Source organism: Syngnathus scovelli, chromosome 3 (genome assembly GCF_024217435.2).
Source record: "Syngnathus scovelli strain Florida chromosome 3, RoL_Ssco_1.2, whole genome shotgun sequence".
In the NCBI taxonomy this organism is placed as follows: domain Eukaryota; kingdom Metazoa; phylum Chordata; class Actinopteri; order Syngnathiformes; family Syngnathidae; genus Syngnathus; species Syngnathus scovelli.
In genome coordinates this window covers 13206047-13768191 of record NC_090849.1, presented here as the reverse complement: position 1 = coordinate 13768191, position 562145 = coordinate 13206047, and the positions used below count along the sequence as shown (strand labels likewise).

Sequence of the window (562145 nt, the reverse complement as noted above, 5' to 3'; positions counted from 1 at the left end):
TTCTTTTTTTTTCCCAGGCACAGAATGTGGTGTCCCACTCACACAGGCTCATTGTTTGACAATATTCAGTATCTTTATCTAAATTTGTTTCTCCAAATTTTTTCAGATGTTATACCGTACTTTGTCTCACCTTACTCGTTCCCCCTGCTGTCAACTCCTTCCAGACATTCTGGGGTTCCATCTCAAGTTCTGCACTTCAAGGAGATTTGCCTGATTAGTGTCACAGAGCCTGCTGGATGACATGCCTGACATTTTCTTCCCCTTCATCCCCCGTGCAGCTCAACCCTTGTGGTCTTCCATCATATACTGTACATACACAGGATTTGTCACGCATGGCTTGCCCTATTTTGGCTCTGACAAGGAGCAATACAAATGCAGCTCCTCAAAGACTAGCGATATTATGTTCACGACTCGACTCGTAAACAACCCCACTGCTTTTTATTCTGCGACTGCACTTGCGCTTTGATTTTACCGATGTTATGCTTACCTGTCAAGCACATCACAGACGTAATAATGCAAATGATAGTCTTGATTATGTAGAATTTTTACTGTATTAGGTCATTCCCCATTAACAAAGCTAGCTGATTATCAAACACAAGAAAATCTTTGAGGAACTTATTTCATTTTTCTACTGTCAACCAACCACATTTATTAAGAATGGTAGACTCCCATCATCATGAACAAGGAAGCAGCCTTCTAACTACCAAACTGCAGCAAAAAAATAAAAATAAAATGGGACTCCCCAAAAATTTCACTTTATATTAGGGGAATTTATTTGTCTTTTTAGTGAATATATGAGTCAATGATGTAAAACGTTAATGGCAAGCCCTGCGGAAAGCTGTTGAAATGTCTGGTGCTTTTGTTTGACAGTTCAAACTTGGCGGTGGTCTGCACGCTCCACTCTTTACTGCACTTAGTTACCCATACCACGAATGAAGCTCTTTTCTTTTCCTAATAAGATAATTTCTTGGCACAGGCTGAATGTGGTTACACTTTCGTATAGTCCACCTTTGGGGCCCAGCTTTTGGTATTTGTAAATACCACAAACCATGGGAATTAACTTTAAATGATTGAGCCAGTAACATTTGATTTGGTTTATAAACTATTACAGACAGTTCTTTTTCTTACTTTTTGGTGCAGTGTGAATCAATTTACAACCTTCCATATGTTCTTGATTAAGGTTAATTGAAGTTCAAACTGTGTGTTTGACACAAATTTAAGATTTATATTAATTCTCTCACCTTCTCTGCTTTTAGCTTTGCTGGTGTTTTGTTGGCAGTGGTTGTTACTATAGTGATGACTTCATTCACCTTGTGAAGCTATGAATATCATCCACTATCATGCTATTGAAATAAAGGTGTGTTAGCAACCAGGGCAGCTTGGTCCTTAAATTTAGCCAAAGTAAACTTCTGTATATGAGTTCACCACCACCAGCAGCACCACCAGGCATGCTCCAAAAGTCTTTGTGGTGGATTTAGAATTTTGCTTCCAAAAAGATTATACACGATTGAAGATCACTGCACAAAACTGGTACAAAGAACAAAGATAGAGAACTATATAGAGCTCAGTTGCACTGTTTTGGGGAATCGCTAAAACAGTGCCTACACTTTGGTTTGGCTTGAGTCCCCCCCCCCCCGCAACATTGTCTGTATCAGTGGCTATCTGGAGAAGTTGCAGGTTACTTAGTTTTAATTACTTGGCCCAATTCCAACACAGCATGCAGTTTTCTAGCTAGGATGCCACAAATTACAAATTCCTTCTCCGGTTTCTCCTGCCTGCGGTTTATCTCCACTGTCGAGGAGGGTGCCAATTTTCTCCACTGCAGTTTGGATACAAATGATAGCTTTCTGAAAGTCTCTTACAATATTGTTAGTTCGTGGGGCACAGGGGCAATCCAAATTACAACTGAATGTGCTTACAGGATCACGATCAGTGTTTATCTGAACATTTCTGAAATAGAGAGCAATGGGCAAGCAGAGATAACATTGAATTTCACACTATATCAAGACAGATTTATTAAACGCTCTTATGTCAGCATAATTTAGGCAGCTACCACAGTACATCCAATTTGCACTAGCTGCACAGAGCATAATCAGAGGAACAATTCAAATGAAAGCCCAATCCCCCAACTCTTCCTTTCTGTGCAGTGCTCACATTAAATGTCGGCAGCCTCACACTGAACAAATATCTAGACTAGTCTGTTCCTGCTTTGTTTCCTATCCCTCCCCGTGTGAACCTTCACTGACTCTGATGTCCTTGTCATTGTCTTTGGTGCTTAAACCCTGTAGCGAGCACAATAAACACCTCACGGATGGGCCCAAACATTGAGGAGGTTGTGCTTCCTGTCAGAATGAGGCTTTGTAAAGAAAGACCAGACAGGAAAGGTGACTGAAAACTTAAGTAGAGGAGACAGAAGGAATTTAAAGGATGAAAACTGAGATAAAAGGCATTTAAAGGCAAAGGCCTGATTATCAGATGTCTCTTGGTGATTATCCTGGGGTGTGTGTGTGTGTGTGGGGGGGGGGGGGGGTGATGAGTTTTTTTTTTTTTTTTTTTTTTTTTTTTTTTTTCCCCCCCCTTCCCTGATCTGCTTAAAAAATCTTGGGCTCACAAAATACTGTATAGTTACCACATTAGCTAACAATTAGCCTGTCTGCTACTATTTAGATTTCCTCTCCTACTCTTCTTTTTAGCCGTCTGGAAGGCCTGAGGCACCATGCTGTGTCCTCACATGGGTGTCTTGGTATTATGGCAGACATCTGTCATAGTAGACTCAAAATTGTCATTGGAGACATCTTTAATGATGACGTGTGCTGTGCTGTTATCTCTAGTCCACCGCACACTACTATATACTCCAGACAATACAAAATTCACACAAGTTACAATGCAGTGGTATTTGGCATAGTTTGTGTTGATGCCTTGTCATATTTTACAGTGTGGTATGATGTGATGCAATGTAAAAGATAAGCTGTTGCACTATTATATAAACAGTTATTCAGTGTTTAGAGTGTACTTTTATATGGCCTAACATATTTAACCATGGGGAGGTGTCTATAGTCTACTTGCAAAAAACTTAAATACTGTTTTCTGTCATTCAAGCATGACGAATGTTGAAGATGTCCTCACAAATTCACCTACCTGACATCTCTGCATTCTTTTTACGACACGTTTATTTATAGACGGATAAGGATCACTGTGATCACAGCACATGCTTTTCAGGATTTACGATGCTATGTCTATGCAGGACTGTATGTTGCCTCCCTTTCGTCGCAGAAATTTGGCTGTACGCACCCATAAGATTCCTTGGCTAAGCCAGCAAAGCAGGGAAACCCCAGCACCGAAATAAAGCAGTCAGCAGTCTGAGGTCAGGCAAGCTCATATCAGCTCTTCGGTTCCTGCCAAGAGATGAGGTCCAGGGGAATGACAGGCCTGGTGTGGAGGGAGCTCATTTCAGTATCGTAGAAACCAATGCGCATGTGTGTGCATATGTGCATGTGTGCACGTGAGCGTGTGTGCGTTTGACTGGCAGCAAGTCAGTTCCAGCTGTTGGGCTCTTCATAGGCTATTAGCTCTAATCAGCTCTCTGAGCACTGTGGGTGTTCCAAAATACTTCCACACACTAGCACTCCACAGGATATCACACGACAAAAGGTTTTACCTTGAACAGCAAGCAATATTAATATGTATTAACTTCCTGTGGTAGAGGAAATGGAGTTTCGTGTGTGTGTGTGTGTGTGTGTGTGTTTGCAGTTGTTTGCAGCCTGGTCTGAGCAGGCTATCCAGTCTTAAGCTCTTGCTGTGTTCAAGCTTCAGCATGTGTTGCACACATGTTCCCAGGCCTGTGAATCAGTCTTTGTGTGGAGTTGCATCTTTTACAGCAGTTAGTGTATTTCCTCCTATTACAAACCTGCCTGAATGAAAGCATTTTGAGCCCTTTATGAGTCCATATGTACGCTAACAAAGCTTTTATAAGAAAACAGGTTGGGACTCCTCACATGTGCACGCACACACGAGCACACACACACTCACACAACACACAAAGGGCACGCATGCATGTATGCACACACGTGCAAAGGCACACACAGATCCGGCTCTGATCCCCTACCAACTTGGACAGTGAATGATCCCTGTGGGCCGTTGGGTGATTGTATTGTAAGCTGGCCATGACACTTCTCATTCCCTCTGTGTGTGGGCCCATCCAGCCTGTTGAGGCTTCCCCAACAGACATGAACCACTGCTGCTATGCAACAGCTGCCCAGAAAAGCTGGAGATGAGGAATTCCACTTGCACTCCAGAAAATCAAGAGGGAGATGTTGGTGGGTGTTAATGTCGTGCCCTGCTGTCACCCTGAAGTCATATACACAATTGATCGAGAAATTGGACGAGCACACAATAAAGAAGAGGAAGTGCAGTGCAGTCAGTCTTGCCCATGGCATGTTAAGGGTTTGAGGTCTTGCTCAAAAACAAACTAGAATTTCTCCAACCACAGCTCCCAATTTCCATGCTTGGTCTACAATGTAGAGGTAGTCCTTTTTCAAGTAAGTCCACTGGTTAGACTGTTAATCGGCAGCTGACTGCCTTCAGCAGCAAACAACGTCCACAACTTGAGAGCCTCGTCTCACCTCGCCAACTTCTCTTCACATAAACATGCTGTTCCCGCTGACTCACCCTAAGCTCCCCTCACACACATCTACACACTCTCACAAATAAACATAGACACAAGCCATGCGCACACAGACACTTGGCCAGGGTGCAGCTCAGCACATTCTTGCGGGGCATGTTGACACCCCGACAGGCAGGATCTATGAGGACTTTCTGGCGAGGGGAGCATTTGGTTATTCCAACAAATAGTCCATCGCTCACAGCCACAGAGCAAACAAAGAATCAGGCATGTTTGTCTGTGGCACCACAGGCAACATTGATGGCTCTCAACACGTGATTATTTCTCTGAATCAGAACGCTTCATTTCATATTAAGTCATAAAATTCTCTTCAGACAGACAAAATCAGCCCAAAGCTGTCATACAAATGACAACATCAATTCCAGCTAATCAAATGCAACTGTTAAATGCAACACATTTTAGGATTATCATTGGGGTGTGCAGCATTGGAATGCACTCATTATGCAGATATGTTAATAACGGGGTGTAAATAAAAATGCTTCCAGAAAAGAGACTCAAAGTACGTGTCTACCCAAATACAGAACCAACTTAGTGTCGCTAATAGCCATACTGGCACGGATACTTTAGTATTATAAAGGTAGCTGCATCAAATTGCCAATTACCCTTTTTGTGACATTTTCCTTTTAATTATTGAACTGCTATGACATAACCAGATTGTTGGATAATATAAAATTCTACCTTTTCCTCACACCATGTCAATGTCTGGATCTTTTTTCTTAAATAAAGTGCACAAAATGATAAGCAGAAAACAAATCGTTTTTTCCAGATATCGTTGAATAGCCACAAGACAAAAATGTATTCCTTCAACTTTTCTGCATTTTATTTTTGCTTAAAAAGATCAAGTTCAATATGATCAGTTCACAACAAATGTGTCCTTAGTATCAAAAATTATATCACCTGTGACAGTCGCTGGTTTAGGCAGGAAAAAAGTTCCAAATCGAATCTGCTTGACTGCTTTCACTACTCCTTTTGTCCTAACATGCAATGTGCCAATTATTTTGTGCTCTTTTCTGCTATCATAAATAGACTTTCATATGCCCGAGGCTCCCTTTCAGGCTTTTTTAATGATCATAGGATGTCTATTCAAATGTGGGGCACAGGACTGCTAATACTAAACACATGGGCGGTGAGCTTTACAGTGAAGACAGCTCGTCTTTTAAGTGATAATTATTTGAATGCGCCTCTGCTCCTCGCAACATGTGCCTTACATGTGAGTGAGCCTGCACGACAAGTGTAAAACGTTGGAACACATTCAAAGCCACAAGTACGTGTGTGTTTTATTTCTTGGGAATTAAGAGAATTGCGCCGGACTTCATTTATTTCATCCTTATTATTGACAGTTTTCCTCCACATCGTGTGTGTCTGTGTGTGTGCGTAGCCCACTTGTTCTTGGCACACTGAGCACTGGCTGGAACATGACTCAGACGCCACTGGAGCAGGGTGCGTCACCTCTTGCCAACTGCACATATTTTCAAAGTCAAGATTTGCAAAGGCTCATCAGTTGTCCTTGTTTGCAAGATGATGGTAATAATAAAAAAAAAAGTGCTGGAGCACTACTGGCAATGTTTAAATCATTGTATTATTTTGCCTCAAGTAAATGAAAAGGAGAGAGCTCAAAAGGCCATTGGGCCCAGGTTCTGCCTAATTCTCCACTTCCTACGCAGTTTTCCTGCCTTTGAAGCCGGCGGCCTTTTTTTTTTTGCAGCAGCAGCTACACAGGATGTCCCACATCCTGTAAGAGACAAGAAGGCGTGCATTCTGCGCAGTTCCATGGGTGACTTACAGTACAGGTAACAAATTCAAGTCCTGGAGGGCTTATCTGGCATGTCACATTAATTTTAAAGGGGGAGTTTACTCTTAATGATTTTTAGCCAAAAAATATTGTACATACTACATGTAATCCAAATGTCCTAGAAGCACTGTGCATTAACTTCCTGATGTAGGAAAGATCTACAGCAGGGCTGTCAAACTAATTTTTATTGCGGGCCGTATCGTAGTCGGAGGGCCATTATGATTGTCAGCATCTTCCTTATACAGTACAGGCTACACAACAAACTGATGAATAACTAGTTTTGGAATCAGAGGCGAGTAAAAACAGTTCAAATATTTTAAAAAGATGAATGGTAATAAAAATTGGAGAAAAAACGATTTGTAGTTTTAGTATTGACACATGAAGTTGATGCACAATTTGTCTTTGTGGGCCACATAAAATGATGTGGTGGGCTGTATCTGACCCCCGGGCCTTGTGTGTGACACCTATGATCTATAGAAAGAGCCACGGATGCGATTAGTTTTTACACTTTAATGTACAGTAAGAAGATTTACTAAGTAAAAATAGACATTCTTGAAGCTTGTTAATTATCAATATCAAGAAGACTTGTACTGGTGCACCTTAAATCTGCAAAACAGCTGTCACCAGTTTGTTTCATTGAATACAGGTCACACCTTCTTCTTCATTTGGAAAGCTGCTTTTGATGGCCATGATCATAAGCAGTTATGAATTTGGAGATCATTTTTCGCCAAGGCACAACATATGAGAATAGCATTATAGATTCACTTGTTATTTCTAGACACTAGGAGATGCTAATATACAGTAATATTTGTTTGACTCAGGTTTCATGATTGCAATGATGAGCTGGATGGTTTCAAATATGTAACAAGAGACTATTTTTAATGGGGTTATGCATTTAGATTTTACTAGCAAATTTGATATGGGCCCACCATGCTCATTCTTCACTACCATCAACCCAAGCTACTATATCCTCTGACTACGCCCTACACTGGACTCTGTGTTCCTATCCGTCTGCAGCATGACGTTAAAAGGAGCAAACTTGAGAGCTCAACTCATGCCAAACCCTGTTTTTTGCCCAACTGTCGCTTGTTTTTGGACATGCAGGCATGCCGCTTTGCCAGACTATTGCTTTTCAGCCTAATGAAAACAGGCACACATCCAAAATGCTTGGCTCCCATTCAGAGAGTAAGAGTGACAGTGACTGTTGTGCTCTCTAATAGTTCCACAGCTGTGGCCAAAACTTGCTCTGTATTCAGCAGCAGGAGTCCCACCTCTGGCAGCACAAATCAGATTTGCTGCCCAGTAAGCACTCAACTTTGGGACCTTGTCTCTGCCAAATATACAGCTTTAATTTAGACTATCAAGGTAGCAAGCAGTAATATAGTAAGCAGTTTTAGTTCTGCAGCACTGTAACCAGATGCCCAAGGTTCATAAAGGAAGAAATTAAACTGGAGCAATTACGGAGCTAAAACCCTGAGCAATAATATCTGCTGCAATATGGTGATGGTGAAGAACCACAGCTCAGGGCTCACTCAGTGCGTGTACAGTAGAGAAGTGACAAGAGCCCCCTTGTGGCGGTGGTCTACTTGTGATTAAGTAGAGCTACCTAGTACTCATGAAAATGAGTTGTTAGTTAAATATGACTGTGGGATTAAAAAATTCTGCCACTCGAGAACCAACAGTTTCAACAAGCCTGGTGCTAAGGCTCCCGAGATTTAATGGGTACGTGTTGGAAAAGCCTCCAATCAGTAAATCTCTTCTACCTGTGCAGTTGGAGCAACACAAAGAATGCGTCCTTATTACCTGCTCTCTTATGAGATGGAACAATTGGAATTTATTCAATACTGTAACTGTCTGATCAAACTGAAATGATGCCAAGAAAAAGTTTTTCCAGAAAGTTGATGGGAATTGGCAAAGAAAGTTAAACACCTGAGGGGATTACAGGAAACCGAGCAAAGTGTTGCAAACAGTTTGCTTGCCAAGCTGAGGTTGCGGTGCCGACGTGTCGGAGAACACGCTGAGCAAGCGGGGATGGGTGCGTGGATCCAGTGATCCTCTTCTTGGCACTTGTCACTGCATGCCCCAGGGAAAAATATGACTGGAACAGCTGGGTGACTAATAAAGTAGGATTTGGACATGTGTGTTGTTTTTGGAGGCCAGTGTTCTATGTAAAGTCTTTTAGGTATGCAGATCATATGGTTTGTTTTATGAAGGGCTGAAATTATGTTCATCATGACTGAACTTCAAAAGACAAATTCTCCTCTTCACTTGCCATAAATGTTATGTCCTGCCAATAAAAACAGAATGTCTTTCAAAAAAGGACAGGGTGGTAGAAAAAAAAAAACTATTTCACAACAAAGGTGGTTAACTTCATCTGTGGTGAAGAGTCATCTATCGCTGTGATTCTCAATCATTTCCAACAGGAAAGTATTTCCTTTCAAAACATTTCAGTAAACTGCCCCTCCCATCAGGCTACCTCTCCCCAGTATTTGAATTAGCATCCTTTTATTAGTTTTGTTATTTAGTCAGACAATCTAATGCACAACTCATAGAAAGCTTAATATTATGAGATTTGAAAATATGTTAAGCACCATAATTTTCAAGCCATTGGTTCTGTTAAAGCTCCGTGGCGATTGCAGGAACATGAGGGAATCTTGTCACCACATACAACTTCAAAAATATTTTCCACCAAAAATCATCGACTTTGACAAAACGATTTTACTATAGTTCCCCAGAATTTCAAATGATCGAGGCATATTATCCCAACATGTTAAACTTGGTATGTATTATTATTATTATTATTATTATATCAACATTTCTATGTATGCCCTCACTCTAAGGGTGTGGGTGAACTGGAGCCTATTCCAGCTAACTTTCAGTAATAGGCAGCCTTGACTGTTTCCCGGCCAATTGCAGGGAACGTTAACCTGGATTTCTTTTTTTTAAGAAAACAACCCCCCCCCCCCCTTTTTTTTTTTTTTTTTTTTTTTTTTTTTAACTTTGTAAGACAGTAACATAATGCATCATTGACTCCTGGCAGGACCCCATTTGGAATACATGTGTATCCATCATAAAGGTAGACAAAAAAAAAAAAAAAGAGTACATTTCAACTGCAAACCGAAGCATATTAATATCTGGAATGTGCAATGAATCAAAGAGCACAGAGAAAGGTGACAAGGGGCCATTTGCTGCTCTGGCTTATAGTCTCAAGAAAGTGGCCGCAGTGCCCGAATGCCAAACGGTGCTCAAAGTGGGTTGGTGCTCAATCACACAGTACAACATCATAAGTGCACCTGTGTAAACATTCAGAGAGAGGGGCATCAGAGGCATATCCCACTTTGAGTAAGCTGTGTTTTGCCCAAAATAATTCTCTGTATCTTATTTTTCCATCTGATTGGTGCATTAGTTGTGGCGACGAGTCAGAATAAAATCTATAGTAGCTGCTCTATGTGTACAAAAAAAAAAGAGCACATTGTCAAATCTGTCGATTGAGGGATGTAGTCCAGTCTCAGGAAACTACTGTCTGACTCAGATGAACTTCTTCCTATTACGACTGCCAAGACCACAGTAATTTATTTTATAGCCTTATTTGCATGCTCAGGTTTTCGTTGTATTTTATGTTTGACAGCCTATATGGTTCCTGTGACTCACCTCACCAAAAAAAAAAAAACCTGTGTGACTGACGCCAAAGCGCTATGGTACGAGTGTTTGTATGTTTAGGCGTGTCGAGAAGGACCAGAGTGTTATTTTATGTCAAAGGTCTCCTCATTGACGGCTCCAAAACACTTTTCAGAGCCAAACCTTTCTTTTACAGCTTACTATATTGGAGAGAGAAGGCATATAGTACAATATATTACTATTTTATTCTACATAAAAAATAAGAGAGAAACCCGGAGCGTCATTTGTACCTTTTAAGCCGGGACGGGACCAAATAAGCAAAATTGCTTCAACCCGTTTCCCTATTCGACAAGTCATGTAAAACATAAGGTGAAATGAAGCTGTAAAATTGTACTGTCTATGTACTTGCTAAAATAAACAAATCACATTTTTTTTAAAAACTGAATGAGTGAACTAATAATGATCATGGAAAAGTAAAACGAGCACTTAAGTCATGCATCCCAGATGTCAACTCTAACCTTAACCCAAATTCATTGCGAAAAAATAAATAAGTAAATGCAAGACTGAGCGTAAATGATGAAGACCATGCAAGTGCCACCTTTGAGTCTGGAGATTCTGGTTAGGGTCAAATTGGGGGACAGTCACATTCATGTCGCTGGAGTCTTTCAACAATGTCGCTCTAAATTGATCCCGATATAGCTAGGAGGGAACTGCTTGTGTTTCACACCGATTGCTTAACCTTGTTTAACCTTTATTTTCCTAGGCTGACTTTATTCTCTACCTATCTATTTATATTGATCAATCCATCTCAGAAAATGGACATGCAAAAATGCGCAAGGCATCATGTGTCCAAAGGGTAAAAGGGGAGGAAATATTAAGGTACTCTTTCTAGTTTATAGAGAAGGCAATAAGTTTTTCTCTGTATGTCAACATCTATACAAGATTATTCAAATTGTCAATTTCAAGGTGAAAGTAGAAGCCCCACAATATTTGTTGCTCTTTTTTAATGTAAAGAAATTACTTCGAATTGTAAAATTTAACAGCTTCGTTTCGCATTTGCACTTTCCTCTTTGGCTCACATTCGGTGTGGAAAATGTGCCATAATTGTAGCTTGTTATGAACGTACGTGCGCTCATAAACATCTTTTTTTTTTTTCTGTTGAATATTTCCAAAGGCTAGACCCTTGGGCCGAACTTGCCAACCCGTCATTGCGGGTAGAAAACGTCTTATAAAGTGGTTAATTAAAAGTGTTTATAACCTGAAGTACATTAGGCAGCGTTTTATTTAAAAACACATCTCATTATTTTGTATGAACTGCATAAGATAGAGAATGAGACCAGAGTAAAACAACATGGTGATTTTATTTCTGATTTGACAGTTTCTCCTTATGCCGGTAATTTTTTAGCACTGACATTCAAAATCCTGCATAAGCAGTGAAAAAAAACACCTATAAAGAAGGCTTGTTCACCTGACCAAACAGCTGCTGAACAAACAGCCATTTGTGTTGTAATTTTAGTTTCGCCATCCCCACTTTTGAGGAAGAAAGGTAAATATACCTCTTCAGGCTATAGGCTGCACCTGTAACAGCCCAGCCCAGAGAAAGCGTCAGTTTTGCACTTCATTGCAGCAGGAAATCAAACAGGTCAGATCACAATAAGGTGAAAGGACACATATTGCATATTCCTACAGATCTTCAAGATGCATGTTGATCAGAAGTATAACATACACATGTTGATACATTGTCATCTGTGTTGGTATACACAGCCCTTCATTTCCATAGCAGTAATAACCGAGTTCACGTGCGGTAATTATCAGCTATGTGTCAGCATGGCAGCTGCAGATGTATACTTTCCGCCACTGGTTGCTTTTTACTGTGGGAACATGGAAAACCTTCCTGGTGATGTGCTTTCAACAAGATCCCAACATAGCCAAAAGGGAAATGTGTTTCGTTGTTTTCACTTCTCAAACCTACAGTATAATGGTTCAGTGTATCAAAAGTAAAAAAATAAATAAATAAGAAAAAGGAAAATATGCATTTTGGTTTGTACTTGTATGTACTATTTATTCACTTTCTGTATAGCATGAAATAAATTGACAATTACAAATAATTTTTAAGTCACTGTCAAGTGATACATTTTCTCAAGTCAAAGTCAACTACACTATATATATTTATAATCTATTTTCACCCCTCAAAAAAATCCAAACATACTTGGATGGATGCAGTCTGTAGTTGCAGATGTTTTGGGAGTTGTCAGTATTCTACTGAAGTGTGCAGGATATACGATGTAGATAATTTAGAACCTAAATTTACATGCTGCCTGAATATTTCTGCATTCACCAGTGTGCTGTGTGAAAAGGACTAACAATGAAAGATATTCACCTGATTTTGACTCTGAATTAAGTTGTTATTTTGAAAGTGTTTTGCATAATCCCAGTTTATCCCATGATGTTCCTTGTTTACAGTATGTGCAGGGTTGTTTTTTCTCTTCTTTTTTGCTTTAGGCATTTGGCATCATCACAATGGGTTGAAAGCAAAAACATCAAGATGTTGACAGATGGATGGCCATAAAATATTAATGACCTTTTTACTTCATTGGAAGGTTTATATGATTTATTTTGAGATACTAAATCTTATCTGATTTTGTGAACAACTTTACAATAATTTTGTTGTTCATAATAACCCTAACCCTAACTAACATTTAAATGGCATAACATTTGAATGGTCTTACTTTGCACACACAAACAGTATGTTATCTTGAATTGTCTTCATGACACCAAATGTACTGTCTTTGCCATTTTAGTGTAATGTTCTAATGTAGTAAGAAACAAGAACCAGAGCAACGTACCACAGAGTGTCCTGTACTGCCGTTAATGTGGGGCGCGGGTGAGGCCAGACTAAATGACTTACTATGTTTATTTATGTATGAAAAATACTGGAATATATCCTGGCTGGACTACAGACAGCAGACAGAGGCCCTGCAGACCTGCTCTGTCCAATGGCAAGAAAACCAACTGGGCCAAAGAAACTCTCCCTGACACCTCAGCTTTATTTTTAGCCAAATGTACTCATTCAAGCTCATACAGTAGCATATAATTCTGTCAGTGAGCGAAATAAATCATGACATTTATGACTTTAATGCTTGCTATACAATCCTGCACGTATTGTGTTTAACCCGCGCATGTAGTATGTACCAGTATGTATGTATGTATGTGTGTGTGAGGGGGGCATGTGTGTGTAGAGTGAATGGTGAATCCTCAGAGGGAAATACTGCATACCGGTTTAAGAGAAGAACGTTGAGGCCAGTCCTGAAGCCTCTTCATAAAGTATCCAGTGAAAGGAAAAACAAGAGCTCTGCTACTCCAACAACATTAGAACATTCTTCAGTGGCATTAGAAAATATTTGGAGAAACCCAAGACATGACCCCGTGGTGCCGGGAGAACTATCGGGCACGAGCTGCCAGGAGAAGATGTGGCTTAGAGGAATGTGCACAAACACACAGTTGCTCTTGCTGCATTGCAACTGCGCCTCTCGATGTGTATGGATTTGCACTTTTCAAATAAAATTCGCCAGCAGAATCAACCTTCCACCGCAAACGATATACAAGTTGGGTATTTGGTTTAGCTAAACAGATCCCTAATCTAATGCCAAAACACATTTCCATATGGCAACAGAAGTAATTATTCCAAGAAAATCTGCAGTCTTTTACCACTCTGGCAGTTTAGAAATTCTATTTTTAATCCAAATGTATTGTAATATGCCAACAACAATCCCTCAATGAGAAAGTCCATTTACACTCTATTTTGCTTTGCACACCACATATAGAACCAAACCGCAGGAGGTGCACAGTGGGTTGCTGCTTAGCTCAAGAGCATGTCTACAGTGGTTGGCAAACAGCTCTACCTTTTGCACAAACACACAGCCCACTTTTTGTTTGTTTGCTTGTTTGTTTGGTAAAACAAAAGACACAGCTCATCTTCATTTAATCAATGAATTCATCTTGTGCAGCGAAAACATTTTTGGGCAGGTCTTTCTCATCCTGTTCCAGTGTACAAAGTAAGATCTGGAAAAACATGCTTGGATCACTTTTTGGTTGTGGAGGAACTTGAAAGCCAGTTTTGTTGTAGAGGAACTTGACCATGACCTCAATGCCATCAAAACTCAAAAATTGCGATCTAAAACGTCCCATCCAACATTGGTGACTGGCCATCCCTGTTTGGACACATTCTCTTATGAACAGGTGTCCCAGTACTTTTGTCCATGCAATCTTGAGGGACCACACAATTATTGCTGGTCAACTCCCAGTTATTTGGTGGGCAGGTGATGGTTTGTGGCTGTTGTTTCTGGCCCTTTTCACTTCACCCTGTTAGGTCACCAGCAGCCCTCTCAGCAATTGAGGCCGGCTCAACAAGCAGACAGCAACTGTGTTTACACAACTTTCAATTCCTCTGTCAAGTTTGTGTAAATGAGTCACACTGCACACCACAGGCTGGATGGTGCACACAGAATCATACCTTTGTGGAGTCCAACTTGACGTACTGTGCAGTTTGCCACGTGCTACGGGGTAGGTCTTGTTTTCGTGACAGCTGTAGCATTTTTATGCACCATTATTACCCAGGTTCAATTCTCACGTTGCATTAGTCAGAGCACTGCACGAGGCACACATGCACAGCATAGATTATTTAAAGCATACAGGAAATGTGTGAAAATGCTGCTTTACGATTTGTTTTTGATTAATAGAAGCTTTAAGAAGTTCTGGCAAGGTGTCAGTCATGGTAATTTGTTGGAGTGAGTGGCAGATAAAGGATCTTTTCATTGCAGACCCAGGGGGACTTGTAATAGAATTTCAAGGCAAAGCAGTGCCCTTGCCTCAATGAAAATACAGCATGGAAGGAATTTCCTGAAAAGAAACTCAATCCTATTGGCCACAAACAGCACAATATGCACTGCAGGAATCATCAGCATACAGCATAGGGCTTGAAAGTATTATTATTAAAATAGATCAAGTAGTTGGGACAGTTTGCATTTGAAGTGTATTTGTGTCTTAGACAATGCAGAACCTTCAAGTGTGGTGTCAAGGATGTCAGCGGCTTCACTGAAGATGGCTGAGGAAGAAGAGGTAGTAATCCATGGCTTTCCTGTGAGGTGTGAGGATCTCATGGAGCGCAGCTGGTGTTGCATTTCCATTCAAGCAGCTGGGCCAGGGTGTTGTTTTGTGGTCATCGTCAGAAGTTCTTTTGAAAGCATGGATCCCTATGGACTCAACCACCTCAGTGTCCACATCCCTGTTGTGGACACAGCACCTGTGATCTTGAGCAAATGTGGAAACACAAGATGTGTCAAGGCCAATGAGGTGTTGAAGAAGGACAAGGTGGTGAAAATAAAATGTTCGCAGCTCAGACAGGGTGTGCTGTGCGAAGCTGTGAAGTAGCTGTCCTGCTGGGAGAAGAGCTTCACACTGAACCCTACAAAATTATGATGAATCTTGACAATATGTTGATGGGAATTTCCACAACCAGGGAACACTTCAGGGTTAAAATTTTGTCCTTGTATTTAGTCTGGACACATGCAGTAGAAAATAATTCTGCTTTTGGTTTTGTTTGGCAGGCATCTTCTGTTTTATTTGGAGCCATGAAGTAAAGGATGAGTAGCGCAGTCAGACCAGACGGAGCCCCGAGACCAATGGAGATCTCAGAGGCACTAAAAATCTGATGTGCAGACGTAAAAAACAACAGACTTTGTTTATTTGCAGCATTTAATCTTCAAGTGGCCCCTGGGATGGATTCCTATCACTGCCGGTTCGAGTGGTGGACAAGGGGGGCCCACTCTGAAGCCCCCCCCCCCCCCCCCCCCCCCCACACACACACACAGTCATTTTTTGATTGTGAAACAACAACCCCGCATCCTGTTGACAAATACATAACTTGTGACCTCCTGAAATGCAATCAAAACGCTACAAAAAAATCTGACTCTTAATTAAAGCAACCATTTCCTTCCTTGTTACATTGGTGCAAGATATAAAAATGTGACATTTACTTCAGACAAGGCCAAATGTAAGTGAACAAATTGGCTGCTAATTGTACACTTCACCTAAATGAAAATGGTCTAAATATACACAGTATAAAGAATGTCATATAATGTAATAAATAAATAAAGTATGTATATAAATGTATTAATCAAAGACTAGGACCAACACTGTGCCTTTGGAAGTAAAATTATCATTATTATCATTATTGTTATAATTGTGTCGGGTCTGAGGAATTTAACAAAGTAACTGAGAAAAACTGGAATAAATTGGGTTGGTTGTACATTTTTGCCACTTGAACCGCTGTTTTGTGGAATACGGCCTCCAATTACTTTGAGTTTGACCCTAACCCTGATTTAGAGTTAATGAATGGGGATCTCGGGTTACCTTCTTGCAAACGCCACAGGACGGATGAAGTTCAAATTGCTACTGTGTAATATGATTTCAATATGTACTTTGAAAGATGGAGTTGATTTAAATATAATGTGCTATGTATGGACGATTGCATAATTGGCAAATAAAGAAACGTAATCTTGACATTAAAACACGCCTTACGTAATGAAGTAAACGTCAGAAAAACCCGTCCCACTCGCTTTAGCTCCAAAATCCAATTCTGCCACCAGATGGAGCCATATCATCACTTGTGAACATGTGCCAGTCTGTTGTTATGGCAATGACGCTGGCAAGTGCAAACCGTAAACGCCTAACAAGATCAGGTTAAATGCAATTGTCATTTCCCCTAGAAACATTTCTATGGGTTATTTGCTGAAAGTGCTGGTGTTGCTGTCATTGTTGGTGGTGGTGGCGGTAGATAAGATAACAAACTTTGTCGGAATACCTACAGCTGAGATGTTGACTCGTGGTTTCCCATGATGCATCGCTTTATTTGGTGCGGTCGCATAGGGAGATGATAGGAACCTGATCCAGACGGCCAGACGGACACAGCCGCCACCCCCCCACCCCCTCCCTCCCCACTCTCGCCTTTCGGCAGCATCAGCGACATGCTCGCCCAGGCGCAACGTCCTTAAGCCGCTGTGGCTTGTCTAGTTTGTATCTTTGGTCCAATTGTCCACGGCCGGGGTTCGTTTTCACCGCAAGGTAAGAAAGCACACGACGTCATATGAAACGGAGGCGAGGGGTGTGTTTTATTATATCGTTAGCTAGTCGGCTAAGCTTGCATTCTATGGACGCCTTCTTTCATTCAAAGACTCTCGTGATCGCCTTCGTCTTGTGTTTAAATGAAGCATGCGCATGCGAACGTACATTGTCAGTTCCGCATGCTTTCAAGCAGGTTGCCAGCTCTGATTATGTTCACTGTGAAAGGCTTTTATGTCTTAGAAATGCCCTTCATCAGTGAATAAACGATAGCGATATATTGTGCCCAAAATGCTCGTGGGTGCCTTCCTGTTTGCCTCATCGCCACATAACCTCCACAATGCACAAAGCATCTTGCACCTGTTTACTTTTTAGTCATAGCCAAGTCGTCGTAGACATGACAAGGACGTATCTTCTGAAAGGAGACAATGTTGAAAAGCTGCGGCGCTGGTGCATGTCCTGATAAACACAACAGGAAGCGATCTGATGCAAATGTAGGTTAAGCCGTACCACTCGGCACGGCCTTTTGTTTACCACTATTGCGACAAGAGCATTTTTAGCTTGGTTCCGATCAAGATGCTTGTGTGGTCGCTTAATATGGCAAGACTTTACGGCGTGGCCCGGTTGATGTGATGCCGCCAGGCTGCAACGTCACTTTGTTCGTGCCTATGGGTGCTGTCCGCAATGCAGGTGCTGAAAGTGGAAGTGCGCTGCGAAGTATGCACCATCCCCACACACGCACACGTACAGACACATTCATCAGGTAAGCTTGCACGGTCACGAAATGATCCAAATGAATGAATGGCCCACCTGTCATTGGAGGAAAGTAACAACAAGTTGATTTTTCAGATACATACTTTTACGTTATCTGATTTTTGGACGACCTTTTGACATTTAAAAATGTGTATTTCAACCTCCACCCCTAAAAGTTTATAAATGCACCAAAAAGATTTAATTTAATTGTGATTGCGAGTTGTGAACTAGGTTTTAGCTTATGCTTCCGCCCAGCCCCCCGACCCTCCCTTGTCATTTTGAGAAGAAATAAGTAAATATAACTTTTTTTTTTTTTACCTCACCCAAATAGTTAAATGGCCGTCTTATATAAGTCACAGTATCTACTAGAGCTGCTCAATTAATTGAATTTTAATCATGATTACAGTTTGGCTCCAGACGATCTAAAAATTCATATAATTCAGGAAAAATGATTTTTTTTTCCGTTCTGAGACGCGCATACGCAAGTCAACCACTACGCCCATGTTACTTGTTTATCGAAGTATTTATTTTGCACTGAAGTATCTATTTCTTATTGTTTTTTTTATTTATTGGTTTTCAAAAGATTGAGTCCAGTACAACGGTTTACTTTTTACTACTACGTACAAATATTTTTATATATTTAACAGGAGAGTGTGTTTAAAAACATGTTCAATAAATACCGTTCCAAACATGTTTAGTTAATGCTGTTCCAATTCAAAAATATAATCGTGTAAATAATCGTGATTTCAATATTAAACAAAATAATAGTGATTATGAGTTTGTCCATAATCAAGCAATCAATCTACTTTAATTTGTAAATTTATTCCAGAGTCTGTACTTGTCTATTTTTACTGAAATGACTCTGCTGCCTATACAAATATATTGGTGGTTGTCGTTTATCAATGGCATGGAAGTGCACTGCATCACATGGAGCTTTTCCAAATGCCTCAGATGGTGCAAATCAAATCAAAGCACGTGTCTCATGAGCTTCTGTTCGGGGTACCTAACGTTGTGTCCTGCCTGAGCATCAGCTACGACTGTGAGGGAGTGCCATGCTGAGGATGTTAGCTCGTGGCTAATGTTTCCTGCTGCTGCAGTTCATTGATTATTAATGCTGTATCTGGAACATTCAACAGAAGTGGGTGTTGCAACAGAGCAACTCTCATAGCTTTTACTTGGATGTGTGCTATTTCTATTTTATTATACTGATTAGAATCACCGAAGGGGGTGGCAAACCCGTACTCTGCTGTATATGTTGCAATTAGTAGCACTGAAAGAGCCACATTATGCACATGCAGCCGTGCAAGGAGCTTCACTGTCCTGCCCTACACGATTCTCTCGAGTCACCTTGATGTGAAGGCATGTCTCGTGTTCGTGCCAAGTGAGGTCATGCCTTAGAAAAAACACGGAAAGCAATCCGAGCTATTCTAGGAAAGGGCTGGGATGAGAGCAATGCTTTACTGGAAGGACTCAACATTACTCATCAATAATGGATCATCTCTTTAGCCTTTCTGGCTCACCAATGCAAATGCAAATATATTTTTTCAATGTTTTCCTCTTAAAGCAATGCAGTCCAAGGCATGTGTCCAGGCATTGATGATCTGTATTATTTATTGTATAGTGACGTCAGAGGGTGCAAGGCTGTGGGAAGTACGTATCACATATACGCTTGTGTCACTCTCAGGAGGCCCATTACAATTTAAATCATTCTGCTCCAGGTTCAGCGCCCATTTAAAGTTTTTTTCATTTTGTTTTCTTTCAAAGAGGCTCAATGTACATTTGTTTGGCTGCAGTACCTGGACAGGCAAAGACTTAGAAAAGTAGTCACAACAGCTGATTATGAAATATACATGATGGCTATGTTCCCAAAACCTGTATAACCTAGTTATATATACCAACCATTAGATTTATAAAATTGTCAGAATTTTATGTCACTGTCGTGATCCAGCTGTGACTGACTTTCAGGAATGTTAATGGGAGTTGACGGGACCTAAGATGTGTTAAAGCAATCTTACATTTGGTGACTATGCAGTGATGTCATAATGTACACTGAACTAAACAACCTAAGAAGAGTATCATTTTGTCAAGTTGAGTTTCATTCACATATTGGCAACTCTTCCAGGCAGCAAAATTTTACTCAGAACATTCAAGATCTTTTTAAATTACTTGTTTATCCCTAGTGATAGACATTGAAGATGAGTCCATGCTTCCCTGGATAATTTCAGTTGCTAGGTTGTCTCATTTCTATTTTTGCCTCTATTCTCGATGGATTGTCAGATATAAGTGAAGGCAGATGGCTGTGAAATATCATGTTCATGCACTTCAAATGACCCTTGTTTACATTATAACTTAGTTTTCTTCTTTTTTTGTGATGTTATCAGCCATGGCATCGGCCAACGTTACACTGGAGAATCAGCTGCATAGCGCCCAGAAGAACCTGTTGTTCCTCCAGCAGGATCACGCCAACACTTTGAAGGGGCTACACGCTGAGATCCGACGATTACAGCAGCAATGCACAGGTGACTCTCTAGCTCTGTCACAGAGGGGACACTCAAGAGGGTGTGTGGTGCATCTGGTAGTAAATGGCAGAAAAAGCAAGCAAGTCACCTTTTGCTACTTGTTTAAACTGTTTGTGAAGAATTACGTTTTCTAAATTTGTGGGACCTGGGAGGCAGTATTTATTGAGGAACGTGGAAACAGTGCCTGTGCTGCTGATTGAATTGTGATTGTGGGCTTGCTGATGATCGATCACCTTCTTGTATTTTCAGACCTGACATATGAGCTCACTGTGCGAAGCTCCGATCCTTCAGGTAAGCTCCTGTTACCAAGAGTGTTCTTCCATTGCTACATCCATTGCTCGTATTCGACCCTCATCATTTCAAAGGTTCTTTGATTCAGACCATTTTTTATTTTTTTATTTTTTTATAAAAATTGTAAAATTGTGAAAGTGTAGCTTAAAAGAATGTAGGCGGCGAGCTCTGAATCATTGCTTTGTGGGTCATTGCTTTCCTCATTGTTGATTAGATCTGTCTGCTCATTGCCAAGTGCCCAACCCCCACGTTGCCATGGCCATGACACCATGTGACTTGAGCATTGATACTGGCTAACAGGACAGTTGTTTAACAGCCAGGGAAGCTCCAGGCAGGCCTACTGAAGCTCGAGTTTTTTTTTTTAAACCACGTGTACAGCCTATACACGCGTTGTCGTTGGCTTTACAAGATGGGCCAGTCCAGTGTTTTAGAGTATCATAAGAGGCTCGCTCATGAGAGGCACTATCATGTCAATGTGGGTCAGATTGAAGTGCAGGAAATGGGATTAAGAGTCACAGCCCTAATGCACGGTTGCTCAGCATCACGGCGCCTGATAACATACCGCAACTAAAAACATATGCGGCACATATCATCATTTCACCTCAATATACAGTTCTCATCTTAAAAATCCAGAACAAACCCAATACTCATGATTCTTTCTCACTTTTTAATATGACACATAAAAGCAGTACTTGATACATTCTACTGCGTCTTGAGTGTAACCATTTCTAAAAGCAACAAAGGTCATCAGAGAACAAGGTCCTTGGTGTAATGTGAGACAGGAGTGCACACAGCACTAGTCTCCATGCAACTGTCCACTTGCATGATGATGTGCTTGTCGCCTTAGAAATGCCCCTGGTTTGTTTTCTTTACGTGGTTAAAAATTTCCAACAAACCAAATGAGGAGGCCTTCTTTTATTGGTCTCAAACTAAAGTTTATGTATGTATGTATGTATGTATGTATGTATGTATGTATGTATGTATGTATGTATGTATGTATGTATGTATGTATGTATGTATTTATTTCTTTATTAAATATAAATAATGAAATGAGATTAATCCATGGAAAAATAGTTTATAAATACATTTACATTTTAACAAACAATTAAAATCGTATTTGGCAGTGTAAATGCTCACTGGGCTAAATGAGATCATAGTGGTGTTATACAGCCCACAAACACGTAATTCAGCGTATATCAGCTCAAACCTGTCACAATTTGGCAAAGTTACTAGTTTTCACAACTCTCCATCTATCTATCTACACATTGGTGTTATTATTGAGCAATCTTAAGCGTTGAAAATGGCTTGCGCTCTTTGACAATACAATGTTGATGTTTGAACACATGCCGTTTTAGAGAGTCTCCTGATACATGAGGAACGTGGATTCCACTCAGCGCCAGCCATATGTAATTTAGCGTTTCATCAAAACAGACTGAAGTGTCACAGTTGTATTGCTTACCAACTTGTCCTAACTGATTGCTACGGCTCGTGCAGACAGCGGTGAGGTGCGATGCCGAGAGCTGCAAAGGAGGTGCGAGGAGCTGGAGGCAGAGCTGAAGAAGAAGGAGGAGGAGAACACAGAGCTGCTGAGGGACTTGGAGCAGAAGAACGCCATGATCTTCGTGCTGGAAAACACCATCAAGGAGAGGGAGAAGAAGTACCTGGAGGAGCTGAAGATGAAGAGTCACAAGCTGGCCGTTCTGTCCGGAGAGTTGGAGCAGCGAGCCAGCACCATCGCTTACCTCACGTCACAGCTTCACGCCACCAAGAAGAAACTTCTGGCGGGCAGCTCCTCGGAGGCCAGCCCCAACGTCAGCCCCGTCACCTTCAAGCCCACACCTCCGCCGCCCAAAGACAGACAACCTGAAACCCCGCGCCGCCGTATGAGGAAGAGCCTCTCCCAGCCGCTTCACCCCGAGCTGACCGAGGTGTACCGGCTCGGCGCGGACGGCAAGCGGTTGCTCCTGCGTGATACGGTGGACGCAATGCCCGACCCGACGCCCTTCCTGCAGGCAGGGAGAGAGTCTACAGATCTGCAGGTGGTTCGAGAACGACCCGCCGTCATACCGCCTATTGCCTCGGAACGCCCGCCCATCACTGCCTCGGGGGCCACGGCCAGTCCCCGTCACAGCCCAGCTCGAGACCGCCAGTACAGGGCTCACGTGGGAGTAGCTCACCGCATCCCCCATGAGACCCCTCCCTTGGCCCCGCCCCAGGCAGAGTTGGAGACTCTGGCAGTGGATCAGGTGAAAGAAGAAAGGGTTGTGCGGAAGCGTACTGGGGCTGACAGGACAGTTTAAAGCCGTCACACACGCACACTAATGCACATGCTCACACACTTACACGACTCACAAAATGTTGCAGGCAATCGGCTTTATCGTTCCTAAAATGGACTGCAGTGAACCAGCTCAAATTTACGGGACGGCGTTCACCAAAAACACCTCCTTGTATTTGCTGAAACTCTCTAATTCACTGTTTTGAGGATCAGTCCAAAGTCACATCTTTTATGAAAGTACTGTTTTGGTGCCATCCCGTGGCATCTTGGTGCCAATCCACTATTTTGAATTGAATGGAAAAACTTTAATTTAGTAAGGGCACAATAATTTGCAGCCTTCTTTTTGACAATTTTAGGAAATTGCAAACCCTTAGGATGGTGTCACTGTATACTGAATTTGGATGTCCCACTTATGAAATGTTTCTTTTTTCATAACTTGCTGCTCTCTGACACAAGCAAAAATCACAAGAGCTATTTTTTTTTTTTCTTCAACAACATCCACTTTTATGCCTCTCCGTGACTCTTCCAGTCTCTCTTTATCTCAGCTGCAACCTGTTGATGGCACTGACACTCTAAGCTCAGTGGCGATTTCCCTCTGAGAACATCTGTTTGAAGACTGACAAGAGTAAGCAATGGTAGACGTCATCTGGATCTTGGCCCTGTTTAAATGCAGATTCTCTCAAAACAGGAAGCTGCTCGATGGTATCAATTTTGCTATTTACGTCCTTGTCAGAGAACAGCAAGTTGTGCAGAAAAGTACTGACACATTGTTGATTGTGTATTCAACACTTCACTAAATGTGACAGTCCATTTTAGGTTCATCCTGAAGTTTTACCCAAAAGCCCGATATGCCAAAATTTTGTGAGCAGTGTATCGCCGTGTAAAGATACACAAGAGGCAGCGAGGAGCCCAAGCACTGTGTAGCCTGCTTTATACGCAAAACACTGTAACGTAAAATGAAAATGAGGCCATGGGTCAACGGACGTTTCTTCATGCACAATTGAAAAGGACAACTGTACCGCAAAGCATGCCAAATGTTTCTTCTTTACAACCCTACCGAGTGTTGAATGACAACGCATCATTCTGTTCTATGGTGCAATCAACACATCCTCAGCCAAATATCTGCATCAGTGCCTGCTTGGTGCAAACAACTCGCACACACTGCATAGTGTAGTTATGGCGAACAATTGTCTCCGGATTTCACGACAAACTGTATAACTGGATGGCTACAGCCGCTAAGGACAACAGCAATGATTCAGCTAATGCTCTCCGAATGTCTTTCACCCGCTTGCAATGTCAGTATAATTCTATTACTGTAGGTTGCATACTCAAGGTGAAGTGGTATTGGCACATGCATATATGCTTCAATTCCATGCGAGCTAAAAGTCGTGTCTTTTTGGGAAGAAGATGGAAGCATCTGCATTATCTGTGTTGTTTGTGATACAAGGGCATTTGGAAAAGTACTGCTGTCATAGGATTTTGTGATATAATTATACTTTATAAAGGCTGTACATTTGTAAGCAATCCCTGTTTTTTTAAATTCTGTGTTTATTAGAGAATACAACAACACCTCAAATGGTAATGTCACTTTATATCCTGCTTTTCACATAACACTTATCCTTGAATAATAATATAAATCCACACAATAAAGCTTTTTTTGCCGATTGCCTACTTGCTTCTTGCATGCATGTTTCATCTGCTTAGGTTTCATTGGGCAATATCAGATGCTTCTTATATTCACGGGAGAAGAAAAAAGTGCCCTTCTTAGTGTTGGCACGTGAGTGAACGATTCGCGCAAAACAAATCTTTTCTGTGAACGAGAGTGAACGAATACTTTCCTAAAGTGATTCGTTCTTATTATCAGTTCATATGACTTCAACCAGGAGGTGTCAGTAATGCGCATTGAAGCTGGTGCCACCTTGCCGTAAAACAAAACGAAGAAGAAAATGACGTAACTTCCCATGAATTGCATTTCCCGTTCACCAACTGAACGGACCTGTGAGTGACCTGTGAATCTTCCAGTTCATCGCGAGAACAGATCAGTGAGGGAACGAATCCTGACTTTCCCGTTTGCGAACGAGATAATGGGTGAACTGCCTTCCTTCCCGTGCGTCAACGGATCAGTCAGTGAACGTGTTGCGTCTCCCTCCTGGCGTGAACTATGTAAGCCAGAATGTCGATTTGCCGAGGAAAGAAAGAAGCACTCAATGAAACACCACTTCTTTTATGCGCGTTTTCTCCAAGCTAACGGCTAATTTTATTGCATGAAGGGATGCCCCGTTATGCAACAACGGGGAAATTATGCTTCTCTTTGGGTAATCTTGATTTTATGACACTTATAGTAGTTTTTAAATAACGTGTATGCATATATACGCCTAAATATTGTTATCCAATATATCTACTGCAATTTCACATTGGATTGCTGGTTTGAAATTTACTTTTAATATTATTATTATTCATAAACATTTATGTTAAAACTTGTCTGGTGTTTTATTCCTTGTTTTTATGTTCGCCAATTAAAACATAAAAGTCAGACATTTGGTTAACTGCTTTATATGACAATGTGTAGGTACACCTCATGGACGCTTCAATAGGTACACTACACGAGGTAAAAAAAGAAAAAAGAATTAAAGGGTTAATTGCACTATAAATGTACATCTGAGTATATTCTCACATCTGGACTCGATCCAAGCGCTTACCGAGCAAGTGCCCTCTTTACTAACCAGTCTGCTAATTCGACCGTGCAGCCCCTGGCCGTCTGCACTCTTATGTACTAGTGATGTGCATTCCACTTGTAAGCGAACTGAATCTTTAGAATCGTTCACCGAATCGTTCGCTACACTTTCTTATTTATTTATTCTTTTTTTTTTTTTTTTTTTTACCTCGTGTAGTGTACCTATTGAAGAGTCCATGAGGTATACCTAATCACAGGCCACTTCATTAGGGAAAAAGCTTAAGTGATAGTGAAAAGTGCCACACTCGCCCTCACCCCCACTTTCTGATTGGCCGTTTGAGTGGCCTGTTATTAGGTACACTTGAAAATGGCGGTGTACCTAATGGCGTGTCCGTGTGATTACCTCGTTAAGTGCAGGTGCGTGAAAACTTTTAGCTCCTTTTGACCGTGAAAGAAGCTAAAAGTTTTCACGCACCTGCGCTTAACGAGGGTAACTTGGAAAACATATTGGAACGCAGCCCGGAGGACTAGAGCGTGACACCTGTGACCTTTGACCGTGATATTTCCCTAATAGAGTGGCCTGTTATGAGGTACACTTGAAAATGGCGGTGTACCTAATGGCGTGTCCGTGTGATTACTTCGTTAAGTGCAGGTGCGTGAAAACTTTTAGCTCCTTTTGACCGTGAAAGAAGCTAAAAGTTTTCACGCACCTGCGCTTAACGAGGGTAACTTGGAAAACATATTGGAACGCAGCCCGGAGGACTAGAGCGTGACACCTGTGACCTTTGACCGTGATATTTCCCTAATAGAGTGGCCTGTTATTAGGTACACTTGAAAATGGCGGTTTACCTAATGGCGTGTCCATGTGATTACCTCGTTAAGTGCAGGTGCGTGAAAACTTTTAGCTCCTTTTGACCGTGAAAGAAGCTAAAAGTTTTCACGCACCTGCGCTTAACGAGGGTAACTTGGAAAACATATTGGAACGCAGCCCGGAGGACTAGAGCGTGACACCTGTGACCTTTGACCATGATATTTCCCTAATAGAGTGGCCTGTTATTAGGTACACTTGAAAATGGCGGTGTACCTAATGGCGTGTCCCTGTGATTACCTCGTTAAGTGCAGGTGCGTGAAAACTTTTAGCTCCTTTTGACCGTGAAAGAAGCTAAAAGTTTTCACGCACCTGCGCTTAACGAGGGTAACTTGGAAAACATATTGGAACGCGGCCCCTCGAGGACTGGAGGTCGACACCCCTGGTTTTAGTGAAAAGTGCCACACCCACCCTCACCCCCACTTTCTGATTGGCTGTTTGATCTGTGACGTCATTTGGACACTCTATTAGGTACACCGCCATTTTCAGGCTCGTTCGCGAAGACTATGCCAGCCGACACACGTTATGCCGACATTGATGTTTTAATTTTGTATTTGTTGATGGTGTTATTACATCGAATGTGTTTGTGTTTGCATAAAAGGTTGGGGGGAAAAACGACAGACAACAATGAAGCCTGCCTTTTTATTCTAATTTTTAATCTATCGTTATTTAATACCACGAATGAGTGAAAAGTCTAATTTCAAAGTGGTCAAATTTAAAAAAACAAGTGATTGACTTGGTGCAGTGCACACCGGTGACCTCTGGTGGTTAAAACTATAAAGCTATGTAGAGCCTGAAAATTAATATTTTAAAGATGGCAAAGAGTGAGGACAGACAATACATCCACCACTTACGTTGACATAAAGCTGGCCAAAACCACCAGTGTGATTAAAATACATTTTATTGGCAGAAAAAATCTTTTGAGTAAAACTATCTTCTCCGTCAGTACACGAGCAATGCGTGTGGTTTGATATGAAACATTTGGCAAACAAAATTAAGACAGGAAAAAGATGACAATCTTCACTAGAACTATACATACACTCAAGAACAAACTGCTTCTCTGTCAAAGACACTCTAAATGAATTAAAAGTATATCAAAGAGTATACAGTATTTCAGAGACAAATTTCAATTCTGAATTCACACAGGCTTCACATCCAGATGAGAGCGTAGTTTTTTTCTTCTTTGGCATGCACCCACTGCAAAGGAATTTAGACTGAAAGAAGGAAAGTGCTTTTCTACCTGTCTTGACTTTGTAACAACTTTAGTATTACTCTCGCTTCTAGGTAACTGCTCCTGGCTTTACATAGTAACAATTCCAGGTCACTTTGTTTGCCTTAGCTATGCAAAAAGCTTCATTTCTTGTGCTGCAGAAATCCTGCATGGGTACAAACAAAAATCATTTTAACATTTGTGCTTATAATTCCTTTGCACAGTGATGGAAAATGACAGCCCATCTGTATCTTTAGAGAGTCAGTTGCTTGAGTTCTTCCAGCTGCTTGGTGTTGACATTCATGTCCGTGTCAGGGACGGCGGGTAGCAAATCCAACAGGTCGTCACCCGGGATGCTCGGCAGGGGCTCGCTTGGAACCTCAGAAATCGTGTTGGATTCATCCAATAGCGATTTCAGTTCTTCTTCCAACTGGTCATCATCTACAAAAACAAATAGTGATAAAATACAACACTTCCTCAAATAGTGGCGCCCTTCCATTGTGATGGTTATGAACTTTTTCAGTCATTCTGCACTTCACTGATTAACAGACATGACTGGTGTTCACACGTGATCCATGGATATTAAATCTCTTTTTTTTTTTTTTAAATGTTTGACTTGACAGTATAATATAGCCAACATTGCAATGACAACCAAATGTGCTTATTCATAAATTCTTAAATTTTTAGGACATTTAAACGACAGAGTTTAGGAATCTGATTAGTAAACATAATAAAAGCCTTTTGGAAAAATATGAATTAAGGATTCTGAGACATCCTGCAAATAAGACCGCTCCTTATTAAAAGCACACCTGACTATTATTTGAAAATCTCAGTACAGTAGATCCGATTAAGAGGAAAGGACAATTTGACATACCTCCACTGGTGAATGCTCCAGATATGGCTTGGTTCACGTCATCTTGTTTGTCACATAACTGTGTCAATGATAAAGGCTTTGTTTAGATGTGCCCAACTGAATCCAAAGTAAGCAATCAAAGTTTTCAAATGAACTTGCCTCTTGGATTTGATCAAGAAGGCTCTCTGCACCTTCCACCGTCACGTCCTTGAGAGACACTCTGAGGCTGGCCATCCCCGCTTGGTAAGCTTGTAGAACCTGCAAGAACAAGACAGACTTTTAGTACTTGGTGTGAATGTTGATTTTCAGCCTATTTGTTTTCTAACGGTCTACCATTTTATCGGTGTGCGACTGGGCTATGCGATCCAGTATGCCTCGAATAGACTCTAGCTGCCCAAACAAGTTGTCTGCTCTCTTTTCCGCCCTTTTACAGCCTCTCAAACACCTCAGTGCCTGTTGAAGGGACAATAAATAGGAGCACGAAATGGACTGAATTTCATTTGTTCGCTCTTGGCTCGAATCATGTTTTGGAGTATCTTAAGCATTCACCTGTGTTTTCTTCCCTTCTCGAAGTAAAGCTCTTGATTCTTTTCTGCACCTGAACACAAGAAATAGAAAAGAGCTTGATAAGAAGTTTGCCTTAAAAATTGTGTGTTAATGTTCAGTGAGTGGTGACCAAGCAGTAAGTCAAACAAAGATATGAGGACTACATCACGAGAGAGCGGACTGTTTAATCAATGGCGTATCCACAGAATTAAACTAAAAAGGCCCAGATTTCACACTGATAAAATACACTGGTGAGTGGATTGTGATGAAATCATGATTCCTTCAATATCTATACTTTTTCAAATATGTGCCTTCATTCAATAATGGTAGGGAAACAGTGCACTGAAATACCGTCATATTATAGATTTTAAAGGGGTCAATGGGACATAGCATAGACATTTGATTTTGTTTATTATTTGTAAACAAACTGCTAGCCAAGTGAAATTTAAATTTAACAACCATAAAAACTAGATTGTTTAATCGCGTTACTTGAATCCTGAGCAACTGTTATTAGTAGTGGATGTACTTATCAGCCTCCAGGCCCAGTTTGTCCAGACGCTCCACCAGCAGTTTCTCACTACGCTGCAACTGATAAACTCCGATATCAACATCACTGACACTGGAAACGCGACTCTGCCCAGCTTGGCAAAATTTAACAATCTGTAAATAAATACAAAGTAAACAAAACATAAGATGTCAGCTAGGAGAAAAAGAAGAATGAGCGGTTGTTTGTTGAGTTCTGAAGTTTACCTTCTCCCCCTCATGCAAGGAGACCGCGACTTGTTTCTCCCTCTGCAGCTGCAGAAGAGCCATGCATAGGGTGCTTTCATCAGCACACACGCTGGAGGAGAGTGTCCACAGGTCTTGAAATGACATGACGGAGCGATTTGCAAATTCACTGCTTTGGTAAATCCGGAGAACTTCGGCTGCTTTTTCCTGGGAAGAAAAATAAAGACTGGAGTGAGCAGAGAAAAAAAAAAAGGCATTGCTGTAGAAAATAGCAGCCTTATCTGTGATTGATCAAATGGCACAGAAATCTGTGCAGGCCAGGAGCTCTGCTACAGTAAAAAAAAGTTGAACACCGTGCTTTCACTGACACTGGATGATTAATTACGTAAGAACATGCAGGGTTTTGATTTTGTGGTGGGGGAATTTATATTTCAGATGTGCATTTATTTGTAATGTCTTAAGCATGTAAATGGAGCGTGGCGTGTTATGCCAATGGCCACTTAGAGTAGGTTGAGAACTGCCGGCTCTACAAAAAGAAATAAAATAATACAAGAGAATTATGTCAAAACACACTCATAGACTTAATCTTACAAAAATGTGCAACCTTCTGTCAATCTGCAATCTGTATTATTTTATGGCCAGTGTCTTTCTAATCTGATTCTGCTGCACATAAACGGAAGATGAGCAACACACCTTAACCAGGTCAATGACAACAAAAGACTCCTCCAAATATCGTCTGCTTCCTCCCAGCAAAGAGGAGAAGGTCCATTTCAGAGGCTTCACCAACAGGAGACCAACACCCCAGGACAGCCATCCGCAATCAACATTGGCGGCAAACTCGGACTCCCTCTGAAGCTTCCCACATCTGGATGAGGTGAAATGGAAACATAGTGGAACCACAATTTAACTGACAGACAGGAAATAGTGTCATTCCACCCCTTGATGCAGTAGTTGTCAAAGTCTGTTAGCTCAGGAATTGGTTGCTGTTTACTGGCACTGTGACGCAATAAACAAACACATACTAGTACACATATTTCAGGGTTACGCTGCTGTTGTCACGGATGTACAGTAAGACAAGAGCAGGCTAAGTGATGTGCCGACGTGGCGGCCATGTTGGCTGGGGTAACTATCCAAAGTGACAGTCCCAGACAAGGGAATGGAAAAGCATGGACATTAGCTAAGCGTCACCATTGGCATGCACCTCAAAAGGAACATAATAGAAATATTAATGCATTACTACTTTCTTCTGGTATTAACATAACAAAATGTAGAAAAGGTGAAGTGCTGTGAATACTTTGCAGATGTATTGTTGGGATACACAAATCTGTATGTAATAGATATTGGTCCGCAAACACCTCGTCACTGGCAAAGAAAGCTCAGCGCCGCCTGTACTTCCCGCGGAAGCTCAGGCGTGCATGTGCTCCTCAGGCAGTCCTGTCTACATTCTACCGTGGCACCATTGAGAGCGTCCTCACCAGTTGCATCGCTGTCTGGGGTGGTAACTGCACTGAACAGAACTTGAAGGCCCTGCAGCGCATAGTGAATACGGCTGGTAAGATTATTGGTGCTTCGCTCCCCTCCCTGAAGGACATTTACACCTCCCATCTCTCCCGCAAGGCAAACTCGATTGCCAGAGATGTGAGTCACCCGGCTCACTCTTTGTTTGACCTTCTGCCCTCTGGGAAGAGGTACAGGAGCCTGCGCTCCTGCACCACCAGACTCGCCAACAGCTTCTTTCTCCAGGCTGTTAGGGCCCTGAACTCGCTACCCCCTTCTGCGTAGCGTGCGGCACTGTTGCGCTATTTTCGGGAATGTCTGCTGTACGCGCACTTGCTCCTTTTTTTTCTGCTCCTCTTATTTATTTATTTATTTATTTATTTATTTATTGTTGTGTTATTTATTCATTATTTATTCAGCACGCTTTTGTTATACTTGTTTACTTGTTTGTCTGTTGTGAGCCATGTCTTGTCACCGTGGGATAGGGGGGAACGAAATTTCGGTTTCTTTGTGTGTCTTTGGCATGTGGAGAAATTGACAATAAAGCTGACTTTGACATTGACTTAATTGTAGAAGACTGACATGGGCCAAGGAACATATTGTTACATATAGCCCAACAACAATTCACATGTAGGGGTACTTTATGCAGTTTAAATAATATAACACGCAAGTTTATTATTGAGCACGAACCTGGAAAAAGTATGCGTAGAAAAACAACATTAGCATAGGGAGAAGATATTATAGACTATCCGCCCCGCCCACAAAAAAATAATAATTCTGAAATTGGAGCATACAGCACAGTATTTACCTAGACATGGAGTTGATGACAGTCGTCAAGCCCAAAGGTGATTTTTCTTTCCTACTGAAAGTCTTGTTGAGGTCCTGCAGATTGACACACACGGCACGGCGGTCCCTGCAGCTTTGCACGATCAGAGTCGTCCAGAAGTCCATTTTACTGTCCCAGTCCATTGTGTTGACGTCGCGGTTTTCCTTGAAGTCGGAGAATAGAAAATCCATCCGTTCGTCGTCGTCCCATTCGGAAGGCAGTGTCGTTTTGACGGTTCCCGTCATGTTTGTTGGCATTCTAATTGTAAGTGCTAGTGCATTTTATAACAGCGGATCTTTGTCGCAGCACTTCCGGTGTCAGCTTGAGATTCCGGATATGGGTGCCCCCTTCGCAAATTTTATTTATTTATTTGCAAACTCCTCGTTCTTTCATTTTGTAGCATCTTCATGCTTCACATCGGAAAGCTCATGCAGGAGACGGGGAAAACAACAGAGGAGCGAGGGCGGACTATTATTCCACGCGGTTTCATGGAGACGTTCAACTGCAAATGACGTCACATCTTCGGAGCACGTCACTAAACGAAAGCAAATAAATGTCTGTTACTGAATTATCGCAACACTTCTACTTTATGATTCATGTTTTTTTTTTTTATTTCAGCTTGTACACAGACATCATCAAAGTCACACTTTCTTTACAAAGCTTAGAGTTCGTTTCGTACTTGCCGAAAACGGAACGGCTGGAAGCAGTCTTGCTTATCGAGTCCCGTCCCAAAACTTTCATCCAAAGATTTTTCGTGTTTTCACAGATATTTATCACACAGCAATTTCATGAGAGTCTTCACAGATATTATGTAACACATTAATTTTAAAATAGTCAACATAAAAATTTCTGGTTATGTATGATGCTAATATTTGTACATTAGTGCATTTACACATTTAGTTTCAAAAAAGGGGAGGTGGAATTAACTCAAACTCAATTTAATACTGAAATTCTGCAAATTAATTAAGTCCGTATGTTAATAGGAATGTACAAACTAACTGCTTGCAACGTTTTGATCAATGTGTGTAATGTAAATGTTCATTGTGTAACTGCTCCCTCTTGAATAGGACTGCCCTGCAAAATATTTTGTTTTATCTCAATGGGATTTTTGCTGGCTAAATAAAGGTTAAAAATATAATGAAAACAATATCTATGATTTGTTTGCCCTCTGCAAACATCTTGTATTTAAAGACACTTAAATCAAATGTATATTACTACAAAAAAGCTTCTTTTTTTAAACAAGCATAAGGATATAGCATCCAAACTCAGAAGTGCTGCACTGATAAGAATGGTTGACATTTTTTTCATTTTTTAATCAGATTTGTAAGAAAACCTTTTCCTTGATTTTCATATCTGCCCTAGTTTTTCTCTAGCACACCAAATGTTTGTCATAGCTGTAATTTTAAAGGTCAAATTTAAAAGCAAAAAAAAAAAAAAAGATTTTTCAAAACTGATGCGCTGGAAAAAAAAAGGTTTTTTTTAAAATCAGTGCCAAAATGTGCTTAGGGACACACAAAGCCACCTTTTATCAAATCTGTTGTTGACCAGTCTAATTGTAGCTTTTTGAAAGTTTACATGCATAACATTCAGTATATCACTTTTACCAGTTATCAGACAAAACACTAGTGGTTGATTCAATAAATGCACATACATTTCAACAATAATATACATGTAGAAACAGTGATTTGGCATTTCAGTCAGCATCGCACTGAGGTGGTATTATGATTAATATATTTTAAACTTTTTTTAAGTTAGTCATTTACAACATCCTGTGAAATAGCAAAACCTAACTGCAAGTGCATCTCAATAAATTAAAATTGTAGAAAAATTAAGAAAAGCGTGCGTGTGTATAGTGGATCTATTATCTATAAGCAGCAGTGATACATTATTTGGTTTTTCCTCTCTTCCTAAATAAATTATTATTTAACCTGAATAAATAAAGTTTTCCACACCTAATTTATTGAGATGCGCCTGAATACTCCTGCACATGTCCTGCATGTTTTTGTTTTTTGTTGGCACAACACATTGTCTCTCACATTTCTATTTTGCACTGAGATCGACCAGAAGGTGCTGGTAGGCAAGAGAATTGCCCTTGAAGCTGGCAGCCAACATTATGTCCTTATTGTCGACGGACATGAAGCTGAAGGCCCTTGGGGCTCTCATATTGAGTTCTTGGAACGGCTGAAAGCGCTGAGTGAGATCATCCCATAAGTACACTCTAGAAAATGAGAAATCACTCCCAAGGATAAGGTATTGCCGAAGGCCCACGGTGAAGGGATGCACCACCATGGAGCCGCGAGAGGGAAGAGTCTGGATCTCGATGAAACGCTGGCCTTCCCAGCGGAGAATTTTTGAGTCACCAATGAAGCGTGTGAGGCAAAGATAAAGCGCCTTCCGAACCCAGAAGTGTTTGACCATCTGCACGTCAGCTTGCTCTGTGATTTGGGAGAAGAAATCAAACTGCTTTTGGCCTCGGTTCCACTGGTAAACTACTGGTGGTTGAGTTGCGCTGGAGAGGATGAGGTGAGGCTTTCCTCCGACGTTGAGGAACTCCACATGGGTGTCGCGGTGCCAAGGATGGAGGGATTGGTGGGAGTAAAAGCCATTGCTGTTCCATCGATAAATGCTGGTTGAACCGGCCTTCGAACTGTCTGCTACTACAAAATAGCATTCACCATCGAGCTGGAATGTCTCCACAAAGTTGGGCTTCTTCACTCGTGTTGTGTCAATGTCTTGTATCTGCACAAAGCGAAGAGGGTCTTCTTCCCACCTGTAATTTGAACAAAAAGCTTCACAGTTCATTCTGGATGCAAACACATCTGTGCAAAGCGATGGATGGATGGATGGATGGATGGATGGATGGATGGATGGATGGATGGATGGATGGATGGATGGATGGATGGATGGATGGATGGATGGATGGATGGATGGATGGATGGATGGAGTATTTGTTTGTAGTAGTTCTAATGCCACACTAATTATTTGAAGGTTGGAATCATAAAACCAGTAGAGAATTTCTACATAGCAACAGAGGTTTGCAAAGCTTACTTGTAGATGTGAGATCCACCAAAAAGTTGAGCTACAACCATGTAAAGCGTGTCGTTTATCACTACTGGTTTGCAGTACAAAGCTGAACGAGCTGCAAAAACACATACATATCAGAAAGGCACAACAGATAAAAGATGAAATAGACAAACTAAAATACTGTAATTTTTGGCGTGTTTGTCTCCATAACTTACAGGTAATGTTCTGAAATGTCCTGAATTTCATTTCCACATGATCCCACACATAAAGAGTGCAGAAACCTGATTCAGGCTGAGAGAAGACAACAAACATATCTCCCCCAAACTCATAAGACTCCACAGACATAGAATGGAAAGGAAATGTTTCATAAATGGCAAAATCTAGAAAAAGAAAATACAGAGAATGAGAGCAAATTATAAACTGCAAACTTGTCATGACATTGCTCTTCAAACAGAAAAGTTCAAACCTGCACTGATGCAATTGAAGTCTCTCGGAGCAAGGTCGTGGATCCTGCGACCCTGAAATTCAAAAGGGCTTGCACAGTATATGGGAGGAACAGAAGTGTTGGTCTTTTCTATCCAGTCAACCAGCCACTTGATCTTGCAATCACAGCGGAAGGAGTTTCCTCGCAGGTCCCTGAAACCAATGATGCAACACGGATACAAAGTGTTATCTCAACGATTGACCAAGTCAGTTTAGTAGCTGAGTGCAGAGTAGCATGACAGGATCACTCCAACAGGTCAACTCCAACATGCTTACAAATCAACACTTACAAATCTGTGAGGATGTCCAGATGTTGAAACAGATCTCTGGGCAGCTGTTGGAGGTTGTTGTTTGAGAGGGATCTGAAAAGGTTCACTTGATGATTTATACAATTATTTTGTTGTTTAATTTACTGTATGCCAAAGTTCTGGTCATGCAGGCAGCGTCGTGAGCCATGCACACTCTTTTCCATCACTCCACGCCGATGAACTCTTCGTCATAAATGTAAAACAAATGGACGAAGGAGCAACTGAGTGTGCCTTCTCGTATCTCACAACTACATACTCTTACGTCACGCCTCCATTCACAATGCTCGGAACAAGGACCCCCCCTGTACTAAAAATTAGCTAGTTTATGCTGCAAAACGGCATGCTGGGAGTGATGACATACTCACAGATGAGTCAGAGATTTTAGTCCCCGGAAGGTATATTTTGAGAGAGTTTGGACTTCGTTATTCTCAATGAACCTGAAATAGAAAAACTAGTTACTTGTTTGGCACAATTGACTATGTGTTATCAATGCAAGGCAAATGATCAAAAAGCTAATTTTAGAAGCTTGTACAAAAAAAATAAAGATTTACAGATGTATGCTTTAATATTTAGCAATGACTTTTAATTAGCCACAAATTAGAATGTGAAAATGCAGAGGAAGCATCAGTAAGCCATGAAAAGTCAGTCTCTGATAAACCTAACTTTTTACTTATATTTACCATCTAAATACTTCCAATTGTCAAAAGAAACTTCAAGAAATAGAAATTTTACTAACAGGTACTGAAGGTGAGACAGCCCAGCAAAAGCATCATCTGAAATGGTGGAGAATGTGTTGGAGTTCAAGAGTCTGTGGACACAACAAAAATAGCTTGACACATTGAGAAAACATGCAGTCAACTACTGTGATTATGCACCCAAGTTCTTTGACATGTGCATATTTTCACCAACACTTGATTAAATATTAACAAACATTATAAATAATGTGAAGATGTGCCTGTCCACGAAAATAGAGCCGGTCAAGCAAACTGCACAGTCGACTGTCATCACAATACATTTAATGTCATCACTCAAACTGAAAAATGGAGCAAACAACTGCAAGCTTGCACACATAAATAAGACACACACAAATGATTGAATGTGACAGACAAATAGGGCTTTGTCAGGGGAACAACTGAGGCACTCAGTTATCTGGGATGACAGAAGCACTAGTCGTATTCTTGCTATGCCACCACTGTTTTCAAACGCCATTTATTTCAAGTGGCTGGAGTTCTTTCATTGCCAAAATGCTTTAAAAGATATTATCACAAACCGCAGCATGAACTGTGTGCAAATCTGACATTATTGCTTGGGGGTGCATTGAGAGAAAATGACTCTGTTGCACATACTTCAGATGAAAAACATTGCTGTTGTTGTCATACACTTACAAAAACTGGAGTAGGTGAAGGTGCGAGAAAGCTCCCTCAGGAATCGTCGTAAATCCTGCGTTCACCATCGTCCTGTGCAGACATTTAACATATCAGCTGATTTTACAGGCAGGGCCAGAATTCACAGGTGTAATGTCATGTGGCTTTATAAGGTTTCATTCCAAAATGTTGAACTGACTTTTCTCAGGACACATCTGTCATTATTTGAATGTCATTGAATCTTTTCCAAACCGGAACACACAACTTCATTTCTTACTTCTATTTTGCAAAATGAGGTCACTTTGCCTTCTTGTCTTGAAATCTATATGCACTACTGGAGTCCACACCATGTGAACAGAAGCTCTCAACAAACAGCCCCTTACCCTTGCAGCAAGGGTTCAGTATTATACAAACACAGAAAGCATTGCATAATAAAACAACATGCTTTCTGTTTTCTCATCTGATCAAACACACATTTTACTCCTCAGGACATGACATCATTGATGACTTCAAGCAAGTAAGAGCAGGGAGACAATAGTTTCAACTCACAGAGAAATGATGCCAGGTGGGAAGCTCTTTGGAATAGCCTTCGTATCCACACAAAAAGCACTATCTTTGGTGCACGAACAGGTCGCAGGACAGCGGGCTATCTTGATGGCCTTTTTTGTGTTTGTGTCTCCTGGCAGGCAGAAAGACAGACACAAAACCAGCAAGTGAATCACACGGAGGCATCTTGGGCCAATCTCCATCATGTTTGAGCAGAAGGAGAAGGTGAAGCAACGTGAGCAGAAAAGCAGGTGCTGTGATGGCAGGCAATGAGCACACTGCCTAACAGCCCAGCACTAACGCTGAGTGCCCAGTTGAGAGAGAGGGATGGGTTGGGGAGGGGAACCGAGAGGGTTCTTGAGTCTCCTGGCTGCTCTGCAGTTTCCCTTGATTCATGTTCTATGCTGCGACACAAAGTGTGCAGCAAGAGATGATGCTTTCTTGCAATGGGACCAGAAGAACCACTGAATTATTTATTATCACTCAAAGAGTGCACAAAAGGTTGAAGGTAGACAAAAACTCAATCTTTTATATTTTATAATAGGCATCATATGCCCTGGACCACAGTGGCCACATACGATAGACAAACAAGCATCCCCACTCACATTAACAACTCAGGACGATTTAAAGTCTTAACCCTGCTTTAACGCTCTTAACCAAAGGAACATTTTGGTCATATGACCCACGAACTAAAGGGAGAAAAAAAGCTGAAGCCAAGATTTCAACCTACAACCTCCAATTGCGAGGCAGTTATGTCTTTACTGTAGTGCTGCCTGGCTAAACTGAATTTCATCAAAATTTGCAATTTTTATTAAAAAAATATTACGTGTCAGGTTTTTGGGACCCATAAGCTGTACATCAAAATGGAAAACCATACTTTTGATAAACAATGTGAAATACTTTAGAAAGGAAAGTAACTCTATTAACCGTATTTGTGGGGTTTGTCCCTGTGGTGCCGTCACTGAATGTAACTTTAGTCCAGACAACAAGCTAGGGTGAATTTTAAAATAATTGCCCTCACATTTCCAGTCCAGAAATGTGGTGGATCCACTCCCTCTAAATTCACCGGCTCAATATTAATATTATTATATTATTGAGTGATTTTTTTGGTATCATCTCCCTGATTGACATGAGGTACACTGCCTCTCACTCTCAGTCTAGACTCCATTTTTAAGTGATGCTAAAGATTATATAAGCAGTATAGAAAATTTATGGAATTAAAGCGTTGTCCTGTACAATACTGAAGAAAAAGTAAGAAAACACAAGAGGGCGCTGATGGCCATAAAATTGTCTATTGAAGCAGCAGGAGACTTGCACGGTGCTAATGGCCCGTGCCAGGCATTACCAACCTCCCCTCACAAGGACTCTGTTGACACAATCACAAGCAAGGAGTCCTCACGAGATCAGTCAGGCAGTCAACAGTTAAAAACTAAACACAATGTCCTCTGTCTCCAAAGCACAAAGAATGAGATAGTCCAGCGTATTATCCTACATTGTTAGAGCAACTTTGGATTATCCATGCAGTAACTAGTATATGCACCACTTTGTTGTACTTTTTCTTGCCATGGCGATTTCCTGTCTACACTTCTTTTTTTGTGATCAATATATTATCCTTCTAGGGTGCAAAAAATTGAGTGCAGAAAGTGGCTTAATTAGTAAACTTCTTAAGGAGTGTTTTGCTTTGTTATAGTTGAATGATAATTGGAAGGCTTACTGCAAAGTAGTTCAAAAATTATCCCCACGCCTGACATTATACCTCGGTAATGCAGTTCTTTAACACTGAGAAAGAATTCAAATGTCAGGCGGTTACAAAATTATGGGTGGTGCCTCATGCAGTTAGGGAAAACTATTTCCTGGAAAACAACTATTGCTATGGTTTATTTTTCTTTGTCAGTTGGTTCAAGGACCTTGATTTTGTCTTTTAACAAATATAGTGTAAAGTGGGTGTAAGTCTTGAATAGCGAGGAATGTCAATGTCTGAATTTCCTCTTTGCCGAGCACCACCCAATTCCACCTCTGCCGGGAGCCAGCATAAATGCACGGAAGAGAAAAACCGCACTTGAAAGAGCAGTTAGCAGGCCCAGAATTACTTCTATGAGAAGGCAGAGGTATCTAAACTGTTGCAAAATATCCATCCCCAAACTTCACTCTAACTAAATAACACTTGGGTCCAGAAAGTAAAATCCCTTCCACGGAGAGTTCTGGCACCTGTGGCTAAACCCAAACTGTGGCAGGGTTTAACTTTCTGGACCTGGATCTGGCACTTGCTATGGCTGCAGAACTTGATAGTGTGTGGGTGTTCTTCCAAAAGATTTTACAAGTCAATGCCGGTCGGATCCTGGATTCAAAATATGAATCGCATATTAGAGCAAATCAAAATGCACAAAAATTTTCACACAAATCTGAAGACCGAGACAGGCCTCGAATGTTATTCAGTACCACTCCAAATTACCACGCATTCCAAGAGCTCAACTTTTCTAGTTGCACTTCAACGAGCAGGATTAAATGACCTTGTGGTCAACATCCTCCACTACTGCTAGTTTTAGTCTTGTTCTACTTTTAAGAATCTAAAGTCAGCTCAGAAAGAATTGTTCTTAATTATAAGGGATCATGTTAAAATGGAATTTCCCACTTAAATGCCGGTCCTGTGGTCCTCAAAGTTGAACCCACATCCCATTCTGACTATGGGCCAAGGAGCCTGAAGGGAACTCTTTGTTTGTTTCCAATCCTGTTTTATTCATGGTTTCGGCCTACTGACTGCACAGGAAACAGGAAAATCAAAACAAGAAAAAACATGAAATATGTTTCACCAAATTTTTTTTCCTAGCTGCTCCAGGCAATGCATTTTAGACACGAGTCACAGAGGTGTTAAGACCTCAGACATGTATACGCACGCGCGCGCACACGCACGCACACACACACACACACACACACGCACACACACACACACACACACACACACACACACACACACACACACACACACACACACACACACACACACACACACACACACAGACACACACACAGTGTACAGTAGATTCTTTTGGATACTTGACTGCAGCATGGTAACAAGTGTGCAGAACAGAAAAGCACAAGGACTCAAATGAACGTGATTCAGAAGCATTAAATCATTATCTTCATGAGGCCACCAGCTGAAGATGAGCCCATAGCAAACGTCCTTTTTAGCGCAAATGATGCATTCACATGTCCGTGAAATTCAATTAGCTAATTGTTTGTCTTGACTCTTGAAAAGCATAGCTAAGCAAAAGCTGTATGTTTAATTTATCTTCATCTAATGCCCCATTAGAGCATTACAAATATGCAAATAAAATTCATAATGGAAGATTTTAAACATTGGTCAACCTGTTAGTAATGGGGATCAGGTAGTGTGCAACATTGATCTGTAGGCTTTTTTGTTTTGCTAAGTGACTGTTTCAAATTGCTTTGGGCTCCTTTCTAGTTTATGATAGCTCAGCCACTGAATGCTATGTCTGCCAATCTCAGCTCATACGCAGTTCAATTCATGAGAGTACAGACATTACTTTAGAAGGAGTGGTATGATTAGAGTCCTGTGCACAGTGAAACTGCTGCTTTGATTCAGTCCCTCTCACTAGGTCATCAGCTGCACAAAGCCTTCAAGGTTTGAGCTAAAAGAAGTGTGCAAAGCAGGGATATTGAAGGTGAATAGCACTATCATCGGTGACTAATTTCAGCAGATGAAATACAAAGCCCGTTTTACGATTCCGGGTAAGGATAACTTTCATAAATGAAAGGGCATGTAAAGGTGGAACTCTATCGCACCCTCCCCCCCTAACCTCCACCCTCAAGCAAAGCTGCCATAAAAGACAGGCGATATGCCTCTTGCACAGGGATGTGTCGGAGGAATGTTTTGCAGGTATCGTGCTGCCTGTAGGGACTGTGGAGAAAGGCCCAACACACCCATTGATGCTGTTTGATAAAGGCCATGACAGGCTCAGATTATATGTCAGAGCCTGGAGGAGGTGTCTGGGTCTCAGGCAGGCTTGTGCTGAAGAAAGTCGATCTAGTGAGAATGAGACGGAGACATACCTGGAAGCAGTTTTTTTTTTTCCTGCGTGTGAGGGCGTCAACACATCTTGCAAGGGGAGAATTCACTACCACTGACTAACCCATCGTCACTGACAAAGAAACAAACCCATCACATTTCACTGGCCACACCTGTGTCACCAAACACCATCAAAATTGTATTTGAAAAAATAACACCAGATTTGCATGGTATGAGACAAAGTCCGAGCAGGGAAAAGCTTCTCCAAAAGAGCCAGCCTTATTTACAGAGGCATGTGCCAGCAAGAAGACTGCTTACTTTGTAATTACGCTAAAAATACTATGATCAACCCACCACCTCATGTTAGAACTTGCATACTTCACACACTTGTCAATTAATGTCTTTTGGAGGATGAATGTGGATGCAGATTTTTTTTTTTTTTAATTCAGTCGGAAGAGCATGAAACCCTTAATCTCAGGGTTGTGGGTACGAGCCCCACATTGGACATCTGCCGCTTGTTGGACAGGTTTTAATGTTTAATCTGCCATACCCTATAAAAAAAAATAAAAAATGAAACAAAGTCTTAACACTAGGATCCCGGTTAGCTCAGTCGGTGGAGCATGAGACTCTTAATCTCAGGGTCGTTTGTTCGAGCCCCACATTGGGCGTCTGCCACTTGTGGGACAAGGCTTAATGTTGAATCTGCCATACCCTGTTTAAAAAAACAAAAAAACAAACAAAAAATGAAACAAATCTAACACAACAGAGCCTGGTTAGCTCAATTGGTAGAGCGTGAGACTCTTAATCTCAGGGTCGTGGGTTCGAACCCCACATTGGGTGTCTGCTGCTTTTTGGACAAGCACTAATGTTGAATCTGCCATACCCGATTTAAAAATAAATAAAAATAAAAATAAAACAAAATCTCAGATAAAAGAGGCCGCCCGGTTAGCTCAGTCGGTAGAGCATGAGACTCTTAATCTCAGGGTCGTGGGTTCGAGCCCCACATTGGGCGTCTAACGCTTATGGGACAAGTTTTAATGTTGAATCTGCCATAACCTATTTAAAAAAACAAAAAAAAAACAAAAAAATGAAACAAATCTAACACAACAGAGCCCGGTTAGCTCAGTCGGTAGAGCATGAGACTCTTAATCTCAGGGTCGTGGGTTCGAGCCCCACATTGGGCGTCTGCTGCTTTTTGGACAAGCTCTATTGTTGAATCTGCCATTCCCGATTTAAAAATCAATAAAAATAAAATAAAATCTCATATAAAAGAGCCCGGTTAGCTCAGTCGGTAGAGCATGAGACTCTTAATCTCAGGGTCGTGGGTTCGAGCCCCACATTGGGCGTCTGCCACTTGTGGGACAAGTTTTAATGTTGAATCTGCCATACCCTATTTAAAAAAAACAAAAAAATGAAACAAATCCACCACAACAGAGCCCGGTTAGCTCAGTCGGTAGAGCATGAGACTCTTAATCTCAGGGTCGTGGGTTCGAGCCCCACATTGGGCGTCTGCTGCTTTTTGGACAAGCTCTGTTGAATCTGCCATACCCAATTTAAAAATAAATAAAACAAAATCTCATATGAAAGAGCCCGGTTAGCTCAGTCGGTAGAGCATGAGACTCTTAATCTCAGGGTCGTGAGTTCGAGCCCCACATTGGGCGTCTGCCAATTGTTGGACAAGTTTTAATGTTGAATCTGCCATTCCCGATTTAAAAATCAATAAAAATAAAACAAAATCTCATATAAAAGAGCCCGGTTAGCTCAGTCGGTAGAGCATGAGACTCTTAATCTCAGGGTCGTGGGTTCGAGCCCCACATTGGGCATCTGCCAATTATTGGACAAGTTTTAATGTTGAATCGGCCATACCCTATTTAAAAAAAACAAAAAAAATGAAAAAAATCCAACACAACAGAGCCCGGTTAGCTCAGTCGGTAGAGCATGAGACTCTTAATCTCAGGGTCGTGGGTTCGAGCCCCACATTGGGCGTCTGCTGCTTTTTGGACAAGCTCTAATGTTGAATCTGCCATTCCCGATTTAAAAATCAATAAAAATAAAACAAAATCTCATATAAAAGAGCCCGGTTAGCTCAGTCGGTAGAGCATGAGACTCTTAATCTCAGGGTCGTGGGTTCGAGCCCCACATTGGGCGTCTGCTGCTTTTTGGACAAGCTCTATTGTTGAATCTGCCATTTCCGATTTAAAAATCAATAAAAATAAAATAAAATCTCATATAAAAGAGCCCGGTTAGCTCAGTCGGTAGAGCATGAGACTCTTAATCTCAGGGTCGTGGGTTTGAGCCCCACATTGGGTGTCTGCTGCTTTTTGGACAAGTTTTAATGTTGAATCTGCCATACCCAATTTAAAAATAAATCAAAATTAAAAATAAAACAAAATCTCATATGAAAGAGCCCGGTTAGCTCAGTCGGTAGAGCATGAGACTCTTAATCTCAGGGTCGTGGGTTCGAGCCCCACATTGGGCGTCTGCCAATTGTTGGACAAGTTTTAATGTTGAATCTGCCATACCCTATTTAAAAAAAAAAAAAAAAATGAAACAAATCTAACACAACAGAGCCCGGTTAGCTCAGTCGGTAGAGCATGAGACTCTTAATCTCATGGTCGTGGGTTCGAGCCCCACATTGGGCGTCTGCCACTTGTGGGACAAGTTTTAATGTTGAATCTGCCATACCCTATTTAAAAAAAAAAAAAAAAATGAAACAAATCCAACACAAGAGAGCCCGGTTAGCTCAGTCGGTAGAGCATGAGACTCTTAATCTCAGGGTCGTGGGTTCGAGCCCCACATTGGGCGTCTGCTGCTTTTTGGACAAGCTCTAATGTTGAATCTGCCATACCCAATTTAAAAATAAATAAAAATTAAAAATAAAACAAAATCTCATATGAAAGAGCCCGGTTAGCTCAGTCGGTACAGCATGAGACTCTTAATCTCAGGGTCATGGGTTCGAGCCCCACATTGGGCGTCTGCCAATTGTTGGACAAGTTTTAATGTTGAATCTGCCATACCCTATTTAAAAAAAAAAAAATAAAAAAAAAATGAAACAAATCTAACACAACAGAGCCCGGTTAGCTCAGTCGGTAGAGCATGAGACTCTTAATCTCAGGGTCGTGGGTTCGAGCCCCACATTGGGCGTCTGCCAATTGTTGGACAAGTTTTAATGTTGAATCTGCCATACCCTATTTAAAAACCCCAAAAAATGAAACAAAGTCTCAACACTAGGAGCCCGATTAGCTCAGTCGGTAGAGCATGAGACTCTTAATCTCAGGGTCGTGGGTTCGAGCCCCACATTGGGCGTCTGCCACTTGTGGGACAAGTTTTAATGTTGAATCTGCCATACCCTATTTAAAAAAAAACAAAAAAATGAAACAAATCCAACACAACAGAGCCCGGTTAGCTCAGTCGGTAGAGAATGAGACTCATAATCTTAGGGTCGTGGGTTCGAGCCCCACATTGGGCGTCTGCCACTTGTGGGACAAGTTTTAATGTTGAATCTGCCATACCCTATTTAAAAAAAATGAAACAAATCCAACACAACAGACCCCGGTGAGCTCAGTCGGTAGAGCATGAGACTCTTAATCTCAGGGTCGGTTCGAGCCCCACATTGGGCATCTGCTGCGTTTTGGACAAGCTTTAATGTTGAATCTGCCATACCCGATTTAAAAATAAATAAAAATAAAAATAAAACAAAATCTCATATAGAAGAGCCCGGTTAGCTCAGTCGGTAGAGCATGAGACTCTTAATCTCAGGGTCGTGGGTTCGATCCCCACATTGGGCGTCTGCCGCTTGTCGGACAGGTTTCAATATTTAATCTGCCATACCTTAATCAAAAAAAAAAATTAAAAAAAAGAAACGAAGTCTCAACACTAAAATCCCACTTAGCTCAGTCGGTAGAGCATGAGACTCTTAATCTCAGGGTTATGGGTTCAAGACCCACATCGGGCGTCTGCTACTTATTTTGGCTCATTTGCAAATAACAGCGGCCACAAGTACTATCTGTATGATGGTATTCTTATTTTTTTCCTTCATGTATTTAGAGTCAAATACAACTATATATGTCAGGGTAAACTAATACAAGATAATTTATTTTTATGAATTAAACAAGTAATGCAGATCATTGTGACACTGGAGGATTTACGTACACCCAAAGTTTAACATAGCCAAGGAAGGAGACATATAGGCACAAATATACACTTCACTTTGCACATGGATGTTTGCCAGGATGATATTCATGGGTTCAATTTGTATGCTGCTGCCACTCTACTCTCTATCACTTTTGCTAAACCATTTGTCCTCTGTCGCAAGAATAATGGTTTCATTTGGAGAAGAAGGTGCGCAATGGGTTGACGTCACCATTGCACCTTACTCAGGGCTCCCTCTCTCTCCAAAAGAGATTAATTAGAAAGGCCTTTTACCGTATCATGACTTCAAACTTTCATCTAATGCATGTTTGTTTACTCCAGGGGTGTCGAACTCATTCTGTCACGGGCCGTATCGTAGTCAGTTTACTTTGAATGCCCATTATAATTGTCAACCCAAATAAATGAATGCCTCATATTATATATATATAAACAGAGACTGATAAAAACTGTTCAAATGTTTTAAAAATATGACTGCTAATAAAAATTGCTATATCTCTATTTTTTAAAGGTGAAACCAATTTGTAATTTTAGCGTTGGCATGAATTTAATGCACAATTTGTCTTTGAGGAATACATAAAAAGATGTGGCGGGCCGTATCTGGGCCCCCAGGCCTTGAGTTTACCCCCAAGCCTATCCTTAATCACCCCCTCTATAAATGGATATAGTATATTTAATCTTAATGTTTTCAATATTTGAAATTATTTCTATGGTCAAGTGCAAGAGTTGTCTTTGGTTGGCATTTAAAAAAAAAATGTATTTGAGACATTAATTTAGCTTGATTTGAAGCATGACAAAATGGGGACTTGTATTTTTACCTGTTTGTGTGTAAGTTCTGTTCCACTGCTTCACTCGTACGCACAGACATACACACATCCTGACTAATCAAGTGTTTCTTATGTAGGGGTGACGGAGAGTTATTCATCACCAGTGAAGGGTGCTTTCTCGAAAATGAACACGTAAGGCAAACCTGGCATGAATCAAAGCCTTCAGGCCTCAATGGATGGGAGCCGATTCACAAACCTGAGGGGGTAAAAAAGGATGGTAAGTGATGACCATTCTAGGAGATTCATGCTTCGTTTAAAGTCACATTATGAACTTGAACTGGCATACGATGTAGTACACACTAAAAATAAGATTTAAATTTGGTTGCTAAGCAAATTACGAGTCAAGATCTTGCCTCTATCATAGCCTTTTTAGTCTTTCACTGAGACACCAAACACTTTCCACGATGTTTCCCTCCCAAAAATGATTATACAAAGTACACATTCATGGATGACGATCGTCAACTGACTTAACAGTTTAACTGTTGCTGTGCTGGATGATATTTGACAATAAAAATTCTTCCTGTGCCATCTGTCCAAAGTGATAACACCCTTTGCCAAATAGCGCCTGTGCACCATTAGCAGCTCATAAAGCAAGATTTCTCTTGTTGTTCCTATTCTTATATGGAGCCCTTCAGAATCACCTCAACCACAAAACGCACAGGGGACTTTTATTGCTCCCTGTTTCCAGGCGTGGAAAACATTTCACCCCCAAAACAATGAGGTCATGTGTTTATCTGACTCCTATAGCGTCCACTGGTAGCCACCATGTACTGTAACCTGAGTGATTGATTTTAAAGCATAATTGTCTTCAAGATCCAAGTCATTTGCTAAAACATATCACACATCAAAGGCCATCTGCACTGACCCCAACTCTCAAGAGCTGGCTTTTAAAAAAGGTTAACTGCTGCCCGCATGGTGTGGCTTGCTACAACTGGCTGCATGGAGATTGCAAGCCAGGTAATGCATCAGTCTATGGCAGGAAGCCAGACCAGTGATACAAGCATCAAGGTTGGTGTGGTTGATGGAAGGAGGTGTAGCTCTAACACTTGTCAAGCCATTCACATGACCATAAATCATGTTTACTGCGTACCATGGCCATGGATCCCACGCATCTGCTGATGTCAGCAGCACATTATCAAATCTAATCAGCAACTCGAGGGGAATTGACACTATTCTACGTGTGTGTGTATATATATACACGCGCACACACACACACACTTCAGCTCATTCTTGAACAGCTTTTGTATTAAAAAAAAAAAAAAAAAAAAGAAGCATTTTATTTCATGTTAACCATTTATGAGGATGAGTGTTCCACATCTCATCATCAGAAGTTTTTTTTGGCAGAAGATGAACGTCATGGTTAAAGCTTATACAGTTAAATGAATTACACAACATACATGCACAGAGGAAGTGCATGACATATACTGAAGCTAATTAAGGTGGCTTTTATAAGCAGGAACTACATGTCGACAGTTGGGCAAGATGTATAAAATTCAGTTTACTCACGTACACAATCAGTTACACTGATATTCATCTTGGTGTGGAATGGAGCACCTGGAAATATCACTGGTACACTGATATGCATGATGTAATATTGAAAACCATGTTAAAGAAATAAAAAAAAATACTCTATTTTGTATTGATGGTTACAATATAAAATGAGGGCAATCAATTCTGGGGGGGAAAATAGTCATGTGATATCTCCCCTGTGGACTATACTCAAGAATGGGTCAATCAATCACTTTACAAAAGTAAAATCTATTAGTGATAAAAATAAGAGTATAGTCGATGTATGTATGTATGCATATATATACGTATATATATATATACATATATATATATATACATACACATATACACACACACACACACACATACATACATACACGGTATATACATACATATACATATTCATATTTTTCTGGCAGTATTTACAAGAAGACAGTGAATGGCGGAATGTACCATGGTCCTAGTTCCTTGGTATTTAGTCTTTAAAGCAAAACTGTTATCCCGATGAACTGAATGAATAAAAAAGGCCCTGTCCTGCATAGGAATGGGAAACCCATTTTCAACACCGTGACAAACTTCCACTCTTGATAATAGAAAGTGCCCCGGTAAACATCGTTCCACCAGGATCGGGAAATAGCTGCGCTTTGCGGTCCTTGAGATCCAACAAATTCTCTGAGGTGTCTCTCAGCTCCTGTCTCACCAAGCAGCAGCGGTCCTTAGCTTTATCTTTGGGAATTTTAGGGAAGAAGAGTGCACAACTGCACGAGGCAGGGAGTGGAAGAAATGTCAATGTTTGTCTGACTGGTGATGAGGTATCAGCGTTTTTTGATGGCTGCTCCGTTGGAATGGGGAGGGAGCTTTGGGAGGCACGGTTCCTCAGCACCAGCTTCGTGGGAGAAGACAGAGTCCTCGCCAGAAGAGCAAGTGGAGCTGCGGGTGTCAAGGTAGTTGGGGGAGTATTGATCCAATGGCACGGACAGCTCTAAATACTCCTGTATGCGGGAAAGACTCACTATGAAAACCTTTGTTTCCACGACACATATAGTTGCTGCTCTCACCCTTGATGAGGAAAGGACTGACCTGGTTGGACGTCATGGCAAGACAACGATCCAGGTCCTCTACAAGCTGCTTGAAAGTTGGCCTCTGGGAGGGCACAGCATGCCAGCAATCTCGCATCATCATGTACCTGTCAGAGTTGAGAGACTGACCTTAAATAGTCCACTTTTAGATCTTGGCCTGTTAACCTCAGGTATGTAAATAGTTGCTGTAATAACATCTGCTCAAAGGAAATTTAAGTGACTTCACATGAGGGGGGGGGGTGTCATCGTTTTTATGAAATATCTTTTGGGGCCATGTATATATCTAAAAAACATCTGAATGTGATCGAGACAAAATGTGTTTTGTAAAGAAAATCAATACTTTTTTTTCACAAATAAGGCTTTCCACATGTGTAAAGCAGTTAAGCAACACCTCACCCTCACAAGAGAACAACAAAAAATAGCAGTTGTTTGTTCATTTGTTTGCTGGGTGGCAGACCACTTCTTAATGGAGGATGACCTAAGATTTTGAATCTGGGGTGCACTATTATGAAGTGTCTCAAAGGGCAAATAGTAATAAATTCCTCAATCTGCACCTTCCACCTAAAACTGTTGTACACGCTGATTAAGTGACTTTGTAACAAATTAGAACTACCAAACTAACAGAGACCAACACATAACCTCAGGCAACCAGTGAAGGTCCCAAATTTTCTCCAGTTTTTGGATATGTTGCAAACATTCCAGGGTAAAATGCCAGATGAAGTCATAATTTCCTTACAGCTCTTGGGTGCAAGTGGAGGGTTTGTCCATGCGGTGACCTTCCTTCAGCAGCTTAAACAGCTCTTCCACAGGGACGCCGGGGTATGGAGAGCCTCCCAGAGTAAAGATTTCCCAAAGTAGAACGCCAAATGACCAGCTGCAGACAAGCACAGGAACTCAAGAGTTTTCACCATATTGCAGTGGGACAGAATAAAGAAAATACAGCGATATGATACTCACACATCACTTTGGTGTGTATATATTCGATCAAACAGTGCTTCAGGAGCCATCCATTTGACCGGTAAACGACCCTGTGGGGAAAAAACATGTGCCTTCTAGTTATTTTTGCTCATCAAATTCAAACGTGTTTCTCCAAACTGATGAAACTACTTACATTGGTGGTCTTCTTGTAGTAATCAATGTGGTGTATGTCTCTTGCCAAGCCGAAATCAGCTATTTTCATCACATTGTCTTCCGTTACCAAAACATTACGAGCAGCAAGATCTCTGTGGATGCACTAGAGTGATGCCAATGGGGGGTTATTATACATTATGAAGAGGTTTGAGTAAATGCTGTTTCTTTAGACTGATCAGGTTGGGCTTGTATTACCTTTTTGGAAGCCAGGTACGCCATGCCTCGGGCCACTTGATAGGCACAAGACACCAGGTCTTTGATGGACATGTTCTCGACAGGAACTTGGTCTGGGTTGTAACAGTACTCCATGCCTGGAGGGCGCCGCGCATGCAAAAACTCCCTCAAATTGCCCTTGGACGCAAACTCCACAATCACGTACAAAGGACCTGCAGAAAAATGGGCAAAATGATGACTGGAAATATTTGTTGTTTTAATATCCATCATATCTGTTGATTTAAACCACTTTCTGCGGTGGGGGGCTTTTACCATCCTGTGTGCAGGCTCCCAACAGATTGATGATGTTCTTGTGTTTGCCAATAATCTTCATCATTTCCATCTCTGAAATCAGGTCTGACAAATCTTTCTCTGTGGCATCAGCTGGAGGGAAACACAAACAGATGACATGAAGGGGAATTAGACCATATTCTTGAAAAGAATAGGACATTCTTTGAAACAAGCAGCATAGCTCTTACACATCTCGTGCTTTGATTCAAGACAATGAACGGTTCTTTTGTTCAATCCCCATCACGGTCAATTGAACTGTTGTTTACTGTTAGTGATCTAACAGGCACAGAGGTCTGCGGCTGCTGCACTAATCCGAGATATATATTCCAACCGATGACAGTTACAGATAATACTAAGTGGTAAAAGAGGGCTTACTTACACTTCAACATTTTCACTGCAACCTTTGTCACACGACTTGGCTTCTCTTTGTCAAGACCCAGTGCCTCTCCCATCACCACCTGACCGAAGCAGCCTTCGCCCAGGGGCTTTCCGAGAACAAGTCTGCAAGAAAGACATTTAAAAGGAAGGCTACATGAAGTTACATCCATACACTGATAGGTTTAGACAGTACGATTTTCTTTCACACCACTGAGTCATGTGTTTTTAGTCTAATAGTACTTTCAGTAAATGTAATGCCGTGTATTTTTTCTTCTGTTTTTTTTTTCTTGTAGGGTAACGCCTAACTGCGTCACACTGACTGCGGAATGGATGCATTGCTGAAGAGTTGAGTTCACACGATAACAACCATGTGTATAGAGAGCTACTTGTAAACAATGGCCGCCATGCTTTTGTTCAGACTGATACGCTTGGACATTATTTCCAGGACTTTGGCTCTTCTACCATGGGTAAGCACATTTTCCGTTTAAATAGTGTTATTTTATCATGTTTAATAGATTTTGAGCTCAGTTTTGTCCTTTAAATGTCCGACTCATGTCAAGTTATGTAGTTAGCTCAAATGTATGTTTGTTGTAGAAGCTCTTTTTGGTACAGTGCTGGTATTACTAGCAGGATTTATCAAAAATGAACTTGTATTTCTTATCTTTTTTTTTTAACTTCAGGACATTGTGTATATCATTGCCACCAATTGGCAGTCGTGACAAAGCGAATGCCCTTTAGCCATGTCACAGACTCACGTTGACCCATATTATGCCAAATAAGAGTGGTAAAATGAGGATTTTGATGGCATGGCATCTTTAAGTCATCTTCTGTACATACCGATCTCGAGGAAGCTCCCAACGGGGATCTTGCGGTAGTTCATACTCAGACACCCCTGACAACATTGGAGAGCCGCTGGAGGAAAGTCGAGATGGTCGAACCAACATCACACCAGAGTGGATGGAGGAACTAGAGTCCACTGACACCTGAGATGAAGAAGCCTGACATTAATCCCCTCATAGGGAAACACACACAGATGACTACCTAAACTAATTTAGACAAGAGCAGTGGGAAACAAAACAAATATTTTGCTGTTTAGACCTTGTTGACTAACTTGTACCACTAGTTCAAGAAAAACACGATACCTACCTGATACACAACTTGGACTCTTGACAATATCTATGGAAGCATGCTTTTAGTAGATTTAAAGCATAGACACACACTCATACAGGTATGAGCAAAATGGATATTGTGAGAGAAAGGAGTGGAAAGGGTAAAAATGTTCCAAACCCCCTATCTACTTTCTGTTACCTGTCTACGCAGAGGGATGCTTTTAGCCAGCTTGTGCACAGCCAGCTGACTGTTGAAGTCACTCTTCTTGGAGGAGGTGCGAATCTTCACAATGATTGTGATGGCAATCATGACAGCGATGAAGAAGAAGCCCACACAGTAGATGCCAACCTCCACGTACCTGTGGTTGGCCGGAGGATAGTGTGGCATGGCTATACATGGGGAGTAGTAACATCAACTGTTAAATAAGACCTGTACCTAATTGTTGAAACATGCTCATTAGCACTTTCACACATCACCACAAACACAAACATCCAATCAAGCTATTGTGTCGAAAAACAGACGCTTTGACACCACTCCTCTAAAACACTGAAAATGGGACTTTATCATCACTGCTACAGGCATATTAAACTACAGATACTTTAAGTAAACCCCAAAAAGCCGATTTTTAGGTTTTAGTATTAGAACATTTGAATTTTAGCAGAATTATAACCCAATTAACATTTAAAGAGGGAGAGGCCAAAACCAGGGCAAGAACGTGGTTGTCACACACAACGCTTTGGCTATGCATGCACGCTTCACACAAATACACGCACGCACATACAGGGACATGCATACTTTAAATGTTCTAGTGCCACAAGGCATAAGCTCACATGTAGTTGAATTACGTGTGTAATTTTCACTAAACATGTTGTGTATTGCTATTCTTTATGAAAGAGCCAATATAAGCATGGAATTAAAAGGAAATAAATATAGAACTGAAACTTAATGAGATCTTGTTTTTATCCTCCCATTCAATAAAAAGGAGCATCAAAGATGTATTCACACCCAGTAACCCACAATGAGGCACACATTAGCTTGGGATGGCACTGCACTGCGTATCATTATATTGCATAGTGTAAATTCTTAAATACGTGTGTGTGTGTGTGTGTGTGTGTGTGTGTGCGTGTATAAGAATCATGTGTGTGTGTGTATAAGAATCATGTGTGCGTGTATAAGAATCTTGTCTAACATAGGACTACTGATGTGCTTTGCATCTCAAACCAAGTGTGCTGCTACACCCATCACCAACACCAGCATTGCGCAAGTGAGCTGCACTTGTGTTAAGAGGCTGACTGACAAGCAGCTTGATAATTGGACAAATGCCCATTCCGACACGGAGGAATGAGACACACAAAGTACAGAGAGCCAATTATCAGAGCCGGCCGGAGGACTCGCAGCAGGAAATGACACGAGGCGTACATGTCATTTAAAGCGCTTGTCAAAGAAAAGCAAACATCTATTAATCTGAACAGAGATGCCAAACTACCCGTTTAAAAATAAATCTGGCCAAAGCCAAAAAGAATTCTTCATTTCTTTACTGCCTGATTTTTAAATAGTTATTAATTTTTGCATCTTTAGTCCATGTTTTGTTTCCCAGACAAGGTTTGAGGTAGTTTGAGTTGTTTGGCATTCTCATATAAGCACAGCGAGGCGCACGTTAAGGAAGGAGCCATGCTGAGGGAAAGGAAGTGAAGTACTACATTTGTCCCCCCTCACATTTTGACAGAATTTCCTTTGATTCAAATTCTGACAAACGTGAAGACAGACAGGCTGACGTAAAGGAAAAGGAGGGGAACTTGGGGAGAGCGAGGCAGAACCACTGATACCTTCAAACACCGTCAACCATGCAGAGTGATGAGAGAACCCGATAGAATTTCCCGCCAAGCAGGTATACTCCCCAGCGTCATCAAAAGACACATTTCTCAGTTGCAGGACTTCCATTTCCTTGTCCGTGGTGTTAAGGCCAGCGGTCTAGAAAATAAAGGAAGTAGACCCAACAAGAGGCCCAATAGAAAGAAGGGAACCATGAGTAAAGAATTCTGAAAGGGAAAAGCAACAGAGGAGAGTTTCCTCCTCCTACATCAAACACCATTTGCCCAAAAAGGGATGACTTAAAGCCACAGTCAAGGACCTGTCGGGGAGAACCCCCCCTCCAAGACAAGAATCTGTTAGTGGAATAGCTAGTTAGGTTGAATCTGGTTGCCTAAACCCAACCCATCACCATGTTGAAAACCTCACTTTCATCTCCCCATGCACAAGATGGGCAACATGGAAAACTCCACAGCAGAACAGGTCACACTCACACTGGGGCACACATTCCTGTCTGTGGACAGTGAGCAGTAGACAAGCAACTAGACGTTTGTGAAAGAGGAAAATAACCAAAGGGAGTCCACACACAGAGTGTGAAGAGAGTGTGAGCATGTCAAAGGTCAAGGGAGCACAATTCGCGGAAAGATGGCAAAGGGGCTGTAGGTAGAGGCAGAGGAAGGAGTGAGTATTGAAAATAGGTCCAATGTAAACCTGAGACTAAACACTTTCAACTGTTCTGCTGGGAATTTTCCATAGCGTCATTTACAGTCAGGAGCACTGAGGCAGGAGAGCGGGTGGGAGGAAATGGAGGGAGGGTGGGAGGAGAGAAACAGCTGAGGGTGTCTCCTGTTGTACGGCCCTAATTTATCCAGGTGGTCTTGGAAGTGTCTCCTCTGTGTAGTCCTGTACAGCTGCGTGATGTTTACCTGTGGGCTCAAATCTGGTGACAGTCAGCCAGGCCGACTGATTGGCCTCTCCTATATAATTGGACACTTTACATATATATTGTCCACTGTCCTCCTCAGTCACATTGGAGAGGGTCAGCAACTGAGCATCCGAACTATTGACCCCAGAATGCTGGAAGTAAAACAATGTCATGTGCAGCTCAAACACAGAACTCGCATGTCTTGGAGGTATTTCATCAAGAGCACTTTTGGACAATTCAATAGGCTTGATCCTTTTACACATTTAGCTGCTCAGCAAGATCAAAACAGTAGTGTGAGAGATCGAAGGAAAGACAATCAGAGTGAGCTCCTACCTTGAGGATACGGACATACGGTAAGCCGTCTGCACCGACGCGGCTCCCGTTGACCTCGATGTGCTTTAACCACTGGATGTGAGGCTGAGGGTCGCTAAAGACCTTGCACTCAAACTCTACATCACTGCCCACCACTGCAGTGCGATTAGCGGGCAGACCAGCCTGCAGGATGGGCCTGTGTGGAGAGCGCTCTGCAACACAGCCAAAAGATAAAACCATGTAAAGATGTGGATATGTACGTACTCTCATTTTGCATTTATATTTTTGTTCAGTGTATATGCTTGATGATTTTTTTTGTTAATAAATCCCATGTTTATTGTACTTTTTCATTTTCGAACTAGCCAAGTTAAAAATGTATTATTCAACATTTCAATGTGAATGTTCAATATTCTTAAGACTATACACCTACAAAACGAAAACGTAAGACAGCAGAATCTATAAAATTGCTGAATCTATACATTCAATGTGATGTGGTAGAAAATAGTGCAATTAACTTTTGTGCCAGTCCACCAAAGAATAAAGGTTGAGTGCAACAGTGCAACATTTAGCCCTGTCAATGTATTGTTAGGTTCTAGTTGAAAAAAATCCACACCCTTGAAAAAGGAAAGAAACTCTGTTGTAAATCATTTTTAGAAACATCTCCTACCGACAACATCCAGCTGGTAGGTGTGATTGATGCTTCCATATTGGTTTTCCACCACACAGGTATAGTTTCCCTTGTCGGAGGGCACCACAGATTCCATGATGATGGTCCAAACATGGTCACGAACCTAGGCATCGGAGAAAAGAGTTTCATCCACAGCAATGTAATCAACTAAAGGCTTTCCAGTTCTATCAAGAATCCATAAAAAAATTATAGGAAAGCCAGTCAAGAGAATAGTGAAAATCTTCAGGAAGTTCATGAAATACTATAAAAACAGTACTTCTGAAGATGTACGATTGTAAGATTACATGAATTGTTTTGAGTCTCAATGCATCACAAGGAAAACACGTAAATACCGCTACTTATATCATACATTTTGCCTGTGGCTGTGTATTTGTTTACAACTACGGCAATTAGACAAAACAAGAATGTTTTCTTGGATCCTGCTTCATTTCGAGCAATAATTTTTCTTTCATAAATCTGCCAAGACCAGGACTGCGTGATTAGCTAACAGACCTTCAAGGCAATGGCAACATCAAACATGCATCGTACAGAGACTGAGCCATGCGTTTTCCCTCATTTAGCCAACACAAGAGGGAATCCAGCTGCCTGCTGCCAGATGTGTCGTGCTTGATTTCATACATGTGGTCCATATTATTTTCTTCTTCCAGCACGTCTCAAAGCACACGATATACAGAATATGAACAATAGAAGTCTGGCGATAAAAGCAAGCGTGAGTGAGATGAGAGACATCCTGAACCACCAATGTGGAACTTTGCAGCATGATAATTAAAAAAAAAAAAAGGAAAGAAAGAAAGAAAGAAAAAGCAGCAGCCAGATGGCAAGGTGTGCTGCCTGGTTGTTGTAGGCTGGGCAAAGAGGCAAGGAACAGGCAGCTGAGAGGAAACTCCTAAATGTGTCCCAGCTGGGAAGGAAGAAGACTTCGACTTAGATATAGGCTAAACCAGCCGATATCATTCTTTATTAGAAATAGCAGACATTAAGGGGAAGGAAGAGGAGGCGGGTGTAATTCCTTTTCTCTAAATGTGTAAATGGAAAAATATGCAGATGCTACTGGATCATGAATACTGCCCAGGTTATTACAGGACAATAACAAAAGCGCCATTTAAAAACAAACTTCATGTGTGAAAAAGTAAATGACTTAATTTCAAAAACCTTTTAAATGTTGAGTTCAACATTTACTTGACCCTTTGTGATCTAAATACTGGTAATGTGGCGCTATCACAAAAGAAATTCAGAAAGTATCTGGCAATTGCTTCAATCGGAAATTGGAGACAGTTGCCTTATCTTGAATAGTCCAAACTCCCACTTGACCAACAGTGAAACAATTATGAATTCAGCTTGCTTAAATAAAGGATGTGCTCTGTGTTTGCTCTGTGTGGAGTGGGATCCGGGTCACTGAGTTACTATGTACATTAGAACGATCAAAATACATACGACTGAGTTACTGATGTCCTGTGAGGAGGACCCCTGTTTGAACTTCCAGAACATGTAACGACATGTCAAAGGAGGTTAGACTTATAAATTGTAGAAGATCAAATGATGATGATGATCAACAGCCTTGGAAAAACAATTCTGACCTTAAAACCTCCAATTCGATGGTCTTTCTTGAACTCCTTTCCATTCTTGTACCATTTTAGTGTAGGTGTTGGGTTGCCACTGGCCTGACAGCGGAATCTGACAGTCTTGCTGGCAGGGACAGCATGGAGCTTTTTCTCCATTTTTTCTGGGTGAGCCCACTGTGGAGCCATTGCTACAACAAGGAAATAGAGAAACACAGGTAATCGATACTTTAAATAAAATAAAGGTCACAATACTCGAAAATGTTGAAAGCTGATCAGTTTTTGAATTGTATTCTTAAAATGACAGATAAAGCTTTGAATGAGTCTCAAACGTACATGTCAGAGTGATGATTTTCTCACACTAACACACATGAGCGCACACAATCTTTGAACCTTGAACCCTCAAGAAAGTTGTTCAACGTGTGAATTCCAATGTGTACAGATGATTGGCCAATACAGCAGCACGAGTAAGGTAAACAGAATTAAGGCAACTCACGAAGTAGTTTTTGACTGCCTAATAATTTAGCTTCCTCCGAAGAAGATTCTTCATCCTCATCATCATCCTCAGACGAGGCCAGGGTGTCAACTGTGTGAATAGAAATATTTTGTTTTGGGCATTTTAGTGCACTGACAATGATTGCATGACTATTTCTGGTTGCCGTTTCATGGATATACCTGTGACGTTGAAAAAGACACTGTGGTTGCCCAAGGTCATGCATGCGTAGACGCCAGAGTCCGCCAGCTCCACTGTCTCAATCTCCAGCTGGCCATTGCGTATGTGTGTGTGTTCTCCATCTACTACGACCACGTGGTCTTTGGTCCAGTTGACAGCATGGAGGGAGTCCTTGGTCAAGCAACTTAGGTCCAGACGATCCCCAAGATAGAGGGTGAAAAGCTCCGCTTGCGTTTCCAAGGCAACTAAATGTAATGACAGGAAATGGTATTTGATTTAGCAGTTCATCTTATGTTATTATTTCCAAAAAGAAACAATAAAAGAAAGAATTAACCAGCATCAGGCAAAAAACTCCTCCAAATCCACAGAATCAATACAACTGATGGTGACTTCCTTCATCAGTCAGACACCACGCAAAAATGAGGTCGTCCATTTGAAAAATGTACTTTAATCATACAGCAATAACCAAGAGACACTTGAAAAGACCTTCCCCGATTTCCTTCTGGCACCAGGCCCGTGGTGCCTCTTCCCCAAATTAAATTGCCTCTTAAATGGGGCTCGATCGGCATACAGGCGAGGAGCCACTCGGAAAAGGAAGGTAAAATTCAATTACAGCAATGAAGAGCAGGGAAGGCGTCACAGAGCAGGACACCTGAGCCCCCCCTTGCTCTAAATTACTACATAGCCCAGGAGGGAGGGAGTAACCGAATTATGTTGACACACAGTCACAATGGTGTTGTTTGTTTAGAAAGGTAGGAAGCGTCACTGGGCAACTTTTCTGAAATTGCCACATGGCGAACACTTTTTAAAGGCACCTTGTAGTCCTTTGCATGACCCCAAACGTGTACTTTGTCAGAAAAGAACAAAGTCGCGAGTAAGAAAGTAATTCGAAACATACCTCATCACAACAACGAGCACATATTAAAGTAGAACAACAACAACACCTCCCACCATCCAACAAAGCCCTCCTCACAATAGTAGCCAGGAAGCCCAAAAGAGTTAGCATGTACACATGAGCGCGCACAAGTGAGGGCCTGCAGTGGCAGGTTCTACTAGCAGTTGCTATGGTGACTGCGCTTGGGCCTAGTAAAGGTATTTCCTGGATCGCATATGTCTGACAGGCCCTTAATCCCAGCAGGAAAAGGGGCCAGGGGGTAGGATCAACTTTCTCCTCAGAAACACAACCAAAGAGTCAAAGCAGACATTTATTGTGATCCAACGTGCATGCCTTCCAAAGCATAAGCAAAGTCTTTTGCTTTGTGTGAGGGCAATTCGATGTGTTCCTGTTACTGCCCTCTAAACGGAGATGCCACTGATAAAACGGTGTCAACATACCATCTGTTAATCTGGCAGCAGACATCATAAAACGCCCAGAAAAGTTGTAAAAAGAAAGGTGTTGTTTTATTGTAGCCCACAGTCCAGAGAACTTGTGCTTCAGGGACAATAGCATTGAGTGTAACACAAACGCACCTAACTAAAAAAAAAAAGGCTCATGTGGAAATTTCATGAACTCAAAACGCAACAGGAATTTGCTTTCAACTCTTCGCCTTAAGTCAAGTATAAAGCTTAGTGAATATTTATTTTGGATATGAGCATGTTTGATCTCTGTGAAGCCTCCTGCCGCCGCTATGATTGGATTACACTAGATTAAAGATCTGGACTGTTCTTCAAACTATTTGGTGAGACAATGATTGACACCGTTTAAAATCAGCCTAATAACTGAAATCCTTGAAGGAATTTATGTGAAGATGTAAGCATGCCGACAAGCTTACAATGAGAGGTCCAAAAAAAGTTCACTGGTGTGAAAGGAAGAGTTGGCGCCAGTCGTTGGAACACACTCTGGCTATGCGATAGGAAGCAATATGCTGCATGAATGACTTCTGGGATTTCCTGCTCGCACTGAAGTGATGGCTAAATGCAGCAAAATCTGCTGGCTGGTCAAGACTCTGTAGTGGTACTCTGTTAAGCAGCCACAAGAGATTGAAAAGGCGGGCAATGATTAGAAGGGACTGATTCGAGACAAAAGGCAGGACATGCAGGAAGCACAAGAATAGCACAATGGCCATTAGCAAATCCCCCAAAATTCAAATAAAAACTTTTTCATGAAAGCTCTCCAATGGAGCGACCCTTTCACTGCTAAATTAGCTGATGACAATTAGCATGGATTAACAATTGGGAGCGACGAGGATTTCTGTGCATGGCAAAGTTAAACTTTAAGCTTTTCTATTGTCATTTAAAACAAGCTGAACAACATTTAGCTTCACACCACAAAGTCAAATGGGCAGCTCAAAAACGAAATAGATCACTTCAGCAAATCATTTTATTGCTCTGACTATAAGTAGTATCTTACGAAAGGATTGTCCTTACGATCAAGATTTCAAAGCTATCAACAGTTTACTACAAGTCAAAATAGTCGTGAATAAATTGGTTCAACATTTTATTTTGCTAAGGATTCTCCTTCAATCAAGGTAGCTGGCAGCTCTTATTGAGACTCTGCTATGACTTTGCTTTTACTCATGACAATAGTGAGTAGTGGACCAACGAAACATTAAAATAAGACAAACTGTTTTTGACTGGTCAATAAAAGTCTTAAAGGTACAGTGGAACCTTGGATAAGGCACTAATTTGTTCGGTCTCTCACATTAAAATAAATGTCAAACAGCCTTCATGGAGCCACAACAGATTGTAGGGCTTCTTAATGGACATCTTTAGAGTTTGTAAACAATGTGGCATCATTTTGGGGTCGTGTCTAAATTGGAGGTAAAAAGATTTAGTACGCTCGCTTGAAAACGCAGATTAGCATTATTTCATTGTTTATGTAGGAAAGAACAGCCATTGGAGTGAATATGCAAGTAAACTCATTCTCCACTGTAAAAAATGTTCAAATATAACTTGAGTGACGACTTTTGCGTCGTGCGGCCACTATTGCTGCCAAGTCAACGACAGAATACAAGTATGTAACAGGCACCTCAATTATGGATAACTGCGAGACAACCCCCAGAGGTCGGCTTGCCGAAATGTAAAAGTTGGACTTCGGATAAACGGCAGAGGGAAGTACCCCATATACGGACTTCAGGAGAAATGTAAGTCACATGAACCCTTACAGATTTCTATGTAATACAAGTCCAATTTCTCTCCAAATGTTTTTTCCAGCTCTGGTGTTGCAGTGAACCAGGGGCTCGGATTGCGATACTGATATGATAGGATGTGGGAGTTGGGGATTTCCTTCTTCAGGCGCCATACAACTCCATACATGGAATTCTGGAGAGTCAACGCAAGTGCTGGTAGGTGTACGGACAATCTTGGCTCCACTACTCTCAGGACTTCCACCATCTCCACGCTTGTTTTCTCGGGCGTGAGGATGATGCAGTGGTAACCTTTCACAGCTGCAGTTCAGGTGGGTTCAATAATGGTGTCTCCTGGTGTGAGGACCCTTGCTCTCTGTGTCCTTCAGCATTGACAGACTGATCCTGTGTTTGACACAGCGTTGAAAAGAATCCTACTTGACCAATATTTCATAATTTATTGTATAATATTTGTTCATAAACTGGCCGTTCTTGAACCAAGGTTCCATTGTACATGCAGAGTATGAGCATTCACTTCCATTAAGAATAAAACCTTACAATTCAAGAAGCAATTCTTTGAAAAGCATCCATTGAACAGCACAAATTAAAAAACATTGGTTTAAATACTGCAGCAAAAAAATGAAAAAGAGCAACTGCAACCAATAATAATGTTCAACCTAAGCACATTTCTTATCATCTGTAACCATTGAACATACAAGTGGCCTCTGGAGGTAATCGGTGTATTTAATTTGAAAATGGAAAAGCCTTTTCTTATGTGAGCATCGCAACATAAAGCCCCAAGACTCATAAAAAAAACATGCTTATGGTACGAGATACTAATTTCCATGCAACTATTTTGTTTCCCTTCTCAAGACAAAGGAATGAAACCAAATGCTTCTGCTGTGATTGTTTGTCGACAGCTGAAGCCATCCGTCACCCAGTAGGGAAGTGGAGAAAAATGAAGCATTCCCAAGCTTAAGTCAGTGGGGGGGCAGCAGGAAAAGCACAGAGGCGCATAAATAATACCTAGCCATTTGGTGAATAAGAACTGAGGAGTGTCTCACACTTCCCCACGTAAATAGGAAGTTATCCTATAGCTCACCTGGAAGAAAATCATTCCCCCAAAACCTAATTTCTAATTATAGCACAGCATTGTTCTTCCATTTTCCTCTTAGAAAGTAAGGCATTGATGAATCATTTCAGTGAATTCATGCATTCAGTGATTTTTCTTTCTTTACTATGAACAACAGGAGCTAAAATTGTGGGAGGGCTGCCCTTGAGCCACAGATGGGACTCATTTACTTCACCGTGTCCCACCATTGGCTTAAATGCAACCTTCAGAAATTTATTTTAAGCCCGTGGAGAGCCCCTCTTGCTTCATTATTCTGATTACAATGCTGAACCGATCATATCTCTCTGCGGATTCCCACTTCCGACTTTGAGATGTCAACACCCAAAGTATTCTACCCATGTCTATTATGGTCATGCCGCCTATCCAAAAGGTACATTTAGAGGGTTTCACCATGTCTCTCCCCTTCTTATGGAAGTGACGGAGTTGATAATGAATACGTCGTAGAAAATCATAACATTACAATTGGCAGGACTAAACATTGTCAGAAACAAATGTGTAAAAATAGTCCATATCAGACCGATGTATCGGTCAGCCAATATATCGGGCCGATATTTGCTATTTTTTAATTCATTGGCATCGGCGATATTTGTGTATAGTAGCGCCGATTTAAAGTCAGCCAGCGGCATGTAAATGGTGCAGTGCTGCTGTTGCCGGCTTCCTTAGTGAAAGACCCCAAACCAAAACGTTTGGAATACGTTATTATACGAATACGCATCAATGAAAATTCATCTCAAGAATCTATTGTGTATTGTGAGTAAAAGTGGACTTAATTAGCGTCATAAAGTGGTATGTTTGACCGATAACGTCAGTTATTTTCATATTAAACCCGTCTAACGTTAACAGTCAATATGAGAAATCACTTTTGCATACAAGGCTGAGAAACATGACAAAGTTATTTATCTATCTTTTGACTGATTGATTCTTGCTAACGAGTAAGCAATCCGTTAACAAACAACATCACATTAGTGAATGATATTGGATCTTTTACACTTCATTTTGAAAATATATTCAATATATAAAGCACACAACTTCGAGATATCGGCCCTAACAATTAGTCAAAAATATCGGCAGCTCATATCAATTATTGGTTGACCTTGACCTCTAAATATCGGCATCAGTTACAGAAAAACCCATATCAGTCAACCCCTAGTCCACATTAAGGTATAGTCCTTAACTTGATACTTTTGGTGTGGTATGATTCAAGAATGGTTCGATTTTAAAGTGAAATGATTCAATTCAGTTTGATTCAGTGGGATCACGATTCAAATCAATATGGTACGGCTCAGTTAGAGAGGGTATAGTGTAATAAGTTTCTTGGTCATTTTACATACATGAATGAACATATGATATAATATAATCTTAATTGAAACATAAAGTATAAAATGGTCATTTGTGGTGATAGTAATTCAGCAATGCCAATGAGGTGACATTTTCTTTAATAGATGTCTCCATGCAATGATTACATTTCAAGAGCAATTCTATTATTTTCCCAAAACATTTCAACCTCCTGCCGCCTCGCTCCTATGCCAATCTCCTTGTGTCCTCGATGGAGTTTCTGGCAGAGGAGCAAGGTGCAAGGAGCAAGGATGTTGCAAATAGAGAAATGAGATGAGCGTTTAACTGTGGGCCTTTATTTACTTTCGTAAACACTGCACCACGTGACATCGTGCTTTGTGCGGAAGCCCGTCACTTCATGAATGCTTTTCAATCACATTGGAAATCTTAGGAGTTCACTTCAATCAACTCAAAAAATACAAGAATCAAAGTGTGTGTGTGGGGTTATCCCACAAACTTACCTTCATCAGGAATGGCGGGGCGGCACTGTGTCCTTAAAACCTGGGCAAAGAAAGCCAGAAAGACAAGTACACTTGGCCTCATCAGCATCCTGTTGAGGGAGCTACAATTGGGGGCTTTTCTGCGACAGGAACTCCATTCAGAACTTTGGGGCATCAGCAGCAGGTCATTTGTAGATTTAAACTGCGGAAAACAGGAGCACAAATGTGTGAGCATTCCGAGTGTCTTAAAACTACAACTCAGCAAGGAGCAAAAGAGTAATAGAGGACAAGTAGTGACAAAAAATGAGAATATGAAAGTAGAGAAAAAAACTCGGAATGTGTACAAAGTTCAGGGAGGTACTAAAACTCTACAGCCTTATTCTTCATAAACACTGATGAGAAATGCAGTCAGTCAGTCTTGCACAGGCCAAACATCTTGGTAGTTTGATGGACTTAAATGTTTTATTTTCAAAACCTTTGAGTAACCACAGAATATAAACTCATGCAATTTGTCATCGTATTTTCTCAAGACATTTTTACCAACTATGTCCTGCAAAATGGAGCACTGTGACTGACCCCTACACATGCACATCTGCTTGCATCATCACCCCCTAGCATCTGGCCTCAGAGATTAACACTTGCCCCTACCCCCTTGAGGAATCTGTTAAAGAACAAAAAACTACAGCGTGTCATGTGACACCGTTGTAGAGAGACATCATTTCCACACTTCAAGATCTATTACCTAACATTTGGTTTTGGTCCAACACCAAGAGCCTCAATGACAATTTGCTCCCCTACACTGACTTGGCAAAAAAACAACAACAACAAAACACACAGATACATTTGCGGGGATGTCCAACAACAGCAGAGAGAGCTGGAAACAAAAGTTCTTTGTTTAAAAAAATAATTCAAATAATTTTGCTGTGAGTAGGGAGGTTCTGGGCAGGGTTTTATACCGCTGATACCAATCGTCCATGAATGTGATGGGTCGATACAGATCATGTGGTTTTGGTGTAAAACTTTACATTTTAGAGCTAACACTACCAATGTTTCTTGAATAATCAATTAATCTGTAGGAGTTATTTTTTCCAATTAATTAATCTGAATAAAAAAAAAGGTTACATTTCTATTAAGGCTGCAGGATTAATCCAAATCTAGTAGACATCAAGGTTTGACATCACGCAAGAATCTAATCGCAAGACAGTGCTGTTTTATACAGTTTTTCTTATTTCCCACTTTGACGTTTCATTGATAGATGTATTAGCGAACCAGAATTGTCAATGCCCGGGTCCGCTGGCCGATCAGTGTTGTGGCTAATACACGTTAGTTAGCCCGTGTTCTGGTGCACACAGTCAGCACAGCACGACTAAAATACTAACGTGGACATTGTCTCACAGTTGAAGGATCAACATTATGTGTGATTTGCAACTTTCTTATGCACTTTTGTAGTGATTCAAAATCACGATCAGCGGCCGACGATGATTAGTCACCGATCAATATCAGTATATCAGTAAGCTAAGAGGAAAACAACAAATAATGTCACATGTGAGTCAAAACCCTAATCGGTTTTATTTGTTTACCCAGAGCAATGTTCTGATGCAGATGCGGTTTCTTTTGAGTGTTAATCACCAATGAATGTTTATCTCCCAAAAAAGGCACTCTGTTTCCCCCTACAGCAATTCATTTCACTTTCCGAGAACACTTCACTCTTCCAGCAGCTGAGCTGGCCCATAGGGAACCAAGGGTGATGAAGAAGCTTGGTCATTGCGGCTACGTAAGATGTGACTCACTCTTTGGGATGGTTCCAAGAAAGTGCTTCTGCGGTAAGACCGCATGGTCCCTGTTCCCTTGGCACCACAGCGACCAAGCAGTGAGAAGGAGGAAGTCGCTTGTCCAAAGTATGACACAAAGCTCTGTCATTTTCAGTCTCCATGAGAGCAGGGGTCAAACTAAAGTGTGTTTTACTATGCATACACACTCAGCGTAGACTCTCCAACTTGACTTTGCCAACACCCATCTGAATTATTAACCAATTTAAGTCCAAAATTAGCAAACCCTTGCCAAAGCAATGTGTATCCAGTGAGAGAGTTTTGGATCATGGAATTTGCTTTTTAACTTTCATACACTTAAACACAAAATTATGTATATTTTGTTAATTGAGTATCAGCTGGCTGGAAAAGATGGAAAAAAAGTGAAATTATAAACAATACTTGTCTGGAAAGAACATCCCCTCAAATCACCTCAATAAAGTACAGCACAGTAGAGTGGACCTCCACATTTCATAAGAGATAAGGGCAGGGCCTGGCCACACACAGAAAATCTGTGATTAATTGACGCCAATTCAATTGCATTGACAAAAACAAAACATCTATTTTTCTTTAAAGCCAAAAATCTGCTAATAATTGACATCCGTTAAATTGCAATAGCAAAAACAAAATAAAAAATATATAGTTGTCTCTAAAGCCAAAAATTGTTTGAATGACCACAGATATACTGCTAATAAATGTTTTCAACACACAAAAAGATTGGATTTTTCTTTTTTACAAAGTCCTAAAGAAAGGTTTCTTTATAACGGATCATGAAATTAAAACAACAGAAAGGATTTATTTGACAAAGCTAAAAGTCACAGGCCTAACCCATAAACAACAAGGCCTACACCATAATTGGTGTTCATTGTCATCCATAAATCATAAAAAAAATTCAACTCCCTAATTCCTTTACTCAGTTATCTCTACTCTTTCAGTTGAGCGACAGAGTATCATACCGGTTTACTAAAGCAAAGATATACACTTGACTTGTGCAAAAAAAAAGTTTCCCCTGACAAATCTATTATCGTCAGCATTCCATGAGATGACACTTCAATGTAAAAACAATCAGTGTCAAGCTGCTTGACACATTGCCATTTGGTTCACATTTACATCACAAATTCCTTTCACTGTGAGCCTAGAGCATAAGATGTTTGGATTTCTGTATGGAAAGTTAAAAATAACATTATTAGTAGATAGTCAATGAAAAAGTGGCAAGTGGTAGGGCTGAAGTTGAACGATTGAATAGCGATTTTTCTAACAGATACTGCAATACCTATTCAATTCACACAAGTGCAATATTGACTTTACATCATACCATCAAAATCTTAAAAATAGGAGTGATTCGATTATATGTGTCCCAAAGTTTTATGGAAAAATGTGGTGTGAAATAAAAGGAGTCAACCAACGTCACTACACATCTGTCACATCAGGGAACTGATTGTGTAACAATTTTGGTGACTGACTAACAAAACCTTACAATGTTTTTAGTATGGACGGAATTCATTACGGGTACGTGACCTAAAACAACTTAATAAAAGCAAAAATAAATATTAAAACAAAAAGAAAGACAAACAACTGAAGCACATTAAAATGATACAATGTAGCTGGAAAAACAGCATAGTAGCAACTGAATTGATTGACTTATCGGTACTGGATAGTAGATGAATTTAGATACGCTAATAACATTGTCTAGTGGCTAATTAGACATGTTACTATTGTCTTGGGATAGGTTTTATATATATATATATATATATATATATATATATATATATATATATATATATATATATATATATATATATATATATTTTTTTTTTATTTCTGGGGATCAACACCAACTAAGAGATACCCTGATTTCGTTACACAGTCACTATATTATGACAAAGGCCCTTTTCCTCTATTTCAAATGCTCAGATAAGTAATGTATTGATTATGGTCACTTTGTAGCATTTCTTTGCAATGTGTTAACAATGACACAAAAATATGTCAGGAAACTTGTACAAATCTGTAGTGCTAAAGTGTTTTACGTATATAAATGCATGTAATTGTTGAAAGAGCTACAAAAAAGAAGTGTCCAGGCTATAAGGAAATAATTCATTAGTGCATTCCTTGTGAAGAAAATTCCCTTATCTGTAGGATCTCAAATTGCAGCGGGAGAACAATGCTAACCCCACAGCACGTCAACATACAATAAAAACGTGTTTGGAGAATAAGAAAAGGAGAAGCTCACCTTACTGGCGGGCCAGCCAGCGTCTGATAAATCTGATAAGAACACTCCTTGGCCCAGATTGGAGGGAGAAAAAGTACCTCCAAAAATGGAGAATATCCACACGTAATGAGTGAAAGCTGCAACACTCACTTTGGTCGCAACTGTGGAAGTTTAGCTAACAAGCTCGCGCATATTTTCCCAAACTTGGCCAGGGAAAATCGCGTGCGTGCCAGACTAAAGACCAGAGGGAAAAGCGGAACAAAACTTCCGGAGGATGAAACGGATTTGAGCTGATAGATGTATCGTGGGATACAGCCAGGATTTTATTTCCACTGGTATTCTTTAAAACGCTGCTAACACAAACAATGTTGGCAAACTTTAGTAATTCGGTCGTCCATTGATCTCAGCGTCTTCACTCGCGATAAATCTCAGTCTTCTCACCTCCAGGGGGAAAAAGACCAAAGTTTATCAAATTAATTGTTGTCTGTGTTATTTCCTCGCGTGAAAACAGCAGACAGTAGATTCTCAAAAGTTATTGGGACTAGTCCTGCTGGGAAAAAAATGTTCAAGAACGGGAATCCGTGCAAATCCAAACCTCCCCCCTTAATTTTCAGACGAGTGGATGGGCATATATCCTAGGTAGCGAACTGAAAAAGGAACAGTGGCCATTTCCGGTTTGTAGTTCGCAAATAAAAGCAGTCCGTAAAACCAAGGGGAAAAAATATGAAAATTATCTCGTGAAGCGTCTGCTACACCACGTTGCAATCAACTGACGTATTCACAACAAATGTTTAGACTATTTTTATTGAAGCAATCCACAGTTTCTAAAATAACCCTACAAAACAGCGCTGTAAAAATAAAACAAATATAAAATAAACACGACGATAGGTCAAGGATAAAGTCTGCATTTGGGGAGAAATGTGTAAATGTTTTGTACGGTAGCAAGAGTTGGGGAATTCATGTTCGGAAAGTAAAGACCCTCCACAGTCCGGCTTTGCTTTATTTTGAAGTTCAGGTTACCGGCTCTTCGGGCTGTTATTCAGATTTTGACACCGCTGGAGGGTTGGAAGAAACCTGGCTCTCCCTGCCATCCTTTGCACCGCTGCGGCTCTTCACACTTTGCATTGTAGGAATTGACCCCAACGCTCATGCTTGTAATAGGATATTGTTTTGCATTACATTTCTATTTGCTAATATACATTACCCCAAAAAGACTATTGAAATGAATGATAACTCTCAAATAAACTTTATAAGTAACAAAAGTAATGACACTATAAAAATAATATTTTTTCCAGTGGGATGGCCAGGGTGATACGACCTTAGTGAGGAGTGCCCGTGCACGCGTGCTTCACGATACTATACCATCCACAGTCAGGATTTCAATGAATAAAATTTAAGTATTTGGGTGGTATGGCTCAGTGAAAGAGTGGTTGTCTCCCTACCCAGAGGTTTGGGATTATCTCATCTCAGCGGTAGAACTGAATGATTTAATATCTATGAGAAAAGTATGTAGGCAATTTTAGCAGAGGTGATCAAAACGAGTTCTTCCCCTTTAAATTAATCGGGTTACCATAAATTTGTTTTAGAAATCCAATCCACTCCTCTTTTGCTGCAGTGCGATGTTTAGATAAACTTCAGCAAATTTTGCAAACTTTCCAAAACAGTATTGTGCTTTTTCCTTTCATAAATGTGGGAATTAGATTGCATTAAGTTCTGTGCAATGATATTTAACTTGCCCCCTACAGGGGCTTGGCACTCCTAAACCTCTGATGCTTGAATCGCCTCTAGGGGGTAATAAGTGTAGGCAGATGCTAAAATAAATCTTCACTGAATGTGATGAGCATTGGTGGAAATATTTCTGAGCAATATGTTTCACCCGGACAAATAAACAGCACTTTCCTCAACGTCCTACTCAAAGCAGCAATGCAAAAAGCTTTTTTAGGCCCGTGGATAGATCTCATGTTTTGGCATCATTTCAAACACTCGTAATTTTGGAATGCCTACCAAGTCAGCACAGTCTGATCAAAACAGTCTTTTGACTGGTGCCTTTGAAAGCCTTTGACTTCATGTCACAGATTATAACTGATTGATTGCTGTAAAGCACATGAACACCATCTTGGTAGTGTAATTAAATAACAATGCAGCAGATGTGGACTTTAACACGTGGCAGCTTTTAGTCATGTGCACAACATTCACTCTGTGCAATCTTATGGGCATCCATAAATTGAGGTGACTTTGTTTGGATTACAGTAGAGATGTTGGATACTGCATTTCTTATTGATAATAGGGCATGGCAAAGAATGGAATTCACTCTAGCACTCAAAAAAGGCATGATACTACTAGATACTTTTTTCCAGACCTACTGAGGGTTTACTGTCGAGAGGTTACCAGGACAATATGTCTCCCATGGTTAAAGAGGAAGTCAACCCCTAAATTGTCTTTGCAATAAATGTTCTGAGCGGCCCAATTAGTCGAAAAACAGTTTTCTGATTGTTTCGTTTGTGGAATAAGTTGAAAACAGGCAAAATTCACTTGTTTTTATTCGTTTCAGGGGGCGGACATTTTGCCATCCGCCATGATTGGGTGTGACTGTGATGTCATTTCCAGTCAACAGCAAGTGGCAAAATGGCTGCGCCCTGAGATGGTTAAAAATGGGTTTTAATGCTTTAGTCAAATACATCCATTTTCTGTACCGCTTGTCCCCACGCGGGTAGCAAGCGTGCTGGAGCCTATCCCAGCAGTCATCGGGCAGTAGGTGGAGGACACCCTGAACCGGCTGCCAGCCAATCGCAGGGCACACAGAGATGAACAACCATCCGCAGTCGCACTCACGGGCAATTTGGAGTGCTCAATCGGCCTACCAAGTATGTTTTTGGGATGTGGAAGGAAACTGGAGTGCCCAGAGAAAACACACGGGCATGCAAACTCCACACAGGGAGGGTCGGAGGTGAAATCGAACCAGCACCGGTCGGAGGTGGAATCAAACCAGCACCCTTTGAACTGTGAGGCGGACGTGCTAACCAGTGCATCATCGTGCTGCCTAATTCGAATCCCTCAAATGCAATAATAATCGTAACGCTGTGTTTAGACTAGTGGGGGCACATACACCATATCATTGCAGGGACAATTTGGGGCTTGACTTCCTCTCTAAACAATAAAACAATCGGATATTTTCACATGGGTCATCATCAATAGGCCTACATTTGATTTGAAATGTGAAAAATTCTTTAAAATCTCTAACACTAAACTCATGTCACACAAGCAGACAAGGCCAAGACATGTATACAAGTCCTGATGTGTTTTGTTGCAGCACACTGGTTTTCTTCTGCAGCCTACTTTTGGAAATGGAAAGACAGCCCAAATTGACTTGCTCCAAGACACAAGCGATATCATTTTACTTTTCGTTTGTATTTTTTCTTATCCATTGCTACAGTGGTATGGTTGATTCGAAGTCATTTGAACTTCTACTTTAGCAATTCTTTTTTAACACAGTCTATTTAGTTTAGGGCGAGGTGGGGCATTTCTTGGTCACAGCTCACTCCTTTTCTGTTTTGTGAAATATGCCAGACACTGTGAAAAGCCAAGAATATTTTATGCAAAAGTAAACGGAAGGCAAATTTGACCACAGCTCACCACCAAAGTACACAGAGAATCGGGCAACAGGTAGTGTAAACAATATCTGTCCTCAGGATACTTTGCATCATCATTTTCCTAGCAGCTTCCGCATCACCCCAAAAGGATGCTTCATTGTCCGTTCTTGTGTTTGCATTCCATTGTTAATGGGCAAGTACAAATGTTCTCCTTTTATGCACAAAGCCCTCACCCTCGTCTTCCAATCCATTGCTTGAGCTCAACCCTCATCCATCCATCAGCAGTGGCCCTGTCCTACACAGCCCCCCACCCCCCAGGCTCGCCACCCCCAGCTTGGTCTTTGACACAACGCTGTTGTGGTTTTCCGGGTCTTTATGCTGCCTGTTGTCTGAGGCAGATTGAAGACCCTTTGTGTGCGTCCGCCCCTGTCCTGAGTGGCCGGGAGGAACCAGCTGAACTGCGAGTGGAGAGATAGGAATGCGCATATGAATGGACCAGTGTGTGTCGGGCACCTGCTGATAGAGGGACGACGTGACTGTATAGTTCTTCTTCTTCATCAGCGTAACCAACTTGTTCAATTAGAACGTGTAACGTTCCCTGATTATTCACACTAAACAACAAAGTATTGACTTTGTAGTTATGTTGTTGTTGTTGCTGACATACAGTGATGTCCGTAAATAATGAGACATTGACACGATTCTCAACTTTTGGGCTCGAAACACCACTGTGATGGATTTGAAATAAGACTTACTATAACTGCTGACCTTCAGCTTTAATTTGAAGGTATTTATGTACATTCAAATAATTGTGTATTGGAATTACAACAGTTTGCATATATTTTGCCTCCCACCATTGAGAGCCCAAATGTAATGGGACATATTAACAATCATAAGTCAAACTTGACATTTTAATGCTTGGTTTCAATCACTTTGAAGCCAGTTACAGCCTGAAGTCTGGAACGCAGAAACATCACCAGACGCTAGATTTCATCCCTGGTGCTTAAATTGCGCGGGTCTTCAGTTTCTGCTTGTTCTTTGGGCATTTTTTTTCCAGTTTTGTTTTCAGGGCACATCATCAGTATGTTATCATTTTTACACTGTTCTCCTGATTTGGATATAAATACCCTCAAATTAAAGCTGAAAGTCTGCAGTTTGAAGACATCTGGATTGTTTCATTTTTGATCCACCGTGGTGGTCTTTAGAGCTAAAAAGATCCAACCCATAGAAAGACAAATAATTGATATATTACTTATCTTAGCATTTTCAATAGCGTAAAAAGTCATTTGTCATAATACGTTAGTTACTACCTTAGCATTTTAAATGGAGTAAAAGGGCCTATGTCGTAATATAGTGACTATGCAACAAAATCAGGGTGCATCTCTTAGTTTGTGTTGCTTCCCAAAAATAAAAATGAAAATAACATAAAACCTATCCTAAGACAATAATAACATGTATAAATAGCCACTAGACACAATGTTATTAGCGTATCTAAATTCATTTATCCAGTACCTATAAGTAAATGTATTCAGTTGCTGCTATGATGTTTTTCCAGCTCCATTGTATCATTTTAATCCATACTAGAGATGTTGTAAGGTTTTGTTAGTCAGTCCCCAAGTCTAACACAATCTCAGTCCCCAAAAGTCTAACACAATCAGTTCCCTGACATGACAGATGTGTTGTGACGTTGGTTGACTCCTTAATTTAATTTTGCTTTGATAAGGTTGTCTTAGGTCACGTACCTGTAATGGATTCCGTCCATACTAGAAATGTTGTAAGGTTTTGTTAGTCAGTCATCAAAGGTCTAACACAATCAGTTCCCCAACGTGACAGATGTTGTGACGTTGGTTGACTCCCTTAATTTCACAACACGTGTTACAAAATTTTCCAGGAAAAATTTGTAACACAAATTTTGAAACACATTTTTAAGATTTTGATGGTATGATGTAATTTTCTGTAATGTTTGTAAATGCTGTATATAGTCAATATTGCATTAAAGCTTGATTTGATAGATTGTTTTAACATTGGTGTCATCTCATGGATTGCTGACGATAAACCACGTCTGCTTTGTGAGTCTATAGGAGGAAAGTTTTGCTTTTGTACGAGTCATGTGTATACCTTTATATGCATACATTTTTTTGTTAGTCTATTGCGTTTACGCTTACTGCCAAATACTAGGACATTTATGCCTTCACTATCAATAATACACTACAATGTACATGTAAATGTACATTTGCAGTGACACTGCAGTGTTGGGAAGTAAAATACCAAATAAGCTGGAATGTGACAAACCATTGAATGTGCTGAACTTCAGTATTGTATTGCACCGTATCCTGCTCAACAAATCACTTCTGATATTTTATACAGTAGGAGTCTGATTGGTTCACTGATGTTTTTGATAACATGGGCTTATGATGCACATGATAACGAATGTATGAGAAAAATTGTTGCTGATTTTGGCAGTACTATGTGCTGTAATTATAGATTATTCACCTGCATGAATCATTCCTCAAGTTCTACCAACACCCTATATGACGCCATAATAAAAAAAAAAGAGGAAAGTTTTCCTTTTATGTGATATGCTGTATATGGTATGTTCTAATTGGTGTTTTCTGCACAAAGAAAGGCCCCTTGAAGCTGTATGCTGCAAGTCATTAATGAAAGCTGTTTGATAAATCAGGCTTGGCAAGAAAACGGTTCTGGTTTATGTTATTTCGGAGAGCCCTCAAATGGGCTTAACATCTCCCCATCTGTGTACAGTATATGGAGTACCCAAAACATAAAAGTTGTATGATGGCTTTGGAAAAGAAAAATGTGCAAACTCATGTTTGAATGAAAATACAAAGTATCACATTGTAAGGAGCATACTTCTGCCAAGTTTGAAAAGCGTTTTCTTATGGTCATGTGCTGTGATTGGATGTAGATATATGATCTCAAAAGCCTCATTATTGTCCTCTGACTCATATGGTATAGTTTATGACTTGCTTGTCTGGCCTTGCTTTCGAGGAGATTACATCTCCATAATCAATAAAAACAAACCATCCACCCAAGCAATCAGCCCAATGTAAAAGAAAAATAAACTCCCATCTCAAATATACCAATGACAAAACCACTGGCAAGTTGATTGCAATTTTATTCATGAGGAAACCTGCTTGTAATGAAAGTTTCTGTAGTGTAGTTTTTTTTTCTTGTTGCCATTTTGGACCACATAAGGATGCAACAAGCCTATGATCCATGAAGCAACCTTTGGTTCTTATCACCTGCTTACTTGGCAAGTCAAAGACATGTAGCAACACTTCAAACAGAGGATGACAAGATACCTGCAAGAGGGTCCAAATTGGATTATGCTTAATCTCCGAAAAGCAGCTCCCATAAATTTGATTATATCCCCACACCCCCTCACCCGGCACCCAGACTCCCACTTCAATTCTCTTATGGAGATGAGACCCATGCTTAGGACAGACCTCCATGCCAGTCTCTGATACTGAATCCTTAATGTGTAGCCATCTGCCAGCTTTTTACCAGATTACTTCAGGTGAGGACAGGCGGGTCCAGCTCTGCCAGGGCAGCTGGAAGGCTTGAGCTACTGAAAAGATCATTTAAAAAAGGTGCAGACCAACCTTATATCATGGAAAACAAGTTTACATCCATGCACAGTAGTACTGAGGCTTAGGTACATGAACTAGCAGCATTAAATTTAATCTCCAAACTGTAAAAATGTAGAACGACTGTCATTTCCCACCTCATTCTGTTTTTTGTTTTGTTTCTTTTATACACAAGTTCCAAATCCACCCAAGAATTGCAAACAGACCGCCATCTATTTTGGATGAAAATAACATCCATTCCTGCTTAAACTTGGGCTCATTATGGTGGAAGTGGGTTCCCGGGCCAGGAAGTTTCATTGCTTTCCAAATAAATCTCACTAAACAGAGCTGTAATCCAAATTCCTCATCTTGTGGAGTCCTCCCTCTGTCTCCACATGACATGAAAGTTCTGAGAGCTAAAGGCATAGAAAAATCACACCTTTTCATTGTCCACATCCCAAAACGCGACATGTCAACATATGAGGATGAGTTAAAAACAGCTACTATTCGAAACAGAGTACATTTCTGTTTCTGTTTTCACGTGCCGCATTTGTATGTACCACATATGATAATATCACCTGGCTTAACATCAACCAGCAGGTGAGACAGTAAAGACCGCAGCTAATTTAAAAAGCAAAATGAGCTCTTTCTTCAAAATGTAATGAATGCTGAATGATTCACTGATTTGGGTGGAAAAAGGCTCACTCATTCGAGTTGGGTGATCGTGCTTCTTGGCTGTGTGGTGTAAGAATTCGTCACTGAGTGTAAACAGCACTCTTGGCAAAGTCCTCTGAGCTACAACACCCCCAACACCACCCCATCTGCCCCCCAACACCCCATCTCCTTGTGCTGTGTGGCGTCAGCTGCAATGAGCTCCAGATGTGGCCTGGCACCCATCCAGTCGCCGCACTGGATGTGGTTTAGAAGGTAGTTTGGCCGGCCCCAATGAAACTTGTTCAGATTTAAGGGAGCAGTTAGTTTTTGTCTAGTGCACTGCACTGTAGAGGAGAGAGGTATTTGTCTCCAACAAATACATGTGGTTCCTACCAAAGTACAATTTAATTATGAGATTTTCCCCATCTGTTTTCATATTAATAGAAAGGCCGATGTGTTCCCAGTTTTTCCTTCTTTGTTTTCCCCTCTCTGCATATGGTTTTTTTGTGACTACAATAAACATGAGATTGTTTGGAACTGTTGGCGTGCAGAACTTAAAACAAAGTGATACAGCATATCTTCTCCGTATTTTGTAACCAAGATATTTGTTTTCCGTATGACAAGAAAGATGGAAAAAAAGGGTAGAATGAGCAACAAAGTCTCAACTGTGTTTTTTTTCCCCCCAATGACATCTGTAACGCAGTCCTTTTATACAAGACCATTTAAAAACATGTTAAAATTTTTAAATCATGGCTGGCAAGTGACAAAATAAATATTGCATGTAAGTTTTCCTACTATGAGAGACCCAATTATTTTTTTAAACTCAAATGGAAAATAGGAGTCAACCCACTGCTGTTTAGTTACCTATGTAAGGCAATGTGTTAAAATTAACTGTGGCAGCCACTCTGGCTTTTTATGGTCTTTCAGACTGACAGACGGCCAGTTTTCTAAACACGAGCAGGAAGAATGAACGAGGTCACACATGGTTGGACAAAGCAGTAAGTCCATTTAGTTGATGGCTCCCCCTGCTGCCTGGCCTCATACTACCGGCCAGCAGAGACTAAACTCATATGTGAACATTCGCAGTACTTAAATACTGAATGTGTGGTGTATCATATATTTTGACACACTTTCACTACTTTTGTGTCTGAGTAAAAATTACCTAAAAATGTGTTCAACTTGGAAATCATTGATGCGCATATACCCACCTACACACAACAACCACTATCATGTTTACAAATAAATAGGGTTCCATAGATAAATTCCAATAAATAGGGACCTTTTCCTTACACAGATTGATGAATTTGTGTATTGTGTTGATTAAAAAGTTGAGGGGGTAGTTTGGGTGTGATTGTATAAATACTGCCGTTATGAGGAATGGGGAGCACTCAAATGTAAACATAAAACCGTTCAACTCTTTTTGAATTAAAACTGTCTCTTCTGCTTAAAACCTCTCCACATTTGGAAAACCAATGACTCGCAGGGAACAGATGGTGCACCTGGCATGCGTAAAAAACGTTAGTTACTCGGAATAGATGAGAGTAAATGACTAGCTCATCATATGCCGATGTAAATAAGAGTATGTATGGTTTCAGTAATAGGAACAAGAACAAAGAGAACAGTCATTATTAGAATTGAACATAAAATCCCAGTTACAATAGCAACATTCTGACAATTTAGACAGAGACATGAACACTTTGATTGTGGTAATAAGGCATTATGAAGATCTGAGAAGATAAGGACACTGAACGCGTTTCCAGGATAGTACGTGTTCTTGCTTCTTTGAGCAAGCCTTCGAATGCTCAATTAGTCTTGGTTGGGATTAATCTACTGGAATTGCTTTAGAATCTTCTGCAAATGTTCTTGAGGGGCAATGTGGAAGGGTAGCTGGAGCCTTTTGTTCTTCTGGGTGCAAAGTGTGGGACAGGCCTCAAGAAGGAGCTGACACACCTTTTCATGACCTTGTTCTGCAGCCTGACAGACAATAGCAAGAACAGTTCAAACATAGGGATCTTAATATCATTGGGCCCATTACTATGTTCTGGCAGGTATATCTTACTTTGTGTAGAGGAGACGCGCCATCATCATCAGAGATCATTGGGTCGGCTTTATGGACTAGCAGCAATCTAACAACATCCACGTGACCGCAGAATGCTGCCCGATGGAGAGGCGTGGCACCGCCTGGTGTCTGAGGAGATGCACAAGCACCATTCTCGAGAAGAAACTTACATACAGTGAGATGACCACTGCGACTTGCATAGTGCTGAAACAAAATGTGCACAAACAAAACACTTTTAATATATGGATCAGGAGCAATAAATACAATGATGACATCTTAGGGAACTAACTAGAGCTGTATATCCAGCTGAGTCCCTGAGGTTTGGATGGGTGCCCTTTTGGATCAGTGACTGAACCCGCCTCAAGTCTCCATCCATGGCGGCAGACCAGATACCTGCATACGATAAGATTTGTACCTCTATATACAATTTAAACTCTAATGTCTCCTAGTTAAACGATACAAACCTCGTTCAAAGTCCATCTCATTCACTGTCTGGAAAACACTGGAAGAGACAGGGAGGGTGCAGCACGAGCAACAATGTTCTCCATCAGAAGCCATTGTGTTTGTGTGCACTGACTAGAATTCTATCATCATCATTTAAGCGTTTAAATAAACAATTGCCTCTTAGTTTCAAGATGTTTTGAAAATTTGCGTTCCATTGGTTTAACAGGTCTGCCTTCACCGATTAACGCTATCAAAAACGATGATAGTAAACTTACATACATTTGAACTAATTTGAAGAAAATCTGATATTTTATGTAGTCAATAAATGATCTAACTCTTATTTGTAAACAAAATACTAGACCGATACGATTCAATGTCGCTACCTGGAACGTCACCATTGACGTCCCAAACGTATGACGCCAATTCCTGCTCAACCAATTGCAGTGCGGCAGTCAGAGGATATCTTCAATGACGGTTGTTCAGTTTAAATTATCGTAGATACAGATAATCTCAATACTTTGTGGTCACGTTTAAAATTATTAATGACTCAATATATGAAAATCCACTGCAAATTGATTAATATTAGTGTTTTAAAATCAGTCATTAATGATCTTATTTCAACTATTTGAATATTTACATTAATTCCAGATTGTCATGAACGCACCGGCAATCTCGTGTTATTGAGCGTTTTCTTGCTAGCTAGTAAGCCTGAGATACACGATACATGCTAGCTGGCAGGCAAGTGTTTTTTTTTTTTTTTTTAATTCCAACAAAGTACCAATAACCAAAGAGCAAAAATGAGAAGAGTCACGTTATTCGTTAACGGGACGTCTAAAAATGGCAAGGTAGGTAAAAACTCAACTCGCTGTTATGCGAGTACATTTGGCCTGCTATCTGACTACCCTGTTTTGTTGGTTTTCGTACCAGTATTTGTCGCATAAATTGATATTCATCCCCCAATTCAAGGTTGTTTCCTGTACTCTTCTGCCCATTCACACCCAATCGCAGCTCAGGAAGCCCTGCATCAAAGCTGACGAGCCATTTCGTTCCAATCTTGTCGTTGACTGTAACATAAATAAATACAGTAAATGTATTTTCTCCACTTAGGTTGTAGCAGTCTATGGGGCTTTGTCTGACTTACTATCTGTAGCCAGCAATAAATTAGGAATTAAAGCATCCTGTTTATATAATGGAAAAGGAGGTCTCATCGATGACATTGCCCTAATCAGGTAAGAGGACACAACGAAAATATGTAAATTAAACCTTATTGCCCTGTTCTAAATGGTATTGCCTCGGATTTAACAGAGATGACGACGTGCTGTATGTCTCAGAGGGCGATCCATTTATTGGTGAGTTGGATAATGTCTGTAGTTTGTTATCTTCCATTGACTAAATCTGAAGACAACACTTGTAATTCCTCAAAGAATGTCCAAATGAAGTCAAAGTTGGATCTGATCAACAAGGTGCTCACACTGACTGGTTAACCCTGAATATTGGTGGTCGTCTCTTCACCACTACCAGGTATTTCTCACACACTCTCTTGTGTCTTCACCTACAGCAAATTGTAGTCACTCAAGTTTGTATTGTTTGCATCCCTTTGTATATTAGGAGTACCCTGGTCAGCAAAGAGCCCGAGAGTATGCTAGCCCACATGTTTCGAGAGAAAGGTACACTGGAGCATTAAAGCTACCCAACTCTTGTTTCAAATTCAATCTGAGCCTTTGTTGAAGTTATTTCTCTGATGATAATTATTTTGTCTCTTTGCTTCAGATGTGTGGGGAAACAAGCAAGATGAGCATGGGGCCTACCTCATCGACCGCAGCCCTGAATACTTTGAGCCGATTCTTAATTACTTGAGGCATGGTCAGCTTATTATCAATGAGGGCATAAATATCCGAGGTAAGAATACGTTTATAATGATCAAGCATACGTAATATAAATGTATAGCATGGATGAACAAGTAATCAAATTAAAATTTACATTGCAATGTAGTAACATACAGTTGGGAATGAAATGTTGAAGTGATGAAGCCACAGATTTGTTTACATAACTGTTGTAATCTGTTTGATACATATGAACAGTGATGACATGTCTTCCAGGTGTTCTTGAGGAGGCTCGTTTTTTTGGAATTGAGCAACTTGCCGATCAGTTGGAATTGGTCATCAAGGTAATGTAGTTTGTAGTTCTCAAGATGTGTCGTTATGGCTGAGCTGTGTGCACTGACCAGTCATATATGCACACCAGAACTCCCAGCCGCCCGAAGACCATTCTCCTATTTCCCGCAAGGAGTTTGTGCGTTTTCTTTTGGCTACACCCACCAAGTCTGAGCTCCGTTGCCAGGTAATACAAGTTTAAAAATATCAATACGGTATATAATGATCTGACTGCATCACATGGCTCCGGCCTAAAGGGAGCATCAAATGCATCCCATAGATTTGTTCATGATATGTGATTATTTGTCAGTCCAAGACCTGTGATTTATGTGTTAAGGAAACTCACACGTTACAAAGTCTGGAGACTGGAGAAAGGAGATGAAATATGTATGGACCATAGTAAGACTTCATAATGCGCAGACAAGCCAGTACTTTGATCGCTTGCACATTACAAAATCTGTATCATATATTCTGTCTTTACAAAGATATTAATCTTCAGTTATGGTTGACACTAAAGGAACGGAATTAATGTAATAGTGACGTGTATTTTACAAAATCAGTTAGACAGAATCGATGATTCAGCTCCTCATTTAGCTCCTATTATATTAACCACATGGCTGGGTATAATGCTGTAGTAGGTTAGTGTGCTGTAGATTGTGACAGGTAATTGCCAAATGCTGAAGAATTATTTAAACACTGTTTATTCATTTGAGTACAATTTATGTAAATAATGATGTACGTGTGTTATTTAGTTGTGCGCATAAGCCAGACGATTAGACTGAATCATATGTTGGTTTTGGTCAAAAGATATGATTAAGATATGGCCTCAACAAATGTTGCGTGTGTATGATCCTCTTGTTTACTATTTTAGGGTCTTAATTTCAGTGGCGCGGATCTGTCCCGGCTTGATTTGCGCTACATCAATTTTAAGATGGCGAATCTCAGCCGTTGCAATCTGACACACGCCAACCTCTGCTGTTCCAATTTGGAGCGTGCCGATCTGTCCGGAGCCAACCTGGATGTGAGTTGGTCTGTTTTACAGTTTTTACACTCTCTTCTCAAAGATTTGCTGAGTGTCATTTGGAATTTGAGTCCAGTAGATTGCGTTCCCAGCAATTGGCTGGCGACCAGTACTGTACGTCACTGTCCAGAGCTTTATAAGATCTGTAGAGTATATCTCACTTCTCACCCAAAGGCAGCTAAAATGTTCAGAAAATAGATAGATGAATGAATAGCTGAGATTACGTCATTGAACAATAGAGCCCCTTCACACCTCCCCCTCTCTCAGTTATGTGAAGTTCTGTCCACACATGCACCCACACTAGCCCAATTAAGCACATAAGAAACACACACATGGATATCCAAAGTGAGAAATAATCTTGACATTTTCAATAAAACACGCTGTGTCTCAAAGGGTGCTAACTTACAAGGTGTGAAGATGCTCTGCTCCAATGCCGAAGGTGCCTCTCTTAAAGGATGCAACTTTGAAGATCCCTCTGGGCTGAAGGCCAACCTGGAAGGTAACTCATCAAATCTTTAAGCAGGGCAGATGTGGTGGTCTTTTGTTGTGATGTGGTTTGTTACCAGTCAATATTTTTGCCAATAGGTGCAAATCTGAAAGGAGTCGACATGGAAGGAAGTCAAATGACCGGCATTAACCTGCGGGTGGCCACTCTGAAAAATGCAAAGCTGAAAAACTGCAACCTGCGGGGTGCCACTTTAGCAGGGACGGATCTTGAGGTGAGATGAGTCCATCAGAGTGATTAATCGCTAATGTAACAACGTTTCTTTTTTATGCTTAAATCGTGTGCATTATCCCGCTAGAGCAGTGGTTCTTAACCTTGTTGGAGGTACCGAACCCCACCAGTTGCGCATTCACCGAACCCCTCTTTCGTGAAAACTAAAATAATTATTTTCAAATTCAAGACATCAATGTTTTTTACTGGTGCACAAAATCAGCCGTGCATGAACATCACCTTGTTCAAAGTACTAAACCAACAAATACATGAACCTGATTGAACCTAGGTTAAGAACTAATGCACTAGATTACCCAGCACCAGTATCACTCACAAATATCACATCAGATTTGTTTGTTGATTTTGCAGACAATACTAATTTCAGCCTTGAGTTAGATGGACGACACACGATGCTAGGAAGAAGTGATTTAATTAAATCTTGGCTCGCTGACTCTTCATATCACAGCGAGGTTTCCTATAGTTTTTGATCCCAATATTATTATGTGCTTCTTTGCTGCAGAACTGCGACCTGTCTGGCTGTGATCTACAAGAGGCTAACCTGAGGGGATCCAATGTGAAAGGAGCCATTTTTGAGGAGATGCTAACGCCGCTGCACATGTCGCAGAGCGTTCGATAACTGAGCATGCGCGTCAACTCAGCCACTCCTTTAATCTCTACAGCCTCTGATGGTATATGCTCTCAGTCTCAACTTTTTTTTTTTTTTTTTTTTGCCTGCATTTAGCGCAGGTAATCGTATGCACTTCACTGACATTCTACCCACCTCATGTTCGCTTTAGATATCACACTATTTATCCAGGGTTGTTTTTTTTATGCACCTTAGTGTGTGTTCATCTATCCATCAATCTTCTTTCGCTTAGCTGGGGTTGGGTCGCAGGGGAAGCAGGTTAAGCAGGGAAGCCAAGATTTGCGCACCAAACTCTGACACCAGTCTGCATGGACTAAATACTAGGTCGTTCAGTACCACGTAGTACTGGAGCACCATTCCCAAGATCCCCCAAGGGACATGGTCAAATGGCCTCTCCAAGTCCAAAAGCGCATGTGGACTGGTTGGGCGAACTCCCATGCATCGTCAAGGAATCCTTCTGACGGTGTAGAGCTGGTCACTTATTCTACAGCCAGGCCAAAAACCACACTGATCTTCTTGAATCCAAAATCTGAGTTCCCGTTGAACGCGACTGTTACGACTCCTCCTCATGATGTTAATTGAGGAAGGGTCGAACATGGCAGTGGAGGTTAGAAAGGGGAACGGGATTGACGAAGGTGCACGTTGACCTTCACAAACTCAAAACTGACCACAGACACCATGCTTCACTCAAAATAGTCTACTGACTTCTGAATTGGAACGTTTCGCTCCAGAGTCTGCTTTTCCACCACACACACACACACACACACACAAGGAAAGCGGCACAAAACACACAGAGGCATGGGGACGTACTTGTCTGCAAGACTAAGGTGACACAAACACAACGTAACACAACTCAAATGACCAGACTCTGCTTCCTCGAAGACGTGTCTGTGGAATTGAGGAGGTTTTCAAAGTATTCTTGATACCTGCTTTGTCTGCTGCCTGTCTGTCATGAGCGACCCTGACAGGGGCATAGAAACCCAGACAGCTTAGCTCTGAGGATCAGTGTGACACATAAACTTCACCACCACAATAATGTGATGGCTCATGGAGCGGCTATTTATCCACATACATACATTATATAAAAAAAAAATCATTTCTTCAGTGTGTGTAGAAGTGTCTGAATGCAATACAATTACATCATTTGGTCTTTAGCACAATATATTAACTGATTTAATAGGCATTCAAACCAGACAATGGTTGCTGCTTCTGAATGAATCAGCAGCTGTGTCATGTAAAAATGACTGTGTTGCTGTACTTTTCACCAAAAGTAACTTTGGCCTGATACAACGCTTTATAATCGAAAGCCAAAGGCTCAAAGTGTCAAGGCTCAAAATGCTGCTGTGAAACTACGTCACTAGCAAGATGTCAACACGGCTCAGGTATGCAGGTTGCACCTATCATGTTCTGTTACAGCACTCAATATTTTGTGCTCAAAACGCTGATTGTTGTTCTTATCTTTGTCCTCTGTTGTTCTTATCTTTGTCCTCTGTGGATCTACCTCTTTTTTTTTCTGCATCAGTGATCCATTTGCATGTACGTACAGAACTGTGGCACCGCGTACTAAAATGTTCATGTAGGTCAAAGTCACATCTTACTTTTCAAATCAAGAGAGATGAAAATTGTCATCTTTTTTTGCCCAAAGGTTGTAGACACATAATCAGGGGCATTGTTGTCAGTAATTCTCCATTTATATATACACTTAATCATGCTTTGAACCAATTTGCACAAGTATATCTTTTCATCCCCAAAAATGTAAATTGTGTATTCCTATGTACATTGAATCCAGTGCTTCCTAAACTTTCCAAAAAAAGATTGTAAATAGATATAAGGAGATGTTCTTTTGTCAAGGAACAATCTTCTCTTTGCTGGATTGTCTCTGTCTACATGTATTTGTTTGTCTTTGACCGGTCAAAATATTTAGCTGTATTTCTGCGCTGCTCTGATGCAATACATTTTTTTTTTACTCTATTTAACAGAAGGTACCAAGCTTGTGAGAGTGATTGATGAAGGTAATGTTGGCGAATTACACCGTTCGTGTGAATCCCAAAAGAAGTGATCTGATTATTTATTTGAAAACATTGTGGATGCTATGGTTGTTTTGTTTTGAAGCAGGGGTGTAGAGCTGCTTGTTCATGATTATTGCACTTGACTGTGGAAATACTTTTCCATTATTTGACTCTTAGAAATAAACTCATTGAGAGTAAAGGATTCTTCTTTGTCTTTTTTGTTTGGCCATCATTTGTCACGCTTTATTTCATACAAAAGTCTTGGAATATCGCCGCAAGTACAACTTCTCCAATGTGCAAGTGTGTCTCAATAAAATAAAATATTGTGGAAAAGCTGAAAATCACCTGCGCAATTCATACCAAAGTAGCTCCAAGCAAGTATTGGCTGCATATGAATGAACACGCTTTTTAGAATAAAATAATTTTGATTGTTTCATGTGCATTATACAATGCAAGTCGATTAGAATTTTTATTTGTTTACAATCATAAAGATGACATTAAAAAAATATAATGAAATACTGGCTTTCACGCTAAGGTGAAGATTTTTACCTCAATCCACATTTTAACTTCCATCCATATTCCGAACCCCTTATGATATTCTAATTTTGGAGATGTGTCTTTTAAGAGCATATTAATTTTTTGCTTGCCCTGAAGGTCAGGATTGCTTAATCCCACTTTGCGACCCCCTGCAGTGAAATGAATGGGCTTTGGCAGGAAAGAAAACCAAATATATATACCTTGCAGGGTTTGCTAAGGACAGCAGACAACTGAAAGAAGCTTTCCTCTTACAACAAAAGGTAAAATTGACTTTTCAAAATCTATGATGTTTATAAGTTATGGGCGGATTTCCATTTAATTATATTGTATCGACAACTATGTCTTGTGCAGAGTAAAACCATGAAGTCCTTGGTGCTGTGGCTGTTGATTTTGGCAACGTCAATGCAAGTAATCTATAGTCAGCACTGGTCATATGGATTGAACCCTGGAGGAAAAAGAGAGCTGCTCCTTTTAGACAAGCAAACCAATGTACCGGTAAGCACTCCCACGACACTCCGTTTGTTCATTCATTCATATTCATTTAATCTGTCCTTTATCAAATCAACGTGTGTTTTCCCCTCTAAAGGTGATTGATGGCTTTCGGCAAGTGGAAAAGCCTTGCGGAGTTGTGGCATGTGGACATTTGTCACTTTTTGCCAAAATATGCAGGATGAAAGAATTTCATGTAAGTTCTGCATTTGGTGCATTTTCAAATGATGAAGAGACGAATGATAATGACATCTTGGATTTATGTAGCGCATTTCAGGAACCCAATGATGCTTTACGTTAACCCGCGGGATAATTAAAATGGGTGTATGTGTGTATGTATAGTGAGAGAAAGAGAGGGAAAAAATGTGTCAGTGTCTGTATTCGTCTTACAAAATGTATGCTTTAGATTAAAATCATTTCTATTCTCTATTATTATTATTTTTTAAACTCACAGCAAGCCCCCTTTCTCTTTTAGGCAAATGCTGCTGGTAAGGAATCTGGATGAAGAACCTTTTAAAACAAATGAATGTGGTTGAACAATAAATGTTCATATTTGCATGTGCACAGTACTTAGTGATTTGTGTGTCTGTGTGTCCAGTGTGAAAAAATTCTTTATTTTTTTAATCATTAAATTGTATAAGATGGGTTGGTCGGGCTGGGGCACCAGGACTTGACTGCTATGATGCACAAATAAACCCATCATGCCTACCTTTCAGATATCGATCCTTCTTTCTCATTTATCTTCCTTTATTTTTCCTCTGTGCCTCACATCCATTCATCTTGTCTGATTTCCTTTCTTAATCTCCCCATCGCTTCATTCTCCTTGTTGTTTATCTCCATTCTAATCCCATCTACCTTCCTTACCATTCTACTTCGCTTTGCCAGTCTTGCACTTGTTTGTCGGTCCCTCTTCTCTTCAATCTTGCTTATTTTCCCCATTATGCCATTTTTTTACCATTCTATTTGACGTTAATTTGTTCTTTTTAAAAATATTTTTACCATTCATTGATGGCAGATCTAGGGTTTTCTCTCATCAATCTTTCCCCATCTCAACCCACCCACTCCCGACTGCGCTATCCTCTCAAGATGAATGAGCAAGTTAAAGCAGGAGCTGAGGCCTTTATTCCACTCTTTGTCATTTCAGTTCCTCATCTTGCACTCTTTTATCATGCATTAATCCAAACATCCTTTGTTATATTCCCCCTGCTGTCCTGGACATCCTTTATGAATGTGAAATGTTGAGCCTAACCTCATTCTTTTGGATCACTTCCCTTCCCTTTCTTATACACTTGTAGACAAGACTGTTCTTGGTTAAAAAAGTCTTTCAGGTTGTATTTCAACACAAATAAATCGTATCTTTGTCTTATTTATTAAAACAAGATATTTAAAAATACTGTTCACTACATGATACCCAACAAATTAGCCGTAATTTCGTATTGCACCACTAAATGGCGCTAGAAAACTTCTTGGAAGTTCCATCCATTTATTCTGGGTCCTGCACTTAAAATACATTCAAGTCAGATAAATGCATTCACTTCTCTATCAGTGACAGTGACGACTTAAAGCAGCACCAGGAAACTTTTCGACTTTCATAAAATATTTTGTTTTGAATGGTACCTTGATCAATGCCTGACAGGGTCTGTATCGTTTGTACTGGCACTAAATGACTGAGGAAGGAACACTTCCACACAAAAAACTACAAATGTGCTGACTGCTGTATGAGAAATGAATTGATAAATCTGATAATCAACATAAAAAAAAGTTGGTAAATGACTGTGCGGTGTTTTCCTGCAACAATATATGCAAAGGAAAAAAAAGTCAAATCTCACCATTTACTGGCATCAATTTGGAATGAGGATGAGAAGAAAGCATTTGTCAGTAAAGAGATGAAGATATTGTGGCTTTCACAAATCAGAAAAGGTGTTTTTACTCCATACATCCATGTTTGTTACGAACACTTCAATGGAAGTAAATTTTAATGCTTAGCACTGTTACAAAACACACTGTACTACGTGTGCACGTGTGTATATGTTGGAAATCAGTCAATTGTGGCCATGTTGTTGAATTAAATGTACATTACATAGCCTGCATGTCAGAAATGTTTTTGATTTCCAGCAGCGGGTTGCTACCATGTTCACTGTTACCTGGCCTTGAGGCTGTAAATCATTGCTGTTTTAGCTAAAGCTAGGCTGTCAACTATTCCAGGTCAGTAAGTGGAATAGGCAAGATTGAGAATAGTGAATGAGGTTGTTTAAATCCTCTTTCATCCCACAACCCTTGCATCTTGACTGATCTGCATCTTTTTCTCGCCAGCCAGAGCAGCCAGTCGGCTCCATCTGTGAACAGCACGTTTGAAAAAGCTCTGAGTTTGCCCAACGGTCCGGAGTGTAGCAGAGCGCATTCAGTACATTTCCAATTGTACCCCGAGGCACTGTGCCTGACTACATGTTTTAGAGGGATCAAATGACAGCCATTTTGACATTGTGCTGTTTATTTTCAGATGAAGTATGCAGTTTCTTTGCACTCTCAAAAATGTTAAGCCCTTCATCTTAGCACATCTAAAGACATCAGAAATTTCATAACAGTTCATGATAATAATAAATTACATTCTATTAGATTAAACAAAGAAAAACAAACATGAGTTGAGGTCTACTTTTTCCATCACAAGCCTAGTTTACACTCCTGATCTGAACATCTCAAATGGCAGACAAACAAATACTGAATACGTGATAGACAACTATTCATATCCTGCTGTCCATCTGCGCTCTTATCTGCAATGGAAAGTGTTTTTCCCCCCCAAGTAGTTTAAGTAATGTGCTGTTAAGAAGCAAACAAAGAATACTAGACAGAAAATCACTGGGGGTTTTTGCATGGAGGGTTGCCCAGATACAGCTCGGTCTTTTCTGTTTTTTGTTTTGTTTTAAATCTTATTGTACACGCAGCGTTGAAAGCACTTGCCCAAACAAACCATCACAGATGTGTACATCTTATTTGTAAATCCTCCCCTAAAGCACCGAGCATCGAATTTCAAGGTTTTTACATGTTCTTGCAAGTCAATATTCCTACTCCCGTTCTGATGATGTTAGATATAGTTTATCAGTTTGATAATGAACAATTCTAGTTAGTGAGAGAATAGGAGGGTTGTAATATTTTTATTATTGCCAGTACGTACATTTCCTGTTATTAAATTTTATAAAATCATAACCGTCTATGTGTATTCTCTTTCTTTTTAAGTGTATTTAGCATTATTAATGTCAATTAAATATAAACATATAGGTACAGGATGTGGCTCTCTTTCTGTTTCAGCTCCTTGAAGTAACACACAAAAAAAAAAAACTCACAACATATTGCTGATTAACTTTAACTTTGTCATAGGGGCTGCCTGATCTTTGTAATCCAAATCAATTTTATTTCCTGGAGCTAGTGTTTTCATGCACTGCAGTGTCTGTGAAAGCAGGTCCTGGGACGTGGGGAGGGCGGGGTTAAGATTAGGGGCTGGGGGTGTCTCAGTTGTTTACTTGGGAAAATGTACAGGTGTACACAGCTGTCACTGCGCAAAATTGCAAAAGAGTAAACTGAATTATCTGCAACTGATATGATGTCACAGCGGTATGTGCAAAAAGCCCCTCCAAGCTTGTTCATGCAATTGCGGCTAATTTCACTGAACATAGACCTGATAAAACATCCACTCTGCTTTTTAATGAAAGCCGTTTTTGCACATACATTAAATGTTAAATATGCACAGCATAACATTAAACATTCACACAAGATGCACTTTGTGAAAAACCTCAATCAGAGATTTGAAATTTATGAAACTAGAGCAAACCGAGCTGGCAAACTTGGGTGATTAAAGAATATCTAGGACGAGGACTCTTGTATGATTTGTAACAACACTCTAATCAAGAAAATACCTGTTGGAGAGAGGCACCGCACTGGATTTCTAATTTGTGTCACCAAGATCAGTCAAGAGAAGGTGAAGCACTGAAGAAGAAGACTGTCAGATATGCACCACACACAAACAAAACCGCTTCTCAATATTCAAAACACTGAATACCTGACTGTCAAAATCACATTTCCCATCATTAAAGAATTGCATAACATACATAAATGTACTCAAAACATCTTAAATGGTTGAAGCCTGCCAAATGTATTGCAGTGAAAAGAATCCAAGCACTTACTTCTTTTGATCATTCTGGCTGAGTCTGCTAGAAATTGTTTCAGCTGTTTTTTTTCTCTTTTATTCCCTAAGAAATGAAATTATAACCTTATCATTGGAAGAGAAATTTTAAACAGACCAGGCAAGTGACTTAGCCATTCGAGATCCTTCTGTTGCTTTGCCTCCCCAAACACAAACACAAATAAAGCCAACTTCCCTGTTACTGAAAAAACAAGAATAAAGGCAGCAAGATCCACAAACAAGCAGAAAGTAACAGCGGCTGCAGTAAAAGCCTGGCAGAAAGGAAATTCAGAAAATCCTTTTCTTTAATTCAATCATTTTAAAGCTGAAAGGCATGTATTTATTAAATTAGATTAATTTTCTATGTGTAAATACAAAATTCTGGTCCATACCGGACTTTGACTAACTTTAGCGTGGATATCAATTAGTTTCATATAAAAACTCCCCAGTTGTCTTGTTAATTTCAATAAAAGTACACTTTTACTAATTGTTATTTTCACATTAAGGCTGTCAATAAAAACAGCCCTTGGCTCCAACTTTCCCTTATCAACAACCCAGGGGCTCACTAAGACATGTGAATACTGAAGCACGACTTTGTCTGGAACCAGTAACTTGCTTAAGTCTTTGCTGGTTGCTTAGCAACTGGTAGTCATGGCGTAGTCTGGCAAATGGCAAGTTGTCGCTTTTAGTCAGTCGGTTGAAAACAAATATGATATCACGTAATAGATTTACAAGTGATCTGAAGAGGCGCCCTCAGCGAGATTATGTTTGTCCCCTTTTTCGTCTTCATGTTAAGATAAGAAAATGAGCTTTTGGCTCCACTCAGGCTTGCACCAACAGGCATGTGGCAACTGGTCAATAATAGAGAGTGCTAGCGTGCCGCTCCAGTGCTCACCAAAAAGGTGTCGGGAAAAAAAAAAAATTCAAATCTTTAAGAATATTTGTACTGTACATCTATTTTTAGATGAGCAGAATGTGTAGTTAATGATGAGAAAAGATTTCTGATTTGTTTCCAGTCTGGGGTGCAAATATCTTTACCCATAGAGCTCAGTTGGAAATCTTGTAACCTTTAAACCACCTTGCCTAATGGAAAATGTCATTGGGTCAACATGAGAAAATAACAAAAGACAGCAACGGTTGATATCAATTTGACTCCACTATTTCTCACCTGCCAACACGCCATAGCAAATATTATTGACGTAAACTCCTAGTGTGGAACTGTTGAGTATCTTTGTATTGAGTCAGTTGGTCTGCTGCTTTATTTTCTTTGTAAAGTTTGGTCAGGATCAACCAATGCTTAAAAATGGGAAAGTTAAATGGATATTTGTATTATGACTACTTAAATTGATTTTTTTTTAAATATCAACAATTAATATTTTATTAACATTCTAAATTGTCTGTAGATGTGAGTGTGATTGGGTAGTTGTCTAAGTGCCAGGCAATTGACTGGCAACCATTCTGGCTCAAACAATGAGACGGGCATGTTTGGTATTTGTTCATAATACAACAGAAGAATGTGGATTAGGTTAAACATATTTCCCAGTGTAACTTCGACACAGATAATTCTATTCCATGTGTTGCTCAACTGTTAGTATATGTGAAACCTATTCCAGAAGCCTGACCCAGCTTGACCCTTGATGACCTTGGGGAAGGGACAACTAATATGAGCCAACACAAAGAGCAGCTTCAAATTATTATTATAAGGTTTTGATTTAATATTTATGATTGTGTAGTTGAAATAGGGGGAACAAAAGAATGAAAATTGACTTCCCTTATTTGGGTGAAATCTCATTGTTTTAACAGCAAATTGAGATTGCAGTCTTGCTAGCTTTTATTCCTTCCAAGAGAATATTCCAAAATTAAAACACAAGGAGCCAACATACAAACCTTTTCTGGAATAACCCCCCAAAATTGGGAGTGTAAAATGAGTGAACTCAATAGTTCTCCAGTGTTTCATTGCACCTTAATGACCCAGAAATCCCTCATCCCCTCTCAACAACATAAGACGGCATTGTAAAAACTTTTTCTGGATTGCCTCTGCCTTCGGGCCCCTCATCTTGCCTGTGGGGGCAGAAGAGGTCAGTGCGGCATCGGCTAGAGTGGAGGAAGCAAGCAGTCAATTATGTTGACAAGGCCTTCAGAGAGCTAATTTAAGAGGTTGCCCTGGGAAAACTTTTGACGAGTTCAGAGAAGCACTTTTAACAGAGGTCAGAAACAACCTACATATACGTGATATAGTCACTGAAAATGCATGGAGCTGGAAGGCATCCCATTGATACTCCTCATGTGGTTGTTTTACAGTCTGGAACTAGACATTCAAAATTTGAAGAATAGTCAATGGCCATGATTTTATACAATTGAAAGGAAAATTGCTATATTGTGGCATATATGTCTTTCTTTAAAATGATTTGATAAATTTCAAACGTACTAGTGGTATTGTACTTGGTATTGGTATCGCTGACTACTCAAGAATTGAGTACTCTCACTGCTCTCGATTTCAGTGTAATTGATGTTTGTCCAAAACTACAATAATAACCATATTGATTGTACCTCTGATAGTGAAAACTACCCAGTTATCTTTGTAGAAATATTTTTAGTACAGTCCTTGTAATAGCTTAGATTGTGCAGGTGTATCTAATGAATATGTGCTGGAATGGGTTCCACCAGCATGAATATTTAGCAATCCCCACTGTGCTCTGAGTTGAGTGTTGTTGTTTTTTCCTCCCCACACTGTTTAACATTGCAGACACCAAGAGTTTGATTTATTCTGCATCTAAAATGTGCTGTGGTCTGAGAATGTGCAAAGAGACAGTCAAATGATTTTAAAGAAATATATATATAAATATATATATATATATATATATATATATATATATATATATATATATATATATATATGGTACAATGAATGGCGGCTCGGTGGCGCACTGGGTAGCACGTCCGCCTCACAGTTAGGAGGGTGCGGGTTCGATTCCACCTCCGGCCCTCCCTGTGTGGAGTTTGCATGTTCTCCCCGGGCCCGCGTGGGTTTTCTCCGGGCACTCCGGTTTCCTCCCACATTCCAAAAACATGCTTGGTAGGCCGATTGAAGACTCCAAATTGTCCCTAGGTGTGAGTGCGATTGGTTGTCTGTCTCTGTGTGCCCTGCGATTGGCTGGCAACCAGTTCAGGGTGTCCCCCGCCTACTGCCCGATGACGGCTGGGATAGGCTCCAGCACGCCCGCGACCCCCGTGGGGACTAAGCGGTTCAGAAAATGGATGGATGGATGGATGGTACAATGAATATAATACATCACTCCAGATAGCAGTAAATGTTTTAATTCAATCCACATACCAAAGTGAGTAACATGTTTTCCGCTATGCTACACAATGCGTTTTATTGCCGACCACACAATGAACTAGTGTAATAAACAGTGTCACATATTTTACAGGGCATACATTCATATAGTAGGGTTATATACAGTTCAGGAATCAAACTTTGGCCTGAGTTGCCCATTTGATTTTTCATTTGATTTTATTTTTTCACAACACTTAATATATTGTTGCAGGGCATGACGCATCAGATAACCTACCCCCACTTGTATTTAATTCAGTATTAAATTAATAAATGAAACATTTAATTAATGCCATTTTAATTAAGCAATGACATTTTAATTAAACATGTCATGGTGTATTTATTTATTTAATTTTGGCACTTTCGGTCCTCCGTACACTTGCACACAGTATATTGACGCAAACGTCCTCGTGGACAACATGGAATGTCTCATCTTATTACACTGTTTGTGGGTTTAGGTCAAAAGTAACATGTAAAGATAATGCACATAAATCTCCAGAGCCACAGCAAAATGTCCCTCCCTCCGACCGTGCAATGGCCTACTCAGCCAATAATCATTAACACATCGTAGGCCACACTCTATTTTATAGTCATCACTGCTGTCAGCATTTGCCATACACCCACCCTGTTCTCGTCGCTTCATTTGAGGCTTCCAATGCACAGAATCACAGTTTGCAAAGCAAGCCGCAAATATTTAAATACATTGACTTCAGCATGAAAAGTTGCCATCTTGTCTAGCCTTTTTTGGTAGATGGATATAATAAATATTTTATGGTCCCACAGCACTGTACAGGGTGCAAATGCACAAAGTTCTTATGTAAAGTGTGTTTTGTAGTCAACCTTTATTACTTCAAGCCTTTCCAACCGTTGCCCTGTCATTTTGTCACTTCCATTTAGTCAGGAACCGGAACAATTAGAGGGCAGCAGTCATGCCGGGGACGTGACATTACTTCCCTCTGGTCAGTTACTGTCAGGTTCTCTGTAAATGTCAACCGTGCGTTTTTGTTGAACAAACCAAAAAGGATCAAATAAAGTAGCTGAGGAGGGAAACGGGCCGCTTGCTTTCTTTTTTCACCCCAAATCTTGCCTTTAAGTATTGATGCTGTTGGAGCCATTGCTCAGGACCGACCCCTTGGTGACCTCTGTGCTTACAGTGGAGAGCGGCACACTCTCATAGCGCTCTGCGACGCCCCAGCAGCGACAGTGCAGCAAGGTGGACTTCAGCTGCTTCTGGAAGTTATTGTTGAGGAACCCGTATATGACCGGGTTGATACAGGTGGAGGCCATGGCGACGAGGTGGCAGAAGGAGAAGATGATGTCATGGCCACAGGACGGAATGGCTTCGTGGTTCCAGTCAAAGACGGTGTTGAAGATGTTGAGAGGGAGCCAGGAGAGGGCGAAGGCCACCACTATGGCGGTTAACAAGATGTTGATCCTGGTGGCACCTTTGTTGTTCTTCTGCGTGGTGTTTCTGCCACGATCCACCATGTCCTTCCTCCTCCTCAGCCGCAGATAGATGTGCAGGTAGCACAGCATGATGAGGGAAAGCGGCAGGAAGTACTGGAAGACGAGCAGAGAGGTGGTGTAGGCCTGGCGGGCTTGAACCGAAGGCCAGCGCTCCATACAAACAAGTTGGTCATTAACTGGGAATGGGACGCTGAGGTTCTGGAAGGGCAATGTAAGGACGCTGTAATTGACGAAAGGCACGGAGATTAAACAGGCCGTGATCCAGGTGAGAGCCACCGCTAAGTAGGACTGCCTTGCCATCGGCTTCCATCCAGTGGGGTGGACGATGAGCTGGTAGCGCTCCATGGCGATGAGGACGAGGGAAAAGACGGACACCGTGACCGATATACACTGGACAAAAGGTGTGAGCTTGCACAGAGTCTCTCCGAGGATCCAGCGGTCCATCAGCGTGTAGATGATGGTGACCGGCAGGCACACGATGCACATCAGGATGTCGGAGAAGGACAGATTTGCAATGAGGATGTTGGTGACATTGCGCATCTCCTTGTGCCTGGCGATGACAAGCACCAGGCACGAGTTCCCGACGAGTCCCACTGCCAGAACGGCGCTGTACGCTATGATGAGGAAGGTGGTGCCGCTCAACGAGAGCGAGCAGTCCTCTGTGAAATCCCACGGAATTTCTTTCCACAAGGCTTGGTTGTGGTTGCTGTTGAGCTCCATTGTTTTGGCTTCACTGGAAATGCGCAGGGGCTGTTGAATCAAGTGTTTTACAATTATTTTAGGAGTAATGGTGGCAGTCTCGAGAGCCTTTCATTATTTTCCTCCGTGCAGTGGTCTTCATTTTCTGCTAGGAAATAAGAAAAGTCCTCATCATTAAATGGGAATCGTCTCTTGAACTATTAAAATATCGTCATGCTGAGAATGCTAGTTATAGAATAGTATGTTTTCATTTGCATCCAAGCGGAATGTCACTCATTCAGCAGATTTGTCTTCATCACTGTCCTGCCCGGCAGGAGATCATCATCTAGTGAGCCGTGCGGATCAAGACTTTATAGCGTCTCTAAAATAGCATGTGATTTCCACTATAATGATGGAGGTAATGACTGCTCCGAGACAATCATCCTGTCTCACTGCCTCAATCTTCTTGAGTGGGAGAATGTGCTCAATTTCTATCTTTGGAAGAACAGGCCTTCGAAATGGGCATTGATACCATGAACGTCTGTCATTTTCCTCATAGCTCACCAGCCGATTGTTTTAATAGTTTGCCATTTGCGAAAGGGAGATAGGCCAGGACTGCAAAGTCACGACTACGTCTTTGTTCATCACAGCTCTTTCGCCGTGAATGGGGGAGGTAAATAAAGCTATCCCTAATCATGTTAATTAGGGCTCTGCAAATAAGAACAGAGCCTTCTTTAATGCCATTAACGGGCATGTTTGCCAAAATGGCTGCTTGGAAAACGGTCCATTACACAAACAAAAGGAGCGCACACAAGAAGGGGTGTGCGTGCAGTGTCTGTGTTTGTGTGTCCACATACATATTTATTTCAATGCTGATTAAGTCGCTTTTGTACACAGCTCACAAAGTGTGGCTTGCAACGGCTATGCTAACTTAATGAAAACTAACAGATAGCAGATTTATTACTTTCTGTTTAAAGAGCCCTTAACACTGATAGCTGTTGACAGGTGGGACATAAATTGCTGGAGGGTATCTCTGTTATTACAGTGCTAGTTTCATCTGTGGTGATTGCAAGAAAAGCTCGGGCAACGGTGCGGACGCCGAGCCGTACACAAAGCTGCTTCAACTTATTCAACATTCAAACAGGTCGAAGAGGTCAGCTTGACCAGCGTTAAGGGCTCTTTGAGATATTACATTTGCTATCTCAGGTACTTTTTATTATCAAGTCTTTATAGTCATTATCAAGTTCATTATACTTGTTTCAAACCACACTTTTTTGGTCCAAAAATGAGCTGTGAACAACAGACTTAATCAAGATTGAAATAAATATGTATACGGACACACACGATAATATGAGACGAGAGTGAGAATACTGATTATTGGTCGTGTTTATTTTATTTTTCCTGAACAAAATGACTCATCCACTTGTCAATCACTAAACAACACATTCCTCCCTGCTTGTATTTCACATAATCAAGGTTCATTATTGATTGCAGATTCAAGAATGTTCTCCTATTCGCTCAAACATGGCGAATAAAAAACTCTTGAATCTCTTGAAGATCCGCGACCTTGGGGCGGCTGCAAATTAATATCATTTTAAAAAGTGCCCTCCTGGTGCGCCAATACAATACAGGTAAACAAAATAAACCTTAGCTTTGAGCAAATTAAAATATTTCAATATCACATACGTCATACTTGGACTATTAAAGGGGCTAAACGGGGCTTGACTGATGGGGGGGGCTGAGAAAATAATTTAGAAATATATTTGCGAAATGCTGGAGGGGCTTAAGTGGGGCTACACAAATGTTATTTACTTTATTTTTAAATAAAAAAACATTACTCTCAAAACATTCTTTTGTACTTATTTGTATATAGAAATATATGAATATATTAGAATGCAGATTATGCAGATATTTAAAGGCTATTGGCTTTTAGATATTGAGTAAAGGCTGAATATATTGAAAATGAATGTTTTTCCCTAGAGATGTATAATAAAATCAAGAAATAAAATTATACAGATTAAATACTTTATTTAGGCACTGTATGATCACGAGTCTGTATGATCTCGGCGATCTGTAAAGAACATGCCAAAAGTATAATGTATTTTTTTTGTTTGTTTGTTTTAAGCGGGGGGGAGGACTTCTCTAAATTTTGATAAAGGACATCCGTCATTCGAAGCAGTCATAGCACCTCCACACACAGCAACAACAACAGGCACCAGTCTGGACTTGCTCATGCACAAATGGGAGACAGCAGTGGCGGAAGAGAAGCATGACAGGATGAAAAGTGTGAAAGCGGCAATCTGCGTGCGCGCGAGCGATATGGTGCAAGTCCTGCCCACCATCCATGCTGTGGCGTGTCTGCAGCTGAGCCTCGAGTTTTTGGGGCGCGCATGCGTCCGTGCGTGCGTGCGAGCGGTAAGGAGTTATCTAACTCCATATATCTCGGCCAGGTGGAGGAGACTTCTCTGGCTGCACCCCACAAGTGCGTCCACGCCTCTCCCGTACGTGGGACACCCAGCACAATGTAGCATGAAGCGCTGCACTTTGCACGAAGCATCACACAAAGTGCGAGACTAAAAGCGGACTCTGCAATCCACTTGAAATAGTCTCAAGTCAATATTTCAGTTGGAATATTAAAAACGGCGGCAGGGGTCAAATTTCGCACATTGGAAACCAACAAGGGTGCTTGTCATTGCTTGCTCGTTAAAAATAAAAAACGCCCTATTTTTCAATAAAGATATTAAATATTGATTGCATAAATAGTCAGTTTCTTAGAATTGAGCTCTAGTTTCTTACCGAAATGCAGCTTCTTGTGTTGACTTGGAGTTGCTTTGCTCGTCACCAGGTGAGCCACAATGACAGAGAGTTTGTGGTGGTGTCGGAGAAAAAGGTAGGAGGAGGCGTCCTGCTGTTCACGATTGATGGCAGCACAGATATTCCTTAAAGCGACCTCACTCACATCCTCGCGCAAAGACGACGATGTGATTGGGAACATGTTACATAATCAATTCCTCCGTGGCACGCACGCTCTCGCGCACTCACGCGCCCCCTCACACACATACGCGCACATGCACAAGGGGCCAGTGGGGACATTGAATGATTAGAAATGTGCACACGGTCTGCTTCACCAATCTGGAGAAATGTCAGACCTTCACTTATTCTGCAGTGACATAGCATTGGTGAAAAAAAAGCAACAACTATGAAATGCATATGTATGGTCACGTTTACCCTAACTTTTAAAGTTGGTTTGTTTCATTTCAGACTGGGGTATGAAAACGAGCACCAATTGTCCGAATTAGTAGCGGGTTCTTTGTTCGGACGTGACACTCCAGTTGGTGACATGCAATTTAGTTCTTTGCATTTTAATTTTATGTGACCTTTAATCTTCAGATCACAAATACAATGTTAAAGTTGACATACGTGCATTTTAATCAGTTTAAGAAATTTGCCACAACGAAGACAATATATATTCATGATTTTCCTTGTTTTCACAACACAATAATAGCAATAAACACTAATACCGTCATTTCTGACACTAATAGGAATCTGCTTCACGCTCCTTGGCCAAGAAGAGTGTAATTTTGTTTTCTTGTTGTAGTTTTGTAAAAGCGCACAGGTTCAAATGGGCGTTTGCGCCGTAGTGGGACGGAACACATCCGGCTTGATTCTTAGCCAATGCAATTGGCTCCTCTCATTCCCTTTAAATTGAGCACAAGCGATGCACATAGTCTACATTGCGGAAGCATAACAGATCACAGGAGTTTGTCAGGAAATGAGAGGAGCCAGGGCGACCAAATGCAGCTTGAAGGGATTTGTTGAAGGGAAAGGGAGTTGGAAGGGAGGTAGGTGGGAAACCGAAGACACAGACTGGATAGAGACTCACGGCCAGCAAACGGACAGACCGACCGACAGAAGTCCACTTGGACAAGGATAAAATTCTGACCGTGAGCCACCAGACAGACCGGGGGAAAAACCAGATGACAGGAACACTGGGCGTGGACAGGGACGGAACACAACAGCAGACACCAACAAGGAGGAACACACAGGCAGGGTTTAAATACATGAGACAACGAGAGGGAGCAGGTGACAGACATTACGGTGATGAAGGGGTGTGGCTGAGGCCGAGCGTGTTCTGGCACGGGCATGACGGAATTAAGGGCCCTTTTCGTTCATCATCTACACCCTCCATTTTGCACATATACTCCCACGTTTACTTTATTTCTGCTTGATTTTGTTGCTTGGCAGGAACAGAAATTCAGAAATATGCAAACTGGAGAATTTACTGCAATCACAACATTGTGATGATAATGAATCAAGAATATGTAGATAAATGTTGATTGATTGTTTGATTGATTGCTTGATTGGTCAATTGGTTGCTTCATTGATGGATGGATGGATGGATGGATGGATGGATGGATGGATGGATGGATGGATGGATGGATGGATGGATGGATGGATGGATGGATGGATGGATGGATGGATGGATGGATGGATGGATGGATGGATGGATTTAAAAACTGTCCATTCAGTCTTTTTCCTGAAGCGCTTGTTCTCATTTAAGTTGCAGGGGAGGTGGAGCCTATCCCTGGGGTACACCAATGAGTCGTCACAGGTGACATGTAGGCAAACCACAATTCTCATTCACATTCGCACGTATGGGTAATTCCAAGACGTCACTTACTTTTGGTTTCTTTCAAGGAACCACCTTTATAACCAAGAAGCAACTCGGGGACCACTACTTTGGCAGAATATTAGGAGGATAGGTCTATACAGGATATTTTTTTGCATCTGTATGTCTATTTTGGGAATCTCTGCTGCATTTGACATATTTTGGATGGGTAAATGATTCACAAAATTAGCTGGAAAATAAATCAAATCTGAGTGATAAATCATTTTTATTTTTAAAAATGTTACAATCCATTTCCAATGTCGCAGACCATCTGCAATACCACCACGGACCACCAGAGAGTCGCGGACCACCGTTTGACAACACCTGCTTTAAAATACAAATTTGAACCTCAGAACTGTGATGCAGAAGTTTTATCTACAAGGCCACTGTGTTTCTTTACTTAATAACTGTTCTATAATGGAGAAATCATAATACGTATCTAGTCAGCCACTATCTCACCATCCCTAATGCACTAGTCATCACTACTAAAATATATTTTTTTCGTAAATGTTTTGCCTTGCATATTAGATTAAGAACTGCTGTGTGTTCATTCTGAGAGGGCCTTCACATTTTTGCTTGTCATTTATCAGTGCAAAATGTCTTGTAATTGGCCTCTGGCAGGTTATACAGAAAAAACGAGATCGTCCATGCGCAGGCTGTTCTATTGTGTTCTTAGTCCAAACATCATTTCGATTACAATGGGTGTCTAGCTTCCACTGATGGTAACACCTAATTTTATTTTCGACTTCCTTTTTTCAATGTCTCTTTTTGAGCAACAGATTGTTAACTGCCTCTTCACACTGTCCCCGCACATGGCTATCTCAAATGGAGGCTGTTGGCGAGCACAGTCTAAGCTGTTTGTTGGCAAGAGAGAACAGTGAAACAACCGCCAGCATCTCCGTAGGTGTCCACTGGGTGACATGGGTGACAGGCCACTCAAGAACCAATGTTAGACTTTAGGAAGAAAAGCTTGGGAATCACATCCCTCTAATGAGCATCTTTCTACAACCTTCAGTTCTCTTCCCCTCTCTTTTTTTTTTTCTGCTCCCATCTTGATTGAAGAAGCAATCCTTTCCCCATAGGAGCCTCATGTCTCGGGTGACATGAAATGGTTCGCCAACAAAGTTGTGTGACAGGTTGATGAGCTGAAAGTTGTCCCAGCTCAAAAAGGGAAGACAGATAAGCTTTTGTAGTCTAGGGAGGAGGAATGTGTCTCATGGTTAGTAAAACAAACATTCAGGGAGCTCATGGAGAACAAGGATAGATAACATGGACAAATATTTACAATATAATAGGTCAAAGATTATTAACATTTATTTGATAGCACACTCCCTTATTCTGTTTAGACATCCCTCCCTGTCTACTCTTACATAAAACATCATATTGGTTTAAATGAAACAAATGGCCTTATTTGGATTCCAAGGGAGACATATATAAAAAAAAAAGCCAAGATTTACACAAAGGTGCCATTTTTTTAAAGGTTGAATGTGTCACAGACCATATAATCCAAGGTAACATTACTTGAGTATGACTTGCTAGCTCCAGCGCGTCACATCATTTTGGGTGAGGCATAACACATTTTGTTACGATGTTAATTTGTCTTTTTGTTAAACCAATAAATTAGTCACTGCAGTCTTTGTATGGCTTGTCTCTTAAATAAAATTTTAACTGCGTTTTAACAGAGCAGTATACATTTAAAGCTCCATCTATGAGTGAGGTTGCAGATGGCAAAGGTGTTATCACATTATTGCATGAGTCATAACTGTAAAATGTCAGCATGGCTATACAGCAGTGCTTTCCAACCAGGGTGCTGAGGCACATTTGTATGCTGTGATCATCAAACATGATATGGGAAATTATCCCGTCTCACTTAATTTGTCCGAAAATTATTATTCATTACTTGGAAATATCTTTGTTCAACTACCTTTGCCAACGACGTATCAGGACAGGCAGAACAACAACAAACTTGTCCATTAAATGGCAGAAGGTAGAATAAAGCTATACGTGTATTCGTCTACTGCCATTAATTACATCCAACAGAAAAGGTCAGGATTCCCTGTGAGTGATATCATCTTTTTTATTCCAATTAAACAAGCTCAGACTTCACACTGAGTGAGTCCATTTGTGAGTAAGTGGAGATGAGATCATTTTTTCACCTATCACCTATTGATATATATATTTTTTCTTTTTGGCAGTATGCCAGGAGAATTTACCAACATAAAATGGGTGCCTCAGCTCATTGATAGTCAGGAAACACCGCTGCACGGAGCGATTCTATTTCTACAACACAAGGCGAGCATCATGCACATGACCCAGTTATTTGTTTTGAACTTGCATCACACGACGTTGCGATGATATGAAGAAAAAAAGTTTGTTTACATCCTCAAAAGTCTTAAAAATCTGTTTTTACCCAAAGGAAAAGTGTTAGAAAAAACCTCAGTATTAAAAACTGATGAGGATTTTAGAAAGAGTTTGACATTTTGATACATTTGCATTTTTGATTTGTTTTAGCTCTTGACTAAAATCACAGTAAATATCAGACAAGATTTTGGTCAGTGTGTACATTCACTTATTAGACATTCAATTATATATTTATCTCATTATTTTTCTTCAGTATCAAGTTATTTAAACATTTAGTAACACTCCTTGCTCATTCAGCTCATTTTAAACACAAAAATGATGAATCAACAGTGTCCAGAAAAGCGCTACATAAATCGAATGCATTACTCAAATTCAAGGAGCAGCGCTCCGTCTGGTGCACCACCTACAGTTTTACACTCCTGCAAAGTACATCTTCGCCACCATCATTAACAGAATTGTTAAATTCAACACCTCTCTGATATAAAATTGAACATTATTACCCGTGTAAAGGCGGACAACTCGATACAGCTCTTATATTGGATTTGCTCAAACAATCAGAAAACAGCATAGGTACAGTATTAAAATGTGTCATTATGAGCGTTTAAGTGGGGCATAATCCATTCTTTCCATTGAGTCAAATAAGGAAGAGGAGAGGAAAATAACATTGATTATGTCGCTCAATATTTCTCTGAGTACCACTCAAGTGACGGTGTTTTGTGTGCACACGGCACCCGATTGAGTGGAGCACAATCTTATCCTCCGCCTTATTGCAGCCCTTTTCATGAGGAAGGTTGAAGTGATCCTTGACACCATCACTGCAGTCGTTTAAGTCCCCGGAGGCTTTATATAACCTCGGCCAAGAACAAATGCCAAAATGCTACAGGTAATCGACGATGACAAACAACCCAGATCAGTCGCAGAGGTCACGTCTGACACACAGCTCACCCTATTGGTACTCTACTTCGACGTGAACCCAGTGGTAAATAAAAAAAATAAAAAAAGGCAAAACATATCGATTTTGCCCTTGAAAGTTTACTTTCAAAGGTTTCTTTTTACACTTGGATACTAAGTTAAAGTAGGTCTAAAACTAGAAGGCGCTGTATAAAATGATATACACTCTGTGTGTGCGTGTGTGTGCGCGTGTTTGTGTGCCTGCGTGTGTGCAAATGTGTGAGAGAGAAAAAGCTTCACCCTGGGATGAATACATTTGGGCTCCACTGTAGCTGATTTTGCAAGATGATGTTAAACAGACTTTTCATTTGATTAAAGTCCACAAAATTGATCACAATAGTTCTAGACGAAAAATCTTTTTCCAGTTGTGATCGATTCAATGCCTTCAGAACGAAATGACTTGGAAGAATGATAATATTCAGACGATTATTCGTAATTGGAAATAACAACAAATAAAGCATTAATATTCAGGACTTCTATAACAGCGATATTTAAAAGCGAGCACAACTAAAGGCAGCATTTTCATAGCACTTGTTTTGAATTTGGAACAGATGAACCGATTTCCTGTCCACTGATTGTCGGAACCCTGTCTCAAATAAATACTAACGCATTTTGCCAAGAAGCCATCCGACTAATTTATTTCCTTGGCGTATTGACAATTTTTCACATGAATCAAATAATTTGATGGTCGTTCAGCCAATATTATCAGAGAACAGAGTACAATATTGTGAACAATCAATATGCTAATGAACGCTTGTTTCTTTTTTGTTTTCTTTTTTTTCTAAACAAATCCAATTTCTGTGTGTAGCATCTCATTAATGGACCACATGCAATAGTGTTGAATCTCTGAGTCAAGCACAATACTAACACTTAATTTCTCCATTCTGTTCTTCCTTAATGTTTCCAAACCACTATCCACTTGGAAATACACTTTTTCATATGGCCCATTAGGTCTAGTAAGAAATAAAAACGAACAGAAAAAAAATGAGAACGCAACTTTGGTGCATGGTGCTGAGCATATGTATTGTTATGCCATTAACAGAAGATGGAGACGAGATGTGGCTTGTTAAAACAGCTGAATGAACAGATTGAAGGGGAGATTCATTACGGTGTCCATTGAACCTGATCACCCAATTTAATTTATATAAATAGTCTGCATATGAATCCTGCCGCAAACATATTCTAAACGGCTCCTTACATCTGCGTAATGGACCTACAGATGTTTTTTTGTGGTTGTTTATTTTGTGGCTGTCACTCCTTTAATAAATAGTGTATCTGCCTATCTGTTATTCTCTCTCTCTCTCTCTCTCTCTCTCTGTCCATCTGTCCATCCGTCCATCTATCTATCTATCTATCTATCTATCTATCTATCTATCTATCTATCTATCTATCTATCTATCTATCTATCTATCTATCTATCTATCTATCTATCTATCTATCTATCTATCTATCTATCTATCTATCTATCTATCTATCTATCTATCTATCTATCTATCTATCTATCTTCAGTGGCACATATGACCAAATTCGTCTTCATCTTAATGTTTCAGAAGACAGTTGTAACCAAGGTTACTGTATGTGTCAGAGTTTGAAAAATGAAGCCTCTCGGGAAATGCAGCACGTTCTGCTGCATGTTAATTAGTAATTTCATGTTAAACCAGACGGGGATATAAAGTTGCTTCTGTTACCTGGGATATTCTGTGATGATGCGGGGACAAGTTGGCCGTGACATAGGCCCACCTTCCCCCTTTTGAGAACAGCTGTACACCGTCCGCACAAGCGATCTGCCGCTGCAGTGTCTGCGTGACGTCTTGTGTAATAGTTCTTACTGGTCCACACGTGTGGGCCCCATGTGATGTCAATTTGCCAATCCGCCACTTTGTTTTCCGTGTCTCGTAAGAAGCCATCGTGTCACCCAAGATAAAATATACATCATGGATTCCATGCACATATGTTGCAGACTTTCATTTTAAATGCCCAGTGTACTGGCCCGCCAACCATAATAGCCATCATGTCAAAATACTGGATTTTGCAGGAAAGCAAATTTCTTATTGTTTCTGAGCGGTCTAAGGACTCATGAACATGGCTGGTGGAATGATTGTAATTTTCTATATTTATTTCTATTATTGTTCATGATGAACATATGGTTATGATGATGAAAACAGTTATTTGTGGGTGCCTGGGTGTTAAAAAGCTGGCCATCCTCTGTCTTTCAGGTAGTGTGAGCCAGAAAGTGCGACTGAGGAGGAGAATAGAATAATTTTTGACTTTGAAAAAAACTGCCACATCCTTCACCTACGCCAAACTTGATCCCAAGGGCCGTTTTTGAACCTTCATTACACTTTCACACATTGTCCCTTTAATTGATTTTCCATCTAAATGTGTCAGTCCTAAAATGACTGATGGTCCACCCAAGGTGACCTTGCCTCTCATCTCAATTCAGAAGAGGAAAGGCTCTTTCATTTTTCATTTTTTAGCCATATATATTTCTCAGGTGAAATTTTAAACAAAATGATTAGCTGGGAACCAAGTCAGGGTGTCCCTCACCTTCTGCCCAGAGACTGCTCCAGTAGATATCAATCTGAAATCCAAATCCTGTAGAAGTACTACACATGAGCCCCATTATTTGTCAGTGAAGTGCGGGATTAAATGTCACCCCGCAGCAAGCAGACAACAGACAGCATCAAACAGCAGAGCAAGTTGCCATAGGTCATTGGCATGGAGGAAAATGGATTGCTGGGGTCTTAAATACAGAACAGCAAGAGCAAAATTGCACCTGCCAGGAATTCACCGTAGCAACTTTACAACCTCCCATTCACCCTACAAATCATGGGGAGAGGAGTACGAAAGGCCAACACGATATATTCCCTCTGTTCCCGTTTAGAAAAAGGCAACGTTTTAGAAATGCAGTCTGCTCACGGTGTCAAAAATAGGTAAGCATCTGAAGACTACAAATGTATAGGTTTTTAGTAAAAGTCAGCAATTTAGAGTCAATGTTTATATGTTGGGATCAAAATCTTTTGGGCCACATAAAAAAAAAATGACAGGAAGTAGATGTGGAAAGCACTTGGGATAAAAATGAATGGCAGCATTGGAGTTTTGTTGTCCCCAAATAATTAGTGGTGAAGTTGTTTTCCTTTGCTCTTCAACATGAACTTGTAGTTATACAACTGATGTGTTGGTATACAGCACAACAAACACATCCAATGCAGACAACATAACGGACACTCGTTTAAACCTTTGAGAAGCATTTATGAATTACTAGTTGTTGGAATGAACCTAGTAGTATTGGAGATTACATCAAATAATTGTTTAGTCTTATTTAATCATGTAGACACAAGTAACTACTTCCAAAGCTTTTTAATTTGCATTATGAGTTTATATTTTTAGTTTTTGGAAAGAATGATTTAAATGTGCTACCCAGTGCGGCTCGGTGTGGCACTGGGTAGCACGTCCGCCTCGCAGTTAGGAGGGTGCGGGTTTGATTCCACCTCCGGCCCTCCCTGTGTGGAGTTTGCATGTTCTCCCCGGGCCCACGTGGGTTTTCTCCGGGCACTCCGGTTTCCTCCCGCATCCCAAAAACATGCTTGGTAGGCCGATTGAGCACTCCAAATTGTCCCATAGGTGCGAGTGCGGATGGTTGTTTGTCTCTGTGTGCCCTGCGATTGGCTGGCAACCGGTCCAGGGTGTCCCCCGCCTACTGCCCGTTGACGGCTGGAATAGGCTCCAGCACGCCCGCGACCCCCGTGGCGACTAAGCGGTTCAGAAAATGGATAGATGGATGATTTAAAACACCTATTTTAACAATAAGCAGCATTAGGCAGAGACTAATTTATTTGATCTGTGTCAAGATCCATTCGTAATCTCATCAAATTCCTTTTGACACGAGACTCAGCAACTTCTCATATGGAATTGACTAATTCCATAAAAATAAAATCATGGTTGACATACAACCTCATTGGCTGAGGGAATAAGCTGCGTACTCCGTACACACACTCTGGACAAGTAACATTTTACTCAGTTCACAGTAAACATCATTACATATATATCAGATTATAATCATATCAGATTTTTATGTCAAATGTCTTCACTATCTCTGTTTTTGACAAGCCATTGCCATTCTAAGTCTGTAGAACAGATGGACTGATGATTAACCGTGTGTGTCTGCAGTCTTCTGTGTCTTGTTTGTTCGACTCCCATATTATGCCCTGGCACAGATTTCTCCTGATTAGAGAAGATGGAATTTTCTCCTCTTAATGATGGCCGAGCCCAACCTTTATTGGCCTCCACAAAGGTCAAGTGAAACCAGATCTATCGGCATGATCTGAGGGTTATACTCCCACACGGGTATCATCAGCATATACTTTGTGCACTTGTGTAAGAAGCAGTATGTCCTTCCATCTGATTTCTATATTGATGGGATTAGGGTGAATTTCAAAGTACAAACTGGACTGGTCACCATGTAATTGCATTGTACTGTAAATGGGCAGAGCATCAATTGAATCTACCACATTATGTAAACCTCTACACTACATGTACTGTTTTGGAATGATTTTATGGACGTCACTTAGGCTAGACATAGACTATGTGGATTAAACCTGTTCAAGACGGATTGAGTTGACCAACATATTTTTGATCAATTTTCTATTTTACTGTACAGGGAATAATGAGAAAAGGTCCAAAAGATAGTCAGGATTGTCGTGTTGTGGAGGAGCTCAGGACCAGGCCTCTCACCCAGCAGGCCTGCAGTTAGGGGTGGAATGATGTGTTTGACCTCTGTTACATCATCTTGTCTTTGTTGCTTTGAAGACTTGTGTCCTCTCTCAGTTTTTGGCAGTCAGTCATGGAATAAAGACATGTTCAAAATAAAGACTTGTGCTACAGTGTCACAAATTTGGTCATTTTGTACAGATGAAACAGATGGATATAGATCCAACCTCAGTTTCCCTTCACTCCACTACACAAAGTAAATACATGGCAAGTGTTTCAAATTAATGTTGGTGTTGTGCGATGATCAAGAGAGAATACAAATAGGACAAACCCAAATTATTGTGTAATATATGGGATGTCACCTTCATAGCCATTTTCTTCCTTTTTGTACTCAAAGCGCTTTACACTGCTTCCTCATCATCTTCAGTGTTTTGCTCAACAACTCTTCGAGATGGAAACAATGGTTGGGGGATCGAACCCACCATCTCTGGGTTGGGAGACAACCACGACCCACTGAACCCGTCCCGCACCCATTGAATAGCCAAGAGCCCCCTCTAGTGTTTTAAAATAGTAATTGCAGGACGATACGCCGGAAATGCACATAGATTTATTCGATACGTGTAGTTGTGTGAAACAGTCAAGAATACAAAACGAATAAATATGTGACTGCAAATTCTTTCTACAAAATCTTCAAATATTTTGACATTGCTTGAGCTACGTTTTTTGCACGTTTCTGATAGGCTCATGTGAGCAAATGGACAGGCGAATAAAATATGCGTAACCAATGGGACATCAGATCAACACAGTAGCGCCTCAAAGTAAACAGATCAGCAAACGTCAAAAATCACAAAACTAACTATATAATCCTAAATAGTACAAAAAACTGCGTGCTTTAATATAATGATTCTGTTTATTGCTGTCGTTCTTTTATTGGCAAACGTTTATTTCGACCTTCAAGTCGTGAGGTTTTAAGCGTTCTCTCGTTAGCTCGCTAGCAGTGTTTACCTAATCAATGATGACCTTAGGTTACATCTGACCGTCGATTCGAGGTAAATGCATGCACTTGAATTTGAACATTTTATTTGAATAATCTGTGATTGTCGCAGTGACGTGACTGGTTAACTGTAACCACCCTGACAGCAGCCCATACGCCTCCTCCTCTTCCTGTTGTTGTTGTTTTTCCAGAGAAGTAGTTTGTTCAACGACTTCATATTGGAAGTCTTCTAGATAATGCTAGCGCCAGACATCTAAGGTGATGAAGCCTGAACAACACAATCCTGCGATGGCTGACAACGCACAGCTGAGTCTGGTGGGCGGTTCGGTCACCGGCGGCTCCTCATCCGGTGGCCGCGGTCGTCAGACGTTCAGAAGTTCGGCCCATTCCCAAAGCCTGCTGGACAGCCTGCTGGGGCTTAGGCAAACTGGCATCCTGTCGGACGTGGTGCTTCTGGTGGAGGGTCGAGCACTCCACGGCCACCGCGTGCTTCTCGCTGCTGCTTGCGATTATTTTAGGTAAAACAAACTTATATCGTTCGTTAACTGTCTGTTTTGTCAAAGTGCAAACGCGATGTGGAATTATGATGCTGCTTCTAATAACACCAAGCAGCGCGTAGTCATTAAGTTGTATTCCTCTGTCACATTATGCATTGATTTTAGTGTGAGATCAATAGTTGTTCTTCCTGTCATGTGTTTTTGTACACTACTTTAAGTGTGTGTCTGTGTGATAACTACCCAGTCGTCATATAATCAACCTCACATACACTTCACTGGTTCTTTTATCTCAAACAAGATATTCTAGGTTGCATTACCTGACATGTTTCGGCTTGTACTTCCGCCTTCGTCAGAGTCTCTTGTTTGAGATAAAAGAACCAGTGAAGTGATTGACAAGTGAAAACAAAATTAACTTAGTACAACAACCTCACATACTGTTCTAGACTTTAGGTTTACAGGGAATGTAAAGAAGCCTTTACTGTCAAAACTAACCAAGACAGCAAATAAGCAAGGTTATCTGTAATTACATAACTGAATATTGAAATTAATTACACATAGCTAGGGGTGCACCAAAAACTTTGTGGATGACAGCGGAAGTGGATCAGGGACAACGATAAGTCAAAGTACAGAGAGGAGGTACATCCAGTGGACAGGTGCTAAAAAAAAAAAAAAAATCTTTACATCAATGTGAAGAAGCCCAAGGAAGTAATGATGGATGGTACGGTGGTATGATAGCTGATTGGTATGTTTAACAGATCAAACTTTCCAAGTGATCATTGACATCTCCCTGTTCAGCCCAACACTTCTTTAACATCTTATCAATGTTTTCCTCAGGGGGATGTTCACTGGAGGCCTTCGCGAGATGCAGCAGAATGAGATCCCAATCCACGGAGTGTCTTATTTGGGCATGAACAAAATACTGGACTACATTTACACTGCAAAGATAGAGTTAGACCTGGACTGTGTGCAGGAAGTCCTAATAGCAGCCACATTGGTTCAGGTGTGGTTTCTTTCCTTTTCATGATACACAGCACTGATAAATCAAAGACACCCCAAAGATGAACATCCACAATTTATGTCATTTGGTATTTTTTCCACCCATGTCTTTCAGCTTGAGGATGTCATAGGCTTTTGCTGTGAGTTCCTCTTCTCCTGGCTGGACGAGAGCAACTTATTGGAGATGCATCACCTCGCCGATCTCTACGGACTGCGGCAACTCAATGCCAGAGTCCACGCCCACATCCTGAGCAACCTGCAGGCTTTGTCCCGCACAGACGTCTACCGGCGACTGCCCCAAGAAGAAGTCTTCCAAGTTCTAAGTAGTGATGAGCTGGATGTGCAAAGTGAGAATGAGGTGTATGAGGCAGCGCTTCACTATCACTACAGTCCTGAGCAGGTGGAGAGTGACCAGGTGTACTTGCAGGTTAGTCTGGTGTGTCCATGTTCTTTTCCTGGTAAGTGTCTAAAGCAAACAGGAAGTATGTTAACAGGTCAAGAGCTAAAGTTTAATCAGAGATGGGATAGGCTCCAGCAGTTCAGAACAAGGATCATCAGATCATCATAAGGTTGAGTTATAAAAGCAATACCGATGTTATCATGCACTGTAATTTATAGCTATGTATCAGAAGATTAGGGTTAGTTTCTGTCATTGTTATCATATTAATAGGATGAAAACTTGATCTGCTGAAGACAAAGGGCCGATTTGTAAAAATGTGTTGACCAGTGTTCACTGCGTGTCTAAATGTTGCTCGTTTTGCTGTACTGCAGGACAATCTCAAGATGCTTGATGCTGTGCGCTTCTGCCTAATGGAGAAACAAGTGCTGCAGAGGTTGCACGATAAACTGGATCAGTGCCCGCTAAAGGAAGCCGTGTCTGCTGCCCTGCATTACCACGAGCAGGAGATGTGGCAGCCTGTCCTTCAGAGTCCTCTCACACAGCCTCGTACCACCTTCTACTGTATTTTGGCCTTCGGGGGGATGTTCGCTTCCCCCTCTCATACGGACAACGAGGACCTGTTCCATGTGTTCCACCCTAGCTGGAAGGAGTGGAGGGCTCTTAATTCAATGAACACTCCCCGGATGTCCAACCAGGGAATTGCTGTGCTCAACAACTTTGTGTATCTTATTGGTGGAGACAGGAACACCAGTGGATTTCGTGCAGAGACTCGATGCTGGAGGTGAGGTCAACATTTTGGCTTCTATCTATCTATTAAAAAAAAAGAACTATTATATTAACAGAAAGGGGTCTCTATAATTTTTACATGCAATTTCATGTTCATATAAAATGCAAGGAAAAATAATGACTTAAATACAACTCAAATCAAGCATAAAAAAAAACCAAATCAAAATAACCGAGCAATTTACTGCTTTTTAGTTTCCAACCACTGTGTACATAAATTGTCGTAATACTTTTGACGTAGTCAAAATGGTCATCAAATTACTTGTGGAATCTATGATGGATGCTTTTGTTGAGGTCAATCCACTCGCATTATTTCTGAAGTCCTAATAATCTGCTCCTGACCCCATTCTCTAGATACGACCCTCGTCACAACAGTTGGTGCTCCATCCAACCTTTGCAGCATCAGCACGCGGACCACTGCGTTTGTGTGGTGGGCGACCATATTTACGCCATCGGAGGTCGCGACTACAGCAAGGAGTTGTCCTCAGTGGAGCGCTACGACCCGCATACTAACACCTGGGAGTTTGTGTCCCCTCTCAATAGAGAGGTAAGAGCTGTAACTCCGCCTGTATGCACACGAGGGCGCCACTTACCACTCCTATTTTAAGAACTCTACCCGAACCTTGTCTTAATAGCTCAATCTTAATTGTAGGTTTACGCCCATGCCGGAGCGGTGCTAGATGGCAAGATTTACATCACTTGTGGACGCAGAGACCGGGCGTACTTAAGCGAGACCTCCTGTTACGACCCGGAAGCCAACCACTGGACGGCATGTGCGGACGGCCCAGCAGGGCGAGCGTGGCACGGCATGGCTGCTGTAAACGGACGCCTCTATGTCATTGGTGGAAGTAATGACGAGCATGGCTACCGGCGGGATGTCTTACAGGTACAGTAACTTGTGTGAGTTTTCTCCATGTACTCAGCCAAAAACATGGGAGCTAGGTTTGGTTAAACAAACACACTAAGCTGTGAATGTCAGTGTGAATGGTTGTTTGTCTACATGTGCTCTACAACTGGCTTGCAATCTGCTACCTAATTGTCACTGTTCAATTACTTCCCAGTATATTTTTGTATTATACTTATATTAAACCTATTGGAAAAATCATTGAGATATATCTAAAAAAAAAAAAACTGAATATTTTATCAAATTTCAGGAAGAAAAAATGGCTAAATGAATCCTACAGGACTCTTGATAATGAATTGGACATAAAAAATAAGACAAGCAAATTTAAAAATCCAAAACAGCGCTCACCCTCTTAACCATCGAAAATTGAGAGTAAAGTATTGAAATGATAGCTTTGTAGGTTAAAAAGAAATTACATTTAATGAATTCCTCAAATTTTTATATATTTGACCACAAATACTGTATCTTGTATTTTTTCAGACGGCGTGCTTTGATCCCTCAGACAACTCATGGACTTTACTGAGCCCACTCCCTGCTGGCCATGGGGAACCCGGCATGGCAGTATTGGACGGTCGTATCCACGTAGTGGGAGGACGCTCCCACAACAAAGGCAACCGAATGAAATACGTTCACGTGTTCAACACCGACACAGGCAAATGGGAGAGCGCCGCTCCCATGAAGGAGCGCGTCTCGGGCCTGGCCGCCTGCGTGGCGCTCATGCCGCCAGCTGTGACGGCACTCGCAAAGAGCTTGGAGCAGCACATCAAGTTATCGTGGGGAGATGACTTTTCCAGCTCACACACAAGCACGGATGAAGACTAATAATTAATGCGCGCTAGACTTTAAGCTACCTTTCGCCATGTATATCTAAGTATTTGTGGCAGCATTACATCATGCTAGCTGCCCTTTCTTATTAGTGCCTCTGAAGTGAATGTGTGCATTAAATTGGGCATAAGGGTGGATTCTTTGGAACTGATTGTTTGAATCCCATTTTCTATAGCACGGTGCACTGAAGCCTATCCCAGCTTACTTTCGGCTAGATATACCTACAAATGGCTCTTTGATACACTAGACCAGGGCTGTCAAACTCATTTTTTTCATAGGCCGCATTGTAGTCATAGCTTCTTTCGGAGGGCCATTATAACTGTCAACCCAAATCAATGTATGAGCACCTCATATTATATACAGTAAAAGCTACAAAACAAACTGACAAATAACTTGTTTTCAAATCAGAAGCGTAAAAACTGGTCAAATGTTTAAAAAAAAAAAGATATTAAAAGTGAAGACAATTTGCAATTCTAGTAATGACACACGAATTTGATGAACAATTTGGGGGCCGCATAAAATGATGTGGCCGGCCGTATCTGGCTCCCGGGCCTTGAGTTTGACATCTGTGCAATAGACAATATTGGACTGTGCATTTGGTACTTGGGCCTTCAGTGGGGACTTACTTACCCAACTTAATGCTACCGGAGATGCTGTTTTGAAACGTATAGGGCAGACTGCTACAGTATATTGGGACTTGAGTGTAACAAGTCCCATTTTTAATATAGACTGCGTCAGAAGGCCATGGGCATCTTTGATTGGCATGAAACCTGATTGGATAAAATCCTCATCAATGGACAGTGCAGCCAAATAAAACATCACAAGGTAGTGTAATATTTGCTCCCAACAATGGTTAAAATACAAAGTTAAAATATGCTGTGTTATTCTGTCAAACATGACACAAAACAGGAGTTCACAACTTTGGAGCAGAGATTCTTCCATCCCTTTTGAAATAATATTCATTGATTATTACACTGGTAAACAAATTTTTGTTTTGTTTTTTGTAATATTTTTGTCAGATGCAAGTAAACATTTCTCTGCTATTTTTTTTGGAGCTCTGATTCTTTCCTTGTTTTGTTTTTTTATTTAGCTCAATGGGTTTTCATAAGATTCATAAGTAATGATAATAATAATAATAATAATAATAATAATAATAATAATAATAATAATGAATGCTGATAGGACAAATCTGCTGTGACATTTCATAAGCATTCTAAATTGATGGCAGAGTAAGCTAACATATCACCTGTTTTATGGCCAAAAGCGTCTCCGTCTTTATGCAGTTATTTTCTTCTCCTACCGACTATGCAATATGAGCAGAAAGCAGCTGACTACCATTTAAATACCATAATTTTCCATCTATTGTCCCCACTTGAATAGAAGCCGCACCTGCTAGGTTTTAAAAGGAAGGAAAAAAACTGGTTGGTCAAGGAACAACAAAACAAAATATTTCTTACCCAATTTTGCATAAAAGCGGGCTCCCTAGACAGCAAAATGCACGTTAAACGGTCGTCTACATCGCAGTGAGATTTCAGTGGCTGTCTCGTGCATTGATTTATAATGGGATCATGAGTTCAGCAAGATAAAAATCTGAACATCAGAAAAGTGATGTTCTTGTTTGTGTGATGAAATCCAAATCACGAATGTAACTACTGTGACTTGTGTGTTCCTTCTCTTTAGTATGACTTATTATGCACATTATGTCACTATGGAACCCACAAAGAATTGTAGTCATCAATTATCTAGATAACCACACAAACCGAGCCTATTTTGTTCTTTTAATTAGTTTGCTTCTGTTTGATACCTCACGTTTATTTAAATGATCCAGATGAGCTAAAAAAAAAAACAAGTTGCACAATTTTCATTCTTTTTTCTGCATTGCTTTGCATTCTTTGTGATGCTCAAAATGTAATTAAACATTTTTTCTCTTCCATGTAACAGGTTAAGCCTGTCACCCAAGATATGCAAATGTATTTCTGTGGTAAAGAAAGAATAAACAATAATATATACCTTTTACTATGCTTCTGTCCAGTCATGCAACAAAAAATTCTCATAACTATTCCTAGCAAAATATTTTTTACTCACCATTAAAGATCTTCGAGGACAGAGTTCGGCAACCCAAAATGTTCAAAGAGCCATATTAATAGTAGAGTTTGGAGATGCGATCCACTTCTTGAAACTGTTTTTTCAGTCCTCAAATTTCTCCACCAGCACTGCAATTGCACGTTTCCTCTCAGTTGCAACTGGGTGATCGGCAGCAAATTTAGCATGCTTGAGCTGAAAATGTCGCTCCAAATTCCTCTTCTTGTTATTTGACAACTTCTCATTGCAAATCAAACATGCAGGCAATGCTTCAGCATTGGCAATGAAAGCAAATAGTTCAGTCCGTTCTTTCTTACAGCCTCTGTTCTCATCAGCAATCTTTTTCTTTTTGCCTTTTGAATCCATGGCCCATCACTTACACACCTGCGTTTTCAACACACCTGTGCTGTGTCGCAGACTATGACGCAATTTTGCTAATTGGCGTCATCCTGAATTCGGTATTTTTAATATATTTACAACTTCATACATTTTTACAGCATAAGAATGGTTGTGTCATGATTACCATATAAAAACCATATTTTAAAAAACAACAACAAAAAACAACAACATATTTTTCCATTTTCACGCATTTTTGCAAAAATTCCAGAGAGCCGCTAGGGGCGTGCTAAAGAGCCGCATGCAGCTCTGGAGCCGCGGGTAACCGACCCCTCTTCTAGGATGTCTTGTTCATAACTTTATTTTTTAAATCCAGTTTTCATTTGCTTCTAAGATTATTTTTTCAAGGCGTTCTAGTTCAGTAAAAACCACCAGTACACACAATACTGTTGAATCACCAGAAACATAATTATTTTTTATATTAAGCAGACCTGAAGAACCTCTCCTGAATTAGGCCTTTTAACTCTCATTGTTCTCTACCAGTTATCTTTTGGATAGTCATGTAAAAATACGGCGCAATTTGGGACTGAGGTCTTTTTGTAGATTAAAACCTTCTGAAGCAGCTGGATTTCCACAGGTGGACTGAGACTTTTGGGACTGCAATAGGTTTTATTCCAGCCAGCCAGTCTCTTCTAGTTCCTCTCCATTTGGCCCTACACTCCATCAGCTTTATGAAGGTTGACTGCTGCTTTCCTCTCAAGGGTGTTTCCTCTACATCTGTTACCCCCCTCCGCCTTCAACAGCCCCCCACTTGCTATCTTTCACACTATTGTGCTGCTTGTCTGGGGGGACCTGCTGACACCAGTCGTGGACTTCCACGATCAACATAGATCAATCCTTCTTTTCTAAAGCTCTAGTACCACCAAGGGATACTTAAAACATATGTCTTGCACTTAACCACACCAGCGGACTTTACAGACATCTTAGTGCAAGTCGATGTGCTGCTCTTTGACCATTATCAGAGCAATTAAAAGGCCCACATTACACCTTATTGTGAGACCACGCATATTACACCCAATGGAATTGTAAAAAGAAAAAAAACAGTACTTTTCTTTTTTATTCTTTTTATGTAGAATGTTCCTATGTTGTGACTCCTTTGCAACTACTCAGTAGACTGCTACTCAACCATATGCATCTTCACCATAAGAGTATAAGTTGTTAAATATACATTTAGCTATGCAAGCTCGTAGTGTCCAAAGAAAAAATGTGCTGGTAAGAATTTTACCATTGCGCACTTTTTTTCCACCCAGTTTTTATACTTCACTTTGTTTACCCACTGTTTATTCTCTATCATACCTTTATTTCCCATGTTCCTAACGATAAACATAAACTAGCTAGCAAAAGACGGAATCTCTATATTATTTAGCTGACCTTCAAAAAACGTTTTTTTCAAAGTCAAAATGATGGAATTGGCGATTTGCATGTCCCCCCCCTCCTCCAACATAATGAATTGTACACTAGATGAGTTATGTTCCTGGAGGATGACCTCCCACTCCTATCCCACCCCCAATTTACAACGGTCATTAGTGGCTCATATCCATCTCGGGTGGAAGCGCACTATTCAGCCTGTATTTTCCAGTTGTGAAAGGGTGGCCACCAACCCCCCATTGTCATGCCTTTTCCAGCCATTCACATGAAGAACAAGAGTCGTGCTTTGCTTTATGATGCTAGTGGGTAAACCTCAGCAGGTGAGCTGCAGTCGCACTTACACACAGTCTTTAATGCATGCTGGGCCTGTCGAAACTACAGAGTGGCGCTCATTAGAGCGACAATGGAGAAATACAAATAAACACCATTGAAAGATGTGCTGCTTATTAAACATTGCCCAAAACAGACAGACATACAGACCGGCCGGCAAGTTTACCTTACACTCCGTCCACATCTAATAAAGGCCAATACAGCAACGTGATCACAAATATCCTGGTTTCTCTCAGAGGGGCGTTATGATGTGAAAAATATTCATAATCTTTTACATAATCAATGTTATTATACATTGTTAACAACCAATTTAATTGGAAATCAGAAGTTTTAATTAATGATGGTGTGAAATGAACAAACTGCTTCTAATATTTGTTATTAGATATTTGGCCGGAATGGAAAACAAAATCTATATATTTAGCAAAAATCATCTATTAGACACTTTTTTGCTAGTAGGCCACATAAAATTACATGTTGTTTATAATATAAAGGCTAATTAATTAGTGCTTATTCAATGTGAAGTCTGCTGTTGTTGCCTTGTACTTGTGGGAAGTGTGATAAGAGGTAAAATCTAATCTAAAATACATCTGAAGCAAATGGCCAAGATTTAAAGAGACGTCAAACAGACCATATTAGTCTTTATTTTTAGATCACATCAACACTGGGAGACAAAAATTAATTGCACACTTTCTCTCTCTTTTTTTTTTTTTTTTTTACAAAAATAATATACTCACTAGATTAGAAGATGGAATGAAATACAAAATAAATAGACACCTCAACGATAAAGCAATTCCTCATCCTCAGTATGGCATCGCACACTTTTGTAGGCAAGTCTCAGTCCAGCCAGACGGCTCATTACTTGATATCACCGATGATTGTATTGTCGTCACAGGCCTTGGCCTGCGACTGCGTGAAAACGTGCACGCATGACACTGTGAGCAACACTGTGTCGGCATGGAGGAAGTCACTCAGTCTCCAATGGAGAGGCGCTCACCAGCAAGAATAAGAAAACAGTGGGTACTGGCTCCACTCGGTCACGTTGCCATGGGGATAGCCGTGATGCACTGCTTGCGTGGTGTAGTCGGCGGTCAGGTGATGAGGAGGCGGGTACTGGGCTGGACCAGAGCCGCTCCACTGTCCCAGGGGCTGCTCGGCGCCGTAAGGGCCGTAGATGTGGTGGCTGAGGACGCCCGGCTTGCTTGCTTGGGCCACAGTCATGTTGAGCACTCCGGGGTAGTCTTGGGAGCTCGGGAAATGCTGGGGGGCGCAAGGGGAGGGGGCTACCTCCTGCGTGCGGGGCTTTGACGAGTCGTGATCGGAGACGGCCACCTCCGGGACGCGCGACTCGAAGCTGCTGCGGCCCGAACCGCTGGCGCTGCTTCCGACGCTAGAGGATGGGGAGGGAGACTTTCCGTACTCGTGGAACCTTGTCAAGCGAAGACAGAAGATCAGTATTGTTGAGATGCTGCCATAGGTTAGGCCCTAAATCATACCATTATTAAAAGTCATTTGAACAAATGTGTTGTAACAATCGAGTAGCGGTTCGCATTAATCAGTAGCCAAGACGTATCTCTCAGCTTCAAAGAGGTTGGTGAGCCCTTTTCTACATAATTGACCATGAAATTCCATTTCTACTTTTGTACTTAATACACTCGTACTTAACACAACTTGTATTTTGTGGGGGGCCATAAATCAGTCATTTAAGTTCTTTGCCAGTAGTCACCTGTAGGGCTGGTAGGATGCCGGAGCAGGAACCAGCTGCTCCGTGTTGTAAACGTCCCGTGATTCAGCCGCAGGAGGAGAGCCATTCCTGGCGCCGTGCTCTCTTTCTGCCGACCAAGGAGAGTAGCGCTCCTCCTTGATCTCGTCGACCTCCTTCTTCTTTTGCAGCTCTGGTTCATCTCCCTCGTAAGCTTCAAAAGACGACCTGCAGAAATCTGGAAAGCAACCAAAGAAGCAAAGCTCTTTTCTCACTCATCTTGTTGGTTCCAAATACAAAAAACATTTGGTCTCACACGACGACGTTACTTTTTATGGATTCGCCAGTTGCGCTTGTTTCCAGAAGTATTCATAAGGTCACAATTAGTACACTGAGGAAATCTATTTATGAGCCAGATTCACCAATATGTCCAGAACCTTTTCAAATTTATTGTTCAGAAAAATAGTTATTGAACAACAATTATTATAAAATATGAAAGATAGAGAACATTAAATCCTTTTAAAATTACTTGGCTTACATTTTATTTCCCTGCCAATATGTCCTATGCATCACCACCAAGGTATTCAGATTAATATTTAGGCAGAAAAATACTACAGCTGTTTTGCCCTAAGGTGGCGACTGAAAATGACATCATTAAGGTCTCAGTGTGCTTAAGTCACAAGACCAAACTCAGAAAGACAGATGAGGCTCGACGATTGTGACTTGAGCTTTTAGTGACCGTGATGTCATTTTCAGTCGACAACAAGTCGATGTAGAAACAAAAATGGCTGCACCCACGTGATTTGGCGTTGACTTCCCGTTTAAATCTATGTAAGTATGATGTTCTTGAGAGAAGATAGACTTATTATTTAGTCTTGAATAGATCGCAGCTCACTTCCCTCACATTATGAGATCTTTCATTTCTGGAAGACATGGACACTTTCTGAAGAGGAAAAGTTTCAATACCTGATGGACTGTCCTCATCAGCTTGCCTGTTCATTTCAGAAAGTTTGACTTTCTTGTCGAGGTCACCCGGGTTCTTGTTTGCGCGCCTGCAGAGCAGCGCCAGCGTCAATAAAAGCAGTTTCAGCATAGTATCAAATCAAAAACCTTGAACTTTTTGCTCGTCATATCAGTACCTTTTCTTGGTCGTGCCTTCGTCACGAAAACCTTTGGCAAATGGGTTATGGTCGATCTTCAGTTTAGTGATCTGTGGGTGAAATTAGATTGTCAGTGCGCTGTTGGTGTCTTTGCAGCTGTAAAGCCTACAGAAACTCAAACAGACCTTTGTGTTCTGGTAGGCGGTGACCGCTGTGAAGGACGTCTCCGGGAAGGTGAACGTCTGGAAGACGCTCCAGCGGACGCTGAACAAGTCATCGGCTTGAACGATGTGGAAGCGTGGGTGGTAGCGATGCATTGAGTGCAAGATAATCTGCAGACGGGCGGAAACCAAGTCAAATTCTGCACTTTTATCAGCTCAAACGAATGTTTTCCATTTACGTGTCCGTGTTGGTCAAGAGTATTGTTAGTGAGCTTGAGCTTGAGGAAGGAAATGGACTGCTTCATCCAGTGGCTCCCCGGGGCGGGAGAGTCGGGGTGCAAGTACGTCCTGCAGGGGGGCTGAGGCTCCGCTTTACCCGCAACCTCCCATTTCTCTTTATTCCACTGTAGGACGGAGACAGAATGTCATTAAAGGCTAATCTGTCACACAGAGCGAGGTGAGTGACAGAGAGGGAAGTTCATCTCCCCTTCCCACAGTGACGATAGAGGGGAGAGTGATGGCTGGCTGTGCCACCCACTGAGATAGGGGGTAGTACAGTGGACTCCTGGCAGGGGATAAAAAAACAGGAAGAGATAGCACCCTTTGATGTTCAATGTTAGCAAAGGGGGGGGGTTGACAAACTTGTCTGGGAGGCTGAGACAAATCAACAGGCAAAGCTATATAAATAAGTGACCAAAATGTGTCTTAATTCAGTGGGTCACCTTTCTGTTATAATGACGGGGAAATTGACCTACAAGTAAAAATAGCTTTTCGATATGTAACTTCTGCTTATGACAGCAAATATACAAATGAAAATGGAGCATTTCACAAATTTGCAAACATACATTGCCAACAGATGAATCTATACATTTTTTTGTGATCATTCTGAATCTGTCCGCTTGGACATACAGGACTGTCTCAGAAAATTAGAATATTGTGATAACGTTTTTTATTTTTGTAATGCAATTAAAAAAAAAAAAAAGTCATACATTCTGGATTCATTACAAATCAACTGAAATATTGCAAGCCTTTAATTAATAAAATTGTTGTTTTTTAATTGCATTACAGAAAATAAAAAACTTTATCACAATATTCAAATTTTCTGAGACAGTCCTGTAAATTTTCATAATAATAATAAGAATAATACTATCATTATATGTAACATAGCAATATTATTAATAATATTTATGACGTAAGGATTAGGTTCAGCAACAGTTTTATTTTTTCATACCTATAATTAACATGGTACAATACATATTTCGCAAGCTTATTTTGGTCAAACTACAAAACCTAAAGAAAACATGAAAGTATTTCCAACAAACAGATTAGCTTAAATAAATTAATTTTTTTTTTTTTTTTTTAAATCTGCGCGAGAACTATTTTTAGGGCACATCTCCAATTATAATTTGCTGTTCACTAGTGTCATGAGAAATGTTTTTTTTTTTTTTTTCTTAAACAAGAATCTAATGTTATTGTTGCCACTAAGGAGCAACACAATAAGAGAAGATTTTTGGGGGATTGTATTCACCTTATATCTGTAGCCGTCCTCTGGCACCATATCAACCAACAAAATGTACTTGGCACATGGAATAAGACCGGATAGATTGACTTTGCAGTGTGGAAACATTCTCCTGGAAAACAAAAGTGAGTACATGAGAATGCAAGAAGGAGACGAAGTACTTTTGAACATTATTGTTGATGTTTTGGCGTATCTCACCTGCCCGGCTTAGTGATGATCATCTCTGTTCCGATCTCACAGAAGGTTCTCCAGAGTTCGGGGTCCTCCAGAGTCATGCGGATGTTGCCCTGCAGATAAGCGTCGCCAGAAGCCATGGCAGAGGGAGGAGGCCCGCTGAAGTTGGCCTTCAAGTCTAGAAGACAAAGAAAATGCATCTAGCTGTAATAAACTCTTTTTAAAAATATCATCCAAATGATCATGGAAAAAAAGTCTACCTACCCCTGATGGATTGCATTTTGAAGATTCAGTCGGGTAATGTATGTATAAATAAGTATATATACAAGTCCTGCGGAGAGGGCCAATAAGAAATCCAAGCAATGATATCCACTGTTCTTTTTGTCTTGGGTTAAAAGGAAATCCAGTCATTCAGTCAAGTTCCATCGCTGATGTGAGCATCTTTCAGTCGCTGGCTCTGGGATGACCGTGACTTTTAAGGGGGTTTCTGTAGTGGGTGGGGTCAAGACAGTCATTCTCAGGCTTTGAAGTGGCACAATGATGAGCCAGTGTCCCACTGTGATTGGAGGTGGCAGAAATCAAAGAAACTTAACAGAGCCTTGATACCGTCCCCACAGGAAGAGGGTCGGAGGAAATGCATCTTTATTAACTGCTAAGAGACTTTTAAACAAATACGGACGTACTTTCCTGCCTGAAGATCTGGAATGGAAGGACAGCGGCACCAAAAGCTGTGTAAAGATCATTCACACAGACACAACCACACACAAAAATGTGTGTGTGCAATGTGCTAAATGACCTATTCACTTCGTCCTGCAAAAGAGAAAGAAATTATGTCAGAATACGGTTAATGAGGAGGAGGTGGTTGACATTGTGCCATTGCAGGACGGGAAAATGGCCTCCAAACAATTTTTATTTGACAGAGATGGGTGGGTGTAAGTACCTTCATGTTTTAAGGCAAAACTCAACAAGGGCAAGCTATGTAGTCACGTTCACACACATTTGCACATTAGCCACATTACACTCAGTGTTATCTGTACTAATTTACAATTTTTTTTTTAAAATGGTCCCAAACCAGTCTTCATATTCTCTATGACTTTTTTGTTTGCTCAAATAAACATATTTGTGCATGTTTGACGAGCTATTGGTGAGCCAAACTGAGAAGCTACCCTCCCTTCATACTTGCTTCATAAAGTCACATCTACTGGTGTCTTGTCAGTTTTGTGCGGACTACACAAAAACATCTTTCAAAAATAAAACAAACGGCTATCTTTTGTAAAAGACCTTCAAATGTAAACAGGAAAGACTTGTCGAGTCAAACAATATAGCTCAAGTCTACGTCAAGTCTCATGGATATCAATTCAGTTGACTTGAGTCTCATTAAATCCTATAATTAAATCCTTATTACTTTAACCAAGTCATGTGACTCCAAGTTCCCTACCAGTAACTTACTAACATTAAACACACACTCGTTTTCTTCTCCATAAAAGAAATAACGCTGGGAGGGAAAGTCAGTGTAAACCCATAATGGCGTGATAACACTAGCACTCCTTCCACAGGTACATTTTACCTGAGGGCATCCTCTCATGCCTGCAGAACTGCCACCAATGTGTGTGTGTGTGTGTGTATGTGTGTGTGTGTGTGTGTATTGGGGCTGTCTAGACAGGCCCACGCTCTGACAGATAATCTCATTAGGCTAGTTTCCCTGCGAGGAGCTACTTTCTGCATGTGCCGAAAGCCTGTGTATAGGCTGCCAATTAACAACCAGTTAGCACCACAAGCCCAAAGTCAGCCCTGAATGGGACAGGAGGGACAAACAATAAAAACCTGCCGCAACAACCCGGACGTCCTTCCGCCGTTTGCATGCAACCGAATTTCCGAGTGTCATACGAAGGCCCCGTCTCGGCTTGTGTCATAGCATGTTAATGCCGGCCACACAATTTGAATTGAAGTGATTTTTATGTCTCTGTCAACCTTTTTGTTGCACAGTCATCCCACTTCCTCTTAACTTTCTCATTGTTTTCCCGTGTTGCATACATACAGAGCCTTCTCTTAACACCTCTGCACAAAAGCCGCTTCAGTAACTGTATGGAGAGACACATTTCATACACTTGAAACAGGCGCACTTTAGAGGACATTCTGACACTGAGCAATCAGATATATCGGGGTGCATTAAGATTCCCTGTGACAATATTGACTGTCTTGTTTGACACTTTGGCACCGGGTCGATGAGGAACGAAAAGGAAAATAACACGCGGCTCGTAATGATGCACTTAAAGATACAGAGAGCTCCGTGCAATCATTTTACAACCAAGTGACGTTAAATGCAGGCTTCTCCCAGAACAACCCCCTTCACTCCTAACACCCTCTTTCTCGCCGCAGTGGCACAACATTGGTCTTGAAGAAGTGCTATGTGCTTTTATATTCCTTATGTGCAACCAGTTGTTAGATTAATCACAGGTTGCGTGTGGCTCTCCTCACTTACCATTTAGCACTTAGGACAAGGCCGCGTAGAGATCCTCGTCAACCCAGTCAGAGGTCATTGGTCGAGCTCAGCGTACTTTTTTTTTTTTACATCTTGTCGAAGGTAAATAGACTTTCACCTTAATTCATCTACACACCTCTTTACACCGCTTAACGTCTAATAATTGTTGTTTACTGCTCCTCACACCACCCCTAAGGCCTGAGGGGAGCACCCAGGAAGGTCAGTCTGTATCGCCCAGGATTACACTGAAAAACGGTCTTGGCTACATTTAAATGTGTCGTACACTGTGTGCAGAATTATTAGGCAAGTGCGTAGTTTGACCATATGATCATTTTTATGCATCTTTTCCAACTCCACACTGTATAAGTGTATATGTGTTATGAGACATGGCCAAGTTACGGAAGTTACTGACGTCTGAGCACCACTGAGCAAGACATGTTGAACCATCAAGACTGGGTGAGGAAATATTAGTAGACAGATTTTATGGACTGACGAGATGAGAGTGACTCTTGACGGACCTGCTGGAACTGTGGCTGGATCAGTAACGGCCACAGAGCTCCATTTCCAATCAGACGCTAGCAAGGTGGAGGCGGGGTACTGGTATGGGCTGGTATTACTAAAGATGAGCTGCTTGGAACTTTCTGTGTTAAAGGTGGACTTAAAAGTAACTCAAATTAAAACAAAAAATAACTCAAATTAACCAACTTCCAGTTTTTAGAAGACACTTTCTTCAAGTAGTAGTAGTACAGTACTGATTTTTTTTAAATCACAGATTTTTTAAAAAAATCTTAATTCGTACATTTTGAATTGTTAGTTTATTATTCTCACTTTAACAAATAAAAATAAACAAGTGAGATGGGAAAATTTCCATTTTTACTTTAGTTGCATAATAAATCACTAATAGTTGCCTAATAATTGTAAGTACAAGGAAATTTTCCCAAGAAAGCCAGAATCTCACTTTTACTTTTTAAATATTTAAGTTTAAGGTTTGTTAAGTTTGTTGTTTAAGTGTTGCAGTACAGCACCAATTCCTTGCTGAGGAGGACTTAGTCAATGTCAGATTTTTTTTGCCTTGAGTGTGTTCTCGGTACTAGCCCCAAATACAATACAACTTTATTTATATAGTGTACATAGTTTTAATTCATAGCTTCCCTATGGATTCAAGTATGCGTGTTTTAATCTCCATCTGTCTTATCATGATTGCTCGCTGCATTTTAAGTCGTTGGCGGTGGCTTGTGTCTTACTAGTTTACTTTACAATATTTGTAACTATTGTTTATGCAAAGTGCTCCGATAAAATCCCTTACAGAAGAAATGGTCTAACAGAAAAAAAGATTGCATTTTTTTCCCCTGCAAGAGATCTTTTTCCATGTGCGAGAGCTGCTTTCTGGTGTGTGGGAGCTTTTTGGGTGTGAGTGAGAGGCCTTTTGGTGTGTGTGACTTTTTGTGTGCGAGCGGTAAATGTTATTTTAGGGTCTTCTCGGTACTTTCTAATCACAAGACAACTGAATTTTACAATTATTTTTCTTTCTTTTCTCTCTTTTTGTTTATATAATGAACCTAACTTCTTGCCTATTTAGTCATATTGAAAACAACTTTTTTGGGGGCTAAAACAGTATTTAAAATCTAAATTATTGAAATTTATGGCAACAATGTTAGTTAGCATATCAAAGCAAGCAAGTTGTGTTTAAACATATCTTTAAGTTGTAGTTATAGATGGAAGAACAGTTCTGAAAACTCTGTTGTGAAATGCAGGAAAGCTAATTTTCATAACAGCAAAACTTCAATTATCCAACATAAATTTTATTGATATTTGTTGCCTTCACCCAAACTTTTCTTTTTACATTGTCACCTGCTGCATTACTCATGCACAATTAACAATAATAAAAAAAACTATTACAAAAACATAGCGGGAGTAAAATGGTTAGTACACAATTGTAAAGTTTTTTTCACTGCTCAAGCTTTTTATCTTATTTGAGAGTGAAAGGTAGATCAGCCCTCAAAGCATTTTAGCAGTGGCAATTCCATAATGTACTAGGGACTAGTGAGTCCTCAGCGTGGCCCCTGGGACAAAACTGGGCCATCAGACCCCAGGAAAAGAAGGCCACTTAGACGCACGCAAGCTGGACTGACGGGTATCTTTTCTCTTTACTCCCCGTCAATGGTCGCCCACACGCAGTCAGACGACCAGGGGCCTAGATTTCCTTTTCGGCCATTTGCTTTAACTGCACGGATCCCCCTGTGCTCTACTGTTAACAGATGCCGATATACAGCCCGGGCTGAGGATCAGACGGCTCTCTAGCAGCCCAATAAAGAGCCCCTGGAGTGGACTGACGAGAAATCTCACACCTTTCGCTGACATTAGCAATGCAACATGCCCTTTTTGATGCCTAAGTGGCCACTTTGAGGGCTTCGTAGAGATAGGAGCCTCATGGCTGGATGTAACGCCATGACGGAGCAAGCTCAAGTGTGTGTGGCACATATATATATTTATATATCAAAACCTCATGGGTGATTTAGGACACCACGGAGAATCCAACATTAACTGCAGCCTTAGAGGTTAGATCTGTATTTGTAATCAAGTTGAGTGTCCCATACAGAAAACGGGGGCCGGCTATGCTCACATTTGGTCCCCCAAATAAGAAAACAAAGCCCACATCTCACTCGGGCAAAGGGGCAAATGACAACTTCACAGCACTTCATAAAAAACTGCTGGAAGTTGCTAATGAAGACTAATGACTTCCCTCGTGTCGCAGACTTCACACCCGAGTGTACAGGCCTTTGAGCACCAAAGTGGTAAGCAGGGTGGTCTGTTCAGAGAACAACAGTTTAACTGCTAATGTGCTGCATATTTAGTTTTTCGAAAAATGTTGCCTCTTGAGAAATAGACTAAGAGGTAGACAATCAAATGCAGACAATTATGTCATACGAAGGAGTTGATTATTAGAATTGCCACATGACCATATTAGGTAAGTGCAGGCAAATGGCATTGCAAGTCTGTAACTAACCACAGTGTAGCTCAGCCTCTGGCTAATGGGCATCATGGCCAGCAGTACGTTATCGCATTCAGACCAGGGATGGGAAACCACATTCTTAGTGGACTCTTGAATAATTTCCCCCAAAACACATTTTTTTCCAGTACATTTTTAAATGGTGTCTCAGTGTTTTTTTGAAGAATTTTTAAGGTTGACAATAAAAAAGAAAACAAACAAATACGGTTCTTGGACTACATGTTGGTTTGTTGAATGGTAATTTTTATGAGCTCTGTGCACTGTAAAAAAAAAACCCCACAGTAGTATGTGGTTATATTTTGATTTGTAATTTAGGCAGAATACATGTATTGAGAAATATTTTATGAAAAATGAAGTCTATTAAGAGCACGTGTTTTGCACGTATGATCAAATGATGATCATGTAAGTAATAAGATATTGTAAGTTCGATAATGAAATAATTTGAGAGAAATTGTTTTGTCTACCCGGTGGACAATATGACCACTTGTAATTGTATTGATATAAGGAGGCAAACAGCCGTAAACATTTGTTGTTGAGGCTTTATCTTTTATTGAACATGCCTTCAAATGCTTGATTCATACTGTCAGGGTTTAAATTACGTAACCTATTCAAGTGTTTGAGTGTAAAAATCTCCAAATGAAGATGAGGCCAAATACATAAAGTAGGAGTTAAGCTGTACCTTGAGCCAAGCAGTAGCAATCATTTTATGACAGTGGGATGGAAGATTTGATTTTACATGTGCAAAATGGTAAGATAGAAAGGAAGTGATTAGACATGCAGTAAGATGTCATGTAGATTTCATATGACAGATTATACTGGTTGACAATGATGACACACGTCAGCATGCGTCACTGGCGCTCGGCGTTGGTCTTCCCAACACTTCTGCAGGCCTCAAACTCACCAAAGATATAAACACTGTCCTATCTGCTGCATTGCTCCATGTACTATGACCTATTTGAATAGCCTATAGTTTAGAATTTTTTAAAATATATTTTTGGTTAGAGTTCCATAGCAGACTGAGGCCAGACAATTTGCCTCTCAGTTTGATACATTTCCAAATGCGCAACAGAAAAAATAAAAATATACTGTATCTCACGCTTCATTGCAACAACCATGTACAGAAATAACAGTAAAAAAAAAAAAAAAAGGTTTTGACAAGATTAATCATTTACAGGTTTTCATTTACAGTTTCATTATTTTTTTCAGAAAACAAAACAACCCAGTAAATACCCTTAGTTTGATAGAAAACAAATAGTAAAAAAAACATTCTGTTGTCTTCCACTGAGTAACACGACAAATTGACCAATGAAAAGGCGTCGAAATTTAGAGACACCATTTCAGCATGCATGTTCAATTTTAGCAAATTTAGTGAAGGGTTTGGAAAGCCAGTCTCACCTCCCAACGCACGCACGCACACACACACGCGCACACACACGCACACACCACTACGGCTGCCAAAGGTATTTGGATTACGATATGTACAAAATGTCCTCTTTCAACATCATTTACATCAGTGCTGGTGACGGGCGTCTCCCTGGTGAGAACCTCACGGCTACTAATGTACTCCCGGGGAAAAAAACCCCAAAAACATCGTCTTGCAAGGAAGACGGCGAGTACAAAAGCAGCACACGTGAGTGCTCTACTGAACAAAATGTTGAATGTAAACATTTCCCATGTGCTACAAGTTTCGGCGTCGTGCGGTGACTGTCCTTCTGTCACCTGTGTTGTGTTCCATTATCCCAAGAGCTGGACGAAGGTGCAGACCGCCTAAGTGATGATGCATAAAAGGGTGACAGTCTGCTTGGGCGTGTCGCCGTGATATGCATAGACGGCATGTTCCAGACTGCTGAGACGAAAGCTGTGGTGGTTCAAACAAACTGGGCAACACTGCCATTGCCAACTAGAATACTGCATCTCTCAGTTGGAGGTTGATGGGCAAGGTGAAACAATTACAGAAATCAAGACTGAAGCTGCAAGTATGTGACAGTGGCGCAGGGCGTGATAAGAGTCACACCAGCAGAGAGCGGTCTGCTCGGACAGGAAAGCTAGTTGAGGATTTCTTGGATATCCTTGACATTCACCTTAAGGTCCATGTACAAGTCCGTTATGTAATTATGTACTCCTGATCTTTGATGTGACATTGAAGTTCCACGTTTTAGTACAATCACTAGTATGGCACCTTTGGCAAAGCTTGTGAAGCAAAACTGTGTACGACTGTATTGGAGTGATTCTGAAACTTGGAATCACTCGAGCGAATCACTGCCCAAGTAGAGTTCAGTCGGTTTTAGCTTTTTATAATTGATTTTACTTTTAAAAGTAAAGTGAGTAAGTGAGTATTATTTTAGATAGTATAAAAGGTTTGAAAACATCTGTATTAGTTTCTGCTGTCAATATGATGCATGTTACTGGCACTCCAACTGATTGACAAAAGCTCCTCATGCCAACAATGAGGTTTTGAGTTGGAACACATTTCCCATGCTATCGCAATATGTTTAGATTTAATTGCGGTATAAAAGAGTGCTGAATTGTCCAACTAGTGAGGACAATGCTGGTACATGGACCTTAAGTTCGATTTGACGGATATGGAATAAATGCTCAAAGGGGATTCCACACAGGCGACCTGGTGATGCTCAGATGTCCATGTAATCGTCCTCCTCGTCCGACTCGCTCTCGAACGACGACTCCTGGCTAGACGTCTCCTGCACCTCCAGGGAAGGCTGGCTCAGAGTGTCCTTCTTGACCGTGGCGGCAGACTGCGACGACAGGATGACGTTCTGCCCGGGATCAGACAGTAGGGGTCACAGATGAGCGCCGCGGGACGCGTGCAGAATCAAAAGTGACGTTCCGAATCCTACCTTGAGTCTTTGTTTGGTTTCCTCAGAAATGCTGCCTTTGGGAGAGAGAAGCGTGGGCGTGGGGGGTGTCACTGTGATTTCTGGGGGGAACTTGGTGACAGCTGAGGGGATGAAGAGCTTTGGCATGTTAGGCGGGATGCGGGAGCGGATTCGACTGGGGTCTGGAAGCTTTGACAGATCACTGCTGGCATAGTTCTGCTGGTCTGGGGAGAAACATGTGCACACCACACTGGTCATTGTTCTACTTAAATGAATGGCCACCATTAAATTATATTTAGTACAATAGAGCTTCTCAAGTCACGTTACTCTGAACTTGGACACAGTTGGACACAGTAGTGTTTTTTTTTTTTTTTTTCTTCTAAATGACATTTCTAAGTGACACTCGAACCTTTGAACAGTAGTGTAACATTCAAGAGTGAGTTTTCATGGTGAAAAGAATTGTCTGCATGATGCCCAATGTTTGAACAGTCGTGTTTATTTTGGGAAACTCTGGTTTGAAAATTAAACTGTACTGGTAAAAGACGTCAGCAGATGGTAGCCTTGCATTTGTTTTGGGTGAAATCACTGATGTCCCAACGTAATCCAAATGGAATGCGGAAACCCATAAACATGGTGAATCGTTGGAATGGAAAGACAATGTTACAAGCACCTCGTGAAGTGTTTATCATGTTAAATCTACAACAGAGTTGAAAATGAGACAAGATTATAGAGATTATTTAAATTTAAACCCAAATGTACATGCATGCACAAATACGCACATGCAATACTAAATACTACTACGAGTCAAATGTAAAATCCTTACACTGGTGATTTTTTTTCTACATATATTATGTTGCACTCAAAAGCACATTTTTATTGTTATTATTATTTTTTTTAAAAGTACTGTTCAGATGTATGAGTTGTCACTAAAGCAAAAATTATTAGGATAAACGTCACTATTGCCATAAAATATACCTTTTCGCAAAAAGCTTTTCTGTGTTCATTTTATTTAACCTCCAACCCATGTTCCATGCTGATTACCAAAAATAAGGCAGAAACAAACTATTTTGTTATTAAAGAATAGAGTCTCATGGTTCATTTTGTCGTTTCTGTGTTTACATTATTCATATTATTGAAAAATCGGTCAGAATGTTCCAAATTAGCTTGCACTCAACTCACTTTATAAAGGGAAATATAATGATAATATATTGCTATAAAATGCTTCTTGCTTCAGCTTCTTGTGCATCCATAAGTAGTTAAGGTAAGTACACTTGAACTTGTAAGCGCCCTGCTGTGTTGCTGACCTGGACACTGCTGCGTGCTGCTGCTGCTACATGTGGCCGTCTCCTCACGGAACCAACCGGCTGCTGCTGCTGCTTCCCGTGCTTGGGACACAGTGGCCAGTTTCATCTGTTGACAGAGGTGCGATTCCTGTTGTCGGTACAAGAGTCCCTCTGTGGGCTCCTCACGCTCTTCTGGGGTGGGGGCGGGGGAGTAATAACAAAAACTTGTTACAATCAATGATCAGATCAAACTGATTATTTCTGTTCATTTGTGGAAAAAAAAAAAAAAGCTGAATCTATTAAAATGTCATCTTGGCTGCAGCTTTGTCAAAACTCAGACATCCTTGACGTCAATACTGATTGAATCATTTTCTTGATTGAATGCAACCAACAGATGAAGAATGCAGTGTTTCTTGGACATAGCAAACACTGATGTGAATAGTCTAATTTTTGTGCAATTTTACACTTGATGACTTTTATTAAAAAGAAAAAAAAAATGCCCTGCAGCTGTGACAGATAAAAAGAAACAAACAAATACATATTCAAGCTTCTGCATGAATAGGGTCTAACTTTTAATTGGTGCAAATGTTCTAAACTCTAAATTGCCTCAATTATGTTATGTGACTATAGAAAAACTGCTCATAATCTCCCAAACACTGAAACTCTGTTAGGCCACTAACTTAATATTAAGGCTTCATTAGAATTGTGAATCATAAATTATGTAGACATGTGTGATTTACAGCTATGACTTGCACACACCCATTAATGGTTTTATTAATGCTGTAAAGTGTAAACTCATTAAAATAAGAATGAGGAATAGACTTGCCTTGAGAGCTAAATCAAACTATATGAAGAAGCTCTTCACTGACATCTAGTGGCATCTTTCTCAGTTCATTTTATACTAAAAACACATGTATTGCATTTACAACTGTTTTTATTTGGCATCATGATGCACCAGTGGTTAGCATGATCGCTTCAGTGTTCTTAGGTTTGGGGTTCGACTCTCGGCTCCGCTCTTCCTGTGTGGCGCTTGTATGTTCTCTTTATGCTTGTGTTGGCCCCTAATTTACATGTCAACTTCGTTTTTGTGGGTAACACCACAAAACCATCCAATAAAGTTTCTTTTTCCTGCGACTATTAACGCCACATTACTACCATAACTGAAATTCCGAACTTGAATATAAGGCAACTGCTCTAGTAAGTATTGCTGACTTTTTACAGAAATCATCTGTACATGCTTTGATGAAAATGATGCAGTGGATTATTTTCTGTTTGTATCTGTTGTTTGTACAGTCATAGTTTGAATGGCTTTCACCGTGCTTGTGCTTTTTGAGTGTATTTGTCTTCATTTGATTGGTTATGCGTGGTTTGCCAGTTTGAAACGAATAAATTCAATTCAATTCAAATTCAAAATAAGTGAAATAATTAAGTCAAGCACCTGAGTCGCAGGGTCTAAAATGAAGCGTGTGAGTAAACAGTGTTAGGCTATTATTATGTAATACTGCTACAGAAGCTGACAGGCGTCCTCTGCTGGTCCAGCCACGCTCCATCTAAGAGCTCCTACTAAGTGACGCCATCCTTTGATGGACAATTACAAATGAAGTGGATCTCACTATACCTGTGTGTTGTAGGAAGGACAGAGCTGCTGCTGCTGCAGGGTGGCATGCCATTCTTCTCTGTGGTTGCTGATCATGGAAGCCCGACGTTTGAGGTCTGGGTAACTTGCTCAGGGGCTCAAACATCACTTTGGCTTGACCTTCCTGGTTGGACAATGGGTGCATCGTGGCGTGGCTGAGCAGAACCGGTGTTGTCAGAGCGGCAGGGAAGAAGAGATCTCTGTGCTCCTTGTATTTAGGCGTGGTAGGAGCGTCGCACGTGGGCTGCAGGAAGATGGGTTGTTATGAGAAGCTCTCACTGACTAGGGATGCACCAGCAGAACTTAACTCAAGTAGGTTTCTTAAAAAAATGTGCATCCAAATGAGCAAAGGTTCGGAGTCTATCTCCTCTAGCAAGAATTACCACTTCTCTCTGGTGATGTTCTAGCTCTGAGTCCCTCCCTGTTAAACGCCTGCATTTTTTTCACTAACGAAAAACAAGAGTTGCACAAACAACTTATGGCTGGCTCCTCTGAATCCCTTCCTGTTCAATTCCTGATTTTTTTTTCAGAGGACCACTAACAAAAAACAAGAGTTGCACAAACAACCTGTGACAACAGTGGGCTGGCTCCCATAGAGCTGCTGCCATGGCAACAGTGGAGCACATTTAGCAGAAATGAATACTTTCTCTCATCCTCTTTTTTAAAATGGATGAGAAAGGAATGGAAGAGAAGCCCAAAGCCTGTTCTTCCCTGGGTCTTATTGTGTTCAAAGTCTGGGGAATCACATTGCCGAGCAACCTTCCCAAAGCATGAACAAAAATGACACCGTTACAGTCGTGTCAGAAGCTTCAAGCATGCTCCAGCTTTGATGATTCACTCATTAATTAAGCATCACCACAATTGACACTATTCAGAACAAACCCCAATTCCAATGAAGGCGAAACGTAACGTCAAAAATGGATTACAATAATGTGCAAATCCTTTTCAACTGAAAATTGCTGAAAAACGATTTTAAAGTTAAGATTTAAAAGGGTGACCCAATAATTACTAATGATTTTTTTTTCCAATCATTGGTACAGTGGAAGGGAATTATTCTTGGACAGAACTAAAAAAGGTTCTTTGCAGTTATTGACACTGGCCTAAATCAGATTTGGATGGCGTTGTTCTGAAATAAAAATAAATTAAAAAAAAAAACAGCACAGCTAATGTTCATCCTTAGTGCTACACAGGCACCTTGGCACTCTACTTGTGTGGGCTTGAAAAAATGTGTGGACGTGTAAAAGAAGCAGGCACAGAATGTTCATGTTGGGGCCTGGAGCACAGAGGTGTCTCCTCACATTTGCTACAGGCAGCACAATGATTCCACGTAGCCGGCTGGTGGATTAGGCTGGGAAAATAGGCGGCCACCAGATGCACACTCTCCTCTTTTGTTAGGAAGTGATGAAGAGAAGTAATTGGCAATGAGCAGAGCAAATATGGCACCGAATGTAATGTGGTAGGGATCTTTTTTCCCCCCTCGAACTGTAAATTAAGCAATTTAAAAAATCCAGTTTCTATTAGATTTTTATCAATGTACCAGTGTGTTCCATTTTTGACAAGATACAGGTAAGGGACAGGCAAACTGTTGCTATGCTGAGATCAATGACATAATGGGAACTAGTGAGTAAGGAACAAATGCCAATAGGGAATTTCACTGGGTTATATTTAGCGCTGGCGTCTAAATTTGGGGATTACCAAATTATTAATCAGTTTGGCACAATTTACCTCATGACGCACACACGCACTGAATACAGGCAAATATTTTTCACCAACACCTCCTCACCATGACAACAAAAGTAAAAATGGAAAACTGTATTCACTATTCAAAGAATACTGTGGACAAGATTTTAAAATGTGTCTCTGGGAATTTTTCAATGATTAACAAAAAAAATCATTAACCTAACTCGCAACCTTGATTCTCACTGGAGCAGTTCTACCAAACCACACTGACACATAGTGTTGCTTTAACTTTTCGGGAAAACATATATGTCACTAGTCATCACAGGGTATGATAACTTTTTAGAGTGGATTCAAGTGAGACTGAAATGACAATGCGAGTGTGCGGCTGGGAATGAATGTTCACCCTGCGGGAGTGCGAATACGCAGTGAGTAAGAGAGATGAGCTGGCCGTACCTGTCGTTGAGCAGAAGTAGCCAACTGTATCTGGCAAAACTTCACAGCCTGGTCCAGAGCCACATCCTCATCAACCTGAAGCAAGAAGAGGAAGAATAGCCATTAGGGACAGTGAGAATCTTTTAGGTTCCCTCTCTTCACAAACCTCTTTCAATGTACTCTTTCTTGCATGGGTCTAATGGACCAAATGCACAGCCACTATGGATTTCCAATTCTGTACAAGATCGATCCAGCAGAGTTAGGCACTGTTTGCAGCGGTTGCTATGAGTGGACGCTTAGCATGTGGGCGTTGTCGAGCTTGGCGACGGCAAAACATGATGCAATTAGCAGTACCGGTAATGCTGATCAGTCACACAGCTATAATGTTCCTTCCAATCAGCTGTTGGGTGTAAAAGCACTATCCCCAAAAGGCGGGATTTTGTAGTATATTTTTTTAGGGCTGGTTGATGTTGCCAATGCTTTCCATGTCTCACTGAAGATTTAACAGTACCTCTACTTTCAATCATTTCTCAAAATATTTGCTGTGTCTTATTTATTCCAATCTTATCTTATATCTTATATATGAGAAAAACACACCTTCAAACAAATAATGTTATTGTGTATTCAAACACAAGGGAAACTAAAACCAAGAAGTCTGGTTGGTTTGAGTATAGAAAATCAAAAGTGTCTTGTCTAAATAATGGACTACTGTGTAGGAGCTGTGTGCTGCGCCCACTTGAGCTTGTACGAGAGAAGTTCTTGCTGCAGTTAGTGTATGTCTCTCCCGTCTGGCTACCGACTTCCCACTCCAGTGCTCTGACAATGACACAATAAATGTCTGTACAGTCGACATCGATCTGCAGCTCAATAAGCTTGTTTGGGCTGTTCTGCAGCTACAACCGTAACATTCAAACAAACAGTACATCGTCATTGGATTGGTTCAGGACTGATTAGGCAGAATTTATAGTTGTTCTCTATAAAACACTCCATTGCAGTTTCTCTGCATGACTACACCATGCATTTGGACGCACCCCTTTGATCCATCAATTATCTATGCCACTTGTCCTCTGGAGTACCGGATGAACTGAAGCCTATCCCTCTGCCTGTCAAAGGGTATGTATCAGCAATCAACCATTCACACCTAGAAGCAGTCTTCGATTAACTCAATATGCACATTTTTGGGATGTGGAAGGAAGCTGGAGTACTAAGGAAGAAACCCATTCACCAATAGTTGATTAGAACCAACATCAATACTATTGATTTAAATTAGTTTCTCAGTCACAGACCTATTGAATTGAATCAGCAAAAACAACAATAAATCCAAAATAATTAAATTGCTTGAGAGAACATAGAAACAGTATTTTTATCCCAAACTTTAAAAACTGTAAATTGCAAAGTGTTTTATAGCTGTTGTCTTCCAAGAAGAGGTGTTTGTGAGGAGTCATTTAATCTAAGAGAAAGGCCATAAAAGTTTACTTGACTTTGCAGAATCAAAGAATTATAGCAGAGGACACCGCGAATGAAGGAACATGCTTTGTGGCACATCTGAAAGAGCTTTACCTGTTTTATGAGCATGTATGTCTCCGACATGATCTTTTCAATGCGACCAAGGTCATAGGTCATAACTTTCTGGCCTTGTTGCCACACTCTGTATGCATCAAGTAGTAGGGTTTTTCCCGACTCAACATCCTCTAAAAGTTTCCTTTTTCTGCTGGGTCTTCGTGGTAAACCTTGATCGGTGCTGCTAGCTGCCAAAGTGACCTTGCCGGCCAAAGACTGGAGCTGCTGCTGCCTGGAGCTAATACTCAGCTCCTCCAGAGACAGCTCTGATGTCCGGCTGTTGTCAGTTACTTTTTGCTGGGGCTCTATTACACCCAGAGAGATCTGTGCCTCTGTTTCCCTGTCTTGAGTATCTGTGGTTGATGATGGTCTCCTCCAATAGCCAGATTCCAAATCCATTGGCTCCTCTGGCCCTGTTCTGTAGCACTCACTCCCAGCAGGTTCCACCTTTCCAGGTTGATTCTCGACTTTGCCACTTTTATCCGCAGCTGGTGGAGGAATTTGTGGTAGGAAGCCTTCCTTACGCCCTGCATCAGTGGTACAAGTCCCTTCTGTGAGCACCGGCTTCTTGGGCAGCGCATTTTTGCTGTCCTCTGAACTTGGCCTGCTGGATGCGGCCGTCGTGGTCATCTCCCCCATGGAGGGGGTCGCCGCTTTGGGAAGCTGCACCTGAAATACAAACGAACAACCAGTCACAAGCAGCAAAGGGGAAATACAGTGATGTGATGTGTTCTTTCTTACCCCACTGAGACTGTTCAGATTGTCCTCCAGGACTTTTACATTGAGGAAAAAAGCTCTCTTGGCCAAAACCTGGCGGTCAACATCACGTAAATATTTTCTTGATGGATTCAAGGAAGAGAGAAGGAAGTGGGTTGGGAAGTAGAGAAGACATAAGAAATGCACTGTGAATAAAGTCTATAACAAACAGTCGCGCTGCAGGAAATTGGCCCTTACTTTCCCTGATCAGGGGTTCTCTGCAGCATGAAAGACACTTTCAGCAAGGTGTCGTGATCTTTAAGCTGTGATAGCACCTCCAGCAAGAGGACAATGGATCGGTTCATATGAGATGCAAAACTTCCTGGGCGATCAATCTCATCTACTGGAATACGCCAGATGCCCTGCGGGTGGAAAGGAAATTGAAACTCGGAGCAGAAAAAGCAGTCATTTGCAACTGTGCTACAAATAACCATTGCTTCGTATGACCAACTGCAGCTTTATTTAAAAACACAGTAGGCATAAACGAGAAACAAAATGGTGTTTAGAGCTGGAGTCCTGGATGCAACTGGTAGCTTTCCTACTGGAGATGTAACAAAACCAATAGACTTGGGGGGGTTTCGAGCGCAAGGAATCAATTAGCAAGGAGAATATTTGAAAGGAAAGACTCAACAAAGCAGAAAGTAATAGAATTAAGTGCGAGTGAAAAACATGGCGCACTAATGAGGAATGGAAAGGCTGCAGGGGAGATCTTGCAGACTGCCTGGACATGTAGGAGGGAGGCACAGAGAGGGTGTTCTCTGGGCACACATGATAGGAAGCCTCATTAGTTCTCAGTTGTGGCCAAGCAGTGCAACACGGCCACAGAACGGCGGCCAACAACCATAAGCTATTCTCTGCAGAAGGCGTGACGTTTCCCTTGATGGACCAATCCACCTTTTCAGTAAGCATGTGTCGGCTTGGCAGGCAAAATGGGCCTACATCTATCGCCCCTCGATTTTTTTTTTTTTAATCAATGCAAGTGCAGATGGTAGCCTAGGTTAGTCAGAAAGCACACTGTGCATATTCTGGCATCTGAAAATGTGTGCGAGACAAAACAAAGATGATCATATCTGTCAGGATGGAACACGACAAATGAGATGGAGCACTTGGGAGCCTGGTGGTCTTCTGAAACACACAGCTCCAGATGGTCAGATGGCATTTTCCAAGACTCTGGAGGGAAATGAAGCACGTGAAAGAAGCTCGACAAGGGAAACCTATCAAATGATTATACATATCCAATGACAAACTTCCCACCTACTGACAAACTAACAAAGCCACCACCAAAATTGCACAGAGCGGTATTGATTTTTTGACCGTTATCATTTGCAGCAGCTGCCTTGTAGGTGTGAATTTAATACCTAATTTATTCTTCACAAATTATTTGGCACATCAACTCTTAAAATACAGTCCATTTGAATCTTTGGTACCAACATTAGCCAAATTACTCCATGTAGCCTTACATTAGAACGTATGACGGTTTACCCTGCTCAGTTTACAAGTACGCGATGGAGACATCATCTCTAATGGACGAGGATTGTTCAGAGAACTTTCAAACCATCATTGACACAAATCTGTTTCGGGGAACGCCAAGCCATGGCTTTACACAGATTATTCTGTAGCACAACAGCTAAAGCAGATTTGTAAGACTGAAATGATTCTAGGCATCTCTTTTTTCAGGAGAAAATATAAACAGTGTTGTGGTCAATATTCCACACAACAATGATGCAGACAGAAGAAGAAATATATACGCATAGTATGTAAAAAATGTTAAGAAAAGTATCGCTTAAAAGCAACAGCACTGATAGTTCATTGTCTGTGCGTGATAAAAATGAGAAGTGGAGCAAGCTGCCCTGAAGCTTTGCGAATGCGAGTCAAATCCAACACATATGTACTTTCACAAAGAAACTTCCCAGATCTTGTAACACCTTAATGGAGACAGGTCTCAACATGAAAAAAAATCATAATAGCAAAGCCTCAAAATATTCCCTGACAAGAAAAAAAGTTGGTGGTCATGTGACTCATAGCAACCAGTGGCAATTGCTGCGGTTAAGCAATCACGACATAAGCGTTCCGCCAGCCATCTATGTGTAACTTGAGGAAGGAACTAGGGTATGTTTTTAAACCAAGCTGGCTGTCAATGCTACAAACAATTGACAGGTGCAGGGTACCATTAGTCATCTTGATCCGCATCTAATCGCATCAATCAAAAGTCTCACAAACACCACAACTAACACACTGTGTTTCCAAAAGTCGGGCAGAAAGCAACATACCATCACCAAAGAAGGCTATTCCCCGTTTCCTACGCTGGTATTTTTCGGAAGGATTCTTGCAGGGGGTAGCAGCGACGGCATCCCTGGCAGCACCTCCACCCTAACAGAAGCTCATGCTCGGAGAGCAAGGGGTGGGCTGCATTTGGGTGCGAGGGCAGCGAGAGCCGCAAAGGAAGAAAAGCAGGAAGCTCAGCTGCACACAGCAGAACCGGAACAGAAGAAGAACGGTAGAATGGTAGCTGCCTTGGCAGGAGGAGAGCCAGCAGTGAAGTCAAGGCCTATGAGCTCAGGACACCGCTGACAGACCAGTAGACTCATCCCTCTCCTGCCATCTCAAAACAAAAACACCCACGCACTCCATCTCCACTCTCCCCTGACCCCAGCTTGCTGGAGTTCTCCCCCCCTCCTCCTTCTGTGCTTTCTCTTGCACTATACAGAGTGTTCAGCCAGCCCTTGTAGGTCTGTGCCAGCCAATCACAGATGAGCAGCGAAAAGTCCCGCCTATTAATGCACACCCACACAAACAGAGGAGCGAGAGAGTAATGAGGAAGCTGAACAAGAGGAACACAGAGAGGAGATGAGTGGAGCATATAACAGTCAGGGGGAGGGGAAGAACATGATCATGCTGAAGTCAGAGCAACAGGAAAAGAACATGAGAACATAAACTGGCTGAAAAAGGAATTGAGTACTACGGCCCCAATGCATAAGGGTACACTGCAAAGATTGGCACATCATGAAAGGGAAAGAACAGGTTTCTATAAAGAAAATCCTTATTAACCAAGTGCAACAAAACAAAGATGCCTGAAGAATTAACAGCATATATAATATTTTGACAGCCAAGAGCCCTCACCTGCTTCCTTTCAACACTGGCTGTGTCTCTCCTGATGGCCACCATAAACATACTACACATGCATAACCTTGTTTATCCTGTTTCCTGTGCTGAGCTGAGAGGGAAAAAGTGCTGCAAAATGTCAAGCTGAACCCAAGAAAGCCACGAGAGACAGCAGAATCCCTACGGACAGTGAGGGCTTTCCCGTTAATGTGCAAATCAAAACATTTGAAAGTTTTTTTCACCATCCGCTGCCTTAAGTACGAGGTTCTCCTGAGTGGAGCTCCACCTACAAACCCCACACTGCACAACTGAACATGCAAAAATGTTTGAGTCATACGTCAAATTGAGGGAAGTATTTCAAGAGTAACTGCTACGTGGAACATTGTCATAATATGTTTTACAATAAAGTTGAAGTAAAGCTGTCATAATCCAAAATCTGCACAAAGTAGATGCTATCAGAATGACATTTGTGTTCAAATGAGGGTGGAAAGACACACTTTATTTGGCATTTCACAGAGAGTAAATGCTTGTGTGGGTGGACTATGCAAATAATGTGTGTGTGTGTGTGTGTGTGTGTGTGTGTGTGTGTGTGTGTGTGTGTGTGCGTGTGTGTGCGTGCGTGTGTGTGTGTGTGTGCGTGTGTGTGCGTGCGTGCAAAGCAATCATAGCATTGGGAACTCAACAGTCATGTCACCTCATGTTGATGACGTCATGTGTTATGCACCATGTTGAGTTTGTAAATTTGTGCATTACCTTGATTTCTGTCACCACAGAGAAGATGAAGAAAAAAATTATATTCTTAAAATTGGACACGTAAGGACTTGTCTGGCCGACAGTAAACTTGACAGGCCATCCTGACTTCAGTTAAGATGTAAGACAAATTAGACGCTCCACAATGTTGACTTCCATTTTAACAAAGCAAAAAGTCAGTGCTCTGGAATGGGTTTTAAAATGAACTAAGGTTGCAATTTACAATTACTTTGATAATCCATTATTCTGTTGATTATTTTGCATGAATTGAAAAATATTTTAATCTCCTACAGTTATTCAAAAACATGTTATTATTTCAAATTGACATATTAATCATGTTTCAGTTACTGGTATGGTTTGTAACATGTCAGAAAATAGCCAAAAATATTGGCAATTTTTTCCTAAACTAAAAGAAAATATTTTTCTTTTGCTTCAACACAAAGATAATCAGTCTGCTTTCATAATAAATTGGATATCATTTACTGTTGATCAATTGAAATTCCGAGCATTTGGACAATTTCAAACAAAAAAATGCTTAATCAATTATCAAAAATAATCTGACTAATTTGATAATGCATTTGTTGCAAATGAATCGAGTTTCATTGCACCTTTAATCCCAACATGCTTCAAGATAAAGGTGAGGTTACTCATATGCAAGGTTGTCTTATTATAGTGCTTGGTTTGAAATATTACACAGTAAAGCTGTGACAGTTGTCATACCGAGATAAACAGGTCTGCTTCCAAAAGGAGCTCTGCTAGAACCCAATGGGAGCTACTAGCTTGCTGTAGAGCTCCTGTTCAGCCGTGGCCCATTATCGCTTCTGCAATCTGTTACCAGGAAATTACATCGACATGGCATACTACAATGTCCAAGATGATGTCAACCGCCGAAAAATGTAGCAACAACTGATGTGTATTAGACACATACTTATGAGCTTAATTTCTGAGAAAGCAAAAAAAAAAAAAAAAAAAAAATCAAAACCTAACTCCATGGGAAGCCAACACAAGCCTTGTGAAGACAGATCATTCACCAATCACCTACTGAGAAATTCCATTTATGGAGCTGCTTATTTGTTTTCACGTCAGATTTCTGAGCAGACAGTTGAATTGTGAGGGAAGGGTGTAGAAAAGGGTAACCCTAATGATATGTCAATACTGTACTGCTCACAGTAAACACACGAGCACATCATTAGCAACAAATTGCCAGAACCCACATCAGTGTTTCACGAGCATGTCCCTTGAGATTGCGACTTAGCTGCCAACACGAGTGAAGCTGCTACTGCGTTATACACACACCAATACAAGAGCTGCACAAAGCATATATCAAATATATATTTAACTTAACATTAAGATAACTACAATGGTGCTCAGTCTGCCTGCCTGGTTTGATTAAATAAAAATAAATTCGCTAAATAAAGTAGCTGAAATATATAAAAAAAAAAAAACATGTCTAATGAAGATTCAATGCGGTTACATTACCTGCCGTTTATAAAGATGTAGCTGAAATATAAGAAAACACGTCTAATGAAGATTCAATGCAGTTACATTACATGGCATTTAGAAAGATGAATGTTAAATGATTCACTGATACCTGGCATCTACAAAAAGCTAATAAGAAATGTGCGGCGATGATATGACATGGGAAAGACAACATAAAAGCAACTGTGAACTGAACTTACATTGAACAGGTTTGTCTTGTTTCTTTCACAGAAGAGTCCTTGTGCAGGCATGTGCTTCTGTTGTTGCCATGGGACACTGCTTCCTAGCAACACATCTCGGGCCCACTGTAGGTTCTGTGGTAATAAATAAATAAATAAATAAACATCTACATTTTAACATGCACAACATACTATCACCATGCGAACGGCCTTTCATTATTACAACGTACCGATGTAATGCATAAACAGTTAGTTGGCTTGCCTCGGATGTTGTGTAAACATCTGCTAAAATCGAAATGCTGCTCATTTACAATCAACAAAGCCAACATCATTTTTTACAACCTTGAAAAAAAACCTAATATGCAGAGTGCTATGAAAAGGTAAGGTAAACTGTTTTAAAACATAATAACACTTGAAAAACTATGTTTAGTGGAGATAATAGCCTCCATTACAATGGATCAGAGAACTGAGAGAATGATGCCCCCATACAATATAGCTCTGTGCCAAACTGGCTGAAAAAGCATGGTTCTCAACCCACGCATACCTCTACCCACAGAGCTTTGGAGCGCACAGAGCCGTCTTCTGCAACTAATGTGCAACGAATAAGGTCTAATGCAAACAAGAGAGGTGGAGGGGAAAATGAGGCAGTGACTGGAGCTTATATGGTAAGTAATTCTATGGCTAACACCGTAATTGCTAGGAGCAGCCAGGTCTCACCCGACATAGAAACTGTTAGAAGTACTGATTACCTGTAGATAGGTGTGGCTCAAGTTAAATGACATATTGTGCTAGGAGCACACAATGAGCCACCGTGTCATTAGTGAACATGAGTTAAAAAGGTGAACTGACCTGGTGGGTTTTGCTGTTGGTGTAAAAGAAAGCCAGGCGGTAGAGGCTCTTATAGTGTTGAGGAAACCGCCCAAGGCAGAGGAAAAGAGAGCGGACGCACATTTCCACCAGCATTTTTTTCTGGTCAGCAGGTTCTGCAGGCAGGGCCTTGGGTACCTCCATCACCTCAGCAGGAGGCTCTGGCTTCCTTTTGCCTTCGTTGGCTGGGGTTTGAGGAGCAGGTTGTTGAGAGGAGGCTGCTTTCGGCAGAGTGGTTGGTCCCAAAACGGGCGGAAGGCAAAGGTCTGCAGAGATTTTGGGAGTTGGAGCCTCAGGGAGGGTCACCACCACCATTTCCACAATTTCCTCAACCATATTTTCTTCTGTCTGGGGCACAGTCTGATCTCCATGTGATGCTAAAGTAGGACGTAGAACTATTCAAAAGATAAAAAATGTGTGGTCAAAATGAGCATATACAATACAGTTCAAATTATGTTATGCCATTTCTTTCAGGCTACAAATATTGTAGTCACTTTGAGACAATGGTCTACCTGTGTCCTCGGAAGCAGGCTGTCCTTCCTTCACAGGAGTTGTGCTCTCTGATGACGAAGAACTGACTTTACCACAGGCAGGTTTTTGGCTACTGTCTTGCGAGCTGGTGGGATCTGTGAAAGCATCCTGAGTGGAGTTGGAGTCAGAAAGCATCACCACCTCGCTGTCCTGACTCCGTTCTGCCAAAACAAGTATCAACATAAATCATTTAACCAGTTGAATGGAGAAACAGGCATTAGTTAATTTTGCCACAAATGTTGGCTATCTTTTTTATCTTAAGTTCAAGTACACTACACTGTATATTGTTTCAAGATATTGATGACCTAAATTCCAAAGTGAGTCTCGGACTTTAAGTAAACATAATAAAAATAGTTTCTAACACAAAGAGGGTTGGGTAGGGTGGTCAGGGTTGAATAGTTTTGAAGGAAAACCAAAACTACTATGTCAGAGTTGCTCTAAATTGTTATTAGAGATATGGAGAATCATTGGCAGAGAACTGTATATAACCAAATGAGGAGTTGAGGATAACACACACGGGAATTTTCAAAAGATAACATCTTATGGCACTGTAGGTGAGTAACTGAAGTTAGAACTGTACAAATGGGTGCCTCTGTTAAGAATGCACTTCATCACAGAGCTGCTTTCTGACTGAAGACATAGCCTCTGAGAGAGTTTGGTGGGTTTGAAGAGCAGTACCATTCAGGGAAGCCAGCCACATTGAAGACCTGGGCAAGCAGTAATCATGGTCAAACTCTGATGAGGCTGTTGAAGATATGGGGAGCTGGTTTTACAACAATATCAAGCAGAACTGTACCTCTGAATGCATTTTGTACATTACATTTAAAATGCAGACTGGTTAATAAAAGAATACATTTTTGACAAAAATGGGGCCATGAAAGCCATTCCCCTTTGTAGAACCCAATTCAGACAATAAACAAATTCTTTCAATCTCATTCCATCAATGACATTCTTCTTATTCTCAGACAATAGTTTCTCCAATAGACAATGTGTAACTTTACCTTTTGCCTTGCAACCTGAATCTAAATGGTCAATATTTTGAAGTGGTCTCACTATTAATAGGACATCCAAAATAAAGGTAAGATTGTCTATCAATGTGTTAATGAAAAATTAAGAGAAAAAACAAACAACAATCTTTACGCTTTCTGGATGTCTGAACCAGGTCCTACAGACGTCTTGCCGGAATGTGCTTTAAGCAGAAAGATTGGCTGACACGTGCATAGTGCCACATTTCCATAACTTGGGTTTCAGTTCTTTGCCAATAACAGACCACCCACTGCTTTCTGACTTTGCTCATTTGCACTAATTGGATAAAGTTTCCAAATTTGTCCCGTTAGTGCGATGAAGACATGAATCACACAGGACAAGGCATCTCCAGGGTTTTTAGTCAAGTTAAGCCCACACTAAACATGAACAAAATACAACTATGTGAAGCACCAGACAAAGGTGAATTGTGTTAAAGATCTGAGTTTACCCAATACCAAATAAAGACAGTGACCTCAGTGGAACTACATGCATATAAATGGCAAAGCAGGTGGTAAAAGCGAGCAGGCAAAAGGAGGTAGCAGGCAGGTAGGTCGGGAGGAAGGAAAAAATCTGGAAAAGGGGGACAAAACTGGCAACATGGGCAATATGGCTGAACTTATAAGCATATTCAAGGCTAACGTGGAAAATGGAAAGGAAAGGCTGTGTGGAAAGGCATCTTTTTTAATAATGGGTGTTCCTTGTGGACAAGGTCTTTTCAGACTGAAACATTTGAGACGAAATTCATATAGAAGTATGAAAATGTCTATGCACTATAATATTTGGATGGCATAATGTCTACAAATATTTACAATGCACGTATAATATCTTAAAGTGAAGCTCTGGTGAGCTTGTCAAGTGTATTATTTTAGTACACAAAAATACATAGACTCACATTATATTATAGAAAGTGAAGGGGCTGGAAAGACATTCCACAAGGTTTTGGACCATGGCAACCTTTGTCCAATCAACCAGATCATTTGTGAGGTCACAAAATGTTAATGTCGAAGGAGAAAAGCCCCTTCCCAAAACAAAAGCCAGAAGAAATGTAGTGGCCAACTCCCACTCAAATGATTGATAAGATTAAAGGAGTCAAAGCTAGAATGCTTTCTATGTATCTGTACGAGTAAAAGCACAGACAGTACTATAATTAATATTGCATTTATAGATTAAGAATGAAAGCGAATAATTTATCGATGAAAGAAGGGCACCGTGTTTGGGTGAAATCATTATCAGCTGCACACCAGAAGTGAAGACAAGACTCTAGCAGCGCGCTGATACAGCAGGTCATTGAATTGTGCCAGCTGGCAAATTGTTGAGTGATGGATTAATCGTTTGATCTTGTGTCCCCTTGTACAAGATGGAGAACATGATGCGGTCATCAGTGGAAGTGTCTAGCAAGGAGTAAACTTCTTGATGTGAAAGGGATCCAGATCAGCTCACAACTCAACAAGTGTTTTTAGTACTAATGACGTTGTTTAAACTGAAATTAGTTACCATTGATGGTCCAACCATATTAGGAGAAGAAAACTGACTAACTGCTAAGGAAAGCTAAAAGGACAAAGCTGAGACAAGCCACACACATGCATGCGCACATTCCGGCCAGTGTCCCCTCGCAAATCTCAATCTACCGTTGTTTTGGAAATGCAATCTAGCAAGTCGACTGTAGCCATATTGCCCATTTCACCGCATCCCAATCATCCAGTGCAAAGGGTCCACTGTAACTCAAACCAAGGCCACACAACATGGTGATTATCAATCTGAGCACCCCTCAGTGAACTTCAGTGGCCCCAGTGCAAAAAGGGCAAAGGGCCCAAGCCCAGAGACAGTGCCTAGGACTGAGACTGTACCATCAGCCTGCTGTTCCTCATGCCGCTGCTGCTGCCACTGCTGCCGTCGGAGAGTTTTGCGTTTGGCGTAATCGTGGTCAAACGGCGTGGCCACGTAGAGAGGCGATGTCACACCTGGAGTGGCAACTGATGGAAGGGAGGAACCGAGGATGTTGCCTATGCCTATCGAAGAACTATTAAAGTCTTCATCCATCACAGTAGATTTCTCCCTGAAATGATTAAGGAAACATTATTTTTACAATGAAAGAATCGGTTCCATCATTCCTGTTGGGTGACCGACTGTCAAAACGCTTACTCACTTTTCATTAGACCTGGGGATGCTGGGTACACTCTTCTCTTCACCTATGGCAAATGGCCCTGTCGCGGCCTCAACCAGCAAACTAAACAAGACTTCATGGTCCAGCCTGGGTTCATTAGCCTCCAGGAGCTTTAAGATGGTGGCGCTGAGGCGGAAGTGCAACTGGTAGAAAAATAGTTAATGATGCCTTTTAACGGGAATGCATTCAAAAAACAAAACTGAGTGCCTCATAATTTAGACCTACTGAATCCAGCACTCAAGCTGGAACATCAGTACACTGCTTGAGAGTGATTTACCTCCAGGGCCTCCATAGCCAGGTCAGGTGGATTGTGATAGTGGATTTTACGAGGATACCTGGCAGCCTCTTCATGCAGAAAGTGTGCTGCCTTCAAATGCAAACAGATGACACTCAACAAACCAGTAAAGAGCAATTCGGTAGTATAATAGAGCAGGTGAAATGACAAGAAGGGTTCTGGTATGGATGAATTCACTATTCTTGTTTAGCAAGACACTCAGTCACACCACAATCTGCTTCTGAACTCCATGACATAGTGTTTGAAATTTCAAAGTTCACCTGCCTCCAAGAATTTCATCATAACAGCGCTATGACTAATGCTGTATGTTTTGTACCTCTTGGGAAAGCACACACTCACACAATAAGAACATCTTGTGAGGGGAGGGAAAGAGTAATCTTTGTTTCTGTAGGTGGGTTATGAAACAAGCAATCTCCCTAAGAGTGCAGCCTATTTTATTAGAATAATTACAAGAATTACTTTCATCACATTTACCTAGTTTTCTGATTATACAAGATCAGTATTAATATTATACAATTATTATACAATAGTGACGAACAGGCACCCGCTGACCTGGCCCCCGTCCGTAGCAAATAGCAAATGTCAGTGTCTCGTTAATGTTTTTTTTTTCCTCTAAATCCACGAATATGCGAATCCATAGTTGCCAAACTGCGAGTATGCAGAGGTCGGCTGTATTCAAAAGTCCTTGGATATGAGAGGAAAAAGAGTGAGGTGTGCAGACCGGCTTACCTTTTTGTAAAGCTTCAGATATTCCACAGGTGTCTCTTTGCGTTTCTCTGCTATCTTGCCCAACATGTAGTGGATGAGCCACTCTTCTTCATCACTGTCCCCCTCACAACGGGAAGCTCCCTGGAAACTCTGAGATGCCGTCTCTAACATGGATTCTCTCCTTTCCTCCATCTGAATATAAAAACAGGGCAGAGGTTTAAGAGGTATGTTAGCTCGTTACCACAGTTCTCGACACAAGGCAGAACCAAGTGTGTGACATGTGACACCTCCATTGTAAAACGGTTTCACTGACAAGACCATGTTAACATGCGGCTCACCTGTTTAACCACCTCTGACGGAAGCTCATCACGCCACTGCTTTAGCTGACGTGAAGCATAGGAGTGCAAAGAATAAGAAATGGTTCCATACTCGATCCACAGCGACAGATTGGAGCTGTCTATCTCCAGGGCCCGCTTAAAGCAGTTAAGTACAGCCTGTGAATGTTTCCATATGGGTACATCACTTTTTAGCTCATTGGAGTTGAGTTTCTCCTGAATACGACTGGCCCGAGCTAAGGCCATTCCTGCCCAGGAATCAAACCTGCCCACAAACACACATGAGCATCAGTGCAAGCAAAGTTGAGGGGGGGGGGGGGGGGGGGGGGAAAGCAGACCAAACAACAAAAGTTATCACATTCGGTTTATAACATTTACTATAAAATCTTCAAATAATTAAATTTCGTGATTGAGAGTAGCTCAACTACCTACCTGTTCGGACACACACAGATGTCATGCATGTAAAACTTTATGGCTTTGGACTGTTCCTTATTCTTGAAGTGATAATCAGCCAGCAAGTAGTACAACTCATTAATGATTGGAGGGGCTGGAGGACTACCCTCAGGAAGGCTTGGGGTCTTAAAAAGAAACAAATTGAAAACATGAGAGCAAACTGAATCTTCTAGAAAGTTTGAAATAAACCATAAAATAAACCGTGGGCTCACAAACCGACCTTTGTTGTCATGCCCTCAATGTAGGCTGCAACCTCATCCATGGTGAGGGTGGGAGTTTCACTTGGGGGGGCGATTCCTGCAAATCTCCTCAACAGATTAGCTAAATCTGCAGATACGGTGCTTGTTTTGTAGCTGTCAAACTCGGGCATTGATTTTGGTTTGAAATACTGGAACATGAAAAGGGCATCTCTCCACAGCAGCTCAACCTGCAACACAGTTATCAGGGACCAGATGAGTATATTTGATATTATTAGAGGTATTCTATTACATTTGACGCTGGCAAAGCCCATTCAATGTACGGTAATGTAATAGGATTTGAAGGGAAAACCTCTTGAATAGGATATCAGCGCATCACCAAAATATATTCAAATGTGTCTAACATATTGCTATAGCCATAGCACCACCCAGTGGCCAAGCACAAAAACTACAAAATTACTATTCTTAAAAGGATCCTGGACAAATGAACAAGTATGGCTTAATGGGTAATAACTCTCTTAGCTAGGAAATGTGCCTAAATTCTGAAAAATTGGTTTATTGCACTTTTACAGCAAAATCTTTGATCCATTGCGGCCACTAATCATGGACCTGCAATGACAAGTGAATGATGTTCATGTGTTTCAAAAGCAGTTTCATTTTAATACATTTCGTGACCCTGTAGGCTTGCTTAGAGGAGCACAAAGATTGGGTTAAATTCTAAGATAAGAATCTGACCTGTGGAGAAGAGTGGTCTTCAAGGAAGCGGGCCTTGCTCTTCTTACTAGGATAGGCATAGAGGCAGAAGAAGCACTGTTCCAAAGCCATCTCTAACTCCTCTTTGTAAGGATGACTAATATTGTTGGCAGCACCAGTTGTTGCAAACTCTTTTTCCAAAACTCCAACCTAAGGTAAACATCAAATTGCTGTCAAACAAACTCAATGTTATACATTCAATTTAATTCATGCAGACAATTGTATTATGCAAAGTCTAGAGGAGTTGTTTGAAAGTATGCCCATGCTTACGAAAAACTTGAGTAGTGAACCATCTGAACAGCAGCACATGGAACGACGTCCAAGATACTCATGAGCGGTGTTCAGAAGCATAAGGGAGGATGGCAGCATTGGAGTGTCTGAATCATCTAAAAGTCATGTTAACAACCGTGATTCAGTGTAATAGCAAAGTAAACAAGGCACAAGCATGGAATGAGTCCACAAACCTTCCTCGTCCCCTACAGACATATGTTGTTGAAGCATAGCATTAAAAGCAGCTTCTTCGTGTTTGATGATGTGATACAAAATAATCCATGGCAGTACAGAAAAGAAATAAGGTTCTTTGGGATCGTCGGAAATTGTCATGCTGAGGTCGATCAGCTGAAAAGACATCGAAAACGTTTTTTTTTACATCCCATATAGAAGAACGCCTCTTACCATGCATGGGTCTTGAATGTAATGATGAGTAGTACTAGTCAGCACTCAGCTAACCTGAATAAGATTGTTTGCCAGTCGAGCCATACTGGAGAAGTGGGTGATGTTGCTAAGGAGCTCGGAGTCTTTGGTAAAGCAGACGTCAATGCCCTCCAACAGCTTTGTAATGGTGCTGAGCCATTCTTCCTTCACAGGTGAAGAACTGCTTGTGGAAGAGTTGAGTTGCTGCAAAGCTTCATTCAGAGCCATCTCACTTGTCTCTAAACATTGCTGATAATCTTGGAGTCTCAACAGTGAATTCTGTGGCAAAATTACACACAGAGGCACCAATCATCACACATCATAACTCGGCGTCCCATGAAGAAAACGGTTTCTTGTTGACTAGTGAGCGGCATCTGACCTGCAGCAGCAGAAGCTGAGCAGGACGTTCTGGTGTTGAGCTAACAAACTCCAGATGTTTACTCCTGCTGCTGCCATAGTTCAGAGTAGGCTGCAACAAGCGCACGACCGATTCAAAGTCCGCAGACTCAAAGAGATGCTGGATTTCCTCCAATGACTGACAGCGCTCCAGAGACTTCAGTCTTTTGTCAATCTGATCAAACAAATACATTTGGAATGAAATAAACTAGGACTTTATCGGTGAAAGCCAAACATATTTTGAGTAATAAACACTGACCTCATCAACAGAGATTGCTGCATCTAGGCTTAAATTAGGCAGTTTGATGGTGTAATATCTCCCTTCAGGCGGCTTGGGTTTGCTCTGCAACAGCCCTGTACAGACATCATAGCTCTCGAGAGCCAATTCCATATCTCCCTGAAAAGAGAGACAAACCTTCTTGTCATATCTCATTGGTATAGACCTGAAAACAAGAACAACAATGTGTGTACTCCATTTACCTGGAGAGCAAGGGATCTGGCCTTCAGCCAGTAGACACGCACTGTGAAATCCAACCAATTGTCCTCAAACAGATCCTTCTGGGATGAACCTAAAGCCAGGAGCAAGACATCAGCCTGGAAATGCTGCCCAGGGAATTCGTTTTCAGCCGTGTCATTGCAGGAATCCATGCTTCTTCTAGTGGTCACTAAAGGCAGTGAAAAATAGTAGTAAGACATTTTATAATACTGTACTTTTTTTTTTTTTTAACCCAAAAAGTTTAAAAGTTTATGCTTGATCATCAAAAGGTGTTCGAGGTACCAACCAGTCTTGCCTTTGTTGAGCAACCATTGCTCCAACTGTAATTCCATACATGCCAAGCTCATTTCCAACATTTCCTGAAATAAGAGAAGTGAAATACTCACTGATTAGAATGTATTCGTCTGTTGAAAATCGTGCATGTTTATGGGTCAAATTAAAGAAAGTCTATAGTGCCTCACAGCGTACTTCCAAACTCAGATTATTCCACGACTAAATTTAACAGTGAAAAAGCAGGAATAAGCAAAGGATAACAATGGGAAATTATAGATGCATGCTTCAACAATTGGATTTGTAGCAAATATTTCCTGTTTTGTTATTTACCCGGATGTGCTGGTTACGGCAGTCTCGAAACAAAGGGTTAGGAAGGCCACAGCTGTGCTTTCTCCAAGCCTGGAACACCTCCAGAACCACAGCGGTCATACCTGGAGGCCACTCCTCCATGAACTTCCGACCCACTGCTTTTAGATAGCACAACATCAGGTCCAGTATTCCTCCATTGTTCATATTTCCGAGAAGGAAGTTATGAACATCCTGTTGCTCTAGAAAAAATACAAAATGAAATATTTTGTTAATAAGAAAGATTATGTCAAGGACGGAGCGATCCATGGAGGTATGCGTGTACCAGATTCCATGTAATCAACTGCGTCAACTGGAACGCAGCTCCCAAGTAGAGGCTGCATGTCATCCTTCACATCACATTGTGGCTCAAGATTACTCAAACTTTCATCTTCATTATCTGGGTCAAACTTCCTTAGCCTATAAGAAGGGGAAAGATATGATGCATCAATACTTCAATAGCAAACAATCCGCCTGTCTTCTTATCGGTTATGTTCAGTATTACAGGTGTGCTGTGCAAAATAATCATTTACATTAACAAACAACATCTCATAAGATACAACAGCGGAGCACACAAGTGGGAAGATAACAACAAGGTTACCTTGAAGGAAGGTACTTGAAAAGTAATTCCTGAAAATCAATCTTCTCTTCCTTTTTGCATTTAGTGTTTCGAACCCGTGCTGAACGTCTCTTGGCGGTCTCAACGTTATCTTCTACTGCACGTTTCCTTTTAGATGTTTTCTTTGCCTTGTCTATCAATGAAATGTCCATAGCTGAAACCATGGGTGGTGAAGAAACAATGTTATAACATATGATTTTACATCATTAAATCATCATTAGAAACTTGCTTGGTGTAACTGACCGACAGAAGGAGCAGCTGCGGGGATTTCCACGATGGCAATTTGGGTTTGGACGGCAGGTTGTGAGAGTGCCGATGGCTCAGGAAGGAGAGTCGGTGGCAGAGATGAGCTGGGACTGCTGCTCAGCACTGTCGTCTGGACCGTGCTGATCGGACTGCCCGGTTCAGGCAGGTTTTGGAGGAAGCTTCGGTCATGGTATGCAGATAAGTCAATCCTGCGACCAAGACTTAGACGTGGCGGCCCGCACGTGGTTTGATATCTATACATTGCAATAAGGCTTTCACCCACATGCTTCCACCTGGGTTCAGAAAATAGTCCCATGTCAAATCAATTCATCCCAAAAATGTATTTGAGGTCAAATGTTCAATAGAACTCACAACACAATGAAATACAAAAAATACAGAAAAGTTTTGAAACACACCTCTTAAATCAATTCAAAATTCAAGGAGAGCTTGGTATTATCTATAATCTCTGTCTATTCAATTGTTATATGCCCTTGTGTGTGTTATATTATTATATTTGATTTTTATATTATATTATTATATTAGAAATAATTTACAAACACTGTTAAGAGTACTCACGAAAGACAACGGATAGGCTTAACCAAGACAAGGTCAGGGGTCGGTTCTGTGTGCGAGAGAGCCTGCCTGCGTTTTCGTAATTCTAGAGCTTCTTCCACAATGGATTTGCGTTCCTCCTCCTCCACTTCTACGTAGTGGACAGACATGTCACTGCAAAGAAACATCACGACGACGTTTGAAAGTGACAAGAATTTTCTAAAGAATTTACAGAAAGTGAAGAATAGAAAAATGAGTGCAGTCACCATCTCTTGAACATTTGCATCGTGTCCCTTTTAAGACTGGCCTGTTCCTCAAAGATTTTCTCCTTCAACACCAGGCCTTTTGTGTAACAGTGATCTTTTTCAAGGGCTTTACTGATGAAGTACAAACACCCTGGAAATATTTATGCAGACAATCATTACTTTAACACTTGTTTTGGGTAACCATTGACAGCAAACCCTATCCATCCATCCATTTTCTGTACCGCTTGTCCCCACGGGGGTCGTGGGCATACTGGGGCCTATTCCAGCAGTCATCGGGCAGTAGGCGGGGGACACCCTGAACCAGTTGCCAGCCAATCGCAGGGCACACAGAAACGAACCATGCACACTTGCACCTACGGGCAATTTGGAGTGCTCAATCGGCCTACCAAGCATGTTATTGGGATGTGGGAGGAAACCAGAGTGCCCTGAGAAAACCCACGCAGGCACAGGGAGAACATGCAAATTCCACACAGGGAGGGCCGGTGGTGGAATCGAACCTGCACCCTCTGAACTGTGAGGGAGACCTGCTCACCAGTGACAGCAAACTGATATTGGCACTATTTAACTTACATGTATAGTCACAAAGTGTGTAGAGAATAGTGATCAGATTGTCCAGGCAGGGCCAGTGGTCCGGGTTACACTGTAATCCCTCCTCAAAGGCATGTCGAGCCAAAGGAATGCGCAGCAGTCGTACAGCCACTTGTCCAATTTTGTACCACATGTTCACATCAGTGGAATCCAATAAAACTGCCTGCATAAATGCACAGTATTATAAACAGGATATGAATCTTTTTTTCATTGATAAAATTCTAGCGGTATGTAGGATTGTTTAATGACCTCTAAGTAAAATTCCATCGCTGTTTGAAGATCATCTCGTGATGCTGCCATAGTAGCCAAGTTTTTAAATGTGGAATACTTCAACATCAGTCCGGGATGCTTGAGACCCAGGCTCTGATCCTCCGAGGGCATGGCCTTAAATCATGAAAAGAAAATGAGTTACAATACTTCAAACAGGATTTTTCTTAAAATAGCAAATCAAATTGGGATATTAACAGCTCGTTGATTATCTGTAGACGACATTTGAAATATTATTGTTATGCAAAAAGGATACATTACAGCCATGGACTGTCATTTTTAAGACCTTTTAATGCCAGTTAAGGCCTTGTTTAACAATTTATGGATGCAAAGCAATTCAAGACTTGACTGTATAATAAGTGAAGACGCTGATGTTGAATGGTAATCTACCTCTTTGAGGAGTGGCGTTTTAAGCAACTCATGATATGCCTCGGCAGACGCTTCAAACTTGTCATGTTTTTGCAGATCTAAAGCTTTATGATACAAAGCAAAAGCCTCAGCTTCCTACACAGAAAAAACAAACAAAAGAAAATCTCATTACGGAAATGTCAGCAGGAGAGAATAAGCATTGCATAGATTGACTCTACCTGCGCCTCTTTTGTTCGGCTTTTTTTACTTCTCAACGGGTCTTGCGACTCATCTGCAGCTGTCGATGCTGCATTTAATGCTGCAATGCGTATCTATGAAACACAAGTCGGAAAACAGGAGAAACTCACACATTGCTCACTCGGGTGTTCCGTGCACAACTTGATTGATTGGCAAAACATGTACAAAAATTAAATCAGATCACCTTACCATTTTTTATGTCTGGAATGAAGTGGCATTTGATAACAACAGACCATCGACCTTTGGGTTCATATCCTGGTCGGATCTATTTACGAGAATAGAATATATCAGCACTGAAAGAAAAAACTTGGATCGTCAGGTGACAAGTGTATGTTGAAAGTACTGGTATAAGTAATGCGTGTTGGCAGGAGTATGTTACAGTCCTTGGGGTTTTGATGAACTATTACTCAGCACATTGCCTATAAGGTTAGCTTAACCTTACTCAGAATGTCAATGAAAGTATAGCATAGTTAGCCTAGCTCTGCCACAGGACACAGTCGGATTGAAAAGAAAAGCATCAACTCAATAAATCAGTTAGAGTGGTAGTTGGACAACTCAACGGGCTGCTAGTTGTCCTCCATAATAAAGGTAACAAACCTAACATTTCCGTTAGGTACCTGAGCAGAGTAATGGTGAGCATACGTGAGTTGGATGTGCTACTGCTTCATTCAAAGGAGCCGATCGATGTAAAGCAACTGATACTTACCATTCATTTCCGTCTCAACGGGAACGGAACATTAGGACAAGAGCAGTATAGTCTCAAAACCCTGCGAGAGTCAATATGTCCTACTATTTAAGTTTTAAAGTTCTCATTTCACCTACCTTTGTTGTTGTTGTTAGTGTAAGGAGCGCCTGGGCTTGGAGTGCGCCACTCACTAGTAAACTTGCCGCTCATTGGCCAATGCTGTATTCGCTTGGCCAATCACATATTTGCATATTAAACAAATCTATTGTGATGTTCAGTTGCCCGTCAATTGCTTAAATAAATGCATATTCCCAAACGTTCACTGATCTTGATTAATTAATTTGAGTTCTTGTGTAACAGCTTTCATCATTCTGAACTTCTGGTTGTGATTCTTTTGAGGAGTTTATTTTGTAAAATGTGGCGTTTAATAAAGATCTGATAAAAAAATAGTCTACCATCAAAAGGAACCACCTGCATGGCAATCTAACATCCGCTAGAGGGCAAACATTGACTATTATGTTTGAAAGAGATTTAAAGTACAACTAAGTGGACCTCATAAACCTTACATGCTTTCATAAGGTTGTATGCATCACCATTGCATTTAGTTGCATGAAATAAAAACATACCATGTTACTCATAACATGACAGGCATTGAAAAATACATGTTGCAACTTGCAGGTACTATGTAATGTGGTGGATGCAGGAAGCTGCACTCAGTGACCCTGCTTGTTGCAGTACCACTCAACATATTGAACATCCTCACCCCACCTCTCACTCTTGGCTGAGACTGGCTCGCTGGCCCATTATCAATTCCTTTTGTCAGCATGTCTGCAAAAAGTAGCTTACGTCACGGTCATTACAGGCTCTATAAAAGCCAGTGTAATGCAGAATCACTGCGCAGTTGAAGCAGCTGTACCCCAAGACACAAGAAGCAGATTACCTTTAATCATGACTTCTACCGGCTTTGACTTTTATTTTCCTTCTACTTACAAGAGGAGAACCGTTGTGCGTAGTGCAGGGTATGGATCAAGTGGAGGTCTCGAATCAAGGGCTGCATATTCGAGCCACTCTGCCCCAACACAGTATGCATCGTCATACAGAAGTTTTCCTACCCACACTCGAGGTACCTCCAGCTCTTTTCTGCTTTCCGCTCCAGGGTATACAGCAGCCTCCGAGCTACGCCTTGACCAAGCAGCACAGGTCACCTCTGAATTCAAACGATTAAGGACGCAGGAGAAGGCTGAGCTACAAGACCTAAATGATCGCTTTGCAAACTTCATAGATAGGGTTCATGAACTGGAGCAACAAAACAAGTTGCTGGAGACTGAACGACTGTTGCTCAGACAGCGCCAAACAGAGCCATCGAACCTCCGGGGTCAATACGAGCACGAGATCCGCCAGCTAAATGCTGCGGTGGAGGAGGCCCGATATGAGAGACAAGCTGCCCAGCACCACAGGGATGAGATAGAGGGCGTGCTGAAGAACCTCCAAAAACGCTATGAGGATGAAGTTCTTGGAAGGGAGGGGGCAGAAGGCAGGCTTATGGATGCCAGAAAGGAGGCAGATGAGGCAGCAATGGAAAGAAGTGAGCTCGAAAAAAGAGTGGAAATTCTGCTGGATGAGTTGGCCTTCCTGAAGCGTCTTTGCGAGAGTGAAATAGCAGAACTCCAGGCCCAAATCCAATACAGCGCAGAAGTGTCTGTAGAGATGAATGTAGTTAAACCTGACCTATCGGTTGCTTTACGGGACATTCGAGCCCAGTATGAGACCATGGCGCAACGCAATCGCCAGTCAGCTGAGGAGTGGTTCTGCAATAAGATGAACGTTATGTCGGTGGGCACTGCTCGCAATACGGAGAATGTACGTAATGTCAAAGATGAGGCTGGTGAATACCGCAGGCAGCTAAAAACTAGGATGTTGGAGATTGATGCTTGTAGAGAGATAAACCAAGCATTGGAAAACCAATTGCAGGAAGTGGAGGAGAAACAGAGTGCTGAGATTTCTGCACTGCAGGTGAGCAAATCAAGGACATTGATGTGTGTCCGGGCAAGGCAATTTCTGCGAATAATGTCATTTTATTTGTCTTCGCAGGATGCCATAAATCATCTGGAGGAAGAATTGAGGGGAAACAAGAACGAAATGGCTCGCTACCTAAAAGATTATCAAGATCTCTTGAATGTGAAGATGGCCTTGGATATTGAAATTGCAGCCTACAGGTTTGACCCCTACGCACATGTTGCATGGAAGTTAAGAAACAAATGCCGTGAATATGTTTCCTTGCTGTCCGTGTTCAATACGATCTTAGAAAGCTGCTTGAAGGAGAAGAAAACCGCTTAGATCGCTGTGGCCAGATGTCATCTGTTGTTCACTCGCAAGCTGCATTCGCTGGACCTCTTCATGGAAGAGCCATGCAAAGAGTCTCCATGCAATCTCAGCTGCATTCATATCCTCCGTACCTATTGACCTCTCGCTTGTACGGATCAACAATCTCCGCTGAGGAGACAATATCAGCAAGTATGGCACAGCAATCAGAGAGAAGCCCTCCTCAGGAAGAGGTGGAGGAGGAGGAAGAAGAAGAGGAGGAGGAGCAGGAGGAAGAGGAAGAGAAGGAGGAAGTAGATGACAAGGACAAAGGAGAGGAAGATGACGAGGGTGAGGATGAAGCTGATGGAGAGGGTAAATTCTCACACACACACGCACATACATACAGTAGAGCACATATTTTGTATTTTGGCTGGTGCAATAAATAAATTACTCATTCCTCTTGTTTCTATCTGAAGATGCGGACGCAGAAGATCCAGTAAAAGAGGATGAGGAGGAAGGAGCGGATGAATCTGATCACAAAGAAGAAGGGGAGGACCATGATGATGAAAAGAAAGGAAGACAAAAAGAAGTGGAAAAAGAGGTTGATGGAAAAAATGGAAAACCGTAGTAGTGTTTATGTATGTGTTAGTAACTTGCAGCTAAAGCAACTGCTCTCCTGCGAGGCTCGTATATGTCGTCTGTTAAATTGTAAAGGTGACTGTCTCAACTTGTTGCATGGATGCTACACTTTAACCATTTTCAAAGTAATGAGAATCTCACAACAATTATAACTACAGTATAATTGTGCTTAGTGTAGATTTGTTTGCAGCATCTTTATGCTTGACACTAGAATATGTTAGTAAGAAGGTTGGTACCGAACTGGTTAATGTCCTGACAGTGGTTGCTACTGTTCCATGATGTGCTGAAATAATAAAGCCTTGAAGCCTTACCAACTGAGATTCTATGCAGTGGTTTTCATTTGTAGTGTTACGCATAGTTGCATTCAAGAAAAGCCATTTTTATTCAACATACAGTATTTACTAAATATAGTTAGTATATTGTAAATTTTGCTTTCACTTTTACATTTGTTAACCAACAGTCATTTTCTCCCCAAAGATAAACGAAAAGGTTGACATGATCAGCAAATAAGATGTTGTCTCTCCTGTACCGCTGAAGCTCTAATTAGAATCACTTAATGGCATATATAGAGTACTTTAATACACTATTTCATTTTTCTCCTTTAATTGTCAGTAATGCACTGTGATATTTTGCATGACTGAGTGTAAAGCAATAAAGCGGTGTATTGTGTTTATTTTGAGCAAGCATGCATTATCCTGATGCTGGTGTTTCTCTGGTTTGCCACACCCTCATCTACATTCCGGTGCACGGTGAAACCTTTATGACTCAGCTAGTGTGCTGCACCAATGAATCTGGCCAAGTGTCAGCCGTCCCGAGACAGCTAGGGCAGTGGAATTTCATTATTTTATTAAGGAGGGGCACAGAGATAGAGAGGTTGGGATAGAGGAGGAATGACTAAGGGAAGAGCGCAGAGACATATCTCATTGCATTAAACCTTGACAGAGGACAGACTGTTTTATATCCAGTAAAGAGATGCCGGGTCTTCCTTTTGGTAGCTGCAGAGGCCCAGTTCCACTATATCAGTGAAATGAATAGCACACTCGCACACTCAATATCTTCTCTCATTACACGCAAACACTTTCTGAAAAATGGATATGTTGAGAATTGTATTTGATTAGCTGCAGCGCACCAACAACATGTATAACAGCATATTTGTCCCATACAATAAGTACTGAATATTGTTTCCTCCTTCACTCTGTCCTCCTCATCTTTGCCTCACTCCACCCTTGAGCCCGATTACATTATCAGCCTCCTTGCTACAATGCAGCTTGAGCCAGTCCAAAAATGCACTCACTTTAATTATCAGAAATGCTACTTTCAGTGTGTTTGGCTGCGCCCACACTTTTCACTACGCAAAGCAATAGCAATACGGTAAATGTTTTCTTATTGATTAAAACACTCAAGGAGACTAATGATGTTCTTTTCACTGGATCTAAACACATAAAGCATCCAACAGACATAGTGCTGAAACAGGGGACCAAGGTCTCAGTGCAGATAAACATACTGAACCAATAGTATAGTCCTCATATGCGCACAAAAGTATTGAGACACAACTGTGAATAAAGTATTATGTACCTCAGTGTATCAATTAAAGGGGATAAAAGAGTGTTTTGATGAGGTTGATGTGAAAGAACTTGAGAGTCCTCACATCAAACTCTTCAAGATTTAGAAGCTTTCAGAGGTCATTCTGGACATATTGAGGAAAATAACAGCTATAAGTGAGGTAATATGGGCCGTGGGACACGGATCCGTGTACAATTTGCATATTGATGACGTCTGGCGGAATAATGACTAATACTATTGCATTGGCAAAGAGATCAAGCCATTGTCAACACTTGCTCAATAATTTTGTTAAAATGATATGCACAAATGCGGATCGACAAAAAGCATAGATATGTGAGAAAAAAATATGAAATGTACTCATTTGTGTCATAGGAGGTTGTATTAATTTGATCATGTTTCATCTTCGTATATGGAGTTTCATTTTGTAGTCCATGTGTCATTGGCAGGTTCTGAACACACCAGTTTAAAATGTTTATAATGCTTTCCCTCATATGTGCAATGTCATCATTGCTCAATTGCACTTGATACTGACCAAAAAAGTGAAAACACGAAACAACAATCACAGGCTCTGTAAACTCAAATAATTGTCAGCTGATGTTAACAGACTTTTAATGCCACCTTTATCAGCTATAAATGGAAATTGTGTAAATTACAGTACAAGAGGATCCAGAAGACAGAAATACAATGCGTTCAACTGTAGTTGGAAATACAATCTCTTTAAGCTTGAGTACAAACAACAGTGATTCTTATGTTGCCTTGCTGTCTGGTGCACCCAATAACATTTGAATTATTAATCAAAGTGATACCGAGCTGAAATTGTATGACTTGTATACTGGAAAAGCAGGCCAACAGTGTAGCAGTGACAGTGGCGCAAATTTAAGCACATAGCATTGCTCATGACAACAACAACAATGGCAACAACAAATATTTCACACAAATAAGTCACACAGCTTTCATTTCAAAAGCAACACTTTCAGCAGTTGTGTTTTTTTTCCCAGATGCTGTTAGGTGTATCCAGCCCTAAAAGTGGCTCACTGCTCCAGACAATGTCCAGAGAGTAATGTCCACAATGCTGCTTGCTTTCAGACAGCCCTCCTTTGTTTCCACAAAAAAAGGAAGTCTTTGATAAGCGTTTTGGCTCCCTCTGTTGAGCTCAGAGAATCGCCTAATTAAATTGTTCAGCCGACAAGCCTCTGTTGGCCTGTAAAACAGAGAAGAGCACTGACACTGTTTATGTTAAAATACAATTAATTACATTATTAAAGATGATATTTTGCTTTATATGGTGCGCACATTGTAACAGATTTGAAGGGCCCTTGTGTGCCAATTAAACATGAAATACAAAATTCCTTGCTTGCAGACAAAGAAGGAGAAGAAATTGAAACCTGTGATGTTCAAGAAAGATAGTAGATCTGTATTTAATGACAGTAACAAGTAAACTGTGAAGGTTATGTATGTATGTATGCATGTATGTATGTATGTATGTATGTATGTATGTATGTATGTATTTATTTATTTATTTATTTATTTATTTATTTATTTATTTATTTATTTATTTATTTATTTATTTATCATTCACATCAATGACAACTTTACGTAGGCTACAAATGGTGACCACTGCAAGCCAATCAACTGACTTCATATTGGAAAAGGTTGTGTCTGTCAAATTTGCCTTACAACTGCAATGTACGATTTTACACGCACTAAACATTGTCAACATCAATCATGTTTAAATGAAACATAACTCAAAACTAACATCAAGCTGTCAGGTGCAGTTTTGTTGCTTGGTAGACAAGAAAAAACATCAGACAACAGAGAAGTTAGTGCACTGTGCTGCTATGGCAGCGAGATGGATAAAACATTGCTTCACAGAGCAGGAAAAAAATTGAGGCATTTCAAGATAATTGCCCCTAAACAGCATGATTCAGACTGTGAAACATGTGTGTCTATACGCTAGAAAAATATAAATATAACTTTTTGTTTTTGATTGTTGCAATAATGGTTAACCTTGGATGATCTTGGAGATGAAGACGCCTGGGCTGGTGTGGTGACACTTGGTCAGCGGTTTTGCAACTGGCTGGAGGTACTGCCAAATTGTCTGAAACGCCCTTGGAGATGATCCATAGTAGAGAAATGAACATTCAGTTAAGGGCTCAGTTCTGATGGACAGTTCACACATTGAGAAAACTTGGAACATCATTGTGCTGATGTGACGATAGACCAAGGTATACCAGTGCAATACAGTAATGATGATTTATAATCAGCATCTTGATGTCACATCAGAAAAAATTGGAAAGAAATTGGACTTGTGTGTATACTATATAGAAAATGGATTGAAACTTTAAATTCAACTCATGAAACATGGAAGCAAAACCAAATGTTTATTCATGCAGTATTTTTGCAACTCATTACTACTCTAGAAAAGTGGTGTTTTTATCTCAGATATTTAGATTTGAAACAAATTTACTTGAACACTCACTTAACCGCATAAAACGATATGGATCAATTCATACGTTCGGTTAGTTTTATTTCATTTAGCTGAAGATAACTTTGTTTTGACCTTCTAAATTTTGTTTTTTGCCCATGCAGATTCTTGAGATTTAGCAACACGGATGTGATGTCTGCCTCACTTTTTGGGGGTTCTTAAAATGTCGGCTTCAGCCTTACCTTGCCTGCAGGAGCCTCCAACACAAATATATCATCGCTATAATAACTGACTAGTCTTATATAGAAATAGTGTTGCGTATTGAGATTTAGGTCCTTATTATTGTGAGGAGTCATTCACATGTTGAATGTCTTCAGTTTTTACATAAATGAGTATTATGATTTATTACATAATTAAAGGTAATTTGAACAAAGTGTGATATTTCAGAAGTGTGTATCAAATAGGTAGCCCTTCGCATGAATCCATACCCAAGAAGGATCTTTTGGTTTCAAAAAAGATTGGTGACCCCTGAGGTAGATGTCAGACCACCCAAAACCCTGATGAGGACAAGTGCTACAGAAATTGGATGGAATGTTCATTTAGGACATGCACTTCATGAGAGATGAGTAAAATTATTATTTAAATGAAGCATGTCCATTATTATTGCAAAAATATTGTATTATTGTATAAATATTGATACAGCTCATAATATGCATGGCATGTTAGTATCAGCATCTCAGCGGACACCATCTATTTTTAGTGACTGCAGCAAAAGTGCCACTTAGTAAGGTACTAACAATTAGCTATCTGCAATTGCACAAATAAGTCAGGTGGTGGCAATATTGTATCCTCTTTGCGATTTTTCCATAACCTTCTATGAAGTTACATCCTTAAATTTTAGGTTTAGTGCAAGTAAAGACATAAGATTTGGGGGTAAAAAGAAAGTTTTTCAGGTGAAAAGGGTAAGAAAGTTTTATATACCCTCAAAATATACTCTCACTACTTGCAAACACCTTCAGATCAGTCAGAAATAGGTCACAAAAATCCTGTCTCGAAGTAAACCCTAAAAGAAATACGTAGCTTACAAAATATAATACTCAAAGAACTGCGGTTATGCCATAACTGTGGTCTACCAAGTTCCTTTGATATAGATGTATTATTTGTTGAATATTGACAGGAACAAGAACATTTTGAAATGATTACTTCCATCTTATATCTATGAGTAGTGGAAATGTACAAATTAAAAAGAGGTTTTTGTTTTGAATCTGTATTAAGATATGTGCTTTTTATCTAACATTATGGCTTAACTTTTGTCTAATATTTTTCCATCAGTATATTGGCTCTGTCCTTTGAAAAAAAAAGACTATTCAAAAACAGCATCGACAAATTTTTAAACATATGTAGCCTTCCTAATTGCATTGGCTGTATTTTAAAACAGATCACTCAATAGTTGTGAAAAAGAACTCTGACCTGTCTGAGAGAACAAGAAAGCATTGCATGATTAAACATACTGATGGCACCATTTGGCAGCAGGAAAAACACACACACATACACAAACACACACACACACACACACACACACACACACACACACACACACACACACACACACACACACACACACACACACACACACACACACACACACACACACACACGCACACACGACAGGCAAACAAAAGGCTGAGTGGTCAACCAGCTCTCTGCCAACAGCTGTAAATTACTACTTCACGAAACACAGAAAAGACTATTGAGCGTGTCTTGTAATAATTCCAACTACGGTGTGGAGGCATTAAGCAAATGGCACCATAAAAGACAAATTCAGCACAACTGCTTTGCCCACGCTTGCATGCTATTTTCACTGTGTTGCAGTGGAAATGTCTATCTGTGTATAACAGTTAACTGTTTACCAAATATCAGAAAATGCATGTTTTTCATTATGATGGTGTTGCATTTGAAATTAAATACAATATTGTTTTTATGACCAATCAGAGCTTCAAATGACTCTTGTCTTTGCTAAAATCTGTGCCACTAAAATTACACTCTAGGGAAGCATAAGGTAAGCGTTTAACCTCAAAGAAATTTCCATTAACTAAAGTCTTCAACATTATTATTTGCTTGGTGGGATGATTACTATGGGGAGTAATTGTGAGGATACTTAATGAAGTCCCCTCCCCCTTATCAGGGGTCACAACTGATTACTGATGTGGACTCGCAATTTGATACGCATAAATAACAAATTCACTCAAATGACCTCGAATGTGTTAAGACACTGATGCTGTTAATTATTTCACACAATAATTAGAAAAATCATGGACATAAAAATATAATATAATATCTCACATATAATATATCACTGAGCGACCAATGCTTGTAAGTGTTAGCGGATATCGCGAATGTGGTGTTCATCATGATTTTCGATAGGTTGCAAAGTTTCGCTATTGTCATCTTTGTCATTAAGGACAAACTCTTCAATCAAATCAACACATCTAATTAATTTGTGATGTAATCTGTGATAACATTTTGTGTGAAAAGAAAAAAATATTGCAGGCGACATTGTCGTTATGACTGTAAAACACTTCTTATTATGACATATACAGTACAATATCCAAGAAATAGTGGGGTAACTAGTAATTTTTAAATCAGGAGTCAATGATAGCTGTTAAACTCTTGTTCAAGTTACTAGATGATGATTTTGGTTTAGTTTTTTTCATGGAAGTTGACACGCTTGGCTTACTTTTGCAGGCCACATAAAAATATGTCGCAGTCCAGATCTGGCCCACACGCCTTGGGTTTGACACCCGTAGTGTAGCCGTTTCTAGTTCCTATGTCAACAATTTTCCATTCAAACATGTTTTTTTTTTTTCCCTTAGAAAAAATTATTACCATTTGAATGAACGACTCCCAATAATCAAAATACTCTTACCAATAAAATTACTTGAACGCCAGTGTCATCTGATTTATGAAAATGACCAGCCTCGTACATAATGTACCCCTTTCGAAATGCACCACATTTATTTGTACAACATTGCAGACCGCAATTGTTTAGTGAATCCTCCAGTGAGCAAATGAATAAGAGTTTCCCGAATATTTTCCCTTGCGCACCCCCCTCCGTCCAACCCCCTCAGTTCCTGGACTTGCCTTGCACACTTTCCCCTCCTCTTACAGCAGGCATGATGGCGGAAATACTGTAGTAGACTTTTCGGGACGAGCAGGAAAAGTGTATTACCCACCCTCGTTTATCCCATTGTAAATAGTTATTTATTTATTTAGACAAATCTTTTTTTGTTCCCCACCACCACAACGCCATGACACGCTGGGTTCCCACCAAGAAAGAGAAGTACGGCGTGGGTAAGTTTTCCAAACAAGTCAAGTGGGGCTCACGTTTGTTGTGCCGTTAGAAAGTTCGATCGCGTGAAGTCCCAGTAAAGTAAAGTCACTTGAATAGAGAGGAAAAGAAGCTTAGATTTACGGTGACTGTGATGTTGTTTACGTGGTGGATGAAAAGAACTCCTTATAAATTCCATAAGGGAAGTTTCCTAAGGCTGTTTCGAACGATGGAAAAGGATTCTGGATTTCAGTGGGCATGCCAACCATTCTAAATTCTAATCTCACTGAGCCGATATGGAAGTTTCTGTATTCATGAATTTTAGATTACGTTAGAAAACCTTCTAGAGCTCCTGCAGGGTGAAACAAAAGGGCAACAAGTGGGACTGTAACCGTTACACACTAGGGAAGAGTTTGCAATCGCTTGGACTTTACCACTTACTGCTTTTAGTTTAAGGTGTGGCCTTGATACCTGTGTGTGTGTGTGTTTGTGTGTGTGTGTGTGTGTGTGTGTGTGTGTGCGCGCGCGCGTGCGTGCAGACTGCTCGTCCTACACCTTCAAGGCAAATCCGTGCATCTGTTGTCCGACTGAGAAATGCTTCCCTGTCGGTTCCCTGTCGGCATAATTACTTTGTGCTTAGGTGCCCCTTCTGCAAAAAAAAAAAAAAAAAAAGTGTCTGCTGTGCAGCAGCTGTGTTGCTTATCACATGAGTCCTTAATGTTCTGAAAATGTGTCATGCATCTATCTGTATGGTTTGGAGGCCAAAACATTGCATGCTTTAATGTCACTGCTCATCCTGCCTCTGCCGTACTGACCATCCCTGCTATTGCAGCTCAAAACATTTTAGGCATGTTTATGTATGGCGCGGTCTGTAAGAACAAACATAACGACTTTTTGGTGAGATATCATCGTGTGCTTCATGGGTGACGTTGAGGAATTTTCATGTTAATCCTTTTAGATCTCAACCGGTGTGACATTCAAAGGTACTGCACTTGATTCTGCAGTCAATGCTGTTCTCTGTTCTCCTGCCTTTGGTGTCAGAAAAAGACAGGAATCACTTAATCATTCTTAATCCTAAAAAAAGACATCAGAGTGCGAACAACATCTTGTCATCCGTCTGATTAGTCATATCTTTCCTGATTTTGGGAAACTACTTTTTAGATCAATAGAAAGATTTCATTTGATATTATCATAGCATATCAAGTACAGATTTATGGGAGCCGTGTCCAATGAAGCTTAAATAAACCCATGAAAGTGAACTAACTTGCTACAAGATCACAAATTCCACACAGTAGTACAGTGCGGTGGGGAGCGGGACGGTTTACAAGTTCATTCATTTATCTTCTGAACCTCATATTCTGACGCACCCCTGTGACCTGCTGAAGCCCATCTTAGGGTGTTAGGCCCTGAACTTATAGACTAACAAGCACACACAATCACACCCGCGAACAATTTGAAGTGGTCAATAGGCCCACCATGCATGTCGTTGCAATGTGGGAGGAAACCGGAGTACACAGAGGAGACCCACATGGCTGTGGGGTGAACATGCAAACTCCACACAGAAAGGCCAGAGTAGGAATAAAACCCTGCACCTCAGTCACCAAAAACAAATTAAACCACTGGGACTTGCAGTTGAAAGATGTGTACAGCACATTATATGTACAAGACACTTCAAAGTGCTTTACATAAAAAATGCAAAACATGACAGAAAGAGAAACAAATAGTCATACTGTACAACTACAACAATAAATAGTTATACTGTAATTACCTAGTTACTACCAACACTCTTCATTTGGTCCTATTCAATCTGTTCCCTTACACGTGTTCTCTTTCTGTAAGAGTATTTTTGTAGTTGAGTGCATTTGTGTAAGCAACATACACTGTGACACATTGTCTGTGTGTAACCATACTTGTCCCTTTAGAGTTGCCATAGCTGACCACCCCTCCCTCCCTTTCACCCAAACTGTTGTTATAGTTGCTATAGGAACGCACATTGGTTTGCATCCTGAAGACCTTTCTATTCAGTGCAGATGTGCAATTCTTTATTGCGTCCTCATTAAAAAGTACAAAAACAGAAGTATACATCCCCCTGGACTGCTCCTTGTTTTGTTTGAAGATTTAAAATTAACAGTAACATTGTTGCTAATTTTGATTAGCATGTCTGGCTTTTACTGTATGACAGATAGCATGTACTAGGTAGGTGACCTTTGTCGTTTAATCAATAGTTTTACATGTCAGTTTGACAATAAACTACAGCTTGGGGTGACAAATAAACTACATGAAGTCAGAATGTTTTGCCTCTTATTTGCTGAAGTGTTCACAAAGTACATACTTGGGGCAAAAATGTAGTAAAATATGCCATCTTTTAAAGCGACAATCTATTTTACTGTGCAGCCCTATCAGATGACCTTGAACAAAAATGAAAACACATTAAGTTTATTTGCCGACTACATCGCAATAATGCTGTAAATCTGATTTGTGAAAGCTACTGCAGTATGACTGAAACTACATTATTCACAGTATCACTGGAGCTGAGTCAGATCTTTGTGCAAATATATATTTTTTCTGAGCTGTAGCGTCATCTGTTTTATCAATCAGCCTGTACCAATTAGCAAGAATCAATTAATGAACCCCCACTGCAAAATGAGCTAAAGAGGGCAGCATTGCCTATTAGTGTAGTGGATGCAAACTGTTTGTTGCCAAATATCAAATGTAACCAGTGCAAGTGTACCAAATTAGGGCTTCACCGAAAAGTGAAAAGAATGAACTATTGTATTCATCCAAATATAAATGTAGTAATTGTCATTCTGGGTCTGAACTCACTCAACTTACTAAATGAAAACATTCTTAAAGGAGATGTGATTAGTGGGATGCAGTTCCTACCACAGTGTGCCGTCATCCCTAAAGCATTAGTGTTGAATGGCTTGGTCAAATATGATGAAATTTTAGAAATGTCTAGATAGAAATGTCATCATGATATTGTTAGTATTGCTGCTAACTTCATGCTCCATTCAGGATTTATTTTAGACGAGGCATTTCACAGCTAAGGGTCAGTCATAATGTCCTAATAGATAATAATAATATGATGTATTACAAGTGCTCCGGAGTAGGGGACGCAGACACTCTAAAATTTATTTGCCTTGGAAATCTGTGTAAAGGTTTTATAACGTTCACTATGAGACACAAATTTAATCATTCATTTTTGGGTGAAAATTTGTTCTACAGACCAAAGTGTGATTACGTTAGTCAAGGTGCACTGTGAAATGTAGCCTCCAGCACATGCAAGTTGAAACATATCGCTGCTCATAGTTCTGTGCTTGACAGGCTGCATGCTCCTGCAGCTCCCTTCAGTTATGACAAGCTAACTATTGTGTTTTCTTTAAAATACACTTACACAATACGTGTATATATTTGCCTGCGCATGCATTCTCACTTGATCGTGCCCATGACTCTGTAATGGTGGTGGTTTAATAAGCACAGACAGGGTCACCTTCGTGAAAATAGTTGGGCAGAGTGATTACAGGAAAGTTTAGGGTTCACCAGTGGGTCAGCTGGGAGAAACTACAGGGCGGAAATATTGATCAAAAGAAAAATGAGGCCATAAAGACAGTTTTTTGAGCATTGACTCAAGCTGCCAGCTACCTACCCAGTCTCTTCACAAGACTGTTAACTTAAGGCGTCATTTCAATTACAAAATATGGCCTCAACTTCACGGTTTGCTGTTAGAGGAAACCGAGGGAGAATAAATCAAAAGATCGCAACTACACAGGCTCAGCCAGTTTTCCTTTGATTCATTTTTTAATTTTGTCCTTTCAGCGATCTACAATTACGATCCCCACGGTGAACTGGAACTATGTTTACAAGTTGGGGATACTGTGCACATACTAGAGAAACTGGAAGGTAAGTGAGTCTGAGCACGCAGCAGGTCACAACACATCTGTCTTTTCTGTCTGAGCAAGCTGATGCATGAGATGAGAGTTAAGCTGTCATTAAACATGTTGTGTAATAATGAGAATGAGTGTGTAGTCTTGAACATTGTCCTGAAACTAAGACCGTCAGTACTCCCTTAGTCTCTGTCCTCTCTGTGCAATGTGATTCTTTATTAATTTAAATCTCCTCAGGCTGGTATCGGGGATACACACTACGAGAGAAATCACATAAGGTATGCAAATCATTAGCGCATCATTTTTCTGAAGTTAACAAGGGCCACAAATGAACTGTTTTATCATTTCCAAATATTCCTTAAGATCTTTCCCTAAAGTTTTAAGATCATATCAAAGGGACAAGTATGTTTGTACAAGTCTCGTAATAGTCTAAGTTGCCCGGCCGCAGAGATTGACCGTGAAACTGGAAATATTAATTACACCAGGGTTTTATTTCTGAAATATGGGTCCCTAGCATACAGCTCCATTTTTATCCCTTCCAATTGAGCGTTTTTCTACCACATGGACTTTTTTAACTATGTGACATTAGCCTTCAACTCTGGTTAGATGTCCTTGTTTTTTTTTTGTTTTTTTTTTATCAGCCATATATAAATTTTTTGATGTGCGGAAGAAAGTGTTTTTTCATCTTCCAGTTGGTTTTCATCCAGATCACATGATGAGAGCTGGTCCCGAGCACGTTTGGAATCTCTTGATAGCAACTTTTGCATAATTGGGTCACATAATTACACCATTGGCCCCGTGTTTTCTTGTCGTTAAATGGTGAGCAACTTTTGTAAAATAAGCCAATTTTTTAATTTTCACTTAAAATGAGTTCATGTAATACTAAATAAATCGGGACTTTTTGGGAAACAATCTTATCTTGCGCATGTCGGGGCAGCTTTTTTCCCTATCAGGTCTTTGAATCCAACGTCCCACGCTATGGTGCGTTCACAGCACATGGAAAAAACAAGTATCAGTATTGATGGATTGTTGTCTGTTTGTAGTGAAGTTGAATCTCTCCAGACACTTGACGATTCATAATTACATTTTGGATGAACAAATCTTTGTTCCGTCTAATTTTTCGGGTAGAATAAAGCAATGAAAAAGTAAATTTGACGTAACTTGGCCACTGCAACTGTTAAAGTGGTAGCTATTTAAGGCAGTGGGGAAATTATGCCCACTAAAGTGAAACTCATTGATGTAAAATGATAAAATAATCAATTTGCAAGGCCATGTTAACTGTGTTTCTGCTGTAAACAAACTGAATTTGCACATAGCGTAAACTACTAACCAAACACTGATATTAGTTCATTTTCATTTTTTTTGTAAAGTTATACAATGTTACTGCTTGTAACAAGGACAAAAAGGAGATGCTAGAATAAATATATCTTGTGATAAATCATTCATATTGGAGATTTCAAAAAATCGTATCGAATTGAGGTTTGAGTGAATTGTTACATCCCCAGTGCAGAGTTTCCAGAATCAGAAGCATCTCTTAAAAAGTTAACTGAAGATTTAAATAAAGAGTTCCTGGTAGTAAAGAATAACAAATTAACCTTTATCTGCTGTCAGATTTGAAAAAAAAAAAAAAAAAAAAAAAAGGCTGATTTTGGTCAAAATGCAGAATATCAGCGTGGGCAATAATCGGTCTCCCTAGTTCTTAATTAAGTCTAGCATCAAGGGACCAGTGAACTGCAAACATCAGGATTAAAATGTACAGGGCAGAGAGAAAATAAATAAATAAATAAATTGGAGTCATGCGAGTGACCGTTGCCTAGAAAAACTGAATGCCTTTTTTTGGATCACTAAAGTGTTTGATTCTTTCTTCAGGGAATTTTCCCATCTTCGTACATCCACTTAAAGGAAGCTTCCGTTGAGGGGATAGGGTAAGCTCACATATCAATGTCATTTTGTAATACACTTTGCCCTTGCTTTGCCACACTGCCAGTGACATACAAGTGCATTTATAATCATCTTAACTGTAGATTGAGAAATGATTTTCTCAGCTGTGAAAGGAAACCATTCATCTATTTATCATGTATACAAATACTCTTGTGCCTGTTCAAATGATACAATACGCTCAGTGAGCAATGAGCCACTTTTCCAATATCCTATTATTCTGCTTTTGTGGCTGTTAGCCAGCAGGAAATAATTATTCCAGCAGATTTACCACTGGTGCAGGAGCTCGGGGCTACTCTGAGGGAATGGGCACAGATATGGCACAAGCTCTTTGTGGTACGTTCACTTGACTCTGTTTCTTTCTGCACACATTTGTGTTATATTTTCCACTTTTTTTTCTTAAAAGTAGAACATTTTGTTGCCTTGTAAATTGCAACGTTACCTGTTTGTAATTTTTTGTGTGACAGGCAAACAAAGCCTCCCTGTTCAAGAGTGTTCAGCAGATGGCCTACAGTCTTATAGAATATCGATCACAGATAGTGTCAGGAACACTACCGAAAGATGACCTTGTAGAACTCAAAAAGAAAGTCACTGCCAAGATTGACTATGGAAACCGGTATGAATCTTGTTGACTAACTGCCCTACCATAGTTTGCCCTATGACACCATTGTAAACTATGTGACAATCTCTTAACCCATGTGGTACTGTGCCGTTCAGGATTCTGGGCTTGGATCTGGTGGTGCGAGATGAAGCAGGAAACACACTGGATCCAGACTTTACAAGCACTGTCAGTCTGTTCCGTGCTCATGAGACTGCATCCCGTAGCGTTGATGACAGGATACAAGAGGAGAAGGCATGTAAATTCATTGACATACGTATGTTATTTGTCTCCATATCTGTTAAGCGATGGTGTTTTTGCTAATTTTTTTTTTGCAGACACGGTTACAAAATCTTCAAAAGAGGCGCCAGGCCCTGTTCAGTTCTGTTCATACTTACAGTCTCCTCATGAACCTGAAAAACTTTGTATGCAACATTGGAGAAGATGCTGAGCTGTTAATGTCTCTTTATGACCCTGATCAGTCAGAATTTATCAGGTTGGCTCCTCTCCTCTTCTCTCTGAACTGTATAGTGAAACGCCAAGTTTAATTTTGACCTAATGTGGATAGTTGTAGAAAGTGATTGCATTTAATGGTCTAAAATTTGTCAAAAACCGAAAGTGACTGTAATGTAAAATTTGACTGGAATGTAATATAATCCATCCATCCATTTTCTGTAGCGTTTGTTCCCACAGGGGTCGTGGGCGTGCTGGAGCCTATCCTAGCAGCCATCAGGCAATAGGCGGGGGACACCCTGAACAGGTTGCCAGCCAATCGCAGGGCACATAGAGACGAACAACCATTCACACTCACATCTAGGGGCAATTTGAGTTAACAGGGTGCGGGTTCGATTCCACCTCCGGCCCTCCCTGTGTGGAGTTTGCATGTTCTCCCCGTGCCCGCGTGGGATTTCTCCGGGCACTCTGGTTTCCTCCCACATACCAAAAACATGCTTGGTAGGCCGAATGAGCCCTCCAAATTGTCCCTAGGTGCGAGTGCGAATGGTTGTTTGTCTCTTTGTGCCCTGCGATTGGCTGGCAACCGGTTCAGGGTGTCCCCCGCCTACTGTCCGATGACTGCTGGGATAGGCTCCAGCACGCCTGCGTCCCCCGTGGGGACAAGCGGTATAGAAAATGGATGGATAATATAATATACAATATAATATAATATAACAATGGACATAGAAATTGTGGTTAATAATTTAAGACTCGAAACTGCTGCATCTTCAAGATTATAGATTCTTGCCACCTTGAAAAATTCAGTATCATCACATGAATTGATAAAAATCAACTTCCAAAATATCAGAAAATTATCAGTATAGCATGTTTCATTTTTTCTAATGCAGTAAATAGAAAAAATACTACAATACTTGTATGTACTAAACCCGCTTCACTTGATGCAAGGACAAGCAAATGAGATGTGTATAAACGGGAATAAGGATTTCACAGGCCACAACTACGTTGATTGCAGCTTATTTGATGATCTTTCATACGAACTAAAGCGTTATGAAATAAATTTAGCTGATTTTTTTGCAATATGACTGTTCAAAATCATGTCACTTTTTCACTGAAAGGAGATGGGTTTTTTTCAGCACAAATAAAAGCAGTTCACAGGTGTCCTAATAGAATTTCTATAGCACACTAAACAACCTCTTTTTAAAGCCCCCTTAAAAGCAGCCAGTTGTGACAAAGGGTGCTGATGGAAGTTCAGCTTTTCGTTGCCATGATGACTAAGGGTAAAGGCTGTTTTAAGGCTGAATCTGAACTCTTGAAGAACAACACAAGTGTGAAATGAATCATAGCCTCCACTAAAACACCAATAGTATATATTGTATTTCCACTCATAAAAATGGCACCTCATCACCAAGTTGCCAAATTACACACCAATTTGTTTGTGAATCTGCTCCGCATAAAACACAGGCACATTAGCACTTGGCTTTGAACCGATTAGTCATCTTGTCAATGCGTTGACTACACCATAGCTTGTAGTCAAATAAATGCCACTCATATTTTGGGAATTAGAGGTTCTAGCCTACTATAAGGACGTATTGTATTTGCATAATATGTTTCTGTGTTTTCATACAGTGAGAACTTCCTGGTGCGGTGGGACAGTATGGGGATGCCTAAAGAAATTGAAAAACTCAACAACTTACCAGCACTCTTCACGGTAAACAAATCCCATCCTGGTATTACTATTACTATAGTTTCAAACCAAAATAATGCAAAACCTACTGAAAACTGACCCCCCCCCCAAAATAAATCATGATTTTAAAATATTTGCATACGTGTTTCAGCTACTATCGGGAATGCCATTTAAGCTCAATATTGAATTTTTATTGAAGTATTTTATGCCCTGACATCGCAAGAAGAGATTTATTTACAACTTCTCAAAGGAAATCATGACTATCTTGACTTACAAAGTCATCCAAAACGTCAACACACGCCGATGGAAGGGTTCCACTGTTGTTGCGTTCATCATTTAATATTACTTATGTGCACACGAGCTTCGCTGACATACTGTTTTCCACGAAATATACCCAGAGATCTGTATTATTTGACTTTTTGACATCCAGGAGCTGAGCAGAAGTGACCTGATGAGGCAGCGTCTCTACCTCGTGTGTCAGATCATCAGAGTTGGAAGCATGGAACTCAAAGAGGGGAAGAAACAAACAGGTGGACTAAGGAGACCATTTGGTGTGGCTGGTGAGGCTCATTTACTTACAGTCTAATATTACTCTATTTATCCAATTCACAAACCATTCAACAATGAAAATTGCATTTCTTTGTATAGCAGTTTCTTTTGAATTGTACTGGTGTGGAAAGTTAGGAAACCGTGTGCTGAATTTAAATGGCAACACCTGTTTTATGACCTAGAAAATACAGAATGAAAGACGTCAGGAAATGAGTTGAGCAACCATGTTTTTGCATTTGGCCTGACAGTTAGTGGTGAAATGCATTCTTCATAGCAATTGGGATGAAACTACGGACATAAAACGTGTCTAACTCGGTAGACACATTATACATTTCTGCCAGGAAAATAAAACACATTTATAAGTTATGAACAGTTATGAACCATCAGAATTTCGTTGAAAGGAGATTAGGAAAACTCAGTCTGGTGGAATATTTTGTCTGGATGCTTTTCCAAATTTGAGGAGAAAAACATGAATATGCATATCGAAGGAAAACAGGTGGAGCTGTGCATGAAGACAAACCTCACAAAGAGGCCAAAAATGATGTCCTACTTTTAGCGCAAAGCGGCTTCTTCCTTATTAGTTCTGGTTTTGGTTCATTGATCAGTCCATTTGTTTATTGCTTGTTGACAATGTGTATTATTATCTCCTGCATTTTTACAACTAGTAACCAGACTTTAAAAGACTGCATAGAAAACTCTAAAATAAAGCATTAGCATTGCATTAGCAATCACACTCAGTAGCAGGAAACCGCTGGATTATTCAAAACATGCCGTCTGATGGTCCCCAATGTCAGCAAGAGTCCTTTGAAGGTCACTCACAACGCAAAGAATCTACGAGAGAGAAAAAGGACTATATGGGGCAGCCAATTTTCCTATTATTGATCAGATAAAAAAAAAAAAATGTAAGGATACGAGGTTACTCACCAACGGACAAGTTATTGGCTGTTAGAAAAAGGCAATTGTTTGTGTAGTCAACCATTAGCTGCAGCCAGCATGCATGCTGTCACTCGCAAGATTGTTTATTTATTCCTGCACCCTGGCTTCCTATCACAGGAAACTTCAATCATACTCCTCTCTCATCTACTAACTCCACACAGCATGTATACTCTGAAACAAAAGGCAATGAAACTTGCCACTGAGAGCGAAAAATACAGTTTGGTTCTTCTTTCCCTCCTTTGGGGAATCGAATCACAACCTGATAAACCACGAGTCCATCAACAGCACACTGGTGGAAAAAAAAGGTGACCAACGTAGGAACTGTAACAGCTTGGTCTTACGATTTATAGAAAGCAGTAGCAGGAGTGTTTTAATGTCACCGGCTGTCTTTTTAAACGCATATTTTAATGAATTTTCTTTAAAAAAAAAAATTGTTTTGATGTTGGGTCAAAATGTCTGTTAAGAGTGAACTATATGGCTTAAGATGTGTAAAACAGGAAGCCTTTGAGAGAAGATCTTAATTTAAGATGTCTGGTCTAATGCCACTCTACTTTGATCATATTACCACATACTACACAAGAATGTTAAACCCCGAGTGTACGGAATTCCACTAAGTATTTAAGCTGTTGATGTTTATAAACTATGGAAGGTATGGAATTGTTGGAAACATCTACAGACCACAGAATGTTGTTTTGTGCAGTACAGAACATTCCATTTTATGCGGTTACACTCGAAAACAGTATCTCAAATGCCGTACATTTTATGTAATTTCCTCACAGCTCAACACAGACTACCAAGGCATCGGTGGTGAGCAACTGCAAGAGAGTCAATTATGGTCAAGCCTTTGGCCAGCATTTGAAGTCATTTTAGTGGCGCTGCACTGCATTTATTTCTTTATCTTTGCTTTAGAATACGCACACCGAAAAATACAGAAACAAAATTAAAGTCCTATAATGTGTATTCTTTTGAGCAGTTCACATCAGCCACATTGATCTTTGGTTTTGCGGCATCCAACTATAGTTGTGTGAGATGATTTTTTTTTCAACCCTAAAAAAATATTATGTTAGTCAGTCAGTCGCCAATTCCTGCTCTGGTGTCTATAGTCCTAATGGCACTACTGGAAGAATTAATAAAGTGCACTAATCAAAGAAAATTCTTAATGGGGTTTTTCATTGATCTAAAAATGTCTTTTGACACAATTAACCACTCACTTGGTTATAAAGTTATCAGTTTGTCCAAATAGGTCCCCATAATTCAAAATGCTCTTATATTACCTCTACTGTAACGCAATGGTCTCTGAACAATCCTTTTTACAAACTTTCCAAGTTAGCCAAGAAACTACCCCAAATCTGCCGTACATGATTTGTGATGCGAACTGTCTCAGCATAAACGAGCAGACAGATCAGCGTTGTGCTTCTTGGGCTGTTATCCATCATTGGCTTTGTGCGTAACTCATTGTGACAGTTATGCTTTTTTTTCTCAGTAAATTAGACATCAGAATGGTTGGCTATAAACGGTCCAAAAAGCCCACATAAAACCTGATGTATCCTCCACGGCGGCAAAGAAAGCTGTTGTGTGTGTGCAGTCGCAAGTTTCAATTAAACACACATTTTTTCCTGTCACAATTCTCATACCTGCCGCCTAGATTTCTGATTGTTGCAAAAAGGTTCGATTATGTATGCTATGTATAATATTATTAGAGCATCTTGTACATTAAAAAAAGACACCAAACCTGATGCCTGTATGCTATGTATAATATTATTAGAGCATCTTGTGAATTAAAAAAAGACACCAAACTTGATGCCTAATCTCTGTAGGCTCTAGCTTGTCATGTTACGCCTACACAAACACACTACTACTTCCAGTCACAATTCTAACAGTGGCTGTCTTGCAATCATTAACATAATAAAAAAAGTTTCCCTTGGATCATTGTTTGTGTCAAAAAATAAAAAATTAAGAAGCAAAAGGAAATCATCTGAATAAGATTTTTTGATGGGGGAAAATAATGAGATTTTCACCAATGCTATTTTGAATGCTGCTAACAACCATGTGTGGCAGTCTTTCCACTTGCTCCATATTTTGTTGTTTTGTTGTGTTATACACAAGAAATTATTTGCATCCAACAAAGGCTACTGGGGGACGTCTTTAATGCTTTGGTTTGATTGCAGTGATGGATGTAACAGATATCGCTCATGGCGAAACAGATGATGAGGACAAACAGCATTTCATCCCTTTTCAGCAGTGAGTCTTTTGATGTCGCTTTTTTTTGTACCTTTGACTGGGTCAACTTTATTAAAATGTCACATGATGATGGAAATGTTCTGGAAAAGCTTTTGCCTTGCTCTGGTCACAATGTTTGATCGAACAAAGGCGAAATTCAAAGAATGAAAATGTCTCAACCTTTCATTAAGAGGTCTGAAATCCATCCATCCATCCGTCCATCCATCCATCCGTTTTCTAAATATTTTTTCAAACTACCTGGACTGGACTGCACTTATTTTCCACTACACCTGATCTCATACATATACTGTGTCTGTGTGTGTGCGCCATATTAATACAACAGTAGTGTAGGTAGAGTTCTTTTTAGTCTATTTAAGTATCGATTGAACTTGATTTCAGGATAATGTTGTGTTGTGTAAATCAGGTAAAGCATCTCTAGATATTTTACAACTGAGGCTTTTATGAAGAAAAGAAAAACCCTCAACAGTTCCATTCGCCTTTTGCTTTTCTTTTTGCTAATTAATTTCATAAAAAGTTTTGTGTGCAATAATGAGGACATTTGCTCCTCAATGTTATTAGTTCGTGCAACACAGAATGACATAGTCTCGTACGTGGCAGAGCTCTAATGCTACAAATGTCAGCTTTATTGCTGATGACAATAAAATCAAATATGAACACTGTTAACCTTGGATGATTGTTTTTGATTGCCCTTCTAAAGCCCGGCCCATAATTGACACAATGCATATTTGGAGTGACCTAACTTACTGCATTGAGGTAGTATTGTATTGTGATAGTTATGCTGTTTTTTTCCTGTCAGCGAACAGAAAGCTATTATGAAGCAAACCTTTACCACTGGATGCCTTATCCAGCATTGCCTTTGCTAAACTTTGCTCTCCATTTGTTTGTCAGCTATCAGATTTGTGGTTGTGTTACTCCTTTTTTCTTATTTCCACTTTCTGCACATTCTCAGGATAGCTATGGAGACCTACATCCGTCAAAGGCAGCTCATCATATCTCCCCTCATCCCATCTCGAGTCATAGGAGAGAATGAGCCACTCACTGCTGTTTTTAACAAAGTCATTGCCACGAGGGAGGTCAACCACAAAGGCCAGGGTAAAATGAAGCGCTCACATAGGTTCTATCCCCTGTGATTTTAGAGTTTGTGCTAAATTCACATTTTGTAAAATAAATCATGTGTGAATGTCCACAGTATATGTTTTGGTGTCTGCCTCATTGATTTTCTTTTCATGTTTGCTGGCAGGCTTGTTTGTGACCCTCAAACTGCTCCCAGGGGATCTTGCACAGGTCAGGAAGGACTATCCACATTTTGTGGACCGTAGCACAGCGATCGTCAGAAAAATGGGCTTCCCAGAAATCATCCTCCCAGGTGACTTGTCTTTGTTTGTTCTACATACTGTCAGGCCATGTTCATTCAAATTGCCTACAGAGCAGCAAGTAGGGTACATAAATTGTTGGCACATTTACCTGATCAACTATTCTCCTTCCTCCAGGTAATGTGAGGAATGATATTTATGTTACCTTGCTGCAAGGAGAATTTGACCGTGGTAAAAAGAAGACGCCCAAGAATGTGGAGGTCATACTGAGCGTGCATGATGATGAAGGCAATGCCATGGAGGTAATATTGGCCAGGGAAAAATGTGCACTTTTTACTAATATGATTTTCAATATTTAATACAATATTTATTGGTAATTGTCATTAACCACGTACGATGACATATTCCACAGACTGCCTTTTGACTGATTTATTTTGATTCCTTTTAATTTGTTTTTATTTAGTTTGTCCCCCTAAATATATATGTTAGCGCTGCAAAACCTGATGAGTTGTTTCAATTCGAATGGTTTTAGGAAACCGATTGCAAAGATTCACATAAGGGAACAGAACTGTTTGATTAGTTTACAGGTAACTCATAATGTTTAAGTAGCACAAGTGAAATTAACTTGGAATTAAAATGTTGCATTCATCCCAATGTGTTTGAAATGAATCAACACAACTCTTCTGAATGAAGTATTTGTCTTTTTCACTCACGTTACCACGTAAGTTACATGAACTCAGTTGTATTTTATTAATCAAATTATTACATTTTAAATTTGGAGCAACTCAATCTGTTTGAGGAAATGGGTTGCAAAAATGTCTTTGGGTTTGAATAACTCAAACAATTTAAGCATAAAGAAATATCTGATCACCAAGAGACTCAGATGTTTATTGTTTCAGTAACACAAGTGATTTGAATTTAATTCAGTTAAATGAACTCAAACCAACTTGTCTGTATTAAGTACTTGTCTCCTTTCCTCAAATGTTACCACTGGAGTTATAGCTACTTAGAACTATTTATTTCATCTAAGAAAAAAAAGTATTTCCTTCATGCTTTTATGTTACATTGACACAACACACAAATACATCTTCAACCCTTTATTAAGTGGAATGCTGCACACTCACAAGTGAGACATTGCAGAAACAATGCAAACATCTGCACATGGTCGGACATAAGAATTAAAAAGGCACCCAAAAAAAATCAAATATTGCAGGCATACTAAATAAACAACCAAACAACCAAACACAAGCTCACTTTCAAGGCCTCCACTTTGGGGTTGAGCTGCTTTCTTCCAGAAACTCAAATGGAACTCAAATGGGGTTCATAGATTAGTGTGAACAGAACACAAACCAACAAACAAGCAAGTCTGTGCAAGAGTTATGGCACATTACAGCCTGACACTCAAGGATGATTGAGACTTAGTGAGTTATAAATGGAATTCTTGCAGGCACCTCTCTTTCACTGAGCACTGCCACCAGAGCCACTGATTCCTCCTGGGTTGCACCCTCCTCCTGAAGAGAGAATGTGTGTGTCATTGTTAAAATAACCAAGTCCATAAAATGGGTAATAATGGAAGAGAAACACCACTGCCACATATTACATAGTATGCAGTATAAAAACAGGCAAGTTGGGAATTTTAAGACATACAAAGTTCTACTTTCATGTACTACATTATGACCAATAATTATGTCCTTTTTAACATAATTGCTCTAAAGGCAGCAAGTCTCGGGTTAAGAATTTTAAATATTTTTTTTAGCATCTGAAATACAAAAAAAAATTAATAGCGCAATGTGCGTGAACCTCTTTTTAAGTGCAGTATTTCAAACATTGGAGTCATTCTTGTTAACGTCCACTCATTTTAAAGTATTTGAAATACATCGGAGTGATTAATGTGGAATATATAAAGATGCCATTGTTTATTTAAACACATTGGGTTTATTAGTTCTAGTATGTACCTCTATCATCAGTGCAAGTGACACTAGATTGTATGTACAAGCAAAGCCTAAATATTAATTCCAATTTTCACTTTATAGAAGGCCATATTTCCTGGGGCTGGTTATGATGGTATTACAGAGTACAAGTCTGTCATATACTACCAAGTGAAGCAACCCTGTTGGAATGAAACAGTGAAGGTAGGTCCCACATGCAGCATTGAACATGACATCCCATGGTTTCAATTAATTTGCGAAAAGGATTTAGTACAGCCCAGTGCAATGAAATAATTTTAAAGGAGAGATGCCGAGGCAGAATGTGGTAATAATATAACTGCAAATACAATCATGTATTTTGTAAATGTAATCCCTCTGCTTTTGTCTGCTCTCTACAAGGTAACAATTCCCATTGAAGACGTGTGCCGCTGTCACCTGAGGGTGATGTTTCGACATAGATCCTCCCAGGACTGTGAGTCACTACGACTTGTTGTGTGACTGAGTTGTATGACAATCACCCACGCGTAATCCCTCCACCATGGTAAATACCGTAGAGCTCATCTTCTGCTCCTCTGTATCCTTCAGCTAGGGACAAATCAGAAAAACCCTTTGGAATGGCATTTGTCCGCCTAATGAGAGGAGATGGAACGACACTCAGGGACGGAAAACATGAACCCATCGTCTATAAGGTGGTTTCTAAAATTTCTACTTTCATCTAAAAGAAAGAGCACATCGATACACCTGCATAAATAAATTGCATAGTCGGTGCACAAATGACAGTTTGGTGATTGATTGATTACGGAATGCTCCATGATAAGTTCTATGCAATTAAATATCCATTGATTTGTTTGCCTCAAGACTCATTCCTTATTTTGTGAATTTCGTAGGTTGATGTGAAAAGGGCAGATGATGCAAAGGTTTATCTGACCTTGCCAGGGACCTGGGCTGAAGTGGAGGAGAAGGAGAAACAAACAGGGAAGCAGTTCCACCATTCAGGAACGATCCCTGTCACTAAGGACAGCTTTCAGATTTCCACACTTACTTGCTCCACGAAACTCACTCAGAACGGTATTTCTGTCTGTCTATAAATCAAAATATTTCTTTTTCACAAGTCATTTTGAAGGTGAAACTAGTCTTACATCGGAACGCTCCGCAACACACGATGCCGCATTGAATGAATTTACCTGAGATGTTGTGACTTCTATTCTGTGGACAGATTGAGATTTATTGCTGGTTTGATGTGATTCACATTGGAAAAGTTTAACAGCTGAACCTGATGTGTTTACAAATCTTTAGTTGATCTACTCGGCCTGTTGAACTGGCGGTCTAACCCAGATGATCTTGACCAGATACTGCAGAGGCTAATGGAGGTGGAAGGCGGAGAGATTGTTAAAGTGGGTGCTCTGCGCTACTTATGTCACATTCACTATTTAATTATAGCCATTTTAAGATCATTTTTAACGAGATTTTTATAATGTGCGTTGGGATTTTTTCCTTTTTTTTTACAGTTTCTCCAGGATACTCTTGATGCTCTGTTCAACATCATGATGGAGACTTCAGAAAAGGACACCTATGACACACTGGTGTTCAACGCCTTGGTTAGTATTTGAGCTGCAGTTGACATCTTTTACCTTTTGGCAAGGCTACACTTTATCATGATACATTTGCATTTTCTTCAGCCTTTTACGAGGTCTCTCTTTTTTCCCTAGGTTTTTATTATCACACTGATTGGTGACATCAAATTCCAGCACTTTAACCCAGTCCTTGAAACCTACATTAACAAGCACTTCAGTGCCACTTTGGCTTATATGTGAGTCCCTACCGCCTTGAATTGCTTGCAAAATGACACCCGTGATTTGTGTGCTTCTCCACCTACCTTATAGTGTAATTTTCATAAGACCTTAAGTCAACCTAATTTGCATTTTCAGGAAGCTTACCAAGGTGCTCAACCACTATGTGGGTCATGCGGAGGAGCCTGTCCTTACTGAGAATCTCTATGCGGCACTCAAGGCTCTCAAGTATTTGTTCAGGTTTATTGTCCAGTCTCGGATCCTCTACCTAAGGTATCTGAGAGGCACTCATACTCTCACTCCTACTTTGAATTTGGAAGATTAGCTTGTAATGTGATCCACCTTTGTAGGTTCTATGGAAACAGTGAAGACGGGGATGCTTTCTTCAACTCAATTCGCTCTCTGTTCCTGTCTTTCAACACTCTCATGGACAGACCGCTTGACGAAGGAGTGAAAATAAAGGTTTGGGCTGTATAGTTTTTTTTTTTACTACTGCCAAAAGCTATAGGTTAACATAGCAGTCCATTACTGTATGACTTGTCAAGTTAGAGTTGCGGCCCACTGAGCGATGCGGCAGAACTTCACTCGTGTAGCGTGCAGGGTTCTGACACAAGATTTCACGCAATATACTACGCCGCTTCCAAACATTGAAAATTATAGCCAATCAAAATGCACGGACGCTTTAGCAAATCAATAATCTGCAAAATAGTTATATACACTACCTCCTGAAATTGTCAGTTAAATAATACAGTGCTAAATTTATTCAACTTGTTGACACCCTGCACTATGTATTTCCAGGGAGCAATATTGAAATATCTCCCCAGCATCATTAATGACATCCAGTCTGTGTTTGATCCTGTGGAGTTAAGGTAATTCTCTAGGGGGGCTGCACATCTTGTAATAATGCTTTTTGCATTGTGAATTATTTCTTCGATTTTTCTCAGAATCCTGTTGCTGCAAGGTTAACAAAACATTACGTGAACTGTATTTTTCTGTGCCAATTACAACACAGACAGTGAAGTGCGCTCTCATTTTACAGCATTCTGCTCTCAAAGTTTATTGAGAGCATTCCCGACTCTCAGCTCGTGCGTCAGAAGCTGGGCTGTATGTGCAAAATGGTGGAGAGTGACCTTTTCATGCAGCCAGGTAGCCACATAATGAAATTTTACACAAGATGCATTGAAAACACAAATGATTGCCTTTGGCTCAGAATACTTTGTCACAGGCCCCACCGTGACTCAAAATGGAGCCTGTCATACTCTGACCACAGCCCTCTGCTTTGTTTCCACAGATTGTCGAGATGTCCTTCTGCCACTTGTCAATGACCAGCTGAGTGGACAGCTGGATGATCACTCCAGTAAACCTGACTATGAGGCTTGTGTTCAGCTGCTTAGCACTGTGTTGGACATCGTGGATCGCAAGGATGTGGTAAATAGTCACACTAACAGATCAAAATGACTGGCACCTCAGGATACATACAATAACAGAAGCATCTTGTCAAAACAAGATTACAGTCACACATGGGCAGGATTTAAAGATATGCAGATAAAAGACATGAAAGAAAAGCTTAAATAGTCAAATGCTTCACATTTTGTGCTATACTCTCAAACACATACTAAGTGGTTGTGAATGCAGAGAGAGAAGCATTTACGCTCGTGTGTTTCCTTTTGAAGGAGTACTAACACGAACACAATTACCAAATGTATTCGCTTTTGTTGTTGCTATTCTTTGACTCCTTCCTAGACTCTCACCTTTAGGGAAGGGATGATCCGTTGCTGGGTTAGATGGGCGGTGGCTAAAGACTGAAGGTCTCAGTCTTTGGCCACAGTCCAGCCTACGTATTAAAACTTGAGACGTGGAACGGCAGGGAGCGAGTTTGAATTTGTTGGCCTCTGGCTTGGTACCTGTGCAATGGGGTTCAGCCTTGTGGAAAAAAAGATAGCCTTGTCTCCCTTTATAGGTTTTGACTTTAGTTTGTACAGTCAAGCCCGAAATTATTCATACCCCAGGCCAGGGGTATGAATAATTCCGGGCTCGCTTGTATTTGTATTAAACAGCAGCTCAGAGTAACCACCCTTGTAGGAGTCTTTGGAGGGGGTTCTGAAGAGCGCTCTTGCTGCAGAGTTGCCGTTCAGATCTGGACTGGTGTGAGTGGGAGGAATACCTGATAGCCAACCTGAACTCAAGTGCTGCTTTGTCATTGGACTTTATTGCTCATCACGAACATAACGTACTACATGTTCAAGCCAGGGTGTCCATTGCCGCACTTTGTACCAAGACCGGATTTCATTGATCGACTTTGATTTATGATGGATACCAGAGGACTCAAATTGAGTAATACTACAGTACTTTATACTAAACAAATTACATTTGTGCAGGGTCCAACCAGGGGACACGTTCAGATGATAATGGAGCGCCTACTTCGCAGGGTCAATCGCACTGTCATAGGCATGGACAGATCATCCCCCCTCATTGTAAGTTTGATGTTGCTGCTGGAATATATCCTTGAGAAGTGCAGACATTAGTAAAACTAAATGCTTTCTCTTAAAGGGGAAAGATAAACTATACAGCAGGGGTCTTCAATCCTGGTCCTTGGGGTGTTTGAATCACGTGTGTTGCAGCAGGGAGACATAACAAACATGCAGGACCCTGAGGCCCGGGATTAAAGACCCTTCCTATACACTTGTTAACATTTGCTTGAATAGAAGAAAGTCGGTGCTCAGAATTTTTTTTTTGTCAGGGGAATTTCTGTGAATGAATGTAATGTTACAAGTCACCTTCTCTGTTACAGGGCCACTATTTATCTTGCATGACAGCTATCTTGAAGCAGATGGATGACGTGCATTATGCCCACTATATTGGCACCTTTAAGACAAGACAGGATATCATTGTAAGTGTTTTGGTGTTGCCCTTGTTAGTTGCAGTACACCTCACAGCTACCCATCAATAATGGACATTATTCCACTTTCAACTACTAGAGAGAATATTGATTGTAAACATATCATGCATTTGATGTGAATGACATAATGAGGTCAGTGGGCCCGCTAGTGGTCGGAACATGATGAGTGCCCGACATACATACAGCAATGCTGTCTTTTTGAGCTAATTGAATTTCACCTGGCGCTTACAATGAAGCTTCTCCTATCATCAGGACTTCCTCATGGAGACATTCATCATGTTCAAGGACCTCATGGGAAAGGTATTCCCTGTTGACTGGATGATTATGAACCTGGTGCAGATGCAAGTTTTCCTAAGGGCCATAAACCTGTATTCCGATGTCCTCAACACGTATTTCTTAGACCAAGCACATTTTGAACTACAGGTATGTTTTGTTCATCATACAGAAACTTACAATGTATGACTTTGTGTGGTATAATATTTTAAACCTTTGTATCCCGCACAGCTGTGGAAGAGCTACTTTCATTTGACCGTAGCATTCCTCACCCATGAGACACTGCAACTTGAGTCCTTCTCTCAAGAGAAGCGCAACAAGATATTAAACAAGTGAGATTTTTGCATTCATGCAGTTTATGATTGTGTCTCACCAATTGCATGGCAAATATACACTCACCTAGTAACATTGTCACGGTGCGCCAATTTCATTGTTTTTGCTGAAAATAATGTTGTTGTTTTTTTTGTTTGAATTGTTTATTCCGGCAAGTGCACAACACATTTGTTACAGTTCCATTTCACATCTGACATGACTTGTCGAAAAGGGAAGCGGGTGGAAGCAATTTGCTTATCTAGTCCCGTCCCAACTTCAACCAGAGTTTCAGTGGCTGACACACAATCTACATTGCTATAGTTTTATCCATGGTGATAATATTAAACATGACACCATGGTTTGACAGCAAACATGAGAGGAGTGATAAACCATGTAGCTTTTACTCACAGGGACAAAATAGTTGGTACTGTGAGCTAATAAATAAATACAAATCGTTAGTGGTACTGAAATAACTCGAAACTGAAGAGACTGGATATGACAAAATGTATATTAAAAGTTACAGACAACACTGGAGCTATTGTACTTTGTAGGTAAACGAGTGGTTAAGCTTGCTAGTAAATGTTACATCTTACTCACTTCAGTCTCTTTTAAGTCTATCTGATCCAGCCTATTTGCACACATAAAAAGGAGGTATATATTTACAAATGGAGCTTCTTGGTTATGTATTAAATATACATAAAATAGCCTTGAATGAAATAAGAGCTGGTTCAGCTATTCTTTCATTGTTCTTTTGATGTCAGAACTTTGATTTGACTCAAAAGTATATAAAAAATAAATGATGTTCCAATACCTTTGGAGTATAAGAATCTTTAAACCATTTTTAAACTGGAAGTACGAACAGCGTGACTCAACCCACTTCACAACAAGCGACAGTTTGGGAGAAAAGTTCCAATACCCGTGGGTTGGAGTTTAGTTCAAACACTTTTTAAGAAGTGCGAATGAGGAATGTTTTTCTAATCTTGACACATTTATGTCTGTCAGTGGTTTGAACTTTGACGGGTTGAACAATGCGTGATTGACAACCGCTGATAGAGCAACTACACTTTAATTTTGTTTTCGTAGATCTGCTCTATGTATCGAAACGCATGGCCCATTTCAAAAGATGTCTATCGGAAAACAAGTTCAATTCTACCTTTAATGAGGAAAACAAGTGCTAAACTGATTTACATTTGCTACAGATATGGTGACATGAGGAAGACAGTTGGCTTTAAGATCAGAGATATGTGGTACAATCTTGGTGAGTATCTTTTATCATATATTTGCGTGAAATTATTTATTTGGAGCCTGCCAGTAATGCAGGCAGAGTAATAAGCCAATGTTTTTATTGTTCGGTTTCATTGTACTTCTTTTGTTTACAGCATTATTAAATTTCCCTATGTTTGTTGTGAGATGAAGATGCAGCTTATTGCCTTCTCAAATCATACTTGTATTCTTCCGAGGGCTAATCTTTTGTTATCCTTCAGGTCCCCATAAAATGAAGTTCATCCCATCCATGGTCGGACCTATTTTGGAGGTCACTCTGGTGCCTGAGCCAGAGCTGAGAAAGGCTACAATTCCCATCTTTTTCGATATGATGCAGTGCGAGCACAATTTCAGCCCCGGGCGCACATTTGAAATGGTACACTCTCCAATCTTATGCACTGTGTATTTCTCTAAATACCATCCACATTTGTGTTACATCACTTGTTGTCCATTTGACTCTGTGCTTTTAAGTGCCTGTATATCCACCATCCTTTTTTATCTTTTCACCAACAAAGCGTGTGTGTGTGTGCGTGTGTGTGTGTGCGGGTGTGTGTGCGTGCGTGTGTGTGTTATCACTCCAGTTCGAAAATGAGCTGATAACAAGACTGGATCAAGAAGTTGAAGGAGGTCGAGGGGATGAGCAGTACAAAGTCCTGCTGGAGAAAACGTAATTTTGGTCACTTATCTCAATTTTGCTCATTAACTGAATGGATAGATATTTGATCTGAAACTCTACACAAGTGGCTTTCAGATATTCTTTGAAGGTGCAATGTCCAAGAATTAGCCCACCCTCAAAAACCTTTTATTGTAATTATTATTGTATTATTTTAGTTTTTGTATATTGGATTACATTGCAATTATTGTAACTCCTGCATTAATGACAACAATGTGCTAAAATTTCAGATAGAGGGTTCTTACAGGCCATCTAGTGAAATCACATTGTGGACCAACAGGTTACTGGAGCACTGCAGACGCCATAGATATCTGGCACAGTCCGGTGAGGAGCTGGCGCTTCTGCTGAGCAGCCTGCTGGAGAATCTCCTGGCATACCGCACCATCACACACGATGAAAGTCCCGAGCATCGCATGAGCTGCACTGTCAATGTGCTGGTACGGCCCACTCGTGTGTTCACAAAAAAATCCTCACACGTTTGTGCTTGCACGTAAGCAGTTATTTGACATGACGTTAGTGTGCTTTCTGATTTAGAATTTCTACAAGGAAAAAAAGAGGGAAGACATTTATATTCGGTAAGTCAGGCATGACATCTGACGCTTTGATTAAATGCTGCCTTTTAACATGTTCTTATAATTAGGTACTTGTACAAGCTACGGGATTTACATCTGGACTGTGAAAATTACACAGAGGCCTCCTACACTCTGCTGCTCCATGCTGAATTACTTGAGGTGTCATTTACAAATCTCACTTTTAACATTTTAAAGCATTGTCGTGCTTACAGACTTATACATCTTAACTATTGATTTTATACCAGTGGTCTGACAAAACCTGTGCGCCTCATCTGATTCCTCGAGATGGGAAGCATGTGTGGACGCAACAGGAGTTGAAAGAAAGACTTTTCCAGGAGATCATATGTTATTTGGACAAAGGCAAGGTGAGTATTGCTAGTACTGCCACTGTGCTAAGGTCGCCCTTTAATTTTAGTCTTTGCGTAATTTCTTGAAGTTTAACTATTTCATTTATCGGCTTTGGGTTCTTTGTTGTGTCATTATTCAATCAGATTCCGCAGCGTTTATTTCCCTTTTAATTTTGGTGCGGTTGAACCTAAATCGCAACATCTGTCAGAAATATCACAGTTAAATCTTTTTCTGAAATTGTCCAGCCTAGTTACACACTGTTGCTTATCAATAGTTAGTTTTTGAAGCCATTTGCTAAGTGACTGTGTATACATGTTCCCAGATGTGGGAGAAGGCTATTGAACTTGGCAAGGAGCTGGCAAAGATGCACGAGAGCCACATGTTTGACTTCATGGAGCTCAGCCAGCTACTGGTAAGAACATGTACATCACACTTCCGCCCTGAACTAAAGTGCTATCTCCGCTACAGAAAACAAATCCATAAATAGCAAATGTATTTGTAGACGTGAGTGCATGTTTTTTTTCCCCTTACCACTGTAAATGTCTGTGATGAGTAATGTGCCAAAGGGTGAAGGCAATTAGTTTAAAAAAAATTGAAGGAGTTGAAGTATGCATGTGTGTGTCATTGCAAGCACCCACACAATTTTAATTTAAATGTATTTCGAAGAATCCAGTTATAAATTGATCAGTATTAGCACTTCAGTGCAATTTAGGTAATTTATTTTTCGCGTGATGTGCCCAAAGCATCATTGTAGTCACTTAGCATTTTGAGCACTGTGGCGCCACTAGTTACTCTGCATGTGTGTCAACTATTTATTATGATAAGTAGTTATAAGTACTTATTATACTTTTATTTTGAACAATCCAGTTAGTAGTAAGTTCTATAATGAAGAACAATTTTTTTTTTCAATTGTGTCGAGCAACAAGCCTTAATGTAAATGTAAAAATTTAAAATGTGGTAAACACAAACAGACAATTTATGTCAACACATTTATTATGTCTTGCAGAAAAAACAAGCAGAATTCTATGAAAAGATCATGCATGCTATGCGACCACAGCCAGAATACTTTGCTGTTGGATATTACGGCCTTGGATTTCCTTCTTTCCTCAGGGTAAGTAAGAAATGAGTGCTTATTTTAATAAACAAACATGACATTTTATGTACGTATTCACAAACTGGCTCTATGAAACACTTTCTGTTTAAAAGCTCTGCAATATTGCTCTTATGTCATCAATATTTTGATGCTTCAAGAGCCATGTTACATTGACTTCAATCTTTTTTCTTCAGTTTGTTTCTTTTTCCCCTCCATCAATTGCAAACTTGAGTTATTTTTTATTGTCCTCTGTTTCCTAATAGTACATATATTTTGTTCCAGAACAAAATGTTCATCTACAGAGGCAAAGAGTATGAGTGGCTGGAAGACTTCAGTTTAAAATTGCTTTCTCAGTTCCCAAATGCCGTTCGCATGACCAGCACAGCGCCTCCCGGAGACAACATCAGCAACTCTCCTGGACAGTGTATCCTTGAATTTGAGAAAATTGTTGAGGTCACTTGTTCAATTGTTCAAAATGTTTGTCTACAATAATTCATTGGGAGCTCTTCTTAAGGAAACTAGGACCTGGTTGGAGTACATTGCTGTGAATCCTCAGGGAAACACTTTTGGGGGAAAAATATTTTTTCCAATATAAGCCCAATTCTGTGTGCATTCTTCCATCCACTCAGATCTGTCATTTGTGCACCAGCACTTAGGGTGAGGGAACTCTAAAGTGTGGGTATTTCCTTTCAAATCTAGTGCAAGCAGAATTTTTTTCATCTCTGCAAAGAGCTTTTGCACTTCAGATAAGCTACTGGCACCTTGGAGTTGTTTTGAAAGCTATTTAAACTACTCTCACCAACCCACTATTATAACAACTACTGTCATTGTAATGGTGTGTTAATTATTCCATTTTTTTCTATTTGCTTCTATGTCGGTTGTCAAACTGCCAATGTTTAAAGTGACTCGCCCGGTTTGCAGCACAAGGAGGTTTGGGCACCGCTGATCTGTGTTATGGCAGACATGCAATCCATGGACCTCAGTCATGACCACAATCATTAAGTTTCTTTAATGGATTTATTTCATACAAAAAAATACAGTTTTAGACTGTAGTGTGTATGCACCAGACGGTCTACAACACATTTCCTATATCTGGTATTTTCATCTTTTAAGTGTGTGTAATGGGTGTGTCGGAAGTGTGGACAAGACTATGCGCATGGATGAAAAGTGTGTTAGCCCAGACTCTCGGGAAAACTTGGCACAAACAAAACATAGCGCTGTCATTATAGGTTTTAATCTATGAAGGTGGGCTCGCTCGATAGGTAATCTTATTATGGATATATAATTTCTTTACAGTCATAATGTAGACAACAAACCATCATGTGATTAAGACACCCATTCTTTAAATGAAGAAACAATGCTGATTCATCACAATTTGACTGTCCTTCCATAGTACTACTTGTTTTTATCCTTAGCCTACTTTCAGACATCCAGTGTTTTACTGTCAAGCCTGTGCTCATTGTACCACAGCAATTCAAAGACAAAGGTGTTCCAGAGCAGATACTCAAGTGATTAAGTGCTCCTTTTACCATTTAGTAATTTTTTTAGGTCTTGCCACCAACTCTAATCACCAACTCTCTCTTCTTGTAGTTACTACCGAACAAATGAAGTGGAAAAATTCCAGTACTCTAGGCCCTTTAGAAAAGGGGAAAAGGATCCAGACAATGAGTTTGCAGTGAGTGGATTTTATTGTTCTTGACTGATTGAAGCGCTCGTTCAAAAAGTCCATAATTTCTCTGAAATGTATAAACAACACTGTTTGCACAAAGTCTCTATTTATATGCTGCCCTATAGACGATGTGGATTGAGAGAACCACTTATATTACTGCCTATCGCTTCCCTGGGATTCTGAAATGGTTTGAAGTCAAATCCGTCTCTGTGGTAAGAAGCAGCCCCATATTGTTTTCAAGTTCAAATTGCCATCATTCCTTGTAACTTAGCCACTTTCCAAAACATTCCCATGATGCGCAGGAGGAGATCAGTCCTTTGGAGAATGCCATAGAGACCATGGAGATGGCCAACGAAAAGCTGAGTAACTTGGTGCAGCAGCAAGCCTGTGATCGCTCACTGTCCATCAACCCACTGTCCATGATGCTCAGCGGCATCGTTGATCCTGCCGTCATGGGTGGCTTCTCCAACTATGAGAAGGTTTGCGCCTCTCTTCTTCCAGGACATTGGATGCTTTGTGATTTCAGCTGCATGTGGGATAGAGATTTGTTCCCGTGCAAAAAAATAATTAAGTTGGAAATAGATTTGCTGCTAGTATAATGGGCCAAAGAAATTTGTCATTATCATTTTTAATATGTGAAATGGTGGAGTTTGCTTAAAAATAAAGTTGAATTAAATTGAGTTCAAAATGCACCTTCAAAACAATCCAGCAGAATAAATTCAGTCATAATATTAATTGCTTAGTTCTCGGTGCAAATAAACTGTTTAGTGTTTGGGATTAGTGGGGAAAGTTTTTTATCATTATTCCAATATTTGTTGTGACTGAGCCAGATTATATGACTCGATTTATGACTTGCTTGAACCAAGTAATGACTTGACTTGCTTGAAATCTGGAGGCTACTTGGTTTGCTTGAATTATTCTGCCCTGCAGCAACTCGGGCCTTGCTTGAGACTTGAAGGCTACGACTTTAGACTTGCTTGTGGCTTGCTCATATGTGACCTATTCCCACTTGTGGAAAATACACTTCAAGTGTATTTTCAATTCCTAATCACAATTAAAAAAAAAAAAAAAAAAGTGCCATGAGTTCTTGGTAGATTCGAGCCTGCTTTACAAGGGAACTCCTGTTGCTTATTTGTCACGATGTTGAAACATCTTGAATACAGTGTAGCTTGCGGCAGCATTTGAAGTGTGCATGTATATGATTCTTTCAACTTGTTCATCCTCTTTAGGCCTTTTTTAATGACACCTACATTCACGAACACCCAGAAGACCATGAGCGTATTGAGGTCCTTAAACACCTCATTGCCCTGCAGGTAACCAACCGCCTGCACCGGCTTTGTCACTAACACAGGTCTTATTGCACATGTTGCGTAACACTAACTCTTGCCCCTCCAGATCCCCGTCTTGGCAGATGGCATTCGCATCCATGGGGAGAAGACGACAGAGCAGTTGAAACCCTTACACAATCGCCTGGTTACTTGCTTCCAAGACCTTCGGGAGAAAGTGGAGAAGCATTATGGCGTCATAACCTTGGTGCGTGGCCTGCTTCAAACTCAATATTGAAAGATGCCAACTTGACCCTTTGGCCCTATCACACTATTCCCATTCAAAGCACGGCGAACATTGTTTTAGTCCAGGCTAATACATTTTAGCCAGTGCTTGGCGGCTCCGATTTTTTTTTCCCTGCCCCTCGCCTGCCAACATTCCCTCATGATGCTTAATCCTATTTGTGTGTCTCAGCCCTGCTCTCTCGCAGAGAGAAAGAAGAGTCGCGTGGGCTCAGTGGTGATGCCCTACATCCTGTCCTCCACGCTGCGTCGCATGTCCACTGTGTCAACGCTCTCCAATGCCTCCTCAGCCCTCTCCAGCGGCTCTGCATCCTCCGATGGACCCTCGGCCGTTTCCTCCCAAGAGTCAGTCCCCGCACTCCCTCATTGGGCCCCCTTTTGTCTCCCTTAGTCAGCGTCTGTGTTCGTACTCACTGATCATGGGGGCAAACCGTGGCAAATTTTTCATTGTGTTATTGCCACAGTCTTTAATCCTGCTGCATGTGTTTGTCTTCCCCTATTATTCACAACCAGTTCGTTGTTATCCCGCCCCAGCGATCGCAGGACCTCAATGTTGTCCCGCTCAGAGGAGGACAACAGGATCGCGAGAAAGAACAGGAAAGAGTGGAGTGTGAGCAAGTCTCAGGTCCTGCTGGAGAGACAGTCGGATGCAGATGAGGTGAGTACTGGTGTTCATTTTCTGACCCAGTGCCATAATCATATTCACATTATTGTGTTATCCAATTGTGAATTGGGAGTTGCTCAAGTTCCCCGTTTAATGAAAATTCTCATCTTTCTTTTACACTTGAATCTCAGAGTCCTGCGGAGAAGCAGCAGAGGCCCAAGAGTTTACAGCTGGGCGACAAACGACTGCCGCTCTCCTTGTTCCAGGGTGTTTCGTCCCAGCTCAGCCTGTCCAACCCTCTTAGTCCTCTACCTGCCTCTCCTCACATGCCTCACACACCACGCAGCTCAAGTACGGAACACAAGCCATCGCTCTGACACACACACACCACACTCACTGCGTGTCATTTCATTTTCTGTCAGTCATGACGAATATAGCCATCTTTTGTAAGCGCATTCTGCTCTAAAACCCAAATTAGGCCTCACACATATGCAAGCTCACAGATGCATGCCGTCTGGATCGAGATCATTTTTCTCTCTTATGTGGTAGGTTTTTCATCGCTGCTCAGTGACAATGATGCCAACACCATTGACACCCCAGGGACCCCGCCACCAATGCCTCCAAAGAAACACCCGCATGAGATTGACATCGCTGCGTTCTCTTCAGAGGTGCATCTGTTCAAAGCAAATGCCAACCCACCCACTAATGCATATTTAATGGCATATAAACGCTGAGATATTCCGAAATATAACACCACTGTCTTCTTCCTTGCAGTTCATTCCTCCCCTGCCAATGAAAATTGATAGCAAACCTCCACCGCCGCCTCCCAAAACCCGGAAGTCCATGTTTCCCTCATATGAGCACAGCCCCCAGTAGGGTCACACAAACCCTAAAGCTTCTTCTTTTATGTCACGCTGTGATAAAATACAATTTCATTTGTGAGACGGTGGGACGCCACAGTTAACAACAGATGCAGGATCATCTAAGTCATGTATTTACAACACATTTGGGTGTTTGAGATGTTGCGTATGCAAAACCGTTATTCATGCCAAGATGCCAGTTTTTGAGGCCATTTTCCACAACCCTCAAAGAAAGATGTGGAATATTCTTTTAGGTAACACTACATTTTATTAAATTGTTGGATTTTATGTTTTTATTTCCTCAATCACAGAAAAACTGCTGCTTGAACTAATTCCATATTTTAACAGGTAAAGTTGCATTACATATTGTTAGTCGTGAGCAGGGAATACAATGTTGATGTTGTAGTTAGTGCGTCCAATCGCGGTATGGGTGTTGGAGCTAAAGCCTTTATATTAGAGACACTGGATGGCATTATTGAATGTGATGTTTGTTTATGATGTGGATACTGTAACTGTTTGCCTTCGCAGCAGCATCACATTGGTGCTTTTTACTCAAAGGAATAGTTTGAAATTTCTTAATAAAAAAGGTTCTTTCAGGAAAACATCAATACATTGTACGGTATGTTTTGTGGAGCAAGAACCCAATTTATCCTGGTCCACTAAGCGTAGCTCAGCATTTGACTGAAAGCAGGGACAATTCCCAATCCCATGTGAATGAATATTCAATACGGTTTCTCATTTCATTCAACAATGTTGATGGTGGATGGATCAATCATATCCAGATACCGTCGTGCCAGTCCTGCAGTTTTAGCATATTATACTAATATGCGTGTGTTCATCTCTTTCCGCATCAGTTTTGCAAAGGCAGCTGTCTCGACGCTGCACATATGCCATACGTTAAATATCAAACTATTCCTTTGAAAAATTTTAAACACTGTATGGTACAATCATGGATGCCTTTTGAAGTTAAGATTTGTGTTCATGTCTCCATGAATTTCCTGTTTATTCCAGAAATTAAGTTATTGTTGTCCATTGAATTTCAGTATCTCTATTGTATTGCACATCCCGTGTGTACAGAAATGCTTTTTTTTTTTTATGTGCATATTATTCAGCAACATTAATTTCAACATGCTGTACATGTCGTTACTAAATGTGTGCTTTTAGATTGCCCAAAATATGGCATGGAAATCACGAAGGTTGTCGGTATTTAAATTTAAATGTTAGGTTTTTCAGGAGTTTCAATTCAAAAGCATTTACGATTTTCTACTGCACACAAATGAATAACAATTTGAACAAATATTTCATGTCATGTTTTTATAAAAGTTTGTTGAATGCATAAAATTAAGAACTTTCTGCAAACCTTTACAGAGTTTTTTTTAAATTTCTATTCAAGGTTACAGCATTTAAAATGCTTCTGCACTAAGGCTGATGCCTTTCAAATACAATTAGCGTAGGTGATGGAAAATGCTGCCAGTTAAGCTAACACTAATCTACTAGCAGCTCCTGGGGAGGATGTCTGTAGGGGGGAGTTTGTCGGGTTTGATGAGTTCTTTTTTTTTTTTTTTTTTTCACAAAATCTGGATTGCTAATGGCCTATTCCTTCATGTTAGAGTGCCACAGGATATCCCTATTTGCTCCATTTCCCATGAGAAACAGCTATCTGGGGTGATTTCACCCATGCAAGGAGAGATGTTTCTTCGGTTTGCTGTAACCCGATGCGCCTGAAGCATTGCCATGGAGTCTACCGCCTCTTTACTATACCATTGCCTTCGTAGTTTTAGGCTGTTCGCAATCTCAGGATATCAGTCTGAGCTCAAGGGCGGAAAGTATCATTTGGTTGAGTGGCTGGATTGAAGGTCACCATTTGTGGAAATGTGACTGTGAAAGAGGCAGCGTTTTTTTCTTAGAATGACTTGGGTGGAAAATGTGCAACTTTTTGTATTTGTTTTGCTATTTCAATCATGAACAAATCATTACATTACATTTTTAATGCATTAAATGTATACACGTGACAGTACAATTGTTTTTAACGCAGCCAAACATAGTAGTGAAATTTAAATAACCACAATTGTATGAATCATAATGTTAATATACACCAACCAGCCATAACATGACAACAAATTTCAGAAAAATTATGCCCATTACTGAGTACAAGCGTTGTATTAAATAGCAAGATATTGACAAATTGATTGTTCAAACAATGTTTCGTTTGGTTGGTGAGAACATTTTGAGTGATGTGTGCGTATGTAGTTTTGATTTATGTTTAAGTCACCAGTTCATTGCACCAGCAGCAAATTTGCACTAAGACCCAGAAAATACCCAGAAAACATCTTTTTTGATATGATTATTGCTTGTTTGTTATTCTATTGAGCCTCAGTGATGCTTAGCTTCACTCCAATGGAACAAAGACAGTAAATGATGAAGGCTGCGGCCTTGGAATGATTGAATCGCTCTCATCAAAAGAAAATATGGCATTCCTTATTTTGTCCATTGGCTTACTGCAGGCGTGTTGTGCGTGTGAGATTGTCATGTTTGAAGCCCACTGGTTTATGCCACGGTGGTAGAGCATGTGAATATGGCAAATATTTTATTTCCTATTGTTGAGGCTAGATTCACTTTGCCTCTGCATACTTTTCAACACCAACACAAACTAACCCAGAAGGGAACATTTACATCTGCTTTCACTTTTAACAATATGCACATGTACATATGTTTATGCTGAGGTTGCTTTCTGCTGACCCGAGGAAGGACTTTTGAACCTTCTTTGATTTAAACAACTCAAATAAAAAACAGCTATTCAGGCTGTGCGTAGCTCATGTTTTATTAATATGCTCTGTGCCCTCAATGTCACATGTATTTTTCAACATTTTCGGAGGGGACAACCACTGTACAGCCCACTGTGCTTTTGCCTTACAGTTATATGTTCCAATGAAATATTTACATTCACAGTTTCTGTGTGATGAGCATGTGATCCGAATAGTGAGCTATTAATTTGGTGGCTGTGATGTGTGCACGGCAGATCTACTCCCTGCAGATTGTATTTGTTAAGTTTCAAGCAAATTGTGAAGTGACACATACACAGAGCAAAAATAAGTATGCACAGACACATCATTTCTTAATCACACATTCACTGTTTACGCTATGGAAATTGAACTTATCACTTATGAAACAGAAGTTTTTGCGTGAATATGGAGTGACCGCTTATTAGATCCATCCATCGTCAATACCAATCATTTTGTTGAAGGTCACGTGAAGCTGGAGCCTATCTGAGCAACTTGAGATCTACTACAAAACTGTTCACCACTTCAAATTACACTCACAATAATAAATGTGTCGTGAAATGAACACCACTCTGACAATCTCAATAAACATTAACCGTTATTATCGGTAACAGCTCTATAGTCGCTACAAAGAATCCTAAAAACTGCACAAAACATTGCAGGCCTATTGCATCCCTGGTTGAACTATTACCCCGCTCCCCCAAACCCCCACGGCTTGAAGACAACACATCTTAACCTGTTTGAGCTGTTGCCCACCAGGAAAGGCTTCAGATCGATGCAAACACGCATTAATATTTAGAGATAAGTGATCCAAGCGCTAGGAGAACTTGCAAACCCCAAACAAAAAGGTCTAAAAATGCATGGCAAACGTGCTTGCCAAATGTTCCATTGACAGGTAATATAATCTAAAATAAATTTAAGAAAGAGAGAAAAAAAAAGCTTGTATGAGTACTTTGGATTTTAATATTTTTTGAAGAACTATTTTGGTAATAAAACATTCTATAAACTAAACAGCATTGATTTTGCAGTGTTATTAGTGTTCATTGAAATGATCTTATCATGGAAAGCATTATTATCGTTTCTTTAAATATCCCCCTGGGTCGTAGTGTGGCTATTGGAGAGAAAGATTCACACACATGGAAATGAGCAATCAGGGTCAAAAGCAGTGCCCACTTCACAGCGATGATTTGAAACTCTTTTGCGATTAAGGCCTACGTTAATAAATTTGATTTGGAGTATGGGCATGCTGCACTTCATTTAGTATAATATGTAATAAAGCCGTTTTTGAATGTCTACACAACAACTATACAAAATCTTGAGTAGGTTTCAGTTACAAAGTCACGATTGGATTATGGCAATGCTCCACAATCTTTATTGATCCAAAGCACTTATATTACAATCAAAGATTCATAGATCAATGAACAAAGACACATTATTTGTTGTAAATAAATACGAATTTTCCAACCATTTCACTGAAGTTAGTTGATTGCTCGCAGCCGAGTGTCAGCGAATCACTGGAATATAGCATGAATATTTGCTTCAATCAAACCTTCAGTTCTTGATCTTTGCAGGGGTGCTGCTAGATTGGTCCCTCTGCTCAGGCACCTTCAGACATGTCAGACATGGATATAGGTCCATGCAGATGTTAAAATCATGGATCAAAGCTTTCCAAAGAGTTTTTTTCCCATAGATCAGCACCATGGCAGAAACCGTGGTGTAGATGGATGTGAAGAATAACGTCAGCGTGATGGCGTTCTCATGATGCACGGCTATCTGATAGTTGACGTACAGGTCGACCACAAGGAAGATAAGGAAGACGGCCACCAAAGAAAGAGCCATTTGGATCACCCTCATCTGAGTGCCCATCTTCGGGACGTGAGCGCCATTGGTGCTGGCCTTCATGCGGCGCACATGCACCGCCAAGTGCACGGAGATGGAGATGCAGCATTTTACCATGAACATCCCCGGCAGCACATCTGCAAGGATCAGATAGAGGGCCTCGTAAATCTTTCCAGGCTTTGAGTTGGGCATTAACACCCCGCAGTCTTTATTACCCACGGTGTCATTGGCACCGTGGAAGACCGCCAGCATGGGCATGCAGGTCCCAAGGCCACTCAGTGGGATGAGAAACACAGCGAGTGTCACATGCTTGATGATGGCGGCCTGGATGTGTGTGTAGCACTGGTTGGGCGTGCTCACCAGCTTGGTGCTGTAGTAGAATGTCAGGAAGCTGCTGTCCCACATGATGGTGAACTTGAGACTGAAAGTAATGACCAGCATGACGGCGTAGGGCATCTGGGCAATGTGACACTTGCTGTCCACTTCATCCATGCTCATCCAGAAGTAGCAGATGAGCTGGTGGCTGATGTTTGCCAAGGACAAAGCTACAATGATGCTCTCACTGGGGCTCCACTGCTTCTTCTGCTTGTAGTTGGACACGCTCGTCAAGAAAATATAGAGGTTCAAGAACACCGTGGTAACTGCTGTCATGCCCGTCAAGAGCCACATGGTCATTTTGTTTGTCCCAAGCATGATGAAAAGCTCTCTCTCCAAACACTTTGTTGGCGTCAGGCTAAAAGGAAAAACCCTCACATTAATTCCACTCTAGTAACAGCCTGCCACCTTCTTTAGTCTTTCTTATACAACCTCAGTCCAAATCTTCTGTTGGAGTCCAAAAACTGCAGCAGATGGGCAAAGCTTTTTATTTTTAATTATCACTTACAATCCGACGTGAGAGTTCTCCGTGCATTTCCCTCACAATCCTTTTCAACACTTTTGGCTCTGTCTGCAGAATCACATTTTGGTTTTCCTTATCCAAGTGATAATCCTCGCCTGAAGTCGCCTACAGGACGCACACAGCAAGGTTGAATCTCTTCGACTGGCAGGGATTTATACGTTGGAGCATCACTTGTGATTTGCATCAGCCGTGACCAAAGGAAGTGATGAGGGTATATTTGCATTCACACGGCACGCACAGTATATGTGCTTAGTGTGATTGATCCGGTGACTTTGCCGTAGTTTGATCAGGGCGCCATGACGGCTCAGTGGGACTTCTCATGGAAGCGGATTCCTGCTTCCTGGCCACACATTTACAAACACCAGACCACACTCTCACATTCCTATTTGCATGATAAGAAAATAACATAACCTTTCCATCACCTTGAGGAATAGGTTAAGTCAATGCAGTTGTACCCGAGTGGTAGGAAGATCCTAACAAGGTGTTGAGCCAGCTCGGTTTGTTATCTCTTAATGTTTCTTTTGCATGTCCTGAGAGCATAATAACAAATCATCAAATTGCACAGGAAAGCGGTACTCTCATTTTTTCCACACAAAAAGTACTGACAGAAAATGAATGAGTGAAAACCAAAGTTAACGGTTCTCTATTTTCCCCACATAAAAAATCAAGAAGGTAAAGCAGTGTTTTTTTTTTTTTTTGCCCAGTTAAGTTAAGCCACCACAGAATGAAATTAAAAGGAAATGAGCTTTCTGATTGAACCTGCCAGACAAATATTTGCAAGCCATCCTGTTCATTTCAGCACTTCTTGTCGGGTCCATTACTGTAGGACATTGAAGCTCTGAAACCGTCGCCTTTCTAACACGCACGTCTTTTACCAATTAAATTGGCCTAACAGAAAGAGGAATGTTTAAAATGGATAACTAATACAGAAGTTGACATGGTTCAAGTGGACTTAAAGTTAAAGTAACTACAACAAGCGCAAAACAGCGCTTCAGGTAGAAAGTTGAGCAAATTGAATCCTTGTGCTTGTTTTGAAATTGGAATATGGCTGTAAATAAGTGATTTGCTCATAGACCAAGTGCTTTTTTTTTTCATTTAACACCTCATTAAGTAAGCACAGAACAGGGATTTGACATTTAAGAATCAAGAATGAAAATAATAATAAGAGTTTTAGTGCATTGCAGTGTCTTGTCTTCATGTTAGGATTTTCACTCAAGTAAAAGATTCTTCCACTGCTGCCGAGGTGTCACAGGGCAGAATTTGTCGCTGAGGGTGCGCGTGTGCCCTCCATCCTGCAGCTATTATTAATTCAACATACACATAAAAGAAAAGTATTCAGGCTAAATGAAGTCTTTTTGAAGAGAAGATGGCCTGTAGGCAAAGCGCTGACTCGACCCTAACTGAGTGGCAACTAAGCATTGGTGCCCCAACTAGCCGTTAGATAAAAAAAGTAGCTGCTGCGCAAAAATACCCAAACACAGAAGGCAATGGCGCAACGTGCCGTTGTGCAAAGGCAATTTTCCAAAAGGCATTAACAAGGCCAGAGGAAAACGACTGTTTGGCCTTGTTTATGTGCATCGTCAGAATTTTAGATGGTAATTTGTTTACAGCAAAATGACATCTGCATGCTAATGCATTGCTCCAGACGCTCCTCAATAGCTTGTTTTAGAAAAGGCCAGTCTAAGTGTCATCTCTGGTGGTTCATTAAACCTAATTTGGAATTCTGAGCGATTAGGTCAGTGAACCAAAAGTGGGAAATCGTACAGTATTCCTCTCTTGAGATTGTTAGTTAAAAAGTTATTTTATTATGTTTACCTATGAACAATCTGGATTGAACTAGCTTTACAACATGGAAAAGGAAGCACTCAAACAAACTGTATTTTTACAAGTTGTATAAATCAAAGCTATATTAAATTAATATTGAGATGTCTACCACGCTGAAGGTAATAAAAAACTTGGACAGTGCATCACGAAGGACATCCGGTCCGATAGATGAGGTCCGATTCTTTTGGAGTTACGCATCTGCTTATTCTCAGTATGCCTTCGAGGTTGTTTAACAGGCTGTATGGCACCATTTGGCATTATTTCTTCCAAAATATTTACATTTAAAGTAAAAAAAATTTTTACAGTTATAGTTAAAAAAAGAGTATTTTTCTAAGGCATTTCAGAAGTCCATTGTGTATAAATTGTAGTTACACGGGATAACCGTAGCGGTGGTCGTATTTGAGTGGCGGGAGTGGTTTCCTCACTGAGCTATGTTTTGACCCCTTGTCACTGTTACTGGCATTGGACTCATTGACACTGGGCAGGCGGCCCCCCACTGAGCTGTAGGACACCCCTTGGTGGGTGCGGTACCCCAGCACTGAGCGGTAGCTGGAGTTCCTACTGGGGGGGCGGCTCTCTGGGGCACGGGTATCCTCCCTGAAAAACACACAAGTCTCACTCGGCGAATATGAATAAACGCTCTCAATATGCTCGCTAATGCATTACCTGACTTCATTGGCCACCTCCTTCTCATAACGTAATTTGAGGCAGCAGCAGACCGAGAGCCAGATGGCGAGCAAAAGGAGGAGGAGGAGGAGAAGAGCACCTATCACAGCCCCGACGATGACTCCCACTCGATTGGTGGCTGGAACACAGGTTGTCATTTTAGTCTGACAGTATCAAAGGACAGAATGGAACAAGACATCGGTTTTGGAATGTGAGATGTTCCTGAAAAGTTCAGAAAGTAGGACTGATGTTCTTTTTGACTTACGGTTGTGTGCCTGCAGCGTCTGTTTACATTGAGCTTTGCCCACAGGGTTTCTTGCCTCACACAAGTAACTTCCAGCATAGCTGTCCGAATGGTTCTTGATCAAATACTCCCCACTCTGTGTGTCTGAATAAGAGACATCCCGGCGGAATATGTAATTAAGCTAACGTGCTTTTGGCTGCTTACAGAAAGTGCCATACTTAGTGGCACAACCGCGGGCGGTTTTCCAAGATAACTTTCTCTAATCCACGTATACGTAAGAGGAGAGGATCCCTGGTCTGATTTGCAGCGGAGAGTGACCGGACTGCCTTTCTCCTCCTTGCCGTCAATCCAACATTTTGGAACAGACGGGGGAACTGGAATGAATAAAAGGAAGTCACCCGTGATTGGGAGCCGGTAGACAGAACTATAGAAGGACATTCCATTAGAGTGAGAACTGAGTAAATGAACCGGTAAAACCAGTTAAGGAGAATTCTTTCTCACCCATTACGACAACAGTTACTTTCCGCATGTCGACGCCTGGTGATTTTTTGACTTTGCACTGGTAGGTGGCCGTGTCTGAGAGCCTCAAATCAGAGAGCTCGATAGACGCGTCCCCCTGCTTGGGGTCTCCTGTAAAGCTGATCCTGCCAGAGAGGCTGGGGTCATAGTTGTGTATACGCCCTTCTGTGAAGGCCAAGATCTGACAAACAAATATGGAATAATGATGAAAGAGTAAAGCAGGTTTTTCTACTCACAGCTCAAAAATGGTGTTAGGCGGTTGCAAAGACACAAAACATTCCTCGCTCTATTTTCATGGGAGACTTACCAGTTTGTCTTTCTGCGTCATGTCCGGGCTGAGGTTGGACCATTCAATGTCGAGTTCCCCGGTGTCTTGGACTCCTTGGGTGTAGGTGCACCCGAGTAGGACCTTTTCACCCTTGGCCTTCTGGATGGTCTGCGGGCCCGAGGATGTAATTTGCATGGCCTGTGTCACATCTGTGTGTTCATATAAGTTTGAAACAACTCAAGACTCATTTTGCCATTCAAAATATACAGTACACCTCAAAAGTAGCAGACATTATTACACTTGCTAAATGAGGGATCACTGACCTTTTTTAAACTAATTAATGCCATGGGCTAACAATGTGATACACAGTCAATAAGACATTAATACAATACTAATAATGGTATATGGGCTGATTATTTTATGTATTTTTTATGTTATTTTATTTCTTTATTTTACACATTAACAGTTAAAGGTTCTGCCTGTGATTCATTTTTTTCTTGACAAGTTATTTTAGTCATTTGGTTTTGGTTGGTTGGTCAATTGCTTATTTTATTCAGCCTAATATCGGAATTAACATCTGGCTAAAAAAATACGTATCATTCGGGCCCTAGTTATTAATATATGTTACAATTTTCAATTACTGATATTTATTTATATGAAGTCACTGGTCATGTTAATGATTTCACAGTTGGAAACATAAATATCTGTCACGTCTCGTCCGCGGTTGTTTTATTATGTGCATATTGTCATAGTTTCTGTCCGTGTGCCCGTGTGCTCGCCCCTCCCCTCCTGTGTGCCCATGATCAGTGCGATCATTCTCACCTGCCTCTTGTTACCTGTCTCTTATTTAAGTCCTGTCTGCGTGTCCCTCCCCGTCGGGTCATTGATGTCGTCACGTTTGATGTCTTCACGTCTTCTCGTCAGGTCAGTCAGTCAGTCAGTCCAGTTATTGTTTTGTTAAGTTGTGTCAGTGTGCCGATTCTGTTAGTTCGTTCCCCTTATCCTCGCTTCCAACTACCTTTTCCCTTTAATAAACCCTGGTCCAAGCTGCATTTGGTCGCCCTGCTCCATCCGATCCTTGACAATATCAGTATGCAACATTTTATTTCTTCAAATAACTGCCAGTGTTTCCATATTCAAATGCTGATTACAACAATATTCCTGGGAAATTAAAATTGTTCCATCACTGCAGGATGATTTTTAGAACAGGCCCACGGGCTACTCCTTAGGGCCACCTAATGCCCGCAGGCACCTCGGTGGTGACAGTTGACGTTTCAGCTTCAAGCCACCAAAAATCTTCGTTGTAGTTTCAAATTTTTAGGCTCATGCATTTATGGTTTTCTCTGAATACTCTGTGTTCTTCTTCCATTTCCCAAAACATGCATGTTAGATACATTGAAGATACTACATTTTCCTTGTGTGTGAATGGCTCTTTGTCTATGCAGTATGTTCCGTGGATTGGCTAGCAATCGTTCCAGGGTTTGTTTCTTGCGCAAGGTCAACTGGGTAGGCTCCAGCACACTTGGACACATGTCATTGTACATATTTTAACGACAAATTGAATTTAAACAAACAAGACAGACGCACACACAAACAACATTCATCCATTTTTTATACTGCTTGTCCCCACGGAGCTCACGGGCGTGCTGGAGCCTTTCCCAGCAGTCATCGGGCAGTAGGCAGGGGACACCCTGAACTGGGACACACCTAGGGACAATTTGGAGTGCTCAATCGGCCTACCAAGCATGTTTTTGGGATGTGGGAGGAAACCGGAGTGCCCGGAGAAAACCCTCGCGGGCACGGGGAGAACATGCAAACTCCACACAGGGAGGGCCGGAGGTGGAATCGAACCGGCACCCTCCTAACTGTGAGGCGGTCGTGCTAACCAGTGCGCCACCAAGCCACCCTGGCTTATTTATACACCATGAAATACGTTTCTTGTTCTACAGTTTGTAGAAGCCAAAACCAACAGTAATCATGTAAAACAAGATAGAAAATCGCTTTCAAATGCATGACACTTTGTGCTTAATGACATTCAAGCTGAGGGTCTGTGCTCCTAAAAAGAGTGCTGCTCTTAACGTAATTGGCCTCCAAAATAAAGCTACAGCATTCAGAGTTTGCTGGAGGTTTCTGTTTACAGTATACCGTCTCAGTGCATGTATTCTTTGTCATGTCCAGCGTGCCTAACGCTCACAAAGGAGTGTATTTTAAAAACCCTGTCTCAGTGGCTCTCGCTAAGCCTGCCCTGCAGCCGGCATCTTAATTTAATGTTTTATGGAGGCAGAGACAACGGCACTGAGCACATTTAAACGTGTAATGTTGTCATTCATCTTCGCCCCATTTTCCCTTTTAGATGTTTCGACCTTGGCTGAATTTCTCAGTGTAGAATACTTATAAATCCAGTCAGTCTTTCTGTTGACAGCCCTCGCTGTTAATTTTCCTCACAAACACTCCGAAGGCACCTTAATGCTATCGCCACAAACAAAGTACACTGAGTCATTCATTAGAGGCTGAAAGTGATGAATGTTATAAAGGCATTTTGGGAAAACTTCTGATTAGTCAGTCAAACGTTTATAGCTGGAAAAGCACCTCTCCCCGCTTTGGGCAAAATGCTGTCGTCTCAAGATGATGTGTTGTCCAAGTAAGCACAGAGGGGGCTAAACTTGTCACACAATGCAATTAAGTCAGGATTCATACACACCAGGCGACAGGCCTTTGTAAATTCAGAATACATACATTGCAAGTGAATGAGGTGGTGCAATATGAAGACCTGTTGGGGGTATAGCTTGGAGTCTTGTTTTTCTTTGCTCAGTGCTCACTTAATTATTATTAAAGAGCAGCACAGGGGGTCTGGATATTCTGAAACATGACACTGTACCAACAGACTTCACTGCACACAATGCTATGTTTATTTTTAGACCACCGAGTGCGTTAATTACGACGTGCTGTTTGTCATCATATATCCTGACTGTTATTGATTCGAAGGCAGACAGTGGTAAAGATAGAATTGGCTCATGAGTTTGAAGAGAAAATCATCTGACTCACCTGTGTTTAGGTGAAGTGCTGCCAGAAAAAAAACACACATTTTCAGCCCCGGCTCCATCATAAACCTGAGAAGTGGAAAAATGATTTTAAAAAGTATCCTCGTGGTATATTTTCATGCCTGTTGTTTCACTCATTTAATTCTGGCTCCCTAAAAGCTCCATCAGACTTCAAAGTAACATCTGACATTCTTCTTGTGATTTAAGAATCCTCATTACAACCAAGCTCCAACCACTATTTGCCTTGTTGTTCTATGCCTGGAAGCCAGAATAAACCAGAATGGTAATGCTAATCAAACTCAAGTGAGACAAACTGCCTCATAGGTAAACACACTGTGTTATATTCTGCAGCAGATGCAGAAAGGTTATGAAAAATAAAATATGGCATGAGCACTAACATACCTTTTAAGACAGAAATAAATCCCAAATTAATGTTGGTTAGTATAATCCTGACAGTGGTTCACTTCTGGTGAAATGTGCTGATTTAGCTGTCAGGTGAAACTCAGCTGAAGCAACTAGGACCACACCTTCTCTGTCCATAGGGCAGCTCGTGGCCACTCCCACACTCATATCCGAGGAAGGCATATTTTTGAAATGGGGCTAAAATACAGTGAGTGCTTGCTTAATTATTAAAGCTAATCAAAACTATTAATCAGAAAGCAGCGTCTGAAATGAGTTTAATTTGTCTTCTGTCGGTGTTTCTTGCCTATAAATGTATCCTGAGCAGGGGGTGAAGGCTGGGATGAGTAATTGCCTGCCACGACCTTGTGCACGCGCACAACTATGTTGCTACACAAGTTCTCTGCGTTGATCACGTGTGTACGTCAACAGCTTCGTTCACAGCAAAGTTCTGCATGCCTTTTAATCCAAAATGATTTCTGTACTCACTATTGCTCTGTATTTTTGACTGTGTGCAGTTTAGCATTGGGAAATTTGTAACAAGTTGTAAATTATTCAAGGAGGAGACAGTAAACGATTATCAACACACCCTTCTGACACACCTTTTCATGAATACACTCTGGTGTCACTATGCACATGCACATGCACAGAACACGATGAGACGTTTGTGTGCCTCAGTGCCAAGGAGACGCATACACATCCCAGAATATCTGCAGCACTCAGGCGGAAAATGAAGCCTTCCCTTTATAATCAAGGAACTCACTTGTTTCCGTGTTTGACTTATCATCTAGTCTCAACTTCCGTGAATGATTTACAGGACCTCGGATGAGTTGGTGCCTTGGTTTGCATATTCAGTTTTACAGTAGGCTCAAACTCACTGTGGCCGATGACATCGAAATTAAAAGACTAAGTTGAATTTATCGATCGCATGAGAGGAGAGAGCAGTAAGCGGAGACGTGAGCAATGAGCATGGCGCTACTCATTAAGGATGGAGTGCCGGATAAATGTGGTTCATGCAATAATGTTCGTTAAGGAGATGAACAAATTAGTAACACTCAGTGGGAAGCTCGATCAGTGCGTCAGGAATCACAGCCACTTCCCTTGTGTAGCTACCTGATCATCACGAAGAGGTCATGGATGAGGGGACACGTCGATAAATCTGTCTATTTACGTGTCCGTGAGTGATTCTGCAAATGTCAAGAGGAGTGTAATGTTAAACTGCATGACTGCTTCATCAGCAGGTGGTTAATTGTCTTGGTGGATGATAGCGACCTGGCAACTGCACGGAGAGCCAGACGGTCTGACAGGATCATGGTGGGAACCAACAGACTGTATTACACCATTAAGACCCATTATGGACAAGAATGATTTTTGGAGCTGGACACGACCAGGCCATCAACCTTTTTTTATTTTTATTTTTATAAAATCCAACTGGCACTATCATATGAGTTCATGTCTTAACTGCCTATCATGCTCGTTTTGGCACTTTGGAGTAAATGACTAATAAATGTTGGCAAAAGGAGGTAATAAATGACCAATGCAAGAAGAGAAGTGACAAAGAAACTAGACTTGCCAGTAGGCATACCGAAATAACACGACAGTATGACTCATTGTGTGTCGACGCAGAAAGACAGGTAAACATGTTCTTTTTAAGGTAAGTGACGACTGCTGCAGGAATGGTGATGCAAATAGAGAAAACCACGTACACTTAGGTTCCGCACCGTTTTCAAAGACATTCTCAGCTTTAGCATGGACGATATACAGCACATCATGCATATAAATAGATCTGGACGGCACAGTGCACAGGAGCAGTCAACGCATTTACCCAACAGTTCTGAGGTTGGGATTCAGATCTCAGCCCTGGCCTCCCTGTGTGGAGTTCACGTCTTCTCTTTCTGCATAATGGCTTCATTGAAATTTTGTAACCATTCATATGCGCTAATGTTCGTTTGTGACGGCAACCAGTACAGGGTGTACCTCACTTCTCGCCTGAAGAAAAAGTATTTTTGAAGCTATAGATGTCAAGGCACACTCGAGCTTCCACAAGACTTCTTTTGTAGCTTATTAAAACAGATTGAAGTGATAACTTTAAATTCGAGAAAGATCTGCTTAAAGAGTGATGTATTTGCATCGTAACAAGTATAAGCCAAGGCTGTAGGGCCTTCCACAATAAAAAATTAATCGCAAAGATTCATATTCCAAAATTGCAACATTGCAGAAACGTTATCACGTTATAGATCAAAACAATGACACAAAATGTACAGTAAAGGAAAACTGTGATGTGGTTACCACCTCTGCAGTACAGTCAAGCTGTCTTTTATTTAAGAAAAAACAACAAATTAGAGACAGCAGGCATGACCGATGATTTGTCATTCATTCGCTGTGCCCTTGAGCTTTGTACTGACCTTTTACACTTTGCTTTAGGAGATTTTCTGAATCTATGTCAGAACATCTATTTCTGTAAAATAAAAAATAAAAAAGAACTGTCCATCCCTCATTTGCCAACAAGTGGCTCTAAGCAAGCTAATGCACAGAAATAGTGATGTGACTTCAGAATAATTCATGCTACCAACTTATAGCACCCATGGTCAACTTCGACTAAGCACTTTGAGAATGACCACGTTTGAGAATCGTGGCATAACAAAAAGTCAACGTGACTAAATACATTTTTCACTGCATCTTTAATTATCATCATCATCTTGCCAGTTATGCTTTGTCAAATCAGTACGATTACTCCCACACTATGAGCAGAGTGTATTTATGCTAAAATATACTGCAAAAACCCATGTGGCGCTTAGAATTTCAAACCAAGGCGCACGTTCAAGGATTGCCGCAATCTGCTGTGCACTGTTGTTATTATCAGCAGGAAAATGAACCACCCACACACTAACTAGACTGAATAGTGGAAAGGGTGAAGAGAGTTATTATTACAATTGAATAGGCACCAGGGACACTGACAGTTTTTCTGTCAATTCTACTCTCTCTCCTCACGTGAGCAACAGTAGACCAACAAGCACCAAGGATTACATTTAAAAAAGAAAAAGAAAGAAATAAAAGAAAGAAAAGTTGGCTGCTCCATCTTCAAAAACATCTAAATGAAAAGGTTGGAGTCAATAATAAATTTCTAAAACAGAAAATGAAGTGTGTGTTTATTGCGTATTTACGGCTCCATTCCTTTCTTGGTTCTCCTGCAGCACACCCACACACATCCCCGCTTGTACACACAGCCTCCAGCAATGTGAGCATATATGATAGACCCCTATAATCCAATAAGTTGTGCTTCTCGTGCTAAACCAAGTTTGGCACACACCGAGAGTCCATGGAGACTACAGATCTCAAGCCTTGCTTGCAGGAGTGGAATTTAAACTCTCATACGATGGAATCATTTGATGTCTGTTTAGGGGGAGGATGGAAGAAAAATTATTAGGAGTGCTACAAAAAGAAATTTGATTTACAGCATGTTTTCTTTTTTAAATATATTAAGATATGTATGGAATGGACTTTTATGAGCGCACTATATCTTTTATGGAACGGAAAAGTCACTTTATTACAAAGTCGTTATCTTAATGTTATTTAAGGATTAATTACTTTATCCTGTCTAAAGGATTTATTGATACAGAGCCCAACTCCAAGAAAATGTTGCCTTTATGATTATAATTTAGAAAAAATCATTGTTGGCTGTCTAGATCATTTTTCCTTCAACATTTCACCAAATAACCTCGCACTCAGATGGTATGGACTTATAGAAACATCTGGTTATATGTGAACTGTATGATGTTAAATTGTTGAATTTATAAATACAGTCTTGAGAAGACTGTGCGGTGGGTGGGGCACTGGTTAGCACGTTCGCCTCACATTTCAGAGGTGCAGGGTTTGATCCCGGTTTTGCCATTCCTGTGTCGTAGTTACAACAAAATCACTTTCCATTTATTGCTACAATTGCTACGTTATTATTTCGACACTTTATAATGGTTTCCAGCTGTGCCGACTTATCCGTACATCGGGCAAAGTGAGAAACATCAAATTGCTATACTGGTAGAACTGTAATTAAAGGAGAGATAAAGGGCATGGGTGGGTTTGTGGAAGGGTTTGAAGGTGCTTGGTGGTCAACAATCATGTGACCCACACTTGCAGAGATCTTTGGTTACCGTAACAACCAAGAGCGACACAAGCTCGTTGTGACTCAGCGGCTACTCGTTAAAAAATGACAACTAGGTATTGTCCAGCGATAAATTGACTATTGGCCTTATTCCAAAAATCATGATTATCTGCTCATGATTTTGTATTTTCATTATTTCAGTCTGAGCCTTGTGGAATACGTATCATGACCCTTAATCATACATTCCCTCCAGGATGTGAACATTTCCATTTGTATTTAATGCATTATGCATAACTCATTTCTGCAATGTGTGTTGTTTTTGAAGTTTTGTTCTCGTGGACGTGGTTTGCAAAATGTAGAAAAGCATCATGGAAGACAAGACAGAAAACAAACAGGAATAGAACAAAGGCTGTCAAAGGATTGCTGCTGTTCGTCGTAAAAGGCTGCACAAACTTTATTAGGACCTTAAGTGCAATTTATGTGGGTCTGTGATTGGAAATGTCTAGTTAGAGTGTAACCTTCACAGTTGACAGAGCTGCAATTCTTTCCATGCTACTGGCTGATGGTGGCAAACACGTAGGGATAGAAATTTAGTTTCATAGCTCATGAGACTCTCCAAATCATCTTTATTTGTCAAGAATGTAAAAAGCACGAGGAATTTGTTACACTTTGGAGTTCTCAGATGGAGGGTTCTGGCCTTCCTATGTGGAGTTTGCATGTTCTCCCCGTGCCTGCGTGGGTACTACAAGTTCCAAAAACATGCATGGTAGGCCGATTGACCACTCCAAATTGTCCATAGGTGTGGTTGTGGAAGGTTGTTGTCTAAATTTGCCTTCCGATTGGTTGGTGACTAGTTCAGGCATTATGAAAATTTTGTCATTTTGGTGGCTATATTTCTAACATCTAAGACAGCTGGGTCACTCAAAACCCCACTTAGCCCCATGTGGCTGCCACACACCTTGTATTACGTAGTCACTGCGAGGACACAGTCATTTTCTTGGAACTGGTGGGACTGGTGCTTAGAGAGGACGAATGAGCCAACGGAAGATGCTGGAAAAAAAGCATATTACATTCGTTGCAGCCAGGCTGTTTCTGTACTTTGTTGCAACAGCAAATTGGGCTGTTACGGATGGACACGGATGTGATTCGATGAGAAAGTGCCTGAACAGCTCCTGAGACAGTTTATACAAAACTGACTTTGCACTACACGTTTCATTCTTTCGTTGAATATTTTTCCCAATAATTATATTGACTAATTGGCATTTTTACGGTACAGTGTTACACCGAGTACCCAAGACAAAGATGTTTCCAATTTCAAAGATATTTCCTATTTTGCAATATGTCCTTCTCTTCTCTTTGTCATCATTACTCATCACAAAAAACAGCTAGAAAACCAATAGTGTGGACTTTTGATGCAATTGTTTTATTTCAGAATCATTCAGCTTTGGACGTTTCGCCAAATCGTTAACTTTTTCAGATGAAAAACGTGATTCATTTTTTTTTCATGTTGTGAATATTATCAGATGTGACAAATGCAAAGAAAGTGATTTCATTTTGTTTGTTTGAATGCTGCAGTTGTTGCAAAGAATTTCAGCATTCGGGAGTGATGAAGAACAGAATGTTGCTTTTCATGTCTATCCATGCAGATAAACTGAAATTATTACAACTTCTACATATCGAGTCTTCTTCTTTGGATTCATATTGTCAGAGGGAATCATAACTGGATAAAAGCAATACTGTAAATACATTTCGGCGTCAATTAGCATAAGGGGGAAAATGACAATCATGTGACTGTTTAGTGAAAATGAGCAAAATGTATTCAAGTTAGTCACTTTTCGACTTTGCCTAAAGTTTCAAAGAATACTTTTTCTGCTGTCAACAAATCACTTGGCAAAGCGGCTCTTTGCTTCTTTCTTGTGCTGTGTGATGAATGAATACATGAATTCACATGAGCATGTCTTCTTCTACTATGCATCTTTTTTAGACAGTTGAAAAGCACACCCTCAATGTCCCGCGCTGATAATAGGATGTTACCAAGTCAAATGTTCGACATTTACGGGCACATCCACAGTAGCCCTGCAGACTTAACATAATACTACGTGCTGCATCCACACTGTGTCAAACACGCTCACCCTGGACTGCAAAACGCCAACAGAAACCATATTGCGTGTAATAATTTTGATGAATACATTCATAAATAAACAACCAGACAGACAAACACCCCCCTAGACAAAATAAAATATTTAAAATGTCTATTAAATCGGGCAAACACAATTTCCATCACACATGAGTTCGCAATCTACCTTCATATTTTTTTAGAATCCATCCAAGTACATGAAAATGACATTATGATAGATGTATTTGCATATTATGAAGTGTATTCAACAGGATTTTACATAGAACAATGATGAGCTTTTGTATTAGTGCGTTTTCTCTGCCAAATGGTGGCAATAGTTAGAATTATTCCTTCGCAGCATAAAAGTTCTCTATGGTTTGCGGCTCATCTCACAAAACTACACAAGTTATGTTAATGGAAATTTACATTGCCTCCACAAAAGGAAACAGGTTCTAGATGGGTTTTCTAAATGAGATTATACAGTTAAACACATTCATAAGACTGGCAGGAGACAGAAAAATACTGTCATCTTCGCTCCAAATAATTTGTGTTTCCGAGTAATCTGAGAGCGGAGTTGACTAGAAAAGGAAATTTGTCATATGATGCGGCGGGAAGTAGTGAGGCTGATGAGATTAATAATGATCACTTGATGAATTCTAATTTACAGCAATTAATAGATTGTATGGTAATCACTCACAATGCATTATCATAATTGGATCGTGACGCTGCCACCATCCCTTATGAAATTAGTGTAGTGACTTATAGTGTGATAAAGGGGTAGACATAAATATAGTACTTATTGCTGATTTTGCCCGTTGAATGTACAAATTAGTTATAAAAATGAACAAATAAACAAGTGATTGTTTTTTTGCTATCCGCTTGTGTCCAGGTGCTTTCTAGTTAAAAGTACAAACTTGATCTTTTGTGACCAATGATAATGAAGTTGTACATTTGCCAAAGAAAAATAAATCTCTTTTTTCTTCCCTCTCCGGCATTTAGTGCACAGTAAAGTGCTCTTAACGAGCTTGATGTTGGATACTGTGTATTGCCACTGAAAGGAAGAAAACAAGAGATATTGCCCTGGGTTGATGGTCAAGTTACTGGGCTATTTGAAAGCACTTTTGTCCTTGAGAGATGTCAAAGGGACCAAAGTTGTCAAGAACATTTATCACTGTCTGTACATTTAAGTTACCCATATAGATTACACATTATAAAAATATTTTTTGTGATGAATTATTAAAAAAAATCTATTGTGGTGATCAGTCCTTTTGAATGACTATTTTGACAGTCAAGAAAGTTTTATGTAAATTACAGTGGTGCCTTAAGATGTGAGTGACCTGACTTTTTGAGAAGTGAGTTGTATATCAATCAGCCTGTTGTTTTTCTTTAACTTACAACTTCATATTTGCGATACAAGCTCTCTACTGTCTCAGGTGACGCAACTCACTTCAAAACAAGCACTTTGTACAGTATTTTGTATATATATATATATATATATATATATATATATATATATATATATATATATATATATATAAAGACACTTCAAGCTGTTTATTACCTCTTTCAGCTGAAGGTTACTGCTGAATATGAAACAAAGAGGACATTGTGTCTTCAAAACAACCACACAGACTCTGCCCAGCATACAATGGGAAACAATATACACACATAGCAAATTGCATCTTTGTGGCAACGTTTCTATCTTTTAAGAAATCTAGCTGAGCACAAACTTTGGAGCAACACATGTAGATAGATATTATAACATCCCCAGACATATATAGCGTAACCTCGATTTTACGCGGGCTTTGGGGTCCAGAATTTTGGAAACCCTGAAAGCTCGTTATTTAGAACGTCTTGGAAGTTTACGTGCCAGTCATTTAGCTTCGTATTGTCTCTACTTCAAAATCAGTTGAGTAGATCCACTAAACAATGTTTTGTTCTGTTTATTTGAAATGTGTATTTTTTAACTAAAGCTATATCCCAACATTTTGGGCATCAACAATGGTTGCGTGCTGTTTTCCAAATGTTTTGAGGTTAGTGCTCAGAGTTCAAAAGAAAATGTATTCACAACGAAAAAAAAAATTGCGGTCACGTAGACTCAAAACGCGTAAAGTCAAGGTTCAGCTGTATTGGGTATCATCTGCAAAGAACAACTAATAACCCTGCCAAAACCAAAAACCGAGAGAGCATCCGATCGGTGTGTCTGATCTGTGTGGCCAATGTGCCATGCAGGAAAAAGAAAAAGAAATGAAAACTGTTATGTCATTACTGTATGTTTTTTTATAAAGTATAAAATAGAAAGCTTTTTTTCCATTAAGAAATACATGAGGCTGGAACAGATTAAGGGTATTTCATTTCATTGAGGAAAAATGAAGTTTTGAGTAACAAGCGTGTTCACAGAACCAATAACATTTGCATCTCAAGGCACCATTGTATTAATAAGCTTGTATATGGTGTATTCGTCATTTAAACAGTAGAAAATAATGTTTTCAACTTCACTTGGGAAAACCGGAGGGACAGTAATGTCCCAAGGCTGTCATCCACCTGCGATTTAATGTTGTAGATGTCAATTAAGCATGCTTTATATGTGACATTAATTACTCCACTCGAGACGAAAGTGCTGCCTCGGCGCATGCTGTTTATTTTCATGTTGATTAAATTGAAGGTCATTTGGTATTGAATTACAAAAATGATGAGTCTCTTCTTTTTGCTATGGAAGGACACTGGAGGAGTAGTTTAAAAAAAAAAAATTCCAATAATGCTGATGTTAATGAGTTTTGCACCTATGACATGCTAATTAAGATATACATCATATTAACAAAATCAAAACACTGATTTAACTCATACATCCCCGCCTGACCATTGGTTGCCAACACATGATGATTTAAATCAATTCATTATCAATTTGTGATTTAAAAATGTCACTGCATCAATGGAAGCTAGACCAGTAGATGCCCAAGTAAATATACAGCTAATTATGATGGCATAATTATTCTGATTCTTTTTGCTGAATTTGTATTTGTTTTAATTAAAAAAAATAAAGAAGCTTTTCTGTGAATGGAGAGGATTTTATTAGCTCTGTGAAAACACGCAAATTGAGTTTTCTTTGTGTTGGCATTACAGTCAGTGGGACGTATCATTTTGTTTCAAGACATATTTTAATAGCCAGATTTTGCAAAGGTTACCAGAGAGCAATCCTCGCAGCTGTAAGTTTTAAGTTGTTAATATGTTTGAACATTAGTGACCTAGCGGGTCAACACCCAATAAATGTTATTTATTTGCTTGTTTTTAACACCCTATGGTGTAGCGATAAAGACTGGGTAGGTACTTTTGGTTTTTATCGGTCTACACCGTCTTATCTTGTTGTATGCCACAGCTCTTCTAATGCCGCCATCATTCACATGGAAACAGTGAAGCTCCCAGCAAGGACCTTTCAGAATGTCAGTCACCTTCAGCAATCATTTATAGGTGCTCTCAAAACTGAACAAGATGAATGTTGTACCAGAAAGAAAAAAAATGCAATCGGAGAAAAGAGAACATTTTTGTGCTTATTCGAAGAAACAGTTTTTTTTTTGGTCCTAAATTAAGGAATGGCCTTCAATATTTATGAAATCCTGAAGCCATTGTTCTTGTTTGTGAGAAACTGGATCCTAGCCCAGCTGACTTTGGGCAAGGTGGGGTATACACCTTATGATAGACCGGCAATCTGCCTTTCACCTGAAGTCATTTGAGCTCCGGCTCCCTAATGAGCACAGGCATATTAGAAAATGAATGGAGGGAGAGATGAGACAAATAAAATCGATGCTGAACAATGACTTTTTTTTTCTCTGCTCCGCCATGTGAGGATCTGAAATTGAACAAAAGTATTAACGATTAACTGTGATCATGGTTATCTAATCATGACCTGTTCAAAATTTAAATATTTCATGTTGGTAAATGGTATTTTAAAATGTATTGGCCGGAGAGTTCATAATAATTTATAGAATTCAGGGTCTTTATTTACTCAACCGCAGACAGGACAATGTGTTAGGCTATTGCGAGCTGATGTGTAGTAATTGGTCAAGAGAGAATTGTAAATGCGGTGTAACAAAAGGGAATGGAATATGTCACTGTGCACTGTTACATAAACCACGAATATTTGCTTTTTGATCTTGGGTCCCTCAATAATACTGTGCAGTGTTAATTTTCCCCATGGTGACAAATGATGCAATTAAAGTGGAGGAAAACATTCCATAAACAGTCTTATTCCTCCTTTTACTGTATTTCTGTTATTTTTGATGAGGAAATCTACATGAATCAAATGATGGTGTTTACATTTGAATGTCCCCTGTGAAAGGCATTAAGCTTTGCATGATTTCCTTCTAAATTCTGGTGGTTGGTGGTTCAAGTATTTGATGTGTGTGCGGTATAAAAGAACATAATGGATGATCTTGATAGAACCCACTCTTCTCCTTTATTTCTGCTATTTTTGCAGTTTTATTGAGCCACTTCAGCAAGTGCAATGTCTGTATGACACTTTGTATCTATGTGTGTGTTTAATATTTAATGTTGACATTTTTCCTACCTTTACAGTAAATCATCTGAGAAATGACTCTATATTTTATTAAAGGTATTAATTAAAGCCAGCGTTTGACTGCACATAAACCAGCAAAAATAAATCGCCGTATATGCTTATATGTCACATACGTACATTTAATTGTTGTGGTTGTTTCATTTCCCAGGAGCTGGCAGCGGAAAATACTGCTCACCCTGCAAATGTTTCTCTGAATCTCACTGAACTCAAGATGCTACAGCATCGTTTATTGCAGCCAAAACATCCTTCACTATAATATGTTTTACAAACAGAGATGTATTATAGCCATATCGTCACAGCTCTTGTTATTTCCGATGGATCATGTAAGGGGCTATAATGAGTCTGATCCTGGAATGTTCCCAGGAACTTAAAGATTGATGATGTTCAGTAATAGACCCAAAATGATGGCACTGGAAAATAACAGAACCTCCAAAGCAGACAACAGTTATTGGCCTCTAGGATTGAATGCAGCTCATTTTCTGGTGTACTTTCTTCCTTTATTGGAAGCAGTTATGCACTGAGCAGCTAGAATGAAGGACATTCTATTTATTATTATTTTTTTATCATAGTCCTCCTCTGTTCTGTGTACTCTCTGTAATAGCATAAAAAAGGAAAATAGCAAATGTGAGGTTATGTTCATTTCAAACCGTAAACTAACTGTAGGTGTGAGTGTGAATGATTGTTTGTCTAAATGTGCCCTGTGATTGTCAGGGGTCCAGTCCAGGATGTACCCTGCCTCTTGCCCAAAACCAGCTGGCAGAGACTGACCCACATGAGGGTAAGCGCTACACAAAATAGAAGAAATCCATCCATTTTCTGTGAACAATCTTGGGTGCATTTTTTGGGGAATGTGGGAAAGAGCCAGAGTACATGCCTGCAAGCACAGTGAAAAACATGTAAACTCCACATAGGAAAGTCTGAGCAAAGATTCAAACCCAGAACCTGTGTTCCAGTGTCTTTGTGCTTTTTTTGGGGGGGTTGGGGGGGTGAGTTCTAGTACTAACAATGGCACCAAAGCATTAGTATTCAAATTAGTTTCACAGGTGACGTAGGCGACACAAAAGGTGGCATAACAAAGAAATCGTGTTTTCCAAAAGAGGGACACAGGACACGATATACTTTTCATACTTCAGTAACTCTATTTTCAGCCAACTTTAATCATTTTAATTTCACAGCCAGGTACTCATTATTTTGGCCAGGTAGCTTGAAGGAAGTGTTTGAACATTCATATAAGATTGTCTGCCATTCTATTACTGCCATGAAGAAAATAGGACATCTTGTCTATCTTGTGAACTAATTTTGTGGAATTTAAGAATCAGTCATCCTTGAAGAAATACCCTCCGGTGGATGGTAATATAAAAACAGCAATGATAAAAGCAGTGGCCTGTCATAGAATTAAGGAACAGTAAGGAAAGGTTCAACTCAAACTCTTTTGCAGACATATAAATATTAATTTGTGTGCACATAACACAAATAGCATGATGCCTACAGCCACAATATTGCGACCACTTACATTTCCAAAACGAGAACAGTTTTAAATATGTTGCCTTCACAGAGTATTAACATTTAACCTGAAAATGTTAATCAGTATTTGATTTTGTGGAGCAGCCATACTGAGAGACATGTTTGATGTGTTTGACTCTGATTGAACTAATTAAAGTGTACCTCTGGAGATTCCACACAGAGGCCTTTATGGGGAAATGGAGCAATATGGTAAAGTTAAAAAAGATAAAAAGTCTTAAAAGGCACAAAACTGCTGTTCCCATTTATGTGTCTAGTTATCGTTTAACGTACGGCGCAATGTTGGAATGGACAATGTCATGACCATGACAGGGCCGTCTTTTGTTCACTACTGTGATAAAAGAGATCGCTTGGCTATGGATGGAAATCATTTTTTTTTTATATATATCACTAGGTGACCTTAATAAGCCGCAAAAAAATAAAAACAGCCCACTGCCTGCAAGGCAAGCCCCAGGCAAGCTCGTAGGCAGCGCCACCACCTCCTTCCTCATTTGACTTGAGATTTTGCCAACATCCACCCGGCCAGTAGAAGACTGATTCTAACGAATCTGAGTTATTCTCACAATATTGCAGCGTCAACATTGACGGAAGGTTCGTCAATCTGTCACTGATGATGTGCTCTTTCTGCCATTCTGTTTGTATCAGATGAACAGGTGCACCACATAATCAGCCCTGCACGCATAATAAATAAATCTGAGTCAAGTTGCCACGTCAAACGTCCAAGAAATAATTCAATACATACGAGTCCACGTTGAATGTGGCACCTCAACTTGGATTTAGGTCTTACGCATGTGAGGCTGATGCAGTGCACCTGTTCATCTGAGAGTGAAAGAGAGAGTGCGTCATCAGTGACTGGTTGACAGACCTTCCGTCAATAGCAAAAGAATAACTCGGATTAGTTAGAATCGGATGTTGTCTAAAGACGGGGTGGATGCCGTCGTTATCCCATGACGAATTAGAAGCAGGCAGCAGCGCCTACAAGCTTGCTTGAAAATGAAAAATTGTTGTTGAACATTTTCTCCAGTAAATTAGTAGCCATTATTATTGCTAGAATCTGTCCGTGATATTTCCTACACCCTGACCTTCTTTCTCCTGAGCGGATGCACTCGACACATCATAAAACTTTAAAATAATGCATCTCATAATAGGCCCTAGGATTCTTTTGTCAAGGTTTGGTATTTATTTATTATATATACTATATTTTTTTTGCTATGACTGAAAAATCAGATTTAACAAAAGACTATGTTTGAGTCATATCCGGTTAAAGGTTTTTTTTTCTCAGTGTGTTACCAGCATGTCTCCCAAGGAAACCATTCAGTTTGTCTTCACAAAGAAAGACTATATTTGAGTCATATCCAGAAAAAAGTTATTTTTTCAGTGTGTTACCAGCGTGTCTCCCAAGGAAACCATTCAGTTTGTCTTCACAAAGAAAGACTCGAGGCTTTGGCACCAACACAAAAGTTACCTATGTTTAATGCAGCAACTAATGACCACCTCAGCCAACACTGACATAAGAACATAACAAGAAAATAGCAATAACAGGAAAAGTAAACATCACCTAGGATACATTTATTCATGTAGCCCTTAATCACAAAAACGTCTCAAAGGGCTACACAAGCTAAAGAAACGCTCAGAGGAAATACCATAGGGGAAAAAAAGTAAAACCTTCAAGAAGGGATCACAGATGTAGGGATCCAGGAAGACTGACAGATGTAGAGTGCACACTTTTAATCACAATGATAAATAAACACTAGTCAATGTGACTTTAAACAACTTGACAGTCCGTGTCTTTGCATAAAGGTATGTAGATGCCTGTAGTTGTCTTGGTTGCTCCATGCAGAATCCTCTGAGCCTAGCCTAGCCTAGCTTCACTCATCTCCACCTAATGAAGAGGAGACGGGAGGGAGGAGAGAAGAGACGTGGCAGTCAAATAGCCCAAAATACATGTTAACGTCAGGGGCTAAGGGTTTGACGTATCTCTAGCGCCTGACAATTTGGTGGCAGAATGTAGTCTAGACTTAAGACAAGTTAAAAGCAGCTCTAAGTTGTGGTTGAAAGGCCTTCTTCAAGTGATCTGTAATCACCCTGGCAAATTAAAATCATCCTCATGTTAAATCATCCTAATTTGCATGCTTTGATCTTCTGCATGACTCCAGCAGGTCAATTTCTGCTTCCGCAATATCAAAGACTGAGCGGAGCCACTTTCAATAATCAAGAAGGTGTTCACTCCCATTGGCTGTGTTCACTCCCACAATGGCACATACCCCCCTTTCTACATACACCCATATACAAAAATACCAAAAGAAATGAAATTCCACCCATGTGCACAGGTAGAAAACACTTTTCACTACATTTGCCTGGCCACAAAAACATTGCCATAAGTCTGGTTTAACCTACTGCAAGAATGTAGAAATGAGTTTTATGTGAAGATCTAAACATTTCTACAGAGATAGCCAATCTAATTTGTGTGGTGGGCCGTTCCTGAGTACTGGAGCAGAAAGAGAGGATGACTTATAACCTGCTGATGTATTTTCAGCTCTCCAAGAGGTTAAAAGAACTGCCTGTTGTAAGCACAAGGCTCATGATGGACACAAGATAACCCCCCTAAGTCGGCAAGATAGGAAGGCTTCGTAAAGTTTTATTGGTAAGAAGCAACAACTTGAAATAACATCTCAAGTGGAATGGGAGCCAGTTCAAGGTTGCCAGCATTGCAGTCATGTGACCAAACTAGAGTAGTGTAAATGTTCTTTTAAAATGCAGTCGAAGGGAGGAAGTTGAGTCAAATACACTTCCCCCAGATTTTTTGCTTAGTCACTTTGACTTCTTTTGACTTGACTTTGGTATTTTTACCAAACTTCAAGAGTGGAGTCCTTAAACGTACCTTTGTCTGACAAGACCACAAATTACATATTACATTTTGAATAACGATGCAGAGGTCAAAGGGTATACCTAGTTTAGATCATTAACCACTTGAGTGACGGTGATCTCAAATAATTCAAATGGATAGATGGAGCCCATGTGATCATAAATTATTTTTCAAGTGCTCAAATTAAACCTGGAGTCTACATATAAAAACGTATTTTATTGGCTGTGCAATTGAAGATTTTTTTTTTTACAATTTCCGTTCTCTGTCATGGGGCCAGTTGTTTCCAAAGCATAATTGGACACTGGACATTTATTCTATTTGAAAAAAAAAAAGAAAAGAAAGTAAAATAGCCATAGGCAGGGTGACTATAATAACTTTATTACTGGAAGGTGATGAAAATCGTACTTTTACGTTCACATATAAATAAACAAAAGTAATCTGTCATGTGTGGCAGAATGTGGTCCTCTCCCAGGAGTTCAATGATTTCTGGGACATAATGAATATTTCTATGCAACATTAGAGTTAACACACTTGAAAATGTAATTGCCTTTGAATGGGGACAATTCTTAGGTGCAATACGTACCACATTACCATGAAAAGACATTGATTGTAATTCTTACAAGAGTGCAAAGAGGTTGGTTAAAAGTTACAAATGACCATCGATTTTTTTTTTTTTTTTATCTCATATAATGGAAAATAAAGCAATGACAATAAAACCTTAAGATGCATCTTTAATGGGATGTCATCACTGCCATATTGGCTTCATTTTACCTTCTAAATTCAGCTCCAACCTTTGGCAAGGAAAACATTGCACGCATGTTCTGCTCGAAAAAGAATGTGCAGTGACAGATGTAAATCAAAATTTCACGCCTGTCAAGCGAGCGCTGGCCCCACACAGTTTGACTTTACAGGAACACACAGAAAACCAATCATATTTCTGGACGTCTGCCGGCAGGATTTTTGCAATTCTGTTTTCCCTCGTCCTCCGCTTGTTTTTTGCTGTCAGCTTCTCAGATGCCTCCGTCAACTGAAGGACATTCTCCACTTCAGGGAGCAGCTGACAACATATAGACTTTTCCTCCGCCTGACTTTGCGCATAGCGCGCGGCTGTGTTTGTACCTCGTTGTTTCTCAGTCGATACTGTGCACCACTGCAATATTTCAACTAAACAAATAACCCCGATAATGGTTTGCAAGATGCAGACCACAACTCTCTAATCAGCATTCCTCCTTTGGCTACACACAGCACAAAAACATGAGGAAAATTGCTTTTCATCAGTCATTATATGACAAATCAGAGCGTAATTACAATATCTGTCAAAGTTGGATCAACAAATCATTTATACTGTTCTCGGTATTTTCTTTTTGTTTTTGCATGTGGAAATGCTCCCATTGGTCCTTGAAAGAAACTCATCATAATAAATGCAATCGTCAGTCAATGATCAAGAACCATCAATCAAAACAAACAATTGGACTTGTCGGCAACGCTGTCCCTTCAACACCAACCAAACAACAACGAAAAACAAAGAATGACATGCATGACGGCTGGAGTGAAAACAACATCTGTACTAAAACGATTAATTGTACAGGTCGTGGCTCACACTTGGGGGAAAATATCATCTTTTTATAGATTCCACATGCCAGAGCATCGGTTAATCCTGCCTGACTCAACACATGCCCACGTGTCCCCTGTGCAGGTTATCTTCAGTTTTCAAGGGAACACTGAAAGGCGGAGGTGGAAGGAAAGCAGAGGAAGAAGACAGATAATGTCTCCCTAATAGCATAACAAACTTGACCCGTAGCAACTGCAATCCCCATGGGGTCTTCCTCAATTTTGCTTTTCCTCTTCTGTGCTTTTATTTTTGGTGTCACTTTTTTTTTTTTTAAAGTCGTAGAATTGTGGGCTCCTTGCCCTATAAACCAGTTTGTTTCAACACCAGTGACCCACATTCAGCTAATACCGTTGTCAGTGTTATTAAAGTCAAGAGAGGAGTCACAAAAGAGGATGAAAAATAAGAAAATATGCCATCAATTTTCTATGCTCCCTTCACATCCTATGAAATGTTTCACTCTGCAGAAAAAAAGCCTGTTTCCTTTCTTTTCCTTCCCCGGCTCACATTTTGACGATTATCGTTTCCTTCAATTACAGTCATATTCGTTGGCATGTTTCACAAACAATGCAAAATCAATATTACATTAGTTATAACAAATACACAACAGTTTTATGATCAGTTACACACTGTAATGAGCTCCAATACAGGAGGTGATGATAATAATGTTTTCAATCATTTTTGAATGAGCCTGCAATAGAAGTACTCATTTCAACGTGTGTATTATTGGAGTTGTACGTAGTTGTGGGCAATGACATGTTGCGCAGTATTGTAACACACTAGGAGCTTTATTTTGTTATGCTTGAACTGGGGTAACCGCAATTAGAAACACTTGGATTCCACCACTGCCGACTAGTTTTGTTCCTAAACGAAACTGAGACGGAACGCAGCTTTAAAATTGATAATTCACTTTGGAATAAATGAGTATCATCCATACAAAGGATGAAACAAGTATGGGTCGGTTTCCCAAATGACACTGCTATTCGTACCTTATGCGTAAAGGTAAAGCGTAAACTAGCCAAATATTAAAACTGACGATATTTATCTGCCGGAAAGTCTTTCATCAGAGTAATAAACTGATTCTTTTGCCAAACACTGTACACATTCAAATACATAAAGAACAAGCCCCTACAACTTCATATTTTACATTGAACGATAAAAACAGGCAAGTAAAAAAACATGTCTCTGTTCCTTTACAGACGGTACGGTCCAGAAAGCGTCAACATATTGACAGCGCTGACTTGTGGTCAGTTTGTAGACTGGGTAACGTGGTAAATGCTGGCATGCCACAGCTCCCATGTTAATTACAGTAATAATGAGCTCCAAAAATATCCCGCTGCTCTGTTCTGTCCACACAAATAGATTTATCTGAAAATTTCCTTCCGTGCAGTGGAAAAGAACATTTCATGAAGCCATTTATTAAAAAAATTGGTCGTCTGATAATAGACTTGGCCAGAAATGTCACTTGTGGTTTCATAACGGCGAGTGAAACGTTATACTTCACATTCTATTGATCCTGAAATGGTGCACGTGCATGGTCTTGCCTCGTTCGCCAGCGAATCCATGGTCTCCGAGTTTGAATGGTAGCTCAGGTAGTACTCTTGCAACTGGGAGTTAAGGTCTTGCTCCTGCTTCCGGCCTTTTTTCCTGCGCTTATGTTTGACTGAGTGCTGCTGCAGTTGCCTCAGGGTGCTGGGGTAGTGTCTCCAGGAGACATAAATAACCAGCAGGATCAATGACACTGACAAAAACAGGGCTACGGTGCCTGCGATGATTTTATGGAAAGCCATATGTTCAAAAGGTATCTCTGGGAAGGATGAAGTTGAAGGGTCGAGGGAGGCAGGCGTTGAGGAGCTCACGGCTGTGGGGCTCACAGTCTGTATGTCTGTCTTATCAGGCCAGATGGCTGAAGGCGGTGAGGTCCGGCCAGGAGACTCACTGTTAGCTAGCTCCGTGACACCGTGCAAGAGACGGTGAGGTGTGACGTTCAGAAAGGGGCTCGAAGTCAATAAAACCGGAGCACGGGTAGTGTCCCCGGTCGGCATGATGTCTACGCAGGTGGAATAATTCCCCACAACGTCCACAACCCTCTCCCCCTGCGTAGACTTTGGACTGCTGCATATCATGCTGATGTCTTTGGCATCTCTCAAGGTCCTGAGCCACGCCATGAGCGGGCAAATGTTCGGCCTGCAGTCCCAGGCGTTCCCCGCCAAACCGATGGTGGTCACTGAAGTCCACGCCGCCACCGCTTCCACGGGCACACTCCTGAGCTTGTTGGATTCCAGATTGAGTGTTTGTAAATTTGGCATCGACTGGAAAACCAAGGGATCCAACGTTTGGATTTCATTCCCCGAAAGGTCCAGTTTCTGCAGTTTGGGCCAAGTCCAAGGTACGCCTTGGCTGACAGCTCGTATGCGGTTCCATTGCAAATAAAGAGCCTGCAGGTTGGTGAGGCGCGGGAAAATGTAGAAATTAATCCGAGAAAATTGATTGTGCTCTAAATGAAGCTCTTTGAGGCGAAACAGTCCCAAAAAGGTTGTGCGGGTGAGGCTCCGCAGCCGGTTGTATCCCAAATCCAGGAACTCAAGGCTACGGCATTCCAGAAACGTACGGACCGTAATCTGTTTTAGTCCGTTGGATCGAAGGTGCAGATTCTGGAGCTTGCGCAGACCAAACAAATGTCCCGGCTGGAGGGACTGGAGCTTGTTGTAAGACAGATCCAAATTGCGCAGGTTTGGAATGGCGCTGAATGTGTTGTTGTGCAGGTGGGCTATTTTATTTGAGCTGATGATGAGTTCTTTGAGCCTCCTCACACCGTGGAAGGCTAAAACATCCACGGCACTGATGGAATTGTGGTCCAAGTAGAGCCAGACAAGTTGATTGAGATGCGCAAACTGGTAGGGCATCAGCACCAGAAGGTTGTTATAGCGCAGAGACAGACCTTGGCATCCCGTGGTGATATTCTCCGGAATGTCTTGGAAAATGCCTGATTCGCAGTAGACCAGCTTGCCTTCGCAGCGACAACTTGCTGGGCACATCCTCTCCCCCTTGCTGAGCAGCAGCCACACAGCCGCCTGCACCAGAAGACATGAAAACCTCCAGCCCAACATCACAGAACCTGTTGGAGCAGTAAAGTGGGGCACAAGCAATCAAAACAGCGCCTTGCTTTTAGAGAATTTGTGCTCAAAGACATTTAAATAAGTAAAGACAAGAAGTTCTTTATCCTTAAAATGCAGAAGATGTTGAAGTGAGAAAACGTGTGATGTGCAGACCTGCTTCATGAAGAATTTATAACAGCCTGACATTAACTATTTTCAGGTAATTTACCGACGCAGAAAAACGTCATTACTAGTCATGGTTGATATGCAGGGGAAGAAAATGTCACTGAAGAAAAACCTTAATGAAAAATAGTTGAAAGAAATGTGAGCATTAAAGGTATTCACTTACCCATGGTTTCTGAGGGAAGGAGTAATGCTGTGAAATAAATGGATGAAGAGCATATTAATCTGCGCGCAAATGTGGAGAAAACGCAGCTCGTGCAAGATGAGACACACTTAGAAGCACCACCTGTGTCTTCACTCACAGTAAGAGAAACGCAGCGGGAAGTTTTGATCCTTCATGCAGCGTTGGAAATAAAGCAAAACGAAAAAGAACCCCTTCACTTCTGGTGCGAGGTGGGTCGTTGCTTGTTCAGCCGTCTGTGTGCAGCGCAATCATCATGTGGCGCGCCGATGGAGGGTCGCGGAACTCTCTCTCTCTCTCTCTCTCTCTCTCTCTCTCTCTCTCTCTCTCTCTCTCTCTCTCTCTCATTGCGCACCGTTTGCAACCTCGGAATTGCGTTTTGTTATTCATGTTCAGGAAAGACTGCATCAAGTGGCCCAATATAAAACTATGTTTTTTGTTGTTTTGTTGTTGTTTTGGAGGGGCGGGGGGGGTGGGGGGGTGGGGGTATGTTGTTACATTAATGTAATGTAAAATAATTATTTTACACCACAGTCGTAAATCAGTTATGTAGTTTACAATAGTGAAGAAGTGTACTTCAGGTACATCTGTATGTCTGTTTTGGGAGTCTCAGCTACATTTGACATAATTTGGATGCGTAAATGGATCCACAAAATTCGCTGAAAAATAAATCCAGTTTAAATAATATATATATATATATTTTTTTATGTTACAATTATTTTCCATTTCCAATTTCGGGGACCACCTGCAGTACCACCAATTTAGCGAATTGCTTTTGGTGTTGTTGTTATTATAATTTTCTTCCTTAGATTATAACAGAGACAGATTGAAAATGTGTTAAATTACTAATACGTGGAAATGCTTTGCACAGCGAGCAGCATTGTATTCTCAAAACCACCAATTATCTAGCTCACTTATGAATAAGTGCTTAAATTGTGTGTGTTAGTTGATTACTGTGTCCACTTAAATGTGATGCTGACAACACATCCATCAAGCTGCACTGCCCGGGCATCAGGAGAATGCATAAATACACAATCATTGAAGTCTGAAGAGGGGGGAACCCTGGGAGTGGAATCAATTTTAAGAGGCAAGTGAGAGTGAATTTGTGCTAATCTCATGTTTATTTTTTCCATACTTGGCTCATTTAGCTTGAAGCCACAGTTGGGATATCGGCTCCAGAAGGCAGCATTGGCGTGCTATGTGGTAACAGCGACACCTTGTGAACACACCCAAAACTTCTGTTATGGCTGAGTCAAATCAATAGGAGACGTCTGAGGAAATAATCGATTTCCATTACCTTTATTATATGAAGTCCTCGTTTTTTGTTTTTTGTATTTTTTTTTTCTCAGTAAAAGCATTTTCGATCAAGTATTAAGTGAGTTTGGCCAAAATAGATCAAAAGGTCATCCAGCAGGGCTAGAGTAGGTGCGTAGGTGTCCTGATACTGGTGTCCATTGTGTGCAAATGCATTTATGAGCAGTCCTTCATGAAAACCACAATGGGAGGCAATCTACGACCAATCAGCTACCCTTTGATGACAAAAGAAGGTGTTCCTTTGTGACTATCCAAACAGAAGAACACTGTATCACTTAAAAAAAAAAAAAAAAAGCTTTCATGATCCCTCTTTTTCTCAATGGCATCTCATCTTTTGAGTGAAAACATCCCAAATTAACTGACTGTGTGCACATCAGAGACTACTAGGGGGAATTTACAATGCAATCATCTTCAGAGAGGTGATAACCGCTATCTATAACTGCCAATAACAGAAGGCTGAGAGAGCAAAGAAATGCATGACACATCACACTTCTTTGATATGTAGCACAATTAACCTGTTTCAACCCCATTAAGTGAGATCAGGAGGTGAATTCACCTTTACTAAATGATGTTAATGTAGATCATCCCAATGTCACACAGTGGATAGACAGAAGAACCTCTCGAAAAGTTAAATTGGAATGTGCATTTGGTGCGAGTCAAGCCCTTCAAATAATCCCTTTCACAAGGGTGGCAAGGGAAACAAGCACCCCAATGATTTTGACTAAAATGTGACAAGCATAAAACATTTTTTTTGCTATCCTTCCATCCGATCAAAAATGCATGTGAACATTCAAAACAACAAAAGTCAGGGTATTAAGTGTAATAAGCAAGGCCTAGCCAGATCTTTATACATGTATAACAGAATTGAATAGAAGAGACTCATTATTTATTGTCCACCGAGTTTGACATTTGTCTTTGGCTCACCAGTATATTATAAAATGCATAATCGCCACTTTATAATGGAACGATATATTAGGAACAGGAATGAACGTAAAGGTAAAGTAAGGTCAAGTCAAACGTCAACAAGGAGCAGTGCATGACTGTTAGGTTTATTTCCTGAACATTTCACAAACAATGAGGAGAGAAGACGTTTTTGGTTTCTTGCAAGGAGAATTAGGAGAGCTGTATGGTTCTCCCACAATTCCCCCCGCAAGGAGAAATAGGAGAGACGTACGCTTGCCGTACGCTGGTCTCGTACATTACTCACTTTTATTTGGTTGGGGGTCCCTAAGTTACATAATTCTAAGGGGTGGGGAAATCAGCACTTGTTTACATGTTTTTATTGCAGAGTCTCTGCAAGCAGACATTAACAAATAAGCTATTTTGCACGTCAATTCATCATATCATCTAACAGCAGAAAGGTCTTCTCCGGTGATTTCCTTTTATCGCCAGCTTGAGATCAACTGGGGCCAAGCAGAGGCAACATGTTTTGGCCCCTCTGCTCTTGTTTGTCAGTCACAACAGACTTTCCACAGCGATCACAAATGTATAATAACACATAATAAATCATAATGAAATATTACTCCGACAATGACTTAAGTGTGAATTGGTCACGTTGGTAAATTCAGGATCGCCATGGTATTTGATATAAATGATTTCTTTCCAAGTACCTTTGGCCATAGGAGTCAGCCACCCTTCAGAAGCTCAAACTGACAGGTCAGAAGATGAGAGCTGAAATGAAATGATTTCTGAAACTCTCAATGTGACTGGTGCACCTGTTGCCCCAGCTGTCTCACATTGGAGGGGTACCTTTTTTCAGAACTGTGCATTTCAGCTCCTTCCACAGATGTTTAATAGGATTTAAAGCACGACACATTGTTGACGATTTCGGAATCGTGCCATATGTTTTGTGGGCGTTTTAGTTGGGTATTTTTGGGGTTCATATCGTGACTCAGTGACTATTGTTCTCTCTTTTTTTCCAAATTTTCAATGCTTCAAAATTTTTTTTCTGTTCTCATTATTAAGGAGAGTCTCATACACATTCTTTCTATGGATACAATTCTGTTGTTACCTATACAACTGTTATAACAAACACTTACAATATACCGCACTTCCTCTCATTATCTGTGCTACAAAAGTCAAAAGTAGTAGGTCCACTTTATGTTGCCATTACACATTTTTTTACAGTGCTTTGCACATTTTGTACATTTCTTGGGCACAAGGAAGTGTTTATTCAGTGTTATAATGGTTGTTCCAGTCTAAATTGAAATGTCAGGGTCAATTGTTATCATCTACACCTATTCCTTCCAGGGTGGAGGTGTGTCTTCCTCTGCATGCAAATGTTATTTAGTGGAAAATGTCAAGTTTTGGCATTCTCATCTTTATCCAAAGAGGAAAGAAATAACAATTTCTTAGACAAAGGTGTTTAAATGTTATTTAAACCAGATTTCCATTATTAGCTTAATAAATGTTGAGTTGCCTTTGGTTCTGGAGCCTCCGCATTGTGGCTTCATGAAAAGAGATTAAATGCTAATCATAGGCTCCCAAAAATAAAACAGAAAATGGTCTGTATCCAAGACAGGATGATTTTTCAGCTTTCCGTCATCAATAAATAACCACAAAAAAAAAACAAAGAAAAAAACCAAGCGTCATTCTCATCAGCTCATTGAGTTTAGTCACGCTGATGCTTGAAGTTGCATCAAAAACTTTAAGAAGCTGATCACAGAAAAGTGCTAAAAAAAGTGAAACGGCACTCTTTTCTCTCTTCTTCTCATTAAAACATTAAGGAACAGATGTTTTGGTGTGACCCTGTCTCAGAAATGCTTACCTGCTGTTCACACATTTTGTAAGTGTAATTCAGCGGATAATTAGTTTACATATTTAGAAACCAAATTCAGAGTAAATAAGACCCGCTGCTACCGTGCTTGATTTTGTTGTTGTTGTTGCTCTAATTATTGAGCTATTTATACAGTTGTGTTCCCTGTTTCTGTGGGAGTCATTATTCTGCAAAAAAAGCAGGTCCTCTGTTTGGTCTATTATTCAGGGCTCAGTCAGTCACAGACAGTCATTAAAGTTTCATAGGAAGCAATTTGGTGGTTGAGTTTTGCCACACCTTTGTTTGTTGTGCTCGGAGTTTGTGTTCTTCTCATGCTGAGAGGAGGCGGCAGTGCTCATATGTATCTGACATGCTGAACTTTCATCTGATAGGCCCTTAGGGGAATCATCAAAGATGAGCGCAATAAGCATGGATTGAGATCAGGTCACGCAAGCAAAAACCCAAAATAACAATATAGAGTGTGTCAGGAATCACGATCATTTTCTTTATTGGTTGTTATGAATGTCATTGTACAGTAAAACTTGATGATCCAGACATTCATGTACACATCTGCCAATCACAGTACTGTAAAAAAAGAACCTCTGATGTGAAAGTAGGTCATGGCAGATTTATTGCACAACATAAATGAGAAGCAATGCAATGAGAAGAAGGCGCTTAGTGTTGTGAATGCATGGCGATGGCATGCTACCATCCGCAAACATGGGATTACCTCAAAGGATGATAATCTTGGACTGCTCTCTTCAATATGTCACTAAAAATGGTGAAATATACAGGAAAAAAACATTGAATGCTTTGATTTGTGCATAAAAGAGGGGGGTGTAATCTTGGCAAAAAGCTGCTGTGATGATACTGTACCACATATGGTGCTACTGCCATCAATGAAATTGTAGTGATAGGAAGGTTACACTGAAAAAAGTCTTCATTGTCTGATCTTTCAATGTGTGCATGTGTGTGTGCATGTGTGTGTGCGTGTGCGTGCGAATGTGTTTACTGAGCCTTCACATCAGACAGTGGAAATTAAACCAGTGGCTGCTACTGATGTGTTACATATATCACTTTTATTTTGGTTTCCACTGACTATGAAGTATATGCAGTTTGGGCATAAATGTTCGTTAATGTTCATTACTGGCAATTACGTTTTCCATTAAATATGGAGGCAGAGGGAGCCATTAGAAGCGATGTCTTTGACCCCGACTCAAATCCCCATGATGAGGCATTCACCGCAACCTTTGTTTATGCATGATCAAGTTTAGCAGCAGGTAGCAATAGACTGAGGTGTGTGTGTGGGCGTGTGCGTTCGTGCGTGTGTGCGAGCGTGTGCGTGCGTGTGTGTGTGGTGCCAGTGGAGCGAGCATTGGGATAGTTGTTTTTCATGCCTCCTGTGTTTTTGTATTTTTTGGTGTTTTTTGCATCTCCTGGGTCATTCCTGGAGTGTTCTTCCATCAGGACATGCTTTGAGCACCTCCCCAGGGAAGTGTCAAGGAGGCATGAGGATGCCATCTCATCTGGCACCTCTCGAAGCAGAGAGGCAGTGGCTCTACTCCGACCCCCTTCCGAGTTGACTGAACTTCAAACCCTGTATTTATTACTTCATGAAAGTAATGCTTGCAGTTTAACCTGAAAGTTAAAGGGAACATTGTACACTGGAAGGCCAGGATTGGGATTTGGACCCAGAACCTCTGAAATGTGAGGCAGATTAAATAAACTGCTACCAATTCACCATCGATAAAACAGAGTTGAATAATAAGGCTTCAAATCGGGTGTCAAACTCAAGGCCTGTGGGCCAGATCTGGCACACCACATCAATTTATGTAAAATGCCGAAGCAAATTACATGTACCTGTACAGAAAATGCAAATTGGCTCAATTTTTAAAGATATTGAGACAATGAAATCATTTTTGTTACCAATCCCTTTTAATAAAAAAAGGTAATATTATTTGAACAGAAATATTTTTTCTGGCCTTTAATTTCAAAAAGAAATATTAGCAAATGGCCTTTGACAAAAATGTTCGTTCTTTTTTTTACACATTTTGACATTGAATGCATGGGGTTGCAGACATTCTTATTTATTGTTCATTGAAGAATTAATTCATGTTTATGTATGTCACTTGTGTAAGTGAGGGAAGGAAATTCATGTTTGTGTATATCATGACTCGTCCCCCGTTGTATTATTATGTGTCGGTTGTCATGGTTTCTGTCCGCGTCTGAGTACTCGCCCCTCCCTTCCTGTGTCTACTCACAATCAATGTACTAATCACAGTCACCTTCCTCTCGTTACCTGTCCCTTATTTAAGTCCTGTCTACGTGTCAGTCCCTTTCGGATCGTTGATGTCTTTTTGTCTCACGTCTTTGTCGGTCAGTTCCGTTTCTGTTATCCAGTCTGTCGGTCAGTCCTGTTGTTGGTTTTATTAGGAAGTTATGTTAGTTTGCCGGGTCTGTTGGTTTGTCTCCTCATCCTCCATTCTAACTCCCTTTTTCCTCTAGAAACCCTGGTCCATTCTGATCCGTGACAGAATGTCTTTCCTTAACTCAATTAACTAAATAAACTTAATGAGTGCAATGTTAGCTATTTAACTAAAAATGTTCAATCAACAAATTGGATGACATCGCCTCAAGAAATTTGTTTAGGTTAATATACAATTTTCACAATTTACGTGAGTCAAAGGTCAAACATTGTGACAGATTACTTCATTTTTTGTTCATTGTATGTTGTTGGTTTTTTTCTCAGAGTAGGACGTGCAAAAAAAAAAAGTCAATGCGGCTTTCAATAGCCCTTCAGTAATCAATCAGATTTCTTGATTGTGTGGAAGTGTGGAAAATGAACAGAGACCAGCAGGGGGCACTTCAGGGCCAAAAAATGTGCACGAGTTTTTCTCCGCGGGGACTCCGCCGACACAATTCCTGTTGCTACTCAACTGATCCATTCTTGATGACACGGTCATCAGCTCTGATCCGCGCCAGGCTGCGTTTTGATGCCGGATGCGGATAATTTCAACTTCTCAGCCTAAGACCACACTTTATTCTGCAACATTTCTTTTCACGCGCTCATTTATCCTTTTGCGTCGTGCCACTCAATTAAACCAGATTCAACAATTGGCCACCGGATGTTTAACCCTTTTCCCCCTCCGAGCCCCGGCGAGGATTCGGGCTTTACCACTCCAAGGACTCTGCAAGGTGGTCGTCACAAGTGGGCAACATCCAGATGATCCTTTGCGGTAACGTCGCAAAGTAAAGTCTCACTTGTGCAGACGCTGCCGTCTCTGGCAGGTGTGGGTCTGCAGACGCAAAAGTGCGCGTTTCCCACCCAGTGCAAAACAGAAACAAGCGTTCTGGGTACGCGATCCACTATTTGACCGGCTTCGAGGAACATGTGGAGCTGGGACGCATGCAACAAAAAGCTGTAACATGAGGAGGAGCCGACACCGCGCAAGTATGGGTATGTCAGCTGTCTTTGTGGCTTAATGTTGTACATTATTTTTAATTGTCCATTTTTAATAATCCATTCTATTTGAACTTCACCTCAACCAGTGATGTTTCAACTGATGTCTTCTTTGCTCCCCTCAAGGCTTCTATTAGATGACTTGGGGATAAAAGAAAAAGGGGGGGGGGGGGAGGTTTGTCCGTCATCAGCCATTTGACAGATAACCTGATGCTGTTTTTTACCAATCGTTTTTCATGCTTGAGAAAAAGAAAAAAAAAATGCCTGTGCCGTGAAAAAACAGAGCGTGCAAATTAATTCATCTGATGCTAACAAACACCCATGAACATTAATCTGACTCTGAAATAAATTAACTAAATAAATAAATTACATTCATTTGAAGTGCCCTCTCACTTTTCGATGTGCAGTTTCTTATTAATCAGCTTCTGTGTGTGCCTGTGCATGTGTGCTTGTGCGTGTGTGTGTGCAGGACTTCCTGTGCTTTGCAGATGGCTTGTATTCATCGCGGTGGTGCCTGCCTGGCTGCTGGCCGCTCCGAACCCCATGCGTGAGCGTCCCTGCCCGCAGAGCTGCAGATGTGACGGCAAAATAATCTACTGTGAATCCAACGCTTTCCGTGACGTGCCAAGCAACGTGTCAGTGGGAACTCAGGGCCTCTCGCTGCGTTACAACAGCCTGATGAACCTGAGAGCCCACCAGTTTGCGGGTCTCGGTCAACTGGTTTGGCTGTACCTCGATCACAACTACATCGGCGCCGTGGACGGCCAAGCCTTCCACGGTATACGCAGACTCAAAGAACTGATTCTCAGCTCCAATAAAATCACCCTGCTCAAGAATAACACTTTCCACGATGTTCCGAACTTGCGAAATCTTGACCTTTCCTACAATAAACTGCAGGTACTCCAGCCAAATCAATTTGTGGGCCTACGGAAGTTACTCAGTTTACACTTGAGGTCAAATTCTTTAAAAACTGTCCCGATGCGTGTTTTCCTTGACTGTCGCAACCTGGAATTCCTAGATGTTGGCTACAACAGGCTCCGGAGCCTCACACGGAACGCCTTTGCCGGACTCTTTAAGCTCGTCGAGCTGCATTTGGAACATAACCAGTTTTCCAAGATCAACTTTGCTCATTTCCCCCGCCTGACTAATCTGAGGGCGCTCTATTTGCAATGGAACCGTATCAAAGTGCTGACCCAGGGCCTGTCGTGGATGTGGACCTCCCTGCAAAAGCTAGACCTGTCCGGGAACGAGCTCCAGACGCTGGATCCGAGCACGTTTCAATGTCTGCCCAACCTCCAGACCCTCAACTTGGACTCCAACAAACTGAACAACGTGTCTCAGCAAACTGTGGAGACTTGGATCTCCCTCACCACCATCAGTCTGGCGGGTAACCTGTGGCACTGTAACCCCAACATATGCCCCCTAGTGGACTGGCTCAAGACTTTCAAGGGAAACAAGGAGTCCACAATGATTTGCACAGGCCCTAAAGAGGCACAAGGAGAGAAAGTCACCGATGTGGTGGAGACTTACAACATTTGCACAGTAACGCCAAGCCCCATTACCTCAACAAGGGCGCCTCTCACGACTGCATTTCGAACAGAACTGCTCCCTCTTCCCACACGGCCTGAAGTGGTCAAGAAGCTGGCAGAAAACAGGACAGCCTCTCCTACTCCTTCACAGGCCTCTCCGACAATCCCTTTACCAGACACTGAGTATGTGTCCTTCCATAAAATCATTGCTGGTACTGTGGCCCTGCTCCTGTCGGTGGCTATAATCCTACTTGTTATCTATGTTTCGTGGAAGCGCTATCCCAGCAGCATCAAGCAGCTTCAGCAACGCTCCACGGTTAAAAAGCGGCAGAAAAAGGCTCGGGAGACTGAGCGCTCCTTTAATTCGCCACTGCAAGAGTATTACGTGGACTACAAGCCTTCACACTCTGAGACAATGGATGTGCTGGTTAATGGGACAGGACCTTACACATACACCATCTCAGGCTCCAGGGAATGCGAGGTATGACCGTTGCCCTCCAAAAATCCATTTCCACTGCGAGGCATGAGAGGTAAATTTTCTAACAATCTGTGGAGACAAACACCTCCCATTCTCCTACCCCTCCACGCACACCTCCCTGCCCTTGTCTGTTTTGGGATAAGGAAGTAAAGGTCAGTGCACTGTGATTTGCTTTTCAATCCTTGAAATTCTTCCAAGCTGTGGTTCTGAGTCAAGCTGTTTTATTGCTAGAATGTAATTCCAATTAGTGGCAATCCAAGAAGCAGCTCCACATCCTGGGCCACACGCAAAGTAAATTATACACAAAGTATCTTAATCCTTCATTCTTGACATCAAGAGGCTATTGATGTATCCTGATCTTGTCAGCCAGTGTGTTATTTATTCACCAATGGCTGCTGTCCCCCAATGGAATAATGAAAATGTATGAGATCGAGTCACTGTGCAGGTGGTCCTCTGCTATCCAGTGTGTTTGCTACCTCGGTGGCAAACACACCTGCCATGTAAATCCACACCATTTTTCTGTCGTGTTGCATATGTAAATAAGCCCAAAGTGGCAAAGTAAGTATAATCACATTTATTGGCAGCATAGATTGCATTCTCCAGTAATGACTTGAGCAATCACCTACTTATGTCATTGCCTATTGCCAGGGATTCACTAAATTCAGTCAGTGCAGGCTCGCAGTTGAATGAGAAGAGCCATTTGCATTTTGGCCTTAATATGTGCCCTTGTGTACCATCACCAGATGCGTTTCCTTGATGAATGAACTCATATATGCCATCGCATACACTGCACAAACTTTGGATACTAAGACTCGGCTCTTTTAGGTGAGTGATTTTAAATCACTATCTGGCACCGAGAGATCGAGACTGAAATTCTTCAATTTACTCATGCTTAGGGTTTTTTTTTTTTTGCACCTGTAGCCTTTTTCCTACATGTTCTACACATCTGTCTTCTTTTGTCTTATCATCATTGAGTTGAGTGGTATTTAGAGACACTGTGCCAGGAATGATTGATGTCGCTTGGATCATGGCTGAGCATATATATATGATCGACTTGTGTCCTCCTCGAGTTTCATCACAAATACTTTCCCCGCGTATTCAGTGCACAGTGACGGTATACTGTATATTAAACACCACTTTTGTATGTAATTTGAAATCCGAAAGAGTCAATGGCCAGACATGATTTGTTGCCCAGCAAGTTCACTTAAGTTTTTGTACTGGAGTGCAGTATCTGGCTTTTGGGGGTGTGTGTGTGGATAGATCAGGTGTTCAATATATGTACATAAACACACTGATGGGTCATGAAAGTAAATAAAATCACATACTAAAATGTGCAGAGTAAATCCAGTCAAGTTGTGCATCGTGGCTTCCACTAATATGACAGGTGACACATAAGTACACAAGCAGCTAAATCAGCTCTATGTCAGATATCTGTGGCAAAGCATTTTTCCAAATACAAGGGATGCTTGAGGTAAAATGGCAACCTTTTCAATCTTGCAGCTTTCATGTGTGACTGTGGCATGGGAGCATTAAATGGCAGACCTAATGGGGCTCCTGCTCACTAGAATAACTAATAGCCCATCAGAGGTAAGGAGCCGCGACTTCCCTCAGCTTTGTTATTCCTTGCCCTCTACAGCTCAAGGGAGCAACCCAAGCTGTTAAAGATGTAATGGGATTTTTTTTTTCTCCCATCGCCACATTTGGCACCAACTATTGGAAATGCAGCAACACACAACAGAGACAGACTGTTTTAACATGGTCAGGATTTGTGCTGGAATTACACCTTCACCATGTAATGCTGCATTATCCAGGGCCATCAAAACCTTCTGAGGTTCCTGTTTTTTGCCCACTGGGACTTGCATCAGAACACGGTGTTGTATGACAGCACGCAAAGTGCATTTAAGGTCTGTGTCACAATAAAACCCACGAGGATGACTTTTCACAGGAATCGAATGGCACACAGCATGTCAAAATGGATGAAAGTGAGAGACAGGGTGCATCCGAGTCATAAATAATCCTCCTCTTCTTTGTTTTTTTTCCACATGTCAAACGCGTAGCTGGAGTATGATGGGCAAACTGTAGATATTGAAATTGAAGCCTGACTCGCATTCTCATTTAAACGTTGCCATGGATTTCCACCAGCAGGCTGACCCGCACACTGTAAGCTCAAACTGAACAATGTTGAATCTGATCAACACTTTGAACCACGGAGATCCACAGTCTTGTTGTGGCACATCCACTCCCGCGCTCAAACAGCAGCTGCAGTCTCGTTGATGTCCACCCACAGATCAACCCCTGCAAATGTAGCGCAGATAATATTATAGGAAAAAATGCCTTTATCTCACTCAGCGAGGTGCTTGGAGGCTTGAAAAGAAACGGCATTCATCAACAAAGTGAGCATAACTATTGCTCAACAATAATTTACATGACAAGAAAGGAATGCTGTGAACAAAACTATTCGGAAACCCAGCCATTAAAATAAAAGCAACTGAATATGGAAAGGTAATGAGATTAGTCCTGTTCTTTCTCAATGAAACTTTTTGGCTAGTTTTGTTATTTGAAGCTGCCTGGCAGCTTTTCTGGATAATGTCAGAGGATGTTAGTAAGCGGAGGTGGGTAGACTTGTACTCAAGTGCAAAGGGTGCAGCTATTGATTATTTTTGTATTTGAGTAATCTAGTGATTATTTACATCAATTAATCGAGTAATCGGATAAAACACGCTTTTGTCATTTTTTTTTTTTAGAAAATTAAGACATTACTCAAGATTTTGTACTCTTGTATGTATTCTTTACTGCACAACCAACACTGTAAAATTGTAAAAGCTGACCATTAAAAATTCAAACATATAATACCTGAGTAAATTAAAGTTTATACTGAAACAGCCGCAGAAACATTCTATAAACACCATACATATGTTTACGCAGCCTCTTAAATCATCGAGGCAGAGTCGATGCAGTTTTCTAATTGCATTATTGGAATTACTCGCTCAGCCCTATACTCAAGATAAGAGTACTCTTACTTTAGAATATTAAGACTCAAGTAGAGATAAAAAGTACTTGTAGAAGAGTAAACAAGTATTCAGTGGAAAACAAACATTCTGAGCAACTGATGAATAACTGTTTAATTTCATTAGAGCATACAAAATACGGTCTTGACTGTTTATGCAAATTCAGTCATTGTCCAACAACGACATTAAATAAAACAATTATAATATGAAAAGAGGTTGAAAAATAACGATGCGATTAATTCACTCGAGGAGAACTGCTTTTTGGGGCATTTCATTCAGTCAGTGTACTCCTTCAGCTTGTAGGGGTGGATCCTCTGTTGACAGACAAAATATCAATGAGGCTTCGAGGAATTTATTCATTAAAACAGAGTCAGCACTAGACCGAGACATTAAAAACAACACATGTATACAGTGGTGTCTAACCGGAAAAAAAAAAAACAGATTGAAGAAGCTTCCTGTTGACCAAGTTTATTGATTAAGTAGAAGCTTTTCAGTATCTTCATTTTAATGGACCAAAGCTGCACTACCTTCCTCGTCGGTTTGTGTGGGTGTGACACGATTCAGCCAATCAAATTGTTTGCTCAGGGTAACTTTACTACTGGAGAAACAAGAAAGAGGATAGGGAGGAAGTTCCTGGTAAACAAGCAAACATTGCGCCTTTAAAATGATGAATAGTCAAGAAATGAGGTATTGAATATATTTTGTTGTGCTCAGTGTGCTTACGTCAACTGTAGTTTGTCAAGAAAGAATGCAGCGAGTCCTTTAATGTTTATTGAATTTAGTTGTGATACTCAGACACGTTAAGATCGTTTCTTTACAACAACAAATGAACACAAATGCATAAAATGTTCATCATCTTTTAAATTCAGTACAAATATTATCAATAAATCTAGTTTGAGTATTTTACAATTCTACCTTTTGTGACACTTTGAAACATACATTGTCTATAATTATATATCATTAATTTATATAAGGATGTTCATGACCGCTACTTACAAATACTGAAGAGGACCTCTTTCAATTTTAAGTGAGGACTTCTTGAACGCCAAATCGAATGTCGTGAAGGTTGTCTGATTCAACAGCAAAGCCTTACTCAAATTGACTTCACAGAGAAATCTCAAGGCTGTGACAAAATAAACAATGATGTGAAACAGTGAGCATGCCTCAACATGCTTTCAATTGTTTTGCCTTTCTATTGCTTTGGAAAGCTTTGAAACTCCAAAAGTTCTAAAGTTAAACTTGTCATACAAAAATAGTAGTAAAAAAAGTACTACTACTTAAATGGTAGCCATTATTCCAATCTCCAAAAAAATAACTACATTGTCGGCTAATGTATGCCACCTTCATAAAAGCTTTACAAGTATGTGTTCTGGTTTCAGAACAATGGATAGTTCCATTTGTCAAATGTAGCCATTTACCAGTCAATCATTCCATCGTAGCACTATGTCAGCCTATGCAAATGAAACTTGCTATTTGGTAATGCAATTTTGCAGACATCTCAAGCATGACTTTATGTGTGTGCGTGCGTGTGAGTGTGCGTGTGCGTTATTTTATGCGACCTCATAATGAGCAGGGAACAAACTCTAATATAATTCTAATACTTTATTTTATCCCTGCCCCAAAGCTTGGGCATAAATGTGGCAACACGTGTCCTTCTTTTGGGTATATAAAAAAACGTACTCTCCTATGGATGTAAGTAGTGTTTGCCTGGAACATGCAGCAGTGTGCATGTTATATTGGCCAAGTATTTGCTTGTTGTTCTTTGGGCACTAGATGCAAGCTGTAGATGATTTAATATGTCAGGAATGAGAAACAAATATCAGCCTTCACAATATTCTGCTCTGACTCACCCAGACAGCAGCTTGTACTGGCCACTGCAAAAATCCACAGAGGGCAGGCATCCTTGTCACTTGGTAGATTTAAGCTGATTTTGCTAGTTTCACAAAACTCATAAGACGACGAGGAAATATACTATTTTTACGTGGCCTTGAGCTCAGGCGCAGCGATGTCCTTGAAATGAAATGTTTTTTTGGGGGGAAGTTGATTTTATTCAGAAAAATCTGATTTTAAACTGTTTTGGGGAAAAAGCAATAGATGGAGACATTATTCAAAAGAAGTGTTGCTTTTTGCCCTTGTGGGATTTACTTTATATCTCTTGACACCAAAAAAAGCTCCAAAACACTTTTTTCCCCATGAGCATTTACTTACAGCAACTTCCCCACAAATAATAGAAATACTTTTTTTTTTTTTTTTGTCAATACATATACTTAAAGACAATGTTAAAATCTAAATTGATGTAAATGAACATTTTAACAAAATAAGCAGTTAAACAACATGATTAGACAGTCACTCAAGCTCTTGTTTTATGGAGAGTTAGTTGTACAGCCACCAAGGCTTGGAAGCACGTACTTCTGGTCAAAAGTTTCCAACATATACAATAAATGAGCATTGTGTCTTTGTCATTTTCCCTGTGATTGCTTTCGTCTGCCTCCTTTCTTGTCAGGCGCAAAAATACATGAGGAAATGTGTCCATTCAAGGAGTTAATGAGACAACACTGGCTGTGCTTTTGTAAGCATTCTCCTCTCTGCAGCGGGGACACATTTTTGATGATACAAAAACACAAAAACAAAATTAGTTTCCAGAAAGAATATCCTGAGCAATTAACCCGTAAATTGATCAAATCGATTAATCAACAACCTACCTTGTTGAGAACAGAGCCTTTAAATGCCCGTGTAATGAAAAGCAATTCACAGCTTATTAATAGGCAGTTTTATGCCTCATGTTGAGTCTTGACAGATATTGTCAGACAGGTCTTGAGACAATTTTTTAAATTGCGGTGTAACTGTGAGCATGGGTTGAGGATTTTTTTTTTGTAGATGTACGCATTTAGTTGAGGGTGTGAACAGGGTTGATTTGAACGGAAGCCACTCCTTTCATTCTCTCTAAATTCAGAGCAGATGAGGAGCACAGTCTACATGGTGAGCGCAGGACTGACCCGTATGGGTCCATGCAGGAAATAGATGCGTGCAAAGTATGTTGATAAGATCACCGCTGTGATGTGAGCACTTGAAGACCACGTTCCACCCCAAAAATCAAGATGTGCCAGTTTTTACGCTAGAGCGCACATGCTCTGTCTACAAAAATAAAGCCCAACATATCTATTAAGGTGGTTATTCTTTGTGGAGTATATAATATAATATAATATAATATAATATAATATAATATAATATAATATAATATAATATAATATAATATAATATAATATAATATCTAATTAAAATAATATGCTTTGTTCGGATCTTCAGCAAATTACACGTTAAATTGGAACATAGAATTGGAACACTGCAATTGGCTGGCAAATAGTCCAGGGTGTTCCCTAACTCTCTCCCAAAAGTCAGTTGGAAAAGGCTCCAGCTCAGCTCAGACCCAACTAATGACATATAATATACAAAACGGATGTCCACTGTCACTGAAAAGATTAGTATTTCTGACTTGGGAGTCTGGCTGTGCTTAAATTCTAGTACATCATCAAATAATTTAATGAAACACAAAATGTAGGATTTGACTAACTGCAGAAACAAGACCAGTTTAATGCTCAACTTTCTCATTTGATTCTGAAATTGCAAACTTTTGTTCTTATCTTGCCATGTGTTGATATAAAAAAGACACCTATAAAGAATGCTCAAGTGAAAAAGTACAAGATGTTTTGTTCCACAGGAACTGTTGCTTAAGGAAAGAAACATATAAAACTACAAAAACCTGTTCTCTTTCTTCAGTGCAGATTTGAATAAATTTAAATGAGAACTACTGTATCTTATTGTGGCAGCAGGTCCAATGTTATGAAAGCCACATTTAGCCTGTTTACCATTTATTCCCACTTGTAAATCATGCGCAAATCAACTCATCCGGCGTTTACTTGCTTTAAAAAAACAACTTTTCTACCACAAGAAATATCTACTGTACACACACACACACAGGAAATAATGATGAGCCTTTGATTAAAACTGTTGCAGAGGGAGTCATTAGCAGTAATCAGATGTCACCACCTCACATACATGGCTGTGTGTGAACTAAGCTCTCCCCCAAAAACAAACCCACTCTTGAGATGTCTATGATTCACACTAATATGTCTGCTTTTCTGAGGAGGTGGAATATGTTTAGCAAAGTCAGTAAAAGTACAGTGACTTCTTCAAACTAATGTAAGACTGTTGCGTAACCACAAGCTTCACTCATGAAGCTCATCCGTTCCAATAGTATTCTTATAATGATATTGGAACTAATAAGACGGTGATAAACACTACATCTGTCTCTCGTAATAAAATATGCAATAAAGTTACTCCATGCTTCAGCACATAAAAGTGTTCTTTCGCTCCAGGTTAGATGTGCTTGTTTACAGCATTCGTACAATGCGATGCCGTCGGTGTCTCAGACCGATCATTACTCACTCGAGCAGCCAAGTGATTGTCGCAGGTGGATCACTGAGGACGCCTTTTGCTGCAAAGGAGAAAAGGGATGAAAGTCATTGCTTTGTTAACCTCCAAACCGCCATTTGAAATTGAGGTCAGCACTGATTGACAACATCATTAACTCCGCCAAGCAATTGATATTAGACGATTACCTAGTCCTTCACTTAAAGCCAAGATCAAATTAAGCTGTCCGTTCTAAACAAATCATGTGAGTCTGTCGTTTGCGTTGGTGCAAAGTTTTCAAGGCCACATGGCGAAGACGCTGGCCAATCAGCTGACACCAATTTTCTGATAATGAAAATCTGACACCCCGGGCGGTGAAAAGAGAGGATTTCAATAATCAGGTGGATGATGTGCCGGGGGGGCACATCCCTCAAATGAAACATCAAGAGGGCTGAGTTGTAATTTGCCCGCAGAATAACAATGTTTCCCGATCGCCTCTTATCTGCAGGAAACACTACAATCATCAAATCAAATTTACATAGCTCACTTTATCGTTTGCTTTGACTCAGGTTAAAAACGAAACTCAAGTGCAACACGAATGTTTCGCAGCCTTCGATCATCTGTGTCATTACCGAGAAAGTCCTTCACAATTTTCAAAACTTTCAGCACCTACTGCCCTCTGTCTGAAGGAGAATACAATTCATTTCGAGTGAAATACAGTTCTCAAGTCTAGTTCCTTTGAAAAGTAAGCTTATTAGTCCTTGGTGTTATTCATTTTAGCAACATGATGACAAATGAACTCAGTTGAATGAACTCAAACTTTCAACGGGGGCTGGAGACAGTGCCTTGCTCAAGGGCACCTTAACATTAAGAGACTTGCATCTCTCAACATCTAGTTGCCATTTTGCAATGTGTCTGCTGCAGGACTCATTTCTCCAACTCCAAAGCCAGACTCCTGACAGATGAGCAACTACCACCATCTCACAGATCACTTGAAGTGAACTTATTTATGTTGAACTCTGTACGATGCAATAGGACCAAAATAATCGAGGGCTAAGGTCAAATGTTTTCACACTTTCATAATAGAATGTGTATAAAATGAATTGTTGTTCTTTGTCATAGCAAAATTCCTAAAAATGTAAATGATGTCTCATCTGAGATGTCAACCATAGCAAGACTCTATGAAGAGGTCCATACCTTGTTGTACTTTGGTAGTGATTATTTCAATCAGTCACTCTCCAACTACTGTATTAAAACACATCTCAGTATGATAACATTACTCGTACTACCAAGACTGATTGGCTACTCTTTGCAAAGACATGTTTTTGATACATCTCTTGTATTTGTGACATTGTGTTAGTGTAGTTTCAGGCCCGCCTCATTAGTACACGAAAAGCTTCACAAGGTTGCATATATGAACGTCATCTGTGACTGTAGCAGAAATGTGCTAATCACATATTTAACTAGCGCCTCCCACAACCAGTTGATGCACTATGACGTTTTTCCACGTCCTCCCCCATTGCTTATCAAATGGCGGCAAATGAGTTAATCCACTTGCCCATAAGAAAGTACATCTTGAACTTTGTGACACTTTTTGTCACTTGGCTTTGCTCTTTGAAGCTCCAATGTCTCATCCACAGAAACATTTCCTCTGTGCAATAACTTCAAGGGAGCACATCTAGTTTTGGTGTCAGGCATGCTGATAGATTGGCTTGCAGCTTTACAACGCAATTCAACGATCCGTCTTAAAAGAGAAATGCATTATAGAAGAGGCACTGAAACCAATGTGTCCACTGACAGGGGCCTCAATCGAGTGTAATGCAATTCGCCGCCTTGATACGTGGCGGAATGAGCGAGGGCGTGTGTGGCTCTCGCACGCTCACACGCTGCTGTTGCATCCGAACGCTAGCAGCTCGCTTCTTCTTCTGGCAGCTGATGAAATGCATTCGGGCAAACGGTGGCACTCACCGACTGCAGTCTAAACAGATGCGGTGATGTTGGAAAATCACATCTGGCACGCACTAAGTAAGAGTATTAAAGGTTGCATTTTTCCCCAGTAAATTAAGGCCAGGAGTGAAAAATAATTTTTTGCCTAAATGTGTACAATCCAAAAATGCCAATCGCATATCACGTATTATGCTGTCGCAGCTCGCATATCAGTCAGCAATCACATGACCTGGATTCCCCCTGATAACAGTCCTGCTCACTAAGCTACTGATTCTTCAGCTTTAATGGGATTTGACAGCTTATCTGCCACTTAACGACAAGTTTGCCTTCACAGACAGAATTAATAATGCAACCTAAAAATATTCTGCATTCTGGAAGAAGTTGTTTTGTTCACACTAGACATTCATTTTTCAACGCATCTTGAATCACTTCCTGCTGTTCCTCCCTTATTACTTCAGATCCATATGATTGATTTAATTGGAATTATTCAACTAATATGACAGAGCGGCTGCTGTTCTGCCTCTTGAGGCCCATTCACTTACTGGTACTGCAGACTCATTTTAAAGCAGGAAAGTGAAGTGTTATTACACTTCACTGCATCTGAAGAGGCTGAGAATTGCAAAGGTCTCTACTGTGGGTTTAAGACCACTACAGTTCTGTTGTAATTCAATCAATTCCCACTCGGAATTGTTTTGTCGACTTCAATGGCCACATTCGGAAAGAAATTTTCATTATGTGTAAGTGGAAGGACGAGACAAATGGTGACCCGTGTATATGGAAGAACAGACATATTTTTGATATGCATGTCACAAGACTATAAAAGGAGAACTAACACAATAAAAAAGATGACTGGCAGTCAACTACAGTGACCCAATTAATTTGACATTAGGGGTTCTCAAATTGTAAGATTTAGTTGGAGGGGCATGAATAAACAATGGGAGGATTTGACTAGCACACAGCAACTTAATTTGCAATTCTAAACAGTTTCTAAACAAATGTAAACAGTTTCCAGGTGTTGAGCGACATGTGTTAGGTCATTTTATTCAACTCAGAGTGATTAGTTAATTAGCTACACAGTGTCATAAGTTTAAAAAAAAAAATGTATCATTTAATCATTTAATTTAGAAAAATGATCAATTACTGCTTTTTTAGGCAACACTTGTGTTAGCGTAACAGAGTAAACATGTTTTTACTTTTATCGGGGTTAGGTTGGGGTGCAATAGCCATTCTGTAAACACTTATTTCTTTGTTGTGAAATGCAGGAAAGCCAATTTTCACAATAGAAAAACTTATAACATTTCATTTAAATGCCCAAATTAGAATGGTAAAATGTTTTGTTGCCTTGAAATTTTGAGTTCATTCAACTGTTTTATTTTTACAGTCTTTCAGACGCATTTTTAGAAACAAGAAAAGAACTTGAAAAACAATACACTCCAGAGACACTATTATTTATAACAAACATTAAAAAGTCAATTGCCCATAACATGTCCTCTTTAAAAGTAAAATGACAATAAGAACAGAAACATAATTAAACAGTGCAGCAGTTTATCGGCATCTTATCGATATGCTGTATGTTACCCTTCGTTTTTCTTGTAGATGTAGCGACAAGTTGTCAGCTAAGAAAGGTTGTAAATCTGAGGAAGAAAACCTTTAAACCCATTTGACAGGAGATACTATGTGCAAAGAGATGACAACAGACTACAATGCTCCAACATATCCTTTCATGCATCTGTTGGCGGGGGGGAAGAAGATAAATCACACCAGCCCTTTCCTACTACTCGCTTCTTCTTTTTTTTCCAATCAGGATGCCTTCAAAATGTGTCCAAAACACATCATTTTCATCATGGTTAATTATTTTCACAGCACAAAACCCTAACGTGTCGTGTTAGTAAATAAAACATATATAATTCACCGAGGACTTGCACAAGGGAAATGAGACTGTGTAAATTTATTAAGAGGGTGTCCCAAAGCTTCTCTATATGAAACATGTCAGAAAATAACTACTGTTATGATTCACATCTATAAAAATAGATGAGCGAACTTAAAGGTTAGCCCAAAAGGGCTATAAATCCTTCCCAGTTATGGCAGTGTAAGTGCAAGCAGCATTACCGTTGCGCTCCAGTGCATTCTCCTTGTTATTATGGCCTTGCCAGTGTTGGTAATTGCAAATATTGTGCTGTGTTAAGTTAAAGATGCATGTACAAGCAGGGAACCAGAGGGCACAGAAGCACAGATCTCCACCATCATCAGTCATAATAGCGAAACAAAGTAAAAGTTTAACCCAGGGCAAAGTATTTGAACTTGAACTTCACACTGTATGTTCCAGACTGTTGAGGCAATTTCAAACTCTAGTCGTTTTTTTCTGAACAGTATTGTTGTGGAGCCACATTGTTGCTGCATTTGAGCTGATCCATTTTCTTATATTTCCTTGAAGTGTTGCCAGCAACAAAGATCCTTTCAATGATAGAAAAGGACAAATGTTGGGCTGGAAAATGTTGAATTTTTTGTTGCATGTGTAATTTGGTGTGCACAGGCAGAATTCTTTCAATTATCTCCCTACTTTTTCACTCAGGATGCCAATGTAGCCTTTTCAACCCAAAGAAAAAACATCACGCCTATGTTCAGCGACAATATTACTCTTGCAAGCCTCTTTCGGAAAAGCGTAATGCACTCTGATCATTGAAGTGTTTCCGTAACGAACATGTAGAATGTAGGAGATTTGACTGAGCAGACATCAGGCAAATCAAAAGCCTGAGCTCTGTGCTGGCAAAGAAATGAAAATAAATTTGAGCTATCACAGAGGAAAAACAATAGTGTTTACAGAATGTGAGGCTGCTCATCCAGGCAGAATTAGATGTGCAATGACTGAGCAGAATTTAAACAGACCTCAGATTTCAGGCTTTTGTCTCTTCAACTCTCCATTCCGTTTATACTCCCACTCTGTGTTTCACAGTGCTACCTATTCCTCTCCAATCACAATCTCGTCTAGGCATTTTTCCTGAGTAGAAAAATAAGCAAAACAAAACAAATCAATTTATAGAAAGCAAATAGGCCAGAAAATTCATGATTGTCTTGTTTTGGTCATAAACACAATGACTTTTAAACCACTGGACGGTCTGGACCTTTACACAAAATCACCAAAAAGTATACTTAGAAAATGACCACACAGGAAAACACATAAGACAATTTTCTGGGAAATTAGCTCCTCATTCTCTGTATGTTATCATAAAACTATGGAAAGGTGGACTTCACTTGTACGTAGTTCCCTCAAAAAAGACTTCCTTGATTTTGAGAGTCATTATTTATTTATTTTGAAAATAGTTTATGAAAGTAAAAGTAAAAAAAACAAAAAAAAAAAACATCAAAATGTTCTGAAAAATCTTAGTCAACTGAAATTTCTGGAATCAGGTCACAATTATACATGATGTCATTAGAAATTAAATGTATTCATTTATTCTGACTGCCTGATGTACTGGATGGCGAAAGCAACGGTGAATTGATATCATTTAGACAAAGAATAAAAAAATAAATAAACATACAGAGACATGTCTGACCAAATATTCAAGGATTCTACACAACATTCCTTGGAGGAATAAATCAGTGGGGGAGATTCTTTCAAAGCCACGGGCAGAGACATCTCATCAATTGGAGATCAGTAGTCTGTATTGATCCTGCAACCCATGCGTGTTTGACAAGAGTGAGACCTCTGTGCTTTTTTTGGTATCACAGTCAATTGCAATTTCCATAGAGCTCATAGGCGTGAGCCTGCCATTGTGGAGGGCCAAGGAGGTCATGTGATTGCAATGCTTAAAATGTAGTATTCATCCTGTTTCCTTTTTTTTTGCCCCTTATTCTGATTGATCAAGATCAATGTTAGGTATTTAAATAAGATAATTGTAGTTCTTGGTACGTGTAGATTGCAATGTCCCACCAACAGAGATATTTTGGAGCGAAGGAGGATGTTTTTCCCTGCAGTACATTTTGTTACCCACAATACATTTTTAATAGAATGTATGTATATATTTTTTTGTTTTGGGCTATTTGGTGATACGGTTTGTTTCAGTGCTGCAACCCAGTTGAAGTCACTTTTGTGGACTATATCTGTTGATGTGCTTGAGCAAGGAGGTAATGATTGCAAGATGAGGAACATTTCTAGTATTATATTTCGCGAGCAATTTCCACATAAGGCAGCATTTTTTTTTTCAGTTCAGTTAAATGGCAGATTCTAAACGAGCGATCATTCACTCGTGAATTTCTCTTTCAGTTCGCTAATTGCGTTACAAGGTCATTATTTTGTTTGTCATTTTATAACTACCGACAAAATTGTTGAACAGGATGAAGGGCAGGAATAATAGTCCCCGTTAATATGAGTCAACAGTCTGAATATGGCAAAATAGCAGCCAGACGTTCAAGTGCAACACTAATCTTTGATTTTCCCACCAGATTATGCAATGTGAACGTTGAAGCTCTGAAAAGAAATCTCATTTGGCTACATGTGTCAGTGATGGCGCCGATTTGGTCCCTTATAGTAGCAGATTAGAGGGAGGATCAAGTGCTGAAGCTACAGCTTTGAGCCTGAGCTCATTAAGTTAATGTTGCCTGAAATTTTACCAGACCCAAGATAAGTAACTTATACTGGAGCCACACACTCATTGGACACTTCACTTGGGCCACCTGCAAATTGCCTTGGAACTCATAAAGGAGCTCACTTAAGCAGGTAGATATTTTAGAAATTTTAGATAACGATAGAAGGACATGTGGGTGCATGGATGGATGGGTAGACGGACGGATGGAGGGGGGATAGATAGATAGATAGATAGATAGATAGATAGATAGATAGATAGATAGATAGATAGATAGATAGATAGATAGATAGATAGATAGATAGATAGATAGATAGATAGATAGATAGATAGATAGATAGATAGATAGATAGATAGATAGATAGATAGATAGATAGATAATTTTGTAAACCATTTAAATTATGTCAAATGTAGCTGAGATTCCCAAAATAGACATACAGATGTAAAAGCCTGTACAGGTCTATCCTTCTTCGGTGCAAAATAGAATAATATTTTGCCAAAGCAGTGGTCCCTGAGTTGCGTCTTGGTTATAATGGTGATCCCTTGGACAAAACCAGTTGAAAACCCCTGCTCTACATCATTGTCATTCTTGGGCTGATTTTTTATTATTCCCGTTTAAAAACTCTGACACATCACAGACAGCCCACATTGTTGTTTGGAGCTGACAAGTGGTTGTTGCATCTCCCGCCTGCCCACACACACACTGAACAACAAGTATGCATTTGAGTCATCCTTACTCAAGTTTCAGCTCGTTATAGATTTTTCTTTATCGGTTGTCTTGTCTTCCAGCAACTATTTTAATGAATGAAATTTGAACACGAACTGCAATTGGCTCCCGGGCCAGATTTCGGACATGCTTGTTGTTGATGAATTATGAAGGCCTTGGGATTGAAATACAAATGGGTGTTTGTCTATGTACATATATTGTCTTCCTGTAACTTCTGAGAATATTATGATAAAACCCACAAGAGGTGCAGAATATTGCCAATTTCATTGACTTCCGTTTTCACGAATCTGGTCTAAATTCCAAGTGCACTTCATTATGTAAATAGATTTCCCAATGAGCGTACATATAACAAATGGTACCTAAACATGTTTACACCCACACTTATTGTAAGTACCTGGTTGATATTATACATGGGCCGGATAAACAATAAGCAAAACACCCACACAAATGTGTGTGTGTGCATGTGTGTGTGTGTGTCCACAATGATTCCCCTGCTTTCCACCCAATGCACACTGGGAATGGCTCCAGTCATTGGACATGGATGAGATTTAGAATGCAGGACAATGACAGCAGATGTTTATTGTCATTGTGGGAGACCAAGACAAGTGTGTTTGCAATTACAAGGAAATGGGAACAGTGTGGCGGCTGAAATTAATGCAAAGCCACAATATGAAACATATGGAAGCGCGATCAATGTTAAAAATCTTTGTAATAGCTTTGCAATTTGAAATACTGAATTGAGACAAAAACATTTTTGCATTGCATCAAGAAGCTTGGTCTTATAGTAAAAAGAAATAGCAGTTATAGGAAGAAGGAGTTTTTGAAGACCAATAGTAGACTAACAGTACTGTGAATAATAAAAAAAAAAAAAAAAATCAAGCAACAAGACCTTCACCCTGTTACCTCTACTTTCTGTACCAAGCCATACAGGTCGTTAACCTTAATTCACTCACGCAATTAGGTCCCATTTGAAGTTAAAACAAACAGCTAGTCTCAAAAACAGTACATTGTGGGCAAGGCTGTGTGAACAGTGCAGCTTTCCAGTTTTGACATTTCAATATGCAGGCCATTGTTCTTAGCCAAAAATGCTGGATTGCAAAATCTGAGTCGTAAGCAAAGTACTTCACCAGTACTGTTAGTAAGAAAATATTATTTACGACACAGGCTGGTAAACATTGCGTTTTTCCTTTATACAAGTATTGAAATAAAAGTAAAAAAGTCTGTTGCAATAAACCTAGTCTGAAAAGTACAATTTATCCCAAAGGTTATTTGAGTTAATGCAGTGGAGTGAATGTATAATAGCCAACTGTTGTGGTTAAGTGAGAGCCGAGGGCGAGTCGGTCGATGTAAATTCCCCCTCTCTCCTGTGGTCATGAGCTTCGACTGAAAGGACAAGATTGCTGATACAAGTGGGTGAAAATAGTTTTCACTGCATGGTGGCAGCGCTCATCCCTACAGGTGGTTTTCATCCATAAGAGACAATTGAAATTGCTCTGATATCTTTTTCGGTTGCCTTAGTGGTGAGGTCTCACTTGGGATGAAAAAAGTCCCACTGAGGAGTTGGTTAGTTCGAGGTCTAGTGTAAGGACGGGGGTGGTAAAGGTTGGGAGTCGGGGAGCAGACCAGAGCGTCCTGAGGAAAGCCACTTGATGAAAACAAGGCAAGGTCCTGCACAATCGCACACGTGCTCCGCAGATGCTTTTCACTGTTTGTGGTGACCAGCAAGAGATGAAAAAGGTTATGACTCTATTATTGCTTAACCTGTGAAGGAGTAAGTGAATGAACTTCAAGAATGGGCGAATCATACCTCATATTATGGCCAAGCCAAGACTCCAGGGTCCTTCTCATTGGTCTTTCAGAAGTGACTGTTGTAAAGAATTTGGAGTGTGCAACTCAAAAGTGAAACTCCTCTTTGCTCTTTTAAATACGATTCCTCTATTGCAATATTACAGGGAATTTAGCAATTTTTTGGCTCAGCATCCCAACCATTTACCGGAGCTGTGCTCTACGACTATATAGAATATAATATAACTTCAAATGGTATTGCTGAATTGGAGAAATAAATTGGCATAACAAAACTTTCAGGGAGAGTTGCATATGCTGACAAAATTATTGAGACACATCTCATAGGCAAATAGTATTATTACTCAAGCGGTCAGCTAGACCTGGGTTCCCCCTTAATCTTATTTTGCAGATAATTGTATGCTTTCAACACTGAGTGGACAGTTTAGAGGTCACGTTCTGTCCAAGCATAACTCTGGAGGAGAAGGACCAATAAAGCATGGTTGAGTATGGTTCTTTTTTTTTGGGAGAATCCTGACTTTAGTCCTATTACCCTATAATTAGAGCATTAAGAGCCAAGTCTGGCTTTAAATTTTCTTCTGGGTGAAAGGGCAAACATTTGGATGAATACACTCCCAAATCTTTGAGAATAACACCATGTCCTCTTCCATTTTCAACACTTTCCACATAGTGTAGTTAGAAATTGAAGCAGATAGGTGTGAGGTTTTACTTCATCAAAAAGGTGTGCGCATGCTGCAATGATACCGCCTACCAAATAACATCTCTCTGAATCATGGTTCATCACCTTCAGCAGTGTAATCTAGAAAAAAAAAAAATCAATCTCCTCTTTGCTTTCACATCATTAATGCTTTTACATGTGAGATGTTTATTTCCACCCAAGACCTGATTTCACAGGGTTCGTGAATTCCACATTTAAAGAAAGTAGCTTTTACTTGTAAATGGTTTCTGACCCAGATATTCAACAATTTGTCTTAAAGTTGACATTCAAAATCAAAATTAATTGGGTTACTAGATATTTGTCCACCATATTGTCAAATGTCACAGCAACAAGTCAGTCTAAGTAGACTGGGATTTTCACATCGCACAAATTTGCACATTAGCTTTGACAATCATTTCTACACGGCCACTGGTCGATCTATGTGTGTCTAAATAAGGGTATAATTTCCTCCAATTTCAATAATACTTGCATCCTTCTTTTTCTTTGTCATCACTGCCTCATTTTCTAAACGATTCATTCCCTCCACTTTCCCCCGTTCATCTGAAATCCAGTTGGTCTTTATTGTGGTTCTGAGGAAGCCATTTAATATATCAGAGGCCCCTGTGGCCTGCCACCATAATCATCTCATTGCTCCATGAAATGAGATCGGTGGCCTTATTTGAACCAAAGTTCTCCAGCACCATGCCTCCTGCATGAAGAGACAATCGTCACTCGGCAGGTGACATCCATATGCCAGCTGTCAGACAAAAATAAATCATGAATTAGGATGCAAGCATCGAACACTGCTTGACGAGGGTGTCTAAGAATATCAATGCCTTGTGACAACAATGGCCAGTAGGATATATTTTGTACTTACAAATTAGGAAAGAGTCTTTCTATTTCTCCTGTAGTTCGTAAAGCATGACCATACAGAATATTATGGTGCGTTTTTTGGGGGTTTTTTTTCCATCACCAACAATCATTTTCTTGGCTTCCTAAAATCAGGTGCTGATCTTTGGTGGTTGGTGATTGTGTGATTTGTGGATTAAACAAGTCACATGTTACAAATCAAAGGGACACTGGGAGGGTGGGAAAGAAAAAAAAAGATGTGATTGACGTTTCTAAAGCACTGTGTAAAAACTCTCTTTGTCTAACAACACGTATAATCAGTCAGTTAGTAGGCAACGTGGAGGATGACTAACAGAAGGTGTCATTGTAATCCTGGAGGACGGGCTGTTCCATTCATTCAATATTGACTACAACTATTTGCATTTTTATCCAGATCTCACAAAAATTTAATCGTTTTCTCCCTTTGGCATCTGCACAACCCACTTTCAAATTTTACTGTATAGTAAATCTGCAATCCCCTTTCCTGCAACCAGAATCTGTCTTTTTATTGTTTTATTTTACTAACCTTTTTTCAAAATTACCAAAAGGCAAACAAAATAGCAAAACCAGGGGCGGCCTGACAAGACCATGGTGACTGGAAAATGTGACCTGCAGGAAACTGCTTTGATGAAAGTGGCCAGAGTCAACTAAAACCGTACAAAACAAACAATGTAATTCTATTAGTGCAGGAACTTTAATCAGCTTTGTCTGACTAAGACACAAGTTGCTCTTTTTACAGTCTCCTCACTGTCCAGGCTAAAAATAAGACAGCGGCTTTCAGGCGAGACCTCTTTAGGAGTTAATGTGATTGGTGAATGTAGCAGATTAATAGTCAGCCCTTAATCTGCCTGTTATCGTTGCTCTAGTGAGCATTGTTGAATTATCAATTCGAGCTCACTGGATATTGCAATCATTTAGTGTCTCTCAATTCTGCAGGGCTTCGAGAGCGGAAATACGTAGAGGTGAGATTTGTCCGAAAAAGACAGACGGACTAACTGAGACATCCTTGTTTGTCAGATTAACCGAATATTTGCAGTGGCACTGGGAACTTGTTCTCCAAGGTGACCCCCCAGAGACATGCTGTCGGACTTCTCAAGGTGATAGCTGATGAACCTACCTACAATAGGCTATATGACATGCACACAGGCTAGATAAGACTCATTTATCTTAATAAAGTGGGCCATCAAACTGATGTGACTGCAGAGTAACTAGTTAAGCAGAGGAAGGCATACAAGGAGACAGAGGAGATGAGCACAGGGACCCATGGAAACGCATTTTAGCTGAAAACAAAACGGTCATCTGTGCTCTGATGAGAACACAGCGAGATGACCAAGAAAGCTGCAAAGCATTTCTTACCCAAATATTGTGCATAAAGGCGGCTATATGTGATTTGGAGATTTACTACATGTCTTTTATCGTAATGTGACATATTTTGGAAATGCCATCATCACATCTGCCATGGTAGTGATGCATTTCAAGGTGCCAGCAGTTTGTCGAGAATAAAAATCATGTAGTTGGCTCAGGCATGAAATAAACAAGGACAATAGCATCGCCCACAGTCTAACAATTAATTGCAATGAGGAAATCCAAGGGGGAAAAACTGTTGACAACTAATCTCTTGCAAGTGCCATGCAAAATCACTACAGCAATGACAATGTTTGGCTGAAAGCCACAATGATTAGAATACTGAGTGAGTGATGAGAGAGATGCATGGCCAAAAAAATGATGCACTGGGTGTTACCTGTGGCTCTTCATGCCACCATCTGCTTCGTCTCTAATATTTAAGACAGGCCCGACAATGCAGCAGCAAATATGCCTATTAGTGGGTGCAAAGTGGCTTTCTTGTTAGTGTGTCCATTAAATGTACTACTACAAAATATTTTTTACCTTCAGTCTTTTTGCTCACATTTGCTGCACTCTGCAACTATCAGTAAGGTACTTGTTCAGCTTCATTTACATGTATTTTTGATGACTAATCATGATCTATATATGCTATCATTCTATTATTATTATTATTATTATTATTATTATTATTATTATTATTATTATTATTATTATTATTATTATTATTATTGGACCCTCGTGAGAATAGGTGCTTCAGAAGATGAATGAATAAATGTTTTATATCTATCTTCTATCTATCGAGGAGCCCTGTAATGGAAATGCTATTCAGTGTCAGAGGCTATTTCATACAGTGGCACTTAGAGTAAACAGATGGCCTCTTGGCCTTTTCAAGGTAGACGATGTGTCCGAAAGGGATCACACAAATCTGATCCTCCCCAGTGTAGTTCATTGTCTCGGCTGTACTATGTGACCAAACGTAAGCATGTTGGTTCTTCGACTAATCCGATGTTTGAGAGGAGATCAGATTTAGAGCAGGACAATGATGTGTGTAGTTGTTAGAGCGTGTGCTATCTGGTCAATAGTAAAGATTTGATGTCGGCGTGCCCACATAATGAAAGAGTACAACAAATAAAATACAAGCGCATCCTCAACACACAGTCTTCCACAGCATGAAGAGTTGGACATACAGCCCCATTCTTTTCAGTTATTGCCATGGCAACTGGACTGGAATGAAAAGCCCGCACTCTGGTGCTGAGAGCAGTGGCTACACAACATTTGCAGTTCTAAACAAGGGGACATTTATGCAGCATGAAAATATTTAAATAAAATAAATAACAATAAAAATATATATATATGACTGCAAATTTAAGAACACGTGTATCAGATATATTGTTAATGGTATACACTTAAAAGTGTTTCTTTTAAAGTAATGGGATTTTATTGTATCTTTATTACAAAGGTGGTAAAAGTATTGACACTGAGTAATTAATACAGGTTTGATGGTACGGAAAAAGAGGGGGGCAAAGATTGGTAAAAAAATACAGTTAATAATTGAACTCATGTACTTTATAAGTTAAACTAAAAATCTAGAGTCGGAAATATACTTCAGCAGAAAAAGGGAAAGAGAAAATCTATATTTTTACCATCAATTATATACAATGCCAAGGTTGATAACGTGGCAGTATGTAAAAACCTGCTCTGTAAACAGTGCTCATATTGTGGAAAAAACAATCACCTGAGGCATTTAAGAGCACTAAAGAATTTTTTTTCTTTTACATAATGTTGTCTTCTGAGGCAGCATGGTGTGGCACTGGTTAGCACAGCCACCTCTCAGTCCTGATGTGTAGGTTTTGATTCTAGCTCCGGTCTACATGTGTGGAGTTTGGAGTTGCATCTTCTAGAACTATGCAGAGATAGCTTGATACTGTATATTTCAACAACGGGAGATGGACATCTGTACATGCAAGCACTTTTCAGTGACCCCGTTTCAGTCATTATGTTTAAAAGTCTTCTGGATTATTTAGGATTACATTGGATTAATGCAGATTCAAGATGCTTTTTGTAAAAGGGGAAAGGTCAAATAACTGTACAATATCTATAAAAAAAAAAGCTTACCATTCTTTTTCCGCCCCCATTTCTATTAAATTCCAAAATGCTGATAATAAAACATTAAATCACATGTTCTTATTTTTATAAATATTCTGATCAAAATATTTCTGTTATTTGGAGCAGTTTGAATCGCACATCCAAGGTGCACGTGAGAGAAAAGGTCATATCGGTATAAATGTCAGTTCTATTTTCTATACCTCTAATCAGTGATTGAAGGGCCGCATCTCCACAACAATTTTCTAGCTTCAAAGGTAGTTAATTTATTTACTTATGACACAAAGTGACAAAATTGGTGTCGGGCGCCATTTAGACTCTAAATTTGACTCAATTTGCTGCCACTCTCTTTACATCTGAACATCCTCCCATTCTTGGAATACTGTATGTGCATCCTGTAGCTAATATTAAATATATGTTGTAATTTATGTTCTGTATATACAGCAGAAAACACATGTAGCACGTGACTAGACCACCTCAGATTATCACGTGCAGTCGTATGAAATACTTGCTCAAAGTGTAAATATAAAATGTGAATCATCCCTAGTATGAATTTATTTGGAATGCAGATAGTCCTCTAATGATTTGATCTGACCAGAACGCAAAAGAGAGTGAATATTAACCTGCCTTTGTTTTGATGTCTAGACTCCAAATGAATGCTTCAGTATTTATGGCTAAGTGGTTTTATTTTATGAGACGGTTATGGCTGTTTTGCTCTCAGAGCGTTGTCCATTGCTCCCACTTGGAACAAAATGATTTAATTTGACTCATGTTTTGGGAATTTAGTTCAAGGTTAAGTAGAACATATTTGTTGCGGTGGTCCCCAACGACGGTCCCGCGGTCCAGTAGTGAGCCGTGCATCATTTGGACTCGGATCGCAAACAAAAAGGAAAATAAAAACTATTCCAATGACATGCATTTTATCCACCAGCTATTTAATTCTGAAAAATTGAGGTACGTCTTCTCGACACTTTGCTTGTCTCACCCTAGTAAGCCCACAAGTGACTATCTATCGTAGCCAATTTACCAAGTCATACTCCTTTCCTGCAAAGGTTGTGAATTTAACTCATGTATGAGCACCATAACATTACCTAGTTAGTTTGTACATTGTATTGTGTTATACGTGTTTTTGTTTTGTATTGGTACCATATCGTGTGATGCAGGTATGGCAATAGAATTATTTGAATCCTTGAATGAATCTTAAAAATACAGATGAATGATGTAATAAATATTTAGTCACTATTTTGCCGATTTTGTCTATTACGATGGTGGTCTGGAATGTAACGCAAATTGTCATTTCTGAAACCCATTTCTTAAAAGTTAAACCAACAGTGCCATATAGAAGACTAAAAAAAACACAACAGGTTCATGAAGTAATATGAAGCTTCATTTTCCCATCACTACAGAATACAGCATGAGATAGATGCTGTGTGATTTCTTACCACTGTAAACTACAACCACAATATTTGTTACAAAATAAAATAAAATTCTTTCTGACAATGTCAATCAGTATTCTGGTATTGACATCATAAGGCAGAATACTCACCTCAGCATACCAATTGCAGTCTTTATTAAAACCCTTGTGCAACCGGTGTGCAGAAACGGTTTGATATCTTGCCTGTCAAACAAAATAATAATGCCTTTTTTCCTAAGGCAGCCAAGCGGGTAAACAATGACCATTCGGTCTCAACGAAGGAGATTATACTGTACTGTATTATCATTAAGCATGAGTTTGTCAGTCGAGGCCTCATAATGCGTTTGTGCTTGCTGCATTATCTTTTGATTTGCAACAATATCCCCTTGTGGAATGAAGGAGACTGATAAATGTAATGGTTTGGCCTTGTGTGATGTATGAAAAAAATACTCTAAAATGGCTGTCAAAATAATTTATTCTTTGTCACTTTCTATTACATGTTATTTATTTCTTAACACCTTTTCTTTTTCCCGGGAGAGATGGGGGAGGTTGAGTCTTAGTGGATCATGTTCTGTACTTTGTTGTTGAAGCGGCCGACTGAAGCTGTGGCCTTAAGGTGGGCATTGTGTGTGTTGTGATTGCAATCCCAAAACCCGTTTGTGGACACCGGCGGTGAGGGATGTCCTCAAGTTGAAGGAGTCCTCTCTGCCTTTTCGGCCTGTGGGACTCCGCATACAGCTATCATACTAGAAGGCCAAGCGGAATTCAGCTCTAGTGGTTGCTCCCACAGGCATGGGAGAAGTTCGGCGAGGCCATGTAGTACGACTTCCAGATGGCTTTGAAGAAATTCTGGTCCAATATTTGACATCTCAGGAGGTTGGAAGCTGAGTGCCATCAACACTGTATGCAGTTTTTTACCCTAGGCATGTAATAATACTTCCAGCTCTTGTATTGGATTTCATTAGAGTGTGCATGTTGTAGCCAGTGAGTGTAAATTGTGATTATAGTCACTTTAAAGAGAAGAAGTGACACTTTCCGTGATTAATTTTATTGCTTTAATGGTAAAAGTCAAAGATAAACAAGTATGGTGCCAAAGAAATCCAACACGGACGGGGTTTATGCTGCACTGTTTTGCAGTCATGTTTGCATCGGAAAACAGACAGAAATAATTTACCCATTTTATGTAAGATAGTTTTATGCATTTGTGTACGTGATAACATGTTCTGGCATATGATCAAAGTGGATAACTGTAGGTTTCCCTCCAGAGGGAAAAAGCCAGTGCAGCAGTTTTACTTTTCTTGTCATAAAGATTAGCTGAATGGCATCGACGACAGCTGTATTTATGCATGTTAGAAAACAATCCATCTATTCATCCATCCTTCATCTGAACCGCTTTTCTTCGCGAGGGTCGCAGGCGTGCCGGAGCCTATCCCAGCTGACTTTGGGCATTCGGCGGGCTAAACCCTGAACTGGTTGCCAGCCAATCGCAGGGCACACAGAGACGAACAACCACCCGCACTCACAAGTACAACTCCAGACAATTTGGAGTTGCATGTTTTTGGAATCTGGGCGAAACCGGAGTACCAGAGTAGAGTGGAACATGCAAACGCCACACAGGAAGGCCAGAGTCAGAATCGAACGCCACACCTCTGAACTGTGACGCGACGTGTTAACTCAGGCTCACTGTGCCACCTTTTTTATAGTTTGAAAGCAAAATCAGATTCAACTGATTTGTATTATTCTAAACATACAATATTAAGTTGTTTCAACCAGAAACCTTATCACCTTTATGTGCAGATGTAGGCACAGACAAACAGATTCACGAGGTAAGCATTTAAACACCTTGTGCACGAGTATCCCAGCTCAAAGTATCAGGGTTATTTCTACCTGTACCAGAAAAAAAGCACATTTTTTGTTTCTCAGTGTGCTCTGATGAAAATAGGATGAGCAGCATTAGGGGATGATAAATCCCCACATCTGCAGGATTATGGTTATTTTGACAAATGGTTTTGAAAGAAGATGTAATTACATAGTGAATATTAAAGTCAGTAAAATATATTTTGAACATTATAGCACATGTTGTATTACATTAGACAACAACCTTTTATTGCTATTGTGACCACAAGGTATTCTTAGTCTCATAATTCTTCTACCTCAGAGGTTTTACAGGTTGTTATTTACCTGACATGTTTTGGCAGAAATCCTTTGTCTTCATTAGGGTATTCTGATAATGGGTTGCACTTTTGCTCAGGATAATTTATTGTGCCATTATCACCTAATGTCACATACGGAGTGGTGTAATGCTCCTCCATATGTATATGCAATAAAATACAAAATACATATTTAACAAGTTTACAGTGAAACATGTCTTTCAATTCTCAATAAATATTTTAAGGACTGTATCTAGCTGAGAAAATAGGATCATTTTCTCACATTCACACGGTAGCAGGGAAGGGACGTGGAGGACCCCATGAATGAGTCGGCCCTCAAATCCCTTAATATGCCCACGTGCAAGTGCTAAATTAGTCTGCCGTAATAATTCCCCAAAACACACAAAATCATCTGCATGGCAATTTGGCATGTTTAGCAGTTGCAGTTGTGAGTGCATCGGGCCAGTTGCTAGCTCGGCTTCCACGTCTGTTTGAATGAGCAATCAAGTTTTCGCCCATTTTTCCATGTATGCGCAAATCAAGGCCATAAGTACGTGGATAAGCAGTTGCTGTTCTCTTGCATGTACCAAAACTGTTCTTAATTTAGAAATCATCCTTAAGAGTACTTACGTTGGTGGCATTGATGTCTTGGAAGCCTCTTGTGACACTTCATGTTGATGTCAGTAGCAAGTGCCTGCGGGGGTGAGTAGTGATAGCAAATGATGAGAGAAAGTGCCCAGCGTGCGAAAGCATTTCCTCCCACATCGATGTGTAGATACATTTCATCAACAAGATGTACCAAAATGATGTTAACAAGGTTTTAGGTGCTTTAAAAAAAATGCATAATGGAGATTTCTGAGAACCTTTCACCTCCAGGTAATGAAAGACCAGCAATACAAAATTTATTGGAGGTGAGGGCCATTTGCAGAAGCAAAGACATGCATCGTAAAATTTTAAGGGGATATAATGGCATTGTACAGTCTGAATGTATATAACAGCACCCGAAAAAGATTCGGGGATGTTGCTCTCATATAGAAAAGATAGGTGTTAGAGTGGTGCTCACTCTAACTTATTTGCAAGAATCACACGGGAGATAGTATGCCCTTTTAGCACTTGCAAGTGGAGAAAACGTTCATCTCTGTGCATACAGCGATGTTCGAACGAAGTCTGATTTAGGCCTCCTACAAGAGCATATTTATTGAGAGAAGCGGGGTGGGGGTTGAGAGTAGATAGGTTTGGTGAACCCCTCGGCCTCTGGTCAAATCAGAGCAGGGGGTGTTTTACGATCTAATGTAAACAGAACAACTTTGATTGCTTTTTCTGCAGCTGGTCTAACAAGCAGAGGGTGCAAGCACTTTATTTTACTGCATTGTGAGTACAGGACAAGTTTGTTTCATCATTATAGTCTATATTCCAACATAATCATACGATCAAAATAATCTATCAACCCTAACAATGGGTCTGATGTCTTTTTTATTACCTTGGCTAATAGCCAACGACTCACTATTGAATGACTTATTTGGAGTGTTACGGACTCTTTGGCTCATGAAGAGTCCACAACATATAAAGGACACCAGAGAAAAAGAGGAGTGAAGTCAAAATGCCACGGCTTTATATTGCCCAAGCAAAAATAGGTTCCAACAAACAATGAGGACAAGAGACCCCTACCAAAAGTAAAATAAGTGGAGCCAACACTGGACCAGCCCAAATCCAGGGCTGTCGTATCCTGCTTAATGGGGCTACCAGTGGTCACCAGCCCAAATAAAAACAAGAAAAGCTCCAGCATGCTACTCTGGGCAAAACTGGGCAGCTGTGCAAAAAAGGAGAAAAAGTTGAAAGAAAATTGTGCCTACACACCCTCACCACTTACCATCCCTCGACATCCTCTGCAACAAAATACTAATTGTTGTCAGGTAGGACACCAAGTAGGCATACGAAGTAGGGGTTCCCACACAGGGGTGCTGCACACAAACCATCACTGTCACACATTAAAAGGAGGAATAAAAACTATTGTTTAATGCTGTAGCTATTGAAGGCAAGAGATTTTATTTCATCCTATATGCATTTGTACCTTACACCTCTACCGGGTAGATCCTCCTCAACTATTAAAGTTGTGGATATGTCGATTATGCCCCGGGCAAAATTGAATGTATGCATCCTTAAGCCCTTTGCAGCTGTTGGCAGCTGTCCAACTGTAGAAGTGAATGACTCACCTCTGAAAGGTCCTCCTATAACAGCCAACATTCCCCTCTATTCCTAATTAAAAGCTAAATGCACACTCTGCTGGCTTGGCCAAAAAGGCTTTTACTTGCACTAAGTTGCAGAAGAGCCTTGCAGATATGTACACGTTTTGTCGTCTTAAGAAGGAACGCCTTATAAGAAATACAAAACAATGTCATTTGGAAATTGGAGAGCATGCAGTATAAAACGTTTTTTATTTTTTTATTTATTGATCCTCATCTTAATTTGAAAAGATTGAAAATGACTTGACATTTTGTAGGATGCTCCCTCATCAGGGCAAATCAATGGCATCCAAGTGTTGATATTGCTGACAAAACCACAGTTACTATTTCTAAAAGAAACAGTAGGAAAAGAAAACACAAGCAAGATGTCGACCAATTTTCAACGACTTCCCAAGTCAATTGAATGTTAAAAGCTATCGAGGCATTTTGAAAGTCAGTCACCGATTTATATGCGGTGCATTTACCTGCTCTCACTTGGCAAACATCCGTACCCAAGGTGATTTACAAGTTAGGAGAATCGCTTGGGCTTCGACAGAAGACCCTGGAATATTGAGTACTCAGTCAGTGCAAAGGGGATCAGGTAAAGATGTGAAAAGCAAGTGCGAATTGGGCATGTTTCGCAGTTAGAGGTGCTCTAAGAAATCAAGTGTCAAGAGATCATTGAATATAGAGTACACTCACGCTCTAATAGCATTTGGCAGCTTGACTGCGCTTACTTCTTCCATTCCTGGCATCTGTGCGAACCCTCAACTTTTTCCATTGGGCAGTGTCACACAAGTGAACATAACAGGTACAAGGTTGTAAATGGAATCATTTTTGTTTTATTGACTCATTAAAAAAAATCCAGACATTACCCCGGGTACAGTATGCCAGTGGTTTTCTAGTTTAAGCTCCAACTTCAATTGTACTTATTCAGTAGTGCTAATGAGCTAAAGCATGCAAATGAGGAAAAAGATGACAAACTGTACAAAAACTCATTTTGTGTATATCTCTTGTTTTTTGGGGGGAAAGGGAAAAAATTACAGATCTAATTTTGTTTTCTAAAGTTTTTTTTTTTAAACCATAATCATGAAAATGCGGTTGAACGTTCAATGTTTTTTTAGTCATGTATTTACAGTTGTGTAAAGCTCCTTTGAATTTCATAGTGATGGGGAGAAAACTGTTTATTGTCTCAGTAATGTCAACTCAGGTTATTTTATGGCTCCTTTGGATTTGCTAGCAATGTAGAAGCTAAACAGACAAGGCACAAAATAAAGATAAAGGCTGAAAGTGCATTGCCAACTACAGTTGTAGAGCAAGCGAAAAAGGCGATTGCCTAAACCAAACACATTTATATCGACTTCACCACTTACAGCCTTGACTTTTACGGTTCCATTAATTGGAGAAAACAAGCCTAAATGTTTCCTCAGCAATTTGCACAAAGGAAGCCCAGATAAAGACACGCAGAGACTTGCCTTATTTTTTACATCTGCGTATTTACATTTCATTACTCCTTCGGAAGGAGTGTGCAAAGTTCAGACGTAGACAAAAAGGTGTTTCTGACTAATCTTCCAATTTAAGCAGTGAACAAACAAAGCCAGATTGGACTGCTGATGGCATTGTGAATCTTGACCAACACTAGATACAGACAGAATAGGGAATCAAATTAGTCTTAAGTCAATCCTTTTGTGGTTTGAACAAATAATCCAGAGACAGAACTTTTAATAATAGATGTCCCTCTGCACATTTGTGATAGTGAGCAGTGATTTTTACATGAGGGGACTTTAAAAAGCCTCTCGAGACGTGTACTTGTATAATACAGGAACAAAGAACAAACAATACAATGCGTGGTACATTCATCATTCTCCATAAAAGGAAACACTGCTATGTATTTAATAACTGAGTGGCTGGCTGACTGAAATGATACATTGCTTCCGATGTTGTTTTTAAAATTATATGATACGTTATTGTGTGTCTGTGGTTGTTCTAGTCTGATTATCAGCTTGTTTCCCTTTGTCTATCATTCTGTGTTGTACTTGTTGCTGTATAGTCCGTGATGTGCCCGTATTATAAAACAATCCAGTACAGTGCTCTGCTTTTAAATGAAATTTGCATATGCGCTACTGTGAAAAAAGTCTTGGGCACCCTTAGGTATGATGTTACAAAAGGACCATATTATTTATTCTCTGGATAAAATAGAAGATTATCATACAAGGCATGCAAATATTTGTGTAGCATGCAGTGAAACGTACATGAGATGATCATGGCTGAGACGGTTCAATATTATCCACACATAGACTTATGGCAAAATTTAAAGTTGAGACAAAACATCTGAGCAACAATTCGGAAGACTCGATTGCTCTAAATCCGCTACGAAAAAGAAAAAGGTCAGTGTGACATCAAGCTCATGGCAGCCCAAGACTTGCAGAGAAAACTATACTAGATGTCATGGTGTGCAGGTGAGTATAATGGTTCATTCATTCATTAGGCAGACACCTCTGTGCCATTCAATTGATACAAGCCTGACCTCACTTGCAGGTAAATCTAAATACCCCCAATGCAGGAATCAGCTAAGTGCTAATATAATAAGCACTCTCTTCTAAATGGAGCCTTGATTCCATTTAAAAGAGGGCAAAAAGTATGTGTGCACTCTTGCACAAGGCTTTCATCTTACGTATAAATCATTCCAGTTGAAAGTTGGTGTTTGAGCGGCACATATTTCAAGTCTTGCGGCGTGCTCCGTATCACCAGCCAAGACTGCATTAATGACAGCACAGTGCCATGAGCAAATGAAGCCAATTTCAAATATTCTTGGAGCGGATCAAAATGTTGGAATGGAGGACTTATGGACTGATTTAGAAAGCTCACGGGTGTGCTCCTCTTCTTTTTGCACTTTGTCTACTCTTGTAGATTCCGCTGCAGTTGAGAGCCCTGACGTACGGTTGTGAGCCATCAGTGCTGGACTACTGCCATGCTCACCTGCACGTCAACCTGGAGCCCCACAATCAGGAGATGGACGCTCTGAGGCCAAGCGGGTACCAACGGGGCCCAGTGAGCGTCCTTCCCCCGTACCGATTCCCTCCGCCAGTGAGCAGCACACACTATTAAATAGTCAACAGACTTTACAAAACATAAGACAGACTATGTTGGAGGAAATTGGTAATAATGGTATCTTCTGTAGAGCATTCAGGACCCAGGGTAATGGTGATGAAATATTTCTCCATGGAAATACAGTGTAAGGGTACAATTGTATTGATTGATGAGCTTCGGACCCAACGAAGCCTCAATATCCTCAATTAGCCAAGGAGGCTGAACAGCAAGCTTGACTTTCAATGTTCCGCTCTGCTTGTTGAGGAGTATTAGAGGTAATACTTTGATGATTTGTTAATCCTATTAAGCATTCTGTATTTTTGTCACTTCTCCTCGTCTGGGTACCTCTGCTGTGTCAGGGGAAATAATCCAATGGCTAAAAAACGGAGCCCGGGAAACAGCGAGAAGAACTGCCGATTCCCAAGTTTTCTGCTGCCTTTTTTGGGTTTGCATATTGTTATCATGATTATTGCCAGTCACGTGTCCCTGTAGGATTTTCATTTATATTGAACTAACCAATCAAATTGAGTAGATAAGTAAAAGAGCAAAACAAAAGTGCTACATGTACAGTCACACACCGTGCCAGAAAATAGTAGACGGACTTTTGATTTTCATTTGTGAAGTCCATTGCATTTAGATTAACTGCACAGAAAAGTAAACATGTATAAAAAAAATAAATAGCAAGTGCAGACCTTGTCTCACTTGCACACTCATATATCGAGCCAGCTTTTCATCATCCATTTAATGCATTCCTGTACGAAATGTTTATTTTTCCTGCCCAGATGTGTTCTTATCGTGTGCTCACATACTATCTACATACGTGAACTTTTTACGGGATGTTACATATTCTATGGAAAATAAACTGTGGTAAATCAACTATCTTAGTGTTATTCATTATGATCAGTGACATTAACTCCAACCCTCTTCTATTTGGACTGCTGCAGAGATGATTGAGACTAAAGAGCAGCGCTGAACATTTAAAGGGCACCCGCTCTGCTGTTTACGTGACGTAAAGACACAGGTACACCTGCACTGTCTGATGCGACAAAATATAAGAGATGTTTCAAAAATTCTGGACTTGATAGCACTAATGATGCTCACTTTGATGATGTATGAAAATATGTATGCAAGTGTACCTAATGTTGTGGTCAGTGAGTACATGGAAAGACCTCAGAGTGCCAAGGGAGGTTTTTATGAAATCAAATACTAATTATTGTCTTGGATATCGCCATTTTCTTCCTTTTCGTTTTCTCCTCAGGAAACGTTCATTCCCTTTGTTCAGGAGCAGTTGTCTCGCCTGTCGAGGGTTGTTCATTTGATCTGGAGCCCCTGTGACTATCTTGAAATGTCCTTGAGCAAGATATCTAAGCTGCAGTTACACCCGATGCTGCGTCATCAGACAGGACAGCATTAAAACGTTTTGTGTACCTTGACAATAGAAAAGCAATTATCAGATAAAAAACATTTTCCAGCTAACAATCATTTCCTAATAGTAAGATCAGAACAAACACATCTTTTAAGTATCTTTTTGACATTTTCAATCATGAAGAGGAACACTTCGTAACTTCATTGAAAGTGAAGACAATTTGTCATATTTCTTAATAAACATAAGTACCGCGCTGCGCACAAAAAAGCAACAGACGTAAATCTACTGTCTCGCTCAGATTGCCCCGGTGAGATGCATTTCGTAATGGTGAACCTGAATAAAACATAATTGTGATTGATTTGATTTCATTTTTTGTCCAAGCAGCAATCCAACACACTGGGCATGCAAGGCAATGGTTGTTTCCATGTTTGAGTGAGTAGTGTGTGGTTGCGATTGGTACTCTGCATTTAAGGAATCAAGAGGGTCATGTAAAAATCACAAAATCAAGGAATTGGATTGAACAGAATGTAATTTACTGCTGCAACAGGACCATGCTGGATCTCATTGGCTAAGCAATGCAGTACTCCCAAATGAACCATTTATTGTGAATATTTTTGTCAATGAGTCTACAGAGGGAACAAATGTTTCTTTTTGCATTTCCAAGGTTTAATCATTTTGTTCCAATAAATTTGACTTTTTGATGATCTGTGTTTTTAAGGACCTGCGTTTCCAAGGTAAAACGTTCCCATGTGGAGTAGTTAGTGACTGTCTCATAACAACAACATGCTCTCTCCCTCGCTTCCCATGGTATTAGTTCAAATTAAAAAAAATATTTCCATGCCTGGAATCATCATCATCATCAAAATGCAAATGCCTACTAGTGCCTGGATGCTTGGTATAAAACCATAAAGCAGTATCTGCTAATGGCTAAAGTGTTCTGATACATGATACAATCATGCTGCTTGAGGATTTAGTGCTCGGAGGCCAGAACTATCGCCGTACACAGCAGTTTGAACAGTTTAACGACACTGATAGATTGCATGCTGCACTCACTTGGAGTGTTCAGAATAGTGTTGGCTGAGAAATTGAGGACAGGGAGAAGCAGCAGATGCTGCATTGAGACTTGTGTGTTTAAATGCATTTATGCAGAATGGCTGGTGACTCATGATACTTCAGTCAATAAGTGCTTCTGGAGCCATACTGACTTTTAACCACAAAATGAGACATAATCATCTCCCACAGCTCCTTTCCAATCAGCTCTGTGACTCATAGACAAGATAGTTTCTGTGTGGAATCTGCCTGAACCAGGTGAGTTTGAGAAATGATTTTGTGATCAAGAGATGCTGTTGCCGTTACCTGTCAAACAGCGAAACTTGCCTTATAAAGGAATAAACTACTGTGCCACTTAAGAAGGCTGACGTATTATTGTGTTGTCTGTGTCTTTCACGGGTTTGAATTTCTGAAAATGAAAGTGTCACAATATGAGATATTTTATTCTTGTCTGCATTGTTTATTTGCCTGACATTTTATCTATAATGGTCCTTCTTACTCTTAAGGTTGGCACATTCTTAGGAAGCAGACACAAACTATTTTCTTCCTCTGTGGAGGACAGGGTTAGGGTTGGGTTAGGGTTAGGGTTAGGGTTGTAAACACTCTAAAATCTAAGGGTAAGTTTGCTCATTTTGCTCCATTGATTTTATCAAATGAACTAATTTTGGTGGAATTTAGGATGTCATCAAGAGAGCACTCTGCAAGACTCATAAAAGCACATTTTTGTACCGGGGCTTGACAATAAAATTTGGAATCAGTACCAAATTATATGCATTTGTAGATTTCCATATTCTCCCCCTTACGTCCGTCTAATACTGACTCTTGATGCACTTTACAGCACCACTATGTTACATTAAGAGGGAGCTAGAATTCGGCTAATGCTGGATTTCTTAAAATTAATTAAGTGCTCCTTCAGAGGGCCCAGCCTATGAATTTGGACACAGCTTGTGACTCTTAATGCTTATTAGTCATTTCCTGTTTAAGACCTTTACAATGGTGAGGTAGAATAGAATAGAATAGAAAAGAATAGAATAGAATAGAATAGAATAGAATAGAATAGAATAGAATAGAATAGAATAGAATAGAATAGAATGCCTTTATTGTCATTGTACAGCAGGTATACAATGAAATTGGGAGATAGACTACTGTTGATCGGTTCTTCGATGTTGCCTTGGTTTCATGATGCCAAAATGTGAACAGCATTATGAGGATGATTTTGATGTTTAAATACCAATCTTAATTGAAGCAAGAATTTCATTGGCTAATTCATCAAACGGTTGGACATGTGTATGAAGTTAATTATGCCTGTATGTGTGTGTGTGAGTGTGTGCTCCTTATTGCTCATTCCTTTCAGGTTTACGGGTAGCTGAAGCATATCCCAGCTGACATCGGCATCATCATGGCAGACTACATCTTTGATTAGTTGGCAGTCCGAAGTCCGTCGCAGGGCACATAGAGAGACAAACAACCACTCACACACAAGTCAGATCGGCTCTTTGTGAAACTAATATTTCAATTTAGGCTCACAATCAAGTTGTGCTCTTAGTTCAGCCGCTATGCAAGGGAGCTATGAAAGGTTTTTTTTCATTTCCCCTGAGAGTCACCTTTAGCATCTTACGAGCTCTACAATACTATAATTCTAAGCTGTCTCTCAAATCACTCTCAAAGCAACTGACCTATTTCTTGTTGCCTTTCAGGATCAAAGCTATTGTGACTGGTATTTTAATTGTGCCAATGAATTAAAGCTCTGTTTGTCTCATTAGATGCAGCTATAGACATAGACTGTCCTCAAAAGGTCGATAAATGTACACCCCCAGAATGCCCAATTAGCATGCAAGTGACAACCGTTCGCGTTTCGACGAGCAATAAAAATACAAAAGAGCAGATTGGTAATATAGTTTGTTAACAATGAACTATTTTGGATGATGTAAACAGTTTGGGTGTTTTTTAAGGTCACATTAAAAGTGATGGTGAGCCTTAGCTGGTAAGTAAGTTTGTGTTTGAAAAGTCCGTTTTGTAGTCCACAACCTGCTTCCCAAAATGGAAGGTACCGCTTTCTAGTAAAGAGTGACACCAAGCCCAGTAACCATGTCATTGCCACACTTAAGCAGATTGATGTTTATCAGGAAAAGCCAATAAACAAACAATTATATTTCTTCAACCCACAGATTTCCTGTACAAGAGCAAAGGCATGTCGACCCAAGAAAAGCAGAATTAATGATGCACATTTGGGATCGGTGCAATATTGCAAGCGTTTCCTTTCAATGAGCATTAGAAAATGTCTGTTTGTTGTTGTAGTCACTGAAATTTCAGTCTACTATCTCGACTCTCGTGGCGTCTTCATGAATCTGGCTCTGCGTGACTCATTTGCAAATATGAATAAATTTGGCAAAAATGCATGTACGTGAAGTGACAAGCACTTCAAAATTGCATCCACATTAAAAGCTTTATAAGACCCTTACCAGTGCACCTTCATGCCTTAATGTAGTCACATATTTTCAAAATGTATTTACCCAAAAAGAAATAGTTGTTAGCGTTCATGTTGTTGTGCTTACATTTAAATTCATCGCATACAAATAAATAAATGATACACCGAGCCCATCCTTCTCAGTGCTCAGGCAGGTAGTTAGACCAAGAAAAAAGGTTGCTAGGCAATCCATTCCGATCTAAGAAAAGGTCCGTATGAGACATGGTGATGCCGGCAGTTGCTGGGCGAATTGCAAGTTGACAATGAAAGCCATATCACGCTGAGCTGAGAAGCAGAATGAGAGAGGCAGAGTAAAGCTCTCTGCAATCTGTCATTAGACATAGCTGGAAGTTTTTGTCAACAGCGAGCAGGTGACATTTAATCCGTTCCATCCCTCACTATATATTAGTCATCGATTGAATGTTTTATCCAAATTTGGGCTGGAAATCTCAAAAGGCATCATAGTTTAATAAAGGACACGACGTGGCAAATAACTTGCACTGATTCTGTGCAGTACATGTGAAGGAGATGGCCCGATTGGTTTCTCACACTCCCCTCTTCCCCTCAGATGGATGTTGACGTAACAGCACTAATGTCTCACACTTGACCACAAACTCCCACCGACTTGGCGCAGCGGGAAAGAGTGAATTTAGCTTTGGAATGTTTTCAGCTGAATACACAGGTGTGGCTATGTGCCCTGAGGAGCATGTGCCATGAGAAGGGAGGGAGAGGTTGAGACTTGCTGTCATGTCCCTGCAGCGGCAGCCCAACCACATCTCTGCCAAGGCGCAGTTTACTCTGACAGCACTGTCCTTGCATCTCAATGAGCCGCATGCAAGAGATGGCTAATGTTACAGCCTCTTGTCTCGTATCCTGGGAGATGAGCTCAATTAAGTCAACATAAGCACCATTAATAGGAATCAAAAAAGAAACAGACCTTTTATCCAGCTGTGTCCATGATAATACCAGATCTAACGGACTAAGAGTCAGTATGACTGAGGGGGGTTCACGTGTATATTATTTTCAAACCCCCCAAAAAAAAAAAACATGTTGGGGAATCCATCATATGAAATTTAATCAAGAACCTCAAGCTTAAGTAGAAGTCTCCCCTTGATCAAGTTTAATCAGTCAGTGTGTACATTTAATCAAGAATGGATTGAAAAGCAGATGGATTAAAACGGGATGCCACTATTAGAACGGAATCTGATGATGAAAGTTCTTTGTGTGTGCTTTTTTTGTTTGTCTGTCTGTTTGTATTTTTTTCACGGGGGAGGGGCTAGAAAATAACTATGCTATAGGAGACGTGGGACATTTTTAATGCTTCTGACCCTTTCAACTGGGTCCATTTAGCAACGTTATTTCAAAAACAATGCCAAAGTTCATTCAAATATGACTATTGTAAATTAAATTCATGTGATTCGATCTTACTGTAATGTAACCAGTGCATGCCTGCACATAAAGAAAATAAAAGGCAAAAAAGAATAAACACAGAAAGCTTTTAGATTTCTTCCCCCCCACACAATAAAAGGTGTCATTTAAGCTTCAATTACATTGTGCATGATAATGTTTCGCCTCATTGTACTTGTATTACATTTTAATTATTTGCTCATTTAATTAATCTTTTGCTAAACTACGTCCCTGCTGTGTTGACATGAGCTACACAATTAATTCATTTCAAAAGATTGTTTCTTTTTAATTGCAGTTTTCCTCAGCCCCAGCCCGCTCCAAAAGCACTGTGCAGATATTAGGTCTCCTTTAAGACCGTTAAATGTTTGTTTTCTCATCTGTCTTTGCTGGAGTGTGCTGCTTGTTTGTAAGGCCCAGGGGCAGACTGTGCGCGGCTCTAAAAACTGATTTATTAAATAGTTTTCTTCACAACCACTACAAATATCCAATGCAATGCTGTATAGTAGTCTGTATTTAGTGTGTCTGAATTCCATCGGGCAAAGCTAAACATATTCTCTCACACATGCAGACGTGATACACAAACCAGACACATGATTAAGATATGAAACAATATCTTGAATTTAAGTCAGGCACGGATGGTGTTAAAATTTTGGCGTCACGCATATTAGTTCAATTGAAAACTGTAAATATTTACGCAAACTAGTTCTTCATCTGAGGGATTATTGTATGAGTTTGCCAGCACACGTTGTTCGTGATCTTAAAATGCCTTCTATGTGAACTAGATCACAAAATCCATTTTCACTTGAAAGTCCATTCAAGTCCATTCCGAAAAGAAACCCTCTGCTCAGCAAGAGGAAGAAAATCCTTTGTCTGTTGCATTGTATAATCTATTAAGATGTTCCCACACAAGCTGCACTCTCACACCTGCCAGCTTCAGAGATCACCCACACAATATGTGCATTTGTCTGTCTGCCCTGACTAACAGCTCAACAGCTACGTGGCAGGCTGTGACTCTGCCTCCACGGCCACCGAGACCTATGCACATCCATCATAATTATGTACTGCAGCGACTGAAATAGCAGCTCTTCGTTCTTCGAGGGGAATATGCTGCGTTCCCTCTCGATAATACGTCACGGTGGATTTGGAATACATCTAGGATGTACAAAACTCATCTGTCTCAAATGTGTTTTTCTTGTTACCTGTGTGGGAGAGGTCACCTTTCCTCTGATAATTTTACTCATCTTCAGAGGGATTTCAAGCTAGGCTTCCCTGCCAGCACCATAGCCACTTTCTCAATTGCATCTGAGACTCAGTTAACCTACAGGCAGCCGGCACACATAAATCTCACAGCCTCTCAGAAGGATCTCACAGGGCGTTAACACACGTGGAGAAAATTGTTGGTAACCTTTTTTTAAAGAAACATAAAAACCACAATTGTCACTGAAATACCTTATTACTTATTATAGTGAGCAAAGCTGCTGGGAGAATATGGTTTGGAGAAATGAGGCAAAACAAGGGATTTTGTCAAGTCAGTTTTATGTTGATTTTAAAAAATTAATGAAAAGAAGAGTAGCTGCAGCTGATTTGCTCCATCAGGTGTCTTGACTTGGTGCTAGGTACATTTAAAACTCAAGACTATCTATTCTGTAGTAAAATGTACTGCCCAGTGTCAGAAATCTTCATCATAGCAATGACCTTAAAGATAATGACCACAACCCTAGAGGGAAAAAATAACACAGATACACAAGGATTGCTGAGAACAAAATATTGGACTTTTTTGAAGGAGTTTTCAAGGGGCCCTGATCGAAATTCTTTTGAACATTTGCGAAAAGAGCTCAAACATTCAGTCTGTGTAAGACACCATTCAAGCCTGAGACGGTGAGCACTTAATTTCTTGATAAATAAATAAATAAATAAATAAATAAATAAATAAATAAATAAATAAATAAATAAATAAATAATCCGTAAAAAATATTAAAACTTTAGGAAAGTTTATTTATTTATTTATTTATTTATTTATTTATTTATTTATTTATTTATTTATTTATTTATTTTCAAACATAACATAGGGCACGTTTGGCACATTCTGAGCGCGCACTGATTCACGCAAAGTCTCAGACTTCATAAACACAAAGCATTGTTGAAATGTGCCCTTCGGTTATTCCGAGTGCCCCATAATCGGAGTGAGCAAGTGTGCTCCAACTGGGGGACATGGTGTGCCAGGGCGTCAGGCAGTACAGATGGAAACAGTTCAAGCACGAGCTGCTGATTGGTTCAGAACAAAGGCTGCGTTTGGAAATTCAAGAGAGGGAAGCGCACTCATCCTTTCCATACACACCAACAACTCTCAGAGTAGTGCACGGGAATAAATTTCCAAACTCAATTAATTTCTGGTTTCCTGTCCTATTTAGCTGTGTGTGTGGCATTTCTGTGAATAATTTTCTCTTCAGACAATTATTAATTTACCCGCTGTTGGCATTCAAAGTTGGCTACAGTTTCTGCCAGACTTCTGTGAAAAGTGTAATTTCGGTGTTTCACGATTACTTGTCAATCTCAGTGGATTTTAAGAATTACCGCAGGCACCGGTCTTGCCTCGACACCTTGACACATAGGTGACATAAGGATGCATGCATCCAACCCAGCAAAGCTTTTTGGGACAGTCTCTGCAGATTTTCCCCTGAAAATGGGATTCCTTCCCAATAAATTTTACTCTGATCCCTTCACCACTTCTACAAGGGAGGCATAATTGTTGCACAAGAGTTGTGATTCGCAGACTGTCCATGGCTTCTTCCAGGATAACAACGATGATAACCTTGAGGCAACTTTCTGACATCAAGGGAAATGTAACGGAAAAGAAGAGGAAAATCGTAACCATAAATCATAAAGTTTTAACTCCTTGGAAGAGGAAGGCTGGATGAAACTCGCGGGAGATTAAGTGAGATTAAAAATGCTTAATACCTGGCAGGCTCATGATTGGGCAGCTTTCCATGAAGCAGTGACACTAAAGGTGACTTTGATACGAAGACTTGAGCTGTGACACCCTGTCATGTGGGAGCGGGGCTTTTCTCCCCCATTCAGCGTGAAAGAACCATCGAAAACTCTGGGGTTATTTTGCTTGGGTCTTCAAATTAATTTGGTTGTTAAATTAGGTGATTGCTGTACATTGCAAGAACATGTGTTTCAAAAGTATATAAGCTCAGGTTTTTAATACTACACTAATTTTGTAGTAATTTACAACACACCAGTATAAAGCACTATTTGAATATGGTAAATTCTAATTAAATTCAATTTTTTGTACAAGCCAAAATCACATGTTTTACTTATCTAAACTAAAATGGGAATTTATCATTTCAAATTTGAAATATGTACGTTCGTTAAATTCAAATCTTCCACCCTAAAATTACTAATACAGGCCTAATGTGTTTGCCCCTTACATAATAAGAGAAATACAACACAGGAAATTGTTGTATTTTCTTCTTTTGTTTTCATCATCTAAACTGATTAGCATTCTGGTATGAGGACATGGTAGCATTAAATTGGATTCATCTTTTTTTTTATTGCAGTAAGCGCATGAATAGTCATACTATGGAAAAGCATTATAACATTTAGTGAAATAAATAGAGCTGGATATTAGTGTATTCTTCACAAATCATAAATGTACTGTGTGGAGTTCAGCCTCCTTGACTCTTCTCAAAAGCCTTTTTACCAGACGATGAGGCTATCATTTAACATCTAATCATAATTTTACTATACTATTAATCATACTTACTCCACAATGGTTCCTTACGGTGAGCAGAAATAAATCTTTTTCATATAATGTCATTAATCTAGCAGAGAAGCAGCCTATAGCAGATATCTAAATACTACATGAACTAGAAAATGCAGAAATCCCTAATGTCTTGCTCCTTTTGCAAACTTTTGTTGATTGCATTTCTCCATGGTATCCACCATGTTCATACAATGGAATTGTATTTGGTACGTTGAGAGTAAAGTCTATGTCCCCGTCTATACGAGGGGTACAAAAATCAATAACTCTTTGGTGGCATTTCTGCCAACTTGATGGAAGCGGTTGACTACAGGTGGAGGGAGCAGGATCAAGTTGGGAATCAATCAGTTTCAAAATGTTTCATCTGAAAGGGGGGAAATACAGGCCACTGAAGGAGTCAACTTTAAAAGGTTTAGTCGTGGTGCAAAACTGTGCACCATCTTGTTTGTGAGGTAATATGAGTTTTGGATTGAAAAGGTGTAGTTCGAATAACTTGGAGTTTCTACAATGTGATCTTTTCAATTGTGAAATATTAAAATTAAGCATCTGTAATACTCGTCCTTAACCTAGTGGTGCAGTTGGTAACCATTTCAGCTTGAACTAGTCTCAACTGAAAATCCAGTGTTGTTGTTGTTGTTGTTGTTGTTGTTGTTGTTGTTGTTGTTGTTGTTGTTGTTGTTGTTGTTGTTGTGTTTTTAATCTCATTGCAAGAGACAAGACAGATTGCTGATCCATTTCTTATTTTGGTGTGTTTTGGTTTGGTTTGGTTCATTTCATTTCATTTCATTTCATCTGCAGCCAAGTTTCACTCTCAGTTCTGTCATCAGTGCACATATTAGGGAAATAGCATTTGGTCAGAATCTGGTCCTCCTGGTCTTCCTAATTTATCGCCCTAATATGTGTGTGCGTGCGTGCGTGTGAGCCATTATAATGTCTCATCCTTGTACATTGTGTACAGTGTGCTAAGTGCGGGAATATGTTTATACTGACAGTAACATTAATGTATAAGAGCAGCTTTTGTATGACATCGGATTTCAAACATTCAAATGTCTGCTCACCTTGAAAAACAGCAGTAGGAAACGATAATCTCACACCTGCTGTTGGCTTTCACTCAGCTGGGCTTCCCGATGAGAGGCACACGAATATCCTCTTATACAGACACTAGCACATGCAAAAAATATCAGCGTGAATCCAACATGTGGAACTAATGTTCATGGAGAGTCTCTCTCATTTTACTGAATTACCTCCCCATCCATGGAATAACTATTAAGTACATTAGAGAGGAAGAACTTCAAATCAGTATGGGCATTTCTCACTCATGAAGCTTCAAATGTGTCTATCCAGCTTTAGAGGCCTAAAATTAATAACATGTTTCCAAGGCAATCCTGTTAGCACCATCTAATCCAGCTCAGTCTGAAAGAATGAAGACTGGTCTCAGAGGCAATTGAAGGATTACCTAGCATCAATCTTTCAGACAACATTTGGCTGCTTTGGCTACAGACTGCAGAAAAACATATCAATAGGAATGAGAGGAAGAAATTTTGTGGTCCGACCTGTACTGTACGATTCATTGTGCCCAACACACGTATTCAGAGCTGAAGTGATGAAAGAATAGTAGAATATTTGGTTAGAAAGACCTCAGTGCATAACAGGCACCATGTTCTATTCACTTGCCGTTATGGGATTTGCCATCATGATTTTTAACAGCCTGTTAATGCTTAAGATGTTTTGTTATTGTTTCTATTTCGACTGTGTGCTGATTAAATGTTTTTATGTATCAGTTCAAACGGGGAGTTGGCCATTTAAAATTAAAATAAAAAATCATACACATATTTGTCAATGGTTCCTTACTTGGACATTTGATGTTATGTCCTGAATTCAATGAATATGGGATGTGATTTGTTCCATATTTTCATTAATGTCCAATACAAATGCATTAAATCTGAGAATTAAGCCCAAAATAAAACACAGAAAATAGTGAGCCCAACACAATAGTCATGATGAGATGTGCAGGAGCCGCGCTGCTGCTCACAATTTCCCAAGGTGGAGACTCACATTTTATTTTCTTTAATTTCTAGTTCACCCAATATTGCACCACAACCACAAAAGTGGAAATGTTTGCAGGAATAATACAGACGTGACTGGGAAAAGGAGCTCGCCCTTGGCTAGACAGCGTGAGTGGAGATGATTATAAAACTGTGTGTCAGCGAGTGTTTTCAATCGCTCATGGTGGGATGTTTAACAGCATGCATCCAGAAAGCAACACGTAAGGAAACCAAGCCTCACTGTCAAACAGTTTTTCCTTTTTATTCAGTCATCTCATGAGACTGTCATGGTTTCATTCGGTTCCCTAACTCTTTGTGTCTTAGCATGAGCTGTGCAAAAAGTACAATTTAAGACTGCTAAAATTTGGTAATTGTCAGAATCAGACGCACTGTAACAGGGCATACAAACCAGGCTCTCCTGAATACAATGTCTCCCCTCTACCCCTAAAATACACACACACTTTTACAGCCATTGAAACAATTAAATTCCTTTATGATATGTCATTCCATGGATTTCTGAGCTACTTTTGAAAGCATCATAAACTGTGGTGCTCTGACGAGCAATCATACACACGGCAGATGTTTCGACGTACACTATTACGCTGGTCATTGCAGCAGAGCTGATCAAATATAAATTGAGAAAAAGTGTTACATGTTCATAATGAAAACAATTTATTAGACACTAAAGGATAATTTGGAGTGAGCCGGTCATTGTTGTGAAAAGCCCATCAATACATTTGACTCAGAGAATGAGCAGAATATGAATATTTTGATAAAGAACACTTGGGCCCTATTTCTAAAACAGCATTGATCACTTCTACAACAATACTAGAAAATCACAATGTCCTATCACTGATGTGCTATTTTTGGAACGGGCCCACGAGCTACTTATGTGGTCCTTTTGGGTCACCTGTGGGTGCATAAGAGCACCACATTGATGACCCCTGCTTTACACTCTCCTGCCACCCACCTAGGAAATATGTGGCCAAGGACTTTCAAACGTCTCTATATGGCATAATGACACAGTCCAATCAAAATGAAGTGTCGCCTTGAGCGTCTCATGTGAATCTGATCGCAAATGCTCATTTGTGCATTCGAGCGTCACTCATGTCACTCGCACCACATGTAGCATGGCATTACCTGCTTAAAGAAGGAAATAAGGGAAGAAGAACCACTTTCTTCATTTTGCAAGCACAGACAACATAGCGACTGCTGCAGATGAATTATTTGGCAAAAGTCCCGCGAACTACAGGAGCATCAAGAAGTGCACAGAGAATGTTAATTTCACCGCCTATTACAGGAGTGCATCAGAGATGAAGCTGACCTATACAGGACCTAACTTAAGGACCAGCTGCAGAGCGCCTGTCCATCCATCTCTAGTAAGTGACTTTTTCATACATCGTTAATTGGTGTGTCACTATTAATAAAAATGAACTGCAACTACAGACAAACACAGCGATTGGCAGGCAACCAGTTCAGTGTGTAACATTGTAATACAAGTTTATATAAAGTCACAGAAATTCATTATTATTATGATTATTATTATTATTAATGACAGCATCTGTGCAGCTATAAAGCGTCAACTACAACTATGCCAAGATGGACGCATTTGCATAGCTTAAATAATTAGTCAGTGACAATTAAATCTGACTCCTTAAGATACTGTAGTCTATAGTATTTTCAATGTAACTCAATAAAATTGAATGTTTTGTATGCTGCAGATGCACCTTCAAGATGCGCCTGCAGGGACTGACCACCAAAGAGCTGCCCAGCCACACGTATTTCTGCTTCTTAGGCACTTATTAGCAGCAAACCATAGCATAACCAAAAATATTGAACATGACAAAATTAGGCCTCTTTGGCACATTCTAAGCAGAAAGGTGACTTGGGTTCAGCCATTGTGTCTCTGTGATTTTTTCTCCTGGGTTCCTATCTTTCTGCATTCTCTAATGACCATGGAGTCACACATTACAAGGGTGAGTCAATCGGATGATAAGTGAACAAGTCCAAGACTTGGAGCAACACACATCGTAAATAGAAAAATGTCTGTACAGTTCTGAACATTTCAACTTTAGGTCAATAAAGGTAATATGCAGCATATATACACATAACTTTTTCAGTCTCTTGTACTCAACAGGGTACTCATCGACGTTGTAGAATACATTAAAATTAATAGAGCATTTTTGCCTTGTGAGCTATATTAATTGAAAAGCCATCACTCCGAAACATGCACCAAATGACCACATTAAGTGTCAACATTATATTTGACGTCCTTCCAGAAGGCTAAGTGCTTGACGAGGTCTCGATGGACTCTTACACTCAGCACACAAATGCGAAGCGTGTGTAGGTGGTCGGGTCCAAGAATGACTTGCTGTCATTTTTTGCTGGATAGATGTTCTATGTGGTCCTATTTTTGCTCCCACTGACTCTTGTGGTCTTTTGCAGCCTTGGCAGCTGGCTGAAAATATGTTTGTGGTTCCTGGTTAGTAGGATGGGAGTACAGGATTCAAAGATGGAGAGGTAGCAAATGATGAGGCACTTAAAGATTCTCTTCCATCAATCCACCTTAATCTCTTAAATGAATGAGAAGCGTCCCATCACTAAGATAAAACAAGGACTTTGCCCTTCGTGCTCCTCTGTGTTTACCTGAAACTCTAATTTTGTTATGACAAAAAGGCAGGGAATTTGTCTTAATATCAGAATATTTTGAGGAAGAAGATCGGCATAAACAGAAAGAGTAAAACCCAAATTTAATCAAAATGACAACAAAACACCACAACATATTTGCAGGATAATTTAGCAGAATGGAGAGTCTTGCAGCAAATACTCTTCAACCTTGGCTATGTTGTGTGTGTGCTGCAGGAAATCACTATCTGACATCATTTTAAAACTATTGGGGTATGAGCATATTATTATCACAACAACACAAATAAGGCCTTTCAAAACAAGCAGCAAATATGAGTGTTTGCAACTTAAAACATTGGGAACTATTTTCCCCAAGACCCGAAGGAAGAAAGCTGCTTCTAATCTTTCTATGTCAACAACAATACGTTATGCCGCAAGGGATTTTGAGGTAGCTCGATCTTGTCCAATGAATCCATCCGGTGCAAATTCAGCAGTCTGCTTTGGGCCTGACAAACCGGACATTTAAGACAGCATGGTATAAAATCTCATTGACGCTCAGTGTCCACTCTCCCAGGCTTCAGGAGCGTGAACATTTCCAGGCGGGAGGAAAAAATTGGAAATTCCTAACACAGGAGCAGTTTGTGTCCTTGTGTGTCATCCACATAAATAACACCCTCGAAATTTGGTGATGTAACTATTACTGTGATTTGTTCACATCTGAAGGGACTCTGGAGGCACCGAGTGGCATGCTCAATTTCTTTCCAGTTTGTGTTTTATATTCATTACCGAGCGGTTATTCAATTGCATAATTTGGACAGTATGAACGAACCTGCATTTCATCACAGCAGTATACTAATGATGATATGGATAGATCTTAAAGTCCATGGACAATGTGGACCCCAAAGGTTTCAGTCACCAGTAAATCAAATGGTTATGAAAGAAGAAAACAAATACCCACTATGGTTGCAGTATCTCAGCTTTATAATGCATTTTATTGTTACGGTTTACTCATTCCCAATGCTCCCATCAACATTCCTTCCAGTAGTTTTATTTTCCCCTCCAAAATAACAAAAAATAAATCTAGATCACCAGTGAAAAACAAACAAACACCTGGCAAAGACTCAACAAGCTGGTGGACATAATGCTCTCAAGAGTGAGTGCAGAACAAATTACAGCCCAATAAACAAATGAAACAACGAGCATATGTAACTAGTACTTCCTAAATAGTTATACGTAAAAATGATTTTGAGAGTAGGTGTACCTCAATATCAATGTCTCGTATAATAATAATAAAAAAGACCAAGTCACTGCATTTGCACCATGCGTTGATATGGATAAGGATATCTTTTGGGTTCAACAAACGCTGAGGTTCACAGAAAATTTTTAGATTGTAATCCAGTTATATCAGGCACTCTCCGCTAATAAATGAAATCATCTGCTGCAACTGGCAGGTTGCCAAGTTGACATAAATAAATTAAGCAACAGATTTACTCCAACCTCCTTCGGTGATTGCACCTGGTCTCTGAGCAGAAACCAGATTAATTCAGATGATAAAGAGCTCAAAATAAATTGCATTTTAGTCTGAATTTATTACGACCATGTCCGTGTATTTATTGCATATTGGTGAATTGATCAACGAAGGCTTATCCTTTTTATAGTATCGTTGTGTGGATTTGTGAATGAAAGATTAGCAAGAACTAACTAAATGAATGGTAATTATGATGAGAGACATGGCATGATGTACACCTACCCACTCTAAAAGGAGACAACAGCAGAGATATTTTAAAAATGTGCTGACTTTCTTTATTTAACTGAATGAGTGGAACCAAATATTAACATTCGTATTCAGCCGTCAGATTGTTTAGTCCAACACCATTATAACTATAAAACTATGCACAGTTGTATATCAGACAGGCAATAAATTATATTGTGTGTGCCATGGACAATAAAGAATACTGGGGTGCTATTTTTGTGGATCTGGTTAAGGTATTTTACTGTGGAATATTGGCCTCCAACTTTGTTTAAGCTTCTCTCAGACCACTTCTCAAAGATGTCCCGCAGGGTTCTATATGTGGTCCAACACTCGATTTTTCAGGCTAAAGGCACTTGTATGCTGACAAGATTCAAAATCTACTTTCCAATCTGGAGCTATCACTGAATATAAGCAAATCTATATCTACAAAAATGCATATACCTGGAAATCTGGCTTGATTGTTCACTTACATTTGAAACACACAAACACTCTCGATCCATTAGTCCACCACAATAAATCTTCCTTACCATATTTGTTAAACTGCCTCTGGTTAACATGACTGTCCTCCCAACCTTACTGAAATATAGACTTGTATATACTAGATAAACTTGTAAAAAAAGAAAATCCTTCACAGGCAAGACACCATGTACATGGCCGTCATCTGTTTTGTCACCGGAGTTCCCTTTAACACCCACCACTGCGAACTGTACTCCCTGTTTAATTGACCACTTTCGGTTCCTGATTATCCATTAAACAAATGTTGGAAAGAATCCACCCCCTTTTCGCCCACTGCTCACTATTAATACCACCATTCCCACGCTGCATTGCAACAGTATATTTAACCTTATTATTCTACGTTTGCGCTACTTTTTGGTCAATTTTCAATTCAATAAAGGTTAACAAAATTAATCAGCAGATTGTGTCTTAAAGTAGACCTCCCTGACAGTGACGATCGAAACTTCCATTAATTATGTAACTAACTAAGGCATTATTGACGGTTTGGATCTATTTTTTTGAACATGATTCTGGGAGAGTTTTGTCTTCGTGCTTGCCTTTGTAATGTATTGTGGAATTCATAATACAAATTTTCAACAAAACATGCAAATATAAAAGAAAAAAACAATTAACAATTCTCAATAAAGATAATATTCAAGTGATTCAATAAATCATAAGTCAATGAAACTGGATGTGCTGAAGACTTGTACTATTCTCTCATCATCATTTAAAGGAATTGCAAATTGTGAGTAGCTGTTTAAGAACAATATCCTGAACACAATCAATGCAGCATCAAAGTTATCAAAGATGTGATAGAATCACTTAAACCATCATAAATGTATGTGTAGGAGGTAAAAAAAAGAAAAGGTGCGTGGGGGGTGAGACTGCGCGCCAAGAAGAGCGCAAGACGGCCCCAGACACATTAGACGAGACTTGCGCTGGCGCGAAACTGAACTTTTACTTGTTTTTACACTGAGAACATGGGCACCATTCCAGCTAAATAAGGCCATATGCCACCAGGCTGGCCTGGGAATGACCTGAGAGGAGAGGGAGAAAGTGGCTGGGGAGAGGAAAGAGTGGGTTTCCCTGCCCAAGCTGCCGTACCCATGAGCCGACCTGGATAAGCAGAAAAGGGTGGATGGATGGATGGATGGATGGATGGATGGATGGATGGATGGATGGATGGATGGATGGATGGATGGATGGATGGATGGACGGACGGACGGACGGACGGACGGACGGACGGACGGACGGACGGACGGACGGACGGATGGATGGATGGACGGACGGACGAAAAGATGTAATCGATAAAATACCTTGTTATTTTAAGAAAACATATACTGTATGTATTATCCAAAGGTATTACAATATTTTTGCTCTAAAATAGTTGAATAATGTGGCCAAGATAATAGGCAGGTCATTTTTTTTGTTTTGACGCCATAGATACGTACTTGGATACACGTTTGAATCAGCTCTAAGTGAACACAATTGATGGCATGCTGTTAAGATGTTCACACAGCTTGGCACACCCATGCACACACACACGCGCACACACACACACACACTCACTTGTCAGTTATCAAAGAGGGAGTACATAACAATGTCTGGAAGAGTTAATGAGCTTCAGCTTCAAGGTAGCAGCCTGTTTGAGCAGGGAGCAGAAGTGGTGGTGGCTTTCAAAATGTGGATAGATGGTGCTGTTTGATATCTTGTTATCCAGGTGTGTTACTCCAAGGTCACTGTGTTATTGCATCTAGTCTAATTACCCGTATGTTAAGTCAAAACCAGATTCACATTTGAATTCATTAAGTTTGGCAGAGACTTTTTGCCTCAACTACAGCGTTAAAAGGGAGACATTTCCTTGCGATCAATAAAGTTTACATTTTTATGGATGAAGCATGTGTTAAAGCTCGGTGCCCATGTTGGGGGAGGAGTACGTGTGGAATTTATCAGGAAGAATCATTATAAATCCTTCGCTAAAGTTAATTTAAAATGAGAACTTTATTGAGAAAAGGATCATTCCAATTAATGGCCCAGAAATTAAAAAGCTTTCATCCAATGTGTGAAATGACTGCCGCATCATTCACTTCATACAGATGGATGAGTCTTCCTCTGTATCACCCTCAGATTAATGCTCATCCGCACTCTTTTCTTTCACTCTTTCATCGGATCATTTAGTGCAGACTGCAGACGGAGATAAACATTACCAAAATAGCAGAGAACACATTTGTGTACGCCATTGAGATCAATGTTTATGTGTTTGAAACGTGAGCTTAATTGCAAGAGTCAACCCTTTTTTTCTTTGTCCTGTTATCCACAACTGCAAACATCAAGTAATGATCCCAAGTGTATTACATTTTAATTATGCTATTACCGCATGCGAGCACAATTAGTTAATCGCAAGGAGTTGATCATTTCTAACGTCCTCGCTCTGTTTAATAGCAGGATTCCGGTGCTGCAGGAAAAACACCTTGCATCAGGTGGATGACATTTAAAACCATAAGCTATTTAGAACTCTGTGTGCAATGTACCTGAAAAGCCAAGACACCTACGACTAAAATTTGCATGGAATGCTGAACTCAAATATATTTACATGACAAATGAGCCTGTGAGTCAGCCGTTGCTTAATTTTCTAGCCCTTGTGCTACTTTTTTCATTGAAAACATGAATTATGAACTACCTCTCAAAGTAATTTGTGATTTAGCCGCATATATTTGTAACCACAAACATTCCTTCCAGTCGGGATGTGCTCTTTCCTGTAATGTCATAAAAGCATAAGTTTGTTGTGATATATAGCTTTCACGCTACCTATATCCCACGACATCAATACCTTTGACAGGTTCACGCTTATCGGGACACTTCAATGATATCCGATGGGTCAACCTGAAATTGGACAGGTGAAACAGTATGTCATCCTGACATAAGGACAATGGGAACAGGATGAGCATTCATTGGAAGAAAAATTGGATTTAGGTGCACCGATTTTAGCTGAGGGGAAGTAGCATAAGGGGTGGAGGCGGGGGTTGAGATAAAACAAGTCTTCCTGTTAACCAAGTTTGTTCAGATGCTTATTTACCTACATACAAGAGTGCATTTGTTTTGTAGAACTGAATAATATATTCAAACTTCAGGATGTCTCATATAATAGAATAAAAAGATGGCATGTGTTTTTTTTTCCTTTGTTACAGCATGATGAAATGCTTTAATGAAGACTGTTTTAAATTCAGTGAGTTCCTGACATGTTATGCTGATGAAAAAGATGAGCAATAGCAAATAGAATTCACTTCTACATTGTCAAATCACTGACCTTCTCTTTACAATGCTCATATAGCAAACTAATAAATAAAAAAGTTACAAAAAAAGTAGTAGCAATGCCTCAGCTCTGACCCCGGTTGTCATGGTAACAAAAGTCGTACTCTCCATTTTATAGATAGTCGGGATGAGCAGTGCCTCTACGTGGGACCGAATCGTCCCCTGCCAAAATTCTATTTAAAAAATTTCAAGTGATTACTAAGTGTGTTGCAGTTTTTTATCCTTTTTGTATTTTGATCAAGCAATGAAGACCTTTCATCACAGTGAGACCTGTTTTACGTTGTGAAAAAATGCATAATATGTTTCCTTTAATGGCTGTAGATTTACAAAGATAAGACATTTTAAATAACGTAAATAACGTAAAGATATGTGGGGGGGTAATCACTCTTTCTAATTTCCTTCATTCGCGAAGTAGCTATGTAAATACATCTATATTAAAAATCTTAGCTCTCCGGTTAATGCATTTTATTTCTTCAGCGATACCAAAATAATAAAGAATATAATCGATAGCAAGTGATGAATTCTCTCTGAGAGTTCAAATCAAAGCTGAGCTTTATCAACTTTGTCAAAGCTGAGGTTTTTATACTGCGAGAATATTGAATCTGATTAGTTTGTTCAGATATAAGAGTACAGTATGAATTGGAATAATTTTGACTTCAACTGATTTAGAAGCGCACCTAATTTTCCATTCTCCATTTCTTTTAAAACTGCACATTGATCAAAAGATTCTTTTGTTCAGGATTTCCTTGTGGCAGCATGTTTTTTTGGCTGCTTCATTTTCATCACTTTGAGAACTAATTACTTTTTGTTTGCAGGAAAAGTAAGCAACATATTTTAAATATGCCATGCACGAATAGCACCATTTTGAACGATAGATTTTCAACAAAAAGTCGGTGTGCTACAATTTTTCAAACTTTTTAGTTACCCGCTATCTAATTATGTTTTAGTCAACCATGAACCATGGAAAGGGTTTATTGCTCGTGGAAACAAAAGCCATCCTTCCTTATTCTAAAGTGCTTATCCTTATGAGGGTCACAGTATGTTTTTTAGAAAATTCCACAAAGATGGCGGTCACTACTGAATAGTAGCATTAAGGAGGCTGAGGTTGTTTTAAATACACACCTTTTTGTGTTATGTTTATTCTGACAGCAACCTTCAGAAGAAACAGGTAATAAACAGCTCAATGCATCGTTTTTGAAGAATATGTACTAATTAAATCTGCCAAACTGCTGCTTCTTGTGAAGTGAGTTGAATAACATGCCATTATAGATCGCTTGTATCTTACGTTTTTGCTCACGAACCAAAGCAAAAAAGCACTCCATCGTTGGCTCGGATCTCCAAAAAACCCAAGTCTGGTCACTTGTATCTCAAGTCACCACTGTAATTTGATCCATCATATGGAACGGGTTTATTGATCCATATAGTGACAATTCACATTTATTATGTGATTGAAACAGGAAGAATGTTGGGGGGGAAATGCCTAAGGTTTAGAAATATATATATACTTTACTGCATCACAAAAAGTTGACCTTGAGGTGACGTGCCAGATGAATTGAATTGAGAAACAAAAGAATGCAGACAGCAAAAGAAAAACACATGCAAATGAAAAGGATGTGATGTTTCTCCACATGAATGATTTGAGGCTACTCCTGAAATATGCAGAATTCTATAAACCTATCTGCTTTTCAGTCTCATTATAAAGCATAGATTGATTAATTAATCATCATCAATGAAATCTCACCACTCTCAAATCTGATGAGAAATTTGTCTTGACTATGTTCAACATAGCAAAGACTAATGTTCAAATTCAGATTTTGAGTGTGTTTGCTTGCTGCTTATTGAGGTTCATTCATTCGTTCATTCATTCATTCATATATTAAAAGTATAAGAAAGTGGTTAATTGTTGTTGGGGTTTTTTTGCTGGTTTTTTCCCCCCCCCCCAAAGTAAAAAAAGGCAAATCCTTTCACAAATCTTAGAAAGGGATTCCACTATAACTGTTGTGAATGCGCTATATAAATAAAGGTGGAACATTGAAGGTACAATCAACAAGTAGGCCACTAGTTTGAAGGGAGGGTGAATGAAAAATATGTATCCATTCAGAAAAGTCTTCTGTGCTCATCTTTTATTTAAGAACTATTTATGAGTTCTTTGAAATCTGCTGCTTGTGAGCGTCCATGCCAATCTCGCTTTAGACCCTTTAAAGCATCTGAGCTACACCTGACACTTTAGCTGCAGCCTATGTCTACTCGGGAGATGCTGTATTTATTGAGTAGCCACAATGTCGTAGTGCAGCTTGTATCTTAACAAGAAGGATTTGTGATGTTATATAACATAAAGCCACAAAGTCTGCCACTTTACAGGGTTGGCAAACAGGCCAAAGTGATTCCCTGACCGAGTCTCAGGCTTCTATAAGCAAACCACTCATCTCATTTCTTCAGTTACTACCTACAGCATATAGATTGAAAAATTCACCATGAACTTTTTATAATGCCTCCTAAGTTTAGTATTGAGGAGGTTATTAACATTGTCTGTCAAATGTATTTTGATTAGAGAAATAACATAAGATAATTAACCACAGTATACAATTAATAAATAATAGACATGTCATCAAATGTTATTATTTCGACAAAGCTAAGGAAATTATAAACTGTACATGCTACCAGGAAAGTCATTGTGAAGTAGGGATGGGCAATTAACAACATGGGGAAATGATCAATTCCTTGTTATTCAGTCAACATAATTTGCAGCAGTAAACTCAATTTCGCCTTCATTAGACATGTGAGTCAATTAGTTCTTTTCCTCAATTTTAATTAGAAGGGCTAGTCAGAAGGAAAGCATGTTCATACTCTACGTGCGTTTGACCACGGTCCAAATTGTGGTGTTTAATTATTGCTTGCATGCGCTTCCTCCCACATCCCAAAAACTTGTGTGCTGGGTTAATTGAAGACTAATTCCACATGCTGTAGGTGTAAATGTGAATATCAATGTTCTTTGTTGCCTAAACTCCCTGTGATTATAAATAAAATCTATTATTATAAACATGGTGGCCAGTCCGGGGTCACCAGAATTAAAATCAAGCTCGCCCAGGAGGCCAAACTGGGTAAACAGTATGGATGAATTAATGGTTGAGATGATTGTATTTTATTCTGTATTAAAAATGAAAGAAAAGAAATGTCCACAACTTCTATAATAAAGTATTCTTCTAAAGATAAATATAATGAGCCAGAAATGCGTCACACTTTTTAAAGTTACATTCAAACTACTCAAAACTGTAATCACTTTTTTGTCTATATTTGTTTGATGTTTTGGGTATATTTTTTTCCGTCACAAACAACAGTAAAAATTCCAATGTAACCTCATGGTACGAAAACACCCACTCCTCATCACTCAGGGTATGCACACACACAAACACAGGCACAAATAAGCAGACTGAGCAAACCAAGCTCGCTTGCTTGCCAGAAGAGAAAATCTGCAAACAAGAAAACAACAGACATGTTTTTTGTCAGACTATTTCGATGCTCCTCCAACCTGAAAGTGACTTCGGGAAGAACCACTGTGCACCAACACAGTGAAAGACGTGATTGAGATCAAGGTCGAAAAGATCTGGATCTCGAGTCAAACTCTAAAACAAAGGGGCATGTCACTCATGTGCTCCCCTCTCCATTTAAGTTAAAAAGCTTGTGGTCTTTTTTTCCTGTCTCTTCTCAAACCCATTAAGTCACCTAGAATCACCAGTGTTTGTTTTTCATTCTCCTTTATCAGCCTTTTGTGTGGAGGCCAAAGCAGAGTGGGTTTACCCTGGTCAACAATGGAAAACCGCCAAGACATAAAACCAGGCCTTTTAATTGGCCTACCTCCCATCTGCTATGAATTGACATTATAAAAGATGAATTTCGCATTGGAGTTCATTGAATCTATTTTTACCTATGCACACCTTAAGGAATCAGCGAGGGCATGACCATGTCCTTGATGAGAAAATGGAGAAAGAAAAATGCAATAAAAGCTAAGTAAATCCCTCTGATACCGCTTGGCAGACGGTGGCTTGATACACCTCAGGCTGGATATTAAAAAATCTCAGATGGGCCGTCCAACTGACAACTTAATCCATTTAGAGTCTCTGAGTAAGCAGCGGCAAGCTGAGTCAGGGTCAGCATACACAGAGGTCTGTCATTTCTCACACAAGGCACAATAAGTTTACAGTATCTCTGTTAATCTATAAAACACACTTGAGACACAAACAGCAGAGAGGCAGCAGGAGGAGAATGCAATCATCCTGTTGATATCGTGATGATTAAAAGGTGGCCCAGCAGCCGGCATACAAACGCTCACAGATGGAGGTCACACAACAAGTGCTTGGAAAGAATGGCAGATGTTTTGCCCATTTTCAAACTGCAGGAACAATGCACCAAAAAGATTGGAAGGTATGATATAATTATGCAAAATGCTTCAAGTGGGAAAGGTAGATAAGTTGACATTTGAAAAAAGGAGCAGTTCAAAATGTTAATTAAAAAGGCCATGTTCCAACCAGGCAAAAGATCAGCGCAGGTCACTGTGGTCTCTCGGACTTTCTTATTACCATGGCAGGTGAAATGGAAGGTGACATTTGCAATACATTTTACAATAGTGTGCCCGTGATATATCAAAAAAAAAAAAAAAGAACATCTGTGTCTAGCAATGAGTGGAAAAGACTCCTAAACAATGACTCAACTGCTGAGTGGGACAGCACTTGAATTTCTTCAATCTGGTAAGTGACTGCTATTCGATATTACTTATACCGAATGATATCTCGGTAAATTGCATATTGCTCAACTGCTTGATCTTAAGCTACTGTATCATTTAATTATGATGCTACACTGCGATGATTTACTCATGTTGTTCATTTGATTTAATTAACAATAAAATTAAAGATGCTCTGAAAGCATCAAAATGCACCCTGAAACAGAATTCACAAAAAATGTCTCAAACTAATCACATCAGACAGAAACTGTTTGCATTTTGATAGGTAACCAATAGGTATTAAAATTCCAAAATTTATGTTATTCAAAGATTATATCATGTAGAGTTTTTAAGAGTGAATAATTGTATATTCTGTGGCCTTTATGGGGCAAATACACTGAATTTTGGGGACAATTTAGCAAAATCCTTAATATATCAAACCCTAGCAACTGCAGCTGGTACTGTTAGCTCACTGTGACTCATATATTGACAGAAGCATTTACAGACAGTTTAGACTTTGCAAAGAATGTCAACTCTGACAGGTGTCAGCCTAGTCGACTGTGTGCTCGACAGCCACAGAGAAATGGAAGGATAAATGCCCGTGTGTGCGTGCGTGCGTGCGCGCGCGTGCGTGTGCGTGTGTAAAGCTCATTAAAGTCAATTAAAATCTAGACATAGAGTTGGCGGTGCCATAGTGCCATCTCCTGGATAATTACCGTCCTGTCATGACGCCAAACCTGTCGCGCATACACACAGCCATTCTGATGAGATTCTAATTTTGTCTAACTCTTGCTATATACTTTATGGCTGCTTTGGACCTGATTAGTGTTGATTATTTGACAGAAAGCAAAATGTATGACGACTTTAAGATAGTCCAGAAATTAACATTATATGGTGATTTTAGATTTTATTTCGTTGATGATGTACTTATTTAATTAACAGTTTTCGGGTTTTTCCTTGTTACGCTATCTAGTATAGTGTTACTACTATCCATCAATATTGTTTTTTTACATCTGAATCTAAGGCAGTTATTCCCAACCAGGGTGCAGAACCACATAAGTCTGGCCTGAAAGATCATTTGGGGTTCCACATGAAATTATCAAATTTTACTTAATTGGTCTGAAGGTTTGCATTGATCAATCGATGGAACAATTAAATGCTCTTCCAGTAGATGTATTTTTCCTTTCAAAATACTAGCAAAGTACTTTAATAAACTTTGACGTGATGCACAATTTTACCCCCAGTATGCAGTGTGCATGTATTTATCAAACTGCAATTACTGGAAGAAAATAAATATTGATTAAACAGAATATCTTTTGTTTATAAAATCTATAATGTAAATTTGTCAATTAAGCGTTATGATAAGGTATTTTGTACTGTCAACGAGTACGCGCTAAATAAAGTTGTGCCTAATTTGAAAAAAAAGCGTCACTGTGACGTGTTTTTGAGCGGACTGAAGGTGGAAGGTTTGAAATCAAATAACTTTAATAGTACTATTATTACCAGGCGATAGAGGCATTACATTCCGAGATGGAAGTGAATGGTGCGGTGATTTATTTTTAAAGTTAACGATCAGCTATAATTGTGAAATGCCTTTCACGCGATCTACCGTTAGGAAGAAGTCGCATTGATAGCTTGCTAGCAAGCTAGCCACAGCGATCTGTTTGTCCCTCTTCGCAGAGACACCGCGGCTAGTTTTGGAAGGATGGCAAGTGTACATGAAAGTTTTTATTTCAACCCCATGATGACCAACGGAGTGGTCCATGCTAATGTTTTTGGGATTAAAGACTGGGTCACTCCTTATAAAATCTCTGTATTGGCATTACTGTACGAGATGACATCGTCTACGATCACTCTGCCGGAAAGAAGACGCCTGAACAAGCTCATTTTACCCCTACAGCAGGTAGTCTTAAATTACACATTGCAGTGTGTACCACCGGGAATGACTGAGTCTGCTGTGTTTCAGAGCTCGGACCTGTCTCTTAACCACTTCCTCAAACTTGTGGAAGAGTGTTGTCCTGAAACCGCATATTCCGTCAAAGCAAGGTTTGCTCAAAGCAAAAAATCTGTGGAAATCTATATCTCATATTCTTTCTGTATTGTTTTTAAATTCAAAGACTGCAAGAAATTGTAGATGGAGAGCTGAAGGACATGGAACATTTCTTTTCCACTCTGCTCACTCCGTTCACAGCTTTTGATTCAGAGGCGTATAAAACCAGTGTTGTGGGTGGGTAGCAGTGCAAAAAAAAAAAATCAGGTAAAAAACTTACCAAGCATTCATCTCCGCTTCTCATGTGTTTTAGGTCTTTTCATGAGACACATGCTCCTGGCCTATAACAAGCTTTCCTTCAGTCAAGTGTACAAGTTGTACAAGTCCCTGCAGCACTACTTTCCCAGCAATGACTGCCAAGTGGGTTTGATGGCACTGCCAATGGATGACTCTGATATGGATCTCACCAGCACTGAGGATACCATCGGTGACCAGCTAGACAGAGAAATTCAGTATATATCTTCATATATTTTATTCAAAGTAGCAATTTCGTTTTGATGGTGGGGTGACTACTCACTTGTATTACTCGGATGTTATTTTAGGCCTGAAAACACTCCAAGCCGAGGTCCCCTTTCACAAAAACAAGCCGAGTACTTTCTTGCAAGACAGGTGTGTTTTTCACTTCAGCAATTTGTTTCACGTGAACTTGCATTTGTGTGATGCACTTCTGCCGTATCCGTGCGTCCTCAGGCGTACCTTCTCAAGAACGACGAGAACAAATCCCTGAAGCCTGCATTGCTGCAAGAGGAGCTCAATAACATGCTCAAGTTCAACCCAGACTTTGCTGAAGCGGTAAGAGTCTTTCTTCTTCAACCTTACAATTTCGACCCTTGGATGAGTTCATGAATGTTTCCTTTCCTCAGCACTACTTGAACTATCTGAACAGCCTCAGAGTACAGGACATCTTCCTCTCCACCCACAGTCTCTTACATTATTTCGACCGGCTGATCTTGTCTGGGAATGAAGGGAAAAGCAACGGAGAAGAAGGCTACGGCAGAAATCTTCGCTATGCCACTCTAAACCTGGCCAGCCTTCACTGTCGCTTTGGGCACTAGTGAGTACAAGAGCAGTTGAACTCAGCAGACAGGTCTTTGGCCTATCTGAACGTTCCCTTTCCTGTCCCATAGCCTGCAGGCTGGTCTGGTCCTGCAGGAGGCCATCCGAATCGCTCAAGAGTCCAACGATCATGTCTGCTTGCAGCACTGTTTGGTATAAGCAACGTTTATGATTTCACATGACAGTTTGTTGTTTTACAGTTGTTAAACATGAGCCTCTTCATCTCTCCCTTTCTTCTTGTTCCCTGCATCAGAGTTGGCTCTACACTCTAGAGCAGATGAAAGGATGCGACAGCACTGTTTTAACTGAGGATTCTGTAAAAATGGCCGTTCATTTCTGCCTGCCGGTGAGTGCAAATGAGAAGTGTCTGGGGGCTTACTTTACTGTTGATTTTTAATTAACAGCTTCTAGCACAGGAGATTTAATTTTGGTCAACTCAGTATTTAACCTAACAGCAATGAGTAAAATAAGTCACAATACTGATCTACGTCCCTGTAAAAGGTACTGTGACAATTTCTATCCAAAAATCAAAACCTATTTAACCTTAATTCGTCCAGTTAAGGCAATTCTGTGATACAGACCTGGCAATAAGTATACATTGTATATAGGCATACATGGGTTCCTCCTTAGGAAACATCATCAGTCTGTAGCTCTTACTGAAGCTCCCCCACGCCAGCCCCTTCGTAAAGGACGTACAGTCATAAATTCTGCAGAATTGAGGTCATGAGATACCATGTTTGTTCTCTATTTTCCTCACCTATGCTGAATTTGATGGCTAGAACACCACTGGAAAAGAACAGTGGTGTAGCAGAAAGCGGTGTTTATAAGTGAATGAAGCGGCTGTTTTTTGTGGCTGGTTTATTTTTAGTGTCTACAGTAATTACAGTTCCATATTTGCATTTTCACCAATTTGCATGTATAGGAAATTCTGAACAATTAAATACTTGCTTTTTCTCGCTATTTGCGGCAGTGCTCTGTCCCTATTCCAGTGGATTACTGTACATGCAATTAACACAGCACTTGAAAGCAACTGAAACCAGCACAGCCCTATTTAAATAACTTCGATTTGAAAGTTTTTAAAAGTCAACAAAGATTGACACGATCCCAGGTTCAGTGTCTTATCAGAAAGACATGGTATGGGGATTTGTATTTGTTGGACAAGCACCATAAAATTCCGTCTTTTGTGCTTGAAATGATTTGCATTGACAAGAACCTAATCCATACTGTTAGGGTTTGTTTTCCCACCTCCCATATAGAAGCTACTGGTTCATGTGATGCAGGGCAGGCAGAGTAAAAATCAGCTTCTATCCAAAGGCCGTCACTGTTTTATATCCCTTGGCTCCCTCTGAGACGAACTGATTATTGATTTGAACACTCAGCATTTTTAAAACTGGATGAAAAAGGTTAGGGCTTCTGGTCTAAGCAATGAGGTTTATGCCTTTGCAATCCAGCGCAAGACCGTCCACTGTTCCAAGATGAAGAAGTTATGAGTTATTCTCTTTGCTACAGTACCTGGCATCGCTGGGCATCCAGTCTTTGGTACAGCAGGGGACAACACAAGGTAAAACGGCACACAAGCTGATGGATGCGCTGAAGGACACGGACATCCTGCACTGGAAGCACAGCCTGTCGGAGCTGATTGAGATCAGCCTGGCTCAGACTACGTCCATATGGAGGATGTACGGCAAAAGGTTAGGCACAGTTGTGTGTGTGTGTGTCCATGTTTACATATCATTGTTTCCTGAATAATAAGTTGACGTGGTAAAGCCACAAATTTGTTTGCATAGTGTTGAAATCCGACTTATCGACTTCAAGTTGTACTCATGGGTTTACATTACCCAGGGCTCTCGTACACATTTGAAATGTTGTATGTAACAGATACAGTAATAATGATTTAAAGACCTCAATGACATTCCAACCCATAAAGATGAATCATTTTATTCTATGTGCAGCACCATGGCTCTGCAGCAGGCCCAACTGCTTCTCCACATGAGCAGCTTGGAACCGGTCAATTACGGGGTCCAGCAGAACAACACTGAGGCTTTTGCTGTGGCTCTCTGCCATCTGGCTGAATTGCATGCTGAGCAGGTAGCACCGTGGCATGTGTATACTGTACATGTATGTCATTTGTGTCCTGTTGTATCTCTGGTAGTGATTCACACACTACCTTGACTTGTGCTACAGGGCCTGTATGCCGCAGTTTCAGACATCCTCCAGCATCTGAAAGATCAGTTTCCTGCTCACACACAGCATGCCAAGGTGTGTCCTTTCATCCACAAAAAATGTCTCCGCAAATCCTGTCGTGCATTCATCTTGTTCTGTTTTTTCGAATGCAGCTCTGGATGCTTTGTGATCTAAAAATCCAGTTTGAGCGGCATATGACTGAAGGAAAATACAATTTGGCCGAGCAACTGGTCACTTCCATTTCTGCTTTAAACAAAACAGAGGGTCTCTACAGGTAACATAAAGGGGCACGAATGATTGACAAGTTATTTTACCCAGTTGGAGGTCTTATTCTTTTTTTGTTGTCATTGCCAGGAAAGTGCAAGTTTTAAAAGTTCTTAATCGAACCACTGAGGCTTACAGCGTCTTACAGCAATTGCAGGTGCTCTGCGAGAAGACCAAATGCACAGAGATGATCATCAGGTAGAAAGACACTGCTGTATCACAAACCCTATTCTAATGCCAAATTATAAACGGAATGTGTAGCTTTAACGTTTCCTATCTTTAGAAATTCTGTGATACATTTGTCGGAGGAATGACCAGGCGTTTTGTCCCACGCAGAGTTATGCTTTGCACTGCTGAGCTTCACTGGGAGTCCTCTGGCTTCTCCACAGCCCTTCCTCTCCTCTTCCAAGCTTTAGCTCTGGCCCGACAGCACCACCTACAGTCGCTGGCCTCGGAAACCCTCCTTCACCTGACCTTTACGCAGGTAGGTCACAAACTCATTTCTCCCAAGTTGTAGTCATCACAGCATACAACTGTTGTTTTTATTTCCTTATCGCAGTTGATGTTGGGCGTACCTGAGCAGGCTCTTCTTGTCCTGCATGAAGCCATCGAGCCTGTTCTGGCCCATGGAGCGCTGGTGGACAAAGGGCGAGCCCTGCTGCTGGCAGCTCGCTGTCACATGGCTGTTGCTGGATTTAGGCCAAATAGACAAGGGCAAGCAGGTAACACTGAGCCTTACACAAATTCCTATGTGAGAGTCTCTCTGCCTCACACACAGTATTGAAAGTCATTTGAAGGTGAAGTCAAATGAAAAATTTTCTTTACCATAATATGTTCTACAATTAATACTGCGTTTGTGGAATATGAATTAAGCAACAAAAACCACCCGTTTTGATCCATTTCATTGGACAGTCATTTTTTCATTTGCTGTCAACTGAAAATGACTTCACAGTACTCAGCTTGCCAACATCACATGACCAAACCCAAAGAACAGGTGATCCGTGATGGCCATTACCTGATTATTGTCAAGAAAATATTCAACCCCATTTCCCCTTTAGTCTTTCTTTTCCTCCAATATCCTTGATGCCCATCTTAAGCCACAGATTTGGCATACTAGTACGTGTTTCATGAGGCAAATCTGCGCTTGTTGATAACTGTGTTACCAGTAGTGATAGGAAAATGAAGCTTCACGATGCTTCATGAACCAGTTGTATTTATTGAGCGCTCTAGATGGTAGAAAGCACACTGACTTGCCATTTTTTTAAACTAACAGTGCCATCTAGAGGAGTCAAAAAATACAACAACTGGTCAGTGAGACAAAAATGAAGCGTCATTTTTCCATTTCTAGCTACAGTACAAGTCAAGTACGATTGGTGACATGAGAAAATTCTCATGTTTAAATCCAACCCTTCACTAGTAGTACTCATAATGTGCAGATATCAACTAGTGCAACTCGTTTACCTCACTAGTCATATTTTGTTATCCTACAATTATACAAAATTGCCCTACTGAGAATAAAGCATATAGTAGTGTATAGACCTGGAGCTGCATAGCAAGGACATCTGGTGTGTAACATATACCTATTAGTTAAGCCTTGTGTTATTAGTACAGCACAATCATTTACTATTAAGATTTAATTGCATTCTACTTGGCACAAAGTAGCACGAGTAGTACTAGTCTTACTAGTAAGACACAATTATTCTACCAGTGTGCTGAAATGTCCTACGAGTGAGGACGGAGCGTACTAGTACGTGGATCTTAAGCTTGATATCAAGTATATGGAATAAATGCCCCAAACAGTTTTTCCTAAGCGGCTGACTGTCTCCCAACAGATTTGCATGTTGCGGTTTCAGCGGTGGACATGTTAAATGAGGCTGCAGTTTATTTCTCCAAACTGAACTGCAAGGGCCAACTGCGAGAGGTCCATTACCTGCAGGCTCAGCTCTACCATTCTCTGGGACAAACATTACAACGCAACAAAAGTGCCATGCTCTTTCGCCTATTGGACCAGGAACTACAATCACCAGCACTGCCTCTCTCTATGCGCCTCTAACTCCCATTGGACAAATGACGCTTGAGCTTTGAAAGTAGCCTCAACTGGCCACTAGATGGCAGCAAGGCCCCGTTATGCTTGGTTCTCCTCACAGCACCTTCACCTTGAACAATTTATTTATATCATCTAGAGGAGAATGGGAATCACCTTTTTTTGTATTTGTGCACAAATCAAATACAATCAACAACCTTTCTATACAAACAAACTATACCTCCACTTGTACAACCACTATTTCTAATGGTGTTCAAATAGTGTCCTCGTAGGTTGGAACGATGGCACAATGCTAAACATAACTTGGTTTCAGAGCTTGCACCGCAACAGTAAGCCAGGGTATGGCAGACACTGTTAGATATGGCGAACGTTTGTCACGAGCTGTCATTCCGCTGTGATTTTTAGCTGCAGCCTTTTGATGAATGGAGGTAATCTTACTGTTTCACTGGCCCGGATAATATTCACTATCCACCAGGAAAATATTGATGATGAATCCGCAGAAATAAATTGTGATTCTACTTGCAATGTTGAAAACCTGCCATGACATAACTAGACACAGTCTGGTTGCCACTTATCCTTGACACGCTCACTTTGTGAAGACTGATAACATCAGCTATATTCTCTGACTAGACATTTTCCCCCCAAAAAAACAAAGATGTCTTTTTGTCATGCTCTGTTTTTATTCATCTCATCTGTAAGATTTGGAGACCACTGGGAGTTCTTAACCTACAGTATATGAATGCAAATGTTGTGGTCGACCTTTAATTCCAGGTACTTCATCTTACCAATTTTGAAAAAGTATTTGCTTCAAATGTTGTGGTCACAGTTTTGGGAAATGCCTCATTTTTATTCCTGTATGACTGTGCTATAGTGCATAAATTCATGATCCATTAAGGGATGCTTGGTTGAGTCTGATATGGAACTACTCAAGAACCTGCAGGTTAAACCCATCAATCACTTAAGGGGTGAACCATTTCCCAACCTTCTCTAGGATTGCCTCACACACATACAGTCAGACTCATATACATATTGAGACATTAACACAATGCTCAGCTTTTTGGCTCTAAATGGATTTGAAATGAAACAAGATCTACAATACCTGCAGACTTTTAGCTTTTAATTGGAGGCGATTACAAACAAATCAGTTGAATGTGTAGGAATTACAACACTGTTTGCAGTCATGGAAAAAATTATACCACCTTGTTTTAATGGCTCATTTGCAGTTTCAGTCTTGCTCGGACACAAAATGACCTATTCCCATGTTGGGAGCATATAATTGTCTAGAACTTGTTTAATTCAAGATTCTGGGGGAACCAGGAATCAAGCATCTGATTAGAGACGTGTCTTGATTCTTAAGTCCAACTAATATTGGTTAGCAAATCATTGAAACGGGGTCAGTTAACAGCAGGTATCTTTTCATTTGAGTATGTTGTTATTATTTCATTCATTTAGTGCACCCATGCACTTCCATGAGTGAAAATAAAACTGCTACTACCTGTAGTAACTCCCAGCTAAAATGGTGCTATAAATAGTCTCTTTGTTCCAATATCTAATGAAAGAAGCAGGCTGACATTTTGGTGGGTAATGAATTCGCAGACAGTAAAATATTGCTTGTTAGTTCCAAGTTTTGATATGCATCAAAATTCTGTCGATAAGCGACGTGCATAAAATATTCTTGCTCTGATGTCATCTAACGTGACTGCACTCTGCCGTGCTCCGTGTTAAATGTCAAGTGATCAACGTATTTGAAGCAATTAGTCAAGCAGCACCAACATACATCATGACAGATGCTTTCTACTTTTCAGAACATTGTCATTGGAAAATAATTCATTTTAATGTTTCTTCAGGCAGAACTGTGGAAGTCTTGTTAGCACATTTGCCTCACAGCTTTGGCCCCTCCTGCATGGAGTTTGCATGTTCTTCCCGTGTTTGTGCCCTGTTTCTCTGGTATTCTCCCACATTCCATCCATCCATTTTCTGTACCGCTTGTCCCCACGGGGTTCGCGGGCGTGCTGGAGCCTATCCCAGCAGTCATCGGGCAATAGGCGGGGCACACCCTGAACCGGTTCCCAGCCAATCGTAGGGCACACAGAGACGAACAACCATCCGCACTCTCACCTAGGGGCAATTTGGAGTGCTCAGTCAGCCTACCAAGCATGTTTTTGGGATGTGGGAGGAAACCGGAGTGCCCGGAGAAAACCCACGTAGGCACGGGGAGAACATGCAAACTCCACACAGGGAGGGTCGGAGGTGGAATTCCACATTCCCTTTAAGTTTTTTTTTTAGACTTTGAATGATCTCAAAGTGTGAATGTTAGTGTTAATGGTTTGTCTAGATTTTCCCTGTGATTTGAGCAGTCCAGTGTGTACCCCACCTCTCACCTAAAGTCAGCTAAGGTGTGCTCCAGCACACCCACGACCTGAGTGAGTAGCTATGAGCAATATAGAAGAAGGTATGTTGTTCATCCCTGAAGGGAAATTCTGTTTGAATCCCACTTTCAACATATCCCTTGACACTTTATGTCGGTAGAATCACACAGAATCAGTTCAGACATGCAGGAAAGCAGAAATTTGCTGTAGGGCATTTCGACAGTGCTCATAAATAATGATCTCGTTATCTATGTCTGGGTGTTGTGCAAACAAAGAAGTGTGAACATTACATATTTCGTCTTTGTGGTGTATTGTTTTTATTTACATCTTACACACGAACTTGATTGGACTTGGGGTTGTGAAGGAATGAGGTCGAAATACAAAAAGTCCTGCCTCGCTACAAAAACAGATGTGCTCAAACCTCATTGAATAAAGTACATAAGCAGACAAGTATATTCACATATTAAATAAATAAAAGAAACATTTTAAGCATATAATTATACCTACACACCAAATCAATAAAGAAGACATAACTAGACATTTTTGATAAGTGGTGATGCGAAAGTTTTTTATAACTTTATGATCTGATATATTTCTGAGGACTTTGAAATAACAAATAACTTTTGATATATTGCCTAAATAGCTTAATGACCCTTAAGGAACTGTGGAATGCATGCCTGATGTTTTTTCTCTGAATCATGGACACGGCCAGGGTCGTCTTGACCGTTCAGTACTTGATTGTATCTTATGTTTTGACTAATGCTAGACGCCAGTTTTTGATTACTACTGAACGCTCTGCACAGAGGGAAATAGTTTGCCTAACAAAGAAAAGATACGGTTGAATGAGGTACGACAGTGTATGTCCAAGATTGGAGAAGAATGTTCACAGGAAGGTCACGTGGAGATAAAACCAGCAGGTGCCAGAAGGAGCCACCCAAAGACTCGGCCAAAGATGATCGCCAAGGCCGAAAGACGGGAGGGAAGACAACAGCCCCCACCCGAGAACTCGGCCAAAGATGATCGCCAAGGCCGAAAGACGGGATGGAAGACAACAGCCCCCCTCCACACACACCACACAAATGGCGGCCAATGCGACGATGCTGCCTTAGCTAGTTACTGAGGCTTTACCCCGTAACAGTCCCTAATGTCAAAATAAAATGAGCTTAAGAACATAATTTCTTCTTGCTTAGTACTTTTCCAATCAAAATGAGATAACAAAATGATTGTTCACAATCTAAAAAGGGGTATTGGATGTGTTTATTTAACAACAAATCTGGTCACTAACAGCATAAAACAATGTATGTTTTATAAAAATAGATGTAGTTGTTTTCAGAATCAACAATACATAAACTTAACAGCTACTCAACTGCATATAAAACATGTACAATTTATTGTAAATAAGTTAATGCTTCTGCTTGGGGCAAAGAAACAACATATACAGATAACAAATATCGGCAGACATGAAACAGGCAAACAACCTGAGATGTCTTTATTTTATAAAAAGCAGCTGCTTGCAAGTCTGGTTTTTATAAACACTTGCAGTGTTAGATGGCTAGTAACAATTTATACAACATTCAACACTTAAAACAACTTTTCAATTTCAACTTTGAGCATATTGTATAACTGCATTTAATATAATATCAGGATATGAGATGCATATTCAGAAAAAAATTTTGAAACTAATTTGAATGGATTTGCATACTCTTCAAATCAAGCAAGCGTTACTCATTTTATCCAAATATTGAAAAACTTCACCATGCTCTCCCATAACAACATCAATGCAGACATTTTATAGCAGATGCAACTTCTTACTTTATAGTAAAAGTAAACAAAAAAGAAAGACAAAAAAGGGTCTGGAACCATATTCAATATCCGGCAGGATATCCTCCTTTCCTGGGGTCTGATTCTGCGAAGAGATGCTCTCCTTGTCGCATCACCACCTGAACCACAGAATCTGGATTGCTCTGCAGCCGCGTTAAATGGTTCTTCTCAATTAGGCCTTCCAGGATTCTCTGGTATCACACGCACAGCAGGTCTCAAAATGTGTGGCTGAGCAAATGCTTGGAAGTGGTTGTGGTATCACAATCACAGGGCGAATTTAGCAAGCGAGCGAAATCCGCCATCATATTTCATTATCCGTCATTCTATATGCCGTGTTGCGCATGGTAGACACAACAGTCGTACTTTTCTTTTACTTGTTTTAGTTGTATTGCTATCAAAATAATAGAAAAATAATCCAAGTGGCTCTTTAGCAATCTCTCACCTTGTCAAAGTCTTGCTCCACCACTGTCAAATTTGGATTGAGCTGATTGTGCACTCGCGGCTCGGTCACCGCTTTCCTCAAATTGTACTTAAAGAACAAAGAGTTCAGGATGACCTGTTTACAGGACGAAAAAAGAAGAACATGGCTTTTGAAGAAACTAAATAAATGTAACCGCATGGGAGTAGTCTTACCAAGGCAGTAGCTGTGGTAATTTTTGTGCCCCCAGATGCTCCAACAACCATTTTAACTCTTTTGTCTTTATCAAAGATTATTGTGGGGGACATAGAGGACAGAGGCCTCTTTCCTGTAACACACAAACACATATTTATTCCACCCTAAATCCTCCTTAAACAACGCACCCCATGATTATGACCTACAATGGACGGGTCTCACCTGGTTGGATGAAGTTGTTAGGAGAGGGAGGGACTCCAAAGCCATTGGTTATGTATGGAGAGCTGAAATCATCCATTTCATCATTAAAGATAATTCCAGTTGATCGAGACATGACTTTGGAACCAAAGCTGAAAGGACAAACAAGCATATCGATTGATCAACAACATTAATCATACTTGTTGAATCTATATGTGTTGTTCCACAATTCTGATGGATTATGTAAAGTAGGTCGAACAGAAGTGAATGTTTGGATTGGTTTTGGTAAGGCAGATAAGTATCTTACTATAGATTAATGGTGCTGGTGGCTGCCACGGCGCTTCCGTCTTCAGCTATCACCGACAGATGAGCTGTACCGTGGCTGTCTGGGACAAAATAATCCGGCTCATAGTAAATGACTGGATGAGTGGTGTCATCTGTAATTTTCCCCCTTATGCCTTCAGCAAAGAAGGTCGATGTCATGTTTTGGATAAGCTGAGAAGAACCAAACAATTTTCAGTTAAAGACATCTAGTATGAGCACACAACTAGATTTTGATTTCATATTATATACAAATAATTGATATATAAATTGATTGCACATCGCCTCTATTATCCCACAACAAAAAATGTTGGTTAATTAAAAGGCAAGTTACTGGTGACTGGTGGAACTCTGCGTTTGCTCTGTCGATGTATTTCCGTAGAATCTTTTTGGGTTTTCTTCAACGAAGTAAAAATGTGCCATGTCTTTGCAAACTTATCTCGTTATTTTATGCTCATCCTCACCCATCACATGCAACATGCTATTTTTGTATTAGCATCAATTTGGTAAAAAATACTTGGCTGAGGAAACTATACTCTCCTAAAGTGAACAATGGTTACTGTAAATGTTTTGAGATATTAGTTGGGGGTTTACATCTGTGATATTGAGGAAATGTGGGTCCCCGAGTTTGCTCCTCTTGGCGTAAGCAAAACGGAAAGCTTCAATGATGCGATGATACGTGAGGGTCTTCATCTCAGCTGTGGAAACACTCGCATTTGTGAAGTTGTACCCTGCAAAACATCCACAGTGACAAAAGTCTGCATGAAATCTACTTAATTTTGGTCAAAATTTATAATGAGGCTACTTTATCAGTGTTCCAAAAGCCAGATGCATGCACAGAATTGGCAGGTCATGAAAGTGTTCACTCAAATAAAATAAAATCACATGAACAAATGAATGATCAGGAATTTACAACGAGGAAATCTTCCCTTGTGCACGATGACACGAAAGCACGGCCAGGCCGTTCCTACCTTTCACTATGTTAAGAATGAGCGACAAGACTGGACCACTGGAGGGGGCATCTGGGACATACATGGTGTATTCCCCAACACTCAGTTTGAGGGGATTTTCATTCAGTACTGGCTGGTACTCCAACAAATCATCCAAAGTGATGATCCCACCTAGAATATTGATAGAGGTTTCAATTGATTATGAGTAATTATCCTTCCTCTTGTTTTGCTAGTTGTTTAATTTTTATTTTATTGTGTTCATGAATGCTTTTCATTTGGAATAGATAATTAAACAAGACCTGCTGCCTGGATGTCATCCACGATTCTCCGTGCCATTGAGCCATTATAGAACACATTAGGACCCTCTTCTGCTATTCTCTGGTATGTGTCTGCCAGCTTTGGAAATCTTATAATGTCATTTTCCCTGAGAATGTTTTTTTGTGAATCACAAAACACTTCACTGTAAGATGAGAGGAGAATAGAATGTGTTTAGTATTTTGAAGTTGCACAAAAAGATGAACAGAACAGAATATGTAGTTTTAGTCATGGATGAATGGAGCAGGGCGACCAAATGCAACTTGGACCAAAGTTTAGGATCGGTGCCACCAATTGGCACCACCGTGATAGTTTCGTGTTTTGGCTACTTGTACAACTGGATGTGTGGGTTGAATATGGAATGAAAACTACAGGATGTTTGCTCAATGCTGTTTTAAATATTTAAGTATGCTGGTATCGCAAGTTATTATAGACTATATGTTCTCTACGGAATGTTAAAATGCAGCATCCCTGAATTAGCGTGCCACCGTTTATGTTGCTGATGCTTTCTCCTCACCACAGGTTTGCATTTCCTTGAATGAAATCCTTGTTTGTAAAGATGGCGAGAGCCAAGGCTTTCCCTATCGGAAAGCCTTCACGGGCCAGGACGATGCTTGGCTCGAACAGCTCTTTCCATGGCAGCCTGCCATGTCTCCTGTGTGCCATCTCATAGCCGCGAATCTCCCCAGGGATGGCTATGGACAGTCCACCTGTCATGTACAAGCATTAGTAGTGTGTTGGATATCATACGGCCATTCTTTGTTCTAATTTCCATCCATCCTACCAAAGGATCGCCCTATATATATATAAACAGCCTTGTGGAAATGTGATTGTACCTGTACGAGAAAGTTGTGTGTTGTTTCCAAACATGTCCTCAGTGGCGTTCTTGGGTGCTGTTTCCCTTGCATCAATGGTTTCTACGCTCTCTGTTGTTGAGTAGGAAATGTGAGCGAGGGAGCATTTTGCTCATTCAACTTCATTAAGGTGTTCTAAATGATGAGGAAGACTCACCCGAAGAGGCATTGTAGATGATAAAGAAGACCCCTCCTCCAATGCCCATGCTGTGTGCATTAAAAAGGCCCACACAGAGCAAAGCAGCAATAGAGGCATCCACCGCTGAACCGTTTTTCTTCAAAATGTCCCTACGGACATTTAACACGTTTGTCGTTATGTGTGCGCATGCATGCACAGACTATAAATAGCGCACAAAACACCAAATTACCTTCCGATTTCGGAGCACTTTCCAGCATCAGCAGCGACAGCAGCCCTTAAGAACAAGTGGCATGGAGGGGGAGTTGTGTTTTTCTTCCCCGTTCCTATGAAGAGGAACAGGCCCACAATAACCAGCAGAAGGACCACCAGACCAGCAGTTAGAGACTTTGCCTCCATTTTCCTGCCATGTAAATTCAACAAAGACCATTGTCAGACAGGATTTGGTGACCGAGACAGGCCAAGAGAAGTTGGTTGTCATTAATACGTGTCAAATGATAGCAGAACAGTTGTGTTATTTTCTCAGCCATGGTTGCAATGTCACGGTCTATTTCACTTATTCTGCTCTTATCTCACACCAATTGATATATGTTAGACAGCCCTGCCTGTATTTGTGACGCAAGCTTCTCAACAGCACGTTCCCTTGTGGGTCACCTCATATTCTGTATTCCCTGTTTGCCTCTCCTCTCATGCTGCTGCGGCTGCTGTTGGGGAAGACTAATAATACTGCTGCTGCTGCAGGCTCCTGCTCTTGTTGCTTTGATTGCGTCTGAATCTAATCACAATGGTCCTGTTCTGAATCTCCCAGGTTCAAAGTCTGCCACAGACATGCTAATAATCATTCACAGTAGACGAGTGGAATTCTACATCTTTGCTACAAGTGACAAAAATCTCATTTGCCTTTGTGCATAAAGGGTTAGGTCTAAAGTTTGTTTCAATTTCATCCTTTTCCATGACATGTAAAGGAGACACTGAGACTCATGGAGCTGAACAGAATTTAAGATTATACTTAACTTCCATCCATCCATTTTCCATACCGCTTGTCGGGGGGTCGCAGGCGTGCTGGAGCCTATCCCAGCAGTCATCCGGCAGTAGGAGGGGGACACCCTAAACTGGTTGCCAGCCAATCACAGGGCACACAACCACTCACACCTAGGGGCAATTTGGAGTGCTCATGTCTGGGGTAAATCTTGACTTGGCTCTCCTGCATGACGCCATGTGTTGAGCTTCAGAATGATACCTAAATATCTGCGGGGCAATAAGAGTGGTGGTTACCATGTCTGGGGCAAATCTTGACTTAGATCTCCTGTATGACACTTGCATATATTCCTCTCAGAGCCAGAGGTTGAGCAACACAATGTTTGTTTATGGACTTGGTATGTCTTTGTACTAAAGCGGAAAAATAAAAAGTAAAATAACAGCATTTTTTATTGTCTGTGATGACAGTTGTGCCGGGTGCGCACTGTCATTCTTTCAACAACATAATCCTTCCATTACTTTCATTGTCCTATGCTTTCAAATTGCATTTCACGGTGGTGGCGGGGTGGGATGGGATGGGGGGGGGTGCAAGCAAGTAGGAGGGACACGCATCGTGGTAAGCGTGCGGCGATTGGTCAGACGTTCCACGCTGCTCAAACCTAAACAGCAGCGTAAAAACAGCAGACTGCTCGTGATAAAGCAGCCAGAGCGTCGTGTCCTCCCTCATCCTTATCATCGCCGTCATCACCTGCACCTTAGGACGGTGGGCCACGTCAGAGTATAACTTCAAGACAAATCTACGTTTAAAAAAAAAAAAAAAAAAAAAAAAAAGAGCGAGGGAGGGGGAGAAAGTGTTGTTGTTGTGCACATCGGACGCTTTAGTCGGCAGGAGAGACAGACGTCCAGCACGACGCCGTGCAAAAAGGAGGTTGCTGCTGCTGCTGCTTAACATGGGTCAGCCCCGCTGCTAATCCCGTCTGACTTGGAAGAATAACAACAAGGCAACCTCGGCATGGGCTCCAGACTGAGTCGGCAGAACAGCTTGGACAATGAGAATTTCTCCAAAAAGCGACGCAGACTCCTCGATGTCGCGGCGGACGGCGACAGTCGAAGCGGCCGGACAGGCGGGGACTTCCTCTTCGCCCTCATGCTTAAGACAGACAAACTGCCTGGGATGCTACGTCGGACCAACCATAGCCCCTACATAAGACGGGTGGCGTGGATCAGGGAGATCCAGAAACTGCTTCGCGATCGCAGGATGGAGCAGGCCACCGACGTGCTCAGATTACTGAGGAAGGTGAGGTGAAACACATGGGAGACTTTCGGAGACTGAGCCTGCCGCTGTCCCATTTTGGGCCTGCTATGTTATTGATGCAATTCAAAAGCAACAGATGGCCGGCCACCAGTCTTGGCCTGTTGTTGCATTGATAGAATGACCTTAGTTATTATTACAATCTGACTCCACGCTCGGAATTGATCACATGCTTAAAAGCCCATTAAGAATTCATTGATTATGTGAAGTTTATTGTAGGCACAGCGCAGTTCATTTTTGCTATATGAGTTCGTCTGCAGTAATTTGTTTAAAGATTTGTGTCTTTAATGAAAGATATTCAATTATCGATAGCAGTGAATGAGATTGTTTTTGGAGCTCGTCCCAGGACAAGTGCTGTAGAACGCGAGTGGATGGATGTTGTTGGCCTTACGGCAATGTAAGGTGTATTTTTGTGTTTTGAGGTGAGGAACCAAATTTCTGATTTGAGGTGAAACCCAGCTATATGAAACTAGTGTCACCATCTGATGTACCGTATTTTCCAGGCTATAAGGCGCACCTAAAAACCTAACATTTTCTCAAAAGCCGACAGTGCGCCTTATAGTCATAATATATATTATATATATGGACCAAATTCCTAAATTTAAACTGGCCCGAAGCATTGTGTCATTAAAATCAATCATAAGTGGCCCGCTGAAGACTATGAATCATGAATCGAAAAGACTATGGATCATTATTTTGTGATTATAATGTAATTTGTTGCGTCTGAAGTTGGAATAAAAAAGATAAAATGGAGAATGATTTGATTTGGATTAAAAATCTGACATGATGCATTAATGGTGCGCCTTATAGTCCGGTGCGACTTATAGTCCGGAAAATATGGTACGGTGCACATATAGCCACCTCCTGATGTGATTATTGTTATCCAAAGTAGGTCACTGACGAGTGTGGTGTAGTAGACACATGGTCAAAGTGGCAGACACAGCATGTGACTCACCATGGCGGTCGCTTTCACTCTCACCCACTCTCGTCAACTGTGCAATGTTGATTTCAAAAAGGAAAACCTGCCATCCAAATAAAGAAATGCATCGTGGCCTTTAACCAGTTGCTTTTAACTGAGGACAGGTGTTTCCCAAAATTCCAACACCATCATACCTCCCCTGTCCTCTCTTGTGTTGTCCTATTTTTTTCCACTCTTGTTGGGCGTTTTTGACATACCCATTAGAGCAGACTTCAGCACTATACACGCTCCATAATAGCCTGCGCTCTTTGAAAAGAAGGTCACAGACAAGGAAATATGGAGCTGTCTCTGCCCTTTTATACTGCTGTCTACAGTCATGTCGTGATGTGAAGTCATTGTCATTGGTGGTGACTTATCTAGTTCTCCACCAAATGGAAACATAATCAAACTCTTGGACCTTTATGGACACTGGACACTGTTTCTGTCAACATTTCGTGACATCTTGTAGCACGTTTAAAACAATTAGCCTTTTTGTCTTTTGAGTCTAGTAATGATTTGTGTGTTGGCTTCAACGAGCATCAACACTAAAAGGCTTCACTAGCATCAAGAGGCGTGATTGTAATGTTGAATGAAAATGGTGGACTATTCTGCATCTTGTGTAAAGTATTCGTCGGAGCAAACGAGCCCATTGTAAGATCATTCGCTTGCTTTCATCTTGTCAGACAATTGTGTGTTAATTAACATTCAAGTCTTGACACTGAAGATAGCCACGTTTCCTTAATGGATCCAAGGAGATAAATTGCCAAACACGCTCAATGAGGCTTGCATCCGCTTGAAAATCAAGATGCACCAGTAGTTACGCCCGAGTGCCCGTGCACACACTATGAAGATAGAGCCCAACGAGTTTAGTGTTTAGATTCCATCTTTGCTGCCAGAGGTCGCATTAGACTTTTTTTTTTCCTTTGGCTGGCCTATTTGGCCAGCAGTCAACCGGGAATCCAGCCATATAGTTCATCTGAGATATGTTTGAAATAGCTATTAAATTAGTCCCATTAAAGTTCAAATCAAATGCAGTCCTTGATGCCAGCTGATGGTGTTTACCTCCACTTGCACATTTAAAAAAATAAAACCACTATTTTTGTTTGCAAATCCATTTTGTTTGATTGCATAAAAAGGAACACATTTCTTTTCATAGTGAATCAGCCTTAATTGATTTAGCAAAACTAGAGCTCTGTCTGTCTTATCTCAAGAATATGGTGATTGTCATTTTTAGTCTGTTGGTGTCATAAAATGGTGTTTTTTAAAATAATCAAACTCTCCCCAAGTTCTGTCTGTCTCCTTTTGCCCTGGTTAAAAGAAGAGGGCCGGTAACGTGAAACTGCCAGCCTCTCGCCGCAGACTTTTCAAGCTGTCTCTTGCAATCAATGCCCATTGTGCTGTCGAAAAAGACAATTGTTTGTGCCGGCATGTATCTGTGTCTCGAAGGCTTACCTCTGATTAAAGTTGCATGCGCCGCCCAAGTGCTTGTCATTGTAATTTGCTTCATTGGGGATGCAGTGGTGGACTTGTTGACAAGGCCAGGTGCATAACCTGTTTTACATGCTGACTGCTCTTGCATTACTCATTGCATTCATCTTGCATTCCATTTATACTTCCAATTAGTTTTTGGTGGAGTTTTCATATACCTCCACGGTGTAAGATCCAATACAAGTGTATAATGAAAACAAGTTAAGACCCCTCCATCCATTTTGTAATTTAAGCTGCACATGTGGAGATGCAGTAGCTAAATATTTAGAGGAGACGAAGGCGAGATTTGTCCCATTTGCTGCCCACACTGAACTGACTGCTTGGAACCCAGAAACATGGCCATCACCATCCCTTCAAAGTTATAGGTTCCTGGTGACTGGCTCTCCCTTGTGGGTCACACTACCTAGCCCCTCGCTTCAGAATTCATCATAGCAAAAGTGCATAATCAAATAGGTCACCATGAATAGTGTCAAGAAAAGCAGTTAATGTGGTGGAGGGCGGCATAAGCAGCCAAAGAGGATGTGCTGTACAGGAGGGTCAAGGTCAGAGGGTCAGGCTCTTGAATGTCAAGAGTCTGTGGCCTGGTCGTTTGCCATGCCAGCATAATAAAGCCTCACAAAAGAAGAGTGTCCAATGGGTTTAATACTTATAACCTTTCATGTATGCAGTACTGCAATTGTCGACCTCCGATCAATACGTATTGGTCGGAGGTTGACAATTACACTGTTAAATTCGTATTTGCTTCTGTTTTACCGCTTTACACACTTGTTTAGCTTTGATGTCATTAATTGCTTTTTTGTTTTCTTTTAGGATCTGGGACTGGAAGGTACTTCACTCAATGACATCTTGTACAAGAATGCTGCCTTCCTAAATCTGGTGGATCCAATCTCGCATGAGCTGCTGCTGAGTTTGGCCCGAGAGATGCAGAATCCTAAGAAGGTTAGCTTCTGTTACACTCCCTAGGAAGAAATCATTTTGCACATATCCAACTAACTAACTAACTAACTAACTAACTAACTAACTAACTAACTAACTAACTCAACAACAGTATCATTTGTTGTTCTGAATACACCCCTGCCTATCATTGTGTTTTTATTAGCATTATTAAAAAATATACATTGCAATATAGATCAACATTTGAAGAAAAATAAACCATTTTTAAAGCACAAGTAAACCCTAAGGAATTATTTTTAAGAATACACTGTATGTGCACGCACCAGTAAAAACCTGGAATTCTGCTTAATATTCCATATCAGAATAAGAGTGAAACATAAGAATTCTTCAACCTCGCATCAAGTTGGACATTCCATCCTGTTGTCGAAAGAAAAATAGTCACTATTCCTTTTGTGTAACATCACGCGACCAAAGTCGGAACCCAATGATGCATTAAAAAAATACACTCGGACCGTGCACTGGTTTACCCCGGTCGTTCAGAAATTCAGTACATTGCTCGAATTTGCCGTTGGGAAAATCAGAGTGCAACAAAAACGGTTGAGCAAGATCATTTGTACGTCATGTTCTTGCGATTAGAGAGCAAAAATGGCACCTCCTTTAGGTGAGTGAATGCCATGTTTTGAACATATATACCGTAATTTCCGGACTATAAGTCGCGGTTTTTTTCATAGTTTGGGTGGGGGGGCGACTTATACTCAGGAGCGACTTATATATGTTTTTTTTTCACAAATTTTTACTTGATCATTAAGACATCACTTACAAGTATAGTTGACCACTTCCCATGTTATTTTTAGTATAGTTGATCACTTCACATGCTTTTATTTCTTTATCTTGAACATATTCAAAACATAAAAAATAGAGAAAACATCAAATAAAGCAATTAACACTTTAAAGCACCATATCCAAGTCCACTGTCTGCTGTATGTACACTTGCTCCATTTTTGCTCCTCTTATATTTATTATTATTATTTATTATTATTTGTTTATTTATCATTATTCAATACTCTTATTTATTCATTGTTAGTGCCTTCTTGGGTTTTTTTGTGTTGCTTGTATGCATATGTGTACTATCTCACCGAGGGATAGTGGAAATGTAATTTCAATCTCTTTGTGTGTCTTAGTATATAAAAAAATATATCGACGATAAAGCAGACTTTGACTTTGATAAAACAACCAAAAAAAATTATATTTTCAGACGAAACTGGATGAGGGCGCTCTAAATTTTACCGTTGGCCGTGACTCATCAACTGGGTGGGCTTAAGAAAAATGGCACCAAAAAGAAACTCATATTTTGCAGGTTACAAACTTCAAGTTGTAAAATATGCAGCTGAAAACAGTAATCGAGCAGCAGAAAGAAAGTTTGGAGAACCATGATGTACCAATGGATTACTATTTCAAGTGACGTCAGTAGCGCGGCGCGCCGGTTGTTTACATACAAACGTGCCCACACAAGGACTACCATCATTAGCGGTGATCATTTCTAAGTGACACGGAGGACAAAGAGTTTGAAGGAATTAAGGATTTGGAGTGACATAGAAGGTTTGAAAAACTATTATGGCTTTTACGCACGCCCGGTCTCTACTGAGTCGGGGGCCGACGCTCGGCCGAGTGGCTGTCCGCTGAACGGTGCGCGGGGCTCGGACATGGCCATTACGCACGCCCGGTCCTATGCCATGGAGCTCTCGTGTCTGGAAGTCCACGCCGCCACACGCTTGGAAGTTTGTTTTGTTTAATAAAGAGCCGTATACCAAACCCACGTCTATCCTTGTACTTTGTTAACGCTACAATATAGTTATATACTAGATCTGTGGAATAAAGACGAGGCTGACGTCAGGGCGCACGCGCGGCGATGTTGACAAAGGACGAGGAATTTGACCGATGGATTTAATGGATTTAAAGTGCACGGATGGTTTGATAATATTATTGGCTTATATTATAGTTATTTGAAATATAGTTTATCTATCGTTATATGAGCCTGTGGAATATTTTGAAGTGCAAGCGCCCTCAGTCGCGCGCACCCATTGTTGACAAAGAACGATCGATGGATTTAATGAATTGGAGTGACACCGATGGTTTTATAAACATGTTATTCATGTAATAGTTGTCCTTAATCACTCTATATGTTACGTCAGGCCCGTTCTCAGCTCTTTGTTTGAGTTTGTCACGTTAGCATACCTATCGTTTAGCCTGTTGTTGCTATTTAATGAATTGGAGTGACACTGATGGTTTTATAAACATGTTATTCATGTAATAGTTGTCCTTAATCACTCTATATGTTACGTCAGGCCCGTTCTCAGCTCTTTGTTTGTGTTTGTCACGTTAGCATACCTATCGTTTAGCCTGTTGTTGCTATCGTTTAGCCTGTTGTTGCTCGTTCATGACTGTTTTTGGTGTGGGATTTTGTCGAATAAATTGCCCCCAAAATGCGACTTATACTCCGGAGCGACTTATATATGTTTTTTTTCACTTTTTGGGGCATTTTATGGCTGGTGCGACTTATACTCCGGAGCGACTTATAGTCCGGAAAATACGGTATATATATTAAATAAATATTTGGTGGACTAAAGTTAAAAAAGAAACTGCTAAGTAAATTTGGCAGTTTTAGATTAATCAGGAAGGTTTGACATCTTAGGTTGACATCCGCTTTAGGTCTGACAAAAAAATCGATTTGCCTGAAATTCCCCCTTGCCCTAACCCACCACCAGAATTCTTGCACACACTGACAATATGAGTGTGCCGCTACTGCTGTAGTGGGTGTACAATTACACTTGACTTTAGAAATAATAATAATGCATCAGATTTTATAGCATTTTTCTAGACCATCAAAATAAGCACGTTCCCCATCACGTCCAATATATGAGGACTGCTATAAAGCAATATACCCAATAAAAATTCCTATTATAGTTCAAGAGTTTCCTTCGAGAATCCAATATTGATTTTCCATTGTTCATACTTTGACACTTAGACAACAGATCAACAGATAGTCTACCAAAGTATAAGTTCCAGTGCAATAACAAGGGCGCAATTGTATAAGGATTATTAAAAAAAGACTACACTAATAATACATAAAAGCACTTGAGAACCATGCAAAAGTACACCAATCACAGTATGTTGCACTTCTTTTAAGTACAGTATAACAAATTCCTGCTCTGATTACAGTTCTTGATCCTTCTCACATAAGACACTGAAGATTCCTTAGCCTAAAGCATGAATGCATCAATCTAAATTGCAGCTTCAAGGTGGTGAATTTGACCATCTGTTTATTATCATAACATGGCTGAATTGTCTGTGATGTAACTGTTATCTTGAATAAAACATTTTTTTGAAGACCAGTCCAAAAATGCTGGAGATCAGGTGGATTGGCTTAATGGATTTTGTTTTTATGATAAGATGCCTTCTATTTTGGTCTCCAGGATTCCGACACCATAAAGTCGTCGGATAAAATTTGCAGACAGCTGATCTACCACCTGACCCCACATTCAAAGTGGCTGAGGCAGAGCATGACCAGACGGAAATCCCAGGCATGGTAAGCCCTTGTGTCCAGACATCCACTAGTAATAACAGTCATAAATCTGCAGCCCACCACAACACAGAGCAGGGCACGACTCCATGTCGAGCTGTAGACATTTTCCTCTCTGTAGCTGACATTGGATTAGGACGGAACTGGCCACTGGCCGACCTGATGGGGAAGCCATGGTAACCACAGCTGTCAATCATCTTTCCTTTTAAGTGCTTGACTACGTGCATTGCTTGTCTATTGCCGCCAGCTTCTGCCGCTCTCTGTCACATTCACTCGAGCTCTCTTCAAAAGTGGCACCGCAATGCATTTGCAAACTGTCCAATGGGGTGAAAATACTACTTCAACACTTCTCTTGCAAATCGTGAATGCAAAATAAGCTTTCTTTGTCCATGTGTGGCTCAGGTATTTTGCATGTGTTAAAGCTTCTGCTAGCTACTGTTAATAACATTCATTTTTAAATATGAGGGGGTTTTATCATTTGTAGTCTGAAGAAGAACAATGATTTCAGATATATTAAATAGTGAAAAAAAAATCTACTCGGTCTTCTATTGATATATAATGTTTAAGTAATCTTATGACACTGAGGATAGAGTTCCTGTACTGTGAAGGACAATGCTGAGGTGCAAAGGTCATGAATCAGATCCATTCAAAGCTCACTTTGTATTTATCACATAGAAGAAATCTCAGGTCTGGTCGAAAAAGATCTCTTTAGACTTGATTGCCATCTCATGTCCGTGAAAAAGCTGCATGCAATGAAAATAAAGATTCCCTCAATTCTAACTGCATGGCGATGGTAATGCAATCAAATATTATAAGGGGTCATATATAAGGTCATAACAAATCAGTCATGTGTGAAATGACGTGACGTCAGTGAAGACCTCAGGCTCAAATTTTAGACACTGTCACTTGTTATGAAAGCAAAGGAAGGCTACTATAGACTGATTGACTTGACATTTGCCATTAGAGTTGAGAGCATTTTTATTAATTGTTTTTTGGTTATAGCCTTTTTAAACAGCAGTTGTTTATTTATTAATTTTTTGCTGAGATTTGAGTTTGAACCAAATGGAGTGACATTTTTTTCAACCGCCGGTCCGCTATATTTTTATTACAATTCCCGTAACAGGTGATGTGATTGATAAATCCACAAATCCAATGTTCCCTCGCATCAAATCATGACCGAACAGTGATTGATATCTTCATTATGTCATATAAAGTTGATTGAAAAACATGGTTATGTAATGGATTTAAATGAGCATTTTGCTGAGCATCAGTAATTTTGCTGATAGCGATTATGTCATCGTTAATCTCTCTTAAATTCAATTTGGTGATTATACCCTATCCTTGAGATTGTGAGTTGAATTCTATATAGTTTTATAATGTATTTTCATTTCAAGTTTAAGCATTTTAAATAAACTGCATTGCAGAGTTGCTGTGAAGAGATTCAAAAATGTATCTGCAGATTAATCTGAAGGAAAGATACAAAATTGCTTTCTAACAGGGTGACATCCATTTTTCATGCTTGCTGAGCTTGAAAGACAATTGTGTGGGGAAAGGGAGCTGTGTGATTAAACCCAATTTACGTATGCACCGGGCCATGGACATCAGGACTTTTGTGTTGTGAAGGCCAGACTTAGGAAGTGGAAGAGCTTGCAATGTAAAAATTGGTTGGCCTACAATGGTGTATATATATTCATTCATTCAGTCAGCCGTTCATTTGTTGGTTCAATTCATCCATGTGCTAAAAACATTGAACTCTTATTTTATGACGTGTTTTTATAGTTGTTGGTTTTTTTTTTATATTTGCATTTTCTTTCTTTGAATGTGAGTGAGTCACACACAGCACATTTGTAAAGCACTCCCTCCCTGTCAATGTGGTCTATGACGCAACAGAAGGTGACAGCAAAGTGATTCATAGAGGTGCCTGCCATTTTTATAATTCAAAAGAGCAATCACCAATCCGAGATAGCTACAGTTCAAATGGAAGTGGCCAGTTCTCAAAAGAAAATGTACAAGAAATAGCCATTTGCAAAAAGAAAAAAAAAAGAATTTTCTGTGTGGGCTACAACAGGCCAATGATTGGAAACTGTAGCAGATTGATTGCTAAGATGTCCTTTATACATTTTATATATTGTATCTTTCAAATCTAACATGTATTTATATAGCACTTAATCACGGAAACATCTCAAAGACCTTCGCATGGTCACAGTTAAATATATTGACATCCCCCCAGAAGGGAAAAAAAAATAACTCCACCAAAAAAATATATGTTTTTGCTCTGTGTTATAACGATTGTTGCGCTCTTGGCTGGTGCGGATGTTTTGGCTCCTCTGTTTGGTCAGTGGCCATGCCGCAGTCTTAGTCAGCCTTTTGCCCCAAGCTGTCCATTCACACACTCTGTTACACAACACGGAAAAGACAACACAAAGCCAGGCCCATGTTTCCAGATCAGTGGCCCAACTAACACCTCATTCGGTTTGCACTTTTTAAAGTGGACTAGGCCTTGCTCTAATCGTGTTCTTTCTATTCCTTTCGTCATATAGTCTTAAGACAACCCTGCAGAGGAAACTGTCCAGTGACACTGTTGACTTGTCAGGCATTCCTCTGTCCACCCGAGATGTCCGTCAAGTAGCCTTCTACCTCCAAAACAACAGAGACAGTGTGGTAGCTGTGGATATCAGCTTCACAGAGCTCCAAGATGAAAACCTGAAGTTTCTTCTCCCTCTTCTCGCTTCACTACCCAAACTCAACACCCTTGCTCTCAACGGGAACCGTCTAACCCTGACTATACTCAAGGACCTGACTGAGATGCTGAAAGACCCTAAGATGTTCTCCAGCCTGGCCTGGATAGACCTTGGTAACAATGTTGATATTTTCACCATGCCTCAACCGCTTTTGGTAGCTTTGCGCCGGCGCTGTAGCCTGAAGAGCAGTCTGCCTACCATCTACGAGTACACCGAAGGTCAACCCTACTGCTACCGGCTGGAGACGTCTATCGAGGAACCCAGCCACTATGAAGAGGAAGAGGAAGATGCAGAGGACGACACAGATGATGTGGGGAACAAATTTGAGTTGGAGCCATGGGGCTTAGGTGAGAAGCAGCTCTCCAAAGACTTCACCCTTCACTACTGTGAGAGGTGATCAGGTGTTTGTCTCGGAGGCTCTTTCAACTCTAGCTGAAAAGGTATCACGCAGCAATCTGTTAAACTTCTTTAGCTTGAACAACCTCACACCTTCCGGCCCAGTCCCCCTTTGAGGCATGAGGGAGAACACACACTCACCCAGACACCTTGTAATACCACCACGTCTCAGAATGAACCTGCACAAGCTGATGGTGGAGCGAGGGTTATTGTGGCAGACTTACTGTGTTGGTAGATGGTGCTCTTTGGAACAAAGAGTGGAGGACTGGATTCATTGGAGAAACGTCTCTCTCTTGCCGTCTCGCACCCTTTTTCTATAGTTCCGTCTGACCGTAGCAGCAAAGAAGCCAATCCCAAGGAGATTCGGGTCAGTTGCTAGGCTGGAGGAGCAGCATTTCAGCAGTATTTCGAGTAGGAGGCGCATCCGCTTGGAACGAGCGGATCCCCCCTCGAGTTCTCGGCCGGGACTGAGACAATCTCCGGTAGGCAGAGCCTCTCTCCACATTGTGTGTTCTCTGTTAATCTCTCAACAAAAGCTATGACACAAGTTCAACAGACTACACAGCCGCCGCCCTGTCACGTGACCCTGGCAAAACTGCTAGGTCAAGACTTTTCCCCCCACTTTCCTAATGTCTACTTGTGAATACCCACGCTGCCCTTGTGTAATGAGGAGACCAATCGTGACCATGCTGCCCTTGTGTAATGAAGAGACCAATCGTGACTCTGTTGTATTACCACTCACTGTTTTTCACTTTTGGTGGGCAAGGCATTCTTAGATGACAACAAGTAGGAATAAACATTGCGACTAATTGTTTACTGTATGTACTTGCTTAAATACTTAACCTCCGTATTGTAGCCATCGCCACGGTTTCAACTGAACCAAGTTTTAAAATAGGCCTTTGAATTCACACAGCCCCCGAAATAGTTGTCTGTTGTTCAATTCATTGTCGTTGTTAGTAGTTCTTTATATGCGTTACGACCCCTGCTTTTAGAATGTCATGACTGTTATCTCGTGATGAAACTTTGCAGTAGCACATAATGGTCAGGAAGACCGAAACAGTGCAATGCACTTTAATGCACTTTTCCGTTTGTATTTCACCATATAGCAGTCTGTGGGTAGTTGTTTAAATTATACATGTACGCCGTATAAGCTGTCATCTTTACAATGCTGATCCAAATGGCTCAAGATTGTTAGAAAGCTCCACAAAGTCATTATTGCTGCTCCGTTAGAATTTATGTACACTATATGTCTAAATGTGCAATATATATGTTTGTCTCACTGAAATGTCTGGTTATCGTAATTATTTGTGATTTGGTGTCTTGTCCTATTTTGTGACTATCTGGCTCCAATTTCATCAAATTGAGCACAGTGGCCTTCTTGTGTATTCTGAAACAATTCAAAAGGAACTTGGATGTGACAAAAGATTTTACATTAGCAAATGTAAATCGTGATTATATTGAGAGTCGGCACTTTTTATGTTCCTTTAGTCTTGAGTTGGGGAGAACACTGTTCACAAAACTCTTCCTTGTTGTAGTTTGTATTTTCCAAAGCCAAATTCTACCAATAAACAAACTGATCCAAACTGAGTAATTGAAGTCTGGGCCTTTTTTCAGTTTCAGATCAGAAGATTCACTGACAGAGAGTCTGAAAATGGGTCAGTGATATATTTGTGAATACGTATCTCGTTTCTGCACCATATATCAAATTTAAAATAAGTCAATGAAACTTGTGAAATTTGTAATTGCATTTTGTTTTTAATGAAATTTTGACAGAAATGTAGCTGCAGTATAGTGCAATTGTCCAATGTTAAAATAGTAGTATCAATTTATTTTATGCCACTATGTAATTTTTTAAAAAAAAAGAGGTGGAGAACCACTACTTCCTTCAAAATAATTCGTTTTTTTTCTTCTTCAATTTTGAATATACTACATATTCTGGTTTGGTTGTATTTACAAGGTAACATTCATTAGGTTGCATTCATTTAGCTCCACAAATCATTGAATCAGTAACCAGCTGCTTCACCCAGTTTCCTTGAATCAGACACTGCACGGATACATCTACCCTCCTTCTCCACAGCATTAAGCACAGTGAACAACTTCTTCAGAGGTTTGTGTTTTTGTCCCAGACCTTTCAATTCCTCGATTACACCCTGAAAAACAATGCAAAAAGATTCACATGTAATGCAACACGGACGGTGCCCAAAAGTATGCATTCAGTTCCACAGGTCTAGAACGGGGTTTTCAACTGGTTTTGTCCAAGGGACCACCATGATAACCAAGAAGCAACTCGGGGACCACTGCATTGTCGGAATATTATCTTTTGCACTAATGAAATATAAACCTATACAGGCTATTTATTTGCATCTGTCTATTTTGGGAATCTCAGCTGCAATTGACATAATTTGGATAGGTAAATGATTGACATGAGTAAATGAATGATTCATGTTACAATTATTTCCAATTTCACGTACCATCTCCAATAACGCCATGGACTACTAGACGGCCGTGGACCACCGATTGACAATCCCTGGTCTAGAAAGTAGAAACCCTGCCACACTTTGGATTTAGCCACTAATTAACCAGCTAATTAAATTAAAGGAGCTAGCTTCCAGGTGCGTGTTTACTTGCCGACTCGGGTGATTAGAAGCAGTTGCGTTTAAAGCCAATTTGGCAGGTTTTTTTTTCTTTCTCAACCTGGATTTAACACCTCTGTTCAGTTCCTTACCTTATCGAAGTTGGATTCAAACTGCACTGCATTTTCCGAGTTAACAAAAAGAACTGGAGTGGCAATGGCCTCCTTAAGGCTCTTTCCAAACCAAAGGCTGTTTATGATTGCCTGAAAGGGAAACAGGATTATTTATGTCTGTCAGATGACAAACTTGTGAACATAGAACATGATGTGACAAAAGTGACTTAGCATGGACACGCACTGAGGCCATTCCAGTCGTGATCATAGAGCCACCACTTGCTCCAATAACCAGCACCTTTGACTTAGACTTGAGCACAGTAGGAGCCATAGATGAAGGCGGATGCTCCCCTGCCAACAGAACAAAAGCCACGGCAGTCACTATTCAGACTCATCAATATGAAAATGCATGAGGAAAGGTTAGAAATGTAATCAGCAGGGGTCTTTTGAATCTTCTGACTCACAGCTGCTCGACAGTGCAGAAGGATATTTATAGCCTCTGTCAAATATTCATTGTTGGCCTAGCCGTGTAAACGCTTTTAGTAAGTTCCATTTCTGCTCCGCAGCCCATTATTCTATTTTTCTTTTTGCTTGAATTTATACTGCAGATCTGAATGCACAATACAAATATAATATGTGCACATATCAGATTTCTTTTGTACTGACAGATACGGATGACCAATATGTGATTTTTTTTGCAAATCCTTCGATACAGGATCAATCTTGGGGTTCTCTTTATGTTGAAGTGATCCATGAGAACAACTACAATTTTGTCTCTTCAACTGCATATGTAATTTTTCCATATTAGCATATCTACTTTTTGTGGTCGGTTTACAATTAAAACATCACAACAGGAAGCAAAAAAAAAAAAAAAAAGCAAAACACTTGGTATCAACATGTGCCCAAAATAGAAAACTTTGAACATGTTAATATTGTACAAAAATAGCCACATTTATTTCCGAACATTTTTTATACATCTTATTCTTCTCAGGCAGACTACACCACTCTGGCCTACCTGCAAATAATCTGTCAGCTATTCCGCAGAAATCACACAGCTGACTGTTGAGGAGGACTCCGGTGCTTGGAGACAAGACTCCTGAGCCAAATCTGTAAAGAAAATGAAGTAACCGTTCACAGGGAGACAACGCATGAAATTTAGCGGATAATACTGACATGTGGTTGATGCTGCTGGTGACGGATACAGCGGATCCGTCTTGGGCCAGCACTGACACGTGTGTGGTCCCCACGCTGTCCAGATATGGCGTCGTGTTGTAATACTGCTGCTCATGGGACATTTTGTCATTGATTAAACTGCGGATATGATCTGCGATGCTGTCCTCTGTGAATTTCTTTGTCAGCTGTAAGAAAGATGGAACATTTTGCATGAGTCACAAGGACCAAACTTGAAGCTGTGTGTCTTTTGTGTGCCCTACGTTGTGCTTCACTCTTGGGTGGCCCTTGTGGGGATTTACGTCAGCACTGGCGGGTTTTCATTAGCCATGGCTTTGGATGAAATCCATCCCATTTTGACTTTGGATCAATAAGTTCTTGGATACACATGCTCTACTGCTGCATTATTTGTCATCCCATCATACTGCAGATGTACCTTTAATCTTCATCTCAGAAAACTAAGGTTATAAAAGTGCACATGTAAAATGCTGTCATGTTTTTTACAGTGTTTTTTTTTTTTTTTCTGTTCATTGTTGGCTTTACATGATCAGGATTTTGGAGCCGATCACCCATCAGTGAGTGTAAAAAACAAACAAACTAATAACCGATCTGATCAGAAGATGAAGAGCTATTCAAAAACTTGTCTATTTACTTTACAGTCGACCATCGCTACTCATGGGGGATTGGGGCCGGACCGGCCCACGAATAGCCAGAATTTGAATTTACTTCATTACCAATGAAATGCATTGCGGAAAATTAATAAGAATTAAACCCTAAAAGTATCACAAAAACACTGATGAAAATTTGATACACGAAAAATTACCCACCCCAAAAAAAGTTATAATTATTTAATAATGTGGGGATTTTTTTTTTTTTATCTGAAACCTTATTAATGGCAGCACAGAATGTCCCTGGAGTGAACAGGATTTTATTTTGTAATTTCTATGAAGATTTTATTACTTGATATACTTAGTTATAACATCAAGTGTATTACTTACCGTTTTGATTTCATAGTTGTGAAGGACTTTTTTATCATTATTATTATTATTATTATCATCAGATTGCTGAACTAGATTCAATTGGTCACAGTTAAACAGTGATAGGATGTTTTTAGTCTGGGACTGGCGGCTATGAGTTAAGAGTTGTTAAGTGTCAATGTGTCCCTTAGAAGATACAATACAAATGTATAATATTATTATCATTATTATGTTGAGGCTTTCATTTTGTCCCATTAGGGACAGTTTAACTGTGACTCAATCAATTCTGACTAATAAAGACTGTACTTTATATATTGTCAAAGGTTTGTTGTATGAACTTACTTCTGAACTGAACTCAAGATCGCGGTTATGTTTCTTTAATCCGTTAGCAAACTTGAAAGCTTCAACATAACGGTGATAAAACAATGTCTTTTGTTCACCTCTCAAGGATGCCGGAGTCAGATCATATCCTGAAAAAAAAAAGAAAATTCCTCACACATCAACAGTCTCAACTGTCAATGTGAGTAAAGCCTTCATGCATATGATGCACAGTATATCAAAGTCAGTATGTGATTTAAAATTAGATAAGAGTGAGAGGGTTATTCCAGAAAGCAGATTTAACTCGCTCCTCAGAATACCGGGTTGACTTCTGAACTAGAAAACTGTGATCATTCAGTTCCAGAACAGTTAAACGCAATTAGTTAAATCATTCTCACGTTGAGGTAAAAGACATCATCGATCCACCCCAACTATGTCGATTCACCCTGGATACTGGTAGAACATGGAATAAGTATCATTCACATGTAACAATAGTTAAGAATGGAGGTGAAGAGAGTCAGATTGGGCGATGAGGATGAAATAAAAAATGGAGGATGTTTAATGGAATGTTGAATGTGAACTAGAAGAGAAAGAGAAATTCTGGGATGAGTAGTGGAAGAAAAAGATTAGCAGGAAGAAGAGTGAGGCTAAAGAGGAAGGGATAGCGAGGGTGGAGGTCTTTAAATATTTATGGCCAACAGTCCAGAGCAATGTTGAGTGTGGAAAGAAGGTGAACAACCGGAAGATGGGCTTAATGAAAAAAAATGATATGCTGTGGCAACATCTAACCACAGCTCTTTGAAATGGACAATCTGGACTTTCCTTCATTTTAGGGTCAATTTCCTCTGAGTTTCCGTATAACCTGAAAACTGGAATACCCCTGTGGTTTGTGTGCTGAAGCAACCTTTCATGATGTTGAGGACGAGGCTAAGGATGTTTCCAGCTCCAGGGGGTGGAGCAATATACATCTGGTATTCTCCCAGAGGAATGGTCCATGCATCGCTCACTGTTGCTCTGTAGGATGCCAAGTCCCGCAAAGTCAGCGACCCTCCTGGGCAAAAAAATGGTAACTTGGAAATGATCAAGGCAGCCCACACTCCCATTTGGGAGGGATCGTATTCACTGTACTGCTTTAAAAGCAAGTGAAGACCTCAAACGCAAAAGCAGACATCTCCATTTTTTCTCACTTGAGCAAAGGTTTTAAGGTTTCTTATTTGTATTTGTAGGTCCAAGTCAATGATTAGAATTTTTATGTAGGCTTTTCTATTGATCAATTAGGAGGCTAATTTAGGGGGGAATCTAGCTGTTATTAAAAAGAAGTCCTTGATCTCAGTTAATTTCAAAATCAGGCAATTCTATGAATTTTGTTGAAAACAGACAAGTCCAAAAATTTCACATAACTACAAATATTATGCTTTCTGAATACAAATGAATTGCAGCTGAATGTATTAGAATTATAATCTCCTGAACTAGCCCTTTGCCTTAAAGGAGCCATATCATTCCATTTTAAAATGCAAAGTGGTGTTTTCCTCCACTCATCTTTGAGCACCTCAACTGAGCGGTAACTGAACTCAAGTCGACCAACGAATTCGTGTGAGCAAAGGCGGGGTTTTAGTGTACCAGGCGTCTTACTTCCAGGTTAGAAAAATAGCCACTAAAAGAATTTATAGGACATGCAGTGTATGCCTATAATTAACTGTGGAAAGGTTAAAATAGCATGATATCGCTGCTATAATAATAATAATAATAATAATAATAATAATAATAATAATAATAATAATAATAATAATAACTAATATTGCACCTTAACCCTAATCTTTTAAAAGAAGGTACAAATCACATTGACTGCAGTTATCTTTTTTGTTCTTGCTATCCTTCAGAATAACCACTAGATTACAGGTACTGGTTTGATGGTATACCACAGATTTAGGAAAAAAAAAAAAAACACATGCAGTTTCAAAACCACGTAAACATTCCCGCAACTTTTTTTCTTTCCCTTCTTTCTCAATTTTTTTCTACAAGCCAAAATGGCAACTTTCTGCTTTTCCATTTGAATTCCTCAATTATATTTGCTCATTTGTAATGACATCATTGTGTCTGCCAAACATAAATGGTTGGAAAACAAATCATGACTGAATTCATCCAACAATACCTGCCTCCTGTATGTCTCGGATTAAATCTTCGGCTATTTTTCCAGTGTAGAAAGCATCTGCTCCGAGATTTGCAACTGTTTCCAGTGTGTTGGCTAGTGTCTCAAATTTCACCAAATCTCCTATTTTCAGCAGGTTTCCATGTTTATCTGAGAAAAGCTCACTAGAGGATAAATACAGAATAGTACTTTTTATGCAGACAATGAATAAAGCAGGGGTGTCAAACTCATTTTTGTCGCGGGCCACATCGTAGTCATAGTTTCCTTCGGAGGGCCATTGTGACTGTCAACGCCTTACATTATATAAACTATAGAATACACAAACTAATAAAAATAAAAAGTTTTGAAATCACAGACTAGTAAAAAAATGCTAGCTACTTCTCTATTTTTTAAAAGTGAAGACAGTTTGTAATTTTAGTATTGACACATGAAGTCCATGCACAATTTGTCTTCGCGGGCCACATACAAAGATGTGGTGGGCCGTATCTGGACCCCGGGCCTTGAGTTTGACACTTAAAGGATGTACATTTAGTAGGTACAACTGCACAACCTAAGACAATGGGAGATGTTTCGACTAAATAAAATAAATAAAGCAGTACAAAAGACTGCATTCAGTTGCCACTTTACCTTTTGTAAAACTGGCAAAATTGTAGTAATATTGGCTAGCGCAATGGCCAATAATAAAAAAACATCAATAAAACTACGCTTGATTGTAATGGTACAAGGATGGAAGGTTTTGTTCTGGATGGCATCCAAGTGTCAAGTGTGTAAATGTGCGATTGCTGCTGCATGTTGGGGCATGACGTACCGCAGTAGCTGTGACTTGTTGGTAAGAGGCAGGTATTGACCAAGGATTTGTGGAATTGGAAACCCCCGTCTGGCCAGCTGAATGCTCGGCTGGAAGAGGGTTGCCCAAGGCAACTTGCCATAAAGCCTGTGCGCTTCTTCATAACCACGGAGTTCTCCTGGGATTCCAATCCACAGGTGACTTGGATCAGGAGCAACTGAAATACAATGCATGCAATAATCAGCCACATTTAGCATCAGCACTGCGAACAACAAGCATGATTTGACACGATTGTTTTTCCACTGTGCACGTGGGCTTGGCTCACTTTCTATGACTAGACCGCAGTATGTCCTGGACACAATTACACTCTATGTCAGAGGTGGGCAAATATTTGTGTTCAAGAGTCAAATTTATAAAAATGTACAGATGGACCAGTCCATTTGTTTAAAATTTGGTTCATAAAATAATAACTAAAAGGTATTTTAAGTTTGTATTTGTTATAAAAAAAATCATTCATATTTTCTTTTAAATGTTATTATTCATATTAAATATATTACAAAAGTTTCTTTTACTAGTATTTTATATAATGAATTATTTAAAGACATGACGTCAATGATGTCGGTGAAATCTCCCTTGTCCTCGGCCGTGACAGGCACCACAGGACAACTTCTGAGCAAAGAACCCCTGAGCCTCTTTCAGCTCAATATCAAAAGGCCACACACCCGTGTCACGTATTTCTTCTTGGCATGTGGGATTTTGGCTATCATCAACTATTGAGGGATATTATATATTTGAGGGACTGATTCATCCATTATGTGAACCGCTTTTCCTCATCAGCAGATGGTTGGATGGCTATTGTATGTATAGTATATGGATGGATATAATATATGAAGACTAATTTTTGGGAATATCAAAAGTACGGCCAGACTATTTCAACAAATATAACAGGACATTTTATTATGTAAATACTTCATGGACTGAATTAAAGAACAGATGTGTATGTGGCCCGCAGTCAACACTTTGCTCACCCCTACTTAATGGAGATTAGAGAAATGTTTATACAGCAGAGAAAGGACTTGGAATCACTACATTCAGAAAAGTTCAAAGTTATTTCTGTGTGATAACTAAATTGTCCATCTCCACCTCATCTGTAAAGAATCTGAAATGCGTATCTACTGATGGTGCTCAACAAAAGTGTTGAACAAAAATGGACTGGCTACCTGACACAAAATGGTGAGGATCGGGACATGACTTCAACGTGTCAGCGTTAGACTTCTCAGGAACACGCTCTCTGGAATTGATGATTTTTACTTTGCCTTGGATAAGAAGAAACAAGAGCTGTTTTCATCTCTTTCAGTTCTGAGTTTGGCCAATTTGAACTTGGACTCGTGAGTGAATGTGACTTGTCACCGGTGCTGTCCATCACTGTGAATATGGATCCGCCCCCAAGGCCCATACTCTGAGGGTTCAGGAGAGATGTGCAGAGCAGAGCAGCGATGGCGCCATCTACTGCTGAACCCCCTTTTTGAAGCATGTCCCTGAAACATAAACATCACACTGCACCTGAACGAAAAACATTTATGTATAGAAAATACAAGTGGTATCGGCATTTAAAATTGGTATTGGTGACTACTCAACATTTCAGAGATCATACTAGCAGCGGTCTGAAAACCATCCATCCATCCATCCATTCATTCATCCATCCATCCGTCCTTCCGTCCATCCATCCATCCATCCATCCATCCATCCATCCATCCATCCATCCATCCATCCATCCATCCATCCATCCATCCATCCATCCATCCATCCATCATCCGTCCGTCCGTCCGTCCGTCCGTCCGTCCATCCATCCATTCATCCATCCATTCATCCATCCATCCATCCATCCGTCCGTCCGTCCGTCCGTCCGTCCGTCCGTCCATCCATCCATCCATCCATCCATCCATTTTCTGAACCGCTTTGTCCCCACGGGGGTCGCGAGCGTGCTGGAGCCTATCCCAGTGGTCATTGGGCAGTAGGCGGGGGACACCCTGAACCGGTTGCCTGCCAATTGCAGGGTACACAGAGACCAACCAACCAAATGTAGCTTGGACCAGGGTTTATTGACGGGAAAAGGATGGTGGAGGACAGGATGAGGGGAACAAACACACAGGAGAACATGGGCAGCAGAAACGGATGGGAACCAGACGTGGGAAGACGCAGGGTCCAAACTGGCGGTAACGGCAGTGTCTGAGTCCGAACCGCGGACAACGGCATACAGGGGTCAGAACCGCGGGGAGCGGCATACCGGGAGTGAGAACCGCGCGCAGCGGCATACAGGGAGTCAGAACCGCGCACAGTCGCATAGAGGGAGTCATAGCCGCGCGCAGCAGGATACGGGACGTCAGAGTTACGGGCTGCGGCATAAGGGAGTCAGGACCGCGCACAGCGAGGGAGTCAGAGCCACGCGCAGCGGGATGAGTAAGAGCCACGCGCAGAAGCAAGTCAGTGCGGGGTCAGGTGATGAGGATCGCGGCTCCGGTGTCGCTAGGAAGAGGTCCGATGCTGGCCGTACGTTGTTCTCCTGCCCGTTTGTTCCCCCCATCCTGTTCTCCACCACCATTTTCCCTTCAATAAATTCTGGTCCAAGCTGCAGTTGGTCGCCCTGCTCCATTGCGCAGGTGACAATTAAGTATTTGTTAATGTTTGATTAAAAACTTCTAAAAACACACAAAAGTTTAACTAGTTCACATTTGAGAGTTTGAAATCAGAGGGCTTTTAAAGATTACAACCAAAATAAATTGGTTAACTTTCTTTCCAGTGTGTGTGTCACAAGCATGCTGTCAAGAACAACGTCTCACTACATTCTTGTGTTTCGTTTTGTCCTTAGGCATATAATTATCTGGCTTCTTATGCTTAGCTGTCATTGAGTGTTATTGTTTGACAGTTTGAGTATTAGTCATTTAATGACAGTTTTTTAGGAGCGGTAGCTTGTGAGAGAATGATCATTTGCTCATAGAAGTCATCTTCTGAGCAAGTAGTGCCCCTTACTTTTGAATTGATGGCTACGCAGTATACCCCTGCCCTAAATGCCACAATTAGCTCAGTCTCGGTTCACTTTTTGGTTAGTCAGACCCATTCGGAAAGTAAACAAAAATTTCTCTTACCGTCCAATTCGTGAACATGTCCCAGTGTCTGCAGCCACTGCAGCGTGGGAGAAGGAATCTTGTGGACACTTGCGTTTCCCACGTTGATAAATGCACACTGACACAACAATGACGCAGAACACCAGCATCAATGCGCAACATGCATATACTTGCCCTTTTGATCTGGCCATGGCTGATTCTCCTCTCACCACTAATTCAGGTTGTATTCGAAAAGTGATTTATAGGTTCGGTGTGTGACAAGTATGAAAATATGTGTCAGTGTGTGTGATTGTGGCGATAAAGTGAGAAAGTGGGCTGAACAGGGAAGTCAGGCTCCACCTCTGCCTGGAGTGGGGAGCAAATAGCAAAAAGTTGTAAAATGTTTTGAGTCGAGCTAATTGAAGTCTGTTGTACAACCCCCACCTCATTCCCTCCAAAAAACAAACAAAAAAACACAAAAACCATGTCTGAGTTGCACATAATCTAATTTATATGCTGGTTTATTACTATTTAAAATATTAAAACCAAATGTAATTAAAATTTAATCCATTTTAAAAAAGAGTGCCTAAATTGTCCTCCAATTCTGGAACAACCCTTAGAAGCATAGACTCTAAATCACAGTGTCAAAATCAAAGCCTGGGGCCGGACCATAATTTTGGGCACATGAAAACAGTCTCTTAAATAGTTTTTTAATGTCTCATGATTCCAGATTCAATTTATTGAATTTATTTTTTAAAAAACTAATAATGTTTTAAATTTGATTTAGTATGTATGTACATTTTTTTATTTCACTATTCTTTTTCTTTCTTTGTTACAACCATCCTTGTTTCAAGGATTCCCTGAGGTTATATCAAGATGATCTCAATCATTATTGTGGAAAAGCTCTTTTATGTTGGGGTGGTTGTAGTGATCTTGATAGCAGACAACCAAGGCTGACCTTCGACCCCTTTCTTCAAACAAAGCATAATGGTGGACACGAATGTCAAGAAGGACCACCTAAGCATCATTAGGTTCTTCTTTTGCATATTTAGAATGAATCAATTTAATTTTAAATTGTTCAGATCCAGTGGTTGCTTTTTTGCTTTAGTACCAATGGAAATCAAACTTTTGACCTTTGCCATATGTTTGGGGCCAGACAGGAATTTATGAAGGTCACAAACTATATGTGCTCGGATTTTAAGATCCCCATATAACCATTAGAGCTGTGGGTCGAGTGTCTTAAAAAGAAAATGTGTGCTGTGGAATATTATGTGGTACAAAATATTCGATTACTTCTAAATAATTACAGTATTATTCAAATGTTGTATGAACTCATAAAACAGTTTAGCTAAAATGCTCCAACTGCTGGTTAATTTTCTTTTGCTCACACACCAACGCGAAACACTCATAATCATCCAGCTACAAACATCTTGATTGACTGGCCTTTGACTCTACTTTAATCATTTCCTGTTTTGTGTTGTAATGATTTACGACTAAACATTACAAAGAGGAACAATTTAACTGGCGCCACGGTGGCTTTGTGTGGTACCGGGGGCTATGTAGAGTCTATTGATGTGGTGAACTGCAGAAAGACAACATCAAGATGTGCTCTGTCTTCCGTTACCATTGTAGAGCATCATGGGTAGTGTAGTTCACAGCTGTTTTCAAAAGGATGGCGGAGTCGTGAGCCTCACCGGAAAGGGAGTACATCAAATGATTGAAACAGATGAGGTCCGGATGTGGCAATATTTCACTTTCAAACTAAAACTTCCACTCAGAATGTATCAATGTATCACGACATCAACAACAGAAACATCTCTGACGCTTTTGTTGTGGTTTTGTTAAATCAAATAATATGTGTTCCATAGCTTTGATGACATTTCAAACTGACAAAAAAATATTTGAATTTAAAAAAAAAACATGCTACTACTTCATTTTTCTTGCTTGCTTTTCTTGTCAGATTACAAGTTACTTGTGTCAATATTGAGCAGTCGCTTAAACCCTTGAAAGCAATATTTGTAATAAAAGCCTGACTTGAAATTGTGAGTAATTATGGATAAAATAGTCAAGAGCTAACCACCCCCACCCCTTTTTTTTTTCTGAAAAGTCAGGCATAATATAATGTGAAATGAAATTGTAATGAATTTTGATCGCGCACTTACTGCAGCGTTATTTGTGGTAGGCGCAGTTTCATTTTGAAAGGCGTAACCGGACATAGTTACTCAGATTACTATTTTGTTGTCTTTACGATGGGTGTCTTACCCCAGCGAATCTTTTGTATTTACGACCAAATTGGCCTGTCAGCGGTTGTTCGCCACGACAGACACAAAGACAGGGTCTCAGATTGTCGGTAGGGCAGTGTATTTCATTTGATCAAACACAAGCGTAGTGTTTTCCCGATTTGGACTTGCATTTTGCGTTTTGATGTGTTTTTATGTTGCATATCCGTCTGCGTGCACTGCGCATCACCGCAGCTTGGCCAGGAAAGAACACCTGTGTGCCTTCTCTTCTGCTCTCCTGTAGTCACATTATGATTGTTGAGCAGGTATGGATGCACGATTCAATGTGTGTAACGGGAGGGGCAAAGAATAGACTGACGTCAACTCGAGTCTATGTGGTCAATGTGGCGATTATTTGTGCCGTTGTAGCTGCACTTCGAGTTCTGTGAGTATTTCATGCAGTGGTTGATGATACCAGCCAGTCTTCCCCCAAACGCAGTGGGTGTGTGAGGGCGGGATGCGGGGGCGTCTTAAAACTGTCAAACAGAATGCTGGAGGGGGGGCGAGGGGGATTTTTCCCAGGATTGCCCGACCATTTTTGGTGAGCCGTCTTGGCTGAGCTCTGATTACAGTTGACGCTATTCACTCCACGGGCTTTGGCTGTTGATTTATTATCGTATATATAATAACAACCATGTATATTCTTTGTTATGTCAAACAGAAATTACACAGACTTCATACACCGCTTAGTTTACCAATCTCTCTATGCATCTCCTTCTGAATCTGGGCATTTACATTGCTTATGTAATGTTATTGTGCTTGTGTGCGTGCCTATGTGCCACAAAAAAGGAAATACCTTGGTATAGATTTGTGTTAAATGCAGCTACTGACACATGCTTTTGTTTGGTGAGTCCACAAATGTGTAAATATATGGATGCACACTGTAAGAAAGGTTTTCATATTCCGTTTTTTATATACACAGTGACAGCATAGTGACCTAGTGGACAGCACTTTTGCTCCATCGCTCTTATTTTGGAGGTTCAAATCTCAGGTTCGGCCTTCCAACTAACATGCATGTTAGTTGATTTGAAGACTCAAAATTGTCCATGGCTGTTTTGTCAATACGTAGCCTGCACTTGGCTGGTGACCAGTCCGGGGTGTACATCGCCTCTCGCCAAAAAACAGTTGAACTGGGACTAGAAAATAAATTGATATGAACACACTTTATCGTGGGGCCCCCATTTTTTGTTCAGAATTACATACCATAATTCTGTATCACAGTGTCAAATGTGCTACTAGGTGATTGTGGAAGCCATTTGGAATGTGTGTGAAGATTATTTTTGTTTTATGACACAGTGTTCCCCTGTTTGACATAGCTTTCATAGAATACATACTGTGGTCATGGATCAATGTTTTTGAGTGGAAAACAAAATGCACAACATTTCAGAAGAAGCAAACAATAGAAGTGACACAGCTCAAAGACTGTGACTTGTGGTTGTTTTGATTTGTTTTTGGTTCTCTTCGGCATTCCCAGTTCCAGGAGGTTGGTATTGTTTCTGAAAAAGGCATTCTGGAAACAACGACCACATTAAAAGTTACTTTGGATTCCGTTCCCATTCTAGAGCTTAAACATCTTGAAATGCATGAATATTTTTAAGGTGCTGACCTCCGATTTGCTGGTTGAATTTTTTGTATTTGTTGCATTATATGATTTTTTTTTTCCCCCTTTGTATTTATTCCCTTCATACTTCTCACTAGAGTTGTGGAGATGGAGCCTATCCCAGTTGACTTTGGTTGAGTGACAGGGTACACCCTGGACTGGTCACCATCCAATCGCATGGCCCATATAGACAAATGACCTTTCAAATTCACACCAACTGCGGAACTGTGAAGCGGACGTGCTAACCAGACTCCCACCATTCCACCTCTGTTCGTGCTAAGAATTAAATTGATTGCATACCCTGCATTTGGCTGGCGACTGGTATACAAGTGACTCTAATTAGGCCAAGCACGATACTGAATGTTATTTTTGTTGTTAAGTTGTTGCATTCCACTACCAGTCACAATTTCCATATTTTGAGCTGATCTGGATCTGATGGGCAGACAGATGGATGGACAGATGGATGGACAGATGAAATATATGGAGAGAGAGAGGGATAAACAGTAGCAGTCTCCTGATGTCAGTTCCATCCTTGTTCTCATCATTTTGTTCTCTCCTTCTGTCCTTGTTTTTCAGAGAACAGATAACCCCGAGGCGCAGCGTCTGTCTTCATTTGTTTGATAGAACAGGAGAAGAAGCAGCGGAAACACCTCAAGCTTAAAAGCAAGCATGGAGAGAGCATCCCTCATTGCCAAGAGCTGAAATGTTAAGGTTGCAGACCGAGTGTGTCGGATTAAATCAGCAGACTGGTTGCTTTCAAGTGACGGACAGGAAGAGCTGCTTAACACAAAAGCCTTTGTGTGGTTTGATGCCGCTCCCAATCTCAGACGTGAACAAGACGTCCAGCATCTCCCCTCTTCTGTGAGATTGAGTCTTGTGCAGCAGAGCCCCTATGGAGTGGTCACTGGAGAGCGTGAGGGAGATGGTGGCTGGAGGGATGCAGTCTGTGAGAGAGTGTGAGATCTGTGCTTGTGCCACACTGGTGTGTGTCCTTCTGCTGTTCTTGTGGTACTGCTACAGGGTCGGCCGCGATCATAGCACCAGTCCGTTGCGAGGAAGGTATCTGAGCGGGCCCGGCAGGATCGGAGGGGTGGTGGGGGGCTTCATTGGCTCAGACTGTCGCAATAGGGGCAAACCCGGATCCATGTTAGAGGAGCAGAACGGCTTTGCTTTTTGCCAGTCGTCTGAGTGTTTCCGCTGCACCAGCGCTGGAGAAAGTCTCAACCAGAGGCTCTATCACAGCCTGCAGGAATACGCCAAACGTTACACCTGGTCAGGTATGGGCAGGGTGCACAAAGGAGTTCGCGACCAAGGCCGATACCTTAACAGCCGACCCACCATCCAGCGGCCTGAGGTCTTCTTCCTCCCTGACCTACCGTCAGCTCCTTTTTTCTCCAGGGAAATTCAGAGACATGATGTGGAACTCCTGGAGCAGAGCTTCCCAGCCCTTCTAGCTGAGTTTGAGAGCATCTACAATCAACCCCCCGCCCGCAGCGGCTCCCTGCTGCCACCGGGATGGAAAGCCAACAACACTCCTCGTGGCCAATGGTGGACCTATTATCTGGTCAACCAAGGCACCCCTCTGGTACTTAATGTCAGGAGGTGTCCACGGGCCTGGCGGGTGCTGGGCCAGCTGCGCACTTTCATCGCCAACAACATGTTCGGAAACGCCTGTTTCTCCGTGCTGTCGCCGGGAGCCCTCATCACCGAACATTACGGTCCCACAAACGTGCGTCTCCGCTGCCACCTGGGTAAGCGCAAAAATCGGATGAGCGAAAACGCTTACAGGCAAATGTGCAGTGTGGCCTCGCCGTACAACAGCAGCAAATTGTTTCACAAGGGGCACACAGGAAGTAGGTCGTACACAAGGAAATCCAAAGTACCCTCTCACTGCCCGATAGGCTTTTTTGAATTACGATATCACTTCAAATTTCACACAGTTTTGATTTTGTTTTTTACACTTTTGTAGTTGAAATCAAATTTTAGTTGTCTAGCCAAAGCACCAATGTAAAGTTCCCTTCACAATTGAATCACTGCATTTAATTTTATTTTTTTGTATTGGCAGGTCTCCGAGTGCCCCCCTCCTGTGAGCTTGTAGTTGGTGGAGAGCCCCAGTGCTGGTCTGAGGGCAGCTGTCTGCTTTTTGATGACTCTTTCCTCCACAGGGCCTTCCACGAGGGTAAGAAGGGCTTCAAATTTCATTTTTTTATCTCGACGCTTGATTGACCTAGAAATAGAAAATAAAGTCAACTCTAACTAAAAAGCAACAATGAAATGTTTTGACTTTCTGGATTATGTTTGCAGGGGGTCCAGAGGACGGCCTGAGGGTGGTCTTCATGGTGGACCTCTGGCACCCCAATGTGGCCGCCGCCGAGAGACAAGCTTTAGACTACATTTTCACCCCAGGCCGCTTAGAGGAGAAGGAAGGCAAATAAGTGAGCATATGTGAAAAATTATGTCCAACCAAGAGATAGAGGTGTGTGTCGCAGAACAAATATTCCTCTGCTTTCAAGACCAGCTCTCACATTCACTGTGTGGTTCATTTTCTTTCTTTTATCTCTCAGAGCTCAACTTGGGAAGCGACACAAATATTAGTCTGTGTCAAACACGTGTCAACAGCAAATTTTAATATTGTTAGAGTGAGTTCCAGCAGTGATTTGAACAGTGACAGCCGTTTTAGGAATTTCCCCTTTGTAGACCACTATACAAAGGATTTGAATAAAACAATCAGCCTGTGATGCTTTCAGTTCCATTTTAAGAAACATTAAGTTCTGTGTTGCGCTAACACATTTGTTACACACTGTCTATTTTGTAATGGACAGGTAAGCGCCCAGATCTAAACCCAGTCGTGTTTGTGGTTCACTTATTGATGGCAAAATTAAAGGCGAAAAGGGAAGGTGGCTCCTTTGAAAGTCTGGCAAAGAATCTCCAGAGAAGAAACTCTTGCTAATGTCCATTGTACCATCTGTTCTCATCTGTGCGGTACTACTATGGCAGTAATTACATGAATGTTTACATCGCAAATGCGGCTGTGGTCGTGACTCCTGTAATTGAGGTCACTTAATTGCACTCACAGTCCCCACCTACTTGTACAAGACATGGTTGAATAAGCACATTTCTTGTACGACTCGATCTGTGCAACCAGTTACAATGATGAGGACGTTTTTGTTAAATTTGGTAAGGTGTGGTAATTTGGATCTATTTGATATCACATTTGTATTCTTGTAAATACAGCGTGTGAGGGTTCAACCTAATTTGGGTGGAGAAAAACGGTCTATTGCTTATAACTATTGTGATGTCTTGAGTTAAATAATTTGATGGTCCAATCACTGTTCGTTGCAATTTACTGATTCTGTAAAATAATTTTCAAGTTGCTCTGCTGCTGTTCTTAAGATATTTGATTTGATGCATGACCTGCAAACCATGGATACGTTTATCTAACCCGAATCCGTATTTACACACATCATGAAGTATGCGTGCTGTTTCAAAGGGCCTTTTTATTTTGCACATGAAAAGTAATGTCAAGCAGCTTTGCGTGTTGTTTGCAATCTAACACTGATGTTTACAATGTCTAAGAACAATGGCACTCACATTGAGCTGTCTGTTTTTAAATTTTGATTTAGGGGTGACGGTCGTCAACATGAAGAAGAGCATAAATATTATGGCTTGTTTAGATTTCACGGTGGAATAACAACATTGTGGTTACATTTGGATTAGAGACTGTAACAAACTTTTAACTCGCTTGTAGATGCTACAGCGACCTCTGCTGTCTGAATTGATAATTACAGGACACTGGTGCCTATAATGCTTTTGCCACCCGCGTGGCATGGAACTACAAAGAAAAACAATTTAAAGGACTTGGACATGTTGAGGTGATAGTTCGTAATGCTATTTTGTGATCTTAGATGGATAGGACAGTGACAGTGCCTTCAAAAGTCTTTACAAACAACTTTTGAACTTTAGTATGTCGTATGTTGTTTTTCTGTGGTGAATTTGAGCTAACAAAGGTTTGGTGGAAATAACCATCTGTGAACCATCAAAAATGTGTGTGTTTTTTTTTTAAATTGTATTAAAATATTCCCATTATGTTGCTTCCTTGTGTATATTTTCAAGTGTTTCTGCACATGTAATAAATGGTCAACAACATTTTTGGTGCTGGTGCTTTCCTAAAAGTCACTTAATAACTTAAAATTATGAGAAACATTAAAATCACTGCTAAAAATCATCGTTTTTTCATAGTCATTTGAATTATATATATTTTTAGTTTATATAGTATATATAAATATATATATTATATTTATATATATATAAATATGTATGCATTATATAAATTATATATATATATACATATATAAATATATATATAATATATATATTATATTTATATAATATATATTATATTATATATATTATATTTATATATATATATATATATATATATATATATATATATATATATATATATATATATATATATTTATTTATTTATTTTGGGTTGTTTTTAACCCAACAACCCAATTTGGGTTAAAAATTGGACCGACCCAGCGAGATATGGGTCAATTTGATCCAACTTCCTGTTGGTTGTAACACCCTAAAGAAACTGGAAGGAGGCTGGTTTAAAGATAACATGAAAGAACTACCCGGAAATAAATAAATAACAAAGTAAAATAAGAATATAAAGTAATATACTGCAAATAAAAGTAAACGCGTTTGTTTGTGCTGCGTACCCGTTGGCTTCTTGGTGGCAGTATGAAGCCGTGTACAATGAGAAGAGCAGAAAAAGCATGTTGGGATTGAACTTTATTTACATGCTTTGTTTTTCATAGATTAGGACGAATACTATGTGTCTTAATATAATAACTCATCCTTACTTCTTATCTATTAGGATGAATGTCATCATGATTACTTTGCCAATACACCGATCCATCCATTCACTTTCCCACTTTTCCTCACTAGTTACTCGAGCCTCTCCCTGCTGTCTTTGGGCCCAAAGGCTGGGTACACTGAACTGCTTAGTGCCAATAAATTGTATGGACAGTGGATGGTGGGAAAATTGTTTTATATCGTGAAATTATAATCCATGCATTTATTTTTTATTTTATTTTCTCTAATAATTACAATTATTATACATTTGGAAATTATTTGTTAAAATGTGAAATAACAAATGAATAAATACATTTGAATTAACCAAACTTTGGGTGGGAAATTGGCTAAATGTTGCAAATGTCACTGCTGGTCTCTTTTTCAGTGGACCAGATTAAAAACGGAAAATCTGTGGTCCTCGGGCCGCACTTTGACGACCTCACAACTACAGGGACTAAAATAACACTGGTCAACAGCAACATTTAATTAGAGATGGCTTGTGTGTCTCTAAACGTATTTTGATGTAGATTTGTTTAAATGTTACCTTTTTTTCCAAGCACACAAGATATTATTATTATGCTTAAGCTTTTTACAGGAAAAAACGATGACACAAATGGCACCCAAAAAAAATATTGAGAAAATTTGCATCTCTGATTCTCAAAATTAGTACAAAAAAAATGTGTTGGCCAATGTAATCAACCAAAGTTATCGTGTCAAAGACAACAATAAAAGATCGTTATGAGGCTGTGCTGTGAATAATATTCATGTGCTCTCTGGACCTGTTAGCTTGCCATACACGTGTGCCACGCATACACGAGCAGGTGCTGCTACATATCGCGAGCAGGAGAAAACTGGTTGACAATGGAAAGGAAAGGACGCGTGATGTCGACAATCAACCCACCGACACACACCAGAGCAGATCCGCAGCAATGAGCTCCTCCTTTCCAACATCGGACTCCACGACCTCATTGCTTAAAACGTCCTCGAGAAGATCCACGCACGTCCACGAACGCACGGCAGAGAGTCGGAGAAGTCATCAGCACCATCACCACCGTCCCGCCGCTGCGCTCCAAAGCAATGGAACCGCCGAGGAGGCTTTCTTGTCGGCAGAGAGCGACGTCAGCGCCCGGAGACCGCTGTGCCACCCTTCGCTCTCTGGCAACCGGGACAGAGTTGAATCCACGCGGGTCAAGTGTCGAACCCTCGCGTCTGACAGTCACCTCCCGGACCCGGCAGAGCCTGATGGTGAAGCCGGACGTAGCGTGAAGGAACGCGGCACACACCGACACCACCGCCGCAGGAAGCACAATCGCGAGGAGCGAGCGCCTGAGACTGGAGCCCCCGAACCAGAGCCACCTCCACAGCCGCAGCATCGCCGTCGTTGCTGCGCACGCCCTCTCCCGAGGATGTCTTCGCCCTCGGATAGCCATGACGACAGAACTCCCCTGTGCGAACCTCAGGACCAGAAGAGGGCCAGTTTGACCAAAGGTGGCGGCCAGGCCAGTAGGTCCTCGCCGTCCGCCATCTCTCCGGTGCCGCTGTCCAGCAGCTCCTCTCGCCGCTCGCGGAGGTCCAGCGCTGCTTCTTCTGTCTCGGATGTCAACCTGCGTACTGTCCTCAATTCACTTTTTGGCCAGGTAAGACCTCCTTGAATGAAGTATTGTTTACATACATTTGTTGGACCAAATCACTCATTGTACTACATTTGAAAATCCAGTAACGCAGAGTACTTCGTCACCGGACTTTTAGTAGATTTGACCTTTATTCGTACTTTTACAGTATTTGTAAATAATGTCAATTTTTTTCTTCAGGATACTACCAAGCACCAAATTAACCACACAGGTAGTGTCTTGAACTGAACTGTGACTTCAGATTTCACACACATTTAGGTTTTGTCAATATGTACATGTGCATTTACACAATCAGTGAATACATTCTTCCATCATCCGAACTCCTTCTCCTCACGAGAGTTGCGGGCTCAAAGAATGCAGTTCTACCGTTTTTGGACAGACGATAGGCGATCCTTGTGCAAATTCCTTTCTTATGTAATATATCCTCCTACAGACCTTCTCAATGAGTGCTCTTCCTTTTTGAAGTGGATTGTGCTGGGGGAGATGAAATGTTACCGTTGAGGTGGATGTGGCCAGATTTAACTTCCTGCATGATTTATGGGGAAGTCCGTATGTGGAGAAGTGATTTGAAAATGTCGCGGGCTCCATTTTGAGCACTTTTTCTATCGAGGGTAATTTTACTCATTCTGGCTCACGGAGCTTCTATCTATTTATGCTTTATTTATTAGTTTCAGAGAAAAACTGTTGATTTAAGAAGTCAGTCCCATTCCCATGTTATAATTTCCTCCCATTTAGGTATGAAGACATGTGCAGGCACCTTTATTAATCTGTGTAATCATTACATTCATAATAAATCAGTGTTGTGTTTTGGTTCCATGTGGCTGACATGTAACGCGGTCTAGCACTGCAGCGTGTACAATTTCGATGCATGTGCTGCTTTCACACGGCTGTAGGTCAGTGTGACCTTGTATCTTCCTGCAGAGGGCAGAGGATGACACGTGGGGGGTAGGACGCAAGTAACATGATGCATGACATGTAAATCAAATGGACCATTTTTGAGGGCAAATAGACCCAGCCAAGAGAATGAATTAATTCTAAAAACTGATTGCCAGAGCCTTGGAACATGTCACAATACAATATGTTTATGCAAGCATTTTGAGGCACTGTCGTTTGGAAACTAAATTTGTGGTGTTATGGGAAAAAATGCAGAATAAAAATAATGCACTGTGGACATGATAATAAAAAAAAAACAATTATGGATAAACAATGTTTAGTCATGGAACTTTCAAATGCATTGATATAATGTTGGCCTGTTTTTTGGGGGGTTTTTTTTACTTGCACATGCGCAAGTCAATACTGAAAAAAAATTTTTTGCTGCATTTAGCCTACATTCAAATGTATTTGCATGTACGTTTGAACTTTGTTTGTCCAAAAATTGTTCACTCCACACTGGCAGTTGCACGCTTCCGTACAAATACATAACAAAACACAAAGCCATAATTTGTGACTTCATGACATGTTTATACATCCTCTTCCATTGTCACATGACTGCGTGAATACAGTTGGCTTGTGAGCAAGTAGAGAACTGTCACTGAATGTGCTGATGTTTGATGACCTGACAGCCACGGTGACAGGAAGTGCTGAGAATACATATTCAATCGTCTGCTTGTGTGATTTGCGTCCTTGCGTCGTAGCTGTTTCCAGCTCCCTCTGTCTCTGACGTCAAGACACAATGTTGTGTTTAGACTCCACACTCCTTCTGCTGTTAACCCCTGAAGCTTCTGGGATATGTCTGCCTGCGTCTCTGCCCTTTAAAGGTTTCGTTAATTCTAAGCATTGAGCGGGGGGGGGGGGGGGGGGGGGGTAGCATACGTTCACATTCTTTTGCTAGCACGAGCACAGTGAGCAAAAAAGACCAATTAGTTTCTACTGTTTGATGTTTCCACCAGTAGGTTCATGGAGATCACGGCTGCATCAGTCATGTTTTGTTTGTTACTTGTACTGACAAGTGATTTATTGTGTTTTCTCACTAGGACAGAGAGCTACGTCCAGAGGAAATGGATGGTAAGTTGATTTTGCCTCAACAATGAGTCACCCAGAACAAATAAACAAGGCGTGAAATAAGAGCATTGGACACTTTTGCACATTTGTCTTTGCTCAACAGAGTTGCGGGATGCATTTAAAGAGTTTGACAAGGACAAGGATGGTTTTATCAGCTGTAAAGACCTTGGAAACTGCATGAGAACGATGGGATACATGCCCACTGAAATGGAGCTGATCGAATTGAGCCAGCAGATAAATATGAACTGTAAGTGTTATTTCTTAGTTGCTCTCAAATCATAGTTGTAGTGATTTTATGTTATTTTTCTTCAGTGGGCGGTCATGTGGATTTTGAGGATTTTGTAGAATTGATGGGTCCAAAACTCCTTGCCGAAACTGCAGACATGATAGGAATTAAGGAATTAAAAGATGCCTTTAGAGAAGTAAGAATGTCTCTTTGATACAGTACATTTGTACATGTCTGTGCGTGTGCTCAAATATGCGTTCTCTTACATTCTCCGCTCTGTTAGTTTGACACAAATGGTGACGGTGCCATAAGTACATCTGAGCTGCGAGATGCAATGCGTAAGCTTCTGGGCCATCAGGTAATACTTGCGTCACATCTGCAAGAAGATGGACTCTTCTTTTTAGAGATGTCCACCGTGCAATTTTGCTCGCCTTGCTTCTGCAGGTGGGTCTGAATGAAGTGGAGGATATTCTACGGGAGGTTGATTTGAATGGGGACGGGCTTGTTGACTTTGAAGGTAAAAGCACTTTGTTGAAATATTCATAGTCGATGATGCAATTGATGCACTGCTGCTGACAATATGAGTTTTCCACTCTCTCCTCTGCAGAGTTTGTCCGAATGATGTCTCGTTGAGATTGCTAAATGAGCCGTCTTGAATGTGAAGCTTCAACCCTCGCCGTACTTGAGCAAGTAGAAAAGAGAACTTGTTAAGATTTCTGAGCCATTCAAAATTTTGACTGACACTGGAATTTCAACTCCTTGGATGTTCTGGAGCAAAGGGTCACATCAAGCTTTCAATCAATAAGTGTTCTTCCTGAAATGTCTCCAGTCCAACTGAGGCAGAACTTGCTGTAGCCTAGCTGACGATTGTACATTTCTTTTTGCACTTTAACTTTCAAGTATTAACGTCCTGTGTGCGTTGGTTGCTGTCTCCTTTCCTACATGGGGACATTATGAAATATCTTGCAAAATCTTGCCTTCGACTATAGGTTAGATGAAGTCAGGATGTGAAAATTATTGCTTGTAGATACGACTTAAAGACTGAGTGCACTGTTAAGCGTTTTCACACTTGATGTATAGATCATTGTTCAATGAAATAATGTATATTTGAGATGTCCTTTCTCTGACATTGGTGCCCCACTTGGGAGCTCCTGTAGCAATACTACATCTATATCAGACCTGTGTGTGACCAGCTGTCATTTGTACCTGTTCCTGTCTAGCGCGATAACATCTCTCAGACGGCCACATGAAATGTACAAAAAACGAACCGTTACCTACTTCTCATGAGTGTTATTCTTGCAATCAGACCGCAAAGCAGTTGATATAACATTCAGTACCTCTCGGTTCTTGACTTTCAAATCGATTTCCTGTAAAAGCTGAAATCTCGACAACCAAAGTTCCAGCTGTCTACATTCTGCTGTGGTTTTCAGCATGTGCCACAGTATATTTGGAACTGTTTCCCATCACAGTGTTTTCATGCTCACAGGCTCAAAGTCACTGAGTTGCCAATCTAGCTTCACTCACATAATGTTGGAATGACGTGTGAGTATTATTTGCAGTGAATGTCAATGTCAATATGATTGTAATCGTGGTAAAGTCTCGCAAATCTGTGTTGTTGAAGCAAATTCTATGCATGCCAAAGAGAGAATTCTGTTCTGTATGCACATTTCAACTTTGGGCTCACAGAATAAATATTTTGCCAAGTGCAGTGTGCAAAATAAATGTCATTATATTGCAGTCCTATTTTATGGGTGCATTTGTGATTGTGAGATATAATAATACCTTTTCCTTTATCTTAAATTATACATACAGTTGTCACAACTGAGTTGTGCTGTATAGGTTTGCTAATTTGAAAATGGAATAATCTTTTAACTAGTCACTCATCTTCAGCAAGAACAGTGCAGACCTCCACCAACAAATTTCATCTGAAGTCATACCAACATCTGAAACCTGCATCTTTTTCCTTGGTCCCATGAGAAGTCGTGAATGAAGTTTACCAATCAAAATTTTGATTTAAGCATCCATTTTAAAACAAATTACACTCCTCTTAAATTTCCAAGTCCCAAGTGCAGCCAAAGGTGCAATCTGGTTAATTACTAAGCCTGAGGTGCTACAAATTTTGATATACGTACATTTTTTTCATCATAAACATCATAAATGTCCCAAATGTGAAATGTTGCCTGTTTAGTTATATGTAGTACATTTGCTTTGAGGTCAGATGCCATTTTGGAGAAAGGTGTATCCGGGAAAGTAACAAATGTTTACACAAAGTATTAACTCTGTTAAACCAGTGTCACTGATGTGAGCTAGTCATCTTTCATTACTTTGCCCTGTGTTTGCTTCATTATAAGGTTGACGGCCAACGATCTGTTTAATAAAACTCAACGCCGGTGAAGGACCTGTCATCTATGGAGCTGATTCAAATGTTACCATAGTTACCCTTTTGCTCGCTCCAATTTGCCTGACCCTCTTGTGTAGCGAGCTGCGTTGGACTCACATGATTGGACAAGAGCTCAACCGGCACGAAGGTACCAAATCGGAAAAGGGGGCGTGGTGGATACGTCAAGGCCACGCGTATATTTCTGGATGATCTTTTGCCACTTAAGAAGTCATTCGGGAAACATATTTTTTACCGTATGAGTACGCATAAGGATGTATACATTTAGAAAAGATGCCTCGCGTTTCATGTTCGATCGTAGCCATGAAGGACGTCGATGAGCCAGCCAGCCGATGAAATGCGGGAGGATGCGATTGGTCAAAATATATGTCACTCATCCCCTGTGTTACGTTGCACTGCAGCGAGGAGCAAGTGTAGATACACAGTACACGCTTTGAATGAAAGTCGTCAAGGGTTCCAGATTTGAGACCTCCACCATCTGACAATATACAAACACTGCCATCATTGAAATTATTTGTCAGCCTATGTATTCAGTCTGACTGCAAAACTTGTTCTAGACATTCACTTTGACAACGTTTCCAAGGAGAAGGTAAGACACATGTTAGCCGCACTCCAGTAGACCACGTATTTCTGGTTAGGCAGGTACGTTTGCTAGCTGGCGTAACCGGCGACAGTTGCTCTATATTAATTACTATAGCAATCCCAATACCGGCCTGCATATAAAGTGCGTCTTAAGGTATGAACGTATGCATCTTTGTTTTTAGTGACGCTAATTGCAGTCGTGAGTTCTTTGTTGCTACCGCTAGCATGCTGGCTAGCTCACTCCTATCATATTGCATGTCATCACGTCAGCTTGCTAGCTCACTTTGCATAACTTGCTAATCTCGCACGTTATTGAATGAAACTGTGCCCCTTGACAGTGCCCGTCTCTGTGTCGAAGAGTGTGTGTGGCGATGCAGCGGCTCACGGCGCAGCTCTTCGCCGGGCTGGTTGCCGCGGTGCTGTCCGTGCTGTTTGTGCAGTGTTGGGCGGACGGCGGCGGCCCCAGCCTCTCCGAAAGGGTGATCTGGGCTGTCAATGCCGGAGGGGAGTCGCACGTCGACGTGCACGGTATTCACTTCAAAAAGGACCCTTTAGAAGGCAAGCTCGGTAAAGGTGAGTAAATGATTTATGATGAACCCACATGCTCAAGAGTAACATAATGAAACCAGTGCAAATAAAGCAATGAAGTCAAAGTTAAATATTGGTAAAAATAAAACACCACTGGTTTATGTTAAATATTGGTAAAAATAAAACACCACTGGTTTGCACTGTTAAGGTGGTTGTCAGGGCCATAAATATTCTCATTTTTTTTCTCTAGTTACCACCGCAACTGATTTGTAAGGCAGCAAATAAGATGTATATATTAACTGCAGCCGTTCAGCTTTGATTTGAAGTGATGTACCTCCAAATCAAATGAATGGTGTAGAAATTACAATATTTTCTATATGGGCCACCTACTTTTTAAGGAACCAAAAACTAGTTGCTTCTCAGCCCGTCGACGGTCAGGTGGGTATATAAGGCTGCCAATGGAACTGGTTTCCTGGTATTTTTCAGACCAAAAGAAGATACTGGGTTTTCCAACTCATGGCAGATTTTGTGCGTTCAAGAGCGTAGTAGATTTGTACACTTGGCATCTTTTAAATTTGTGTAAAAATAAGGAAGTGGGGACAGAGAATGAATGAATCCACCTGACAGCAATCTTGACCTTTCTCTGCATCACCTTCAGAAGTTTACTACTTCTGCTATCTCCCCCACTAACCCCACAAGCAGCCTTGGCAGCCTGCCAATCCTTCATTACACTGCAGTTTGTAGTTAAGCCTTGACGGTTATCAACTTCATACCGTAAATCCTCCACCAACACGGTCCCTAAAATATGCAACAAAATGTGGCGCAAACTATGTGTTAGCTCACCATTTGAGGCAGAACGGTTACAGCAAATACATGGTCAAGTCAGGGCTAGCATACTAGCAAAGTGGCATTTCTATCGATTCAAAGTGTCCGCTTGTTCCATGAATTGCAGCCCTGAGTGATTGTTTCTACGTGCAAATGTGCTTTCATTTGTCTTCGTAGCGTCTGATTATGGGATGCGTCTGCCGATCCTTCGCTCCAGTCCTGAGGATCAGGTTCTCTACCAGACCGAGCGCTACAATGAAGACACTTTTGGATATGACATCCCAATACGTGAGGAAGGCGACTATATACTCGTAATGAAGTATGCAGAGGTTTACTTTGCTCAGTCTCAGCAAAAGGTAACCATGAAGCCATTACACTGGTCAACAAATGACTATTTCTTTAAATCAATGACATTTTTGTGCTGATTCCAAATGTGCCCTCATTTTTTTTGTCTAGCGCATCAGGTTTTTGTAATGATGATCATAAAATGGAATTATCTATTTAATGATATTTCTAAATTAAAGGAACATCAGAAATGGTCTTTCCAATATATTCCCTGAACCCCTCAATAGTCTAAACACAGAATTCTATTAAATATTGCTTTCTTAATCTAGATTAAGACCCCTTTTATTTTTATTATTATTTTTTTTTATAAATACATCCATCTCAGAGGTGGCCGTTTTGTTTTGCATTGCCATTTGCTGTCGACTGAAAAGGGGGGACATCACAATGTCGACAGGCTCAGGTAACAACAGTCAAGACTGACCTGTTTTCTGGGTTTGGTTCGGTGAGCCCTTTCGCACTGATGTCATTTTCACTCGACAGCAAGTGGCAATACATCAATTAATGACAACTGGTGTTTTTCTGCTGAATTCATCGTCGTAATTTTTATATTCATTGCTGTGAATTACAACGCATTGTAAAATTTGTATTGTGCAGGCTTTTATTGATCAAACCATAAAATGAAAATATAAAAAAATCCTGATGTGCTAGAAAAAAAAAGAACATTTTAAATACGTTCAAGGCACACACAGACTGTCTCTGATTAAAATTTGCTGCTGACCGATATTATTAACAATATGTACCCAAATGCACATTGCGGTTTAACAGGTATTCGACGTTCGACTAAACGGCCACGTGGTGGTGAAGGACCTGGACATCTTTGATCGAGTGGGTCACAGTACCGCACACGATGAAATTGTGGCGTTCTCCATTCGACGCGGCAAACTGAGTGTTCAAGGAGAGGTGTCGACATTTAACGGCAAGCTCACGGTGGAGTTTGTAAAGGTAAGTTTAACGTGACCTGCCACTCTTGGAAAATGAGGTTTGTGCGGTGGTAGTGTGACTTAACATTGTTTCATTTTCCCCTTTGAAATAACTTGAAACGCTTTATTCGGTTCCAGCCATCTAAAAAAAATAATAATAAAGGAGAGAATTTATTCAATCTATTGGTTTCGTAAAGTGTAGTTACTGTATGTATTTATTGTTCACTTTTAAGGGCTGTGGCCTAGTGTGGAATTCATGTTTGTGCTACTCAACAAGACTCAAAATACCTTTAGTAACTAACTCCTTGCGCACATGTTCAGACAGACATTACCTTCATGGCCTGCTTGTGGCCAGAGGCTCATTTACATGAGACATGACCTCAAAACGTGTTAATGTCAGAGATTTCTAAAAAGTGTGCTGTAGTTCTTAATCCTTTGTGTATTTTGAAAAATATAATTTATGACATTGAATAGGATCCATTGTCAGAACTGTAATGGTGAGTGCGCTGTTGCTATCTGTCGCACTTGCAATTCGAGTAAGCATGTCTTTATTTGTGGCCCATACGCATACGCGGCTAATCTTAGCACTCAAGAGAGAGAGCCTTTAAGTTTATGTGACAAATGGTGTCCAGCTTGCATGAGGCTTCATGTTTAAAACGGTATGTGTGATCGGCCAACAAATGCAGAAGTTTTAGCTCGGTCGGTCGCACGACGGCGGCATAAAGTAAAGCCTCTGTTCTTGCCATGCGCTGATAACTTGTGGAGTTGTTGAAATTTTAATATTACCTTCATTGACTTCAGTCTCACTGTGTGGGTCAACCGTTCATCAATTACATTGCTAAAGGTGTTAGGCTATCAAATCCTGATTGTTTCATCTTTTATTCATATAAAGGTCATCTTTCTGTGGAGCTGTCTGTCATTTGAAACTACTTGACAAGTGATTTCTCTTGAGCAAACATGTTGGACCTTTTTCTATATTCCAGGGCTACTATGATAACCCCAAGGTCTGCGCGCTCTATGTAATGAAGGGAACACCAGAAGGTAGTTTTCTTGGGATTCATATCTAAATGGGTTTTTTTTTCTGTTGATTGTACACACGGAGACAATTGTTGGCACCCTTCTAGAGGAAAACCAACACTGGTTTCAGAGGTAACTTGAATCTGACACAAGTAATAATCAGTACAACTGTAATGAAAATGTTCTTAGTGTGAAAACTTTTTTTTCCTCAATTTATTTCATTAGAGGGGTACCAAAAATTTTGCCCACGTGTGTACTTCGTCCCTCAAAGTGAAATTTCACTCCTCCCGAAACTGCCACAGAATGAACCTCACTTTTCTGTGGCGCTCCTTTTCTTGTGAAAAGATGTACCGAAACTCCAGCCTCACCCTGGCTTGGAAAAGCATGACGAAGAGGAGGAAGAAGAGGAAGACAGTGATGGAGGAGACGACGTGGGCAAGAAGAAGCTCCCACCAGATTCCAAGCCCCGGGTCCAATCGGGACCCCGAACGCCGAACCCTTACGCTGCCGACAACAGCAGCCTCATGTTCCCCATCCTGGTGGCATTCGGCGTCTTCATCCCCACTTTGTTCTGCCTTTGTCGGCTGTGAGACGACTGAACGGACACGAGACTATGAGGGGAGGGCGGGGGTTTTGAGGAGGTCAAACCTACACACGACTCGGAGGAAATACAGACCACGGAGGACATTAAGACCGCAAGTGCAGGAGGATGGCGAGCAGAGTGAATGTTTGCCTTCCACCTTCTGCTCTCTGCTTTGAACGACATGCTTCATCCATTTCATATCCTGGATGAAGTCTTTGGCCGCTGTACCAACTTTTTAGAATTTTGCACGCAGCGTGGGGAAAGAAACACTTTAGTCTGACACACATCATCTGGCCACACATGAGATTAGGAACAGGCTCCATATGGAATAAACCACAAAATGAACTATGGGAATACAGCCACCATCTTTTTTGCAACTTGCCTTTCTGTCAACTTAGTTCATTGTACACGTGGCGTCGTCTTAACATGAAGCGTTTGAGCATTTATTCAATAGTCTTATTATCCATATACTGGTACGCTCTTTGTCCTCACTAGTAAGACAGTCCAGTCTAATTAACCATTTTCCTACTACTGCCTTTGACTACAACTAGTAGGACTACTACATGTTTCATCTAGTGGGCATTTGAGTCCAGGAGGCTTCTAGTGTGTGACATGCCTACTCGTTGGACGGAGGGGTGTTACTAGTAAACCACGAATTGACTAGAAAGGTTTAACTGTATACAAATAGGCCAAAAGTGACAGATGCCTGTGAGTGGGGAAATAAAAATTGCTAGTAAGGATGCATACTGCGTCTACTTGGATATTATAACTATCAAAGATATGGACTACGTGTAAATGTTCAAACAACTTTACATAAGATGGAGACCTCAAGAGTGTCCCAGTCACGCTAGTTGGAATGGATTTGAAAAGGTCTGTGGGAACCCGTCACCTGGTCCTTTAATCTTTAAAGCTCGGAATAACATACTAACTGTAACTATCAGTGGACTGCATATTCTAAGTTGAGCTATTTAATAAGATGGGCACAGGAACATGGAGACATTTTCTGCAAATTTGCAAGGTTTAATCTGTTCAAAATGGTTCCCGGAGGCACCCCCACACAGGAGGGCAGATCTTTTAGCCTGTGTGATGATGTGTGACTCCACAGTCAACTGGTTCCAAGTAGATGTGTGGCGCTAAGGGTGCCATAAATAAATTGCAGAGCCAGAAGAAAAAAGGTCACAGCGACCCAACGGGCTTAGCTCACGTCCCCCCATCTTATTATTTGTGTCAGAGTCCAAATCTTACCAGATCCAAAGCCACACATTAGGATGAAATCATCTTTGTATTTCACTGTTATTGTCATTGTCTGTTTTGAACTAGCTTCCAAAGTCAAAGCTCACCCTTAAGTTGGTGGCAAAACAAGAGGGGAGTCTGTATTCCCTTGCATATTTAGTAGTTTTCTGTCATGACTTCTTTGTTGAACATGAAGTGGTGGTGTTTAGTTCCCAGAAGGAGCCTGTGGCCGTCGTCATTGTGCTTGTCTTCCATCCCTCAAGTGGCTCGAGTGTGTCTTACTTACATTGACAAGAAGAAAGCACAACATCACTGTTGGTTCCATGCAAATGTTTACTCCAAGTCCCAGCAGCCTTTTAAAAACCTCTTGTCTTAAATCTTTCCTAAATGTCTGGCCTGCTCTGTTTTTTTTTTGTTTTTTTTTACCCCTCATACCAATGAGAACTTTGATGCTTAGTTCAGCTGCAGTTTGTGGTTGTTGAGCAAACTTTTTTATCTGTGAAAAATCTTTAATACCCGTGGCCTCATTACCAGAGTAATTTTTGTTTTAGTTTCGCCCCTCGGACATGCCTAAACTCTTAGTTGTGTTTGAAAACGTTTAACTAAAAGTTTTCTACATTTTTTTTATGTTCAACCAAAATGAGTCTTAACCTGTCAGTTTCTCTTGCATCCAACCCAGTTACAAATTCATGTGCTGTGGGTCCTCCCTTGCTTCTCTTTTTTTCTTTTTTTTTTGTCCTGAATATGGAGAAGTTGATGTGTTGCCATTTTCTTTCCTAGCTTTTTGAAACTTTTAGTTTAAAGATGTGAACATAGCCATCTGAAAATGTTGCATTCTATGGTCACGTGTGTATATATGGTTCAGGATCACAAAGTTTCATTCAATGGTTCTCACTTTTTTGTTGAAACTGGGGCTTTATTATTTGTTCCACTTTTAAAGAAACCTGTGGCTTTTTTTAAAAAAGGGGAACGGCTGTTGGGACAGTATGAAACAACAACAAAAGATTAATAGACAGGCAAATGAAATGTCTGTCAAAATTTAATAAATTAACTTGTAAGGAAAATATGAGCTCTTCCACTTGCTTGTGTAATTTAGATCCGAGTGGAGCTGATCTGGAGATATGATACATTTGGAATTGGTGTTTGAAATGTTGCCTCAGGATGTCTTTTGATTGGCGTAGTTAAACATGTTTTATTAGTGTGACATTTTGCACTGCCTTGTGTGTCATTGTTGTTGCCTTGAATTCTTGAATACATTGTGCTTTACCATCATTAGCCTTCTTTTCCCTCTTGTGCTGTGTTATCATTGCACACAAATTGACTGCAGTGAAGGAAGCTTCATCCGTTAATGGAATTTAATTTATACTTGGTCAATTTGTTCCATGAGTAAATATGAGGAAAGTGGGAGACTTCTGTGAAATGTACGTCCAACACCACTTTTATTTTTACACATTGGTCCCGGTATCGTTTGTTGATCGCACTCATAAAAGCACGGGAGTGGAATGAAGATCTGCTCTGTGTCTTTTCACATTAGAACCAAAGACTCACTGCGTCACTCCATCCAATCTCTTCTCTCAATCTCTTCTTAATTAAGGCGTCCTATCTTTCTGCTTTTTTTGCTTACCTTATTAACTCAATCACTGCCAGCCCAGTTCAAATGGATTTTTGGCTTGCATTGCTCTCAGTGGCAGTGAATGAGTTAAGTGCTCAATAAATCAGGGAAATAAACCTCAGTCACTCTCCTCAAATCAGATTATTTTAAACCGCTCTGTAATTAAGTGGACCTTGTTTGTCTCTTTTGTGATATACTGTACCTTGATTTGCCCAGTGCCCCGCCCCACCTTTGTCTGTTATTTTCCAATCAACTGTACAGTAAATGTGAGGTGAATTTAAACAGAGACAAATTTACACAGCAAAACCCCACCGCCGTCCAGGCAGCACAAAAGTCTGTCACCAACTTTAATGTGAGCATGTGAGATGGCCCGTGTATGATCCAACTGTATGTATGAACATGTTTTGGATTAACAAATTGTCATGTGGGGGGCCTCCTGAAGGGCAGCAGCAGGCGGACTGAGAAATGTGCTCAAGTCTACTCTTGCTCATGTGTCCTACGTCTGCAAAGTGACAAAATGCTGATCAATGCTGTTTCTTTTTAATAAATCGAATATTTTATCAGACTGTCGTTGCTGTTTTTTCACCTTGACATCAAGTTAAAAGAGAAGGAAATAATTCTCGCTTGTTTCAAATTCTGAAAATCCCCAGGTTGTTTTTAAAAAAGTCCCTGAGGAGGCAGTCACTGCTAAATTCAGCATGCTTTTGTTTGTCCAGGTGTCTCGTTCTGCCCCAACAGCTGTGAAAATGTCTCTCATGCCACATATGCTAGAAAAGGTGACGGGAGAGTGAACAAGCAGCTGCACAAAGATAACTGAAGCCTCACTGCAGTGTACCCGTGTTTTTGTGACTTTTCTTCTGACTTGAGCTGTTCTGTGTATTAAAATTAAACAACCAACAAAAAAAAAAAGAAGGCACTGCATGAAAATGTTTATATATATTTATATAATTTCTACAAACCATAACATTTATAAGTTAATAAATTTGCTTAGGAAGTGCATCATTTCAGATCAGTCTTAACTTGACGAGCTTGGAGGTGGGAGTGTACTTGAGTTCAGTGTCAGTTTGGCCTCATAGGTAGTAGAGGGTCACAAAAGGTGCGTGTAGGAGACCAACCCCGCTGCTTTCGCAGAGCACACCGACTCCGGCCCGACTGCAGCCCAAGGCCAAGCCCTGCTCCCCCCACACGACTCCACCATTGTCCTGGAGATCCACTGAAGCCAGCTTTTTATGCAAGGAGGAAAGCATGACCTTCCGCATGTTCACCAAGCGGTGAGCTCCTCCGGGACTGCCCGCTGCCTCTTGAAGACTCTGGAAAAGGAACAGCAGATCCACTCGCAAGTCCACAGTGGTACCGTGGGATCTTGAAATAAACCTACAAGAGGAAAGAACATTTGTTACAAGTCCCATGAAAACATTGCAATGAACGGGAGATTATAATACGGGTTGAGATGTTACCTTGTTGGAAGGTTGCTCTTTGCCATGGACAAAAGCACAGGATGGATGTCCACCTGTTGCGGATTTGTCAACTGGAGGTGAAGCTCAGCTCTCCTTATGCTGAGTGATAAGACCTCCCTGGTGAGGAGCAACTCTACATCCGAACCTGAAGACAAGGAGCAAATGCGCAACTGTTTTATGGAACAGTCAAATCTTTTCAGCATTACTCTCAACCCAGTAGATGAGAATCACATCCTGGAGGTGATGTTTTCACCCCTAATCTTTTGTTAATCTGTCAGCGGGATAGCTCAACAACTCTCGGAGAGAACATTAAGCCTGCTGAGCATCCATTTGTATGCAGATATCATTGTCTCTTCTGCACAACTGAATTAATCAAGCCATTAATGTGCCTTTGCAAGACAGATTTTCCAGCAACTTGACAAAATGCTAAATGAGAGCTTGCAAGGTCACTTGCCGTTCTTTCAAATGGCTGTTTGGGTTTCATATGTTTGCTCCAGTGTTTTTATTTTTCATTTTGCTCATTTTATTTGGCCCTACAGTTGTTGCAAAGAAGCATATGTCAAAGTGGGTGGCGTTACTTTCTGCCGATTCTAAAGTAGATTATTCAGAGAAAATAAATCCTGGCTCTGCAACAAAATGTAAATAAACTTTGACACAAGGGGTGAGAAAAGTATGGCCCAGGGAGCACATGTGGTCCACAAACCATTTATATTAGCAACAGTCCTAATTTTTTTTTTTTTTTTTTTTTTTACGTTAAGCAAGCCATTTCCCCTACAATTTGAAAAAATATATATTTATTGACAAAATAAATGCCTTTTTCTTTGTTTAACTCATTCAGTATTTGATTTATTGCATGGCGTGTCAAATTGATTTTGTCACAGGCCACATCGTTATGTTTTCCATAGGGGCGTCTTCATGACAATACAAACGTCACCTCACCGTATTATTTCATATACATAATTGAAAAACAAATGCTTGTAATATATGTTAAAAATGAAGAAAAATGACATGAAAAGAAACATGAAGCCCATCTAGATTTCTATAGTGGGCCGCAAAGTGGCTGGCTCTGCCCCCCAGCCCTTGAGTTTGACATAATATAACTATTAGTGAAATAATTTTGCATGCATGTGCGATTAAATTTCGAGTTAAATTTTTACTAAGGGCAGAGAAAACGTTTCTTTTATCCCGTCTCACCTCGTCTTAAACGGCCCTGAAGCCCTTTGACGTTCCTGCAGTCGAATCCGTCCTGACAGCACCGGTAGACCCGCCGCACGAAGCTGAAGAGGGGCTTCTCTGGAAACACCAAGCCCCAGGAAGCTCCAGATGACAGAGGCCTGACACTGAGGCGCAACACGGTCGAATTTCGCCGGGGACTACGATGCGGGCTTTCCTGCCAAGCTGCCGTTAGCTCCGCGCAGCGCTCCCGGTGAGCCTCCGCGGCGCCTCGCCTCCAGCGCCTCAGGAGGTCCGTGCGTAAAGATGGTCTTGGGGACCGAGTTGACATCCCCGGTGACGCTTCCACGATTCCATGCGCGTCCAGTGCGCGGCCCCGTACTCCGATATCGTTGGTAATCATCAAGATAAGAACCAAAGCAATCCAAGGGTAGGAGCTTGCCGAGGCCATGGTGATGTTTCTGTATCCAAACTGCAACTTCTCTCCTCCGCTGGCTTGGGCGCCTGCTTTATGTCCCTACTCACAATGGGAACAACTTTCCACTTTAGAATTTGAATCCTGACCCTCGATCGTCCCGATCCTTGCCCCTCTTTTTTGTTCTTACCCACTTGACTCCCGCTGCTTTCTTTTAACGCGCTTGCATAATGATGGCGCCCCAACGAGCGCCAACCCCATCCATTCATATTCAGCTACTTAACTAATGATTCCAATTACTCCATATTTGTTGGTCAGCGGTGACGTTTTCTGGATTTGAGTTTTGTTTTTTTACTTTAATTCCTACTTTTAGAGAACATATCTTCTCCACTTTGTCAAAGCATGCTTGCTCCTTTTCTTAACCTCCACTGAAGGACCATGAACCGAAATTAATTTTGGAAAAGCAATATATTTTCCATCCATGGAATTTAAATGAATTGTTTGATGTATATTGTGTCATGTGGCGGTCTAAAAACAACTGTCTTGTGCTTTACATAAATTAACCGTATACATTTAAAAAACTAAGATTGCTATCGTTAATTAGTTTAACACTTTTTAGCAACTCTGAATGATTAGCAACCAGTACAGTGCAAATGGGTTTTGATGGCATAAAAGCCGAAATGATGCTCTTAAACATGAAACATCACGTGACTGCTTTCATCACAGTAAGTTCATTAAAGAACCTATTTAGTGTGCGGAGGTGGTTTTCGTTGTACTATGGAAACATTCTCTTTTCTGTTTACATAAATATAAAGGTTGAATCAAAACTTCCCAGTGTGTTTTTGCACAACCAGCTCTACTTAAGTGCTATTACTTTTGCAACAGTCGCAATAAATTTACCAAACACCATCAAAAGCTGTGTGGCTGATTCCAATAATGTCTCTACAAAAACAATTACATTTTAGAAATTAATGCCATCAATGTATTGATGAGACAAGTGTAAATGATCTCTCATCAAAAAAGCAAGAAAATGTGTAAAATTCGCTCGGTGTTGATGAATCAAAACTCATGATCATAAATAGACCACATGTAAAGTACAACTACAATAATTGAAATTGTGACTCACAGAATGCAAATGTTTAATATTATTTCCAGTGCAAAGCATTGTCTAATGAGATGAGTGAGAGTTGTAAGAAATACAGTGGGCACTTGTGCAAACACGTAACATTCAGGTTTACTAAAAGACAAAAGGCTTAAAATAAAAATAAAATACTGCGCTGTCACGTCAGAGTAAGTTAACGCCGTGTTTGAGCAGTCTGTGCCGAGCCTTGCTGGGCAAGGAGAATGCACTGTCCTGGTGGTTGGGGATGCCTGAATTCCTTGGCGTGACGCCGTGCTGCAGGAAAAAGGTCTCGTGGGCAGCGTTGCGCGTGCCGTACACAGCGGTAGAGGCGTTCCTGCAGTGGCATGAAGGACATGAGAGATGAGCATCACTTTGGGAAACTTGTGTTGTGATGATAGAGCGGATGACAGATCCTTACCCTGCCCCCCACCCTCTGTGAAAGGAACCACGAGAGGCCCCCACCCCCACCGCTCTAAATCACCACCATCACAGTCACTGGCATACTGACCTGATAATAGCCTCCTGCAGAGTTTCAGTGTTACAGAAATGCGAGTGAAGGAGTGATGTGGCTCTGACAAAAGGACGCTCGGGGGCTGTCCCTGGTCGCCCAGACAGGTTGGCTGCAGAGACACACAATAATGGTGTCAGTGCCACATTCACCTGGACTGACGCACAAAAGAATGCTGATAACAGTCCTGAGGGGCACAAGCTCTCTTAGCAACATTTACAAAGGGAAAATGAGGACACCTCACTTGTTAGTGTGCTCTGCGCGCAGTCGAAGTGGGCGAAGATGTAGGGTCCCGCGGTGCCCGGCGCCACTGGAGAGATGCTTCTGAGATGGGCCTCCAGTCCGTTTAGCGACGCCAAGCAGCTGTGATACTGGATACAAACCATAAATGCAAAGCTTACTGGCTGACAAAGCCCATACATTAGCATCACAAAGGCAGGTTAGAGCACCCACGTACTTTTCAAAAGCGCCAGCGGCAATCTTAAATTCAAATTTGAAGGATTATACCAGGATTATAAATATTCCAATGTGACATATCATTAAAGAGTCTTTATCTTTCGCTCTGTCAGAGAGGTCATCAACTTTTAATGTGACAGGTTCCGACAATAATGGTGGCTTACTGATGTCATAAATATGATAATGAAATGAACGTTGTTGATTTTTATATGCCAAAAAACCTTGACAACACTGTCAACATATCTTTTAACTCTCTCTTTGCATCAGAAATAACACTGAGTGCCAGCCAATTCAGAGCGTTACAACTGATTATGCGAGGCTCAGTGTGTTTGTTTGTAAATGCAGAAAGTACCAAAATGAAATATTATTATTATGATATATTATCACACAAAAATGTGTCAGAATGTTACGACTGATTCTTCGAACGTCAGTGTTTTTTTTTGTAAATACAGAAAATACCAAAATGAAATATTATTCGAAAATATTATCACACAAAAATGTGTTTCTACTTGATTTCATTTTTTTTGTGAACAGCAATAGAATATGATGGGTTGGTTCCACAAATCACCAATTATAAAAAAAATTGCAGAAAATAATCTTTTTATGGAACAATATAGTATTTTACGCACACCAGTGACTTTTATGCAAATAATTTTGGCTTGAATGATACCTCAAGAGCAGTCCTTTTCTGATTTTGCCAATCACTTTTTCACACTCACACCTACGTAAAACTTGGAGGGGTCAATATCATGCGTATTTTTGTGGGAATGTGAAAGGAAATGTATGCAGGCATGGGGAGAACATGCAAACTCTACAGAGGAAGGCCAGAGCCAGAATCAAACTTTGCACCTCTGAACTGTGTGGCGGATGTGCTAACTAGTGCGTCCTAAAACTGTCTAAAGATATTAAATATGAAATAATCACAGAAACTTGTCTATATATATATAATATATGCGCCAGTATCGTTTGTGACAGGGCCAAAAAGTCTTAATGTAAGACCCTGTGTCAGACATACTACAGCTGAAATTAGTTGCTCCTTACCACTTCCTCCATGGCACCTTGGTCACATAAGAAGTGAGGCTCCACCAGCAGGGCCAGCACAAGACCCTTGACCCTATGCAGGTACAGTGTCATGGGAACCAGGGGGGTTTCATCGGGGTTGACAGGCGTTGTCTTGGTTCCACTCGCACCTCTGTTGGGCCCTTCTAATATGCAATTGCGTGAGTCCTGATTGCAGTGCTCTGTCTCTCCAGAGTCAAATACTGTCTCACAACACGCGCCTCCATCCTCTCCACTGAGGTGCGAGGTTGCGTTGTGCTCCAAGTCTTCTCCTTCCCCTCCGCTGCTGTGAAAACTATCATAGGTGGAACTTTGTAGAACTTCCTCCTCAGTTTCATGGGAGGCCTCTTCATTTGGTCTGGATCGGACTGGATTAGTGGCATGCTGCGTTGGAACCGTGTCCAAATCAGAGTTGTCCGATGCAGACAGACGAGGACTCACATTTCCTTTTTGGGTGGAAGTTGGATCTGAAGGTACAGACTCAGAAGAGGCCGTATCCGATGGGGTCCTTGACAGGGTCTGACGTACCAAAGTGTATTTCATCGGTGTAAACTGGGACCTGGAAAGAATGAAAGAAAAAAGAACGAATCTTTTCAGTGAACAAGAGTGAACGAAACACTTCCTAAAGTGATTCGTTCTTTTTTTCAGTTCATATGACTTCAACCAGTAGGTATCAGTAGTGCGCATTGAAGCTGGTGCCACCTCGCCGTAAAACAAAACGAAGAAGGCTCACGGCTTGAGAACTACCAAAGAAAACAACTAAAATGTGTTGTGTGTTACAGTACCATGATTCTCTGTCCACAGGAGCAGACTGCAGGTACTGAAGTTCAAACATGGTGAGGAACACAGAAGTAGAGCTGACAGCATCACCGAAGAAGTTGGATGGACTCAGGCATTTGGGTGAATGTGCCTATATAGAAATGGAAAACACAAGTTTACCCCTTCTTTGTTAGAAAACACAACTAGACGGAAACAATCATACAATCTGTACTGCTCTGCAGTCTTCATATAGAGAGGGAAAGCGGGAGAAACAATAAACCAGGGGTATCAAACTCATTTTTGTTGCGGGCAACATTGTGTATGATGACCTAATATTATGGCACACATGCAACAAATTGATAGTTTTGTAATCAGACAGCGGTAAATAATTCATTGCGTGACTATTTTTCAATATATTTTAAAGGGGGATTAATAAAAAAAAATATCCCTAATCCTAACAATAGCAGCCAATGAACGTGGGTGTGTTACCCACTATTTCACTCCTCCCACTGCAATGTCAACGAATGAAATAGTGATTCATTCACCTTGAAGTTTTCACTCTCATGAACCAAAATCTTCATGGTAACATCTGGGGACATCTGTGTGCTCACCACTCTATGGAGGAGAGATAGCAGAATAGGTTTATGACAAAAAATCAAAATGGACAGCATATCTAGAGGAGACACACACTCAGTAAAGTTAGGGATGCTCAGCTTTCAGGTAAAATTTTAGTATGAGTCGCAATTGCATGATAACTTGAATACGATAACTAAATTCGGATCTATTATCCTTTGTGAATTTTGCTGTTCCGCTTCTTGTAAGTGAGGGAGTGCAAAAACGATTTTATTCAAATAACCCCACACCACAGTCAGCCTACCTTCCTCTAAAAAGAATACAGCCTGCTAACACTAGGGGGCAGCAGCGCTGGCAGGCCTGAAGAATGAGGGCAGCCTTAAGCAACAGAAGCGGGTCAACCTGAGGATTAAAAATACTGTTCATCACCAGACACTAGCAAAAAAAAAAAAAAAACTCAAGTGAAACAATCATGCAGTTAGCAGGGCAATAATGTCAACATTGAGTACAAGATGTGTGCCATGTTTTTAGATTACATCATCACATACCACATATCATGTGAGGCTCCTCAGAGCCAGTTTTGCAAAAGCTTGTGCCGTGGCCATGTGTAACCCATTTGCATGGCACAATTCAGTCTGTATCAGACATGATAAATGCAGAAGTGTGTCTTGGTATTGCGCAATAACACAGGATTTTGACACAGTCATATCCTGTTTCTGCAGCAGCAATACAGTTCGAATGCATCAACATTCAACTTTCACTGCACATTTGTTCTTTTTTTTCATATTTTTGGGGCACTCCAGCGTTCTCATCCCACATTCCAAAAACGTTTGCATTTGGGTTCATTGAAGACTCAGGCATGTCCAGCTTTGGTATTAAAGAGCTCCCTATCCAGCCTGTTTTAGGTGTACTGCAGTAGGATGCGTCTAAAACAGGCTTGAGGGGCTCTCGAGAACTGGACTTGACCATCCCTGCTCTAAACTGTAATTTTGAATGTGAGTGTGAATAGTTATGTGTCTATTTTTGTCTACAGTTCACCTTAAACTGTAAAGACAATTGGAATAGAAAATCAATGGATGCATGAATCTTACATTTGTCGACTCAATAGTGGTCAAGGAACTGAAGACGTGATGAAGTTCAGAAGGTCCAGCGAGCAAGTATGACAGGTATCGTGACCACCGAGCAGCCAAGCTTTCCTGACTATTAAACTATAGAGACACACACACACACATTGATTACTTATTAGTGTGGCCTCATCTGGCCTAAACACTATTAGAAGCCCAGACAGACGTTTGTAACCATAAATAGTTGTGCCATGAAATTGGTTACATTTATTGGCAACAGTTTATTTACTTCATGTTATCGCGTTACTCTAGTCAAAAGCGCTTCCAGTATGTAGAATGTTGTATTTTTTTTGTCCAAACAGACAAACAATGTGCTGCCATGTTAATCTAATCTACCCACTTTCTAGTGTGCGTTAGGCTCACAAAAAGGGCTACTCGAAGACAGTACCTGGTAGCTCTGTCGAACAGAGCCATTGTAGAAACAAAAGAGGTTTATTATCTTATCCAGTAGCTCACAGACACTAACAGTGGGAGTTTCCATGGAGCAGCCCAGCGCCTGAAGGTGGAAAAATAAGAAGAAGGTCATCTATCAGACTAAGAACTATCACACACACACTCACCCAAAAGAAGTCCTCTTTCATATGGATTGCAAATTTGTGGCGACGCAGCCTCAGAAGGCGCACACGGGAGGAAGAAAGCTCCGAAATGCAACGGCCCACCCCGGCAAGTTGACCACAAAGTAGCTCTTGCTTATCAATGGGGGTCTGCAGCAAAGAATTGTACAGGTGTTATCATCATCCTTAATATTATCAAATTCAACCACATTAGGCAAGACTTTTCCAGGAGTCAAACCTCTTCCGGATAGAAGTAACAGATCCCCTTGCTGGTCGGATCTCCCTCTCCCTTCACCTTGGAGCCATCATATAGTAAAAATAAATGACACCTGCAAAAGTCAAGGGTAAAAATGTGTAATGAACAAAAAGAAAGGTTTTGTTTTTTTTCTAACAAGAATTTTTGATAATGTTGCGATAGCAAAATCTGCACTGTTAAACTTAATTGTCGATGGTTAATTTACAGAGGATTAAAGCAATATACAGTATTCCAAATGTATGGCAACGTGGGTAACCACGAGGTAGAGACAAAAAAGTGAAAGGTAGAACAGACCGCCTTACCCTCTGGAGTCTGGCGGAATAAGTTCCGCCATGGTCCAAACTGATGTTAAGCTGTCATCAAGTCTCTCAGGTCTCCCTCCTCCCGTCTCCCCCACCAAAATACAAAACTGCGATGTTGTCCCAGCTCGCGTCAGATCATCAAAACGCTGCCCTGGAAATCCAAGGATGAGCTCAGAATGCGAGAAAAGACAAGTTTTATAACAGCCACGTCGAGTAATTTCAAGTTTGTTATGGTCAGTCCATCGGTGGGGAAAAACGGTTTGACCCGAGGAACATAACTACAGGAATGCAACCAGTCACACGCGAAAAGTGTCATGTGAAAGTACGGCAAGCTGTGAGGGTCACAATTGTGCCGCGTCGAGTAATACAGGTGTTACTGCAGTTTGAATTATATTTTGTACTGTGCAATTATAACAATGAAAGTAATCATGAAAATAGTAATAGTGGCAGACTGACAGTACAGTACATTTAATGTTATGTGATGTTTGTCAGAGATAGGGTATGATTCGTACATGTCCCGATGGAGGAAGGAAAAACACGCACCAAAAAATTGCACATGCGTTTGAGAGGCACCCATACGTAAAGAAAATATTTTCTTGTAGTAATTATTACGATTTTAATTAACCATTTAGTATCCCTTAATTGGTCTGAAATGTTTAACTTAGACTGTATCTTTGTGCACCTATCCATCCCCGCAAAAGCTAAACAATTACATGCTTCTCCACTCCATGGGAGCAGGTACTGGTCACCAACCCTTATCAATTTGTTACATGCTTATATATACCTTGGTAATGGTTTTAATTTATAATAATGAATGTGTACATTTTTAAATCACCATTGTCCCACTTTCACTTGCCCAAAGCATAAATGACTGAGCTATTTTTGGAACAGGCCCTGGGGTACTCATGTGGTCCTTGGGGGAAACATGGTGCTTATAGGACCGTTTTGAGGACCTATCAATTATATTCAACTAAACAGACAAAATTGTACACTGAGTCAATTTGAGCAAATTGATTAGACCTCATTACTTTAGTATATATGTATATGTTTTGGGAACATATTGTTTGGTGGTGTGCTATGATATTTTCCTAGTAGAAAAGTTCAAGTTAGGTGTATTCTATCATTATTTGATAACAATGAATCATGGAAGGTAATCTCTAGAGAGCTTTGAAATCCATTTTTTTCAATCACAGATGACTTATTTGGGGCTAGTGACTGAGTGGATCCTATTGGGTGAAAGTGAGCTTTACCTATAAACTACACAAAGAAGAAATACACAAAATTTAGTTAAGTTACTTTATTTCAGTTTTATTTTGCTTAACAGTACAGAGCAAAGAACTGCCGGCTCAGGTTCTTCGTGTTCAGAGGTAAACACAGAAGAAAGGTAAACTGTAAATGAGTTTGTGTGGTCCTGGAGAGAAAAACCTACTGAGGGAAATCTGGTCCCTACACCAGTTATGAGGTCTGGAAAGAGGGCCTACTCATCGTGACCCTCATAGCCATCAGGAAGGGGATTCACGTGGGGATTGTGGAAGAGCGACTTGTTGCCATCTCCCCAGGGGAACCGCTGTTTACAAACAAAATATAACAATCAGAGACATGAAATAAATGCAAGTCAAGTAAAAGCAGACGGATTATTTAAACCCAACCTTGCTCCGAATGCGGAGGTGCGAATAAGGGATGAACTCAGGCTGTTCGTGGCTATGTTGTTGCTCCTTCAGGTACGTGTTAACCATGCACACCGCAACGCCAGGAAGGGCAACCACAAAGGTGAGTATCTTCCATGTCCTCGCTGGAGAGGTGGAAAATCAGAATCAGAGGATGCGATATTCACATTATTTGATCCATTACGATGATTGACAGTGCTATGTAACATTCATGTAAAACATGACGTGAGGACAAACTTGAACGTGTGCAAAACCAGGTCAAAACGATATATGCTTAAAATCAGACCCAGCAAAAGCATTAGGTTTGGGACAGTTGTAATCATCAAAGGTACCTCGCGGACTCAAAATGTAATGACCGTAACATTTTTTTCCCAGTCAGATTGCTTATGTTGCTTATTTAAAAATGAACACTCTCCGACTGACGTTGCGTTACATCCGAGGGAGCCGCTGTAATGCCGGTTTCCATCCTAAACGCACTGATTTAAATGATCAGCCCATCAGCAGCTCTGTAGGAACTTGATAACAACCCAGATCATCGTTAATCAAATTGAAATTTCCAATGTTATAATACACAATGTTATTACGTGAATGTTTGTTCAGTATACCATGTTTTACATGTACAGACCAGAGATTTGCTTACACATAAGACGCCTTAACATAGTATTTTGTTATTCAAGTTTGTGACTTCAACGAGTAAATGTATCACATAATTGCATCTTCGCGCAACTTGTCCTGCATGCTGTCGAGTCAAGGATATCAAGCCAATGCTAGGGCTAACGGAACTGACGCCAGAGCAACAAGGTCACTGTGAAAGCGTTGTCTTTCCTCGTAAATCCTGAATGGTATTGAATCAACGTGGAGTCTTTATCGCTTGTCAGACTCACCAGCTTGCTCGCCATGACCAGCAGCGGCAGCAGAAAGCTGACGACGGCTCTGGGTCAATGAAGACCTCAGCAAGGCTTGAGTCAGTCGTCCGATGGCCGCCATCTTCGTTTCAAATGGTTCGAAACACACCGGAAAGACGTGTACATGAAGAGTCACGTGACAGGAATTTTATTTTCTGAACACAGAAAACACAGATTATTTTTGTTTTATGCCATGTATATTTTATGTCATTTTTCATTTATTATTTTTTTAGTACGTGGCTTTGGCTTTTTCCTCCTCTATTACACGTTAGGTTGTTGTTTTTAGTGTAAATAAAGGTGCTTCATCTAAAGGCAATCACAATTATGAATGACTATTTTTTGTTAATCAGGCACACTTAAACGCATTTGAATATCGGCAAAAGTTGGTTAAAATCATTGAATGTTTTATCACTAAATTTAAATTATTATTCTCTGCTCTTTGTTGGCGGTTGCAAACCAGATACTGCCATCTACTGGACAGAAACCTGGAACTGATTAGATCAGTTAAAAAAAGTTTGATAATGCTATAATATACATAAATAGGAATAATATATACATAAAACGAATATTTTACCATGAATTGTGACCGACTCAAAAAACACAGACTAATCGATACTAGCTGGCTTTATTTAAAGGGGGAGGACTTCAGTGAGTCCATGGTCAGAGTCCAACCTGACAATACTGAACAATAGTACATTTTCTATTTGACTAAGTTCCGTGGGAAAAAAATCTGTAAGTACATTTGTTAGAAACATTTATTGTATTGTTGGGAACAGAAAGGCTCAGATGTGAATTATCTTGTTAGCTGTTATCTGTTTAAAGCTACTCAGTGAATGTGGATTTTTTTGTAAATATTTGATGAAGTCAAGTTGTCCATGAAATATATCAATGATGCTTTTGCTCTAATTAATAAGTTCAAAATTAGCATATTATGATAACTGTGAACATGCCAGTGAAAATGAACATGAATATGTTTTTCAAGAGATGGACGCTCAGTACAACCAGTTTGAGCCAACCTCTGAGAGATTTGAGCTTGCAGATCAGAATGTGACTTTGCACAAAGGTAGAATACCCATGCAATCAAATTATTCTAGTGGTCTCTGTTTTATAAATATGTCATTTGTTATTTATAGGTATGAGGAGGATATTGGCATATACCCTCTATGGTATCCTTGTGGCCCTGCTTTTAATTCAGCTAATGGTAACTGGGATCAAATGTATGTTTTATAAAGTCATTGGCATTCAGTTTATATGTTGGCAATTTCATACATTATGAAATGTTTGTATGGTGTTTTTTTCTCCCTTAAGTCTCGCAGTTAAACACGGAAATCACTGACATCAAACTAAACCTAAAAAAAAACAGCCATCAAGCCTCGGGTAAGAAACGTAAAGATGGACTCAAGATGCAAGATTGTTGCAACGCTGTAAGTAACTTTTATTTATTTGTGTTACCTCCCAATTAAAGGTGATGTGACAACTATAGAAGATGTCCATTTGGAAAAACGTGTCCCAGTTAGAGGTAATCATGTTTTTCAGTTTCATCTAACCATCCATTTTCAGTACCGTGTTTCTCATTCAAGGTCTCAGGAAGTTATTTCCCTATAAGTGTTTGCTCGTATTACTCTGCGTCAAACCAGGAGCATGTAAGGAGGGATGGGTGTCATTCCAAAGCAGCTGCTACTTGCTGTCGACCACCACTGCCACCTGGAGCAGAGCTGAGCAGCAGTGCCTTTCACATGGAGCACATCTGGTGGTTTTGAACGGTGTTGAGGAACTGGTGAGCTTCATGTCCAGCCAGCGTTGACAGCGTAAATGGAATTCAACAAATCATCATGTTAATCTAGGGTTCTTTACCGTAGGATTATCTGTCAGAAATTTCTGAAATCAGTTGTAAATACTGGATTGGACTTGTGGAACGAGAACACGAGGGAGAGTGGAGTTGGGTGGATGGAACTGACTACAATAAAACCCCAAAGTAAGTTTTCAGTTGTGGAGGCCCTTAAATGTATACAAGCACTCGCTTAATGATATTTCTTTCTGTGTGTTTTCTGAGGTTCTGGGATGTAGCTCAGCCTGACAATTGGCCCTTCACAAAATATGGTGAGGATTGCGGGCAGATTCTTGCTACCGATGTACGCGTACGCCGGCGGTGGAATGACGCTAACTGCAATATCTCATACAACTTTATATGTGAAATTGGTATATGAGAGTATTTTTTGTTTGTAGAGGTATTCAAACATGAATGTTAAAAAAAATAAAGGCATTGCATTTCCAGTGTTTCAATAAAGGCATTGCATTTCCAGTGTATCCTTATAAATGCAATGAGATGAGACTACCTTAACCATACAAAAGACATTTAAGAATCTGCAACTTCCTCATATATAATCACCTAAAAAAAAATCATCCAGCCAACCACTTTCTCCATTGCCGGTTCTCATGAGAGTTACAGGTGACACATATCTTAGGTGACTTTGGGTGAGGGCCCAATCAGTAGCAGTGCCTCGTTTAAGCCAACAAGCATTCTCACTCACAGTCACACCAATGGGCAATTTAGAGTCTCGGAAATATGTACCAAATTTAATTGTTTACGGAATGCAGGAGGAAGCTAGAGTACCTGGAGAAAATTCCATACTTACGAAGGGACAATAATGCAGATGGCGTGAGCCGAGCGTTAAACCCAGGACCTTTCGAGATGTGCCAACCACTGGACCCCGAGATGCCTGGACCAAAATTGATTACTACATAATTTCACGAAACATTGTTTGACTTGGTAGTACTGCAGTCACTGAGCCCAATACAGCCTTGAGTTCTTCAACCATCTAGCCATTAGATCCAACTTGCTATAAACTGCAAAGACAAAAGTGTTGCGACACCTCCCCATCACCAATAGCAACTGAGGAATAAAAAGGGAAAATATGGAATGGGTTTCCCTTTTGAAGTTACATATATTAGGTTATTATAACATATTAGATTTCCCTTTCTGTTACACTAGGTTGAACATTATCAGAAATGTTTAGTGGTATTTTTTGGGAAGTCTTTGCTGTTTACACAGCTGTGTGTCAAGCAAGACCAAAATGCAAAAGTGCCGTCGAATGGCATGGTGGTCAAAGAGGGAAAAAAAAAAAAAAAGTACTAACACATTGGAAAAGTCATAAGACTAAGATCCTTATGTCATTTGTGTTTACTTATTAAACCATATGACCAAAGGACATACGAACTAAAATAAGACCAGAAAGTAATCATTCAGTAGTTGATAATTATTTAGTAGAATAATGTAAATCATGAGTGATTTGCACTCATTACAGCTCAACAATTGAAAACATGTTTTCAATCATGCTTACTATAATTATTTCAAAGGAAAGTGTTTGATTTGAATGTTGACAAGTATATAGTTGTATAAAATCCTCATGTTACAAAAAAAAATAAAAAAATCAACTCCTCCCCATGTACTCCTTATCTCTAGCCCACCTCCTGACCTATAAGTGCAAGCTGTGACAATGTTGCCTGTTTCTCTGCAGGCAACCATGAACCTTACAGCTCCTCTGCTGCTGCTGGCCACCGGTAAGCCTGCTTAAAACACATACGGCACCACTTTAAAAGAACATACGTCTGTTTAACTTGATGCTGTTTACCAGCTTGTGTGATCAGCGGGGCTCGACTGCCCAAAGCCTTGTGGCAGTTTGGGAACATGATTAAGTGTGCCCAGCCAGGAGTTAACCCTCTGATGTACAACGATTATGGTTGTTGGTGTGGCTTCGGGGGCACAGGAACCCCACTGGATGACCTGGACAGGTAAGGAACAGAAACCAAAAGCTGAATTCAAGCAGAGGTGTCCATTAGGGCCAGAAACTAAAAACCCTACCACAGTTTGACTTTAGCCACATGTGCAACTAGTCAAAAGCTGTTTACCTGCTTGAGTAGAAGCACCTGTGGCTAAATCTAAACTATGGCACGGATTTGACACACTGGACCTGGATTTGATACCTCTGCATTCAAGTTGTGACAATGAAAAACAATCGGGTACTATTCTATAATAAAAAATTCAAATCCACTCGTTTTAGGTGCTGTTATGCCCATGACAAATGTTATGAAAGCAGCAGAAAGAGTCCCGGGTGTGGGAGCATTGCTGATCTTCCATATGTCCTGGTTTATGATTTCTCCTGCTCAGATAACCAAGTCACCTGCTCAGGTGAGTGTGACCCAACTCAAGATTATTCTTACATTTAATATGCTAAGGAAAAACTGTAAATACGACAGGTTGAGTGATTAATGCAGAATTCAGCTATATGTCATAATCGGCCACAACATCAACAATAATCATTAGGGCCCGATCGATATGGATGTTCTTTGTACAGAAAAATAATAGATTAATCAGCAATTAATTTACAAAATGTATCATGCCTAAATTATTTTTGCACCCAATGCCTTTCAATTATTTTGAATGTTTGCTATTATACATATTACCCACCAATAGTGGGGGTCGACTGTAAATACATTTTTCAAAAATATAACATCCCTTTTTGATTCCCAGAATGCATTGCGTGGTGAAATGAATTTACTTGAATAATGGTCATTACCAGCAGTTGAATGGGTGCCATATTTAACATTTATATTTGCTGTATATTGCTGACCTCCAGGTCAACGAACATTTTGCAAATATAGAAAAAAAAGTTAAAAGTGACTTTTAGTCTTCATTTCCACTCAAAATGTTCTTTACAGTTGTTCTGTTGGACTGTGTGTGTACTACTGCTATGCATAAACAATTTACTTTTGTATTAATGGAGGTGCATGACGTAATGTTTCTGATGTGTCTCCGTAGCCACGAATGACAAGTGCCAGGCGGCCGTGTGCGAGTGTGATCGCGTGGCAGCTCATTGCTTTGAGCAGGCTGAATTCAACTCTGAAAACAAGGACCTGGATCCAAAAGTCCACTGTGTCAACTGAGTAACATAATCAATAAAGAAGCAAGTTTGCACTACACCGTTCTTATCAAAATGCACATTTATTTCTTGTTTAGACAAACAAAATGAATATTTAGAAATGAATCAGGATAGATTAGGTGTACATATAAGCCTCCATACCACAAAAGCAATACAAATTTACAGCTTTGGTTTGAGACTCGAGGCGACTTGGACTCAATTTGTTTCATTGAGCCAAAAGGTTGCGCAAAAGTTCTCATACTATCACACTGATTTTAACACACCTAAAGAAAATGACATGGGAATGTTATTCAATCAATCATCAATATGGTCAGACTTGTTTTTGTGCGCATTCCGCAAACAAACTTGTCAGATCATGCAAATGTCAGCCATTGGAAAAAAAACCCCCATCACTTTTATCCAGGATGCACAACCTATTGACATTACAGTCTTTTATAAAATCAATATGTTTAACAATAATGACTTCAATTGGCTATTTGCTAACGAGCTGATTTATAATCCCTCGGCATTGACTGAAATGCCGTCAAAGGGATGCCCGTTTATGGTCAAATGAAGGAAAGGCATATGCAAATTATAGCATGAGCTTTCATTGAGATTGAATTCAGATTCATCAACATACACACATCATGAATCCGACGGTGATTATACAGTATTCAAATTGTGTGTGGAGTTAAACAAAAAATTCTATGCATTAATTAAAAAAAAATAAGGCCCATTGTAATAAAAAACATAGAAGAAAAAAATCAAATTATGAAAACAACATAAGATGGACACGGGCATTTAATCGGCAGCCACTACATCTTCATGACAATGATCTCTAGCTATACGGGCTTGTACAGAAGAGTAGTCACATACTTCTTTTTGTATCTGTGTGTTGCACTCAGAACCATTACGCCATCCTAGAACAAAACACAATGCATGTTATTTAGGAAAAGAGCCTCACAACAGGGATGCAATGATGATGTGGATGTTTGCGTTACCTTAATGGAGAGGGCATATAGGTGATTCAGCATCACGTGGTTGGGCTCAGGAAGCAGGGTTGGGTCACACTGAGAAGAGAAGATTGAATTGAGTGCATAATTCAATCAAGTTGGACATACCAAATGGTGAAGGTGTGACATACTGAGACGCCCGTGTCTTTGTTGAGCAGCACTTGGAGCAAGTGTGGCGGTAAGATAGGCGGATGTTTGAACTTGTCTTCTGGCTTGACGACGTAAGCGTCTTGCTGGTAGGGACCAGGAGGAGAACTGGACAAGTCTGATTGGGGGGGTAAAACAAAATAGCACACAAAGGACTTGATAGAAACAAAACTACAAAGTGACTATTACCGGAGATGTCTGCAGAATCTTGAGAGTCAATTCGGAGGGCATCGAAGACTTCAAAATCAGTTGTCTTCACCCGGATAATGTTATTAACGGTTCCGGTTTTGGTTGTGATCACGGCCTGTATGAGCATATGGAGGAAATTACTGAAATGCAGTCAAAGTTTGAGTTTTCATGCTAACTCATAGTATCCTTTTCATCCTTTTAAGTAATAAAATAAATGTAACGAAAATTTAAATACTGATTAAAAAAAATAAATAAAAATCAAGTTCATTTCCTTACCCCTGTTGGATCTAATGTCCACTGTCCGTCTACACAAAATTTGTACTGGTGTTCTCCCTCGGGCAGGTCCATGATTGCCACAAAGTTGTTCTTGCTGAGTGAGAGATTATACATTAAACAGATTAATTCAATAATATCTCATAAAGAAGTTGCAATGTTCACAGTGCCACCTTCTATTGAGAGGGATCTTGGTGGACCAGTTGTTAAATGAGCCAGACACAAAGACCTCTTTGGCGCTTCCGGCCCAGCGGAACACCGTTGGCCTAGCAAGGGTCGGACATTTATTTTCGCTCTCCAGGTCCTGCTGCCAGGCCAGAAACTCCTGCTCCTCCTGTGGTGCCTGGACCCAAGGTTGTTTCCATAATAATGAGGACATTAAAGAGCTAAACGCTACACACAGCGTTGTCATTGGCTTTAATTTTATTGCACAAACGTGTTACCTTTGTATCTTCCCTCTGGAATATATCTGCATCCTCCGTGCTGTCTATCAGGATGTTGGGACGTGCCTCCTTGCCTCTTTCACTCTGACTCCCGCTGGCTCTGTCACTATTGCTGTTCCCCATTTTGACAGCATCTAACACTGGAAGACAAACATTCATGATAAATACTCACTGACTACTTAATTAGATGAACTTTCACAATCCAATAAAATACAACAAGAACTTTATTGAAAAATCTACCTTCACAAAAGGTAGCACCTTGCAGGAGGTACAAATAAATTGTCATTTTATTAGTGTCCCACGAGATCTTTTTTTTTCTCTCGCCTTGGCATAAAAATAAAGGGGGAATGAATATCACTGTAGAGTGCATGATCTTGGACTAGCCACTAGGGGCGCTTTGAGACGTTCCTTCTGGCCTAACGTAACAACAAATGTGAACCAAGTAACGATGTGTGCTATTCTACTTAATATTGTTTGTTACCTACCTAGAGATTCTTAGTTGACGTCTGGATTTATGCAGTCTTGAGCCGAAGAGATTACGCGATCCTCTACAGGAGTGAATGGAGACGTGAAGTCCTTTTTCGCCGTTGTTTCCGGTCTTGGAGCAGCACTTTTCTCGTTTTAAGAACAAAACAGACGTGCACCCTGTGTGGACCTAAAGTAACCTTAAAAAGTGATACAAGACGCTTTTTTTTTTTAGCCTTTCCTCTACTTCGATTATGCGCCCCGTGATCACGACCATCGAGTACGGACTCGTTCCGTGGGGGGGACTTTATTTGCAGTTGTGTTCATTTACGAATACACGCCTCTTCCGCTGAGTTTGACTTTAACCCGATTTGTGCCGAGGTTCGGTCGTTTGTGCAATAATAAGTTGAAAAGTTAAATAAGAAATAAGTTTAAAATGTCCTTTTGTTGGTTAATCGCACATCAAGACATGCAGCGTCATCACATTATTGTTTGTAGTAATTTGAAACTCTATGGGTTCTACTCAGCCAAATGTGTTTTTAGTCCACAGTTCAGTTATTTTTATTTAATAAAGGGATTGTATTTATTTATTTGTTACATACACATATATATTATAATCATATGATTATATACTTATATAATATGATATATTATTCGTAAATGGCTTGAATTGAAGTTCTTGTTTTTGACAAATTTGCAACTATTTTTTTTCACCTTCTTATGGATGACAATGTGTGCATATGTTGTACTTTCAAACGTATTTCGAAAAACGATTCACGAGTCAAATAAAATAAAAAAGTACAACTGCACGAGCGCCTCCTCCCGCAATGCATGCACTCCGCCTCCACATGCAGGTGCTTCAGACAGTTGCACCCCAAATTCCTCCACATAGCGTCTGAGCGATCTTGCAGTGTCCTCCTACACCAGCAGGTTATGTCAGGCAAGACATCCTGAGAGCTCTTCTACTGTTAATGACGGGCTGCAGCATCCCCCGAGACATTAAAAGCAGGGAGACGCAGGACGATCGAGGCTGGGGAGTGGAGGCAATAATACCTCCTCGACATGGATTTAAAAAAAGTCACTGTCATAAAACAAAGCGCAATCATGAATCATCAGAGGACTTATTCTTACAGTGGGGGTACCAATATTCTTCAAAAAGGACCCGTTCCTAAACATTAAGAACAAAAGTTTATGTCCAAAAATAGCCAACAATCTACGTAGAATGTTTTTAAATAATTTATTAAGAAATTCAAAAAGGTTTTTATTTTCTCCAGAGAAATAACATGACAGGAAATTCTGAAACGGTATTGACAAGTTTGTTCTTTCATCAAAGACAGCATCAAAACTACCGTGGTAGCTTGCAGCACTTTGAGTGTTTATGAAAACGTTTTATTAAATGTGGAGTGCTTTGTTCTTCTGCCATTTGGCCAGCCAGTGCAAGATCCTATTCACTTTGTTCACAATTATTTTGGTCGAAAAATAGTCATCACATTGCTTTAGTTGTGACCTCCAGTGGATACGTGTGAGGGATGTCAAGATGACTAGAAAAAGCCACCTTCAAAATATATATATATACTGCAATGAATTTGACAAATATGTTAATGTATTATTAAAAAGTCAAATTAAAAAATTTCACATTTTCAACATTGATACCTCCTCCAGACAAAAACAGCATATGGTGCATATTTTACACAGTAGGTCAATGTTTAGGAAAATACATAACACACACACAACCAGCAGAGAGAAGCGTCCGTCAGCATGTTTGATTGTGTCTGTGTGTGCACAACAGACTACTCCTTCATGTTCTTCCACAAACAATATTCACATCTTAAAAATATCACAGTTAAACAACAATATGACAAAGTAAGAAAACTGTATGTATTTTCTTCTCCTAGCTAAGGAGCATTTTTACGTGCATCTGTCACCACTCCTCCAAAACGTCAAAGGAAACAAGGACACAACCTCCCTCTGCTGAACTCACAGCAGCTTTCCAGTGAAATAATAGACTCACGTGTCAGATTGAGAAATGCCTAGGCAAACTTGTGGCTGGTCTAACAATGACAGACATGTATTGAGATGATCACAAAACTAAAAACCGTCAAAGTTGCCAACGTATCAGGACTGAAGAGAAGAAGAAAACAAATCACTTCTCTAAAGCCTCCCAGACCCTAAAAGTAGCTGCCCCCACCTCTTAGAACCCCGAACAAAAGTCATATTTACAGTATTTTACAACATTGTACAGCTTAAGGAGGCCTACCGTGTAATTGTGACCAATGACCTGTTTCCTTGCGTAAAGCAGAACAAGATTTTGTTAAAATCTACCAAAGGATACAGTACACGTGACAAATTTTCAAGAAATAGAAATTATCAAAAATTAATTGTTAATATGACATTTTTTGCGGTACAGTTGGTAACCTTCAATTGGAGATTCAGGTTCAGAAGTCAAATAACCTAGTAAGACAAAGCGATCGATCAATATGGGAAAACATAAGCCCAAAAAGTAACACTAAATATACAGCATCTGTATGTGTTTTCTATGGTGTGCTGGCTTTTCAAAAATATTGATTTTGCTGAGGGTTGGCTGAGTTGAGGTTGCCATAGTAAGAGGGTGGTTGTATGTGCGTGTGTGAGATGGGGGTGGAGGTGGGGTGTCAGCTTCCCCCACCATGAGAAGTGAAGTGGACAGAGCTTGGGCCAGATCAGCTCCAAAGCAGCTTCAACTACCTTCAGCTCTCCCTCCGTCAACAACTCTCCGCTGCAATGCAAACAAGCTGCATTAGTCAGAGGTCACATGCAATCGTACTGTACCGTATGCTGCCATAATAACTCACATTTTCAGTGATAGCCGTTAGTGAAGGCCGTGGCGATCAAAGGGCCCTGTAGGAACAAGCACGAAAGGTTCACCTTTACTTCTTTCAAACCTTCATTTGACTATGATGGAATAAATGACATGTTGCTTCTCTGTGTTGGGTGAGCTTGAATGAGCTCTAAATTGAAGAACTATGCAAGCAAGAGTGAGAACAGATGCAAAGGAATTCTTTTTGGGTATTAGGTGGTAACTTACCCCAAGACCATGGCTGAATCCAGTGCTCGGGGCAGGACTTGCAGCACTAAGGTAACTGCTGACCGCCGACTCTTGACCAGCTGTTCCATAAAGGTCCGCCATCGGGCCGGGGCTGCTGGTTCCCAAAAATCCAGCTGTGCGAGATGGGGTAGAACCTGAAGGTATCGTCACAATATCAGAATCACGTGCCGAATGAGAGAATCTGACTCAACTATGCTGTTGCTTTAATTGAGTGTCTCTAAGGCTACAAATCATCGCTAATAGAACTGTGAATAGCCTATTTACAGGGTTCCCTTTTTTTTTAGTATTCTAAGCCTTCAAACAAAAATTTATATCGAGCGCATTCCAGACCTGTCTCCTATTAAATGTGTGGCCGGCGCATTATGAAGTACAAAATATGACATTGGAGACCCTGGTCTGTTGTGCAACTTGAGTTGTACACAAGAATTCCACCTACAAAGCTTTAAGAATGATTGTCCTTTTGTGTCTTGTTAAAAGGAAAGGTGAAGAAATACAGTGGTAAACATGTCCATGTCAGCTTTTATGGGGGGAAAGAAAATCACCCCACACAATGAGGGGGGAAACAAAATCACCCCACATATAGGCAAAGGACATACAGTACAAAGACATCAAGGAATGATTTTTTAAAATACTTTCAAAAAAAGAACCTTTTGCAGAATCTTACTTACCTCTGACGACTGCTGCTGCTGCCGCTGCTGCCATTGGTCCATACGCTGTTAGGGGAATCGCTAAAGACATAGAAGGTCCACATTTAAAATCTAAAACAAATAAAGTGTGTCATTGTAAAAGCTAAAAGTATGTGTATGCGTGTCAGATGATGGGGTGTATCACGACAAATTGGCGACGTGCCGCTTGTAAAGTCCGAAGGAGGGACTAACAAACCTGTGAGTTCAGGGGGGTGGGGTGAAGTCAGAAGGGGAGTCCTCTCTAAGTGGAACTCTAAAACAGAAACATCAAGAATGATTATGAGTCCTAGACGCCACCTTTGACAGGTAAGCAAAGGACAACACAAGCACAGAGTGGGAAGTGTGGACAAGTCAAACTAAAGCATACAGGATTTGAGGAAAGAGAAGCGGCATATGTTAGATGAAAAATGGTTTAGAAGTAGACATTATGGTTACTTTTTTTTTTTTTAAATATGCATGAACCAACAAATCAGACATCGTGCTCATAAATTTTGTTTTTTTAAGGGAATTACATTATAAGGCATCTTAGAATAGTGAAATTATTATTCAAAATGCAAACAAAGCAATAAAGAAAAAATATATATACAGTCTCCATTCAGTCATAATTCATATTTAAAAAAAAAAACTGCCAGTATTGAAAATATTATACCCTGGTATATAAATGTATAAGCACAAATGTAAATAACAGGAGCACAATTCAGTCATTTGGGCTGTAAAAAAGGACTGGCTGAACACAGTAGAGCCCATTATTATGTTATTTATATATATTTAGGTTATTTTCCAAACCCCCAAAATCCCAAATATAGAGTCGAGACACCATGAAAAAACTTTTCTTAACACTAGAACAGCTCCCTTAGTTCTCCCAAGGTTTAAATGTGTGTACTGTATTAAAACACCCTTAACACATCATACATGTATTTGAACATGGAAAAAAACGCAAGCATAATTGTATTTATCAAATACAGTGTATGAATTGAAGTAAAGTGTCCTTTAAGAGGCGAGACATACTTTGGAGGAAACACTCAGGGAATGTTCAAACATCTATCAGTTTAAAAAAAGAAGAAATTATTTTTACAAGGTACAGAAATGAGGGTGCATCAGGGGGTGCTTAGTAATTATTGATTTACGTTTCTTTGTTGGTTTTGTTTGTCTGTTTGTCTTTGTTTCGTTCATGCTGTTATTTTGTTTATTTTTATCATTCAGGTATCTTTGTGTTGTATTTATGTATGTATGTTAAATGTCTGTGTGTGAGATATAGTACGTATGTGTAGGTACATGTTTAGTGTCTAGCGATCAGCAGGTGGGAGATGATTTAGTCATTTAGTATTTTGTTGGGATAACTGAGGCAAAATGATTTATAGCTGGGTATTTGGGATTACTAAAAGGGGGTGGGATTAAATAAATTATACTTCTTCCCACTCCTTTTCAGACATGTGAATGTGATTTATGGTTTCTTTGTGGTTATCTCTTTATTTCTACTTTTTTAGTTTGTGTGTATGTATATGTGCATATACATATAGGTATATGTATATTTTATAGGTATAAATATGTATATGTATGTATGTATGTCTGTATGTGTATATATGTATATGCATGTATTTTGTTATGTCTTTTCATTGTGTACAGTAATCTTTTTTTTTTTCTTTCACATGTTTGAAATAAACGAAACGAAACGAAACGAGACATGGCTGGCATGCAAATCCGCGCGAGTGAATTCGTGTGAGCTGTGGATGACAGTAGGTTCTGCGTGAGTATAGTCACTGTGGGTGTGTATTTTACTGTGATCACTTAAAAAAACACGATTTATAGCAGGGTTGTGAATGATGAAGCGCAATATAGCAAGGGAGCACAACACATTTCTAAACACCGGCACACAGTGCTAACACAGACATTCACGTGACCAAAGCAGATGTGAATCCACTCCCTGATATTTACAAGCAGCAATTTACACCCTCAGTGTAACTTGTTTGTGTTCAGGCATGTTTTATATATTGCTGGCGTTGTACCTCCAAAATCCTCACTTTTCATAAGACCCCCAAAAATGGCATATTTGAGAGCAAGCTATTTTCACCACTTAATAATTCATAAAAGTAACACCTTGGTCAATAATTTGTAAAAATAACACCCAAACTTCTATAGACTTGTGAAAAAGAAAATAACTTTATCAACTGTGCCATTGGAGGATTTGGCCTGACACCTGCGATGTGTGACTGTATATCTTACACAGTACGGAGTAGACAAGCTTTTGAGGAAAAAAAAGGGCGCTGTTAATACAGGCTCAACTAGTTTGCTGAAGAATGTGCAAGGTCAGCTGTGGGAAACTCAACTACTTCCATATTATGGCAACTCCTCCAGCCAGCATGTGTATGCCTAAATACAACACTGGCAGAGGAAAAATAGTTCAAACCATTCAAGGAAAGATTAACGTCATTTCTTTTATATGATTGATAATTTTCACTGGAGTCAATCAAGGACATTTTGTCAAATGCCATATGAGTATTTAGTAGGATTCGTCTTGCTTTTCTTTCGAAACAGCTCTAGTGATAAGAACTCAGACGTCTTTGGTAAGCGTGTGCCGAATTAAAGTCTTTCTAATTCGGTCCTGCTTCTCACCTAACAGTGGTGAAAATCAAATTACCATGATGCCTAATGATGCGAGTGGGTATTATGTTTACCGGGGAATTGGTAGGTATATCCGGGGGTGATGCCCGCGTAGCTACGACTGGTGTAGGTGGCAGTCTGGAAGCTTGGATAACCTGTAAGAAAACATCAGGGATACAGTTTAGAGGCGATCATTCTTACAATACACAGCGTTACACAATCAGACAACATGGCACTGCAACATAATGCTGGTTAGTGGTGAAAAAAAAAGACAATTTCACTAATCTAATCTGGCACTTGTGTCAAACAATCCACCTATCCGTCTTCTAACACATCTAAGGACAGGAGGAACATGCTTGGAGAACATTTTAACTCGACACAGAAAGGCTGAAGTCCGAATTTGAACCTCCAGCCTCTGATTAAACTAGGTTAGGTGGATCATGTGCTGAGCACTCGGTCACCATGCTAGACCGTATGAACCCAAATTGGATCAGCACTAAACTGCGCGTCAAAAATCGCTTTTGTCATCAAGATTTGCACATCATTAAATTAAGGAAAATGTTGGAGATACTTTGGATTTACACACTGCAAATGTAAGAGTTGTTTTTTCTTTTTTTGTCAATACTACCCCATGAAATTGAAAACTTGCAGTTATACAACTGAACAGTAGGTGGTAGCATTAGTGTGGCTGGTTAACTGAACAAACCTGCCCACTGTGAACGCCGATAGAATACTTGACAAATTCTTAAGACTTTTTGTTTCTGTTCTCCGTAGTGTGAAGAGAAGAAATGCTAAAGGGTCAGAGTTATGATAAATGTGTGGCACTCAATGATGTACTCATCATACTGATACTAACTTGGGGCATTCATTTGAGGTGGGACAAATAATGACAATGTTCTGTGTGACATTGGAATAATGCTGATTTGGTACCATATAAATAACACTGAACTAAATTGTCCAAAACAATGTATATCTTTCTGATAAGGAATAGCACAGATGGACAACAGCTACTAGTTGCTTCCTGTTTTGATCAATAGGAACCTTACCCAGCATACCAATCCCCAGCATGAAGGCGTCCATTCCATAGGGCATCACCCTAGAGCGCCCCCTGGCCGAGCCAGTGGGGGACATAACCTCCTTGGGTTGAGCTTTTTTGCACTCCACCTGTTTCCAAAAAGAAAAAAAAAACATGCAATTAGGCAACTTGCTGATGCTAAATTACAAATCCAAACTTCTCACCATTTTGTTGTTAATCTCGTGGAAATGAATCTCACAGACTTTCTCCACCACATCCTCGTTCTCAAACGTCACAAAGCCGAACCCTGATGAGGACGAGGCAAGTGCATGAGGGGGACAGTTCACATACAGTTTGTCTTTATGCACACTGCTACAGCGAATAGTCAGTCAGTTGGAATAGCTGCTTAACCCACCCCCCCCAAACACACACACACGCACGCACGCACACACACGCACAGACGCACACTCATCCACTCCTCCCTCCCTTCCTGGCCAAAAGGCCAGGGCGAAGCTGGTAGGTAGGCTGTCATAATCGATCAGTCCCAGGGTGGGGAGGAGGTGCTTAAGGAGGCTTTATCCTGATCCTGATTAACGGACTGGCTAATTAGACTAGCCCCATTTGTCTCCTCAAGCTCAGCCCACAGGAAGGAGCTCTGCAGGGGTTGGGGGGTGAATCAATAGATATCCAGGAAGGACTGGAAGAAGAGTTGTAACTCGAGGAAGCGGTTGAGAGGAAAGGTAAGAGTTGTGGGGAATGAACAGAGCGAGGAGGTCAGCCCGTCTCACCTCTGTGTCTGTTGGTGGTCTTGTCGAACATGAGCATGGCATCGTCGACCTGGAGAGGACAAACAAGACAGTTTTACACTACGCGCTCTCTCTTTCCTGCCACACGGCATATTGCCTGACCTCAGCCCTTCTCAAGTTCTGCAGGGAGGCTCTGCAACAGATGGACAGACGCAAAGAGAAAGAGGAGGAGGGAAGAGGGAGGAGGAGACTTGAGGCAAGCGGCAGGTTATGAAAGAAGAAGCAAAGAGAGGAAAATATGAAGAACTACTCCGGAGCAAGGCCTTGTTGGGTATGTGCCCAATGCACATAATGGGTGGCATGCAAAGCCCCAAGTCACTGTTCACAATCCCCCTCGGAGAGCACATAATCGGGCCCCTTCCTACCCTCTAAAGTTTGACATTCCCATGGCAACTGTGCAAAAAAAAAAAAAAAAATGTGCTCATGAAAGGGCCCAAGCCAACATCAAATATGGTTCATGAATGCAGTAGTGGGGAGTGCTAGATAGTAGACAAAGAGCAAAACAAGAAAGGTGTAGAAAGGTGAATCTTTATAGGCAGGTGGAGCCTCGATGAGAGAAGTGGGGAAAGGGAGGGGGGGCTGATAGTGAGCGGAATAGCGACAGGTGGAGATATGGTGAAAGAGAGAGTTGGAGGAAAGAAAAAAAGATTGGGTCAAAGTGGAAAGGGAGGAGGAAAAAAAAGACAAAGGGAGAGGGAGAACAAAGAGGCCGGGAGGTTTTGTTTGTTGGCACACTCAGCCGTAATTCCTTCTCCTCTTCTCCTTTTGACCTCTCCCACCAGTCCGGCCTCCCTTTATACAGCATAGACACAGGTGTCTATTCTATTCCCACACGCCCAGAGTTTCGTCTTATGGGAAAGTCGACTGGCTCTTTTTCCACCTGTGTACGTTCGCTCTAATCGCAGGCTGCGCATGAGCAAACATTTGGTAAATGAATCAGAGTCTGCTCTTAATCTATAATAAGTCTACTGGATGCTGACGTGGATATGATCCATACTGACGCGTGCAAAATGTGTATGCCAACAGAGAGAGGGAGAGAGGGAGGGAGAGAGAGAGAGTGTGTACGTGTGGCCGTCAGGCCCCGAGGGCAGTTTGCCTTGAGAAAGGTCAAAGGTGAGCGAGGAGTGTCAGTGTGAAAGCGGACCTCAAATCATGGCTTCCCTCCACGCAAATGTTGGCCTATCACACAGAGCTGCTCGTTTTATCGGCTCGAGCAAGTTTGCGCGTCCAAGAAGCCTAGTGGTAGGTGCCTCACATCTGTGTCAAGACATCCAGGACACACTTTGTCAAAGAGATGTGATCCCACGGTCAACAAAAGAGAGGGAGGAAAAGCAGGGAAAAACATCCGGCGACCTCTTGTTTTAATGCCGCAAAGTGTGTTCACTTGCACATCATTGCTCAATATTTCAAAGTGTGAGCACTTTAATAGTGTGCCACTGGACAATATTCCCTCTTCTCCTTTTTTCCACCTCTCATCTTCCCTGTTATCCCCTGCCCATCCCTCTCCGCACTCCTTTGTCCTCGCCATGACGGGACACAAAAGGTCCAGTGAGGCAGTCTAATCAGGAACTTCCATGGATGGCTGGAGCCCACATTTCACCGGCCATCCCTCGATATCTCTCTCGGAAAAATTCATCTAGCTGCTATGATTGAGATGGGAGCTCGGGGAACCGGGAGGCCGTACCTTTGGCACCGAAAATAATGTGACACCCTTTTGGAGGTACGATGGATGGCAGACAGGTTTGACTTTGAAAAAGTTGGAAAGATTTGTGTCCACCTGTTACTTGGTGAAAAGTTGCTACAAATTTATGAGGAAAGTTCTTGAATGGCGGGAATCTCCTGGACAAAATATTTGCCTGTCTTTGTGGAGGGGTTTTTGTAAATCTCCCCCACACCCCATCTTTGCCCCATTTCCCTCTCTTACGCCTCCACCAAGCTCTCTCAATCAAGCCCTCCCTCTCTCGTTGGAGCCTTTGTGGGCCCGTCGTCTATTCTCCGCGCAATGCCTCTTAAAAAAAAAAAAAGAAAATGTATGAAAACGGACCAACACGTTGCCGACGACCTCAGGTCAAGCATTTAGCCAATATGTTAGGAACTTTTGGCAAATTAGTCAAGTTTGTAAAAATAATTTCTAAACTGGAGTTGACCCCCACCAAACATACAGGCCCATGCAAACACCCCCTAACACCACCTCGTCCCTCCTCCTTCAGAACAAAACCCCCTTACCCACAGAATTACTTAGGGACAATGAGCAAGCCAGGTCACCACGGTAACGGGTCAGGAGGGGGTTGTGGGTAGGAGCAGCTGTTACATCAGATTAATTCAGATTCTGATAATCCCTCCTCCTTCCTCGCCATCACCATACACTCGCCACAAAACTTTTTCACCCACCGCCTCCTCCCCTTTGCGCTCTTCAAGTACCCCCCCCAAACTTCGCCTGCTGCCCCTCGGCCTCTTTAGTTTTCCCCAGCTACCCTCTCCAATCTGTCCCCGCGTTTTCGCCTTCCTCTTCACAGTAACTCCTTTGCTTCCAAGCGCTCGTCTGTTTTCTCTGGTAAATCAATTTGTGACAATTGGTCATTGTGAATGAAAAAGCGATTTGCATCAGGATTACTTTGTGCACCTCAACGCATCGATCGAGGCTGCGACGGCATTCCAACAATCGCTCACTCACCTTCCCAAACTGGTCAAAGTACTGCTTGACATCTTCTATGGTGGTGTTCACCGACAGGCCCCCCACAAAGATCTTCTTGGTGCGAGTCACTAACTGTTAAGCAATCAAAACAAGAATTCACGACAGTCAATTTTGGGTGTTCTATACAACATCACCAAGGTCAATTCCATTAACAAAAACATTTTTTGAAAAATTTTCATAATTATGCCTTTTTTTTAATTTTTTTATTACACATACTGCTGTTGCCCCAACACCCCTAATAAGGATTACATTCTACAAAAAGAAACATAATTACATTTAAATCTTTAAATCTAGACATTGATAAACAAACAAATACATATTCAAAAACAGCACAAATAAAGGATTTTCTTTTTGGTAGGAGGATATGAGAATGTTTCGGCCTTAAAAAAAAAAAAAAAAAAAAAATACATCTCACGTGCTCGTCCGTTACATCACTTTGTATGTGAGCTGATTTAATTTAGAAGCCACTTTGTGTGACACAAAGGCCTGCTTGGGTACAGCCTGCACTTAACACCTGTAACTATTTTGGGCTTTTCTAACAGGATTATTCACAGCAAACAGGACAAGCAGCATGTCACCAAATTATCTGTTGTTTTTGTGGATCATTAAAAAAAAAAGATTGAAAGATAGAAAATATTAAATAGAGATTGTAATGACTTCTGAGAAGAAGTTGGTTGCCTGGATGTATTTCTGTTGGTACTCAGTAGGAAAAGAGATCAGCCAGATTTACAGCTATGACACCGGACAGCATGTTCTCATGTCTGAGCTTCATTACAAGATTAAGTCACACAGTATGACAAGAAGTGCATGTAACATTGTATCAGGTATTAAGGCAATCTTATTTAAAAATTATTTAACTTCCTTAGATAAATAGATTAGTATGATTCAACATATCTGGTTTATATATGATGTCATTTATACACATTCCTCCAATTGTGCAGGTTTTTGCTTTGGGGGAAAATGCTATCACACTTCATGACAGACCTTTTTTGTACTTTTTTATTTGATTTATTTTAACCACATGTCGCTAGCTAGCTAGGTCTATGTGGTTATTCTTCACCTGGTCAAGTGTTAACTCGACACACCCCAAAACAGCCAAGACGAGGCGTAATGTACTTTCAGTTGCTATTAGTAACAACTAAAATTTTGAGACTTAATTAATGAACAATCACATAATGGTTCACATTTAAAACGTTCATTGGATTTGAAGGTTATAACCCAGAATATTACCAGACAGTCCCCGTAAATTTGTAATACATTTAATTTAACTCACCTTAGGCTGAGCTCTCCGAGGGAACGCGACTTTAGGATCAATCTATAGAAGATAATACAGAGACAGAGAGGTCTGTTAAGTGATGTGATGTGTCGTGAGGGGCGCTTGAAAGGCTGCTGGGTGCACAAACATGCACAATCTCTAATTAAGCTACATGTTGTTTCATCGAACCTGATCACCTTTCAGTATATCATATAAATGACCAATTCAAAAAATACCTATTTTGTTAATCAGTGATTGTTTTTGAACAAAGCCATGCGGGGAAGCTCTTTCCCTGTGTTCAGCCTTTTTACGAGATAGAAGATCACCCATGCGATGGAGATTAATCAGATTATCGATTCTGCTTATCATGCTAAGACACAGTTCTTGAATAGTACTTTAGTGCTAACAGTCTCGTGGTAAAGCACTGCCACTGGGTAGGTTCTATAAGAAGAATACATCACAATTTAAATGACAAAAACAGAGTGGGAAAACATTATTAGCGAAGCACAATAGTCTTTTCTATCTTTCCATCTTGTTTCAGTTTTCTAGCGGCAAGTACGATGTCACTGATTGGCTATATGCAAAAGACAATGGGAGGCCTGTTTCTAACAGAAATCAAAAGCTATTGAAGCTAATTAACTGGCAAAAAAACTGCAAAACTATTTTCACAATTTAAATGCTGTTTTTTTTTTTTTTAAATAAGCAATAAGACCACAACGATAAAGTACAGTGTGAGCATTTTAAAAGTAACAAATTCAAACCCAAATTTTTACTTAAACTTTCAATCCAATTGTTTGGGATGCCTGATATGTTAGAAAAAGTGACACATAATGTTGAAATTCTGAATACTGTGAGTGAACCTAAGATTTAGATTGTGCTTTTTATTCCTCTGTGTGTGTGCGTGTGTGAGTGTGTGTGTGTGTGTGTGTGTGTGTGTGTTGTGGCGCTCAGGTGGAATGCCTGGGAATGTCCAGTGAACCCCAGCCTCTCTCGTCACCACCATGTGACATGTGAGCTCCTGGAATCTCACACGGGTACCACAATCACAAACCCACCTAACCTCTGTGAGGAGAGCCTGAGAGGAATCGGGGGAAGTGTGTCAGACAGAGAGAGAGCGAGAGCGAGCGGTGGCCAGGTTGAGGAAGACAGGACAGAGGAGAGGGAGCTGTCAATCACACCACAGCGACAGTTGATCCACCACAGTTTGTTTGTTTGTGTTAGTTTGTTTTTGGCTCCTTCCGTCGGTGACGAAAACAACGCACGGCATCAAGCTCGTCTACGGGGCCACGCACGCTTTGTTGTGAGCATCTGCGATTCCCGATGTTGCTCTGTTTTGTACTTCCTGAGTCCACTTATTTATTTCTAAATTTATTTGTCTATTTATTTATTTCTCAATGTTAGGGAGAGCATCACACCATGCCAGAATGTCAATATACGTAGACAGGTTACATTTACTCGAAGTCTATGCTGCTCTAATTGAAGTAGAAATCAACTAGACTACTCCACACTGAACCGCCATTACACTAACAGATGGTGAGGCGGTACAGCGCTAAGATTAGTTTGCGACCATGAGAGGGTAAAGTTAAACTACAGTACGGTAGACAGCTAGAGCCTCTATGGTAAATCACATGCGTTTACCAGAATGAGGACGACAGCGTGTTTCTACTTGAATACGAGTCGAAATAGCCACAGGCTTTGGTTTCTCTTCTAAAGAGTGAGAAGACTAAAAGGCTAAGACTGGAGGATCAGATGCAGAGTCTACTGTTTAGTTTCTATAGTGGCTAGACTACTCTGATAGTCACCTCCGGTCACCAACCCTCCTGATGGCCAATACTCCTGTGCACATTCAAAAACAGACACACACAAACAAACAAAATCAAACAGGGCAGCACACAGCACATGAGCGGGAAGGAAATAGTGGGCATTAAACAATGACTGTATTAATGAAAGTGATTTGTGCGGTGGAGAAAAGTGCTGAGAGATGAATGCAACATGGGGGGAAAAAAAAAGTCAAAATTAGCACATTTTCCATCTCATACATTGCAGGCATGCAGCTCGAAGCCTCATGCAAGCAGAGACCAAACCTTACTGCAAGGTAATGGAGGTGAAGCTGGACATAATTGCAAGAGAGGGTTAGGAAATGTGAGCAATCCCCTTGCCATTTAAAGTGGATATATAAAAAGTCTACACACCTTAATTGAAACGCCAGGTTATGTGATATACAAAAGTAGAAGCTCACTGCAGACCATGACTTGCGCTGTTCTACCAGAACATCTGACTTTTTTTTAGAGGCACATAGAATGGTGGCAGCTGTGTGCTGAATACAATTTAACATGAGTTGAATCCGATTGATACATTCTAAACATAGCCTCATCTTCACTTCTAAGAAGGTGTTCAAACATATTATCTTGGTTGTTTGTTGTTACTTCCACCCTCTATTTATTATATTTTTATGTTGATTTTAGATCTCAATATTAGTGGCAAGCATTTAAAAAAAAAATCACTCTGGTCTCATTTTTGTATACCACAAATATTTGGCATTTGAACTTGGGGTACTTTTAGACGTTTTCTACCCAGTGTACATCCCAGCTCCAGTGTGCAACAGTTGGCCTGGACATACGAACACACTCTTCACAGCACACTGATTGGGCAGCTCGCAAAATCTCTCGAGGACCAACACAAGCCTGTTGACTCCAATCCTATTAGTTAGGAGAGCCACAATAATCGCAGACAAGGGTCGCCCTACCCCACCCCCACCCCCTCCTCATCACGACTACCCGCCCGTCCTGTTGTGTTTCTGTGGCACTGAAATAGTTAACAGGACCTCAAAGAGAGTGGCGTGACTGAAAACTTTGCTCAACAAATGTGCAGTTAGTATGGGACCAACCCAGTTTAGAGATGGCAGGAAGCTGAGGGCCAGGATCTGCTTACGCGATCTCAGTATTTCACTTGCCACTATCTGCTCCGCAGCACGAAGAGCAGCAATAAATTGTGTATTTGCTCGGCAGCCTCACTGCTGTGCAAAGGTCCGCTCATTCCGGCAGCACCCGAGCAATTTAGTCGGTCACAGCATGTCGCATTCTTTCTGTTGCCACTGGAGAACCTTTTCTCTCCCCTCGCTAACAGGATAACCTGTCTGTATCGAGGGGGGGAGTGAGCGGCCTCCAGAAAAGTCCTCCTCCAGTCACCATCCATCCTCTTCGGCTGGTCTAGAGTTCTTGCCAAGTTAAACCTACCCCCCATCCAACGAAGCTAAGCAGCATTAACAGTGTCAAGTTGAAGATTTGGAAAAAGAAAATGGAGTCATCGTCTTTGTGTAATGTGCTTATCGTGAGGCAGCGGGACTCAATGACCTTCACTCACCTTGACTGTGCCTGTTTATACTGTCTTGCGGTAGCCAAGAAATAATTGTAAATGATGTGCATTGTTATCGGCCTCTTTTTCTTTTGTGACAGAGCCATTCTTCAACTGTGGGGAAGCAGGGGGGGTCACTATGGAAACCAACCCCATGGCGATTTAGTGGCGTCCAACCACCGTGGCACAAAGTGTCACAGACCTTGTCCCTGCAAGTGACGCTAAAGAGCCGAACAGATAGCCAATAAAAGAAAAGCCACTTTAATTCATGCCTGTGTGCTTTCTTGAAGTGTCTGGTGCAACTTTTTCTCTTTAATTTCTTTCCCACTGCCTCAGTTATATTGAGTCGGTGCGTTGCTCAGCGCACAAAGACAAAAAAGTGTGCTATCCTTATTTCAATACAGCGACTAACCCGCCGCCGCCATCACCACTCCCACTGACGAGAGAGAGCGAGAGAGAGAGAGAGAGAGAGGTGGGAGCAGTGGTCCCTATGGCGACCAACGGAGTCACATTGTTCCCAAACAGGGCCACATTCATCACTGACGCACACATACACTCTCATGCGCGATTAAAACATCCCAACATATTAGGGTTGTGCAGGTGGAATAACCTGTCACAACTTTATCACTTTGGATGTGTTACAAGAAGTTTATTTGGTGCAACCGTCACACCTTGGTGGTCTCAGGTTGCATTTGCCCGTTCTGCTGAGAAACCTTTATTCTGGAGGTCATTTCCACCCCTTGGGACAGAAAAGAAAAGGCAGACAGAGAAGAAAAGTTTGCTTCTCTCTCTGGAGAAGCAAATCCAAGAATGGCAAAGGGGGAAGTCAAGCAGCTCAAACTCCCCTTGTTTCTATGGAAATTGACACCGGCTGACATTTTGCTGAATGTTTGGCAGAAAGCAAAGAGATTGTCCCAAGTGTCTCCGCTGTCACTTTGTCATGCAAAGCATCCAAATCAGAGGAACGGCGGCAGTCGTTCGCAATGAACATTGAGAATATCAGACCGTAGGTAACCAAATGTACGAACTTTAATGGGATAGTCTTAGAAAATCCATGAATCAAAGAGCGGGCAATGAGATTAGCCAGTAAAGACAGAGAACTCACTGTTTTAGAATCCAACTCATGCCTGGTTTGGGCCAAAACTTTGTCCACGCCAGCTTGATCCACGAAGGTGACAAATCCAAAGCCTCTGCGGACATCGGGGAGGGGGGAGGGCTATTAATGACAGTCAAAACTATGTCGACGCGTAATGATATGTTATGAGCGGTGAGGAATCACGGAGGACAGATAAACTTTCAGAGCAGACGCCAAGCTCACCTCGAGCGCTTAGTAATCGGATCTCGCATCACCATACACTCCTTCACCTCGCCGTACTTGCAGAAGTACTCCTTCAGACCCTCTGGGACACAAAGCAACAACAAGGGGACACATTAGTGGAGAATGGTGCTGCGGAGTAGAAGGAAATATGAGATGAATTTGTAGTTTTCATCAAACAAAAGTAACCAGGGATTTAAAAGGATTAAATTAAAATTACCAGCAAGACTCCTGACACATTTTAAAAAATAAAATAAAAAAAACAGCTCAATTACAAATAACAAATTTTCACCACTCTTTAAACCAACATTGAGGATCATACAAGTATAAAAGTTCTGAAAGGGTACATTCATTCAAGTCCAAGGGAAAAACAAAAATAAACAAATTCAGCAGTGGATTTTTTTTTAACAAAAATGCAGATTTCCAAACAGTTTATGCGTCTTTGCCTTAATTCATACAGAGTATTGAACACGTTTTCAAAGATGTACCTTGTGTTGTTTGCCAGCTGAGTCCACCTATGAACATTTTGCTGTGAAAAGAAAAAGGATCATTTCAAAAGCATGCAGTGGGATTGAGTAAAGTGAATATTTGTGTACTCGCACAGCACAAACAAACAAAGTTGCTGATGAAACTGGACCTCGGTGTATGATCAGTACATGAAGGCTGCCAGTGTGGAGGTGTGCGCTCCTCAGCCTCCCCGCAGAATGCAAGGCTTGTTCCACAAAACATGTGCGAGGGGGGAAAAAAAGTTTTCTTTTTGACTTACCAGGGGTCGTGAGCGGAGTCCGTGGTGGACAGGGTGCTCTGGCTCCCTTCCGTGTCCATTCCGTGTCCTGGTCGCGTGTGTGCGGGTGCTGGTGCTGAGCCGAGGGTGTCCGGGGCCGAGGCGTGCGGGGGAACAGACGGTCAGTGAGTGAGAGGCTCAGGGCGGGTTTGGCCCGTGGTGTCAGAGGGGAGCGGGCCAGATGCGGGCTGGGACAGACTCCACCTCCTCGTCCTCGTCCTCTACTCCGTCCACGCTGCTGTCTCTCCCTCATCCCTCCGCCAAGGGACGCGGCGCCACCGCGGGGCAAAGCCACTGTGAGCGAGGAAGCCGCTTCCGGTGAGAACTTGTAAAATAAGATGAACGCGTTATAGATTGCGTTTTAAGACAATATAGAATTGGAACAAAGTTGCAGTGATTTCATTAGTGAACTGCCAGGGTCTGCAAGGTTTTCTTTGTCGGCCTAAAGACAATCAGAAGTTCAGGCCTACGTCCATTCTAATATTTATCTCCGGTCTTCATTTTGTAGCGTCTCTCGTGGCTGCATGCACTGCTTTCAATAGTTTACGGTGTATGGATAACATTAGATTTCATTAATTCAGTCAATCAGTCAGTCAGTGTTCTGCGATGTCTGCCCATGCAAGGCCTTGGGAATCTTAAGTGGACAGCAAACTGGCTTTTTACATCACATCCAGTCAAGTGAAACAACAAAAGTCAAGATTAAGCTACTTTTATATTAAACAGGCGGCTGTGGCTCAGGCAGTGGAGCAGGTCGTTTGGCAACCGGAGGGTTAGTGGTTCGATCCCAGCTCTGTTACAGTCACATGTTGTTGTGTCCTTGGGCAAGACACTTCACACACCTTGCCTCCAGGTCGCCATTGTAAATGAGAAAATGTTCTCAATTGGCTTGCCTGGTAAAACATTGAGAGAAAAAAAAAAAAACAGAAGCACTTTAATTGTTTCTTTAGGTTGTTGACGGTTCAGGCTCACTTATCAGGTATTCAAAGAATTCCAATTCGAGTTAAGAACTTCAATTTGAGTGCATCAAGAGGCTGATTTTTAAGTATTCTTCTGGGAAGCAAGCACTTCAAGATTTCAGGCAACCTCAAGTTTTAAGTTTTAATACTCCCCAAATGCTGCCAACCAGCTGATGCAGTGTTCTCTAACAGGAGCCCTGTGTGCTGTTCTCATTCACTGCTGGACTTTAAGTATTTAATTAGTGCCAAAGCCAGCTTCAGCTAATCTTCTCAACACTGCTTCAACATGTGACCTGGTAACCAATGTTAATACCAATCAATAGCCAAAGTAATTCACACAAAGACAATGGCAGCTTTGACTTGCAGGATGTAAGGTGCATGCAAAAAAAAAAAAAAAAAATCAGCCTTGAGACTGCATTTGCATATACCTATAGCATATAGCTTCTTTAGCAGTCATAAAGTGTATAGTAAAGGTTGTGCAAGCAGAGATTTTGTTTTATGGTCTTGCTATAGTGCACAGTGCCCATTTTGCTAACTTGCCTGCCCTTCACAGCAGATGAAGCACTGGAAGTGGGACAAGGGCTATTTGGACATGAATGAAGGGATGGTTAAATTTCTGCATGCATGATCAATGGGGTTGAATAGTGGGGTGTGCTGGGGGGTTGGTCTAAGAGGATGTGGAGACAGAGAGCTAGTAGTGATTACACAGAAGCAGCCTGTAAAGTCTCACTAATGAGAGATGGACAGTGTGAATTGCATCTCATTACCAATCAGCACTGCTTTTGGCTTGCTGGGGAGGGAAAATGCAAGCTCATATATGTGTGCTGCATGTGGCCAATCTCGATAAACGCAGCATGCGCGCAGGAGAATTCGTCACAGCAGTGTCCTCTGTCCGCTTTGTTGAGGAATTTTCTCTCTAAAGTAACAATGGGACTTAATTGCAGGTCAGTGGCATGTCTCGGAAAGATACTGAGAGCTCTGTTACCAATCCAAATACAGTATAATGCCATTTTTCCCAAGGCTGGGGCGGGGTAACAGAAGCTCCACACAAAAAGGTGCTGAAGGGCAGAACCTGAGAATGGTATAAGGTGATCGAAGCAGAGAAAGTGAGTGTTTCACACTGAAAGAACAAGAAAGATTTCGTTAAGTCTCAAAGGCATTCTCTCGTTCCATTTGCCCTACTTTTATTCTACGCTGGTTTTGACTTGTACACTTTCTTTGGCAGACTGATGAGCCCAAAGATGACGAAATCTTGAGGTTGCAAATCACATCATTAGATTTGGCAAGAAAGTGAGAAAGTCTGCAACGAAAGGAGGAATCTCATTGTAAAACACAAAATAAGGGTGAGCTTGAGAAACTCCATGCTTATTAAGATTGTTTCAGGAAAAAAAAAGTGACAAGGAAGTGTGGGGGTGTCAATGTCATCGGCATTGGGAGAAGTATAACATTAAGTAGAGAGTAAAATATGTGAAGAGTGTTTACAATCATTTATTTACATGGTCAAATATCAGTAAATTTATAATATTACTTATGTTATTAAATTGCCAAAAAACTCAGATTATAACTCGGATTATAAAATGAAAGAAATTGTTATCAAAAGCAATGTTATTGTTCGATGTGCTCTTACAAGCCGTGGCTAAATTTGTGAAATCTTGGCATTTTTAGGGAATGTCACCAATGACACCAGCTTTTTGTGCTACTGTATTCTGAAATACCTTATACAGTATTTTAATTTGAATATCATTACAAATATTATAAAAGTGTTTAGCCTTATCGCTGATGTTTTCTTTAAAGAATTAATGGTACACAATTTACGAATCCTGACAAGATGTAGGTCTACTAAACTGATCAGCACAACTGTATTCGAAAACGTTATTTATTTGTACATTATTTTATCATTTATTATTTTATTTGCATATTATTATTATTGTATTTTTATTTGTATATTATTAATATGATTCTGACGCGCTAAACTTCCAGGATCATTTGACGCATGCGCGGCTCAATACCGCCTTCTAGTGACGACAAGGAGGGGTTAAATTTGCTGTCTCAAATGTTTTCAAACTGCAACGTGGAAACTTATCCCACAACTACTATAGTTTTCAATATTCATATCTTAAAAATGGGATAAAGGCCCTGTGTAGTTACATAGTTGTGCTTTTATTTGTAATAGTAAGGGGGTTTTACATCACTTTGTTACATTGAGAGGGAATGTGCTGCCTCTTCGACTGGAGACTGTATCATTGTTGCTTGTTTTCCTTTGGACTAATTGTTTGTTAAAGTGCACTTTAGTCACCGTTGGGGAATGAGGGAGAGGGGACAAAGTTCAAGGCAGGGGGGGAGGCGGTGAAGAGGAAGAAGGTTAAAAAAAAACAAAATTGACCTTTGAAAGCTAAACAGCAGGTGGAGAGCTAAAACCAGGCAGCTCAGGATTAACCGAGAGGGAGACAAATATCAAGAAAAAGATACAAAGAAGCTGAGACTTTTTTTCTTAACTGAAGATACGATGACGCCTATCTTTGTCCATATGGCAAAGCTCTGCAGTGTGTAAGCAGCACGAGAGCAGAGAGTTTGTTTGCAAAGCCAGAGCAGGTAAGGCATCAGAGTAATGGAGGGTGAGGAAAGGGCAGCCGTGGCGAGGTCCAGCCGTCTGACGGCCCTTCAGGAACAGCTGATCTGGGCCCTGCTGGAATCGGGCCTGTCTCGAGATGTCTTGATCCACGCAATGGGGGAACTGGAGCGGGACAGGATGAACGGAACTGACAAGGGAGAGAGGGGGGACGAGGAGAGCTCCGAGGAGGGAGAAATGGAAAATCCACCCATATACCGAGATTTGGAAAAGCTTCCTCCTGAGGAGGCAGCCAAACTGAGGACTGAAGTGGAGCAGCTCCTGCAGTAAGTAGATTTCAGCACACAGAGTTGTTTCCTCCCAAAGAGTAGAAAAATATCTTGAAAATGTCTTGATGCCGCTTTTCTAGCTGAGAACAAATATTCATTGAGGGACACCTCCCAGGCTCGGTTCCACTCTCTTCCCAAATGCTCCCTCCTTCTCCTGCCCAGCTGTGTCACTCTGACGGCTGAAGCCGATTTAAAGAGGGTTGCTCCTTTGCTAGTTACTAATTACCCACCACCATCATTATTCTGTGAACATTTCTTAATAAATAAGCTACTCACATATGTAGGTGAAGATTAATGGATAAGGGCTGGACCTGAGTCAATGTTTGCATTGCGAAATGTGAGCTATCTCCACATTTGAATAACTGACTTCTAATATGTTGTCTGCTTGAAATATTGAATACAACAATATTTCAAAATGGAATTGTTATTTTAAAAAAAAAATCCCCCAATACTGTATAAAGGATAATATTTATCTTCAAACCGAATGCCATTATAGAACCACTCATATTTGTGTTACTTGTGCATTTTTTATTTGTTACTGATTTAATTTGAGCAACTTTAAAATAAGGCTTTCCATGCCTGGTATGTTTAAGCCACTTTTGTTGCTGATGTGAAGCAATTGGACTTTGCTCATGTGTGCTTTCGCTTATCTCTCTCTGTCAATAATGCTCCTGGACTACTTGTGATCACGTCTGACAGCTGTTGCAAGAATTATCTTCTTTCTCTTTAAGTCTATAGATCCTCAATATTCTTAGAATATAAAACAGCCTGCTGAAATATTTGGGTAAAAGGTATAAGAAAATGTAAGGTAAAACTCAGCTACATTCACAAATCACAATCCAAGCAAGCGCTGGATAGAAAAAGGGATTTGAAAAAAAAAAAGTCAGCCCTTCCTGTGTGGTGTTAGTATATGTTTGCATATTCTCTGCGTGCTTGCGTGGGTTTCCTTCCACCAAAGCATCCACAATATGCAGGTTGATCGAAGACTCGAAATGAGGGTGTGATTGCAAGTGTAAATAGTTATAGTGCATGTGACGTATGCCTGATTCCAACAGAGAGGACCCGTGGCATGTTGCAAAAATGGTGAAAAGCTACATGCAGCAACACAATCTCCCTCAGAGAGAAGTGGTAGAGTCCACAGGCCTCAATCAGTCGCATCTCTCCCAGCATCTCAACAAAGGCACGCCGATGAAGAACCAGAAGAGAGCTGCATTGTACAGTTGGTACGTCAAGAAGCAGTGTGAAATCAGCCAGCGTGAGTACACAAGCAGCTGGAGAGCTGCAAGAGCCATAATGTCTCATTTCAAATTCTCTCAGAGTGCAAATAAAAAAAAAGTGTGCAACTGTTATCTGCTAGAATTCACCAATGCCAAACATGGGCTCACGTCTATGGAGGAGGCAGGTGAAGACTCCAGGAGGGGACGAAGGAACAGATTCAAATGGGGCCCTGCTTCCTTACAGATCCTTTTCCACGCTTATGAACGACAAAAAAACCCCAGCAAGGAGGAGAGAGACGGATTAGTGGTGGAGTGTAACAGGTGGGACACACAAGTGGTGTTTTTACACAATTAATGTGTTCTGTAGGTGAAAGGGTACATTTTCACCACATTCAATGTGGCATTAACAAGGAAGTGAAGTCAAAAACTGTCTTTGCAATATGTGGCCCCCACTTGTCAAAACAGTAGGCAGCTATTATGGATCCTAGATGTAGCGCTTTTCACAGACTTATTGGTTCAACCGTATGCCATACACGGCATCTCCGCTGTAGAGATAAAACATAAAGAGAAAATGCGGCAGGGGAATCACTGAATTCGCTTAGCGAGTGGCAATGTAAGATGGCTGCCGGTGGCTTCACTTCTCCAGACGGAGTGTATTCAAGTCCGTGGCCGGGACCATCATTACCCGAGTCCCTTGACATCATGATGTCATTGGCCGCCTCCTGAGATGGATAAAAACGAGTTTATTTGACCCCTTCGTTCATAATCAATATGAATAAAATATTAATCAGAACGCCATGTTTCAACTAGCGGAGCGCATATTATTGCAAAAAAGATTTTGGACTTGACTTCCGCTCACCTCGGTATTTCTTCCTCCCCCAGGGCAGAATGTTTGCAGCGGGGGGTGTCTCCTTCACAGCTTGCTGGCCTGGGCTCCAACCTGGTTACTGAGGTCAGGGTGTACAACTGGTTTGCCAACCGCCGAAAAGAGGAGGCCTTCCGGCACAAATTGGCTCTCGATGGTCCTTTCACCAGTCACTCGGTTTCTTCTTCCAACCCCAACCTTTCTTCAAGTCCAGAGCTCAGTAATATGAACTAGTTTTACCTTGAGTGTAAATTTGTCTTTCTTAGAGTGCTCTATTTAATAATACACATGTCCATGATGACAAAAGGTGTTTGGTTGGTGACTTTCTGTTACATCCCAGGTGCCAAATACAGCCATCAAATCCAATGCGACACCCTGAATTCAGTCAGAGGTAGCGGGGGGGAAAGTGTGGGGCGTCTTGTGGCCAGTCCTGTCCAGCTGGAGCCAAGCCACACACTCCTTGAGAGCCACCACCCCAAACTGGTGAGAGCGTGTCCCGTGTTCTGTGCCCCCCACCTCCCATGTTGCTGACTAATTGGTGGCCATAGCGATCATGTTGCCGGCCATCTGGTTTTAGGTTTCCAGTGGAGGCCCACTGCCGCCTGTAAGCACTCTGACCTCACTGCACAGTTTGTCCTCCTCTTCTGCATCCTCACAAGGCCTTATCATGGCCTCTCTGCCCAGCGTTATGAGTCTAGGAGAGTCCTCACTTCTCATTGGTAACCTCTACCCTTAAAGTGTTAAATGACCTCCTTGATTCTTTTTAACACTCCTCTGTTCATTCTCAGGTCTAGCTTCAACGCAACCTCAAACGGTACCCGTCATTAACAACATGGGCGGTGGCTTCACGACTCTGCAGCCAATCTCGTTCCAGCAGCAGCTTCACGCCCAGCAGCCAATGCAACAGCAGCTCCAGAGTCACATGGGTGCCAGTCCATTTATGGCGACCATGGCACAGTTGCCAAGTCACAGTAAGAGTGCAGCAGTACACGCAGTTGAAGGAAACTGGCATGTCATTCTGCTTTTACTTGCAGTGTACAAGACAGATTCACCTCAGTACCATTCGTCCAGTCTGCTGTCTCAAGCCATGGTCATCACTGACAGTAGCAGTCTGGGGACACTAACCAGCCTTGCATCAGTCAGACAGGTGACTTGCCTCAAGTACACGACAGCATGACCTGAATGATCCCCGTGTACCTGAATATTGCAAATACCACTTTTTTGGGGGGGATAGATTCTGACAGCAGATCCAGAGGAGCATACAGATCCTTCACTACAAGAAAATTCTCTGCACCTGCAGGCTCACACACCTGTACCAGGTACGCAGCAGGTTGAATTGTGATATGGGACTTTCCAGCCTGTAGCAGAGGCGTCGTGATTCGTGTTAAACAAAGCTGGAGAACTTTGAGGCTTTTACAAGGGAAAAAAAAGGTCACATCAGTTTTCCCATTCACCTAATCAGGCTACTGCTACTAGCTGATGGTAAAAATAAGGTTGGGGCAGTTTGAATTGCCTTTTTAGTATTATGTTCTATTCTGATTGTGATTCTTAATTGGGAAAAAAGTAAATGTCATGATTTGTCAACAGCATCAAGCCAGAGCCCAGAGATGTATCCCAATTCCCAGACAACCGACAGTCACCAGTCTCACCTCCTGCCCCCTTCACCAACAGACATTAGCTCTTACATTCCCGCACAAATGGTCTCTCCAGCACAGTAGTGCAATGCCTCGCCAACACCGACGTGACCAAGGAGCTGTTTGAAATGTTGGTTGTGAAGAAAAACCCCTCAGATTTATGTTTATGCAGAAAAGCGCCAAATTTAACCAAAAAAAAATATCTATATATATTTAAATACTTTTTTATAATCTTGGGAAATTGCTCATTCATTTAAAATGTGAACTCAATATTATATGCATTTTATAAACACATTCTGAACATCTTGTAACAAACTGAGCAATAGTATTAAACAGCATTTTACACTATATGTTGACAATTACAAACATGGGACAACATTCTTAACCGTGTTTCTTTTATGCTCTGACATAGAAAGAAGCATTTTCATTTCAGTCACATTCTGAGAGTTTGTTTTTCCGTTTGACTTTGTGATGTTCCTTTGAGCCTGCATGCTCACCCTTGTTCTGAGCGCAAGGAGATCCGTCACAGTCCACATCCTTGCTTCCAGCATCTTCAGCATTCTTCCGCCTCTTCTTTTTTTTCTTCTTTTTATCAACATTGTCTTCATCCGTCTCAGACGATTTCTTCTTTTTATTTTCCGGCTGAGGAGGTGCTGTTGCCGTTTGTGATGAAACAAGTGCCGAGGAGGGTAAGAGATCTACCAGTGAAACAGCGGCCTCCCTCAACCTTGTTTCCATCTCACAATCACTGTCACTGGACCAAAAAGAGTGTGAATAGTTGCATTATTGAGCAGAAATCTTATTCAGTCCGTTCCCTACATTTACACTGAGTATTTGTGCAGTTTTAGAGGCAGATCTATCCATATATGTTAGTCATATCCATATTTAATTGACCTTGAATTGAAGATCCACTCTAGTTTCAGTCTGCTTATTCCTTGGCTCCATCAACAACAAAATGTCTTGCAAACAAAATGAACAATAATAACAATGTAACAATACAAACCTTGAGCTGGGAATAGGCCTTCGTCGTACGGCGGAAGGGGGATCGTCAGCTGGTTGTCCTGGGACTGATGTGGAGAACAAAATAAATCCTGAAAGAAAAATATTACATTTAAAAAAAGCAGAGAATTCATAGAATGCATGCAAGAATGTTGCAGAAGTTTACCATCATCATCTTCGCATTTTTCTGGTGTCTTACAGGTTGATATGTCAATCTGGATTTCTGTCAAACGACTAAGTCAAATATGTGGATTAAAATTTTAATCATACTATACTGATTAGAAGCTGAGAGAAATAAGAACGTTTAGTTTACCTGTCGAGAAATTGTCCCAACTTTTTGGCGACGTGATTTTGAAACCCCTGGGTGACTTGGAGCTCGTTGCCATCGTGTTCATGCTCAGCAACTACAATGCTTCCCACCCACAGCATTATAATAGTCATTATAACGTATAAATTGCAACTTAAATCATGCATCGTATATCGTACTAGGCCAGTTTCCATTGCTTGTAATTGTTTAATTACCGTAATATATTTAGATTGGGGAAAGCGAGTCATTAAACATGAAGGTTAAATGAGGGAGCACAGGTTTTAAGATTAACTTACCGTTTTGAATGTTTTGCATTGTCATTTCCTAGAAATAGACAGACATAAGCAGATGAGAAAGCCGAGAAATTTGCATTTCATTTAGAAACACAAACAATGACGTTCGTTTGATTATGAATCGCAACAAAATTTTCATCCGTGTTGCTGAACTCAATTTCAAGTAGGCAAGCAGGTCTTGAAGCTGTCGCGTTGGAATCTGTTAAACGTTTATATTGACATTAAGATGAAACAAAAAAAAAGAGATTATTACCACTCGTTCCACTTTTTGGTGCATCCCAAACTGCTTCTTGACATCGTTTGAGCGTTTCGTCGTCGCTGCTACTGGTGTCATTCGCTGAACTCACCATCTTTATGGTATTGCCCGCCATGACAAACACACGTGCCGAACTGTTTCCTGTTTGCTATATGGAATTGTGGGTAATGTAGTTTAAGAGATCCAAAATATAAACCATTACTGATATGTATGCAAAATTATGAATAAAATGCAGACGAAGGTTTAAATATTAAGACCAATAAAATTGCAATTATAGTTTTGAATTTATTACACGAAAATTGTGTTGAGTCACCAAATATGAGAAGCCAAAATATTGCAAAGTAGATGCATGCAATGAAGGGTGAAAAACACTGGGAGTAGACACTGTAAATGCATTTTTTATTTATTTACAATATATTTTCAAAACCCAAATCTGATCTTTTTGTGCTGTTTTAATGTGACCATTGAGCACTTAAAAAAAACAACGGCTCATGTGAAATACAACTGACAATTTCTTACCTGTCTTCAATACCAGAGCTGTTAACCAGCAATTCAACCAGACATGGCTAATGATACTTCCCAATTTTATGTATTCAAACTGAAAAACAAAAAAAACACTACAACAGATAAACAATGCTATTACAGCTGCCCAATTTTAGATCATTGAGTTGATGAAACATTTCATTTATTTTCCTTTCTCCATAGAGTTCCAACATGATCTTAAAAAAATATTGCCATCAGAAGACGGCTCACTGTAGCCTCGTTCACAAATTACTTTTCTTTCACAATGAACATCGGGATGAAAGGCACATACAGTTGTTTCAATGAATGTTTAAAAAAAAAATTAAAAAAAGTAAAAATAGTTTGCTAGTCAAATATTTTGAACAACTGCCATTTGCTTGTTTAACTTGAAACAATACTAAATATTTTCAGTGTGAGCATTCATACTGCCATCCAAGTAGACACCGTCTTTCATTTTTGTGGCTGAAATGGGAAAATAATTAGAATATTACAAATAGTAATGAATGAATTAAAACAAATGACATGAGAGTCTCCGGCACACCATGATCAAGCATTGAAAGAATTCCTGTTTAACAATTTTTTTCCAGGATGTACATGACACCTGATGTCAAGAACTTTATTTTAACTTAAAGTTGTTTATACTACAGGATATAAATAAACCAAGCATGTTATATCAAGAACATCCACCTTAAATATTCCAAACAACAGTTCCATCAATATAAAAATGTTACCATGTTTAAGAGTGAATGAAAAAGACCTATTACTAACAATACTATATGTCTACTCAGCGCTCCATATTCTTAAAGAGGAGCAATTGTCAGATGAGAAAATGTAACTTGAGTCATTAATTGTCAATTTTTTGTACATGTGAAGGCCTTTGAGACTTTCTTGTGATTTAGGGCTATACAAATAAACTTGACTTCGGTGGAAAACGATGAAACTATCAAATTGTGGGAGAACCTTTATGGCTCAAGGTCTGTGATTGTCCCTTTCCAGCAGAGACGCAACTAATTCGCTAAAGTCAAACAGTGCACACAGCATACATTGAACTTATGTGACAAACAGAATTTTCCTGTGTGTCACAAATCCCCATAAGGTTCTTAACAGGTTCAAGAAAGCATTGAATAGCAGATGTTGATTCTGTTGATGAAGGGGTAGGGAGGGACTAATTCTAATAAGATTGGTACAAAACAAATCCCTTCTCTTGGGTTTATTGCATTTGTCCTCTGAGGTCTTACTGACCACCATTATAGGCATAATCTGCCTTGTTGTGCATGATGAGCTTGTTGTCCACAAAATAGAAACTGTCCGATCTGGTCTCATAAGGGTGCTCCACCATTTGACGAACTGGAAAAAGGAAGAACATATCAATCAACATTATAGTCTTATTGAGGCTCAGCTCAAATCAGAAACAGGACTTACTGAGGTCGTCTGGAAGTTGTGGGAACTCGTAAATGTGTTCGCATGTGTTACGGCTGTTAGGAATGCAAAAGCCGAAGTCAAAGTCAAAGTTCTTGAGCAGGCGTCCCTGAAAATAATGCCTCTCGATCATGCGGAAATTGTTGATGGGCCGATCGCCGACGGTGAACTCCACGCTGACGTTTGGAAACAGAGAGGCTGAGTTCATTCACACTTGAGTTGTGCACAGATTTGTTGTTGGAGCACTGACGATAGTGCTTAGTTGAGCGGGAACAAAGTTCTGGTCACTTACGTGGCACCTACAGTCTGTAGTTTCAGGAACGCTGGTGTAAACTGATAGCGCACAAAGCGCCCAGCACTGACGTCAACATCTCCACTTCCCTCTTCAGCCTCGACAGGACCTGGCAGACAAAACCAGTTTAGCTGTTAGCAAACCAAATTATACTGAGGAATGATAGCCATTTTGCGATAAGAATAATAGCTGCGCTAATGTAATCATGTAACTATCACTGGAATACAGAAACAGACCTTCTCTGCAATTTACACTTACACATGTGGCTGTTGTAATTTATGATTCTCCTCTTAAAACATCCCCCTGATGTTTTATGGAGTAAGTGGTCAATTAAGGTGAAATGAAATGTAAAAGAAAGAAAGCTCCTCTCAAACCAAATAAAGGAATAAAAAGATAAATAAATACAAGCATTGTTCACATAAAGCAGCATAGCATTGTTTGGCGAGTTTGAGTAGATATTTGCACTTCTATTCATAGAATTTGATGGACAACATGTCATCAACAAAGCTGGGGAAAAATGTTAATTATTGTTTTTGATTTTTCCCATACAAGTTTAATAAGTTGACTTCACATTTACATTGGACTGCCATGAAATGAGCCTGTGAATCACTTGATTCTCTTTATTATGATGGCCTAAAATTTTACATAATCACACAACTAATGTGTCAATTGGTAAAGTCAATGAAAACATCATTTACCACTGTTGGGCGGTTTGGCGATCTCAAACAGTACTGTGCCAGTCTCAAGATCTCTGATCTTGAAACGGGTGAAGTCAATGTTGTAGATATTATCTTCGGGTTTGCACAGATAGTCTGCAATTGGAAACGGGATATTAGTTAAAATTTTGACATAATGCTCAAATAACACATTTCTCCTGTTGTGTCGAAAGTTTTCTCGGGGCCTTGAGGCAATGGATTAAGAAATGGCATTGTATAGTATAGGCTCGCAGCTCTTTAACCATGCACACTGATTGAAGAGGGAAGTAACACCATTGTTGCCTGGTGCAGGAAAAGGCCAAAACAATGAGGCATTAGCTGAGGCTCCAATGACAGACCCCATGGTTGGAGGCACTGTGAGTCACTCGGGAGTGATGAGCAATGTTCCAATTTTGTAGTTTTCTTTAAATAGTTTCGTTCAACAAAATAATAATGGGTTTTACCATCAATAATCGTACAAATATAAATGTGTACTATTGAAAGCAGTTACCAAACTCCAACACTACGGTGCATTTTAGCAGCTATTTTTTAGGCGTCTTTTTTTTCCCCAAAAAGGGGCAACACAAACAAATATACTGTAAGATCAGATTCAAAACTAATGTGTAGATCTTATTTAACACCGCATGCCAAATTCACACTATAGGGTCCGCGGTTCAGATGGATGGAGCTTCTGGTTACACTTTCTGCCTGCAAATGTAAAGTTGTGTTTTGAGTTTAAGAGAGCATAACACTTCATCGCATTTCCATTGTGCACCTGTGAAGAAGCTGACCAGAAGACTCGTCCTCCCCACCCCCCTTAGCATACAGATCGGTTAGCATACGCCACAAACAATAGTGGTGCTTGGAATCTAGCACTACATTGAGGCCAGTAAAGCTACCGTTCACGTACCCTCGGTGACAGCACGGAGTCCAAGGACGTGGTCCGGAGAAATATCTCCACCGAGCGCCCGAAGTTCATCCTCTGTAACCACGGGCCACTTATCCGTTTGACTGCGCCTCGACTTGAGCTTCTTTAACATCCCTCCAACAGCTTTTCGGTCCCTGCGGTTCGATTCCGTGCCAGTGTCTGCGTCCGCGTGTCCTTTCCCGAGTGTTGATGCCGCTTTGTTCCGAGAACCGTGCATATTAAGCACCGTGGCGGCGGTATGGGTAAAACAAATAGTTGTGCTTTTTAAGAGCGTCTTGGCAAATAGCGGCTGTAATTTCAAGATGGCGTAAAGCGTGTATGGGCAACGGAAAAGTACGACTGCGGTTGGCTAAGAGCGATGCGCGTTGTCATAGTTACCAAATGGGTATGAGTGATTTGCTACGCAGCGCCTCCCGTTTGACTTACTTCAATTGATTGCATTTGCCTAAAAAGTCAGACATTAGCGGCAGCGCGTGAATAAGGACAAAAGTAACGCACGTTCATTTTCAGTATCATTAATGCCCAGCACGCGGCGCCAACGGGGCTAGCAATGCTACGACATTTTGTTGACGGAAGTTGGCGTTCATAGAAGAAGAAATGAGCAACGATGGTGAGATTGAAATCGAGGTGAAATTGACAACACTGTTTTATGATTTATATATAATTTTGTCTTTGTGGGTTCGTTTCTGAAAGTGTATTTGTTGACAGGTATTTACTCTGTGAGATAAACGTGACGGACAGGAACAGTTTGTTGCTCCTGAATGACAGAGCTATCGCCGAGGCGGTGAAAGAAGCGGTGACCCGAATACACGGCGACTATGGGGCGGCCATGTGCAGCATAAGATTCTCTGGTATACTTGTTAAAATTAGTACTCAATTATTGATTGAGATTGATTCAACAGATTGGGGAATCCAATACACTCTATCCTAATTTGTTATCCATCTAATGTATACATTTGTGTCCATTCTGTAATTTCAGCAACCGTATAAAACAACGTTGCATGCATACTGTTTTCCTTTCAGTGAAATACCTGAATACTCAAACAGGAATGGCATTACTGCGTTTCCCTAAAATGAGCTACAAACTGCTGTGGTCTGCATTACCTTTTATCACCAGCATTGAGACCCGCTGGCAGAAAATCCCATGTTTTCTGAACTGTCTGCACGTAGGAGGTAAGAAAATACTCATCCTACATTTTACATTTGAAATGTATGTTTAACGTCAATTCAAATTCTCTTTAGACTTCAAGAGTATGCTAAATTGCCCATCATACTGTACATACATTTGTAGCTCATTTGTCTTTGTTAATTCAGTTTATTATTTCTCAAGGAACAATCAGAACTTGTCAGAAGTTTCTGGTACGTTACAACACACGGCAGCTCCATCGAATGCTCCCAAATTGTAAAAATGAAGGTAAGTCTCATCATTTAAGGCAAGCCTTTGACAAAATTATAGTTGTAGCCCTTTATGTAAATACCTTCTGATACTTGTTTTTAAATTGTTGTTGGTTTTAATATTGTTACATTGCTAATTACCTCTCCGTGCAGTCTTATTTGTGAGTTGTCTATGATGTCAGATCACTACACTTATAAACGTCCGCTGCATGGTAGAAATGTCTCTTAAATGCAACAAATTGGGTTAAAGCAGTGCTTCTTGACCTTTTATATTTCCCATTGAAAACTTTGAATTAAAGGTTCACAGCCACTGATATGTTATCTCACATGCACACATGGCTTGAGGATTGTCATTTTGTTTGTTTTGGTCAATTGCAGAAGAAAAGAAACAGATTCGCAAAGCTATTTTAAGTTGTTCAATGGTACAAGGAGCATTTGAAGATGAACCAGATGATGATGGTGATGAAGATGAAGCATAACCTGACAATGCCAACCCTCCCATCACCTTATGAGTTTCGTTTATTTGTAACCTGTTTTGTGCTATAGTTTTTTTTATAATAAAATGAAAAAAAATGGATGTTTATTGGATATTTAAGATGGTTATTGTTAGACTATTTTTATCAAGCCAAACCACAAATCTGATGAACCTTTTCAATACTGTAAAGTGGTCTGTCGCCCTCCAGTGGTCAGTGGCGGTATTGCAGGTGGTCTGCGTAATTGGAAATCGAAAATAATCGTACATTTTTAAAAATAAAATTAATTTATTTTATTTTTCAGCTAATTTTGTGAATCATTTACCCATCCAAATTATGTAAAATGTAGCTGAGATTCCTAAAATAGACATACAGATGCAAATAAATAGCCCCTATAGGTCTATCCTTCGGTGCAAAGTAAAATAATATTATACCAATGCAGTGGTCCCCGAGTTGCCTCTTTGTTATAATGGTGGTCCCTTGGACAAAACCAGTTGAAAACCCCTGCAATACACACAAAAACAAAGCTTTTTAAAAATTTGAAGTGTTTGTGTACATTTAAGCCACTAATCTCGGAGGGACATTAGGATGGATGACCTTGAATGAACCTCTGGATCACATCTAAAACTATATAAATTTAAGTGTACATATGCATACAACTTATTTATAATTATACTACTTGATGTAAAGTTTGTGAAACACTGTTCTAGTTAATGCGGAAGGTGGTTGAGGGGCCTGAATTAAGGGCATTACAATTTATTTTGAGTTTTAAATTGCAGCAATTGTAAATATTGATGAAGGGTTGATCAAAAAAGTGACATTGTGCTTCGCCTGAAACAATTTTACACTAACAAGAAAAACCTCATTGATTTGACATCCCCCGATTGTTGTTATCAAACAAATGATCTTGAATTTTTAACTTTGACCTGATTCAAAATACCTTCGAGTAAACATTAAAACAGCACGATACTGTTAAAAAGTCACAATTTATCAACAACCACAATTAAAGACCGTGATCTGTAATTTTTCTATCCAATGACAGAGAAAGATAAGCACATTCGTGATGCCAACTGGCTTTGTTACGAAGGAACGATTCACGGTAGTGAGATGAGCAAGTACGAATACGACTACATTTCCCAAGATGCTCTAAGAGGCCTGGGCTTACCATATTTGCTGCAGGAAGAAGAAACATCCGGGTCTCTCAGGATTCTGACTGGCGACCCGTCGCCATTCGTGCAAGCGAAAAGAAATATATTTTTGGAGCAAAATATTAACATCGATATATTCAAACTATTAGGGAGAATTTATTACATCGGATTGGCTGACTCGGCCCGATCGAGAAGGAGCTTCTTTGTTGGGGGTCTTGACCCCGTGTGGCGAGCTTTCGTCCTCCCTTCTTAAAGCCTCCATAACTTGAGACGCCGATATCGTGTCTCTTGTTTTTTTCTCTGCATTACTTTGTCGTGAAGATGTCGCCGTGATGGGTTTTCCGCGTTTGAACGATATGAATCGGGGCCTTCGCCGCCTGACCCGCACTCACTGCAGCCCATTTTATTCCTTTGTTTTTTCGTTTGATGCTGGAGAGCTCGGCAGCTCTCGGCTCGAATCTCGGCCTCGTTCACTGCACGGAAACAAACATGGAGAAGAACCCGAGCAGCAACAATACCAAGGTTCCACCTCGTTCCAACTCCTCTGGGCCAACCCCGGGGGAATCTAAACCTAAAACAGGTAAAAACTGCATTCAGTTTTGAAATGTTGGTTGATTTTGGAAACATGTTTGTTCTCGCTGCACGACTTCGCTGTGAAGGCCTCGTCGTAGTTTACTGTCCAACATGGCTGACATCGCTGTCAAAACATTTGACCAGCTCTACAAAGATAACTGCAACATGCTAGTAGCACACGTACGTCGGGTAATGCTGGTTCGTGTCATTTAGTAGCCTACTCGCGTATGCTATTACGTGTTTTTCTTTTTTGAGCTCTTAGTTGCATTCTAGTAGATAATAATTTCAAATGGCACTACAAATTGACCCATGATGTAAGTTTAACCAGCAACAGTTGATTTGTGCGGCTGGTAATTATTTAAAGTGTTGAAATTTGCTCTCCATATTGTGGATAAAATCAAGATTGTATATTAGATAATACATTCTTTTAAACTACTCTACCGTCCTATTTGTCTGTTGCAATTGTACTATGAACCCGGCAGTAGAATGAGGACACTGACAATCACCCAATTTTGCAGCTCATACATTTTTTTTTCCATTTTATATTTGCAGAAAGTAAGACTAATGGAGGCTCCAAGCGCTACGGCCGCAAGCGGGAGCCTTCTTTTCCCAAAGCAGAAAACTTCTCGGGCCCGCGTCGCACCAATCCACAGAAAAGCAAGAATTTTGACAAGAGACCCCCGCAGAGAGGTGGAGGACGGCAGTACGGGGTTGCAGGTGGAGGACGACGGGAGGAGGTTGGCATTTTAATTTCACATTTCTGTATTTTGTAATCACTTTAGTCATGAAAACTTAAGAGTTTTTTATAATTGCCATTTACCTTTGCCTTCTCAGGTAGCAGAGACACGCCGGGCAGAGTTTAGCCCGGCTCAGTTTGCTGGACCGAAAAAAATAAGCCTGAACCACCTGTTGAATTTCACCTTTGAACCTCGTGGAGGTAATGGTGCGGTCGGTGATGGAGGCTCCTCCTGTTGGGGACGCCGAAATAAATGGGGTCATAAGCACAAGCCCTTTAACAAGGAGCTTTTCCTGCAGGCCAAGTAAGCAAATGAGAAGACAAGTGTTCTGAATCAAGGTTCATTATTGTTACTGATTGTTTTGTGCATTTTAGTTGTCAGTTTGTGGTGACTGATGACCAGGACTACAAGGCTCACTTCACTGATCCAGATACGCTGGTCAACTGGGATTGTGTGCACCAAGTGGTTAGTTCCTTCCCATACAGTGTAGAATGCTTTTTTTTGTCCAAGACATAATAAGCTTTTAAGAATATCTCACTTATTTCTCCATCCAGCGAATCTACAGTCATGAGGTGCCATCTTGCCCAATCTGTCTCTACCCACCCGTGGCAGCTCGCATTACACGCTGTGGACATATCTTCTGCTGGCCTTGCATTCTGCACTACCTGTCTTTAAGTGACAAGACTTGGTCAAAGTGCCCTATATGTTACGAGGCTGTTCACACAGTGGATCTGAAGAGGTAAACAAGAAATGATTACCTACAGTAGTCAGGCAACAGAGAGATGATGGTCAGAAATTGTCAATGTTTTTAGTATAATTTTGATTGTGAAATGAAATTATGACTCTTGTTGCAGTGTGGTTGCCATGGAGACCAGGCAATATGTGGTTGGTGACGTCATTACCATGCGCCTCATGCGGAGAGAAAAGGGGGCTGTGGTGGCCATGCCGAGTTCTCACTGGGTGAAGGTGGAGGAACCTGTACGGTTTGGAGGTGATTGATCTCACACATTACTATGTGCATGCTTTTGTAGTGTAGTTTACTCACACAATTACTCGTGTAGACGGATCCAGATGACCTCTTCTGTAGGTTCATGCACACTCAACTCCTGGGAAGAAAAACAGAACTCAAGAAACAAGATGCCATTCAACACGAATCTCATTTTTTTGTTCTTTAGATTCTGCTTTGAGCCCGTATTCCAAGCTGCTGCTCACCTCCTCCACCCAGGTCTTTAGTCTTGTGGAAGAGGAGAAGGCAGTCTTGCAGGCTCAGCTGTGTCAGGAAGATGATGCACAAGGTTGCTTCATCCAGAGTGCACTTTGCTATTTGCAGGTAAAAATCTGCCTGCAAGAATTAGGAGGCTAATGTTACAAAGACAGCATTATGGACAGGCTCTTGATGGGCATAACTGACAAGTAATTATTCAATGTTTAATGTAGGAGAATCTCTGTTCAGAAATCCTGTTTTGATGCCAGTGTTCTACTAATCCAAGTCCATCATTATATTATAAACCTAACACACCCATTTAGTGGCTCACATTAGACCAAGAGGAATCATCTTTCAGGTATCATTGACCAGATTCCCATGGTTAAAGTTAAAGTCCCAATGATCATCGTCGCACACACATCTGGGTGTGGTGAAATTTGTCCTCTGCATTTAACTCATCCCCATGTGATTTTGATCCATCACCTGGGGGAGAGGGGAGCAGTGAGCAGCAGCGGTGCCGCGCTCGGGAATCATTTGGTGATATAACCCCCCAATTCCAACCCTTAATGCTGAGTGCCAAGCAGGGAGGCAATGGGTCCCATTTTTATAGTCTTTGGTATGACTCGGCCGGGGTTTGACCCCACAACCTTCCAGTCTCAGGGCGGACACTCTACTACTAGGCCACTGAGCTAGTGGAACTTGTCAATCAGTAGGCTACCTAAAAAGAACCACAGACCCAATCTGGCGCTCCCAACCCCCTTGAGATAAAGATATGACTTACTGACTGAGGTAGTAACTAGGCTTAAAAAAAAAAAAAAAAAAAGTTGTCGCTGACGACATCTGGAATTGTGAGCCAGATAACTTGGGAGACGGTTCTGCAGGAACACCTGTCAGTGCACCACACTAACAAAGCGGCTACTGTTTGGGTTATTGAAAATTTGTTATGAAGATCCCTAGTTATTTCTGGGTTTAAAGTAATCAGAAATGCTGCCATTGTTTGTTTGATTTATTTATTTTTTTTTATAGGAGAAAGAGGAAATGCTGCTGAAGCAGCAACAGCAGCAGCCTGAAACTGATAACAGCTTTGATTTTTCCTCTCTGACTCTTGTGGAACCTGCTTTTCCCATAGACGAAGTGGTGACTATTAACAATGCTATCAAGGTATAGTTAAAGGAAATTCTCCAGTTATTTTTCTAAATTTAACCTCCCTGTCCGAAGCCACAGTCACCATTAATGCGTTCGTTCTTTTTAGCCTGTGCTGCAGTACTCTTCTGCCTTCGATGACGAGGTGGCAGAAGTCCCAGCTGTTGAAGCCTTGCAAGGGTCTCCTGAAGATACTTTGGAAAGTGTGCTGGAAGAGACGACTGATGCTGCATCTGATCCAGCCCCAGACCACCTTTCTGATGAAGAAAACGCTGCCAAAGAGTCAGAACCAAGTCGCACTCAAACCAGCCAGGTGCATGGACCCTTCTATTATTTTTACCAAGGTTGGTATCTTCCAGTTCTTCTGTCAAAGACACGAGTGATGTTCAATTTAATTAAGTGTCTTGTTTCTTGGTTAATAAAGCGCAAATGTCATACTTTGCTTATTAAAAAAATTGGCGCTAAAATCAAAACATAAAACTGAATTGTGCTTTTAGTAATTCCAATATTTCTCCTCTAGCTGAAGACTGCCAGCAGATGTTCTTACATCCTGTGAATATACGTTGTCTGTTGAGGGAATATGGCAGCCTGGAGGCCAGCCCAGACTCCATCACTGCCACAGTCGTGGAGATCGAGGGACACACAGTTACCGAGGTCAGCAAAGATGATGCACATACAGTATTGTATAATGCATCCTTTTGGCTATTTAATGCAACATTCACATAAAAGTTATCAAGCTGTATTGTGATTATGCCTTTAGAGTGATCAGATGTGATATCCTCATATTAGTAATGATAGGTTAACAATGAATAGGTCAATTTGAAATTGGGATTATAATTACTGTCTGATACTTGATTAATACATTTGATTCACCAAGTTGCCCAGTCTGGAAGAATGACCTGTCCTTGAGCAGGGCTCTAGACTCCAAATTTCTCAAGAACATGAAACTGCTGAGCTGTTCACTCATTCTCCACATTGCAGTTTAAATATTTCTTTTTTTTTTTTTTATCTGTGGCATAATTAATTTCCTTTTTTTTTTTCCTTTCTTTTAAATGAACAGGAGATTCGCCGTCGACATCGTTACCTGTCACATCTACCGCTCACATGTGAGTTCAGCATCTGTGAGTTGTCCTTGCAGCCACCAATCCTGTCCAAGGAAACCATGGACACATTTGAAGGTTTGCATTTGAAATTTAAACAACACTGTTTAAGTGACACCATTTTGTTCCAAGTGGTGCAATTAAGATATGTGTCATAACAGGATAGAAAAAAACTAATTTGATGTCCTTAGATCAGAATCAAACTTTTGAAATGTTCTTCTCAATTACTAAAAAAAAGTCTTAGCTGCATATGAGTTTCATTTAGTGACATCACTTGAAATGTCCTTCTAATTAAGAAAATCACATTTGGTGCTAAATTGAAATTGGACATTAGCTGCACATGAATTGTATGTATTTAATTTTTGACTGAATGAATTTTCAAACAAACTCAAAGATGAATTGGAGAAAAGAAAGCGCCTGAGACAGAAGAAAGCGAGAGATGAGAAGCGCAGAGAGAGGCGAATTGAAATTGAAGAGAACAAGAAGCAGGGTAAATGTAAGTATACTTGCTTCATTGAAAATCTCCTGTATTTCTTAGTGGGGGACTCATGTGTCCCTGGTTTTCACCTTAGATCCAGAGGTGCATATCGGACTGGAGAACCTTCAACATTTCCCAGCATTCGGATCGCCACCTCACGACAGCAGCCCCTTGGTCCAACCTGATTTTACTTTAGTCCCTCCATCACCCCTGAGCAGCAGTCCTTCCTCCGGTAAGCGCCACCAATTTAGTTCTTACTCTGTCTCTAGCTGGATTTAGCAGCTGATTGTTAAATATGTGTAAGTACGTACGATTTGCAATATGTAATGTTCCCATTTGCTTTATTCTCAGAGGAAGGATTTCTAAGTTACCAAATGTATTTTTTTGTTGGTTTATGTATTGCAGCTGGGATAACATTCCCAAGTCTGAATGGACAAAGCTCTCCTGTTGTGGGAAGTGTTGAGGATGACTCTCACGGCATGTCTTTTGCACAGGTGTGTGTTAGTCAGAATGATAATCTAAAGAATGCTTTGTTAAATCATGACGTTGTTGACCTTAAGACTCACACTCATTATTACAATAATGTTAAGTTGTTTTTACAGATACAGTATGCACCTAAAGCATTGCAACTTTTATTTCAATACGAAAATGTCAGCAACCCATTATCGTTTTTTCGCATCACAAACTTAAAAACTGCAAATAAAAAAAGTCTTTTGTTGCATTTAAAACACCATGTAAAGACTATCAACTCCAAAAAAATTTTACATGTTTTTTTTTTTTATTTTTTATAAATGTTTCTCTGCATTACTGACCATTACAGTAAAAAGCCCTTCATTGAAGGGGTGATCTTCCAGACCAGTAAGTGAAATTTCATGATGAAGGGAGTTTTACTGTATCTCGAATTATTTTCCATCTGATTTTATTTTCCCATAAAATCCAAAGGAGCCCTACCCTACCCCTCTGCCATAGTTTGCTTTTTGTGAGTGAAAACGTATCAATGTTCTGTAATGACGTAATAGTCTATCATACCTTTGGCGCCCTCTTTCATCAGACGTCTGTTTGCATCTTATTTTTCTATGGTTTGCTGCTTCAATTGATAGAAGCTTAAAGACAGCCATGGCTTCCAGAACGACTACAGTATATGTAGCAATGATGAAAATTTCAAACAGTATCAGTCCTTTGTGTGACCCTTATTATACTCCGTTTAGATGCTGAGAGATGGGAAGGCCAGAATCCATGGGCCTAGAGTCACCACAAAGAAAGGTATAAGTTAGCAACAGTCAGTTTAATGTGACACTATAATTGAAAGATACTATCGAACATTACTTGTTGTGAACCCCTCCATTTAGTTATTAAGTAGTGTAACCTAAAAACAGGTTGGGCGCAAAAAGCAGCTTGTTAAATTATCTTTATTTAAAGAGATGACTGGATTTAAGAACTACAAATGATTACATTTCTACAGTCACGGGTGACTCTGTTCAATGCAACTGTGCTCGGTTAATGAGATACAATACCCACTGATAGGTGTGTTTGTGGGGTGAAGTAATAGTTGTATTGTATTTCACTTCCTGTAAAACCTGTTCTTTGACTATTGGTGAGAGTTCTAAATGCTCCTTACCCTACTGTCATGCAGATAAGCTGTTAGCTCCGTCAGCACCAGACAGCGATGGGGAGAGTGACGGGTCTGACCGGGCACCCGTGCCCAACTTTCAGAACTCTTTCAGCCAAGCATTTGAGAAGGCGCTTCTACAGCTAGATTGCCCGGAGTCTTCCCCACAAGCCTTGGTTGTCTCAGGTGTGCCTTCTCAGAAATGTGTATTTGAAAGGATCAAACGTTTTTTTGGAGGTAACTTTGTAACAATCCATTCATTTCCTTTTGTAGATGAGAAGGGAGGAAAGAAGAAAAAGAAAAAACAGAAACTTCTCTTCAGCACCTCCATGGTTCACACAAAGTAGACAACACTGATAAAATATGGAATGATTTTGTTCCTTGGATAACTGCTTTACGTCCTTACAAACCTCCCTAGAAGTTCACCATATTGCAAAATGTACCCAAATGTTAGACCAAGTCACTCATTGACTGAGGTTGTTTTTCAGTTTACTCATGTTTTCATTTTGTGTAAATTCCCTTGGGTGCTGCTTGGTGGAAATTATATTTTATTAACATTGGATTAGATTCATTTTAGGTGCTTTATGTTAGGAGTAGCAGTCAGCCAGCTGCAGGTACATTGCACCTTTGAAATTTTTCCAGGATTGTCAGTGCTCAGATATAGCAGATGTTCAAATCCTGCAAACTATAAGATTTCCTTCCAAAGTACATTTGGGTTTAAAGTATTACTTTAGTGTTTGTCAGTTTGAATCCACAACCATTGTATGGAATGACAACAGTATTGCAATAAAGAAATAAGAGCTTAGAGTTCAGCAAATTCCATCTTGTTCTCTTTGAGTAAAGACTTGATACACTTAACTCAATTTCCCCTTGATTATTGACTTGGTCGCAATATAAATTTAGTTTCAGTGTTGCGATTGTGGGGAGCTGAAGAGTTTTTGCTGTTTAACGGATATTTGTGACTGTTGAATAGGATTTTGTTTGATGTTTTCTCAATTAACCCTTAATTTTGAGCAAACACATAGGCAGGTATATGAATAAACAATTATGCACAATCAAACAAATGTCTGGTTTGTTCACTAATAAGATAATGGCAATGACAAGAAATATGTTTTGACTATCAATGTCATCCTGCTGGTATTAATTTCAAATAAGTAATCACTGCCAACCTTCCAAGTGCAATGCACTTTTATCATTGAGTTCTAGACACTCGTAAATACAGTGCTCTGTCAGTATGTAATTAGTTTTTACAATTTCCGTAAAATTTTATACAGCATCAAGTCGGTATTGAGAGGAAGTCGCTACGTTTTGCCATCAGTTTCTGTAGTTAGTCATTGACCAGGTAAAAGTTTTATTTTGGAGATACTAACCGGAAATACTTTGGAATGTAATTTCGCTCACCAGCCAGTCAAATGGTCGAGCGCTGTCTCGTCCTCCCTGTCAACAACACCGCAACCTGAGACAGGATAGCAGTCTCTTGGCTAGCAAAGTGAACCTGCTAAGTAGCTGAAAAGCCATCGTTACGATTCGAATTTGTCCTACTAAGTTCCCTGTTCTACAGCCATGTAGCCCATTTGTAAAAATAAAATAAAAAATAATTGGACTCTGCAAGATGAAGATCGGACATCGTTAGGTAAGTTCCGTGTGTTTCTCATCACAAACAGTGAAAGACAGGTTCAGGCAGTGTTTCCATTTTGATTAGTTGGCTTGTCTTGAGTTAGCTTTCGCATGCGGCTTGCGTTTACTTGGCTGCGCAATCTAAACTTTATTTAATTAATTATCTATTTACTGTTTTCGTATAGTACTTTGAAACGTATGTACGTATCTGCGTTACTTTTAATGGTCTTTACTTTGTCGCAGGCCAGCACAGACTTTTGCTAATCTGCTCCGGGCGTTGGGGGGTTCAACGAGCACATACAGGGAGATTTCGCACTTGATGCACATTTTCAAAATATAAACACTCAAAAGTATCATTATTAAATACAAGTGGCTAAAAGTGCATCAATGTTGATTGCAGCACTATGTGTTCATCTTTGTTTAAGATGTTCAGGTGTTACAGCAAACGTGGTTAGTAAGTAAATGCTGGACTTTATGCTGATACAGTAATAGCTTAAATCACTGCCTGTTATTACACTTATTTTTCCAGGAGTATGTCATCCCTCAAAAGTTTTTATTTTTTTATGGAATGTATTGAAGAAAACTAAGAAAATATATGACGTTATTATTATTAAATGTTTTTGATCAAGCTCTTCAGCTTGCTAAGAAAAATCAGCAATGACCATAGATATATAGACCAATGTACAAGCAAGTGTTTTATATTCGACTGTGGTTGAATTGTTTCCTGTCATTCTGACGTGTGGTTAATTCATTGATTGATAAAGACAAGAAAGGAGCTCCGTTCATAATTTTTCAGAAATTATACAGTAGTTGTTAGAGGGATGACAGATGAGGGGGTTTCCGAGCACAGAATAACCATTTGGTTAATTACTTTTTCATGTAGGTGGTTGTGGGTGTTGTTTTTTGTCTGGATGACTGCTCAGATGTGTGGCCTGTGGGTGTGACTTATTGCTCAAGTATGTCACTTTGTTTGAGCATGTGCCAAAATGAAAAATAGTGCAGTTCCTAGTGCACCATTCTGCTTTAATTTATGTACTGCTGCAGGAAGAACAGCAGTTGTATTTTTTATTTTTTTTGCATCATAATAAAATCTTTTTTTTTTTTTTAGGCTGCTTCAACACCTTCCTCTTGGGTGATATGCTGTCTTACAACAAAAGCCGCAGGTCTCCATCTGATCAGGTAAAAAAAAAAAACACGACTATTAATTCTCCGTCCCCAAGGAACCAACATTTATAGTGATATTTTTCCACACAAATACATTTGGAGCACATTATCCAATTCAAAGAAAGACACAGTACTTTTTAAAAGTCAAACAGGGACAGCCTCAGAACTGTAAGCGCTTTTGTAAAATTGGATTTTGTTGAATTGATAACCTCTCATATGCTGCCGAGTTCATGAGCTTGTGCAGTTTAATTTAGTACAACAATGTTCCTTTACGTGTGTTATGACGAGTCATTGGCTAAATGAAGGAAAATGGAAGTAATTTTGCTGGCAGCCTCAATTTCCTTTTAAAACGTTTTTTCCAACTAACTTAATGTGAGGTCTTCATCTTCAGTATAATCACCTGCAGTACAACATATGAAACCTTTTAATAAAGCCAGGAAATGCAGACAAATTTAGTGTAACTAGTATTTGGGTTTTTAGTGTCTTTTGTTGGGGGTGGGGTCATTGTTGTGTGACAACAGACTCCTGTCAGGTTTGCTCAGACCTTCAGAGGTGTGCCATTACCCATTTTCTTTTCAGACGGCTGACGTTTCTGACCCCGTGGGAACACTCTGATAGACACTGATAAGATTTATTTAAAAAAAAAAAAAAAAGTGTGCTGAACCAAACCACGCACAGTGGGGAGCAGCCAAACAACTAAACTGTTCAGTCACGTTGCACATTGGTTCTGGCTATGGTTTATCAGCGAGTGTGGCTGTGGTTTCAAATATCGACTTGTAAGTGAATGAGTGAATCGGGTCAAGCAGCCAATGAAAATACCACACACATTACATCACATGACCTGTGGCTACAGGGGAAAATGTTTTTGCATGCATGAAAAAAACAATGAAATGAGCAAATCAGTGAAGTGCAGACATGACAAAAAAAAACCCCAACCTTCTTTTAAAAATAATGCTGATTATCAGCACCGGTCCTTAGTCACTCGTGTACACCTATGCTTTATTTCTCTGGAGTGATTTATTACCTTGAATAAATGGTGTATATTTCTGCTGCCACTTAAGGCACTCCCTAAACAAAGTCCACAGTAGTGGCCAGATAAACAAAACATTTCTGAGGCTTTAATGTAACATGACAAGTGGATCGCAAGATCCTAATGGAATAAAAAAAAATGTGATGAGCACTTATTTCCAGTGTAATACAAACACGTGCAATATTGTGTAATATCAACGTCCAACCCTTTTCTTGTGCAATAACTAAACGTGCAATATTTCCAGTTTCCTTGCTCACACCTATATTTTTTCTTATTTATATTGTTTAGATATTTACTGCATTGCACAATTTTACATTTTGTTTATTTGTTTTTTAGAGTTGTTATTTTTATGCACCTTGCAAAGCACCTCTTGGAGTTGCAATCTCATTTCGTTATCATGTAAATTATAATGACAGTAAAGGCGATTCTGATGAAAGTGTTGTTTTTTGATCACGTGTTAGCTAGTCAATATCACCCACAAACATCCCCAAAATCACATTTTCCCCCCTAAACTTAAATTTCTCCAACAATGTTATTATTATTATCAACCTGTCATCTGATGAACAAATTGCTTGGTTGTACCCAGGTTGAAGTGGCCATTCCAACCAGATTCAATATTTTGAACGTGATATTGAGGAGATCTTGTCATGAGGCTATTTTGCTTGGCCAATGAGAACAATGTTTGTGTTTATAGGTGATGTAAGAGAGGATGGCTGCGCAGGTGGAGATACAGAGTGCGGAGGTTGGGAGGACAATGACAGGAGGAAGACCTCACTTGAGTCCCCTGACTGACTCAAGCAACACAAGTTCGTCAATGACTCCATCGCATATCATCGCTCCTGAACTCCCAAAACCCGTCCCTGCCCCCAAACCACGGCTAACTCCAAAACCATTTGCCGTGGAGAAAAAAAACTCCATCAAGCCTATACTTGCCCCAAAGCCGCTAAGCAAATCCAGACCAGAATCCATTAACACCACTGGATACAAACTAGAGCTTCCCATCAGTCCAAAACCACCGCAACCAGTAGCCATTGTTAAGCCAAGGCCTGTGTCAACTAGTTCCAGTCGTCCCACCTCAACCTCATTTAGAACATCCAGTAAGGTGAATACTGGGCAAACAACCAAGCCTATTGTCCATCCATTTAAACCAGCCCCTCCTTTTGACTCCGAGGACAACAGCAAAAAAATGCCTCCAATGCCAGCAGAAAGACAGAAACCTAAGAACAAGATGACACCCACCCAGGGTGGGGCATCCATTGCTCGAGCCAAGTCTTTGGGGTTTCTTAATCTGATTGAGAAAGCGGATGAACAAAATAAATCTGTGACAGTTGTCCCACCCCGACCGCATCCCCGAACTTCAAGGCCCAGACCTGTTTCAGCTATGTTTGCTAACAATTTAGAGATACCAGTTCCTGCCCCACACTTGGTTGGCGGAAAACCTCTTTCATCTGCTCTGACATCTAAGTTTGAGTCTATTGGTCTGTCATTGCACCGGAGAGCGACCACTGCCAACGCGAAGGAAAACACTCCAAAAGAAACAGCACTTCCACAAAAGACACAGCAGGAAAAAGACAATGCTTTGGGACAGAACACTGGCATCGACATGAAACAATGTGCCTCAGATGAGCAGAGCAGCGACATTCCAGAACAAATAAATGTAAAAGAGACTGAGAATCAACGAGGGGCAAGCATCAAGTCACGAATTAATCTCCTGCTTGATTCATCCTCCATTCCTGAGAGAATATCTTCTGGCCAAACATCAGATATTCCCTCTCCAGAGCAGAGAGTCCCTGAAGGCGAACCTCAAGTGGGGGTTAAACAGCTCATCAGGCAGCTAACAGAGGATATAACTTCAACACAGAGTCCTGTCGTGAAACCTTTGCTTAAACCTCGCCACCTGCCCGCTGAGCTCACTAAAAAGTAAGATCTGCCATCCCTGCATTAGTTTATGTTTCACACGTATGTTTTATCCCTGAGTTCCATTGTCTTTGTGTTTTTCAGATTTTCATCTGAGAGGTTGTCTGACTCTGGCAGTGTTTCACTCAGTGAGGCTGCAGAATATGAAGAGGTCAGCAAAGATCCTCAAAAGAGGGTAAGAGATGCATAGATTTTTACAAGAGTATGCATTGGGATTTGTCAGTACCGTATTTTCCGGACTATAAGTCGCTCCGGAGTATAAGTCGCACCAGCCATAAAATGCCCCAAAAGTGAAAGAAAACATATATAAGTCGCTCCGGAGTATAAGTCGCATTTTGGGGGCAATTTATTCGACAAAATCCCACACCAAAAACAGTCATGAACGAGCAACAACAGGCTAAACGATAGCAACAACAGGCTAAACGATAGGTATGCTAACGTGACAAACACAAACAAAGAGCTGAGAACGGGCCTGACGTAACATATAGAGTGATTAAGGACAACTATTACATGAAGGACAACAAACAATGAATAAATAAGAGTGTTGAATAAATGATAAATAAACAAATAATAATAAATAATAATAATAAATATAAGAGGACCAAAAATGGAGCAAGTGTACATACAGTGGACTTGGATATGGTGCTTTAAAGTGTTAATTGGTTTATTTGATGTTTTCTCTATTTTTTGTTTTGAATATGTTCAAGATAAAGATATAAAAGCATGTGAAGTGATCAACTATACTAAAAATAACATGGGAAGTGGTCAACTATACTTATAAGTGATGTCTTAATGATCAAGTAAAAATTTGTGAAAAAAAAACATATATAAGTCGCTCCTGAGTATAAGTCGCCCCCCCACCCAAACTATGAAAAAAAACGCGACTTATAGTCCGGAAATTACGGTAATTTGATGTTAAACGAAAGATAAAGTTTAAAGTTCTCAGAAGAATTGAAGAGCGCTTTTCCAAAAGACAGTAAATGCCAAATAATAATGTTCAGGTCTCTAAATGAAAATATTTGCAAAATATAAAAATTGTTAATCATGTTTGGAAAAAGAGCTTTTCATGTGTTGGTATACATAAGGTTTTTTTTTTTTCCTTTATGAATACTGTGTGAACTTGAATCAATGTTGGACTCCTGCGTATGCTCAGAAATCCAATACAGCAGCATTTCTGCAGCCATGGTGGCTGTTAGTAAATGCCCTAGCGGGGATGTGTCAAAATATCAACTCTGGCTTTGAACGTTACTGCTACACCACACCCACTGTTAAGAGGGTTAAGTAGAATTCGGAAATAGTGTTTCTCAGCTGCTTTTTTCATTGTTTGAAAGAATATATTTTTCTATATAGAAATGGAGTTGTTTCATTGGACCATAACACATTTCCCATCGTGTTTGGAAAATATTAATGTAGTCTTACAAAAACAAGGTTAAAGAAGGCTAAGGTTGATTTTTGCGCAAACAAAACAATGCTCGTCTTTACCTACAGTGGTGCTGTAGACAAGTTGGAGGAATTTTTTTGCATTCCAAAGTAGCAGTCAATGTTGGCACAAAAGCTTGAGGATTCTGATAGATGCCAAGAAAAAAAATCAGGAATGCCCGCAAGAACATGTGAAATGTATTTGGGGCTCATCACAGGTATTTTAATGGTGGCAGATGTGTGCTGACTGCCGTATAGCATGAGTTTGAGCCACATTCCAGTTATGAGGGCACACGTGCAACCACGTTCTCGGTTTATTTTTCTTTCATCACTGCACTTTTGTTTTTCAATTGAACTGTCATAGGCCAGATTAATGGTGGAAAATATGTCTTTGTAAATAATTGTTCTTGGTTTGATTTCTTTTACATCACAAAAAATAGCATTGATAGCAATTTTTATATCCGTTTTATAATATAATTCCATACGTTTGTATTACAGTATACCTCTGATCCTTTTTTGTTTTGTTTAGATTGAAGCAGTCAACCCCAGTGCCAAGATGGCTGTAGATCAACAAAAAAAGATCAGCTCAATGACAGCAAGTCCCGAGACAGAACTTGTGCCAAGTGGAGCAACCCCCTCCAACAATCACAGCGCTCCCAGTGTTGAAGTGCAGACAGTGCGAGCATCCTTATTTGATAATATTGTGGAGATATCCAGTGTGACCAATGGTGCAAACTTAGTCCGTAACCCATCTTTGAGAGGAGGAAAAAATGAGAACGAAGGAACTCTGGTGACTGCCATCTATAAAGATGCAGTATCTCCAAGTCCCCTGCGAGTGAACCATGCCATTGACACAGTGCAAGCCGTGGGCGAAAGTAGAGCGGTGAGTGAGAGCATTCCATCTGCTCAGCGGGAAGATAAAGCCATGACCTTGCGCTCCAGACACTCTGAAGGGAACAGGCTAATGAAGGAGACAACTGGTTTAATAGGAGAAGAACCAGCTTCAACAATGGCAATGGAGCAACAGCCTCGATACTTGCGAATAGGATCCTTGCAGAAATGGCCTACAAAAGGTGTAGTTCAAGAACCTGATGTGGAGAATGTTACCCGAAAGCAATCAATAAATGAAAAAGAAATGGATTTGAATAAGGACAAGCAGAGAGAAGCAGACAATGAAGAAATAGTTGCAGCACCGAAACGCATGAAAACGTTGGAGACGGATGAAAAGCCAAAACCCAAAGCAACTTATTTTGCCTTGACCGGACAAATACAGGAGTCTAATACTGATTCAGACATTATGGATTCAACAGTGCCTTATGATGATATAGGTTCTGGACATGAAAGCTCTCAAGGTACGGTAGCTGCTATTAAGAGGAATCTGTCATTAAATGCAACTTTTGGGAAAAAAAGTCAAAAGAAACACGAGGAGATGACGAGGGTTAGCCAGATTTCAGCCAGGCAGGTGGTATCAGCGCTGGATGTGCCGACAGCGGCGGAAATGACAGAGGTAGTAAAAAAAGAGCAAACAAAGGAGGATGAAAGGCAAAATGACCAAATGAAAGTTATCAATAGAGACAAACAGAGACAAATGGAAATTGAGAGACAAGCCATTTTACAGTTTGCACAGATGAAGGAAAGGGAGATGCAAAGAGAATTTGAAAGACGTAAGGCACTTGAAAGGGAGAAACAAAAACAGAGAGAGCTTCAAAATCAGAACCTCCAAGAATTAGAGTATGAAAATTTGAAAGAAATTGAAAAGGAGAGCCAAGTGCATTTCAGGCAAGAAAAGGCAAAGCAGAAAGAACAGGAGTTACAGAGGAGGCAGGAAATGGAAAGGCAATGTGACCTAGAGCGACAAAAACAGTTAGAAAAGCAGAGACAGCAAGAAATGCATAGGCAGAGAGAACAAGAAAAAGAAAGACAACAAAAATTGCAAAGGCAGAGAGAAGAGGAACTGGAGAGGCAACAAGCACTGATGAGGCAAAAGGAGCAGGAAAAGGAAAGGCAGCTGGAACTCAGGAGGGTGAAGGAACAGGAAAAGGAGCGACACCGAGAACTTGAGAGGCAGCAAGAACTGATGAGGCTGAGGGAACAGGAATTGCAGAGGCATCAAGAACAGATGAGACTGGAGGAGCAGGAAAAGGAAAGACAAGAACAATTGAGGAGGCTGAAGGAGAAGGAAAAGGAGCAGCAGAAAGAACATGAGAGGCAACGTGAAATGGAGAGACAGCAAGAACTGACCAGACTGAAGGAGCAGGAAAGGGAGAGACAGCAGCAATTTGAGAGGCAGAAGGAGCTGATGAGGGTGAGGGAACAGGAAGAGGAGCGACAGCGAGAAGTTGAAAGGCAGCACGAATTGATGAGGCTGAGGGAGCAGGAAGAACAGATGAGACAGAAGGAGCAGGAAATGGAGAGACTGCGAGAACTTGAGAGGCAACAAGAAGAACTGAAGCAAAGGGAGCGAGAAATTGAGAGACAGCGAGAAATTGAAATACAACACACTCAGATGAAGTTGAGGGAGCAAGAACAAATGAGGCTGAGGGAGCAGGAAATGGAGAGACAGCGAGAACTTGAGAAGCAGAGAGAGCTTGAAAAAGAGAGACGGAGAGAACTTGAGAGACAGCAAGAGCGACTGAGGCAAAGAGAGCAAGAAATGGAGAGACAGCGAGATCTGGAGCGAAAGCAAGAACAGGAGCGGCTGAGGGAGCAGGAACTGGAGAGACGACGAGAACTCAAGAGGCAGCAAGAACGGCTGAGGCAAAGGGAACAGGAGATGGAGAGACAGCAAGAACTTGAACAAGAACAACTGAGGCTGAGGGAGGAGGAGATGGCGAGACAGCGAGAACTTGAGAAGCAGCATGAACAACTGAGGCAGAGGGAGCAAGAAATGGAGAAACAACGAGAACTTGCGCGACAGCAAGAAAAGATGAGGTTGAAGGAGCAGGAAATGGAGCGACGGCGAGAGTTTGAGAGGCAACAAGAACAAAAGAGGCATAGAGAAGAAAGGGAGAGAGTGCAAGAACTTGAGCGGCAGCAAGAACAGCTGAGACTGAGGGAGCAGGAGAAAGAGCGCCAGCGGGAATTTCAGAAGCAGCAAGAACTGGATCAAGAGAGGCAGCGTGAGTGGGAAAGACTAAGACAGAGGGAAGAAGAAAGACAGACAGAGCTGGATAAGGAGACGCTTCTTTTGGAATTGCAAAGGAATAAGAGAATGGAGGAACTGGAAAGCCTCAAAGAAAAAGAAGCAGGAAACCTTGTTGACCAAAAACACAAGCAGAAAGAAAACGAGAGGTATCTTTATGAGCTTGAAAAGCAATGGTTCAGAGAGAAGGCTGAGAAAGCCAAACTCATGGCAGTAGAACAAGAAAAGCTGAGACTGAAAGGGATTGATCAAGAAAAGGAAAAGCTAAGACAACTGGAGAGGGAGCATGCGGAAGCCATTGAAAGAGAGCAGTTGAAAGAGCTGGACAGGCTGCGAGACTTGCAAAGGGAGAAACAGCGCCACGCTGAGAGACAGAACCAAAGATGGGAAGCAGAGAGAGAGAAACTGGAAAAGGCTGAGGCAGAGAAAATGAGACAGATTGCCAGACTTCAAGAAGCAGAGCGACACAGGCTCAAGGAGAAACAAAGAAAAGAGGAACAGGAGAGAATGAAGGCCGATCAACCCCCTCTGAGGCCCAAAGTGGTGGATGTGGACTCTTTGATCAGAACTGCCACCTCTCAACACATGAGATGGAAGCAGCCCTCCCCGAGAGCCGAAGAGCCCTACAAACCTTCCATTCTTGACGTGGACTCGTTCACATCTCAATCTCAGCCAGCAGCCCCAAATCCAAATTTCCTGTCCGTTTCCAGTATTCAAGAAGTAGACTCCAATTTTGGCGGTTCATTACGACCTGCACCTGAAAGAGATATCACGTGGAAGATACCTCCACAGAATTCAGTTGACCCACGGCAGCTCCAATCAACTGAGATGTCTCACCGCAAACCTCTTCATGAGCCCAAAAAACACACAACCAAAGTCAACCCAGAACTGCTCTTAATGGCGGCTGAACATTCCCTTGGCTCACACAGCCAGTGGCACCGTAGGCAAGCTGAACCACTTTACTTGGACCCTTTACTCCAAAGAGAGTCAACAAGCAGAGTTCCCAGCAGTGCTCCTGTTGATCAGGTCTGGTTGCCCAGACAACTAAAATCCCAAGACAATCAGGAAGAGGTCCGGAACCGTAGGAGATCCCACGGATTCCAGGCAAGTTGGAGGTTGAATTAAAAAAAACATTTTTGGAACAGAAAAAGAAAATTCCAGCTCAATCCATTTTTGGTCCGTCTGTGTTACAAGGAGCCGAACAGGATGCGTTCTCGCAGCATGTCACGTCGATCGGCGCCATCTGGTGTTGCTCTCGAAAAAAGTGCTTCTAGAATACGGAGTCGGAGCGCCCACAGAGAACAGGACCACCAGAGCTGGGTAAGTTTAATTTCATCTGCAAGACATTTTTATTGGAATTTGTTTGGAAATCAAATGCATAAGGCAAAACACACTGTGCATCACAAAGGAAAAAAAATCCAATATCTTTAAAGAAAGGGAAGAAATATGTTAAATGACAGCTTGGGGGGTGCCAAAATGTGCCTGAGACTATTAGTAACTAATAATTGGATGGATGTTGAAGGAATGGCATTACAGGATCACCTTTACACCATGTTGCCTGTCAAACGGTGGCAAATCTTGCCTGCAATTCAAGATTGGATTAAGCAAATTCTTTGCATGTCGTCAGAAGCCTGTTAGAATTGGCTCAGGGAAAGCTGTGACATGAGATGGCTTGAAATGCAAGTGTGGCCTGCAGAAAGGATTTTCTTGTATGCCCCATGCTTACAAACTATAAATATGAAAACAACATCGTGTACTTAAATTGGAATATGGTTAAATATGCTTGTTTTCTTTGTTTCCCTCTTTAATGTCTTTACCACCATCTAGTGGTTATAAGTGGTAGTGACTCCTTATATTGACGAAAGACAAAATAATCTTATGCAGTTGCCATTCGTATGTGTATGAATTAATGGAAACACTGAAAAACAAATTGAGCAATCATGCCATTTCTTCACCGGTAACATTCCCGTGTGGCATCCTCAAAAGGTCATTCAGAGTGATCCTTTCTAATTTATAAGCATAATCTGTTGTAGTTGTTCAGGGCAGATAATGTTACTATTGAAGATCAGATCGATGCATAACCAATCAAAATAGTCGTTGGCGTAAAAACCTTTGTTGGGGAGGGTCCTTTGAGTCACACAGATGAGATGTGATCGTTGTGTGATGACATCACAGTGTTAGTCGAAGGGGAGCCGATGCGTGGTTCTGAGCAGAGCAGAAATGGGCATGAGGCTGAGCGCTTTGTTGTACAACTTGTACTTATGGTCGTGTTGCTTGAGTCCGCACCACTTCTGGGTGAGTAATACTACACCGCCTACACATTTTTCTAGGGGCCCGCTCTCTACATGTTTAAAAATATAATTGTACAAATTACCTTTAGGCTCCTTTGTTGGGTTTTTGCCTGGTTTATGCTGTGCACTGAATGATATCATCAAAAGGGGGGAATTGATGTGAGTCACAACTGGTCACTTGGGTGGGATAGAGATTATTATTATTATTTCAAATATTAATCCAGGATAGAGAAAATATTTGTGATAAACTCTTTGCTACAGAAATGAAATGGTGTTATTGCATACATTTTCTTCACATCTACAGTCATTCCTATACCTTGACCACATTTTCCAAATATTTTCATATTTTTATACCACGGTGAGCGACCATTAGTTTCCACATTCAGGAAAATTTGGGAAACGTGGATTTGTGAGCTGTTCTCACAAGAGAATAATTACTCAGCTGTTTTCCGGTAAGTGCGCCTCACCGGGTATGTTCCGAAAATTACCTGCAGGGGGCGTAGTTGGACAGTGATGCAGCATTTTAGCTTCTCTGTTCCAGTTGACTCAGACATGAACTGTGTGAAGTGCATATGGGGTATTTTTTTAACTTGGAGTTTCTTGCACTCCGGTGTTGTGCAAAACCGTTCACTTTTATTTCTGCTCAAAAGCTCATGTCATCACAGTCTGGTTATTTTCACAGTTTTTGTCGTTTTTTTTTTAATTCTGTGCTTTTGCATCCTCATTTCCATCCCTCTGTATTTGCTTCCCTGTCCTTTATTTTGTGGCGATGACACTTAAACGTTGTTGCACTGCAATCAAAAGAGGCCTGAGCAACAGCACCGCAGAACCCTCCCCTTTCACCGTCCCTCTCCCTCCTGTTTGGAATCAGGGACCTCCCATTCTTGCTTTCGTGCTCTCTGACTCCACACTCCCTCTCTCCACCCAGTTTCTCCTTGACAGTGAGTCCTAATGTCCTGAATACAGAAAGGAGGACCGCTGACGCATTTTCTCCTACCTGTCTGTACCTGCAGATTAAAGCAAGGAGAAAACAGTCTATTTTTCCCCTCCCTACTCTGGATTTGTCTTTCCTACCACATCTTTTGCTCCTGCCAGTGGTTGTTCTCTGTGTTTCTTGGTGGAATACAAATTAGCACAGAAGATTTCCTTTTGCAACTATTTGTCATTTTCGTTTTACCCGGGATAGCACCACCTAGTAGCCATGGGAGGTTAACCATTGATGGATTTTTCACCCTTTTTAACCTTGGCTTTATTCAGGAAGGTAACCTGGGAGAAGTGTCTATTTGGCTACAGCTGAAACTGGAATCTGGACAGATGAGCATATGCCAGCTGATTCTGAGAGATCTTTTAAAAATTGAATTATTACTTAGTTTTGTTAGCTGTGTCAGCTCATCAAGAGTCTAGAAAATCTTTGTCAGGACATGAGTAGTTGTTACTTTCTGCCCTCGGAGGCAACGAAACATGGCAGAGCCTGTTGGTAAACAGCACATTATTTGGTGCACTAGCTAAAAGTAAATATTAGCTGGAGAGCAGTCTTGCATCACATTACACATCCAGGCATTGGTTTACAGGAATATCATAGCAAGCATATCTTGTGTGCATCAAAATAGACATTAGAGGTGTCACAATTCACTGGCTGACAGCCCGAAGCTTTGACAGTGATGAGCTGAAACGCAGCCCTTGTGGCTCATCTGGGACTGCAATGCAGGGAAGACATTAACAAGTGAAACCAAAGAGTGACTTGCTCCTGTTATGGTCAGACTGGCTGCTGTTATAAGCGACATATAAGCATTTGCTCCCATGTCGGAACACATGGGCAGTTTTGCGCCCTCGCCTTCCGCACTGCTGCAGTATTGAGCCAGCAGCCACCAGCAGCCTTTAGGACAAAGTTCATGCATGTTTGCACTTTTAATGATACTTTGTCACTGTCACACCTCAGCTCAGAGACGATCGTGACGAAGCTTGTTTTGTCCGGATTGGACTGTGATGGAGTATTTAGGGGACAAGCTGTCAGTGGCGCAGTCCCAAGTGTCGGGATGGGTAGGAAATGTCCGTCGCTCCTTTCATGGGGCACTCAGCCTTTTTTCCAGTTCAGTGGAGAGAGAGCAAGGAGAGGTCAGATCCGGACACTTCAACAGAACGAGCTCCTTGCGCTCGCTGGCATCCCGCAGCAGGGAGTCAATTCGCAGGTTCTCACTGCGCAGCCAGCAACGTCTGTCCTTACGGAGGCGCACCGCACCCAACACCCCAACTGCTGTAAGATAGCATCCTGAAATCGGATTCTTTTTTCAGAAATGTGCATGTAGCGTTTCCCCATTGCAAAGCTCACACTACCTCAGTCTCTGATTTATTTTTAAATTTCCATCTTCGTATACCTCCTTTACGATTTTCATTATTTATTTGTTGTGATTTTAATAATCTATTTAATTGCTAGGCGATATCGTCAAAATTTCCCCATTGCAAAGCTCACACTACCTCAGTCTCTGATTTATTTTTAAATTTCCATCTTCATATACCTCCTTTACTATTTTCCTTATTTATTTATTGTGATTTTAAAAATTAATTGCTAGCTATATCGTCAAAATTAGAGACAGAAATCTCCCTGTATTGGCAAAAGTATTTTAATCTCTTAAATAATCATCAATGATTGACTCAGTTTCCTGTGTGCCTCTGTACCTTAATTTTGTGTGTTATTCAATTGGACAAGTCTTTGTGGGAGCAATTTGGGGAAGACCCTTTTCAATTGAAGCAAGACTGTGCCCAAAATTTTATACAGGCTGCTCAAAAATTCTTTCCAAGTATGTAGGCGTGGTACTTTATGTAGCAGTAGTTTCGTAGTCGTTTATGTCCTGTGTTCCTTGTAAGATTGTCGATTATCTGTACCCTTGTGAGCAGATTTACTTTATGCTCTATGATTAAGACAGATTTAGAAAGCCATGTGTGGATACATTGCAGTAAGTAGACTCACTCCTATCTTTAGGTAACGGCTCTTTGCTGTACAATGCTTCATGAGTCATAACAGCTAAAGATAAACAATGTTTTCATTACGCATCTGTGACTTTATATCAAAATGTGTCTTGGTTTTATAGAGGCAGTTATTTTCCGGAGGCTTTGACATTGGACTTTGCCACTTGTGCTTTTAATCATTATTTGACTGTATAAAGGGATGGAAGCCAAGTGCCAAACTGTTACCTTTTCCCCACATAATGAATAGGAGAGAGGGGTTGGGTAGATGGCTAGGGTAGGTAAGTAACCAAAAAAATAAAAATAATTGTGTGTACTTTGTAGAAGAGCCCGTTAGTTTGTCTGCAGATCAGAATATCAAGGATAATCTTTAACTTTTTGTTCTTATTGTTTGAGTGTATTCGTGCTCATTTGCTAACTGAGCCAATAACTCATAATATCCAGCAGCATTTAAAAGGTGCTTGCTGTGTGTGGCAGTTGATGCACGCAAAAAACACATTTCGAATGTGTGATTGTCATAGTGTACCTTCACCACAAAAATGTGGAAAAGAAATGAAAACTAAACTCTAGACTACAACTAACGCGAATAATCCTGTAAATCTCTTTTTTTACCGGTCCACGTTGGAATTAGGTTGATGTCAAATCCGACTCATTCTATGGTAAATTCTTAAGACTAGTGAGATTTTTACATTCCTTTACTGTTTACTCTGTTCTTATGAGATGTTTTGTTCACCTTTGGGCCCTCTTGTGTTTGCGTGTTGAAATATATATTTACGTAATGAAATGCCTCTCTGACATGTAGTAATACTCAGTTTATTTTTTTCTGGGATGATGATTGTAGATTCTGTGCTTGCAAGCAGAGAATTCTAACAACTAGATCTGGCACAAATTTGTATATTCGTAGTTGAGGATTTTTTTTCATTATTTTTTATTAGCAGGATTATCGTTCCAATATTTCGTGAATTTGCTTCGAAAGTTCAGTCTAGTAATTGACCCTAATAATGGAGCAATTGTCTTGTGTCATGGGACATGTGTATCACTCATTAATCAAAGAAATATATTGTTGCAATTTCCAATGTTTTATTCTAACCACTTCCCACTTGACCAGCTCCCTCTCCTTCATCCTTCCATTCATCCGCTCTTTGTTTGTTTCCCCGGCACACCCAGCTTGTCCTCAAGGGCAAGCTGGTGATTGCTAATGTGCTAATGTTATTAAGAGAGAAAAAAAATCCTTCTGACAGCTATATATCATTCCAAGTAGACTTGTGGCCCTGCTTTATTTAGTAAGCACATTGAATGGGTGTTCAGCATGTGTGTTCAATGTGATAGTAGATATTCAAATTATGAATCTTATTCAGAAAAAGGAGATTTTGGGTGTCTCACAAATGTTTCCTTTCTGGAAGTAGAATAGGGTAGATTGGGCCTTTATTAGAAGTGCTTGACAGTTTCAGTCTTTTTTAGGATAATAATGGTAAGGGATTGCCAAATTATTGTATATCTAGTTTGGTGTTTCACTTTTTCCAGATGTCAGTTAATGCATTAACATGGTGCAAAAACATTTTGAGTAAAAGCAATGAGCTGCTTGCATAATGTTCTCTGTGTTTTATACAGTAACTCAGACATAGTACGTATCGGACAGGAATTTTTATAATCAACGAGGCCTGGAATCAAGATTTTCTTTGGCATTTTGACAATGATGATGGCAGTGTAAGAAAGGCAAGAGGGTGGTGACATAATTCCCAAAGTCTCCATCTGGAACTGAGGATAGCAATTACATGGTACACTTGTAATGGCGGCCTATGCTGGGCCTCTTGATTTACTTCCTACAATGCTTCAAATGTAAAGTGTGTTGGACAACCATGTCTGACTGTAAACATAATTGTACCCTAGAAAGTAGGTCAAATTACATTTTACACTGACAACTACTCCAGGATGGATTTGCCCAATTCGGAAAGCTTTTGAGAAAGAAGTGATGCTTATACTCACTGCTCTGCTCTCATAGAACTGGCAGTACAGGGTGGCAATTACAGAGACAGGTGTATCATGTTTCCCTATCCAGCCCTCAGGCAACATATGAGGACGGAAGGATTTCCTATTGTGTTTTCCTATATAGGGCAGGTTTATCAGTTCATGTGCAGACACGCCTCTGTTGGCTGTGTGTGGCTTTGAGACAGTATGTCCTCTGTATCAGCCTCATTAAAAGAACCATGCTTCACTAGACGACAAACGCACAGTCACCCACCCGTCTTTATCTTTGTCCTTGCTCTGGTTCTGCCTCCATAAACCAAACGCTTTGCCTTTCATTATCTTTCCAAAGCAGATTTTTCAATGTGAGCCTTTTTTGTAGTTATGGAATTATGATGTACGTTTCTCAACTAGCACTAGAGTTGATATTGTATTTTGGGAGAGCTAGACGTTGCAAGAATGTATGACCAGATTTAATAAAGGCTATGCTGTGTCACTCATTCATTCTTTTAGAACTAAGATGGGCTCGTTTTAAAGATCTATAGGTTTTCTTTCTCGCTATTCAGATTCTTTTCGTCTCTCTCCCCCAGGAGCAAGGTGTTAGTGTTGAGGATGAGCGGAAGGACTCTGAAACTCCAGCGGGTGAGACAGACAGTCAATATGGGACTTGGGAGACTGGACTGCGCATTGATGATAGGTAAACACACATCTTGCGTGGAACAAATACTTCTTCAATCATCTGCATCATCTTTATTGTCATCATGTGGGCAATACACACAACTTAGGAAAAGTACACGTCCCAGGGTTTTCGAGGAGCCTCGGTTCTCAAGTGAATTGCTCCTTCTTGGTGTTTCCGCATTCATTCCCAGCTTAGGTGCGGTAAATGTGTCAGAGTTCTTGTCAGGAGAATATGCGTAGATGAAAAGTGTACAAGCCCAGGCATGTAAAAAAACTACTAGTGTGCAAAGGTGAGAATTTGGCTCGTAGTCATTTGGGATCATTTCCATTCATAAATAACTCGAAATAAGAATTCACAATTGAAAGACTTGTGTTTTGAGTTTATTGTCAAAATTACTAGGGAGATGTTCCTCGTCAAATCACTTCCCTTAATTTCAAATAAAAGCTAGACTTCAGGCAAGCAACTCGTCTATGAATGTAAGAAGGTGACGATCTAGGACAATAGTGCTAACAATGTTGCATATTAGACAAAAGTAGTAAGTAGCACTTTTGCTTGAATAAATAAAGGTGTAGCAATCGAACTAAAGGTATGAAAAGACCAACTGTGTGAGGAGTCTACTTTAAAAATTGGGGTTTATTCTCAGACATTCTGCTACGCCAAAGAAAGCAGAAAATATTCTAATGCCACCCAACTCACCGCCACGGCCATAAATAGTATAATAGTTGATAAAATGAGTACTCCAAAGCATAGCAATTGTATCCTTGTTAATATTAAAGAAAATAAATACATATACTACATCAAATTGGAACACAGAATAACTATTAACATGTTTCTTAAGTCTGTCACTGAATTGATACAAAGTGCATCAATCTGTCTGAAATTAAAATAAATGAATAAATGAGAATGTTACTGTTTGAGGTCAATTTAATTGTGTTGTCCAAAAACATGTATGTTGCACAAATCTCAAAAGCAGTGCAACAAAAGATTACAACTCAATGTCAAGTCCATTGTAAGGAATATTGTGAGGGTTTAAAAAGGTATTCAAATATTAAAAACCTTCTATGCTGATGATCACTGCGAGGGAATCCATGTCTTTCCTAATAGTGACTATTACTGACCTCCTGTGGTGAAAATAGAATATCACAGCATGCACAGGATTCACTTGGATTTGATTGAAAATAGATTATTTTCTGAAATAATTCTTTCATTTTACATTCAATGTGGAGATAAGTGGTCAATCTCCCGCATCAGGCTCAAGTTTGTTTTTGCTCTCCTTTTCTAGCCCAACTCCTGCCACTCCCAGCTCAGAAGGCAACCTCAGCCTTTCTCCAAGGAACACAACTTCTTCCCATCTACAAGGGGAAAGCGACAGCTTTGATGGCCTGCATCTACCCTTGAAATCTGAGAACCAGACGTTCCCTGATGTAAGTGTCATCATGTGTAAATGTATCAAAGTCCCCAAAATAGTACTCTTAATGCACTCATTCTGGAATATATATATTTTTTGTGTCTATGCCAAAGGCACCAACCACTCTGTTAGACACTGGTGTCCTCCGGTCCAGAGTTCAACTTGGAAAGAAGCGAGCTCCTAGGACACGGCCCTCCAGAGCTGCCCGTCAGAAGACTACTCAAGGTGGGGCAGAGGAAGCCCCCCCTGAGGACTGGCTCTACAGAGACTCCACAGGTTTGTCTTTGCTAAAGAACCAAATCGAAAATATTCAATTACATCTCACTAAAAGCAAAGTACAGTATTACTACTGAGCATGGGTGCTCATGGTATATAAATGGTATACCTGATTATTTCTCAACATCTCTCCAAAAGAATTCACACATGAATGTACTAGGCAATGCTAAATTCTATTTTCAACATATTTCTCCAAAGTCAAGATTCTTATTTAAAGCCCCAATTAGCATAATTTAATTTGATACGAACACATAGAGGTCAATTTTAACCCGCCTCACAGACTCTTTTTGACATGTTATGCATAAAACTGTGTAGGGGGGATTGGATTATGGTGGAAGGTTCCTTTTAATGGCATTCTACTCACCAATCGGCTTATGTTGTTTTTCCCCTGACAGAGGAGAAGGTTGAGTGTAAGATGGATGAAGTCGATTCTGAGGAGCAGGCCAGAGGGGCAGACGCCGCTGCTACTTTTGCTTCTCAGCCACAAAGAATTGCGTTGTTCCCCGGGGTGGACTCTCAAGCTTTAAAGGTCAATATTCAACTAAGTGGGGGAAATCCACTAAAGGGATTCACTGTCAGCCATGTCTGAAGCATGTTTGTTCTGTCTAACTGCGTTCAATTTCTGCTGCTAGGTCCAATTGAAGAAGAGGAGCGACTCTGACAATCAAAGTGACACACCCTCCGCTTCCCTTCTTTCTCGCTCTCCCAAATCGCCCTTCCTGCCTCGGGCTGCTCGTGTACTTCCCCCAGCTGGTGGGAAAGAAAATAAGTAAGCCATCCCAGCGTTGAGAAACATATTTTTATTGCATGCTGTCTTTTTGACTTATAGTAAGTCAATGCATTAGTTCTCCATGTCAGACTTTTTTTCTCTTTATCAGTGAGGAGGAATCACCCCCGTGGTTAAAAGAGCTCAAGTCTAAGAAGCGCTTGAGTCAATATGAGAATGAGAGCTAAGTAAGAAGAGGTGAGAATATGTGATTTTTCTTTTTTAAACATTTACCAATGCAGATAAGCGTAGCATTCATTTTAAACACATGCCTCTCTCCCCTAGGGTGCCGTCTGAAACACATCTGTAAGAAATAGAGGCCTTAACCTTCGACTCCGAGAGTTGGAAGGGAAATTCTGCTGCTGATGACTTTTTTTTTTTTTTTTCTTCGTCTTCTTTTGGTTCTCTCTGTCTGGGTTTGATCATCATGCATGGTGCCTTTTATCGAGAATGTCTGCAAAAACAAGAAGGGGGGCACATGAAAACAAACAAACAAAAACCTCACCCAGCTACTGTGCTTATATACTCTTTTCATGTACACGTGCGATCTCTGCTTGGAGAGTGACACTTGGTGAACACTTCAATAGGGACCAGAAGTAGTTTGGGAGTTGAATCATTTCCTGTCAGGCTGCATGTCATGTCAGGAAAGGGTTAAGTTGAGGGACCACTGCACAATTCCCCGCATGCAGGAGACCCAGCCACGACAATACAAGATGTTTATTTTTGGTTCCTCTAATACCTACAAGTCAGTGGTTGCGTGTATGTCGTCTTTGTCGCTCATCAATCTTTGATGAGAGTCACACAAGCGTTGCCATAGGACAATATTTTAGATACTAATGGTTCCTTGTTGAACTTTATAAAAGCTGCTTACCCCATTATTAGATGGAATGTATATCATGTAAGTAATCATGAAATGTTATATTTGTATGTTTTACTATGACAGAGAGGGAGTTTTTGGGAGAAAATATATTGTTTCATTACACTAGAGGGCCCCACTGTTGTGCTTGGATACACTCCTCAATGTTAGTCACACTTTTTTGTTTTTTTTTTCTCTGTGGGAGAGGGATGGGCAGGAGAAAGGGGGTTATTTTTGGGCAAGAGGCTTTGCATCACAAACACACCGTAACAGCACAAACTATTTTTCAGTTTTTATATGAAAACACAAATCATGTTGGCTTCTTCTTGATTGATTGCAAGCATCCATACAAAGCCATAGAGCTCCTAACTGTCATCACACACTCCTCGATGATGCTCTGACAATATGTGTTCCTTCAATCGTGTATATACAATCTGAATTGACTGTCTCAGAGAGACTCACGGAAAGTTCCATCACACAACTTAAGGGGTGGGATCATTTGTTTGCTCCATTGTTAATGATTCTTACAACATGTTATGTGGGGCTCCATACACATGGGACTGTGTGCACACCTGCTCTACAAGGTAGCTGCAGTCTTCCACCTCAACGTTGCCATTGATCCATTCATATCTCTAAAGCACTTTGTCACTTGATGCATAGCAACACTGACCATCTTGGTCATGTTTCGTCTCATTCGTGCATCCATGTGAACACATTATAATGTTCCTGCAAAGCAAGATGATGTGTGGATTAAGTCTTTTGAGTGATTGTACATGTTTTTGTATCTACATGATCTTCAACATGAATTTGGGATTTCTTTTATATGTCATTTGTTTTTTTTTATTTGGAAGTGCAGATGTATAACGCACTGTGTTGTATGACCAGTGTTCTCAAGTGAATCAATTCTTTATTAAAAAAAAAAATCTACTTCACTTGCACCACTGTCTCATCTCTGGCAACATTACCTTATGATTTGTTGTTTTTATTTTATTTTTTTAATATGGGGGTAGTTGGAACAAATATTGTCCAACTGTAGTTTGGTCTTGATAACCCTATTTAGATTTTGTGAGGAGCTCTGGTGCAATCAAGCCAAGGCTGGTCGTATCCTCGTATATTTGTGCTGAGTGAGGTTGTCCATGCAATCCTCTTGGCTCTCTCGCCTCTGTGCCTATGCACAGTGTTGGTTGGCAGGCAGGCGGACAGGCAGCGCAGCCTGTGCCAACACAGCTGCCTATTGAGAGGCAGCGTGATGGACACAATGTGAGTGACAGACTTGCTGTATCAACAGCTCCCCCTTTTCTGCTGTTGTGGCCAGAAATAAACCATAAATACCCCCCTGTCCCTGCCCTTGAATGGCTCAACCCCACCAACGACCAAGTGGCTTTGAAAAAGGACAACGCCACTTCTTAGCAGACAGACGCAGGTAAAGTCGATCAGTATCCGGATACAGTAGTCAATTGGGTAACAATTTTGAGAATCTGAAGTTGGATACTGCACCAGTGAACATTAATGGAAAAATCTTGTCCTAATTAGATGAAGTGATTGAGCCAAATGTGCTTGGTATATAGATTTGATAAACATTCACATTGGTTGCTTCTGACATACATATCGGGCGTAATCCATACATTTTGTTATATCAGATTTCAACTCACAGACGCCTCAATATAATTTCTCAATGATGTCTGACCCATTTGAATGTTGGTCTGCATGCTCCTTTTTACCAAGGTGCACATAATGGCCAATGGTATCTTTTTTGGTGTGTGTTTGTGCGTTAACTAAAAAGTGGAGGAGCAATTGGAAGAATGTCAGAACAGCAGGGTGCCCCAGAGCAGCTGGCTGCAGGAAAGAGCCAGGGTGGAGCCGGAGCCACATACAAGGTATTGAAATAGAAAGCATACGCAGCAGTGAGATTTATGCACATGCCAATAATGCCACACAGCCACTCATGCTTGAACGCGCCCTTCTTCTAAACTGTTTAACACACACTTCACGAATGCCTGAAAGTCCCCCCCCCCTCTCTATTTTTCTCTATGACCCAGGTGGTGCTGTTTGAATTTGAGAACTTTCAGGGAAGCAAAGCTGAGTTCTCAGCAGAGTGTCAAGATGTACTCGAGAAAGGTCTCCAGAAGGTTGCCTCAGTGATAGTTGAATGTGGGCCGTGAGTAATCTTTGGAGATGTTTCAATTCACACCCAAGTATGCATTCTTTGAAATGTGTCGATTTAATCACTTTTTTGTTGTCCTTTTTATTCCAACAGATGGGTGGCTTATGATCGTCACGGCTTCACGGGGGAACAATTTATTCTGGAGAAAGGCCAGTACCCTCGCTGGGACACTTGGACCAACAGTCAGAACAGCTACTCCCTCTTGTCTCTAAAGCCACTCAAGTTGGTGGGTATAAGTCGCTTAGTGAATCTCAGTGGGTTTTACATTTGCCATATCAGCATTTTGTGTCTACCGTCCATTTTCAGGATAGTGCTGACCACAAGATACACTTGTTTGAGAACCCCGGCTTTACAGGTAGAAAGCTGGAAATTATTGACGATGACGTTCCCAGTTTGTGGGGCCACGGTTTTCAGGATCGCGTAGCAAGTGTCAAAGCTCTCAATGGAACGTAAGATCTCTCCTCACTATCACTTGATATTATCCTGATAGTCTGTGGGCAATTTTGGACTCCGCATTCTGTGTATCTGTGAAACTTCTCCAGATGGGTTGGCTACATGTACCCAGGCTACAGGGGGCGCCAGTTTATCTTTGAACTAGGGGATTTCAAGCACTGGAATGACTGGCACGCCCCCGTGCCCCAGATCCAGTCTGTCCGACGCGTGCGGGACATGCAGTGGCACAAGACGGGCTGCTTCTCTGCTACAGATCCGGCTCCAGCTCCCACTCCGGACCCTGACCCTGCTCCAGCACCACCTGTTCCTTCTACCAAAGGTGGATCCAGCTGAGCGGGATCCTAACCTGCTTCTCCCAAGCGCCACGCAGAGCCCTGTCTCTGCCCTCACTAACCTTGACAAATGCTGCTTATGCCCACAGGAGTGCCATATATATTTCCGTGGCCAATAAAAGTTGACTTGCAATTGGTGGTTGTTAATAATGCTCATGTAATTGGTCAAAGAGATGTCATGTAAACACTGTAGAAAAGCAACTAGAAGTGAAAAATCTTCCTGTATGTGAAACTATTCCAGTCTACCACTTTACCGTAGCATAAAGAGGCCACAATGTATTGTTGGTGTGTGATTAGCATTTAGTCATAAGCATGGAAACTATATCAAACTGTATGTAAGCTTGCTATTAAAAAATATAGTGCACCACATTCCCCCCGCTGTAGCCCTCATTGTCTGTTTGATCAATCATTCAACAGCATTGTAATGACCTCTTGAAAGACAATCATCAAAAATCCAATTTTGAAATGTGACTCAGCCACAAGCAGCTGTAAAATATTTGATCATGTACTCTTCACATCTTCAAGTGTATCAGGCAACCCCTCTGCAGCTTTGTCTTCTTTACACACACAACCCAAACATGCAAATTATACCATAAAGAAAAGCATATAACCCTGAGCCTATACACAACGATTTACGTAGTTCTATCTGGAATAATTGTGAAAATCTGCCACCAATAAATATTTGTAAATCACGATTCATGAGTCTGCCCTCTTTTATTTTTTTATGATTTTATTTCTACCATATCATTGTCAGACCACAAATTAAGAGTTCTCAGTTTGTATTTGTACACAATCGTCTGTATGTACTGTAAATAACATGCTCCACAAACTACATACATGAGATGTGCACAAACTACTGTCAGCTCATTTAACAAGTTGGCAGTTAAATGCCTTGATGTGGATCATATCTAATTTATCTGTATGACCTGTTTAATCTTGACCAAATGACTTTTTTTTTTCTCACTGTATGACTGGGACACATGGTATCAAAACCAGCAGATTCTAAAATGGCATGAGGTGACATTTGAAAGGGCTTTATTTTTTTTACTTGTGGCACAACACATGAATTCTAAGAACGTAAACAATACAGTTCTATACATCTAAAACTTAATATGTAAAATATATAATGAAAAAAATACCCAACATCATAATGTTATTTAGATGCCAAATACACAAAGTAGGCAAAGTACTGCTTTCTGAAAGGGTACAAATTAGACACGATTGTTTGGCCAGAGTTTGGATTAAAATTTACTTGACTTCAATTGATGCCTTTATAGTTATGAAAAATAACTTTCTAAGCATTGTCTTCCACGAGCCGCATCACAGGAATGTTCACTCTACTCTCTCATTGTGGGTGGGGACCTTTTGGCACTGTTTGTGCTGAATCATGGGGATATTCAACAATGACTGGCTGGATAAAACTGACAAGTAATGAAATTACTTTGGGGGGGGGGGGGGGACACCCGAGTGTAGGGGGTGGGAGTCTACGCAGTGACCCCTCAACTCAGTCCGCCTGGCCTATGGCAGGCCTCTCTGCGAGCTGGCACAGTCACGGTGGGTAATGTTGCCAGAGTTTCCCCCCTGTGTTTCCTGTATATATTGAGTGAGCGCACCATCACAACCACACTGGCACGGACTGGCACTGGTAAGACTTCATCTTTATTATTTTGGATTTTAACAGTCATTTCCATGATGGTTAAATTTGACACAAATGCAATGCTACTCTTTTGTTTTGTCACATAATCCTTCGTTATTGTATTCATTCGCTTACAAATTCACATCAAAGGTTTTCACACTTTAGGCAAAATTTGAGTATAAGTGAGCTTTTATTTGGTGAATGGTATATTTTATGTGACACTGAAAGTGGAAATTTTTTTCAAAAGGTTGCTATATGATGGATTTTATGAATGTATATTTTATTCGAATGCTTTCAATGAGTGATTCTTAACTGGTAGGTTGTGAAAAGCTAATCAAAAAAGTATATTCAAATGTGATGTGTGTCAGTGATGTTGAATTTTCACTCAGCAAAATAACATTTTGATAAACTCGGGTATAAATGACATTTATAAGTTATAAGTTTTGACATTTTATTTTATTTCTGTATATATTTATATCGAATTAACTTGTTCCTTCTCAGTTCTTTAAGCACGTAATGTGTCATGATATTAAATGTGGCTTCCAAAGAATCAGTTTAACTCAAAATGTTACCTCATATTTCATCATCCTTATATTTTAGCTTTGTATGTGCATATCTAGCTATATTATTGTAACAGTAATAAATGTAGCTATGCTATGTTTGGGTTTCAGTTTCATCTTTGCCTATCAACTTATTATGGCCACAGACCATCAGAACCCCGCATCCAAGCAGCAGCAGCCAGGCTCCAGTGCACTCAAGGTAACAAAGTGATTGCATTAAAAAAAAGTTGCCACCCGCGAGTTTAACTTACCCCTTTGGAGTCAACACTTGCGTTGTGTTACTCAAATGGGCACGATTTTACTTGACTGGCAGATACATATGAATTAACATTGCTTCTCCCGGTCTATTGTTGCCCTCCAGCTGGTTATCTATGAGCAGGAAAACTTCCAGGGACGGTGCCATGAGCTGACTGGTCCCTGCAACAACCTCCAGGAAGCAGGCGTGGAGAAAGTGGGCTCCATACTGGTGCTTTGTGGACCGTGAGTGTGGGTTTAGAGATGGACTCCAAATATAACTTAAGAGGAAGGCTATTCTGTGGATTCATGTCCACATAGAACACAAGCCCAGATCTCTTTCTTTTAACTCCTCTCAGGTGGGTGGGATATGAGCAGACCGACTGCAAGGGCGAGCAGTATGTGTTTGAGAAGGGGGAGTATCCTCGCTGGGATTCCTGGACCAACAGCAGGCGCAGTGACACCATTGCTGCATTCCGACCAATTAAAGTGGTGAGAAAGCGCACTTTTTTCCACGAGTGATTTTTTGTCATATACTACGAGGTCTTGCCCCTAATGTTTCGCTCTGAGAGCATCAAATGCATCTTTGCAGGATGAAAGCTTGAAACCAAATTTGCTGATGAGAACGTCACTCACTATGCTAATTCGGTTTGGTTCCCAGGACAGCCAGGAGCACAAGATTGTCCTTTATGAGAACCCCAGCTTCGCAGGCAAGAAGATAGAAATCATCGATGATGATGTCCCCAGCTTTCACGCGCATGGCTACCAGGAAAGAGTCTCCTCTGTTCGGGTTCAGAGCGGCACGTGAGTCCAGCTAAAGCTAGTTGCCGTCCCCTACGGCTTCAAACTAATCCAATTCCATTTGTGCTCCTGACACGCCAGTTGGGTGGGCTACCAATATCCGGGCTACAGAGGCTACCAGTATCTGTTCGAGAAGGGCGAGTATAAGGACAACACGGAGTTCGGCGCCCAGATCCCACAGATCCAGTCGGTTCGGCGCATCAGAGACATGCAGTGGCATCAGAGGGGTGCTTTTCATCCCGTCAACTAAGCTCATGCGTATTTCCAAGTATGAACCTTGACCTCTGCACGCTTACTCCCATCCAACAATGAGCATTTCCTTCATGAGTTGCAAACTGCATGGATAGGCCAACTCATTGCAGCTGTTGCAGAAGTGAATCATTTGAAGCGACTGAATAATAAATTGCTTCTTGCTTACATTTCTCTACGTGAGTCTGTTCTGTGAAAATGACCAGAATGTGCTACACTATCTCAATGTTCTTAGCTGTCAGCTGGCCTGAGTAACTTAATTTTTTGCCCAAATTCGCGTCATGGTCGATCACTAATATAGGCTAATGTGACAATGTCATGATTACAGCAAATATTTGCTCGAAAAACAATTCAAGGCCATGAAAAGAAAAAGAACAACCAATTAAAATAATTAATTATGGCAGTAACTCAGTGTGTCTTGTGCTGCTTGATCTGTACATTGAGGATAAATCTGCAGTTCATCATCTGATATAGACAATCATTACGCCGATATTCTTGGAGTTTGCCAGAGAAACAGACAAAAGCCCACCAATTCAAAGTGTTATTAATGTTCAAACTGTGCATAGTGTTACAGTGGCACAAACATTTGCCTTTTAATCCAGTAAAAAACATTTTTTGCCTTTCATGTACGGCTTTACCCCCAATTATTCCCAATTTTTCAAGGAGAGTATATTTTTCAAAGTACAGTTCAATTGTATTTAATTTGTGAGTACTATAGGATAGCATGCATTTGTATTTAATCTTAATTTATAAAGTTGTATTTGAGTTTAAAAAAGGCATTTATATTTTATGATCAATGCATTTAAATCGAATTATTATTTAGAAACACTTTAAAGCGCAGTTAGTGTGAATGTTCAAAATGTACATAATATAACGTTGGTGAAGTATTTCATGGCGTTCACGGCAGGGTGCGCTGTTGGCAGTTGACGTGACTCCCCGTTAGTGAAGAAGAAGAGCCGATGGAACGCAGCCGTCGTTAGCTCGTCAGCATGCGCCTCTCAAATGTCTCAATTTTCTCCACTACTTCTTAATTGAGCTGGAGAAGTTGACGTTTGTGCTACAGTTCTTCCGTACATTGGCATTCTTTCTCAACCCTGACTCTGCTAAAACGGTATGAAACGTTTTACACTTAAACGAGACTTCACACTCCCTTGTGTTGTAGTAGCTAACCAGTGAGAATCATCATGGTAAATTTAAAGGGAGCGATTTTCCATTCTAGACTCAAAATTGAGACTTTGCTTATAGTGGTAGTACATCAAAGTGGGATTATCTAAACCTTATCAAGTAATAAATAATAAAATTTGTTGCTGCTTAACATTTTGTATACGGCTCGTGGGAGAGTTGGATCACCGTTTTTAGTGAGGATGTATATAAAATTGCAAAACATACAACGTAGTTGTCTTTGAATATATTTTAGACATCACACTGAAAGTAGAAATCCATTTGGATGAGGTCTGATGATCGTTGTGGCCATTTAGTTAGCTCTCGTCGACCAAGCCATATATGGCATAAATGTCCTTCTATTGGGTAGAAGTAAATAAAGAACGGTGTAACACTACCTATATTATATAGAACTTTAGATTAAATCTCAAATAATCATAATGCTATGTTTAAATTAAAAATGTTATTGATGTCCATTGTCCATAAATTTAACCACTTAAAATAGTGCTACGTTCAAAAATAGAACAGTAAAGATCGGGTTTATTGTCAAATTGTCAAAATGATTGTAGACCCAATGATCTAATCACATCACTGTCTCAACAGCAAAGATGCCTGTCCAATGCAGCAGCTGCGTTGAGAAGCGTGCCATGCTGAAACGTCCAAAGACGGGCCACTCGCTGTGCAAGGAGTGCTTCTTCTGGGCCTTCGAGGAGGAGGTGCATCAAACCATCGTGGCGGCAAAGTTATTCCAACCCGGTGAGATCGTTGGGATCGCTGCATCTGGTGGCAAAGATTCCACAGTTTTGGCGCACATAATGAAGCTCCTGAACGAGAGGTACTCGTACGGCTTGAATCTCATGCTCCTCTCTGTGGATGAGGGCATCACTGGTTACAGAGATGACTCTTTGGAGACGGTGAAGAGGAATCAGCAACAGTATGAGCTTCCACTGAAGATCGTGTCATATGAGGAGCTGTACGGATGGACTATGGATGCCATAGTGAAGCAAGTGGGACTAAAAAATAACTGCACCTTCTGTGGCGTGTTCCGACGACAGGCACTGGATAGAGGAGCTGTCATGCTGAAAGTGGACAAGATATGCACAGGTAAGTTTATTATAGAGTTTTGCTTTTTTAATTAATTATATTTGAATAAATAATACATTTTAATAATAACGTTTTGCTGATGTTGAATGAATGAGGTTGTATTTAAGTCAATGAAGACTAATACCTGTGGTTTTGTGCAGGTCACAATGCCGATGATGTAGCTGAAACGGTACTGATGAATGTCTTGCGAGGGGACATTGCGCGTCTGCGGCGGTGTACCGCCATCTCCACCAACAGCGAAGGCGACGGTGTCGTACCACGCTGCAAGCCTCTCAAATATGCTTATGAGAAAGAGATCGTTTTGTATGCTTACTTCAAAAAGTTGGACTATTTTTCTACGGAATGCATCTACTCTCCCAATGCTTATCGTGGCTACGCAAGGACCTTTTTAAAAGATCTGGAGAGCGTACGTTCCAGCTCCATCATTGATATCATCCACTCGGGAGAGAATCTTTCTATACGGGATGGGGTGAAGATGCCTGTGCAGGGAACTTGCAGCAAGTGTGGTTATATCTCCAGTCAGACATTGTGTAAGGCCTGTGTGCTTCTGGAGGGTCTGAATAGAGGCTTGCCCAAGCTGGGCATTGGAAAACATCACCGCTTGCACGAAAAAATTGTCAACAATGAGCCATTTACTGAAAAGGAGGAGAGGAAGTTGAAAGTGCTTGACATTTGACAAGTATGACACCAAGAAATTATATTACTTTTCTCTGAAGATGAACATTGTTAACACACTTAACTGCCACCTTTGATTGACCATACCAATTCCAGGGGATTTTTAAAAGTTAGTTACTGTGGTTATTAGTACCCATGATCAATTGGTGTGCTATAATGTGTATAACATGCCTGTATTAATTTTTTTTAACATTCTTGGTTGGAGTTGGAGTACCACTTGAAATGATAATTATAGCAGTCAATATTCTTTACACCTCTGATGTCATGTATTGCTTTCACACTTTTAATTATCTTTTAACTATTAATTGTCTTTCGTAGCACTTTTTGACTCCGTGGATGGTGCCAGCAGGCTTTAATTTTGCACTGACAATACTAATTAAATAGGGGTTCTCAAATTTATAGCTTGTCAGTACAATGTTTTACCATATTTTACTGAATTTTGCGTTCGTGACCTCATGTTAAAAGACGACGTGGTCGTTTGGCCACTAGATGTCGCTCCAAAATCCACGCGTGTTGAGTGCCAGGCGCGCTCTGGCTCCATCGAAGTACACGTATCGTGCGCGCACACAGTTGGCGCGTTCACGTGAACGACCCTGACCAACTTCCAGGAGGGAGAATCAGAAGGGAAGTTTGCAGAGGAAAGCTCGCACTTGGCTCAAAGTGTTTGAAGAAACTGTGAAGCATTGAGTCACACGGGTCGAAGCAGGCACTCGGCATGGACGACCTGGGTGAGTTTTAACCTTGTGCTGCATTGGAAAGGGTCGTGTTCGGGATTGAGAAACCAAAGTAGCGGCGAATGCAGGGCGGAGGAGTCAACGTGACAAGGAAAAGTTTCTCCATTCACTATGAGCCGCATTCCAATGTTGACGCAAACTTGTACTGAAACTTTACCCCATTTGACATTTTTCATATTTTCCCCGTTTGGTGTCTTTGCAGCCATTCTATTAGTGTTATCCTAGCGCTAGCATTTACATTTTAAAAGTCCCTCCCTTGGGACGTCAGCAGATTTCCATTTCAATAACTCGTAGCATGTGTTTTATCCACCGAATTTACTCCGTACTGCGGATCTTGTTAACTGATCTTTTGATGATAACCCGTCAACTTTTGCCTCAACAAGTTGCTGATTGTACGTGGAGAGGTGGGCACGCCAACAGGCCTCCCCTTGTCTGTATTCACAAGAAGAAAAGACAAGCAAAAGATGAGTTGTGATTAAATGGTGAAATTCAACATTCACTCCGTGGGACTGAAATGATGAGCCTCTGTAAAGCGACATAAAACGTTAATAAATAAGTAATGCTCGCACAGCATCGACATTACAGTTTGCTTTATTGGAGTGTGATTCTGTACAGCACTATAGGAACAGCTTGCAAATTGATGTTGTCATTGCTGCTGCTCCAGTCATAATAAGCAAAAACCACAATGCCTTCATGGGAAATTTTGGCCTTGAATGCAGGTTTATTTAGCAGTGATACACATGAAATAAGCTTGTGACTAATACTAAACCCATCTTACAGTGTATATAAGGATGCACGGTGCCCTCACATAGTTTGCAAACTTGTGGATTTTTTTTTGTTTTACCTCCATTGTAGTTAAAAACTCAACTGTTTGCTGTTTTTGTGCTCAGGGCAATAGCAGTATTGCTATGGTGACATCCAATGATATATTGGTGCCAAGGAAACAGTTTCAAGTGGCATTGTCTTCTAGATTTGTCCACGCTATGGATTTTACTTTGCAGAAAAGCAGGTGTTGGGGTGTTGGCCTGACTTAATTATTTGTTTTATTTATTTGTCTTGTGGCGTGAACACCTCCAGAAGGCGAGTGAAAGGCTGATAGTTGGTCAAAAGGAGCCTGCAGTCTTACTGAAGTAGCCCAAGTTTGAAGGCGGTGCAGAGGGGGCGGGCTGCAGAAGAATTCATCACATCTGATGCAGGCTCCAAGGTCAAATACTCTGAGGGTCATGACCTTTTTCTACTCTTGACTTCATACATGTTGCCCCAAATGGGAGAGCTGTCATCCTGTCAAACATGAGGCCCTGATGCTTTGGAATTGTTTCAAATATATCTAATTATTTTCTGTACGGTACGGTAATTGCTCTTTTTTTTCACTGGTGCATCATGGATAAGTAAAGATGAACAGTGTCAAGTATTTACTTCACATCCTTTAAATCACACTTGTCAACAACTTTTAGATGTTCTGTTTGGAAACACGATCGGTCTCGTTCCACCTCCATAGGAAAGGGAATTCCCTCTGCGAGCTAGCACTTTGAAGTTCAGTGGGTTCCGAGTTAGCCCCTGGGATGCGTCCGTTTATACCAGTTATAGGATGCCAGTAAATCACGAGGCAGTTGTGACATGGGCGGCGAGTGAGAGTTGATTCCACACTCACTGTCCAAATGTCAGCAGTAGCAATGGTCTTGTGATAGTTACCCGAAGTCTTTTGATCTATAAAACATAACATTTGTTATGAGAGAAGAAAAGAGTCAAGAAGAAAAGTCATGACTATTATGACCATCTATCTTAGTTATTGCAACTTAGCGGTATTATGAAATGACAGATACATGAACCTAAGCATTGTGACAAGTTTATTTTGATTCCCCAAAACCCTGCAGCAATACACCAGCGTATCAGCTGATCATGTTTCAGACAAGGTCTCGTTGAAAGACGGCTTGCGGTTGAGCCGACATGCTCTTAAATGTTGTGTGTTCCAACAGCATACTCAAAGTCATTTCGCGGCTTCTGCGTCCCAGTTATTGGGTAGCACAGTTAGTGTAACCCGACGAGCTATCATCACCCTATCGTGGCTGCACCCCGGTAAAATTCGCCGGGCTCGGCTGGACAAGACGGAAGCTCATGGCTGTAAATCACTTTCGTTCCCGAACTCCCCACCCATCCTGTTCTGGATCTGGGGAAGAGCGAGCAGCATGGCTGACCTCATCGCTTAGGCAACAGACCCTGCCCCACATCCTGAGGAAACAGGAGAAAAACAATGAGCAGAGTCAGCGCTGAAGGCCACTGTTAGAAACGCCGCTGGGAGTTGACACTGGGCTCAACAATTCTTTCTATTTTCCTGTCTTTGGTCTTCTTTGCTCCCTCTCGCATCTTCTTAGTTGTACCCCTGGTCCACTGGTGATTTTTACTTTGCACATAAAGTAGTTTTTTGAGGTACTATATTGTTCCAGGGGGAAAGCGTGCGGAACGACGTACTAAGTACTGACGGAATTGGGTTTTTTTTTCTGTCAATATACTCTTCAAGAATTGGATCGCTGGTGACTGCCTCTCACTGTACTTTACATTCCAGCAGATTAAGTATGCAAATAAGTGAATGTGACAATGTGTAAAGGTGAAATGTCAATTTCTTAGATTCCACCCAGGTAATCTCTTTTGCACTAGCGGGTCACATTGATTTTTCAGGTTCTTTACTTTTTTTTTTTTTTTTTTTTTTTAAATCAGAGCAATGTGTCACTCAGTGGTTTCGTTGCAAAGTATCTGCAGGAGCATGATAAGAACTCAGGTATTTGGGAGCAGGGAGGCGTGACTGTTTTGTGATGGAAAAAAATGAAACGAGGGGTCTTAAACCATCACAGCTAAAGCCCATAAAAAACTGGCTCCCCTTTGCATCTTTACACTGTATTGCTAGTCTTACCTTGCTGTACCGACTGACCATCTGTCTGTCTATTTGTCTATTTACTGTTTTTAAACAGAAATTTATTTTATACTGTGGCCATGTTTTATTGTTGTGCTTGCTTTTAAATATTCTCTCTTTGTCCCCTCATTGTTTGTGCGTTAATGGGTTTAGGAGTTGTGAACAAAATTTCATTGTGCAATGTACACTGAGAATAGTCTTAAAATTCAAAGACAGCTTTTTCAGCAGCGAGTCCAGGGCCAGCTAATGACAGCAATATGTTCCATGTGAGCAAAAGCAAGGAAAAAAAAACACCGGGGAATGCTTGTAAAGCAGTAATTGCAAAAAGCATGTAACAAATGTGTGCACGTTGCATAGTCTATATTTCAAATGTTTTTGCAAGGCTTGTGTTGTCAGATGGTGATACTTGTGTCAGCAATATACGCACATTTTTGGCACCCTTTTGCAAAATGAACAAAACCGCACAATAGTCACTGGAGTAACTTGAATCAGACAAAAGTATTAATCGATTTAAATAATGTGCAGAAAATTAAACTAAAACCTGGCTTGTTGTTTTAATTGTAGTACAACACAACCATTAAAAAAATAATAATGAAACTGATCTACACTGTTAAATTGTACAATTTATGTTTGGAAATTGTTCATATTGAAAATGCTGCCAATGATGTCGTCACCTTCGTTTTCCGTTGTGCCTTGTGCTCTGATACCCGACAGAAGTTACATAATGTTTGTGTATTTCTTGCAAAAGCCAGCTAAAAGCAAAAACGATTTTGCATTTGCCGCTAGACCACGACTACGTGTTAATAGGGTGTTCTGTGTTTTTAGCACAAACAACAAAGTGGTCTTTCTTTGAGGGCCTGCCACATCCTACACAATCGACAGATATGCATTCCTGACATATGCTTGAGGATGAATGTGGACTCTGTCAATTACATCAGTCTCGAGACTACGCCCCCATTTGTTATTCAACTGCAGGGGGAGGGCTTTCATTTTCTGCCATTAAGTATTCAACTCAATGAGAATATTTAGTTACTCATTTTATACGCGATTTAGTGTATTGGCACATATGCCGTGCCTGTCTATCTATTAATTAACCGGCAGGCTGAACTCCACTACCCCCACCCCCTCTTCCTGGCATGTTAACATTTGCTGCCAGTCTTGTTTTATATAAATATCATCTAAGTCTGCTGGTCTAGGGTTTCATCGCGGGTCCATAAACAGGTGAGCTGTGCACCCTGGTGACCCATCCCCATGGCCCACGTGTTAATACAAAGGATTAAACAGCTCTGCTTACACTCTACTCTTTGGTGCGCTCTGCGGTAAATACGCTGTTGTAGTATTGACAACATCATCATTATTCTGGAATTCAAAGTATGCACGAGATAACGGGGCGCATCCTGTAATTTGACATTTTCGGCATGAATGACTCTGCGTCCGTTTACATTTGCCTCTTATAGTTTCCCTGTCAAGACAGGTGTGGGTATGAAATGAAAGGATAGGGCTAATTATACATCTCCTTCTTGGCCCGATTGCTTTCTTTCAGCACATCGGACAAAAGGAATGTGCGGAATGCTGCATCAACGTTCACATCCATCTGATAAAAGCAAGACCGTAGGGCGGCGGAAACTCGTGTGGTGGTACAGGGACAAGAGTGGACAAGCCCCATTGCCACAAGAATGTGTACTGTATCCACACACTGACAATTGCTTAGCCCAATCGGACACAGATGTCGCATTTGACTGGGCTCCGTGTCGCTGTAATAGATGTTTGACTGCTGCATTCAAGTCAGTCATAAACCTCTAGATGACATGTTTTCTCCAGAGACTGCACAATGAACGATTGAGTCAGTATACTGTTGAAGCAGAATTGGACTTTGTCCTCTGGCTTCAAGTCCCTGTTTGGAATGGAAAAGATTAGTCTGTTGCTTGGCTTACAGGGCATGTTTTCAATCTAAATGCTTCTATCGCTTTGTGAACCACACTTGGGGACATAGACAAACACACACTGTCATTCAGAGGCAACACTCGAGATTGCCCTCTACAGGGGAAATCTTTCCCATTAAAAGAGGAAATAGTTTTACCCAAGAGTTAAGTGTTTAACTGAACATGTATGCAAATGACTTGACAACACATAAAACAAAAACAATCGTAATGCAATTGCAATCTTTTGTATGTAATCATGCAGAACGGTATTTACTTTCTCCCTTGTTTCTTGGATGGTTATCCTTCTCATGCAAATGGAAACTGCTGAGTCCAAAATGTGGTTTCAGAAAGTGGCACAGTATTTTCAAAAGCCTCAGGCAGTGGCGTTTCTTTGCCAGTGTGAGAAACCTTTCTAGGAACAGCTTACTCAAAATATAGTCCATTTTTTTTTTTCTATGATGCAAGTGTTTACAGTTTGTATACATCACACTGTCCAAGCCAACATTGGTATTTTTCCTTACTGGAGGCTTTGTCTTTTAAGTGACAGTCATCATCAGCGGGTCCTTGTTCAGCATGTCAGCGCCAGGTGCAGATTATTTTGAGAGGGCCGTGATATTTCAGCTCATTTGCACAGACATGAGCTACTCGCTGGGCTTAGTGCTTTAAATAGGCAGGAGTCCCATGTGGTTTATGGTAAACCAGACAAATTCAACACGTATCCTCTGGGCAGGATGCCAGGATGCATATACAGTATTGGTCACAACATGTGTGTCCATGACTTTTCTGGGATTTAGATCTAGTAAATGATTGCCATTTAAAATACTGTACAGTTTACATTTGCCAAAATCATTTAGTATCTTGGACGAGAAGATTAAAACAAATCTCATTACTTTCACTGGAGGGATACTGTCAGGCAAGTTTGTTGAGCAGACCCCTCCCTCAACCCTGCAGAAGTGTATCATTGCTCTTGTTCCCCTCACTATCTTTGTCTACTTCACAAGAACACATTGCTGTGGATGGGCACATACAACAGGTGCAGCAAGAATGTGAGTACAGATTCTGATCTTTTTATGGTGCCTATTTTAAAAGTTGAAATTTGAAGTATTTGTTAGTGTTTTTAAATGTTCTATTGGCATTGACATCTGTAGCGTGTCTGTCATCGTACCTCAGTAATATGAAGTAGGTTTGAGCCTGACATGAAATATTTAACCTCAACTTAGTTTTTGTGAAAGTGTGCTGAGAGATGGCTTGATATGACGTTGTATCGTAGGAACTCAGTGGGACAAACTGGGAGATGTGGAATGACTGAGACAACATTCTAAACAGGGAGAGTTTCTCTCTCCTGAAGAATGTTTTATTTTCATGTTGTGTATCCATAGAAAAAAAATCACAAGTGGATTTTCAGGTTCCAATCAATATTCTTTGTATGTATATTGTAATCCATTCGTTGTTGTTTTTTTTCTCTTTACCTCTTCCATTGCTTGTGATTCAAAAGTGTTCCAAGTGTCTTAAGTGTCGAAGTATGCAGCTGGCAGAGGATGGATACATTGTGTGATGTAAGAGTCTATTTTATACTTGCATTCTATTGGCCACTAAGCAGCAGGACATAATCCCTGGACAAGGTTCAGAAACACCTCGGCTTTGTCGTTCAGAACAATCACATGGTTTCGGATCTATGTCTCTCCAAAGTGGAGGCTATCTGGAGGACAGGTAACTCATTCGCTGCCAGCCCAGTGAAAATGGATCTTTGACGTCTGTAGCCGTCAATGGTGGTGAATGACGTAAGCAACTCATTGACAGCGGGGTTGTATTTATAGTGAAGGGCAAAGAATATTGAGGATGTTTTTGAAAGGTCAGAATGTTTAGTCATGATGGCGATGTTAGGAAGTGAATCGCTCTGGGGACGAGTTGCAATATTTACCAGTACACAAATAAGTGATCGTGCAAAAAACACCATGATTCATGTCTTTGTTTGGGAAAGGTCATAAAATGGTCTGGTAAACGTTGTCTTGCAGACGCATTACTGGCTGACCTGGAATCAACCACGTCCCACATTTCAAAGAGACCAGTGTTTTTACCAGATGAGACGCCCTACTCTATCCCGAGTGGGAATTATTACCAGGATCAATCAGTTCCTCCTCCAGTCCCTCCGCCGCCCACAGTTGAAGCTCTGAATGGTTCCCTGCAAGACCACTCCCACCACTCTTCTCAGCAGGTACAAAATATAAAAAAAATCTGAAAATCTAAGATGGATAAAATAATTGAACTCTCAATCAATTCGCCTTTGTGTCTGTGCATATAACTGTCCTTAAAATGGCCGCAGTCTTTAGGTTCAGCCCAGAAGAGCTCATGGTCGAGGGACAGTAGTGGCTCTCCGTCTCATATTGAAGAAGACCACGTCTACAGGTTTGCCATCTACACTGCATCAGTTGCTCTTTATTGCTTCAGTTAACACTCATTTCTCTTCCTCAGCTTTCCAAACAAACAAAAATCATCAGACTCATCAACATCAGCCATGACTTCTGCTCTGGGCAGCAACTTGTCTGAGCTTGACAGACTACTTCTGGAGCTTAACGCGGTTCAGCAGAGCTCCCCTTCATTCCCCACTACAGGTGCATTCAAGGGTTTCATCTTCATCAGGCCCGTTAGCACAGAACGTAATGAGTAATGTTTATGTTTTGACAGAAGAGAGACCCCCACCCCTACCATCCACCAGCATCACCCACTATGAGAATGGCAATGCCCCCGACATAAGAGTTAGCCCTCCGCCTCAGGAGGAGCCCAAGAAAAATGGAACAAGGCAGGATGAGGGCCGGCCCACAGTGGAGAGTCTTTTGGATGAGCTGGAGGGCTCAGTGCCTTCAACCAGGTTCGCATGAGTTTAACAATAATTCTTTTTTTTTCTGCTCGCAAGAAACTATTTAGGACAATAGTTATTTTGTGTTTCACCAGCAGTTTGATGTTCCAAGGTAAACACTATGTATTTTATTTTCTAGCCCCTCCCCTCGCCACAGTGATATGGACAGCCCCTCGCAACAGCAGGCACGGATTTCAGCTTCATGTGCCACAAGAGAGTTAGATGAGCTGATGGCCTCTTTGTCTGACTTCAAGGTGCAGTCTAAAAAAGAAAGAAATCCCAAAACCATATTGAGGATGGTTTCTCTGTTCCTGCCTTCTGGCTTACTCTCATTTCTGTGTTTCTAGCCCAGCTCTTCTTCCACCCCTCCTCATCCTCCAGTCTCTACCTTCGTCACCCCAGTGGCTTCACCTTTCCTCAGTCTGTCCCACTCATCTGCCTGTGCTTCTCCTATGTTCTCTTTGCCTGCCGGTCTAGAACTGCACATAGATGAGGACGGGGTAGACCGAGCCTCTTTGAAACATCTCCCTTGTCACAGTCCAATGTCATCCCTTTCTGCAGCCAGTGATCTCGGCTCTGTCGCAGATGTGCTTTCTGCGGTCCCACCATTGCCAAACAATTCGCTGCTTGTCCTCACCGTTTCCGGCAGAAACAACCAGCAGAGAAACAGTTCGAGCCCATCCACTACTCCCTCGACGACTTCAGTAAACACAGTCTTGGACCACAAGACTTCCAAATCACCTAGTCCATCTGTGGAGCACATTTCACCCCTAGCAGCTGCAGCCTCACCCCTTCACTCCCTCACCCCTCCTATCTCTATACCCAAGACTCCTTCACTTATCCTTTGTACTTCCTCTGTGTCACCGCCCCTCACCAATAACTCCTTCACACCCTCCTCCTCGGTGTCTCCGACCAACATTTCCTCATGTACGACCATCACGAGTTCTTCAATTTCCAGTGGACATCCGTGGACACCTGCAGCCAAGAGCGCACTGCATCAGCTGCCTGTTGAAGACCCCTCCCTGAATGAAGCGCTCGACAAACTGCTAGAGATGAGTTTCGCACAAAGTCACTCAGCGGCCGAAGTGAAGGATCTGCAGCTGCACACGGAGGCGCACTATCTTAGCAGAGGAGTCCCCGAGGTGCAGGAGGAACTCATCCTGCTCATGGATAGAAACAGTGTGCAGCCCGACATGTTCACCTGCACCGCTAACACCATCACAGATGAATCAGTGGACGGAGGTACCGACACCAACGGAGATCTGGACTGGGCTGATGAGGAGCTGTCCGTGTCCTTACACGACGGACTAGATGGCACCATGACGCCGTACACCGAGAGGCTGTACACAGATGGCAGCGTGACTCCACTGACGGAAGCTAGCTGGATGGATGATTCCATGACGCCGTCCACGTGTCCTGGGACGCCAGACGCTGCCTTGGACCTGCCTTTGTTGCAGCCACCCAATATGGACAGAGTGTCTGCCTCGGGACACGTAGGCATCTCGCTTGCTCGATGCAGGATGTCCTTGTGTTTCTCACGTGTGACATTGTTTGCTTTTGGGAGTGATGCATCGCTACCAGCTCGTGCCTGCTGCTAAACAGCAAAGGAGAAGCCCTTTTGGCTCTTAACATGGATTGCTTTGCTGTTCTACTCACTGTGTGTTACAGAGAAAGCTTCACTTTAAGTTATTTGGCTTAGCAGAGGGTATGCAAGGAATGTAAGGTTTTGCCACAGCATGGAGTATGATTCTTAAGCCCCTCCCCCCCAAACGCTGCATTCCTGCTCGGAAATGTCATCATGCGACTGACTCACCTGGTCGATGTGCTCTTGCTGTTCATCACCGAGCCGTGGTATCTGTGGATTGATGATGAGATGCTCAACATTCCTGTCTAGATCAAATCTGTGATAAGGCGCACTAAGGAAACCCCCAATGTGCACCCGATGTATCGAGATGGTCTCCTGCGCAGGAAAATGGGCCCCGTCATTGTCAACAAGAACTCTTCCCAGGACCGTCTCATAGAGGAGCTTCAGGGAAAGTTTGGTATCGCCCGCTCTGAGCGTCGACGTAAACAGCCAGACGAGTGGATGATGGACGGGTTCGTTGTCACGTCCAAGCCTCAACGCTTCCGCCCTGACGGAGCGGTCGGCGAGGTGGACAAGGTCGGCTGCGGGCTTTTCAACAGACACAGTTGATTCACGTTCAGTGCCCACAGTTTCTCTTTGTGTGCTTCCCTTTTTGTTTCTCTTCCACTTTAGATTGTAATTTCCCCCGGGTCGCCTGCTCCCGTGAGACGGGTCCTCCCGCCTCAGTCACCTCCTGCTCCTCGTCCTCCTCCTATCATAGAAGACCCTAAACTCATGCTCCCAGTGCAGCAACATCCAGCTCCTTTACCTCCACCCCCTCCACCTCCCCACAGCCAAGCGCAAGACACATCTCCACCTCAGCACATAATGACAGCTTCACAAGCACCCCTGTCACCACCCGCTCAGGAACCACCAGTCCACAAACTAGAGCCCCCCATGTCTATTCATAAAAGTCCAACCCACCCTTCACCACCAGTTGAACCCAAAGTCCTGGTATCTGTCGGCTGCCAAACTGACTATGACCCACTCTTCTCCTCGGTACAGGCTTGAACCCTCCATCTCTTTTTTCCTTTCTTCCTGTTGCACATTTTACAGTACAGTAAATGCTTGCCATTAGCTATCAGGTGTATTTTCAACTCAACCCTTTCCATATTCCAACCTCCCCAGATGGCTCAAGGGAAAGGGGTTTCTTCTGGCGCTCAGCAGACGCAGGTCAACAAGCTGGACAACATGCTTGGGAGCCTGCAGTCGGACCTTAACAAACTGGGTGTGCAGACAGTGGCCAAAGGAGTTTGTGGTGCCTGCTTCAAGCCAATTGTGGGGCAGGTGAGACGCTCAGATATTGTATGCTGAGGGCAAAAATGATCTCACCGTGACTTACTTGCGTATGCCATTTGTGTTTGTTTAGTTGGTGACTGCCATGGGGCGCACATGGCATCCTGAACACTTTGTGTGCACGCACTGTCAAGAGGAGATTGGCTCCAGAAACTTTTTTGAGCGCGAAGGACAGCCCTACTGCGAGAGAGATTACCATAACCTGTTTTCTCCTCGATGCCACTACTGCAATGGGCCCATACTAAATGTGTGTCCTCGCTTTTCTGCCTCTACCTTTCCTGCAAGTAGAACTGAAATCTGTTTTTGTCACGTTTACAGCAAGTTGTAACTGCGCTGGATCGAACATGGCACCCCGAACACTTCTTCTGCGCACAGTGTGGATGCTTCTTCGACCCAGATGGTAGAGCGGGTTCTTGATGAAATTTTACGTCAGCAAAACCTGAATTGAATTTTCTGATCTTTGATCTCCTTCTTACAAGGCTTCCATGAAAAGGATGGCAAGGCTTACTGCAGGAAGGATTACTTTGACATGTTTGCACCAAAATGTGGTGGCTGCGCGAGAGCCATCGTGGAGAACTACATCTCGGCACTCAATTCGCTTTGGCACCCGGAGTGTTTTGTTTGCAGGGTGTGTATCAGAAGGCGCTTTGCGGACCGGTAGGATGCGCCGTTAGAATATACATCTTCATCTCCTGTCAATTCTTTCTCTTCAGGAGTGTTTCACGCCATTTGTCAATGGAAGTTTCTTTGAGCACGACGGCCAGCCCTACTGTGAAGTCCACTACCACGAGCGCCGCGGTTCTCTGTGCTCCGGCTGCCAGAAGCCCATCACAGGTCGCTGTATCACAGCTATGTCCAAGAAGTTCCACCCGGAACACTTTGTCTGCGCCTTCTGCCTCAAGCAACTCAACAAAGGCACATTTAAAGAGCAGAATGACAAACCCTACTGCCACGGCTGCTTTGTGAAGCTCTTTAGCTAAGGAGCGAGGCAGCTACTTGTGGTACTGCGCAGAAAAGTGTCCGTAGCATCGAAGGCACTAGTCCAGACTGATGTCAATCAACGTAAGGTTGTGACCCTTTTCAAATGTGTGTATGCATAGGCGAAACATTATTCATCCTGCTTGGGATTAAGTCTATAAACTGTACCCAATATTTCATAACAATGGAAATGAAGGGTGAAATAACGTTTGCATGTTTTAACTTATGACTTCAATTATCCCTAATATTTTCTTTTCTTTCCGTTACATTTGCTAGTTCCTTTACTTGTCAGGTGGCGATGAAAGACTGAGGACTCAAGAAATCATAAAATGTGCATTTTTAACATTCTCACTGGTTGAGTATGTCCTTTTTAGGATTTATTTTTTAGTTAAAATCAGGCAATTAGAGCAGGGAGCAGGTGACCTGCTATTGTGCGATTAACTGATTTTCAACCAGCTTATGATGTTTTGTTTTAGTCTTTTATTGTGTCAAAGTTGACGCATTAATGTAAGTGAAACATCAACTGGAAATTGCTTGAGTGAGCAATTGGTTGTTTTGTGACGTGTGTGAAGATGTTTTCTTTTCACTCTGTGGATTTACTCAATCAGCCACACATTTTAGACTTCATTTGTTTATACCAGTATGTTAGAAAACATTTATTTGATGTACAGTACATGAGAAGGATATTTTTAGAGTAACGTCTTTCTAGACTTGATCACAATTCTAATTGTTCCACAGGAATTGCAGTTGTCTTGAGTTAGTAGAAAGCCAAAGCGAAATGTTTCACTGCCAAATCATTCCTTGTTTTCACTGATGAAAACAAACAGTTTCACCATTCATTTCCTCAAATTTTCACAGATATTACTGTTTATAGTAATTTCCAGCGTCTCCACCCTATTACCGTACAATTAATTTTGTAAATCTGCAATTTTAGGCGAGGCACTGGGATGCTTCCCAAGACTGTTTTTGATAGCTACTCCTTACAAAGATGGTGATCATTGGTTGGACTGTGATGCTGGACTACTGTGTTCCTATGTCAGAATCGTTGGACGACAAGGGCACTATATGGCATTGTATTATCAAACCATTAAACTTGTATCTGCAGTCGTGGCATGTCTTTTGTCCAATATGAGTGATTGTATTAAGACTGTTGGCTTTGACACCTTGTGACATTTTATTGAACGCAAACTGGAAAAAGTAAGATTAGTCCTGTGAGCTGCATCTACTGCAGTTAGTTACCAAACTTTTTGTGTGACGGTGAAAGCTACTATGTACTTCTTAGGAACTGATTAATGCAAAGGGCTACCAGTTTGATACAAACATCTGAAATAACAAAATACCTTTATTAATATCATTGTAGCCCATGTTTGATATTCATTTACGTGAAGCCACTGATAACGCCATTATGATTTCTCACAGAGAAAAATATCAATATGCAACACTTTGTTTCTATGAATCTCCTCTAGTGTTTTACATTTTCAAATTTTACATTTTTTCCGTTTCTTTTAAAATTGTATATATTTTAATGATGACTTTTGTAATGTAGTTTACTAATTTTGTTATTAATAAAAATAAAAAAAAAAGCTGAGTAACTGGTGCACCGTGATTGGTGAAAAGAAATACCACGTGACAGGAATAGTACCGCCTTTCACTCGATTGCGCTGATTGGAGAAAACCATTATCACGTGATCGAGTCTGTTGTACCCGGAAGAATGACAACTGGTTCTTGTGACAAGCCATTTCAAGGTACGTAAGAGTGAAATCTGTCTTCTAGAAAAATGATTAAAGTTTAATACTTTTTAATTTTGACGAGCTCAAGAAGGAAATATACCTAACCAAACAGAACATTTTAGATGCTACAGTTTTGTTTATCTGTTCAACATGTTGACCGGTGATTAAATTCGAATTCTCTCACAGGAACTTGAGTGCTTTCGTTCTGCGCGTTTTAATCACTGGGTTCACTCCACCTTTTAGCGCCTGTCGTTGGTTTTCCTGTGTTTTAACCAAAGAGCATCATGGCATCCTACTTCGAGGAGCATAACTGTGAGCCCACTAACCCTGAGGAACAGTACCGCCAGAACGCTCTACTTGAGCTGGCAAGGTGACAAACTACTGTTTGAGCTGTCATTCCATATCCTTGAAGTCCAGCTAAGGTTCATGTACAAGTACTAGCATGCGCGTTTGTAAAGCTAAGTTGCGCGCTACGTGTAATACTAATGAAGCACTATATGTTAACTAGTAGTAATTTTTTTATTGAATATTATTGTAACATGCAACTGTAACATGCACAGTTTGATCATTAACACTTTGTATAAAACTGATTCATTTGAAATTTATTGTATTACATTTATGTTATACTTTTAAAATTTTATAAAAACAAACTGCTTTTTAAAATATGCAAATCTAATGTGCTAAAAAGTTAAATACAACTGAATTGGACGACCTCTAAGCTGTGATTCTTTTAGGTGCCACTAGAGGGAGCCTACATACCACTAGTGGTTTCACACTCTAATCTATGGCAGTTTTGCCTCACAAGCATCGTCATTGTCTGGCTGTACAAAAACATGACCTTGAGCTGGATAATCAAGGTTATCCAAGTACTGCTCAGACGGTTTTCATTAGTCATGACCCAGCTTACTTTAGCAGTAATGACTTCATGATGCCATTTGACCTTTTATACTGGCTTGTGTTTGCCTGTGAAGGTCTCTCATGCAGGGTTTGGACTTGATGGACTCGGGGGACTCATCAGACTGGAACCAGCGTCTTCCTCCTCCTGCTGCAAAAGTAGCTGTGCAGACGCTCAATGTAGTGGTTATTTCCCCCGAACAAGCAGGTGACAGCTCTATGAATTTAACACAAATAGTTTTTAATTCCGCTGACATATTCTATAACAACAATATATTTGTACCTGTTGGTATGTTCATAAAGGATGACTGTATAAAAAGAGGAAAGTAGTTCCCAGGGATCTGTGACATGTTTTCAACAAAATACCCAACAAATCAAGAATTCTCTGACACGTTACACACTGTTTCTTGTCTTACTAAAATCAGCCCATTTGTGACGGCAACCTCATCTCATACAAGTGAGCGACTGGACATCATGCAAACACGATCAGTGTATATGACAGGTGCCGACCTAGCTGCTCTCGAATGTTAACTTGTCTTTCTTATTGCAGACAAAGGCCTGAAGTGTCCTGTTTGTTTACTGGAGTTTGAAGAGCAGGAGACAGTTCGAGAAATGCCTTGCAAACATCTTTTCCACTCTGGATGTATACTGCCCTGGCTGGGCAAGGTATTAAGAGCACACATTTTTTTGGTTCAGTCACTTGCAAGGTAGCATCTTGTCTCTTGTTGCAATATTATTGTATTTTTGTTTTGTTTTTTACCCTTTCAAACTCCAGACAAACTCCTGCCCGCTGTGTCGACTTGAACTACCAACTGATAATGCAGACTACGAGGAGTTCAAGAAAGACAAGGTGAGTGTGTATGCATGAACGCTGTACATTCACATGTAAGTGTTTGCTAAGTGTGTGTGTGTCCTGTAGGAGAGAAGAAAACAGAGGGAGCACAGACTGGAGGACCTCCATGGAGCAATGTACACATGACAGTGACCTTTCAACATTACTTGATATTCAGGACGTTTTTAAGCATCAGAGTCAAAGTACACACATTCTAGCCTTCAATATGCAGCATTGACTCAGTATTGTTTATACAATTTCCTCCAAAGTGTATAATTTATTATATAAATGATGTGACTTTTGTTTTTATCAGTTGTCCTAGTTTCATTCCATACATGTTATTTGAAAATGTTAACCACAATCCTTTACTGTACTGTATTGTATAAATGATGCATCTCTGCAACACAACCTATCTTTACATGGGTTGTATTCCCCCCCACAACTTCTGAATGGGCCTCGTGGAGTGTTTTGTCTGGTTGTATAACTATTTTTAAAACCGCATAATGGTCTACTGTGGGGCTGCTGTACTGTACCGTCTATATCAGGGGTCTCAAACTTACAGCCCACGGAAGGCTGCAGGCTGACATTTTGTAGCCTCTTTCTTGACATCTAAGTTTAATGTTGGTGGGCACCCTCCTTTTTGCCCCATTGTTGACCTGAGTGTCCCCCCCCCCCCCTTTCCAGGCTGAATGAAGGAAAAAATATTTTGACACCCAGTCGCAATCTTTATTAAAACCTCCCTCAAAAAGGAAGGTTGGCAACGAGAATAGCTGATTTCAAGAAAAGCAAACAAATGTTTTTTTGTTGTTGAGCACAAGGTCACCCTGACATGTCTTGAATGCACAGAGAGCTTAAGAAATCATGTGCTGAGTATGCAAAGGTGAGAGAGAAAATCGTGTCACCTATCTTGTTCACATTCTGAAGAACTTGATGTTCTGAAGTGTTTTTTGGTAATGAAGATTGAGAAGATTCCACTCAATGAAACACCACTTCTTTTATGCGCGTTTTCTCCAAGCTAACAGCTAACTTTATTGCATGAAGGGACGCGCCGTTATGCAACAACGGGGAGATTATGCTTCACTTTGGGTAATCTTGATTTTATAACACTTACAGTAGTTTTTAAATAACGTGTATGCATATATACGCCTAAATATTGTTATCCAATATATCTACTGCAATTTCACATTGGATTGCTGGTTTGAAATTTACTTTTCATATGATTATTATTTTTAATAAACATTTATGTTAAAACTTGTCTGGTGTTTTATTCCTTGTTTTTATATTCGCCAATTAAAACATAAAAATCTGACACTTGGTTAACTGCTTTATATGACGATATGTGTAGGTACACCTCATGGACACTTCAATAGGTACACTACACGAGGTAAAACAGAATTAATAAATAAAGGGTTAATTGCACAATAAAAGCACATTCAGGTATATTCTCACACCTGGACTCGAACTAAGTTCTCACTGAGCAAGAACCCATGTCACTAACCAGTCAGCTACTCCACCCTGGAAGCCAGTGGTTGTCTGCACTGTTTTGTACTAGTGATGTGCATTCCAGTTAAGTTCACGCAGGTGTGCTTAACGAGGGAATCACACGGACACTCCATTAGATACACCGCCATTTTCAAGTGTACCTAATAACAAGCCACTTGGGAAATATCATGGTCAAAGGTCACAGGTGTCACAAGCTGTGTCCTTGGTGCCGCATGTCAACATGTTTTCCAAGATTCCCTCGTTAAGTGCACCTGCGTGAAAAGTTTTAGCTTCTGCAGACCATGAAAATGACCAAAGTTTTCACGCAGGTGTGCTTAACGAGGGAATCACACGGACACTCCATTAGGTACACCGCCATTTTCAAGTGTACCTAATAACAGGCCACTTTATTAGGGAAATATCATGGTCAAAGGTCACAGGTGTCACGCTCTAGTCCTCCGGGCTGCGTTCCAATATGTTTTCCAAGTTACCCTCGTTAAGCGCAGGTGCGTGAAAACTTTTAGCTTCATTCACGGTCAAAAGGAGCTAAAAGTTTTCACGCACCTGCACTTAACGAGGTAATCACACGGACACGCCATTAGGTACACCGCCATTTTCAAGTGTACCTAATAACAGGCCACTCTATTAGGGAAATATCATGGTCAAAAGTCACAGGTGTCACGCTCTAGTCCTCCGGGCTGCGTTCCAATATGTTTTCCAAGTTACCTTCGTTAAACACACCTGCGTGCAAAGTTTTAGCTCCTGCAGAACGTGAAAATGTCAAATCTTTTCACGCAGGTGTCTTTAACGAGGGTAACTTGGAAAACATATTGGAACGCGGCCCCTCGCGGACTGGAGGCCGACACCCCTGGTTTAAGTGAAAAGTGCCACACCCGCCCTCACCCCCACTTTCTGATTTTTATGTTTTAATATGTGATAAAAACAAGGAATAAAACACCAGACAAGTTTTAACATAAATGTTTATTTAAAAATAATTATAATAACGGGTGAATGGGAAATGCAATTCACACTCGTTCGTGAACAGGAAGTTACATCATTTTCTTCTTCGTTTTTTCCTTATTGTTCGTCATTTTCTTCTTTGTTTTGTTTTACAGCGAGGTGGCACCAGCTTCAATGCGCATTACCGACACCTACTGGTTGAAGTTATATGAACTGAAAAAAGAACGAATCACTTTAGGAAGTGATTCGTTCACTCGTTCACTGAAAAAAAGTCGTTCTTTTGAACGATTTGTTTGAACGAACTTTTGAGTGAACTGATTCTAAAGATACAGTTCACTAAAAAGAACTGGAATGCACATCACTAGTTTGAGACTCTGGATCCTAACTAAATCTTTGACATTTGAACAGAGGTCAGCAGGACTTGATAGTTAAGTTTTGATTTATTTTTTCTTAACTGAGATTTTTAAATAAATAAATTTTATAAAGTGCTTGATTCCTGTGTGAGGGATACAGCAGTCCCATAATTCAACATCACGCTAGGATGCCTCCAAGGCAACCATTTGACACTAAGTACTTGAATAACTGTCCGAGACATTGTCATAATTTAAGATTTTATTTCAGATTTTAATATAAATCTCTGTCAAATTAAAATACCTAACTGATAGACAAAGCATACATATTTACAGAATGTAAAGAAATCAATAGCAAGTGTGTAATTGGGGCTCTCATTTGACACAAGTCAAATTCACAAGTCGTGTGTCTGTGATCAGAGTTCACACCAGCCATTCACGGTTACGGATGAGTTAGGGCCTTTCCCAGCTGACTTGGGGCGAGTGGCGGTGTACACTCTGGAGTGGTCGCCAGCTAATCGCAGGGTAGTACATGCCATAGAGAATAATAAATCCAAACCTGCTGTGATGGCTCATACTATGATACTCGTACATACAGCTGCCTGTAAAAGTCACACAATGTGACCAAAATGGTGAACATGGCTAAGGCTCAACACAAACTCCCAAAAAAAGGAAACATGTTCCTCTGGCACATAATGAGGGATAAGGCTAAATCCATTTACTCACAAATGTGTCCACTTTTTGGAAACATAAATCGATCAAAATTGGCAGAGAGGTACTATGAACATGACATGAGCACACATTTTTATCTTGATGATAGAATTTGATAAAGAAGAAACTGGATGGCTTTGAGCAGGATACTGAGTCTGTCTCTCCTACGTACAAAGGTACAAGTTTCAACAAGTTCCAGCCAAACTCAAAGTGAAAGCGTTAAAACTCAAACTGAATAAATTCTGCAGTAGCTAATCGATCAGATGATGTCATGACTGATGCAGTGAGTAGTAGAATGTGTTGACTTTCTCTGTTAGTGGTTTAGTCCTGTTTGTTTCATGGGTGGAGGTCATTCCCTTCTATAGATTGAATTTCCCTTCTGGGCATCCCAAATTAGTAGTAGCTGAATTGTCTATAATCTAAGCGTGCAATTACAATGGGCAATTTGAATGGTACCGGACTTGGGTGCAAGACTTCCCTTCACTTTCTCTCCTCCACTGTCTTACAGTCACGCCTATCGATATTCATGGTCCAATTTTAAAAACATTATTGGCGTCAAGTGGGCTCAAGCACATACAACTGGCCTAGTGTGAACATGTCCTAAATGTAGAATGAAACAATCATGCAGCTTATGGGCCATCATGGCTCCTTCTGCTCAAACACAAGGGCAGCTGATCTGATCAAGGATCAACATTAGAAAAAGGCTTCAAATTTAAAGCATTCTGAAGAGAAATGATGATTCAACTTAATACTCGACGTGCGATAATGAAAGCTAAACAAGGCCGTTAACTGCTGTCAACATTCTGACATTAAAGCAAGGCCACAGCACCCAATAAAATGATGAAACTTGTAAAAAAAAAATATATACTATATATTTCGTCCATCAAGGCAACCTCGTTGTCCAACTACAGATCCCAACACTTTTCAGGTAAGCTTCCAAACACCAACGGAATGTTGCCCAATTCTAAATCGAAAAGCGTTCACGGTCCAAGATTCAACCTTCCACCAACTTTGAAAGAAAAAAAAAAAATGCTTCAAGCCTCGTCCTGCAAACAGATACGCCCGCATTTCATTTTAAAACAACAAAATCACTAAGAAATATAAACAAAGTAAAAACATCATGATTGGAACCATCTTGGAAACATTCAGCGCTCAAACATTGACATGGTCCTACAGCATCACAACAAATACCTTTTTTGCTGAATTTAATAAGAGCCAAACAAAAGAATTATGCACTGAATTGAGAGTGGAAGGACTTTTTTGCGGGGTGTTGCGAGTTGGGGCACTTGTAGGTCAAGGTCGTGGTGCTTCACTTTTTGTATGACTTCCTTAAATTATTTTAGACTGCACCTGCTCACCAATCAATCTGGTTGGCACCTTAATTGTAGAGAGAGGGGGGAGTTATTACAGCATTACGGGTGTTGATTGAATTTGTTCTAAAACAGAACTAGTCTCTCCCTTGGTATGCTACCTCGGGCATCTCCTGTCATCCACGTGGTAGGCATCCACAGAGCTTCTCCGCGAAGGGCTACAACATGGCTATACTCTCAGGGGTACAGTTGAGATGAGTGGATGTGCTGCTGCCCCCGGGCGACTTGAGACCCTTCGCAGCCCCGCTCAGCGTGGAGTCTCGGGCCCCGGGGCCCAAGATCACCCCGGAGCCATGGCGGAGACAGTGTTGCAGACCGGTCATCATGGTCTCACCGGTGACCGTGCCGAACTCGTAGGTGAAGGTGCCGTAGAAGACCAGGATGTCCACGGTGAAGCCCCACTCGCAGATAGCTGCGGCGTGCTGGAGTGTGAAGCTCTCGTGCACAAAGAAGATGCCGCCTGGGAGCAGGAGCTTAAGGAGCAAGCAAGAGAAGGTAGCTGGGGCTGCTTGGCCGTTTCAAGAAGAAAAGTTAGCGGAAATAGACAAATCGTCTTGAGTGAGTGACAAGAAAAGGATACTGAGTATGAGGGAGACCATAGCTCCGAGTGCCAGAGCCACGCGGAAGTGAGCCATCCAGTAGTCAAGGGCGGTGACGGCCACCCGATAGGTGAGCACGCACTGCAGGCACACGAAGAGCAGCCCCGCTGGGAAGGCCACGCCGGCGCCCACATAGTGAAGAGACTTGGCGTGGTCAACCTATCACACACGCGGGCCGGCGTGCAACATCATGTTCGAAACGTGGAGGTCAAGGTGAGGAGCGGGTCAATTTACCTGAAAGTTGCCCACCATGACCAGACCCACTGCATTGATGCAGCCCGCCACCAGAGCGCAGGTGTTGACCCAACATCCATGGCTATGCTCGATCACCTGGGCGTAGCGCAGAAGGCACACCATCACCACTGCGGAGAAAAAACACACAGCACGTTGAGAAACAAACCTGAGAAAAGTTGGCGGTGGATTCACTACTGGATGTGTATTTCAAAAACAAGCAGAGAATGGTGGCCATTTATTCCCAGCAAAAGCGGTTATTTAGCGACATGTCGGAAACATTTGACCCTACGTGAGTGAGAGAGCAGGAGGGAAGACCGCGTTACTCATACCACAACGGCCATACGGTCCAGTCGAGCAATGCATCTAAGCTGGCTTACTTTTATGCTACATTAAATACTTAAATGTTTAAAATATGAATTAAAAGCAGTGGTGATCTGGCATGACAGGAGGAAGAGCAGTAATGGAGGAATGCCGTGGAGGGTGCAAGAAGGCGAGAGGCCAGCGGAGGGATGTCAGGGGAAGGAAACTGTATTCATTATTGATTTAGAGTACTCAGGCTATTTTAAGCCCCTCCGCAGCTCAAGACGCTGACATGGGCACCACGTACAAACGCACGCGCGCACACTCACGACAGCTATACAAGTAGATTAGCATCCGCATGTGTACACAGGAAATGATCTTTTTACCCAGGGTAGTTTCTCATTCATCTACCATCATTTAACGTGTCACCATTTTGATACAAAATTGTTACTTCATTGCAGTACGTTGTTTATTGAATTTTGTGGGGGAGTTGATTGAATCTATTTTGAATCCATGAACGCTGTAACATTATAAAATCGAAGTGCTATAAATACTTTCTGGATACTTTATCAAATATTCTGCCACTGAAGAAAATCACTGTCAGTTTTGACCGACGCTGTCCGAAAGGTCATAATAAAATGTTCATAATTTGCTGCGGTGTAGAACTGTACTGCATCATAATCATCTCATATTTTAGTGACCTCAATTGTGAGTCAAATATTTTCAGAACAGCTTTTGGTATAATAATGAACATTGTTAGCAAAACCTTTTGGCCAATATCAATGAAAACTGAATATTTATTACAGGTCATGTATTGAAATTTATTACATTGAGGCTGGTCGATGTATGGCCCTACTGGATGTAGACTACACTCAAGTGGAAGGTGACATCATTATGTTGCAATCAGCTAGGTAAAAATAAATACAGTAAGTTGTTTTTGCAGCGATTTTGGGCAAGTGTTGCCAAATTACGTATTTTTTAGAACCTTTGTTTCAGGTTAGAAGTGTTTCAGGTTAGCGCAATAATGCATTAATAATGACAAATTATTGTATGTGATAAAAAAAAAGGCCTGCCCGAGGAAACAGAGCATCTTTTGAAAGACACAAGTTTTGTCAAGCACAGCATGAGACGGACAACCTGCATTGGCATGTTCTTTGTTTGGTTGATTTCAGCGAATATCTTACCCATGAAGGCTCCAACATTGCCAATGAGGCTAAACAGGCAGCTTTCGGGAGGGAAAGAACCACATTTACTGCAAAAGATGAAGACAAAATGGGGTGTTAACAACATTTCACATCAGTGCAGCAACTATTGATTATTTTAATAACCAATTATCGATTCGTCGATGAACCTGACCAAATGTTTTAACTTACATCCCTTTATTACGAAATACAACATTATTTCAAAACCAAAGTGCAAAAAACAAATTAGGATTAATGCTTCGGTTATGTTGGAAAAGTAATTTATTTTATTTAACACAAAGCTTATTCCGCTTTCATAGAGTGCAGAGATTGGATATTTTATTTACTGTTGTTGAGGGATTTTGAGGATGTGAACATACCAAAAAAAAATATATATATATATTAGCAATTAAAACATTATCTAAACTACAATTGATTAGTTTAATAATTGATTAGTTGTCGATTAATCAATTACACGTCACACTAATTGACTTATAAAGGCTCTGGCCACAGTTGCAGAGTTTGGTTAAAATTGGCAAACCAAAAAATAGATTTGCCAGCCCATGGTTTTTTCACACAGCGACGTGACCTCATTAGCACTGCTATACAGCCTCCATCCTGACTCCGATTAATGCTACCTCCGAAGTGATAGGTTTCCTTCTCGATTCCTTCACACTGAACATCACCATGGGAAAAGGCTGGAACACTTTTTTTTTTTTTTTTTAAATCATTGCCTGGATAAATCCCTGAGCACTTTGCGATGACTTTTCGTACATTTCTGATGACATATGAGGTTTTGCAAAGAGTAAATCAATTATGTCACTGTGTGCATTTCTAGGTCTGTGGGCCACATGGTGGCGAAGTTGAAGAAGGTTAATGAGGTAGAAGAGGACACCTGATGAGGGGGATGTCCTGGATAGTGCAACAAGTCTTAGGAAAGCCTGGTCGGAGCAGCTCCTCTGTGCATGTTACATTGTAGGTCCTGCAGGCATGACACGAGACAGCTCATAGTGAATAATTCTAGAATCTGAGATGTGACAGCATGTGGGCACTTTTCTCAAATAAAATAAGGATTACTTGCCAGTTCTCCACAGGACAAACGTGGTGATTCATTACAGCCATGGCGTACCTGCGGAGTAAACAACACGATTTCAAGAAAATTATGACAAGAGGTTACTCATGGCAGTTCAAATAAACGTGTTGTATATTTTTGGTGAGCAGCAGAAGCAAATTAATATCGTGATTCACGGGTTGTTCTTTGCGCACAGTGCATCACGGGTCGTTGACCTTTTCAAAGCTGAGAGCCACGTACTTGATGCGAAGGGCTTTCTCGCTTGTGAAAACACACATTTGATCAAATAACCTTTAATATCTCTTTATTATATGCTAACAATATGTGAAGGCACCCATCATGTTAATTATTTGTGACAATATTTTGGTAACAAATCTTTTTCAAGCAATCATGTCTAGCATATTTGTTAGAGGTAAACAATTTTCATACAAGCCCGCTGGCTACTCATGAGGTTCTTGGGGGATACCTGGTGGCCGGTGAACACGTGACCCTTGCACTACATGCAGTGCTGCTTCCAAACACCAGGGTGAGCCATTGACACCAGAGCATGTGCTATTAGTTCTTTGGGTAATCAATGACAAGGGGGTCCCTTTGTGCAGTGGTGTAAAACAAAACAAGACTCACAAGAAGGCACGTTCGCCAATCAATCTTAATGATGGGGTCACGGAAAAAATTAGCTATCTTGAACATTTTAGTCCATATACTTTGTGTAAAAGAGGTTTCTGAGAGACGGTTGAGGACACATGATAAGGTTTGAAGGCAGACGTGCACCACTCACACGATCCATATTCCAGTGATGGAGAAGGCAGACAGGCTGACCGGCAGGACGATCCAGGCAGTCATTGGGCTGGCAGTGAGCTGGCTTTGTCCCAAGCATGTGGTGAGAGGGCGGCTACAAGTCGGAGCAGCGGCACGACACGGGGAGCAGATGGGGTCGGGTGGGTTTGCGGGGTCACTAACACACGGGGGAACACACAGGGAGGGGGAGGGGGGGTACAAAAGGACAGAAGGACGCGTCTGCTCCAGGAAGCCCGCCTTCAGCCTGACAGAGGAAACAATAACATGCTTTTACAGCATTGACCGGTGTACAACTGCACTCTACCGTACTTTTGACTTTGTCATGTAAAATTGTAATGTACTAAAAAGACATTTTCATCTTTTTAAGGATAAAATATTTGCTGCAGCTCTTGTATATTTTGTTTCATATTTTGAAAAAGTTGGAGCAGGTCAGTGTATATATACCAAGGTTGTTCAACAAACTAATTTGCTTTCTTCCTACATGCACGGACGTGATAAAATCGTGACCTGGTTCACACTGAAAAACACTTTTCAAGCAGGCTAGCGATCAACACTCCCTCAGTGGGATACAAGAACACTGGTATGGCTGGCTTCTTGTGCTCCAAAGAGCAAAGCATTGCACATATTCGATCTAGTGTGCAGTCAGTGTCTCAGAGCTTGAAGTGGCCAAACCAGAATCTCTGTTTATTTTCTACCTTGTTACTATTGTCAGCAAAAGCTGATGTTTACACAGAAACCTAGCAAGTCTGTGAAAATATTTTACAACTTTCGTGCCCATGATGAGGCAAGAACAAGAGTTATCGATATCGCCAACATAGGGACTTGGTCACCAGGTCTCTCTGACCGCACCAGCAACACGTCTCGCAACTATAAGTGATGTTATTCGAGACTCCTAAAAACTTAAACGCCTTCCTGCGCTGGAGATGTTCACCCATCTTCCTCCAGACTGCAAATGAACGGTGCTTATGTGAAGCCACCAGAGGCTGACACAGGATGTCTCATTTTACATGACCTTTACCAACATTCCCCTTGGAGAAAGGGTCTTGGTTTCCAAGGACATGTCTCACTGACATTTAAGTACCTAAGTACAATTTTTATTATTATTTTTTTCAACTGTAGTATGTTGGCTGGAGATGTTAAGTATAAGTACTTTGACACTTTATTTGTGTTGTAATTTTGCAGGTTATTCCAAACCCTTCTGTAAATACAGCTTCTGCTGAGTAATTACTCTCGGTAAACATTGAGCAACACTTCTCAAGGATAGTTATTTTCCCCACAAAATCAGACATACTTGGTTACAAAATAATAGTGAAATCATGAGATCGTAGGACACATTGATAGTAGGAAAAGAAATTCACTGATGTTTTCAGGAATGACTTCTACCTGTCTCTGATATATTTGAGGGGAAACTCCTCTATTGTCCCACATACCGCACCAACCAAAACCCTTACATGATTAAAACTGTCTAGCGCTCTGCCTTTATAAAATTTAAATTTATACATCATAACCACAACAACTCCATCTGAAAGGACTTTCTTTACGGTTTGGGGGCCTAAATGAACTAGTGAACGCTTTCTCTTCCATATCATTGTCAATTCCAAAGTGACATAGATGACTAGCATGCAGCGTCAGACATATGACACTGCAGAGGAGAAGCATAGATCCTGCATGCAAGCATCGCGGAGTGTGCATGTCCTTATTTATTTGTGTTGGGGGTGCAGGAACACTACAGTGCAACTCGGAGCCGACCCGGGCTAACTATACATCCAGCACCACATGGGTTGGCTCACACAAGAGACGCAAGTTCATTTCGTGAAAGGTAAACGTGAGTGCAGCCCTGGTAAAAATATTCTTCAATTGTCCCGTCTGCTCAAATGAACCGCGCAACTGTTAGCAGCGTTAGCTTGACATCGCCAGTTCTACTGGGTGCACTTTGCCGGCTGGTCTTTACGATTGCCCGCATCTTCCTTCCCGTTAACCTTCGCAACGAGCCGCTCATACGCGAATACAGTAAAGGACAAGTATGCTGATAGGTTAACAAAAGCAAAACGTGCATTCATGATCATGAATTTGTACCTACCACCCGCCTGCAAGACCCTCGCTGCACACCAACAACCTTGGTTATCCCTCTAGAAATGTGCTCTCCTGTCATCAATGAAGCGTGCCACAAACCAGCTTCCGTTTTATCATTTTCAGAATAAGACTTTCATGTTTATCTGGATTTGTATTTTTGGTAAACTAACAAAAGGACCTCACAATACACATAAGCAGTCTTACGTCATACATTTGTAACATTAGCTGCTGTAAGATTACGCATCGCATGCCTGAGTTTGAAGTTGGCAGCTGGTGTGTAATCTATAAGTGCTCTAACTATTAATGGCCTTGTCAAGCGTAACAGTTTTGCCAGAGCTTTTATTTGTATAGAATCGCACGTGAGCTGGACGGCGTTGTAATATGTAACTTGACTCTCATGGTCCGGCCCTCAAAACTGTGGGCCACTTCTACTTCTGCATTATCTGGAAGAAAAACAGCCGACTAAAAAACTGTCGGGGGGGGGGGGTCATCACAAAACATAAACAAAAAAAGTTCAAATGATTGATCGCTTTCTCTTTTCTCTGCCATTCTGACAGTGGTTTTGTGACTTTTTAAATCCCCTGCAGCACCACTCTTAATAGTTGCATTATTGACCTTTTTTTATTCCGTCAACAGACATAAAAACAAAACTTTAAAACATATTACATAGAAATTAAAATTTTAATTATAAAGTCACCTTGGACAGGCTCCAGCTCAGCCATTACATTATGACATTATAATGGATCTATAATGGAGAATGGCTGGATCTCATTTGTCACGTTACTTTATATGTTGCAGTATTTTTTTTTTGTCCTTCCTGCGGGTTGCAATACAAATCCATTTACGTTCTTATTATAACACAGTACATTCTTAAATCTGGTGTCTTCTTAATTTATATTCTGAATTGTTTTACATGATTTGCTAAATTGATTAATGTTGGTAGTCTAGAATGTCGTTGACCTTGCATAGTGCCATCTCTTATCTGGCTGCACTTGGGCAACAATCTGATGTGCAATATAAGTGTCTGGTGCCGATACAAGTACATCCATCTCGTATCAATTTTATACAGTACTAATCTTCATTAGCGTCACGAGTGAGCTATAAAGCCTATCCCAGCTAATTTGGTGAATAAACTTAACAATTTACACTCACAATAGACAGTTAAGAGTCTTTAATGACTCTAACTTGCATGGTTTGGGAATGTAGCAAGAAGTACCCAGCGAAAACTCACGCAAGCACGGAGGAGAACAAGCAAATGCTTTCAACCACCCAGATGCTCAGTATGATACTTGTCAGGAAAAACAATGGATTATGTTATAAAGGACCTTTACTTAATTTAACTCTTAACAATGGAGCACCCACCCCCAATGTGGACATATAGAGGGGCTTACTATCTTAATCCTCTTGTAGTACGTATGTATCTGCTGTCTTAGTTCGAGGGAGGCAGAAACCTTGCATTGGGCTGAACCGCCAAGAATGTAAAGATTTAGTCTTCTAATTAACTATGAATGATTCATAATCACTGAACTCGCCATTGTGTGAAATCTCACAATGTTTCATTATGAATTTCTTTGTGTAATTTAAGACGGCTGCAAAAAGGTTCACATACTTTTTTAACATCCTACTTGTATTCTTTGTTCACATAGTTCTCTTTAAATCACCTATCCAATCAATGCTGAGTCTAAATGATCGTTTATGTATGTTCTGATGCATTTGTTCAGATATGCCAACCTGTCCACATTACCTCAGCCGGGGAGATCAACAGGGGATAATGCTATTTAGATGTCCTGTAAGCACATGGATCCTCTCAGTCAGCAACATTAATGGGGCCATGAGGCATCCTGCTTAGATCTTCAATGCTTAGGTAAAAGGCAGTTTGACAAAAGGAATGCTGGCAGCCTGTGTCAACCGACATGGGGAGCACTGGCAAGATGTTCCAGTTCTTCAACAGGAGACAAAGTCTTTTCCCTAACTACAAAGTCACAGGTTGTGACGTTAATCGGAGATCTTCAGAGATTGTTTATCCGTCGGCAAAGGAGAGCTGTGTGAGGACATGGAACTCCATGCAAGAGCTGAGCAAAGACATCTACGACATCTACGCCGAATATGAAGATGAAGATGATGATGCCCAGCAGGGCCCCTCCAAGCAAATTTCCCCATCCAAGAATTATATGATCAACATCAATGTAGGTGGGATGCCCTTCCAAATTGCCTACAAGATGGCAGCGAGGTACCCCAAGACCAGAATTGGACGACTGGCCACTTACACCGACCACAACATGAAAGTGGACCTGTGCGATGACTACAATGTGACCAACAACGAGTTCTTCTTTGACAGAGACCCCGAAATCTTTCACAGCATCTTCAATTTCTACCGGACCGGTGTGCTGTGGATCAAGGACGAGCTGTGCCCCCGCAACTTCTTGGAGGAGATCAACTACTGGGGGGTCAGGATCAAGAACACCCACCGCTGCTGCCGCATCTCCTTTGAGGAAAGACAGGATGAGCTGAACGAGCAGCTGAAGATCCAGAGAGAGCTGGAAGCCGAGGTGGAGATCGAGGAGAACGAATCGCTATTTCAAGATATGTTCATGGGCCAAAGGCGCCGAACCATTTGGAACTTGATGGAGAAGCCGTTTTCTTCCGTCATGGCCAAGTTGATGGCGGTGACTTCCAGTCTCTTTGTCCTGATCTCACTGGTGGCCATGACGCTGAACACAGTGGAGGAGATGCAGTACAGAGCTCATATGGGGCAGCTCAGTGGAAAGACTTACTGGGAGTACGTGGAATCCACGTGCATTGCCTTCTTCACCATGGAGTACCTGCTGCGCCTGATATCCACCCCAGACCTCAAAGCCTTCGGCAGGAGCGTGCTCAACACGGTGGACCTGATAGCCATCCTGCCTCTGTATCTCCAGGCCATTCTGGAATTCTTTGACAACAAGGAAAATTACATGAAGCACGAGGCCGACATGCAGGCCGTGGGCCAGGTGGGAAAGCTCGGACAGGTCTTGCGCATCATGAGACTGATGCGGATCTTTCGTATTTTGAAGCTGGCCCGACACTCCACTGGCCTGCGGGCATTCGGCTTCACTTTGCGCCAGTGCTACCAGCAAGTCGGCTGCCTGTTTCTTTTCATCACCATGGGGATCTTCAGCTTCTCTGCTATGGTTTACACTGTGGAGCATGACATGCCCCAAACAAACTTCACCAGCATTCCTCATGCGTGGTGGTGGGCATCTGTAAGTATGTCTTCATAAACTTGTAAGGTGCGGTGGAATCTGTTTCAAAAATAGGCTAATTAGCCCCCTTTTTCCAACAACGAGGCTTCAAAATTCAATCCCCTGCTTTGAGACTAAACTTACTTGAGGAATAAGTGACGCCTAAATGTGTAACCAAAACCCAGACGATGCCCTCTTCAGTTAATCGACTGACACATTCTATCCAAACGTGCGAGTCAGTCACAAAAATAAGTTCCGGAGGTGCCTGACACAGCTCTACAATAAGATGCATCATTTGTTTATAGTATGTTTTTAAGTGCAGATTGCAGAGTGCGTTGAACCTGCACTCAGTCACCACTTCAATGCCATTCATCCACCACTTCAATGCCATCCATCCACCCACCCATCCATCCGTCCGTCCGTCCGTCCAAATCCATCCGTCCAAATCCATCCATCCATATCCATCCATCCATCCATCCATCCATCCATCCATCCATCCATCCATCCATCCATCCATCCATCCATCCATCCATCCATCCATCCATCCATCCATCCATCCATCCATCCATCCATCCATCCATCCATCCATCCATCCATCCATCCATCCATCCATCCATCCATCCATCCATCCAGCCAGCCATCCATCCAGCCATCCATCCACACACGCACATTCACTCGCATGATACACACAAGCATCCTAACATGCATGTTTTGGGAATGTAGCAGAAAACCTATGCAAGCACAGGGAGAACAAGCAAATGCCATATGACCAGACTAAATTTAAGATGCTTCTGAGAAGGCTTTTTTGCATATAGGTAGAATTTACAAGGATTTATATGGTATTTAAGAAGTTGCGAACGCACATCTTAAACAAGTCAGCAAAATACAGTTGAAACACTTCCTGTTCCTCATAATGATCGTGACTGCTCTCCCCTGAAAACTGCGCAGGTCAGCATCTCCACGGTGGGCTACGGCGATGTTTACCCGGAGACCATCCTGGGTCGCCTCTTTGCTTTCATCTGCATCGCTTTCGGAATCATCCTCAACGGTTTACCCATATCCATCCTCTTCAACAAGTTCTCAGACTACTACTCCAAACTCAAGTCCAATCAGTACACAGCCTCCCTGAAGAATAGAGGAAAAGTGAGATTCGCCACAAGGACCGTGCAGAAGCTAAACGACTGCTTTGGAAACAACCACTTCCATGCGAACTGAAGTAATTGTATTCCATAACTTATTTGTGGAGTGTTATATTCTCTACTTTGCTGCCTTGACAAACCCGACTAGAGGCCTGATGCAGATAACGGCTTAATCGAAACCTCTTAGCGGCATAATAGATCAAAGTTGGCTGAAGATTCAATACCTGACCAGTCTCATCAACATTTGCTTTTAAAAGCAGGAACAATTTTAAATAAATCACCATAAAACAGAAAATTAACATGGACATAAATATATGGTTGATTATTACAGCTATTTATACTCCTATGGCAATAATCTGACCCGCCACATCATTTTATGTGGCCCCGCAAAGGCAAATCATATGTGTGCGCTCAATGTTTCCTAATATAACTAAACTGTAAATTGTCTTCCTTTTAATAAATGAGATATTGTAATGAATTTTTGTTTCAATTCCACTTTCAAAGTAAATCATAAAATTGTTGACTTTTTTTTTTTTTAACTAAATTCTGTTGTGCTATGTGATCATTTGAGTGGCCATCCATTTCTATTTAATTCAATAATGGCCCCACGAGAGAAACCATGACTATGATTTGGCCCCCAACAAAACTGAGTTTGACACCCCTGGTCTGAAGGAATGTATGTCCCTACAAAGTCGAGTACCCAGAGAACACGGGCAAGTATGGTGAGAACATGGAAACATTTGCATCGTTCTGTCCTTAAGAAGCTGTTGTTGGCCACAACTTCTGTGCAGACTCACCTACCAACACAACTCCAACTTCTGAAATCACTTGCCTCCTAAGGGAACACATGCAACACAAAGATACCACGTTACCTACTCTAATTACTCTGTAAAAAAAAAAAATCATTTTCTTTGATTAGGTTTTTGGATATAGAAAATGGATGAATGGATATTATACAGTGTGTTCTTTACTTAAAGAACATTTTAGAACTCGTGGAGTTTTTTTGTGGGGCTGGAATATAATAATAGTATTTGAATAAAATTCAAAAGGTTAAACTGGTTTGAGTAATGTAGGTAACTAAAAATGGAGAAAAGTAAAATATTTCCAGTAAACATCCAGAAGGTGGCAGCACGTTGACAATGCCATGTCGTCGCTCAACGACGAAGTCAACTCCTCCCCCTCCCACAATCCTTTGCGGCGATAAAGTGACCTCTCCGCTACTAATTACTACCCTGTCGATGAACCATGGCTCCCCCTGTCGCAGTGTCTCCATTGATTAAGGTCTGTTTACCACGTAATATCTACAAGACAATATCGGTGTTTGGTACAATTACATTCATTTTATCTCGCAATTTGCCATCTGCAGTTATTCAATGTGTCGCTTACCTAATGGTTCTTGCCCCGTTTTCTCTCAGCGCTATGACAACTAGTCATAAATAAATAAATAAATAAATAATAATAATAACGTGTGCTTTTACCTGGAACAATACTGAAGTGACCTCTTTTGCAGAATATCCAGCATCCTTTTATTTACACAAAGAGGAATGAATGGAAGCTTAATGTTTTGAGGCACTGTTTTGAACTAACGCACAGGTCCCCGATTTACGACGACGTAACCCGAATGTGTAGTGGGAAGAGATCATTAACCAATGGTAACGTAGGAGTAAAGCCATAATGTAGGCAACTGCAGGTCATAAATATTAAAGTGTAAAATTCTTAGCTGCTGGGAAAACTACTTTATTGCACGCCCTTCGTAATTGCGAAAAATCTTTCGTCGAGGACTCCTTATCACATGGGTCGAGAATAATTATTCATGATAATAGATGGTTCCATCCAACATGTTCATGTGTTGCATTCCAGACTGCCAGATATTCAGCATTGATCGCTGGCATCTTTTATGGCAAGAGGAGATATGGTAAGTTGTCCCCTAAAACAGTGGTCCCCAACCTTTTTAGCACCAAGGACCGGTTATTGTCAGAGAATATTTTCACTAACCAGCTTTTAAGGTGTGGCGGATAAATACAACAAAATTAAATGATACAACACCAACAACATGAGTCATATTATATATTATTGTATATTATATTCACGTCACAGAGGTGTAGGAGGGAATCCGGTCCATTTTTCAAAAATAAAAGATCGTTCAGACTCAGATGAATAAAACGAAATAATGCAAGTTATTTATTCTTTCTTGTGCGGCCCGATACCAAACGATCCACGGACTGGTACCGATCCATGGCTCGGGGGTTGGGGACCACTGTCCAAAAATATGTTTGACTACAAACACCACTAAGTATGAATATCGTTATCCACCTACTTTGAACACATTTCTCTCTCTTCAGATAACTTGAAGCCGATTGCAGCTGAGGAGAGGAGGATTGAGGAGGAAGAGAAGAAGGCCCGTGAGGAGCAAGAGCGCATTGCCAAGCAGCTAGCTGAAGGTAAACAAATGTGGTAGACATATTTAGGGCATGCTGAACTGTGAAACAAATTGCATATACGATAAAGCAGAACTGTGACTGTTAGATGTTCTACTTGTAAATATAGTGACCTAATCATGTTTGACTTTTTCCTTACAGCAAACGAAGACACCATTCTGAAGTAAACCTTCATGTAGTTCCTAACTTGTCCTTCGTCATTTTTAAATGACCAATGTTAGTGCTCAACCATTCACACGCTCCCATGTTGTAGATATTGTGTAGAATAATTTATTTCTCTGCATTGCCTGTTTCTGTTCCTGTTTTAACAGTAATCATGTAAATAATTCGATCTTGCAAATGGGGGCTGGCTACAGCCCCCCCCCTCCCCGCCACTGTTTTCCCATCCAACTGTTACATTAATTGTAAAATGCACTCCTAAACAATGTCAGGTTTCAATTTGTATGTAAGAGACCACAATTTGCTCAGTCTGTGGATTTGCTTGAATAAATGTAAGAGTGGTATCATTAATATAAAGTGCTTTTATTTTTTATTAGAAAGACCAGATTCCTTATCGTTTGATTGAGCTGCCCTATTAGTCTCAAATATTTTCAATGCAAAAATGTGCATGGAAATTTGACGACTCAGTTTTCCATTCATTCATTTTGGTTGCTTGCAGCTCATCCTAGTTAGTTTTGGGTGAAAGGCAGACTTCTCCCTGGACTGGTTGTCACTCAATCATAGGGCACATGTAGTGACAACCAGCCAAGGCACCCATTTAAGCGACACGCATGGCACAGCACAAAACAAAAACACTAAAATAATGATCATCTAAATAAATGCACTTGGTTTGGTGTGTTGCTGTTTCAAGCGAGTTGCCAAACACTCAAATACGGAGGGAAGTCAGTATCCAAGAGTTGTGATGTGACTGGTCTACGTTGACGGCGACCTGACATGACGCCGGTCCAGACAACGTGAGGTCACGTCTGGTTAAGAAGGTGTGCTCTTCAACTGGATCAGCCCAAGCCAGCAATCAGACTTGGCTAACACCTCAATGCAAGTTGCCAACAATAGCTGTACAAAGCTATTTATTCTATGGCTAAACTTAGTACTGAGCTTCCGTAGTCAAAAATAGTTGTTCAGAAATATTTAGGGAAATTTATAGTGTTAGTATCAGCAAACTTAATATTACTAAAGCTTTGAATTGAAATTTCAAGATAAGTCTAGATCAGCTGGAGTGAACATAATTGCCTGGCAAATTGTCTTAATTTTTACTAAATCAAACTAGTTTCCATGATTTATAAGTCCAAAATTTGTATATAATAATAATATGATAGGGTTATATTTGACCTGTGAGGAGGTAAAAAAAAGTTTATAGGATAGTTTATAGGATTCAACTACACGTCGTCGTAAGCCTGCCACTATTTATAGACGCTACTTAATAGAACAATTGAGACATGAACGCCTGAACCTCCGCTGATATAACATTACGGTTGCCTTGAATGAGTTGATCTTAAAAGTAGCCACCAGAAAACACTTTGTCTTATTCTTTATAAAAATGACTTCATAATTAACAGAACTTGTGTGCAATTTGGATATAATGACTTTGCACATGAAGTGGATTGGTCATCAGTATATCACAATGCTCAAGCGGTGACAATTTATATTTTTGCACGCAGTGACGTGCGGTGAGGTTTATGACTGGGGAGGCACTGACGTCAACCCCCCCCGGTAAAATTTGTCCGGCACCTAACCGTGTCACAAAAAAGGTTGGGGAACGCTGCTCTAGTGTGACTTATTCATTATTTAATTTGAACTATTTTAATTAAAATCTCATATCAGCAGTCTTCACGCATAAAAACACTCAATAAAGCACATGAAATCAAAAACTTGTTTTCGATCGTGCGTACCACTCCGTTCTGAAGTCCCGTTGTCCGAATCAAACCTTTTAACTCCAGAGTTGGTCTTCCTTTACTGATGACCTCCTGCTTCGACCGAAAATCCATAGATGAAAATCGTTTGGATATGTAATCCTCCATTGTAAAACGAAATGTAAAAACGGGGGATAAAACCCGAATGTAAAACAAAATAAATGGACGACTGCTCTTCAGTTGCTCACTGTAAAATTGAACTGGAGATCTCTTATTCTACAGGTAGGCGCATGAAGCCTCCCGGGATCACTAGCACCCCCTGCCATAAGGCTGGAGAACCTTTTTTCGTAGCCTCCGTAAGATCTCTTTTCAAAGCCGTTTTGTTCATCTAAAGAAACACGACGTTACAGACAGATGACAAAAAACAACAACACACAAGATATTATATACACCAGCATAACTACGGAAATTAATTAATATTAATTAATATTTTGCCGTGTGATTACGCAATCCTCAGAGGAGGAGAAAAACGAGAAAAATCGTTTTCGGTTTTAAAATAACTATAAAAATTCAGCGATTTTGGTTCAAAATGATACAAAATAATTGAAATTAAAAGGAAAATGACTTTATGATATAAACAATTTAATTTGTTTTTCCCCTTTTCATGATGGCAGGGGAGGCGTATCAAAGCAAATGCAATGCAACCATTTGACGTTTTTTGCTAAATGGATGTGTTCTTTTTATTTGGACAGAAAAGCTGCACGAAAAGTGGAAATTCCTTGAATAGGACAATAGAAAGGAACCTAAATGTTTGTTTACTGCTATTTTCCCTGAGTGTGGACTCCAAATTCAATTAAATCTGTCAGATAGTCTCTAATACTATATTTGTATTCAAACTTAGAGGGAATTATCAGTGCAAACAGTTCATTTAAAAAAGGTAACTTGCACCTCTGATTAAAATAAATTAATAAAAATGGGTTGACCTGTGTAATAATCAATAATATAGTGAAGTGATCATATTCATCATGACCCTCTGAAGGAAACCGTAACTACCATTTTGGCCCACACGGAAAATTGACACCCATGATTTCAAGCTTTCACTTAACACGAAGAACCTTCAGGCCCAAAATAAATCACATGTAAACACTAAATACGGCCACGTGGACCTGTCTGGTCCTTGACCCACCCCAGCACACGAATCATTATGCATGTTATTATGTGACTCTGCAAACAATTACATAAAGACTAAACACTGCTGAATGCAAGGGCTCACCAGATTACGACGGCGGGGATTTGGTTAAATGGATTAAGGGTAGATTTACATTCCATATTTAGGTTCAAGACATGAAAATAAACGGAGTCAGGCGCGCTTCAGGTATAAAAACTGCAATGTCGCCTTGTTGCTCACAACTCTGAATTGGACCTTCCTGCTATCAACTTGCTGCTCCACCTTCAAGGTAAATTGAGAGTCCAGAGATGAGACTCAGCTCCAGAAACTTCATTTGAAATGTGAAGCCAACTAATGTTCACTTGTCTTTGTCTAGGATGGACTTCCAAATGTTTGCCGTGGTCATGCTGCTGGTAGCCAGCGTGGAGCACAGTTTGGCCAGCTGCGTGGTGGACAGCTTCACTGTCAAACAGGATTTTGACCCCCAAAGAGTAAGTCTACATTCTTTCATAAAGAAAAAAAGTTTTAACAAAACACACTTTGCCGGTTTGTCTTGATGCCATGAGTGAGGAATATCTTGCTTCTCTGAATCGACTGGGTCAACATCGTGCATTCTCCCTGGTTCATGTTCTCCATCATTCATGGAGATTGAAAAAAGTAACAGGCACATTTTGTCAGTTGAGGAAGTAAGGCGGAAAACGTTCAGATTCTCTAATGCAAGCATTCAAGTACAGACAAATATCCTTTCAAGTAGAGAAAAGTGGTACTACTTGTTATTGTGTCGTGAATGATCGTAAAAACATCTTTATTTTTGCTGTCAGTATGCAGGCAAGTGGTACGCCTTGCAGAAGAAGGATCCCGAGGGTTTATTCCTTCAGGACAACATCTCTGCTGAGTACACTGTTGGAGATGACGGCGCTATGGTGGCCTCCTCCAGGGGCAGAGTTACTCTGTTCGGGTGAGCAGTGGTTATCACCTGCGCTTGCGTTCGTTCAACCACCGCATGTTCGTCAATGTGATCCTTTTCTAACAATATTCAGGTTCTGGGTGGTGTGTGCTGACATGGCCGCTCAGTACTCTGTGCCCAACCCTGAAAACCCGGGCAAGATGTTCATGAACTACCAGGGGCTGGCCAGCTATCTGTCAAGTGGAGGTATGGGCAATAAATCCTGCACACACAAACAGTCATGAGCACGTTAGGATCACTGCTACGGACATTGTAACAATTCTATATAATATTCAACATATATTTTTGAAATGACTGATTGATTTTGTCTCTTAAACACTAAATGATTTCCAATAAAACAAGTGTCTCTTGTTTACAATACAACAACAATTAGGATCTACATCATCAAGATTTTGGAGCGAATTAATGATCAGTGAAAAATTTGTGGAAAAAAACAGTGCCACCAAAGGCACTTAGAATAAACAACTTTATTGAATTGAATTAAATTGGAGCAGTGCGGTGAAAATGTTAACATGTTTAACCTCATAGTTGAGAGGTTAGGCTAAATGAAAGCACTTAGTTGTGCAGGTGGACATCAACATAAATGCTTGTTTGTCGGTGAATAGCAATCATATTATGCCTCTTCCTCAAAGAATGGATTTTTTTTACATGTTCAATTTTAAAACAGCTTATTGGAATAAACGTTTGCATTGAATTAAGTAGAAATCTATTGTGCAGAATCAACACACACACACACACCTACACACTCACACACACACCACCTCTGTTTTATCGTGTGCTTTATGCTTCTCCAGGTGACAACTACTGGATCATTGACACCGACTATGACAACTATGCCATCACCTACGCCTGCCGCAGCCTGAACGACGATGGAAGCTGCGGGGACGGCTATGCCCTGGTCTTCTCCCGCAATCCACGCGGCCTGCCACCTGCTATCCAGAGAATTGTGCGCCAAAAACAGGAGGAAATCTGCATGGCGGGTCAGTTCCAGCCTGTGCTGCAGTCCGGTACGTGTTCATGCATACACTACACACGTTTGGATTTATTTTAGGGGTTATAGCCAAGGTGGAATATTTGGACTATACATTAATCCCTTTGTTTTCCTCCTCATCAGGAGTTTGCTAAACATGACGCAACCAGCAGCTGGAGAGAACTTGTACAGGGCAATGAAGTCAACACTCCATTTAAGCTAACCTAAGGCACAAGAATTATCCTGTTCAGTCTAAAATTGTCAACGTTGTCATGAGAGACCACCCCAGTGAAATGTAACGCAAATGCCAAGATAAAAAGAAATGTATTGTCATAAACACACAAATGGTTAAACTGTACTGATTCAACTTTCTTGAGGACATTTTATTAAAAAAAACTGCAAGGTTCATTGTGTTTTTAAAATTATTTTGTTAAAAAAATAAAATATATTATAATGTCAACCCATGTATGCATCTTTGATGATATTTAAAATGATACAAGATTTGTAAATAAATGCATGGCTAAGTGAAAAAAAAAATCTGCAGATTAGTTACATAACAGTCTGAGATGAAAGTCTTCTATATTTGATGAGCCACATTTAAAGCTCCTCTGAATACTCCTCAGGCAGCGAGTACATCCCGGGCCTGCCCCAGTAGTCCACAGCTCGAACTCTGTACCAGCCGCTTACCTGTTGGTAGGCTGAACGACACAACATGCCAGTCAACATCATTAACTTAGCTCATATTTAACTAAGATTTAGGATATTTGTCTACACCAGTATCACCCTGCCCTATATTTGTAGAGTTGATTAATCTACTGATTTAAATACAGATTTAATTTGTTCGTCTGCACAGAGATGTTTATAACAAAGAGGACACAGAGGTGAATATACTGCAGTAAGAAGTCTACTTAGAATACACAAAGCCTACGTGGGGGAAAGAGTTGATTAATTTTCTTTTGATTATAAGTTTACTTGTAGAGATCAAAGCATTCTTTCTAAAATTTCACCAAGAGTACCCTAAACTTTTTATGATAATAATCTGTAGTCATTTCCACTATTTCAATCAACTTACATTGAATTGACTTCAGATGTCCACTGGGAACGTATAACGTTGTATATCAACATAGAAAAACTCATGATAACACAAAACCATCTTACCAGGTGAATAAACAAATGATGTGAAAATGGTGTTGTGGCTATTAATCCTGCTGAAGTCCTTCCGATTTGCAGAGTGCTCCACTTCAAAGGTGCGAATGCATCTGCAAAGAACGAATGGATGTTTTAGGCGGTCCTTACACAACATTCTTACATAAAAAGTCCCACTCAGTCTGCACTCACTTGGAATCAACACAGTCATCAGACCAGATAATGAGGACTTGGCCTTTGGTGATCCTGATGAAGCGCAAACCATTGACCTTGAAAGGCAAACAGAACAGACATGTCAAGCACTTGTGGAATGCTTGACTTAAATTTAACCAGCTAAGCATTTATTTGATATCTATCTTAAAGGCCTCGTACTAGCAGTGGATGCCTGTACAAAACGCTAACTCATCTTAGTCAACTTGTGGTTCATTGACTTTTGCATGTGCTGGTTGGACAAACCCCCCACACAAATACTTTGTAAATCCATCTCATCACTCAAAAGAGCCCAAGTACTGACCTGGTTTGGAGACGTTTTAGGTCGGGCACATACATGTAACAGCAGCACAGAGGGAACGTGCAGTCTTGTTTTCAAAGTCAGAGTGTCACCCATAGGCACCGGCCGGGGTCCGTCAACGAGAGGGTCCTGACAAAGCAGCATATTAAAAAAAAAATAATAATAATAATAAAAAAAATTAAAGGGTCAACTCCCAAAATGTCTTTGTAAATATATAATATGTTCTGCGCTGCCCAACTAGATGAAACACTGTTCTATTTAATGCTTCGTTTGTGGAATATAAATTAAACAGGCAAAATACAACTGTTTTTATCCATTTTAGGGAGCGGCCATTTTGCCACTTGCTGTCCATTGGAAATGACATCACAGGTGCCAGGTCTCAGGTCACAGCCAATCACAGCTCACAAAAGAGCAGTGTTTTTTTACATTTTTTTGTTCTGTATCTATGGAGGTCAATAATAATATAAATGTTTCAGATTGCACTTCTTGGTGGATAGTTTGTCTAAGAAGAGTTGTTTAAATATGTTTTAACTCCATCTTCTTACTTCCTTGACTGTGCAGGGTGTTTCACTAAGATACAGTAGGAGGAATAATCAATATTTTACCACGTGATGTGTATAACAATATTTCTATTTGGTTACAAAAAATCTATGTTTTCTCAATAGCACCAATTAAATTTGTCAGTTCCATAATTATTGTTATATACAGTATATCATAGATTGTGTTTTGGGGTATCTTCGGCATTATATCGTCATATTTCTATCACTATTCGTTTGGCTTATGTTGAGATTGCAGGTACTAGTAGCATATGATTAAAATGTGCTCCAAACAAACCTGGACGTTCCTGAGCTTTGTGAACTGCTCTGTCGTAGGGTAGACGGGGCTTCCCATGTTCTGCCATTGTTGATAGGGGTTGCTCACATTATTGTCCATTAGATACGTGACATATACAAGACCTGAATAGCAATTTAAGACGATTTAGGCATTTTAAACAACTGCTTGCTTGCAAAAGTCAGAAAGCAATTGTCCATCATAATATAATCTTATAGAACAGAACGACCCATGCATGCAATCCACCTGCGCGTGACTCCAGTCCTTTCAGCGACACGGTGACGATATGAGTGCTGGTAGACGTGCGGTTGTCATCACTGCTGTACATCAGCAAGGCGGCCTGCCAGCTGTCTGATCCTCCGGGGATTTCCGGTTGGTGGCTACTTGCGAGAACGCCCACGTTTCCACTGTAGGCATCATCAGATCCTGAGGAGTTCAAAACCTGTGCCAGGACCTGAGTCTCGCCTGGGGGAGGAATGACAACAGGCCCATTAAGGAATAAGGATATTCCAATCTTCTTTATTCATTCATCCATTTCGTAATGTATGAACATTACATTACATGAAGTATGTTCTCAGTTTTGATCGGACCAAGAATAGCTTCATATTTGTTTATGAAAAAATTAAAATTGCATTCATAGGAACGTACAGCGTCAAATTCAAAGTTCTGCCATTTTTGTTGATTTAACACACATTGGTAGAACTGCAACTAATGATCATTGGATTAATCAATTCATCTGTCAATTATCAATAAATCGGGTTGAAAAACATGTTTTAATTTTCATCCCTGTATTCAAAAGCAGGGCATTGTGTAAAAAAATAAGAACAAATGTTGATCATTGACTTCCAAAGTAAAAGTAGATGTTTTCAGATCATTGTTTTGATTCAACATAAATATACTAATCGATCCGCTTTTATGAATGGCTACAGAAAGCTGAGAAATCTTTACGGTTGAGAGGCTGTAATTGTAATTTGATTTGGACAATTTTGAATTAAACAGCCTGTCTAAAACCTTGATGGTTTATCATGGTAACTATGAATTAATTTGATACTTGATTAGTTTTTGGTTAATTAATTGTTGCTCCCCTTCAAACTGGTAAATCTAAAATCAATTTTAGTAGATGCGGGGCAAATTTGAGACTCGTGTGCTTTGTTGTGCTTATACAAAAATAACCCCAAGAACAATTTAACATTTTGGGTCATTTTGTATAACTTTAAGGAGAGTCTTCAAATTTCAGGGATAAAGAATGACATTTAGGTGATTATTTTAATTGTTGTCAAATCTGAGCAGAACAATTGAGTGTTAAAGAATTAGAGCAAAACTATAAGTCAACACAAGCCCAGCAGGTCCATTCGTACCTAGCAGAGCCAGAAGGCCCATGACGGTGAGGATGGGCTTCCTGACGAGCTGCACGTGAGGAGGTTGCGTGTTATTGACCTGGAAGCGAGCGGTCAAAGTGCGCTGCGTGAAGGGGTGAGGATGGTAGCTGAGGAAGGCATTGTCGTTGCTCAGCAGCGTGTAGTTGATGCTTGCATTTGCACACATTATATCCTGATGCTGGCTGATCACCTGTCCACACACAATTAGCATGTGTCTTACAAATACTTGAAGAACAAAGGGGCCCTCAGTTTATGACGTTAAGAGGTTACAAGGCACTAATGTGATGTAGAATTTTTTTACTTTCCGTCATCTCAAGCTTTTCGATCACATTGCTATCAGGACATACGTTCCTTCACACTTCTTCGAATCTTGTAGCAATGCTTGGTCGATGCTCTTTACCTTGATGGCCATGGCAGCGTAGGTCACATCCGCTCTCCACTCCTGAGGCCGGGACCAGCCCACCAGCGGATCTGCCTCATCATTGTACACAGGGTGATTGCGGAACCCAGGGAAAAGTTCTTGGATTTCTCCCACGGTCTGCATCTCCTGCTGGAGGATGGGTAAAGAGTAACCACCTCCCTAGAAGAGAGAAGAATGCAAAACAAAATAAAAAATGATCTAACTGGACATGATGGAGTTTAAGTCAACCATGTTTGAGCTGTTGATCGAGCTTTTTGGGTCTTTTATGGCAGACAAATTTGGACAGCAGTAACATTTGGAAACGTGAACCAGGGTGCATTAACAACAACAATAACAAATTTGGCGCAGCAAATGATTCCCTATTCGTTGCCTTCTTTTAGAGAATTATTTGATGCTCTCAGCTCTAAGAATGATTTGTGTCTAGAAACTTCTGGCATTCATCAATTTCTAAATAGAAAAACAACATACACATACCACTTTTTTAGTTGTTATCATTAGCTAATTTAGGGTTTTGTTCCCATCATAAGCAAAGATGCTGTTTACATAGCATAAAAGCCAAACCAGTGCTAGTAAGTGATTTTTTTTCTCATATACTGAGCATAAGCATTGTTTAAGTTAATAAAGGAGGGGAAAGGGAAATAATTTTGTGTGCACATTAGCATTTGTGTCATTGTGTATATTACTTTTATGCAAATTGAATCAGGTCAGTCGTTCTACATTTACCAGTATTTTTTTAACACAAATATCTGTACTTCTGTTTAAGCACAGATGGTGAGTACCTCAGCATCTCTATTCAAATAAAACTTGCATAGCCTCTCGAAAATGATCTTGTCCATTCATGTTGACTGGCAGACACCTTCTTGTGCAGAGCGATATAGTCCAGCCGAATGCCCGTCTCTCCAGTGAAGTAGTTGGTGCCATTGTAGCAGTGTTGAAGCATGGCCCAGCAGTAAGGCGAGCGTGGCAATGAGTGACATGAGTCTCCTGGACCCCCAAACTTAAGCAAGTTGCTGGCAGCCCGCAGACCTTCCGAACAGGCATCGTAATAATTTAAAAACCCTGAGAAGAGATAACAACACAAATTGCACAGTAGATTCAATAAAATTAGCATTTCTATGAATGCCAATTTTATCATCGTTGTTGTACTTTGGTACAATATGTCATGGAAACTATTAGTAACGTTTGGTTACCTTGTTTAATACCTTTCTATCACCGAAAGACTGTTTCACAGCTTCAGTGTGTATTCCAAATAATGTCATGGCATGATTAGTGGACACTGACAGCACACTATACCTTGAATTGACATGCTGACGTTGTCAAAGTCATGGTTGTTGGGCTCGTTCCATGTTTCAAAGTTCCACTGAGAAACACTTCCAAGACCATATTTTTCTGTAAGACACAGTCAACAGTGAACATTTTTAACTAAATGAGTCACCTTGTATTTGCTTAGAGCGATGTCATTTGGTATTTAAAGAGATGGCAGCTGGCCACTCACCAATGTACCTCTTGGCTATGAGATGAACCAGATTTCTCCACTTGAACACTTGAGCTTTGTCTTCAAAGTCACTGAAATAATTAGAGACGCTGCCCATCAGTTCAAAACCTGCAAAATAGAAAACGTGCAAGGAAAATTATTTTCAAAAGTGGGTTCAAGTTGACTAATTTTCATCAATATTATGCGTCTTTATTTTTCAGCTGCATATATGCGATTGGTCTTGCTCTGCATTCAGCTGCGATTATCAATGATTACTGATGGCGTGCTAATGTGCTAGTATTTGGTAATGCTAACCAAGAGGAGGGTTGCAAGCTCAGAAGAGAAAAGTGCAAAGGCAAACTGATAAGGGTAAAACATCTTGCCCTACAATCAGCTCTACTAACATATAGGAATATTAATCTAATTTTTAAGGGCTCAAAAAATAAAGAAACCAATAAAAAAAATGTATGTAAATAAATGTAAATAAGTTATCATAATAACCACATTAAATAGGAACTTGAACAGAGAAAAAAAATCTTTAAGGGTCGATAAGGGTTTTACATCTTGCCTTGTAGTTAAATTCTGATTCTACTCAAAATTGATGAATTTCAAACATTTAAAATGAATTTGTTGAATTTTTCCATAAATTGAATAATTTACTCATGGAAAATGTAGAATTCTCAGGGGACAAAGGTTTTGGATATAATGACCTGAAAGTCGTGAATGAGATAAATATTTTTACTTTAGAATGTTTGAATTTGTTGAGAAATTTGGAAGGATGAGTTGTACATTTTTTCTGTTCATTGCAAATGGAATTTTTCTCATTTGAAATTCTGCACACAAAAAAGCTGTCCACGTGGCGTGAAATGATAGAAGGAAAGACTGAAGGTGAATCACAGATGGAATAGTCTAGCCTTCCGTGTGGGTAGAGCACCTGGCCGGAGTCCATTAATCCATAAGAGATTCATTAGCTGGTCCAATTTTGTAAAATTGTACTTGGGTTGGCCTCCCACATCTCTGAAACAACAAAAGCAGATGTCTGCTAAGAAATAGTGAGACGAACACACAATATTGGCAAGCTTGTCTGAGCTGCTCTTCACATACTGGGCTGTGATCAGCTCCATCAGCCAGTGTATTCGGACCTGCTGAATCCCTCCATGTGGGACTGAGCCCACGTAGGCAAGGTTCAGTTGCTGGTCAACGCTCAGATCAAAGTGGTGTGCCTGAGTGTGGGGAAGGGGAGGACTGCACATGACACACAGTGTTAATAAATTAATTACACAAATACACTACGTCACATCATGAAGTACTAAACTTTAATGCAGACTTGATGTTTTGAATGGTAAATGAAGTCAACCTTTAACAGGCACAGTTGCACCAGTTCACTTTTCTCATAAACGAATCAAGCATGACAATAAATTACACAGTCGTGACTTGAGATACAAGATGTGAAATACGAGTATTTCGACATACGAGTAGTCATACGTATTTTTGCTTTGACATGCGAGAACAGGGTGCAGCTGACACAACTCACTTCCCAAATTGCACTTAGGGTATCATAAGTAAATAGTATTCAAAAAGAGGCTTCAAGTTGCTTATCACAACTCCAATCTGAAGGTTACTGTCAAACTAAACATAAAACAAAACAGGTTGTGCATTTAAAACAACACGATTGTTTCTTACCAGAAACCAGTGCTTCTCCAGAAGTGTTTTAAAGGTGCTACCGGTTTTCCGAGGTCAACGTTGATGACAAAAGAATCGGAAGAAGCGTCTGTGATACACACTGTGAACGCAAAGGCAAGCAATGTTTTCAGCATTTCTGAAAAAGAGCTGAGCAACTTTAGGAATTTGCGCTTGAAAGCTCCTGATCAAAAATATGTGAAATCATTATAAGAAATCAGTTATGTAAGAAAAACTTTCGCAACGCCTGTAATACATCACACATAGAAATACAACAGGGCTTGACAGGTCAAGAACCTCCCAAAAAGCACTCGAAAAGGAACGCGGTTGAAGTCAGTTGCTTAATGACGTCATTTGACTGCGACGCGTTTGTAGTTTTTTCTTCTTCAAGGTTTTACTGCTGAAACCGCATCGTCACAGCATGTGAATCACTTTTGTTTCCTAGGGTGACGAGAAGTTCTCTTTCTCTCGGACATGTCCTGTTTTTGAGACAAAAAAATGTCCGAGGGGAATTTCAAAAATTGTTCAGGATTTTGTTCGATTGCCGTCGCGCATACTAGTATACACCAATCGCATCAAGCCGCCCCCCCCCCCCGCTCTTACCATCTTAAAAAGTTAATGCGACATAGCAAAGAAAATTGTATGAGGAGCCATATTTGAGAAATGTTTTAGTTGAAATGCAAAGGTCAGCTATTACAAGGGTTTTTACCAGTATAAACTGGTTATTCTGATAACAAACTGCACTAACTGTAGATTTAAATGTCAACTGCACTCCGCAAATGTATTTACCAGAGAACTATATCAAATTGTTTAGACTTTGCATTCAAAATGAATGTCGACCTTGAATGAAAAGCACAACAAACTGTTAGCATGACATTTATTTTTAAAAAAAGAGGAAAAAAACTGAGAATACAGAAGGCATAAAAGGAACACCACTTTTTATGTTCAACTCAAGATACTGTTAAACAGCAACAGTTATAAACAACCATTTACACAACCTGTACAATTATTTTTTCCTGAAGATTTTCCATTTATTCAAAATAACTTAAATAGGTTTCTATGTAAAAGTGCAAATCGTTATGCATAAAAGAAGACCAACGGTGGCAAGGATGTTTTGATGGGTTCACTGGCAATCAAGTTTTATAACATCACAAGCATATTACTAAGCTTTTCTGTCATATAATGCTTCAAATGTACAGGATTCATATCCCTCATATTAGGGTGTTGTGCATCACAATTAAGCTGTGTTACAGAGTGTACACTTGGTTAGCACTATATTGTAATGCCGATATAAGTATTTCATCCTTCCTGACGACTTGTGCAACAAGAACTGTCGTGTTCTCCTGGATGTCCATAGTCAACATTACAGGACAACTATTTTCTTTGATAGTGTTTAACTTAAATCTTCTGTACAGCACAGACCCAGATATGGTTGCATTTATAGTCTACATAATTTGAAAAACCAGTGTGCACGTGTAGAGATGTGAGGGTGTTGGTGTTTTTTCACAGCCTTCAGGCAATGAGGCCAGAAAGGCAACAAACTAGAGAAGAGAAGCAAGTCATAAACTACAGGGCCTTACATGCTCCCGTGTTAACATGCAACTTAATTGAGACAAAGGGACGAGTATTACACAGCATACAGCATCTGCTCTCTACGTACTGGTCACCTTAGCATCCACTGGAGGAAAATTGGAAATGTGAATGGAAATAGAACGAGCATGGAGTTCAGTTTGTGTGGGACCAACTATGACTTCTGCTCAGCTCCTGCAGCAGACTGGGCTGTACTCTCTGGTTTTAAGATCTGGTAGGTGATGAGGTACTCTGGGAAGGCCTGAGAGAAACAAAGAAGGTGGGTGGGGTGGGGGGTGTTCATCAGTACGGTTACTATGAATGTTCAGTAATGTTTTGTGCCAAGTCAGAATTAAAAACAGTACCTGCTCTCCTCGGTAAATCACATACTCAGCATAGGCCAAGCCGTTAACACTCGGCCGCCCGATCACTGAGTGGTGTCCAGGGGGAGCATGGGCCATTTTCATGGCACTGAACTGGAGGAAGGACTTTCCCAGAGTGACCCTGCAGAACAGCATCTGCCTGCAAATAGCACAGCAAAAGAAAGACTTAGACAATGATCTCTTTCAACATGAGTGCACCTAAAACATTGTGATGGTTAATTCACCTGTGGCACAGGTAGCAGGAGCGGTCTTTGTGTGTCGGACAGCCCGTGCCTCCGCCGATGCCGTAAACGTACTGGTTGCTCTTGGAGGAGTTCTCGGCAAAGTAGATGCCTGCACCGAACATTCCTCCGATGTAGGCGTGACGTTCGTCAAAGCCTTTGTGGATGATTGCATTGATGAATGGGGAACCTGAGGGAAGACACTTATCAACGTGATGCACAACAAAACTTTCCAGGGTCATTTGATCAAAAAGCCGCATATTAAAAGCAGACATTTACACGTTTTCTTACGGCATAGGCAGACAAAAGCAAGAAGGCAGGCAAAATAGATCACTCCTTCCACATGTGAAGGCTTTACAGTACCTTAACTACTAAATTTCTTTTCCCATAAATCCACAGCTCAGCAGATGTACGTACCGTGAAACAGCATGCGCTCATTGTGGTGGTTATGGTTCTCATCTGCAATCTCCTTCTGCCTGTGCGTGTAACGTTCCCTCAACTTCTTGTTCACCACTTTTTGGATCTGTGGGCCAAATAAGTAACTTTGAAAAACATTTTGTAATTCCCACCTGAAAAGCGGAAAATCCGTCCAATGAAGTTTAAAACAACTCAATGTGATGCGAAAAACACTTCAGACCTTGATGATGTTGTATCTGCTGAACACTCCTCCTGCATTGCCTCCATCTCGGTGCTCCCTGATGGTGCTCTGCAGCTGAGAAACAATTAAAAACAAATATAACGATATCAAGAAAAAAAGCTCATAAGAGTTTAAGAGCTGATATAATAACAAGCAATCCAATTAAGCTTTATGTCAAATAGGGCCAAGTATTATTATAGTGAAGGTTCATAGCATTCTTGGAGTAATATGCCTTTAGTGGTACTAGGCATAAAAATGAACATGAAATTGAAGAACCAATTTTTCCCATGATTGTATTATACATAACAAAAAAAAAACACTGACAGTGTAAACCATAAGTGAGCATTATGACCTCAGCCAAAGAAAAACTTTTCTTTTATTTCTACGGGAACTGATGGTGTGACTCCACTTTCTGAGATTTATAGACTTTGACAACATGGAAATACCGCGCAAGACATTTTTCAATGCAATGAAGGCTAACAAAAGGAGATGGAGAAAACTGGTCAAATACACTGCTCTGAAGTGACACACACTATCTAATGGGAGCATTTTACCAAACGTTCTTAACAAGGAAAGGCTGTGGGGATGACTTCACCCCCATGCTGTGAGACATTTTAACTCGAGGTGGGGGACAAGGGTGCGTTTATGGAAATGATCTTGAGCATAATAAGAACTCAGATATTTGGGAGCAGGGAGGCATGACCGTTTCTGAGTTTCGAGATGGAAAATAACGGAAAGAGGGTGTCTTCAACCATCACAGCTAAAGCCCATAAAAAACTGTCTCCCCTTTGCATCTTTACACTGTACTGTTAGATTTACGTTGCGGTCCTGTCCGTCTGTAGCGTCCGTCTGGCCATAGTACTGTATTTTCCGGACTATAAGTCGCAGTTTTTTTTCATAGTTTGGGCGGGGGTGCGACTTATACTCAGGAGCGACTTAAATGTGAAATTATTAACACATTATTTGATCATAACCACATTACTTACTTACGAGTATATCACTTCACATGTTATTTTCACACTAAATCGCATGAGGGTGCTCTAGGCCTGTGGAATAATTGGAACTGCAACTGACGAGTCCAACGTCAACGAAGCGCCGCATCTACTTACGGAGTCAGCGGACGTGTTTGTAAGTGACACAGAGGACGAAGATTTTAATGGATTTAATGATTTGGAGTGACACGGATGGTTCGATAAACTTGTTAATGTGACTTGTACTCCGGTGCAACTTATATATTTTTGTCTTCTTTATTATTTATTTTATGGCTGGGGCGACTTATACTTTGGAGCGACTGATCGTCCGGAAAATACGATACCTAGTGTGTGTTTTTTGTAGTCTGACAAAGTGCAGACCACCATATAACTGAACATCAATACGCTCAATTTACCTCCTCTTCCACCGACTGATACTCCTTGTCATCTGGAGCAAGGTCTATGAGGACGGTGCCCTGGTTGGCACAGTGGAATGTCAGATATGGATTTGCACCTGTGGTAAATGCAAAGAGAAAAAGCGGTTACATTGCTCAGGAGAAACTTTGACAAACAGCCATGACCTCAAAAAGGCCTTCCTTCTTACCTGGCTGACCACCCAGCAGCCTTTCTACACCCTTGATAAGTTTGTGTCGATGCCCATAGGCATTGATTCCAATTTCTTTCAGTTCCTCGTGACCCATGTCAACAAGGACATCGAGAGTGATCTATAATAAAACAAGAGGTTTACAAAGGAGATGCCTGAAACTACCTTCCTCTAATGGATGATTATGCAGGCCTAAAGTGGGACTTGGCCAACAAATTCAAAACAGTGATCTGCCAATTTGTGTATGCTACATTAGATTCATATTTGCGCTTAGTATTTTTTGGTATTATCTTTATTTCTCACCTGCTCTCTTTCAAATATGTCTCTCAGGTGCTCCAGGCCCAAACTCTTCAGGAATTGACTGATATTCATGTCCAGCATTGTCACTATTTAGGAAAAAGTAAGGGCTCGTCAACCATTTTGGAGGCAAATGAGTACAGACTCAAAAGGCTGATCCAAGAATCTTACATTCTCCTTCTTTGCGGTCTGGGCCTGCGGCTCCATCTGCCACTGCTGAGCTCCCAGCAGCAGCACCGCTGGCCAGTTCATTAAGCGGTCCGGCCAGGTTGTCTATGCTGCTGGCGGCCGATAGGCAGGATGGTGTGGAGGCTGGGGAGATGACGGTGGCGCTAACCACTGTGGCCTGTGGCTTAAAGCAGACTGGGAGAGCGTCTGGTGGCATAGCGTCCATAAGAAGGGCCCGAATGTCGTCAGCCTTAAGGTGCAACAACAGAACATGTTTCAGTTTAAAGAGCACTGATATCTGTAATAGGCTTCATGGGAGAGAGGGGAATATTCTAAGGTGATGTTACCGTGGCCAGGTCAAGGGCCGTCTGGCCTTCTTGGTTCTTCATGGTTGGATCAGCCCCATGAGCCAGCAGCAGAGCACAGAGCTGTGTGCGACCCTTCTGTGCTGCCTCGTGCAGGGGTGTGAAAGCCCATTTGTCAGTGGCATTCACACATGTATTGTACTTGATGAGCAGGGCAGCGATGTCAACATGCTGTCAGATAGGGAAGACAACAGAATATTAAGTAGCAGTTTTTATTTTGAAAGCAACAAAGGTAATCTTTAAATCAATGAAAGGGGGCAGTGAACCCACTGAATGCTTCAAGAGCTCAGTGGGTCGAGACTCACGCCATAGGAAGCAGCATTATGGAGAGGGATAAGGCCTCCTTTGTCTTGAGCATTGACGTCTGCCCCATGTTCCAACAGATACTCAGCCACTTCAAGGTTGTTGTAGCCAGCTGAGGAGAAAACACAAATTAGTAACATTTGAACAAGTACAACAACAAGGTCAACCTACAGTGGAAGGAAGAAGAGTGTGAGAACACTTTGTTGCAGACGTGCAATACGATCAGGAGGGAATTTCGACAATTCCTCTTTGTAAAACTGTTGCAGTTCATCAAGAGTCCTAGGATGTCTATTGGGAATCACTCTCAAGCCACAGCATCCGGCGATTAACATTTTTGATATGCAGTTGTGTCCGCATAGATTCTTAATGGGTGTGCTTACCGAGTTCCGATTTTCTGAAAAACCTCTGACACTACAGTACAATTTAACTGATACATTGCAGCTCCAACAGTTATTTCCAAAAAGGAGAAGTCAAGTTAAGAATCTTCTTTACAATATGTTCTATGTAGAACCACTCCTCTAAACACAGTAATCTGATTAATATTGCGTTTGTGAAATATAAATTAAGCAGGAAAATCCAACCGCTTTTATCCATCTCAGGGGGAAGCCAATTTGCCACTTGCTGTCGACTGAAGTTGAAATCACAGTATCTTAGGTTTCAAGTAAGACCCAATCATGACTCACCTATTTTCTGAGTTTGGTCATGTGTCATTCACAAGATGAGCCATGATTCTTTATCTGAGGCCTGAGCAACTCACTCAACAGCAAATGTCAAAATGAAGGGATACAATTTTAAAATTCATTGTACAAATACCAAAAAAGCAGGGTCATTTTCTCTATAAATTACAGGTTGGTACAACTACCTCAGTGTGACAAACCAGAAATGTACAAAAGCAGTAGCCATTACCTGCCAGGTGGAGTGGTGTGGAGTTGCGACCCTGAGTGTCTCGACAATTGATGTTCTCTGGGGAACAAAGTTTTTGGACACGAGCCAGGCAACCTTTTTTGGCAGCATCTAGCAGGGCAGCATCACCCCTCAGAAGGTCCTGGATGTCAGTGTCTCCATCCTTCACCATGTCGAGTGGCATGTTGCCATCGCGGTTCTTCTTGGAGGGGTCTGCGCCATGCTGCATATAGAGGAGTTGTAAATAACAGTCATGTTTAATAATACAACTATGGTTAGTTTTCCTATCTTATAATTTATTCATCACAGATTGAAAGGGTTCTCACTTTGAGCAGCAGTTTGCAAATCTCATATTTTCCCTTGGCCGCTGCCTCGTGAAGCGGGGTGAACTTCCATAGGTCGGCAACATTGACTGAAGCTCCGTGTCGAACCAACAGCTCGGCGACTTCATAGTGTCCATACGAGCAAGCGTTGTGAAGAGGAACCAGGCCGCTGGTGGGAGGAGTAACAAAAGTAAAAATGGATTCGCCAGCAGTACAGTCTAGGTGGGCATTTTTACTTGTGAAGTGCAAAAAAAGAATCACAGGTGTACAGAAACGCACCCCTTGTCCTTAGCATGGACATCAGCTCCATGGTGAAGCAGGTATTCCACGACAGCCACTCGGTTGTAACCAGCAGCAAAATGAAGGGGAGTGGAGTGACGGCCCTCTAGATCCCGACAGTTTACATTTTGAGGCGTGCACAGTTGCTGCCACACAAAGACAACATTACAACATTGAATACGGCAATAAATCTTAAGAGATAGTTTGAAGGCGAGAAGTAGGCTACTGTCAGTGACAAGAGAGGTTCAGAGTGTCAAATCAAAAAGAAAAGATACGGTTATTGATAGAACATATCATGGAAAAACTTACTTGCACAGTGTCTAGATCTCCTGCTTTGGCTGCCTCAAGAAATCTGTAGTCCACATCAGAGTTTCGTGTAGGAACATTTTCTGGAAGACGAAAAAAAAAAAAAAGAGCATCTGGTGATAAGCAAAACCAGAACTGCGTATTTGCTGACTCATTCAATAGACAAAATGTGATTACCATTGAGAATCTGTTGTACAGCTTCATTTCCCATCTGGGCAGCCGTAAAACCCTGCAGTGACACGATGGACGGGTCGGCCCCATAGCTTAGCAGCAGTTTACAGGTTTGGATGTGACCAGCCAGAGCAGCCCGGTGCAAAGCTGTCTGTCCTAGAGTGTCCACAGCATTCACCTGAGATCAGACAAGGTTGAGGAGTAAAACATGCTTTCCTGCAAAGATTTCTGGGAAAAACATGTAGCACCCAGAAGTATTAACCTTTGCTCCATGTTTCTGCAGCACCTCCAGAATATCATTGTGAGCCCTCTCAGCAGCAACATGCAAAGGAGTCATAAAGCTGTGACACACAACAGGAAAGGTTATCCCGTCCTCATTTCAGAAGTCAGAGCACTTTGAAACGTTTTTTATACCTAGTTGAACCATCAAAATGTAAAGCATCGAAACAAATTGTGGACTTACTCTTTGTTCTTTTCATTGATGTTGGCACCTTTACGCAGCAGCAACTCAGTCACCTGCTTCCTTTTTGGGTGTGGGGAAGCCACTGCACAATGCTTAAAATGACAAAATATTAAATGGGTACACGGGCCACACGTTAAAAAAAAAAAAAAAAACTATTTCATTCGAATTCCTTATTCAGTACTATAACATTGAAATAACTTTAGAATTTGAATATCCACTGTAAAGCACAAGTTCTAAAGCCCGATGCACGACTGGAATAGAAGATTAAAATATAGAACTGGCACGGTTCTGACCAGAGCTGTCTCATTGGTTTGAGGATGTTTGAAGCTGATGATTTCCAAAGCCAGGGTCTTCTTCACTTTGGTCACATCTGCCTCTCGAGCTGCCTGGAGCAGCGAATGACCCTTGAACTCATCTATACAGAATGAAAAGGCAAAATGAAGGGACTGAAAAATAAATCACTTGTGGTGATGACAGCCTGATTAACAAGGTATTCTGCAATTTCAATAATTGCTGCTTAACAGGACTCACAGGTTAACCTCTCTTTCAACTCTGGAGTGGGGGCCATGTCCACAGCACTCTTGCTGTGACAGTTAAGTAGGGTCGGGTCGGCCCCGTGGCTCAGCAACAAGGAGCAAACTTCCACACGGTTCTTGGAAGCTGCTTCGTGTAGAGGAGTGAACTGCCACAAGTCCATTGCGTTGACACAAGCGCCGTGCTACAGGAGGAAGCATTGGGAAAGCAAAAACACATCTTAACATCTTCAGAAATTCCAAATACTTGTCAACGAACTTCAACTTACTTTAAGAAGAAGCTCGGTAACCTCAAAATGACCATAGGAACAAGCATTGTGAAGAGGAACCAGGCCGCTGCAGTCACAATGTAGTTAGGTGAGACAACTATGTTCTTTTTCAGGTGCTCAAGTCGGTCCAACATTGCGCCACTCACCCCTTGTCCTTAGCGTGAACATCAGCGCCATGCTGAAGGAGGAGCTGAACAATGCGGACTCTGTTGTAGCCAGCAGCCAAGTGGAGGGGAGTTGACTGTTAAAAAACAAACAAACAAACAAACAAAAAAACGTGTCTTAGTAACAAAAAGGCAAAAGAACGTGGTTGGGCGGCTACTTGATGGTGTGCTGCCTTTGATGGCCATAGAAGCAAGCGGCTGATTAGAGCCAGAGTCAATGTGATTTGGCCGGCGATGCTAGGTGAGCTGCAGATGAATGGTGCCAAGTCAGTGGATGCATGGGCAAATAAATGTCATCTTCCATCCATCTTAATGTGCTGTCCAGAAGTGAGAATTAACAATGCTCATTTCAGTACATTACAACTAGCTTACCTGTCCTGCAATACAAAGTTGAAAATTTGTTCAAGCAGCAAGATAACAGAACCTATAAGTATGAAATACTAAAACTGGATGGGTAATAATTACAGTTGGGGCACAACAGCTGCTTCCATTGGGCGTGCCGGAATCTCAAAATAAATGTATAGATAAATGACATCAATACCTTCTTGTTTCATCAATCTCAAGTATTGATTGAGATATTATTTGATGAGCTCTAATCTGGAACTGATAAAAAAAATCCTATCAAATTCAACTGTGAGGGCATGCAAAGAGCCAATAGAATGCATTGTTTAGGGAAGCCTATTCAAGCTTAAGTAGTGGTCAAACAAAATGTCTTTTCAGCCAAGAAAAATGTCTGTAAAAGCAAGGCTGTAAATTCCAGGTGCAGTTGCTTTCTATAAACTGCCTAATCAAGATGAAGCTTGCGATCTACTTGTCATCATCAACCCAATTTCCATGCAGGGATATTTGGGGTGGGATGGGGTCCATTTAGTCATTCTCAAACCCATTTCCATGCAGGAATATTTGTAAAGGAAATATTCAATTTGCAATTCTCAGGTGACTGAATTTGCTGTGCAATGGCCTCGTTCGGTGTGAGCCAACTTTGAGAAAAGCATGGTGCTCGAGGAACAAGTCATTCCTGAATACCGGCTTATACATCAGGGGTGTGAAATAGACACAATTCAACAGACATAAATGTTTGACAAAATGCAAAGAGGAGCGAGCCTTTGGACATGCATGAGTAATTATCAGACATCATGTCAATTAAAAAAAAAAAAAGCCAGATCAGATATTGTGTGGAGGCTTGGTGAATGGTGTGGGAGAGTGAACAGAGAAGAAAACAGGCAGTGAAAGAAACTGAGCTCCTCTTCAAATCCCAAAACATGGAGTTCTCACCACTTCCTCCAAACACACTCACATGCCACCCGCACATACACACGCGCAGACAGAGGAGCATCAGGGTGTGATACATGAGTGACCCAAACACCCATATGTGCAATTAATCAAGTGACAGCCAGCTTATTGGTCACATAAAACAATGGATTAAAAAATAATAATAATAAAAAAAAAGGGGGGGGGGGGGGGGTAAAAGACCACAACAGTGCATCATTAATCAAGTGGCTGTTATTAAAGTCAACTTACCAGCATTTTTTGAGATGTTGACTGATCGACAAATGTTGCCAGAGTCACACAGAAAACAAAGTGAACAAAAAATTACAAAACGGCAGCATAGGGTCACAGATAAGTCTACTCTCCCCTCTAAAAAAAAAAAAGAAAAAAAAAAAAGAAAAAAAAAAAAGATCTATTTCATGAATCTCCGTTTGATCATTCAAACATGCTGTGAAATTTAGGCTAAACTGCTTGAGAATGAGTGAAAGCCTTCCACAGTTTTCAGCATTCCACTCATGTTCGTATGCCCGGACACATCAAATGTAACTGACAAGTGACTAATGACTGGTTCATGCAAGCATAATGAAAAATGACAAAAATAAATGAGACGGAATGAAGGAAATGAATTTGTGACGATCCAGTATACTGTTAGCACTTCAAAATGAATGTACCGTATTTTCCGGACTATAAGTCGCCGTTATTTTCATAGTTTGGTGTGACTTATAATCAGGAGCGACTTATATGTGAAATTATTAACACATTATTATTGGCCCGAAGACAAGACGGTGTTTTTTGCATTGAAATAAAACTGAAAAAGTCAGGGTTGTCTTACATTCGGGGTCTAGACATTATACCCATTCACAAGGCTAGCTGGCGCCAGATATCTTTAAAGCGAATTTAACTCCCCAGTCCAAAGCAAACCCCTGTCACGAAGAAGAAATAGAGAGATCTCAGCTACTCTCAAGTTTAAACCAGTTTGCATTATCTTATCGCAATGTTTTTCCTTATTCAGATTTGTTTCAAGACCAGTTACAGTTAGACTTAACTTTGATGGTTAGTGCAGTTATTGCAATTTAGTTGTTTTATCACAGTAGATTGGTTATTTACATTTCAAAAAACAGAAGTCATTCATTTATAAATGTGATTGCACTTTAGTTTACATATTTAAATGTTCAGATATTAAGATGTGATACAGTTTTCGCATGATTTGAATGAGGCAAAATAACAGTTTTCTCTCAAATATATTGTTATAATCATTTGTTTCAGATGTACTGTAATTATTTTCTGTATAAAAATTAAATTTGGTGTTTAAAAATCTTTTTTCAAGCTTGAGTCTTGAAAAAGAGGGGGTCGTCTTATGATCAGGGTCGTCTTATATTCGGGCCAATACGGTACTTACTTACTAGTATAATTTATCACTTCACATGTTATTTTCACATTAAACCGCATGAGGGCGCACTACGCCTGTGGAATAATTGGAATCGCAACTGACTATGAGTCTGACCTCAGCGCCACATGTACTTCCGAAGTCAGCAGTTTATAAGTGACAGAGGACGAAGATCTCGATGGATCAAATGATTTGGAATGACACGGACAGTTTGATAAAATTGTTATTTATATTGTAGTTATTTGAATAACTGTTAATATGTTACGTCAGGCACATTCTCAGTTCCTGGTTTGTGTTTGTCACGTTAGCTTACTGTATTGATTAGCCTGTTGTTGCCTATTCATGTTTGTTTTGGTGGTGGATTTTGTCAAATAAAGTTCCCCAAAAAATGCGACTTATATATGTACTCCGGTGCGACTTTTATTTGTTTGTACTTTATTATGCATTTTATGGCTGGTGCGGCTTATAGTCCGGAAAATACGGTGCATTTTAGTGGGGTTTTAAAAGTCAAACAAAACTGCTCTATTGGTGGTGATGTCGGAGAGGATGTGTGTTGTCACTTATGACATCAACAATAGCATCGGTTTGCACTTTCGCTTGTCTTTTGAGAATTGATCTTGCACTACACTTTCTGATAAAAACAAACAAATGTCCAAAAAAGGGACACCAAGCATAGAATATGCCAGTGGCCTACAAAAGGTCATTACAGCAAAAGTGGTAATTATATGAATCATGAGTCACACAGTGTTTTGAAATTAAACATTCTAAGGACCAAAAATCAGAACTATGAAATAAAAGTTCTAAAAGTTGAGCATGAAGTCACTGCCCAAATAACACGCAGAATATGAATAAAGCATCTGAGAGAAAACTCAGACAGTACAACATGAAAAAAAAGGACAAATGAGAGGTGCATGCATAATAAAAGAGGAATACAAAAATAAAAACTAAACTATCCTGCTATATGCAGTTACTGAGCATACAGTACATTTAGAGGGGGAATACTATACAGATGGTAATAACACACAGCAAATTGTTATCAATAATATCGGTTTGTGGTTATCGGTTGCAGTCTTATTTGATTTACCTTGCGACCATCACTGGCATGACAGTTAACATTCAACGGAGTCAAGAGAGCCATCAATTTCTCTTCATTTCCACTCCTGGAAAGGTAATTAAAAAACAGCAGTTGGAAAACAACAACGAAAAAACACTTCCATTAAACAAATCAAAGGCAGTCGCAATCCTAATTCTGAAGTGATTATCAAACATTCAACAAATTTAAGTGGTGAAGACTCACCTTGCTGCTTCCAGGAGTTCGTCCTTCTTGTATTCACCTATTGAGCAATACATTTTAAGATTATGCCCAGGCATGCAACAACCGTTGGAATATTTCAACAGAATGTTACAAATTGCTTAAAGAAAAATTCAAAGATTTTTTGGGATAACACGTAAGAATGGGTACTGACCAGTGAGCACTGCTTTGGCAGAAGGGTCAGCCAGATCTAGCGCTGATTTTCCATCAGTGTTGCGGATATTTGGATCAGCCCCATGCTGGAGTAACACTACATGACAAACACAGAAACATTTAAAAATTACGCTTTAAAATCTTTTATGAACTGTGGCAAGTTAGTTTGACATAAACAATCACCCATTGAATTTGATTCGGCAGTTTGCTTTATTTAACTAGCTAAGCAAACCACGCTCACAACCTTCAATATGCATAAATTAAAAAAAAATCAGAACATAAAGTTTGTGGTATCATAAGCAACATCATTGAAGTGTAATTATTGTATCAGGCAATGTAAATCCTTGACTGGTATTGGGGTGGGGTTAGATAAACAGAATTGCTTCAACCCGTTTCCCTTTTTGACCGGTCAGGTGAAAACAGTACATGAAATGAACAGTGATCATGTACTTGTCGAGAAAAAGAAAAACTATACCTATGCAGACATCAATCTTTCCTTTAATGGCTGCCTCATGAAGAGGGGTGTAATTCCAGTTATCTCTGGCGTTGGGGTCTGCACCCTGGCAAAGAAGGAGGCCCACAACCTCGGCATGGCCAAATGAGCAGGCATTGTGCAGGGGGATGAGTCCTCCATCATCTCTGGCATGGACATTAGCTCCTGTCTGAAGGAGATGCTCCACCACGTCTTTCCTACCAAAACCTGAAGGGAGATCATTTTGATACTAATTACAGGAAAAACAAAACAGTTTAATCTTGTTGTACAACTTAAATAATTTCTTCATACGGTCAGATAAAGAGGTCTTCAACAAGTGGTAAAACTCAGTAACAAAAGTGAGTTACTTTGTTTGAGACTCGATTAATTTAAAATACTCAACACTGGAGAATCATAACCTACGGCCAGTTTGTTGCTAATTTGACAGGACACCACACAGAAGCTACGTTATTTAGCTGCCGTCTGGAATTAGCTGGTTAACAGGGCAGCACTGTGTCACTCGGTTAAATGATAACACGTTGGAATAGAATCAAATCTAGGTCTTGAATTCGAATTTAGCCAACATGATTTAGCCGAGCAATAGCTTAGCTTAGCTAGCTAGACATACCCGCAGCGAAATGCAAAGGAGTCGATTTTCGGCCAGCCATGTCTTTTGCGTTCACGTTCACCGAGTCGACGAGCCGTTTCACTCTAGACACATCTCCGTTGCGGCAGGCTTCGAACAACTCCCGGAAAGCTCCGCCGATACCGTCAGTGGGGCTTGGTGCACCGGAGCCAGGGCTGGAGACGCCGCTGCCTCCAGAGGTGGTCGTGCTTGAGCTCGCGCTGCTAGCCAGGACCGCAGCAGGCAGGTCCGGAGAGGCCAGAGCGCCTTCGATCCCTCCGCTGCATTCCCGCTCAGTCTCATGCGGTGAGTTGATCACTGCCATTGGCGGAGCCGTCGAGGTAGTCCCCGAAAGTGAGCAGTTCCTCGGCTGGGACTGTACACTGTTTTGTTGCTGCTGCGCTACTGAGCGACGAGACGCCGCCATTACAGCAGCTCGCAAGCAACAATAACCCCTGCTCCGCCTTTCCGGTGAAAGTGGACGCACTTCCGGTTCGTAATCGCATTGCTCACCAACTTGCACAGGTTATTAACTACTAGTCAAATACACTTGTCTATTTTGTTAGCAGAGACCGTGAGTTCGATTCCCGCATATGGCGGTGTGAATATGTGCGTGACCAAAAAGTAAAACTACGAGTCAAATATTTTGATTTCTTGTTTAATACTCCTCCGTTGTAATATTTGATTGGTCATTTAAGGTGTAACGTTAAAGAACAAACTCATGTAATGTGTGGCTACTGATACAAAGGTGTACATGTGTATAGAAAAATCTAAATATTGAATATGCTTGAGTAAAATCTCCTGAACCACTCATTCAATGCCAGTGGTTTCAACCTTAACTCTTTGTTTGAAACATTGGTAAAAGTCAACAGTTGCCCTAAAAGGTAGCGCTTGGATTTCATCCAGTTTCTATCCTGTTTTTATTCATCTCAGATGCTGAGGCTATCCACGGCTAGTAAGACACCATTTCGGGTTAGTGTTAAAAACAAAAATCCTACAGTAAGACTTCAAACTCGTATCCAATTTTAAAAATTATTTTTAGCAATTTTATTCAAACAGCATTTTCATTCCTTTCACACCATAACTGGTTAATAATAACTCACATATTTCTTGAAACCATAACTGGTGTTTCAACAGGAAAATAAAGCTTGCGTGTTTTAAAGGAAAAAAAGCTTCCCCAAAAATGTAAAGCTTGCATTTCGTCCAGTTCCTATCCTGTCTTTATTCATCTCGGATGCTGAGGCTATCCATGGCTAGTAAGATGCCATTTAAGGTTAGAGTGAATAACAAAAATCCTACAGTAAGACTTCCAACTCGAATTCTAAGTTTTTTTTAAATAATTTTTTAAAACAATTTTTTTTCAAACATTTCTTTCCTTTCACACCATAACTGGTTAACAATAACTCGCAGGAAAATAGTTTGTGTGTTTCAAAGGAAAAAAAGCTTGTCGGCCAGCTGGATGGAGGGTTCTGAATGGAGGTACTGTCCTGAAAGGTAAGCCAGTTTGTGTGCATATTTGCATGGGGCTGGAACGCGAATAGTGCCTGGCCAGTTCCAGTACAAATGGCACATCTTGAAGGTCAGCCTGTTGGTGTATAAAAATCAATGCAATTAAAATAAGCCTTTGAAGCAGTACAATGACTAAAAATGTCTGACAATTTATAGCAGTAAAGCAGAATGAGGCATAGTAAACTGTGGTTACACATTCGGACTTTTCTGCCTCGCACATTAGCTCGTCCCAAGAGCCAGCTTCTGTAGCCGGGGATCGGACCGCCAAGGCCCCCAACCTTTGGCTGCCGCCCAGCTCACTTTGCACCCGACCCCTTTGGCCCCTCCCAAAGGTGGTGAGCCAATGGGAAGGGGGACCCACGTTTCCTTTTTGGGCTGTGCCCGGCCGGGCCCCATGGGCGGAGGCCCGGCCACCGGACGCTTGCCTTCGAGCCCCAACTCCAGGCCTGGCTCCAGAGAGAGGCCCTGTTGACCCACGTCCGGGCGAGGGAAAACCAAATCCATTTATTGTAGTCAACATAAGGGGTTTGTGTGAGCCGTGCTTTGTCTGGCCCTTCACCTAGGACCATTTTGCCAATATTGACCCTGCCAGGAGCATAAAGCCCCAGACAACTTAGCTCCTAGGATCATTTGGACACGCAAACACCTCCACCACGAGAAGGTGACTACTCATGGAGGGGGTGACTACTCACCTATTCTATTCTATTCTATTCTATTCTATTCTATTCTATTCTATTCTCATGTTTGTGTAAGTGGACACCTTTGCAGATGGTCAGGCATCAGGTTCGCTGTATTGTAGAGGGTAATGTAGTGGGTAGGAAGTCCACATCCATGGTGAATGTGATGTGCCATCAGGTAGAAGTCCACCCTGCAGTGTGTGGATATCAGGGGGAAGACAGACTTGTAACTTTGTGACAGCACTTTTCTGAATTAAGGGTTAGAATCAGAAACGTGTACTTTTTTTCTGACACATCATAGCTATTAAATACAACACATGGTAACATTCACAACGCTAGATGGGGCCAAAAAGTCTTTTTTCAAACTTGAGAAAGAGGGGGTCGTCTTATAATAAAGGTCGTCTTATATTCGGGCCAATACGGTAATATCGATTAACAACATGAGTACAATACAGTACATGATTAAATAGAATAATGTACGACTGAACTCACTGCATTGCTCCTGTGATGGTTTTTTTTTTTTACCGCAAGTCATGAAATGTATGCACCCTATAATGCGGTGCGACCTATCTGTGGATTAAGTACAGAAAAGCACCCGGAATTGAGTCTGCTCCTTTTAACCCGAAGCATCTGATGGTGCGGAAAATACGGTACAGTAGTAAAACAAAACTGGCAGTAACAAATAAACAAAAAAATGCACTGACCAGTCTTTCTGAGTGAGTGTGTGATCCAGAACAGTTCCAGGTGAAGGCGCGCCAAAGCTGCTTCCAGCACATGAATAGAGGGTAGTGCTGATTCTCTTTTGGACTACAATAAAGACAAGCTTGGGCTCATAGCTGGGAAACGTCTCGAAGCATTTGATTAGCTGTGGGATCTCATGCTGCTCAACCATCTTGAGTTGACCAGCTGACACGCCATCCCGATACACCACAATCCTTTCTGGCAAGTAATGGTTGACCTATGTAGAAGTTTTATATATATATATTGGAAACACTGTAGCAATTAAGCAGTAAAATATTGTCCTTAAAATGTTATATTACACACACACACACATCTTTTCCAAATAACATTGCAAAGTATATGTCTTTTCCAAATAACACCGCAAAGTATACAACACAGTATGTAGTAATTGGCTCTGTTAACCTTGGCCGATAAAAATCCAGACCGCAACAAGCAAAAGAGGATTTGTAAATCATGGGGACGGTTTTTGACCAAAGCAACCGATCGGTTCAACCATTTTGGTTCAATACAAATTATTTAGTCAGTTCACTGTTCGACACGTTGGTAACTGTAAGCACTCATAAAAATGTTAATAAAAATATGTGCATTCTTCTAAATGCTATATACATCCATGTATTTCATACTCTTAAATTGTTGTTTAATTTTTAATTTTCTTTGTGTTACCTCATGATACTTGTGCAGTGCATCCAACAAGCAAACTGTAAAACCATTGATGATTTCTTCATTGGGTCCTTGGAAAGTTACTCTTGAATACCAGCGAGTCAGTGAGCTAAAAAACAAACAAAAAACAACAACGTAGGGATGGACATTGATTTGAAACCAATAAACAATGAAAAAGACTTACTTGTTTGTGCTTGCAACAAAGCCCATGACTGATCGGCGACTCTTGCTGGTGTCATGGTGGACATCAACTCCAACCACCATTATTTTTTTCTATGAGGTTTTTGCAAAAATAAATTTGTGCGAATGTGACCAAGACATTTTCACCATTATGACAATCTGTACAACTCAAAAAAAACTTTTTTCTTTTAAGAGTAAAATTGAATCAGTTACAATCTCTTGGTTGTATAAATGCACACACTTTCAAACTAATGCTTTGTTGCAACACTTTTGGCTTGGTCTCATTAGTGGTCAAAAGGTTTTAGAAAAAACAACATTTTGTTTCACTTTAGATTGCCAAAACAAACATACACATACATACGTATCTACATTTAACACAAATATGCACATGCCCACTCTCTCTCTCTCTCTCTCTCTCTCTCTCTCTCCCTCTCTCTCTCTCTCTCTCGCCCGCACACAAACACTGTGGCTGTTGATAAGCACGGGGCTTACCAAAGGGACATTGACAGTCCAAAGTTCTCCTCCTAATTTGCTGTTCACTTGCAGGAGTATTTTTTGGGCCACACTCCTTAACTTCTGTTGCTGGGAAATTGTCCGGATGTTGATAACCTAGCAAACAAAACAAAACAAAGTTACCGTATTTCCTGGACTATAAACCAGAATGGCTAAAATTAGGGGAAAATCTAGGTTTGTTCATCTATATAAGATGCACCGGACTATAAACCGCAGGTGTTTTAATGTTTAATTACCATTTGTAAGAGAATATAAGCGAAGATTGACAGGAAAGAAATGGTTCTTTTTGGACGCATACCTTTTGTTAATATAACGTTTAGACAGAGATGAAGGACTTTTGCAAACAAACGTATAAATCTCATCAACGACCATAATAAACTTAATGTGCAGGGAACACTAGCAACACACTAATAATAAATAAAATGGGACCACTTACTGGGGTAAAGTTGGCAATGCGATATGAACTACACGTATAGCTCCGGAGAAATGGGTGACACAACAAAATGTCATCACCAATAGCCCAGTACCTTCTAGTGGCAAGAGGAAATCTCTATAGTACATGAGTAGCTCTCGTTCCTTTGTTAAGAGCCAAACCACCTGCCTTTAACGTAAAAGCAGCATCATATGCATTTGTCCCCCATAATGAGGATTTGTGTATAAAAACTTCCTTTCACCAGTAATGTCCATCTTAATCTCGTTCTGTCTCTTGTTTGTGTCAATTGGGCGGCACTATTTGCCTGGCGGACGGACATGCGATCAACACACCACTCTTCTCCCCAGTGACCATGTGTCTGGTCACATATCCCTCCGCTCAGCCAAGCGGTGCCGTACAACAGTGGCCCACAACCAGCTTATTAATGAGTGTAGTATAAGTGTACTAGACATCACAAAATCCGTGATGTAGTGAAACCGCGATAAACGAACCGCAATGTAGCAAGGGATTACTGTCATTTGACCTGCAAGTGACGTTAGCAGCGCGGCGGTGTTTACATAAGGACAAAGGATTCTATCACGGGATGACGAAGGGCCCCACGTTTGAAGGATTTAATGATTTGGAGTGACACAAGGTTTGAAAAACGTATTTATGTTATAGTTATTTGATATATTTTATTTCGTGTAGCAACTTGTATATGTTTTTATCGTTACAGTTTAGTAGTTGTTGGCTCGTTGAACTCTTGTTTTGTTAAATAAAGAGCCGTTTACCAAACCCACGTGTTTCCTGGTACTTTGTTAACGCTACAATATAGTTGTATACTAGATCTGTGCGGCGTTGTTGACATAAAGGATGAGGAATTTGATCGATGGATTTAATGATTAGGAATGAAACAGATGGTTTGATAATATTGTTGTTATATGATAGATATTTGAAATATACTTAATATATCGTTATATGGGTCTGTGGAATAATTAGAAATGCAACTTACGAGTCCGACGTCGACGGCGCATATGTGGCACATACGCGGCATTGTTTACATAAAGGACGATCGATGGATTTAATGAATTGGAGTGACACAGATGGTTTGATAAACGTGCTTTTTATGTAATACTTATTTGAATAACTCTGAATGTTACTCAGGCCCGTTTTCAGCTCCTCGTTTGTGTATATGTCACGTTAGCATACCGTATCGTTTAGCCTGTTGTTGCTGGTTCATGTCTGTTCTTGGTGTTGGATTTTGACAAATAAATTTGCCCCAAACGTGCGACTTATACTCCGATGCGACTTACGTATATATGTTTTTTTTCACTGGATTGTGCATTTTATGGCTGGTGCGACTTATACTCCGGTGCGACTTAATAGTCCGAAAATTACGATAATTATTAATGCCACAGAATACCATGAGTAAAGGTAATTTGAGTAAAAAGGATGGTGACCCCTATTATAGTGCAACCACAAGGTATTCACAGCATTCACTTTTTTCACGTCAAAGCCACATCCCAAAATGGAATCTAAAGCACGATATGTTTTTTCTTGTACAGCAGTTCAGCCAATCAATGACTTAATCTGAGGGACAACTCTTTAACTTTAATCTCTATAACTATGATTTCAAGTTTGTCACTTGTTTTTTTAGCTACTGTATGATACCTGGGATGGGATGGGACTTTTAACACAGCAGAGCTTCTTGATGGCACTGTAGAGATCTTCTCTGTTCCCTACCAGGAAGCACACTACAAGCTGCAAAGTAGGCTATGAACAAGAATTAAAAATGTAAGACATTGTCTTTAAATGTTTTTTTTTTTTTTTTTTTTTCAACACAGCTAGAATATATTGTGTTCATTTACAAACAAGAATCATCAAAATCGGAATTTTGGGGTTTTCAATTTACTCTCGCCATAAGAAATCATGAATCTAAATACCACAATCATTTCAATAGTAAAATTGTCCCAGTCATTTTACAGTACATCTTAAAATTATGGAACAACTTGATTAAAAAAAAAAAAGGTTAAAATTAGCAGAGAATCGTAAGCAGAATGTCTATTGTTAAAATGCATGTCTTACCTCACTAGTGAGCTGAGAGTGGATGCTTTTGACATATGATTCTGTGCGATCATCCCTCAGCTCTACACACACAGGATGAGCCACTTGCACCCCGAGAGGCCCACCCACCTTGTTCAAGGTTGAAATAAACTCTTCAGCATGGTCTGCATAGCGGCAAGGGTAGAAAATGGCCCATTTTTTTAGGGGGACCTAAGAGATTGATTTGACAATGAATACCAACGACCAAAACAAACCTGACTGAGCTAAAACATAAGCAATGTTCAACTTAAGCATTACAGTTTCAAATTTCATGTCGTTACCATGAAAGCAGATCTTTGTGTTTGATCACAAAAACAGTGATTAATATGTATTTGCGGCTATTTTCCTGTTTATAGCCATAACAGTAAATTAATCATAATTAATGCATGTTAGATTCAAATAATGACACTTTAAATATATGCCACGCAACAGTAAAAAATATTGAATCATTGAATTGGATCAAATTAATTCATTCATTATCAAAAACATTGTTTGCTGCAGCCCCACTTGTAAGCAAAGGTACCAAGACTATGACCAAGAATAACGCAATGCAACTCAGACCATAATAAAAAAATCTGACATCGAAGTTAGGGCGATCACTATAATCATGAAATGAAATTAAAATTATTTTAAGCGAAGTTTTGTCTTTTAATCAAAAAGTAGTTATCAGATGTCCCAGTTACTTACTGAGCTAATTGAAGCAACCCTCACAACATCTCTGGACCACGATCCATCAGCACCGATTGTAAACGACGATGTTTGTACACAGATGGTTTCAAGAGGCAGAATTCTACCCTTTACCTGAAAGAGTGAAAATAAAATTCCACTTCATCAAGCAGATCTGGGTTGACAAGTGAACGTATAGTTTAACATAGGTATACTTCCAGAAAAATATTCTCATTGTCAGTAGTATAACTTACTTGCAGTATTTCCGGGGCAAATTCAAGGTTCCACTTGGTGACTTCTTTTTGGCTGTCGGGGTTAGCGCTTATGTTCTTCAGAAGTTGCTTTATTGAAAGGGTGTGCTGGTCGCCATTCAAATTAATGTGCATGGTCAGGTCCTAAAATATTTAAATTCTAATTTTTAATAGTGGCCAGCCAATGACAGATACCTTTGAGAGTACTTAAAGTTTACACAAGCTAAGAACAATAGTTTAACCGAGAACTACGTAAAAAACAAATTAAAATTGTGCTTTAAATACTTTTGTTTGTGTCTGAAATAAGAAATTCTGATCAAATGTACCTTCATTGTTTTGAAATCCTTCTTCATATTTTCTGGGATCCCAGTCATGAACGAAAGCTCAGGAACGATTAAGATTTCTCCAGTAATGACTTGCTGAAAATAATAAGTAATAAAGTATTCAGTGTGAAATCAGTGTAAGTCATTCTTTTTCATTAAAATGATATTCCATTAAGTCATGTTTGGCCACGTCACTCAATTTGCTGTTTCTAAGTACTGACATTTGACGTTCATTTACATTTCCTTGCAGATTTATATTTGAACAGTGTCAAAAGACTCAAGAAAAACATGTTACATTCGTGGTATTGAGTTAATAAACAGAAATTGAAAACCTTTACCTTTCCACCCGGCTTGGAACGCTCTTTTGGTTTATGCATGAGAAGAGGTTGGTCCATTTCTTTAATAATAATTCCATAGTGCTTGCTATGATTAATAGACAATAAAAGATCAAGTTAATTGATCAATGAATAGGTATTGTTCAAAACATGATTAATCACGCTGTTAGTTAAATGCACCATCAAAGTTAATCATGTGCCATTAAAATTAAAGATCGGTTGAATCTACTTAACCGGTGGTTAAAAAAAAGTTTTGAACAACTGGGCCTTTGTAGTTAGGGTTTGTTGTTGACTCTGTTGGCACACCTCAAAAGCTGTAACACAATGTATGTACCGTAATTTCCGGACTATAAGTCGCGGTTTTTTTCATAGTTTGGATGGGGGGGCGACTTATACTCAAGAGCGACTTATATATGTTTTTTTTTCACAAATTTTTACTTGATCATTAAGACATCACTTACAAGTATAGTTGACCACTTCCCATGTTATTTTTAGTATAGTTGATCACTTCACATGCTTTTATTTCTTTATCTTGAACATATTCAAAACATAAAAAATAGAGAAAACATCAAATAAAGCAATTAACACTTTAAAGCACCATATCCAAGTCCACTGTCTGCTGTATGTACACTTGCTCCATTTTTGCTCCTCTTATATTTATTATTATTATTTATTATTATTTGTTTATTTATCATTTATTCAATACTCTTATTTATTCATTGTTAGTGCCTTCTTGGTTTTTTTTGTGTTGCTTGTATGCATATGTGTACTATCTCACCGAGGGATAGAGGAAATGTAATTTCAATCTCTTTGTGTGTCTTAGTATATAAAAAAAATATATCGACGATAAAGCAGACTTTGACTTTGATAAAACAACCAAAAAAAATTATATTTTCAGACGAAACTGGATGAGGGCGCTCTAAATTTTACCGTTGGCCGTGACTCATCAACTGGGTGGGCTTAAGAAAAATGGCACCAAAAAGAAACTCATATTTTGCAGGTTACAAACTTCAAGTTGTAAAATATGCAGCTGAAAACAGTAATCGAGCAGCAGAAAGAAAGTTTGGAGAACCGTGATGTACCAATGGATTACTATTTCAAGTGACGTCAGTAGCGCGGCGCGCCGGTTGTTTACATACAAACGTGCCCACACAAGGACGACCGGCATCATTAGCGGTGATCATTTCTAAGTGACACGGAGGACAAAGAGTTTGAAGGAATTAAGGATTTGGAGTGACATAGAAGGTTTGAAAAACTATTATGGCTTTTACGCACGCCCGGTCTCTACTGAGTCGGGGGCCGACGATCGGCCGAGTGGTTGTCCGCGAACGGTGCGCGGGGCTCGGACATGGCCATTACGCACGCCCGGTCTGTCTGGAAGTCCACGCCGCCACACGCTTGGAAGTTTGTTTTGTTTAATAAAGAGCCGTTTACCAAACCTACGTCTATCCTTGTACTTTGTTAATGCTACAATATAGTTATATAGTAGATCTGTGGAATAAAGACGAGGGTGACGTCAGGGCGCACGCGCGGCGATGTTGACAAAGGACGAGGAATTTGATCGATGGATTTAATGGAATTAAAGTGCACGGATGGTTTGATAATATTATTGGCTTGTATTATAGTTATTTAAAATATAGTTTATCTATCGTTATATGAGCCTGTGGAATATTTTGAAGCGCAAGCGCCCTCAGCCGTGCGCACCCATTGTTGACAAAGATCGATCGATGGATTTAATGAATTGGAGTGACACCGATGGTTTTATAAACATGTTATTCATGTAATAGTTGTCCTTAATCACTCTATATGTTACGTCAGGCCCGTTCTCAGCTCTTTGTTTGTGTTTGTCAAGTTAGCATACCTATCGTTTAGCCTGTTGTTGCTATTTAATGAATTGGAGTGACACCGATGGTTTTATAAACATGTTATTCATGTAATAGTTGTCCTTAATCACTCTATATGTTACGTCAGGCCCGTTCTCAGCTCTTTCTTTGAGTTTGTCACGTTAGCATACCTATCGTTTAGCCTGTTGTTGCTATTTAATGAATTGGAGTGACACTGATGGTTTTATAAACATGTTATTCATGTAATAGTTGTCCTTAATCACTCTATATGTTACGTCAGGCCCGTTCTCAGCTCTTTGTTTGTGTTTGTCACGTTAGCATACCTATCGTTTAGCCTGTTGTTGCTATCGTTTAGCCTGTTGTTGCTCGTTCATGACTGTTTTTGGTGTGGGATTTTGTCGAATAAATTGCCCCCAAAATGCGACTTATACTCCGGAGCGACTTATATATGTTTTTTTTCACTTTTTGGGGCATTTTATGGCTGGTGCGACTTATACTCCGGAGCGACTTATAGTCCGGAAAATACGGTATGTTAATACAGATACCTCTACTTACGAATTTAATTTGTTCTGCGATCCGGTTTGTAAGTAGAAACGGTAGGGGGAAAAAAAAAAGAATTATTAATTAAATAACCAATAAAAAACTAGCTTCAGATGTGAACATTCCGGGCTGATCACAAGCCAATAAGTAGGCCTAATAACGAACTCCTCACTAGCCTCAGGCTAGTCAGCCCGGCCTGCAGCTGAAGGGGGCGCTAAATTGCCAATTCCCCACACAGTAATATGAAAAATAGAAAACGTTTGCGGTGCAAAATGTTGTAATTATACGTGACATGAAAAAATGCTGCTCCTGTGTTGCTCCTGCCAAAAAAACGTTACTGGCCAAGATGAACAGGTGGGTGGGAGCACCTGGTAACCGGTTCGGAAGTCCGAATTTGGTTCGTAAGAAAATGCAAAAGTATTGCGAGGCTCCAGTTTGTATCTCGAAGAGTTTGTAAGTATAGGTGTTCGTAAGTAGAGGTATCACTATCTGTAAAGTCGCATGCATGTGAGGATCATTCTATTTCTGTAATGTCTATAATGATTTTCTATTTCTATAATGTCTATAATACTTTGAAATCATTGTGTGCCATATTGTCACATTATTGGTAAATTTTGTCATTTGATTTGCTTGAGTGAGGAAGAACACGCAGATATAAGTTGTATCTTACGCAAAAAATGTATGCACTGGAATTCTGGTGTATATATGCCGCAGTACTTTAAGCCACGTTTCAATGTTTACTTTCCCTGCTCAATGATGACCTCAAAGACAATTGTCACACCTGTAGTAGTCCACAAAAGTGGTTTTTGTGCCATCCATCAAAGTGAAGGTGTCTTTGGGTGATTTATCCCACTCAATGGAATCAACGCGGTAAGTCCGGTTATTGTAGCGGGTGATAATGATGTTTCCAACAAGTTCTTTAGTGCATTCGTCTCTAAATTTCTCTTTGCTTCGTTGGTAGAGAATATTCCTGTCAGGAGAAAACATGTCAAATGTAAGTTTTAAATTACATGCCCATTTGTACTTTAAGTATTTTGAAAGACAGCTTTGCTTTGTCTCAACAATCAATAATCATTTGACCAATTGATGATCCAACAGGTTGGTGCATTATTTGTCAGAGAGCATTTACAAACAGTGTGTCGTTCTTTGAATACGGTGCAGCTTCAAAAACACACTTCAACAGTTGAACAATACTGAATTTACGGAATGTAACGAAGTACCACTCAAACAAATATCCAAACAATAATGTTATATTCTAAGCACAACTAAAGAAATGTCTACCTTTTTCACTTTGAAGATGGTATTCTCTCAAGTTCAGATGTTCTTTTGTCATTTGGTCAACATCAAATAAATATTTAAATCTACCATTCAAATGATTTATCTGTTTTGTGTTAATAATCTTGCATTAACTCACATGACTTCCAGCACAGAGTCATTCCGCAAGACTTTGTGGGAGACATCAACACACAGGTACAGACCTCCATCTGTATGTTTGATACATGTTGAATAGCCTGGCCATACCTGCAGCCTATAAAACACATTTATTTGAACAGATTTGAACAAAGCCTCTTTATGGTAGCATTTCAAGATACTACATACCGATGTTTGTCAAGAACTACTGCATTTTCTGGATTATAATGATTTCTCCCGACTGGCTTCAATCCAATCATTTTCATGACCCTTGAATCAGAGGAAAGACATTTTTTTTGTTTTAAAAAACCAAGACATTTTAAAGTTTGAAGTACTTTTCAGAAAATGACGAATTTGATCATTTCGTCTCACAACTAATTTAACATAACACAAAATAGAAAGCACGAAAAAGTAATTTCTAGTTCATACATTCCATCCATCCATTTTCTACACCGCTTGTCCCCACGGGGGTCACGGGTGTGGTGAAGCCTATCCCAGCAGTCATCGGCAGTAGGTGGCAGACACCCTGAACTGGTTGTCATTTTGGGAGAACACCGGACATCAAGTGGAGGCGAGACCATTGAGATTTGAAGAGCACTAAGTTATATAGGCTGTGGTTATCAGCCTAGCTTTATTGTTTGAAATTTGAGGCTGTGCCATGTTCTAAATTAAGCATGATACGTTTCTATTCTGCTAGCACAGAGCAGAGTCATAGCGGGTTGGTGTCCTACATTGTCATTGGTAAGGCAAGACAGCAGACATTTTTTTTTAAAACTGTTTGCAATCACGCCTATGTTTTTGCAAACCCTTTATCATAAGCAAAATGGTTCTCATAAAGAACACTCGTTGACACCACGGTGAAATACATTTGCTTTGATAAAACCAAACTGATCTATTTAGTATGTGCCCATACTAAATTATCTGATGGCTACTCAAACAATATCAATATATGGCCACACAGCTCTGATGCATTTTGCCACATCAAGCGATAACAATGGAATAGAGCAGTGAACGGGACAATCAACAGTGCAGTACAATGACTGACTGGCACTCAGCCTTTTTGAAACGACGTCACTCACCGGAAATTGCAAACGTGCATTTTCGTTGTTAAGCGCGTTGCTATGGGTCTAATTAAGAACCTGGGTGAGTTGCATTGAAAAACAAAAGTATGCTTAAAATGATTTTAGCCGTTAAAATATAGTTGGCCAAGTTTACTTCACATTTGGTCTTTAAATTCAAAAGTGTACCTCCGGAGAACGACATTGTAGAGTGGGATGCATAGCTCAGAGTTGGGTGGCAATATCTTTGTCATCTGTATTTGGATTTTGATTTCTTCATTGTCGGTTCTTCTCAAACTCGTAAGAACCACCTCCTGTGAATTAACCAAATTTTACTTTAAGACATACATTTACAATTTAACAATATGAACAACCCTCAAATTGTAGTCTGAGACTAAAACAGGCTCCCAACTATTTCAGGGAGGGTGCAGCAAGGCTGAAAAAGTGAAATAATTTAATTTTCAAAAATGGTGTCAAGTTCCAAAGCTTAAGACAAAAAACACACTATGGCCACGAATAATCTGTTGCTCACTTCACTACATTACTGTTACGTCAGAGTTTAGTACTAATTTGGTGACCATGACAACTAGTTGCAGAATTGGGGTATCTACATGTTAAGCCCAACTCTAAAATTCTATCGCGTTTGCTCTTCGAGTCAGTACCTTCATTTTCTCAAAAATTGCAACCTATCAAATTTAGTTCAGTAATTGGGAGATGTTTTGGTTGTGAGAATGACTCGGATTCACGAGGCTATGAACGGGAAAAGGGCGTATTGAACGCAAGTGTATTGAGGAGGCGGCCGAGCCATGACGGCTGACAATGGCGCTACGTCACGGCTCCTCTTCTCCCAAGCAACATGGCTGCAGTAAAGGCGTCTTGACAAATAGTTTTGCAGAGCTCTTACAAGCTTGCTTGAATACAATCAATGTAGTAACCAAAAACACATTTGGATAGAGTTTTCCTTGATACACCAGATATATATTTTTCATCTGAACCCCACTGGTACGCTTTAAGCAAAGGGGTCACTGTTAATAACCAGTATCGTTTTTCCAATGCTATAAGCAAGAAATATATGACGTACTCAAATTAGTGAACAGACCACGTACCGTGAACCTTCCCGTATTAAACCAAAACTTACTTGGACAATGTTTCAATTAGTATCAGTTACATCAATACCATGACAAAACCAGAATATTATCTTTTGATTTTGTTACAACAGGTTTGCCTGATGAAAATGCAATAGGAAAAAAATAGCTATCCCCTGCCTTAGATTATAGAATAATCTTACAGGAAAATCTGATCAGACATAATGGAGTCGAGCACTTGGCTTCGTTAGTAGGGAAGGTAAATACTAATATATAGGCAGATCATAAATAATACACTGGCATGTGCTCCTAAATTAATACCTACATTCTTCAGTTGTAGGGGAAGGTAGAGTATAGAACCATCAAAAGCTGTAACTTCTCCTGTGGTCAAGGAGTGCTCTTTCATCATTCCGAAGCGCATTGACATGGATTCAACATTTGGTCTGGGAAAAGAGTGGATGTACAAATTGTCACAAATATTTTCAGACACATGTATATACGTGAAAAAGAATACAGTGTATCGAGAGAATGAAAGCTCAGTCATCCAAAAGTGAATCTTCATGTCATTGGACATCATCATAGGTCGATAAATTACATAAAAGTCAAAGTCCCAATGATCATCGTCACACACACATCTGGGTGTGGTGAAATTTGTCCTCTGCATTTAACCCATCCCCATGTGATTTTAATCCATCCCCTGGGGGAGAGGGGAGCAGTGAGCAGCAGCGGTGCCGCGCTCGGGAATCATTTGGTGATCTAACCCCCCAATTCCAACCCTTAATGCTGAGTGCCAAGCAGGGAGGCAATGGGTCCCATTTTTATAGTCTTTGGTATGACCCGGCCGGGGTTTGAACCCACAACCTTCCAGTCTCAGGGCGGACACTCTACTACTAGGCCACTGAGCTATATGGTATATTTCCATAAAACTTGTAGAAGAGTGTACAAACGCACATTGACTAATGCTGTTTTGTCTGCTGAAGTACAAAGAAGTCCGAGATCAAAATTACTTACGTAAATGTGACATGGTACTGATAAACAGCTTTGTTCTTGCAGTTAATTGGAACATGATTTGAGCCAATAGTTACTGGAGTTCCTTTTGATCCAGCCTTGTTGAGTGGCAGGCTGACCAAGAAAACACACATACAAAAATATTTAGATCAATGACATTCAGATAATTTAATAGTTATTACCAAATGGATAACACTTTGCTCACAGGACCAAAAGGGATAGCGAAAGCATTTAAACTCGTAACAAGAGTTAGAGGTAAAAAAGTAATCTTACTGGACTGCCTCCATTTTCAATTCTTTCTTTCCTGGTGCAGTAGCCACAGGGTCTTGGGCCGCTTGAACAATGGACACAATTTCTTCACAGAATTGTATTGGTAAACAATTAGTAAATTGTTACACAAGTATTTCTTTTTCTTAGTTTAAGGATTGTAGTTTTGTTTTAATTGATGTGATAATGAATGGATGTAATATGACCTAATTTAGGATAGATTATTGCTTACTTGGCCCGAGTACGAAAAGGGATTCATTAACCCTTTATTACTAATATAGTGAATGAAACATTTTTCAAGTCCCATCTATGATAGAATATGTTAATGCATTGGATGCTCTGCTCCCTAAGTGGTTTTCAAACGTTTAGGCTTATTACCTGTGTCAGAGGTCTCGGAGGGATGGCATGCTGTTGCCTCAGAGGTAAGAGAACCAGCCTGAACACTTTTGAGAGGAAGGGAGGAAAGAGGTAAAGGACATCTTTGTCCCAGTCCAAGCGCAGGATTTAATGCTCTTCCAACTCCCACCATCATGCTTGGAGAAATTTCTCGGCCAAGAAATCTGCAACAGTTCATAGGCCATGCCAGGCTTTAATACAACTCATAGCGATAACCCAGCATAATTGACACTTCATTAATAATGGGAAAAATATTTAGTGGATATGCAATTGGTACGGTGTATCTTACATTAAACACCAACTTCAAAACTTAGACAAAATGACGTGAAAATCTTAAATTCAACAAATGACATACTATTGAATTTTGCTTATGGTGTGTTATTATTTTGGGGTCCAATCAGTATTACTATAGAGTAAACTGTAACAATTAATATGCTGTTCATAGTTGGTTACTCTCCGCTGTAACTAACATGTTTACACGAAGACTTGGATGAAAATTGTGCTGTTACAAGTGTTTCCACAACAAATATCTTACCTCAAAACCATACCTGCGCTAAGTACCTCAATAGAGGTACTGAAATGATACCATGGCAAAAACTATAAAACATCAATAAAAATCAGTGGGATAATAGCTGACAGCACACATTACCTTCATTTTGTATTTATTCAAACTTGCTATGTGCTTGATTTGACGTCAACATTTATTCAATTTTTAATTTATCATACGTTACAAATTAAGTATTGTTGAATTTTGTTATTTTCAATGAAGCAATATCTTCCATTAAAATAAGCAATATATTAAAATCACAAGTTCTAAAGGGCAACCAACCAATCCACCATCCCCTGTGCCAGCCTTTGACCCTGGCCTGCTGCCAGATACCCACTACCGCAAATAGATTCCAGTCCTGCATGAAAAAATGGTGCACCATAACAAATGCAAAATCTTCTCGTCATTCCTACCCTCTGCCGATCACTGCTTGGCGGTGGCCAATCTGTGGGCTACTGGCTTCTACATCCGGAATTGGCAGCTTTAACTCTTCCACCTCTCTGACTGCTTCTCTTCCTGCAAAAATAATTGCATTGAATTGCCAGTTAAAATGTGACGATACGACTAACTACAAAATTCCCTAGAAATTTGCAATGCGTTTGCCATCAGTTCTGTCCTTATTGGTGAACAGTGGACGGACTCCTTATACACTCGTAAAAAGGCTGTGGACTGCTGATGTGCGGCACCGCTTTGCTGGGCGGAGGGATATGTGACACGGTCACTGAGGAGAAGAGTGGTTTGTTGATTGCATGTCCAGCCGCCAAGCAAATAGGGAAATACTTTCAACAGAAAAAAACACGGAAATTCACGGAAAATTCTCATCCCTGTGTTGCGATCCTCTCCATTTCATAGATGAAACACAAAGGTGGAGTCTATTATAGGCAATCAGAAAAATATTCAGGTTCAAGCATCTCCATGGCACAGGCTGTGATCTGAGTGATCCATTTGCTTTTACACACGCAATAAATACATCTCTGTGTTTTAAGGTGATCGTTTGACAGTTGGAGATGCAACTGGCCGTATTTATTGTTGGATTGTGTTTCACGACAGCAAAAAGGTGTATTTATAATTCCTATGGATGAAATGGATAAGCACCCACTTCACCAAATTGCACCAAGCAGATACATCTTTTTTTTTGATCCACTACTACAATTACCACAAAAATTAAATCCTAGAGGGGCAGTTGTATACACACCAATTCGTAATGTTCCTCTTCCTCTTGAGGCCACTGAAGGTTCAAAGCCTATTCCCCTGAACATTGAAATCAGCGCAGGTTCTTGACCACGTGACGGCGAGTCAACCTATACAAAGAGTAAATAGATGTTTTTTTTAAATGATACTGAGACAAAACACTTTTCAGTCTTCGATTACCTCTTTCCTGGTGGGGGCTGCTTCTGCAAGTACCTTCCGAACCTCTGTGCTAGCGAGGACTGTGCCTCTTGATATGCCTATCCTGGGTTCTGATGAGGGAAAGGGCCCCACTCTAACTCCAAAAAGTCCTCCATCGTCAGACTGAAGTCCTCTACCGTGTCCAGCTAAAGGCTCATCAGCAGGTATACCAGAGCCTTGTACTTGTAGGACATTAGTAGGAGGGAAAAATCCTCTGGCTACAGCAAGCCCTCTACTACGGCCCCGCCAAGGAATGCCCGCCATATTACTGAAGTCAGGTGGCTTTTTTGGATCCATTTTGTCCACTTGAAATATTTCCTTTCAACTGCAGCACAAAGGGAAGAAATTCCTGTTAATAAATCTTAATGTTTTAGAGGATTGGGCGGTATTATGGTATCCTGCGGTGACTAAGGCTATGTTCTCACCGTATATCTTAATGCTCAATTAGAATTTTGGGGTGAAATACATTTTTTGTGTGTGTAAGTGTTTGTGTTCAAGTTCCATGTTAAATGAAACCTCAGTCCATCTGGTATGTGAACATATGTTCAGGGTGTAGATCACTTTTTCACCCAAAGTCAGCTGGGATAAGTTATAATCAAAGTCAGCAGGGATAAACTCCAGTACGCTCCTGTGACCAAGATAAGCGTTGTTGAAAATGGATGGATGAATGAATTTTTATGCAGTATTTTACTGTTTATCGCACACACAAGACTAAAAGTGTTGAAAGATAGCTGCTACTTTAGAACTACATATAGAACGCACTTTTGAAATATTTTGGGACATGCAGACTAAGTTTCATCAAATATCTACACTGAGGATGAAAATGATACATTACGGTAAAATTTGTTTCACCTAACTTTAAATAGTAGTCTTCCAGCAGGATATCAACAGCCTGACCGGGGTCGCACTGCAGAGAGAGTTTTTATGACACACTTAGTCGTTACATTTGCTTATATCAATTGATTATGGTTCTCTTTGCTCTTGTACCTTAAAAACCGCACACAGACAAAAGTTGAACACGGTTTTGTTTCTTAATTCCAGTTCTTTTCGGTAACATGGGTGTAATTTGTTGTCACGTTCCTATAAATAATTTTGAATTTTAGAGTGCGGATGGGTAGAAATGTAAATAATAAGGACAACGAATTTGTTGGAATATTTATATCAAATATGGCGCCAAATATATCTAACTTCGCTAGCGCCGGTCGGATTCCCCCATCACTTCAAACGTGTCCCATTCCTCCCCGACGTTTCAATGTTATTAAACACATTAATATATTCTTCGACAAATTTCTTATACGTTGTCAAACTTACTACAACCGAGACGCCACGAAGCAAATTGAGTATTAAGGTTATGGAGACATCAGGCCCGCTAATCAAGACGACGTCAGCAACAAGTCACGGTTGCTTGACTTGTATTTACTCAACTAACCAACCAATTTCAATATGTTAGTGGAATAAAACGGTATTATGGAGGTTAAAACTCACACTTAGTTGGCTGAAGAACGTTTACCAAACTTCCAACTGTCGTCGTCATTAAAAGTAGGTGAGTGAGGGAACTGTACCTGCCCTCAAGCGCTATTGGGCCATCTCATAGGAGGAGGTGTATACCATTGGTGTACAATAGCTGCCAATCATTCACCGCCAATTAATGTCGTAATGGACTTTATTGCCCCCTAAAGTAAAAATACCCTTTCGAAGGGTGACAATTATTATTATTAGTAATAATAGTAACTAAAACAACTCTTGTAGTGCAACATATTTCAAATGCACCTGGAATTACCCCCCCCCCCCCCCCCCCACACACACACACACAAAACACTCAATATGGAATAAAACAATTGCCCAAGTGCATATGCACTTGCTTTGTTAATTGTAACAAAATATTCATCAACCACGTTAATGACTAAAACATTATGAAGGAGCCAAACCAAACGTAGTTTGTCTGACATTTGAATTCTTGTGTCATACAAATACGTACTTGACCGAGGATGTGGTGCCATCTATTGTTAGACAGTAGTAACTACAACGGCAATCCATCTAAAACCAAACCAAACCATCACGAAGGCCTTTTGTGCATTTACTTGGTGACCTATATTATTTTATAATTTATGTATCATATAATCATAACTAATTTGCACTGCATATGCAAGGAAACACGAACATACAGACAATATATGTATTCCAAAATGAAAGTCCAGACAACATGAAGAACAGAACAATATGATACCGAGGAAAGACATGACAAGACTAATAAAAGACCACAAAATCTACATGTGTAATTCTCTAAACATGTTTTATAAAATGTATAAACTGAAATCCAGTTGCATTTCTTCTTATTCTACTGTATTGTTTGTTATACAAGACTTTGCTTTCAATGTACTGTCAGCTGTACCTCAGTCACAAAGGATGAAGCAATTTTTTGGGGCCAATGAAAGTAGCCTTTAATCAAAGCTTTCCATATAACCGACAATAGAAATTTGACCAACCTTGACAACCAAAAAGTTGTCTTTTTGAACAATTTAATTTCTGGCCACCATAAGGACTGTCGAAGATCATAACAAAATGTTTTGTCACGCCACTGCTCAAATGCTTCATTAACTTTTTTATTTGCAGTGGAGTAATCTCATATGTGCCTCTTTTAACGATTGTGTCTTAATCTTCTATTTATTTTTTAGCCTTAATATTAGGAGACCCTCTGGAGCAATGAAAGAAAGACACTGACCCGCAGAATAGTTGCTCTGTGTAAAGAGTAAGAATTTGACTCACAGTGTTTTCACCCTGGAAGTCTGACCCATCTTTCGTGACTTATACAGATTAGTAATAGCCTTAGTGTTAATGGACCAAATTTTCTTGACAGCAGGAGGCCTAAGAGAAAGTGGCATTCATCTGATGTGACAGTCATTGCAGACCTGCCTGTCAGACTGCACAGTAGATAATTAGGAGTCAGCAGCCGAGTTTGCCAAGGCCTGCATCTTCAATTGAGGAACAGGAATGACAGGCAGGATTATGGGTCACATTACAACTGTTTCTGCCTGGATGATGATAATGATGCAACTAGCCAAACTCTCCCACAAGCTTCTCTATCTAACTATCCATTTTATGTCTCGCTTATCTTCACTAGGGTCATGCTTTTCTATCAGCATACATATCTACGTAGTAAATTATGGGGGGTGCCATGCAAGATAACATCCCCGTGGGATCAAAATGATCATGAGAACAGTGATCAAAAATCTGAGACCTACACTGGTGAATAACCTACAGAGAACTGAGAGAAAAGTATGTAATACAAGTTACATCATTAACACACTACGCCAACAGGGACTCAAATCCTGCAGTGTCCTCGTGTTTAAGACCGTTCATGTCCAGGCTTAATTGAAGCTTGAAACCATGTGGTCCAATGAAACAAAAATAGAACTTTTTGGCACAAGCTCCACTCATGCTGTTTGGGGGGAAAACTGAAGCCGAGTTGCATCCCAAGAACACCGCACCTACTGACTGTAAAGCAGGGGGAGAAAACATTATGCTTTGATACAGTTTTTCTGTAAAGGGGACAGGGAGACTGATCTGTGTTAAGGAAAACATTCATAGGCCCATGGAAAGAGAGATTTTGAGTAGTAGTACAGTACTTGCTCAAATGAATTAACATTTAGATAAAGAACTGTTTCATTGCTTTGCTTTGTTGGAAATTTGTAAACAACAACAACAACAACAAGTGTGCATGTGTGCTGTATTTTCACAAATTGTTGTGCAATGCTCTCCTTGCAGTGTGAATGATTTAGCCATTACAATGACTGTTGGGTTAAGAATTGGTTGTTCAGTTGTTTTGAAAAGAAAAAATGATTTTATGGGTTGTTTTGGTCAGTTTGACCCAATTTACTGTGCCAGTCCAATATGTAACCCAAATTAGGTTGTTTGTAACCTAGCATTTTTAAGGGTGTACATTCTATTATTACACCCAATACTAAGAGTACTAGCGAAATAATTTCTCATCCGTATTTGGAGCGCCCTCTTTCGTCATCATATGAATCACTCTGAGAGAGAGAGAGAGAGAGAGAGAGAGAGAGAGAGAGAGAGAGAGAGAGAGAGAGAGAGAGAGAGAGAGAGAGAGAGAGAGAGAGCGTCACAAGACATACATGAAAGCATCTCTTCACATTGTCCTTACTGTTGCTTTGCTTTGGACGAACAAGGTATTGCGCTCCGTGAGACGGACTATCTTTGGACCGGAAACCACCAGCACCCAAAACTGTGTTCTGCTCCGAAGGCAAACGCCTTGATGAAGTGAATCTACAACTGTCTCGAAGTGAATTGTACTGAATCGGACTGGAAAGCAGGTCACCAACATCCCAATATGCGCGTTGGAGTGCGCTGGCGAATTGTGCCTTTACTTTATTCAGTAGCGTTGTCGTGATGTTCAACACTTCAGGCATTGAGCTCCCATTGAACAAGAAGGAAGATATTTCTGAAGTTACTAATGGCACCTGGCAGCTTTTTTACAACGTCCTGCAGAACATCGGACCCACAACCATGCGGAATGAGTCGTGCGGGGAGCAGCTGCTGAATTTCAGGCGCCCGGAGAAGATCATCATCGGAGTGATGCTGGCTGTCATCACAGCGGTCACGGTGATGGGAAACACGCTGGTCGTAATCGCGGTGTGCGTGGTGAAGAAATTACGGCAGCCTTCAAACTACCTCCTGGTGTCTTTAGCCGTGGCCGACTTGTCCGTGGCCATAGTGGTGATGCCATTTGTTATAGTGACTGACCTCACCGGGGGCAAGTGGCTTTTTGGCGAGGTCTTTTGCAACATATTCATCGGCATGGATGTAATGTGCTGCACGGCGTCCATCATGACCCTCTGTGTGATCAGCGTGGACAGGTACAGTACGTCACGAAACGTAAATTGCTTATATGCGCGCGCCTGCCTTAAAGAATCCGACCTGAGCTCAAGTTGGACTCAATGAACAGGTTACACTGTGTAAGTGAGTAAGTAAGCAGATTTCATCCGCCAATAATAAAGTGGGAGTCAAATGCATCTAATAACGGGATATTTGGAGCCAGGGGAGGCAAAATTCAGATCAGCAGATATTCTAATTGCTACACTCACTGGAGCAGCAAATGCACACGCACACTCATTAATTTACGGCACATTTAATTAATCTGCTTGACCAGAGGCGTGGGAAGTGTAATTTGGATCAACTGCAGGAGTCAGGACTTTTAAAGCAAATTTCACCTATCCTGTGCACTCAGGACATACTGTATGGCTCCCCAGCATGTTCAATTCATGATATGGATTAAATTTTGTCAGTGCCAAAACAACTTCATTATTTTGGGTTAAAAGTGTAGGATACTTAGATGCTTTCAGCACTAGTTATTGGGGAAGTGGTGGGTCTGCCTGTGACAAATGAGTTTGCACTTCCTGCTGAAATTGTAATGAAAAAGTCGAGGTAATGGTATTTAATCTATTCTTCTGCAAGATAAATTTAAATGTAATAACAGCTGCATGAAACTCTGAGGGTGAAAAAAGACTTGGTGTGTGTGTGTATAAGGAAGCCACAGAGCTGAGTGATACAGTATGTTAAAGGTTTGCATTCATTCCTTATAGTCATAGCATGAGTTCCACTTTTATAGTACATACTATGTATATATTATGGAACCAATGAACATCATCATCTTACCTAGTAGAATAGATTTTTGGCGTCTTTACACCCCAATGCAACGTGCATTTATTATTAGCATTAATGAATGTATATAAGACCCGTCCTCTTTTTGCTAATACTACGTATCAGGTTATGTGAATGGCTCAATACTACATGAAACAAGAAACATCACTGAATAAATTTAGAGCGAGTAAGCATCTGTTATCAGAAAAATCCAAGTTTTCGTACTTAGAACACACTAGAATTAACTTACACTAGTTGTGTTGAACAGTACAGTCATCACAATGAAACAAATGAGAGAAGAGTTAACATAACAATCAAAGCAGGACTCAGATAATTTTCTGCGGTATGGTGAGTACTGATGATAGGATAGCTGTTTTGAATGTGATTGAAGACTTACGTAGACTTATAAACTGCAGGATAGGGGTTGGTCAGGATTCTAGAAATGTTGACTGTCATGATGAGGAAGTTAATGCTATCTTTTGACATCATGGAGCCAGAAGCACAGGCCCAATAAATATTTAATCCCACTGGTTTATAAGGATGTTCTCCGAGAGACCACTAAGGTGGAATTCAGTATCTCTGACCTTTCCCGCCCAAAATCTAATCAGCGACAGATAACGCCAGAAAGACCCATGGAAAATAGCAAACTGTGAGCTCAGTTATGGGCAGAGGTGGGCACTTTACCCAATTTTGCCGGTCCGACATCCATCCTTCGCTGCTGTCCTCAGTTAAGACTTGATTAGTATCCAGGTAATAGGACTGCATGCAGTTTCCCTCCTCTGCCTTCTGGAGCATGATTGCTGGAATAGGTACATTTGGTTCCAATTCAACAAACACAGATACAATATACATTAAAAAATGATAACAACGAAATGAATGGTGCCATACTATTGCCTTCTGTTTAGTGTACAGGCGGGATGAGTGATCACTGAAAATGGAAGCCATCAATACAATTGCTAGATCGTAAATTTTGTTTTGTAAATGGGCATTCTTTTTGGCCATATTCAACAACAAAATTGGTTTTACTTGGATGATATAGTTAGTTTGACATTATAATAGGACAGCAGGAACACTGATAACATCTCACCAGAATAGGCGTTTGAAAAGTCACCAATACCCTCTTGTTGAAACCAGTGCTTACATCTTTTTACCGAACTCTGTAATTCAAAAATCAAAATTTCCAGCAGACAAATGCCCCTTAATCAATCCCATACAAAGTGTATCCCACATTAGATAGACTAACCTTTTTTCTTTTCGGAAAAGAAGGGTTCCCTCAGCACGTCTGACATGGGTCAAGCTAAAGGTTGACTTTGGCTGGCTGATTAGTCAAGTTGCCTTCTTTGCCAGATTAATTTGTGTTTATGAAGAAGTGAAGGAGCTGGTATGCTGTGCATGGACATGCTTGCTGAGGGACGGGGTGGTGTTACAATACAACCACAAATAACAAAATGCACTGTCCAGTTAGGTTGAACCCTTTGGCTGATTGGGTAGTGGCATTGTTAGTGTCTGGGATACTAGGTTTCAAAAGCCAGGTTGGAAAACTCTCAGATTTCTATGCTGTTCTATAATTGCATCCATTTAACTATGTATGGCATGATATGATGAAAAAAACATTTAAGACTATAGCAGACCAATTGATAAGGGAATTCCAAATACATTTTATACATCTTTCGGAACCCTAACTTCACTCCCATGGCATTTATATTTCAATCTAAAATCTGATTGATGATGTCATAATGTTGATGGCCACACATGGATAAGTAATTCATCACCTCTGTTGCTTAAGTTAACATTCAGTTGCATAATTGAAATGATTGTTTCTGTCTGTGTTATAAAGAGAAAAGATGAAGTCATTCACATTGCATGCATGAATTTTAAGATTGAGGTGTATGAAGACACCCTGCCATAAGATAAAATGTGTTTTGGTTTCACTTTTTTCTACAAGTTCCCTGAGTGTAATATGTACACAATCAATAATTCAAAAGTCAACATAAATGATTTATTCAAAACAGTGGGAAGAGAGGGTGCTTTCCTGTAGTTCCTTGGATGTTTTAGGAAAGTCATACTGAAGGAATGAAGGCGCTAACGTTAGAGTTTGGATGATAAACTATATCATATATAAATATCAGTAACTGTAAAAGTTGACTGTAGGTTACACTCAGCATGGGAAATCAAACAACTATTTCGGTAAGAAGCAATGTTCACATTTTTAAGAATTTGTGAGGTGGGTCTGTCCCTGCAGAGAGTGCAGCTGGGGAATATTCACCCGCAGTAACACACACGCGCACACACACACGCACGCACGTACACACACATGCATGACCTGACATTGCTGATGCATCCTCAGGTAATGTGATGTGACGCCCAAGCTCTGCTCTCGGGCACTTTTCCTTTCCAACTTCCACCTTGTGTAGTACTGGATATTTCCTACAGGATGATCAGCTCAAAGGAAGTTTGTCTGTGAAGGAATTCTTTGAAAAATTCCAAAAGGGCACGTTTGAGTCAGGAAATATGACGATATTTGAGAATCCCATGATCACAAGCATAGTTAATGCAACAAACCATTCTGAGTATTTCATGCTGACTACAGTTTTAATCTTCGAAGAGGAAACAAAAGAAAATTCCATTTAGTGTATGCCCGTGATCTTGGGGCAATCACTTGCAAAGTTTTTACAATGAAAGTATTTCAGAAATCACAAAAGACATATGGTGCGAGAATTTGGTTGGTTAATCATTTGTAAGTGCTGCTTGTATAACCAACTGCAGCTGTTGGTTTCCTGTTTCATTACCTGTTTGACATTTATTACAAAACAACCTGAAGGTAGATTGTAGGCTGCATGTGCTTGGGTGTGCGTGTGAAGTGGTTTTAAAATAAAAAATGAAAAGGTCCAAAACCAAAATATGTACAATGAAACTTCTGATAATCTGTTTTGGGATGCTGGTCCTGGTGGTTCTTTTATTTCAAGACATTTTACCATCATGGAAATAGAATAGACAAACGTATATTGTAACATTCTTCATTAAAAAATTAAACTCTGTTAATTTTGAGATTCAAAAACCAAAACAGTCTCAACTCTAATGACATACAGTAAGTAGATGATGCGGTTTCATTGTTGACATTCTTGAGTGGACAAAGAATGTGAGTATTTATCTACTGGTGAATTTTTTTCTCTTTCTGGTTTTGACACTCATCCAGCCAACCAAAGCAAAACACTTGTGCTCATGCCTCAGTGTCAACAGAAATAAATACAATTTCCGGCCACAAATCAGGTGAGCGCTCCCTTCCATTTCAAGATTTCTCTCAGTTCACACAACTTGCTATAAAAATATCCAAACTGAATGATTTGTCCAAATCACCAGTTATCAGTCCCCCCCCCCCCCCCCCTTTTTGCATTTGTGCAGAAAAAAAATCATTTTGCATTTGTGCACAAAATCTGTAAATGAGTCTCCTTTTTTTCCCATTTTAAGTTTTGGAACAAATATTAAGAAAACAAGTAATTATTTCATTTTTTCAGTTTCGGTTTTGTTCTGAATAAAGGAATAAACAAATGATCCATTTTCTTAGCAGAACAAAAACAAAAGAAACAAGATTAAGTCCATCAAAGGTATACATCTTGCAGTAGTATAAAACACTCAAAAGACTCAATACGAGTCTCAATATGGCACCAATTTATCTTGAAAATGTTTATTTGTGCGATCCAACTGGGAAAGTCATGCAGACATCTGTCTCCCAAGTTTCTGTATGTCAATTCAACTGAATAAATCAGAGAAAAGTGTTGTCTCATGACACATGACCATCCAAATTGTACTTTACGTTTTATTTTTTGCTGCATTTTATTGCTGTCTGTATTGTGATTCACTTCAATCAAAATTATCCTTCCGCTCTAATCTGCAACCTCTTGAACGCAACCACACAACTGAAAATGAGGCCAGGAAGGAACTTGGGATTTTCAAGTGTTTGCCAGCTAAAAAAAATCACCACCATCTTTGGTTTTTAAAGTCTTACTTATATTGAAATCTTACACAGCTTTGAGTGGGTTTATGTACATACAAACCCTTTTTTTTTTTTTTTTAACCAAACAAAAAATACATATATTTAGATAGCTACAACACAAGCAGCAGCAGTAGCAGGATGGGAATGTTTCACTCCCTTGTGAAACTTGACATGGAGTATGATGGATTATTAATAACCGGCAAGCTGATAGTGACCAGAGCTATACTTTACTATTGTCTACTTGCCACTCTATTTATTCAACAATCTCCAGAGACAGGAAGGATAAAAAGGGTGGAGTGCTGAGTGACTTTAGTGTTGCATAAATCAAGCTTCAAGTTTGGCATTACAATGTTGTAATCCATTATTAGTCGATACTAAACAAGAGGGCAATAAACAGTTACAAATCAGAAAGATAATAGGCTTTGTGTTGACTTCTTGTTCCTCTGGGACTTAGAAAAAGAATGCCATCATAAATAATTGGTTGTTCACTTTTAAGATGTCACACATACGTATTTAACTATGTGTGTGTGTGTGTGTGTGTGTGTGTGTGTGCTGATATGAATAACATTTGCACATATTTAAAGCAATTAGGAATGTAAGCGAAAACAGTTACTCCAAATTGTATATTTGCTATCTTTGCTTTGGATGTGAAAAATGGTGACTTAATCTTTGGCACTGACTGCAGTTTGTATTCCATTGGTGAATTCAATATTGTTATGATGCTGACATCAATTATCAATTGCGCTTGTGGAAGACAGTGTGCCTCAGAATTGACCTGTAACTGAGTTTATATATTATATGCAGCGGTAGTTTATTAGATGTACAGTACAAATACCTCACTGTGGTCTGGAGTAATGTCAAACATACAGTCTATTAGTAGTTCTAGCACCACCATCATCAACATCATCGGTTTAAAGTCCGTTTTCCAGGCGCTGCTGGGTTGTAGTTCTCGCACCAAGGACCGGATATATTTCCACGGACCTGCCTTTAAGGTGTGGTGAACAAATACAACTAAATAAATGATCCGACCGGCTTATAAACAATGGTATAATATAATAATAAATGTGAATCCACTGTGTACTTCTATGCAACTTTACTAGCTGGGTCCTCATAACATCGGACCAACAACATAACATGGGTAATGTTATGTTCACGTCGCAGAGAGAATCCGGTACATTTAAAGAAAAAAAAAGATTGTTCAGACTCAGATAAATAAATCGGAAATAAAGCAAATGATTTATTCTTTCTTGAGCGGCCCGGTACCAAATGATGCACGGACTGGTACCGTTCCGCGGCTCAGAGGTTGGGAACCACTGCTCTAAGCTATAACGATAATGACTTCAAGATGTTTTTCAGTCAGGACAGTTGTGCAAGTAACAACTTACTAATGGACCCTTGGTGAGATTGTCTGCTGTTGAAGCATTCTGCCAGAACTGAGATATTTGCACATGATTCCTAGAGGTTTGAGGTCGCATACAGTATGCTGAGAAGCGTGAGCGGCTAGGTCGCAATTTGGAGCAGAGATTGAAAAGAACACAATTAGGAGGTAATTAGGAGCAAATTATTGACCAACAAGTTTATGAAGCCTGTCGCTTGCTATTTTGCAGAGCTTACTGCTTACTATGTAGTACAGCTGTGCAATACCTGAGATTTTTGTATCGATCGATATCAAGTGAGTGGCGCCAGTATCATCGATACAGATACCAAGTAATTTTAGCTTAAAAAAAATCATGTTAGTTTAAATTGCTTGTCCTATTAAATAACACTTATATGCAAATTAAACTGAGTTCTCAACTGTCCCATACTATTTTCAATGGAAACATGGCTGGATTGTCGTAATGAATGTTGCAATATCGCTATAGAATGCCACATTTTTCATATTGAATCTTTGACTTTTTTGCATGGCATTGCGTAATGGTATGACATGTCTGGGTAATTTAATTACACAACACAATGTATTCACACCTAAAAACGATCCACTGCAGCAAGTCGCAGTGTTTTTTTCAAGGAGCTCGTAGTGCTTTTTCTCTGTCACTTCATTCACACATACTGTATCACCGTTTTGGCATTGAAAGCTCTCTCATAGAACGTCGGCAGTCTGGTGAAATGGAAGGAGGGCGAGCAAGCGTCAGATGGCGGCGGTGTCTGTAGAAATCGAGAGCAATTATGTATTGTGGGGCCAAGGCATGGAGCGATTTTCTATGTAAGTAGAAGCAGTGGAGCCCCTGTAAACTAATACAGGACAATTATCACTCAATACATTAGGTACATAAACACAGATACAAATACAGACAAACTGTAGTTGTCCCTTAATTTTGTTGACCCCATTTTACATGTACTGGCTGTAATTAATAAATTAAATCCTTGGATCAAATTATGTTCAACCACGCAAAACGCAGTGTGGGTCTTTTCCAAAAGGAAGATTCGGTACATATTGGGTTCACAAATTTTTTTTTTTTTTTTTTTTTACAAATGATATCTGTCTTGTCTGTTGTTCTTGTGAAAGGCACTGAAAATTGTTGAATGTGTTCAAGGTTCTCTAAGACTTATTATGGTCCCCAATTTTGTTGTTTATGAGCCATTCGTCTTTGAATTAATTAGTGTAAACTATTTTAGATCAATTTTTAACACATTAATTAGTAATTGTCATAGACAGCATTATTTTCGGTCCATATTGTTCAAAGAAAAGAAAAGAAAACAAACTCCATTTTCAGGTTTAGCTCATTTCCATCTATCTACTCAGTGTACGATAACTCATAAATCATTTTCTCAATGTTGCACCTCTCTTTAAATATGTATCTTTAGCATCTAGATCACTGATAGTGTAGTGGTGCAAAGAGCTGATTTTGGTACAGCCAGTGTGGGATTGATTTCCACTTGCAACTGTATAATTTAATGTCCTGCCACAGTAACTGGGACATGTGAAAGACTAATCCGATTTTCAATCGATCGAAGCGTATACTTGCAGGAGTAATTTGATTTCCGATCGAATAGTCTGGTTGTGTTAATCCACGTTCAAACAGTTGATCAAGGTCAGAATAAAGTGTTTGCACGTAAAGTGTTCTGCAACCTGTTTTTAATAAATTGAATGAATTAGTTGGCTCTCTCAAGTGTTTTGATTGCAACTTCTAGTTACATCATGTGTAGACAAAATTTTTATTTGTCATTATATTAATATGACAAAATACGCCTCTGTTTGTCATTATATTAATGCACAGCTAAAACATTTACTGTGCATGCATCTTAATTTCATTTGTCAAAATAAATAATGCTGTACCCATTTGTCTCTTACCCAAAGTCAGCTGGACTAAAAAAGGCTCCACCTGCAACACTAATAAGAGTCCAAGCCCTTTAGAAAAGCAATGGATAAAGAAAACATTGGTAACTCCCATCATCTATTTTTGGGTCACTATTTATAATTCTTGCCCGAGTGAACCCTGACAAAGTCATCTGGCCGAACTTCACTGAGGCCTTGGTTTGATTTTAATAGTGGCAGGCTGACAGAGCATCTCTAAACTCTTCTAAACATCACAATATTTTGAATGTCGTCACAGAAATTTTATGATGAGTGAATCATAGATTACAGTTTAAGATGCCATGCATCTAAAGTATTCATGAACAACTGCTCCGAACCGGTTTATCCCGCTGCAAGACGATTTAGATAAGAAAGTCCACAAAACATTGGTGAGCTGCCAATCTTCGGGAAGACAACCACTTGCGTTGTATATGTCAACATCCACCATCTATGTATGATGTGTTGAAAGCTCTATCTCACTCTCACTATCTCTTTGGGGTAATACAAAATCTGTGATTTGACCGTTCAGGTCTTAAGCCCTGTCTACTGGATCTAGGTCAGAGTATTTTAGTGCATTTGAAACAAGCAAGTGAGCATGTTTTAAAGTCCACAAGAGGAGAGAACACCATACACTTTTTTTGAATTTGCGTTCACTTTTCGAAAGACCGTTATAAAGTCACCCATATTCTACAGTTAGTCAATTTCTTACTGGACATTAAGCAGCCTACAATTTTCCAAAGCTCTATTTTCTCCAATCAGCAAAAATCTCTTGAATTGGATAGGGTGTGAATATTTTGCATGTCCATTACCAAAGGCAGTGATGTAGTACAGTACAGTAGTATAATTTGAGGTATTTTGATGATGGAATGTCACAGACAGATAAAGTAATTAAATGTATAATGGAATCATTTTTACTGACAATATGTCCAGTTTAATGACCTCATTTATAACCATGTCGACATTTATTTTCAGTGACCAAAGCTAATGACAGTGTTCTGATTGCGTAGCTGCAGTGTATTCCAAATGAAGGGCGTAACGAAAACTCATTTAAATGAGAAAATGCATGTTGTTCCAAAAAATGCAAGTGCATTGAATTGAATCCATCTTATCTTTTATTGGAGAGGTACTGAATATCTTTGAAGAAAGTGCCACATTTTAAACTGTCAAGTTCATTGATATGTGTTGTCCCTGCGGATGCAGCGGTTTCGGGTCAGTAGACGCCAAAGCGCTGTTCATTCTAGCACTAACTGTTACATCGCATGCAGTGGCCCACGAAGCATCAGCACAGGCACCATTGATGTAACTCCTGCACCTTGCAGTATAGTCAAATTGTTGTTTTAGACCAGACTGCACTGCTACAATCATCATCAATATAAGAATTGTTGATGGGTACAGGTGTTGTACGTGAGTATCTGCATAGCTGTCTGCAATGTTTTAAGAGGTTTGTAAGTATTTGAAATGTGATCCAAGTGTTCTGGGATCAAATTCATGGTTTAAAGCAGTGCTTCTCAACCAGAGGGGTACGTAGAAACATTTATTAATTTATTTCCATGGTGTCAGTAAATTCATAGGCCTGTCAATAAATTGGTATTTGTGCGCTTGATTCACTGAGGAGACAAAAATCCTGTGGTCTTATTAGAGCTCAGATGAGTGATAGAAAGAGAGTAAAAATGCTATAATGGATCTGAATATTATTCTTGTTTGGTGTTTTATACATTTATATTTTTTATATTTATATTGTTTATTGTCATGATTAACTTGAGTCAAAAATAAGACAATGTCTGAGACAAAATAAAATGACTCAATAATTACAGCACCTTTGCACAAATTAATACACAGAACTTTGTGAAGGAATGGAGTGTGAAGGCATAAAACTATTATATTTCAATTTACAACTCATTATGTCCAATTACTTCCTGTCAATGATCTGGAGAAGAGTGCCTTTTTTATATGTACTATACAGTATATTTACAATGCATGTGCAAACAACTATAGTCTGGATTTTTTTCACATGTATTTGCAGTTTATCGTTGGTGGGGGTCTGCAATTTTTGTGGCAATCTAGCTTTCATGACAATTATGGCATTGCCAAAACAACAAATGATAAGGTGACCTAAGTGGCCAAGAACTTGTACACAGTACTATATATGTAATTTGGGGCATCAATAATTTGCTCAAGTTTGCCATTTGTGGTCGGGTTTGGTCCAAATCTTCACTGTAGCCACAACTTTCCGTGCACAAACAACACAAGTTCATCTTAAACAAGCAAGTACATGCCATTGCCTCAGAGCACATTTCAAAGAATAAATGAAAATGCTTATTCATCCATGAATTTTGCATTAATACTGAATATTCCTGCAAGGAACTAAAATCCCCTATCGCTTCAACTTTGCATCCCAACACTAAGTCACCAAATCCATTAAAACAGTAACATCATGGCAGAATATGTGTCTTTGAATAAAGACATGAATTTGAATAAAATGTCTTTGAATTAAGTATTTGTGCTACAGGCGAATATGCAGGAGTTAGCAAGGACGTCTTCCTCGGTTTCCTTGTCATGATAATATCAGAGTGGCAGTGTGAAGTACCCCTTCTTTTTTGTTGCAACCCTTTGGTCAAAGAAAAACCTGAAAACTAAATAAGCTTAGACTAGAGGAACTCTTCATGTCTACCCAATTTATTCCTGACCTTTAAGGAAAGATGTTGAGTAAAGGAAGAGAAAGGCATCTTGCCAGGAGTGGTTCAAATAGCAACCTACAAGTCATTATTTTGTAGGACAGCAAAAGGACACAAGATTGGAGTATTACGTTCGACTCAATAATAATGTCAAATGTAGAGTTTACTAGGCATTTAGGGGTACCTGCAATCAATTGACATCAACTATATAAGATGTTTAAAAGAAATTTAAAAAAAAAGAAAATGATGGTCAGTTTTACCGTCTGGGTAATATTTTGGCAATAATGTTTATTGTGGTCATATTTTGCAGTAGAGTAGAAATGAACAGAAAATGAACACGAAAAATATAGTATATCATAAAATGTATATCTGATTTGGAACAGATGGAACAGATTTACTGCATTTTCATTCATTTCAATGGGAAAAGTTACCTAATTTCAGAAATGTTCCATCCATCCATTATGTACTGGGCTAGATGTTTCTCAACATGAGGGGCTGTGAGTCGTGCTTTGTCAGGTCCCTCACTGGACCTGTTTGCTGTGGGTGACCCTGACAGGGGCATAAAGCCCCAGACATCTTAGCTCCTAGGATCACTAGGACATGCAAACACCTCCACTACAGTAAGGTGCAGGGGTTTTCGAACGTTCTCAGTTACAAACTGGGTCACATCACTATCACTATTTATGTCGTAACAATACATACCTTTAAATAAACACTATAAACAAACATTCAGGGTTGTTCGGTTTTCAGGAGGTGAACAGCAGAATTCACAACAGATGTTTGAGACTTGTTTGAAACCAATAAATATTCAAAGACATTCATTTCTATGACCTTGTGTGACTCTTTCAGTCTTACGGTCTTTCTGTATCTCTGTTGCAACCTGCAGATGACACTAAGCTCAGCGACCATTTCTCGCTGAAAAAATCCTTTTTGAAGCCAGAGGACCAATTGATCAAATTTTATATTCTGTCTTGGTCTTGTTACATCAAAATTTAAACAGCAATATGAAGAGGACACTTTAAATACCAATTTTAACTGATTCATGGTTGGTTGATTCATGGATCAAACACCTGGTGTGAATTCAGCCGTGTATCTTGTTAGAGAGCTGCAAGTTGTATTAAAAGTTCTGAAACATTGATAAGTTACACAAGTGCACAAGTTTAGAGAAGGTCAATTTACATTCACCTGTAAAAGTTATAGTGCATTTTAAAATCATCCTGTTACTTCTGACTGCTGAATATTCCTAACCTTGTGAGGCTATGTTCCGCTTAAGAAAGGATGCAGAACAGGTAGGGGATGCCAGTTTGGTCTAATGGATTGAAATATATGCCGTTGAAAGTTAATTGCTTGTTCCTTCATGCATCGTTCCTCTAGTTTTGTGGGCATTGGTTTTGTATACAGTATGTTTGTGCAAACTGTTCAATTGATTGTTGTGCAAATGGGTCACAGAAAAAAAGCTTGCGGTGACGTAAGACTTTTAAAAAGTCGTAAAATAACTAATATGATGTAAAAGAGTTTAGAGTCACTGTTGGTATAGTGGCAGCATGGGTTCGGTTCCCACTCAGCGATAATGTAAATTTGAGAGTGACTGGTAGTGCGTTTTTATGTGTCCTGCAACTTTGGCCTGAAATCAGCTAGGATAAGATCAAACTCATCCATGCCCCTGAACAGCGTAAGCGGTGTAGGAAAAAGATGGGTAGATTTTTTTTTTACATTTTAATTACATTATACATTGGTTATATTTCACATTTAATTAGGAAAAAAAAATACATTTATTTAGATACATATTATTTTTTAGTAATAGCAGACTGGTTAAGAAAAAAATATTAGTCCAATAAGATAAGATAAGATAAGATGAGATAAGATAGAACTTTATTGATCCCACGACGGGGAAATGTGCTTGTTACAATACATTTACATTATGGGCCCTGTTTTCATGCTGAGCTCATCTAGCAAAAAGCACAGTCAAACTGTGCACATGGGTAGAGTTTTCCTTGTTTTGGTATTTTTCTTGACTTTGATCAGGTAGAATTGGGTGGAATGAAGCTTTTGCGCCTCTGTCCACCATTGTGGGATGGTCGTAGCGCCAGACTTCATTTGCATCAAAATCAGAGCGATTGCTGTTTGCCCGAGTATGCAGTGCTTGACATGACGAAAACAGAAAGACCCTCTGAGGTCTGTTCATGACATTAGTCATTCGGGGGGGAACGCATTACAAAAGTAACGGGGTACAGTAATATATTACATTTACGCGATAACAATAATATAATGTAATATGTAATAATATTACGGACTATAACGATTTTTGTAATATTATATCAGGTACAGGTAGAGTCTAGTAATGAGTTACAATTGCAGGAGCAACTCAAATTAATTACTATGTATGCTAGACATTTATATACAAAATGTATATATCACATGGTAAGCTTCTTAGATTGAGCATAACAGAATATATTAAACATCCTATGATTTTACACAAGATGCCATAAATCAGTACATTAAATATGGAAATGGATTCTATGTCCCTGTCAAACCACTGTTGGCTCTCACCAAACAAACTATGACTGATGACATGACTGAGTACAAGAGCGAATGTTTATCCTTGCTCTGTGTAGCGAGAAAAAATGAATTCATTCATAGGTACTCAGCTTGCAACACACACTGTCACATTTGTGCATCTCCACATACACTAGTTTGAAAAATTACTGGCAAATAGCATAATATTATCGACATGTAAACACAGCTGTGACAACAGTCAAATAACATTGACAATACTGATCCAATTTAGTAAAGGTCACTGATGGATAAGCAGGTAAGATTATAATGATGTATTGGCTTTTATATACACAGTTCTGTATTTAGTGCATCAAATGTGCAATTTCAGGGCAACGTTGGGCAAATAACTTGAAAGCATTTAATACATACAGTAACGAGTGATGTAGCAAAATGGAGTCATTAATGATTAGATCACATAAATAATTAATGGATTATTAATTCATTAAATTATTTAATTAATGCTGGTGGAATTCTACAATCTGTAATACACTCAAACGCCACTAGGGGTACTACGTTATTTTCTTAAAGATTAAAATGCAAAAAAACTCTGAAATCAGCCATTGATTCAAAGGCCACTACAGTTAAATTATTTTGAATTTGTTGTTAATTAATGCTGGTGGAATTCTATGATTTGCAATACACTCAAACGCCACTAGGGGCACTACGTTCTTTTCTTAAAAATTTAAATACCTAAAACCTCTGAAATCAGTCATTGATTAGAAGGCCGCTACAGTTAAATTATTTTGAGTTTGTTTTGAAAACTTGGAGTTTAATAACTTTGATTTAAACACACACGAAGACAATCCCCAATGCAGCTTTACGAACATTTATTCTCTAAAGCTACTTGGGAATTGCAAGGAATATGTCATGAGGAAAACTAACTATGGCGGAAAAGAATAGCAAAGAATGAGAATATCAAAGGATAAACAAGATAAACAATAAAAGCAACTCAAAGTAAAGGATCGTGTGCGTTCTTTGGCACTCTCTTTGTGAATAACGATGTTTTTTGGCCTGGTTGTATGCCAGGTTGTATATCACCTTGACTGCTTTAAAAGGCATGCTAATTAGTTTAACTAGCTTTCAAAAAAGCTCGTTAAATAGGCAAACAAACAGTCCCCTCACTGAGCAAACAAACAGTGCCCTCGCTGATCAAACAACAAACTAAGGATACAACAAAGAATGGACAAGTTTCTCAATGTTGATTGAAATATCAATGGTCTTGACAGTACAGCTTAAAACAATGATTCAATGTCAACTCTGTGACATGCGCATAAATCAGTATGCATTTGTCCTTTGACTCATAGAGGTCTCCTCCACAAGAGGGTGCAAATTCCCCCTACAAATGCTGAAGCTTATTGGGTCTTGGCTATGAAATACATAAGTATTCACAGCATTTTGCTCAATACTTTATTTTATTCAACGATAGATGCACCTTTGGCAGTAATAATGGCCTCATCTTTTTGAATATGATACTACAAGCTTGGCAGAACCAAAGTATCTTTAGGCATTTCTCTTTACATCACCCTTCAAGCGCCATCAAGTTGGATGGGGAGAGTCGGTTGACAGCCATTTTCAGAACTCTCAATGGATGTTTGCTCAATATTCAAGTCTGTCCCCTGGCGGGGCCATTCATCGACATTCACAAAGTTGTCCTAAGACACTCCCATGTAATCTTGACTGTGTACTTTGTCCTGTCTGAAAGTAAATATTTACTTTAGTCTGATGTCCTGAGCACTCTAAAGCTGATTTTTATCCAGGATTTCTTTGTACATAGCTACATTGATCTTTTACCTGAATCCTGACTGCTGAAAATCATCTCTACAGCATGATGCTTACTGGAACCTTCAAAGCAGGATCATTTTTTAAATTAAAAAAATTCTTAATACTGATATACACTTTCACCTGTCGGAACTTTTAAGACAGGTGTAGGCTTTACTTACTAACTTTTTCCACTGCCTGAGATTTCTGTGGGTTTACCAGTTCAATAATTCGGTGGCGGTGCCTTGCCAGCTGTCCCAACTGGACCGACTCCCATTTACAAATACTGCCTCATTCCCACGTCAGCATCAGCTCTGAATGACTCCCGGCCAGCAATACGTCCAGCTGGACTGACTCCATCAACAAATATAATGGTTTTCCACAGTGAACTCAGCATCCACTATGGTCTTGTATTCTTCATCACTGTCAAAAAATAAATAGAATTATCTACCACCTAAATGTATTTCAATTTAACGTAGCTCAATAAAATTGCAACTTTGCAGACTTTGTCTTGCATGGTCTTCTTGGAGAGCAAACATGTTTGAACACTGAACATGGGTCATTGTTCCTGGTCTTGGAAAAGGTTTGTGAATCTACCCACCTCATTCCTGATGGCTCTGAAGGAGGAACAATTAAGGGGTCGACTCCCTGTAAGACACTTGAGCTAGCAGTGAGCCATTTGTTACATCCCGGAGTGTTTTATCTGAACTTTCTTTGTTTCCTTTTGTAAGGATCATAAACCCCAATAGCGTTTAAAAGTGTTTAGCACAGCTTGGGAATGTGATACATATATAAGATGTTGGCGGTTGTCTTAACAACCAGAAGAAGTTAATTCTGTGGCTACAAGAGCAATGAGAATCGGTATAGTTTCCGGCATCTACCTAGGGATGAGGGGCACTGAATGATTAGGCTTAAACATTTTTTGAGATCACCTAAACTTTTTGATTATGCCCCTTTCATTGTCATTGTTTCTTTGTCACCTAAAGATTGAGAACACTGACTCAAACAACACCAGGTATGATTTCAGGTGTATGGGGTGGCCCGTTGCTCATCAGTATTCAGATAAAAATACAATACTTTCAGCATACCTATTTTTTTGGTGCCAATGAGTGACGGTGAGAACAGATCTAGGGTCCAAAATGTGATGACTACAAATAACAAAAATATGTTGCGAGCTAGTGCTACGTTAGCTGGTACCTGAATGTGTTGAATTTGTGTTAACATCTTAGATGTTGAAAGAAGCTTCCTTTTGGCATTTCACTGGAAACAGAACTGTTTTGTGACAGAGAATTTGATAATTTTTTTCAAAGGTATGTCAATGGGTCTTCACAAATTGTTCCTATCTCTGCCCCGCTTCTGCCATTGTATCCAGCTGCATGTTTTCCATCCCACTCCATGACGCCAAACAGAAGAGATGCATTTAAAATGTAATACTAACCGGGACAATGTAGTTTTTGTGGATGCTACTGGGTTACATAGTAGCCAAACCTGTTTACCGAAAAGCTATTTGATCTTGAAAACCGAAAAAAATGGTTACGACCATGCAAATGGATAAAGTGTAGTGGTCAAACTAGTAATGTCGCAATGTGTAATATTACCACTTCTCAAAACTTGATTGGGGTGAAGGTTAACTGTACCATCTTGGACTTCATATCTTAAATCCTTTTGGATTTATTTGCAGCTTTTAAGTTAGCAAATGCCACGATACCTGCATGTTTACTTTATACACCTCGGTCACAATACTGAAAGTGATGGTCACAGTGGCTTTTAGAATGCGCCTATCACTATGGCACTAACAGTTGTCACTTATCTCTATTGCTGTGAGAGCCAGTAAAAGGGTGATAAGAGGGTTTACAGGACAGGTGGTAAGCCTCGTTGCAAAGACTATAAAATACTCAAATAAAAGATCTCCGCTTTTCAGCTATGAGGAGGTATTACTGTATCAAAATTCGTGAATATGAATTTATTCCAATTTTTGATAGATAGATTTATTGATCAGTAATTAATAACTTTGCAACTCATTTTCAGATTGAGCAGAAGAGCTGTTTGTAATATGTTGTCATCATGCAGTGTCTGCAGTCAAATGTGGATCATAGTAAATACACAATGTAAAATGTAGAAAAAAAATCTGAACATATATTTATTAGGTGTCAGTATGGCTTATCAAATCTTAATGGCTTTGGAACAAATGACTTGCTCTCTTCCTGACTGAACTGCTCATGCACAGGGAACACAGCGTCAGCACACACGTAACGCAGTTACATGACTTGAGGCCCGGCAAATTAAGGCAGTGTGCACAAAACGCAGCACTTATCACAGCACACCAATGTAATGTCTTACAGACTTTTATACAAGGATCTTTTATCTATCTCAGACAAGAAGTGACAGTCGCAGTAGTCAATCAACAATCTCAAAATATTTCTTGTGAGACAAACTGAGCATGACATACCTCCCCCCCCCCTAAAAAAATGTAGGCCACTTCTCATTTTCAAAAGCATATTTTAGCTCTCCCTGATTGCCATTGGAAGTCTAAAGATGAAAAGATGAGTGGAAAGTTTCCATGGGGGAAAAGTAGATGTACTTCCTCACTGCCCTGTTCCTCTTTTTGCTGTTCTAAATTTACCTCACTGCCACCCAAACCAACCACAGCTTGGTAAATATTTCACCGCGTATTCCCTCTCAGACATAAAAGGTTTGAGAGATACCCTCAGAGACAGGAGGCTGTTGCACACTATGGCCGATTACAGCGTTACGGTGCAGAAAATAATTTACTTCACTGTGCCCTAGCTGGTAGTCCAGTGGAAGTAATGGAATTCTCCATTAGTTTGCCCACACTGTTGGTCTGTGACAGCAGAATCCCGGAGGCTTCTACATGAATACGTCCCAAATACTCCTGACATACCTAAAAAAAAAACACTTTTCTATTTTGTCCAGACTGCCTGTGTCTAGGGGCAGCTTGGCTCAGGATGTCGAATGTGCACTCAATCCACAACCTTGCGGTTGACGGTTTGACTCTGCGGCTGCATAAAAGTATCATTTAACAAGACGCCGAGCTCTCACACTCCTCATGTTGCATCATTGTGGTGTAAATCTTTCAATGACAACATAATCCAAAAATCCAAGAGTATTGAAAGAGTATGGTCAATTCTTTTATTTATGCTGTAAACTCAATACATAATAAAGATCAATATGGGACAGAAGATTTTGGGCCCTATTTCTGCACCCAGCACAAGTCTAACATTAAGTGTGGTTATCGTTGCGCTATTGTGAGAGTGATGGAAATAAAGACTGAAATGTCACTCTATTGTCTCATTCATAGTTTGATGTCCAACTTGGGTGTTTTCAGTCTGTCAAAAAATAAAACAATTTATCTCACAGTTTCAATACTTTTAGAGAGGAGTATAAGTGCTAATTTATGGCCAGGGCTTGAGCAGAATTATGACACCACCCTTGCCATTATTTCATCTTCACATGCATTCTAATTCTCTTCATTTCATTGAGGCTACTAAAGATGATGTCATGTCATGGCTGCATGTCAAAGCTGTCTATGCGGGTTGAATGTGTGCAGCCTAAGTGTCCCACTGCAGATGCATTGGATGTCTGCATATGAAAGGGGGCCTGCATCGGATTTTGAAAGAAAAAAAAAAAAAAGGGATTGTACTGTTTGAATATCCATAAAAATAATCACATAGTACTGTATGTCACATATCAGCATAAAAACTAGAACTGACCTGCAGTGTGAACATAGCCTAGGACTTCATGAACCAAATACAAGTGATCATTATAGGTGCAGCAACTCTGTCATCAAACAGGCTAAAGATGAGTCATAAACACACACGCACGCACCCGCACACGCCCACACTACAAATGACCACAACCCTCATTAATAAAAAAATTATTCCGGGAGAAGTCTTGCATTACTAAAAATCCATTATAAATCTCCTTGTGTATATACTTATAACATCCATCCATCCATCCATCCATTTTTCAGGACCACACGAGGGTCAAGGGTGTGCAGGAGCCTATCCCAGCGGTCTTAGAGTGGTAGGCGGTAGACACCCTGAACTGGTCGTCAGCCAATCGCAGGGCACGCATACATGAACAACCATTCACACTCACGACGGACAATTTGGAACGGTCGATTGGCTACCATGCATGCTTTTTGGGACGTGAAAGGAAACCAGGACTGCGCTGGGGAGCTGTCGGGTGTCTTCACGGATATCTTTAACGTTTCCCTGAAGCAGGCCATTGTCCCCTCGTGTTTTAAGGCTGCCACCATCGTTCCTGTGCCGAAGAAACCTGCACCGTCCTGCTTCAATGACTACCGCCCTGTGGCACTGACGCCCATCATCATGAAGTGCTTTGAGCGGCTGGTCATGGAGCACATCAAGTCCGTTCTCCCCCCCACCATTGACCCTTTCCAGTTTGCGTACCGTGCCAAGCGGTCCTCTGAGAATGCCATCTGCTCTGCCCTCCACTCGGCCCTCACCCACCTGGAGAGAAAGGACTCATATGTGAGGTTGCTGTTTGTGGACTTCAGCTCTGCCTTCAACACCATTGTGCCGCAGCGACTCATCTGCAAACTCGACGAGCTGGGCCTCAGTACCTCCCTCTGCAACTGGATACTGGACTTCCTCTGTCAGAGGCCTCAGGTGGTGCGTGTTGGCGACAAAATCTCCGCCAGCATCACGCTGAGCACAGGGGCCCCCCAGGGCTGCGTGCTCAGTCCATTGCTCTTCACCCTGCTGACGCATGACTGCACTGCGACCTACAGCGACAACCGCATCGTGAAGTTTGCTGACGACACGACTCTGGTGGGTCTCATCACGAAGGGCGACGAGACTCGGTACAGGTCGGAAGTTGACCTTCTGACCACGTGGTGCAGGGACAACAACCTCCTGCTGAACGTCAATAAGACCAAGGAAATCATTGTTGACTTCCGGAAGGGTCACACAACACACCTGCCGCTGATCATCGACGGTGCTGTGGTGGAGAGGGTGAGCTGCACCAAGTTCCTGGGGGTGCACATCAGTGAGGACCTCTCCTGGTCCGCAAACACCTCGTCACTGGCAAAGAAAGCTCAGCGCCGCCTGTACTTCCTGCGGAAGCTCAGGCGTCCATGTGCTCCTCAGGCAGTCCTGTCTACATTCTACCGTGGCACCATTGAGAGCGTCCTCACCAGTTGCATCGCTGTCTGGGGTGGTAACTGCACTGAACAGAACTTGAAGGCCCTGCAGCGCATAGTGAATACGGCTGGTAAGATTATTGGTGCTTCGCTCCCCTCCCTGAAGGACATTTACACCTCCCATCTCGCCCGCAAGGCAACCTCGATTGCCAGAGATGTGAGTCACCCGGCTCACTCTTTGTTTGACCTTCTGCCCTCTGGGAAGAGGTACAGGAGCCTGCGCTCCCGCACCACCAGACTCGCCAACAGCTTCTTTCTCCAGGCTGTTAGGGCCCTGAACTCGCTACCCCCTTCTGCGTAGCGTGCGGCACTGTTGCGCTATTTTCGGGAATGTCTGCTGTACGCGCACTTGCTCCTTTTTTTTCTGCTCCTCTTATTTATTTATTTATTTATTTATTTATTGTTGTGTTATTTATTCATTATTTATTCAGCACACTTTTGTTATACTTGTTTACTTGTTTGTCTGTTGTGAGCCATGTCTTGTCACCGTGGGATGGGGGGAACGAAATTTCGGTTTCTTTGTGTGTCTTTGGCATGTGGAGAAATTGACAATAAAGCTGACTTTGACTTTGACTTTGACTTTGAGTACCTGATAGAAACTCACACAGGCACGGGGACAACATGCAAATGTACTTATAAACTATGTTGTGGAACATAGTTCACATCTCAGCGTCTTCCATGTTGGATGTTGGATGAATTTGACCCAACTTTGGGTTGTTTTGCAAAATAGGTACTCAGTTGTTGGATCGTTTTGGCCAAAATAATTCAGGAAGTTGGATCAATTTGACCCGACTTGTAGTTTTGTATTCTATTTCCATTTTAATTCAAGTTAAATACATTTTAATACCATGTATTTGAAATTTTAGTGCATGAACACAGTTTACTATTAGTTTGAGCTCGAGATAGGATCAAAACAGACTCAATTACAAAAGCAGGATAATCTAATTCTAAAAATGTAATTTGCAGGGCTCTTCTGTTGTGATTTTTATGAGTGCATAATGAATATATTCAGAACTTCCTTTTAAACTGTCACAAATTCCACATCTGACCAGGATAGCCGAATTTAATTAAGTTTTGTACACTACTGATGTATGGTGCTCATATCTGTATGGATTGTCTCATGCTCCCAAAACCTCGCCTGTTCCAGAGCAAAAACCACAGAAAATGTAAACGTAAAGCTAAACATACTACTTTGGATCATGATACATTTGATGCTGAATGAAGACTGCTGAGGGCATGCTGCCAAAACACAGTGAGCTGCAATATACAGCCTTAGCATTTTGCGAATATAGCAGCTATTTTTTCAAGCTTTTGTAAGCTTTCCGGCACCATTGTTTTTCCACACTCCTTCAGCTGCTACTCGAAACCACAGAGCCGCTTACTTGATTGATGGCTCCCTCTTTAGCAGCTACATTTCTCATGGAATGTCATAGAATAAGAGCTAATAGACCGCTTGGCATTTTTAGATTGCCTGAGCTCTTCCTGAAACTTTTTTGTTTGAAAGGGCACGTTGTGTTTGACACTACACTTACACTAAATCTTGAGCCTTTTAAAAAAAAAAAAAAAAAAAAATTAATTTATTTTACAAAAAAGATGGCAGAATAACCACAATGAAGACATTATTCAAGTTAATACCAAGGACCTCAGACCAAGTTAAGAGTGACAAAAAAGACAACAGAGTAATAACGATGAAGAAATGATTCAAATTAATGCATCAAGTTACATACCAAGGGCCTCAGACGAAGTTAAGCATGACGTACCAGAAATAAGCATGTTGGAATGATGGTCTTTCTTTTCTGAGCACAGACAGTGTGTAATGGTCTTTTTGTGTCTCCCGCACAGGTATCTGGGCATCACACGGCCCCTAACCTACCCAGCACGACAAAATGGTCAGCTCATGGCAAAGATGATCTTGGGTGTGTGGTTGGTGTCAGCATCCATCACTTTGCCCCCCTTCTGTGGCTGGGCCAAAAATGTCCACACGGCCGGCGTGTGCCTCATCAGCCAAGACATTGGCTACACCATCTATTCCACAGCCGTAGCCTTCTATATCCCTATGCTGGTAATGCTGTTCATGTATTACAAAATCTTCCGGGCAGCCCGCAAAAGTGGTGCCAAACACCGCTTCACTGACCTCTCTCGCCGGGAGCGCCTGGAAACGGTGACTAATGAGGCGCTACGAATGCAAGGCCTAAAGCCTCCTGCTGTGGCAGAGGAGTGCGCCGCCCTGTCCCGACTGCTGAACCGTGAAAGGAGAAACATCTCCATTTTCAAACGAGAGCAGAAAGCGGCCACAACACTGGGGGTTATTGTGGGGGTCTTCACTGTGTGCTGGCTACCATTCTTCATTCTATCCACTGCGAGGCCCTTCATCTGTGGGGTCGTGTGCAGCTGTGTGCCCATCTGGTTGGAGCGCACGCTGCTCTGGTTAGGTTATGCCAACTCCCTAATGAACCCCTTCATCTATGCCTTCTTCAATCGAGACCTACGCTCCACTTATCGTGACCTTCTACGCTGCAGATACCGAAACATCAACCGCCGTCTGTCAGCGGTGGGCGTGCACGAAGCCCTCAAGGTCTAAAGAGGTTTTGCAGCAGACAGTGACTTACAGAGCGAGACGCGGTGGCCCTGCGCTTGTACTAGTGCACCTCGTGGATTGTGGCGTGTACGCAGCAGGCCTGTAGATAAAACACATTCTGACAGAATGTGAGTCACTGTCAGTAGCTTTCCGGTTCCACTGAGAAGGCAGATAGACAGCGTTATCATTGCTGTCTCTCTGTGTGTGTGTGCGTGTGTGAAGAGACACTCCGTTATGCTATTTTGGAAAAGAAAATCATAGAGTGAACTTTGTGAAATAATCAAGTCGACTGCTTTTGTGCATTTATTGGTGGGTGACAAGCTGTGTTACACAATCAATCATCTTGTGCTCTTCAAAGATAATGGAGGCTAATCGATTTCTGTATACTACAAAAATTATGTTCAATAAAGAAACTTGGTCGGGCACAAGGCATATTAAGTTCTTCTGTTGAACAAATTCTGTGTATTTACCTGTGCACTTCTGTTAGAAGTCATCGTTTGAAAGACGTTGTCTTACTGAATAAATGAGAAAAAAAAAAATAAAATAAAGTGTGGCGATGAAAGATGTCATGGATTATACGAGTAAAAATATCTATGATTTGTTTGTTTGACTTGAAAGCTCTGTCCCACACGTTACTTTTGGATTTTAAATAGTCAAATGTCACCATAAGAGTTCCATGTTTCACACTGTCACACACTCGAATTCTGTCTTGAGTTTTTCCACGACTTGTTATTTTTCACACCACAGTTGTCTTGCTGACCTCGATAAAACAAGTCAACGTATCACTTAAAGAGACAATATGATCCAGAGACTGCTCCCTGTCCCTAATCTTGTGTGTGAGATGAACCGTCACAACATATCACTCCCGTTACAAGTCTTTGGTGACTTGTACAACTTGTCTCACATGCCATCAGTCAAACAGTGTGTGCTGATTCTACCTCGACTTTTGACGATTCTCTACATTACCTCCGGCCTGATGTAATATATTCTTTTTGTAATCAATCGCTGTTTTTCAATCATGTAATGTGGATCTCGAACTGCCCTCTTTCAGCACTGACATTATCTTTAGTGGCAAAGCATCTACAGTATTAACTTTGTAAATAAAGAAATACCCAGTTATAATGTCACTGTGGTCCTGGCCAATTCTCATGTTATTTTGGGTTCAGTTTGGCTTCACGCACACATATCCACTCCACAAAGGCTACGTACATCTTGTTATTCGCACACCGGCTTCTTAAGGAAGATTCCCTTCTGACTGACTTTAGGGTTCACACAGACAAAGGTACACCTAAAGCAGGGATGTCAAACTCATTTCTTTTGCGGGCCGCATTGTAGTCATACCTTCTCTCGGAGGGCCATTATGACTGTCAACCCAAATAAATGTATGAGCACCTCATATAGAGTAAAAGCTACAAAACAAACTGACAAATAACTTATTTTCAAATCAGACGAGTAAAAACTGGTCAAATATAAAAAAAAAAAAAAAAAGATTAAAAGTGAAGGCAATTTGCAATTCTAGTAATGAGACACAAATTTGATGCACAATTTGTCTTTGCGGGCCACATAAAATGATGTGGTGGGCCGTATCTGGCCCCCGGGCCTTGAGTTTGACACCTCTGACCGAAAGGCTTGCTTGAAGCCATTTTCAGAAGTGCTTGACAGTGTTTGATTTGTTTGCTAGCACCAACAGAATATATTTAAATCATAGACGGGTGGGTGGGTGACAAATGTCTGCCAGTTTCTTGATAAAGCCATTTTGTAGTGCACAGCCGGAAGAAGTGGTGTGAATGTTTGTTATGCAGTTTGAGCAGTGCAAAAGTGGTTTTTGAAACCTCCAGGAAGATGAGGCGAATGTCGTTCTAAACCTCAAATCTACCCTTCACAGCTGAAGGGTGTTGATGGTTTTTCTTCCAAGTGCCGCATACAGAAAAATAGAAGGATGCAAGGGGCAATTTGATTTTGTTTTGCAGCTATCATTGCCACCAGCACTCATTCATACAGAATGGAGAGGTCCGTCTCATACTTTTGGTCACCTCTTTGAGTCAATGGCTCGTCTACTCCACGGTGTCCGAAGCCCTCTACGAGACAGCTGGCATGACCGTAAATGGCCCCTGGATTGTTGGGATCCATTGCTCTACCGTCAATGTATCCTTGAACTTGCCTAAAAAATATGATAAATATATTCATACATATTCGAACATTACCGTTTTGGGTTACCCATTCTTGTGACTGTTTTAAATGATAAATTCTGTGTAATTGTCCATTTGACACTGAGGATCCTTCGAATCCCAATGAACATTGATCAAAAACCTTTTCAAAAGTTTTTATGGGCAGTACATAAAAGATGTTTAGTGGCCTGAATGTGAACTATTCTCAACAGAGTGAGACAAAATGAAAATACTGATTCAAAAGTGCCTTAAGTATTTGTCCTCTGCCAGCGTGTTGACATTTTGCCTAGGAACATGAAATAGCAGTCAGCCTCAGTGCACCTTGTGCAGCCCTGTAACAATGTCCAATCTCCAAGCATCCATGTCAGCATACATTACACTTGGGGGCATCAGCGGCGCCACATTTCACTCACAGCGAATGTGGTTTGTATCCTGAGCCTGCTTTGCGTGTGTGACACGGTGCTGAGCTGGCGATGGTGATGGGAAAATACGCATGTGATGATTCAGAGGAGGGAAGCAGAATAGAAGCAGATGATTCTTGCCCAAACGAGATGCCATCCAGAAGATTTTTGGACAGTGCTGACAATGCAATGCACACACTCAATTTACTGTTTTTTGAATGTGCTCTTGTAATTATGGGAGGGAGCTTGGATTATTTTTGGGGAAAGACATCTCTTTTTAATTGAATACTGTGTCTTGCACCGAGAGTATGTCACCTCTGCCTTGAAGACACAGGGCTAGATAAGGAGAAGCAATTTGATTTAGACTGTTGGGACAGGAAGGATGCGAGAAGGGTAATGCATAACACTTTCCACTTAAAGGAATGTCAACGGTACATATTCTTCTGGTGCAAATAATTATTTATGGTAGCAAAGGCTCTACAAAACACATATACACTCACATAGTGTATCTAAAAAGTGAGTCACACCACACTTACCTAAACAGTACAAAATGATTTAAAAGGTCAATAGCAAAAAAACAACGATGCTTGCTTTTTAAATAAAGAGTGTTCGAAAGTGTTATGGTGATGAAATGAGAATCGAGTTTAACAAAGAAGTGCTTTTTCATTTCTGAGTCAGTATTGCAAGCCCAACTGCATACATAAGCAAAGACACAAACACAAACCCATTTCTAGTATAAATTAAACACCCAAGGCTGGGATCCACCTCAAGCTTCAGTGCTAAGGCTAACAGGTCCTCCTTCGTCATTGTTTTTCTCTCCCAACATCCGACGTACCTGTAAATATGTTTTTCAAAGTTGATAACCCCTTGATCACAAACAGATGCACCTTCTACAAGTGCATTCAGCCAATATTGTGTTTCAATCCTAGAGGCCAACAATATTCCAAAAGGACCCAGAACTATATTCTGATGTGGCTCCTGAACATACACTCTTGGAACAGCTTGAGTCACTCAAATAAAACTGATACACGCATCAGTCATCAATTCGATTTGAAGAGTTGTTTAGAAACGGACACTTGCACAACTAGAATACACAAAGCTTGGGGGTAAACATGAGTCTTAGCCCTAACTACAAGAAACATTCAGAACAAGCAATAAAAAGAAGTGCAATCTAGTGTCACCTAGAGCCTACTTTAATTTAATCAATAAAGCACTCATGGCTGATAAATATACTCCCCCGTTCTTCAGTTTTAACGGAAATGTGTTTGGCAACAAAGAAAAGTGTATTTACTGATCGTATTCTGATTGTCGAACAACCACATGTCCCACTTATATGGTAATTAATCAAGCTACATTAACAATATGTTGCCGGCAATCACAGTGAGCCCTTTTCAGCCCACCATGAACAAATCAGCATGGGCAAGTGACAATGTGGGAGGAATGGGTGGGAAAACGTGATCATATGTGTACTTCTGAAAGGGGCTGAGCCACTGAGGGTTATCATTAGAATTTGAGGTGATTTTTTTAAAAATAATTTTGTCTTCATTAGCATATTTGGTATCAGAGTAATCTAAAAGCAGTTCAAAGTAACCATGTTAAATTACTTTAATGATACAGTATTTGGATTACTTTACTACATTTTCAACAAGTAGTGCTAACTATATCAAATGCATTTTCCAAATTACGCTCCAATCCCGGAGGCCGATCACAATTTGAGTGACCGCTGTTACCCTATACCACTTCCTCCGGGTATGACCTCCATTAAATTAATTTGCAGGCTTCTTATCTGCAAAGTGCCGAATCAAATAATTTATTTTGCCAGCTTTTTTTTCCTCAAGGCAGTGTTCTATAATTAGCTTTTGCTGGAAGGTGAATGTATGCATGCTTTTTAATGTTGCTGGCTTCAAAGTAGTTGCACGAGGCCATGCGGACAGTGCACTTCAAAGTGAACGGAATTTCTTTCCTACCCAAGCCTTAATTCATTCACTGTCATGTACTCTGGATGTAAGATGTCTACACACCAAGGACGTGTGGTCAGGGCAAAGCCTTCCTGTGCTCTCCACTGCATGTGAAGAGTAAACAACAACAACATCAACAACAACGACGATGACGATGAGAAACCCTTTTATAATGATTACATTTCATTCTTAATGTGATCCATAGACACCTCTGTTCAAATTTCAGTGATATATACGCATATGTTTTTTGTGATATATAAAAAAAAAAAAAAAAAACAGGAATGAGAAAAAAGCATTTCCAACCTTCCTTCACTATGAATGTCACTATTTATACCTTCAATAGGTACAGAGGCAAACAGGTGAGTAACGACAAAGTAAAGTTCAGATAAAGGGCAACTGCACATTTTAAAGTGATTTGAGGCCTTGAACAGGTAAGAGTCTATGCATGAAAAGAAGTATACTGAATGTATTCAGAAATGAGTTATTCCTGTCATTGATATAGGAGAACATATGTATGCACTAAGTGTATTTTAACAATTCTATACACAAATTGTGGATTTATTTACTGGTTTATGAGTGTGGTTTACCAGAAATATGGTAATTTCGTTGTCTTTAGATTTTATTGGAAGTTTGTTGTGTTTGATGTGTCCAGCGTACATACGTATTGCTTGTCAAACGATATTTTGATGTTAGCGTTATTTCGCATGTTTTTTCAATTTACGCTATTACGTCAAGGTAACACTTCCTAATGGAGCGCCAACATAACCTCCAGGAGGACAATTTGCGCTCGCTATGTCTTTCGCTTACTCCGGCAATAACAGAAATGCGGATACTAAAATCACAGACGTACGGTATAGACGCTTTGTTCCGACATTACGGAATAGGTGTTTTCATACGCACTAATCATATTACAAATCAACCCTCTTATTTGGAATAAAATCTTGATTGGAAGGGGTTTGATCCGATGACAATCTTACAAACTGGGTGTGTACACGAGGCATTTTTATTCCGATCAGGCTTTAAAAGGCAATAAAGCTGACTTTGACTTTGAAACTAAATGCATCCATGTAAACGTACATAGCCAATGTTGTTCAGGAATACACAAGCAAGTAAGCACTGTAATAATGTCACAACAGAACACTTAACAGCCATAGAGGGCAGGCAAAAAAAGCATAAAGTGCTAAAAGAGAACCTGCAGTAGACTGAGATGGCCAAAAGGAGAAGGGCAAGGCAGCAATGTCAAATGGAGGCTTAGGCGATGGAGGAAGACCAACTTGCATTGGCTTCCTCCCGGTCCACTTGAGATGTGACTTCAAGGTTCTATTACTACCTATGAAATATTACATTGCTTAGCGGCTTATTTTCTCACCAACCTAGTTGTACCATAATTTCCGTCCTTCGTTCACAAAACACTGGTCTTTTAGTGACCTCAAGAACCAAAGAGAAGTCTGCAGGTTCGAGAGCATTCTCTATTCAGGCTCCAGAGCTCTGGAATGCCCTACCCACATATATCAGAGCTGCTAGCTCTGTAAAAGTATTCAAGTCACAATTAAAGATGCATTCCTATGCTCTTGCATTGAATTAAACTATGATGGGCGATTTGACTGCTGTTTGTACTCTCTCTCCTGCCCCCTCCTCGGAAAGGGGCTAGGTGATGCCCAAACAGAAGGATGCTGTCTATATTATATATTTCGTGTTGAGTGTTCAATGTTGCCCACTCTGCATCCATTGCAGCCTGGTCGTCCTGGAAGGGAATTCCTCCCGTTAGCGCTCCCTTCTCAAGGTTTCCCATTTTTACCCAGCTGGGATTTTGTGAGTTTTTCCTTGCCCTCCTGAGAGTCAAGACCAGGGGAGGGCGAGAATTATTGTTAACTGTGGCCATGTGAAGCCCTGTGAGACATGTTTGAGATTAAGGGCTATATTAATAAAAATGGCTTGACCTTGTGCTCAGATGAGGCGAGTGACTACTGAGGTAGGAGTGGGTGATTGGGCTGTGTGAGAAAACACTGCAAGAACACGCAGGCAGTATTTGTACAAAACCTCAGTTTCTGCAAAAAACAAAACAAAAAACAAACTAGTACTTTATTTGGGGTGTCAGTGGTGTGCCGTTAACATGAGTTACAGTAGGACTTGGAATACAAACACAATGTGAATGTGAACACAGTCACACTACAATTGTAAGAGACTGCGCACACTTGTGCAACCAAATTATTAGAGTAATTCATAAATCCCTCCTCTCTAAATAATTTTATTTTTCTCAATTGAGCTGTGCAATTTATTTATTTATTGATGGTGGATTTTTTTGAATGACACACAAAAGCCTGACATTTGAACAGCGGTGTGTAGACTTTATACATTATTATTCTATTGTTTTATCCCAGCTACCAGAGTAGCGTAGACACATCTCTGTGATTCTAAATAAATAAATAAATACACACGCACGCGCACGCGCACGCGCACACGCACACGCACACGCACACGCACACGCACACGCACACGCACACGCACACGCACACGCACACGCACACGCACACGCACACACACACACACACACACACACACACACACACACACACACACACACACACACACACACACACGTCATTATTTATGAACTCCGCATAAGTAATGTATTAAAAAAAAAAAAAAAAAAAAAAAAAAAAAAAATCTCACATATTTTATTATGGGTTTTTTCATCTTTTTTATGTTTAGAGAGCCAGGAAAGAAGTATGTTGATGTCAAGAATAATAGATCATCTTTTGCACCCAGGAGCTACAGTCCAATGAGAGTAAAACATGAAAATTACATCATAAATGGTAAATAATTCCTCTTTTTTAGCTCTCTGACAGATTAAATTACAATGTCAGAGATGCAGAGGGAAAGTATGAATGCATCGGGTTGTTCCTGTAGCTGATAATACATTAACTGTTCATTGCATTGTTAAAACCTCTGACAAGTGTTGGACATAGGAAGATTTAGCATTCATAATTTAGCCCACAACAGCTTGGACATTCATTTGACATACAGCATAAAGCGTAGTAAAATGATTCACTCTGTCATCTTTACATTATTTACAATGATATTTAAATGACCTTCCCTCTTTTCTTCTCTCAATGGTATTTTAAAGTATGTATGCAATTATAACTTCATTTACATTTCAAATGGCTGTTAGCCAAACACTAAGCAACTTTCACCTCTTTTTAAATATTTTTTTACACGCAAATGCAAACTCCCATCTTGCTTTCCTCAGGCTGTTTCAGCTCATTTATGTAAAGAGAGCACCGAATAATGTGCGCATTATGCAAACCATTTTATCATATCCTACCAGGACACTCAGCATCGTTTTACATGGCTTATTAGAGCAGATTCACATCTGCGCATTCAGACTTTTCATTCAACCAGTACCATCCAATGCTTCTGTAATCTGAACTGGCATTGTGTGTACAGACTGAGAATGTGATTTGGCACAAATTGTGCAGGGATGGTTCCTGAGGGTGGGAAGCATTGTGATATAATAGAAAATCTGGCTTCCTAATGAGATTTTAATTGAACGAAGGACAAAGGATAAGGTGAGTGTGTCAATTTTTTTCCTTAACGTACAGAAGCATATGCAATGTAAATGAAATCAATCGGGGGTGCAATTAAACAAACAATTATAATAACAATCCCTTTCTGTTGTTTTTGTTAAAACTAGTGGTATGAACGAACAGTAGATGAACTATGGGGGTGGAAAAAAAAAAATCACCCCTCTCTGACCTCAACTTTTACCGCTAATTTCATTTGTAAGAAACCACTGTTCCTGAAGAAAAACAACCAATCAGACAAAAGAGTTGATTATAAGTAATTGTAATAGAGCAAAGGTAGTTTGTTCATCCCAACCTGTCCTTACTAGTGAGGGCAGAGTATGACCCTCGGTATGGATATGAAGGATATTGAATAAATCTTCAAACAGCTTGCTATGCAGTACTTATGATGGGTGGGTGTGGACTCCCAGTGGAAT

At 40.5% G+C, this 562145-nt stretch overlaps 48 protein-coding genes, 5 long non-coding RNA genes and 19 other non-coding genes across 112 annotated transcripts; 47 read left to right on the top strand and 25 right to left on the bottom strand.

Moving 5' to 3' along the window:
* Positions 1–14560: 14560 nt before the first annotated feature.
* On the top strand, positions 14561–16647 carry LOC125994474 (uncharacterized). Its single transcript, XR_007490629.2, has 3 exons — positions 14561–14654; positions 15139–15209; positions 15698–16647. It is a non-coding gene; the product is annotated as an uncharacterized lncRNA (long non-coding RNA).
* Positions 16648–17048: 401 nt separating this feature from the next.
* ccdc92 (coiled-coil domain containing 92) lies at positions 17049–24719 on the top strand. Its single transcript, XM_049763806.1, has 4 exons — positions 17049–17213; positions 20345–20482; positions 20732–20773; positions 22268–24719. The coding sequence occupies exons 2-4, from the start codon at positions 20347–20349 to the stop codon at positions 23071–23073; spliced, it is 984 nt and encodes a 327-aa protein (XP_049619763.1). The 5' UTR covers positions 17049–17213; positions 20345–20346; the 3' UTR covers positions 23074–24719.
* Positions 24720–27473: 2754 nt separating this feature from the next.
* chmp7 (charged multivesicular body protein 7) lies at positions 27474–32653 on the bottom strand. Its single transcript, XM_049762289.2, has 9 exons — positions 32234–32653; positions 30622–30793; positions 29950–30135; positions 29726–29859; positions 29203–29251; positions 28987–29106; positions 28813–28911; positions 28675–28732; positions 27474–28241 (listed from the first exon to the last, which is right to left on the bottom strand). The coding sequence occupies exons 1-9, from the start codon at positions 32506–32508 to the stop codon at positions 28054–28056; spliced, it is 1281 nt and encodes a 426-aa protein (XP_049618246.1). The 5' UTR covers positions 32509–32653; the 3' UTR covers positions 27474–28053.
* Positions 32375–33484, top strand: LOC125993604 (uncharacterized). The gene is made up of 2 exons (XR_007490347.1): positions 32375–32515; positions 32652–33484. It is a non-coding gene; the product is annotated as an uncharacterized lncRNA (long non-coding RNA).
* lgi3 (leucine-rich repeat LGI family, member 3) lies at positions 32838–41275 on the bottom strand. Its single transcript, XM_049762287.2, has 9 exons — positions 37980–41275; positions 37452–37523; positions 36803–36874; positions 36432–36503; positions 36049–36120; positions 35742–35911; positions 35491–35655; positions 35300–35390; positions 32838–35021 (listed from the first exon to the last, which is right to left on the bottom strand). Exons 1-9 carry the CDS (start codon positions 38180–38182, stop codon positions 34292–34294), a joined length of 1647 nt encoding a protein of 548 aa, XP_049618244.1. The 5' UTR covers positions 38183–41275; the 3' UTR covers positions 32838–34291.
* Positions 41276–42770: 1495 nt separating this feature from the next.
* trnak-cuu (transfer RNA lysine (anticodon CUU)) lies at positions 42771–42843 on the top strand. The gene has a single exon. It is a non-coding gene; the product is annotated as a tRNA-Lys (tRNA).
* A 99-nt stretch (positions 42844–42942) lies between these two features.
* Positions 42943–43015, top strand: trnak-cuu (transfer RNA lysine (anticodon CUU)). The gene has a single exon. It is a non-coding gene; the product is annotated as a tRNA-Lys (tRNA).
* Positions 43016–43114: 99 nt separating this feature from the next.
* On the top strand, positions 43115–43187 carry trnak-cuu (transfer RNA lysine (anticodon CUU)). Its single transcript has one exon. It is a non-coding gene; the product is annotated as a tRNA-Lys (tRNA).
* An 89-nt stretch (positions 43188–43276) lies between these two features.
* trnak-cuu (transfer RNA lysine (anticodon CUU)) lies at positions 43277–43349 on the top strand. The gene has a single exon. It is a non-coding gene; the product is annotated as a tRNA-Lys (tRNA).
* An 89-nt stretch (positions 43350–43438) lies between these two features.
* Positions 43439–43511, top strand: trnak-cuu (transfer RNA lysine (anticodon CUU)). Its single transcript has one exon. It is a non-coding gene; the product is annotated as a tRNA-Lys (tRNA).
* An 80-nt stretch (positions 43512–43591) lies between these two features.
* On the top strand, positions 43592–43664 carry trnak-cuu (transfer RNA lysine (anticodon CUU)). Its single transcript has one exon. It is a non-coding gene; the product is annotated as a tRNA-Lys (tRNA).
* Positions 43665–43753: 89 nt separating this feature from the next.
* trnak-cuu (transfer RNA lysine (anticodon CUU)) lies at positions 43754–43826 on the top strand. The gene has a single exon. It is a non-coding gene; the product is annotated as a tRNA-Lys (tRNA).
* Positions 43827–43916: 90 nt separating this feature from the next.
* On the top strand, positions 43917–43989 carry trnak-cuu (transfer RNA lysine (anticodon CUU)). The gene has a single exon. It is a non-coding gene; the product is annotated as a tRNA-Lys (tRNA).
* An 89-nt stretch (positions 43990–44078) lies between these two features.
* Positions 44079–44151, top strand: trnak-cuu (transfer RNA lysine (anticodon CUU)). Its single transcript has one exon. It is a non-coding gene; the product is annotated as a tRNA-Lys (tRNA).
* Positions 44152–44240: 89 nt separating this feature from the next.
* Positions 44241–44313, top strand: trnak-cuu (transfer RNA lysine (anticodon CUU)). The gene has a single exon. It is a non-coding gene; the product is annotated as a tRNA-Lys (tRNA).
* A 96-nt stretch (positions 44314–44409) lies between these two features.
* Positions 44410–44482, top strand: trnak-cuu (transfer RNA lysine (anticodon CUU)). The gene has a single exon. It is a non-coding gene; the product is annotated as a tRNA-Lys (tRNA).
* Positions 44483–44572: 90 nt separating this feature from the next.
* On the top strand, positions 44573–44645 carry trnak-cuu (transfer RNA lysine (anticodon CUU)). Its single transcript has one exon. It is a non-coding gene; the product is annotated as a tRNA-Lys (tRNA).
* Positions 44646–44735: 90 nt separating this feature from the next.
* Positions 44736–44808, top strand: trnak-cuu (transfer RNA lysine (anticodon CUU)). The gene has a single exon. It is a non-coding gene; the product is annotated as a tRNA-Lys (tRNA).
* Positions 44809–44904: 96 nt separating this feature from the next.
* trnak-cuu (transfer RNA lysine (anticodon CUU)) lies at positions 44905–44977 on the top strand. The gene has a single exon. It is a non-coding gene; the product is annotated as a tRNA-Lys (tRNA).
* A 97-nt stretch (positions 44978–45074) lies between these two features.
* On the top strand, positions 45075–45147 carry trnak-cuu (transfer RNA lysine (anticodon CUU)). Its single transcript has one exon. It is a non-coding gene; the product is annotated as a tRNA-Lys (tRNA).
* Positions 45148–45236: 89 nt separating this feature from the next.
* trnak-cuu (transfer RNA lysine (anticodon CUU)) lies at positions 45237–45309 on the top strand. The gene has a single exon. It is a non-coding gene; the product is annotated as a tRNA-Lys (tRNA).
* A 90-nt stretch (positions 45310–45399) lies between these two features.
* On the top strand, positions 45400–45472 carry trnam-cau (transfer RNA methionine (anticodon CAU)). The gene has a single exon. It is a non-coding gene; the product is annotated as a tRNA-Met (tRNA).
* A 246-nt stretch (positions 45473–45718) lies between these two features.
* On the top strand, positions 45719–45791 carry trnak-cuu (transfer RNA lysine (anticodon CUU)). The gene has a single exon. It is a non-coding gene; the product is annotated as a tRNA-Lys (tRNA).
* Positions 45792–45885: 94 nt separating this feature from the next.
* On the top strand, positions 45886–45958 carry trnak-cuu (transfer RNA lysine (anticodon CUU)). The gene has a single exon. It is a non-coding gene; the product is annotated as a tRNA-Lys (tRNA).
* Positions 45959–48237: 2279 nt separating this feature from the next.
* fgfr1a (fibroblast growth factor receptor 1a) lies at positions 48238–69280 on the bottom strand. 9 transcript variants are annotated; one of them, XM_049762279.2, is made up of 19 exons: positions 68667–69280; positions 64650–64830; positions 58659–58901; positions 58480–58569; positions 58002–58174; positions 57859–57900; positions 56404–56527; positions 55758–55948; positions 55426–55576; positions 52883–53079; positions 52418–52563; positions 51582–51703; positions 51185–51295; positions 50894–51084; positions 50679–50801; positions 50525–50595; positions 50304–50441; positions 49569–49674; positions 48238–49480 (listed from the first exon to the last, which is right to left on the bottom strand). In XM_049762279.2, exons 2-19 carry the CDS (start codon positions 64801–64803, stop codon positions 49304–49306), a joined length of 2550 nt encoding a protein of 849 aa, XP_049618236.1. In that variant the 5' UTR covers positions 64804–64830; positions 68667–69280; the 3' UTR covers positions 48238–49303. The 9 variants fall into 9 exon arrangements, with proteins under 9 accessions (XP_049618236.1, XP_049618237.1, XP_049618238.1 ...); XM_049762280.2 differs by having other exon boundaries at positions 52889–53079; XM_049762281.2 differs by lacking the exon at positions 55426–55576 and adding an exon at positions 54517–54661.
* Positions 69281–78081: 8801 nt separating this feature from the next.
* On the bottom strand, positions 78082–79405 carry ankrd39 (ankyrin repeat domain 39). Its single transcript, XM_049763654.2, has 4 exons — positions 78994–79405; positions 78819–78922; positions 78530–78733; positions 78082–78444 (listed from the first exon to the last, which is right to left on the bottom strand). Exons 1-4 carry the CDS (start codon positions 79085–79087, stop codon positions 78298–78300), a joined length of 549 nt encoding a protein of 182 aa, XP_049619611.1. The 5' UTR covers positions 79088–79405; the 3' UTR covers positions 78082–78297.
* Positions 79406–79649: 244 nt separating this feature from the next.
* Positions 79650–85716, top strand: kctd9a (potassium channel tetramerization domain containing 9a). The gene is made up of 12 exons (XM_049763653.1): positions 79650–79818; positions 80081–80202; positions 80279–80322; positions 80398–80494; positions 80582–80640; positions 80744–80872; positions 81073–81140; positions 81218–81313; positions 81998–82147; positions 82541–82646; positions 82733–82866; positions 83383–85716. The coding sequence occupies exons 1-12, from the start codon at positions 79771–79773 to the stop codon at positions 83497–83499; spliced, it is 1170 nt and encodes a 389-aa protein (XP_049619610.1). The 5' UTR covers positions 79650–79770; the 3' UTR covers positions 83500–85716.
* Positions 85717–94022: 8306 nt separating this feature from the next.
* Positions 94023–99713, bottom strand: npy8br (neuropeptide Y receptor Y8b). Of its 2 annotated transcripts, none has more exons than XM_049763858.1 (2): positions 98996–99713; positions 94023–96368 (listed from the first exon to the last, which is right to left on the bottom strand). In XM_049763858.1, the coding sequence occupies exon 2, from the start codon at positions 96239–96241 to the stop codon at positions 95144–95146; it is 1098 nt and encodes a 365-aa protein (XP_049619815.1). In that variant the 5' UTR covers positions 96242–96368; positions 98996–99713; the 3' UTR covers positions 94023–95143. The 2 variants fall into 2 exon arrangements, with proteins under 2 accessions (XP_049619815.1, XP_049619816.1); XM_049763859.1 differs by having other exon boundaries at positions 94023–96365.
* A 9909-nt stretch (positions 99714–109622) lies between these two features.
* On the top strand, positions 109623–115334 carry klhl22 (kelch-like family member 22). Of its 2 annotated transcripts, XM_068650208.1 has the most exons (8): positions 109623–109939; positions 110076–110402; positions 111216–111381; positions 111493–111804; positions 112149–112558; positions 112915–113107; positions 113213–113446; positions 113945–115334. In XM_068650208.1, the coding sequence occupies exons 2-8, from the start codon at positions 110146–110148 to the stop codon at positions 114284–114286; spliced, it is 1914 nt and encodes a 637-aa protein (XP_068506309.1). In that variant the 5' UTR covers positions 109623–109939; positions 110076–110145; the 3' UTR covers positions 114287–115334. The 2 variants fall into 2 exon arrangements, with proteins under 2 accessions (XP_068506309.1, XP_049619612.1); XM_049763655.2 differs by lacking the exon at positions 109623–109939 and having other exon boundaries at positions 110005–110402.
* Positions 111214–116772, bottom strand: LOC125994358 (uncharacterized). Its single transcript, XR_007490601.2, has 2 exons — positions 116375–116772; positions 111214–111843 (listed from the first exon to the last, which is right to left on the bottom strand). It is a non-coding gene; the product is annotated as an uncharacterized lncRNA (long non-coding RNA).
* A 2314-nt stretch (positions 116773–119086) lies between these two features.
* tbx16 (T-box transcription factor 16) lies at positions 119087–129005 on the bottom strand. The gene is made up of 10 exons (XM_049716665.1): positions 123802–129005; positions 123383–123674; positions 123143–123296; positions 122954–123056; positions 121665–121829; positions 121450–121596; positions 121304–121374; positions 121131–121216; positions 120189–120402; positions 119087–119891 (listed from the first exon to the last, which is right to left on the bottom strand). Exons 2-10 carry the CDS (start codon positions 123396–123398, stop codon positions 119456–119458), a joined length of 1392 nt encoding a protein of 463 aa, XP_049572622.1. The 5' UTR covers positions 123399–123674; positions 123802–129005; the 3' UTR covers positions 119087–119455.
* A 130-nt stretch (positions 129006–129135) lies between these two features.
* Positions 129136–157870, bottom strand: cabin1 (calcineurin binding protein 1). Of its 6 annotated transcripts, none has more exons than XM_049716654.1 (40): positions 157800–157870; positions 157167–157242; positions 156959–157051; positions 156762–156875; positions 156354–156488; positions 156087–156267; positions 155517–155646; positions 155275–155424; positions 154696–154991; positions 154435–154606; positions 154120–154253; positions 153819–154036; positions 153502–153574; positions 153200–153384; positions 152979–153116; positions 152703–152894; positions 152360–152602; positions 152095–152248; positions 151901–152016; positions 151613–151780; positions 150901–151107; positions 150660–150805; positions 150231–150492; positions 149914–150084; positions 149167–149256; positions 148872–149032; positions 148573–148781; positions 146378–146443; positions 145681–145860; positions 145151–145563; positions 144323–144436; positions 144123–144143; positions 138990–139153; positions 138777–138873; positions 138036–138704; positions 136497–136571; positions 134346–134607; positions 132749–132919; positions 131466–131668; positions 129136–131384 (listed from the first exon to the last, which is right to left on the bottom strand). In XM_049716654.1, exons 2-40 carry the CDS (start codon positions 157167–157169, stop codon positions 131241–131243), a joined length of 6720 nt encoding a protein of 2239 aa, XP_049572611.1. In that variant the 5' UTR covers positions 157170–157242; positions 157800–157870; the 3' UTR covers positions 129136–131240. The 6 variants fall into 6 exon arrangements, with proteins under 6 accessions (XP_049572611.1, XP_049572614.1, XP_049572612.1 ...); XM_049716657.1 differs by having other exon boundaries at positions 148687–148781; XM_049716655.1 differs by lacking the exon at positions 144123–144143.
* A 700-nt stretch (positions 157871–158570) lies between these two features.
* neflb (neurofilament light chain b) lies at positions 158571–160923 on the top strand. 2 transcript variants are annotated; one of them, XM_049716664.1, is made up of 4 exons: positions 158571–159675; positions 159754–159878; positions 159968–160314; positions 160443–160923. In XM_049716664.1, exons 1-4 carry the CDS (start codon positions 158611–158613, stop codon positions 160592–160594), a joined length of 1689 nt encoding a protein of 562 aa, XP_049572621.1. In that variant the 5' UTR covers positions 158571–158610; the 3' UTR covers positions 160595–160923. The 2 variants fall into 2 exon arrangements, with proteins under 2 accessions (XP_049572621.1, XP_049572620.1); XM_049716663.1 differs by having other exon boundaries at positions 159968–160338.
* Positions 160924–162760: 1837 nt separating this feature from the next.
* Positions 162761–167658, bottom strand: LOC125965826 (uncharacterized). Its single transcript, XR_007479979.1, has 3 exons — positions 167520–167658; positions 164176–164276; positions 162761–163369 (listed from the first exon to the last, which is right to left on the bottom strand). It is a non-coding gene; the product is annotated as an uncharacterized lncRNA (long non-coding RNA).
* Positions 167659–167740: 82 nt separating this feature from the next.
* dock5 (dedicator of cytokinesis 5) lies at positions 167741–198731 on the top strand. Of its 2 annotated transcripts, XM_049716661.2 has the most exons (51): positions 167742–167944; positions 171738–171821; positions 172043–172083; positions 173675–173730; positions 173983–174079; positions 174211–174359; positions 174461–174596; positions 174680–174837; positions 176424–176505; positions 176912–177041; positions 180135–180207; positions 181157–181299; positions 181448–181573; positions 181698–181822; positions 183554–183652; positions 183848–183920; positions 184034–184137; positions 184336–184516; positions 184745–184842; positions 184957–185046; positions 185158–185258; positions 185377–185511; positions 185589–185700; positions 186037–186107; positions 186278–186384; positions 186530–186666; positions 187617–187712; positions 188030–188128; positions 188390–188560; positions 188642–188742; positions 189922–189980; positions 190207–190361; positions 190567–190652; positions 190939–191095; positions 191193–191233; positions 191299–191389; positions 191476–191595; positions 191901–191990; positions 192585–192689; positions 192954–193095; positions 194098–194179; positions 194262–194346; positions 194466–194552; positions 194643–194819; positions 195570–195653; positions 195736–195873; positions 196081–196253; positions 196422–196566; positions 196704–196863; positions 197062–197180; positions 197287–198731. In XM_049716661.2, the coding sequence occupies exons 1-51, from the start codon at positions 167902–167904 to the stop codon at positions 197386–197388; spliced, it is 5616 nt and encodes a 1871-aa protein (XP_049572618.1). In that variant the 5' UTR covers positions 167742–167901; the 3' UTR covers positions 197389–198731. The 2 variants fall into 2 exon arrangements, with proteins under 2 accessions (XP_068506249.1, XP_049572618.1); XM_068650148.1 differs by lacking the exons at positions 191476–191595; positions 191901–191990; positions 192585–192689; ... (10 more) ...; positions 197062–197180; positions 197287–198731 and having other exon boundaries at positions 167741–167944; positions 191176–191233.
* Positions 198732–201501: 2770 nt separating this feature from the next.
* Positions 201502–204515, bottom strand: tas2r202 (taste receptor, type 2, member 202). Its single transcript, XM_049716667.1, has one exon. The coding sequence runs from the start codon at positions 202682–202684 to the stop codon at positions 201704–201706; it is 981 nt and encodes a 326-aa protein (XP_049572624.1). The 5' UTR covers positions 202685–204515; the 3' UTR covers positions 201502–201703.
* Positions 204516–204671: 156 nt separating this feature from the next.
* vsig8b (V-set and immunoglobulin domain containing 8b) lies at positions 204672–210015 on the bottom strand. The gene is made up of 8 exons (XM_049716666.1): positions 209854–210015; positions 209456–209520; positions 206450–206619; positions 206125–206323; positions 205842–205997; positions 205645–205767; positions 205380–205518; positions 204672–205310 (listed from the first exon to the last, which is right to left on the bottom strand). The coding sequence occupies exons 2-8, from the start codon at positions 209514–209516 to the stop codon at positions 205082–205084; spliced, it is 1077 nt and encodes a 358-aa protein (XP_049572623.1). The 5' UTR covers positions 209517–209520; positions 209854–210015; the 3' UTR covers positions 204672–205081.
* On the top strand, positions 207225–211290 carry LOC125965827 (uncharacterized). The gene is made up of 2 exons (XR_007479980.2): positions 207225–207334; positions 211092–211290. It is a non-coding gene; the product is annotated as an uncharacterized lncRNA (long non-coding RNA).
* Positions 211291–225382: 14092 nt separating this feature from the next.
* LOC125994487 (leucine-rich repeat transmembrane neuronal protein 4) lies at positions 225383–230373 on the bottom strand. Its single transcript, XM_049763819.2, has 3 exons — positions 230218–230373; positions 230082–230108; positions 225383–229752 (listed from the first exon to the last, which is right to left on the bottom strand). The coding sequence occupies exons 1-3, from the start codon at positions 230252–230254 to the stop codon at positions 228128–228130; spliced, it is 1689 nt and encodes a 562-aa protein (XP_049619776.1). The 5' UTR covers positions 230255–230373; the 3' UTR covers positions 225383–228127.
* A 6103-nt stretch (positions 230374–236476) lies between these two features.
* On the top strand, positions 236477–271742 carry LOC125994437 (leucine-rich repeat transmembrane neuronal protein 4). Its single transcript, XM_049763774.2, has 5 exons — positions 236477–236541; positions 237271–237360; positions 237454–237622; positions 238095–239635; positions 269839–271742. The coding sequence occupies exons 1-5, from the start codon at positions 236515–236517 to the stop codon at positions 270034–270036; spliced, it is 2025 nt and encodes a 674-aa protein (XP_049619731.1). The 5' UTR covers positions 236477–236514; the 3' UTR covers positions 270037–271742.
* A 24702-nt stretch (positions 271743–296444) lies between these two features.
* On the top strand, positions 296445–303513 carry anapc5 (anaphase promoting complex subunit 5). Its single transcript, XM_049763766.2, has 17 exons — positions 296445–296924; positions 296988–297067; positions 297139–297248; positions 297325–297523; positions 297614–297680; positions 297762–297863; positions 297935–298125; positions 298199–298280; positions 298381–298473; positions 299637–299818; positions 300080–300215; positions 300312–300386; positions 300464–300585; positions 300666–300773; positions 300912–301059; positions 301135–301297; positions 302408–303513. Exons 1-17 carry the CDS (start codon positions 296727–296729, stop codon positions 302626–302628), a joined length of 2277 nt encoding a protein of 758 aa, XP_049619723.1. The 5' UTR covers positions 296445–296726; the 3' UTR covers positions 302629–303513.
* Positions 303514–306223: 2710 nt separating this feature from the next.
* On the bottom strand, positions 306224–311594 carry ggt1a (gamma-glutamyltransferase 1a). The gene is made up of 13 exons (XM_049763534.2): positions 310851–311594; positions 310429–310599; positions 310218–310348; positions 310043–310132; positions 309724–309916; positions 309191–309351; positions 308913–309062; positions 308536–308672; positions 307928–308115; positions 307645–307772; positions 307443–307555; positions 307252–307365; positions 306224–307000 (listed from the first exon to the last, which is right to left on the bottom strand). The coding sequence occupies exons 1-13, from the start codon at positions 310853–310855 to the stop codon at positions 306854–306856; spliced, it is 1728 nt and encodes a 575-aa protein (XP_049619491.1). The 5' UTR covers positions 310856–311594; the 3' UTR covers positions 306224–306853.
* Positions 311595–311828: 234 nt separating this feature from the next.
* Positions 311829–324130, top strand: lrrc75ba (leucine rich repeat containing 75Ba). Its single transcript, XM_049763535.2, has 4 exons — positions 311829–312471; positions 315743–315871; positions 319300–319412; positions 321947–324130. The coding sequence occupies exons 1-4, from the start codon at positions 312187–312189 to the stop codon at positions 322542–322544; spliced, it is 1125 nt and encodes a 374-aa protein (XP_049619492.1). The 5' UTR covers positions 311829–312186; the 3' UTR covers positions 322545–324130.
* Positions 324131–324270: 140 nt separating this feature from the next.
* Positions 324271–334096, bottom strand: ggt5a (gamma-glutamyltransferase 5a). Of its 2 annotated transcripts, XM_049763533.2 has the most exons (12): positions 333777–334092; positions 332041–332168; positions 331851–331946; positions 330652–330847; positions 329847–330007; positions 328599–328745; positions 327719–327846; positions 326403–326587; positions 326245–326336; positions 325474–325580; positions 325269–325379; positions 324271–324693 (listed from the first exon to the last, which is right to left on the bottom strand). In XM_049763533.2, exons 1-12 carry the CDS (start codon positions 333944–333946, stop codon positions 324547–324549), a joined length of 1668 nt encoding a protein of 555 aa, XP_049619490.1. In that variant the 5' UTR covers positions 333947–334092; the 3' UTR covers positions 324271–324546. The 2 variants fall into 2 exon arrangements, with proteins under 2 accessions (XP_049619490.1, XP_049619489.1); XM_049763532.2 differs by having other exon boundaries at positions 326245–326587; positions 333777–334096.
* Positions 334097–335955: 1859 nt separating this feature from the next.
* On the top strand, positions 335956–341759 carry asphd2 (aspartate beta-hydroxylase domain containing 2). 5 transcript variants are annotated; one of them, XM_049763715.2, is made up of 5 exons: positions 335956–336084; positions 336209–336279; positions 338190–339364; positions 339679–339792; positions 339918–341759. In XM_049763715.2, exons 3-5 carry the CDS (start codon positions 338506–338508, stop codon positions 340046–340048), a joined length of 1104 nt encoding a protein of 367 aa, XP_049619672.1. In that variant the 5' UTR covers positions 335956–336084; positions 336209–336279; positions 338190–338505; the 3' UTR covers positions 340049–341759. The 5 variants fall into 5 exon arrangements, with proteins under 5 accessions (XP_049619672.1, XP_049619673.1, XP_049619671.1 ...); XM_049763716.2 differs by having other exon boundaries at positions 335960–336279; positions 339918–340089; positions 340178–341759; XM_049763714.2 differs by having other exon boundaries at positions 335961–336279.
* Positions 341760–343277: 1518 nt separating this feature from the next.
* Positions 343278–348077, top strand: cabp1a (calcium binding protein 1a). Its single transcript, XM_049762797.1, has 7 exons — positions 343278–344113; positions 346081–346111; positions 346212–346355; positions 346421–346530; positions 346618–346692; positions 346779–346851; positions 346942–348077. The coding sequence occupies exons 1-7, from the start codon at positions 343406–343408 to the stop codon at positions 346965–346967; spliced, it is 1167 nt and encodes a 388-aa protein (XP_049618754.1). The 5' UTR covers positions 343278–343405; the 3' UTR covers positions 346968–348077.
* Positions 348078–348928: 851 nt separating this feature from the next.
* Positions 348929–353684, top strand: mlec (malectin). 3 transcript variants are annotated; one of them, XM_049762801.2, is made up of 6 exons: positions 348929–349321; positions 349673–349887; positions 350845–351023; positions 351778–351954; positions 352916–352973; positions 353295–353684. In XM_049762801.2, exons 2-6 carry the CDS (start codon positions 349686–349688, stop codon positions 353537–353539), a joined length of 861 nt encoding a protein of 286 aa, XP_049618758.1. In that variant the 5' UTR covers positions 348929–349321; positions 349673–349685; the 3' UTR covers positions 353540–353684. The 3 variants fall into 3 exon arrangements, with proteins under 3 accessions (XP_049618758.1, XP_049618756.1, XP_049618757.1); XM_049762799.2 differs by having other exon boundaries at positions 348931–349321; positions 349653–349887; XM_049762800.2 differs by lacking the exon at positions 348929–349321 and adding an exon at positions 349353–349468 and having other exon boundaries at positions 349653–349887.
* Positions 353685–357286: 3602 nt separating this feature from the next.
* Positions 357287–359683, bottom strand: si:ch211-170d8.2 (uncharacterized protein LOC571755 homolog). Its single transcript, XM_049762798.2, has 3 exons — positions 359029–359683; positions 357835–357979; positions 357287–357751 (listed from the first exon to the last, which is right to left on the bottom strand). Exons 1-3 carry the CDS (start codon positions 359456–359458, stop codon positions 357448–357450), a joined length of 879 nt encoding a protein of 292 aa, XP_049618755.1. The 5' UTR covers positions 359459–359683; the 3' UTR covers positions 357287–357447.
* An 861-nt stretch (positions 359684–360544) lies between these two features.
* Positions 360545–366439, bottom strand: hps4 (HPS4 biogenesis of lysosomal organelles complex 3 subunit 2). The gene is made up of 12 exons (XM_049762796.1): positions 366137–366439; positions 365817–365907; positions 365585–365728; positions 365413–365520; positions 364992–365108; positions 364205–364302; positions 363873–363942; positions 363354–363478; positions 362551–363127; positions 361298–361424; positions 361054–361165; positions 360545–360879 (listed from the first exon to the last, which is right to left on the bottom strand). Exons 1-12 carry the CDS (start codon positions 366166–366168, stop codon positions 360708–360710), a joined length of 1773 nt encoding a protein of 590 aa, XP_049618753.1. The 5' UTR covers positions 366169–366439; the 3' UTR covers positions 360545–360707.
* A 979-nt stretch (positions 366440–367418) lies between these two features.
* Positions 367419–368839, bottom strand: cox6a1 (cytochrome c oxidase subunit 6A1). The gene is made up of 3 exons (XM_049763863.1): positions 368688–368839; positions 367786–367928; positions 367419–367703 (listed from the first exon to the last, which is right to left on the bottom strand). Exons 1-3 carry the CDS (start codon positions 368788–368790, stop codon positions 367614–367616), a joined length of 336 nt encoding a protein of 111 aa, XP_049619820.1. The 5' UTR covers positions 368791–368839; the 3' UTR covers positions 367419–367613.
* A 225-nt stretch (positions 368840–369064) lies between these two features.
* On the top strand, positions 369065–371010 carry LOC125994520 (C-type lectin domain family 4 member E-like). The gene is made up of 8 exons (XM_049763862.2): positions 369065–369440; positions 369691–369771; positions 369842–369925; positions 370017–370085; positions 370174–370227; positions 370346–370485; positions 370568–370683; positions 370762–371010. The coding sequence occupies exons 2-8, from the start codon at positions 369693–369695 to the stop codon at positions 370913–370915; spliced, it is 696 nt and encodes a 231-aa protein (XP_049619819.1). The 5' UTR covers positions 369065–369440; positions 369691–369692; the 3' UTR covers positions 370916–371010.
* Positions 371011–372175: 1165 nt separating this feature from the next.
* Positions 372176–373686, top strand: pla2g1b (phospholipase A2, group IB (pancreas)). Its single transcript, XM_049716620.1, has 4 exons — positions 372176–372269; positions 372344–372500; positions 372770–372897; positions 373528–373686. Exons 1-4 carry the CDS (start codon positions 372206–372208, stop codon positions 373650–373652), a joined length of 474 nt encoding a protein of 157 aa, XP_049572577.1. The 5' UTR covers positions 372176–372205; the 3' UTR covers positions 373653–373686.
* Positions 373687–373691: 5 nt separating this feature from the next.
* On the bottom strand, positions 373692–376495 carry prkab1b (protein kinase, AMP-activated, beta 1 non-catalytic subunit, b). The gene is made up of 8 exons (XM_049716614.1): positions 376178–376495; positions 375693–375832; positions 375423–375592; positions 375253–375346; positions 374977–375091; positions 374772–374905; positions 374629–374697; positions 373692–374547 (listed from the first exon to the last, which is right to left on the bottom strand). Exons 2-8 carry the CDS (start codon positions 375813–375815, stop codon positions 374470–374472), a joined length of 783 nt encoding a protein of 260 aa, XP_049572571.1. The 5' UTR covers positions 375816–375832; positions 376178–376495; the 3' UTR covers positions 373692–374469.
* Positions 376496–377375: 880 nt separating this feature from the next.
* Positions 377376–393874, bottom strand: msi1b (musashi RNA binding protein 1b). Of its 2 annotated transcripts, none has more exons than XM_049716611.1 (15): positions 393736–393874; positions 393458–393498; positions 392973–393054; positions 392760–392844; positions 388319–388360; positions 387025–387117; positions 384333–384381; positions 383769–383851; positions 383576–383693; positions 382604–382684; positions 380125–380181; positions 379911–379970; positions 379222–379376; positions 378989–379034; positions 377376–378912 (listed from the first exon to the last, which is right to left on the bottom strand). In XM_049716611.1, exons 1-14 carry the CDS (start codon positions 393792–393794, stop codon positions 378993–378995), a joined length of 1047 nt encoding a protein of 348 aa, XP_049572568.1. In that variant the 5' UTR covers positions 393795–393874; the 3' UTR covers positions 377376–378912; positions 378989–378992. The 2 variants fall into 2 exon arrangements, with proteins under 2 accessions (XP_049572568.1, XP_049572569.1); XM_049716612.1 differs by having other exon boundaries at positions 379222–379355.
* A 60-nt stretch (positions 393875–393934) lies between these two features.
* On the top strand, positions 393935–402000 carry hnf1a (HNF1 homeobox a). 5 transcript variants are annotated; one of them, XM_049716609.2, is made up of 12 exons: positions 395124–395653; positions 395730–395815; positions 395935–396052; positions 398663–398862; positions 398965–399145; positions 399707–399909; positions 400030–400172; positions 400267–400408; positions 400478–400660; positions 400724–400836; positions 400924–401008; positions 401277–402000. In XM_049716609.2, the coding sequence occupies exons 4-12, from the start codon at positions 398688–398690 to the stop codon at positions 401405–401407; spliced, it is 1356 nt and encodes a 451-aa protein (XP_049572566.1). In that variant the 5' UTR covers positions 395124–395653; positions 395730–395815; positions 395935–396052; positions 398663–398687; the 3' UTR covers positions 401408–402000. The 5 variants fall into 5 exon arrangements, with proteins under 5 accessions (XP_049572564.1, XP_049572567.1, XP_049572566.1 ...); XM_049716610.2 differs by lacking the exons at positions 395124–395653; positions 395730–395815 and adding an exon at positions 393940–394071; XM_049716607.2 differs by lacking the exons at positions 395124–395653; positions 395730–395815; positions 395935–396052 and adding an exon at positions 393935–394071.
* Positions 401590–403309, bottom strand: c3h12orf43 (chromosome 3 C12orf43 homolog). Its single transcript, XM_049716617.1, has 6 exons — positions 403176–403309; positions 402926–402953; positions 402636–402734; positions 402489–402556; positions 402327–402414; positions 401590–402077 (listed from the first exon to the last, which is right to left on the bottom strand). Exons 1-6 carry the CDS (start codon positions 403291–403293, stop codon positions 401753–401755), a joined length of 726 nt encoding a protein of 241 aa, XP_049572574.1. The 5' UTR covers positions 403294–403309; the 3' UTR covers positions 401590–401752.
* A 247-nt stretch (positions 403310–403556) lies between these two features.
* Positions 403557–407451, bottom strand: unc119b (unc-119 lipid binding chaperone B). Of its 2 annotated transcripts, XM_049716615.2 has the most exons (5): positions 407017–407451; positions 406110–406223; positions 405412–405520; positions 405123–405295; positions 403557–405047 (listed from the first exon to the last, which is right to left on the bottom strand). In XM_049716615.2, the coding sequence occupies exons 1-5, from the start codon at positions 407249–407251 to the stop codon at positions 404935–404937; spliced, it is 744 nt and encodes a 247-aa protein (XP_049572572.1). In that variant the 5' UTR covers positions 407252–407451; the 3' UTR covers positions 403557–404934. The 2 variants fall into 2 exon arrangements, with proteins under 2 accessions (XP_049572572.1, XP_049572573.1); XM_049716616.2 differs by lacking the exon at positions 406110–406223.
* Positions 407452–407492: 41 nt separating this feature from the next.
* On the top strand, positions 407493–409017 carry pop5 (POP5 homolog, ribonuclease P/MRP subunit). The gene is made up of 5 exons (XM_049716618.2): positions 407493–407661; positions 407743–407885; positions 408058–408207; positions 408365–408448; positions 408808–409017. The coding sequence occupies exons 1-5, from the start codon at positions 407642–407644 to the stop codon at positions 408906–408908; spliced, it is 498 nt and encodes a 165-aa protein (XP_049572575.1). The 5' UTR covers positions 407493–407641; the 3' UTR covers positions 408909–409017.
* Positions 409018–410079: 1062 nt separating this feature from the next.
* Positions 410080–417711, top strand: rnf10 (ring finger protein 10). The gene is made up of 17 exons (XM_049716603.2): positions 410080–410630; positions 411176–411360; positions 411458–411663; positions 411735–411825; positions 411915–412099; positions 412215–412351; positions 412536–412690; positions 413591–413725; positions 413817–414051; positions 414228–414361; positions 414768–414885; positions 415202–415303; positions 415380–415517; positions 415691–415779; positions 416494–416548; positions 416919–417080; positions 417168–417711. Exons 1-17 carry the CDS (start codon positions 410477–410479, stop codon positions 417239–417241), a joined length of 2355 nt encoding a protein of 784 aa, XP_049572560.1. The 5' UTR covers positions 410080–410476; the 3' UTR covers positions 417242–417711.
* A 608-nt stretch (positions 417712–418319) lies between these two features.
* On the top strand, positions 418320–439326 carry si:ch73-138n13.1 (trichohyalin). Its single transcript, XM_049716602.2, has 13 exons — positions 418320–418527; positions 419620–419690; positions 421400–422625; positions 422707–422797; positions 424571–428287; positions 428378–428503; positions 434994–435100; positions 436365–436506; positions 436604–436766; positions 437162–437295; positions 437399–437535; positions 437645–437730; positions 437818–439326. Exons 3-12 carry the CDS (start codon positions 421415–421417, stop codon positions 437718–437720), a joined length of 5904 nt encoding a protein of 1967 aa, XP_049572559.1. The 5' UTR covers positions 418320–418527; positions 419620–419690; positions 421400–421414; the 3' UTR covers positions 437721–437730; positions 437818–439326.
* Positions 439327–439725: 399 nt separating this feature from the next.
* Positions 439726–441706, top strand: LOC125965790 (beta-crystallin B3-like). The gene is made up of 6 exons (XM_049716613.1): positions 439726–439811; positions 440172–440265; positions 440428–440546; positions 440646–440778; positions 440859–441001; positions 441095–441706. Exons 1-6 carry the CDS (start codon positions 439741–439743, stop codon positions 441336–441338), a joined length of 804 nt encoding a protein of 267 aa, XP_049572570.1. The 5' UTR covers positions 439726–439740; the 3' UTR covers positions 441339–441706.
* A 1198-nt stretch (positions 441707–442904) lies between these two features.
* On the top strand, positions 442905–444985 carry crybb2 (crystallin, beta B2). Its single transcript, XM_049763920.2, has 6 exons — positions 442905–442982; positions 443645–443732; positions 443895–444013; positions 444127–444259; positions 444429–444571; positions 444650–444985. Exons 2-6 carry the CDS (start codon positions 443670–443672, stop codon positions 444816–444818), a joined length of 627 nt encoding a protein of 208 aa, XP_049619877.1. The 5' UTR covers positions 442905–442982; positions 443645–443669; the 3' UTR covers positions 444819–444985.
* Positions 444986–445735: 750 nt separating this feature from the next.
* Positions 445736–448008, top strand: ctu1 (cytosolic thiouridylase subunit 1 homolog (S. pombe)). The gene is made up of 3 exons (XM_049763551.2): positions 445736–445928; positions 446582–447082; positions 447223–448008. Exons 2-3 carry the CDS (start codon positions 446587–446589, stop codon positions 447756–447758), a joined length of 1032 nt encoding a protein of 343 aa, XP_049619508.1. The 5' UTR covers positions 445736–445928; positions 446582–446586; the 3' UTR covers positions 447759–448008.
* Positions 448009–448145: 137 nt separating this feature from the next.
* Positions 448146–461180, top strand: pxnb (paxillin b). 2 transcript variants are annotated; one of them, XM_049763549.1, is made up of 14 exons: positions 448146–448485; positions 455337–455536; positions 455645–455727; positions 455794–455933; positions 456007–456190; positions 456318–456432; positions 456526–457671; positions 458073–458339; positions 458436–458801; positions 458931–459089; positions 459172–459345; positions 459417–459498; positions 459578–459726; positions 459812–461180. In XM_049763549.1, exons 1-14 carry the CDS (start codon positions 448473–448475, stop codon positions 460076–460078), a joined length of 3345 nt encoding a protein of 1114 aa, XP_049619506.1. In that variant the 5' UTR covers positions 448146–448472; the 3' UTR covers positions 460079–461180. The 2 variants fall into 2 exon arrangements, with proteins under 2 accessions (XP_049619506.1, XP_049619507.1); XM_049763550.2 differs by lacking the exons at positions 456526–457671; positions 458073–458339; positions 458436–458801 and having other exon boundaries at positions 448215–448485.
* A 546-nt stretch (positions 461181–461726) lies between these two features.
* On the top strand, positions 461727–463842 carry rnf181 (ring finger protein 181). 2 transcript variants are annotated; one of them, XM_049763814.1, is made up of 6 exons: positions 461727–461822; positions 462051–462177; positions 462779–462909; positions 463252–463367; positions 463477–463551; positions 463621–463842. In XM_049763814.1, exons 2-6 carry the CDS (start codon positions 462092–462094, stop codon positions 463678–463680), a joined length of 468 nt encoding a protein of 155 aa, XP_049619771.1. In that variant the 5' UTR covers positions 461727–461822; positions 462051–462091; the 3' UTR covers positions 463681–463842. The 2 variants fall into 2 exon arrangements, with proteins under 2 accessions (XP_049619771.1, XP_049619772.1); XM_049763815.2 differs by lacking the exon at positions 461727–461822 and adding an exon at positions 461834–461967.
* Positions 463843–466569: 2727 nt separating this feature from the next.
* On the bottom strand, positions 466570–474755 carry LOC125994305 (transmembrane protein 150A). 2 transcript variants are annotated; one of them, XR_007490584.2, is made up of 9 exons: positions 474671–474755; positions 472571–472834; positions 471802–471849; positions 471616–471702; positions 470724–470791; positions 469240–469367; positions 468987–469164; positions 468508–468866; positions 466570–468413 (listed from the first exon to the last, which is right to left on the bottom strand). XR_007490584.2 is itself a non-coding variant. In XM_049763563.2 (8 exons), the coding sequence occupies exons 2-8, from the start codon at positions 472633–472635 to the stop codon at positions 468565–468567; spliced, it is 876 nt and encodes a 291-aa protein (XP_049619520.1). In that variant the 5' UTR covers positions 472636–472834; positions 474671–474755; the 3' UTR covers positions 466570–468564. The 2 variants fall into 2 exon arrangements, 1 of the variants encoding a protein (XP_049619520.1); XM_049763563.2 differs by having other exon boundaries at positions 466570–468866.
* A 1693-nt stretch (positions 474756–476448) lies between these two features.
* Positions 476449–479501, top strand: LOC125994304 (potassium voltage-gated channel subfamily V member 2-like). The gene is made up of 2 exons (XM_049763562.2): positions 476449–477905; positions 478833–479501. The coding sequence occupies exons 1-2, from the start codon at positions 476577–476579 to the stop codon at positions 479097–479099; spliced, it is 1596 nt and encodes a 531-aa protein (XP_049619519.1). The 5' UTR covers positions 476449–476576; the 3' UTR covers positions 479100–479501.
* Positions 479502–484640: 5139 nt separating this feature from the next.
* LOC125993759 (purpurin-like) lies at positions 484641–486880 on the top strand. The gene is made up of 6 exons (XM_049762623.2): positions 484641–484768; positions 484856–484970; positions 485301–485437; positions 485520–485632; positions 486241–486453; positions 486561–486880. Exons 2-6 carry the CDS (start codon positions 484857–484859, stop codon positions 486569–486571), a joined length of 588 nt encoding a protein of 195 aa, XP_049618580.1. The 5' UTR covers positions 484641–484768; position 484856; the 3' UTR covers positions 486572–486880.
* idua (alpha-L-iduronidase) lies at positions 486779–494202 on the bottom strand. Of its 2 annotated transcripts, none has more exons than XM_049762620.2 (14): positions 493862–494202; positions 493283–493423; positions 493113–493195; positions 492200–492307; positions 491998–492093; positions 491561–491763; positions 490684–490863; positions 490263–490473; positions 489151–489369; positions 488908–489029; positions 488077–488202; positions 487755–487831; positions 487575–487675; positions 486779–487114 (listed from the first exon to the last, which is right to left on the bottom strand). In XM_049762620.2, the coding sequence occupies exons 1-14, from the start codon at positions 493993–493995 to the stop codon at positions 487014–487016; spliced, it is 1902 nt and encodes a 633-aa protein (XP_049618577.1). In that variant the 5' UTR covers positions 493996–494202; the 3' UTR covers positions 486779–487013. The 2 variants fall into 2 exon arrangements, with proteins under 2 accessions (XP_049618577.1, XP_049618579.1); XM_049762622.2 differs by having other exon boundaries at positions 493283–493401.
* Positions 494203–494721: 519 nt separating this feature from the next.
* Positions 494722–508469, bottom strand: LOC125993755 (poly [ADP-ribose] polymerase tankyrase-1). Of its 2 annotated transcripts, XM_049762613.1 has the most exons (28): positions 508009–508469; positions 507384–507608; positions 506910–507005; positions 506741–506777; positions 506528–506603; positions 504309–504329; positions 502770–502864; positions 502624–502690; positions 502353–502539; positions 502115–502236; positions 501822–501913; positions 501621–501699; positions 501365–501536; positions 501191–501270; positions 500882–501027; positions 500606–500771; positions 500283–500502; positions 499379–499488; positions 499056–499244; positions 498712–498958; positions 498547–498629; positions 498244–498364; positions 498056–498153; positions 496669–496743; positions 496449–496554; positions 496035–496221; positions 495793–495949; positions 494722–495689 (listed from the first exon to the last, which is right to left on the bottom strand). In XM_049762613.1, the coding sequence occupies exons 1-28, from the start codon at positions 508430–508432 to the stop codon at positions 495603–495605; spliced, it is 3765 nt and encodes a 1254-aa protein (XP_049618570.1). In that variant the 5' UTR covers positions 508433–508469; the 3' UTR covers positions 494722–495602. The 2 variants fall into 2 exon arrangements, with proteins under 2 accessions (XP_049618570.1, XP_049618571.1); XM_049762614.1 differs by lacking the exon at positions 504309–504329.
* Positions 508470–509025: 556 nt separating this feature from the next.
* Positions 509026–527530, bottom strand: piwil2 (piwi-like RNA-mediated gene silencing 2). 6 transcript variants are annotated; one of them, XM_049762615.2, is made up of 25 exons: positions 527405–527511; positions 526777–526826; positions 525902–526244; positions 525726–525831; positions 524944–525046; positions 523966–524147; positions 523594–523675; positions 523324–523434; positions 522638–522755; positions 521417–521541; positions 520359–520439; positions 520174–520287; positions 519541–519729; positions 516379–516463; positions 516044–516136; positions 515721–515861; positions 515488–515601; positions 514783–514971; positions 514369–514470; positions 512265–512381; positions 511777–511865; positions 511596–511701; positions 510896–511149; positions 510275–510382; positions 509026–509590 (listed from the first exon to the last, which is right to left on the bottom strand). In XM_049762615.2, the coding sequence occupies exons 3-25, from the start codon at positions 526214–526216 to the stop codon at positions 509434–509436; spliced, it is 3081 nt and encodes a 1026-aa protein (XP_049618572.1). In that variant the 5' UTR covers positions 526217–526244; positions 526777–526826; positions 527405–527511; the 3' UTR covers positions 509026–509433. The 6 variants fall into 6 exon arrangements, 5 of the variants coding, with proteins under 5 accessions (XP_049618572.1, XP_049618576.1, XP_049618575.1 ...); XM_049762619.2 differs by having other exon boundaries at positions 523594–523654; XM_049762618.2 differs by having other exon boundaries at positions 526772–526826; positions 527405–527480.
* Positions 527531–530028: 2498 nt separating this feature from the next.
* On the top strand, positions 530029–554745 carry htr7c (5-hydroxytryptamine (serotonin) receptor 7c). Its single transcript, XM_049763978.2, has 2 exons — positions 530029–530793; positions 552883–554745. Exons 1-2 carry the CDS (start codon positions 530327–530329, stop codon positions 553619–553621), a joined length of 1206 nt encoding a protein of 401 aa, XP_049619935.1. The 5' UTR covers positions 530029–530326; the 3' UTR covers positions 553622–554745.
* Positions 554746–562145: the final 7400 nt, after the last annotated feature.

Excerpts from the sequence above, each read along its gene's own strand:
- unc119b (XM_049716615.2), bottom strand. The coding sequence starts at position 407,251 with ATGCACGGTTCTCGGAACAAAGCGGCATCAACACTCGGGAAAGGACAC. Across the intron at positions 405,521-406,109 it reads CGCCAAACCGCCCAACAGTG|GTCCTGTCGAGGCTGAAGAG; the intron begins GTAAATGATGTT and ends TTTGTCTGCCAG. Across the intron at positions 405,296-405,411 it reads CTACAGACTGTAGGTGCCAC|CGTGGAGTTCACCGTCGGCG; the intron begins GTAAGTGACCAG and ends TCCAAACGTCAG.
- ggt5a (XM_049763532.2), bottom strand. The coding sequence starts at position 333,946 with ATGGCCAGATCAAAAGGGCAAGTATATGCATGTTGCGCATTGATGCTG. Across the intron at positions 327,847-328,598 it reads CGTCCTCAACATCATGAAAG|GATATGATCTGACTCCGGCA; the intron begins GTTGCTTCAGCA and ends TTTTTTTTTCAG. Across the intron at positions 325,380-325,473 it reads TCACGACTGGAATGGCCTCA|GCAATCATAAACAGCCTTTG; the intron begins GTGCGTGTCCAT and ends TTTCCCTTTCAG.
- LOC125994520 (XM_049763862.2), top strand. The coding sequence starts at position 369,693 with ATGGACGCTCAGTACAACCAGTTTGAGCCAACCTCTGAGAGATTTGAG. Across the intron at positions 369,772-369,841 it reads GAATGTGACTTTGCACAAAG|GTATGAGGAGGATATTGGCA; the intron begins GTAGAATACCCA and ends TGTTATTTATAG. Across the intron at positions 370,486-370,567 it reads TGAACGGTGTTGAGGAACTG|GATTATCTGTCAGAAATTTC; the intron begins GTGAGCTTCATG and ends TCTTTACCGTAG.
- ccdc92 (XM_049763806.1), top strand. The coding sequence starts at position 20,347 with ATGGCATCGGCCAACGTTACACTGGAGAATCAGCTGCATAGCGCCCAG. Across the intron at positions 20,483-20,731 it reads ATTACAGCAGCAATGCACAG|ACCTGACATATGAGCTCACT; the intron begins GTGACTCTCTAG and ends TTGTATTTTCAG. Across the intron at positions 20,774-22,267 it reads GCGAAGCTCCGATCCTTCAG|ACAGCGGTGAGGTGCGATGC; the intron begins GTAAGCTCCTGT and ends CGGCTCGTGCAG.
- lgi3 (XM_049762287.2), bottom strand. The coding sequence starts at position 38,182 with ATGATGGAGATTGGCCCAAGATGCCTCCGTGTGATTCACTTGCTGGTT. Across the intron at positions 36,875-37,451 it reads CTTCACCTACTCCAGTTTTT|ACTCTTGAACTCCAACACAT; the intron begins GTAAGTGTATGA and ends TTGTGTCCACAG. Across the intron at positions 36,504-36,802 it reads CTGTCTCACCTTCAGTACCT|GTTCATTGAGAATAACGAAG; the intron begins GTTAGTAAAATT and ends TTTCTATTTCAG.
- rnf10 (XM_049716603.2), top strand. The coding sequence starts at position 410,477 with ATGCTGGAGAGCTCGGCAGCTCTCGGCTCGAATCTCGGCCTCGTTCAC. Across the intron at positions 412,352-412,535 it reads GGAACCTGTACGGTTTGGAG|ATTCTGCTTTGAGCCCGTAT; the intron begins GTGATTGATCTC and ends TTTGTTCTTTAG. Across the intron at positions 414,362-414,767 it reads AGGGACACACAGTTACCGAG|GAGATTCGCCGTCGACATCG; the intron begins GTCAGCAAAGAT and ends TTAAATGAACAG.
- si:ch73-138n13.1 (XM_049716602.2), top strand. The coding sequence starts at position 421,415 with ATGGCTGCGCAGGTGGAGATACAGAGTGCGGAGGTTGGGAGGACAATG. Across the intron at positions 422,798-424,570 it reads GCAAAGATCCTCAAAAGAGG|ATTGAAGCAGTCAACCCCAG; the intron begins GTAAGAGATGCA and ends TGTTTTGTTTAG. Across the intron at positions 437,536-437,644 it reads GCTGGTGGGAAAGAAAATAA|TGAGGAGGAATCACCCCCGT; the intron begins GTAAGCCATCCC and ends TCTCTTTATCAG.
- LOC125994437 (XM_049763774.2), top strand. The coding sequence starts at position 236,515 with ATGTCTTTTTGTCTCACGTCTTTGTCG. Across the intron at positions 237,623-238,094 it reads CCGACACCGCGCAAGTATGG|GACTTCCTGTGCTTTGCAGA; the intron begins GTATGTCAGCTG and ends GTGTGTGTGCAG. Across the intron at positions 239,636-269,838 it reads CAGGCTCCAGGGAATGCGAG|ATTCCGCTGCAGTTGAGAGC; the intron begins GTATGACCGTTG and ends CTACTCTTGTAG.
- lrrc75ba (XM_049763535.2), top strand. The coding sequence starts at position 312,187 with ATGGGCTCCAGACTGAGTCGGCAGAACAGCTTGGACAATGAGAATTTC. Across the intron at positions 312,472-315,742 it reads TGCTCAGATTACTGAGGAAG|GATCTGGGACTGGAAGGTAC; the intron begins GTGAGGTGAAAC and ends GTTTTCTTTTAG. Across the intron at positions 319,413-321,946 it reads AGACGGAAATCCCAGGCATG|TCTTAAGACAACCCTGCAGA; the intron begins GTAAGCCCTTGT and ends TTCGTCATATAG.
- neflb (XM_049716663.1), top strand. The coding sequence starts at position 158,611 with ATGACTTCTACCGGCTTTGACTTTTATTTTCCTTCTACTTACAAGAGG. Across the intron at positions 159,676-159,753 it reads CTGAGATTTCTGCACTGCAG|GATGCCATAAATCATCTGGA; the intron begins GTGAGCAAATCA and ends TTGTCTTCGCAG. Across the intron at positions 160,339-160,442 it reads GGATGAAGCTGATGGAGAGG|ATGCGGACGCAGAAGATCCA; the intron begins GTAAATTCTCAC and ends TTCTATCTGAAG.
- LOC125994304 (XM_049763562.2), top strand. The coding sequence starts at position 476,577 with ATGGGGAGCACTGGCAAGATGTTCCAGTTCTTCAACAGGAGACAAAGT. Across the intron at positions 477,906-478,832 it reads ATGCGTGGTGGTGGGCATCT|GTCAGCATCTCCACGGTGGG; the intron begins GTAAGTATGTCT and ends AAAACTGCGCAG.
- chmp7 (XM_049762289.2), bottom strand. The coding sequence starts at position 32,508 with ATGCCAACAAACATGACGGGAACCGTCAAAACGACACTGCCTTCCGAA. Across the intron at positions 30,794-32,233 it reads GTCATCAACTCCATGTCTAG|ATGTGGGAAGCTTCAGAGGG; the intron begins GTAAATACTGTG and ends CACCTCATCCAG. Across the intron at positions 28,733-28,812 it reads TTCTTGATCAAATCCAAGAG|TTATGTGACAAACAAGATGA; the intron begins GCAAGTTCATTT and ends TCATTGACACAG.
- npy8br (XM_049763858.1), bottom strand. The coding sequence starts at position 96,241 with ATGGAGCTCAACAGCAACCACAACCAAGCCTTGTGGAAAGAAATTCCG.
- cabin1 (XM_049716654.1), bottom strand. Across the intron at positions 152,895-152,978 it reads CAGCAATCTCTGTTGATGAG|ATTGACAAAAGACTGAAGTC; the intron begins GTCAGTGTTTAT and ends TTGTTTGATCAG. Across the intron at positions 149,257-149,913 it reads ATCTGAAGCTTTACAAAAAG|GCAGCACACTTTCTGCATGA; the intron begins GTAAGCCGGTCT and ends TTGCATTTGAAG.
- pxnb (XM_049763549.1), top strand. Across the intron at positions 456,191-456,317 it reads GGCTCAGTGCCTTCAACCAG|CCCCTCCCCTCGCCACAGTG; the intron begins GTTCGCATGAGT and ends TTTATTTTCTAG. Across the intron at positions 459,346-459,416 it reads GCAATGGGCCCATACTAAAT|CAAGTTGTAACTGCGCTGGA; the intron begins GTGTGTCCTCGC and ends TCACGTTTACAG.
- prkab1b (XM_049716614.1), bottom strand. The coding sequence starts at position 375,815 with ATGGGGAACAGCAATAGTGACAGAGCCAGCGGGAGTCAGAGTGAAAGA. Across the intron at positions 375,347-375,422 it reads AAGATCCCTCTCAATAGAAG|CAAGAACAACTTTGTGGCAA; the intron begins GTGGCACTGTGA and ends TCTCTCACTCAG. Across the intron at positions 374,548-374,628 it reads TATATGCCCTCTCCATTAAG|GATGGCGTAATGGTTCTGAG; the intron begins GTAACGCAAACA and ends GTTTTGTTCTAG.
- htr7c (XM_049763978.2), top strand. The coding sequence starts at position 530,327 with ATGTTCAACACTTCAGGCATTGAGCTCCCATTGAACAAGAAGGAAGAT. Across the intron at positions 530,794-552,882 it reads TGTGTGATCAGCGTGGACAG|GTATCTGGGCATCACACGGC; the intron begins GTACAGTACGTC and ends TCTCCCGCACAG.
- ggt1a (XM_049763534.2), bottom strand. Across the intron at positions 309,352-309,723 it reads CAAGGAAATGCAAACCTGTG|TGAAGTGTTTTGTGATTCAC; the intron begins GTGAGGAGAAAG and ends CTCATCTTACAG. Across the intron at positions 309,063-309,190 it reads GGATGACATCCAGGCAGCAG|GTGGGATCATCACTTTGGAT; the intron begins GTCTTGTTTAAT and ends TCAATATTCTAG.
- klhl22 (XM_068650208.1), top strand. The coding sequence starts at position 110,146 with ATGAAGCCTGAACAACACAATCCTGCGATGGCTGACAACGCACAGCTG. Across the intron at positions 111,382-111,492 it reads TAGCAGCCACATTGGTTCAG|CTTGAGGATGTCATAGGCTT; the intron begins GTGTGGTTTCTT and ends CATGTCTTTCAG. Across the intron at positions 112,559-112,914 it reads GCAGAGACTCGATGCTGGAG|ATACGACCCTCGTCACAACA; the intron begins GTGAGGTCAACA and ends CCCATTCTCTAG.
- LOC125965790 (XM_049716613.1), top strand. The coding sequence starts at position 439,741 with ATGGCTCAACCCCACCAACGACCAAGTGGCTTTGAAAAAGGACAACGC. Across the intron at positions 440,266-440,427 it reads GAGCCGGAGCCACATACAAG|GTGGTGCTGTTTGAATTTGA; the intron begins GTATTGAAATAG and ends TCTATGACCCAG. Across the intron at positions 441,002-441,094 it reads GTCAAAGCTCTCAATGGAAC|ATGGGTTGGCTACATGTACC; the intron begins GTAAGATCTCTC and ends AAACTTCTCCAG.
- vsig8b (XM_049716666.1), bottom strand. The coding sequence starts at position 209,516 with ATGATGGAGCCGGGGCTGAAAATGTGTGTTTTTTTTCTGGCAGCACTT. Across the intron at positions 206,620-209,455 it reads AGCACTTCACCTAAACACAG|ATGTGACACAGGCCATGCAA; the intron begins GTGAGTCAGATG and ends ATGAACACACAG. Across the intron at positions 205,768-205,841 it reads GCCCGCGGTTGTGCCACTAA|ACACACAGAGTGGGGAGTAT; the intron begins GTATGGCACTTT and ends TCTCTTATTCAG.
- ankrd39 (XM_049763654.2), bottom strand. The coding sequence starts at position 79,087 with ATGGCTTCTGATGGAGAACATTGTTGCTCGTGCTGCACCCTCCCTGTC. Across the intron at positions 78,734-78,818 it reads CAGCTGGATATACAGCTCTA|CACTATGCAAGTCGCAGTGG; the intron begins GTTAGTTCCCTA and ends ATTTTGTTTCAG. Across the intron at positions 78,445-78,529 it reads GCGCGTCTCCTCTACACAAA|GCTGCAGAACAAGGTCATGA; the intron begins GTAAGATATACC and ends ATTGTCTGTCAG.
- c3h12orf43 (XM_049716617.1), bottom strand. The coding sequence starts at position 403,293 with ATGGCGGGCAATACCATAAAGATGGTGAGTTCAGCGAATGACACCAGT. Across the intron at positions 402,954-403,175 it reads ACCAAAAAGTGGAACGAGTG|GAAATGACAATGCAAAACAT; the intron begins GTAATAATCTCT and ends GTCTATTTCTAG. Across the intron at positions 402,735-402,925 it reads AATGCAAAACATTCAAAACG|CATTGTAGTTGCTGAGCATG; the intron begins GTAAGTTAATCT and ends GTGGGTGGGAAG.
- dock5 (XM_049716661.2), top strand. The coding sequence starts at position 167,902 with ATGACACGCTGGGTTCCCACCAAGAAAGAGAAGTACGGCGTGG. Across the intron at positions 174,597-174,679 it reads ACAGGATACAAGAGGAGAAG|ACACGGTTACAAAATCTTCA; the intron begins GCATGTAAATTC and ends TTTTTTTTGCAG. Across the intron at positions 194,820-195,569 it reads GCTTCTCCAACTATGAGAAG|GCCTTTTTTAATGACACCTA; the intron begins GTTTGCGCCTCT and ends CATCCTCTTTAG.
- ctu1 (XM_049763551.2), top strand. The coding sequence starts at position 446,587 with ATGCCTGTCCAATGCAGCAGCTGCGTTGAGAAGCGTGCCATGCTGAAA. Across the intron at positions 447,083-447,222 it reads AGTGGACAAGATATGCACAG|GTCACAATGCCGATGATGTA; the intron begins GTAAGTTTATTA and ends GGTTTTGTGCAG.
- tbx16 (XM_049716665.1), bottom strand. Across the intron at positions 121,830-122,953 it reads AGGACGGCTACAGATATAAG|TGGAATAAAGAGAAATGGGA; the intron begins GTGAATACAATC and ends TCCGTCCTACAG. Across the intron at positions 121,217-121,303 it reads GAAGGCACGACCAAGAAAAG|GCGCGCAAACAAGAACCCGG; the intron begins GTACTGATATGA and ends GCTGCTCTGCAG.
- hps4 (XM_049762796.1), bottom strand. The coding sequence starts at position 366,168 with ATGGCGGAACTTATTCCGCCAGACTCCAGAGG. Across the intron at positions 365,109-365,412 it reads CTGTTCGACAGAGCTACCAG|TTTAATAGTCAGGAAAGCTT; the intron begins GTACTGTCTTCG and ends GTGTCTCTATAG. Across the intron at positions 361,166-361,297 it reads CGCGCAGAGCACACTAACAA|CCAACCTGTCTGGGCGACCA; the intron begins GTGAGGTGTCCT and ends GTGTCTCTGCAG.
- si:ch211-170d8.2 (XM_049762798.2), bottom strand. The coding sequence starts at position 359,458 with ATGGCCTCGGCAAGCTCCTACCCTTGGATTGCTTTGGTTCTTATCTTG. Across the intron at positions 357,980-359,028 it reads TCAGGGCCGTTTAAGACGAG|GTTCGGATGTAGAGTTGCTC; the intron begins GTGAGACGGGAT and ends CCTTGTCTTCAG. Across the intron at positions 357,752-357,834 it reads AAGAGCAACCTTCCAACAAG|GTTTATTTCAAGATCCCACG; the intron begins GTAACATCTCAA and ends TTCCTCTTGTAG.
- rnf181 (XM_049763814.1), top strand. The coding sequence starts at position 462,092 with ATGGCATCCTACTTCGAGGAGCATAACTGTGAGCCCACTAACCCTGAG. Across the intron at positions 462,910-463,251 it reads TATTTCCCCCGAACAAGCAG|ACAAAGGCCTGAAGTGTCCT; the intron begins GTGACAGCTCTA and ends TTCTTATTGCAG. Across the intron at positions 463,368-463,476 it reads TACTGCCCTGGCTGGGCAAG|ACAAACTCCTGCCCGCTGTG; the intron begins GTATTAAGAGCA and ends TTCAAACTCCAG.
- anapc5 (XM_049763766.2), top strand. The coding sequence starts at position 296,727 with ATGGCAAGTGTACATGAAAGTTTTTATTTCAACCCCATGATGACCAAC. Across the intron at positions 297,864-297,934 it reads ACCCAGACTTTGCTGAAGCG|CACTACTTGAACTATCTGAA; the intron begins GTAAGAGTCTTT and ends TCCTTTCCTCAG. Across the intron at positions 298,474-299,636 it reads CCGTTCATTTCTGCCTGCCG|TACCTGGCATCGCTGGGCAT; the intron begins GTGAGTGCAAAT and ends TCTTTGCTACAG.
- fgfr1a (XM_049762279.2), bottom strand. The coding sequence starts at position 64,803 with ATGCCCCAAAGTTCTGAATGGAGTTCCTGTCGCAGAAAAGCCCCCAAT. Across the intron at positions 58,902-64,649 it reads CCCCGCCATTCCTGATGAAG|TTGCCTTGGAAACGCAAGCG; the intron begins GTAAGTTTGTGG and ends CATTACATTTAG. Across the intron at positions 55,949-56,403 it reads CTACCAGCTGGATGTTGTCG|AGCGCTCTCCACACAGGCCC; the intron begins GTAGGAGATGTT and ends GCTGTGTTGCAG.
- asphd2 (XM_049763715.2), top strand. The coding sequence starts at position 338,506 with ATGGAGTGGTCACTGGAGAGCGTGAGGGAGATGGTGGCTGGAGGGATG. Across the intron at positions 339,365-339,678 it reads GCGTCTCCGCTGCCACCTGG|GTCTCCGAGTGCCCCCCTCC; the intron begins GTAAGCGCAAAA and ends TTGTATTGGCAG. Across the intron at positions 339,793-339,917 it reads CCACAGGGCCTTCCACGAGG|GGGGTCCAGAGGACGGCCTG; the intron begins GTAAGAAGGGCT and ends TTATGTTTGCAG.
- pla2g1b (XM_049716620.1), top strand. The coding sequence starts at position 372,206 with ATGTTGCCTGTTTCTCTGCAGGCAACCATGAACCTTACAGCTCCTCTG. Across the intron at positions 372,270-372,343 it reads TCTGCTGCTGCTGGCCACCG|CTTGTGTGATCAGCGGGGCT; the intron begins GTAAGCCTGCTT and ends GCTGTTTACCAG. Across the intron at positions 372,501-372,769 it reads CCACTGGATGACCTGGACAG|GTGCTGTTATGCCCATGACA; the intron begins GTAAGGAACAGA and ends CACTCGTTTTAG.
- idua (XM_049762620.2), bottom strand. The coding sequence starts at position 493,995 with ATGCTGAAAACATTGCTTGCCTTTGCGTTCACAGTGTGTATCACAGAC. Across the intron at positions 493,196-493,282 it reads ATGGAGCTGATCACAGCCCA|AGATGTGGGAGGCCAACCCA; the intron begins GTATGTGAAGAG and ends TTGTTGTTTCAG. Across the intron at positions 487,676-487,754 it reads GATGACTGTGTTGATTCCAA|ATGCATTCGCACCTTTGAAG; the intron begins GTGAGTGCAGAC and ends CGTTCTTTGCAG.
- pop5 (XM_049716618.2), top strand. The coding sequence starts at position 407,642 with ATGGTGAGATTGAAATCGAG. Across the intron at positions 407,662-407,742 it reads ATGGTGAGATTGAAATCGAG|GTATTTACTCTGTGAGATAA; the intron begins GTGAAATTGACA and ends ATTTGTTGACAG. Across the intron at positions 407,886-408,057 it reads GTGCAGCATAAGATTCTCTG|TGAAATACCTGAATACTCAA; the intron begins GTATACTTGTTA and ends TTTTCCTTTCAG.
- kctd9a (XM_049763653.1), top strand. The coding sequence starts at position 79,771 with ATGAGAAGAGTCACGTTATTCGTTAACGGGACGTCTAAAAATGGCAAG. Across the intron at positions 80,203-80,278 it reads GATGACATTGCCCTAATCAG|AGATGACGACGTGCTGTATG; the intron begins GTAAGAGGACAC and ends CGGATTTAACAG. Across the intron at positions 80,873-81,072 it reads TGAGGGCATAAATATCCGAG|GTGTTCTTGAGGAGGCTCGT; the intron begins GTAAGAATACGT and ends CATGTCTTCCAG.
- LOC125994305 (XM_049763563.2), bottom strand. The coding sequence starts at position 472,635 with ATGACTGCCTGGATCGTCCTGCCGGTCAGCCTGTCTGCCTTCTCCATC. Across the intron at positions 471,850-472,570 it reads ATCACTGGAATATGGATCGT|GTACGCCATGGCTGTAATGA; the intron begins GTGAGTGGTGCA and ends TTTACTCCGCAG. Across the intron at positions 471,703-471,801 it reads GTTTGTCCTGTGGAGAACTG|GACCTACAATGTAACATGCA; the intron begins GCAAGTAATCCT and ends TCATGCCTGCAG.
- LOC125993755 (XM_049762613.1), bottom strand. The coding sequence starts at position 508,432 with ATGGCGGCGTCTCGTCGCTCAGTAGCGCAGCAGCAACAAAACAGTGTA. Across the intron at positions 501,028-501,190 it reads GAGATCTAGACACTGTGCAA|CAACTGTGCACGCCTCAAAA; the intron begins GTAAGTTTTTCC and ends TTTGTGTGGCAG. Across the intron at positions 498,959-499,055 it reads CGGCCCTTGACCTGGCCACG|GCTGACGACATTCGGGCCCT; the intron begins GTAACATCACCT and ends TTGCACCTTAAG.
- cox6a1 (XM_049763863.1), bottom strand. The coding sequence starts at position 368,790 with ATGGCGGCCATCGGACGACTGACTCAAGCCTTGCTGAGGTCTTCATTG. Across the intron at positions 367,929-368,687 it reads TGGTCATGGCGAGCAAGCTG|CGAGGACATGGAAGATACTC; the intron begins GTGAGTCTGACA and ends CCACCTCTCCAG. Across the intron at positions 367,704-367,785 it reads ACCTCCGCATTCGGAGCAAG|CGGTTCCCCTGGGGAGATGG; the intron begins GTTGGGTTTAAA and ends GTTTGTAAACAG.
- piwil2 (XM_049762616.2), bottom strand. The coding sequence starts at position 526,216 with ATGGATCCAAAAAAGCCACCTGACTTCAGTAATATGGCGGGCATTCCT. Across the intron at positions 514,972-515,487 it reads GGGTTGCTTCAATTAGCTCA|GTCCCCCTAAAAAAATGGGC; the intron begins GTAAGTAACTGG and ends TCAATCTCTTAG. Across the intron at positions 511,702-511,776 it reads TTTGTTGCAAGCACAAACAA|CTCACTGACTCGCTGGTATT; the intron begins GTAAGTCTTTTT and ends TTTGTTTTTTAG.
- cabp1a (XM_049762797.1), top strand. The coding sequence starts at position 343,406 with ATGAGCTCCTCCTTTCCAACATCGGACTCCACGACCTCATTGCTTAAA. Across the intron at positions 346,356-346,420 it reads CCAGCAGATAAATATGAACT|TGGGCGGTCATGTGGATTTT; the intron begins GTAAGTGTTATT and ends ATTTTTCTTCAG. Across the intron at positions 346,693-346,778 it reads GTAAGCTTCTGGGCCATCAG|GTGGGTCTGAATGAAGTGGA; the intron begins GTAATACTTGCG and ends TTGCTTCTGCAG.
- tas2r202 (XM_049716667.1), bottom strand. The coding sequence starts at position 202,684 with ATGCTTGGGACAAACAAAATGACCATGTGGCTCTTGACGGGCATGACA.
- hnf1a (XM_049716604.2), top strand. The coding sequence starts at position 397,318 with ATGGAGGGTGAGGAAAGGGCAGCCGTGGCGAGGTCCAGCCGTCTGACG. Across the intron at positions 400,173-400,266 it reads AGAGCCACCACCCCAAACTG|GTTTCCAGTGGAGGCCCACT; the intron begins GTGAGAGCGTGT and ends ATCTGGTTTTAG. Across the intron at positions 400,837-400,923 it reads GCCTTGCATCAGTCAGACAG|ATTCTGACAGCAGATCCAGA; the intron begins GTGACTTGCCTC and ends TGGGGGGGATAG.
- crybb2 (XM_049763920.2), top strand. The coding sequence starts at position 443,670 with ATGGCCACAGACCATCAGAACCCCGCATCCAAGCAGCAGCAGCCAGGC. Across the intron at positions 444,014-444,126 it reads ATACTGGTGCTTTGTGGACC|GTGGGTGGGATATGAGCAGA; the intron begins GTGAGTGTGGGT and ends AACTCCTCTCAG. Across the intron at positions 444,572-444,649 it reads GTTCGGGTTCAGAGCGGCAC|TTGGGTGGGCTACCAATATC; the intron begins GTGAGTCCAGCT and ends CTGACACGCCAG.
- LOC125993759 (XM_049762623.2), top strand. The coding sequence starts at position 484,857 with ATGGACTTCCAAATGTTTGCCGTGGTCATGCTGCTGGTAGCCAGCGTG. Across the intron at positions 484,971-485,300 it reads AGGATTTTGACCCCCAAAGA|TATGCAGGCAAGTGGTACGC; the intron begins GTAAGTCTACAT and ends TTTTGCTGTCAG. Across the intron at positions 485,438-485,519 it reads GGCAGAGTTACTCTGTTCGG|GTTCTGGGTGGTGTGTGCTG; the intron begins GTGAGCAGTGGT and ends AACAATATTCAG.
- msi1b (XM_049716611.1), bottom strand. The coding sequence starts at position 393,794 with ATGGACACGGAAGGGAGCCAGAGCACCCTGTCCACCACGGACTCCGCT. Across the intron at positions 393,055-393,457 it reads CAGCTGGCAAACAACACAAG|AGGGTCTGAAGGAGTACTTC; the intron begins GTACATCTTTGA and ends TTTGTGTCCCAG. Across the intron at positions 379,971-380,124 it reads CCACCCCCCTGAACTCACAG|CGATTCCCCTAACAGCGTAT; the intron begins GTTTGTTAGTCC and ends CTATGTCTTTAG.
- mlec (XM_049762801.2), top strand. The coding sequence starts at position 349,686 with ATGCAGCGGCTCACGGCGCAGCTCTTCGCCGGGCTGGTTGCCGCGGTG. Across the intron at positions 349,888-350,844 it reads AGAAGGCAAGCTCGGTAAAG|CGTCTGATTATGGGATGCGT; the intron begins GTGAGTAAATGA and ends TTGTCTTCGTAG. Across the intron at positions 351,955-352,915 it reads TCACGGTGGAGTTTGTAAAG|GGCTACTATGATAACCCCAA; the intron begins GTAAGTTTAACG and ends TCTATATTCCAG.
- LOC125994487 (XM_049763819.2), bottom strand. The coding sequence starts at position 230,254 with ATGAAGGATCAAAACTTCCCGCTGCGTTTCTCTTACT. Across the intron at positions 230,109-230,217 it reads CCCGCTGCGTTTCTCTTACT|CATTACTCCTTCCCTCAGAA; the intron begins GTGAGTGAAGAC and ends TTTATTTCACAG. Across the intron at positions 229,753-230,081 it reads CCTTCCCTCAGAAACCATGG|GTTCTGTGATGTTGGGCTGG; the intron begins GTAAGTGAATAC and ends CTGCTCCAACAG.